This window comes from Aotus nancymaae, unplaced genomic scaffold (genome assembly GCF_030222135.1).
Source record: "Aotus nancymaae isolate 86718 unplaced genomic scaffold, 86718_ANA_hifiasm-v0.15.2.pri h1tg000002l, whole genome shotgun sequence".
NCBI classification, from domain to species: domain Eukaryota; kingdom Metazoa; phylum Chordata; class Mammalia; order Primates; family Aotidae; genus Aotus; species Aotus nancymaae.
In genome coordinates this window covers 60,986,511-61,563,226 of record NW_026988413.1, presented here as the reverse complement: position 1 = coordinate 61,563,226, position 576,716 = coordinate 60,986,511, and the positions used below count along the sequence as shown (strand labels likewise).

Here is a 576,716-nt window from a genome sequence, read left to right as displayed (position 1 = left end):
GTAGACACAGGTTTCATTTTTATTTTTATGTGTATGTTATTTTTCAGTTTTCCTTTTATTATTTCTAATAAAATAAGTCAAAGTCTTATGAAAAGTGATTCACTATGAAACATTTGAAGCTATAGAAAAATTTTAAAGGAAAAGCAATTATCTAAATTTCTACAACTGAAAGTCAGTCACTGCTACATGTTCGTATTTTCCTCTGCAGGTTTTTTTTTTTAATTTTTAATGTACAAGATTCTTACTGCTGTGCATAAATAGTTCTGTTTATGATGTATAAGTGCAATATTGCTTCTGAGTTTTTCTTTATTATAAAATAATTATTATAAATAAAGACTGAAAGAAAGATATACACATATACAAATAAACATTATTTATTTGAAATGAAGAATAATGGTAAAATATATACCCCCCAACCCAATTACTCAGTGTAAGAAATAGTACATACCATTACCACTGACACTCCCTTTGGGTCTCTTTGTTTTATCCATTTATTTTAGACTTTTTAAAAGATATTTTCTTAATCATACTACTGAAAATAGATGTCATGTTTCCCAGACAAAAATTTAAATGAGGAGAGGTAGGAGAACCACTGGTTTTGTTCTTAACTCACCATGGCTGTTAATATATCTTTTATTCTTCTTCTCAAGACTTTTTCAAAAAATCTTACTGAAACCACCAAAATTGTCTTCCTTTGAGAATCATATTATTTTAAGTAAAGGGCCAGTTAGTCTTAGACTATGGCAGACCTTTACAAACCAGTGGAATTAAAAATCTTACCTGTGAGTACTTTTTCGTAGTTTTTGTTTCTTGTGCAGTTAAAGAAGCTGATCAGTCCTTTTTCTACTTTATTATTCAAATGAATGCACTGTTCTTGAATTGTGAATATAAAATTGCTGGGCATAAATTAGTTTCATTCTCTGTGCTCCATTAGAAAGCTATTTTTGATCAAAATTATATACTGAAAGTATATGATGTTTACTTTGTTCTATGTACTGTGCTTTTGTTAAATATTGTGAGGTTTATATAGTTCAAACCATAATTATTCCAATTTTTTCAAGGAATATGTAATTTATATTCATACATATCTGTTTTTTCATTTTTTTATCATGCCAGACTATTCCTTACTCCCAGAAAAACTATTTTTGTTAACAACAAAAAAATAAAACTACAGGTTTGATGAACATAGATGCAAAAATTTTTTTTTTTTTTTTTTTATTGCATTTTAGGTTTTGGGGTACATGTGAAGAACATGCAAGGTTGTTGCACAGGTGCACACCTGGCAGTATGATTTGCTGCCTCCCTCCCCTTCACCTATATCTGGCATTTCTCCCCATGCTATCCCTCCCCAACTCCCCACCCCCCCACTATCCCCCCTCCCCCCAACAGACCCCAGTGTATAGTGCTCCCCTCCCTGTGTCCATGTGTTCTCCTTGTTCAACACCCGCCTATGAGTGAGAACATGTGGTGTTTGATTTTGTGTTCTTGTGTCAGTTTGCTGAGAATGATGTTTTCCAGGTTCATCCATGTCCCTACGAAGGATGTGAACTCCTCCTTTTTAATGGCTGCATAATATTCCATGGTGTATATGTGCCACATTTTTCCTGTCCAGTCTATCATCGATGGGCATTTGGGCTGGTTCCAGGTCTTTGCTATTGTAAACTGTGCTGCAATGAACATTCGTGTGCATGTGTCCTTATAGTAGAACGATTTATAATCCTTTGGATATATGCCCAGTAATGGGATTGCTGGGTCAAATGGAATTTCTATTTCTAGGTCCTTGAGGAATCGCCACACTGTTTTCCACAGTGGTTGAACTAATTTACACTCCCACCAACAGTGTAAAAGTGTTCCTATTTCTCCACATCCTCTCCAGCATCTGTTGTCTCCAGATTTTTTAATGATCGCCATTCTAACTGGCGTGAGATGGTATCTCAATGTAGTTTTGATTTGCATTTCTCTAATGACCAGTGATGATGAGCATTTTTTCATATGTTTGTTGGCCTCATGTATGTCTTCTTTTGTAAAGTATCTGTTCATATCCTTCGCCCATTTTTGAATGGGCTTGTTTGTTTTTTTCTTGTAAATCTTTTTTAGTTCATTGTAAATTCTGGATATCAGCCCTTTGTCAGACGGGTAGGCTGCAAAATTTTTTTCCCATTCTGTTGGTTGCCGATTCACTCTATTGACTGTTTCTTTTGCCGTGCAAAAGCTGTGGAGTTTGATTAGGTCCCATTTGTCTCTTTTGGCTTTTGTTGCCAATGCTTTTGGTGTTTTGGTCATAAAGTCCTTGCCTATGCCTATGTCCTGAATGGTTTTGCCTAGGTTTCCTTCTAGTGTTTTTATGGTGTTACGTCTTATGTTTAAGTCTTTAATCCATCTGGAGTCAATTTTAGTGTAAGGTGTCAGGAAGGGGTCCAGTTTCTGCTTTCTGCATATGGCTAGCCAGTTTTCCCAACACCACTTATTGCACATGGAATCCTTTCCCCATTGATTGTTTTTTTCAGGTTTGTCAAAGATCAGGTGGTTGTAGGTATGTTGTGTCGCCTCCGACGTCTCTGTTCTGTTCCATTGGTCTATATCTCTGTTTTGGTACCAGTACCATGCTGTTTTGATTACTGTAGCCTTGTAGTAGAGTTTGATGTCTGGTAGTGTGATGCCTCCTGCTTTGTTCTTTTTGCTTAGAATTGACTTGGCTATGCGGGCTCTCTTTTGGTTCCATATGAAGTTTAAGGTGATTTTTTCCAGTTCTGTGAGGAAGGTCATTGGTAGCTTGATGGGGATAGCGTTGAATCTGTAAATTACTTTGGGCAGTATGGCCATTTTCACGATATTAATTCTTCCTAACCATGAACATGGAATGTTTCTCCATCTGTTTGTGTCCTCTCTTATTTCGTTGAGCAGTGATTTGTAGTTCTCCTTGAAGAGGTCCTTTACGTTCCTTGTTAGTTGTATTCCTAGGTATTTTATTCTCTTTGTAGCAATTGTGAATGGCAGTTCGTTCTTGATTTGGCTCTCTTTAAGTCTGTTATTGGTGTATAGGAATGCTTGTGATTTTTGCACATTGATTTTGTATCCTGAGACTTTGCTGAAGTTGCTTATCAGTTTCAGGAGATTTTGGGCTGAGGTGATAGGGTCTTGTAGATATACAATCATGTCATCTGCAAATAGAGACAATTTGACTTCCTCCTTTCCTATTTGAATACCCTTTATTTCTTTTTCTTGCCTGATTGCTCTGGCTAGAACTTCCAGTACTATATTGAATAGGAGTGGTGAGAGCGGGCATCCTTGTCTAGTGCCGGATTTCAAAGGGAATGCTTCCAGTTTTTGCCCATTCAGTATGATATTGGCTGTCGGTTTTTCATAAATAGCTTTTATTATTTTGAGATACGTTCCATCGATACCTAGTTTATTGAGGGTTTTTAGCATAAAGGGCTGTTGAATTTTGTCAAAGGCCTTCTCTGCATCAATTGAGATAATCATGTGGTTTTTGTCTTTGGTTCTGTTTATGTGGTGAATTACATTTATAGACTTGCGTATATTGAACCAGCCTTGCATCCCCGGGATGAATCCTACTTGATCATGGTGGATAAGCTTTTTGATGTGCTGTTGTATCGGCTTGCCAGTATTTTATTGAAGATTTTTGCATCTATGTTCATCATGGATATTGGCCTGTAGTTTTCTTTCCTTGTTGAGTCTCTGCCGGGTTTTGGTATTAGGATGATGTTGGTCTCATAAAATGATTTGGGAAGGATTCCCTCTTTTTGGATTATTTGGAATAGTTTCAGTAGGAATGGTACCAGTTCCTCTTTGTATGTCTGGTAGAATTCGGCTGTGAGACCATCTGGGCCTGGGCTTTTTTTGGGTGGTAGGCTCTTAATTGCTGCCTCGACTTCAGACCTTGTTATTGGTCTATTCAGGGTTTCGACTTCTTCCTGGTTTAGGCATGGGAGGAGACTACTGTCCAGGAATTTATCCATTTCTTCCAGGTTTTCTAATTTATGTGCATAGAGTTGTTTGTAATAATCTCTGATGATGATTTGAATTTCTGTGGCATCTGTGGTGATATCCCCTTTATCATTTTTTATTGCATCTATTTGGTTATTCTCTCTTTTCTTTTTTATTAGTTTGGCTAGTGGTCTGTCTATTTTGTTGATCTTTTCAAAAAACCAGCTCCTGGATTTATTGATTTTTTGTAGGGTTTTTCGTGTCTCTATCTCCTTCATTTCTGCTTTGATCTTAGTTATTTCTTGTCTTCTGCTAGGTTTTGAGTTTTTTTGATCTTGCTCCTCTAGCTCTTTCAATTTTGATGATAGGGTGTCAATTTTAGTTCTCTCCTTTCTTCTCATGTGGGCACTTATTGCTATATATTTTCCTCTAGAGACTGCTTTAAATGTGTCCCAGAGATTCTGGTATGTGGTGTCTTCGTTCTCGTTGGTTTCAAAGAACATCTTTATTTCTGCCTTCATTTCAGTGTTTATCCAGTCAACATTCAGGAGAAAGTTGTTCAATTTCCATGAGGATGTGCGGTTCTGGGTGGACTTCTGAATTCTGAGTTCTAACTTGATTGCACTGTGGTCTGAGAGACTGTTTGTTATGGTTTCTGTTCTTTTGCATTTGCTGAGGAGTGATTTACTTCCAATTATGTGGTCAATTTTAGAGTAGGTGTGATGTGGTGCTGAGAAGAATGTATATTCTCTGGATTTGGGCTGGAGAGTTCTGTAAATATCTATTAGGTTTGCTTGTTCCAGGTCTGAGTTCAAGTCCTGGATATCCTTATTAATTTTCTGTCTCGTTGATCTGTCTAATATTGACAACGGTGTGTTGAAGTCTCCCGGTATTAATGTGTGGGAGTCTATGTCTCTTTGTAAGTCTTTAAGAACTTGCCTTATGTATCTGGGTGCTCCTGTATTAGGTGCATATATATTTAGGATCGTTATCTCTTCTTGTTGTATTGATCCTTTTACCATTATGTAATGTCCTTCTTTGTCTCTTTTGATCTTTGTTGCTTTAAAGTCTATTTTATCAGAGATGAGAATTGCAACTCCTGCTTTTTTTTGCTCTCCATTTGCTTGGTAAATCTTCCTCCATCCCTTTATTTTGAGCCTTTGTGTATCCTTGCATGTGAGGTGGGTTTCCTGGATACAGCACACTGATGGGTTTTGGCTTTTTATCCAATTTGCCAGTCTGTGTCTTTTGATTGGGGCATTTAGTCCATTTACATTTAGGGTTAATATTGTTATGTGTGAGTTTGGTCCTGTCATTTTGATGCTAGCTGGCTGTTTTGCCCATTGGTTGATGGAGATTCTTCATTGTGTTGCTGCTCTTTACCATTTCGTGCGTTTTTGGAGTGGCTGGTGCTGGTTGTTCTTTTCTATGTGTAGTGCCTCCTTCAGGAGCTCTTGTAAAGCTGGTCTGGTGGTGATGAAATCTGTGAGTACTTGCTTGTTCACAAAGGATTTTATTTTTCCTTCACTTATGAAGCTTAGTTTGGCTGGATATGAAATTCTGGGTTGAAAGTTCTTTTCTTTAAGGATGTTGAATATCAGCCCCCACTCTCTTCTGGCCTGTAGGGTTTCTGCTGAGAGATCTGCTGTGAGTCTGATGGGTTTCCCTTTGTGGGTAACCCGACCTTTCTCTCTGGCTGCCCTTAGTATTTTCTCCTTCATTTCAACCCTGGTGAATCTGATGATTATGTGCCTTGGGGTTGCTCTTCTAGAGGAATATCTTTGTGGTGTTCTCTGTATTTCTTGGACTTGAATCTTGGCCTGCCTTGCTAGGTTGGGGAAGTTTTCCTGGATAATATCCTGAAGAGTATTTTCCAGCTTGGATGCATTCTCTTCGTCACATTCAGGTACACCTATCAAACGTAGATTAGGTCTTTTCACGTAGTCCCATATTTCTTGTTGACTCTGTTCATTCCTTTTTACCTTGTTTTCTCTAATCTTCCCTTCTCGTTTTATTTCATTGAGTTGATCTTCAACTTCTGATATCCTTTCTTCTGCTTGGTCAATTCTGCTGTTGAAACTTGTACATGCTTCGCGAAGTTCTCGTGTTGTGTTTTTCAGCTCCATCAATTCATTCATATTCCTCTCTAAGTTGTCCATTCTCGTTAGCATTTCGTCAAGTCTTTTTTCAAGGTTCTTAGTTTCTTTGCATTGGGTTAGAACATGTTCTTTTAGCTCACAGAAGTTTCTTATTATCCATTTTCTGAAAGCTGATTCTGTCATTTCATCACACTCATTCTCCGTCCAGTCTTGTTCCCGTGCTGGTGAGGAGTTATGCTGCCTTGTAGGGGGAGAGGTGTTCTGGTTTTGGGTGTTTTCATCCTTTTTGCGCTGGTTTCTTCCCATCTTTGTGGATTTATCCGCCTATTGACTTTGTAGTTGCTGTCTTTCTGATTTTGGTAATTTTAAGTCTGCAGCAGCTGAACTCATAAACCCCCTTTTCTTCTCCCCAGGTGTTCTGGCCCAGGGGTTTAGCACTTTATGTTTTTCAGCTGTGTTGCTACCGTTTTCCCTGCCCACAAGGTGGCAGTCTAGTCACACTCAGCCTGCAGAGGCTTCGCTGAGCTGCTGTGGGCTCCGCCCAGCTTCCATGTGAGCTTCCCAGCAGTCCTGTGGGTGTAGTTAGAACTGCTTCCGCTATGCTGGCCCGCCCCTGTAGTGACGGAGTCTCTGTAGTGGCGGGTTGTCTTGGTTACGGAAAATTGCCCCGGGAACTGCAGGGTGTTTCCCGATGGAGGACGCCCCTCCCCCACAGAGCTGAACCGTCCCGGGTTCAGCCGTGTTTCTAGAGGGGCCCTCTTTGTCCTGTAATCTCTTGGCTTGCCTCCTTGCCACAGTTCCCCTTGCTGGCCCAGAGGGGACACAGTCTCGTTCACTTTGTTCAAGGAGCCGCTGCTCCCCGCCCCCCGTGCAGGCCGAGCGGCTGCTCCGGTCCAACCAGCGGCGCTGGGAATGCGGGGAGCTTCTCCGCGCAATTAAAATCCGCTGCCCTGTGTGCCGCTGCGTCAGCCGAAGCAGCGGCTCTGAGATTCGTGGCACTCCCTTGCCCGGGGGTCTCCTGGCTTGGCTCCCTGCTTCAGCTCCCCTTTCTGGCTCAGAGGGAACTCTGTCTCTCTCGCTCTGCGCAAGAAGCCACTGCCCCCCGCTCCAGGGCGTAGGCTGAGCGGCCGCTCCGCTCAAACCAGCGGCGCTGGAGACCCGTGGGGCTTTTCCTCCTGTGAATCTCCTGGTCTGTGGGCAGTAAAAGTCCGTCTGGAAATGCGGCATCCACTCACCCTCTGCACCTTCTCTCGGAGCTGCAATCCCGACTTCCTCTTAAGTGGCCATCTTGGATCGATCTCAAAAATTTTTAACAAAATACTAGCAAACCAATTCAACAACACATTATAAAAGATCTTTCACCATGATTAGGTGGTATTCATACCAAGAAGTAAGAATGGTTCAGTATATGCAAATCAAAACAGCATGATACATGAAATTAACAGAATGAAGGGCAGACATCGTATGATCCTTTGAATAGATGCAGAAAAAATTTCAACACATTCTATATTTTTTAAATGATGAAAATTCTCAACAAATGAGGTGTATAAAGATGTACCTCAACACAATAAAGGCTGTATGTGACAAACCTACAACTAACATTATACTGAATGGAGAAGAGTTGTAAGTATTTCCTCTAAGATCTCTAACAGGAAAAGGATGCCTAGTTGCATATTACTGGAAATCCTTGCCAGAGCAATCAAGAAAATGAAATAAAAGGCATCCAAATTGGAAAGGAGGAAATTAAATTATCTCTGTTTGCTGATGACATAATCTTATATCATATATATACACACACACAGTGGAATACTATTCAGTTATAAAAAAGATTGAAATCCTGTCGTTTGTAACAACATGGATGAACCTGGTTGACATTATGTTGAGTGAAATAAGCCAGGAACAGAAGAACAAATACTGCATTATCTCATTGATGTGAAATTTATAAATGTTAAACACATAGAAGTAGAGAGTGGAGTGGTGCTTATTGGAGGCTGGAGTGGTTAAGGGGTGGAGAGTTGGATATCTGTTGGTCAAAGGATAGATAATATCAGTTAGATAAAAGGAATAAATTTCAAGAGATCTATTGTACAGCAAGATGACTTTAGTTAATGATAATACATTGAATTCTTCAAAAATGTAAAGAGAGTAAATATTATGTGCTCTTATCACAAAAGCAATAACTGTGTGAGGTTACACATTTGTTAATCAGCTAGATTAACCATTTAACAATGTATATGTACTTCAAAATGTCATATTATTTATACATGAAAAACATACATTATTTGTTGATTTTTGAAAAGAAAGAAAAACATTCATTGTGATGCAATTTATTGAGAGCATATTAAAATGTAATAAAGGCAATTCACTATTGATGTAATTGGAAATATAAAATCAAATTTTGGAAGCTCTATATAGATTCTAATTATTTTCTATCTGTTATTATCTTCTGGATATTTGAAAAATTTAATGTGAGAAAATGCTTCTATAGAGATTTGTGTCAAACGTAGCAGAGAGGCAATGATCCTAACCAGTATACCCCAGATGTCATAGACTTTTCATTTTGAGACTATTAGATCATACTGTATATACATATAAATATATTCATATTTCATTTTCAATGAATAAATTATGGCAACTTTAATCCTTACTAGTTTGACTGTGGGAAATTAGTTTCACTCAAAGTGTCAGTCCATGTTTCCATGAGTTGCTTGCAGAGTTTCTCATGTATGTTTGGAACTAGTCTGTCAATTGCAATTACTCTGCAATATTCACCTCATTTTTTTCCTTGTCTATTCTGGCTCTTGCGTGTTTACTGCTTCAGGGTGCAGAGCCATTGGATATTTCCAGCTGTTCCCTACCCATGACTGATAACAGATTTTGTATTACAGACCTCAAGGTTTCAGAGTTTTTCTTCCCTAAATATAACTATGCTTTTGTCTCCAGGGCCTTAAAATACTTCTCACAAACTTTTTCTGCTAGCTTCTGACCATTCTTGCCTAGATATTTTCCAAGACTTAGAAACAGGAAGCAAACAAACACCAAACAAAACAAACAAAAAATGAACTCCAGTCCTGTTTATTTCTGGACTTCTGTACTTACAAAAGTTATATTGAGTTCACAGAACAACACTTGGAATAGAAACTATAGTTATATAAATTTCTCCATTTGATTGTAAGTTCATCTCCTTCACGTTGTCCAGGTATCATATGTATATGATGTATGTAAATTTATAAAAACAGTAAATATATATTTTTCTGAGTATAGAAAAAAACAAAGTTTCCCCCCAATATCCGTACACAGCACCTGGACCTAGACAAGCAATCTATTCATTTATCAAATATTTATTGGGAATGACTACTGTGTCCTAGGTACTGTGTAAGTAATGGAACTTACTCTCATAGAGTTTACATTGTAGAAGGGAATAAAAGGCGTCCAAATTGGAAAGGAGGAAATTAAATTGCCTTTATTTGCTGATGACATAGTCATATATATATATATACACATACACAATGGAATACTATTCAGTCATAAAAAAGATTGAAATCCTGTAATTTGTTAACAACATGGATTTTGGGGAAGGGAAGATATAAACAAGTAAGAAAACACATAAATTTGAGAGTTGGCAGTTGTCAGGGTAAGAATATACGTTAACAGGAAGTGGGTGATGCAAGTCATTTAAATAGGGTATTTAAGGAAGGATGATCTCTGAGGAAAGATCTTAAAGATGAGACTTTGTGAACAGCTGAAGAAACAATATTCTAGGGAGGGCAAGATTCTATGGGAGAGAAAGTGTGAACTTAACAACAGAAAGGAAACAGGTATGGTCTCCCGGGGAAAGAGTGAAAGTAGACGAGATCAGAAAAGGAAGCCAAGTACCAAGTTTTACTATAAAGTATGTAAGAAGAATTGGGAAATTGCAGGATTGAGGTATGTGGTCAATGTGGAGTCTATAGTATTTTGGTTGGGGTGTTTTGGGAGTGGTTTTTTGCACTCTTTTTTTTTTTTTCTTCCAGGTTTTCTAGTTTATGTGCATAGAGTTGTTTGTAATAATCTCTGATGATGGTTTGTTTTGCACTCTTTAAAAGATGAAAGTATGTTGATAGGCTAACTCAGTGGACAAGGAGAGTCTAATGCCACAAGATAGAGGCAATGACAGAGGAGCAGAGAGGTTTAATTGGAAGAGACCCAGAGGCATCTGGAGAGATTCACATTTTATAGAGTGAGAATAATTTTATGGTTGTAATAGAATACCCATATAGGATCAAGTAGGTGTGTAGACATAATGAAAGAAATAGGGGGATTACTGCTATGAAGCATCAAGCTCCCATTGTGAGCTAAGAGAAAGTAAACAGATACAAATATATGTGACAATGAGTTACAATGATATTTGAGTAGCAGCAAGATTTTTTTTTTCATAAAACAGTCTCATGTCTTTTTTAGGTTAGTACGTCTTGCCACAATGTAAAAATTCAACTGATTATTTTTTGGATAATTTACTGTGTATTAAAGACAAAGAAAAGAAACCTTAGGTTACTAGTCTGGTAGAAATCTTAAATTTGTTGTATGCTATCTAGGAATAGGTTGGGCCTGTTTCACTAGCACAAGATGGCTTCTCTTTTCAACCGTAAAATGGTTCAGGCCAATTGACATATTCTGAAATTATTAGCTTCGAGAGAAGACTGATCAACAGGAAGTGGAGACAAGATTTTTAACATAGAAATAAAATGTTATTCAGAATTTTACTTTTAAACTCACATAGGGAAAGAGTTTTCATAAGTTTGAGCACTTCTCTTAAAAATTGTCAACGAGTCAGAGTAAGTTAGGAGGAGTTGTTATTACCATATAAGTAATTTTAAAATATCAATGAAATTAATTTTATGGCATGATATTTCTCTATGCATTAGTTTTTATTTATAAATCTTATATACTGGCTCTGGAGTTAAATTGTGTTGGTTAAATTTGTCTAAACATTACTTAAAATTAGCTGAAGAAAGATTGGATTTCAGAATGATATAACATTCAGAACAGTATATATAATTTATTTGATAAAGGGGAAAATACATATGTATTTGTATTTAATTTATATATACATTTTCTAGAAAATTAAAACATATAAAAGTTTTTCTGGAAAGATTTAAAAACATGTTGTTTTCTTCAGGAAGAGGAACTGAATAATGAGAAATGAGATGAATATTTTCATTCTTCCATTTTCTACCTCCTGATTATTAATGATTCATTTAAGAGAATAAGCACACATAAAGATCCTTACTTGAATGTAAAATTTTGCAGAAACAGCACATATTAATAATATTAATACATAAGCACTTGCTGTTTATGTGGCTGTATTTAAAAATATGTTTTTTTTCTTCTGGTTGTAAAAAATCTCCTGAGATTAAATATAATGAGTAATATAACCTAGATAGTAATACCCATTATTTTTAATGGTCTGGTTAGCCCTTAATTAAAACTTTAATGTTTAAACAGAAATATATTATTAGGCTCTGTGAAATCAGGGATGTGTCAAAAGTGATCTCCTATCCAAAAAATCACATTTATTTAATATTCTTTTTAATAGATACACTTAAAATTGGTGGCAAATTTTAATGGAGTAGAAAGACTTTCCTATGTATTTTCTGCCTTTTATAGTTCCAAGAAAGATGTTCCAAGAATAATTTGCACTAAAGATAAACAACTAGGTAAACTGTAAGATTACTCAAATTGCTTAACCTGATGGGTAGAGTTTGTTGAGTTAAACTTATATATATGTTTGAGAGTAATTGGTTGTGATAGAAATTATCCAAAGTAGTGAGTCACGAGATATTTGCACCTCTAAAAAGATACCACACTCTAAAGACACCAATTTTAATCTATTGAAAATTGGTCAAATTTAAATACATGTTTTATATTATATGTTTCAGTCTATCTAGTTTATTTTTCGTAATGGCTTTTAAAAACTATCACGATAACAAGACAATTCTGGGGGAAAAACAGAGGGTCATATGTGGAGAACTATGGCCGTCAAGTGCCTGTAAACATATGACATCTCAAAGTCACCACTACTTGGTCGTGTATCTTTTCTTCATTGCCCTGTCTCCTTACCACATGCTCCAAACTTGGGAAAAAGAAACATTGTGATTATTTTCAAACCACTTCCCAGAAAATCTGGTTCTTTCTTACTTTAGCACTTCTCTAAGCTCCATGCAAACCCTCTCACCCCCACATACACACATTACAAATTGGTACATGCATTAAGCCACCTTAAGGAATTTTAAATTTCTTAATATAAAATGGCTCTTAAAAGACTTTAATAGGCATAAAGTCACATGCAGTGTTTGCTGTTTAAAGTATATTTTCTAGCCTCCTCTTAGAGCTTTTAATTTTACAGTTGTAGGTGAGAGATAAGCATTTAAACAATTATTTCAGTGATAAATAATTTGATAAATTCAGGTATAAAAGAATTTATACCTTTAATAAATTCTGGTTTAAAGGAATCTCAATTACAAATTATGTGCACACAGAAGAGGTAAGTAAAAGATCTACAGTTTCAAATATTTCAGTTAACTTGAAAAAACTTGATAACCACTCTCTAATGCCTTTCATCCTCAGTAGTTGCCTCCAAGACCCAGTAGGAAATCTCATACAGACTGCATGGCTTCAGGTGTTTTCCTCTAAGTTGCGAAAACCTCATCTCATTGGAATTCTGTGTATTAAATGCAGATATATACTCTTTATTAGCCTCCCCGCTCCTAACAATGCTATTGGAATCCTGGAATTTTCCAAATTTCTCTCTCATTTTGTGTCCCTGTGTAGATCAAAAGAGCCCGTCTTTCTTGATGTGACCCAGCTCTGATCCTGCTCATAACCAGATACCACAGAATTATGAACAGGAAGTTTGCAGCTATCCATCCTGTGTATCCACATGCACTGTGCACTCACAGCTGAGAAGAACTTGCCTGCACCCTAGCCTTAAGGCTATTCTCTTCTCAGACCACATTTTAGTAGCAAAGAACATTTTTCTATTATTAGCAGAACAACAAAAAATGATTTTTTGAAGCAAAATAGAACAAAATACAGTTCCTGATCAAAATTATCTGGATGTTTTTGATGCTAGAATATTACCCCTACACACCCACATACTCACACCTACATTAGCATTTTAAAATGCACATTCACAAATTTTTAGCTAAGAAGTCCTGCAGTTATTTTTTTAAGTGTTTAATTTTTACTTAACCAACACATACTTCACATATTTGATAATTTAACCTTATATTTCCCACTGGTAAACATTCTGTGAATGGCCTATGAAACACAATTTGAAAACTACTGACAGAGAATGACAGCATTCTCATAGCTGCATATTGCTTCAATTTCTTGGTCATCAGCCAAAGGGTAATACTAAACGTAATTATGAATATATAATTTAAGAAACTCCTATGCTGACAAATTCAAGACTCCTCAAAACTAGAAGCAGCTTACCTGAATTGGATGGTGTTCGGATTTATTACTGAGCTAATCTTAAGGAACTGGTTTCTAAACAGTAAATCAACTTGCCTAATTCGGCAACAAATAAAATAAATCAGACAAAATTGAACTTTTTTCCTTCTTAATAATGGATTATTTCTGTGAAGTAATTATCTATTTCTTTGTATGAGTCAGAATGGAAGTAAAACAGGTGAGTCAGTAATATTTGTAACATTATGTTCTATGCTATATCTGCATTGTGAAAAAATAGATGGAAGGAGATGACTAGCTGAGAAAATGACTTCAGGTGGCGGACAATGTGCTATGCATTGAGGTACAGAGGTGAATGATGCCAGTTGCTGCTTTCATTTTTATTAGTTCCAATCACAGGAGAGAGAAAACCACAAAGGATAATATAGTATTGTAAGTAATATGATGGCTATTAGCATAAGGCAGTGTGGCACCACAGATCACATAAAATATTATAGAACACAATGTATAGAATCCATAAAATATTACCCTTTGTGGGTTTAAAAAATTATATTGAATTTTCTTTCTGATCTTTCTTTTAAAAAGCGAGTGTGAGGCACGAAATTACTTACTTTTATTTACATTTACTGCCATTTGAATAATGGATGAATAGCATATGCAGCCTATGATCAGGATTTGGGGTAACAGACACAAAGGTAAAAACAGCTGACATTGAAATCAAAATAATGGAAATAGTGTTTATGGGCCATAATGGTAAGATCTGTGCCTCCAGAAATGGATTGGATTTATTTACAGCATCTCTGCCAAATCATGTGGTAAACCAGTGATATAATTTTATTTGGTTATTATAAGAAAATTGTGTTTCTTTAAAATTTCAAAAGTAATTGGCTTTGTTTCATGGATTCTGCTATTAAATAAAAAAGATTTGAGATACTTTACTTATCCTAAGTCAGGCAAAATAGGGGGAAAAAATTTTGGCATTTGAAACAAAGGCAGGAAACAATTTAGTAATAGGGTGAATTAACTCTCCTAAGGAAGAGAGTAATTTGATAAGCTGTCCTGTCACTGTGGCATGCCAAGCATATGACTTCCTGATGACTGGGGAGTTTTTAATTAATTAAAACTAGTGAGAGAGTGAGGCAGTGGACATTTTGTTTATAATGGGAGGGCATTAGATCAGAAGCATCCAGGGGCCTGTGGCCAATCTTCAGAGATTTTGCTGAGCAAGGATGGCTGAGTGTCCATGATGAGGCACATTAACTAATTATGGGCAAGGTCCAACAGCAAGGAAAAACCACTTCAGGGGCTATCTAACAAATGCAAGTGGGCTAGAATAAACTTGGTTTTTGGGATTTTCATCAGCTTAATAAATAGGTAAGGCTTCAAGAAAATTATATTAGGATCATTAATATTTAGGGTAGAATGTTTCTCAAAGTGTGAACCATCTGATTCTTGTCCTTAACTGAGGTTAAGGATATATACTAAGCTCCACCTACTATTTTTTAGGCTGGGTCAATTAACAAATGCCCATGTATATTTTGTTTGAGAAACAAAGTTTTTCAACATTGAGGTTTGAGAAACACTGGTGAATACAGGCAGAGAGGCTCATCACATTGCATGCTTCACTTGAGATTTTGCTTCTTTTATTTTTATATCTTGCAGAAAATTGTTTATTTATGCTGCTTGGCAACAAAAGATATGTATTGTAGACAAAAAACTATTGTCCTAGATTCCCCTAGTCACCTACTAAACACTATTTCCAACCATATCATTTCCTTGATGCTAGAAGGAAGTAATGAGGCTGAAAATGCAGAGATTCATTTTTCTCTACCTTCAAGCCCAATATGGAAAGGGAAATTCAAAATTTTTCTGGAATATCTCTTCTGTGATACAAAGACGTAAATAAGGAGAAAATCTCTTCCTTTCTTGCTTTGTATGTTTTTGTTGTTGTTGTTGCTGTTGTGTAGTAGGTTATAGTGCTTGGTGCTTTGATAAATATAGGCTTTGAGTATTAAGAGAAGTCAGGCCAATAAGACTGACATCACTGAATCATGACTACAACAACCTATTCTGGATTTATTGTTATGTCATATATTAGACTTTCATTGTTTAAGCCACTTTTAATCAGAAATGTATTATTTTCAAATGAAATCATCTTAGATGATCTGAATTTTGTTCCGTTTATTTACTTCAGCTTACCATAGAGAAATGTAAATTTCTTGGTCAGCATTCTGAATCAAATCTTTCTTTTCTTTAATGCAACTTCTTGAAACAACAAACAATAAAAACAAACAAAAATCTCTATAGACTTACCACGTGACTCCTGTTTTGCATTACTAATCTGTTACCATGACCACAAATGAGTAACACAATAGAAAATAAGAACTTTTTAAACCCTCATAGTAGCAGGAAATACATAAATTGAATTGTGTTGCTATAAAATCTGCAAGTATTCCAGAGGCTTTTCTGTCCAGGCAGTAATTCAAACTTAATCCTAACCACAAAACAATTAATGCTTCTTTCTCATTTTCTTATTCTCCTCTTTAATCTTAACATACATTGGCATATTAATAGATGTCTTCCTTTAAGAATAACTAACAAACAAAACATTAACACAGATAAATTATAGAATAGTTTGTTCCTTTTATTCATTCATTTATTATTAACATCACAGAAGAAGTAGACATATTAATAAAAGTTTCTTACAACTCATTTGTCTTATAGTTCACAGTCATACTGCACATTAAACCCCTTGAGGATCTTTGGAAAAAAATACAAATTAGAACCCACAGATATTATTATTTTAATTGATCTGGGGAAGGATCAGTGGATATTTTCTAAAAGTGCCTCCAGTTGGCTTTAATGAACTGCCAGCCCTGAGAATCATTGCATTGAACTTTGTTCAAAGAAGCCACTACTAGGCTGGATGAAATGAGTTGCTCATATTGCAGAAGAATCTCGGAATGTCCCACTCCTCAAGCTGAAGTCTGTAGTCTGCTCTTGAGCCAGGCCTGGGGATTTGGTTATTGACTTGGAAAGGACTTGAGAAAATTGGCTTAATTATAGATTAAAGCCGTGCGTTTGGAGAAGTCCCAAGTTGTCCTGGTTGCTTTTCTCAGAGAAATTTGGAGGAAAACGGATAGTATAAGATGCCATTCTGCTTAATAAAACTCACAGTCATGAAAATATCCATATTTAGTATATGTAAGTTAATACGGAAAAGATAGGTGAGTTATAATCATATCGGCATCAGTGAGAAATCTAAAATTGAGGTTATTAACACTATTGCATAGCTGGATACATACAGAAAATATTGAGTATTTTCTTAATTACTAATGTAATTCAAAGGCTTGTGGCACAACCCCAATGCAGCAATACCCATAATGATAATGAAGACACATTTACCCATGTGCAAATGAAAGAGATGCTGGGTAGATTCTCTCTGTCTTTTAAATTCATTTTGTTATAAAATAACACATATATAAAAACACAACCAATGAAATAAGTGAATACATAGTTGAATGCATTATTATAAAGCAAACATCCTTGTAATTAGCAAGCAGATCAAAACAAACTTTTGACAGCAAGCCTGTCCTTGTGGCCCAACACAATCACAACCACTTCCATTCCCGTAAAAGAAACCACTGACCTGTTTTTTAGAGTCGTCACTTATTTGCTGCCTTTTAGCCTTGACTGGACTAAAAATATATTTTACAAGACTGTAGATGCTATTATGTTCTTTTATCAAGAACATTATTTCTGGGTGTCTCTTTGTTCATGATATTAGTAGGTGTTGATGCTCAATGCATGGATCCATTAAGCAGCAGCAAAATGGTGATATTCTAATGCCATCATTTCTTACAATCTATTAGACTGAAAACCTCTATAAAGGGACATTTTTTTCCTCATCTACTCCTTATTTAGAGTTCAAATAGAGAGAAGAGACACATAATAGATTTTCCTCTTTTACTTACTACATTTGAAAATCAGTTTTCCTGTCTTCCTTCATATGTGAACAATTATTTAATATTATGATGACAACGATATGAGATTAAACATATTTTCTGGATTTATCTACTTCAAACATTTTTATTAAAGCTAGAGTGGTCCTGTCTTTGGCCAGGACAAATTGGCATTCAAATGGAATCTTGAGTCTTTTCAATATGACTCTAGTATTCTGATGACTTCCTTGCTATCTAGTATAACAAAAATATTTCAAGATTGTATTGGTTTTTGATCGTGACATAACAAATATCAGAAATGTCAGGACTTAGAATAACATGCACTAATTCTCTCACAGTTCTGTAGTGCAGACGTTCAGCATTGCATGACTGGGTTCTCTTAGGGCCTTATAAGACTGAAATTAAAGTATTAGATGAATTGCATTCTTATCTGGATGTTCTAGATAAGAATTTCCTTTCAAGATTATTCAGGTTGTTGACAGATTCAGTTCTTTGAGGCTATCAGACCGATGTCCTCATTTCCTTGCTGGCTTTTGACTGGTGGTCACTCTCGGATCCTGGAGAACTTGTTCTAGTTCTTTGTATATGCACCCTCTCCATCTTCAAGCAGCCACTGTATGCCAAATCTCCCTTGAACTTTGAATTCCAATCTCTTTTACAACCCACAGAGGAAAATTCTCTGCTCTTAAAGTGCCCCTGTGATTCATCCAGCTAACCAGGATACATTCCATATTTGGAGGATGTTAATTATATCTTCAAATCTATTCATAACAGTATTGAGATTAGTGTTTAATTAGTAAAGATGGGAATTTTGGGGTACATGCATGCACGTACATACATATGTAATACACAATATTATATATATAATATATGATATATGTAATATACAATTATATAATGTAATTATATATTATATGTAATATTAAGAATAACAAACCTCATGCATTTAAACTGATATTTCCAAATTAAATTCAGGACTATCACATCTTTCACTTAACTTTGAACATATGATGAAAGGAACTTGAATTTTCTATAACTAACGACTTGCTTTATAAAATATTTCACACAGAAGTATTTCAGAATGACAGTACTGATACTACAATCACTGATAAGCTTACTGAAAAAAATTACTTATAAAATTGAATAACATATCTTGTATATTCTCTAACCATTAAAATGGTTGAACTAAACCTATATTTTTGGATCATATAGCCATTATTACACTCCTTCCTTTTTAAAACTCATTTTGTCTTTGTTCTGTGAGTGACTGTATGTTTGTTTAACATGTACCACAAGTTCTTATATAGGTGACTGTACTTGTTTTGATTGTCTGAAGTTTCTTTCTTAGGAAATGCCTCAGTATTCTTGAGAAAAATAGTCCTTGAGTTCTTGCATGATGATAAAAGCTTATCTGTGTCCATTATAATTGAAAGTCAGTTTTGCTAGATATGAATTATTTATCCATCTTTGTTTGTCCATAATTCGTATCTTAAATATATTATTCTAATTTAGTCTGGCACAGAAAAATTGCTGTTGAAAAGTCTGATGACAAGCTAATTTTATTTCCCTTATGAGTCACTTGAGCTTTTTGCAAAAGCAAAGAGCTCCTTTGATACCTAAAAGAATTTTCTATTTATTTCTATTTTTATAAATTATCCAGTAATTTTATCAACTGCCTGTCTTGGTTTTATTCACTTTAAGTAATATTCTCAAGTTTGTAGTGTATTTTTTCATTAAGCAGTTACAGATCATTCTTTAAAATTCAGAATCGTTATCTTAAATTATAGCTTTCAAAATTAGTTTGGTTTATTTGCTTTTGTTTTTATCTTCAGGGATTTCTTTTATCCTAAGTGGGATATACCTTCCCCACTAATATATATTTGTATGTATATACACATATGTATGTATATAAACAGTCATGTGTCATTTAACAAAGAAGATACATTCTGAGAAATGTATCATTAGACAATTTTGTCATCGTGTGAACACTGTAGAGGGTACTTATACAAACCTAGATGGTACAGCCCATAATACACCTAGGCAAAATGGTATAATCTATTGTTCCTAGGCTAAAAAACTGTACAACATGTTACTATACTGAAAACCACAGGCAATTGGAACACAATAGTAGGTATTTGTGTATCTAAACATATCTAAACATGGATAAGGTGCTGTTAGGTTTTGAAGAAAGGCTAGGGTTAAAGAAAGACACACAGAGAGGAGATGGCTCAAACAGCATCATGGGTATATTGCAGACACCTGCGAAAGTGGGGGACCAGCTTAGTGCCAGAACCCACTGCTGCTTACAGGCTGGGGAAAGTTATAGACCTGGGCAGGAGGGGTTTGTGGGGTGAATGACCTGCTATCCTGGAAGGATATTGATAAGATGTTCCAAAAATGAGGCAGTTCTGGACCTTGTTCCAGCAGAATGTGGTGTTCCTTGCACTTTCTCCCAGCAGAATATGATGGGGATGTTTCTTTGCCTTGAATTGGGCCTTTGTCTGCCTCCTGGTCAGGGGTTAGGCAGGATGTTTCTCATGGCCCAAACCCCCATGAAATATTTCATTTTCACCAAGGTCTGCAAAATAGCAGGAAGCTTACAAAATGGTGCAGTTTGAACTAATAAGTACAGTAAAAATATAGCATAGAAATAAAAAAGTGATACATTCATATAAGGTACTTACCATGAATGCTGCTTGCAGGGCTAGAAGTTGCTCTGGGTGAGTGAGTGACTGGTGACTAAATGTAAAGGCCTAGTACATTACTGTATACTACTTTAGACTTTATAAACTTTGTACACTTGGGCTACAGTAAATTTATAAAAGTTTTCTTCAATAATAAATTAACCTGAGCTTGTGTAGCTTTTTTCTTTCATAAACTTCTAAATTTTTAAACTTTCTTACTCTTTTATAGCATTTAGATTAAAACAAAAATACTTTATAGCTCAACAAAAATATATTTTGTTTGTATCCTTATTCTATATCTTTTTCTATTTTTAGTACATTTACTTTACTTTTTAATTGCTTTTGTTAAAGAAGAATAAGACACAAACACACACATTATCGTATGCCCACAGAGGGTCAGAATCATCAATATCACTATCTTCCACTTCCACATCTTGTCCCACTGGAGGGTCTTCAGGGGCAGTAATAAGCACGGAGCTGTCATCTCCTGTGAAAACGATGCACTAGGTTTGTTTGCAAGACCATTACTATAAATGTGTGAGTATGACCACTATTATGTCACTAGGTGATAGGAATTTTTCAACTCTCTCTTTATATATACAGGCATATACACACATATGCAAAGACACACAATACACTACATACACACACATACGGACACACACGTAGACTATACCTTTTTAATTTTTTAATCTCTTTCATCTTCTTTAAAATATTTCAATCTTCATATTGTTCTGAAGGCATTATTTATTGTTTGTTCATTTTTATATTTTTCCAGTTTTAGTTTTAAGGATTTTTAAAAGTTTCTAAGTGTTTCCAAGTTTTAAAAGTTTCTGTGTTTCTAAGTCATTTCTATTTTTTAAAAAATAATTCTTATTTAAATTTTTTTCTCGTGTCTGGTATCATTTTCCCTATATATTTTAGCTTCTTTTGTTCTATTCATGGGCATGTCTTCCGGTGTGTTGTCATTATCTGTAGAAATGTTATGTTATTCTTATTAATAATTCTATTTTTCTTATTCTAACTACGTATAGGATTAGATCTGATATGTTATTGTTAGTTTTCCTAAACTTTTAGAAGCAGATGTGGCTCAAGATAGCTTTTCTAACCTCACAGTATTTCCCTTTTCTTTTTCACATAGTATTAAAAACATGCCAGTTTGCTTCCTGAAATTTCCTAGCTCTATCCCCTTTTTCACTTTTAACCCAATGTCAGGTTAAAAGCACATAAACACACACATACACACATACATATATGTGTGTGTGTGTGTGTGTATATATATATTCATAGTGTAATGGAAAACCTGTGATAGATATTTTTATGAAGTGAGTATATAATATATATATATACACACACATAGTAATACAGATATAAGTGTATATATACATTATGTATATATATACACACACATAGTAATACAGATATAAGTGTATATATACATTATGTATATATATACACACACACACACACGCACACATTTTCACTGGTGAGTTGCCCCACTGATACGTTGTGTAAATTCAGAATCATATTAAAATAAACCAAATTTGATAGGTCAGACATATCAAATCTACAAGGACATTATTCTTTCTTATTCCATCAGCAGTATGTATAGGCCTATTAAATTGAAAGATTAGCATGTTTGGTTATTCTACTTCTGGATAGCATCTATCTTTTTCAAGAGTCAAGCTCAGGTCAAGTGAATACACAATAACAAAATGGTCCATTCACTTTTTTCTTTTTTCTTTTTTTTTTTTATTATTGCATTTTAGGTTTTGGGGTACATGTGAAAATCATGCAAGGTTGTTGCATAGGTGCATACGTGGCAGTGTGATTTGCTGCCTTCCTCCCCTTCACCTATATCTGGCATTTCTCCCCATGCTATCCCTCCCCAACTCCCCACCCCCACCATCCCCCCCACTCCCCCCCAACAGACCCCAGTGTATAGTGCTCCCCTCCCTGTGTCCATGTGTTCTCATTGTTCAACACCCACCTATGAGTGAGAACATGTGGTGTTTGATTTTCTGTTCTTGTGTCAGTTTGCTGAGAATGATGGTTTCCAGGTTCATCCATGTCCCTACAAAGGACGCTAACTCATCGTTTTTGATGGCTGCATAATATTCCATGGTGTATATGTGCCACATTTTTCCTGTCCAGTCTATCATTGATGGGCATTTGGGTTGGTTCCAGGTCTTTGCTATTGTAAACTGTGCTGCAATGAACATTCGTGTGCATGTGTCCTTATAGTAGAACGATTTATAATCCTTTGGATATATACCCAGTAATGGGATTGCTGGGTCAAATGGAATTTCTATTTCTAGGTCCTTGAGGAATCACCACACTGTTTTCCACAATGGTTGAACTAATTTACACTCCCACCAACGGTGTAAAAATGTTCCTATTTCTCCACATCCTCTCCAGTATCTGTTGTCTCCAGATTTTTTAATGATCGCCATTCTAACTGGCGTGAGATGGTATCTCAACGTAGTTTTGATTTGCATTTCCCTAATGACGAGTGATGATGAGCATTTTTTCATATGCTTGTTGGCCTCATGTATGTCTTCTTTTGTAAAGTACCTGTTCATATCCTTTGCCCATTTTTGAATGGGCTTGTTTGTTTTTTTCTTGTAAATCTGTTTTAGCTTGTTGTAAATTCTGGATATCAGCCCTTTGTCAGACGGGTAGGCTGCAAAAATTTTTTCCCATTCTGTTGGTTGCCGATTCACTCTATTGACTGTTTCTTTCGCCGTGCAGAAGCTGTGGAGTTTGATTAGGTCCCATTTGTCTATTTTGACTTTTGTTGCCAATGCTTTTGGTGTTTTGATCATAAAGTCCTTGCCTACGCCTATGTCCTGAATGGTTTTGCCTAGGTTTTCTTCTAGGGTTTTTATGGTGTTAGGTCTTATGTTTAAGTCTTTAATCCATCTGGAGTCAATTTTAGTGTAAGGTGTCAGGAAGGGGTCGAGTTTCTGCTTTCTGTATATGGCTAGCCAGTTTTCCCAACACCACTTATTGAACAGGGATTCCTTTCCCCATTGCTTGTTTTTGTCAGGTTTGTCAAAGATCGGGTGGTTGTAGATATGTTGTGTCGCCTCCAATGCCTCTGTTCTGTTCCATTGGTCTATATCTCTGTTTTGGTACCAGTACCATGCTGTTTTGATTACTGTAGCCTTGTAGTAGAGTTTGATGTCCGGTAGTGTGATGCCTCCCGCTTTGTTCTTTTTGCTTAGAATTGACTTGGCTATGCGGGCTCTCTTTTGGTTCCATATGAAGTTTAAGGTGGTTTTTTCCAGTTCTGTGAAGGTCATTGGTAGCTTGATGGGGATAGCGTTGAATCTGTAAATTACGTTGGGCAGTATGGCCATTTTCATGATATTGGTTCTTCCTAACCAAGAACATGGAATGTTTCTCCATCTGTTTGTGTCCTCTCTTATTTCGTTGAGCAGTGGTTTGTAGTTCTCCTTGAAGAGGTCCTTTACATTCCTTGTTAGTTGTATTCCTAGGTATTTTATTCTCTTTGTAGCAATTGTGAATGGCAGTTCATTCTTGATTTGGCTCTCTTTAAGTCTGTTATTGGTATATAGGAATGCTTGTGATTTTTGCACATTGATTTTGTATCCTGAGACTTTGCTGAAGTTGCTTATTAGTTTCAGGAGATTTTGGGCTGAGACGACGGGGTCTTCTAGATATACAATCATGTCGTCTGCAAATAGAGACAATTTGACTTCCTCCTTTCCTAATTGAATACCCTTTATTGAATTTTGAATACCCTTTATTTCCTTTTCTTGCCTGATTGCTCTGGCTAGAACTTCCAGTACTATATTGAATAGGAGTGGTGAGAGAGGGCATCCTTGTCTAGTGCCAGATTTCAAAGGGAATGCTTCCAGTTTTTGCCCATTCAGTATGATATTGGCTGTTGGTTTGTCATAAATAGCTTTTATTATTTTGAGATACGTTCCATCGATACCTAGTTTATTGAGAGTTTTTAGCATAAAGGGCTGTTGAATTTTGTCGAAGGCCTTCTCTGCATCGATTGAGATAATCATGTGGTTTTTGTTTTTGGTTCTGTTTATGTGGTGAATTACATTTATAGACTTGCGTATATTGAATCATCCTTGCATCCCCGGGATGAATCCTACTTGATCATGGTGGATAAGCTTTTTGATGTGCTGTTGCAATCGGCTTGCCTGTATTTTATTGAAGATTTTTGCATCTATGTTCATCATGGATATTGGCCTGTAGTTTTCTTTTCTTGTTGAGTCTCTGCCGGGTTTTGGTATTAGGATGATGTTGGTCTCATAAAATGATTTGGGAAGGATTCCCTCTTTTTGGATTATTTGGAATAGTTTCAGTAGGAATGGTACCAGTTCCTCTTTGTATGTCTGGTAGAATTCGGCTGTGAACCCATCTGGACCTGGGCTTTTTTTGGGTGATAGGCTCTTAATTGCTGCCTCGACTTCAGCCCTTGTTATTGGTCTATTCAGGGTTTCGACTTCTTCCTGGTTTAGGCTTGGGAGGAGGCAACTGTCCAGGAATTTATCCATTTCTTCCCGGTTTTCTAGTTTATGTGCATGGAGTTGCTTGTAATAATCTCTGATGATGGTTTGAATTTCTGTGGCATCTGTGGTGATATCCCCTTTATCATTTTTTATTGCATCTATTTGGTTATTCTCTCTTTTCTTTTTTATTAGTCTGGCTAGTGGTCTGTCTATTTTGTTGATCTTTTCAAAAAACCAGCTCCTGGATTTATTGATTTTTTTGTAGGGTTTTTCGTGTCTCTATCTCCTTCAATTCTGCTTTGATCTTAGTTATTTCTTGTCTTCTGCTAGGTTTTGAGTTTTTTTGATCTTGCTCCTCTAGCTCTTTCAATTTTGATGTTAGGGTGTCAATTTTAGATCTCTCCTTTCTTCTCATGTGGGCACTTATTGCTATATATTTTCCTCTAGAGACTGCTTTAAATGTGTCCCAGAGATTCTGGCATGTGGTGTCTTCATTCTCGTTGGTTTCGAAGAACATCTTTATTTCTGCCTTCATTTCAGTGTTTATCCAGTCAACATTCAGGAGAAAGTTGTTCATTTTCCATGAAGCTGTGCGGTTCTGGGTTGGTTTCTGAATTCTGAGTTCTAACTTGATTGCACTGTGGTCTGAGAGACTGTTTGTTATGGTTTCCGTTGTTTTGCATTTGCTGAGGAGTGATTTACTTCCAATTATGTGGTCAATTTTAGAGTAGGTGTGATGTGGTGCTGAGAAGAATGTATATTCTGTGGATTTGGGGTGGAGAGTTCTGTAAATGTCTATTAGGTTTGCTTGTACCATGTCCGAGTTCAAGTCCTGGATATCCTTGTTAATTTTCTGTCTCGTTGATCTGTCTAATATTGACAATGGGGTGTTGAAGTCTCCCACTATTATTGTGTGGGAGACTAGGTCTCTTTGTAATTCTTTAAGAACTCTCCTTATGTATTTGAGTGCTCCTGTATTAGGTGCATATATATTTAGGATCGTTAGCTTTTCTTGTTGCATTGATCCCTTTACCATTATGTAATGTCCTTCTTTGTCTCTTTTGATCTTTGTTGCTTTAAAGTCTATTTTATCAGAGATGAGAATTGCAACTCCTGCCTTTTTTTGCTCTCCATTTGCTTGGTAAATCTTCCTCCATCCCTTTATTTTGAGTCTTTGTGTATCCTTGCATGTGAGGTGGGTTTCCTAGATACAGCACACTGATGGGTTTTGGCTTTTTATCCAATTTGCCAGTCTGTGTCTTTTGATTGGGGCATTTAATCCATTTACATTTAGGGTTAATATTGTTATGTGTGAATTTGCTCCTGTCATTTTGATGCTAGCTGGCTGTTTTGCCCATTGGTTGATGCAGATTCTTCATTGTGTTGATGCTCTTTACCATTTCGTGTGTTTTTGGAGTGGCTGGTTCTGGTTGTTCTTTTCTATGTGTAGTGCCTCCTTCAGGAGCTCTTGTAAAGCTGGTCTGGTGGTGATGAAATCTCTGAGTTCTTGCTTGTTCACAAAGGATTTTATTTTTCCTTCACTTATGAAGCTTAGTTTGGCTGGATATGAATAAAGTCTGGGTTGAAAGTTCGTTTCTTTAAGGATGTTGAATATCAGCCCCCACTCTCTTCTGGCCTGTAGGGTTTCTGCTGAGAGATCTGCAGTGAGTCTGATGGGCTTCCCTTTGTGGGTAACCCGACCTTTCTCTCTGGCTGCCCTTAGTATTTTCTCCTTCATTTCAACCCTGGTGAATCTGATGATTATGTGCCTCAGTGTTGCTCTTCTTGAGGAATATCTTTGTGGTATTCTCTGTATTTCCTGGACGTGAATATTGGCCTGCCTTGCTAGGTTGGGGAAGTTTTCCTCGATAATATCCTGGAGAGTATTTTCCAGCTTGGATGCATTCTCTTCGTCACATTCAGGTACCCCTATCAAACGTAGATTAGGTCTTTTCACATAGTCCCATATTTCTTGTTGGCTTTGTTCATTCCTTTTTACCCTGTTTTCTCTAATCTTGCCTTCTCGTTTTATTTCATTGAGTTGATCTTCTACCTCTGATATCCTTTCTTCTGCTTGGTCAATTCGGCTGTTGAAACTTGTGCATGCTTCGTGAAGTTCTCGTGTTGTGTTTTTCAGCTCCATCAATTCACTCATATTCCTCTCTAAGTTGTCCATTCTCGTTAGCATTTCGTCAAGTCTTTTTTCAAGGTTCTTAGTTTCTTTGCATTGGGTTAGAACATGTTCTTTTAGCTCACGAAATTTTCTTATTATCCACTTTCTGAAAGCTGATTCTGTCATTTCATCACACTCATTCTCCATCCAGTCTTGTTGCCTTGCTGGTGGGGAGTTGTGCTGCCTTGTAGGAGGAGATGTGTTCTGATTTTGGGTGTTTTCATCCTTTTTTGCACTGGTTTCTTCCCATCTTTGTGGATTTATCCACCTATCGACTTTGTAGTTACTGTCTTTCTGATTTTGGTAATTTTAAGTCTGCAGCAGCAGAACTCATAAACCCCCTTTTTCTTCCCTCCCGGTGTTCTGTCCCAGGGATTTAGGGTTTTATGATTTTCCGCTGTCTTGTTGTTGCTTTCCCTGCCCACTAGGTGGCAGCCTAGTCGCACTCAGCCTGCAGAGGCTTCGCTGAGCTGCTTTGGGCTCCACCCAGCTTCCTTGTGAACTTCCCTGCAGTCCTGTTTATATGGGTGTAGTTAGAACTGCTTCCGCTATGATGGCCCGCCCCTGTAGTGATGGAGTCTCTGTAGTGGCGGGTTACCTTGGTTATGGCAAATTGCCCTGGGAACTGCAGGGTGTGTCCTAATGGAGGACGCCCCTCCCCCACAGAACTGGACCGACCCGGGTTCAGTTGTGTTTCCTGTGGCACTTTCTTTGCCCAGGAGTCTCCTGGCTTGACTCCCTGTTTCAGCTCCCCTTGCTGGCTTACCAGGAACTCGATCTCACTCACTCTGCAGGAGGAGCCACTGCCCCTGCCTCAGGGCACAGGCCGAGTGGTTGCGCCAGTCAAACCAGCTGCGCTGGTGACCCGTGGGGCTCTTCCGCCTGTGTATCTCCTGGTCTGTGGGCAGTAAAAATCCACTGCCCAGTAAGCCCTTGTGTCAGCTGAAGCGGCGGCTCTGAGATTCGTGGCGCGTTTTTGCCTGGTGAATCTCCTGCCTCGACTCCCTGTTTCAGCTCCCCTTGCTGGCTTACAGGGGACTCAGTCGCACTCACTCTGCAGAAGGAGCCGCTGCTCCCCGCCTCAGGGTGCAGGCCTAGCGGCGACTGCGCCACTCAAGCCAGCAGCACTGGCGACCTGTGGTGCTCTTCCCCCTGTGAATCTCCTGGTCTGTGGGCAGTAAATATCCGTCTGGAAATGTGGCATCCACTCACCCTCTGGGCTTTCTCTCGGAGCTGCAATCACGAGTTCCTCCTAATCGGCCATCTTGGATCACCCCCCCCATTCACTTTTTTCAAGAACAAGGGACCATGCCTGTTTTTTTCTATATAATATGTCCAGCAGTTAATATAGTGCCTGGCACATGAGAACTCAGTAAATATTTGTGAAGAGAAGAATACCTTTATAAATGAAAGTACACTATTGTGCAAGTATTCCAATCATGTCAGTTTTGGAATAACAGCTGGCATAACAGCTCAATTCAGTTGATAGATAACTGAATCAATAATTTCATAGATAAACATTTAGTTTTTAGATGGGGCCCTAGATTATTAGGTAAGATTGACTGTTTTAGGATTTATTTATTCAGTATTGTCCTAGGAACTGCTACTGAAGCGTTAAAAAAGGTAGTCTTTGCCTTTCATAGTGTAATGGAAAACCTGTGATAGATATTTTTATGAAGTGAGTATATAATATTTAGGAGGTGTGTAAAATGGGTACCAAAGCTCTTTTCTCTTTGGGGGACGGCTTTGGAGGTGGGTTAAGGGAGTTACTTGGAGTATATATTGATGTGCAGTCTAAAACAGTGTTGACATTGACCAGCCAAAGGAGATGTGGGGCTTTGGAAAGTGTTGCAGAGGACAGATCTGGAGAAAGGCTCGTAGGTGAAAGGAAAGCATGACAACTTTAGAGAAAATGCTAAGTTTATCTTTGTGTTCAACTCCCACAATATCCTGAATTCATTCAGAATATTTATAACATTTGCTATAGTTAAAGATAAAATGTCAGAATGTTTTATTTTGTTTTCCTTTTGGTTTTTGTTCGTTCATTTGTTTGTATAAAACAGTTGGATTTCTTATGGAGGCTCTGCCTAGTCTATAATAGACTAAAGGATTCAAATTGAGGCTGTGGACTTCAGAGGTGCTGGTTAGAAACGTGGTCTAATTTCTGGTTTTGTCACCCTATCCCACATGCTTTCTGATTGCCCCAGTGCTCTTTATTGTTCCTCTCAAGCCCAGAGATGCTTGACCCTGCTTCATAACACCCCAGATAGGATGTTTCAAAGTGCTTCCTACAAGCAGACACTCTTATAACAGGAGAACACAACTTTACAGAAATTTATTGAGTGGTTGAATGATTCATTCAGTTCAATGTGCTAATTTTAATTACATCTGCTCTTTTTCAAGAGATTTTGTTTGCCTCAATTAATGAATCTTTAACAAAGTTTCTTTTTAGCAAAGATGTCTTGGATTCATCCTTTGTTGTTCTTTAAAAATTATGTAGAATCATTAGTACAGAAAGATCTTTCTGTCCCAAACCTCTATAAGCTTGATATTTCTAGTCTCACTTGAAGTAACTCTCAGCCAGAGCACTAAATTTTAGTAGCCTGGTTAAAATTATAGATGCCATCTTAATGTTTCTTCCCTCCCAGGAACTAGGATAATGCATACAGCAATCCAGGAAGTTAAGCTTAGGTCACATGCTTGCATGTCTAAATTGGCTGATTCATTAAAATATTAAATTTTTTAAGGATGAAACTGAATATGCATGCTTTACATTTTGAATTTTTATAGAAAATAAAATTTGAATGCAAATAGAGTTAAACTAAGTACAGATTAAACACAGCTGTCCAGATGTCTGAATTATCACAAGACTTCATAAGTAAGCAGTTCTTTAGGAAAATGAGCCCTTTTGTTCAATTCGTGCAGCAGAGTCCACATTTATTTGTATAGGAAAATTCCGTTTCACAAATAGAGTAAGAGTAGAAATTAAGGAACTTTTAAATACATGTATCACTTTTTTCTTCGGCGTCTACAAGAAATAACCAGTGTCCTAGGGAGTTGTGGAAATTATTGTAATAGGTTTACATTAATATACATATTTTTCTTAATGAGAATAAGCATACTCTTTGAATATGGAGACTGTGTTACATCATGTTCCATACGCAACTCCTAGAACAACGTATAGGACCAAGCAAGCCACCCATGAATATTTTCCAACTAAATGAATAAATTTCTAGCAGTGAATCACACCTGACATCTTCAGAAGCATGGCAGGAAAAAAAATTATATATCTTTCTTCATAATAACATCTAAATTCCATTTTAAAAGTCCATGGTATTCCTGAAGTTTTCTCTGCTGTCTCCTTCAGAGTTTTAAACTATTAACACACTCTTCAATAAAAGTATATCTTAAAATTGTAACATTTAAGTTTTATTTTTCTCCCAAGATGGTGGATTAGAGGCAGTATTTGCATGCTTCTCCCACTTGGAAAGACAAAGAATAGTGTAGAAAGTCACATGTAAACTTTTTTTCCAATAAGCAATGCAGGAACTTAGCAAAAAAAAAAAAAAACTGAAATCGACAGACCTTTTGAATGAAGCAGCATACAACAGTGAAAAATATAAGTTCCCAGAGTGTAAGAGGAAGAGAGACTGCCTCCAGGATGTACATACCCACTGGGAAACCTGGAAATCCAGGCCACGGTGGAAGACCTTAACCTTACACAGTCCTGGAACTGACTTGGGGATTGGTGAAGAATACAAAAGTGGGAGCAGAAGATGGAGCTGCACTTCCAGTCTCCAGTATGGACTGAGGGAAATCATTCTTTATTCTACCTTATGGGTGATCTCGCAGAAGTCAGCTACTTAATTCATGCAATGGTCACAGGTTGAAAGAAGATCCCAACTGAATTTCACAATATAAGCTCCAGTGGGGCTTGGCCAGAACCGGGGACTAGTAAGAAGTGTGCTGTAGCCACAAGCACGGGAGCTGGGTGCCCTGGCTTCGTAGGGTGGATGGGGGGCGGTGGCCTGAAACCATAGTTGCTGTCTCTGTGGGGAAGTCTTATAATGGCCTGGGACAGTTTTGAGTTCCGAGCACAGACAGCATGGAACTCAGCTTGCTGCTGTTAGTGAAACACTGCAGGTGTAAGATCTACCTTGCCAAGTGCATGGGAGCAAGGTGAGACTTACTGAGCTGGCTACTCCCCATTCCCTACACAAACTCTTCTGTGCAGCAGAGACAGCTACACTTCTTTCTGGAACATTACCCCTGACTCCCACAGGGGCCACTGCTTGCCCCCTACATGAAGAGGCAGAGTGATGAACTGCCTGACCCTGCCCCCATCTGGCTTTGCTCCTCCACCTGCCCTGGTGGCAAATCATAAAGGACAGAAACTTTCAGGAGCTTTGTGGTTCACCCAGAACCTGAGAAACTAGAGTATCTACCATGGGTAACTTAAGGCAAGCACAAATCCCATCGATACTACTGCAGCTGCTGCTGTTTTGCAAGCACCACTTCCTGACCAGAGGTCAACTGACATAGTCCGTTACAGAATCTCAAGGTAGAATAACACTGTGCCCAGAAAGGAGAAAGCTTGTGCATGACCCCAGCTATCTCCATGGTCTGCACCACTCTGGCTAACCAGGAGGTCTTGAGTCTATTCATGTGACCAGTTCATTACTACTACAACCAGTATTTGAGAAAGCCAACAAACTAAGCCTATCTATAACCAAGAAATCTCACACAGTCAACGTCACTCATCTACACCCCCATCAGAGCTGGTGCTGGTACCTGCTGCTGGGAGAGTTGAGGACAGGGCACATCACCGGATTCCTTGCATTCACTCCTCAGCACTACTCTGGAGTGTGTCAGCTCCACTGAGTGACTTGATTCAGAGGAGCAACAACATTCACAGTAGTCTGGCTCCCAGGGACTTCTACTCCTAGGAGGAGGAGGAGTGCACCACATCAAGGGAACACCCCATGGGACAAAAGAACATAGACAGCAGGCATTGAGTCCCAGATCTTTCCATTGCCAGAAGTTTCTTTCCACAGCGGCACAGTTGAAGTCCTGGACTCACCAGGAAAATTCTACAGGCAACAGTCAGACAGCCCTTGTGCTCATAAAGGATCTTGGAGTAGGGGACTTCTTTTCCTTCTCATCCGCCACTGAAGACACAGCTGGAGCTTTCCCCATGAGATTTTGGCATGAGTGCACCTATAGACAGCTTTTCTGGAACACTTCAGGGTGACTGCATCCCCACAGGAGGCGCACCTTCCAGGTTCAGGTTTTCATGAGAAGTAGAGTCACAGTTCCTTTTTACTTGGAACATCAACATTCCTGCAGATTGAAAAAGGTGCCCGTCTTATCTGAATAGCCAGAAAATTGGGTCAGAAGTGTATCTGGGAGGTAGATAGCTTTCCTGCTGGCCTGGCAGGGGAGGTGAGGTGATTCCAGTCTTTTCCTCTGATAAGACCTCAGTGTGTTTCACTGAGAGCTTCCCCAGCCACCTCTAACAAGGCTGGGGCCTCTACCCACCATTGGGCATTGCGTTTAACCACCTGCTTTAGCCAAGGCAGTTTTTACCCATGGACACCTCTCCTATTGGCCTGAAACCTGAACTATCCAATCCAGTAAATAAAATAATGGGGAAAAATAAATAAATACAAAAGTGCACACTATGGGAGCTTCAAAATATCTCTGCCATTCCAACCCTGTAAGAGACAGTGAAGGTGCTCGCACACAGAGTACATTGCTATTGCAACCAGCATCTGAGAAAGCCATCATAAAAAGACTATCTGTAACCAAGAACTCTGGTTTCTTCACCCCTATAGAACAAGTGTTGATTTAGGGTACAATAAACTATAGACACTAAAGTTACATACTTAAGGGGGGAAAACAAAATTAAGAAAAATCACACAGTCAAATACAAAATAAATTGAAGAATAATTAGAAGAAAGAGTCTACCCAAATGAGAAGGAACCAGTAAAATGATTCTAGTAATATGACAAAACAGGGTTCTGCAATAACCCCAAAAGATCACACTAGCCACCCAGCAGTGGATCCAAACCAAGATGAAATATTTGAAATACCAGATAAATAATTCAAAAGGTTGATTATTAAGCTACTCAAGGAGATAGCAGAGAAAAGTGAAAAACAATATAATAAAATTTAAAAAACAATTCAGGTTATGAATGAAAAATTTTTTAAATAGATATCTTAAAGAAAATCCATTCAGAGCTTCTGGAAATCAAAGGCACACTTAGAATTATAAAATGCAGTGGAAAGTTTCAACAATAGACTAAAACAAATAGAGGAAGGAATTTCAGAGCTTGGAAACAAGGCTTTTTAATTGACTGAATCAGGCAAAAATAAAAAAAATTAAAAATAAAACCCTGATTATGTAAAACAGCCAAACCTTACAATAATTGATATTTCTGAGGTAGAAGAGAAAGCAGGAAGTTTGAAAAACTTATTTGACATAATAATTGAGGAAAACTTCCCTGACCTTGCTAGAAATTTAGATACTCAAGTACAAGAAGTTCAAAGAACTCCTGCAAGAGTCATTGCAAAAAAAAAAAAAAAAAAACAAGAAAAAGCTCATTGACAAGGATTATAGTCCTCAGGCTATCTAAAGCCAACATGAATGAAAGAGTTCTAAGAACAGTGAGACAAAAGCATCAGGTAATCTATAAAGAAAAACCTATCAGAGTAACAGCAGACTACGCAACAAAAACCTTACAGGCCAGAAGGGATTAGAGTCCTATCTTTAACCCCCATAAACAGAATAAGTGTCAGCCAAGAGTTTTGTATCCAGCAAAACTAAGTTTCATAAATGAAGGAGAAATAAAGTCATTTTCAGATAAACAAATGCTGAGAGATCTGCTACTATCAGACCATCACTACAAGACATGCTAAATGGTGTTCTAAATCTTGAAACAGACACTCAGTATGTAGCAAAATAGAACCTCCTGAAAGTATAAAACTCACAAGGCCTATAAAACAATAACATAACAAAAAATCAAATTATCTAGGTAACAACTAACATTATGAATGGAATAATACCTCACATCTTAATATTAATGGTGAATGTAAATTTAGATAGATTGGAAGATACAGGTTGGCAGAATGGATTAAAAAAATCACAAACCAAATATTTGCTCTGTTCAAGGGATGCACCTAACACTGCAAGGATTTATGTAAATTCAAGGTAAACAGGTAGAAAAAGATATTCCACACAAATGGAAACCAAAAGTGAGTAGGAGTAGCTATTCTTATATCAGATAAGACAGACTGTAAAGTAACAACAGTTAAAAAAAAAAAGACAAATGAGATCATTATATAACGATAAAAGGATTAATCAAACAAGAAGATACTATAATCCTCTATTTATATGTGCCTAACACCAGAGCTCCCACTACACTAACAGCATTAGACAGATCATCAATATGTAAAGTCAACAAAGAAACAATGGACTTAAACTACACTCTAAAAAAATAGACCTATCGGATATTTATGGAACATTCTACTAAAGAACTGTAGAATATGCATTCTTCTCACTAGCACATGGAAAATTCTCTGAGATACACCATGTGATAGGCCACAAAACAAATTTCAATGAATTAAAAAAAAAAAATCAAACTCATATCAAGTATCTTCTCAGACCACAGTGGAATAAAACTATAAATCAGCCCTAAAAGGAACCCTCAAGCTATAGAAATACATCAAAATTGATCTGCTTCTGAATGATTTTTGGATTAACAATGGAATCAAGATAGAAATTAATTATTTGATATGAATAATAATAGTGACACAACTTATCAAAACTTCTGGGAGGGCAGACCTGGGCAAGATAGGAACAGCTCCAGTCTGCAGCTCCCAGCAAGATCAATGCAGAAGGTGTTGCATTTCCAACTGAGGTATCTGGCTTATCTCATTGAGACTAGTTAGAAAGTGGAGTGTAGTGCACAGAGGGCTAGCAGAGGCAGGATGGGGCATCACCTCACCCAGAAAGTGCAAGGGGTTGGGGAACTCTCTCCCCTAGGCAAGGGAAGCCACGAGGGACTGTGTCATAAGGAAGGGTGCATTCTAACCCAGATACTACACCTTTCACAGTCTTCACAATCCGCTGACCAGGAGATCCCCTCAAGTGCCTACACCACCAGGGCACTGGGTTGGAAGCACAAAGCTGGTCAGCTGTTAGGGCAGACACCAAGCTAGCTGTAGGAGTTTTGTTTGTTTGTTTGTGTGTTTTTTTCATACCCCAGAGGTACCTGGAACACCAGCAAAACAGATCCCCTAGAAAGGGGGCTGAAGCCAGGGAGCCAAATGGTCTAGCTCAAAGGATCCCACCCCTACAGAGCCCAGCAAGCTAAGATCCACTGGCTTGAAATTCTGGTTGCCAGCACAGCAGTCTGAAGTCAACCTGGGACTCTTGAGCTTGGTGGGGGGAGGGGGCGGTGGTGTCTGCCCTGAGGCTGGAGTAGGCGGTTTTCCCCTCACAATGTAAACAAAGCCACCTGGAAGTTCGAACTGGGCAGAGCCCACTGCCCCTCCGCAGAGCCGCTGTAGCCAGACTGCCTCTCTAGATTCCTCCTCTCTGGGCAGGGCATCTCTGAAAGGAAGGCAGCAGCCCCAGTTACAGGCTTATAGATAAAACTCCTATCTCCTTGGGACAGAGAACCGGAAGGAAGGAGCAGCTGTGGGCGCAGCTTCAGCAGACTTAAATGTTCCTGCCTATTGGCTCAGAAGAGAGCAGCAATGTCACAGCACAGTGAATGAGCTCTGCTAAGGGACAGACTAGAGTGCCTCCTCAAGTGGGTCTCTGACGACCACGCCTCCTCATTGGGAGACACCTCCAATCAAGGATTGACAGACATCTCATACAGGAGAGCTCCAGCTGGCATCTGGCAGGTGTCCCTCTGGGATGAACTTTTCAGAGAAAGGAACAGGCAGCAATCTTTACTATTCTTTAGCCTCCACTGGTGATACCCAGGCAAACAGGGTCTGAGTGGACCTCCCACAAACTCCAGCAGACCTGCAGTAGAAGAACCTGTTAGAAGGAAAACTAACAAACAGAAAAAAACCCATTCAAAGGTTACCAACTTGAAAGAGAAAAAGTAGATAAATCCACAAAGATGAGGAAAAATTAGCACAAAAAGCTGAAAATTCCAAAAGCCAGAAAGCCTATTCTCCTATAAAAGATTGCAACTCCTCACCAGCAAGAGTACAAAACTGGATGAAGAATGAGTTTCACAAATTGGGAAAGCCCATCAGAATAATAGTGGATCTCTCTGCAGGAACCCTACAAGCCAGAATAGAGTGGGGGAAAATATTAAATATCCTCAAAGAAAGTAATTTTCAACCCAGAATTTCATATCCAGCCAAACTAAGCTTCACAAGTGAAGGAGAAATAAAATCCTTTAGAGACAAGCAAATGCTGAGAGATGTTGTCACCCCTGAGCCTGTCTTATGAAAACTCCTGAGGGAAGCACTAAATATGGAAAGGAAAAAACAGTATCAGCCACTGCAAAACATACCAAATTATGAAGACCATTAACACTATGAGAAAACTGCATCAACTAATAGGCAAAATAACCAGCTAGCGTCGTAATGACAGAATCATCATAATTCACACATAACAATATTAGCTTTAAATATAATCAGGCTAAATGGCGCAATTAAAAGACACAGACTAGAAAATTGGATAGAGTCAAGACCTATCAGTGTGTTGTATTCAGGAAACGCATCTCATGTTCAAAGACACACATGGGCTCAAAATAATGGAATGGAGGAATATTTACCAACCAATTGGAAAGAAAAAAAAAACAAAAGCGGGGTTGCAATCCTAGTCTCTGATAAAACAGACTTTAAACAAACAAAGATCATAAAGACAAAGAAGGGTATTACATAATGGTAAAGGGATTAATGCAACAAGAAGAGCTAACTATCACAAATATATATGCACTCAATACAGGAGCACCAAGATTCATAAAGCAAATTTTTAGAGACCTACAAAAAGACTTAGACCCCCACACAATAATAGTGGCAGACTTTAACACCCACTTTCAATATTAGACAGATCAATGAGACCGAAAATTAACAGGAATATTCAGGAGTTGAACTCAGCTCTGAACCAAGCAGACCTAATAGATATCTACAGAACTCTCCACCCCAAATCAACAGAATATGCATTCTTCTCAGCACCACATTGCACTTATTCTAAAATTGACCACGTAATTGGAAGTAAAACACTCCTCAGTAAATGCAAAAGAATAGAAATCATAACAAACAGTCTCTCAGATCACAATACAATCAAATTAGAACTCAGGATTAAAAAACTCACTCCAAACCACTTATCTACATGCAAACTGAACAACCTGCTCCTGAATGACTTCTGGGTAAATAATGAAAATAAGGCAGAAATAAATAAGTTGTTTGAAACCAATGAAAACAAAGGCAAAATGGACCAGAATATCTGGGACCCAGATAAAGCGGTATTTAGAGGGAAATTTATAGCACTAAATGCCCACAGGAGAAAGTGGAAAAGATCTAACACTGACACCCTGACATCACAGTTAACAGAACTAGAGAAGCAAGGGGGAACAAATCAAAAGGTAGCAGAAAACAAGAATCACTAAGATCAGAGCAGAACTGAAGGAGATAGAGAAGTGAAAAACCCTTCCCCAAAAATCAATAAATCCAGGAGTTGGTTTGTTGAAAAAATTAACAAAATAGGTAGACCACTACAAGACTAATGAAGAAGAAAAGAGAGAAGAATCAAATAGACACAATAAAAAATATTAAAGGGGATATCACCTCTGATCCCACAGAAATACAAACTGCTATCAGAGAATACTATAAACACCTCTACACAAATAAATTAGAAAATCTAGAAGAAATGAATAAATTCCTAGACACCTACATCCTCCCAAGACTCAACCAGGAAGAAGTCAAATCCCTGAATAGAACAATAACTAGTTCTGAAATTGAAATAGGACCAGCCTAAGTGCCCATTAGCCAAAGAGTAGATAAAGAAAATGTGGTGTATATACATCATGAAATATCATTCAGCCATAAAAGGAATGAAATAATGTCTTTTGCAGCAACGTGGATGAAACTGAGGCTATTATTTTTGGTGAAGTAACTCAGGAATGGAAAACCAAATACTGTATGTTCTCACTTATAAGTGGGAGCTAAGCTATGAGTATGCAAATGCATACAGAGTGACATAATGGAATTTGGAGACACAGAAGGGACAGGGTGGGAAGGAGGTGTGGAACAAAAAAACTATGTATTGGGTAAAACATACACTACTTGGGTGACAGGTGCATTAAAATCTCAGAATTCATTGATGGAATTATTCATTCATGGAACCAAAAACCACTTGTACCCCAAAAACTATTAAAATTTTTAAAAATTGTAACATTTAAGTGTGTATGTCGGTAGTTGAATTTATTTAATCAGGGATTTATTCTACTTTGCTAGAAAAGGGATACAATGGAGAAATGCTGTGATTCTTCCTTGCTTCTATGGTCAACATTTTGCATAATCTGAAGTCTCTCTTCCTTCTTGAGCATACTCACTAATAAAAGACTTACTAAGGTGGGAGTGCTAACCTATTTTATTCAATTCTCTGTGTGAGGTCAAAACAAGTGGGATTCTTAAATCAGCATTTGAGAACTTTATGACTAAAAGAGCAACATCTACAAAAGAACACTATTTCACATAGTGCATATCATTCAATAACACTTAGCTGAAAATGTTTTTCCATTATTTTATAAAGAAAATATTTCCCTTCTATAGAATTGGAAAGTTTCTATCTTTTATGAATGTGTTTTCCAGACAGAGGAGAGTAAGAGCCATGGTAACAATTAAATCAGGACTTTGTTTTTTTTTTTTGTTTGTTTGTTTTTTTGTTTTTTTGTTTTTTTAAATCAGGACTTTGTGTTCACAAGCATGTACACAAAAAATTCCTTTATTCCGTAAAGCAATGTGTAATATTTAGTTGAAAATAACTGTGTGCTGAGTATAAATTGTATACTGAAAATAGAGTAACTTGGGGACAGGATCTTGCTCTGTCGCCAAGTGACACTATCACAGCTTATTGCAGCCTTGCCCTTCAGGGCTCAAACAATCTGCCAGTCTGTGCCTTGCCAATTTCTAGGACTACAGGTGTGAACCACCACATCTGGCCACCAGGGTAAGTACTTATCTTGCTTGTAGAGGATGGCTCCTGGGAAAGGGTCATCACCTTCGATGTCACCAGCATAAGGTAATTATGATTCCATATCTAGAAACTTTAGCCTAGGAGATGCTAAATATTTAAGTGCATCATTAACCTCTAGTTTACGTTTTCATTAATATAAAATATTTTTTAGTAAAAGCAGGATATAGCTTTCCAGAGAATATTTTTAACATTGAATAATTCAAAGGTTATTGTTTTCTACTTTTTACTTCAAATTCTGATGGAAAAATAACATGAAATGCCAAGATATCATATCTGTTCCTCACTGCTCACTGACTTTATAAAAACCTCTAAATTGGGGGTTGAATTATGCAGAACATCAGAGAGTAATGTGCAGATGCTCTTTACTAAAAGCAGTTACTTCATTTGTCACAAGATGGTGCTGCATACAGTTCTACATGGGCTACTCTTAGGAAAGAAACATCACAGCAGTCAAGAGAAAGGAGCACAGTCTTTGAACATTTCATATTTGGCTTCTAGGGGATGAGAAAGTATATTGAATAATAAGGAGAAAAAATAGCTTTCCAACCTCAAAGTTTGTGTTGTAAGGAATATATGAATTGAAATACATTATTTAGAATAATTTGAATGTAGAACAGTTAAGAGAGAGAAGAAATATACTCTAACAGATTCTGCCGAAATAAGTCTTCTATTCATTTCACTTTGGGGAAGAATAAAAATAGTATGACCAAAAATGAAAGAGAAGGATGAAAAATTAGAGTTTTAAAATGGTGATATTAAGCCCAGGATACTGATTTAAAATGTGTAGGGGACATTACACTGTGAAAAGGAGAATCTCACTCCCTTCTGCTTTCTCACTGGAAACAAATACAGTCAGATTCATCAACAGAATGGGTAACACTACATTGTATATATACAGACATAAGCAATGTGAGGGCAGACACATCCATCTCTTGTTTTTATCACCTTCACAGTGATTTTTTTTTTTTGCAGGATGAATATCTCTTTTCTACTTAAAGATACTCAGTGGCTTTAAATTGCCCTCAGAATTAAGTCTAGGTTCTGGGGTTTTGCTTAAAGTACCAGAATATGAACTGCTGTTAAAGATTTGCCATGACAGAATGTACTGATTACACATGGAAAAATCAATCATGTCAGTAAGCACACTGTTTAATTCAGCTGACCTTTTTCTTTCTTATCAAGACTTTCTCAATGAAGTCGTGCATTGATTAACTCTGAGCACTGCAGCACTGTCTCAGTGTGCTCCATGCTTACGTCTACCTCTGCCACATTGCTTTGTCTGACCCAGAGCTTCAGATGCTCAACCCGCTGTGGGTTTTCAGCACCTAAAATGAATGAACCAAGTTAATTTTTATAATCAGGGGATATGCACGTACTGCTTCCTATTTCTGAAATGCTTGCTCCTTCCTCTCTGTGATTTCTTTTCATCCTTCATCTAACACTTCAGGTCTCAGAGAGGTGTACTCAGGCCACCCAAACTAAAGTGGGTTATTCTCTTTTATAGCACTGTATTCTTTTCCTTGTATTTCTATTATTGTAAATTGTACCTATATACATAAATGATTCACAGGTTTCATATTTCAAAAATATTTGAAAGGTGTATGCTGGGTGCCTCAAGTGAGCCACATTGTTTATTAGCCTATGATAGATTTTGGGAAGTCCTATTCTAAAGAAACCTAATTAAATTTGTTGAATACAGAGCTTCCAACACTTTTTTTTTTTTTTGGTATGAACATTCTAGGAAGCCAAATGGAATACTCTTTAGAAAACACTGTTCATATCCTTCCAAACTCTGCATTTTATAGAAGAGTAAACAGGTTCAGGTTAGTGATTGCCCATGCTCTAAATTTAGTTAGCAATAATTAAGGGCTGTCTTTGATGGACACAATAATATTGACAGATATATTTCCACAGAGACTGATTCCATTCATCTTTACTTTTTGTTACATTTGCCTTACTATATTTGAGCTGTTTTTACCAATCTTTATTCTAGTAGATCTTTTTAAAATAATCATGGACTAGATTTTATGAGACTATAGAAAATATTCATTTGAATACCTGCTTCTTATTTTTCTCACCACTGCTATTCCCAAAAGCTGTTATTCACTATTCTGTTGCAGCTTGGCAGGTCTCTCATTGCATGGATCAAGCAGAGTAACAAAATTTATTTCAAAGCTGTTGCCCCTTTTTAATTTGAGCTCTAAAAGGGAAGGGAGTTTATGTTATTTATTTTTTATTCCTCACATTTATTCAGGGCCCCACAATAAATAAATGCTGGAGGATATAAATACAAAGAATGTTTCTTTAAAGGGACTCAAAGTCTAGAGGAGATTGCCATAAATATGAGCAATTATAATATGTCAGACTGTGATGCTATGACAGAGAGAGGTTAGCAGTGATGAAGGTTCTTGGATTGTTTTTCAAAGGTAGCAATATGAGAGTTTGATGAGACAAACAGGATTTCACCATGGGAAGAGGAGGGCTAAAGGCAGAGGTAGCACCATAAGACAGTCCTGCTGCGTTTCTCACCTAAAGGCTCCATCTTGGCTAAATGCTTTTAACCTTTAGGACTGTCACTCTCTAAGAGAAGACTTTCTGGCACCCTCAAAACAAACCAGTGCCCCAGCTGTAATTTCCAGTCGCAAATTTTACTTTTATGCCATAATTCTAATCTAATATCATGCATAATATTATGTAATTTTTATCAATATTTTCTACTATTTTCCATGAGTGGCAGACATGGTATTTTGTTCATTGGCCTATCCTTAGTATCCAGCAAAATATCTTGTATATAGTAGGTTCTTGATAATTCATTGAAGATATGAAAAAGCTGAAAAATACACGAGTTGCCTACTGTGGGTTATGGAGTGATAGAAGATGAAAAAATGAGAAGAAGGTAGATTGTGAAGGCCATGCTGAAAAGTCAAGATTTTATTTTATCACTGACAGGAAATCATTGAAGGTGTTTTGGCCAAAGAGTAAATCGACCAAGGTCATATAAAAAAGCATTCTGGGTAAGAACTTATATCTAAGTTTTTGATTCCGTAATGAGCTATTCCACAGTAAAATCACTGAATCTGTTACAATATACTATATAAATAAATAGACTTTATGTATGTATATGTATTGTCATAATGTGAGCCAAGTATAAAGAGTTGTTTTATTAACAATATAGTTATAAATATACTTACTGAAAATATAGTCATTAACAAATTACTTTCTAATCTAAGAGGTTTTTTGTTTTTTTTTATTTTGAGATGGAGTCTCGCACTGTCGTCCAGGCTGAAGTGCAGTGGCTCAATCTTGGCTCACTGCAACCTCAGTCTCCTAGGTTCAAGCGATTCTCCTGCCTCAGCTTCCCAAGCAGCTGGGTTTACTGGCACATGCCACCATCCCCAGCTAATTTGTAGAGACAGGGTTTCACCATGTTAGCCAGGATGGTCTTGATCTCCTGATCTCATGATCTGCTCACCTCGGCCTCCCAAAATGCTGAGATTACAGTTGTGAGCCACCATGCCTGGTCCTTAATCTGAGAGGTTTTTAAGATACGGTGTATGTGTGAGTATATACATGTATTTAAGATAGTCTACCCCAAAGAAGTCTAGAAATCTAAGTCTCATTAATTCTTAACTCTTCTACACTTAGCTGAATTATTGGTTAGTGGTTGATTATTTTCAAGTGTTTAAAAACAGTCTTAGTTTGTAATAACTAATAAAACAATTTAATGCCTTATAGCTGTGTTGTCTGATATGATAGCCTCTAGTTATATGTTTCCATTTAAATTTAAATTAGTTAAAATTAAATAAACTTAAATATGTAGTTCCTTAGTCACATCCACCACATTTAACATGCTCATAGCCACATTTTCAAGTATTTCTTTGATCGCTGCAGAAAATTCTGTTGAACAGTATCATAGCTTAGAGGGTTCACTGAAACAAAACAAAAAATAATCATGGTATCTTTCATTTTTGTAGCACTACATATTGTTCAAAATCCCTTTTCCTGTGATATTTTACTTGACTCTGAGAATGAGCTGTTGAGGTGGAGTATGCAGTAAATACCATCATCACCATTGCTAAGATTAGAGAATTGAGAGAGAGAGGGTAGCTCCACTGACCCATCAACTTCACATTGGGAGCAACACCAACACCTATATGTTTGTGTTGGAATAATTTTGAATCAACTAAAGACACCTTTCCTGGGTGAGAGATACAAAGAAATACTTCTTGGTTATGGAGACTGAAAAAAAAAATTCTAAGAAAAGGCTAAAAGAAATGAAGAAAATATGGGATGAATTTTCCTCCATCATAAAATCATCCTTTCTCTGATTCTATGTGATGATTTCTTAGCAACGCATGTTAAACTGCATGACAAGATAAGATGGCAAGAGAAATATATGCTTTTTAATCAAATCGAAGGAAATGTGACTAGGAAAGCGATCTTCAGCGAATAACGTAAAGAGCTGAAAACCCCTCAGCCATCCCACGCAAGGCTGTTTATCTGATTGGCTGTAATGAGTGGCTAATTAACAGTGAGAGAGCTGCGGCAGCTTCCTAGCAGCATCCTTAAGTCTAGTATTTCACAGTCACTCAGGCATCCAAGCAGCCCTGCCATTTCATAGTTCTCTATCTTCCTTTTTGTTTATATGTACAAGCAAATGAGGGGAAATAGAATGGGAAGAATATCATAGCAGCTCTATTTATGAGGATACACTCCATACGATAGATTAACAGAAAAATATGTTTAACAAATAAAACATTGTAAAACCTTCAGCTTAAGATCCAAAGCTATAAATCACATAAAATTCATGACCCATAGTACAATGTGTTACTCATAAAATTTCAGTTTGTGTAAGTGAATGTTGTTCCTGGTTACACATAAAGATACAAAGCTGTAATACGGTTTCCAGAGGAGAAAACACATCCCTCCTCACTTCACATGTGGCCTGCACAAATTCTGACCGAGGACTTCAGGATTACATTTGGGAATACCAACAACAGTATCTGAGTCATGAGTTTGGAAAGAATATTCCACATGCTGCATATTAGACTTAATAATGCAGGGAAAATTAAATAAAGCAAGGTAAAATTTCTAGCCTCTTTGCAAGTGAGTGTAAGTATTTGTTGAATGAATAAACATATCGAGGATATCTTCTAACTTTTAGGTTATCTCTTGACTGCTCATTATATTATTCATCATAATAGAAGAGTTGTTTAGTAAAATAAAATGTAGTGGATTTTATGCTGATGTTACTCAGCTTTTTTCTCTCTCTTCTTTCCTCCCTCCCTCCTCTTCTCCCTCCCCACTTCCTCCAAACCTGATTACAGGGATGGCTCTATTTGTACTATTGGCATGATTAAGAATTGGTTGTTTATTTTAAACCAGAAAATTTGTACTTTAACATGTATTAAGATAGAAAATAATAAGAATTAAGAAATAATTTTCTGGAAGGAACATTAAAGGGCTGAACACTTTCAATTGTCAATAAACTCAATTTCCTAATCTGTTTGCAGATGTTCTGATAACAAGGTGACAATTATTTCAGTGTATATATGTAATTAATAATGTATATAATTAATGTTTTCTTCTAACTAGCCTTTCTCATATATACATGGTTACTAGCCCCTCTAAACAAGGTGACCATATAAATTGTCCAACAAACCAGGAAATATTTAAAAGTAAAAGGGAAACTACTAATAATTAATTACACAGACACAGAAGTTTATCCAGGAACAGTACCAAATAAACTGTGACATATGTTTGTCCTACTCCTTATCTGAAAAGGTTACTATCACCAAAGCATAACACTTTCTATATGCCCTTGTTGACCAATGTAGAATGTAACCTCTTAGTAATAAATGTTGTAGAATATAGCTGACAAGACTCTTTCTGTTTATCTCTTGGTGAAGTGCACAGTGATAATATTTATTTATACATATCTGAGGGCTCAGTTAGTTATAAAGCAACTTTTCTGCCATAATGCTCAATAACTTATGTCAATGGTTTTCAGTTTCAAGTTCTGAGGCTCTTTTTCTCAATGGCCATGGTGGTTTGCTGCACCTAGTCACCTGTCCCCTAAGTTCCCTCGCCTCACCCACACCGCCCCCCACCAACAGGCCCTGGTGTGTGTTGTTTCACTCTCTGTGTCCATGCGTTCTCAGTGTTCAACTTCCACCTATGAGTGAAAACGTGGCATTTGACGTTCTGTTTCTGTGTTAGTTTGCTGAGAATGGTGGCTTCCAGCTTCACCCATGTCCCTGCAAAGGACATGATCTCATTCCTTTTTATGAGTAAGAACACTTGGTGTTTGGTTCTTTGTTTCCATGTTAAAAGAAACTGCATGCTTTCAAATAGTGCTTCGAAGCTGAAAATTTCCCATCAAACTTAATAGAAAAGTAACATAGTCTTGATAGGGAATAAATTAAAGAAAGCTTATAAAGGTATCTTCATTATTATACAGATATATTAGGAAAATAAGATAAAGAATTGAAGCCATAGGGACACCAGCATTGAAAGAAAACTAGGAAAGAAGATCAGCCATGTAACAATAGACATAGATATACAGATAAAGATATAGATACAAATAGTGATATAGATTCAGAAACGTGATATATAATAAGGCCAGGTGTGGTGGCTCACACCAGCACTTTGGGAGGACGAAGCAGCCAGATTACCTGAGGTGAGCCGTTCAAGACCAGCCTGGCCAACATGGTGAAACTTGGTCTTGACTGAAAATACATGAGGTAGGGTGTTTCTCCATTTTGTTCATTGCTGTATCCTAGCACACAAATTAGTGCTGATAACTAAGCCATAAGTATTTCTTACAAGAATAAGGATACTTTTGAATAAAATACTGATTCCACAAAGATAATAAGCCAATCATAACTTTAGGAAATTTGCTGTGTGATTTTTAAGGTTTTCTTATTAGTTACTTACATAATAAGTATTTTGCTTGACTCATTACGTTTATGAACAATTATTGTGGCTTATATTGAGGAAACGCCTACAATAGTGAATTAGGAAAGATAACATCTAAAAGTTGGGCAATCTTTATACATTTCCATAGGATAATTTTCTAAATAATTGACAGATTATCCTCCAAAAATAATTCCTTATGTTCGAGTAGTAACTGAACTGAAGTGATAGATTATGGAACATTGTATAAGATTGCGATACAGAGGGGACTATAAAAATATGTCTTTGAAACATCGGTGTTCCCGATATTCTGATCATTCCACATACTGAAAACATAGAATATAGGCTCTCACAATATGCTTTTGTTTCTTGAAAATGTATGACGCTATCTGATGAACTTAATGTTCTCATGTAAACAAAGAGCATCTTGTAATAGCAATCTTCTATTAGTGGTTGCCCATTTATCATTTCAGGATCCTAAAAGTGGTATTCCAAGTATTTTATAGGCTCCCTGAAAAGTCATAATAAGTCATGAATATCTCCATAATCACATTGATGAAGATAATCTTCTTGATTATTGGCTGGAAAACTTAGAAGCAATGCATGTCTGCAATTGGCAGTAACAGCATGTACTTAATCTCAAGCCACAAGGATTGGTGCTGACAACATAGATAGTTAAGATACCATGGTATATTAAATAGCAATGTTAACTTTATTTGTATAAAATATTCTTGACAATCCATTTCAAATATACCAACATTTTTTCCTCAGTATATCACAGAACTTCCCCTTATACATATAAATGATGCCAGAGAAAAGTCATTTGACCTTGCCTAAATTGTTATATTAATTTTAGTGATGACTTGCGGAAAAAATGTCTAAGCTACTGCTAACTGCTTTGAGCCTTTTCCTTGAGAGCCTGAGTATACTGCAAACTCCTCAGTCATCTTGCATGGTGCAGGCAGCCTCAATGTAGAAATATGTAGGCTTATTTAAATATTGGACCATGGATTTTTAAAAAGCCAACAATAAAATGGATAGAGGGTGTGGATACAGAGTTAATTTAAAAAGTTAATTTTAAACATATGAAGAACCATTCACTGTAATTCATAAAGCAAAGCAAATTAAATTGCCTATGAAATATTTTTGAGCAGTGAATTGCCAAAGATGAAATATTTAATGATACAAAATCACGTTAAGAATTTTGAGGAAAGTAGTATGTGTACATTATACATAAAGATTCTACAGGACAAAATAAATTTTTCAGCTTTGATTATAATCATGAATGATTGTTAACAATCAAAACGACCATCAATGTCACTAACTAAAATGAGTATAAAATATTCACCCATTGGAATACTTAGCAACTACCAAAATAATAAGGTAGATTTACATGTACTAATATGAAAATATCCCCAACATTCATTATGAAATAAAAAATTCCAAGTGAAAAATATTAAGTATAGTCTTCTTCCATTTTTGTATACATATATATTATCTACGTACGCATCTGCGTATATAGAGATAGTATTATCTTTATGTTATCTATTAATATTTATATATACACAGATGTATATGTAGATTTTATACACACACACACACACACACACACACTCTCTCTCTCTCTCTTAAATGGACATTGAATATTTTTGGAAGAATATTCAAGAATATTAACACAATAGCTTTTTCTAGGGAGATTCACTGAAGTACTGTGATAGCAAAGAGACTACCTTTTCATTATATATTTACTTTTCATGCAGTTAGAGGTTTTATGCTGGTTCACGTAATTTTATTTTCTCAATATTAAGTTTATGTCATTTAAAGATTTATATTCGATGTATAATGAAGTTTTCCATGTACTTCAGAGCTCACATAAACCTATTTTTATTGATTTCTCTTTGTCATGAAAAATGACACAATATTTAAAAATCAAAACATGTCAGATTTTTACAGTGATGTTCATGTTCTTTGAGCAATGGTGATGGTGGGATTAATGTTACAGTTGTAGAAGAATGTGAAGAATGATGCTAGGCCAGGGAATCAGAAACCAGGGTTGGGAGAACAGGCTCCAGTATCTCAAAAGTGTGTTCTGTGGTTATTAAGTTTTAGAAACAATTAATAGAATTTGAAAGCTATATATATGTATATATAAGAAATGGTGAGTTAAACAGGTTTCTTTACAAGAAGGGTACAAAGCACCCTTGAAGCTCTCTTGTGCACTCTGAAATATTGATAGGTTTCTCATTGTCTGAGGGCTCTTGGCATGTGAGAAGGGATAGAACTGTTGGCACATTTACTGCTAACAACCAAGTAAACTTTTATCTAATAAGTAAAACTTTAAAAAGCATTTAAAAATATTTAACAATGATTAAAACTTAAATTCCTTTAAACATTTAAACTCTGATAGCATTTAGTTTGGTTGGCTCTTGTAAATACTTCAAACATGTTAAACAGCAGATAAAATATTTATAAATATAACTATTAAAAATTTATTAATAGATTGATGTTCAAACCCTTTTAAAACATCAACTCAAACATTTTTATTTTTTCTTTATTGTTCTTACTTTTTGCTCATTTTTAGATTTAAAACTACACCTATGTGGTTACATTTTCAGGGTGGAAATGGTTTTACTCAAAGAAAAACAATACTTGGGATTCAGGATCTGGGTTATCTACTACTTGAAAGTGAATTGACTATAGAACTTGATTCTTTTATTCTGAGCCCTTATATTTAGGTTAAGTTTCTACTTTAAATTATGTTCAATGTTTAAAAACATTTTTGATTTTTTAAACATGTGTTTACTCTGAATTGTCATATAAATTTTGTTTTTTTATCACTTATGGTAATTAAACCATTGTTGAGTCATTATATTTTGGCTTGTTGTACAGTAATTATAACTGGAAGCATACACCTGTCTCTGTTATACAATATCTCAGTACAATAAGAATATCTAAAGCAGGGATTTTCAAACAGGGGCCATTTGACTTACAGGAGATATTTGACAATGTCTGAAGGCATTTTTGTTTTTACAGCTAGGAAAGAAAACTATTGGTTCTTGTACCTAGAGCCTGAGGATGCTGCCAAACACCATACAATGTACAGGAAAGTTCCCTCAAACAGGGAATTATAACCCTCAAAATAGCAATAGGGTCAGGCTTGATAAAGTCATATAGAAATTAGTAGAATATTCAACTTAAAGTGCTTCTCAAAATTTGATAAGTAGATGAGTCACCTGTGATCCTACTTAAAAACAGATTCTGATTCCGTTAGGCCTGTGGGGAAGAACAAATCATAGTGGCTTCAGCCTTTCTGAACCTCTCTGTGTATTATAGCCACTCAGAAGGCAGAATACGTTGTTGTAAACATACAAAGGCAGGCTTTAACCAGCTGGGTTAGGGAGCATTATCTAATTTAGATAGAGGATTGACTAACATGTTGAGCTTACACCAATGCCGCATTCTCAGATTGAATTCATTACTAAAAACAAAAATGATCATTTCTTTATGCTCCAGTAGATTGGCATTTCAGGTTGTGTGTGTGTGCGCACTATTTGTTGCCGCCACAAAAATTCAAATTTTTGCTCTTGTTTTTAAAAACATATGTACTTACAGTGTGGGTAATAGTCAATTTCAGTTAGCCCCTTTGTCCTCTTTCATTAGCCCAGATAATCTCAAAGACACTTTTGCCATCCTAGTCTCTGCTAAAACAGACTTCAAACCAACAAAGATCAAAAGAGACAAAGAAGGGCATTACATAATGGTAAAGGGATCAATGCAACAAGAAGACCTAATTATCCAAAATATATATGCACCCAATACAGGAGCACTCAGATACATAAAGCAAGTTCTCAATGACCTACAAAGAGACTCCCACACAATAATAGTGGAAGACTTTAATACTCTGCTGTCAATATTAGACAGATCAATGAGACAGAAAATTAACAAGGATATCCAGGACTTGAACTCAAATCTGGACAAAGCAGACCTAATAGACATCTACAGAACTCTCCATCCCAAATCCACAGAATATACATTCTTCTCAGCACCACATTGTACTTACTCTAAAACTGACCACATAATTGGAAGTAAATCACTCCTCAGCAAATGCAAAAGAATGGAAATCATAACAAACAGTCTCTCAGACCACAGTGCAATCAAATTAGAACTGAGAATTAAGAAACTCACTCAAAACCACACAACTACATGGAAACTGAACAACCTGCTTCTGAAAGTCTACTAGATAAATAATGAAATGAAGGCAGAAATAAAGTTGTTCTTCGAAACCAATGAGAACGAAGATGCATCTACCAGAATCTCTGGGACACATTTAAAGCAGCGTCTGGAGGGAAATTTATAGCACTAAATGACAGCATAAAGAGCGAGGAAAGATCTGAAATTGACACCCTAATGTCACAATTAAAAGAACTAGAGGAGCAAGAATAAAAAAACTCAAAAGCTAGCAGAAGACAAAAAAATAACTAAAATCAGAGCAGAACTGAAGGAGGTAGAGACACAAAAAATCCTTTAAAAAAACAACAAATCCAGGAGCTGGTTTTTGAAAAGATCACCAAAATAGACAGACCGCTAGCCAGACTAATAAGAAAAGAGAGAACAATTGAATAGATGCAATAAAAAATGATAAAGGGGATGTGACCACCGATTCCACAGAAATACAAACTATCATCAGAGTGAACAGACAGCCTACAAAATGGGAAAAATTTTTGCAATCTACCTATCTGACAAAGGGCTAAAATCCAGAATCTACGAAGAACTTACTCAAATTTACAAGAAAAAAACAACCCCATCAAAGAGTGGGTGAAGAATATGCACAGACACTTTTCAAAAGCAGACATTTATGTGGCCAGCAAGCATATGAAAAAATGCTCATCCTCACTGGTCATTAGAGAAAGGCAAATCAAAACCATATTAAGATACCATCTCATGCCAGTTAGAATGGCGATCACTAAAAATTCTGGAGACAACAGATGCTGGAGAGGATGTGGAGAAATAGGAATGCTTCTACACTGTTGGTGGGAGTGTAAATTAATTCAGTTATTGTCAAAAACAGTGTGGTGATTCCTCAAGGATCTAGAAATAGGAATACCATTTGACCCAGCAATCCCATTACTGGGTGTATGCCCAAAGGATTATAAATTGTTTTGTTATAAAGACACACGAACACATATGTTCATTGTGGCACTTGTAGCAAAGACTTGTAATCAATGCCCATCAATGCCCAAATGCCTATCAATGATAGATTTGATAAAGAAAATATGGTACAGATACACCATGGAATACTACGCAGACATAAAAAGGATGAGTTCATGTCCTTCGCAGGGACATGGATGAAGGTGGAAAACTTTATTGTCATTAAACTGACACAAGAACAGAAAACCAAACACCGCATGTTCTCACTCATAAGTGGGTGCTGAACAATGAGAACACATGGACACAGGGAGGGGAACATCACACACTGGGGCCTATTGGGGAATGGGAGAGCTAGGGGAGGGATAGCAGGGGGTGAGAGGATTGGGGAGGGATAACATTAGGAGAAATACCTAATGTAGATGATGGGGTATGGATGCAGCAAACCACCATGACATGTGTATACGTATGTAACAAACCTGCATGATTTGTACATGTACCCTAGAACATAAGGTATAATAATAAAAAAAAGAAAAAGCTATTCCAACCTAGGCTGATTTTTTTTTTTTAGTTTTGATAATCAACTATCCTTGAAAAGTCCTGATTTTTTTTATTGCTTTTCTGTTTGTTTGTTTGTGTGTGTGTGTGCGTGTGTGTTCTATTTGATATTATATTACATCATATATCATATATAGCTGTGTGTGCGTATGTATCTGTTTATGTTCGTATATATAGAGACTACATAAATAGATTTTACATTAATTATACTAATATTATAGATTCAGTATTATAGATTAAAATCTATGGGTTGGGAGTATAACTAAGGATCAGTCTTGAGAAAAGCATGACATTTTGTGATGCTCTTGGGCCACTATTAGTAGTGGCAAAGCTGCCAAAGTTTTAATCTCCATCTAATTTTCATTATTTCCTTCCTCTGCTTCCTTTAACTTTGATTTTCTATTTTTTTTTCTAGTTTTTTGAAGGCTGAAGTTTAGGTTATTGGTTTCAAACCTTTCTTCTTTTTATTGTAAGCCTTTACTGCTATAAATTTTCCTCTGACACTAATTTTGCTGCATCCAATATTTAGGTTTTACTGCATCATTTGTTTTAAAATTTATATTATTCCGTTTTTTTTTCAACTTTTACTTTCGATTCCAGGGACACGTGCAGGTTTGTCACAAAGGTGTGTTGTGTGATGCTGAGATTTGGAGTATGATTAAAGTGGGCATAGTACCCGATAGGTAGTCTTTCAACCCTTTCTCCCCTCTTCCTCTCCCTCTTCTTGTATTCCCCACTGTCTGTCATTCCCATCTTTATGTCCATGTGTACTCAATGTTTAGCTCCCATTTATATGTGAGAATATGTGATATTTGTTTTTCTGTTTCTATTGTAGTTTGTTCATGCTAATGGTTTCCAGCTACATCCATGTTGCTGCAAAGGACATGAATTCAGTAATTTTGTTTTTTGGAGGGGCTACATGGCATTCCACAGTGTATATGTACCACATTTTTTAATCCAATTCACATTGATTGGTACCTTGGTTGATTCCATGTCTTAGCTATTATAGATAGTGCTGCAGTGAATGTGTGGGTGGATGTATCTTTGTAATAGAATGATCTATTTTCCTTTGGGTATATTCTCAGTATTGGTATTGCTGGGCCAAATGGTAGCTCAACTCTTAGTTCTTTAAGAGATCCCCAAATTTCTCTCCATAGTGGCTGAACTAGTTTATATTCCTATATTCCAGTGTATAAACATTCCTATTTTTCTTCAGCCCTACCAACATCTTTAGTTTGTTTTACTCTTTTAACAAAAGCCATTCTGACTGGTATGAGATGGTATTTCATTGTGGTTTTGATTTACATTTCTCTAACGATTAGTGATGATGACATTTTTTAAATGTTAGTCACTTGAAGGTCTTCTTTTGAGAAATGTCTGTTTATATCCTTTGTCCACTTTTTAATGGAGTTATTTGGTTTTTGCTTCATCTGTTTAAGTTCCTTCTAGATTTGGATATTAGACCTTTGTCAAATGCATAGTCTGCAAATATTTTATCCCATTCTATTCTATAGGTTGTCGGTTTTCTATTGGTAGTTTACCTTACTGTGTAGAAGCTGAGAAATACCCTACTCAACATCAGGCTTGGTGAAGAATTTATGGCTAAATCTTCAAAAGCAATTATAACAAAACCAAAAATTGAGAAGTGGGATCCCAAAATTTTGTTATGCTATGTTTTTGTTTCTATTCATCTCAAAATATTTTCTAATTTTTTCATGATTTTTTAAATCTATTGAGTGAATGTATTACTGAATTTCCACATATTTGTAAATTTTCCAGATTTTCTTCTGTTACTGATTTCTAATTTCACTTCATTGTGGTCAGAGAAGATACTTTTTCTGATTTCAATGTTTTCAAAATTTATTGAGACATTTTGGATGGCTTAACATTTGTTCTATCCTAGAGAATGTTCCACATGTGCTTGAGAAGAATATGTATTCTACTCTTATTGGCGATAATCTGAATTTATCTTTATTTACTATTTAGCTTTATTTTATACGTTCTCAGTATATAGGGTTTTAGGCTAGCATTTTTCCCCACTACTTAAAATTGTGATTTCATTGTCTACTGAATTCCACTGTTTGTTGGGTAGTCAAGTGTCATTCTCATCATCGCTTCCATTCATGTTTTCTCTTAACTGCATTTAGATTTTATTTTTACCTTTGCCTTTTTCCAATTTGACTATGACTTTCCTATGTGTAGTTTTCTTTGTGTCTTTTGTAAATAAGGTATACTTATCTTCTTGACTATGTGAATTTGTTCCATCAATAGTGAGAAATTCTTGGCTATTAATTCTAGAATTCCTCCTGCCTCTTCCTGAAATTATAAGTATGTTAGAATTATTTAATATTATTTCACATATCTCTCATGTTTATTTCATTACGACTGCTCATCTGGCATCATCATTATTATTATCTCTTTATGCTTAAATTTTGGTAATTTCTTTACTTTTGTATTTCAGTAGTCGAATTTTTTTTCCTGTTATATTTTCTGTTATGTATATCCAATAAATTCTAATTTTTAAATGCTGCATATCCAGTTATTATTATTAAGAGATCATATTTCTCTTGAGTTTCTCTACGTTGTCCCCCATTTTGTCTAATTTTTGCTATAATTTCTTTAAAATATTTACAATAAAAAAACTTTGCCTGTTAATTCCAAATTCTGTACTCTTTTTGAAACTTGCCTACTGTTTTATTTTTTTCTCTTGATTATTGGTCACACTTTCTGCTTCTTATATCTCATAATATTTAATTTTTTCTGGCATTTGTATTTAAAAGAGTTATACACCCTGGAGTAATATTATTTCCACCCAGGATGCTTTTCCTTCTTCCAGTCAGATAGTATGAGTGGCTGACTCATTTGATCCAACCCAATCAATAGTTAAGCTGGATCAGATCTGGGTTACTGCTATAGTCAGTTTCACTTTACTTCCTCATTAGAAAGCCCATGAAGATGATTTGTTTGTCATTATTACAGGCCCCTATTTCCAACAAAACTAAAGAATTGGAGAAATCTGTTTCTGTTTCTTCTTGCTAGCCAAACCCTCAAACTCTGTTGCACTTACAATTCTCCAAATTCCGCAAAAATCCCAGACAGGAGCATTAGAAGGTGAATAAAGAGATCTGGCTCTTCAGCTAGGCCTCGTATTTATTTCAGTTACCAACACTGGCCACACAGACATTAAAAGCCCTTCTAGTTTCTCTTTAATCTGGGAGAATTCCTCTGCCTATGACAAGCCCAGTGCTCATTCACCTGGGTCTGGACCAGTCAAACAGTTGACAAAAGCTCTACTAACACAGAGACTACTTATCTGTTTTCCGGAATTTATTTCCTTTTTCTTGTGTTTTTCCTCTATGGTGCTTTTAGTAAACACATGAGTGTGTGTGTGTGTGTGTGCACAAATATATATACGTACATATACATACACTGTTGGCTGTTATGGCTGGAGTCATGTTCTATTCAGATTATGTCTATCTCACCTGCAAGAAGAACTCTCCAGGGATTGCCTTTAGAGTATGTATATATTACTGCATTAATTCCATTCTTGAAAATAAATTGAACAATAGTGAAAATCTTAGGATAGGTTCTTCATTTTATAAAATTCCATTTAACTTTAAAGAAGTATATACATATGTATATATATATCTTTGTGGAGAGATATATATATATCTTTGTGGAAATATATATATACATATCTTATGGCGATATATATATATCTTTATGAAGATATCTCTATATCTTTATGGAGATAGCTATATATATCTTTATAGGTATATATATTTTTATGGAGATATATATATATATCTCTCTTCACAGAACTATCTATCTATCTATGAGTTCATTAGCATTGCTATAGAGGAATACCTGATACCGGGTAATTTATAACGACAGTAAGTTTATTTGGGTCATAGTTCGGCAGGCTATAAAAGCATGGCACCAGCATGTGCTTGGCTTCTGTTGAGGCCTCAGGAAGTTTACAATCATAAGGGAAGTTGAAGGGGAGCCAGTGAGAGAGGGAGCAAGAGAGGGGAAAAGGTGCTGCACTCTTTTAAACAACTAGATCTCCTGTGAACTCAGAGTGATAACTCACTATTTTATTACTGTGAGGAGGGCAGCAAGCCACTCATGAGGGATCTACCCCCATGACCTAAACAACCACACCCACCACATAGACACACACCAGGGTTTACCTTTGGGGATTACCTTTTAACATTGGAAATTACCTTTCAAAGAATATTTGGAGGGGACATACATCCAAATCTTATCACATATTGTACCATTTCTTAGTGGTATATTTTGACTGTTTGTTTCTTCTTACTAAATAGAAAATTATTAAGGCAGTGCAAAGATAAAACATTAATGAACATAATATATGTTAGTCCTTAATTGACTATAGTTTATTTTTTATTATTTCATAAACATTTACCTTTTATGCTGATTTTATTTTAAGAAGCTACTAAATTTAAAATGTCTCTATCTCTAGTATTCACAAATCTGCACATTTTCCTCTATTTTAGGGACCATTATTTTTTCCTGCATTCACTTTCAAAATTGACTACTTTATTCAGTTCAGTAAAGATATTTCTTTTTTCTCCCTTTTGTTTTTTATTTTAAATTCCTTCTTTATGAGTCATTCAAATTCATCCCATACATAAAATGGCAGAAAATTGTTTTTAAAAAGAGTGTCTCAACCTTACCAAAGAGATGCTGATTTTTATTCCTTACAAAATTTCAAGAAAATTTTACCAGTTTCAATGCAAACTATTTCTTGCTCAATCATCTTTCTTATTGAATAATGATCTTAATTTTCATACGTATTTACTAAGATCTCTTTCAGATAATCTACAAAAATAGGAGCTAAAGAAATCTCATTTTAATTTAATAGCTTATGAAATTTTCTTTAACCAAATTAATGATTTCTCTATTCTGTGTCACCCGATAGACTCCCCTTTACTTTCTTTGAATTCACATTTAGAGATATGAGTCCCCTTTCTCTATCAGTCAACCTCCGTCAAGACCATCACACATAATTCAAAAGGCCCTAAAAATGGTTGAACTGCAAAGGGGATATTTAGAAATCTTGAATAGGCTCCTGCCAAGAGCTTTTTTAATTCCTAATAAATATAGTTAAAATGTATTTAGCTATGTATACTTTCTTTTAATCTTTGCAATAACCCTATAGTTCCTATTATATCACAAATACTATGTTATATTATAAATAGTTTTATATTACAGATAAAGAACCTGAGGGCTGATCAATTAAGAAAATTTTCCAAAGTAATAAATAAACAGTTTAGCCTCAAACAACATGGGTTTGAACTGTGCAGGTCTACATATATGCAGATTATTTTCAATAAAACTTAACACTAAGTGTGTCTCCTCTCCTTCCTCCCCTTCCACCACCTCCACCATTTTTGCCTCTCCTACCCATGAGCAAGACCAACCCCTTCTCTTCATCTTCCTCCTTAGCCTACTCAATGTGAAGACAATGAAGTTTAAGACCTTTATGATGACCCATTTCTACTTAGTAATATACTTCTCTTCCTTGTGATTTTCTTAGTAACATTTTCTTTTCTCAAGCTTATTTTATTGTAAGAATATAATATATAATAATTGTAATATGTGTTACAAAGTATGTGTTAATCAACTGTTTATGTTATGGGTAAGGCTTTCAGAAAACAGTAAGCTGTTAAGTTTTTGGACCGTGTAGGGAGTTCATAGCCTTAACCACTATGTTGTTCAAGGGTCAACTACATATGTGTGTGTGTTTGTGTGTGTGCATATGTGTATGTGTGTTAGCATCAAATCCATTAACAGTCTGACTCCAGAGCTTGAGCTCTCAATTACTACAATACTTTGCCACTTCACACTTGCCTATGTTCTATCTAAAATTCTACTCAGCATACAAAGGATATTGAAAAGGGATGCTTTATCAATAGATAAACAAAAAAAAAAGTTCCTCTGTAGGTATTTCATTTATATAATGAGGACAACCGAAGTCTTTTTTTTTTTTTTTTTTTTTTTTTTTTTGCAGAGTATGAAAGCTCTTCTTAGGTATACTTTGCTCTCTTCACTCAGAATTTAAAAAAAAAATCTGCCAAATTTTAAGTGACACCTTTTTTTGCATGTTAAAAATCCTACTTTTCAGGAATCCTGCTATATATCCCTAATTCTATATTCAATAATCTTAATTGAACTTCAGACAAGGGTTGCTAAATAAATGGAATTTAAGACAGAAACAATAATTATATAGGTGACTAATTATTGACAGTAAATATGAAATTATATAAAATTGGTGAATTTCTTTCTTTTTAATATGAATTGTACTATTTTCTACATTATTTAAAAAATCAAATTTAGTCTAGATTCCTGTTCTCATCTCGATGAGCATGAGAGATATACAATCTCAGTGGTTTCAGAGTTTGTGTTTGTTGACCTATTATAGTGGAGATGGTCTTTATCTCCTTAGGGATGTGTGTATGTGTGTGTGATGGGAAAGTTATGACTGACTTAAGCATAGGGGGATTTGGTGGAAGAATATTGGTTTGGCAAGGGTGGTGTTGAGGTAGCAGGCTATAGATGGACAGGAATTAAAGGAGTCCTGAAAGAAAAGAGGAAAGAAACAGCAGCCAGGACATCTGCTATCACTGCTACTGCCATCAGAATCACTATGATAAATATTCTCCAAACTTTCTTTCCATCCTGGTGTTACTGGCTCAAAATCTACTATCCCAGGAGAGAGCATCTGGTTGTTATATTCTAGTTTCATGCCAGCCTCCTGGTTATGCCAAGGTATGAAAAGGAAAGGTATCTTGCTTCTATAATGAGGACCAGGCACCTGGAATCTTCTTCATGCCAAGATTAGACAACTCAGAAGAAAGATTTCCCCAAAGGGAGATTTGACAAACAAATGATTACATAAGTTAACTGTAAAAGAGAGCATTCTATGCTTTAGTACATCATGAGTGCCACTGGTATACATAGCTGCATATCCTAATTGCTCTAGTCCACCTATTTCCATGAAGGCAGGCAATTCAGCTACGTCATTCCCATGTTGCAGTGCCTTACCAACTTGGAGTTACTAAGCAATCTAAGCAGAGCTAGAGTACTTAGGGCTTAGTGTTCAGCCTCCTTTGATCTTAGTACCTCCCAGAGGAAAAAGAATTGCCGGGAAATTGGGTGAAACTGATCTGTTACTTTCCAATGGTGGGAAATTTACTTCCTCTTTCTCAACATGACCCTGCTCAGCCTCACAGATGCACTCCAATTTCATCCCTCCCCTTCTAGATTACTTAAAGCTGCAGTTGTAAACCTTTTTTTTTTTTTTTTTTTTTTTTTTGAGACGGAATTTCGCTCTCGTTACCCAGGCTGGAGTGCAACGGCGCGATCTCGGCTCACCGCAACCTCCGCTTCCTGGGTTCAGGCAATTCTCCTGCCTCAGCCTCCTGAGTAGCTGGGATTACAGGCACGCGCCACCATGCCCAGCTAATTTTTGTATTTTCAGTAGAGACAGGGTTTCACCATGTTGACCAGGATGGTCTCGATCTCTTGACCTCGTGATCCACCCGCCTCGGTCTCCCAAAGTGCTGAGATTACAGGCTTGAGCCACCACGCCCGGCCTGTAAACCTTTTTTAAGAATTACTTTCCTAAATGTTATCGAAGAACTCTTGTTTATGCAAGAGTTATTTATCATATTAGAAATGAAAGAGAAACTTTTAGAGTGCAAAAGTATGCAAGCACACTTTCTGTTTATTGAACACGATGATAAAATTTGTAATTATTAAAAAGAAACCGTATGACCTTGTAGACCCCTGCAATGGTCTCGTGGTTCCCCAGGAGTCTCCAGATATGTTTTCAGCAAATCTAAACTTCTCAGTGAGTTTAAACTTTTATGAAAGATAGATTTTTATGAGAAAGTTGTCTTCAAAAGCTTCATTTTTCAACTCCACACACATACAAAATCTGGCTACTTCCTGGAACAGAGGAAAAAATAAAAACAGTAATAAGGAAAATGTCTTCAAAATATTTACAATAGTGAAAGAAAACAGGATAAAATATGACATTGCACATTTTATTTCATCTCCAGATACAACCACTGTTGGTGCAAGAAAAAAATGTAACTGCTTTCAATACATAGATAAGTAGTGTTTTGTCTCATGGGTAAATTTAGAAATTGCCTAAAACATACAGAGCCATAGCTTTTCCTGTGTCAATACATTCCTTTATTCCATTTAATTACTAATGATTTGTGAACTAAAATATAATAAAGAACACTTTTTAGATTTGATATTCCAGCAAAGCTTTACAGAAATAACAATGTTTCTTTAATTTTCATTTTAAGAATTGATGTGCATGAACAGGTCAGTTGCTCAGAGTAATACTGTTTTTTTACCTTGATATTTGACTTGGGAAATATATAGCCATATAGAATCTCATTATTATTATTACAGGCCAGCAGTAAACTTCATCAAAGGCTGCAAGATGGCTCACATATATCTGGAAGGGAATACTTAAATACATATAGGAATCACTTGGTTTTCTGATTAAACAGAATTTACCTAATAAATTGCCACAAAATTGAAGATTCAGAATAAGAGGAGGTAAACAATTGATAAATTTTTTTTGAAGACTTTTGTTTTTAAGGATCAATTTTATTCAGAAATGATGAAAAGTAGTTACTTCTTGGAGGATTTATTTTCGATCATATTATTTCTTTCATAAGAGAGCTTCCAATAAATTCTTTCCATGAAGTATATTTCACGCACACACCCAGAGGAGTATAATTTCTTGAGGCATTCGTAGTCTATTTTCCCTCAGGACTCTGTTTTTGAAAAGCTGCAAATAGTGTAGTTTCATGTCTACAATCTCATTATTTTGATGTATTAAAGGTTTTTTTTAATTTTTTTGAGAAACCATTTATAAACTTTTAAAAAAGGCAGTGGGGCTGTGCATTTATTTCTGAAATTTAACAACAGATGAGTCATTAACCATGAAGTAGAGGTCAAGTTGACTGCTAGATTCTCTGGGGGCAAAAAAAGACAAAAACCCAACAAAAGCAAAAGCAGTAACAAAAATCCCATAACGTATTAGCAAAACGGTATTAGACTTTTTGGCAGTATTCTTTAGCCTCTATTTTTCTTTTGTGACATTAATAGAAAGGTATTGTGATGAAAAAACTTAAATATGAAAAAATTTTAAATCTATTTATAAAAAATGGATTTGCAAATGTACATCTCACATTTATTTATTTATTTATTTAGAGATGGAGTCTTACTCTGTCACCCAAGCTGGAGTGCAATGATGCAATCTCTGCTCATTGCAACCTCCCTCTCCTAAGTTCAAGCAATTTTCCTGCCTCAGCGTCCTGAGTAGCTGGGATTAAAGATACGTGCCACCATGCCCAGCTATTTTTTTGTATTTTTAGTAAAGATGGGGTTTCACCATGTTGGCCAGGCTGGTCTCAACCTCCAGACCTCGTGATCCACCCTCCTCAGCCTTCCAAAACACTGGGATTACAGGTGTGAGCCACCATGCTCAGCCCACATTTCACTACTTTTTAAATTAAAAATACAATGCTGCATATAACCAGTGGTTACTTGGTGTTTTCTGTGTGTACATCCTAAATTGTGTGACAGTTTTAGTTGGTGAAAGAAGTGAGTTAACAACATTTTTATATCCCAATATCTAAGTATTTCAATTGTCAATTTACCTATTTCACATCTTTCTCATTTTCTATCTATATATATTACATGTCTTTCTCACTATCAAGATACATACATATACATATGTATGGATGGCTAGATATATGTGTTATGTATTCATCTATCCATCCATATATATGTGTATGTATGTATGTGTTTTGATAGAAAGATGTTTGCAATAGGTAATAGGCATATTATACATGTATACAAACATATATAAGTATATGTATCTTGATAGTGATAAAAACATGGGTATCTATATAAGCTTTTGAACTTAGTGCCCTTTCACCAGCCATCACATTTATACTGTCTAGATAGCTTCTGTAGGTACTTTCTTAGTTTGCTGTAGATTTTAATTAACAAATAATTATTAATTTTCTGTTTTACACCAACACTATTCTCATGGGACAAGACATGAGCAAAGGAGTGTACTTAAGTGAATAAAAAATCTGTATGCACAAAAAAACTTGCACATAGATATTTATAGCAACTTTATTTATAATTGCCAGAACTTGCAACCAAGATGTCCTTCTCTATGTGATTATATTAGTAAACTGTGGCACATCCAGACAATGGAATATTATCCAGCACTAAAATGAAATGAGCTGTTAAGCCATGAAAAAACACAGAGGCAACTTAAATGTATATTTCTAAGCAAGAGAAGCCAGTCTGAGAAGGCTACATACGGTACAATTTAATAATTAGAAAAAAAATGCAATAAATATCCTTTAAATCCATTAGCTATAGCTAAGATTTTTGCAAGAATAGACTTATAAATTATCATATGCATGTGTAATATATGTATCTTATATGTTTTTATGTACATATAGTTAAGTATATGTGTCCCTTAGAATCACACATAAACTTACATATTTGATTGTCTACATATGTTGACCATTTTAAGTGAATATTAACTTGAATAGTTTGAATTCTTAGATAAATAATGAATAGGTTTGCATTATATATGTATTGTTAATGTTGTAAAATATGTGTTCTCATTAAGAGACCAAAGGATTTGAAGAGACTGAAACCACAACCTCTCATGTTTCTTTAGCTTGATTTGGGAAATATTTAATAGGAAATGAAAAAAAAAAGATTGAATTAGTACTATTATGCTGATTGTAGTACAGATATACTTAAGTACCTATTTAATCTTCTCTAAAAGGCTACTAAAAGACTGTTATAGCCTGGTGAGGTGGGTCATGCCTGTAATCCCAGAACTTTGGGAGTCTGAAGCAGGCCGATCACGAGGTCAGGAGTTCAAGACTAGCCTGACCAACATTGTGAAATCTCATCTCTACTAAAAATACAAAAAAAAAAAATAGCCGGGCATGGTGGTGGGTGCTGGTAGCCCTAGCTACTTGGGAGGCTGAGGCAGGAGACTCCCTTGAACCCAGGAAACAGAGGTTGCAGTGAACCGAGATTGCACCACTGCATTCCAGCCTGGGTGACAGAGTAAGAATCTGTCTCAAAAAAACAAAACAAACAAACAAAAAAACTACAGACGATTATATTCAAACATCTTTTAGTCAAAACTGGCCAGAAACAGTTTGGGAATATTAATTTGGATGCAAGTCAGATAACATTCTTTGTGACTTCTGAAATCAGTATTGTGGATACAAATCAAATAGAAATATTAATGGAGCAGAGAATTCTGGGAAGGTAGCAGACTATAAAGTACCAAGAATCTGTCTCATCATCCAAATAGCAATTGCACTGTCAGAGTCTAGCGGATGTATCTTTTTTTTTTGTGAGTGTGTGTGTGTGTGTGTGAATTCTGGAGTCTATTAAAGACTTGCAACTTTCAAAGGGAAATCTGGACTTTATATATATTCTAATTGGATAAAAAGCCAAAACCCATCAGTGTGCTGCATCCAGACCCATCTCACATGCAATGATACACAAAGACTCAAAACAAAGAGAAGGAGGAAGATTTATCAACCAATCAGAGAGTAAAAATAAACAAATAAATAAAAAGCAAGAGATGCAATTCTCGCCTCTGATAAAGTAGATTTTAAAGCAACAAAGAGCAAAAGAGGCAAAGAAGGACATTACATAATGGCAAAAGGATCAATGTAACAAGAAGAGCTAACGATTTTATAGATCAATGAGACAGAAAATTAACAAGGACATCCAGGACTTGAACTCAGACCTGGAACAAGTAAACTTAATAAACATTTATAGAACTCTCCACTTCAAATACATAAAACATACATTACCACCTCACACCTATTCCATAAGTGACTACATAATTGGAAGTAAATCACTCCTCGGTAATCGCATAGCATTTCATAGGTTTAAATGAAATATTGGCTGGCTGCTCGTTTGTTATTTTCTTCCCTTATTCCTTCCTGTTTACATCAAGTATAATTATTGGTATAAAAGAGGTTTTCAATACCCATTACTAAACTGCATTCTAGCCTGGTCAAGAAAGCAATATTCCCATTCTCTCTCTCTCTTTCTCTTCCTTTTTCTTCCTCTTCTTTATTCTTTTTCTTTCTTTCTTTCTTCCTTTCTTTCAAAAAAAAAATTGTATACACAGAGAAATATAGAAAGTGATGTCTCATACCCAGGAAATGCACAGGTGCAGAAAAGAACTATGAAGACCTTAAGTTTGTACCTCTGGTTGATCTTTGCCACAAAGACAGCCAGAAACAAACAAAAATAACACAACTCAAGAAAACCAGGGGAAGAGGGAGAATCTGATTTTCAAATGTATCACATTACTAGATTCGAGCATTGTTTTCAACAACAACAAAACCCATAAAGCATACAAAAAAAAACAACATCAAAAACAGGGAAGTATGCTCCATTCAAAGGGGGAAAAGGAATCATTCAAAACTATTTTTGAAAAAAAAAAAAAGTTGGTAGATCAACTAGACAAAAACTTTAATACAACTATCTTAAAGATACTGAAAGAACTAAAATAAGTTGTAGAGAAAGTCAAGAAAATTATGTATGAACAAAATAAAATATTAATAAAGAGAAAACCTAAAAAAAATTCTGGAGCTTAAAAATACAATAACAGATGAAATGAAAAATGTACAAGAGGGCTTTAGGCCAGGCATGGTGGCCCATACCTGTAATCCAAGCACTATGGGAGGCTGAAGCAGTTGGATCCCCTGAGGTTGGGAGTTCAAGACCAGCCTGGCCAACATGGTGAAACCCTGTCTCTACTAAAAATACAAAAAATCAGCTGGGTGTGGTGGTGGGTGTCTGTAATCCCAGCTACTCGGGAGACTGAGGCATGAGAATCGCTTGAACCTGGGAGACAAAGGCTTCAGTGAGCTGAGATCACACCACTGCACTCCAGCCTGGGTGACAGAGTGAGACTCTATCTCTAAAAATATAAAAAAGTGGGCTTTAAAGGCAGATTTAAGAAAGCAGAAAAAAAAATTAATCAGACTTGAGGATAGAACAATGGAAATTATTAAGTCTGAGGAACAGAATGAAAAAAGAATAAAGAAATGTATATAGAACTTACAGGACCTTTGGGACACTATCGAGTGAATCAATAACAGAGTGAGAAGAAAGATCAAGAAGCAGAGAGAACATTTAAAGAAATGAGTGAAAATTTGCTGAATTTGACGACATTTATGAATATAAACCTTCCAGAAGCTTAAGGAACTCTAAATAGGATTAACTCAAAGAGACCCTCTCTGAGACTCATTATTGTAAATCTTTTGATAGTCAAAGACAAAATGTTGAAAGCAGCAAGTGATAAGTGCCTCATCACACACAAGAGACACTCCATAAGATTATTAGCAGATTTCTCATCAGAAACCTATAAGGGCAAATATATTCAAAGTGCTAAAAGAAAAAAAAAACTGTAAATTCATACTATATCCAGAAAGACTATCCTGCAGAAACAAGGAACAAATTAAGACTTTCTCAGATAAAGAAAAGCTGAGGGAGTTCATTATCATGGACCTACCTGTTCAGCAAGAAATAGTCAAGGGAGTCCTGCAGGGTGAAATCAACAACTTTAGATGGTAACTGAAAGCTGCATGAAGAAATAAAATATCAATAAAGATAAATATGTGGGCAACTACAATAGCCAGTGTGATTGCAACAATGGTTGGTAACTGCTCTTTTTGTTTTCTACATGATTTTGGAGATGTGCATTTAAAAAATAAAACAATTATTACTTATCTAAAAGCAAGTATTTCAGCTTGGCTCATAACTTCACATTTTGTTTTTTTATATGATTTAAGATTAATACGTTTAAATAATTATTGGTTTATGGTTTGGGTATACAATGTATAAAAATGTAATTTTGTGACATAAACAACCAAAGATCTAGACCTGATGGCTTCACTGGTGAATTCTACCAAACATTTATAGAAGAATTAATACCAATTCTTCTCAAACTTTTCCCAAAACCTTGGAGAAGAAAGAATTCATCCTAGTTCATTTTACGGGGCCAGCATTATCTTGATGCCATAGTAAAAGATGCAAAAAAGGAAAACTCCGGGCCAGTGTGTCTAATGAACTTTGATGCAGAAATCCTCAACAAAGTATTAATGAACTGGATTCGGTAGTATACTAAAAGGATTATATACCATGACCAAGTGGGATTAATTCATGGAATGCAAGGATGCTCTAACACATAAAAATCAGTTAATGTAATACACCACATTAAGAGAAAGAAGAGAAAAATCCCACATGGTCATGTCAGTTGACGCAGAAAAACATCTGTCAAAATTCAACACTTTTTCATAATAAACACACTAAGTAACCTAGAAATAAATGGAAATTACTTTAACATAATAAAAGCTATATATAAGCAACCCACAGCAAAAGTTAATAGTGAAAGACTGGAAGCTTTTCTACTGTATTAGGACCAAAGCAACGGTGCACGCTTTCATCTCTTACTTTCAATAGAGTACTCGAAGTTCCAGCCAGAGGAACTAGGCAAGAAAAAGAAATAAAAGACATATAGGAGAGAAAAAGGAAAAATTATCCCTATTCTTATATGTAGAATACTCTAAAGATTGTACAAAAAAATTATTGGAACTAATAAATGAAATCAGCAAATTGGTAGGATGCAGAATCAACACAGGAAAATCAGTTGTATTTCTACACATTAACAATGACCAATTTGAAAAAGAAATTATAAAAATAATTCTATTTATACTAGCATTAAAAAGAATAAAATACTTTGGATTTAACCAAAGGGGTGAAAGATTTATCAATTGAAAACTACAGAACATTGCTGAAAGATATTAAAGAAGATATAAATAAATAGAAGCACATCTCATGTTCATGGATTAAAAGACTTAATATTGTTACAATGAAATACTACTCAAAGAAATCTATACATTCAATGCATCCTTATTTAAAACATCAAATTCTAAATATGCTTGCAGTTATAAAAAAAATCTATCTTAAAATTTATGTGGAATCTCAAGCCCAAAGAGCTGAAATAATCTTGAAAAAGAACAGGCTGGAGAATGCACACGTCTTGATTTTTAGAACCTACTACAAAGTTACAGTAATCAAACAGTGTGATACGAGCATAAAGATAGACATATATACCACTGGAATACAATAGAGAGCCCAGAAAGAAACCCTCACATCTGTGGTCAAATGATTTTGACAAGGGTGTCAAGACCGTTCTGTGGGAAAGACGAGTCAGTCTTTTCAACAAATAGTACTGGTAAAATTGATTATGCACATGCAAAGACAAATGTTGAACCCTTACCTAACACCATATGCAAAAACTAACTCAAAATACATCAAAGATCTAAATGTAAGACTTAAAACCATAAAACTCTTAGAAAATAACATAAGGCCAAACCTTTATAACATTAGATTTGGCAGTCGTATACTGGATCATCTGACATCAAAGGCACAGACAACCAAAGAAAAATATGACAAACTGGATTTTATTAAAAAATTACAGTGTGCAAGACAAATCTGTACATCTTAAGGATATACAATAAGATTTACTTTCTTACAAAGACAATAGCAACAGAGTAAAAAGACAATCCACAGAACATGATATAACATTTATAAATCATATATCTGCTAAGAGATTGCTATCCTGAATATATAGACAGAAAACGTAAACTCAGCAACAACATCAAATCTGATTCAAAATGGACAAAAAAGTTGAATAGAAATTTCTCCTCCAAACAAGCCATACAAATGGAAAATAAGCACATGGAAATACCCTCAGCATCACTAATCATTAGGGAAGTTCAAACAAAAATGACAATAAAACAGCACCTCACACCCATTAGGATGATAACTAAAAAAAGACAATAACAAGTTTTCCAGAGGAAGTGGAGATTTTAGAATACTTCTGTAAAATGTAAAATAGTAGAGCCATTGTAAAAAGTAGTATGGAAGTTCGTCAAAACATTAAAAATAACATTACCATATAATCCAGTTATTCACTTCTGGATTTATACCCAAAGGAATTTGAAAATAGGGCCTTGAAGAGATATTTATACACCCTTGTTCATAGCAGCATCATTCACAATAGCTAAAATGTGGAACCAAAGTATCCTTTGGTGTAAATGGATAGACAAAATGTGTTATACACCTCCAATGGAATATTATTTGGCCTTAAAAGGGAAAAAATTCTGACATATTCTGCAACGTAGATGAATCTTAAGGACATTATGCTAGGTAAAATGAGCTAGTCACACACACCCCAAAAATGCCGCATGATTCCATCTATGAGATAGGTAGTACAGTCAAAATCACAGAGACAGAAAATTAATGCTGGTTGCCAGGGTCTAGAGGAAGAAGAGATGATGATTTATTGCTTAATGGGTAAGAGTTTCAGTTATACAAGATGAACAGATATAGAGATGGATGGTGATGATGACTGCAAAATATTATGAATGTATTTACTACTATCACTAATCCATAACCTTAAAAATCTTAAGATGGTAAATTTTATGTATGTATTTTTCCACAACTAAAAAAAATAAAAAACAAAAAAATTAGTAAAGCTCCTATAAAATATATACCTGTCTATATAAGCTTTCAGGAGATTGTAAATCTTGCTTTAAAACGTCTGCATTTTTTCTTGCTTCCTCTCTTTTTTGTAAGTCCTAATGGCTGTATTTAACTATTCACTTTCTTAAATAATGACATTTAATGTAGACTGTATTATAATGGGTTTATCGTGTTTAAATTCATGTTATATCCCTCAGTGAGTCATGAGAAAAGTTAGTGAAAGACAATGAACATGCATTTCAGATAATTAAATAAGATATTCTATTTTTCTCCTCTCACCACCCCCACACTCTCATTCCCAATTTGGAATCTTTTTCCATTAAGCTTCTGCTTTGTTTCCCTTATGTAGTAAGGAGTTAAAGATGGCTATGAAGGCAATCGTATCTATAATCCAAGGTATAACCTGTATCATTCTTTTAGTTTTTAAAACATGCTGAATTTTTATTTTAGATTTTTTTTATTTCTTGGGTAATAAGCTTAAAAGATATTATTCTTTTGGAATTGAATTCAGAAAAAGATTAAGTCAAACCTAGAAAATTACTGTTTCAGGCTAGTATTTAGGGGATTAAAAACAAACAAATAAATAAACAAAACCCCCAATACTCACTTATTTGAGCAGCTTCCTGCTGTGAACATGTCTAGCTTCCTGCTACTACATTTCTCTTTACTACAATCTTGCTACATGTAGGGAGTCATGGTATCTATGAGTTTTGCTCCCCAGCAGACTCTTCTTTTTACTTTTTATGGTAACAAAACGTACATTTGGAAATGGTGGACAACCATTTCCTGAAATTTGCATGTGATAGACATAGAGTAGTCACATAATGGAATTGCCTGGCCTTGGTTGCCACAGTTGCTGGTTCAGGGATTGGTACATAATGCAGATCATAACAAAGAAATTCACAAAAAGGGAAACTGAAATGGACTACTGAAATATTAAAGGTGAGACTGTGATGGGAACTGTTTAATTTGTTCAGTTTTCAAAATGTTCTAAACATTTTTAAAGTGTGCCTTTGTAACCTGAAGATAAACAGCAATGCTTAACAAGTGAAATGGTTGTCATGGGCTGAATATCGGTGGAAGACGAGAGATAAAAGGAAAGAAGTAACTATATTGCTTCTGAATAAAAGAAGGCATCAGAACAGGGGACATTCAAAGGAGTGAATATCTTCTTAGCAAATTACTGTTTTGTATGTGTATTAAAGTTGTTCAGAAAATCTTTCAGAGACACATGAAAGATGAGGATAGATAGCAAATGCCAAGTAGCCATGGATCCCAGAAAACAGAAAATAGACAGAAAGAGTTCCCAACAAGAAAGCATCCAACCAGTTTAAAGCAGGATGGGTTATGCTCTATTGATGATGAGGTGCTAATGGGAAGACTCCATATCTTAATTCATGATAAGTGAGATGATAAATACCCACACAATTTGAAATAAGCATCATATGGTGAAAAGAGCATTTAAAAATAATTATACATATATACATATATGTACATATATCAATACCTAAATTATTATTATTATTAAAAATAGATTTTTGTTAATTGAGCTCATCCCTATACTATGCCAAAAAAGTTTTCAGGGAAATACAATATATTAGAAGTATGATTATTAGATTAAGATATTGAAAGAAGATAATACGAGTTGGACTGTGAGGGTTGATTCTAGCAGGATTGCAATTAGCCTGATATGTTTTACTGAAATAAGAATATACCAAGCACTGAACTCTGATCATAAATCATACTGATCATGAGTGTTGCTTTGTAATCATGGGTCTGAGAAGTTTGGGGATAGTCTATATCAGCTTGTTAGGATTGTTTATTGATTAAAGACTTGCAACTTGTCTCAGTGAGACCTTTTAAGGGCTCTGTCATTGGGGCTGATCGCAAAGCAAGAATATGCCAGCCAGATTATCAGGGAACGTGTAACCCTGGTTGAAGCTCCATTTAGACTCCCTGATTCTGAGGTTTCTGTATATTTGCCAGTGGTTCCTGATTTAGGTGAGAAAGTTCATCTAGCATGACATTTACAAATGGAAGTCAGGTGGAGTTTGCAACTGTAGATTGGAACTTGGCCTTCCTAGATTAACTGCTGTGAGGCAGCCATTGGTTGTAATCCATGTCCTTGCTTTAATGATGCTGCTGAATTGTATGCTTTTCCAGTAGTAAATTATAATTTTGTAAGCATGCATTGTCATGTTAAGTATTGTGAGTCTTATTTAGTAATTGAATACTGTCTAGTTAGTAAAGTTGGTGTCAAAATGGGTTATATTAAAAGGTCATTTACTCACTCTTAACCAATAACATGACTAAACTATTATTCAGAAATAAAAAATGACGGTTCTTTAAAGGTGTTAAAATGAACCATTGATGTTGCATAGCTGCCTAATACAAGTTTGGAATCTGTACTGATAATGAAACTTTCCATGGAATGTAAAAATGGTAGAATCTGAACATCAGGAGCTATGGAAATGGATTAAGAGGAACCTCAAGCTGATAGCAAATTGGCTAAAATTTTAGTTCAGCTGGTACTGCTTTCAGCACTAGCCAAAGAAAAAAAAATCTTTCAGTTGACCTTTGCCCTCAGGCAAGAGGAGCTCCAACCATAGGAACTTGGGCAACTACAACTGATAAATTGGCTATACCTATGAGACCAGCTACAATTAAAATAGTCATTAAAACTGGGCAAATTGATGACAAAAGGGAAAAAAAATCATGAAAGTAAAAAGTAGTATGCTGAAGAAATCAAGTAACTACAGATCATTAGAAGAAATTCTCTGATGAGCCCTTATTGAAATGACTTTTGAAAACTTTAGACAAAGAGCTTTGTCTATGGCATTGAACAATTCTGATTAGAGGAGAATGTTTGGGCTCACATGGATACCCAAGTGGCTGCTCTCTTTGTGGTGATGGCTTGGATACAAACAATATTGGAGTGCCTGTATGACAACAAAAGCAAGCTCCCTAATGATATCCTCTCACCTAGGTAATAACTGCTGAACCCACCAGCATGGGTAGTCTATGTGACTTTGCTGTTGAAGCCTCCCGAGTATATAAAGAGATAGTTTCAGAACTTTTATCCCAGCTATCTCACATAAAACCTTGGTATGGTTTGGCTGTATCCCCACCCAAATCTCATCTTGAATTTCCACCTGTTGTGTGAGGGGCTCAGTGGGAAATAATTGAATCATGGGGCAGGTCTTTATGGCAGGACCATAAGTCTCATGAGATCTGATGGTTTTAAAAAGGGGAGTTTCCCTGCACAAGCTCTCTACTCTTGTCTGCTGTCATGTGAGACATGCCTTTCACCTCCTGCCATGATTGTGAGGCCTCCCAGCAATATGGAATTGTAAGTACAATAAACCTTTTTCTTTTATAAATTGTCCAGTCTCAAGTATGTCTTTATCAGCAGCATGAAAATAGATTAATACACCCCTGAATGTTAGGACATTATAAACAGAAAAAAATAAAAATAATAATGGGGACAGGAGGCCGAGGTGGGTGGATCATGAGGTTAAGAGATGGAGACAATCCTGGTCAACATGGTGAAACCCTGTCTCCACTAAAAATACAAAAATTAGTGGGGCATGATGGTACACACCTGTAATCCCAGCTACTCAGGAGGCTGAGGCAGGAGAATCACTTGAACCTGGGAGGTTGAGGTTGCAGTGAGCAGAGATCGTACCACTGTATTCCAGCCAGACGACAGAGCAAGACTCTGACTCAAAATAATAATAATAATAATAATAATAATAATAATAATAAAAGAATGGGGACAAGAATTCAGGCAAACAGTGTAGAAGTTTGGGAATGGCTCGTTCAAATGGCATTTAAAAGAGAGAAATTGATGGAGTACCCAGCAAAGTCTTGACAGAATTTTATAGAAGCTGAAGGGGCCTCCAACTGCCTCTCTATAAACTTTCCAGGATGTGAAGATTCCAGGGTACCTAGATGATTGATTTATCTGAGCTCAGAAGAAGTTCAAAGGAAAGGTTCAGGTGAACCTCAAGCATTAGATGTAAAAATACTATGTTTAAACATTAATATGGCGATATAGGAAGAAGATTGACATGAAAGGCAGTCTCTGGACTCAGTCCCTGTTGGGACACTTGAGGCCTTTTACAAAGCTTGGGTGAAATTTCTGTGGAGAGAGAAAAAATTCTTTTTGGTTTACTACTCTATAAAGAGCAAAAAAGTAAAATCTAAATAAAGGTTGAAATTATGATTTTAAAAAGTATACTGTGGTAGCATCTTTTTTATGTTAATAAATAATTGGATATAATAAGAAAAGGTGTAGATATAATGTGGGAATAAAAAAATAACTTGTAGATTTTCTCTCTATCCAGCATTAGTTGGACATGCATCATGAGTGCCTTTAGAGTTCCTACGCAATACGCGTTGTATATTTGAAGCAATTTTGAATACGTGGAAGGCAACAATAAATTGCCAGGCTAATTAAGGCAGTGTGGAATTCAAGTGTGTTAATGTCTACAAGCTTGCTATACAATAAACCAGCACAGACAGTGAAGCAGGTTGGTGTATGATAGAGAATGACACTACATTATGGAAGATTAAAAGAACAATGTACTCAGTAGCCTTAGTAGTCCTTGATATGGTGCTATTTCACTAACACAGGATAAAGGTAACTAGTATTCTGTGGTTGAATTTGACTGACGGGTTACTCTTAATGTGTCAGCAGAGAGAGCCAACAACATTTGCAATCATGTTAAACAGTTGTCAATATGCATTTATTTTACTCATTACCTCAAGGGCATTTGAACTTTCCTGTAAAGTATGACAATCTGGTGAGGCAGAGCTTAGATATAATACAAATTGACTGTGTTCTACTATAATAAGTTGATGATAATATAATTATTTCTGAAACTGAGAATCAAACTAACAGTTAGCGTACTAAAGTCATAAATCATGTGACTGACTAGGGATCATTCTTAATTCCTACTAAAACTCAAGACACTGCTCAGCGTATGGAGTTTTGGATGATTATACAGGCTAGAGCAATAGATGACATACCATATAACCATGGCATAAATTGTTATTGCTCCTCACCCCTCAGACTAAAAGGAAGGCTCAATGCTTAATCTATTTGCCTTTTTGTTGAAATCATACATCTTATTAAGCATTCTGCTAGCCCCCAACTACAAAGTTCGATTGGGCACCCAAAAGCCAGAGCTTTCTTAAACTGCAGGAAGCTGCAGCCCAAGCAATTCTATTAAGGCTCTATGATCATAATGCTAGAATTATGTTAAAAGTGTCTGCCACAGATTCATGCTATTTAGAATCTCTGGCAAAAAGCTCATAATCACTGCTCAGCAGCTTCTGGACTGGAAAATTATTGTATACAGCTATCAAGTACATCCTCTTTGAAAGAAGGAAAGAAAAAGAACAGGAGTTCAAATTGGGCATGTTGAAGCTGAAGAAACAGAACATCCTAGAAGTGATTATTGTGAACTAACTGAGACAGCCCCAATAACTGAAGTATGTGATATTACATTAAGACCTGAAACACTCACAATCATGAGTGATACCAGAAAAGCATTCTAATAAGGAAGGCAATCAAAGATGTTTCATCACAGTATGAAGATACACACAGGAGTAGGAAATGATGGGATGAATCATAGAAAGTTTCACTGGCTAGCTCAGGCTGCCATAGCAAAATACTATAGAGTTGTATTGAACAACTAAAATTTATTTTTGCACACTCAAGGAGTCTGAAAATCCAAAATCATGGTGTCGGAGTGGTCAAGTTCTGGTGAGAACCCTTTTCTTGTCTTGCAGACAATTGCCTTCTTACTGTGTCCTTACATAATGGAGAGAGAGAGAGAGAGCACATTCTCTATCTCTTCCTTTTCTTAGACAGCCACTAATCCCACCATGAAGGCCGTACTGTTATGACCTAATCTTATCCCAATTACCTCCCAAGTCCCCATCTTTAAATACCATGACATTGGGTGGTATGGTTTGAATGTATGTGTCCCTCCAAAATTCATATGTTGGAATTTAAACACCAAGCTGATGGCATTAAGAGATGGGGACTTTGGGAGGTGATTAGACAATCTGAACTCTGTCCTCATGGATGAAATTAATGCCCTTATAAAATTATAAATTATGGCTTCAGAAAGTGATCTATCTCTTCTGTCATATGAGAGCACAGTGTTCATCCCTTTTTGCTCCTTTCCACCAAGTGAGGAAGTATCAAGAAGGTACCATCTTGGAAGTAGACAGAAGCCTTCGGCCGACACTGAATCTGCCTGTGTTTTCATGTTGAACTTCTCAGCCTACAGAAATATGAGAAAATGAATTTATTTTCTTTATAAATCACTCAATCTCAGGTATTTTTAGAACAGCACAAACTAAGACATTGGGGATTAGGGATTAACATATATCTTTGGAAGAGACAAAACTGTTCAGTCCATAACAGATATCATTATATTCATGAACAAGTAACCAATTTACCTCTAATAACAATACCTAATTTAGATTTTTCCTAAGGAGTTACCTACTGCTGCTGGTAAATGGATCCTTCCTTTAGACCAATTGACCAAGGTTTCCAGGCAGTTGGCTTAATTCGGACAGAAGTTCCAGAATCAGGGGCCATGGCTCATCATGGAAAGCTACCACTGATCTCTGCTTAGCAAATAATAAACTCCTTATAGAGAAAGTTCATAATTGGTTAGCCTAGTGGCCTGAATTACAGGTTCTGTTTCCAGCAACGATAAAGAACTGCATACAGACACACATACGCACAGACACACACACACACACACACACACACACACACACACAAAATTTAGTTATGTATAGGATAACTTATGGCATGTTGTCAAAAGAATTGCAACTTAGTCTGGAAACTGGTCCACAGCTAACTGCATGATAAAAGACTCTCATGTAGGATATTGCTACATGTAAATCCTTATGGAAAATTTGAGGGCAAATTAAATAGAACATGCTGTTTACCAAAGAAATCTTATACAAAAAGCTGACGATGATTGAATCAAAATGATTCAATCTGTGTCTTAAAATGGCAACCTATTTCCATGAAATGAGTACACATGAGGGAAATCAGGTCATGAAGAGATGAAACAAACAATATATATCAGTTACCACTGAAAATGCCCAAACTGTTAATAAAAATTGCCCTGTATGCTAATCAGAAAGACAGAATTTGCAGTTCACCCTAGGAATTAATTCCAAGAAAAGTCTAGCAACAGGTGTCAAGTAGATTTCATTGGCTTTTTCTCCACTTCTTTGAGGGATATAAATGAATATTAGCAACACTTCTTAATACTATACTCTGAATTTGGTTTAACATAAGCAGTGACTGAGCTCAATTTGCTAATACTATCAAATAAGTGGAACAAAAATATTGTAAATAGTTTGGCCATTCTATTTAGACTTCATCAGATCAATATGTTAATTTAATTGCCCACATGAAGCACTTATGCATGAAGAAATATCACTTTCAATAAACTTTTATTTTTGATGCCACTCAAAGTAATGGGCTAATAGAAAATTGGAATGGGCAAATATAACCCCTTCTTAAAAATATAGGGGTTGCCAAAGGATTGAAGACCTAGTCTCCAAGCAGAGAATTCTGATTACCACCTATTATAAACTGATGAAACTAAACATGAGTCTCAAATGATAAATTATTATGCATTTGGAACTGAAATAGGAAAGAAGGGCAGGACAACGATACAGCAACTGACATAAAAATATTTTGTACTTCAGCATAGCTTTCTTTTTCAATGAAAAAGACTCAATAGTCCTTGCACTGACACTACTATTAGGATGGCTGGTAATAATGCAAAACAAATTTCAGTATCTATCAAGTTGAACACAACTGCAAGAATCCAAAAAGATTTATGATGTGTTTTATCTCTTACCTGCACGTCAAGTTGGAAGTGACTGTTATTTCTTTGTACTCATCCATTCTTACTTCCTACTATTGAGAATAAAGTGGAAGCCCTAGCATAGTACATCTTGATGTGAGTAATATGAAATACACCAGAGGATAAACCAGAAGGACCTACTTCAGGAGTAAAAGTTTGAATTACAATTAATGATCAATAGAAAGTTGTCACTGTTTCTGAAAGAAACTGAGCCAAAGGGATTCTAACATATAAGCCAGATAAAGGGGTAGAGCAAGAGAATAGGCTTTCTCACCTTTGGTTGAAAAGTGCCTCAGGGTAAAGTACTTTGTCAAAACCTCTTCTTTTAAAGAACCAGGAAATGAGCTAAGCAAAGGCCAACCTAATGAACATGTTTTTGGAAACAATCTGTAGTCTTACTCTGCATATGGCTATATGGAGCAATACAAACATGGCTATTTCTTTTATTTCTCATTTCCAAAGTACAACTATTATCAAGGACCTGTGTCTCGAAGCCAGTGTGGGAATGTGTGTACCCAGTTGATAATCTGGAGAACACTGTGTGTTAATTCACAATCTAAAAGAACATGATGTGGCCATTAATTGTGATTATGGTTTAATGACAGCAGCAAGTCTCATCTGTCATAACATTATGTGAGAAACTAGCAATTTGCCTTATTGTATGTGGAAACAGGTAGGTGGAGAAAAAAAATGAGTTGTGAAGCATTGACAAAGGAAAATAATCTGGCATACCTCAGTGAGCCTGCATTACTGAAAATGAGAAGGCAGAGATTTGATGTGGATAGTAACATAAAGTGTGGATAATGATGAGTACTATTAATGTGACCTTATTGTTGCAGATTCAACAATTTTGTTTCTATATATATTTCCTATGCATTCTAAAGTATTAATACCTAATGGCAACATCAGTTTTGATGGATCAAATGGCACTGGCCAGTTAAAAAGTAAAACGACCTTTAAATAATTAGAAATAAGAATAGGAATAATTGCCTGGTGAAGTTTGCTTTTAATTAGGGAAGATCTGTGAGGATCAAATACGGCATGATCTTCTTCCAAAAGGTGACAAACCAACTAGAAGGATATAACACTGACAATAATGGACCTTGCAATTAAAGCAAACATTAAGATGGCATGTCCCAAATCAGCAAGTGAAATGAGCTCACATGTTAGTTAGTATGGCTGCTTTCTTGCTGTGTCCTCTACACGGTCTTTCCCTGGTGCATAAGTACCCCTGGTATCTCTCTGTGTACCTACATTTCCTCTTCTTATAGGACAACAGTCAAATTGGATTAGTGCTCATCCCACAGCCTCATTTTAGCTTAATCGCCTCTTTAAAGGCCCTATCTCCAAATACAGTCACATTCTTGGTACTGGGGCTTCAACACATTAATTTGGTGGGGGGGAATTTAGCCCATAACGCATGGTCTTTAACCTACTATCAGAAATAATATATGCTGTATGGGAAGAGGTAAATTTTATTGGAAGAAACAAAATAATTACATTGCAATAATATTTTGTTTATGTCACAACTGTGTATTCAGAGTATGGCATGATGCTCTTATACAGAATAATAGAGATCACATGTTCATTTAGTACTGTGGAACCTGGTCAAACTTTTAACATTAATTTTGAAGACCAATTGTATTGAGAGAGTGAATTAAAACTCTTTCAGGGTGTCATCCCTTTGAAAGAGAAGTAGCCTGAAAAAAATTTAAGCCTTATCAATGATAAATGTATTACAATTCTTAGTCATTCATCAGATGTGAACCCTAAAATGCAGATATATATAGATCAAGGAGGAATCAAGAAACTAATGTTAATAGAAAACTATGAGAAAATTTGTGCTGGTATTATTGTATGGTTCTGATTCTATTTGCTGTTTATATCCATGTAACTCCTCAGTGGCTATTACAAATGTTTGGAATACGTATGTGATTTTGTTTATACTCTAGTTATACAATATGGCAAATAACTGCTGTCAAACTAGAGTTATTGTTTTGTCATATCAAGGCTTTGAGCACAGATAAGAGACGTGGATGGTGCTGCTGTGACGCTTAATTCCAGCAAGTCAGAAATGAGCCTGATCTGTTTAATTAAAATAAGAAATATGAAAACAAGATTAGTAGAGTTAATCGTACTCGTGATCCAAGGAGTTTCAGGGAAGTTTATACTGTTTCTTAGCACTATTTATTGATAACAGAGAGATTGGTGAATTATACCTAGCCTCAGTGAAGTGCTTTTGAGGTTGTGCTTTGGGAATGGTTATGTGGCGAGGTTGTGTTTTGGGGATTGGTTATGTAGCAAGATTGTGTTTTGGGGGTTGGTTATGTAGCAGGAACATTTTTATATAATCGGTAAAAATACTCCAGTTTTTCGGATACCCCAAGTGAGACTGCATTTGAAGTCCCTGTTTCTGAGATGCTCTGTACACACACCAGTGGTTTCTGATCCAAGAGTATATCCAGCACACCATTATAGAAGGAAAATAATTGAAGCTTGCACCTGTGCCCTTGTTGAGAGGCGTATCCTACTTCAACAATAATACAGCAAACTGTAGATTTGTAAGCATTTCATTTTGGGTGTGTCTCCTTTAATGGTCAAACACTGTTTACCACTCTTAGTGTAGGAATGTAAGCTATTACTGTCAGAGAATAATGGTAAAGTTTGTGTACAAGCCATTGCTGGTATCTTGTCACCTCTTAGTATTTACATAGGTCTCTAAGTTACTTGGCTGGCTGTTCTTTCACCACTCAAACAAACTCCACTGAGAATATTCATAGAGGTGATAGTAATTTACGCTAAAATCTTCAAAACCCTCAGTAATTTTTAGGACCTCTCACCATCACAGATAAAACCTTCTAACATCAAAACACATTGCATGGGATGAATGCTAGGATTCAGTAAGTAGAGACTGCCCTGTGGAATGGAAAACTCATTGAAAAAGGAGTCAGGAGAAATGGTTTTAGTTTTGTGTATTTCATTAAGTAGGAACCACTCAGCAGGTCATAACCTCTTGCTCTGTATCAGTTTAATTATGAAATAGATGTGCTGGACTACATGATTTCTGTCTCCTTGGGTCTAGAATCATTTTCTCCAATCATGGTAGGTAATAAGTTACCTAAAACATATCAAGCTTAAAACTGTAAATTAAGGAGAATTTTTAATAAAAATTAACTCCAGGGCAACTCCAAGGAATGCTAAGTTATAGCTGTTTTAAGTGTTCCATAGTGTCTACTATTTTTCTCCAAGTCAAGACCTGCTATTTAGAAGAATATACTATGTAATAAAATTTGATTTTACTAAGGAAATAATAATAGAGGTGTCTATTATTTTTACAGAGTATTTACAAAATAAATATTGGCTGTGGTATTTTTTTGCATACATTATTAATTCTTATTGGTAATAATTCTTATTAATCTCCTTAATAGTTCTCCAAGAAAGTTATTGTTTCTATTTTATAGGTGAGAAAAACAAAGTTCAAAGAGTTTAACTTCCCTCAGATCAGAAAAAAGTTACAGCTATTTGTAAATCATAGGCATGTATAGAAAATATATTTGAGCTGTCTGAAAAGGAAGTAACTGTTGAAAGGATAATTCAGGAAACCATAAAAAGGGAGGAAAATAAATAAAACTCCAGATTGCCTTTGTAGTTTAATATAAGAATATGTATTACAAATAATTAGCAGACAAATTGGCCACAATTTTCCCAGGTTCTTGGCTCCTTCTCTTTTTGATCTTTTTTTACTAACATTTCTAGTTATTTTGGGCACATGTTCTTATGAGAAATACTTGAACCTGACTCCAGCTCCTTCTAGACTTTCATACAGTATTTTGTTTTGTGTCATTTCTGTCTGCTAATTTACTTAGCTAAAGAATACTGAATTCCAGCTTCACTTATGTATTCCAATTCTCTCTCTTCTGAATATCCATTATTCAGTTAAAGTTCTGTATCTGCCTAAGGTTCTACCCACTTTCAAGAATCACCATTTTTAGGGAACATAAAGACTATTATAAAAATTTCTTCTCTGAAAATAGAACAAACTAGATGTTTGGAGATAAATTTCTGGTACAGAACATATGTAAATGCCAGGTAAAATATTAAAATAATCTTTTAAAAAAACATAACTGAGCAGGAAGAAAATAAAGAATATAATGGGAAGTAAGAGTGACAAGAACGTGCTAAACCAGAGAAGGAAGAAGGTAAAGAATAGCACGTGCATGCACTGTGGGAGACCGTGCTCATGCTTGAAGGAAGAAGGTAGAGAATAGCACGTGCATGCACTGTGGGAGACCGCGCTCATGTTTGAAGGAAGAAGGTAGAGAATAGCACGTGCATGCACTGTGGGAGACCGCGCTCATGCTTGAAGGAAGAAGGTAGAGAATAGCACGTGCATGCGCTGTGGGAGACCGCGCTCATGCTTGAAGGAAGAAGGTAGAGAATAGCACGTGCATGCGCTGTGGGAGACTGTGCTCATGCTTGGACACATTACATTTTAATGGATTTGTTTCTGAACCGTAAGCACCAAAGGCCTGTGCCTACTTTAGACACGCCAAAACAAAGTCTTTAAAAAGGCTTAATAAGATTAACAAGACAGACATAATTTGAAAGTTAAGTTCCACTAAGTTAGAGAGACTTGAGAAAGACCTTGACCTTTTCACAAATTCAGTTTCACAAATCATAAAACCAAGTCTTTGCAAGTACAAGGTGGTCCATTTTTAAGTAAAATATTGAATCAGAATATTTACAATGTGTAATCCAAATATCCAATGTTTTCAATAGAGAATCAATAAATATATAAAGGAACTGAAAAACAATACATTAAAACAAAATCCAAGATGGCACAGATGTTTAACTTAGCAGCCAAATATTTCAAGTGAATATTACAAATATATTGAAAGATTTAATGAAAAATGTACTCAAATTATTAAAGTATATTAATTATTAATTCCTTAATATTATAGGAAATTTCAACAGAGAAATGGAATCTATAAAATAAATAAAATTTTAGAAATAAGTAATAAAATGACTGAAATGGAATTTTCACTGAATGAGTTTAACAGATGATTGTAAATAAAAAATTAGAAAATGCAAACTCAAAGCACTAGAAACTATTCAATCTGAAAATATTAAAGAAAATATAAGCTTCAGGGATCTGTGAAATAATATCAGAAGTTTCTAACGTATAGGCAATTGAAGTCACTGACAGAGAAAACTATTGACTGGGGAAGAAAGAGAAAAAAAAAAGATTTAAAAAGTAAAAAGTGAAATCTTCCCAAATTTGACCTGAAAAAAAATCCTCACACTGTGGAAAGAACAAGCAAGGTCCTTGGTCCTCTTCTGTAAGGTCACTAATCTCATTCATGAGCTCTGTGTTCATGACCTAATTACCTCCTAAACACTCCACCTCTTAATACTGTTGCATTAGGGAGTACGTTTCAATATATGAATTTGAGGGAAGGGGTGGTACAAACAATCAGATGATGGCAGAAAATGTCTTCAGTTTTTTCCAGGGCAGTTCGTTATCTTACCTTCCAAGGCAGTTCAGTCATCCTTTACCCAGGTTGTCAGCACTCTGCTCAGAAAGCCCAGACTTGCAAAAATGTAAAAATATTAATAGAGAATTATTTTCTGAATAAAGACTGCTTGTAAGGAAGACTGACATTAGGAATCTAGCTACGAAGATGCTTACCATTTTAGGTTCTAGGAAATGATCCAGATTCAGGTCATCCCACTGAAACTATAAAGAGTAAAATGGATATAAACCATATTTTATATAAAACTTGATAGGACTTCGTGATTGAATAAATATTAGGGTAAATGGGAAAGATGAGTTAAAGTATCTACCTTAAAGATATGTGATGAAAGTGGTAAAAAAAATTAAAGGGAAGCTTTTTTAATACTAGGAAGTAGGATTGGATTTGAATGTCCAGTATTTGAAATATGAGGAAGAGAATTGGGGTGCCACATCAGAATTCACTTTATTAGACACTGTTAGAATTAAGGAACTTCTGAGACAGAATTGCATGATACATGTAGGTAGAAAAAGGATCTAAGAAGCAGCAAAGACTTTTTAATGAGATCATAATAATTAACAGAATAGCATTTGTTAAGGTAGTGGAAAGTTTTGCATTCCAAAGGAGACACATTCCAAAGAATTGGATTTCATATGGCACACAGAATGCTGAAAAACTTATAAACAGAATATATTTAATTTTGCAATAGGGAGGCCATCCCTCTGTAGCTGTGAGACAAAAATTTCATTACAGTAACTGAGGCAGAAACCAGCTTCATGGTTAGAAGAGGTGAGTGAGGAAAAAAAATGAAAACAAGTATATATCACTCCATTTATTTTCACAGGGGAAACTGTCTAATTAATATGAATAAAACAATTCCCCACTCTTCCTATATCTTTGATTTTGCTTCTCTAACCATGCCTACTGTCAATGACTTTACTCTTTCCCTCTGAGACTCCAAAATACAAATGAATTTAAAGAAACAAGTAACCAATAAACCAGCATTTTCTTTAAATATATTACTATGGCTTTAGATGTGTACTTCTGGGATTATATCTGGTCTTGATTTTTTTCAGTAATTGAATCCATTAAATCAGCAAAACACAATTGTAATGGGTTACACTCTTGGGCATTAAAAATGGCTCCAGCAAACAAAAATCTATATTTAAAATGTATTAATTGGAAACATGATACTACCTCTAAAAATAAATACATATTTAAATTTTTCTGTAATTATTGTATTATACTCTTAGAAATTCCTTGCATTGACAAAAGTAATTTCTAGAGGATCTTTAAGTAACCTTTAGACATAGAGTTGAAGATTATATATGAGTATAGATATAAAAGAGAATCCCTTATGTTGACACAAAGGATTAATATCCAGCTCAAAATTGAAAGCCTAAACAATTGATAAGTGGTAGTTGTGCCAGATTAAAGCATTACACAGCCATCTGGCTATCTCTAGGGAAGAGGTAAACATTACAAGGTATCTTTATCACATTTGGTTCTGCTCTTTCAATTAATACATACACTGCCATGATTCCCAACAAATCGTATAGTAAACATTTCCTGTCTAAAGCATTAATTTCCTTGTACAGTTTGAAATTTATTAGAGTACCTAGCAAACATTTGTAATTCACGTAAATGCAAGTACAACATGTGGCTTTTCTCTGCCAACTAATCCATTCTGTCCAGCCAAGCTTTCAGAAGAAATTTCAAAAGGTTCCAAGGTTTCTAGACAGAAGCATATGTCAATATGGTTATATAACATAGCTAAGTTATTCTCACAACATTTTGTTCAATTCTTTTGTCGCTATTAAAAAAAGAGCAGAAAAGGAACTTGCATCCATTGTCATTTTTTAAAACCTTTTAAAAAACACAAGTAATTTGTCTTTTAAATATAATTTGCATATTGAGTGTATGTGACACTCCAAGAAAAAAATGACTGAACAAATATTTTAGATGTCATGTCAGAAAAGACTTATGCTTAGCACATCATTATTTATATTATTTCCATGAAGAATTTTGAAAGTAAATCACAGATAATCTCATTTTTCAGTAAACAAATTTAGTAACTTAGTCATATCATCATTGAAGTAGAAATATCTTAGTTAGACATCTGAATTACCTGATGTCCATCAAATAACCTTGAAGCTTCTCACAGTACATTGTGAAGAGCCTAGACAGCAATTAAATGCACCATGACTAACTCTGGTTTCTACTTCCATACACTGAGCTTAGTCTATGAGTTTTAGATCTACAATTCATCTACTCTTAACTCCATGAGGTAGTTGCTATTATTATTTTCATTTTTACACAAGAGAAATTGAAGTGACTTGCCAACAAGAACAGAAGTAATAAATCAACAAGTTACTAGGAAAAGGCTAAATACAATATGACTGTTTACACAACAGCTTCTCACCTCCTCAAATTGTGTTCACAGGTCACATACATCAGAATTTTCTGAGTGCTTTTTAAAAATTAGATACTTAGCTCTGTTTCTTCAACCCAGGGAGTCCATCAGGCTCTACCTGGGTTCCTCCTTCCTTTGCCATCACCTGGAAATTCTCTCAAGGTGGTATACTGGGGCAACCCTCAGGATCAGTTTGTTGACATTTTCTCACGGTTCTGTCCTCTTCATTGACTAATATCCAATGTCTTAAAGCTCATGATTTATATATTTTTTCTGCTTTTTGGTTATTTAAGGCAATAGGGTAAATCTGGTCTCATTCTAGCAAATTGGTCAAAACTAGATATCCTCCTGAATTTCTAAAAAAGCATTGCATTGTAATTGATATCCATTAAAAACCTGCCCCTATCATAAGTAGGCAGTAGGATAAATTTTCTCAGTCTGTAATAAAAGGATAAGATCACTACTCAATACAGAGTTTTAAAAAGAGTGGAATATATTGCTTATTTTTATGAAGGAGAATTATACTAGTCACCCATAGTGTCTCTGAGCAGAGCAGACTGATGGTCCTAATATGAAGTTTTGGGGAAAGTGTGGAGTTCAAGTATTGACATCCTTGTAGAGGTTAAGTCATTTTGTAGAGGTTAACGTCATCTGTAGTAATCAGCTGAGTGTGATTTTTCAGTTGAGTAGCTGTCACTCAGAGATGTGCTTTATTGCAGACAATTTACTCCTGATGGACTAAATTTCAAAAGTAAAGGACTGTCACTGATTGTAAAAGCACATTCACTGATGTGAGTTTTTGATCAATGGAACAAGTCTAACAACTGGTTCTGATGACTTCTCAGTATCACAAATAAAAAAGAATCAGTCTTTGCCCACCAGCATGAGAACTGCTTTTTGTCACTGAATATATCTATGTAAAAAGTGCTGAAAAACAAACTCACAAAATCAGAGCATCATCAGCTCTTCAGAAGCCCCACTTTGTGCGGTCATCCAGTTCCTATCCCCTCTGCAATTAGCCAGTATTCTGATTTCTAACAACATAGATTAGTTTTGCCTGTTTTTCTACATTATCTAAGAATAATTATACAGTATATAATATTTCTTGTTCTACAGTCTTTTGCTAAACATGTTTGTAAGATTCTTTCATTATTTAATCTAAGATGAAATATATAGGAATATGCATACAATTACTGTTGGGTATATACTAAGTAGTGGGATTGCTGAATCACAAGGTATGGATATGTTTAGTTTTAGTAGATTTTGCAAAACCACTCTCTAATGTGGTTGTACCAATTTGTACTTCAGTCATCACTGTGTGGGAGTTTCAGTTGCTTCTCATCCTCACTAACATATGCTTTTTATTGTCTGATAAATATTATATCACATTGTACTTTTAATTTGCTTTTTCCTGGTGATTAATCTCCCAACTCTGTTCACCTCTTGGCTCCTAGAATCTTGGAAATTATGCTTACACCTCTCTAAGCAAGAAATGTGACAATTATTCTCCAGGAAATCTAAAAGAAAATATTTACAAATATTGATACTGATGGTATTCCAAAATACAGTCTAGTCATTTTGGTCTAAAACAAAGCCATATTTGACAAATCTGCCCATGCACACAAAACTTCCAATCAGCATTCTAAAGCCCAAGTCTCAATTATGAGGAAGCAGCCAAAGTTCACTAAACGTTTTAGAAAATTAAGTAACATAAAATGTAGACCCAACCATAAAAACAGAGATGGAAAATATTGGAAAAAAATTGACCATAATTTTGATGAGTACCTCAACAGAAAGAGAAAATAAATAAGTAGAGACAGTTGGTCATGTTTGATCAATAGTGTTCCTATAGCTGTTGTAAGTGCTCATCCCAGAAAAAGTGTCCAGATACATAGTACTAGGAGGCAACAGAGAGAAATTACACTATTTCAAAATAAAAAGCCAAACAAATACATAAATTCAGCATCATTTTACTGAAGACATGATATCTGCAATGAAGAATACACTGAATTTACAAAACTGTAATTATAATATTAACTTTTAATTTGATTATTCATTCTCAACAAATATTTATTGACTGATTATTTACTATGTGCTAGATGAATAAAAAGTATTTCTTTTTCTTAAATTTTTTTGATCTAATAGAGAAAATAGAAAAGCACATAATTACTGTACAGTGCCAGGAACACTATACATAAAAATAGCTCCAGAGCAAATGGGACTCATAAAGCATATGAACAAACTTCATGTAGGTGTGGAGCATCTCCCAAAAGATCAGACATTTATTCAAGCAAGTCCAGAAAATGGGGAAAAATAAAATTATGTAAAATAATATAATAACCTTCCCAAATAGAAGAACATAGCTATTCATTTATCATTTGTTTATTATTTATTTGAAACAGTTACTATCAGAATAAGAAAGACAAATGCATGAGGTTATGTTAGCTAGGTATAAACTCAGTAATAGAAGTGAGTCTCTGGATATACACCTGTATTTGTTCATTTTCATGCTGCTAATAAAGACATATCCAAGACTGGGAATAAAAAGAGGTTTAATTGGTCTTACAGTTCCACACAGCTGGGGAGGACTCAGAATCATGGTGGGAGGTGAAAGGTATTTCTTACATGGTGGCAGCAAGAGAAAATGGGGAAGAAGCAAAAGCAGAAGCCCCTGATAAACTCATCAGATCTTGTGAGACTTATTTGGTATCATGAGAATAGCATGGCAAAGACTGGCCCCCATGATTCAATTACCTCCCCTTGGGTCACTCCCATAACACATGGGAATTCTTGGCAATACAATGCAAGTTGAGATTTGGGTGGGGACACAGCCAAACCATATCATTCCACCCTTGGCCTTTCCAAATCTCATATCCTCACATTTCAAAACCAATCATGCCTTCCCAGCAGTCCCCCAAAGTCGTAACTCATTTCACCATTAACCCAAAAGTCCACAATCCAAAGTCTCATCTGAGACAAGGCAAGTCCCTTCCATCTATGAGCCTGTAAAATCAAAAGCAAGCTAGTTACTTCCTAGATACAATTGGGGTACAGGTATTAGGTAAATATAGTTGTTCCAAATGGGAGAAATTGGACACAACAAAGGGGTTATAGGCCCTATGCAAGTTCAAAATCCAGTGGGGCAGTCAAATTTTAAAGCTCCAAAATGATCTCCTTTAACTCCAGGTCTCATATCCAGGACATGCTGCTGCAAGAGGTGAGTTCCCATGGTCTTGGGCAGCTCCATCTCTGTGGCTTTGCAGGGTACATCCTCCCTCTCGTCTGCTTTCACAGGCTTGCACTGAGTGTCTGTGGCTTTTCCAGGTACATGGTGCAAGCTGTCAATGGATCTACCATTCTGGGGTCTGGAAGATGGTGGCCCTTTTCTAACAGCTGCACTAGGAAGTGCCCCTGTAGGGACTCTCTGTGGAGGCTCCAACCCCACATTTCTCTTCTGCACTGCCCTAGCAGAGGTTCTCCATGAGGACCCTGACGCTGCAGCAAACTTTTGCCTGGACATCCAGACATTTCTGTACATCTTCTGAAATCTAGGACAGGCTCAACATCACATGGAAGCTGCCAAGGCTTGGGGCTTCTACCTTCTAAAACTACAGCCCGAGCTCTACTCCATAGTTGAGCCGCTTTCACCCACAGCTAGAGAGACTAGAACACAGGGCACCAAGTCCCTAGGTTACACACAGCATGGGATCCCTGGACCAGGCCCATGAAACTACTTTTTCCTCCCGGGCCTCCGGGCCTGAGATGGGAGGAGCCTGTGAAGGTCTCTAACATGGCCTGGAGACAGTTTCCCCATGGTCTTGGGGATTAACATTAGGCGTCTTGCTACCTACACAAATTTCTGCAGCCAGCTTCAATTTCTCCTCAGAAAATGGGTTTGTCTTTTCTATTTTATCATCGGGCTATAAATTTTCTGCACTTTTTGCTCTGTTTCTGTTTTAAAATGGAATGCTTTTAAAGCACCTAAGTCACATTTTAAATGCTTTGCTGCTTAGAAATTTCTTCTGCCAGATGCTGTAAATCATCTCTTTCAAAGTTCCACAAATCTCTAGGGCGGGGGCAAAATGCCACCAGTCTCTTTGCTAAGACATAACAAGAGTCACCTTTGCTCCAGTTCCCAACAAGTTCCTCATCTCCATCTGAAACCACCTCAGCCTAGACCTTATTGTTCATATCACTACAGCATTTTCATCAAATCCTTTCAACAAGTCTCTAGGAGGTTCCAAACTTTCCCACATTTCTCCTACCTTCTTCTGAGCCCTCCAAACTGTTCCAACCTCTTCCTGTTACCCATTTCCAAAGTCGCTTCTACATTTTGAGTATCTTTCCAGCAACGTCCCACTCTCTTGGTACCAATTTCCTGTATTAGTCCTTTTTCATGCTGCTGATAAAGACATACTCAAGACTGGGAAGAAAAGTAGGTTTAATTGGACTTACAGTGCCACATGGCTGAGTAGGCCTCAGAATCATGGTGGGAGGTGAAAGGTGCTTCTTACATGGCAGTGGCAAGAGAAAATGAGGATGAAGCAAAAGCAGAAGCCCCCGATAAACCCATCAGATCTCATGAGACTTATTCACTATCAGGAGAATAGCAATGAAAAGACTGGCCCCCACGATTCAATTACCTCCTCCTGGGTCCCTCCCAGCTACATCTGATATATCTGTCCATACATCAGATCTAGTTGAGTGGGGACACAACTGTATCATGTCAATACCCAAAGGAATAGAAATCATTCTGCATAAAGACACAACGCATGTGTATGTTCATTGTAGCACTATTCACAACAACAAAGACATGGAATCAACCCAAATGCCCCTCAGTGATACAGAAAGAAAAATAAAATAAAGAAAAGGTGGTACATATACACCATGGAATACTATGCTGACATAAAAAAGAATGATATCATGTCCTTTGCAGGGACATGGTTGGAGCTGGAGGCCATTGTCCTTAGCAAACTAACACAGAAACAGAAAATCAAATAGTGCACTTTCTCGCTTACAAGAGGGAGCTGAATGATGAGAGTACATGGACACATAGAGGGGAACCACACACGCTAGAGCCTTTAAAAGGGTAGAGGGTGGGAGGAGGAAGAGGATCAAGAAAAATAACTAATTGGTACTAGGCTTCATATCTAGGTGGTGAAATAATCTGTACAACAAACCCCTATGATGCAGTTTACCCATATAACAAACCTGCATTTGTATCCCTGAACTTAAAAGTTTTTAAAAAAGAACTGAGCCAATTCTCAGGTCAGTCTCTTAAATCTGCCTGTACATTGCACAAATGTAGCGAGCTTTCAAAGATATTGATACCTGGGATCCACAACCATAGACTGATTAACTATTTAGGCATGTGTCTTGGGCACTGGGTGTTTTCAAAACTCCCAAGTCCAAACATGCGGTCGAGTTGAGAACCAAAGCTTTGTCAGCTATTTTCAAAGATTAATTCCAGAGTGGAGAACATCTCAAGAAATATGACTACCCAGTGAAATAAGCTGATAGCAGAATTCCAAGGCTGCCACATGTACATATAACACACATAATGTTTCTATATAATACAATGGGAATAGTGCCCCTTGCAGATATAATTGAGGAGTATTGAAATTAGGAGTTTAATTTTCTCTTAAAATGCCTTTGGTTTTTAAAAACTTCATAATAGTAAAATCTCAAAAATAACACTAGATTTTGGCTTTCTGTGAACATTTCCCAAATAGCTTCAAGAATATGACCATTTTCAACCATAACCACCCTGCTCGTATGAGGAATGTTGGTGTAGTTTCTTGAGGTTTGTCTTTTTGTGATAGCTCATTGTCTTACTCAGCACATACAGTTCACTTCCAGCTAGTGTTTTATTCTCAGTAGAACATTAGCTTCTTACAAAATCTATTTATCTCAGGTATTTACTGAGTGTGTGGCTCTTCACCGTAATTAACCATATTTTTCACCATTATTTACTTCAGCCAATATCTTATTTCACATAGTTGTCTAAAGGCAGATTGCTAATATTTCTGAAAAGATAGTTTCTTTTATGATTGTCTTCTGATTTCTTGGTTTTACATTTAAATATTATGAAAAATTTAAACACAGAGATGTGTACCTAAAACAATGTAACCTATGTATTGATGTGCTGATCTCTAAAATTAAGCTGATATTAACATTTTAAAAATGTTTTCTTTCAACTTTTCTTTCATTTTTTAAAGAATAATATAGATGCAGTCTAAGTCCCTATACCCGTCCAGTTTTTCCTCTCCATTCCCCGAACTTTTTTAAAATTTCAATATGAGTTTATGTATGTATGTATTCAATATGAATTGTATACTCTATTATATCCTATAACTATGAAATAGTAGATATATGATTTCAGATGGTATATATAATTTTGCAGTTGGTGATCATCCATCACCATTAAATATGATGCATAAATGTTGATACATCAGGTCTAGTTTGGTCACTTCAACTACCTTATAATAATCTATTGATGAACAAACTACAGTTTTCCAGTCTCCTCCTGAAGAAGAACTCATTTTTAAAAAATATTTTTTACAATAATAAAGAGTGCTTCTATACATTTGCATAAATTTCTACCTTATTTTTATTTCAGCCATTCTATTTGATAATTGGTGGTACAACATTGTGGCTTTAATTTACATTTTTGTAGTGAGAACTTGATGTGCCTTTTGGTCACTTCAATAGTATCTTTTCTGAAGTGACTGTCCACGTCTTTTGCCTGTTTTCATTTTTTATTAGGTTGTTATGTTTTCTTTTTCATTTGTATTTTTAAAAATATTCTGTATATAAGTCTTGTCAGGTATAAATATTTGGAATATTTTCACTCTCTCTCTCTCTCTTTTTATTGTACTTTAGTTTCTAGGGTACATGTGCAGATCATGCAGGATTGTTGCATAGGTACATATATAGGAAAGTGGTTTGCTGCCTTCATCCCCCCATCACCTATATCTGGTATTTCTTTCCTCATTATCCCTCCCCACACTCCCACCCCCCACTGTCTCTCCCCTAGCCTCCCCCTACTGACCACAGTGTATGATGCTCCCCTCCCTGTGTCCACATGTTCTAATTGTTCAACACCCACCTATGAATGATAATATGCAATGTTTGGTTTTCTGTTCTTGTGTCAGTTTGCTGAGAAAGATGGTTTCTGGATTCATCTATGTCCCTATGAAGGACATGAACTCATTGTTTTTTATGGCTGTGTAGTATTCCATGGTGTATATGTGCAACATTTTCTTTATCAAGTCTATCAATGATGGACATTTAGGTTGGTTTCAGGTCTTTGCTATTGTAAACAGTGCCACAATGAACATACATGTGCATGTGTCTTTATAACAGAACAATTTATAATTCTTTGGGTATATATTCAGTAATAGGATTGCTGGGTCAAATGGTATTTCTATTTCTAGGTCCTTGAGGAATCACCACACTGTCTTCCATAATGGTTGAACTAATTTACACTCTCACCAACAGTGTAAAAGTGTTCCTATTTCTCCACATCCTCTCTAGCATCTATTGTCTCCAGAATTTTTAATGATCGCCATTCTAACTGGTGTCAGATGTTATTTCAATGTGGTTTTAATTTGCTTTCTCTAATGACCAGTGATGATGAGCATTTTTTCATATGTTTGTTGGCTTCATTGATATCCTCTTTTGTAAAGTGTTTATTCATATCCTTCGCCCACTTTTGAATGAGTTTGTTTTTTGTTTTTTTTTTTCTTGTGAATCTGTTTTAGTTCTTTGTAGATTGTGGATATTAGCCCTTTGTCAGATGGGTAGATTGCAAAAATTTTTTCCCATTTTGTCGGTTGCCAGTTTGCTCTAATGATTGTTTCCTTTGCTGTACAGAAGCTCTGGAGTTTAATTAGATCCCATTTGTCTATTATGGCTTTTGTTGCCATTGCTTTTTGGTGTTTTAGCCACAAAGTCCTTGCCTATGCCTATGTCCTGAATAGTTTTGCCTAGGTTTTCTTTTAGGTTTTTTATGGTGTTGGGTCTTATGTTTAGATCTTTAATCCATCTGGAGTTAATTTTAGTGTAAGGTGTCAGGAAGGGGTCCAGTTTCTGCTTTCTGCACACTGCTAGCCAGTTTTCCCAACACCATTTATTAAACAGGGAATCCTTTCCCCATTGCTTGTTTTTGTCAGGTTTGTCAAAGATCAGATGGTTATAGATGTGTGGCTTTGCCTCCAGGGCCTCTGTTCTGTTCCATTGGTCTATATCTCTGTTTTGGTACCAGTACCACGTTGTTTTGATTACTGTGGCCTTGTAGTATAGTTTGAAGTCAGGCAGCATGATGCTTCCAGCTTTGTTCCTTTTGCTTAGGATTGTTTTGGATATGTAGGCTCTCTTTTGGGTCCATATGAAGTTTGAAGTGGTTTTTTCCAGTTCTGTGAAGAAGGTCATTGGCAGCTTGATAGGGATAGCATTGAATCTATAAGTTACTTTGGGCAGTATGGCCATTGTCACGAAAAACCAGCTCCTGGATTTGTTGATTTTTTGAAGGGTTTTTTATGTTTCTATCTCCTTCAATTCTGCTCTGATCTTAGTTATTTCTTGTCTTCTGCTAGGTTTTCAGTTTTTTTGATCTTGCTCCTCTAACTCTTTCAATTTTGATGATAGGGTATGTAAACTACTCTAAATCGACCACGTAATTGGAAGTAAATCACTCCTCAGCAAATGCAAAAGAATGGAAATCATAACAAACTGTCTCTTAGACCACAACGCAATCAAATTAGAACTCAGGATTAAGAAACTAACTCAAAACCACACAACTTCATGGAAAATGAACAACTTGCTCCTAAATGTAGACTGGATAAATAATAAAATGAAGTCAGTAATAAAGATGTTCTTCGAAACCAGTGAAAACATAGACACAACATACCAGAATCTCTGGGATACATTTAAAGCAGTGTCTAGTGGGAAATTCATAGCAATAAATGCCCACATGAGGAGCAAGGAAAGGTCTAAAATCGACACACTATTTTCACTCTCTTAATGTTTCTGGTTAAGAAAAGTTCTTAATGTTTATAAAATCCAGTGTTATTGTTTTTTTATTTTCTTTTTATGTTTTTATTTTTTTAGAAAGGGTGCCACTCTTTTACCCAAGTTGGAGTATAGTGGCACAATCATGGCTCACTGCAGCTTTGACCACTTGGGGTCAAGCAATTTTCTCTCCTCAGCCACTCAAGTAGCTGGGACTAAAATAGTGCACCACCATGACTGGCAATTTTTTTGTTTGTTTGTTTTTTTGTTTTGTTTTAGACACAGGGTCTCACTATGTTCCAAGGCTGGTCTTGAACTCCTAGGCTCAGATGATCTTCCCACCTGAGCAATCCAAATTGTTGGGATTATAGGCATGAACCACTGTGCCTGGTGATCTTCTCTTTTATGGTTAATACTTTCTGTGCCCTATTTAAGACATCTTTTTCAGGCAGATATTCTCAATTTTTTCTTTTTAAATGACAAATAGTTTTACCCTTCACTTTAAGTTATATGATTCTTTTTTTTCCCTTTTGTTATGCTGTTAAGGTAGGACTCTGTATTTTGTTTTTTATTCAGATGTCCAATTGTGCCAGTTTATTTTACTGAATATGTCCCATTTTCTCCAGTTATTTGCAATAGCAATGTTGTTGTAAATCAGGAGACAGCATACGTGTACATCTTCTTCTGAAGCCCCCATTCTGCTCTATTGATCTGTTTCTCCTCTGGCATACTGTTCTGTGTATAAGCCTTCATCGCAGGTACCATAATTTCTCTAACTTTGTTTTTCTTAACATTTATAAATAATATAAATATTATATTAAATAACATAATTATGTAATTATATAACTTAAATATAATATAAATGTTACATATTACATATATCTTATAATAACTTGATTTATTTATGTTTAGAGACAAGGTCTCGCTCTGTTGCTCAGGCTGTAGTATGATGGTATGATCATAGCTCACTATAGCCTTGAATTCCTGGCCTCCAGGGATTCTCCTGCCTTAGCCTCCAGAATAGCTGGGACTACAGGTACACACCACCATGTTTGGCTAATTTTTAAAATTTTTTTGTAGATATAGGGCCTTGCTATGTTGCCCAGGCTAGTCTTGTGCTCCTGTAGTCAAGCAATCCTCCCACCCCAGCCTCCTAAAGTGTTTATAGTAACTTTAAATGACATTAAAATTGCTGCTGTTTATTTTATTTTAATTGTGTTATATTTTTCTGGATCAGCAACATCTGGTGATCTTATCGGCAAGTGGTTGGGAGAAACTACACAACTCCTTTAGTTTTTCAGTCCATTTGCTTCTTTCTTCCATTGTTAAAGGGTGGTCTCCTTATATTAATAATAAATTGTACCTTTTGTTATGTCTGTCCTCTTCTGATTTTTTGAGAACTATTTTTTAACCTCATTTTTTTCCTTCACTAATAAAATTTTCAAAAAAGTCTGGTGCCTTCCAAGATGCCACTTTCTCTCTCAGCATTGGTGCCTTCCTGAAACTGCCACATTAGACCCCGCACATTTTCCAGGAGCCTTCCCTTCAGGTGCTCAGCATCCAGGGTTATCATCTACCTTGTCCTAGAAGTTATTTCAGTAGTTTCTACTAATAGTCCTTTGTTTTCTGGAATGAAAACCTAATGATGTTATCTGTGTTCTGCTGCTGCTAGAGCCTGTGACCTTTTCCTTTCCCACCTCACTTGTTCTGGACTCTGAAGCCATCTCTCCTGGTCTCTTGATAATCTTTTGTATTTTCTCAAAAACACATAGATTGGGGTGTGTAGACTCCTATTTGAGCTAGAGGTCTGAGCCATCAGGAATTTTATTTGCTATACTAATTTACAATGTTTACATAAGGCTTTTTGGACTGTCAGAAAGGGATGTAAGCAGCCAGTGTTATCTTTCAGGATTCTCAACACATCTTTCATTTTTTAAAAAGTAACTTCAAAATAAATGGACAAACAGTATATCTATATAGATTTCTTCCTCTACAATGACATATTTCATACTCCCCTCTACAGGGATATGCCTAATTATATCTATTAAAGACTAATATAAATTAGGTCACTATGTTATTCTTTGAATAGATGGAACTCATGCCTCAGAATACATAAGAATAAACCCAAGACCTTTAAAAAAAAAAGTATATATTTGCCCCTAGTATCTGGTCTGGGATGGAACCCAAGAGTCAAGTGTTTTCTGACTCTCCGCATACATTACATGATGAGATAATGAAAGCAAGTATCTTCTTGTTGACAATCAGGATACCTTATATACAATAATATATCCTTGGGCATATTAATCAAAACTCTGACTAAAGAGAGGCAAATACAAAAATAACTCTTTAGGCTCAAATTTATCTGTCAAAAATGTTCAGAATTTCTGCCAGGTAAGTGCTCTCTGATTGCATTCCCAGAAATGCTCCACACTGACAGGCTATTTTCTAAGAACTGGTTTAAAATAGATAACATATGATTCAGCAGTTTGTGCTGTGTATTTTGAATTCTCTGACTTTTTAAGATCAATAATAGTGGAGTCATATGATATCTCATTTAATAATTAACATTTAAGAAAATCCTTAAATTGCAAGCATCTTTTGTAGAAGTCCACCAAGATGTTATGACTTAAGAGAATCAACAAAGGACTGAGATCAAAAGATATGAATGTCTTAATTAAAGACATAAGTTCTATTATGATCACAAAATTTTACTTTTCTTCATCTATTTTTAAAATACTAGTTTTTAATTAAATCATTTGAAGTATATTTTATTATATAATTTAATTCTTGCACTGAAGAATGGAGTAATTTGCCTAAATTTTATAATCATTAAAAGGTAATTTACCAATTCTATGTAATTTTTTTTCACATAGAAATATGGCTATATTTTGCAGTGCTGTTTTACCCCTAGAAAAAATGTAGCTGAAATTTAGAATTAATAAGAATTTTTAAATGACTTGCTTCTCAATTATGTTAATTTAATTTTAAATAATATATATGTTCATTTATTAGGTGATGCCAAATTTAGGTTAATTCCACATCTTCCTAATTAGAATAACCCCCAAATGTTGTTATATGTATTCTTATGGATTTAGATAAAATTCTGTTCTTTTGTTTTTAAATTTAGTTCTGTAAATATACAAATATATCATATATAAAACATTTTTGAAAACATTATTTTTATTCCCACATTTTATGACACTATTTTATTCAAAGTCTTCACACATAACTTTGACATTGTACCTTTATTGATACTAGAGGCACTTTTGGACTCATATAACAAAGTTTCAGAATTTGTTGTCTTTATTTCTGACTGACTAAATTGTTCAGATACGGCACGTTTTGAATATCATTTGAAATTTTGTACAAGCCCAATTGCTCATTCACATAACTTTAGAATAGTTTGTTTTTTGGTTTTGTTTTTAACATTTTACTTGCAGGTATATGTGGAAACCTCCATAATGTATGAATGTGTATCATTAGAAAGGATTTTTAAAAGAATTTTTTTTATGATAAAATTGCTTGTAAGTGTGAGGTCATGCCTCCCTAAATTACTAGCTCTATGCTAAATTTTTTTTCTCTCTCTCTCTTTCTCCCTGTCTCTTCCACTTAACTCACCACATGAGCTCAATACACATTCAAAATAAAATCAATTAATGCCATTGCAGGCTAATCATTTCTAAACAATACAGAAATGGAAAGGATGCTTCTGTGATGAGATGCTAAGGACTTAAGCAGAGCAATTTCCTCTTTCTTGGAGATGGGATTTTGGAAACAAGAATTTCCCAGTCATGTACTCTTCACTTACTATTTACTTGTGTTACAATTTATTTCTTCTTCAAAAATATTTGTAATTCAGCATCAGCATCAACTATGGTTTAGTATATTAAGCATTATTTACCACTTTTCTGTCTTAATTTTAAAACTAAGAAACTTTTAGCTTCTTCCTTTTATTTAGAATTTATTTTTATATGCTTTGAAAAGAAGTGAAGCATCATTTTCTTTATCATTAATTTTTAGTTGTAATTTATGGGAGCTATTCATCAGTTTTCACTGCTGCCCGTCAAGATGTCAACATTTACTTCAGAAGAGGGCCACTCTCAACCTGTAAACACTCAAATGTTTATCTTTCTCAGTTCTTATCTGTAATTTTTAAATATTAATTATACAACTTTGACTTTCTTCTAATATTTCAATGATTGCTGTTTCCTAAAGCAGAATGACCATCTTACCTTTTGTTTGCAATTAAAATATAAAAATGAATTAATAAAGGTGTCATTAAAAACAAGAAAGCTTTTATAATGCTCTAGGTAATAAAACGTGATTTTGCTTTTCTAAATATGCAGAGCTATCTAAAATAATTCAGCAAGCAAAATATACAGATTAGTAGAGTCTTCTAAAAAATATTTTTAAAACTTAGTACATTATTTAAGACTTCATGTAGGAATAAGCGATACAGTAATAGTAGCAACCAAAAAGAAAAATAACTACTTCATAAAGAAATGCTCTTGGCTGTGCATATGGTGGCTCACACCTGTAATCTCAACCGTTTGGGAGGCCCAGGCAGAGATCGCTTGAGCCCAGGAGTTTAAGACTAGCCATGGCAATGTGGTGAAACCCTGTCTCTATTGAAAATAAAATTTAAAAATATGTATCTGGGTGTCGTGGCATGAGCCTATAGTCTCATCTACTCTGGAGGCTGGGCTGAGACGATTGAGTGAGCCCAGGAGGTGGAAGTGGCAGTGAGCCAAGATCACGCCACTGCACTTCAGCCTGGGTGACAAACTGAGACCCTGCCACACATTAAAAAAAAAAGCAAAGCTCTTCTTTCCATATATCAATTTTCTGTCACTAATTTTCTGTCATTGTCAATAAGTCATAAGCTAGCAAGGGTAGTCTATATAAAAGATACCACAAAAGTGAATATAATTTATTCTAATCTTATTTCTTGATCATAATTAACTGTGAGAAATCAGAATTATTATACTTTAAAAATGCAATTCCTGATACCATTTTATGACCACATTTATTAATACAGAAAAATATAGATACCTGTTTGAAGGCACAAGATTGAGCTTTTGAGTATGTAGGCTCAGTCATAGCTTCAGAATTTAAAGCAGACATACTTGCCTATTATACGAATTTTCATATTCTTCAGATTTCAATAGTAAAATGATTGTTTTCAGGGGCTTTGTTCATGTGTTTGTTTGTTAAAGATGAGTTCTTTTTATGTTGCCCTGGCTGGCTCTAAACTCCTGGGCTCAAGTGATCTTCCTGCCTCAGCCTTCTGAGTAGCTGAGGCTACACATATGTGCCACTATCCCCTTCCTCAGAGTGATTCTTAAATATGTGCACTTATGAAGATTTTAACTACTCAAATACATTAATATACCTTGTTAGTGTTTATATTCAGGGAGTGTGTGACATATTAAAATTCCTACTTCTCGGCTGGGTGTGGTGGATCATGCCTATAATCCGGCACTTTGGTATGGTGGAGTGGAGGTATTGTTTGAGTTCAGGACTTTGAAACCAGCCAGAGCAACATAGTGAGATCCCATCTCTACAAAAAATAAAAAATTGCCGGGCATAGTGGTGTACGCCTGTAGGCCCCAGCTACTTGGGAAGCTGAGGTTGGAGGATCACTTGAGCCCTGGAGTTTCAGGCTGTAGCACACTGAGCCATAATCACACTGCTGCACACCAGCCTGGGTGACAGAGTAACACATCGTCTATATATATATATATATATATATATATATATATATATATATACTTCTTTTGGTTACCAGCACAGTGACTTTGAATAATAAAATAAACTATCACAAGTTATAATCTTTTTTCTAAGTGTTGAAAAAGGAAAACTTTATCCATTTTTTATAGGGTGAATCAAATGAATCTTTATAGAATATTTGTGTTTCAAATATACATCTTTAAAATTTGGTGAATATTTTAATGTATTGAGAATTTTTGTAATGTAAAAAACTCTAGTGTATCTAATTTACATGTTTTAATGTATATATTTTTGTGAATAAAGTATATACTCTTTTAATTCAAGTATTTGCCTAGTGTTTATGAGAAAACTTCTATGAGAAAAGCACAAAACATATGAAATATAAGGTAAGTTTTGATAGCCATTTCATGCAGTCACATGACATCTGGAAGTCCATCTTTTCAGGTTCAGATTCACTTTTCTTAAGACAGTCTATCCCATAAAATGCTTATGACTCATTATTAAAGTCACCTTAATGGAGTGATTTATATGTGTTGTTCTCTTGTCACTTATAATTTTATACCTGGCCCAAATACCACAATTCATATTTCCATGGGGCATCTTGTTGTTGAATGTATTATTGATAAACAAATCAAAGTTAAAGTACTTGATAAAAGCAAACTTAAAGTGTTTTATGTACTATCATCAGGACAACATAGTCCAATGAATTGTTCTTCTCCATTCCCAGAATTTATCTGCTTAAAAACTGAGACTTTTTTTTGGAATATTACCACTCTGTCCCGATGTAGGCAGAAAAATATGACATATTTTTGTTCTTTAGGTCCGGTTTTCACTCTTCACTTAAAAAAAGTATCCATACATAACATCTATCCTACTTCATGATACTTTAACAACAGCATGAAAATAGTTTTTCACATTTGTGTTTTAAATAATAGCATAATGGAAGTATTTTTTTCACTCTTTATGTTTTAAATTATCAGCTCTGCAATGACCTGGAGGAAAACTCTTTAGAATGAGATATGGGTAAAGGAAAAAGCAGAGCTTAAAATCTGAAGAGTTGAACCTCAGAGCTAGCTATTAACACAATGACTACATAATCATAAATTTTAAAAATTACAAAGATTCTGAGACTGTTTTGAATGGCTTTCCTCACATATAAAATAATAAGGTAGATTAAATTGTCACTAAAATGTCACCACTTAACTACCCTGGAATAATAAAATTAATAGATGTCTGTATAGAACTTGGCAGTTAATAAAACTTTTTCACATATATTACTTTATTTAACAGTGTTTCTAGGTATAATTTATCTTCTAAATTGCAATAAATATGGTAATTCTAAAGAGGAATATTTTCCATAAATAAAAAGTTACTTGGGCAAGTAACCTAACCTCGGTTTCTTCATCTTTAGAATAGATGATGATAATAAATGTTTCACAGTGCCATATAAACAGAAGTTCTATCCACAGTTTCTTTAAAAGGATAAACCTCAACTCTAATTAGCTACTTAGCTCTTAGCCAAGTCATTGCTATTACATGTAATTGCATTTTTCCTCTAGAATTAAATATATATGTTTATCAAGTTTAAGGCTATGGATCTCTAACTTGAATAAAGTAGCAAGTATATAATAAAATACGTCAAGCACTAAGGATCAAGCTAATACAATTGTACCATTTTATTTGTGGTAAATAATTATCTTGTTAACTAGTGATGCACCATTTAGATTTTCCTTCGGTGAAACAATAAACATCTCGTTCTTACTGTTGTGTGTCTGCTGCCACCCTTTCACTGCCAGCCTCTCTGAAATTGTGTTAACCCAGCCTCCTGGTCCAAGGCTACATGGCTCACATTCAGTGATTGATGGACATGGGGCTACAAAGGACTAATTATTTCTTCTGAACTCAATACCACAGTGGAGGACCATTCTTCTTCCAAATCTTTCCTGTGGGTTCAACTTAGGCTGTAGCTACCCAACCCTTTCCTTCCCTTCTACTTTACAGATGTTGACGAAAAATTCTTTCTCAAAATCTGCTTCTTGGAGAATTCAAACTGCAAAAAATATTTATGAGACATCCCTATCTTCCATAAAATAATATAATGATACTTAAGTCTAGATTACCTAAATGGAAAGGATTTAACTCACTGATGATAATACACTATGTAAGTGAGTGAGCATATGTGTGCACATGTAATACAGTAGAAACAAGCATATAAGTCTGTGACTGACAAAATTAATTATAAGCTAAATCTTAAATTTCTCCCTTCTTTTTTTACTAACCAAAATATAATTTTGTTTAGAGCAACATTATTTCCTATTCGTTGAAAAATATTCATTTGCCTAGCCTCTCTAGTGCTAAATAATAGCATATAATATATTTCAGGTCTGTGAAATAGAAATAGTATCCTACTGGAAGTCCTGAGAGGGTTTCTCTTTGCAATTAGTGGAAAAATGAGATTGCCACTTCTCTTTCTTTCTTTCTGCTTTGAGGACAGATGTGCTGCCTGGAGGTGAAGTATCATTCAATAGACAATGAGGAGAAAGAAAGGAGGACAGGGCTAAAGATCAGAAACACTAGCCCTGACATCCTTGAGATACTGAACCAGCTTCAACAGTCATCAATTTCTAGACTTTCCGGTATACATGGAAAATAAATACCTTTGCTTAAAACAAAGGGACCTCATGTTAACTTTCAGTTTAGGACTAGCTTTCTTGATTCCTTTAAAGAAGACATGAAAATTGTATTTTGTCATGAAACTTTTTAAAATTCTAAATCCCTTTGGCTCTACTTCTAAGGTATTAAGAACATACTAGAACATCAACTTTTATATAAAGGATGAGGAGAAACAGAGAAAATCCAGTCATTCGTGTTCTGGTAGATTATCGAGAATTAAATGGGAGAGTAAGGAGGAGCAAGGATATCAGAGTCAGAGTTCCCATCTTCCCTCATTCTCCCACCTGGTCCACAGCTCAGGTTGGGTGCCATAGAGGCCTCCAAATTTATCCAGGGAGCACAGTCAGAAAGCTGCAGGTCCTTAGGAAATACTCCCACTTCAGTTCTGCCATATCAAAATGCCCTATTAGTATGTACATGAACATGGCAGAGAAAAATGGATAAACAGATGAGCCTAAGGCTGTTGTCTTGGTTCTTCAGAACTTGTTCCATTTTGGAAAGCATGGCATTAAACAACTGCCCTGTAATCCCTGTTAATCCTACAGAAAGGGAGGCCAGGATACTCCTGGGGAGGAAAAAGCAGGCAATCTGGTCTAATCTTCTGATAAAAATACTAATAACAAATCCTGGAAAATAAACCATAATTTACTAGGAAGAGAATTCTACCTACGGAATTCTGTTAACAGGATATTCCTGGTTTTGGGTTGCTTATGGTAAACAAGTATGGAATCTATGGATTCATGAAGCATAACTCCAAATGTGTCATGTGAGCTATGCAACTATGCAAGTAGAAATGAGAATATTAAATAACTGTGATCCCTGTTTGTGAGGCAGCCTTGTGCACTTTATTAAAGATCTCATGTATTTTTCTTGGTCATAGAGCATGACTGATGTGTGGAGGAAACACCTGGAACCTGGGACCTGGTGTGTCCAGACATTTCCCTTCTTCATCTGGCCCTGAGATTACTTGTATTTTTGACATTGTTTAGGAAAGTTAGACACTGGGTAATATATCTGACTTGTGTCAGTTGGATTTGACAATATGATCCTTTGTGTTAGCTCACATATAAAGGATTCTAAATTCCTCCTGTGCTCTACAAAGAAAATGCAAAGGTGCTAAAAGGGCCAGAGGACTACCAAAGACCTTACAATAGAAAAAAAAGTCACAGTGTTCAGAAATATATGTTTGGTCCAATCTAGGTGAACTTAGTGTGATCTAATCATTTCCGTAGAATAAAAGCTCCATAAGAATGGGGATTCATTATTCTGTTTTGTCACTCTATTTCTAATATATTTACTGAGTACATAGTAGGTTTTCAGTAAATAAAAATATATATAAAGAATATTTACCAATAATAAATATAGATAATTAAATGTATAAATAAATAATTGTATATATCGTAATTCAAATAGTCTTTTCAGGTTGTTCATCCTCTGCTTGAATGTCTCAGGGATGTGCTCATATGTATCCCAGGTATGGTGCTCTCATGCTCCTCCCTAGAGGGTATCAATGCATGTGGAGTAGGAGTTTATGTAACCATGTGATAAAAGAGAGATTGAGAAGGTCATTGAATTAACACTGAAATTATCTGAACCTCCTGAGATGTCTGTTCTGGTTAGAGTAAGAGAGATCTCAAATATCAATATGATAGCATCTAAAGTAATTTAAAACATAGTTCTTTATAAGTATTTCTAGCATGGATAATCATTGTCATGCTAAAGATGTGAAGAAATTGTGCCTCAGGACTCAGGAAGTCCTAACAAGTGGCTTCTTTTTTCTAGGATTTACCTTTCTATTTCTTCCTGCATAATACACTATGGAATTAGGACTTGAATTCAGAAGGCTGCAAAAGAACATGTTTTGAGGGCAAAACAGAATCAAAGATTTAATATTTGCAAAATATTGTCTCTCTCATCCAGAGTCACAAAGTCTCTCCTGCCTACCCTGACTTACTTTCTCCTCTCTTACATATTTCTGCTGCCTCCCTTTACACAGCAGCAGAAAAAGGCAGACGACTCCCATTTGGAGACCCAAAGATCTCAAAGAGAAACGGATGGTAATGGACGCAGCCTGGAAAAAGAGAAGTAGTTGTTGAAGACATGGAGAAAAGATTTGAGGCAGAGAAAAGCAATGAGAACACATTCTTCTCTAGTCAATGAAATAGCCCAGCAGGTACACTGCTCAGTGAGTCTCCCATTTCAGGTAAATGGGTTATCTAGACAAAGAACACCATTGAACTGTACCTCCCAGATCTCCTCCCAGATCTTTGACCACTGACAGATATTTGAGTCATCCACATGGTGAGCAGCAGAAAGACAAGAGAGCAAGTTACAAAGAATGTAGAGTGATCAGAATTGATTAGAAGTTCCAGATGAAATTTAATTATTCAAAAGGAGAAGAAAATGGGTTACTTCAGAGAAATGTAATGTAGAAAGGCAATGAATTCAATGAAATAAGTAAGGTCACCAAGGCCTTGGAAAGAAATAGAGAAAATTAGGAAGGGGAAAATTATTGTGTTTATATTCTTATGAGAACAAAAAGGAAAGAAAAAAACACAGTGGGAGTGTATTGAGTAGCTAAGAGTTTTTGCATAAGATTTTGAAAAGAGACAAAATACATGCACTTAGAGATGGGGTCATACAGGGACTAGTTAGACCCATCCTGGGAAGTGCCCAGGCAAAGTTTGACAGGATTTTTGACGCAGAAAGATGAAGCTCCGGAGATAAAAAATAATTCAGCTTTATCAGCCCTCCCACTAAGAAGGATGCTTTTGTGAGAGACAGATGACACAACTGCTGAGAAAATCTTTGCTGGCCACCTAAATGTATGTCTGGGAAATCAAAGATCAGCACAATTTAGGAAAATTAACAGCATGAAATAGAAGGCTTAATCAGAACAAATGACAAGGAAGAGAACAGATAATTTAGGGAACAAAAGAAAAAAAAATTCTGATGGATGTCCTCAGAAGGATTATAGAGGATGCTGCATCTGAAAACAACATCAAGCTTCTATAAAAAGGAGCAATCAGAAAACAACAAAAAGTTTGAGAACTATTCAAAATAGATCAAAAGGGATTTTTAATCAACAAAAGGGCTAGATATTAGATTTAAATAATGATAGGCCAAACGAATAACCCAAAGGTGAGTCAGGAAGATGCTCCAAAATTTTTAGGAAATGAAAGGACTTGCCATATCTTCCTACAAAGAGATATCGGTGGAAATCAATAAAAAAATAAGAGAGAGGAAAAATCAAATAAAGAAGAAGCTCTCCCTGACTTGAATAAAAGGATGCTTCTTCAGACTGAAAGGAACTCTTTGGATTGAGCGAAATAACTAAAAAAACACCAGCACTTATACAGACCCTGGAAAAGTACTGCAACCCTTAAAATCTTCTACAACTTATCTATAAAGATGTTAAAAACATGGGTGATCTTCAGACATCTTATCTTTAATAGTAGCTACAAGAAGAAAATGAAGTATGTTTTCAAAATCTCAAAAGAAAGGTAAAAGAAGACCTCAGAGTTCATTATTCCAGCAAATTTTCCTTTAAATATAGGGAAAAATAAATACATTTTTAGATGTTTAAGGATGCTGGTACTGTGCTATGTTCAGGCCTTCTGTGAAAGATTTGCTCAAGTCGGTACTACAAAATAGGAACAAAATAAGTTCAAGAACTGGAAAGACATGATAGATAAGAAGGAATCATTAAAAAAGAGATAGCGGTTATTAAAGGAAATTACAGTTACGTCCAAAGAGTTTTAAATTTAGGAGGACACACATTTCCTGAACAAAAGAGTTAATATTAGCTGTGAAGGGTGATATATTTTATCTGTGAGGATCCGAAGCATCTTGGGTAGCTCTGGACAGGAAAGGTAGCTGGGTGGATTTCAACAGGTGTCACAGGTCTCTCGATGGAAGATGAGCTGTAAACAAAGTATAGAGATAGGAAAGAAAAAGTGGTTTTAGGGAGTGGCAAATGGATCAGTCACACTTGAATCACTGTTGGAAAACAGTGAAAGATCAGAATGAAAATATTGATAGGAATACAGTGATCTCTATATTGCAATTAAAGTGAACAAAATAAGATGTTGGTTATTAACATTTAATACCTTTTTTACTATAGCAAAACAAGGTAAAATCAAAGTTAAAAGCAGTCTCAAAGTTTTACCAACTGTTCTTCTTTTATATTATTTCTGCATCTTAACTAATGCTTTTTTCTGTGAGAATACAACTACAATTACACTAATAAATATTTTGCTTCTGTATTCCATGGATTTGTTCTTACATGTAATTATTTTGTCTTTGTGGTGCTCTGGTTATAGTCCATAAACTAATCATAAGAGTGAGATAGTGAAGAATAAAACTTTCTTTACCTACGTGTCATAAGTCAAATATTGTTAAAGCTTATTGTGGGCATTCTAATAATGATTAGTGTATGTTGTCTCTAAACATTAATGAAAACATAAAGTAATATATGTGAATTTAAAAGAGAGAGTTTTAACAATGCACTTTAGCAGGCGTTTGCTACTCCAGATTTGATCTTATCTATATGAAGCATATGTGTATAGCGTATTCTTAACATATTAACATAATCATAACATACTAAATTGAGTAGATTTTTGTTTCCTTAAACTATTATCCCAAAAAAATCACCAGTGAAATCTTCCTAAAGATGTCTTTAGTAATGTATGCAAGCTAGTAATTATGCAATGAGTTTGCTTAAATTACATTGGTAATAGCAATCTTTCTTCTTATTTTTTTTCTATTTTTTAAAGAACAATCAGGAGAAAGCACGAAGGTAATCCCTCACTACCACAAATTATGCAATTGAGTTTCCCACATTTGGAGAAATCACAGAGGTCAGCACATCCAGAGTGCAATGGATAAACCTCGCTCTGGGAAAACCACCTTCATGATCATGGTATCTCCCCTGCCAGGTAAGTATGCAATCTTTCTTCTTAAATCTGTGTGTGTCCACAAAAAAACAAGAATAGCTATCAAAGACTACCACAATTACCACTATGAGCGGCACTACAAAGAACACTACAAAAAATTGTTTGCAAGTTTTTAGATCTACAATAGAAAGGATAAAATTTTTAAATAAAATGACTTGCCAAATTTCAGTTTTGATTTTAAAAAAAATAAAGAGAGGGAGGGAGGAAAAGAGAGAGGGGAGGAAAAGAGAGAGGGAAGGAGGAAGGAAAAGAAAGAGGGAGGAAGAGTGAAAGAAAGAGATATACAAAAACATTTTTTGTTCTTTAATCTATTTTTCCATTGATGTCAACATTTCTTCAAATTATAGATTTTTCTCACCTTTAATTGACAAAAAGCCAAAACAGGATGTAAAATTTATATTTCATAAAGGAAAATTTATTTCTTTTATTTCTTTGAGCTTAGTTTCAGGGTCAGCTTGGGACCTCTGAGAAGTTGATACCAAGTTTGGATTTGTCATGCAAATCCCATGTACGGAGGGAAATGCCTGTAAAGGATAAAGGAAGGCTTAGATAGCCTTCAGATAGATGTGTGCATAATGCCTAACACTAGGCACCAGGAGACAGAGAGAAAAAAAGGACAGTTGAATAGGAAGAACTTCATATTGCAATGCAGTTCTTAGAAAGTCTTGGTGAGGTTTTGAGCAAAGGTTGCCCTATAGAGGAGTCCTAGGTACAGACAGAAATGAGCCAGCTCTACTACTGCTGCTTTGCACAGCCAATGGCCAAGAGCTACCCGGTTGAAGTGTGGCCTCAGCACTGTGGTCTTGAGTACTCCGCAGAAGGTGAAGATGTAGCCAGTGGAGGCTGTTAGCCAGCCAAGCTCCTTACAGCAGGCTCTCTTGAAGGGAGTTCTGAGCAGTGCAACTTCAAAGCCCCACATCTTCTTTTAGCAATTCTTCCATTTTCTCTTATTTTTCTCTCTTTTATGTTGTGGCAGCACCAGTGAATAAGAAATATTGTTTTCCTGTTTCTATCTTTCTGAATATTTATAACATCCACCCTCTTTGGTCCAGTGTCGATTTCTTTTATAACATAATAGGCCCCCCAGCCAAAAAGTGGTGTATCATGGAAGTAATACTTCGGACTTCTTGCTCATTTAACTCTGTCAATTTGGTGGCTAGTTTAAGGCTATTAGAGGAATGTGACTGATTCACAGTTTTTAAACCTTTGCTTCTTAATGCCTCGGCAGAATCCTAATGTGTATATTTGTTACCACGCACCTGTGGGAAGCAAATAGAGACTAACTATAGTTGAAATGCCCTTAGTTTTATAATTACAGAGAATCTCATCCACAACGTTGAAATCATTTTACCTTCATTAAGTTAAAATTCTCTAACTTGGTGACCACATGATATAGTATGACCAAAGACTGTAGTGAGCTATATAGCTGACAAGGCCGACTTCATGAAGAACTGTAAAAGAATGTTGATTTGGTGAATAGCTGCAGGTTGTTGTGGAGACTTCAATTTCATGTAAAAGGAAAAATGCATTAAAAAAGAATTTATTACATCAGAGTTATTGACCAAGAACAATGAAAAATCTTGCTAGACCTTAATGGAGAAGTCTATGAAGGTTAAAATACCCATTTAAATAATTTGGGGTGATTTGATTTTCAACCGGAGAAAAAGAATAAAATACAATTTGTAGCTGTCAAAGAGGTTAGCACTGAGATTTGAGTAAAACTCCACAAAAATGTTGAAACAAAAACATAATGTGCATGTCTCTGGAGTTTTACAGTTGTTAGACATAGCAGATGAGAGTAGGAATATGATCATTGCTGGACGGATGATTCAGAGATATGTGCTATGCATATTCAAAAGGACAGAGTCACAGAGGAAATCACTAGCATCTAGTTGGCAAATGGTGTAAATATTTCAAGAAAAGCATGTTCATACATAAAATATGTATGTCTTCGTAAGTACAATATCCACAGAGGCATAGCCCATAATTCAGAGACCATGTTGGCACATTAACATGGCCTCTGCCATGAAATGGTGGTATGTTTTATACTACCACTAGAATCAGTAGTAGATACTTAAAAAATAAAGCACAAGAAAGTAATCAAATAAATGTTTGAATTGATTGTATTGTTGAAAGATATATGACATAAATGTGTGTAGTTTCGTAGATCTCTATGTAGATTTTCCTGTCATTTTTTATTTCTTTATCATTATAAGAGACTAAATATGTCATTTTGATCAGTGCAAGAGCACGTAAAGTATTTATTTGGTCTTTTTTTACTATAAGTAAAACGACTTAGGCAGAAAAGATAAATACACTTCAAGAATCCACAGGGGATTATATTCAAGTGAACCTGAGGGCAGGGATGCAGTCAGACTGCAGGAGTGAACTGGAACCAGGAATCTGAATGTCAGCATAACCCAGTCTTGCCTGTTCCCCTTTCTATGATGTGGCTTCTTTCTTCTCTTGGTACACGTGCAGCTTTTTTGATTATTTGCCAACATGGCAGAATGAAACTGTCCAGAGTTCTCAGGTTTTCATCTTCTCCATTCAGGAGACCAGCAACATTAAAAGTAAACATTAAAATTAGATTGTTTTGGTCTCAATTCCAAATTCTTGGTGGAGGAAGTATATCCAGGACTTAAGTCAGCTATGTGGCCCTAGACGATCAACTGTAGCCAGGAGGAGCAGAGTTTTGCTGCATTTTTACAGTTTTTCCCACTGTAAAAATGTGATAGAAGATGTTAAGGAAAAGCATAACTTCACAAAACTTAGGAGCTTGGATAGGTAAAACCATAAATGCCTACTGTGTTATACTAGAAAATACATTAACCTTTTATTAGGAGGTATCTGACTAGTTTTGTTTCTGACATTTACTAATTCAATGATCTTATCTGAACAACCTAGACCCTCTGAGACTCAGTTTTCTCATCAGAAAGAAAAAAAAAGCCTTCCTATATTTCCAAAGCCCATAAAAGCCTTAAATCTCATAAATTTACTTACCCTTTTTCTAGTCCAGTCAAAGGAAGTTATTGGAGTACTCACCAATGGAGATTCAACAAATGAATGTATTACAATAAAAATGTCAAGACTTGGAAAGATCTACTGTAAGTTCTATAACTACCCATAGGTGGTCATCAACCAGGAAGTGTTCTCTACCTCTCAGGAAAATCTTCAGAACTGAGATGATTCAAATCTCGCCCCTCCTTCTTCCACTGAAATCATAATAAAGTGTTCCATTAGCATCTTATCTGCACCTGTCAGTATTAATACACAAAGTCCACAACCATCCAAAATTTGGAAATAAGAAATTTGTACTCATTCTCACAAATGGAAACATTATGCTTTCAAGATTTCAATATTTTTTAATGGCCCTGATTGGCTTTATTTTTAGCTTCAAGGTTTACATTTTTTTAAGTTCTGGTACATGTGCAGGTTTATTATTTAGGTAAACTTGTGTCACAGGGGTTTGTTGTACATATTATTTAATTACCCATGTATTAAACCTAGTATCCATTAGTTATTTGTTTCTAATCCTCTCCTTCCTCCCAACATGCACCTTTTTGTAGGCCTCAGTATCTATTGTATCCCTTTTTGTGTCCATGTGTTCTCATCATTTAACTCCTACTTACAAGTGGGAACATGCAGAATTTGGTTTTCTGTTTCCATGTTAGTTTTCTAAGGATAATGGCCTCCAGTTCCATCCATGTTCCTGCAAAGAATATGATTTTATTCTTTTTTATGGCTGCATAGTATTCCATAGTGTGTATGTACTACATTTTCTTTATCCAGTCCCCCATTGATGGGCATTTGAGTTGATTCCATGTCTTTGCTATTGTGATATAGTGCTGTAATAAACATAGGCATGCATGTGTCTTTATGATAGAACATTTTATGTTCCTTTGAGTATATAGCCAGTAATGGAATTGCTGGGTTGAATTGTATTTCTGTTTTTTAGGTCTTTGAGGAATTGCCACACTGTTTGATACAAAGATTAAACTAATTTACACTTGCACTAACAGTGTATAAGCATTCCTTTTTCTCTGATACCTTTCCACCCCTGTTATTTTTTTACTTTTAATAGTAGACATTCTGACTGGTGTGAGATGGTGTCTCATTGTGTTCTTGACCACTTCCATTTCTCTAACAGTGATGTTAAGCTTTTTCTCACATGCTGTTGATCACACACGTCTTCTTTTGAAATGCATCTGTTCACGTCTGTTGCCCACTTTTTAACGGGGTTTTTTTTTCTTGTTAACTTATTTAAGTTCCTTATAAATGCTAGATATTAGACCTTTGTCAGATATATATTTTGCAAAATATTTCTCCCATTCTGCAAGTTGTCTGTTTACTCTGTTGATAGCTCCTTTTGCTGTGCAGAGCTGTTACATTTAATTAGATCCCATATGTCAATTTTTGCTTTTGTTGCACTTGCTTTTGGCCTGTCATGAAATCTTTGCCCATTCCTATGTCCCAAATTGTATGCCTAGGTTGTCTCCCAGGATTTTATGGTTTTGGATTTCACATTTACATCTTTAATCTGTCTTGTGTTAATTTTTGTATATTGTATAATGAAGGGGTTCATTTTTGATCTTCTGCATATACCAGAACCATTTATTTAATAGGGAGTCCTTTTCCCATTGCTTGTTTTTGTCTACTTTGTCAAAGATTAGATAGTTGTAGGTGTGCAGCCTTATTTCTGAGTTCTCTATTCTGTTTCATTGGTCTATGTGTCTGTTTTTATATCAGTATCATGCTGTTTTGGTTACTGTAGCCCTGTAGTATAGTTAACTAAAAATATATGTGTCTAACATTTGTAGTTTCCAAACCTATGACCCTCCAGGTCTTATATAGGCCAAAAGCCATTTGTGAAAATTGTAAGTCAACTACCATCATTCATGTGTACTAATCACTGTTTTCAAGATTGTATAATCTATTCCCTCATTTTGAAAGCTGGGAATTTCATTGCTTATCATTACATTGTCTCAATTTAAAGAATTAACTTTGAGATAAATGATGTTATTTTAATACAAAGGAAGGAAAACCTGAGCAATTTTTTCCATGTAGAAATAGAAAATGGAATAAAGTTAACATAACCTTGAGCCCCGTCTTGTTTCCCATATAAGATGCAGTCTAGATGCCATCATTGATCTTTGAAAGAAAGACTTTTTCCTGCTAAAGATTAACCCTGAATTCCAGTCTTTCTTTATTTCTCATGTGCCACTCCTGCACAATGTAGATGAACCCAACTAAATATTGATGTGTGATATAATCTCAGGACACAAGTTATATGCTCAGCTGTTAATTCTTCAATTCACACTGAGATTGTTCATTGAACTCAAAAGAATTTTAAGTAGTTCCTTCTGAGTGGCCTCTATCATTAGGTTTGTTTAAAGTCAAACATTTTCCCTTCAGTTCCAAACTATTTGATTTGTTTTCATTGACTTTCTTTATTCTTTTAATGAGTATCAATTCTGCTTCAGGAACTATGTCATATACTTCCCCATATGTTTTCATTTGTTTTTTACAATACCAATTATGAGGTGTATTATTTTACAGAATAGCTAACTGATCTATTATGATTATCCTCCATTTCAATTCTATAACAGCATCCATCAGCTCAAAGTTCGGGTCATTGCACATTTGTGCCCTTTTGGTTTCTGGTCAAAGTTCTGAATAGTTAATTCATCCACTAGTTTTCTAAAATGTCAACAAATATGTGTGTGTTAGATTTAATAGCCACTATATCCTGGATATTCGCCATCCTACTTATTTGATAACTTTAAAATGTTTAACGCTTCACATTTAGTTTTTAGTATTGAGAACTTGATAGCTGGCCTTCAAAATCTCTCTCTGAAGTAATCACTTGAATTAAATTATTTAGCTTGTCTTGAGAATCTACTTGTGCTTCTGAATGCAAATGATACGAAAATATAAGTTCAAAGCATTGTATTTTTCAATAGTCCATGTTAAGGCTTGTATTCATTTGCTAGGGCCACCATAAAAACATACCAGAGAATGAGTATTTTAAACAACAGAAATTTGCTTTGCTTTTCCACAATTCGGGAAGATTTCTCTAAGATCAAGGTGTTGGCAGGGTTGATTTCTTCTAAGGCCCTCTCTTCTTGGCATGTATATGGATGTCTTCTTCTATTGTCTTCCATTGGTCTTCCCTTTATGTATGTCTGTGTCCTTATCTTTTTCTATAAGGATACCAATCATATTGGAATAGAACTCACCCGTATGACCTCATTTTACCTTAAAATTATCTTTAAAAGCTCTATATACATTCTGAGATACTGTAACTTTAATATATGAATTTTGGGGGAAAAATTCATCAAAACAAGGCTTATCAAATTTGAAAATGTCTTTATATTTGGAAATAAGAATCCAGTTTAATTATAGAAATATTTTTACAATTACATAATTATATTTTTCTGTGATGTATAGTATGTGTGTGTATGTGTGTGTTTATGTAAATTCCTTATAGAATTACCAGTTTACTCAACTATATAAGGTTTGATATAAGAAGTAAAAACTGAGTTTTTGAAATTATTTTAATTTTACGTAATTGTTCAAATCTGAAAAACTTTGGCAGGGCTTAGTCTTTATTACTATTAGTCATAATAACTACATAATTTTCTTGTCATTTGATATTTCTTATGTTTTTGAACTTTAGTGTCATAATTTCAATGCCATTTTCCATGCAAACATTTAGACAAGGTTTGGGCAATGTTGACCTTATTAGCAAGAGTTTCTATTGATGATTCTCTGATTTCATGAAATTATCATAAAGGGCAGTCACTTAACAAAGGATATTATGGGGGACATCTGGTAAAATGATATGTTTTTGAAACAACCCAATATCAAATTATTTCTAAATATGTTTAACTGAAGCATCAATCAGAAGCATTTACTCTCCATTAACAACAACTCATATACTTGAGTTTGGAGAATATAGATAGTTAACTTTCAATTATAATATTGGATTTGGGAGAAGTATATTGCAAAGAGGGCCTGAAAACAATAAGAATACTCTAAAACATTTAACAGTTGCCTGTTTTATGGACAAACTGATCAAAATGTTAGCATCATTTCAAAAAGAGCATCCTGATATAGCCAGTTAAATTTACCACTAGCTGTGATTTTTAAGGTACATATAATTTATTGTACACTATAAGATTATCTAGTATGGCATTGTTCATTGATCTTCTTTGTTGGGTCATCATTATATTTGGACCACTTTGACATTAACAGATTAATTTCTCCAAATATATCCTAACAGAATTCTTTCTTTATCTTGCTTCTTAGTTAATCACTTTTATGAAACTCTGAAGAAATTTTCATTTATGGCCAGGAAGAGAACAAAACAGGGAGTTGGCTCTACCATTTAACGTATTATAATATTTCCCAATAGGCTGCTCATCTATTTTAAAATATAAATTTAAATATATGTTGTCCTTATCACTAGCTGTCTGGTTCACTTAACTGATTTTTTTGAGGATAAGGGCTGCATTTTTATATCTAATCATTCTATGAGATTCCTTAACTGATTTTTCTTGGCTACAAGCTATATTTAAAGCTTAAAGAGTCTGTGTATGCACAATGTCAAACATATGAATTCATTTTCATAAATTTGAAATAGTTGAGTAACTAACATGGACTGGGGGAAACATTTATATAGATGGTTGCAACAGTTCACTTTTTAACTTTACCAATTACAGTTTTAAACTCACAATAATTTAAAGTATTTATGGAATGAACAAATATTTTCGAAAATGTGAAAGAATATATTTAACAAAGGAAGTCATATTAGACATTTGTTTGTTAGAAATACCAATATTAAATTTCCTCTAGCTAAAAAGGAAACATTTTTTATAAAATTTTTTAAATAAAACAAAATTTTATATATTTGTTTGTACTGTAGAAATATAAATTATCTTATAACAACCCTTATATATAAAGCCAGGTATATATATGTATGTCATATATGTAAAACTTTACATATATCCCATATAAGATATATATCCCATATCCTACATTTAAAGCCACCTCCTCTAACCATCTTTGTTAAGTTTGAATAGGTATCTCTTCAAAATCTGTTTAATTTTGAATGTATTTCTAAAACAAAACAACATAAAGGACTGCCCTCTATATTGTCATGTGCCTTTTTCATACTTTGTGTTGTGTTCTGGACATATTTATACTTCCATCTCATTATTCTAAATATTGCATTACATTTAGTTGTGTTTCTATTATTTATTTTAATAAAATTCCTATTTATGATGTGCATATGTATAACTTAAATCATATTTGTTTCAATTCAACTGAAATCTGTACAGGCTTTGCTAAGCTAAAAAAGAATTGATTTAATGGTTCCTGGCATACCCAATGAAGAGCTAAAATGGTCAAATCTGGGAAAGGTGGTACTAATCAGCTTTGGTGAGAGTCTCAAAGCAGCAATGAAATTTTTAGAACCCAGTCTTCAGTGAGCAGTTGCCTCAGTGAAAGGGCTACCAATCTACCTAATAGATGGTTTATTTACATGTCTAAATTGATTACACTTCTTTTACTAATATAAGCAATATTGTAATCACAGATGTAGTGAGCATCTGAGAAGTACAATCTACGGTCCAGTACAAAATTAGAATGTGGGGCCCTTGTTAAAATATTAAGAATTCAATATGGTGACAATGGAGGATTAAACCGAGAGCAGGATCCTTCTAAGTCCAGAGCATTCTCTGACTGTGCATGCTACATGCTCATGAAATCAGCTTGCATCTGAGCTATTTGCCAAAATTGCATAAATTTTTATATGAATTTTACCAAAAATGGAAAGGTAAGAATAAGGCTGAAATTTATATAAGTAGGTATGTATTCTCATCTGTCCTTTTTCAACAAAATCATTTTCCAACAAATTTTGAAACAGTTATATGTGAAACATTTTTAGTAGCTAAATAAGAGTACACAGTAAAAATACATATGGCAAAACTGAAATATTTGTCATAGTATTTTAAATTCGAAGTTTTATTTTGCTTATCTAGGCCAAAATATACTGCTAAGAGTATTCACCTCCTCCAGTGAACTCATATGTCACTATAAATCAATGTTGTCACCTGATAGTAAGTAGAGGAACAATTTTATGGTTGGTTTAACAGATGAAAGATTTAATAGTAAATTATTCAAGGCATGTGAATGTTCTATTATTAGTAGACAAACACACCTGAGACACCCAGTTCAGTAACCTAGTTATGTTCAATAATATATCTTTAAAATTTAGCCTATTTGTTTTTGTTTGTTGACAACCAAAGCTGCTCATTTTACTTGAAAGTGATATTTCCACAAATTAAAAACAATGTTTATGTTTACCTAGGATATGCTTCTGTTTATTAAAGACTGTTATGGTGCCACAACCCAAGCAACAGCTGGATCCCCCTATTCGATGGAACAACATAAGTGTGGTGGTAGTACGGGGTCGGGGGAACTGTCAAATGATAGGGCAATAATCTGGAAACTGTCTAAAAGAAAATTATTTATAACAGACAATTTTCTTAATTACCCAAACTTGGAGGCAAATATGTATTTTTTAAACCATTGAAATCTTTCTTAAACACACAGTTTTTTTTTTTTTTTTCACTTGCAATATTATCCTATTTGGATTTTGCTTATAAGGTCTTTGCTTCTTTGCTTTCCTCCCTATGAATTACCTCCAAAGTTCTTGCTAAAAAGTAACAAAGAGTAGAAAGCACTGTATGAAATACCATTCCCTTAACTAGTAATAATTTTAATCAAGTTCAAGGAAATTATATGTAGCATATCTGAACGTTATAAGCGATTTACTTCATGACATTCTCATGTATTTTTTAAAGCAGCTCCTGAAAGGCAGACATTAATAAAACTTCTGAAAGCTATATTGCCTCTTTGGCTAATACAGTGTTTTGTTTTGTTTTAGAGTCAGTGTTAGATTTAGTTGCCCTCTATGGATATTATGCAAAGAAAGCTAAAAATTAATAACTGCAGTATTACACACAAAGAAAGACTTATGTATGAAAGTGTTGAGGAAACACAAGAGTTCTCTGAGCTGACAAAACTGAAACTGATGGAAATATTTTAATTTATGATCATTCAGTTCAGCTTCTAGCTGAGAAGATCATTCGGTACTAGCTTCTGAATCTTACATGACCAAACATCTTCTATAGACTTAAAAATAAAACATTGTGCATACAATCACTCTTTTTAGACATACAGCTAGTTCATTTGCATCTGATTTATTATTGCTCCTTCCTTCTTCTACCTCCAACCACAATGCATAGTCACCAAAATAGAGTCAGCTCTTCAATTCATTAAATTATAAATTTCTCTACACACATTCGGGACATGAATTAAGGCGATCTTGAATAGTTCCTGGCATATCAAAGTGTTCATGAATTTCTTTCTTTAAATAAAATACCTTATGCTCTTAATACAGAGGTTCAACAAAGATCAGTGATCTGCTTAGAGTTATGCAAACTGTGTCTACAGGATATGGCCTCCCAGGCCACCGCCCTCTTCAGTTCACCAAGCTGGCCCCTAGGATCAAATCCTATGGTGTCTGACATTTATACGACAACGAATATTGTATATGAGTGGAAATGCTATGGGTTTAACATTACTGGGACACTTCCAGGCCATCAGTCAAATAAATTGTGTGCTGGAATTTATTGTTCTATTATGTCACTGTCAATATAGATTCCTGAATTTGCCAATTTGGGAAACTATTTTTTAAATCCTTTGTTGCACATGAAATATTCCTTAAGTCTTTCTCAAAAGTCAACATTTTATGTAATACCAAATGAAGTTCATATTTCAAAATGTTTATTTGATAAGCATAGTCAGTGGTTTCGAGAAGTCCCATTACCTTTCAAGATTAGATTTGATTTATCTGATTTGGAAATCCAAATTTAATGGAACAAGATAATCTCTAAAACTCCAATTTATGATTCCAGGCATTGTATCTACTCTGCTTCTAGCTTTACAATTGTCTATACTCACCTAAAACTTATTAAATGAGAGGTTTTCAACACCAATTTAGCCATAACTAAATTAATTATGACAGTAAGCAGAGCATACAGTTATACTCATTCATGACCTCACTTTGTATGGTTGTAAACTCAAACTTAAAGGGGATGTAGATTTGTGGTTAAAGGTATTGGCACTGGAGATGATAACTTGAAATAAAATCTTCTAGGGTTTTTATGGTGTTAGGTTTTATGTTTAAATCTTTAATCCGTCTGGAGTTAATTTTTGTATAAGGTGTAAGGAAGGGGTCCAGTTTCAGCTTTCTGCATATGGCTAGCCAGTTTTCCCATCACAGTTTATTAAACAGGGAATCCTTTCCCCATTACTTGTTTTTGTCTGGTCTGTCAAAGATCAGATGGCTGTAGATAATGTGGCATTACTTTCGAGGCCTCTGTTCTGTTCAATTGGTCTATATCTCTGTTTTGGTACCAGTATCATGCTGTTTTGATTACTGTAGATTTGTAGTATAGTTTGAAGTCAGGTAGCATGATGCCTCCAACTTTTTTTTTTTCTTCCTTAGGATTGTCTTGGCTATGTGGGCTCTTTTTTGGTTTCATATGAAGTTTAAGGTGGTTTTTTTCAGTTCTGCGAAGAGGGTCAAAGGTAGCTTGATGAGGATAGCATTGAATCTATAAATTACTTTGGGCTGTATGGCCATTTTCACGATATTGATTCTTTCAAACCATAAGCATGGAATGTTTTTCCATCTGTTTGTGTCCTCTCTTATTTCCTCGAGCAGTGGTTTGTAGTTCTCCTTGAAGAGGTCCTTCACATCTCTTGTAAGTTGTATTTTTAGGTATTTTATTCTCTTTGTAGCAATTGTGAATGGGAGTTCACTCATCATTTAGCTCTCTGTTATTGGTGTTTAGGAATTCTTGTGATTTTTGCACATTGATTTTGTATCCTGAGACTTTGCTGAAGTTGCTTATCAGCTTAAGGAGATTTTGGGCAGAGATGATGGGGTTTTCTAAATATGCAATCATGTCATCTGCAAATAGAGACAATTTGATTTCCTCTCTTCCTTTATTTTTTATTATTTTTTATTTTTTCCCTCTCTTCCTATTTGAATATTCTTTACTTATTTTTCTTGCCTGATTGCCCTAGCCAAAACTTCCAATAAAATGTTGAATAGGAGTCGTAATAGGGGGCATCGTTGACTTGTGCCAGTTTTCAAAGGGAATGCTTCCAGTTTTTGCCCATTCAGTATGATATTGGCTGTGGGTTTGTGATAAATAGCTCTTATTATTTTGAGATACAGTCAATCGATACCTAATTTATTGATGGTTTTTAGTGTAAAGAGCTGTTGAATTTTGTCAAAGGCCTTCTCTGCATCTATTGAGATAATCATGTGGTTTTTGTCTTTGGTTCTGTTTATGTGATTAATTACGTTTATAGATTGCATATGTTGAACCAACCTTGCATCCCAGGGATGAAGCCTACTTATTCTTGATGCATAAGCTCCCAACACTTAACCAAGAAGAAGCTGAATCCCTGAATAGACCAATAACAAGGTCTGAAATTTAGGCAGCAATTAATAGCTTACCAATCAAAAAAAGTCCAGGACCAGATGGGTTCACAACCAAATTCTACCAGTGGTACAAAGAGGAGCTGGTACCATTCCTTCTCAAACTATTCCAAACAGTACAAAAAGAGTGAATCCTCCCTAACTCATTTTATAAGACCAACATCATCCTGATATCAAAACCAGAGACACAACCAAAAGAAAAAGTTGCAGGCCAATATCCACGATGAACATTGATGTGAAATCCTCAGTAAGACACTGGCAAACTGAGTCCAACAGCACATCAGAAAGATTTTCTGCCTTTTTTAAAATCTGGACTTCAGTTTAACTCTTTTAAGTGGGTTAATAAGTATGTATATTAGTAACTGCTACAGTGTGAATGTACTTCTCCATCTCAGTCAAGATGTAGCCAGTTTTAATTCAGTAGAAATTCACAACGAAAGACAGTATCATTAAAATGACACCAAAAAGGTGAATTGTGGAACACAAAGTTCAGCAGTAAGAAGACATGCTTTGGATAATGTCCTTGAAACTGTACCTGCATAAGCCACCCCCTTCTTTTCTGTTAACTTCTAGAACTACTTGTGAGTTTACATTAAAAATAAAATAAAACACCTTCCTATGATATATGAACAAAACACAACAGAACATAAAGGAGCAGGATTGGTTGTAACATTTTATTAGCTCTTCTTTAATGTTTAAATTCTAAAAGAATTCTCAGGTAAAGAAATCGAAATTCTAAATCTCTCAAAAGGTTGTTTTCGCTGGATAGCACAGCTTCCAGACTCACCTAGACAATTATTATTTGGTGTCTAGACTATAGTTTTGGAAAGAAAGTAACTCTAAATTCTCAGGGCAAAGTGTACTAATCTTCAAATCATTCGTTTAAAGCTATGCTTTATCAACTGAGTTGAAAATTAGGGAATTTTCCAAATAAATAACTTAGGGCAATAACTTTGTCACAAGTAAAGCTCAGTGAAGCAGAATATATTGATGCATTCACTCATACATAGTCTTAATAAATGGCAGCATACATTTTCCTGTTAAAATTAAAGTCACTGAATTATTGATTTATATTACATAATAAGATCACTCAGTGACTTCTTATATCCTTATTCCTCCTGCTTCATTCTCATGCAATGGATTGATTTTCTAATGTGTTCCAAAATCTGAGTCTTGTAGCTTCTTTAGAGAAGGCAGAAGGAAGGAAAGGTGAGGGCGATGCCATCCTATAATTTGTGCTTTAAACAGTCTTTAAACTGTTATTAGATACACACAAAACCCAGAAAACAATTCTTTATTTCTGATTCCAATTTCACAGCCCCAATTCTTGTTGCAGAATCTACTGGGATAGGTAAGAATTCTCAAGCAATGTCTCCAATCTACTGTACCATCTTTTCCTCAGAAACCTATTGCTTTGTGGTCTCAAAGTAATGAAAACCAGAGTCTAACGGTAGTGAGAAGTTTTCCTCTGCCACACCTTGCAGTCCTTTTATTCTCTTTTGCTCTCCACTGAAGAGCCCCACAATCTACATGGTTGGCCATCTTTCTGCTCAGTGAGCTCCTAGTTTGGAATCCCATGGTATTGGAGCAGGAAGGCTTCATATTTGCTCTCTTATCAGGTATTCTGGAAGATAATCTGGAATTTTCAATCTCTTTTTATATATAGCATTTCTCTGTCTTAATAATAGGAGACAGAAATGGAAGAGAGGATACAAATCCTAAGAAAATTGATTTTTTAATTGGTTAAATTTTAAAATAATAAAATTTTTCATTATTTGCTCCAGATATTGTATTAATTGCTTTACATACCTATCATGCTTAATTTTATAGTAATTAGATGGATCACTAAAATTTTGTCAAAGAGATAAGAAAACTGAATTGAAACAGAGGTGTTATATTGCTTAAGCCAAAGGAGAAGACTTGACAAATGATGATACAATTATGAAGTGGAAAGTAAAGAGCCAATCCAGGTATGTGACTCCAAAGTATACAGGCATAACCATTATGCTATTCTGCTTCTCATACTCAAGGATTCACCAGGGATTTACTGAGTGTTTACTATGTGCCAGGTACTGCTGTAGATGCTGGAGACACAGTGAACATGATCACATAAAAGTTTGCTGAGCCCAGAGCTGCTCCTGGTTCCTTATTGACTGAAGCTATAGATTATAGAGCAGATCTCCAAGATCAAGGTGATAGGTCAGCTACTCCAACCAAGTCCCTCAGCTGGTAACTTTAACTCCAGCCTTCCTCCCTGAAAAGCTAGCCTAATCTTACTGGAATCCTTTCAAGATAGGTTGTGTCTATCTGGCAAAACCCAGTCCACCTAGGTGATAGTACATCTTGCTAGTATAATTATTTTCTGAATCAACCTTTTGTCTTAGAATAGCTTTAGATTTACTAAAAATTTGCCAAGATAGTACAAAGAACTTGTATATACACATTCAATTTCCACTAATATTAATATCTTACATTAGCGCACATTTGTGACAAAGAATAGATAATGATATCTTATTATTAACTAAACTCCATACTTTATTTAGGTTTTTTTGTTGTTGTTGTTGTTTTTTGAGACGGAGTTTCGCTCTTTTTACCCAGACTGGAGTGCAATGGCGCGATCTTGGCTCACCGCAACCTCCGCCTCCTGGGTTCAGGCAATTCTCCTGCCTCAGCCTCCTGAGTAGCTGGGATTACAGGCACGCACTACCATGCCCAGCTAATTTTTTGTATTTTTAGTAGAGACGGGGTTTCACCATGTTGACCAGGATGGTCTCGATCTGTTGACCTTGTGATCCACCCGCCTCGGCCTCCCAAAGTGCTGGGATTACAGGCGTGAGCCACCGCGCCCGGCTGTTTTGTTTTTTTAATGCCCTTTTCCTATTTCAGGATTCCATGCAGGACACCAATTAACATTTATTCACTGCATCTTCTCAGATCTCTTGGCTGTGCTAGTTTCTCACATTTCCCCCACACACACTTTTTTCTTTTATGACCTTGGCAGCTTATAGGTCAGGTATTTTGTCAACAATGTCACTCAATTAGGATTTGTCTGATATTTTCCTTATGATTATACTAAGGTTATAGGTTTTTGGGAAAAAGACAACAGAAATAAAGTGTCTTTTTCATCACGTCATGTCAGGTCTACACACTATCAACATGACTTATTACTGTTAATGTTGACTATGAACACCTGACTGAGATACTGTTTGTTGGGTTTCTCCACTGATGAATTTTTCACCCAGTTTCCATACTGTACTCTTTGGAATAAAGTTACTTTTTGCAATCCATATTTAAGAAGTGAAGAGTTATATCCATCTCCTTGAGGTAGAATGACAATATAAATTGTTTGGAATTCTTCTGCATGATAGATTTGTCTCACTGCCCATCCCCCCAATGTATTTATTCATTCTTTCATTCAGTTACATTAGTATGAACTCATGGATAGTGACTTTATATTTTGAGTTATAATCAAATATTACCTTGCTCATTTTTGTTGTTCATATTGTTCCATCTGTGGCCATTGAGAGCTCTTTCAGTTGGCTCCTGTGATCTTTTAACATACTCTATCATTGTGGGTTTTCTTTTTTAGGACTTTCTTACTTTTAGACACTACAAGATGCCCAAGACGTTTCTTATATACTCCATGCCTCAGCCCTGAAATTAATCATTTTTCCAAGGAGTCCTGGTCCTTCTTCTTAAGGAATGATGTGAGAAACCAAAAACTGGGTACTAGGTGTTCTTGTTGTTACTGAAATATTGTTTTTGTTTTTTTTTTCTCTGAGCCTGAGTTTCACTCTTGTTGCTCAGGCTGGAGTACAATGGCATGGTCTTGACTCACTATAACCTCCACCTCCCAGGTTCAAGCAATTCTCCTGCCTCAGCCTACTGAGTAGCTGGGATTGCAGGCTCCTGCCACCAAGCCTGGATAATTTTTTTGTATTTTTAATACAGACAGGGTTTCACCATGTTGGGCAGGCTGGTTTCAAACTTCTGAGCTCAGGTGATCCACCCACTTCAGCCTCCCAAAGTGCTGGGAGTACAGGCATGGCCAGATATTTATTCTAAGTTCTCTCTTCAGACACAGCAAGAAAATATCTGTGTGTATGCTAACTCGTGTATATAAATATCTATAAATAATTCTGTATGTATATATTTGTGTCTATACCAAGTTAAACAAGGGTTTAAACTGATGCCTTCAATTCTAGTACATTATCACATGGATCATTATAGCCTTCTCCCCTTGCTTGCCTGTAAACTCACAAATGTAATAGCTCTTGCAACCTGAAGTCATTGGAACTCATTCTCTGGTCAATATACTATAAGAAACTGGCAATAAAAAGATAAATAAAACCCTTATATTACTGATACTTTAAAAATTGTCCTCCACAGAGTTTCAGAATAAATTGAACCTCTTTATATATATATATATATTTAAAATTACTCAGTCTCCAGTAGTACTTTATAGCAACATGAGAATGAACTAATACAGAAAACTAGTACCAGGAGTAGGGCATTGCTATAAAGATATCTGAAACTGTGGAAGGAGTTTTGGAACTGGATAACAGGCAGAGGTTGCAACCGTTTGGAGGGATCAGAAGAAGACAGGAAGATGTGGGAAGGTTTGGAACTTCCTAGAGATTTTTTAAATGGTTTTGAACAAAACGCTGATAGTGATATGAACAGAGATGACCAGAATGGTGAAGTCTCAGATGGAAATGAGGAACTTATTAAGAACTTTGAACTTCAGAGTGATGATTTAAGGTACCCAGAGGAAGATATTTCTAAGCAGCAAAGCATTCAAGACATGACTTGCTGCTTCTAACAGTGTATGCTCATGTGCATGAGCAAAGAAATGATGTGAAACTGAAACTTATGTTTAGAAGTGAAGCAGAGCATAAAAGTTTGGAAAATTTGCACACTGATCATGTGGTAGAAAAGAAAACCAATTTTCTGGGATGGAATTCAAGCCAGCAGTAGAAGTTTGCATAAGTAAAGGGGAACTGAATGTTGAAAGCTAAGATAATGAGGAAAATATTTCCAAAGCATTTCAAAGACCTTCATGGCAGCCCCTCCCATCACAGGCCTTGAGGCCCAGGAGGAAAGAATGATTTTGTGGCCCAGACCCAGCACCCCACTGTCCTGTGCAACCTTGGGATTCTGCTCCCTGTATCCCAGCTACTCCAGCTCCAACCACGGCTAAAAGAGTCCCAGATATATCTCAGGCCACTGCTCCAGAGGATGTAAGCTGTAGGTTTTGGCAGCTTCCATGTAGTGTTAACCTTGCAGGTACACAGAGAGCAAGAGTTAATGCTTGGCAGCCTCTGCCTAGATTTCAAAGCAGGTATGGAAATGCCTGACTGTCCAGGCTGACGTTAGCTGCAGGGCATAGCCCTCATGGAGAATCTCTACTAGGGCAATGCAGAAAGGAAATGTGGAGTTGGAGTCCTCATGCAGAGTCCCCATTGGGGCACTGCCTAGTAGAGCTGTGAGAAGAGGGCCACGGTCTTCCAGATGAATGCTAGATCCACTGACAGCTTGCACCACACACCTGGAAAAGCTGCACACACTCAACACCAGCCCACAAAAGCAGCTGAGGGGTGCTGTGCCCTTCAGAGCCACAGGGGTTGAGATACCCAAGGCCTTGGGACATACCCCTTGCATCATTGTAGCCTGGATGTGTGACATGGAATCAAAGGAGATTATTTTGGAGGTTTAAGCTTTAATGACTGCCCTGCTTCCTTTCCAGCTATAGAAACTTGTCTTTTTCCTCTTCCTTAAACTAACTAAGTGCTTTGCTATTTAATGATTTTTAGACTTGGATGTTTTTTGTCCATTGAATACTTTTTCCTGAAGTCTTCATATATTTATCTTTTGGGTCTCAGCTCAAATATCACCTCTTTGAAGACACCTTGCAATGCTGTTCCATCAGACATTGTTTCCTCTAGTCACTCCATCTCATTTTCCTCTTTGTTTACTTCCTGGCACTTGATGAGGTCTATAAGTTTCCTGTTAATTGTGTATTTACATGTGGTTAACAATTCTTGTTCTAAGAATATAAGCTCCACTAGAGAAAAGACTTTCTCCAAATACTTTACTGCTACTTTCACCCCTGAGATGCCCATTTCTATGAAAAACTTGGAAGAAACTGTTGAATATTCTTTTATAAATTCAGGCTTTGCACCCAAACCCCTTATACTCAATGGGACTGCATACTCCTATTTACACATCTGTAAAGAATCTGTGAATCCAAATGCCATTGTTTGTGAGACATGAGTTATCATGATAGGGCCACATCGAGCAATAATAAAAGTAGAACATTCTTATGGGTATAGGGAAGGGGAGTAGATAGAGGATTTTGTTGAAAAAGTTATTTCATACTAAAAAAATATGTTAAACCCTTCTCTTGTAGTTATCCTTTTATACTGTCCACAGCATAGCTACCACAATGGTAGACACACAAGCCCTATTGGAGTGTTGTAATTGCTGAACAGGATAACATAAGAGAAGATGTATCTTTGGAAAAACTTTCTGGAGATGAGAATACAGCTGTTTCGAAGATGGGGGAAGGCATGTTATCCTATGCAAAGCAGGGTTTGAATTCAGCCACTACCAGACTTGTCCATTACAGTATAATATTTCACCTAAGTTTGTGGAGTAGCTTCTAACTCATCTTCCTACTTCCATTTTTGCTCACTAGAATCTATGTACAGCAGCCAGAATGATCGTGTACAAATTTAAGTCAAACCATAACACTTCTTTGCTCAAACTCTCCAGTAGATTTCCATCTCACCCAGGGGAAAGTCTTTATAATTTGCATCTCCCATGAGTCTGTAGCTCCTTACTGTCCTCACGTCATCTCAAGTGGCTTCTACCACTTGCTTTGTCTGTCCTAGCCACGCTGGCTTCTGTGTTCCTCTGTATCAACAAGGCAGCCTACCAACTCAGGCCTTTTGAATTTGCTTTCTTTGGTCTGAATGATATGTCTCCAATTATAATGCATGGCTTGCCCACACACATCTTTCAAATCTTTGCCTAAACGCCTTCTTCTCAGTGCAGTCTTACCTTCGATTTAAAATTGGAATCCTTGCATATAGGAAGGAAAAGTATTCCAGACAGAGGGAATGGAATGTGCAAAGGCCCTGAGGCATAAGCATAGATGGTATGTTTGAAGAATATGCTGGCCAATGTGGCTGGAAGAATGTGAGCAAGGAAGAGAGCACTAGAAATAAAAGTGGGTGGGTTTAAGTTCACATGGAACTTTGTAGGATTTGCAAAATCTTTGGCTTTTCCTTTGATTGAGATGGGAAGCCACTGGATTAGTTTGAAGCAGAGGAACTGACATGATCTGATGGAATCACTCTGGTTACTTACTCTGTAGAGACTAGATACACTAAAGTTGAGCAAGAGTGGAAGCTGGCAGAACAGATGGAAGCTATTGAAATTATTCAAGTAGGATTAAATAGTCAAATAGCAGTGTCAGAGAGGAGACATATTTGGATTCCAGGTAAATTTTGAAGTTGGAGATAATAGGATTTGCCACTGAATTAGCTATTTTGTATAAAAGAAAGACATGTTAAAATGATCCCAATATATTTATATCTAGCTTTAACAATGAGAGGGATGGAATTACTATTAAATGATATGTGGAAATGAAATAGCAGGTTTGGGGGCAGGAGTGGAAATCAGTACTGAGTTTTGATATGTTAATGTTTCTATGAGTGTAAAATATATGGGCTGGACATTTAAATCTGAATAAGATCATCAATTCAGCTAAAAAGAACAGAGAAATGGGCTGTAGCTGGAGGGAGAAATAAGGTCAAGAGAAGTTTTTTAAAAAAACATACTGGGACTAGAAACATGCTTGTCTGTTGATGGGAAAGATACTCTAGACAGAGAAAATTTGATGATGTAGGATCTTTGATTTAAGCTATTAGATATCAGAACTAGGTTAGCCATTGATGAATATTTATGAGTTTTTATTATGAAAAGTAATTTATTGGATTCAAAAAACACATGGAATATGGGACATTTTTGTAAGCACATTGCTAAAGGTATTAAAACATAATTACCTGATAAGATAAATAATATTTCAATCTAGCACATGATATTTGCCAAATGACTGAATCAGAGAGGTAGAGTGAGCAGGAATTATTTTATGGAGGATGTGCATTTGAGGAGGTTCATGAAACTTGGGTAGGATTTGAATATACTGGAATGGGGTGAGAATACAAATGCTATGGAATGTCTGAACTCACAAAGAGGTAATAGAAGACATATCTTGGAAGGGAAAAGGAGGTTTATGTGAGGGGCAGGGGGAAAATAATTAGGAAGAGCGTATTTGTGCTAGAGATTGTAGGGTATGTAACTTAAAAACTGTTGGTAAAGGAAGGTATCTCAAGTGAATCACAAACTTCTGGTCTGGGCCAGAATTTTTTCTGAAACAAGTTAAAAATGTATTGTGGACCTGAAAGGTTAAATAGAATTTCATATTAGTATCAAACTTTTGGTCAGATATAAGGCATATTAATCTTTCAGATTATCCATAATGGATTTCAAAATACTGCTAACTTCTTCTGAAAGTTAGTAAAACCTGGAGAATTTATGAACTCCATTGACAAGGGCTTATAAAAGAAGAGAAACTAGTGTATTTTTTGACCTCAAACAGATTTCTAGAACTAGAAATAGTTACATGGAAAGTGAGCTGACATATGACATGTATTAGAAATTATTTTGAAAGCAATTATTCTTTGTAGGTAAAGGAAAATATTCACTACAGAAAACCTCCAGACATAAGTTAGGAGGAAGTTTTTTTTTTTTCCTTTATATTGTCATCACTATTATCCTACCTACATGATTGTTAATTGCAACGCTGACACATGCAGGAGCAGAGGAAGTTCAACCTGTCACTACTTATAATTCAGGCACACAAACCAATATGCTCAAAGGAAAATCAATAATAGGAATTAGTGGAGATGCAAAGAAGAAAATGTGGCTGAAGTCTATAATATATTGTGCATCTTGCCCTCTATCTTAAAAATGTAGTTCAGCAGACAGATCTAAAATCAATTATGAAATTCGTAAGCCCTAGCTAGATATTTCTAACTGGTAGAAAGACTGGATCCTCTCTTGGTGAGAAGTGGAGATTATAGAATGGTCAAATACATAATGATTACAGAAGACAGGCCACAGCACACACAAAATTACTGTGTGGGGAAGACAGAACACATCTGTGGATCACAGTAAGTCCCCTGGCAGTTGGCTTCTTAACTCTATTCACTTCTGAGGAGGAAATGGACATGTGATCACCATATTATCCTGACCTATACCTGAATAAGGATTTCTAAAACTTCCAAGCATGTTTGCTTGGGAAAGCCCAATTCTCAAGGTGAATTACTCTCCTTTTGTTTAACTCAAAGATTTGTTCCCTTCCTGTTTTTGTTTGTTTTACATTTGAATTTAATTTTGTTTTAATATTGGTTCTGCATGTGATAATGTTTTGGGAACAAATTACAGTACAGTATTGTCAGGGATATAATAGATGGTAAAAAGAAGTTGTGAAATATTTTAATAGCATATCTTCATGCTTAAAGTGACATTGACATTTATCAGAGTAGCATAAAAATTTCTAGTTTTTAAAACATTGTTAAATTCCTTTCTATATTTACCCTTGCTCATGACACCTCAAAAAGACTCTATCTTATAACATGCTCAGCAGAATAAGGATCAGTTCCAGACTCAAATACTGAATTCTAGTTACAACTCCACTATAACCAAAGGTATGCCCAGTCTAAATGCCCACATTCACTAAGCCATTAGCATCCAGGGGAAAAAGAGTTACATAACATTGTTTCTGTTCCCTAATCAGCTTTGTGTATGCCATGGGATTGAAAAAGCATGTTGAAGCACCACTTCCCAGGTACTTAAGTCAGAAATTGCAGTCTGTTTATCCAGTCCGAGGGTTCTAAAATCAGAATATACAATATCTATTCTTCCATCAATCCCTCTCCTTATCCATTCTCACTGATCTAGTTTAGGCTTCGTTCTTCTCATTCATGGTTTAAAACTGTAAGGTGAACATGAATCACCAGGGGGTATTGTTAAAATGCAGATCTGAGGCAGTAGTTCTGGGATCAGGTTTGAGAGTGTTTTCCTACAAACTCTTAGATGCTTATGTGGAAGGCCAAAAAACCCTATGATTCCCAGAAAGATGGAATATTTTTTAAAAACCCTGTCTCCCTCACTAGAACGTAAATTCTAAGCACAGCAACCAGGTCTCAATTTTATACCACTATGTCTCAGCATCAGCACATAGTAGGTGGTTAAAATAGTTCCTGAATGAAGGAACTCTACCCCGCTAAACAAAACTAGGAGATCATCACTAACTGACAAGGGAGATGGACAAGCAGCCAAGAGACAGAGTTCCAAGTCTTCCTACTTGGCCACCTAAACCCAACTGGCGAGCTTCAAGGTACAGCCATGTTTCTGGCAGTAGATGGCCCATCTTTCCTCAGGATGTCTTTGAGAATGGAGTGAAAATACAAATGCCTAAAAAGAAACTATATTCATCACTTCAGAAAGAGCCTTTCTTCTGTGGAAAAGCTCTAGAACAGCTTCTTTTTGAGACTTATACTATCAATGATTAAAAAGAGCCACCACTTGCTGCCAAGAATTGCAAGAAAATCAATAAGACCATGATGATCTATCTCGGAGTGTCATTTATTAGATTGATACAATTACTTTTTTTCTTTGAAGGGCCCACCTTTTGAATCTGTGATTGGTATGCCTTTGGCCTTATAAGATGAACGATGAGATAAAATGTGTGAAAAATTAACTTCTCTAGTGGCAGGTGTAAATGACTCAAAAGTCATGCTGGAGAATGGATCATTGCTTCACTTCTACAGCTTAAAAATTTGTAAAATCAACCATGGTTACTGCAATATTACATGGCTATCAGTTTTCAAAATTTGAGACCCCTGCAATGAAGGCCATTAGAAAACATGAAGTATTACTACAGACAGGTTATGGATCATCTTGCCAACGGCTGACACTGATCTTTCTATGTGAGCAGTAAGTTGAATGGGGAAAGACATGGGCAGCTTCAGGCAGAATTATGTAAAATATCTTCCATCCTTGGCTTACTCATCAAAATTAACCTGGCAAATCTAGAACTTGGTTGGAATAAAATTAAACATTCCCCAAACGGCTCCTCAATGGTGAATGATAAAATTATTGCCCATTATTTGAAGAAAAGATAGCTAATTCTAAGTGCAAATAAAACATAAATTGATAATAATACATTGTAGTAAATAATATGTAATTAGAATAGTGAGAAGTTTATTGCGTTTTTTTCAATATCTGTGTTAGCCCATTCTTATGCCACTGTATGGACATAACCAAGACTGGGTAATTTATAAAAGAAAGAGGTTTAATTTACTCACGGTTCTACAGGGGTGTGGAGGCTTCAAGAAAGTTACAGTCATGGTAGAAGGAAAAGCAAACATGTCCTTCTTTACAGGGTAGCAGCAAGAAGAAGAGAAGGGCAAAGAAGGGAAAAACCCCTTATAAAACCATCAGATCTTGTGAAAACTCACTTACTATAATGAGAACAGCATGGAGGTAATAGTCCCCAGGATTCAATTACCTCCTACCAGGTCCCTCTCCTGACATGTAAGGATTATGGGAACTACAGTTCAAGATGAGATTTGGGTAGAGACACAGCAAAACCATATTAATATCCTTATTTTTTATTCTTCTTCTTGGCTGTATGGAATATGGAATATTTCTTAAATAAAGAACTATTTGTTGTTTTCTAATTATTATTATACTTTTTAGTTAGCTTGTTAAAAATGTATACACATTTCCAATATACTTAACGCATTATTAAGCCCTAAAAGTGGCCACAAGAGGTACCATCCCATGGGTCTCCCCATTTTTTAGCAGGACTATCTTTTTCTACCAGAAATTAGAGGCATTTTTTCATTTTATTTATTTTTTATTATGCTTTAAGTTCTGGGATACATGTGCAGAATGTGCAGGTTTGTTACATACATAGGTATGTTTGTTACACATGTCATGGTGGTTTGCTGCACCAACAATCCGTCATCTACATTAAATATTTCTCCTAATGCTATCCCTCCCCAGCCCCCCACCTCCCAACAGGCCCCGGTCTGTGATGTTCCCCTCCCTGTGTCCATGTGTTCTAATTGTTCAGCTTCTACTTATGAGTGAGAATATGCAGTGTTTGGTTTTCTGTTCCTGTGTTAGTTTGCTGAGAATGATGCTTCCAAGTTTCATCCATGTCCTTGCACATGAATGCATCCTTTTTTAAGGCTGCATAGTATTCCAAGGTGTATATATGCCACATTTTCTTTAGCCAGTCTATCATTGATGCACATTTGGATTGGTTCCAAGTCTTTGCTATTGTTAATAGTGCTGCAAGAAACATATGTGTGTATGTGTCTTCATGGTAGGATGATTTATAATTCTTTGGATATATACCCAGTAATGGGATTGCTGGGTCAAATTGTATTTCTGGTTGTAGATCCCTGAGGAATCACCACACTGTCTTCCACAATGGTTAAGCTAATTTACACTCTCACCAACAGTAAAAGCATTCCTATTTCTCCACATCCTCTTTAGCATCTGTTGTTTTCTGACCTTTTTAGTGACTGAAATTCTAACTGGCATGAGATGGTATCTCATTGTGGTTTTGATTTGCATTTCTCTAATGACCAGGGATGGTGAGATTTTTTTCATATGTTTGTTGGCCACATAAATGTCTTCTTTTGAGAAATGTCTGTTCATATCCTTTGCCCACTTTTTGACGAAGGTTTGTTTTTTTCTTGTATATTTGTTTAAGTTCCTTGTAGATTCTGGATATTAGCCCTTTGTCAGATGGATAGATTGCAAAAATTTTCTCCCATTCTGTAGGTTGCCTGTTCACTCTGATGACAGTTTCTTTTTCTGTGCAGAAGCTTTTTAGTTTAATTAGATCTGATTTGCCAATTCTGGCTTTTGTTGCCATTTCTTTTGGTGTTTTAGTCATGAAGTCTTTGCCCATTCCTATGTCCTGAATGGTATTGCCTAGGTTTTCTTCTAGGGTTTTTATGGTTTCAGGTCTTACGTTTAAGTATTTAATCCATCTTGAGTTAATTTTTGTATTAGGCATAAGGAAGGGGTCCAGTTTCAGTTTTCTGCATATGGCTAGCCAGTTTTCCCAACACCATTTATTAAATAGGGAATCCTTTCCCTATTGCTTTTTTTTTTGTCAGGTTTGTCAAAGATCAGATGGTTGTAGAGGTGTGGCAAAATTTCTGAGGCCTCTGTTCTGTTCCATTGGTCTATATGTCTGTTTTGATACCAGTACCATGCGGTTTTTGTTACTGTAGCCTTGAAGAATAGTTTGACGTCAGGTAGCGTGATGCCTCCAGATTAGTTCTTTTTGTTTAGGATAGTCTTGGCTATATGGGCTCTTTTTTGGGAAATTCAAAACAGTTTTTCCTAATAGAAAGTCAATGGTAGCTTGATGGAGATAGCATTGAGTCTATAAATTACTTTGAGCAGTATGACCATTTTCACCATATTGATTCTTCCTATCCATGAATGGAATGTTTTTCCATTTGTTTGTGTCTGCTTTTATTCCCTTGAGCAGTGGTTTGTAGTTCTCCTTGAAGAGGGCCTTCACATCCCCTGTAAGTTGTATTCCTAGGTATTTTCTTCTCTTTGTAGCAATTGTGAATGAAAGTTCACTCATGATTTGGCTCTCTGTTTGTCTATTATTGGTGTATAGAAGGGACAAAGGAGTATGTTTTAGATTCTTGTTATGCTAAGTTTGAGTTCTTTCTTGTCGTTTACTTGTTAAATGAACTACAGAAATTTAAATAAATTTTCTGAATCTCAACTTTTGAATTTTTTAAATGGACAAAACAATAGTTACATGATAATCTTGTCAGAAGAATAGAGGTGAAATTGATAGAATACTTAACAGAGGGTCTTGTAATATATTAAATGTCATACAATATTTATAGGTTAAAATTGTTTCATTATAAAAGATGATTCCTTAATCACAAAAAATAATTTCCTTATTTTCTCTTTACAGATGTCCTCTACAAAATAACCTACACATTTTTTGCATTATTTACATTTTTAACCTGAAGACTTCTCACTAAGCAATGCATTTAATGTCTGTTGATTTGAGCATTCACTATGTGCACGGTACTGATGGCATTGCAAAAGAAATAACAATATTTTGCATCATTTTAAGAAATCAGTACTGAAAAGAATTAAGCAAATAAAGCAAGATGATATGTAAATAAATATCAAATAAATAATAATATTCTGAAAAAATAATTGAAAATAATAGTGGCTTCAGAATAGGAAAAGTCTAACTGTGGTGAGTGGGTCTTAAGCCTGGCCTTGAAAAATGCATGCATGGATAGAGGAAAGGGGACAATGCTGCCAGGTTGGTGAAGAGCAGAACTCAATTAGAGGGTAACATGGTATGTTTGGAGGTCAATGAGTGTATTAGTCCATTTTCATGCTGTTGATAAAAACATACCTGAGACTGGGTAATTTATTAAAAATATAACAAGAGTCTCAATGGACTCACAGTTCCATCTGACTGGGGAGACCTCACAACCACGGAGGAAGGTAAAAGGCATGTCTTACATGGTGGCAGACAAGAGAAAATGAGAGCCAAGCAAATGAGGAAACCCCTTATAAAATCATCAGATCTCGTGGGACTTATTCACTACCATGAGAACAGTATGGGGGAAAACCATCCTTGTGATTCAATTATCTTCCACTGGATCCCTCTCACAATATGTGAGAATTATGGGAGCTACAATTCAAGATGAGATTTGGGTGGGGACACAGTCTCATATCAATGAAGCACCTAGATTTATCGATATTTCTACAAAAGAAAAATGGAACTAGGATTACTAAAGTGGAATGGATAAGGAGATGATGTGTTCTATTAATGTTAGTTTCTCTATAAGGAAGTACTTTCTGCTGCCTTTTATTAGGTGAGATAATACTGATTACTTTAACAAAAAGGCCAAGAAGCCAAAAATATACTATGTCTCAAACATAATAGATATTTTCCTTCTCATTTATAAAACTGACCAAGGAAGGTGACCTTAGTGTAAGGCAAAATTCCACACACGATCATCCTCCTGATGCAACCATCCCAATAGTTCTGCCATCTTTAGCCCACGGAACCTCTAGAATGGACCAGTTATTTCCGTCTCTGTTAGCCTCAGGCATATGCGTGCCAGAGTGCCTCTGTGCCAGGTCTGGCAGCAGTGCATTTTCATTAGGTGGAGCTTGGTCACAAGGCCACACATAACTGAAAGAAAAGCTGGCAACTGTAGTCAAGTTACTTGCTTAAAAGGGAGAAAACATGTTGATGAAGAGTTAGCATCTTTCATCCCAATGTGGGACATAAACATATAAATGAATGCACTAGATCCTTTCTTTTGCTTTGTTTTTGTTTTTATTAACCATGACTTTTACATGTACCAGAAAAACTCCTTAGTTTTAGTTTGTCAGATTTGAGTGAACTTTCATATTCATATTCCTCAGTAAGAGGCACTAATCTTTCTAAATTCCCCTCTTCAATCTTCTAGAATGAATTGATACTCTCTCCTTTAATTTGCTGTGCCTCTCTAGATCTATTACAGATTTTGCAAAATGTAATCATCAGAATTGTATACCATATTCCAGATGCAGAAGCACTACTATTTTGAAAAAGGTAAATCCTTCTTCTTCAAAAATAATTTTTGATGATGGCAACTATGTTGCTGAGACCTGCAGCTTCAAAGAAAAGTCTACAGTAACTCTCAAGTGCCTTTTCCTTGTCTTTGATCTTGTAATTCTTACATTAAAACTCACTATTCTTTCAAAGCAGTGGTCTTCAACCCAAGATGTATATTATAATTACCTGGGGATCTTTAAAAATTACTAATGCTGCCCCATTTTCTCCAAATTATAATTCAATTTGTCTGAGGCAAAGCCTAGGTTTTGACATTTTTCAAAATATCTACTGATAAATATAATATCCTGTCAAAGTTTTAACCATCGCTGTAAGAGTAATTTGTCTTTTTACCAATTGCACTTTATACATCCTTATTGAAATTCATCCATTCTTTTGCTGCTTGCATACAGACCTATGAAAGAGCAAAACTGTGAAAGTTTTCTCCTATTATAAGGTTGAAATTAACACATGAGAAAATTGCGGGGCTTTCTGAAAACCATAGTAAACCTTCCATTTTAGTACAGATGATAATGATTAAAACATATTCATTGGATGTTTTCTCTCAGTTCCTGTGTCTGTACATGATATCTACATTGCAAATATTTCCAACATGTATTTACATGGATATAAAGCTCTTCACTCTTTTTGTGCCTTTAACATGCACCCCATCCTTTCTCAAGGAACCCATGTATGTATCATTAGTCAAAATTCTCCAGGGAAACAGAACCAATAGGATGGAAAGATATATACCTATATCTACCTATTATCTATCTATCTATCTATCTGTCTAGATATTTGGGTATGTATGTATGTAGATCTATCTCTTATCTCTGTTATATATACACACACATATATGTACACACGCATATGTTATAAAATAAGAAAATGGCTTACATAATTATGGATGGCTGAAGTCATGATCTGCCATCTGCAAGCTGGAGATCCAGGAAAGCTGGTTATATCATTCAATTGAGTATGAAGGCCTCAGAACCCGGGGTTGGGTGGTCAATGATGTAAATCCAAGTCTAAAGGCAGAAGACTGATGTTCAGCTCAAGCAGTCAGGCAGAAAGGAATAAATTCTCCCTCCCTCTGCTTTTTCTTCTATTCATACCCTCTGTAGGTTGGATGATGCTCACTCACACTGGGAAGGACAATCTGCTAAATCCACAGATTCAAATGCTAATTTCATTTGGAATGATTCTCACAGACACACCCAAAAACAATGTTCAGCCAAATATCTCGCATTCCATAACCCAGTTAAACTGACACATAAAATTAACCATCACAATGTACAAACAATTTAGCAATACAGACATACTTGTCTCTGCATGAGAGAGATGAGGCAGGGTTTTACTGCAAAGTCCACAGAAAACATCTTGCAGCCTCACTGACACATTGGTCCTGCAACGTCCTGTAGGCCATATTACCAATGGAGCTAGCAGTGGGAACATTTCTTTCCCCTTTCTAAAGTAAGTGGCATCGGCCGGGCGCGGTGGCTCAAGCCTGTAATCCCAGCACTTTGGGAGGCCGAGGCGGGTGGATCACGAGGTCAAGAGATGGAGACCATCCTGGTCAACATGGTGAAACCCCGTCTCTACTAATACAAAAAATTAGCTGGGCATGGTGGTGCGTGCCTGTAATCCCAGCTACTCAGGAGGCTGAGGCAGGAGAATTGCCTGAACCCAGGAGGCGGAGGTTGCGGTGAGCCGAGATCGCGCCATTGCACTCCAGCCTGGGTAACAAGAGCGAAACTCCGTCTCAAAAAAAAAAAAAAAAAAAAAAAAAATTAAAAAAAAAAAAAAGGTAAGTGGCATCAAGCCCCTCCTTCTCTTATAGATTTCTCTACTTTTGTCCTCCAATTCATTCCACTCTACCAATTCAAGTTGTTTTCTCTTTATTCTGCAGAACCTTAAATAAACCCAGGCTGTTATAAAAATGTCTGAACTCCGGGCCGGGTGTGGTGGCTCAAGCCTGTAATCCCAGCACTTTGGGAGGCCGAGGTGGGGGTATCACCTGAGGTTGGGAGTTTGAGACCAGCCTGACCAATATGGAGAAAGCCGTCTCTACTAAAAATACAAAATTAGCTGCTCCTGGCAGCACATGCCTGTAATCCCAGCTACTCTGGAGGCTTAGGCAGGAGAATCGCTTGAACCCAGGAGGCGGAGGTTGTGGTGAGCTGAGATTGCACCATTGCACTCCAGCCTGGGTAACAAGAATAAAATTCTGTATCAAAAAAAAAAAAAAAAATCTAAACTCCAATTCATCACCAGGCTCAGAAAAACCGAGTGTCTTCCAGTTGATTTGATCTCAGCTCCTTTAGAGGTTAATGTGACTATTAACAGGTTTTCCTGGATAGATATTAAAAGTAATATTATAAAATGTACAGTATATCATATTAACTTTGTAAAATTCCATAAATAATTTTGAACTTCTGACCCGAAGCATTTTACCCAGGGATGTAAACCTATATTCTAATCCTCTTGAGTAGACCTTGAGAGTGTCACCTGACTCCAAACAATTTCTCAAATATATACATTGGTGTTTCTCAGAAAATTCTTATGAATAAATCTTCCATTTCTTATATAACTTGACATCTGAGTAACGTTACATAATTTAAAGATCGTCTTGACATATATTTTCTTGTTTGAACATTTCATGAAACAGCATGTAAGTATTCAAGATAATTGTGTTCTTTTCCACTTTAGAGTTAGAAGGGTGGTATTTGGAAATTTTGAAGAAACAACTCAAGTGCAGCTGGACGGTAAATGAGAAAAGTCACTAAAAGAGTGAAAAGAAAACTTTGAAGGATTATGCATGATCATAATATGCAAAAACTGGAATATCCGTTGTATAGCTTAAGTAACCCCCTCAAAAAAACTTAATAACTTAAAATAGCAACTTATTATCATTAGTATTATTACTTACCTGATTCTTTTGGTTGATTGTGCAGTTCTTCTGCTGGTCTCTCTGAGTTCATTGATGTGGATTTTGGCCAGCAGGTAGCTCAGCTGGCACAGCTTGTGCTAAGGGGCCTCACTAAAGCCTCAGCTGAGATGGATGAAGCAGGGGTAGCTAGGCTTCTCTTTCTGACCTCCTTGGCTTCTTCAGAGAATGGAAGTGTTAGGATACAAAGAGGGCTAAACTGGAAGGCTAGCCTGGGAAATCACATGATATTCCCAACACATTCTTTTGGTAAAATTAAGGCAAGGGTTTAGTTCTAGTCAAGGGTGGAAAGTGTGGCAGTACCATTGTAAAAGGCAGTGGACATGGGAGGTGTGATTCATTGGGGACCAGTATTGTAACCATCTACCACATTCTGATGATATAGTTCTAGTTTACAAGTGCATTCACATCTTTTTCTAATTTAATTGTCACAACAAACCCGACAGGTAGTAATGTTAGTAGTAGTAGTCTCTCTGTTCTTGCAGTTGAGGAACCTCAACATCTGAAAAGTCAATGACTTACCAATCTAAATAGCTATAAGAATGCAGAGCTAGGATTTAAAACTAGGTATCAACAGAAAAATCCTGAAGAATAAGACATGCACACATGTGCCCATTCTCCAAGAGTAGGTTCTAAATTGTAAAGACCATTTATAAAATAGTTGAATAAATAATGCTGATCATCTAGGTTATAACTTCATGACATTAATATTTTTCAACTTACAAGTATTGTGAAGTGACAAAACTAATTTTAGTACTTAATATTTTACACATTTTATGTCTATAGGAACACATTCTAAATACAAGTGACTTTTATTTAAATGACAGATACACTTTAGGCTAAGTATAAAAGAAAAAAATTGCCTGATGTTTCAGATATTAAGAATTCAAAACTAAATTTATCAAACTCTTCACTAAAACATTTCTCATGATTTTTCTCTCAAAATTGAGAAGCCAGTTTATAATCAGTTGTAATCTTACTTGAATTTCCTCCACTCTAGCTGTAAATCCCACTTTAAAGTAGAGCTAACAAAAATGGCTGAGAGCAGCAATTCAGAAGCAATTCAGCCATAAAAATATGAAGTGTTGGACCTTAAACCACTGTAATTCTTGCTCTAGTCAATGAGCACAATCCTCTCTCACCTTCTGTAGAGAAGGAATATGAATAAAAGATCTTCATATGCACCCATATCAAAATTACAAGCCATATTGTCTATAGTTACACAAGCAGAAATATAGACATTTATACATACACTAAAATGCATGGACTTTTAAACATACAAAGAATGAGAAGAGCTTGAATAGTATCACTCAACACATACAAAATATGGTGTTAATATACACTACGTCATTTTTTTCTGCTTCTTAAATGTAAGGAGGCATTTGTTACAAACGATGTTGGTTGGCATTTGTTTCCCTACCATAAGAGACTGCATCATTTTTGTTATTTTTTAAAAATCAGTTATAATCATTGGTGCTTTTATACCATAAATCTACAAATTAACTTTGGAAGGTAAAAGATCTAACTATGTAATCATTATAGCAAAAACTTGGACTTTCTGAGCAACTTAATTCATTTGTTTGATTTATTCATTCTCGATTGTTAGCTAACCTCAACAGTTGAGACACTACGTCCACATTCTGAGGAAAGGTAGGTAACAACATTGAGGCTTCAGATTCAGTGCTGGACAGTCCCTTCTAAGAAATGTAATAGCAAGAAAAGTGTAGGAGAGATAGTGGGGAGTGGGTTTGAGTAAGTGGTTATTATGATAATGTGCTCCTAACCAATGATGTGACTGTAACTTAATAGCCACACATTAAATTAACTTTTAGGAATTCTTCTGTGCACGTTTGTTAAAAAGGGGATGGGGGAATAAAATCACGTTTTCGAAATGTCATATTAAAATATTTTAGTATTTTACAATCTGGATATTACGGCAGAACCCCAGGTCCACAACTTCTCATAATCCTTTATTATTGTGTAGTCCCTCCCTTTAGAGAACAGCACAGGTTATAAGCACTCAAAACCTTAGCTGCTTACTAATATTGTATCATTTTTCAAATAATCTAATTAACAAAATCTAATTGTTCTGTGAAAGTTCTAAATGAAAAGGGACATTCTTAACTCCCTTGGGAAATGTGCCTCAAAGGTATCAGGGTCTCTCCTGCTAATCTTCAGTTACTTGAATCCTTTCCTAGAATGTTGTAAAACCTTCCTTTAAAGAAAATAAATGAAACTACAAATCCCAAGAGCCAAAGCTGAAAACAGACATTTCCTCTCCTGCTCCTCCCGCCCCCGTTGAATCTAGGAGTCGAGTAAGCTAAAACTCAAGTTGAGGTATCCTGAAATATGCCTGAAAGAAACGTCGACCGTTTCTTCCCGGTTTTTAGCCGAGCGTTCACTGGGCTCCTTTAAATCTGTGCTGAGACCAAGGAAGAATCCCGAGCGACGCAGCACGGGGTGGGCGTGGACCACGGGCATCACCTGTTCCGAGAGGCGCCTGCGCACTGTGAGGGCGCCGGCGAGGAGGCGGTGCGCTGTGGGAGGGGCGGACGGCGCCCGGCTGGCACCGCTCAGATCTGCTTCTCCCCGGCTCGGGGCGCCAAGGCGGCGTCCGGGAGGCGTCTTCTGCAAAGGTTGCCTGGCGCTGTCAAACATGGAGGAGGCACCGGCAGCGGGCGTCACCTGCGAGCGGGACTAACCATCCGCTTGTCGTTCCGGGCGGCAGTGCCCGGTCCGGAGCCCAGGGACGCGGCCGCCCGCACGCCCTGAGGCGGACCCCGGCTCTGACTCCTCCGCTGGCCGCGGGCTTCCCGACTGGGACGCGGCGCGAGGAGGGAGCGCGGCGGCCCCTAGTCTCCCAGAGCCATGGGCAACGAGGCGAGCTTGGAAGGGGAAGGGCTCCCCGAAGGGCTGGCGGCGGCCGCAGCGGCCGGAGGAGGGGCTAGCGGGGCGGGGAGCCCCTCGCACACCGTGATCCCGGCCGGCATGGAGGCGGATTTGAGCCAGCTGAGCGAAGAGGAGAGGAGACAGATCGCCGCTGTCATGTCAAGGGCGCAGGGGCTGCCCAAGGGAAGCGTCCCCCCGGCCGCTGCGGAGTCGCCTTCCATGCACAGGCACGCACAGCATGTTGTATATGTCCAGGCATATATGTACAGCTTCTCGTGCACATATGTGCCAGCCCGTATGTGCCAGCACGGCGGTACATATATGTCGCCTCCGTTCGTTTTATTCTCCCCAATGGGGTGGTTAAAGAGATTCTAAGCCTTTTGATGGGCGGAATAAAAATAATGCATTGTAGAGTTTCTGGTGGGATAGTCAAGGGTTACATTCTAGGAACTGTGATTTTAGGTTGTGATTTTTTGGCCTTTTGGAGCCCTTTCCCTCTAGGATGGCGTGGAGAGACGCCCTCCAGTGTTTTACTAATCTGGAAGTCTTCCATTAATACAACACGGACGTGTTGGGAAATGGGTAGAGCTGGGTGTTTACCTGTCTCTGTTTAAACCTTCTTGGGCATTGCGGGGTCTTTTTCTCTGTGAATGATGTCTAAATATTTCTGTAACAATACTTTAATCCCCTTGTAGGTGATTTGTCCTCTCTTGCCACCCCACCCCCAGAGGAAAGCAGAAGCTGTTTAGGTAGAAGGAATAGAATTAATATACCTTTTGTATTCTGTGAGGAACCCTAAAATATGTGTGGCATTAAACAGATGGTTTGGTCACAGCAGAGCAGGTGTCGTTCATATATTTCTGAATTAGCATATGCTGTTTTTAAGCCACTGCTCTTTTTTTATGCAAAAGTAGCCTTCAGTTTAGGGAAGAACATGTGAATGCATTACCTGAAAAATAATTTTCAATACATACTTTTAAAAACAAATTAAATAAATGGCAACTTGCATAGGCAAGAGCTAACCAGTAATATGAACGTATTCATTTCTGTCTGTAACTCTCCATTTTCCTTCATCCGAATAGATTAGTTGTTTTCTAATTAGAGTACTAAGAGGGTATAATCATTGTGCCTGCCTTGCCTTTATTATTGTAAACAAACCCTTTAACTTTGCACTCTGTAGTAGAGAATAGTTCTCTGTCCGTGGTCCTGAAACCAGTCCTCTTTTATGACAACTGAAGGAAAAGCTACAATTTTCTTTTGATATATTGTAAGCACGAAAGATCTGGATATAGGTGTAGATTTTTGTCCTCTACTTTATAAAATGAAATAAAATTAACTTAATCACTATCACGTAATCATAATTATAGGAGAAATGTAAAATGTTTTATGGATAGTGACAATAATTTCACATAAAGTCTTAAATGCTTAAAATCTATCAGGGAAAAAAACCCTATTTATTTTGAAAGGAAACCACTAGTACTAGTGATGACTAGCTCCTTTATGTTAAATACGTTTCTCTGTGTTTTTAAACTAGTAATCTATTGGGCTATTCTTTTGGTAAAAAGTCTTTCTTGTTCTCTTATCCAGTTTATGATATGTACTGTTTTCCTCTACCTGATGAAAACTTGGCTAGGAAAAAAATTTAGTGCTCATTAGATTTTCATAGGATAACAAGGTACAATATTTTTATTAGCGTTTTAGAGCTGTATGCCAGACCTTTTATAATTTTTCCTGAGAGGCACAAGCAACAGGTCTATCATGCTTGTTACCAATACCAATTCCAGTGAGATCTTTGATTTCTAGATTTCTAACTTTTCTTCTGTTTAAAGGGTGGCTGAGAAACATTATTTCCACCTTTAAAACTGTTGCTTTATGCAATATTTATATAGGATAGTGTACTTTTAAGGCTCTCTATTGATAATTTTGTTTTGGTGGAAATCTTATCAATAGGCAGTATGTGGCCTAAACCGTTATTGGTGAAAACTTCATCAGAATACTAAAAAATAAGTAATAACTTTCTGACTTTTGCAACTTGCTTATATTTTACTGAAGATTTCTATAAAAGGTACATAACTTTTGTAAAGTTATTTTCCCTGTATATGATAACTAAAGAAATACTTGGTTTATCATTTAGACTTTAAAGTTATAGAGTTATGTAAATTCAATTAATATAGGAAGGCATATATAAATTATTTGAAGTTTTAAGCATTTACATGGTGTGAATTGAACATAGAATTTTTATAATAGAGGTAGAAAGCCTGGGTTTTTATCCTATTGATTTTAACCAACTCATAGCAAATTACAAATACTTCTCAATCAATGTGTCTCATGTTTCTTGCCTTTAAATAAGGCTAATAATATCTATCTTACCTCTCTTAAAGAGTCTGTTGAGGATCAATTCAAAATTGACATGGATGTTTTTGTTTGACTTTTAATTTACAGGAACCCTACAAGTATAAAGAGTGGTAACATTAATATCAGCAATGAATGACACTGTCACTGATGGCTACAAATTGTCTGTTGAATTGAACATTGTTTTGAGTTATTTTGATGTGTCAATGTTCTTTTACATGTGGAAAAATCAGTTCAGTGGAGTATAAATCACCTCTTCCTCCCACAAACCAGGAGTGAGGATACCAGATTTCTGTGACTAACTAGTTTTATGACCTTGAATTAGTCACTTAAATTCCCTTAGTCCCTATATCCTGGGACTTAGAGGGTAAATGCATAGATCTTTATATGTGTGTGTGTGTGTGTGTGTGTGTGTGTGTGTGTGTGTGTGTATATATATGTAATATATAAACATTAATAGTCCCAAGATTGCTTATATTTCTAATATTATAAAATTTTATGTGACTCAGCACTGTCAAGTGTCATTGCTCATTGTTTTCCATTTATAAAAGATTTTATTATCCCAGATGCTTTTACATTCCTACATTTGCATATGTTTTCCTCATCTTAGGGGAAACATTATTTTCCTGCTAATATTTCAAAGAAAAATTCCAGTCTAGGGATTATAATAGCAAAGTGAAAAGGGAGGTAGTGCTAAATATATGTAGTTACAAGCTAGAAGTACAAGATAGGTTACAAATGAAATGCTCATGGATTTTTTATTCGTTGTAGACCCAGAGAAGTGCAATTTCATTATTTTTTCTACTCATTCTATTTACAGTTACAGATATATGAGAAGGGCTTTATTGAAAAACTTCTCTGATTAGTACAATATTTAATACGAATTCTCACTGAACTGATTATTTTCTTTACTCCTTTCAGCCTCCCCTACTGGGCAGATACCTCTACAACTGTTTTTCTTCCTAAAGGTGCAGGCCAAATCCAGGTTCTAAAAAGAATATAGAATTTATCTATTTATATCTCAGAAGGCCTGTAGAAGAATTTAAGTGAAAGCAATTCAAGAAACATTAAAGTAAAATAATCAGCACTAAACATGTGCTCTTCAAGGGAATGCTACATTATATTAAGTAAATTTAAAAAATTTATAGGATAATGTCAAGTTAAATACATGATATATTTATTCCCGATTCACTCATTGTTAATCATCTACTTAATCATTAATTCATCAAATGTTAATGCTCTAGTTGCCAGGCTTGGTTCTAGTGATGCAAAGATAAGTGAAATACATCTTCTCTCTCTAGGAGTTTACAGTCTAGTATAAAAGGCAGAGATTGCATTTTAATCACTTTTATTTTTAGCAGTAAAACTGTTATGCCAAACAAAATTTCACCAAAAGACAACAGTACCTTTACATTTTTGTTTGGTATTGACAGTTTTTCTCTTGATTTTCTTTTCATTTCCCATTCAAAATCTCTGTGCTTTAGTTTTATTTACATAATTGTAGCAACTAAAACTAAGTTTAAATTATAGGACAGTCTTTAGGGTTGAATGCCTGTTTTCTGATGGGAATTCTATAGGAAAGTACAACTTATATTTGTAGGAAGTACATGCAATTATAATTCCTAGTGCAAGCAGGTTGCTTTCAATTCTGCTATTTTTGATTATGACAAATATTTGGCATTCATGAAGTTTATTTTTTGTTGTTTTGCAAATATGATGGATTAAGTGAAATACTAAAACTATGATTAAAATAAGTTTCGTAGTTTCAAGAGAAAAATTTAGTATAATTAAGGATAGATACTTTTTGTACTCTGCTTAAAATTAGATTTATAGGACTCTGTATAGGGAAGTTATTTCCAAAAAAATGCCTAATAATTGCTTATTGGATTGTCATACCTATAATCAACCCTAAGCATGTGCTCTTCAAGGGAATGCTACATTATATTAAGTATATTTAGAAAATTTATAGAATAATGTCAAGTTATTTTAAAAGTTCCTATATGTCAGGGTCTGGATAGGGTACCTGTAAAGAAATATTCAAAATGATTTTCTCTAAATGGAAATATGTAGCAGTGTATTTTAAGAGCTAGCTTGGAACTATTGGAATTAACTAGGGTAATACTTCAGAGACATGGTAGAATATATATTTTATATATATATATATATATATATATATAGTAAACTTTTCCTTAAATGAAATTGCAAAATTTCTGAATCTACTTATCCGTCTTTTACCAGAAAATCACTTGATACATTGCCGTTTATAGATTATTTTCTTTCCTTCTAAGTCTTTGCTACCTAGAAATAATGCTTCTCTGCTTCTTCCTGCTATCTGTTCCTCTTGACCTGTACTCAAATTTCTATGTAGGAAATTTGGAAAAAGTTAATTCATAAGAAGTATTGAATATGAAATAAAATATCTGTAGTCCATCTCATTAGCCAAATTATCAAGTAAATTTTGATAAACCAAATTAGAACCTATAAAACTTTATTTTTCTCATATTATATTTTAGGTGCTACTAAGTTACTTGTTTATTCTTGTTTTCTTTAATGAAAATACATTTTTCAAAATATTAAAAGCTACATATATCAAGCAAAATACTTATAATCTGATTTTCTCCATAATTCTAATTCAGAATATCCTTTTAGCTGTAACTTTATGAATAAAGTATAAATTATTTTAAAAGTTCCTATATTTAATATGACTTTTGGCTAAAACAGTAGATATATAAAAAATAGGAAACACCTATTTTAATTATTTAACCATAGTCATTTAGAATAGATCATGTTTCCAATGCTGTTTTAAAAAATACATCTTGTATATTTGTGAATTAAGATAAATCTTGAAAATTAGCCACTTGCTGCATTTAATCTCAATGTCAATGATAGATTACTAATAATCAGTCAATGGCATTAAGAGATGATGTAGCAAACATTGAGTAAAGAGATATTTAGATACCAAGATATATCTCAAGATGATTTAAGCATCTATTATTAATTACTTCCCATAAAAATTTCATGTTAAAAATTACCTACTTTTTAAAAAAGATAACAGTGATCTTCTATAATAAAGATGGGGTTGTTCCTCAGGAATGTCTAAATAATGAATGTAGAAATTCTTATTTTGTAAAGTTGCGTAAGAATAATATTTGATGAATAGTGCCTTTCTAGATGGAGGCATGGGGATGATCCCCAGTCACTCTCTAGGACTCTCAGGATTTTAGGTGCCTACATCTGTGTTCCAGTGTCTCCTGGCCAGTGAATTGGATCCCGAGAAGCCCAAGTAAAATCAAATAAATTATACACTTTTTAGCATTCCTGGGAAAGCATCATGTAAACTCCATTATCAGAAACTCCCCATATTTCACATTGTATTCCTTATTTAGTTCATGTAAATTCTCAAAATGAAGTTTTTAAAACGTCTCAGCAGACTCCTACACTTAAAAATGAATATTTTTATTTCTCAATGCTGCTAGTATTTGGAAGACTTTCTTTGACCATAACTTTTGATAAAAAGAAAAATAAATACACTTTGTGAACATGTATGTCTTATAATACGACATTGCATTGATTTATTGAGGTTTTAATTTAAACCTATATTTAGTTAGGTTTTAAGGCCAGATTATATTAAGTGCAAAGGTAAATTGCTTTTATTGTGTTTTCTAATAATATATTTTAATTTTTATCAGTCATAACAGCAATTATTTTTTTTTAATCTTCACCTCCTTGTTGAAAATCCCTACCCATTTAAAGAAAGAAACAAAAGCATTAAAAGTTTTATGATCACTTAAAAGATGCTGCAAAATGGGTTCTAGTTATATTTATACATTCATAATTTTGAGGATATAAGAAAGCAATGTTTTCATATTACTTTGATTTGAAACAATTACCATTATTTTCACTTCTTTATTTTTACTCTTCTAGGAAACAAGAGTTGGATAGTAGTCATCCTCCAAAGCAATCAGGAAGACCCCCAGACCCTGGACGTCCAGCTCAGCCTGGTCTCAGTAAAAGTAGAACTACAGATACTTTCAGGTCAGAGCAGAAATTGCCTGGGAGGAGTCCTTCCACCATTAGCTTGAAAGAATCAAAGTCCAGAACTGATTTTAAGGAAGAGCACAAGTCTAGTATGATGCCTGGCTTCCTCTCAGAGGTTAACCCTTTAAGTGCTGTCTCCTCTGTTGTAAATAAATTCAACCCTTTTGATTTGATATCAGACTCTGAGGCATCCCAAGAAGAAACCACCAAGAAACAAAAAGTAGTTCAGAAGGAGCAAGGAAAACCTGAGGGAATCACAAAACCTCCTTCACAACAACAGTCACCCAAGCCAGTTCCTAAGCAGCAAGGACCTGGTAAGGATCCACTTCAGCAGGATGGCCCTCCCGAATCAGTGTCTTCTCAGCAACCAGAAAAAATTAAATCACAACCTCAAGGTACAGGAAAGCCAATTCAGGGTCCTGTCCAGACTCCTCAGACAGACCAGGCAAAATTGTCACTTCAACGAGATGCATCCAGGCCTCAGACTAAAGAGGCAGACATAGTAAGGGGAGAATCAGTTAAACCCTCACTGCAAAGCCCATCCAAACCACCTATTCAGCAACCAAGTCCCAGAAAACCTCCAGCACAGCAGCCTGGACCTGAAAAATCACAGCCTGGGCCTGCAAAGCCTCCAGCTCAGCCTCCAGGGCTAACAAAGCTACTGGCTCAACAACCAGGGACAGTGAAACCCCCAGTCCAGACACCAGGAACAACAAAGCCTCCAGCTCAGCCTCTTGGTCCTGCTAAGCCTCCAGCTCAGCAGACTGGATCAGAGAAGCCTTCATTGGAGCAACCTGGGCCAAAGGCTCTAGCTCAGCCTCCTGGAGTTGGAAAGACTCCAGCTCAGCATCCAGGGACAGCAAAACCTCCAACCCAGCAGGTGGGGACACCAAAACCTGTTGCTCAACAACCTGGGCTACAGTCTCCAGCTAAGGCACCTGGGCCTACAAAGACTCCAGTTCAGCAGCCTGGGCCAGGAAAGACTCCAGCTCAACAGGCAGGACCAGCAAAGCCTTCTGCCCAGCAGACTGGCCCAACAAAGCCTCCTTCACAACTTCCTGGCCCAGCAAAGCCCCCACTTCAACAGCCTGGCTCAGCAAAGCCCCTGCCTCAACAGTCTGGCTCAGCAAAGCCCCCACCTCAACCACCTGGCTCAGCAAAACTCCCATCTCAACAGCCTGGCTCAGCAAAGCCCTCAGCTCAACAACCGAGCCCAGCAAAGCCCTCGGCTCAGCAATCTACAAAACCAGTAAGCCAAACAGGATCTGCAAAACCTCTGCAGCCACCAACAATGTCTCCATCTGCAAAACAGCCTCCATCACAAGGCCTCCCTAAAACCATCTGTCCTCTTTGCAATACCACTGAACTTCTGTTGCATGTTCCAGAAAAGGCCAATTTTAACAAATGCACTGAGTGTCAAACTACTGTCTGTAGCCTCTGTGGATTTAATCCCAATCCTCATTTAACGGAGGTAAGTGCATTTATTCACTGAGTCCATGCTCTTCAGCCATATCATCTTACACAAATGGTGCTTAACTAATCACTTGTATGACTTGATGATATTGTCTTTCTCTGGATTCTCCCCCCTTCCTTTTTTTTGTTCTCTGCCAGTTGTAATTTTTTTTTTTTTAACATTTCTCTGATTAGAAGCCTCAAATATTGCCCTGATTTCTGAAAATTTGGCATGTAAGACAAATATAAATTGATTGAAAGATGCTGAGCAACTACTCATTTCACTCTATGCGTAAGACCTACACATTATTTAGCGTACAATGATATTGCTTTAACTTTTACATTAGTGCTCTTACCTGTTAAAATTTTGGTACTCATAACTGGGATTTGTATTTGTTTCAGAAAAAAAGTAGACGATGTTTTCATATTCTGAATACAATTTTAACTTAAAATTGAATATAATTTTTTAATCTGCACATCCCCTTTTCCTGCCAGTAATTCTGATGTATCAAATGAGGGCACATTGAGAGTCCTTAATAATAGGATTAAGTCATTTCACAAAATGAAGAAGTTGTTAGAGCAGGTTCAGAATGTATGAGTGTCTTCTCAGATTACAATTTATATCTCCTAGGCTTGAATCTGGGCAGCCTTATGTTTCCAAGGTGTATAGCTGGGTAGTACTTTCTTACTCATCAAATTATAAAAGGGTTAATTGTGAAATAGTTGAATACAAGTTTGTTTACACAGATTGAGAATAGAAGAGTAGTTCTTAGCAAGTCAACTGACTTTCCTAATATTAGTTCAGCATGAGAAATCCTGGAATAACGTAGCATTTTAATAGGTAGAGATTCAGGGATTTTTTTTGGGGGGGAAGGGATAAGAAAGCACAAAACATTTTTAAAAACTCAGAAATTCTCTGGCATTAATAAATAAAACAGTGAAGATGGTATAAAGAAATGGGCAGTGAGCTTGGAGAGGTTAGAGTCAGACTTTGGCTTTCCACATTTAGTAGATAGTGATAAGCATATAAATAGAGAGGAGGTTTAGGCTCTAAGAGAATATGAGAGATTCATTTTTTTTAAGAGATTTAATATCGTCTGCTTAATGAGAAGCCAGAGAAATCATTTAGCCTGTCTGGAGGACAACTGTTAGTGGGCTGTTTTTGCATTATATCTGCAAACAGCCCAGGAAGTAACTGACAGCAGGCAATGAAGGGTTATGTGATTTAAATATCCCTGAGAGGTGAAGCCTGTGTAATTGATTATAAATGAAATCTATGTTATGATAATAACAGTAATGGTGATCATTGGTAATTTATGTTGATATGGATACATATGATGAAAAATGATGCAGATTTAAAATACATCAACTTTTGGTTGTTTTCTAAAGTAACTTTTTTAAAAAACAAAAGCAGTATTGAGTAATTTAACTTTTCAAATAAAAAATCATTTATAAAACTACACTTAATAAGAATATGCTGCACTTGACTTACGGAGGAATATAGATTATAAGTAGTTTGTTTATATATGTACCTTTTTATGTCTTGGTAAAAATATGTTTCTCCCCATATTATACTCTCTTGGTAGGAATGTGAAGTAATAATGACTTCAAGTGATAGATGGTCATTTTATAGTGTTTGGATTTGTCATGGTTTGGTGGCAATTTACAAGGCAGAAATATGCAGCTGGAAATTTGAGCTGTATGTGTTATTTCTATATCCAGTATAAGAAAGATGGATATTATGTGAATACCTACTTTGTGGTTGATATTCTGTTATATGTTTGGTGGGATATAAAGATAACTAAAACATGAATGTTGATCTTAACAGATTAAAAATTACTAGATAAGGTAATACATGCACAAGAAAACATAATATGTGGCCAGATGATAAAAGATGTGAGAGAGATTAATAAATAGTATGGACTTCAGAGTAGAAAGTGCTCATTTCCAGGGGATGAGATTAAGGGAAACTTCATGGGGAAAAGCCATTTGAGCTGGGCATATAAGGATGGACACTATTTCAATAGATATAGGACATGAAAGAGTGTAATGATTTGGGCCAAAACTTGGAGCTACAAAAATACAGAGTTTATTTTAGGGAGTAAAGAATAAATGTAGGTTAGCTAGGGTGATGGAAAAGAAATGGGCAGTGAGGTTGGAGACAGGTATTGAAGTTGGATTTTAGCCTTACTCATTTGGCAGGTAGTGATGAGCTTTCTACTTTTTGAATGGTACCTCAATTAATAATAGCATTAAGTTATTTCACAGAATGCAATATGGTATACATTTGATGGTTCATTGTACTTATTTGTATCAAATGCCTAGTTACAAAGCATTATTGAATGCTATGGCAGAATCAAATATTTGTTAAATGTGGAGTCTTCCCTCAACCATAAATAGGGGAAGTAAAAGTTGCACATAAAAAAGAAAATCTATATATTTATTTCTATAAAAAGTAACTTTGTATAGGGCTTTACAGTTCACAGACTTCTTTGTTATATTAAAATTAAACTTCCAATAATTTTATGGACATACATATATCTTCTCTATTATATCAATGAGGAAACTGGCATTCGAGTAGTTACTATAGTTAGTTTAGTTGTGAGGATCACCTAGATAGTATATTCACAAAGAGAAGCCAATCATTCTGATTCCAAATCAGTTTACTTATGGTAGGAAGAGAGATGAAGTATTATAGGTTAAAAAAAAAAAAAAAGGAGCCATCACCATCAGTGGGGGATATTGGAGCTATCTTCATGAAAGCTGAAGTATGTGAGCTAAGAATATGAAAGATAATAAGAATTTGGACACACATAAATAAGCATGGAAGGAGTTGGGAATATAAGGGCAGGTAGTGAGGCTCACTAGCTGTGTAAAGGAAGGCATTTCCTTATTGACTGAAGAAACTTAGACAAGCCATTTACACTTTCTGTTACAATGGCACCATTTGACATAATAATATGCTCTCTGCCAGACACACTGGAAGATTAACTGAAAATTTGTATGAGAAAGTATTTTTACATATGTGAATTACTTTTGAAGTTGTAATACATTGCAACACAGATAATATTTGAAACAAATTTGTCCTTTAAAATTTATTGTACATTCTTTTTTACATAGATGACAATATCATAAATACTTGGATTCTGAGTTAGCCACCTAAAGACATTGGATCAATAGTATTAGTAATATCATTTCATTTAATTTTCATTGATTTTTTCCTATAAGAAAAAATGCGATAAAAAGTTCTAATTCTGAACTCTAGAAAGCCATCTTTTCTAATACTACCTACCAAATGGCGAGTTCCTCAAACTCCTAAATTATATGGAGGTCAGAGTTGAGAAGTTAGAGCTCTGGAGAGAGGCTGTAAGCTTCTGTTGCAGGAGATAAAGTGGATGAAATTTTGGGGAAAACCACCACTTCTGTCACAGTTGTGGTGTAGCCACCATAACTCTCGTATGTATCCATGAAAAAGTATATCTGCATCTTTCAAAGAGGATGTAACATTCTGGGTCAAGTTGCCCTCAAATATTCAGATTGAGTAAACAGTTTTTCTATGTAAGATAGGGACAGAAGCCGGGCATCCTTTGGTACAATTACATGAAATTTATTATTTTCCAGCTTGATGTTTATATGCAAGTAACGCTTTACATGTGTATTGTATGGGTAAAATAGATACATTTACTATTCCTTGAAAAACTTAGGAAGAATTTCTCTAACATTTTTTGTTACCCATCTATTAGAATTATGACTGTATTTGTTTGTGACCATCATGGCTCTCTAACGACTACCAGGTCTGGGAAGGAAGGAAGGACTGGATAATTAGCTACACTTAGCCTCAAGCTTGAAGGAGGCAGACTTATTTACTTTCTTAGTTACAAATTCACCAATCATCACCTTCCGACCTGCCCCTGACACACATGAGCACTTCAGGCAACCCAAACATCTATGTGAGGAGGATCCCCTTTAAATTAGCAGTCCTCTCTGGAGGCTGTCAAGTTGTGTGCTGTTTTGAACAATCCTTAAGAATCCACTGGCTCCAAGCCTAGACCTTTGATGCTCAGACCTTGACCAGAGGAGTGTATTGCTGTATCTCTTCTTAGCAGCCCATTAATTGAATAAATCTCTCTAATATTCGTCCTGTCTTTGGGCTAGCATTTTGACACATAACCTGAACATTGCTTTCTAATTGGAGGCCGAAGTGTGTTCATCGTTGTTTTTGTTGATTTACTTTATATCTTTTGGTATGTAGCCTCACTCAAGATAGATTTAGGAACAGAGGTTTAAAGGCCTGTCCCTAAAGTTTGGTAATTTTCCCAACTCTTATTAAATTGTAATAAATGAAAATGACTTGTCACTTTTCAGAATGTTGAAAGTGAGCCAAATGTTAGGGATTAAAAAGGATTTAAGTGAAGTTTTCTTATCAATTTTTTAGTCATTATGACACATATATTAATCAGTCTTTTGGCAGAAGCCAGATATTTTGTCTAACAAAACCAGAGCCACTTTAATGAACTAAAACAAAGAAGTCCTTGACTTGCATAAATAGACTTGCATAAATAATCTTGCATATAAACCTTCTCCAGTTACTAAAAGTCAAAACAAAAAATGACTGAAATTCTTCAGTTGGGTAAAACGGCTTAACTGGCCATGACCTTTTTGTGGATAATCCTTCATCTTTTTCTTCTGGTGAGATAAATGGGGAGAAGTTGTTCAGAAGAGCTGGTAGAAAATAGTGGAGTTATGCCAAATGTCGGGAGGCTGGAATCTGTGGAGAGAGAAAGCCTGTAAGACATTCCTGATGGTGAAGTAACTGAAAGAACTTTTAGAAAAGAGGATGTTCTTTTTTTAGTTGCTTGCCGTTTTTAGCATACTTTTTTTTTTTTTTTTACCTTAAATTCTAAGCAAAAACTGCCACACAGTTTCTTTTAAAAAGAAGGACTGAGCACACAAATGCTCATCTCCTCTATCTTAAAGTCTCACTTTTTAAAAGATTTAAAGTATAGTCATTCCAGGAAATGTGAAAGAGCTCCAAAAACGTAAGTTGGTGTGTTGAAGAATTCCTTGAAGGTAGAAAGAAAATGGAAAGGACAAAGAGCTGAGAAAACCACTGTCCATGTGGCTACTCAGGAGATCTCACAGAAGCCCTAACTTGGAATCAATGAATATAAAAAGCAGTAGTGGGATGTGGGTAGTAATCAAAGAATAAATTACAGAACTACAGTAGGAACAAATGGACAATTGTCTTCTTTCTTAATCTTCACTTGGAAGACAAGTTATAGGAGAAACCCTTTCAGGCTAAAGCCAAAGATTAATCCACAAATAAAAAGGTGACCTGTCTGAGGAAGGGCCCCCATGAGAAAATGAGGACCTTCAAAAAGAAAAATAGAAGCAGAGGTGATGCTCCTCTCCTACAATGGGGCATTGCAAAAAAGAAAACAAATAGAACATTACTCATCTATGAGTCAAATGCACTAAACTATTACCATCAGAGTAAAACTGTCCTTACTTGGACACTGACCCCCTGCCATCCTGTTTTCTCTCATTCAAAGTAGAGAACAAATGGGGAAGCAGAGTTGTCTACAAATAGATGAAAACCTGTTGATTACTTATGAGTGGATTAAGGGCCTAAGTAGACATTTTAGCAATGATACTACATGAATGATATATGTTAACTGATAGAAACAACAACAACAAAAACAACCTCATAGGAAAAAGGTCATTCCTCAAAAAAATGTATGAAAATTCTTACTATTCCTGAGAGATATGTAAGAAGATATTTCCTCTGTAATTAACATTTCCTCTGTAATTAACATACACAAATTTCAATGGGCTGGTTGAGGGTAAAAACAGGAACTCAGGGCTGAGCGCGATGGCTCACATCTGTAATCCCAGCATTTTGGAAGGCCAAGGCAGGTGGATCACGAGGTCACGAGTTTGAGACCAGCCTGGCTAACATGGTAAAACCCCGTCTCTACCAAAGATATAAGAAATTAGCCGGGTGTGGTGGCATGCATCTGTAATCCCAGCTGCTCAGGAGGCTGAGGCAGGAGAATCACTTGAACCCGGGAGGCAAACGTTGCAGTGAGCCGAGATTGTGCCATTGCACCACAGCCTGGGGGTTAGGAGAGGGATAGCAGGTGGTGGGGCGATTGGGGAGGGATAACATTAGGAGAAATACCTAATGTAGATGACATTATACCTAGGCACGTGTATACCTATGTAACAAACCTACACATTCTGCACAGGTACCCCAGAACTTAAAGTATAATAATAATAAAAGGAGCTCAGTTAATGGTCTGAAAAATAAAGACCTAAAGTTTTCCCAGATTACATGGAGTTTAAAAACAAAAGAAAAAATTATTTAATTATTTAGTATCTACCATACTTCAGGTGTGTTCTAGTCTCTGGGAATTTAAGAGTGAACAAAGTTGACAAAATCCTTCCTTTATGGAACATGCGTTCTAGTAAGAGTTACAAATAAATGAAACATGATGAGACAGATGAAAATGTGTTATGAAGAAAGTTGAAGTAGGGGAGGGTTGTTGTATGTACCAAGAGAGGGATGGGGTTGGGTTGCAGGGTTCCCTCACTCACATTGGGAGATGGCAGTCTGAAATTGATGAGTTACTTGGCAATCAATAATTTTTAATGGTGCCTAAAATTCTAATCAGTGACTGTAGTCCTAACTGAGGCTGTGGATCAAGGGTGAGAGTGGTAAGGAAGGAAAGGGTGTGAATATACCTAGGAGTGTGTATAACTCTAAGATGTTTTCTTCACTCCTGCTTGTTGTAATGTGGATGAAGAGGAATGGGCATTTTATGAAGTCCACTGCATCAAGAGCTATTTCTATTCCTAAAAACAGCTAATAGTATAATGTTGTCTTAGGAAAAAATTCACCTTTGATAACGAGGTAAAAATACATTATATTTTTAATTTATACATAAAAAATAAAATCAACACCTACTATTTGATATTCTAATAGCAACCACACACACACACAAAAAAAACTAAAAGCAAAAGTTAATAACGATTGATTCCAGAAAGTAAGGCTTAGTGGTAGTGAGGGAGACTTTAACTTTTTATGTCATGCATTTATGCACGATTTTTTAAATCTTGTACATTCATGTTATAACTAAAATTAACACTGGAGTAATTTAAAAACTCTAAATCATCAAATGTTTAAACAAGTATATGATATAAAGGGTTAAAGGACTTGATTCTTCATTTTTACATCTTCAGCCTTGATATTCTTCTTGGTAAAATGTCAAGAATTTTTCATTGTAAATAACACTGAAGATTTGAAATGTTTTAAGCCTGTGATGCCAAGTTTGGTCAGTTTCTTTGTTCATTCTTTGCTTGTCACCGCCATGTGTGCTTTAACTGATCCTAATGTTTATATGAAACCAATAGAGAAAAATGAAGTACCTAGATTCTAAGGATAAGGATTTTGGAAAACAAAGGATATTGGTATTTTTGCAATTCTCTGATAATCCCTATGGTATCGTTCGTACTATTTAAAATGAGAATATCCTAATTATAACAAAATGAATTTATCTTTAAAATAGTTTTCTAATGAAATTAAAGGAATATAATTCAATCATTTAAAAATATATCTTATTTAATTGTATTTACAAACACTATATTTGTTTAGCTCTCATCTTTGATGTGATCCCATTTGCACTGTTTTCTTATGATTTGGATATTCCCTGGATTTATATGTTAATATATAGTCAGGCATATACATTATATGCAATATTAATATTATATACATACATAAGTTTAATCATTAGCACCAAAGTCTTTTTTTTTTTTTTTTTTTTTTTAATTTTAGCTTTTAAATCACTAGATGTTTCAGGTATCTTTCTGGAGAGCCAGCTTTAATAATATCTAGTAAGCCTGTTGTTATATATTATTACAACAGATAGAATGATCTATATAGCTTGGTAGGAACAGATGTTCTGCTGTGAAGGCAGATACCCACCATTAACATCATTTACTGGGGCTGGGTGCAGTGGCTTACGCCTGTAATCCCAGCACTTTGGGAGACTTAGGCGGGTGGATCAATTGAGGTCAGGAGTTTGAGACCAGCTTGGCCAATATGGTGAAACCCTGTTTCTACTAAATATATGAAAAAAATTAGCTGGGTATGGTGGCAGGTGCCTGTAATCCCAGCTACTCTCAAGGCTGAGGCAGGAGAATCACTTGAACCAGGGAGGTGGAGGTTGCAGTGAGCTGAGGACATGCCACTGCACTCCAGCCTGGGCCACAAGAGCAAAACTCAGCGTCCCCCCACCAAAAAAAGATTATTTATTGGATCAGCAAGCTAAACACAGTAATGGGTTCATTGTTTATATTGTTTATATTCCTTGAGAAAGCACACATATCTAACAGTTTCTAATAGTTCTCTTGGTATCTTAATCTTAGTTTAAATATGAGCTTTTATATAAATATTTCAAAGATATTACATTGAAGATAAAGATGTAAATAATCTATTAGAAGGTTATGCTAGTTGCCCTTAAAGTAATAATAGTATGAAGTGCATCAGTGAGGTGTCAAACAATATGGGTTCTGGTCCTAGCTCGGCCTCTCACATATGTCCATTCTTACTGACATGACTATGAATCCACTGATAAGTACTTCTTGTTACCTTTGATAAGAAGCAAAATTTTCATCACAATGTTTCTTGTCTTTATCTTACTTCAATAATAAAGGTCTCTCATCACAGGAAAGAGAGATCATAGTTTGAACATCATGCATTTCAAACTGTGCACCAGGCACATTTTATGCATTTTGACATTTGATGCTCTTTTAATGAGGTGGTATCCACATTTTAAAGAGTAAAGAGTTTAAGAAAATCAGAGTTCATGTTATAAAGTATTTTGAAATCTGCCATGCTTCTTGATAAATTAATTATGAGATAGCGCTCTGGAAAATATGAGATTTTAAACTTGGGCAACTTGGGTATGAATCCTACCTAGCTCAGCTACTTACTTGTTGTGTGATTTGGTCAGGTGTCTTTATTTTTTTTAAGTGTTTAGTTTTGTTATTTGTAATGTGAGACTATTTGTAAGTTAAAGATCACATTTGGCAATATAAGTAGAAAGGCACTGAAATTAAACTTATAGGTAAACATTCATTGTTATTACTATTATAACTACTACTAAGAATCTTTATAACATTCTAATGGGCTTATAGGGATAGCACCATCATTTTTGACTCCATAGGTAAATAAGAAAACTGGAGTTAAGAATTTAAATGACTTTTGCAAGGTCACAGAATTACTTGGCAATGGATCTCATACAAGAAGTGAGATTTGCTGACCCAAAATTTAGCATTTTTTTTATAGGAGATCACATTGTCCTTAATTGGATTACTTGATTCACCATACCATTTTCTGAATTTTTCTAGGTTATGGCAAGTGTATGTATTTGTGTACATTTTACATGTCCTTAAAGTTAAAAAGAAATTAATGTTCTTGGCAGGGATATTTCTGGAATATTTATTTTTTAAAAACCGAGGTTTAAGAGCACTTGTTTTGCCTTTCTATATACTGCTGTCCAAACCAGAGTCTTATATTAATTGATACTTCTTTGTTCTGTAAGAAAGCTGTGAACTCCACTCTGTTCAAAATTGAGACTGGAGATGATGAAGGTCATGCCTTTAACTGGCCACTGTCAGAAATAGAACTCAGAGTCTAAAAAGAGAGCCAAAAGCTTAGCAATTTAAGATGGAATCTTGTTTGTAAAAGAGAATATGATAAAGTACATATAGATTAGATCAGTTCTCACTTCAATATAAGGTAGTAAAGTACCTTTCCTATTTTTTTCTCTCTAATAAAAAATTATCACTTGCAAAAAATTTATAAAAACATGATACTTCTGTTTTTTCAGTAAAGTAAGCATTACCAGTTGAATACTTAAAACAACTCTTAGGAACAGATTTCTACTTATGTAACACTATTTAAAGAAATCAAGTAGCAGGCTTTACTATGTGAACATGTGATTGGGGTTCCGTAACTGTATTTTTGGGAAAAAAAATTAATATGTAAACCTTCTAAATTTATTTAAAGTTTTAAATGTATTGACAGGATAGTTAACATATCCTTTAAATGGGTTAAAGAAATAGAAGGAAATAAATTATAACAAAAAATGTTGTAAAACTTTTCTTAAAATAATGTAATGTAGCTTAATCATAATTTTAAAAAGAGATTTTTCCTAAATATACTATTAAATGGTCATAACATATGCTAGTTGTAAAATTTTAATAAGTGAAAGTTGTCTATTCACAGAGAGCTAAATTAGGCTAAAAGTTCCTTATGAACATTCTTTTTTTTATAGAAGCCTTAATATATTTAAAGAGTTTATATATTTTTATCTTTTTTTTTTTTTTTGAGACGGAATTTTGCTCTTGTTGTCCAGGCTCATGATCTCTGCTCACTGCAACCTCTACCTCCCAGATTTAAGCGATTCTCCTGCCTCAGCCTCCCAAGTAGCTGGGATTACAGGCATGTGCTACCACACCTGGCTAGTTTTGTATTTTTAGTAGATATAGGGTTTTACTATTTTGGTCAGGCTGATCTCGAACTCTTGACCCTTGGTGATCTGCCCACCTCAGCCTCCCAAAGTGTGGAGATTACAAGTGTGAGCCACTGCGCCTGGCCATTTCATATATTTTTAAAAATATATTTATTTTTTTCTCAAGTCAAAATGCAGATAATTGGCTTAATTCTAATGAGCCTCTGGTATAATTTAAAGATATGCTGCTTTCAGCATATAGAATGAGTTCATATTCAGACCTTTGATTTTTTTTCACAAATGTAATCTTTTGTTATTTCTAAATGAAATAATAAGAGGACAATGCAATAAACTATTCAAATAATTACACAAACACTATCTTTGGAACCATTGGATCACAGGCTGCAATATTGTATGGTAGACCTAGGTGTGTGTTAATCAACTGAGGTGTAAAAGTTTGAATTCACCATATGAGAGGCAGTTTAGAAGTGTTAATGCATAATGTATGTAAGTTCAATTTACTGATTTGAGAGCCTCCTCTCTTTGTGTAATTGTGATACAGTACGGATACACTTTCATGTTCATGTACTGTAATTATTTTATAAGTTATACTTTGGTGAAAGTATTAGGTTTTTGTTTTGTTTTGGGCAATCCTGAAAAACATATTGAAATATGCTTTTATCACTTGATCCTATTTGTAATGATTTAGAAATATTATTGGTAGCATTCAGTGAGCATTATTATGGTGAAAAGAGTGCATATTTAGTTTATGATTTACAAGGTATGTTTATGGCTAATGAATTACATAGGAGAAATTGTAATCCATGCAAATTTTAGAGAGGAGATATCCATTAAATTTCTTGATGTATTATTTTAAAGAAAGTTGTTTTATTAAGTTGCTGAGTATGTCATCACAGTCCTGAGGAATGCTAGTGTCTAGTTTTTAACCAAAATAAATTATGCATGAATATGAATAGCTAAAGATGTCAATTACAGTGAGTGAGTCATCTGAATCCAAGCTGCTGTTGGGGAGTAACTGAACTGATCTTTGGGGGAGCTCATGTTGTTTAAGCAGTCCAACATAATCTGTTATCAAACCTTAGTCTGGTTACATTATGTATTTTGTTGTTATTCAAAATAATAGAAGGTTTTCAATAAATATTTTTAAACAATGTGATGAGAAGTGGGAGAAAAACCTTTTGAATAGTTTACCATTAAATAATATCTAAAAATTACCTGATATTCAACACAGAGGTAAGAGTAAGCATAAGTGTTTGCTCTTTCTTACTCTTGCTTTCTTTCTCTCTCTCTCTTCCTTTCCTTTTTCCTTTTTCCTTTCCTTTTCTTCTTTGAGAGAGAGTCTTGCTCTCCCAAGCTGGATTGCAGTGATCTCAGCTCACTGCAACCTCTACCTCCCAAGTTCAAGCAATTCTGCAGCCTCAGCCTCCCTAGTAGCTGGGATTACAGGTGCATGCCAGCACACCAGGCTAATTTTTGTATTTTTAGTAGAGACAGGGTTTCACCACGTTGGCCAGGATGGTTTCGAACTCCTGACCTCAGGTCATCCACCTGCCTGGGCCTCCCAAAGTGCTGGGATTAGAGACTTGAGCCACTGCACCCTGCAGTGTTTGCTCCTTTTAAAAGTCTATATGAGAAGACAAGAGGAAACAATTGGAAAATACTGTAAGCCACTACATATTTGAATTTAAATGCTGTGGTTCAGGGTATAATGGTACTGTAATCATTGAGAAACAGCAGGCATTAATTGGTGATAGAATAATACATAAAGGAGGAAATTCAATGTGGTTTGTAAAAGATGGATAGCATTTAGGTAAACCTGAGAGGAGCCCAGAGTTGAATGGGAATCAGGACTCAGGTAAGAGAATGAGGATACTGCTTTGATGGAATAAATAGTTCATTTAGATGTTAGGGTTTGCAGAAAAGTTTAGTTGTCATGAGTTTAAAAGTAAAAGCCAAATAGGTTATATTCTACAAAGACAGGAAAAGAACACGATTGAAGAAAATTTATTAAACAGCTGATGTGAACAGTATGAAAAGGAGGAAATATAAATTCCTAACATTGTGTTTGTTCTTTTGATGTTTCACTATTCCAAGTCCTACTGCTATATAATTGAGCAGAGATCATATTATAAATATTATGTAGATGTGTTTAAATTTTCCAGTTAGAGTTACATAGAAGAGACGATGTTAGTCATTATGCTTTCTGGAATTTTGTGTGTGGGGGAGCGGCTTCCATTCTGTTTTGAATCTTAATAAATTAATAATCTGAGCAGGAATATGCTTTAATTCTGAAACCCCCGAATTTACCAATTCACTTCTTTGCTTAGATGTATCAAGTTGATTATTTTGAGTCATTATTGAAGATACATTCTTAAAAATCAGAATATAATTTTTTGGTAATCAATAGATTTGATACTTTTTTTAAAGTGGCGCCATTAATTGATACTCTTCATGTGAAGTTCACAATTAAACCTTCAAGTAGTACTTCTTGAAAATCTAAATAGGACTCTTATGATTATCTATGAAAGGCTTTAGCCAATGAAGTTGTATTACTATATTTGACACCTCTTATGCATAACAAAGGTTTAACAAAATAAAACTGCAGGGATTGAATTAAGCAGACAGGTGTGTTGGAATTATATGCAGACCCACATTAGAATACACAGTGGCCTCAGAATGAGCAGAAATCCTGTCTGATCATCTTCTTACCCCCATTTATATTGTACATTAAACAGAAAACTAAAGGAATAAATACTTTTATGCCTTTCTTTTGTTCCTTTCCATAGAGATAATTGAGTTTAAGTAGCTCATAAAACAGTTGTGTCTTCAGACCTTGAATTTCATTTATATATCTTCTGTATGTAAGGCTATAGGTAGGGAAACAAAATGGCTATTTTTCCTTATTTGTCATATAAAATCCAGAATTTAGGAAAAGTTCAGGCTTGACATATCTATCTAAGAAAGTTGGATTTTTCCCTTTAAATGTTTGCACATTAAAATAAGAGTCCTTTCAGGATACATTGTTATGGTTGTAGTCTCTCCTGGTATAGTTTATTTCATTTCTCCCACCATTTATCAAATGAATTTGGATTGTAGTATAGTGTTGCTGCTTTTGACAGGGCACTTGGGAAATTGTTTAGGAAATCTTTGTGAGAGTCATCTTCTATGAATCAGGCACAGCTGCAGATACTGTCTAACTTTTCTATCTTCTATGAATCAGGCAGGCATGGGGAGGCGATAAGGACTAAAATCTTCTAAGATTTTAGTTTATGGCTATAGTAGATGAAAACCCAATCATGTAGAATGAATGGACCAAGTACATTATAGGTACTATGTGTGACTGGCAGCAGGTATGCCTCTACTCAGTATTGGAGATAAAGGTTTAATTTTGGAAGTGAAACAAGACAATGATTATCTCCAGGCAGGAAAAATATTTATGGCTAGCAGATGTTGTAATTATGAGAGACTCTTCATTTTGCATCAAAATGAGAATAGATTTTCAGTGGCCTAAGGTACAAAGTAGGGTTCTGTGGAGAATGGCATGCATCTTGAGAATGCTGTACAGATTGGCTAAACAGTGGGAGATTCACAGTAAACACAGAGCACAGTTAAACATTTTAAATTTATTCAAACCAGTTCAAAAATATTTATGAACATAACTGATGCTTAAAGGGTCATTTATACACTGGAGATTAATAGACTACTATGAGTAAGTCTTGACAGTTTGTTGTTTTGAGTTTTTTGGGAGATGCAGGCTTGCAATTAGCAGAATGGCATTAAGTACTAGCATAAGAACATTGTACAAAATCTTAATTTCATAGATAAAGGCATTGAGACGTTGAGGTTTGAAGGGGAGTGGTTGTATTAAGCAGGTTACTTTTGGTGAAAATATGAAGTGTTTGAGAAATAATAATGTACAAATGAGAGACAGTGGCTTTGGAAATGTGAGAAAATGAATTGGGAATCAACTTTCATGAGCAGTCCACTTCAGAATAAATGAGAATGTGATAAAAATATTACAGGATTTTGAACTTGTGTAACTGAGACAGCAGTGGAGTATTACTATTTGTTGTTCACCCTGACTGCACTGTGAAAGACCTGACTGACAGCAAAGGTGGTTCACGATGTTAATGCTAGGGCTGGTTATGGCCTTTTTCATTTGCTCAATATATAGGAAATATTTTTTCTATCTGTTTTTTCTTTTTTGTCATTTGAATCAGGGACTTGCAAATGCTGCTGTTTTTCAGTACAAGACTGTTAAGTGCTGAAATACAAATCACTTCTACCTTCAACAGATTTAGCCAGTAGAATTAAATAAAAAGGAAGCACATTCTTAAAAATCCTAAGAGGATCAAAGTTTTTTATATTGTGCTAGCTATAGATAATGATTTCAACCTGTATTCTAGCACTGAGAGGGGACATTGATGAATCAAATATCTTTTCTGTGTTGTTTATCAAAGTTAAAATAAATGTGGTCATTAAAAGCACAAAAGATGAGGAGTGTTCAAACAAAGGGTATATTAGGAGAAAAGCAGAATTCTCTCCCTGTTGAAGGGAAAGTGACTCCTATTTTCTACCTCCCTTTTACTCACCAGCCTAACTCTCTGCTTAGGTATAGGTATATCCATATACATGTATAAACCACAGTGAATCATTTGATTTTGGAATAAAGATAGTATAAAATGTGTCCCAGTGTTGATATACATCATACATTAGATATGTCTGTAGTGTTCTAATTTTACAGTTGTCCAAAAATAATGTTAGAGCCTACTGGCTATGTATGAAGCTCCAATGTTCAGATTGCAAAGAAACTTAGAATTTTATTAATGAAACCAAATACATCCAAAGACATTTTTTCAGAGAACAAAAAGAGAAACTCGCAGGGGAGAACAGAATCGCCGCAGTATCATCTGACTTTTTCATATATGTAGAATGTTTACTCAGTTTTTTCAAGTACATCTTATCTTCATTTATTGTACTTTTTTTGTGACGTTTTAAATTTATTCTATATGGTTAGTGATATTTAAAATTTTTATTTAATCAAGTTTATCAGAAAATTCTATTAGAAAATATGATGAGTTATTACTTCTGCCATCTATATTGCCCGCTGTTATCTAAAGATAATTGCTTTCTCTTTTTAAAACAATTTGAATTGGGATTTTATGTCATAATTTTACTTAATCTCTTTTCTTGTATTATACTTTAAGTTCTGGGACACATGTGCAGAACCTGCAGGTTTGCTACATAGGTATACACGTGCCATGGTGGTTTGCTGTGCCCATCAACCCTTCATCTACATTAGGTATTTCTCCTAATGCTATCTGTCCTCTAGCCTCCTATCTCCCAACAGGCCCCAGTGTGCGATGTTCCCCTTCCCATGTCCATGTGTTCTCATTGTTCAACTCCCACTTATATCTACCATAACCTTGAAATTGTCTTATGCATTCACTTGTTTGAGTGTTATATGACTCTTCCACTTTAATATAGCCTCCATCAGGACAGAGATTTTTTGCTTCTTTTCTTTTCTTTTTCGAGACAGTCTCCCTCTGTTGCCCAAGCTAGAGTGCAGTGGTGCAATCTCGGCTCAGTGCAACCTCTGCCTCCCGGGTTTAAGCGATTCTCCTGCTTCAGCCTCCCAAATGGCTGGAATTACAGGCATGTGGCACCTTGCCTGGCTAATTTTTATACTTTTAGTAAAAACAGAGTTTCACCATGTTGGCCAGACTGGTCTTGAACTCCTGACCTTAGGATATCCGCCCACCTCGGCCTTCCAAAGTGCTGGGATTACAAGCATGAGCCACAGCACCCAGCCTGATTTTTGCTTCTTTTATTCAGTGGTATTTGCCTTGTAGAAGGAGCTCAATAAATATTTGAATAAAAGAATAAGTATTGTTTATTTTGAAACTCCTTTAGTTATGACACTTGTTAGAAAGAATAAAAGCAATTAATGGTAATGAAAATTACTAATACTAGAAATTTTTAGTTTAAACTAGTTGATATAGATCTTGCATGTAATAGGTATTTTATAGAAAAAAGTCAGTGACTATACATTTAAGAATTAAGCCCTTAATTATATTTTTCTTCTTTTATCTCATCTGTCTGCATGATTATGAGGTGATCCTGTGAGGCTAGGGAAGAAATTAATGAGAGAAAACAGATAGTAGAACAGCAGAGTTGACATTGATAATAGGGGATATGGGTGAGTGGGTAGATGCATATTTATAGGCATATTTCCTTCCATTAAGGAAAATTGAGTGAAGATTTTCTTACATTTTTGCCTGCCTTTTGTCATGGTACTTGGAGAAGTAGCAATTGTTTGATTGTTTTAGGACTTCAAATATTTATATGTATAAAGAGTTATTTATTTTATGAAATGCTTTAAACATATAGAAAGGTTAAGACAATGTAGTGAGTACACAGGTGTACAACACCCATATTGAAAACAAATATAATGAATATCCAAGTACCTACCACCCATATTAAGCCATCTGATAATTTTGCTTTTTGATTCAGTTTTTAAATCAGAAATATAACATTTCAGTTTAAATTGAAAATCTCTTAACCTTCTCCAAACATAAGTTTACTTTCCATGAGAGTGCAAAATAAGCCTTGTGATACTGGCACATGAGTTTAAATAATTTCAAAGAAGCTTTAAAATGTTTATGAGTGAATAGTTCAATTTTTTTTCAAAAAGAAATTGTTTGAGAATAGAAAATGTACTGTTTGCCAGCTGAACACTTTGCAGTTTTGTACTGTGGGAAATTTGTCTGGTGCCTATCCTCCATATATTTATATATTTTTTAAATTGTGCAGCATTCTGTACAAAGAATTTCAGTGCCAAATTGTTAACATTGGTTACATTGGGTGGAGAAGGTTGGATTATGGTAGAATTATACATTCTGAATTATTTTGGTTAATATTTAAAATTATTATAAGGAAACATTGTTTTGAAATAATAAAAAGGGTAAATGTTAAACATAAATATTTTTCACTTATCTTCTAAAGTATGGTATCAAACATGTCATTTCACAATTGATGCAATACAAAAAGCATTTGCAATTATGTGTGCATATATATATGTGTATCTCATATACACACCTCTCATTCACATGCATACACTTTACACATATATATCACCAATCAAATATGTACATTACTTACTCATATTGCCTTTTCAAGTATCTTCATAAAATTTCTAAGGAAACCATGTTTCCTCTGTTAAATCATGCTATTTGTGATCATTTGAAGAGTGCTATTATTTTTTATTTACTTTCCTGATAATGTCCTCTTTCTAACTCAGCATGGTTAACAATTTGTATTTTAAAAATTAGCAATGTATTCATAATTTAGCAATCCTACTCTGAGCTGTATATCATCTAAAAATTGATTATGAGCCATCAATAGAGAAAATAACTCTCATAACTGGTTTATGGTATCTAACATGTTTTATTCCCAGAGATAGAAAACCATGTATAATCTAAGAAAAAGCAAGTTTTATGAAAGCTTGTTAGAAAAAATATAAAACTTGCTTTTTCTTAAATTATACGTGGTTTTCTATTTCTTGGAATAATCAAAATTTAAATCAAAGGCAAAGAATACCAATTACCATTAGCAGAAACCAAAAGCTATATTTTGATTTGGAAAATATAGCTTTATATTTTATTTAAAACATAGGGTACTTTAGTCCCTGAAGTTCATTTATTATATTTTAATATCATTAAAATATATTTTAATATCAATTGATTAATTTTCTCTATATTTTCTGCTTTGAATGATGAGAGACAGTTTCAAATGGCAGCATACATGTTTTGAAAACATTTTTGTGCTTTTACAGTATTATTGTCTTGGTGACCATTGTTTTATATTATTTCTAGATAAAAGAGTGGCTCTGTTTGAACTGTCAGATGAAAAGAGCTCTAGGCGGGGATCTGGCTCCAGTTCCATCATCACCACATCCCAAACCGAAGACTGCACCTGTTACCCCGACATCAGCAGTGAGCAAATCATCCCCACAGTCACAGCAGACTTCCCCAAAGAAGGATGCTTCCCCAAAACAGGACGTCTCCAAGGCACCTGAGCCTAAAAAGCCACCACCACTAGTGAAACAACCAACCCTTCATGGCTCTCCTTCAGCCAAGGCCAAGCAGCCTCCTGAGGCAGATTCTTCATCTAAGCCAGCCCCTCCCAAAGAACCTTCTGTCCCATCTGAGCAGGACAAGGCCCCTGTTGCTGATGATAAACCAAAGCTGCCCAAGACAGTAAAGCCACCCACAGACCTTGTATCTTCATCATCAGCAACAACACAACCTGATATTCCAAGCTCCAAAGTACAGTCACAAGCTGAAGAGAAAACAACCCCTCCTCTAAAAACAGACGCTGCCAAACCCTCACAAAGTTTTCCACCAACAGGAGAAAAAGTCACCCCAGTTGACTCTAAAGCCATACCTCGACCTGCATCAGATTCAAAAATTATTTCACATCCTGCGCCTAGTTCAGAGAGCAAAGGTCAAAAACAAGTTGACCCAGTTCAAAAGAAGGAAGAACCCAAAAAAGCACAAACCAAAATAACTCCTAAACCAGATGCCAAGCCAATGCCAAAAGGGTCACCAACACCCCCTGGCCCACGACCTACCGCTGGCCAAACTGTCCCCACACCTCAACAGCCCCCAAAGCCTCAGGAGCAGTCAAGACGTTTCAGTCTGAATCTGGGAAGTATTACTGATGCCCCCAAATCACAGCCTACAACTCCTCAAGAGACCGTGACTGGGAAACTCTTTGGGTTTGGAGCATCAATCTTCAGCCAGGCATCAAATTTAATTTCCACTGCAGGCCAACCTGGACCTCATTCACAAAGTGGGCCGGGGGCCCCAATGAAACAAGGCCCTGTCCCTTCACAGCCAACTACTTCACAAGGGCCACCCAAATCCACAGGTCAAGCACCACCAGCGCCTGCAAAGAATATACCTGTGAAAAAGGAAACAAAAGCCCCAGCAGCTGAAAAATTAGACCCCAAAGCTGAACAAGCTGCATCAGTAAAACGAACAGAAACAGAAAAAAAGCCGTCACCTGTTAAGGATGGCAAATCTTTAACAGCAGAGTCTCAAAAGGCTGTCCTTCCCACAAAACTGGAGATATCTCCCAAACCAGAATCAACCTGTCCTCTCTGCAAAACTGAACTCAACATAGGTTCTACGGATCCTCCTAACTTCAGTACTTGCACTGAATGCAGGAATCAAGTGTGTAATCTGTGTGGATTTAACCCTACACCACATTTGACTGAGGTAAGCAATGCATGTATTACATATGGATGTGAGTCTATGTGTTTATTTTGAAATGTTTGGGTACCAAATATCTGAGCAAAAAGTACATTTCTAGTGAAGAAACTAAATTGATATCTTAGAAGTTTTAATTACCTAATACCAGCTTACCATCTTACTAAGAGTTCATGTTATGTGTACTTTCCTGGGTTAATGTGCCATAAGTAAGAAGATGAAGTAAGCTAAGTTAAATGAATATCTTAATTATTAAATTAATATAACAATGATTCAATCATTCATGAAATAAAGACCCATAGCTTTGAGTTGGTTTTCACATGTAAACTCCAAATAAGGTTTTAATGTATTATTACCATCTCTAATCCTTCCAGTCTCTGCAACACATTAATAAAAGAAGTTTATTTGGTTGAATATGCATAAACACCATAAAATCTATTATGTTAAGAACAGTTAAAAACTGTTAAGAACTTTGTGTAAGTTAATAATTTTGCCTAGTAGAAAATAGTGGTTCAAATATATTATATCTAGGCTTTTTCTAATTCTGTTTGGAATATTATCTGGCATCCATATGAGATGACACTGTACTAGGAACTGTGGAAAGAAAAAAGATACATGGATTTTTATAACTAATGTGAAGTATTTTTTATGGGATGATAAGAATACTTTCTCTGCAGTGTAAATGACTAAAAAGCAGATGGTGAATTTCTAATACAGTTATAAAAGAATGAATCTATTCACTTTAATAGCATGTTAGGGCTATTACAATATTTGCATCTTGAGAGATTAGGGGGTTAAATAATTACTGCTGTCTTAGATAAGTAACAACAATGTTTTAATAAACAGTCTGGATTTAATCTAAATAATTGTTCCAAGCTTTTATATAAATCAAAAATACTTAGGAATAATTTCACTCCACTGTCCTTGATTTTGTTATTCATTATGATGGAAAAATTGAACAGATTTTAGCATCTACATAAAATAAGCCTTAGAGTTTGTCTGTTTCTGGCGATGTTCTTGAGTTAAATATTTTTTTAAAAAAATATAGAAAAATTTGTTTTACTTTAAAAAGACATTTGTCCGCTTTGATCTAATTAACACTATGTGAAAATGTTGTTGCTACAAGTTTAAGTAGATTTTTTTTCTTTTTAGCTGTGATGAATAATTTTAACTAAGATTCATTTTAAAGGGACATAAATTTTAGTTTCTTTCAGCAATTCATGAGCGGCAACAACTACCATTATTACTTACAGTGTTTTGGATTCAATGTTAAAGCGAAACAAAACAAACCTTAAATTAAAAAAAAATACTTTTAGAAGAGCAGTTTTTGGTTGTGAATTTATGAGGGAAAAATTTTCCCCAATACAATTGTATTTATTTTATATACTAAAAAATTGTACTCTTTAATGAGGATTCTTATGGTATCAACACAATGCAGTTAAAAAAGGAAACTTCATTTCTTAAAACAAATCTATACTTTTTGCATTTAAAGTATATTTTTACATAGTGAAAAGTGCAGGTTGAGCACTGTAATTTAAATTTTACATATATGTATATGGATATGCATACATATATATACATTTAGATTATAGTAATTATTAGAATTTTGTCAATATTTGGAAGTCTGTAATGACAGTTTCTTGGGTAGAAAGACAATAAACCTTCCAGGGAAATCTTTGATTTTCTGTGTGCTGGCAAATTATATTTTGAAAGTGGTAATTTGGAAAGAAGATTTATTGAATGAAGCACAGAATTACCAAGGACATGTGTGAAATTTCAGTACTTTGAAAAGTTTGAAATCTAAATTGTCTCAAGTATTTTGATAGGTTAGATGAGGTCATACTTCAAATATGGTGAGTGAACATATTAGTCAGTCATTGTTCAAATTTTTTTGCTCTGTGGCAACTTCTTTGAATTTGGAAGATTATGTTTCAGAAGGGAAGAAAATCTAGCAAAAGCAACTAGTATTCCTGGCTCACCTTGACTATGCTAATGTACATGAAGTTTTCAGTTAGTATAAGGTCCTGGTGACCTCTGGTTTCTAGGTAAAGTTCACCGGGCATCAAGGGAATGAATGAAGCTTAGCTGAGTTATTACATGTTCAGGTAGTCTCTGTCATTACTACCTAGGACTTTGGAGGAATGGCAAAAGAAGTTGGTTGAAAAGAGTGGCACAATGTGTTTGCATATCTGTGTGTACATGCGTGTATATACATTTGTACACACACATATATATATAAACATATATACATATACCTTTATGTATAGATGTATATGTATCCAGCAAACTGAAAATACTATTAACAGGTGTAATTCATGGTGCAATTGCAGTGTTCCTGCTAAAAATCTTTCATTTCTCTCAGGAGTTAGGAAAGCATCTCCTCCTAGATTTTTGTTTTGTGTCTATGTTTTCTTTATTCTGCTTCTAATATGTTTCTTGTGATCTAATATTTTCTGCCTGGCTGGTTAGTACTATACTTCCATGCCAGTTCCAGAGAGAACATTCTGAAAATACCCAGACTTTATGTCTGAAGTGTAAATAAGTGGTATTCCCTCAAGAAAGAATTCAGTGATTTCATTTATTTTCTAATAAAGTATGTCCAACTCTCTAACACAAGCCTCTGCTTCTCCTATACTGGTCTCTGGGAGACACAACATTTTTCCTGTTGGTGCCACCCTGACCTCTTCTCCCTTTGGCTGTTCTGTTTCTCTGGTTGTAGGAAGAGCTCATCATATTTTGTCATTGGTTATGGAGCTGTAGATGGTTTCCCTCTTTCCCCCTCATTAATCAAACACACCTGTCGCTAAGGTTGTTTCCTGTTTCCTACACAACACCCACGACTGCACCCAAGGAGTGCCAACGGCTGCCTGCAGGCCCTGGGGTGCAGCCAGATCTCAGCCTAAGCTTTACTGTTTAACTGATTGATGCCCTGTTTGTATAAATGGTACTATATTTCCTTATCCTCTGACAGCAAGAGACCATTCTTTAGGCTTTAATCTCTGCCAAGTCAGGAAATACCTTGTCTTGGAAGGAGTTTTTAAAATGGCAGTAGAGCTTTCTTAAAAAGCGAGACTTATAGAATTTGAGAACATGTTGAGAAAAACAGCTTAGTTGGCAAACAATTTACCTAGTGAATTTTGTCAATCTGGTAATCAAATTCAAAATGAGTCAAAATTACTCATAATGGATATTTATTTTATTGTTGTTACCACCCTTTTCTAAGCCAACTTTTTACTGTGAAAATAAGATTTAAAAGTAAACATATTTCTTCATGTTTGAGGAAGTCCTGGAGTCATAATTTTGCTTCCTTAGCAAGATGATTACTCATGGCCTAAATAATGTAGGGATTGCTAGGAGATTTTTGTCACTATGCAACAAATGAGTCTTTTAAGCTAAGACCCAGTGATGTAACTTGAGATTTTTTTTGAGATCTTTACTCTACCTGGGTGGCTTCCACATTTTCCATTAAATACTCAAAAATGGCCTAGTGGGGATGTCCTGCATTTCTTAGTTTGCAAACACCTATCTTCCCTCTACTTTAATGGCCATTACTTAATACATTCAAAAGCATATATTCAGTACTCAAAAGCATTTATGTACACAAACACACACACACACACACACAAAATTAAAGGCTTATTATCAATAAGGAGAAATCAATAAGGAAAAAGGAATTCTACCAATAATTAGTTTCAAAAGAATTACATAATAGAGACTGATCAGCACGGTGGCTCATGACTGTAATGCCAGCACTTTGGAAGGCCGAAGGGGTGGATCACTTGAGGTCAGGAGTTTGAGACCAGCCTGGCCAACATGATGAAACCCTGTTTCTACTAGAAATATGAAAAAGCCAGCATGGTGGTTTGTGTCCAAAGTCCCAGCTACTCAGGAAGCTGAGGAAGGAGAATTGCTCAAATCTGGGAGACAGTGGTTGCGGTGAACTAAGATCACCCCACTGCACTCCAGCCTGGACAACAGAGAAAGACTTTGTCTCAAATAGTAATAATAGAAACAACAACATCAACATAATGCAGATCTACATTAATTAAAAATTTCTGGCATCCATGGCAAAGAAAGATACCTAATAGCACTTTAAAAATCAATACAAGAAAGTTTATAAGCTGGCCAGCAGAAAAATTTTTTTAGGAAATTAATTTAGGTCATTAATTTTTAAGACAAATTTGATGTTACTTTTTATTGAGCAATATTAGTTAAAATATTAAATGATAAATTCAAAATAAAGCTGTATTTTTGTTTAAATTAATTTAAACCAAAAGCAGTTTCTTTTGTAATTCCCATTTTTCTATGCATTTTTACATAGTTAATGTTCTACTCTGTATGGTCATTCTGTATCTCTGTAAACATATAACATTTCTCCATATAATTATATACCTTAAGTATCATTTTAAATAGTTATTACCTAATTTTATGGATGTGTGTTTTGTTATACACATTTTTCTCATGTTCAGGATTTAGGTTGTCATGTTTTTAATGAACTTTTTAGACAAAAATATTAGTATTTTTAACTATTTCCCAAGGAATTGTATTAGGGTTACTAAATCAATGAATAAGGGCCTTAGAATAACAAATTCTCTTTGGAGATGTGATAGCAGTCAACATTGTCACCACTAGTATATGTGATTTCTTTCTCACTATAGCCTCTCCAAACTTGAATATTATCTAAAATAATATTTAACTTGGAAGTTGACAGGTGCTGTAATATTGTTCCTTTGCCTTACATTTTTGATTACCAGACATTTTTATTTTAGATATTAGATGTAAATAGATGATTCTAATTATGATCCAGAAAAAAAAACTGTGCAATGCTTGAAAAGATAAATTGATATCAGCCATACTGCTTTAAAAAAATTCTAAGAAGGCAGCTATTTTGACTCAGCCTGTGCGAGGCCATTGTGCTAAGCACTGTTCTCACCACAACCCTGTGGGATAGGTTTTACGCATACTTTAGAGATTAGGAGAATGAGTATCTGAGAGGTGTAGCTATCAAGCCACAAAGGTGTAGTTCAGAGGCTAAACCAGTGGTCTCCTTACTATACTGTTTAGGAAACCTAAGGCACTAGGTAACAATGCCACTTGTTCAGTGCTCTCTTAAAGTTTCATTGGCTGGCAATTGCTAGGATTTTAATACCAACAAATTTGTAAACATGTGCATAAGATCCAGGTAACATTTGGGGACCTTGGAATAGTGATGTCCGTGTTACATGGTTGAATTTAGAAGAATGGTGCAGATTCAGAGGTTCAGAGAAGCATAGAGGCTGGCATCGCTATGCAAGTATTCTTTCCAGTGCATGCAAAGACTTTACTCCATGAAAATGATAAATGTCTCAGTGTTTCATTGGTGGTGTGGTCAAGTCTTTGCTTCTATCTTTTTTTGTATAGTCTTCTTTTGTTACACTCCCAGAAATGAAATTATTGGGCCAGAGATTATGCACCTTCTAACTTTGTTTTCCACAGTGGTTGTATCAATTAATATTCTAACGAAACTTGCATGTATGCTACTGTTTTTCTGGAAATGGTCTGAAATAATAGTCACTGGTCACATGTGCTGATGAATGTTGTGGCTAACTCAAATTACAACATGCTTGAAGTGTAAAATACAAATCGGATTTCAAAAATTTAGTATAAAAAAGTTAAATATCTCAAAAGTACTTTTGTGTTGATTATATATAGAAATGATATTTTAGAATATTGGGTTTATATTATTCTTATGTTATGACTTACTCATTTTTTCTGGTTACAGGCTCCCACCTTATCTTTTCCACAAGCCATTTCTTTTTACTTCCTCAGTCTTGGGCTTTATCCTTGTCTCAATGGTTTGATCATTGTCTTTTTGGATAGTAATTGATATTTCTAAAATGTATAAAAGATGTAAGGCTTCCTCTGGCTCCTTCTGAATTCATCAAGTCCAATTAATATTATGTAAGGCTTTTGTTCCTTAAATATTGTTGTTACTATTGCCATTTTATCTTTTAACTTTGACATTGCATATGCATGTGCTATAGTATATTTGTGTGGTTATTTTTGTATGGTCTACAGAGAAGATAAGACTCTCATTGTCAAGAGATACACTACTGATGCCTGGTATGGCCTGAGGATCAAAGTTCTTAGGTCCTGCTAATCATCAGTAAGCAATATCCACATTACCTACTAGTGTACTGTAGCTATACCAAACTTTAGGTCAGAACATCCTATATTTTCTATTGACTCCTCTGGTTCCAAATGATTCTTCTGTTCTTTTAAGAACTTCTGGATCTGTTATACTAACTTTGTGGCTTCCGGTGATATGTTCAGCTGTTGAATTAATTGCTACCAGAAGACTCAGTAATACAGAAGATTAGAAATTGAAAATATTACCATGTCTAGTATTTTCTTCCTTTTGTTTACGATGGTCATTCATTTTACTTTAAAAATTCTATTTCAATAATTTTAATTTACTCCAAAAGTAGTATTCTTCTATTTTGATAATTTTAATTTCCAAAGTAGTATTTTTCCTTATTACAATCCAGAGTGGTGAAATATCTGAAGGAAAATGAATGGTCTCCTCTTCCCTCTACACCCCCGAAAGTGACATCTATTTAAACATATATTGTAATCCTTTTTGCTTGTTTTTATAATGGTTATGTACACAGAGTAACATGTGGAAGGATTTGACATTGTTAAAAATGTTATGGGTTAGTTATGTTTTTGAAAATCATTTCTTTTGAAACAAATATGTGAACTCATACATATTTTCATTGATTTTTCTCACTAAGCATTATACATTAGTCATTCTCAAGTGAACACTCACCGACTTACCTCATATTTATAAGGTATCATCATATTTATAAGGTGAATAGATGTACAATATCTCACAGTACTGATAGACATTTTCCTCTTGAAAACCAAGAAATTGGGAGTGTTTCTAGCTCTTGTGACTTTATAAACAAAGCTGTAGTAAAATGTCTATACCTATGAAATGGATGTATAAGGTTAAGGCAAATGGGTTTTAAAATTTTATGGAAACTTCCATATTACTTTGTTAAATATTTATAGTAATTATAGTCCTGCCAACAATGTATACGTATCTCTTTTTTCCTACATTGACTAGTATATAATATTTATCAATTTCATGAGCCAAAAACTATATTGCATTGTTGCATAAATTTAACTTTCCCTGCCTATTTTGACAGTAAAAGTTTTTATCAACATCAAGACTTCATTAGCAAGTTATATTTCTCCTCTTAATGTGTATACCTTTGTAACAATCCTGCACAACCTGCACATGTACCCCAGAACTTAAAGTATAATTAAAAAAAAAAAAAAAAAAAAAAAAAAAAAGGAAAAAAATTTTCCCTTTATAGCTGTTGGTGATTTTCGGGGAGGGAGTGTCTGTATATTATGTTTTAGATAATTCAATTATTTATCTATCTGGAAACGATCTTCCCTTACCTATCACTTATTTTTAAATTTCTTTATGAAATTCATTCATATATGAGTTTTTATGCAAATATTTTAATTTTTCTTTATGATTACTTATTTTTAAATTTTTAATTTTATGGGTATATAGTATGTGTATGTATTTATGGGGTACATGTGATATTTTAATATAGGCATACAATGTATAATAATCACATTAGGATAGTTGGGTTATCTGTCAGCTCAAGCATTTCTCATTTATTTGTGTTAAGAATATTCCAGTGTCCCTCTTTTAGTTATTTTTAAATATACAATAAATTATTGTTGACTGTAGTCACCCTGTTGTGCTATCAAATACTAGGTCTTATCCATTTTATCTATATTTTTGTACTCATTAACTATCCCCACTCTCCCTCTGCACCCACTACCTTTCCCAGCCTGTAGCTACCATCATTCTAGTGTCTATCACCGTGAGTTTGATTGTTTTAATTTTTAGTTCCCACATATGAGTGAGAATATGTGAAATTTGCCTTTCTATGACTGGCTTATTTTGCTTAATGTCTTCCAGTTCTATCCATGTTTTTGCAAATGACAAGATTTCATTCTTTTTTATAGCTGGATAATATTCCATGGTATATATGCACCATATTTTCTTTATCCATTCATCTGTTGATCAACTTAGGTTGATTCCAAATCTTGGCTTTTGTGAATAATGCTGCTGTAAACATGGGAGTGCAGATATCTCTTTTATATGCTTATTCCCTTTCTTTTGGATATATACCTAGCAGTGGTATTGCTGGATTATATAGTAGTTCCATACTTAGCTTTTTAAGGAACTTCCATACTGTTCTCCATAGTGGCTGTACTAACTTAACATTCCAATCAACAATGTGTGAGGATCCTCCTTTCTCCAGATCCTCAACAACGTTTGTTATTGCCTTCTTTTAGATAAAAGCCATTCTAAGAGGAATGAGAGAATGTATTATAGTTTTGACTTGCGTTTTTCTGATGATTAATGATGTTGAGCAGTTTTTCATATGCCTATTGGACATCTGTATATTTTTTTTTTTTTGAGAAATGCCTATTCATATCTTTTGCCTGTTTCTTTTCTTTTCTTTTTTTTTTTTTTTGAGACGGAGTTTCGCTCTTCTATTTTTAGTAGAGACACCATGTTAGCCAAACTGATCTTGAACTGCTGACCTCAGGTGATTCACCCACCTCGGCCTCCCAAAGTGCTGGGAATACAGGGGTGAGCCGCTGCACCCAGCCCTTTTGCCTATTTCTTAAACAGATTTTTAGATGTTTTTCTATGGAGTTGTTTGAGTTCCTTGTATATTCTGAAAATTAATCCCTTGTCAGATGAATAGTTTGCAAACATTTTCTCCCATTATATGGATTGTCTCTTCACTTTGTTGTTTCCTTTGCTGTGAAGAAGGTTTTTAACTTTATGTGATCCCAATTTTCCATTTTTGCTTTTGTTGCCTGTGCTTTTGAGGTATTGCTCAAGAAATCTTTGCCCAGATCAATGTCCTGGAGAGTTTTCCTAATGTTTTCTTTTAGTAGATTTTTAGTTTCAGATCTTAGATAAAATTGATTAAAGAATTAATCAATTTTATCTCATTTTTGTATAAGGCGAGAAACAGGAGTCTAGTTTCATTCTTCTGCATTTGGATATGCAGTTTTCCCAGGACCATTTCTTGAAGAGACTACACTTTCTCCAATGTATATTTCTTGGCATCTTTGTTTAAAATGAGTTCACTCTAGATCTATGAACTGATTTCTGAGTTCTTTATTCTGTTCCATTGGTCCATGTGTCTGTTTTTGTGCCATTGCCATGCTGTTTTGGTTATTATAGCACTGTAGTATAATTTGAAGTCAGGTAATGTGATTCTTCCAGTTTTGTTCTTTTTGCTCAGGATGCTTTGTTTATTCTTGGTCTTTTGTGGTTCCATATAAATTTTAAGATTTTTTTTCTATTTATGTGAAAAATGTTATTAGTATTTTGACAGAGCTTGCATTGAATCTGTAGATTGCTTTGGGTAGTATGGGCATTTTAACAATAGTAATTCTTCTAATCCATAAACATGGATTATCTTTCCTTTTTTGTGTCCTTTCCAATTTCTTGCATCAATGTTTTACAGTTTTCATTTAGAGAACTTTCACTTCCTTGGTTCAGTTTATGTCTAAGTGTTTAATTTGTAGCAATTGTAAAAGGAGTTACTTTCTTATTTTGTGAGGTTGTTTGCTGTTGGCATATAGAAATGCTACTGATTTTTGTATTTTGACTTCGCGTCTTGCAAACTTACTCACATTGTTTGTCAATTCTAATCATTTTTCTGGTGGAATCTTTAAGTTTTTCAAAATATAAGATTACATTATTTAAAGGCATGGATAATTCGACTTCTTTTCTTCCAATGTGTATGCCGTTTCTTTCTTTCTCTTGTCTATTTGCTCTAGCAAGGACTTCCAGTACTATGTTGAATAACAGTGGTGAAAGTGGGCATCCTAGGCCGGGTACAGTGACTCATGCCTGTAATAACAGCACTTTGGGAGGCCCGGATGGGTGGATCACCTGAAGTCAAGAGTTCGAGACCAACCTAGCTAACATGGTGAAACACCATCTCTACTAAATATACACAAATTAGCTGGGCGTGGTAACAGGCACCTGTAATCCCAGCTACTTGGGAGGCTGAGGCAGGAGAATCACTTGAACCTGGGAGACGGAGGTTGCATTCTTGGAATAAATCTCACTTGGTCATGAAGGATGAATTTTTTAATGTGTTGTTGGAATTTGGTTTGCTAGTATTTTGTTGGGGATTTTTACATCAATGTTTAGCAGAGATACTAGACTGTAGTTTTTTGTTGTTGTATCTGACTGGTTTTGGTGTCAGGGTTATAGCCTCTTGCTTAATTGACTCCTTTATCATTATTACCTTCTTTGATTCTTTTCTTATTTTTCTTCTTGAAATCTATAACATTTGTCTAAGTATAGCAATTCATGCTTTTTTTGTTTTCATTTGCATGAAATATCTTTTTCCATCCCTTTATATTCAGTATATGTATGACTTTATAGGTGAATTGAGTTTCTTATAGGCAGAATTTTGTTGGATCTTGCTTTTTAGTTAACTCAGCCACTCTGTCTTTGATTGGACAGTTCAGTCCACTTACATTCAATGTTATTATTTATAAGTAGGATTTATTACTGTTATTTTAAAATTTGTTTTCTAATTGTTTTGTGGGTTTCTCTTTCTTCCTTTTCTGTCTTCTTAGGTATAAAAGTGATTTTTTCTGGTGGTATTTTTTAATTTCTTGCTTTTTATTTTTTGATTATCTGTTACTGATGTTTGATTTGAGGTTACCATGAGACTTACAAATAACCTTTTATGATCAAAATTATTTTATCAAAATTATTTTAAATTGTTGACAACTCTGATTGCAGTTGCAACAAAAAACAAGCAAAAAGAAAACTAATAAAAACTCAGTACCTCAACTTCTTCTACCCTCCGAGTTTTTAACTTATTGTTTCTATTTATATCTTTTCAAACTATGTATCTTTACAAAAGTTTTTATAGCTATTTTTGATAAGTTTAGTTTTCTACTCAGGGTATAAGTAGGTTACACACCACAATCACAGTGTTAGAATATTCTGTATATATTTTTCTTATTATTGTTACTAGCAAGTTTTGTATCTTCAGATGATTTCTTATTGCTTGTTAACAATCTTTTCTTTCAGATTCATGAACTCCCTTTAGGATTTCTTGTAAGGCAGCTCCGGTATGGATGAAATCCCTCAGCTTTTGCTTGTCTGGGAAAGTCTTCATTTCTCCTTCATTTTTGAAGGGTATTTTTGCTGGATATAATATTCCACAATAAAAGTTTTCTCAGTACTTTAAATATGTCATGCCACTCTCTCCTGCCCTTTAAGGTTTCCACTAAAAAGTCTGCTGCCAGATGTATTGGAGTTCTTGATTATGTTATTTGTTTCTTTTTTCTTTCCGTTTTTCGATCTTCTCTATATCTTTTAATTTTGAAAGTTTGAGTTTTAAATGTCTTGAGTTAGTCTTATTTGGGTTAAATCTGCTGATGCTCTGTGACCTTCTTGTACTTGAATATTGGTAACTTTCTCTAGATTTGAAATATTCTCTATCATTTCCTTGAATAAACTTTTTTTCTTTTTGAGGCAGAGTGTCACTCCATCACCCAAGCTGGAGTGCAGTGACAGTCTTGGCTCACTGCAATCTCTGTCTCCCAGGTTCAAGCAATTCTTGTGCCTCAGCCTCCCGAGTGGCAGGAATTGCAGTTGTGCACCGCCACACCCAGCTAATTTTTGTATTTTTAGTAGAGATGAGGTTTTGCCATGTTGGCCAGGCTGGTCTTGAACTTCTGACCTCAAGAAATTTGCCACCTTAGCCTCCCAAAGCACTGGGATTACAGGCATAAGCCACCATGCCTAGCCTCCTCGAATAAACTTTCACTCTGATATCTCCCTCTATCTCCTCTTTAAAGTCAATAACTCTTAGATTTGCCCTTTTGAGACTATTTTCTAGATCTTGTAGGCATGCTTTATTAGAATTTTTTTCTCCCGTGACTATTTTCATATAGCCTGTCCTCATGCTTACTAAATCTTTCTTCTGCTTGATCATTTCTGCTGTTGAGACTCTGTTGCATTTTTCAGTTTGTCAATTGAATTTTTCAATTACAGAATTTCTGTTTGATTTTAAAATTACTTCAATATTTGCATTTTTTTTTCTGATAGGATTCGGAATTTCTTCTCTATGTTATCTTGAAGTTTGTTAAGCTTCCTCAAAACAGCTATTTTGAATTCTCTATCTGAAAGGTTGCACATCTCTGTTGCTTCAGGATTAGTCACTGTTGCCATATTTAGTTCAGTTAGTGAGGTCATTTTTTCCTGGATGTTCTTTATGTTTGTGAATGTTCATTGATGTCTGGGCATTGAAGAGTTAAGAATTTATTCTAATCTTTGCTGTCTAGGCTTATTTGTACCTTTCCTTCTTAAGAACACTTTCCAGGTATTCAAAAAGGAAATGCATTTGGATTTGATTTAAGTCTTTGGTCACTGCATTTATTTCTGCACTAGAAACACCTCAAGTCCAGCAATACTGTGACTCTTGGAGCATGTAAGAGGTACTGCCTTGGTGGACTTCAGTAATATCCACGAGAATTCCCTAGAATACCAGGAAGAGTCTCTTGTTCTCTTCCCTCACTTTCACCCAAACAAAAGGATCCTCTCTCTGTGCTGGGCTTCCTGGAGTTGAGGGAGGAGTGACACAAGCTCTCCCCATGACCATCACAGCTAGGATTGCACTAGGTCACATCTGAAGCCAGCACGGAACTTGATTTCCCACCAGGAATATGGCTACTACCGCCTTGCTGCCACTAATGTTTATTCAAGGCTTAGGAGCTCTTTTTTCGGCAAGTGGTGAATCCTGCCAGTAGGGAGAAGATTCCCTTTTGACCCAGGATGGCACGAGAAATGTCATCCAGGAGTTAGGACCTGGAATTAGTGGAATCAGGGCTCTACTTAGTGCTTTATTTTACTGTGTCTGAGCTGGTACTCAAGTTGCAAGACAAAGTCCTTTTTATATCTCCCTCTCCTTTTTGCAAGGGGAAGGAGTTGCTCCCTGAACTATACTGCTTAGAGTTAGGGAAGAGGTGATATAAACATTCCCATAGTTGCCCCAGATGGTGTCTCTGGCTTGAATGCACCCCAGCTCCACTATTCTGAGCCTAGCACACCGCCTGTCCTTGTAGTACTGGAGCCCAGCTTCAATCCTTGTGCCTTAGACTGCCTTTCAAATTTATTCAAGTTCCTAGGCCACTTTAGTCCACTAGAAATGAGGTTAGTAAGAACTCAAGTTCATACTGCTGGAGTGGAGGATTCCCCTGTGGCTGGGTCTGCTCAAAATGCTTCCTCCTTGCATGCCAGCCAAATTCTGCCCTCTGTTGTGTTCTGATGTGACAGGGAAGCACTGAGTTCCAACGCAAAGTCCTGCAATCACTTTGCTCTCCCTCCTCTACGTGTACAAATTCTCTGTCTGTGCTCACTGCTGGGGAATGGGGGAGGGGTGTTGTCAGCAATTCAAGACTGTCCTTTCTAACCTCTTCTGTGCCTCTTGCCTTAATATGATATTAAAATCAGGTACTATTATTGCTCACTTGACTTTTGGCTCTTATGAAGGTGCTTTCTTGTATGGACCGTAGTTTTACCTGGTGTCCCTGCATAGAGATGAACACTGAAGGGTTCTTTTTGGCCATCTTGCTCTGCCTTCCTGTGATTACCTGTTTGATAAATAAGGCCTTTTTCACATTTATGGTATAAAAATAACCTTCCACATTTTCCCCTAAGCTTCTGTAGTTTTATTTTTTTCAAATTAAAACTTTCTAAATCTTCTGGTATAGTGCAAGCTGAAAGGTCTAATTTTATGTATTCAAAATGCATAGCTGCTTGCCCCAAATTATTTACCAAGTAATTTATCCTTTGTACTCTGATTTGTAGAGCCACCTTTATCATGTAATAAATTTCTACTAAAACACAGTTTACTTTCCTAGATTCTTTAGTTTGTACCTTTAGGTATCTGTTGTTCACAGTGTCAGAACCTTACTATTTTTATTAGACTAGTTCTAATATTAAATATTAAATATCCATGTAAACCTTGGCAATAAAAGCCTAGTAATAGGTTATTATCTGTCCTGGGATTTGACTTTACCCAACTTAACTAATAAGTTAACCTGTTACTATCTCATAGAATCTAACAGTAGACATGAGACTCCTGGGTCAAAGGAAAAGATGTTTATTACTCACAGCACATGAAGCAGCCTGAGAATCAACATATTTGCATCCACTTCCTTTTGTCCCTGACTCCCATGGGGATGATGCAACATGGGCTTAGATTTATGCTGTACACATAGTGAATCTGAGTCACAGGTGAGGAATACTGAGCTTGTAGGTCCACCTCTTTTATAGCAGCAGTAAGCAAACTCCGTTTTGCCCTAGAGGGAGATAATATGTCAGCCCTTGAGGCTGCCTGTTGCAAACACAAGCTTGAGAAATGGCCAGGATGAAGAGTGGCCAAGGCCTTGCATTGTTGACATAAGCAGCAAGATGTGTGGGAGAATATTATATTATGAACTGTTTCTTTAAATGATGCTAAATATATAGAGCTTGTGTAGAAAACAAGTAAAAATTGAAAGTGCACCCACCGAGGCAAATTTTAGCCAGTTGACCGAGAGCTGGAAGCTGCCCATTTGGCAACCTCTCTAACTCTTGGGCCTATCTCTAATCCAACCCCAAGAGACTCTTATGAAGAAGGACTACTTATCAGGCCTTCCACATTAAAGATGAAGAAAATTGGGTTCAGGAAAATGAATACTGTGCCTAAGGTTGAGGCCGGTAGTGATTGCTACAGTACTAAATAAAAATACCCTTTTCACCAAGTTTCTTTTCAGTAACTCCTTTTAAAAATTTCAACTTTAACACAATGTCCTCTTAATGTATCCATGTCATCACAAGTAACAGCATTTTAAAATCTTTTTTTTATAGCTGAAAAATAGTCCATGGTCTATACATACCACATTTTCTTTATCCATTCATCCATTGATGGATACAGGTTGATTCCATATATTGGATATTGTGGCTAATGCTACAATAAACATGGACATGTAAATACCACATTACGTCCCTTGTGTAATTTTAGAAAGTTGATATCACAGAAGTGGAGAGTAGGATGGTGGTTACCAGGACCTGACATGTTTGGCGTGGGAGTCGAGGAGATGTTAGTTAAGGATACAAAATTTCAGTTAGAAGGAATAAGCTCAAGTGTTTTATTCTGTAACATGGTGACTATAGTTAATAATATGTTATATTCTTGAAAAAATGCTAAAAGAGTAGATAAAGTGTTCTCACCACAAAAATGATTACTATGTAAGATAAAACATATGTTAATTATGTAGATGCAGTCTTCTCACAATGTACGCATACTTCAGAACATTATGTTGTGCATGGTAAATACATACAACTTGTTACTTCTTAAAAATTCAGTAGAAAAACTTTTTAAAAAAGTTTTTTACTTTCCTGAAGAAAGGAAACAATAGGAAAACGTGTGAAATAACTCAATCTTATATTCAAATAAGAACATCTCTAGTAGAAAACACATGTTCTATAATTTAATGTATACTAACATTTTAATATATACTAACGTTTTCTTGCTCCATTATATGTGACATAAGCCCACATGTTATTAAAATGTTAGCATGACTTTTAAAATAAATTCATTAGCATTTCTACTAGTCAGCCAGATTTTTGGACATGACTCTGAGATTATCTCTTGAATTTTAGAAATCTGCCTAATCAGATGGAAAAACAGTATTCCTGATCTAAATATGACAGTCTGTACTACTGATGATGAAATTTACATGGTGGTTTCATGTTACTTAATGTAGTTCTATCTTACTATTGGAGAAAAAAGGATAATACTAGATATTAAAAAAATGTATTATTTAATTGAAATAATACATTTTTCTTTAATGTTAATGTGGAGGAAAATGATATACATATATGTATATGTGTGCATATATATGTGTGTGTATGTGAGTATGTGTGTGTGTGCGTGTGTGTGTTAATTATATATAAGATGTTAAAACAAAATTTTCTCGGGAAGAGTTTAGGACTGAAAACACTACAAGGTTTAATTTGAGTGGATGATATGACAGTGTCATGTATTAATGTATAGGACTGAATTACATCTGCCTTGTCAACTTTGAAAAGTAAGGTGTAGTGGCAAGGGGAAATATAAGAAGCAGGAGTAGTATTTGAAAATGGCTCATACATGGAATTAACCTTGGGGATAAAAATAACTTCTGATCTGTATGTGTGGAATGCCTAAAGTTGGACTTAAATATATTTTGCTTCTCTGTTGTATTTTTTTAATTATAAAAAACATGTTTATAAACAGGTATGAAAAGACATCATCTTAAAATATCAATTTGGAAAGCCACAGAAAGAGATGTTCATTTAAAGCATTTTCATTTTTGCTTTTAAAAATGCTTTTATAAGGTTTTAGCAGCTTATAAAAGTCATAGATCATTCAATGAAGATTGTGGCATTTATCTTTTAAATCCTAAAATTAGATTTATATTATTTAGATTATCTTTTAACCATTTCAGCATAACAATTATACATTTTCACCCAGTTTTAGTTTACCTCACTATTTTAAAACTTTGTAAGTGGAATAATTTTTTTTTCAACATATTGCCACTACTCTCATTATCTCAAAGTACTTCACAAGCAGTCTTCTTTTGTACCTGGTAAAAATAGAAGTACTCTACCCAAACTATACTTCCAAAGGGAAGCCAATTAGAACACTCAGTAAACAATATACTTCTTCATTGAGTAAACTGTCTGCAAGGATGTCTGTTAATTTTTTTTTCTATTTACATAGCGTTCATGAAACTCTGTGGAGTTCTGATATCCATTACATATCCCAGATTTATTGTCTCATTCTTGTTTAATTCATCAACATATTGCAATAACATGAGTATCAATTAGAAGGATAACCATTCTCGACTTCAAAAAAAATCACATTTATGCAGAAGTAATTATGTAGGTATTATCTAAGTACTATACAAAACCCTTAATAATAGACTTGAAAGATTCAAATAAATAGAGGTGAGTAGTGTCAGCTGAGCCATATGAAACAAAAGATTGAATATGTTTCATGACTTTTATAAAACAAAACATCCTTATAACCTTGCTAACTTATCAGGATACTGAGCTACCTAGCAGTTTTCTCATGGCATTGTAATGCCATTTAAAGACACACAAACTAATGGTCCCAATGCAATCTGATAATACATCTGGATGAATAATAAAAAGTAATTTTACTTTTATAATCTAGGATAGTTTTTCCCCAACATTTTATTTTATTAAAATGTTGTCGCATAAGATGTTACACTAAAAACATATTTCTTGATCAAGAAACTTTGCAAAAGATTCTTTAAAATTTGTTGTCTGATAGATGTCTGATGATTTGTGCAGTCTCTCTATTTATCGTGTTCTATTGAATCTTTTAATCTTTCCTCATGTAGAACTATACACAGTTCCAGGAGCAAAGTATATACTTTTAATCCTCCATCCTCTGCACATTCACCAAATGCTCTTCACTACCTTACATCTTTATCTTTCATTATTTCTTTGAGATTTATTTTAAATGTCACTTCCCCTTGACCCCTACATTGTGTTCCCTAATACTCCAGTCAGTCCTCCTATATAACATGGCAATTATCTGTTTATTTGTAATCTCAGCAGAATACGAACCTCCAGGGCACAGGGAATTAATCTCCTCAGAACTATCAAAATGCCTGTGCATGGTAGGTAATCAATAGATGTTTATTCAGTGAAGGAAAAATAGCATTTAGGTAAATGGCATGTAGAGTGAAATGCAGGCTTTCTGTTAATAGAGTTATAATTGTAGTTAAAACTACAATTGGGATTTAGTTATTTGGTTCTATATTGGCTGCCAGGATTTTGTAAGCTCTCATAAAAAGTCTTAAGTACAAATATGTATTCTTTTGTATATTTCTTTTAAGGTATAGAGGATTAGAAAGAAAATGAATTTTTGTATATGAAAAATTAAGAAACTTTTTTTATTTGACTAAATATGATTTCAATGAGGTCTACTCTGACCACCTTATTTAATACTATAGCCTGTCTTCAGCTTTCCATAATGCAGCATTTTCTTACCTCCTTTTTTTCTTTTGTCTGTACACATAATATCCTTTAACATAATTATTCATTCAATCGTTTGTTGTGCTTTTACAAAATTATCTCTCTACCTCACTAGATTGCAAGTTCTATGAGTGCCAGGTATTATTTTGGGTGCTTAGCATACAATAGATGTTGTCAAAATCTTTGTAGCGTGAGTGAATTAATGCTATATGTCAATACAGATATGGTAGCTGAATAAAGTGAACTGGAATATTATTCAGCTTCATATCTGGTTAGCTGTAAATATTTTAACTACCTTCCTACCTCACTTTTTCTTACTATGCCCATTTCAAATGGTAAAGAGAAGCAGCACCATACCACATATATTGAAAAATTTTCTCCAAATAAATTCTCATTATAAAATCAGGTCTATAAGGTAGAATCTTCTACTAAGGCCGGGGGATAAATGGATGCAATTAACCTTCAAGGAAAAGAGAAAACAGGCATGGTGATCCCTGTAAAGGGAGCATAGCAAGAGTTGTCCAGATGGTAACTATGGTGCCTGATCATTAGGGCTTCAAAATCATTCACTAGCTTCCTAGCCATCTTGCTAGAACAAATTGTTTAACCTCTTATGGCTTTCTTCATCTGTAAGATGGCATGATGGTAAGAGGACCTTCTGCATGGGGCTGCTGTAAGGATTAGGAAATAAATACATGTAAAACTTTCAGAACAGTTCATGGCTCTTGATAAAGCTCAGTAAATGCTAGCTTTGATAGTTACTGCTGCTGTATCTAGGAGTGTGGTATGAAGATATACTTATTACTAAATAGAGAAGATAAAAATTATCCTTTTTGACTGAACTTGCCCTTCTAAAAGTTAAGCTGCTTAATGAAATGAGTTTTGATATTAGAGGGCAAATAGAGGTCTTTACTTCTGACTTGAAAGGTTATTTCAGATTATTTTCTATAGTGTGGTAAAAAGTAGTGGTCCTTGGCTAAAATGAAAACACATGCATTGCTGTGTTCTTTCATTTGTGATGTCAACACTGCTTCTAATTTTTACTTATTTAATGAGCTTTTCCTCTCATGGCATATTAATATGAATGGTTTCTTTATGTATGAAAGGAAGAAAAATATCTCTAAGATTTTGAAAAGAGCTTTATGGAGAGAAGTTTTTATCATAAATTGACTTAAAATGACTATACTTTGGAAAGCCTTCGAAAACTGCTGAGAAAGGGTTACCAATAAGAATATATTCTCTGAGAAATATTCTCTGAAATTTATGGCTAAATGCCTTCATTTGTCAACTGTGGTCTGAGATTTCTTTTCTTTCTTGACATTTACATAAGTTGCTTATACTTTTGTATGTCTAAAAAATGGATTAAGAAAAGGCTTTATTGTCATCATTACTATTGTCCTAAATGATATCCAATAGCCAAACTATTATAGTTTATTCCAGTTCTTAAAAAAACAAGCAACCTTTCCTAATTAAAGCACTCTGTCACTCTTAGTGAAATTGTAAATATACTTTTTGACAGATAAATGTCATTTAACTTACACAAAATAAGCTATCATATAATTTGTACTTTTTAAAATGATGTGATTTGCTCTGTCTTTAAAAAGTTAACGTTTAAACTTAATCTAAATAAGAATCCGTTTAAAAGCAGACATTAAATTACAAAGTAAAAACTATTTTTTCTGAAACAATGTTAATTTTATATTGCACTCAAGGTCTAGTTCCTATCTGGAATTACTTAGGTTGTTGGCAGAATTAGTTACTGTGGATGTAGGAATGAGGTCTAGTTTCTTTGTGGGCTGTCAGCTGGGAGCCGCTTAGTTCTTGGAGGCTGCTGACATTCCTTTTCTTGTGGTTCCCCATCTTCAAAGCCAGTCATGAGAATTTCTGTACCAGAAGATCTTTTTCCACACTAAATCTCTGACTGGAGAAAGGGCTCAGGTCCTTTGAGTCGCTCACCTGATTAGATTTAGCCTAATTGGGTAATATCTTTTTGTTTAACTCAAACTTCAACTGATGAGTAACCCAATTGTGGAGTAATATCTCATGATTTTTACAGTTTCCACCCGCACTCACCAGGAGGAAATTAAACAAGGTGTGTATTCCAGAAGGCAGAAATCTTGTGGGTCAAAAGATGTCTTAGAATTCTGCCTAGTACAGTAACTGAGTGATTGAATTTAATGAGAGAAAATTTTGTAAAGGAGGGAATGTCTATTTAATTGATTTTGTCACAGGGCATGCATACATAAGTATATAGTGATAATTCATTGACACATGGATTTAAATCAATAAATTAATCTCAAATTACATGGAAGGGAGGAGAGTGAATTAAAGCAGTATCAGAAGTTCTCTTTATGATATCATCTCTCCTTTAAGGTCTTCCACACTAAAATATTAATGCATCATTTTCTTTATTTGGGATAGTAATAAAAAGTCATATAAATTTACAGTTCGGTGCTTGATCTTATTTTTTAATTTTATCATTACTAAATGAACCAGACTATATTGGAAATTAGCTTATATAATATTCTCTAGTGGAGGAGATGGGTTTGACAGGTTTAGCAACTGACTGCATGTGTGGAAGTAGACAGATAAATATAACTCTATACTGTTTACCCTGAGATATTGAAGCAGCAATTCTAAAATCAAGTAAGAGTAATGTTCATGGAACGGGTGTGGTGGCTCATGCCTGTAATCCCAGCACTTTGGGAGGCCAAGGTGGGCGGATCATGAGGTGAGGAGGTAGAGACCATCCCGGTCAACATGGTGAAACCCCATCTCTACTAAAAATACAAAAATTAGCTGGGCGTGGTGGCACACACCTGTAGTACCAGCTACTCCGGAGGCTGAGGCAGGAGAATTGCTTGAACCTGGGAGGTGGAGGTTGTGGTGAGCCGAGATCGCACCATTGCACTCCAGCATGGGTAACAAGAGCGAAACTCCGTCTCAAAAAAAAAAAAGAGTAATGTTCATGTATAATGGAATTTTGGTGTTCACAGGGAAGTAAGATTGCTCAAATCTAATTCTCAGAAGATATTTCAGGGACAGCCTTTTGTTTTGGATGTTTTCAGAATAGAAATGATGTCAAAGTTATGAAATTGGATTGTGATAACATAGACAAGGGGATAGAAAAGAAACATAGGACCTGAGAGCTAGGAAAGGACAAATTTTGTCAGAAAAGAAGAACAAGGCAAAGCAGGGCATGCTGAGCAATTAGACAAAAAGGAAAACTAGGAGAGGGCATTTTGAAAGAGAAGAAAAGAGACAAATTTGAGGAAAATAAGTGATTAAGTGTCAACAATATGGTGATAAATTTGATATCTTAATAGCTGTATTATAAATTGTTACAAATCTTTTTATTTTTAAAAAGGCATATAAAGAGCATCTGTGTTCTTGGATCTTGTTAATATCATCCTTGAAAATTTAAATAGACAAATGATTTCTGAAGATGAAAGTTCCGTGCTTATTGCAGTATTTTCTTTAGTACCAAGAATTTGAAAGACTATCAAGACCTACATTGCCGGAAGCAGACATGATTATATAAAAAATCGTGGTACATTGTAATCTATATAATCTACTCTGTACTAAGCACCTGCTTGGGGTGCCAGGTTCCAAGCACAAAATATCCAAAACCCTGTATTTTTATTGTCCCCACCTTACAGATGAGGAAACTGAGTACAGAGATGTGGCCAAGCTCCCAATGTAATACACGTTTCAGAATAAAAATGCTGAAGCTGACAGTCTGGCTCCAAATTTTGAAATTTATCTACAAAACTGCCTTTCAAAAATTTGATGTAATGTTATAAAACCATTAAAATAATAACAGTATTATTTGGAGAAATTATATACTTATAATAAATAAAATGTGTTTTTGCTATTAGTGTACTAATTGATAAGGTCTAGAAAGACATTTCTTAGGTGAAAAACAAATTGATTAGAATGATGGATTTATATTCATTTTGTTCTTTGCTTTTTGTCTTTAGTCTTTAAAAATATATGAAAATGAGAGGCTGTCAATAGCATCATGCCAAGGAGTCATCAGCTAGAATGTGAACAGTATAATGTTAACATCAGAAGAGTAGCATATGGATAGGTAGCTAAAACATAATTCAAAAAACTGTCATTAGAGCTGATACATTTTATTTGTCATGAAGCCAGACAGCTGGAAAGATCAAGTACATTAATATCAAAGTCAGAGAAGATAAGATGGACAAGGGGCTGCAAGTTAAGATGAAAGCTATTCAGTGAGTGCATGTGCAAAAAGCAGAAACTGGACCCCTTCCTGACACCTTACACTAAAATTAACTCCAGATAGATTAAAGACTTAAACAGAAGACCTAACACCATAAAAACCCTACAATAAAACCTAGGCAAAACCATTCAGGACATAGGCGTAGGCAAGGACTTCATGACTAAAACACCAAAAGCATTGGCAACAAAAGCCAAAATAGACAAATGGGACCTAATCAAACTCCAGAACTTCTTCTGCACAGCAAAAGAAACAATCATTAGGGTGAACTAGCAACAGAATGAGAAAAAATTTTTGCAATCTACCCATCTGACAAAGGACTTATATCCAGAATCTACAAAGAACTAAAACAGATTTATAAGAAAAAAACCCATTCAAAAGTGGGCGAAGGATATGAACATACACTTTTCAAAAGAAGACATATATGAGGCCAACAAACATATGATAAAATGCTTATCATAACTGATCATTAGAGAAATGCAAATCAAAACTACATTGAGATACCGTCTCATGCCAGTTAGAATGGCAATCATTAAAAAATCTGGAGACAACAGATGCTGGAGAGGATATGGAGAAATAGGAACACTTTTACACTGTTGGTGGGAGTGTAAATTATTTCAACCATTGTAGAAGACAGTGTGTCGATTCCTCAAGGACCTAGAAATAGAAATTCCATTTGACTCAGCAATCCCATTACTGGGTATATATCCAAAGCATTATAAATTGTTCTATTATAAAGACATATGCACACGTATGTTCATTGCAGCACTGTTTACAATAGAAAAGACTTGGAACTAACCCAAATGCCCATCAATGATAGACTGGACAGGGAAAATGTGGCATATATACACCATGGAATACTATGCAGCCATAAAAAAAACGATGAGTTCGTGTCCTTTGTAGGGACCTGGATGAACCTGGTAACCATCAATCTCAGCAAACTGACACAAGAACAGAAAATCAAACACTGCATGTTCTTACTCATAGGCAGGTGTTGAACAATGAGAACACATGGACATATAGAGGGGAGCATCACACACTGAAGTCTCTGGAGGGGACTAGGGGAGGGACAGCAGCAGGTGGGGAATTGGGGAGGGATAACATGGGGAATAATGCCAGATATAGGTGATGGGGATGGAGGCAGCAAACCACATTGCCATGTGTGTACCTATGCAACAATCCTGCATGTTCTTCACATGTACCCCAGAATCTAAAGTGCAATTATATATATATATGTGATAAAAGCTATTTAAAAGATGCTAAAGTTCTATGGAAATGAGATTCATACAATGACAAGATAATAGTAGAGATTACAAAAGAGGAGAATAGTTTGTCAGGAATAAAGAGTGGTTGGAAAGTGGCAATGAGGAGTGGGGAACATACCACTTACCTAACTCCATCATGTACCCAGACAGATATTTTTTGGAAATCAGTCTAAGAAAAAAGTAAAATTAGAGAAAAACAGTCAATTAAGAACACGAGAGGGACAGGTTGTAGAATGAAAACAAGGTTTGCTTGGTACACGTGGAAAGTCAAATAAAATTGCCAGTGTTTTTTCTAGTCAATCTGGCAAGGTACAGGAGTAAGGTTTGGATATAGATATGGGTCTGTGAATTTGAGTGCTGGGACCAGTGCTTCCATCTGTGATTATTGCTTACAGGCACAACAAAGTGAGGAGGAGGCCAAAAGGGAAAAAGGGGATAGAAAGTGAACAGGTAACAGAGAGCATTAGGTAAGAAGAGTCCAAACTTTCCAAGTATTAGGTTGGTACAAAAGTAATTGCAGTTTTTGCCATTACTTTCAGTGTCAAAACCACAATTACTTTTGCACCAACCTATAGTTATTTTAGAGCCACTTTCGGCAGCCACAGACATTTCTAACTCTGGCTCATTTTGTATACATTACTGTGATTAAGTTGAAAATTAATCGAAGAGATTATATGACTATTACCATTAGAATGTTAATGTAATCTCTTTCATTAATTGCTAATATGTAATTACATTATATAATGGTGATGTATATTGATTAATCCTGATTCAGGTAAAAAAAAATGGGGAGGTGGAATGTATTTTACAAAGAAATACAATCAACATAACTCATGAAAAATACTGAACATTCATCTCTTTGTGACTTTAATGATTAAAAACTAAGGATGGAGTTCAGTCTGTTTCAGGATTGTGTCCTTGCATTGACTATTTAGACCGTCTCTACTAAAAATACAAGAAATTAGCTGGGCATGGTGGCGTGTGCCTGTGATCCCAGCTGCTCGGGAGGCTGAGGCAGGAGAATTGCCTGAACCCAGGAGGCGGAGGTTGCAGTGAGCCGAGATTGCGCCATTGCACTCCAGCCTGGGTAACAAGAGCGAAACTCCGTCTCAAAAAAAAAGAAAAAGAAAATATTTTATATCTCATTTGGACATTACATTTAAAAGATAAAATTTGTATATAAAATTTTATTTAAATTTTGACAGCCCATACAGTGGGAAATTGAACTTCTAAAATGGCAATTTCTAGTTAAGCTTGTCTTGTGAAAGTATTTCTATTTCTCTGTCTTATGTCTTAATTATTATAGATAGATAAATAAATAGGTAGATAGATAAGTAGATAGACAGATGTTATCTGCTGAGATAATAGTTATTGTAATGTGAAAAGTGACTGACTAAATAAATAAGGACTTAGAATCTCATACCGATAACAACAAAGGAAAGGAAAACACATTACTTGCCTCATTAATTATGATTTGTGCTTCTTCTCAAGTCACTATATTCTTAGAGTTTTTTTCTCTCACTTACATGCATGCACACACACACAGTTTCTTTGACTTTATATTAATTATAGTACTTTATCTGTGGTCACCTATCAATGGCCATAACTATTGACAAAGAATATTTTAAAACTATTATAATTTGAAACTTTAGAGTTCTTTCTTTTTATATTATTTTCTTATATTCTTTATATATGCACAAACTAATATATAATTATTAGTTATTACTATTATTATTAATAACTGGTTTTGTGAGTTAAATATTTTTCCAAAAAAAAGTTTTTTGAATAAATGCAACTGAGTATATCTATATCTAAATATATATAATTCAAAATATCAACTCAAAATTAATTAATTTTGCAGGTGATTAAGAATTGACTTTTAATAGATATTTTCATAATGGTTAATTTATAACTTAAGTCATATTTAAATCTCAGCTAAGGCCTAAAAAAGAAAATGTTATTGTAGTTTGTACATTTGACAAATGATGGAGGAATAGACTTAAATGAAGTAAATTCTTGTTAGTTTTGATTCTATATTAATTTTTATTCCTTACAACACTTAACTTCAGTGGGATGGATATTCTAATAGGAAAGGCAAATATATGTACATTTTGTTTTCTATAATTATTCAGTTTAATAGGATATAATAAATTTATTTTGGAGGATGAGGACTGAAAAACTACCTATTGGGTGCCATGGTTATCATCTTGATGATGAAATAATTTGTACACCAACCCCCTGTGACATGCAATTTACCTGTATAACAGACATGCACATGCACCTCTGAATCTAAAATAAAAGTTAAAAAAAGAATTTGAGAGAGACTGGTAAAAATCTATAGGCTAATAGATGGCTTTAAGTGTTCTATAAGACTGAGTAAAAGTAATAAATCACACTATTAATGAGTACATATATTTTATATATTAGATCACATTGATTAAACAAAATTAAATGTTTTTTCTTACTAGAGAGATGACTCAATTTTGAATATCACTAATGCATATATTGAGGAATCTTCAATAAAGGGTGTTTATACCTTATACTAATTCTTATTTTCATAAATATGCTCAAAGATTTGTGTTACTTGAGACATACTTCTGGGAATGTTGACTTAGTAAATTTATTATAGTCTATTAAACTGAAAAGTTACAGGAAATAAAACATACTTATATTTTCTTTTCTAAGTAGATATTTTATTGTTTCATATAAAATTTTGATTAAAATTTTAAATGCTGTGCAAGATCTTTTGTAAAAGACTGGCATGACATCTGCTCTCACAAAACTCAATCCAGCGAAATAGGAAAACACATAAAAATGGCTAATGAAAGTCAGAGAATAGTTATTGTTATAGTAATGATACTTCTTTTTGTGTGTGTGGTCCCTTTCTTCTTCTTTTTTTTTGTTATACTTTAAGTTCTAGGGTACATGTGCAGATCTTGCAGAATTGTTACATAGGTATACCATGCCATAGTGGTTTGCTGCCTCCATCCCCCACTGTTACCTACATTAGGTATTTCTCCTAATGTTATCCCTCCCCAATATCCCCACCCCCTGCTATCCCTGCCCTAGCTCCCCACCCTACAACAGACCCCAATGTGTGATATTCCCCTCCTGGTGTCCATGTATTCTCATTGTTCAACACCCACTTATGAGTGAGAACATGCGGTATTTGGTTTTGTTCTTGTGCCAGTTTGCTGAGAATGATGGTTTCCAGATTTATCCATGTCCCTACAGAGGACATTAACTCATTCCTTTTTATGGCTGCATAGTATTCCATGGTGTGTATGTGCCACATTTTCTTTATCTAGTCTATGCTTGATGGGCATTTGGGTTGGTTCCAAGTCTTTGCTATTGTAAACAGTGTCACAGTGAACATACATGTGCATGTGTCTTTATGATAGAATGATTTATAATCCTTTGGTTATATACCCAGTAATGGGATTGCTGGGTCAAATGGTATTTCTATTTCTAAATCCTTGAGGAATCACACACTGTCTTCCACAATGGTTGAACTAATTTACACTCCCGCCAAAAGTGTAGAAGCATTTCTATTTCTCCACAACCTCTCCAGCATCTGTTGTCTCCAGATTTTTTAATGATCACCATTCTAACTGGCATGAGATGGTATTTCAATGTGGTTTTGATTTGCATTTCTCTAATGACCAGTGATGATGAGCATTTTTTCATGTTTGTTGGCCTCATATATGTCTTCTTTTGGAAAGTGCCTGTTCATATCCTTCACCCACTTTTTGATGGGGTTGTTTTTTTCTTGTAAATTTGTATTAGTTCTTTGTAGATTCTGGATATTAGCCCTATGTCAGATGGGTAGATTGCAAAAAATTTTTCCCATTCTGTTGGCTGCTGGTTCACTCTAATGATTGTTCCTTTTGCTACACAGAAGCTCTGAAGTTTAATTTGATCCCATTTGTCTATTTTGGCTTTTGTTGCCCATGCTTTTGGTGTTTTGGTCGTGAAGTCCTTGCCTATGCCTATGTCCTGAATGGTATTGCCTAGGTTTCCTTCTAGGGTTTTTATGGTGTTAGGTCTTATGTTTAAATCTTTATTCCATCTCTAGTTAGTTTTTGTATAATGTGTCAGGAAGCGGTCCACTGTCAGCTTTCTGCACATGGCTAGCCAGTTTTCCCAACACCGTTTATTAAATAGGGAATCCTTTCCCCATTGCTTTTTTTTGTCAGGTTTGTCAAAGATCAGATAGTGGTGGATGTGTGGTGTTGTTTCCAAGGCCTCTGTTCTGTTCTATTGGTCTATATCTCTGTTTTCGTGCCACTACCATACTGTTTTGATTACTGTAGCCTTGTAGTATAGTTTGAAGTCATGTAACGTGATGCCTCTGGCTTTGTTGTTTTTGCTTAGGATTGTCTTGGCTATGCATGCTCTCTTTTGGTTCCATGTGAAGTTTAAGGAGGTTTTTTTCCAGTTCTGTGAAAAAGGTCAATGGTAGCTTGATGGGGATAGCATTGAATCTATAAATTACTTTGAGCAGTATGGCCATTTTCACAATATTGATTCTTCCTAATCATGAGCATGGAATGTTTTTCCATCTGTTTGTGTCCTCTCATTTTCTTGAGCAGCAGTTTGTAGTTCTCCTAAAGAGATCCTTCACAATCTTTGTTAGTTGTATTCCTAGGTATTTTATTCTCTTTGTAGCAATTGTGAATGGGAGTTCATTCATGATTTGGCTCTCTGTTTGTCTGTTATTGGTGCATAGGAATGCTTGTGATCTTTGCACATTGATTTTGTATCCCAAGACATTGCTGAAGTTGCTTATCAGTTTCAGGAGATTTTGGTCTGAGGTGATGGGGTCTTCAAAATATGCAATCATGTCGTCTGCAAATAGAGACAATTTGATTTCCTCCTTTCCTAATTGAATACCCTTTATTTTTCTTGCCTGTTTGCTCTGGATAGAACTTTCAATACTATGTTGAATAGGAATGGTGAAAGAGGGTACCCTTGCCTAGTGCCAGTTTTCAAAGGGAATGCTTCCAGTTTTTGCCCATTCAGTATTATGTTGGCTGCGGGTTTGTCATAAATAGCTTTTATTATTTTGAGACATGTTCCATCAATACCTAGTTTATTGAGAATTTTTAGCATAAAGGGCTCTTGAATGTTGTCTTAGGCCCTCTCTGAATCTATTGAGATAATCATGTGGTTTTTGTCTTTAGTTCAGTTTACGTGATGGATTACGTTTATAGATTTGTGTATGTTGAACCAGACTTGTATCCCCGGGTTGAAGCCTATTTGATCATGATGGATAAGCTTTTTAATGTGCTGTTGCATCAGTAAATGTGCCAGTATTTTATTGAAGATTTTTGTGTCAATGTTTATCATGGATATTGGTCTGAATTTTTTTTTAGTTGTGTCTGCCAGGTTTTGGTATCAGGATGATATTGGTCTTATAAAATGAATTAGGGAGGATTCTCTTTTTTATATTGTTTGGAATAGTTTCAGAAGGAATAGTACCAGCTCCTCTTTGTATGTTTGGTAGAATTTGGCTGTGACACCATCTGGACCTGGACTTCTTTTGGTTGGTAGGCTATTAATTGCTGCCTCAACTTCAGACCTGATTACTGGTCTGTTCATGGATCCAACTTCTTCCTAGTTTAGTCTTGGGAGTGTGAAAGTGTCCAGGAATTTATCCATTTCTTCTAGATTTACTGGTTTATGTGCATAGATGTATTTGTAGTAATCTCTGATGATAGTTTGTATTTCTATGGAATCACTGATGATTCACTTCTTATGCAGTCATTTAGTGCTATAAATTTCCCTCTAGACACTGCTTTAAATGTGTCCCAGAGATTCTGGTATGTTGTATCTTTGTTCTCATTGGTTTCAAAGAACATCTTTATTTCTGCCTTCATTTCATTATTTATCCAGTAGTCATTCAGGAGCAGGTTGTTCAGTTTCCATGTAGTTGTGTGGTTTTGAGTGAGTTTCTTAATCCTCTGTTCGAATTTGATTGCACTATGGTCTGAGAGACTGTTTGTTATGATTTCCATTCTTTTGCATTTGCTGAGGAGTGATTTACTTCCAATTATATGGTCAATTTTAGAGTAAGTACAGTGTGGTGCTGAGAAGAATGTATATTCTGTGGATTTGGGGTGGAGAGTTCTGTAGATGTCTATTAGGTCTGCTTTGTCCAGATCTGAGTTCAAGTCCTGGATATACTTGTTAATTTTCTGTCTCATTGATTTGTCTAATATTGACAGTAGAGTGTTAAAGTCTCCCACTATTATTGTGTGGGAGTCTAAGTCTCTTTGTAGGTCATTAAGAACTTGCTTTATGTATCTGAGTGTTCCTGTATTGGGTGCATATATATTTAGGATAGTTAGCTCTTCTTGTTGCATTGATCCTTTTACCATTATGTAATGCCCTTCTTTGTCTCTTTTGATCTTTGTTGGTTTAAAATCCGTTTTATCAGAGACTATGATTGCACCCCTGCTTTTTTTTCTCTCTCTCTCTCTATTTGCTTAGTAAATCTTCTTCCATACCTTTATTTTGAGTCTATGTGTGTTTTTGGATGTGAGATGGTTCTCTTGAATACAGCACATCGATGGGTCTTGACTTTTTATCCAATTTGCCAGTTGTGTCTTTTGATTGGGCATTTAGCCCGTTTCCATTTAAAGTTAATATTGTTATGTGTGAATTTGATCCTGCCATTTTGATACTAGCTGGTTTTTTTTTGTATAATAGAAATATTTCAAAAAGTCATCATACAAATATACAAAAGTAGGGGTTTGAGGAACAAATCAAAGTATTTGCTTTGCCAGAGTGGAATTTGAACTATCATTGAAGGTAGGCTAGGCTTTTGTGATGGACACGTGCTGCACTGTTTGGATTTTCCAGAATCTTGACATCTTTTCAGCTTCAGATAACGCTCCATAGGTAACTTTAGTGGGAGACACTGCTTTGCCTTGCACTACACATAAGAAGGGCAGCTGTTCCTTCTCCTCACCCCATTCGAGTGAGGCTTGTTTAGTGAGACTCTCCCATGAGGCTTAGCACCTCAAATGATGCTTAGATGTGACAATGTAGGATTCACACTTGCCCTTGGTAATGGAATTAAGCCACAGCAGTGAGGAGAGATGTAATGGCTATTGTCCCCAGCACCACATTCTTGCAGGGCTGCTTCTTCATCTTATCTCTTTACTGTGGGTCCTATGGCCGAGTCTACTTGTTTCCTCTCTGTGTTTCAACATATTTCTCTAACTTCCTTCTAATTTTGAGAACTATTCTGTATTCTTGAAAGAAAGAAAGAAAGAAATCTCTTTCTTACCTATTTGTCAGAATTAAGTTTTTGTTACTTAGAAGCAAGGACCCCTCTAGTTTAGCTTTAAAATAAATTGTCAAAAGACAAAGAAGAACTTACTTATATAGGGCATCTTTGTTGAAACAGAGAGAAAACCCCAGGGATTTATAATCTTTCTTGGTTCATGGCACCCTTAGTTCTCAGTAATTTTTTCATAGTGCTCCTAGACAAAATGGAATATGTAGCAGTTCATCTTATTTAGTGCTTCAATTCAAACAACAAAATAGCACTTTGCACAGTATCCAGTGGCTGTTGTGTGATTCTCTTGAAAATTTAAAATATATATAGTGCCCCCCCAAGTCACTATAACTCTCCAGGGTTCTTTGGCACTCTGTTTCGTAACCACAGCCCTGAAAGATACTTGATATTTTACTGGGTTTTTTTTGTTTGTTTCTTGTTGTTGTTCTTTTAACTCAGGTTTCTCAATACACACTTACAATATTCTGATGAGACACATGTAAGAGTTAACATTCACACGTAAGTAATTGAATTAAGGATGTATAAATAGCTAATATGCGAGGATATGATCCCAAATCTTTCTTTTCCTAAACTTCACCTACTGTAGCAATTAGACTTTGCCTCTGGGGTAAGTGTATTTATGTGGCTAATGCCATGAAAATGGAAGATATTCTGATTTAAGAATGTGCAGAGATATAACTGTCAGGATGAGGAGTTTGTACATTCCATGAGAATCAATAAAATTTTTGTAAGTGTTGTATTGCTTTCCTATAATTCTAGACCATGGATTATTTAAATGTAAGGATCATTTGTCATCTGTATCATAGCTAATACTATATAGTGTCCTATATTTTGTATTCAGTGTATGTTTGTTTAATTTAAACTTATATCCATGTTGAAAATTGATGTGTAAAAGTAATGTTTTCCACTGATAAGATTTGTGCTATAGTGGGAATATTTAGGATCTTGCTAATGAAAATTCTTATCTTCTTGAATTTTGCCTTTTGATGATTCATTTGCTCATTCTTTATTCACATATTCAACTGACAGGTATTTATTGAGTACCTCTCAAATATTTTCATGTTACTGAGAAGGTTGAGAGCAGTGCCCAAGGCTTAGAAGACTTTTTTCAGATACTTGTTTTGATCTGTGGCATAGTTGTTTCACTTCTTTCTTTGATCTCAAGTCAATAGAAAAAGTGAAATTTAATAAAACATTAAGGAAGTGCTGAATAATCAGAAGTCACAGAAGTTCCACAATTATACTGTAAACTTTAAAACCTTTAATTTTGAATTCAGAAAAAATACAGATATATTTTAAGATAATTAAAATTAGCCTATTTTGATTGCTTATGAAAATACTAATTTCAAGTGTTAGGTAGCTACTATAGCCAAGTGATACAATTTTTTTTTAGCCGTGGTATGATTTTGTTTGGGTGCCTCATTAATATTGTTATGAGTGCAAATAAAAGTTATGTTAAGTAAATCTCAGAAGGAGTTTGTGTATTACTGAAAACTAAAGAATCTGGTTCGTGGATTTATGTAAAAGAAAAGTAAAGGTGAACTATATGTGTATATTATTAAATGGCTAAAGAAAGATGTACTGAAAAATTTGCTTACTTTGCTTATTCCTTCTAAAGAAGATATTTTTCTTTAAAGCATAACCATGCATGATTTAAGACCAAATAAGACTTTTGAATTTACTTGTGTGGCCAAATGTAAACTCACATTTTTATGGTGCATATACAAATATAATCAAACAATTTTTATTTAATGTCTTTTATTTTTCTAAAACTAACACTTTCTTAAGCTATTTACAGATAAAATGAGAAAACGTTGTTCTCCTTTTTAGATTTCCTGCACTGTTACTATGCTTCTTTAGAATATATGTTTTAGAACACAAAAGGCTTTAATATCAAGAGGTTCTAAATGTATCACTTAATGAAGGCAACCATTTTCAACTTTAAAAAGTAATCCTTGGGTCACAATCCCTTAGATGAGTCTTGGCACTCAATCATTGATTAAATGCATTGATATTTCTGAAATTGTAATTTTATGTTTACTAAGTACAGGTAAATATCTTTATTTGGGGAAAATGACGTTTATTTTTGAGGAAACCCATGAGACAGCTTAGTACAATACATTGGTTTTAACTAGATAATAAATAATGATTGTGAGGAAGGTATTTTCTGCATTTGTTGTTGTTTAGTTTATTGTGATTTAGTCTTAATCTTTTTTCTTTTTTTTATTATACTTTAAGTTCTGGGGTACATGTACAGAATGTGCAGGTTTGTTACATAGGTGTACACGTGCCATGGTGGTTTGCTGCATCCATCACCCTGTCATCTACATTAGGTATTTCTCCTAATGCTCTCCCTCTCCTATCCCCCTGCCCACTGCTATCCGTCCCCTAGCTCCCCTACCCACCGACAGGCCCTACTGTGTGATGTTCCCTTCCCTGTTTTTGGCACATATACACTGGAATACTATGCAGCCATAAAAAAGAATGAGTTCATGTCCTTTTCAGGGACATGAATGAAGATGGAAACCATCATTCTCAGCAAACTGACACAAGAACAGAAAACCAAACACTGCATGTAGTCTTAATATTTATATTAAAGCATATGCAATTATTTTGAAACTTTAGTGATCATTATTTTCTTCTGTGACAATTTGGTAAGCAGAACAGAATACTGAAATGAATTATTTATTATGGTTTGGCAGTGTTAGAAATTGACTTTTGTTTAGTTGAGATTCTGATTTTAAGTATATATAGATTAAGACAATTGTCAGACTCATAATAGTGTATAACCTAAATAGTGGAATACATAGTAATTTTTGAATATAACTTTTCTTCCTGTAATAGAAGAGAATGAGGTTGGCTACTTGCTAGAGGAGATAACTAAGGAGATGTTTCCTGAAGGTCTTATTGATCAAAATTTTATATCATGCTTTCCATATTCTGAGCACTGTTCTAAGCACCTTACCCCGATTACTAGCTCTACGAAGCTCATGGAAAAATAAAGTAGTAACAACAGGAGCAAAATTACCAGTTTTTAAAAACAAGAGTTTCTACCAGTTCTGTAGTTGTTGTAAGCTAAGTTAAAAATAGATTGGAATAGATTACAGTTAGTGCATCTTCTCAAAAATAATAGTTGCTTTTTTAACAATGGCAAAAAAAAAGTGGTTATAGATCTGGCAAGATTTATAGTGTAAATACTTTCCCAAAATTATTACATTAAAGCTTCATCTATGATATTTACTTGTCAATATGTTCTTCTCAAATAGCCAATCAATATTCTAGTCATCAGCTTTGTAAAATATCACTATAATAAAGGTTCCAAATTCCTCAGGAAGAAAAATAAACAAACATTTTGAGATACAAATTAATAAATGTCCAAGATTTATGGAAAAAGTAGATAGCATGTTTTCTTGTGCAATAAATACCACTCATCACTTGGATGACTTATGAAAGCAGCTATACAATGTGCAATCAGAAGTAATTAATTATTTGTTTCTAATCTGAGTGATTAGAAAAATTGTGAACTATGTCAAAGTTGAATTTACAAGGTTGATCCTTTTTTATTTAAGAAAGCAAAAATAATATTTTAACTAGATACAAAAAATCAAGAATTTTATTTTTTCAATAAGAAATGTATCCAATAGGATTGTGTGATTACACTGTGAAAATTACTTTAGGAGATAATTTAAATTATTATTATAATATAAAGTGAATATTGCCATTTCAATTTTACAATTGAAATAGCTGAATGTCAGATTTTAAATAACTTGCCTGATATCACAAAATGGCAGAAGCTTAGAATTCAAACTCAGAACTTTCAAATTGCCAAGTCTGTATTTTTTTCCCCAACCTAGTATTCTCTATATTTATGTGTTGTGGCTGGGGTGGTGAGGGAAACTTATATAAAAGATATGAAAATATAATAACCATTCAAATAAGCAGCACTTAATTCTGAGTTAAATTGTTTATATAATCTGCATTGGGTTGGTAGGTGGATGGTTTGGAAAATTATCAAAATTTTTCAAAAATTATGATTTTTCAATCACATAGACAAATATTTTGACCTTTTTTGTTCAAGGTTTGAGGTCATGAGATACATAAATAATTCCAGGAGTTGATTATTCTGATCCTATTTTAGAATCTACAGGTATCATACTTACAGCTTGATTATTCACAGGCACATTAGTTTCATTTACTAAATGAATGTGTTTCTTTACTTTATTCCATTTACTTATTATCATCACATTTATTTTTGCCCATGCTGAAAATGGTTGAACCTTACAAGGCATATAACAACTTTTCAACTCTAATAAAAACATTTACCCCAGTTTGAAAATACAGTTATTTGAATTGTTTTAGATCTACTTTTTTCCTTGATTAAAATCATGTTGTTCTTTTGACTCTGAGTCACAAAATGAAGTAGTGACATTATCTCCTCAGAAAAAAAAATGTGGGTTTATTCAAGTTTAAGCTTTTAGCACTGCAGCATTTAGAAGTCTACTGAGAAATGTTAGACTTCAGAATATCTCTGGAGAGGATGATTCTGAAATAAACATATTTGGAATTTTTTGGAGTGCGTGATAGGATTGCCTCGTGATTGGCAAAGTTAATTTTGGAAGATTTATTCTTAGAAGCAACAGATTTCAGCCACTGCAGTGCTGAAATGTCACAGTTTCTTGTGCCAAAAGTAAAACACATACCATTCAAATTATTCTTCACTTCTGCATAAATTAGCTAACTAACACTCATCAACTGTCAGTGGGTGTAATTTACACTATACCATACCTATTCTTGTCAGTTTGGAGAGTAAAAATACTTAGTTTATTTCCTATGATCATATTTTTCTATTCATTTTTATTCTTTTTGTCACTTGAAATTCTTTTCCATTATTGGTGAATATCCAACTAATTAGAATTACTAGGTAAATCACTGACAATGCAGATTTATTTAGCTATGGTGGTATTTTCTTTGTAGATATATTTAAAATGGATTTATAGCCATTCCTAAGTAAAATATTTACTAGAACATTAACATGTTAGCTTTCCTGTTTTGTGTATATTTTTACTGTAAAATTATTTTTTGGTGTTTAATATGCTCTAACCTATCATGACTGTCTTTCATAGGATATATAAAAAGGAAAAGTGATTTGAAATTGATTATGTTCTTTTTTTGTGGTATAGAAATAATGCTTATATTTAACAATGGAATAAGAAGAGCTATTATGCTAATTAATTTTAATAACTGGAAAAATCGATTATTACTCAGTTTAGTAAAGGATCTTGAAAGGTAACTATAAATAAATGCAAAAATTCCATGTTCATGTTTCTAGCAATGGCAAAATATTTTATGTTCAAAATTATTCAAATATTAATGTTTTATACTTTTAGTAAAAGGGATTCAAAACTACTATAAAAATGAGTAAAATTTATGTGTTTGTATGTATATGTGCATATGATTTCTTGTTTTAGAATAATTCTAATATTCAGAATATATACATTTTTCATATATGACAGTTTTTTAATTTTTAAGTTTAGGAGTACAAGTGCAGGTTTGTTACATAGGTAAACTTGTGCTGTGGGGATTTATTATACAGATTATTTTATCGGCCAGATATTAAACCTAGCATCATTAGTTATTGTTTATGATCCTGTTGTTTCTCCCACCCTCTCCCCTTGAAAAAGGCCCACTGTGTGTTGTTTCTCTCTATGTGACCATGTGTTCTCATCATTTAGCTCCCACTTACAAATGAGAATATTTGGTTTTCTGTTTCTATGTTAGTTTGCTAAGGATAATGGCCTCTAGCTCCACCCATGTCCCTGCAAAGGACATGATCTCATTCTTTTTATGTTTGCATAGTATTCTGTGGTGTATATGTACCACATTTTCTTTATCTAGTCTATCATTGATGGACATTTAGGCTGGTTCCATGTCTTGCTGTTATGAATAGTGCTGCAATACACACAGGCATGTGTCTTTATAATAGAATGATTTATATTTTGGGGGGTATATATCCAGTAATGACGTTGCTAGATTGAATGGTATTTCTGTCCTTAGGTTTTTGAGGAATCACCACACTGTCTTCCACAATGGCTGAACTAATTTACACTCCCATCAACAGTGTATAAGTGTTCCTTTTTCTTCACAACCTGGCCAGCATCTGAAAATAACAATCTTTATGCCAATTATATTATTTTTTAATTGAGCAACATTGTTGACACAATTTTTAGTTAGAGAGATTTAGATAGATGGACATAAATGTATATGTGTGTGTGTATCTCCAGAATATCAGAGTTTCTTTTAGTAATTAAGCAAACAACATTATTTAATATAATAGGTATAGTAAATTATAGTGTAGTTTCTGTTATATGAGTAGCTTGAAAAAAATAGTATGCTTTCTTATAAACCTCCTCAAAATGGCTTCAGCATATTAACAATTCCAGGATTTTCTTTAAAATTTATGGATTTAATGACAATAGCAGCAGAAGGAAGTATGATTAGAGGCGTTTTATGGCGTATCATGTTCTAGATGTAGATATGTATTTTATCTAAAAATTTATGTAATATTAGAAGATTTCAAGTCTATCATACATTTAAAAAGATACTTTAAAAAATCCATATGCTAAAACATTATTTGTTTCTTTAAATCTTTTTTTCTCCATTTTTTTTCTTTCATAATCCTTCTTTGGATCCTGTCATCTCCAGCCTAGTGTCCTTGCCGTTAGTGTCTCATTGATCTGGATGCCTCCACTCTCCCTCCCACCTCCTTCATCAAGCTGCCACTAAACCAAAGCATTGCTAGTACGCATTCAATTACTTTCCTTTGTCTACAAAGAGATTTGAAATTCCTTTGCCTGATGCTTTTAGCCTATTAAACTTATATTTAATTTATATGCTTAGCATTTTTATAAGCTATTTGAGTTATCAAATTGGCCACCCTAACCCTACAAATGTACTTCATTGGTCTTAAGAAACTTTGTTCACACTCCTCTTGCTGTTGTAAATCCCTTCTTTCCTATCCAAATTCTATTTATTCTTCAGAACTGATTTGAATACCTCTTCTTGTGTGAAATAGTTGCCAACTGTCTAGCTCATTATAGCCTTTCTTCTACACTAACTCCGTCTCTGTGAGTCAAGAGACATAGTATAACACCAAGTCAGCAACAAAGGAAGATTATGTGTTTTCTTTAACATGAGAGGTTTCTCCTTGAGTATAAAAAAGTAGTTGGTCAGGGAAGGTAACTCTTCTCAGTAAGAGAGTGCTAAAGAATGATCATAGAGAGCAGAGAGTTAGATATGCAATTTTTAAATGAACATATGATAAGAAAGAACAGAGGTGAAATAGTTTGGGACTTAATATAACTGGTGTTATGTTGGGTCATGTATTCCCTTTATATATGCCATCCAAAATTCTACCATTCAGAAGTGTTCCACAGACATAGAAAGTTTAAGATTCACTATTAGGACCTACAGTTGTCATGGTAGCAAGACTGTAAGCTCCATCAAAGCAAGAATTTTGCTTTCCTTTGTGTCTATCACAAGTCTTTATGTGTAGCAGATGATTAATGCATTTCTATTTCAGTTACTTGGTCATTAACAATACACTAATAGGTATGATGGTATGTAGTGCATCTGAAAGACAAAGAGTACCTTCTATGCTTACTCTGCAATACTTACCATAAGTACAACATTTCTTCTATAATTATGTTAGTATTAGTGATCTTTGTTCTGATTATCTTAATTATAGTACTAGTAAACAGAAGAAGCTATGATCCTTTCAGCACTTCAAAGTCCTGACTCCCCTAAGATTACAGTGAGGATTTTGACATCCATGTGAGGTACATAGAGAAATATTTATCTTACGTTTCGTCAAGAATAAACTATCTAACTTATTCTCAATTTGTTTTCTTAATAACAGTGTAGAAATATGAGGCATTTCAATGTTTATTTTATATTTTTATATTATTTTATCAGCAAATAATATAATCCAAGTATCATTTATTATAATATAGATATTAATGGAAAATATAATCATAAAACACTTTTGAGATTAACTTTTTTTGTTAAAGAAAGAGGAATCTTTTCCATGTCTTAGAGTATAGTGTGTATAGTGAAGATGTTCACCTTTTCCTCTTCAGCTAACAAGTTTTTAAAAGGTGATCATGCTCATGGACTTTTGTGGTTTATTGAGGTCTAAGCATGTTTTGTGTTCCAGTACAATAACAAGAGCTCTATTTCACAATTTTCTAAAACAATTTAAGAGGGTTATAATATTAAAAAGTGTTGAAGATCAAAAATTTTTGTTTGCCAAACCAGTTTTTAATAGACTAAATTTAACAATGTGTATTCTGGGTCACAGTTTATAAAGCATGATAAGTAAAAAACCAGAGAAGTGAGCCGTTTAACCGAATACAAATAAATATTTGTATATAATAAAAAAGTTTGGACATTTCTATTTAGGTTTATTTACCTTGTTGGTTTACTTTATTATGTTTAAAAATATTGAGAAAATGAGACAAATTAGAGACTATAAGAAAAATTCGATGTGCTGAATTTTGATGACAGTCTTACCTAATTGCATCCTTGGTGATACGCAATCATAGCTGACATACATAGTGTGTGTCTGCTGTGCCAGTCACTGATCTCTCAGTTCTTCGCTTGGATTAAATATTTTAATTCTTACACAACCCTTCGAGGTGTTTAGTATCATAATTCCAGTTTCAAAGGTAAAGGTAGAAGACTGAGTTAGAAGACTGTTAAATAATTTGTACAAGTAATTAACTAGTAATTTTCAGAGCCTAGGCTTAAATCCAAATACTTTGCTATATTAATTCAGATAACTAAATTTCTGAAGTGCAGATGTGGAAAGAATGTAAACCTGGAGTTTAAATCATAGGTCAAGTCTCTTTTGCAAGGTCTTGTGGCTTCTCTCTCTCTGTACTAGTTTAATCATCAGCAGAAATAGAATGATAAGCAAATGTTTAGAAGCAGTAGTGTGAAGAACACGTTAATTGCTACATAGGAAATCACTCTAAAACTTATGAAGTGTGAGTCATAATCTTTCATATATAGTATTAATATTGTATAAAATCTCAGAGGATAGGGTTAGGAAGTTTATTTTGAGGTGTTAGATAACATTAAATTTATTTTCAAAAATAAATATATATGAAGAAAGTGATATAAAGTCCCTGATTTAATGAAAGAATGTGCTTTATGGAGAGAAAAAAAAATTTGTAAGTTTTATAACCAGGATCTAATGCACATTTGTAAAACACTCATTCAACAACACAAGAGTCTACGTATTTTTCAAACGGCAAGGGAATATATTTGAATACATATCACAAATCATAAAACAAACTTCAGCACATTTTAAAGAACTTAAATCATATAGAAGGAGTTCTTTAGCCACATGGAAACACATTAGAAATTAGTAACAGAAAGATAACAGGAAAACCTCCAAACACTTGGAAACTAAACTGCATACTTTAAAAGAATCCATGAGTTAAAGAAAAAGCCCTCAGGGAAACTTAAAAATACGAATTAAATAAAGATGAAAATAATATATATGAAAATTTGCAGAGCTCACCTAAAGCAAAGCTGGCAGGAAAATTTATAGCACTAAATACCTACATTATAAAAGAGAAAACGTCTTAGATTAACAATCTAAGCTCCTACCTCCAGAACCTTAAAAAGTAAGAGCAAAACAAAGGCAAGCAGAAGGGAAAAAATAATAATAAAGAGCAGGAATCAATGAAATTGAAAATAGAAAAAAGTAGAGAAAAGTCAATGAGACCAGGAACTTTCAACATTAGCAAATTTGTAGCAAGACAAGAATAGAAATGATCTAAATTACCAATATCAGTAATAAAACAAGGCACATCAGTACATACCCTGTTGAAATTTAAAAAAAAGAGAGAAGAAAATTCTACAAACAACTATACACACATATATTTGGCAAGGTAGAAAAGAACAATTCCTCAAAAAACACAAACTGTCATAATTTACATCACATGAAATAGTTTATTTGAATAGCTCTGCAATTATTACAGAAATATAATTTAAACTTTTAAAACGCCGACACACAAAAAAATTCCATATCTGTGTTATTTAATTGGAAATTACTAGTAAACATTTGAAGCATTAACACCAATCCTATACAGCCTCTTCCAGAAAACAAAAAACAAGGGTGTACTTCCCAATTTCATTTTGTGAAGTTACCATTATCTTGATACTAAAACAAAACAAAGACAGTACAAATAAAATTACAGACCAGTCTTCCTCATCCGTACAGATATAAAAATCTTTTTGAAGTATTATCAAATAGAATTCAGCAATGTAGAAAAAGGATTATACTCTCTAGAAAACAGTTTGATGGTTTCTTAAAAATCTAAACATGCAAGTACCATATAACCTGGCAGTTGCACTCTTGAGCACTTATCCCAGAAAAATGAAGACTTGTGTTCATATGAACACTTGTACACAAACATTTATAGCAGCTTTTTTCTCTCGTAATAGACCAAAAACTAGAAATGTCCTTCAGTGGATAAATCATTAAACTGTGGTACATCCATACCATGGAATACTCAAAACAAGAACTTGAACTATTGATACAACAATCTGAATAACTCTCCAGAGAACTATGCTGAGTGAAGAAAGTCAGTCCCAAAAGGTCACGTACTTTACAATTCTAATCTATATAACATTATTGAAATAACAAATTATAGAAATAGAAAACAAATTGGTGGTGCACAAAGGTTAAGGAAGGAGTGGGGGCAGAGGGAAGTGAGCATGGCTATAACACAGCACACAGATCCTTGTGGTGATGAAAATGTTCTGTATCTTAATTGAAACAATATAAAAAATCTGCTCGGCTGGGTGCAGTGGCTCACACCTGTAAGCCCAAAACTTTGGGAGTCTAAGACGGGTGGATCATGAGGTCAGGAGTTCAAGACCAGCTTGACCAATATGAGGGAAATACAAAAATTAGCTGGGCTGGTGGTGTACACCTGTAGTGCCAGCTACTCAGGAGGCTGAGGCAGAAGAATCACTTGAATCCAGGGCAAAGATTGTGCCACTGCACTCCAACCTGGGCAACAGAATGAGAATCTGTCTCAAAAAAAGAAAAAATCTGGTTGTACTGTGGTTTTGTAAGATATCATTGGGAAGAAATGGGTAAAAGATGCATGGGATCTTTTTGTTATGTTTCTTGCAATAACATTTTAATTTATAATTTTCTCAAAATAAAAAAAAATTCAGTAAATGACCTAAGAATTTGTTTAAAAAATTATTTGTGGTAGTTGATAAAATGGTACAATACCTTAGAATTAAGGTATACATGATAGATTCAAAATGTAGTATTTCATTAATTGATCTAAGCTTTGTCTATTTTTATAGAATACTTTTTGTAATTATTTTTACCTTGAAAAATTTGAAGTATATAATGATGACTGCTTTGTTAGATAAATGATATAATACATATTTAAAATGAGAAGATTTATATACATTAAGACAGTATTTACTATTGGTTTTGAATATGGAAACATTTTGTTCTCTTTCGTTTCATACTGATAATTTGAATTTTTGTTAAAATGTGAAATAATACTTTTCTGTATTTCAATTGCAATTGAAGATTTAAAGGAGACACAGAATTCTGGATTTATGGAATTTAGTGTTTTCTAGAGAGTGAATATTCTAATTTCTGAGCCTAGCAATAGTCATGAATACAGTGGACATGATCTTTATTTTCTTTTATTTCAATAATATCATTTGATATCCATTGAAATCTGTTTCATGTTTTATTTTTATTTCATTTGTTTTTTTGAGACTGAGTCTTGCTCTATTGCCCAGGCTGGAGTGCAGTGGCACAATCTTTGGCTCACTGCAACCTCCACTTCCCAGGTTCAAGCGATTCTCCTGCCTCAGCCTCCCGAGTATCTGGGACTACAGGCATGAACCTCCACACCAGGCCAATATTTGTATTTTTAGCAGAGGTGGGTTTCACCATGTTGGTGAGGCTGGTCTCAAACTCCTGATTTTGTGATCTGCCCCCTTCGACTTCCAAAGTGTTGGGATTACAGGCGTGAGCCATCCTGCCCAGCCTGCTTCGTGTTTTTATTATGTTTAGGATGTGTCCTAATTGTATCAAATGGTAGGTAGGGATCACTACACTTCCACATTTGACTGGGTTTGTAACAGAGCATCCAGAACATTAGAAAAAGATCTGAGAAGATGACCTAGGTTTAGTTGTGATTATGATAGCAAATTTGGGAGTATACTTCTTAGGCTGGCCCCCAGCTAGGTAGCAAAGAAAGTAAATTCTGTTTGATGCTTTTATCTAGGCTTCTGTTTGTCCTTATTCCCATTGTCTATTTGTGCCCAGCTCCATGGGTGGGTCTTCACTCGCAAGTACTTGCCAGATGTGGGCTATACATGTATAAGGGATAATGAATAAAGTTGTTTTATTTTCCAGGGGAATCAGGTTTCATAGAGAATCTTTCAGGACTGAAATGCTATCAGGTCTCTAATGGCAGTAGTTCAGATGAAGAGGATATTTTATTCAGGAGGGTTCTGCAGGGTGACTTACAAATCATACTATACGGGCAGCTGCCAACTTTAGGGCATCCTAAGTTATTCCTGACTTAGTGAGTTCCTTGTACTGCATTGGAGTTTCCTAAGTTGAATTTTAAAAATTAATTCTCTATCCTCTCTCCCTCTTTTAAAATGTAAAATTCAATAGTTATGTTAAATTCAGGTATGGAACAGGTACATTTTTAATGAACCAGTGAGAAAAAAAATGGAAGTGAAACTTCCCTACTACTTTATTTCAAGTGGTAAGTTCAGAGTGATTTTTGGTTGTAGCATGTAACAAGTCTTATAATAAGTAGATTTTTTTTGAGATTTATTCACTAAACTAAAGGTATTTGTTTCATACGGCACATAGTTAAAAGCTACATGGTAAAATGTTTTTAAATGGCTTGGTAATGAATAGATTAGTTTACTAGTATGGATAAGAGATTATTTCCTACATGATTTAAACACATTTTTCTTGCAAACTCTGGCCTTCTTTTTCAAAATGCAAAATCAATTTAACATTTATTACAAGCAAATGTACAAAATTGACATTAGTATGTGGGGAAAAAGATGAAGAGAAGAAATTATGAAGTAACTCCTTCCCAAAAGTGTTTAGCAAAACTCACACAGATAGGCAGTTGATTAGCGGTTTTAGTTCTCACAGTCATTTTGGTTCTTACTTGTGAGATTACACAATTTTTATTTTGAGTAATTCTCAAAATCAGGGCTTTATTTCTGCTAAGCCCTGATAGAAGTGGCAAAGTACTGGGGAAAAAAACTTTATTTATCCTAAGTCCTCACAGAAGTGGCAGAGTACTGACATTTTCTTCAATTGCCTGGAGAGAATATGATTCTATTTTCCATAGCTGTTTTTGTCTCATCAGTGATATACTTTGAGACAAATGAGTGTTGTTTGATATCCTTTGATATACTTCGAAATGAATGTGGTTTACCATTCTGTTATTCAGTTGGCAAGTTATTTTCTAGCTTTCAGACATAGATTAACATTAAAGAGATAAAGATTTTATTCTTTTTTTTAATCCCTTCTTTCTACAAATCCTCACTTAATGGTAAAGACTACATGTATGCACACACATACTTGAATTCTTTTTAGGTGAGTGGAGGTGAGACAAGGTTCTATATATATATATTTTTTTTCGAGACGGAGTTTCGCTCTTGTTACCCAGGCTGGAGTGCAATGGTACGATCTCGGCTCACTGCAACCTCCGCCTCCTGGGTTCAGGCAATTCTCCTGCCTCAGCCTCCTGAGTAGCTGGGATCACAGGCACGCGCCACCATGCCCAGCTAATTTTTTGTATTAGTAGAGACGGGGTTTCACCATGTTGACCAGGATGGTCTCGATCTCTTGACCTCGTGATCCACCCACCTCGGCCTCCCAAAGTGCTGGGATTACAGGCTTGAGCCACCGCACCCGGCCGGTTCTATATTTTTTAAAAAGCTGATTATTTTCTAGGAAACTAAAATAGGTTGTTTGGATCAGCATACTTCAGTGCTCATTAAAACGTCATTTGGGGCCAGGCACGGTGGCTCACACCTGTAATCCCAGCACTTTGGGAAGCTGAGGTGGGTGGATCATGAGGTCAGGAGTTCAAGATCAGCCTGGCCAAGATGGTGAAACCCAGTCTCTTCAAAAAATACAAAAATTAGCCAGGAGCGGTGGTGGATGCCTGTAATCCCAGCTACTTGGGAGGCTGAGGCAGAGAATTGCTTGAACCCGGGAGGCAAAGGTTGCAGTGAGTCAAGATCACAACACTGCACTCCAGCCTAGATGACAGAGCAAGGCTCTATCTCAAAAAAAAAAAAAAAAAAAAGAAGGAAGGGAGGCAATGATAGGAAGGTAAAATATTTTGCATTTAGTCATGATTAAGACAATTATATTTAATTGTAAAATGGAATTTTACTGAAAATATAGTGTTTCATTTCCAAGTATATCAGAAAAATATACTAACTTAAAAATAATGTTTAGAATATTTTAGTCTTAAAAAGGGGAATAATAGTTAATTTGTAGGTTCTCTTGGTTCCTTTGGAAACCTATTTTCCCTTTATAACTATCACAGATTTGTGTGTATTTGAATCATGAGATTTTAGATATGGACAAGGACCTAAATGAAAGGCAAATTAATTTAGTGGTGAGGAAGCTAAGACTCACAGAGTTTAAGTGTGATGTTTAAGGAGTCAGATTATTTGGGACTCCTGATTTGGAGTATATTATGCTTTATGCAGATGAAGAGTGTTTATTGTTGGTTGAAGACTTTTTGGAATGCAGCATTCTATTAACTTTCTAATCGATGAATTATTTGAGAGGACTTAAATTTTTAGAGAAACAAATGTCACCTTTTGTTTACTTTCTTTTCTTGGATTTCAGGCTATATATACTGTATTTTGAAATCTATGTCTTCAGTACATGTCAGCCAATAAATCACATTAGTTTACATAGGTAGTAAATGCCTATGGCTTTATTAGTAAGAGGTGAAATTGCTGACTTCTGCTGACATCCTATGTTAATTTAGGAAAATTTGTTGCAAATTTTATATTGACAGAAACTACTGGATATTCATGAACTGAAAGTGCTTAATTTAGAGTGAAATCTCCTTATTCTGTAATCTTGACAGACGTAAGGGAGGTGATTCAGAAGGCGAGGGGGACTTGGGGACAGACCAGGGCAGATGACAGACATGCTGTGGTACCCTGGCACCCCATGTTTTGCCTCAGTGATCTCAGGGCACTAGTGCAGAAGCTGCCTGCCTTGCCTCTTTCCCCCTGCTCTGGCCAGTGGTTACTGCACTAGGTTTTGCAGTGAGCCATATCAAATCTTCTTTCAAGTAAGTGGAAGCACATATATGTCAAGTGGGAAGTTTGATGAGCACTGGGTTATTGTGGTCAGCAGAGATTGTGTGGCAGGAAATAAGTAGGGAACATTACCTACAGTAGTGTGTGGTTGTCTGCCTGAGCCAAGGGAGCCATTCTGGAGAGGTGTAGCTCAACCTACTGTATTGAATTCATGGGTATTTCTTCAGAAGAAGGCAGAAATGAGCATTTTATTCAAGGGGGAAAAAGGACAGAGTTATATAGGCATGACGGAGCACTGTATGTTCTAGAATAAGAAAAACTGGAGAAGAATTGCCAGGGTGTTAAAACGGAGAGAGATAAATCTGGTGAAATAGAACAAGTTGCCTCAGGAAGAGCACAGCGGAATTCATTCCATTCAGAAGGCTTAAGCAATTCTATTTTTTTTTTTTTACCCTGAATATGTAATACAAAATCAAAAATAATACTAACCTTTAATTAAAACATATATGTGTACGTGTATGTGTGTGTATATATATGTATACACACATACACACTAAATGAGAATACCTTCTTTCCAAATTTTGGTTGTAGAATTTTAGAGAAGTTACTTAAAGTTGACTCATTTTCTTTCATATACTGTGTCTCCCATTGTGTAATGTAATTCTGTTTAAGGGATTTATAAATCATAATATGGATTTGAGGGTTTATACAGAAGGAATTGGAGTGATATTGAAGGATTTTTTACTAGGGATTTTAATGATCACTTTAAATTTTTCAAAAGATTATCTCATCAGCATTGTGGAGAATAGCCCAGAAAAGACCGAGATGAGGTAAGGAGAGGCCTCAGGAAGGAGGCAACACTGTACTTTCTCTGTGGTAGGGACATCGCAACTCAGACAGTGTCAGTGAAGATGAAAATGAGAAAAAGGACCTGAGAGGTATTCATGAGGCAGGGGCTGCAGAACGTACTGGCCAATGAAAGACTGCTGGTAAGAGAGAGGGGGGAACATCAGGGAGGTCTGAATTCAGTGTGGAAGAAAGATGATGAATCAGTGAGGGGCTTGCAGAGTGATGTTGCTTGTGCAGTATGCTAGTGGAGTTAACCCACCAGCCCTTGTATGTACCAGTCCGCTACCTGGTCTGATACGTTCCTTGATCTGGCAACGTCGATTGAAGCAATGAAGTGGATGAGATATAGGGTTAAAAGTGAAGAGGATCATTTCTCCCTGTTCCTTACTGGGATTTCAGGGACATTAAGAAGAATTTGAGCAGTGATTTGTTTTCTTTCTTTGCAGACCCAGTCCTTGGGTTCCAGGTGCACACAGTGCTGCCCCTGTGTTCCCCAGGGATGCAGAGCCTTCTTATCTCTTGTCTAGTGTAGGCTCTTTCTTCATCCTTCATCTTTTTCCTCAGCTTTTCATCTCCCTAAACCCTGCTTTTGTTGAGATGGACTTGGTAAGTGCCATAGCTGTGACTAATGAAAAAACATAAGTTGACATTTCACTAAAGATAAATTTTCAAAACTGGCAATTTGAGAATGAAGTGACTCCTGAGATAGTTCATGATAGGAAAATTGCAAGATTGCTCCTTGTCTACATTTAAAAGGAGCTATTTGTAAAATCATATTTTGTTTAAATAAAATAATCCCATTACATTTTATCAATTATATTTTAGCATAATATTTACAGTAGGCCTTCAGAATGAAATGCTAAATCAGTTCAGCAATTTATAATACAATTAAACACAAAATATCCTAGTGTCTATGAAAATTTTTTGTGAAGTTATGGTGACATTACATGATTTTTAAAAACTACAATAGCCATGAATTACATCAAAACTGTATTAAGCAAATATATTTTTTGAGCATAATACATAATTTAATAGAATCAGTCTTTGCCTGATATAACTCATTTTGATTTCTCACATGTTTATTAGATCTTAGGTTTAATAACATTTACTCTTTTTATTGAAAAGGAATTTTATATTTAAAACAGAATATTTTAAAAATATACAAAAGATATAAAGAAAAATGATAAAATTCACCCACTATGAAAACGTATACAAAAGTAGATTTTGCTTTTCATATATAAATTCCATATATCTAATTTCCCAAGTCTACTAAGTATTCTTTAGGGACATAAATTTAAATAGTTGAAGAATTCATTTTATAGATGCACAGAGTTTTATTTAACCTTGCCTGAGTATCTGGCAATAGTAATAATAGTAGTAATAGTAATAAATATCTGGCAATATTGGGCATTTTTATCTTTCACAAATTATTACTATTATAAACAAGATATTGATGAGTAATCTAGAACATGTAGCTACTAAGTATCTCTATTGATTTCCTATATGCAGAATTATTCAATCAAAGAATTTGAAAATATGTGTTGATGCATGTTGTCAAACTGTCAAGGTTGTGCCAGGATCCAAAATACTCTGGAATATTTTCTCTAGGCCAGATTAATTCTGTACTTATGATAATTGTTCTCCTAAATCATAAGAAAAGTGAGTTGTTTGCCATTTAAATAAAAAATAATCAGGTATTAATGTAGACCTCTATCTTAGAAAATGTCTTGTTTTTTTCCAACTTGGCATGGTCGTACCTGTCATTATCAGTAAGGAATTTTTTCACTCCCTTTTTTAGTATTTAAATAAATTATAGTCTGGGCGTAATGGCTCATGCCTGGAATCCCAGCACTTTGGGAGGCTGAGGCAGGTGAATCACCTCAGGAGTTCAAGACCAGCCTGGGCAACATGGTGAACCCTGTCTCTACTAGAAATACAAAACTTAGCTGGGTATGGTGGCACGTGCCCATAATCCCAGCTACTTGGGAGGCTGAGGTAGGAGAACCATTTGAGCTCGGGAGGCACAGGTTGTGGTGAGCCGAGATTGCGCCATTGCACTCCAGCCTTGGCAGCAGAGTGAGACTCCATCTCAAAAAAAAGCATTTTTTTTTTTTTTTTTTTGCTCAGATAGCAATTGTCAGATTTAGTGTGTCTTGACACCAATTATCCCATTATTACTTGAAATTATATTGTTTTACCTTCTAAATCATTTGCCCATCACGTCACATTTGGCAAATGTATTTATGTCAAAATTCATTATAGTATTAATACAATTCATTGTAGCATTAATACCACTAATACCGATAGTGGTATTAATACTAAAATATTGCTAATGGTATATTAATACTATAATAGTACAAATGGAAATTTTGACTGGGCCACAGTCCTGCAAAAAAAAAATATAAAATTAAGTATATATTTATTATTTACATTAGCATATAATATAAAAGAAACTTGGATTAAAGTGTTTTTTAAAAAAGTATTCTCAGTTTAATGAGAAGATTGGCTCTCTTTGATTCATTTTTTTTTAAAGGAAACTGAATTTTTCAAACAGTAGACCCAACGGCATGATAACACTCATGTTAGTGGAAATTCATCCAACAAGTATTTCATCCGCAAGTGCCTCTTTTTGGCACTTCAAAATATGAACACAAAATCATGGAAATGAGGGAGACTGAGCTCACTCTGAGGCATGTGGTAAGCGTGTGGGCTCTGGTGGCAGACTGTCTGGTTGTGAAACCTGACAGGTTTTTACCAGTTGTGTGCCATTGGGCCACATACTTAACCTCCTCCAATGTGCCTCAATTTTCTCAACAGTAAAATTAACTTCACAGTAGGTTTGTAAATCATGAGATAACAGCAGTTAATGGTTTTAGCACAACAGTTGGTGCATACTAAATACTAGATAAATGTTATCTACTACTTAGATCAGAAATAGACTAAAATTACACAACTTGTTTCTTTCCACAAGTTGCTTTTCTCCTGAAATGGCACATATTTCTGGACCTGTTGCAGGACTATAAAGAGACTAATGTATAACTTGGCTCATGTAAAGTTGAGCTGGGTGATACATGAATTGTGCATCATTAGTAGTGTATGTTTTTGTGATCTTTGAGCCAACCATGATAAGCACACAGGGAAGAGAAGTTGATTTTCTTTTCTCTTCTCAGACCAATTTATTCTAGATTGATTTTGTTTCACATGTATCTTACAAAGAAATTATAATGAGTCATATTCAAAGAGAGATTTCTACTTTGGTCTCTCAAATCCCATTTTAGTATGCTTTGCAACTCTAAGTGTGAATTTGATAGATAAAGAGGTAAATCTCTGTGTTGTCAATCCAAGTAGAATTACAGTTGGAGGCTTGAAAGCAGTCAGGACTTTGTTCCCGGTGCTAATTGAAAGTGTTTGAATATGTGCAAAATGGATCAAGAAGATATGTACCAATCTCTTAAAATCTCGTTGTTTTTTAAAGTGTGTGTTTGAGAGACAGGCAGGAAAAATATATTCTGTAAAGTAAGAACGAAGGCAAATGTAACTACAACTTATGAGGTACATTGAACTTACCATACTTACAGAAGTATTTTTCCCACAGTTAACAATATAATAGCATTTATAGTTAATGAAAAAATACAGTTTAATTCTGGCTACCTATAGAATCTAGTGTTTAATTATTATTTAATATTGAATATCAGCATGCCTTAACTATTATATAGACAGAATGAGACATGGTGCTTTTAAGATGACATTTCAATTAATATTAAATGTAAAGACAACTGTGAATTTTAATGAATCCAAATATTTGTATTTGGATAAATTCTCCCAATCTCCTGCTCCAGGGCTTCAAAGAATTTTTTTTTTTACCCTTGAGCCTTAAAATGGTCATTTCAAAATATTATATTCTGTTTTTTTTTAATAGGGTGTTTTTATACTACCTCCAAGTTCATTCCAAAATTCATAAGTATGTATGTAGCAGAGTTTATATAAGTTACTATAGTATCAACTCACAAAACTAAGAACATCTTCATGTATGAATTTCTTTCATTGATAGATGGTCCAGAATTGTGTGTTGTCAGGATCTGTAGTTGACCAAGTTGGACATTTGAAAGAGTTCCTCTTCATTATTCCCACTTCTTCATCTAGGCTTCATCTTCATCTTTCCTCTAAACAGGGCTGCTCTGATGAGTTTCCCACATAGAGGATGCTCTCTTGTTAACCTAGTCCTACTCTTCACAATTTGTTCTCAGGAAAAGTTTTAAAAATTATATTCACTCTATTCTTATTTTTACAAATGCCAAATGAAACTTAAATTTATTAGCTCCTTTAAAAGATATATCAGGAAAATATATCACCACTGGAGGAATTTCAAGAATCTGTTCCAGTAGTTGTGAATTTGTTTGAGTGGGCATCACTGGTAATGTCTGATATCATGACAGCGACCTGAATTTCTGCTTTTTCTACATGTAGACTTAAGCATATACTTTTACCATTTTTAAAACTTATTCACTGATAGAAAACCAATAGACTCATTTACCATCTGCTTAAAATGTGGGATCCAGCTGTTACAAAGGTGACTATAATTTATCCATGAAAATATGGAGTGTTTCCTTATCAACTTGGGAGTAATCAGGGAGGACCCAGAAGTAAAAGTTAACAAAGAGAGAGGGAAAACAGATTGTCTAGGTTAATTTTGTACATACTCTGCAGTATGAAAGACCTCAACTTACTGTATTTAATTTTTTGCTCAATGTAAAAGGAAACCTGCAAAAATAAAAAAGCTAAAATTTCACATCCACAGATAATTAATAATTTTGTTGTATTGCTCACTTTTTCCATATATTGTTTAATAAAGTTGAGATCATATTTGATTTTGTAAATTGCTTTTCAAACATGCAATTATCCATAATAAAACATTTAAGAATTATAGTGATTATATAATACTTTAACATTTAGCTGTAATTCCAAAGTAATTTTAAAAAAAGTCGAATATATCAGTGTTCATTATTAAATAAGTTTTTGTCCCCACCGATTTATGAGACTCCTTTATCACACATAAAATCTTTTTGACATTATTTCTAGATAATTTGTTCTTTTAGTGAGTTCGACTATTTTACATAACAGTTTTTAAAATTGTAGTTTTATATACTTTATAGCTCAAAGAACCAGCCTCACCACATAATTCTTTATAAATTTTTCATATCTAGTTTTCCTGCTTACTTTTTCAGATACTGTTTTTCTTAATTATGGATGCATAATAGTTATACATATTTATGGGGTACATGCTATATTTTGATACAAGCATATAATGTGTAATTATCAAATCAGAGTAATTAAGCTATCTATTACTTCAAGTCTTAATCATTTTTTTGTGTGAGGAACTTTCCAATTTTACTCTTTTAGCTATTTTGAAATACATACTAAGTTAATGTTAACCATAGTCACCCTATTTTGCTACCACCAACATCAGATATTATTTCTAACTGTATTTTCTACCCATTAATAATCCCTTCTTCATACCCACCTCTGCACTTTGCTTCCTAGCCTCATGTAACCATAATTCTACTCTCTATCTCAGATATTTTTCTTTTCCAAGTTCCAATCATGTAATATTGTTATTATAGTTGACTTAAATCTATAAATTAATTTCAAAACATGAAAATTTTTATATTACTGTGGCTTCTCATCTAGGGCTATCCATTTAGCTTTTCCTTTAATATAAAGCAAAAATTTTTATGCATGTTCTATATATAAAACATCTATAAAATATATATGTCAAAAATAAATCATTTATTGTTATTGAGAGTAGTGTTGTTTTCTATTGCTATTTTAACTAATCATTGCCCTTATATCAACATTTTTATTGTTGAAGATTTTATATATGCGTGTGTGTGTGTGTGCGCGCGTGCGCATGTGTGTAGGTACAGTGTAGGAAACGTATAAGATAAATGGGGTTGAATTTCTTAATAAATTACTACCTTAAAACAATCAGTATCATTTCATCTAATGTCTTTGGTCTTTTTCATATATAGATATAAACTGCAATTTCTTGTTCCGGTTAATGGTAAAATATATACATTAATAATTTTGACAGTCATTTTGTTAAAATATTTATTTTTTACTCATTTACAATCAGCAAATATTTAATAGGAATATTATTCTAGGTATTATATGGTATCAAAAATAACATCTTTTTCACAAGCTTCGAATCTAGTTGATAGAAGCAATTATGCAATGTAAAGAATAGATTAGTGATAATTAGCATAGGTGTTAGGAAGCAGTAAATGAAACAAAAAATTAATATTTTAACCAAACTGTGGGCTCAAATATCTATACACAGTCTATTGTAGCTCTAAATTCCTATGATTACATGACAGATACAATATCATAGGAAAAATAATAATCTAAGTTAACCTCAATATTTTAAAAAATATAGTTTAATGTATACAGTTGGATCTATTTAACAAGAATTTTGAATAATTCCTGAGCTTTAAGATACCACTGGGGCATGGGGGATGGGGGCTAGGGGTGGAATAGCAGGGAGTAGGGGGATTGGGGAGGGATAGCATTAGGAGAAATACCTAATGTAGATGTCGGGGCGATGGATGCAGCAAACCCCTTCCATGGCACGTGTATCCCTGTGTAACAAACCTACATGATCTGCCCATGTACCCCAGAATTTAAAGTATAATAAATTTTTTAAAAAGTTAAAAAAAAGATATCAGGTTTAAATTTTTCAGCTATTTTTTTCCTCATTTTCAAATATTTAAATGTAGTCTGGGTATTTTCCGTTTTCATTCAGATTATCTGGCACCATGGTGATATGATGCTGAGGCTATTTGGAGTCTAACCATGGGTAGACTGTCTGAAATGATTCATTCATTAAGTTCAGTTTTATGTTTTCAAATACATTGTTAAATTTCTGTATGGAATACATGTACATTGATATTCTTCACACTATTTATAAAATCTGTATTTGTCCATTAGAGTAACTTGAAAACAGTGATATGTTGTGAGGTTCTGGGCATATAGTACCAAGCTTATTTGTATGTTTGTGCGTATGTATGTTGTTTTAGTTCAAACAAAAGAACACAAAATTGCAAAATGTTGGAAATATATCAGTTATTTTTCTACTTTGTCAAATTATCACTTTAAAACCTGAAAGCAGAAATCAATATAGTGAAATACAGTAGTCCACCCCTTATCTAGGGTTTTACTTTCTACATTTCAGTTGCTTGCAGTCAACTGCAGTTTGAAAATAGGTGAGTACAGTACAATACGATTTTTTGAGAGACAGACCATATTTATATAACTTTTATTACAGTATATTATTACGATTATTTTTATTTTATTATTGTTGCTAATCTCTTACTGTGCATAATTGATAAATTAAACTTTATCATAGGTATGTATTATGGGAAAAAAGATAGTACATATAGGATTTAGCACTATCCAAGGTTTCAGGCATCTATTGGGAGTCTTGAAACAGGTAAGGGGGACTACTGTAATTTGGCATTTTAAATTAGGATATATTTCTAAGGATATCCAGGAAAACATTCAAAATATGTTGACTAATATTTGATAATATTTATCTTTATTAAAGATAAAACTGGCATAAAAGTAAGAATTATGAATTGAGGAAGAAGCTAGAGGTCACAACATTAGGGAGATAATTCAAATGACAGGAAAATGGACTTTAAAATAAGCCTTTATGATAGGCAGATTTGAGTTCATCTGTATATCAACATATTTTGAGGGAAAATAAGCATTGCTTTGCTTATCAAGTATTTAAAAAATCCTCTCAAATGCAAATTGAAACCACAGTGAGATACCATCGCATGACAGTCAGAATGGCAATTATTAAAGATTCAAGACACAACAGATGCTGGTGAGGTTGTGGAGAAAGAGGAATGCTTTTACACTGTTAGTGGGAGTATAAATTAGCTCAACTATTATGGAAGACATTATGGTGATTCCTCAGAGATCTAGAGCCAAAAATACCATTTGACCCAGCAATCCCATTACTGGATATATACCTAAAGAAATATAAATCATTCTATTACAAGGATACATGCATGTGTATGTTCATTGCAGCACTATTCATAATTTCAAAGACAAGGAATCACCCTAAATGCCCATCAATGATAGAATGAATAAAGAAAATGTGGTACATATACATCATGGAATACTATGCAGCCATGAAAAGGACCAAGATCATGTCCTTTGCAGGGACATAGATGGAGCTGAAAACCATTATCCTCAGCAAACTAACTCAGGAACTGAAAACCAAACACCACATGTTCTCACTTATAAGTGGGAGCCGAACCATAGGAACACAGGGACACAGGGAGGGGAACAACAGCATTGGGTCCTATGAGTGGGGGCGGGGTGGGTTGGAAATAGGAAAAATAGCTAATGCATGCTAGGTTTAATACCTAGGTAATAGGTTGATAGATGTAACATACCACAGTGGCACATGTTTACCTGTGTAACAAACCTGCACATCCTGTACATGTACCCCAGAACTTAAAATAAAAATTAATTTAAAAATCTTCTCTTTATTACGTAATCTTATTTAGCCTGGGTATACACTGAACAAGATGTTATATTCCTGCTGAGAAACAGTCACAGCCACCAACAAAAAATGTGTATGAACATGGACTTTAGAATTAATTTCTCAGGGTGAGGCCTCCAGAGACCAGTTAACTATTTGATATTCAAACAAAACCATATTTGTAAAAAGTCAAAAACTGGAAATTGGAAGGAAGTGCTGAAAGAAGAGTGTTTCTCTTCTTCTTCTTGTTTCTTATTTCTTCTTTCTTCTTTCTTCTTGTTCTTCTTCTTCCTTCTCCTCCTCCTCCTCAAAAGCAGAGTTATTTCTGCCCCTTGAATAACAGGAAGGCAAAATGAAAGCTGATTATTCATCACCACTTCTGTTTTTATTTCAGTTGACCCGGTTTAGAAATAAGAATAAAAATAATTTCTGGCTTACTTTTATAGGCCATACTGTAGTTTTTATGTTGTTTTAAGTGAGCACTGGCTTAGTGGTTAGCAACTGTGTTGAATATATTGCTGTAGCATGCACTGGTATTCTTGTGATGCTACTACATTGAAATACAGAAATTAATTTTTTAATGTATTCCAAATTTTAATGCCATCCCTCAATATGTATGACTCTGATAGCAAAATTACGTCAAATGGTAGTGCAAAATAATGATGCTTGGAATGTTATTTACTTTAAATTTGTATATTAACCTGATCTCTGCTATCTTGCTTGGATTTAAAGAATCCTGATGAGACTGTTTCAGTAACTTCCTTTCTCTAAGCATTGCCTCAGTATAGTTTTAACAATATTTAAGTTAATTGTATTCATTCAACTTCATATTTTTAATTTGCTGGTACTATTTTATAACTGCCAAATTCTGCAAAAATCGATTTGTATTAATAGTTAATGCTAGCAACATACTGAGTATAGTTTGAACCATAATTATTTGGTCAGATAGGGTCATTCTACACAAACTGCATGGAAAAGTATACTTCCATGTGTCATAAAATAGAGTTCTGTTTTGGATGCACCTTCACAATTTCTTTTCAAAATACAGGGCAGTTAAGGTTGACTTAGGCTATTTTGGGACTATAAAAAAAAGCTAGTGCAGAGCTACCAGACCAAAATTCTATTTGAAAATAACTCCTTGAAAGTGAGGCTTGAGTGCTTTTGGTATCTAGCAAATCTCTTTGCTAAATGCCTTCATTTTGATGTTTTAATAATGTATGTTTGTTGAGTATAGGATGACAGGGATAGGTACAGTTTCCATTTATCTATATTTGAGAAATTAATGATTAATTTCTCTTTATAGCCATTATTAGGAGCTATCTGAGGGACTCAAGAGCTCAGAAGGGAGGGCAGAGCTGTTCCTGTACTTTCCGTGCTGGAAATGGTTCTGCATGGACTGCTTTACAATGCAATCACCGACCTTGAATTGCCCTCTATCTGCCTTTTTCTGTCTTACTCTTGTCCACCATTTGCCGAGAGGATTTGGATCTTTCCCATTAAGCTCTTGCATTTGTAGACTTACCTGTTCTAACTTGAACATTTGTTTCTGATGTATCTCATGACTTTCTACTCATTACCTCCTTGAAATAAATCTTCTTTTTATATATTGACTTTGCTCACTTTTATAGAAAACAATAATCCATTTGTGGAAATGATTAATTCAGGTGTGATTATATTCCATGAAAGTTGGAACCTACTCAAATCAGAATACAAGAGGGAGAACTTCTCTTGGCATTAACAAATACCTTTACTTCTCATTAGACTGAACCTCATCTAGACCTGATTACCTTTTAACTAAAATAATGCATCTATTTCTTAAGCATTTTTATTTGTAGTTATTCATTGTTTTCTTTCTTTTTTTCTTTTTTTTTTTTTTTTTTGAGATGCAGTCTTACTCTTTGGCCCAGACTGGAGTGTGATGGCGTTATCTGGGCTCACTGCAACCTCCCCGTCCTGGGTTCAAGCAATTCTCCTGCCTCAGCCTCCTGAGTAGCTGGGATTATCTGCACACATCACCACACCCGGCTAATTTTTGTATTTTTAGTAGAGATGGAGTTTCACCATGTTGGTCAGGCTGGTCTCAAACTCCTGACCTCATGATCTGCCCACCTCAGCCTCCCTGTTTTCATTTTTTAAACTTGGCATGAAGTCTGCCAGAACTGGTTCTAGCTTCCACACTTACTTTTTTGATGGTGAAACCACTCAAAAAGCCTAACAGTAACAAAAACAACAACAGAAAGCAAGTCAGGATGAGACCAGGGAAGGTGATAGATGAGAAAAGTTATGAGCATTCATGAGTTTATGATGACCACTTTGCAATTGAAACCTGTTATTAATGACTAAGGATGAGCCCCTTTGCCTTCTCTTGACCTATTTGTCACACAAGCTAGAAAAGAGAAGAGGTAACAATAGAGCGGTACAAACCAAAGAAGTGGAGACAATTATTAAAAGGTAGCAGGACTCTTTAATAAGGTAGCAAATACCACCTCTTTGCTATACTCTATATGCTAGCTTCTATGAAAAGGGCTTCCTATATATAGAATATAGTCATATTTAGTCAAAAAGAAAGAATATTAGGAATATCTGAAACTCAGCAGTTTTGTGTACAAATGCTATCTGTACAATATGTATATATATCAATTCATTTTAAAATGTAAAATTATTATACTTTTAATTTTTTAAAGCAGGATGCTATGCTCTAAATATAGGAGCAGTGCTCCAAAAATATTGAGAGTAACCATGTTAGGTTTATACTGTTTACTATTCCACATGTATACCTTATTATATCTAGAATAGACACAGAATTGTGAGCTGATTATTGAATAGCTCCTTAAAAGTAAGAAGGTCACATGTTCCCCAGAAAATTATCATTCATAGCTGAATATAGGATTAGAAAGATTAGAGAAATTTGTTTATTTGCTTTTTTGTTTGGATTTGACTAAAGGAAAGTAACATTAAACAGAAAACAAATGTTTTGCATGCGGATTTCAGAAGTGAATTACTCTGCTGGGCACGGTGGCTCACCCTGCAATCCCAACATTCTGGGATGCTGAGGTGGGCAGACCACCTGAGGTCAGGAATTCAACATCAGCTTGCCCAACATGGTGAAACCCTGTCTCTACTAAAAATACAAAAATTATTTGGATGTGGTGGCAGGTGCCCATAATCCCAGCTACTCGGGAGGCTGAGGCAGGAGAGTCACTTGAACCCAGGAGGCAGAGGTTGCATTGAGCCAAGATCGCGCCATTGCACTCCAGCCTGGGCAACAGAGCGAAAGCCTATCTGAAAGGAAAAAAAAAAAGAAATGAATTTCTCGACTATTCTCAAGCATTTACCCTTTGAATTTTTTTTTGTTGTTGTTGAGTAATTGCATAGGAAGAATAAATTTCGAGAATATAATGATTTATAGATGTTTCAGTATCAACTGGTATAGGAGACTTGTGAAAGGTATGAGTTGTTTAAAAAAATCCAAGAAACTCGTATATAGGAATGGTTTGCAGAGGCATACTGATAATACAGTGTTAGTCATTAAATGCAAAGCATTACTAGCCATCAATTTTTAATTAATTCTCAATATTTATAGTAAAATTATGGTTTTAGGGCATTTCAAATGATCTGCTAGTGTAAAACAGTTTTCCTATGTAAAATTCTTTAACACTCTTTTCTTACACACATTATTGTCTTTCCCTTCTACCTCCTATTTCCTGGCAAACTATAAAAGATATATCAAAAAAAAAAATCACTTGGACATACTGCATGTGTTCACTTAGAAGACTTATATTAATGAGGCTTTATTGTGCTAATATTTATAATAATTTTAAATGTCCTAATCCTATTAAATCAAGGTGTATATATATATATATTTTTTTATATATACATATTTATGCATATTTATATATATATTTATATATAAATATATAATTATATGTTTATTAATGTCCTAATCCTATTAAATCAAGGTGTATATACATATATATAAAAGGTATATATATGTGTATATATATATAAAAGGTATATATATGTGTATATATATATAAAAGGTGTATATATATATAAGGTATATATATATAAGGTGTATATACATATATATATACCATATATAGATATACCTTTTATATATATATGTATATACACACCTTGATTTAATAGGATTAGGACATTTAAAATTATATATGTGTGTGTGTGTGTATATACACATGAATAATTTCTCAAAATTTTATCTTGTAACACAGAGAACATCACCGTGACTTACTATTTTGATGCACAGGGTTTAAAAATGCATTAAAAGTCTAGGGACTATTTCAAAATAATATTCTACTTTGATCTATCAGTCCTTAGTGTCATTTAATTTATTTTGGACTGAAACAACACTTGTCATGCTTTAGAACTCATGGATATTTGCTGTTCACTATCTTTACTGCAGTCATTTTATTATATATTTAAAATATTTAGAATTCAGTTTAGAATTCAGGCTTCTTTGGAGTGAAAGTGCAAAACAAAAGACCAGCTCATCTAAATGGGACCTGTTATAATTGAGCAAAGTCTAATCTCACTGAGGTTCTCAGAAATGGATCAACTACACTATAGCCTGATTGACTCCTCATCCAAATTTATCAAGTTAAAAGTTATCATAGATAAAAAAATTTAGCCCTTAAAAACTCTGGCTTCTATTCCATAAAGTGACTTGATACTACTTAGCATTTATACTTTGTGATATCTCTCAATTTTTATGTGTCTTTTTTAGGTTCTATAGTAACAAATGAACCTCTTTTCCAAGCAAGCACATTTTGTTAAATACAATAGGATTTCATCAAGGGTCTCTAATGGACTCAAAATACTAACTTGGTGACACAATCAATGAGTAGTTTCAGACATATATTATTCAACTGTTTGTTGGATTGATTTTATTCTTCAGCTAGAGAGCACTTAGATTTGTGTTTTTCCTTACATTTCTTTAGGTCATATTTTATGGTTACCACCTTATTAAAGTAACTCATAGATATTTCGTTATTGTTTAATAAACCTAAAGAAATTATTCTTTCATTAATGGTGCATTTCCCCTTTTTTTCCCCGTGAATACACAAATGGCAAAGGCCAGAGTGTGACGTATGTGCTTCATGCAGCATTTGAATCTAGAATATTCTCTTTTCCCAACCAGATGGATTTTGCTGTTTGTTTTTGAAGTATCACATTTTGTTACTTATTTTATGATTTTCAAATATCTAGTGACAATTCATCTAATTTTCCCACATTGGCCTATACCACTGAAAATGTAAAATAAAAACAAATTGATAAATCATTGCTCCATTAAGTTTCTCCATGAGAAAAGTTCCTTTAAAAGATTTTAATGGCCGGTGTGGATCAGATCAGTAGACACTCTGTTCTTTGACACTCATTCTGTGTCTCAGAGGTGTCCATCCAGCCTATCTGGGCATTTTTTATGGGTATACTTTTATGTAATTGGGCCTTACTAGATTTTTATCAAAGGTAATTTATGTCATATTGTTCCTCCGACAGGTTAAGAATCACTTCTTTTTTTTTTTTTTTTTTTTTTTTTTTTTGAGACGGAGTTTCGCTCGTTACCCAGGCTGGAGTGCAATGGCGCGATCTCGGCTCACCGCAACCTCCGCCTCCTGGGTTCAGGCAATTCTCCTGCCTCAGCCTCCTGAGTAGCTGGGATTACAGGCACGCGCCACCATGCCCAGCTAATTTTTTTTTTTTTTTGTATTAGTAGAGACGGGGTTTCACCATGTTGACCAGGATGGTCTCGATCTCTTGACCTTGTGATCCACCCGCCTCGGCCTCCCAAGGTGCTGGGATTACAGGCTTGAGCCACCGCGCCCGGCCAAGAATCACTTCTTAGTTAACAAAATTCCTTTGTATAAATGGTTCTAGGATGTACTAACTTTTGTATATCCAGAGGATCAGTTTTTACCTACAACAGAAATCTGGTTATCCAGATATCTATTAGGGGTCTCTGTCTCTCTCAGCTTCTGTCTCTCCCTCTCTCCCACTCTTTCCTGGACTGAATGAACCTTATAATAAAAAATAGTAAATGTATTGCACACATTAGATACTAGAAATTTTACGTGAATATCATAAGAAAATTATTTTATTCATGAGTTGTCTTGAAATTCCTTATGGTTTCCTTGCAATTATAAAGTGCTAGCCTAGACATATACTAGAAAGTTAAGATTCTTATCCAGAATTGTGATATGTTCAATTTGTATTTAATAATATGCTGAGTTAATTTTCCATATGTAATACCCCCTGAATAGTATTGAGATTTAATTGCAGAAGGTTTAGAAACAAGTATCTAAATGGGACTTGTTTTAATTATTCCGAAGTTCTTTTTATCTGTAATCTCCACATGTAGTTTGATTTCATGATCATGATTTCAGTGTCATTTTTATTAAACTTAAATATTTTAATATTAAATTTTTAAAAAAATGTTTAAAATTATTTTAATAGCTTCAGTTTTATTAAAAATTAAAAATAATACTCAATTTCAGCCTCAAAGTTATAATCACAGCATCTGTAGTTGCATTCCAATAATACTAGGTACTTCCTAAGCAATTTAGAATTAATATGTTTCACTAAATTCTTACAACAAAGTAACAGGATAAATAGAGGGTAGCAGCTTTGTTTGCATTAAAATGTTCTTCCTTGGTAATTAAATGTGGGAAAAGCTAAATATAGGCATAATGTATGTTTCTCCTCCAATGCAGGATTTTGTTCTGTTTGTATTGTCATTTGTCTTTGTTTACATTTCTATATTCTCTACAAGGCAGCATACTCTTAAGGGCAGAAAATATTACCTGTCTTTTCTTAACGTCTAGCACAGTATTCGGTACATTGAATATACTCAGTGAAGTTTTCTTAGAATAATTCATCATCTAGGAAAATATTTGCTCCACATTGTGTTATGATGGCTTAGTTTAACCATAATTTTATTTTTTTTGAGATGGAGTTTCGCTCTTGTTACCCAGGCTGGAGTGCAATGGCGCGATCTCGGCTCACCGCAACCTCTGCCTCCTGGTTTCAGGCAATTCTCCTGCCTCAGCCTCCTGAGTAGCTGGTATTACAGGCATGTGCCACCATACCCAGCTAATTTTTTGTATTTTTAGTAGAGATGGGGTTTCACCATATTGACCAGGATGGTCTCGATCTCTTGACCTTGTGATCCACCCGCCTCGGCCTCCCAAAGTGCTGGGATTACAGGCGTGAGCCACCACACCCGGCAGTTTAACCATAATTTTAATGGGCCGTAATTTTAACTACTTTATGAGATATTCAAAAGTTTGGGCAAATTGACATCTCTAATTTTTGAATATTGTGTATTGTCTTATATACTACAAGTGAGAACGGCATTATCCCTGCATTCTGGTGATATTTCCAGGCTATCACTAGATGGCAGGGAGGCTGTTGGCAGGGACCTAAGATTGGAAACTTAGCAATTGTCCAAGTGAGTAACAATAAAGATAAGAAATAGCATGATGGAAATGAAATTTTAAAGGTAATAGACTAATAAAACAGAGGGAAGGGAGAGAGAGAAAGAGAGACAGACAAAGGGAAACAAACCATTTTATAAGTGATTTGATATTGAAGATAAAAGGAAGGAATGAATCAAGAAATTATGGATTCCCCAGTCTGGATAACGGAGAATTATAATGTCTTGATCAGGGAAAGCAGAGAATGGTTACATAGATAAGAGCTAATTCATTAGTTTGAATAAATTTGACTTCGAGGCATCAGCAAGTGGAAACCTATAGATACAGAGGAATACTGGAAGCTTTGCATCCAGGAGATATAAGATCTGGATATCATATCTGAGACTTATAAATACTGTAGCTGAACAAAACTGGTCCAAAGCTTAATTTGATGTCTAAATAAAGTGACTCCCAGAAAAAAATGAGATAATATGGCCAAGGTCTCAGAGATAATGGCAAAGTCAAGATTGGAATCATTATCTCTTTTCTCAATTTTTTTTTCTCCCAATTTCTTACATATAATTGAAGGCATAGGAATGTAAATACAATACTTTTGGTGAAGAGTGCAGTAAAAGAAGGGGCCAGAGGACTAATTCATCCTATTTTAGATGCAAAAGGAAGAAAAATAACATGAGAAATGTTGAATAATAATATTTTTAAAATAAAAAATGTAAGGACTCTTTTCCAATTTTTTTGGGTTTTGGCAGTTGTAAAAAGTGTTATCTTTAGTAGTCAAGCTTTTATTCTAAAATATGTGTTCTTTATACAATATTTAAGTGGTTCTCGTGTTGAAATTCACATACATCTGATACATTTTTCTCATACATATTTCTGATGAAGCATTGTTGCTAGAAATCATAACAACAAAATCACAACAAAATCTTTATCATGTAGTTATTATAAGAATCTAGGGAGCCATGATAAGTAATTGTTTTTTAGAACATTTGTCTTCACCTTGCCTTAAGCTATTATTTTGTTATAATAAAAAAAAACTAAATTAAAAGACATTTGAAGAACATAATCTATTTGAATGACAGATTCAGCAGAGAATAAGTGAATTATCCTCCATGTAGAAACTATTCAAAGTTTAATAGCTCTCCTCTTACATTTCAGATAGATCTTAAGCAGAATTGTACTCTGAAGTCAGATATATGTAATTATTATAGAGGTTCTTTGTAGAGTGTTTGTAGATTTATCTTCCAACAACATGACCAAAAAGAGATCAGTATATCCTTTATGTATTTATTTGAAATTTCATTCAAAAGGAGAAAAAAAATCCAACTTTTGTACTTCCCCACTCTCACCCACGGAAAGCTGCTTTTCGTTAGTAGAAAAGTGGTAAGATTCATGAGGTACTATTAGTGACAGCATTTGATTATTGTCTAATTAAAAAGCCTTGTGCTCCCATCTGTCTGAAGATGGAATAACAAAGAAAGAGAGGGAGAAGGAGAAGAACAGAGATATTGAGATTAAGAAATGAATAGGTGTTGAGAAACATGGCATCGTTTTATTACTTAAAGAATGAGCCACTTAGAGCCAGTTACCAAATCTCATTCCAAACTGATAGATGATTTCAAGTGCAATGAGTACATTTATTTTAATGTTCAAAAAGTCTCTCAGTCTAACAACCATTGCATGGAAAGAAAATAGTACTGCCCATAAGAAGATATAACTATTGTCACATTTAAGAAATACTTTAAAACAGTTAAATAGCTTCATTGAAAGTTAAATCAAAACATAAATTTCAGCATTAGTGATACTTACATTTGTCCACTCAAGTCATTTAAGAGATGAGTAGAATGGTGATAAATAATATTAGACTTTATTAGAGAAGCTGAGTTTGACAGTTTATAAGGAAGGAGACAGAAAGCTGGTGCACCATGTTGAAAAGGCTGAGTCTGCAGCAACTCCAGAATCCTGTTTTCTGGCCTGGTTCTGTCACCATTTATTTGGATCGGTTTCTTTTGTCACTGTTTAGAGTGTGTCTTAGTTGTCCATTTCTGTGTAACAAACTGCTGTGTAACGATTACTGTGTAAAAAATACCACAAAACATAGAAGAGCAAGCATTTATTACTTTCTGAAGCTATTGAGGATCAAGTATGTAAGAACAAGGTTGTTCTTGTTCTAGGTCTCTCATGAGGTTGCAGTCAAGCTGCTGGTCTTCGCTGTGGTCTCCAAAAGTTAATTGAGGCTAGAGGTTCCACTTCCAGGCTCATTGACATTACTGTTGGCACAAGGCTTCATTCCTCACCACGTGACATTCTCCATAGAGTTTTTCCTAATATGGCTTTCCCCAGAGAGAGTGACTGAAGTGAGAGAGTGCCTGCACGAGAGAGTGTGAACCCAAGATGGAAGCCACAGCCTTTTTATAAGCTAATCTCAAAAGCGATATCCCATTTTATCTGTTGTAACCAGTTCTTAGAAGTGAGTCATAAAGTTCAGCCCACACTCAAGAAGGCATAAAACCATTACAGGGCTTGAAAGTGTACTTTTCCCTCCTCCCTCATGGGTCCTTTCTATTTCCATTATTGTTTTATATCATCAGTCTTTTTTTTTTTTTTTGCGGGGTGTGGGCGAGAATCTTCAGAGTATGTGGTGAAGAGCCAAGAACATAAAGAGTGACATTGATGATAATGTGTATTTATAAATTGAGATGTTTATTTAAAGCATACTGTATCCCAGGCACTGAACTAGGTACTTCATTCATTATCTTACTCTGCACAACAATCATTGTAAAGTAAAATAAATGTTAATATTCCTGTTTTAGAATATATGTGTGTATGGAAAGGTGCATGCATAACTTGACCTTAAAAGTTAAAATTTATATGAAATTTCAAACTTGTAATTCTTTTTAAAAATTTATAAGTTTTAAAGCACTTGTCAATTCAGATTGAATATATTCAAGGTATACAATGTGATGATTTATTTGATATATGTATACATTGTGTAATTATTACCACAATCAAATTACAGTTGACTCTAGAACAACACAGGTTTGAACCCATAGGTTCACTTATGAATGGATTTTTTTCAACCAAAGGAATCAATGATACAGTATTCACAGGATGCAAAACCTGCATATAATACACCAGTTCTTCAGGTCCAATTGTGGACTTGAGTAGGAGTGGACTTTTTTTGTATGAGAGTGAAGGATGTGGGAACTCATCTCCTTTGTATGTTCAGGGACAACTGTAATTAACACATGTATTACCACCCATGATATACATTAGTTCTCCAGAACTTGTTTCTCTTACAATTGAAAGTTCGCACCACTTGATCAAAATCTCTCCATTTCCCACAGCTCCTAACCCCTGGTAACCACCATTCTATTCTCTGTTTCTGTGAGTTTAACTTTTAAATTCCACATGTAAGTGAGATCATACAGTACGTGTCTTTCTTTGCACTGAATCATATTTCACTGTGTGTATGTGTATTATATATATAGTCACAATTTCTTTATCCATTGATTCATCAGTAACCACTTTGGTTGTTTTCATGTCTTGGCTATTGTAAATAATGCTGCAATGAACATGGGAGTATAGAAATCTCTTCAAAATACAGATTTTATTTCCTTTGGATGTATACCCAGAAGTGGGATTGCTGTATTATGTAGTAGTTCTATTTTTAATATTTTGAGGAAGCTCTATACTGTTCTCCACAATAGCTGTGCTAATTTACATTCCTACAAACAGTGTACAAGGGTTCTCTTTTCTTCATGCCCTCACCAAAACATATTTCTTGTCTTGTTATAATAGTATTCTAACAAGTATGAAGTGATATCTTATTTGTAATTTTGATTTGCATTTTCCCAATGACTGGTGATGTTAAGAATCTTTTCACATACCTGTTGGTCATTTGTATGTCTTCTGTGGAAGAATATCTACTCAGGTCCTTTGCTGAGTAGATTTTTTAAATTGGATTATCTGGGTTTTTTTGTTTGTTTGTTTTTGTTATTTTGCTTTGTGAGTTCCTTATATATTTTGGATATTAATCACTTATCAAATATATGGTTTACAAGTAAGCTTGTAATTGTTAAAGAATACACATTTTATTAAGAATTAGTGCTTTTCTCCACTTACCTTTTACTATGATCTAACTATGATACTTTCAATATATTGCAGACTCTCATTAATATCTTCCTTTTCTTATTACCTTGTAATCTTAGAACTCTTTATGTTTCAGGCTAATTTATTAACCTACAAAGACCTAATAGGAAGAAATTTTTACTTTGGCTTAGTGTATATCATACCTAGAAATGACTAAATTTCAGTTTTGATATAAAATTTTGACTTTATGTATTACCCAACATTGTTAAAAGGAAAATTCTTATGTATACCTATCTCTTAAAAATACTCCTTCTTCTTATATTAGCTGCTTAAAACAACAACAGCAACAACAAAAACTTAGCAAAAGGTAAACAGAAAGTAATCTCATTAAAACATAGAAGGGAAGCACACTTTGTTTGAAGATATGCACAGAAAGTTTGTAAGCTGTACCCCATAAGCATTTTTATAAATTTTACATGTTGATTTCTCTAACCTTTCTTTACACAGGAGGGATTTGTTGTATCAATCTTTAATATAAGTGTGATACACCAACTTCCTATTAAATTGCCTTAGAGCAGAAAGAAAGGTACAAAGATGATGCATCTTTCTTAGAAATGAAAATTAACAGGAGGCTGGAGATCCAAGATGGCCAAATAGGAGGAACTCGTGATTGCAGCTCCGAGAGAAAGCACAGAGGGTGAGTGGATGCCGCATTTCCAGACGGATTTTTACTGCCCACAGACCAGGAGATTCACAGGGGGAAGAGCACCACAGGTCGCCAGCGCTGCTGGTTTGAGCGGCGTGGCCGCTAGGCCTGCACCCTGAGGCAGGGAGCAGCAGCTCCTTCTGCAGAGTGAGTGCGACTGAGTCCCCTGTAAGCCGGCAAGGGGAGCTGAAACAGGGAGTAAAGCCAGGAGATTCTCCGGGCAAAAACGCGCCACGAATCTCAGAGCCGCCGCTTCAGCTGACGCAACGGCTCACAGGGCAGCGGAGTTTTACTGCCCACAGACCAGGAGATTCACAGGTGGAAGAGCCCCACGGGTCGCCAGCGCAGCTGGTTTGAATGGCGCAGCCGCTCGGCCTGCGCCCTGAGTCAGGGGCAGTGGCTCCTCCTGCAGAGTGAGTGAGACCAAGTCCCTGGTAAGCCAGCAAGGGGAGTTGAAACAGGGAGTCAAGCCAGGAGATTCCAGGGCAAAGAAAGCGCCACAGGAAACACAACTGAACCCGGGTCGGTCCAGCTCTGTGGGGGAGGGGCGTCCTCCATTAGGACACACCCTGCAGTTCCCAGGGCAATTTGCCGTAACCAAGGAAACCCACCACTACAGAGACTCCGTCATTACAGGGGCGGGCCAACATAGCAGAAGCAGTTCTAACTACACCCATATAAACAGGACTGCAGGGAAGTTCACAAGGAAGCTGGGTGGAGCCCACAGCGGCTCAGCGAAGCCTCTGCAGGCTGAGTGTGACTAGGCTGCCACCTTGTGGGCAGGGAAAGCAACAACAAGACAGCGGAAAATCATAAAGCCCTAACTCTCTGGGACAGAACACCGGGAGGGAAGAAAAAGGGGGTTTATGAGTTCTGCTGCTGCAGACTTAAAATTACCAAAATCAGAAAGACAGCAACTACAAAGTCGATAGGCGGATAAATCCACAAAGATGGGAAGAAACCAGTGCAAAAAGGATGAAAACACCCAAAATCAGAACACTTCTCCTCCTACAAGGGAGCACAACTCCCCACCATCAAGGGAACAAGACTGGATGGAGAATGAGTGTGATGAAATGACAGAATCAGCTTTCAGAAAGTGGATAATAAGAAACTTTCGTGAGCTAAAAGAACATGTTCTAACTCAATGCAAAGAAACTAAGAACCTTGAAAAAAGACTTGATGAAATGCTAACAAGAATGGACAACTTAGAGAGGAATATGAGTGAATTGATGGAGCTGAAAAACACAACACGAGAACTTCGCGAAGCATGCACTAGTTTCAATAGCCGAATTGACCAAGCAGAAGAAAGGATATCAGAGGTAGAAGATCAACTCAATGAAATAAAACGAGAAGGCAGGATTAGAGAAAACAGGGTAAAAAGGAATGAACAAAGCCAACAAGAAATATGGGACTATGTGAAAAGACCTAATCTACGTTTGATAGGGGTACCTGAATGTGATGAAGAGAATGCATCCAAGCTGGAAAATACTCTCCAGGATATTATCCAGGAAAACTTCCCCAACCTAGCAAGGCAGGCCAATATTCAAGTCCAGGAAATACAGAGAACACCACAAAGATATTCCTCTAGAAGAGCAACACCGAGGCACATAATCATCAGATTCACCAGGGTTGAAATGAAGGAGAAAATACTAAGGGCAGCCAGAGAGAAAGGTCGGGTTACCCACAAAGGGAAGCCCATCAGACTCACAGCAGATCTCTCAGCAGAAACCCTACAGGCCAGAAGAGAGTGGAGGCCGATATTCAACATCCTTAAAGAAAAGAACTTTCAACCCAGAATTTCATATCCAGCCAAACTAAGCTTCATAAGTGAAGGAAAAATAAAATCCTTTGTGAACAAGCAAGAACTCAGAGATTTCATCACCACCAGACCAGCTTTACAAGAGCTCCTGAAGGAGGCACTACACATAGAAAAAAACAACCAGAACCAGCCACTCCAAAAACACACGAAATGGTAAAGAGCATCAACACAATGAAGAATCTGCATCAACCAATGGGCAAAACAGCCAGCTAGCATCAAAATGACAGGATCAAATTCACACATAACAATATTAACCCTAAATGTAAATGGACTAAATGCCCCAATCAAAAGACACAGACTGGCAAATTGGATAAAAAGCCAAAACCCATCAGTGTGCTGTATCCAGGAAACCCACCTCACATGCAAGGATACACAAAGGCTCAAAATAAAGGGATGGAGGAAGATTTACCAAGCAAATGGAGAGCAAAAAAAAAAGCAGGAGTTGCAATTCTCATCTCTGATAAAATAGACTTTAAAGCAACAAAGATCAAAAGAGACAAAGAAGGACATTACATAATGGTAAAGGGATCAATGCAACAAGAAAAGCTAACGATCGTAAATATATATGCACCTAATACAGGAGCACCCAAATACATAAGGAAAGTTCTTAAAGAATTACAAAGAGACCTAGACTCCCACACAATAATAGTGGGAGACTTCAATACCCCATTGTCAATATTAGACAGATCAACGAGACAGAAAATTAACAAGGATATCCAGGACTTGAATTCGGACCTGGAACAAGCAAACCTAATAGACATTTACAGAACGCTCCACCCCAAATCCACAGAATATACATTCTTCTCAGCAACACATCACACCTACTCTAAAATTGACCACATAATTGGAAGTAAATCACTCCTCTGCAAATGCAAAAGAACGGAAACCATAACAAACAGTCTCTCAGACCACAGTGCAATCAAGTTAGAACTCAGAATTCAGAAACCAACCCAGAATCGCACAGCTTCATGGAAAATGAACAACTTTCTCCTGAATGTAGACTGGATAAACACTGAAATGAAGGCAGAAATAAAGATGTTCTTCGAAACCAACGAGAACGAAGACACCACATACCAGAATCTCTGGGACACATTTAAAGCAGTCTCTAGAGGAAAATATATAGCAATAAGTGCCCACATGAGAAGAAAGGAGATATCTAAAATTGACACCCTATTGTCAAAATTGAAAGAGCTAGAGGAGCAAGATCAAAAAAACTCAAAACCTAGCAGAAGACAAGAAATAACTAAGATCAAAGCAGAATTGAAGGAGATAGAGACACGAAAAACCCTACAAAAAATCAATAAATCCAGGAGCTGTTTTTTTGAAAAGATCAACAAAATAGACAGACCACTAGCCAGACTAATAAAAAAGAAAAGAGAGAATAACCAAATAGATGCAATAAAAAATGATAAAGGGGATATCACCACAGATGCCACAGAAATTCAAACCATCATCAGAGATTATTACAAACAACTCTATGCACATAAACTAGAAAACCGGGAAGAAATGGATAAATTCCTGGACAGTTGCCTCCTCCCAAGCCTAAACCAGGAAGAAGTCGAAACCCTGAATAGACCAATAACAAGGTCTGAAGTCAAGGCAGCAATTAAGAGCCTACCACCCAAAAAAAGCCCAGGTCCAGATGGGTTCACAGCCGAATTCTACCAGACATACAAAGAGGAACTGGTACCATTCCTACTGAAACTATTCCAAATAATCCAAAAAGAGGGAATCCTTCCCAAATCATTTTATGAGACCAACATCATCCTAATACCAAAACCTGGCAGAGACTCAACAAGAAAAGAAAACTACAGGCCAATATCCATGATGAACATAGATGCAAAAATCTTCAATAAAATACTGGCAAGCCGATTGCAACAGCACATCAAAAAGCTTATCCACCATGATCAAGTAGGATTCATCCCGGGGATGCAAGGCTGGTTCAATATACGCAAGTCTATAAATGTAATTCACCACATAAACAGAACCAAAGACAAAAACCACATGATTATCTCAATCGATGCAGAGAAGGCCTTCGACAAAATTCAACAGCCCTTTATGCTAAAAACTCTTGATAAACTAGGTATCGACGGAACGTATCTCAAAATAATAAAAGCTATTTACGACAAACCGACAGCCAATATCATACTGAATGGGCAAAAACTGGAAGCATTCCCTTTGAAATCTGGCACTAGACAAGGATGCCCTCTCTCACCACTCCTATTCAATATAGTACTGGAAGTTCTAGCCAGAGCAATCAGGCAAGAAAAAGAAATAAAGGGTATTCAATTAGAAAAGGAGGAAGTCAAATTGTCTCTATTTGCAGATGACATGATTGTATATCTAGAAGACCCTATCACCTCAGCCCAAAATCTCCTGAAACTGATAAGCAACTTCAGCAAAGTCTCAGGATACAAAATCAATGTGCAAAAATCACAAGCATTTCTATACACCAATAACAGACTTAAAGAGAGCCAAATCAAGAACGAACTGCCATTCACAATTGCTACAAAGAGAATAAAATACCTAGGAATACAACTAACAAGGAATGTAAAGGACCTGTTCAAGGAGAACTACAAACCACTGCTCAACGAAATAAGAGAGGACACAAACAGATGGAGAAACATTCCATCTTCTTGGTTAGGAAGAACCAATATCATGAAAATGGCCATACTGCCCAAAGTAATTTACAGATTCAACGCTATCCCCATCAAGCTACCAGTGACCTTCTTCACAGAACTGGAAAAAACCACCTTAAACTTCATATGGAACCAAAAGAGAGCCCGCATAGCCAAGTCAATCCTAAGCAAAACGAACAAAGCAGGAGGCATCACACTACCGGACATCAAACTCTACTACAAGGCTACAGTAATCAAAACAGCATGGTACTGGTACCAAAACAGAGATATAGACCAATGGAACAGAACAGAGGCGTTGGAGGCGACACAACGTATCTACAACCACCCGATCTTTGACAAACCCGACAAAAACAAGCAATGGGGAAAGGAATCCCTGTTCAATAAGTGGTGTTGGGAAAACTGGCTAGCCATATGCAGAAAGCAGAAACTGGACCCCTTCCTGACACCTTACACTAAAATTGACTCCAGATGGATTAAAGACTTAAACATAAGACCTAACACCATAAAAACACTAGAAGGAAACCTAGGGAAAACCATTCAGGACATAGGCGTAGGCAAGGACTTTATGACCAAAACACCAAAAGCATTGGCAACAAAAGCCAAAATAGACAAATGGGACCTCATCAAACTCCACAGCTTCTGCATGGCGAAAGAAACAGTCAATAGAGTGAATTGGCAACCAACAGAATGGGAAAAAATTTTTGCAGCCTACCCGTCTGACAAAGGGCTGATATCCAGAATTTACAACGAGCTAAAACAGATTTACAAGAAAAAAACAAACAAGCCCATTCAAAAATGGGCGAAGGATATGAACAGGTACTTTACAAAAGAAGACATACATGAGGCCAACAAACATATGAAAAAATGCTCATCATCACTGGTCATTAGGGAAATGCAAATCAAAACTACATTGAGATACCATCTCACGCCAGTTAGAATGGCGATCATTAAAAAATCTGGAGACAACAGATGCTGGAGAGGATGTGGAGAAATAGGAACACTTTTACACTGTTGGTGGGAGTGTAAACTAGTTCAACCATTGTGGAAAACAGTGTGGCAATTCCTCAAGGACCTAGAAATAGAAATTCCATTTGACCCAGCAATCCCATTACTGGGTATATAGCCAAAGGATTATAAATCGTTCTACTATAAGGACACATGCACACGAATGTTCATTGCAGCACAGTTTACAATAGCAAAGACTTGGAACCAACCCAAATGCCCATCAATGATAGACTGGACAGGAAAAATGTGGCACATATACACCATGGTATATTATGCAGCCATCAAAAACGATGAATTCGCGTCCTTTGTAGGGACATGGATGAACCTGGAAACCATCATTCTCAGCAAACTGACACAAGAACACAAAATCAAACACCACATGTTCTCACTCATAGGTGTGTGTTGAACAATGAGAACACATGGACACAGGGAGGGGAGCACTATACACTGGGGTCTGTTGGGGGGGAGTGGGCGGGATGGGGGGGGTGGGGAGTTGGGGAGGGATAGCATGGGGAGAAATGCCAGATATAGGTGAAGGGGAGGAAGGCAGCAAATCACACTGCCATATATGCACCTATGCAACAACCTTGCATGATTTTCACATGTACCCCAAAACCTAAAATGCTATAAAAAAATAAAAATAAAAATAAAAAAGAAATGAAAATTAACAAAACAAGTCATGTTAAACAAGGAAAGATATGGATCTTTAATAACTGACCCAAACTATGTTGGTGGCTGAACAGAGAAGAACTGTGGGAGCCAGGCCAGTTGGCATGACCAAATGTATTCAGCTACGGTGGAGTGAGCCCCTGTACTGATGGTATTCAGTGTGGCTTTGGCCAGAGGATTCAGTGATGAAGAACCCTCTTGCTACTCTGCTCTTTGTCTTTATTACAATACTCCTTCAAAAGGTATACCTATAGACACAACAAGAAAAAAATTCTTGGTAAAAAGAAAAAATAAAACTCCCTGCTTTGAAATTTATTTTGAGTAGTCTCTCAAGCAACCAACTGAATTAATATCGATGAATATAGATTATCAACTTAACATTTGTTCACCATGGTTGAAGTCTCATGACCAGATTTCATCATAACTACTAACCTGTTTTTGACACAATTCAATTATAACTACAGCTGTTCTGATTTTCGTGTATTTGTTCATTTAGCTGGGGCACAGGAAAGACAAATGAAAGCTTTCCTGTTTTTACTGTTTTTTTTTCTTTTGTATAATAGAAATAATTGGAATTGTTTTTTACTTCTGGCTAAATTTATCTCTGTTTCTTCACTGTATCTGCATGTTTATCTAAAATAATGTATTATGCCTTAAAGCAATGTTTATTAGGAAAAGAATTTATATGATACAGGAGAGAAGTTTAGTTTTCTTTTTGAAATTGTCAACAGATAGTTTTAGATAGTTAAAAGCCTGGGGAGTGGTTGCCATATATATATATATATTTTGAGCTGAACTTATTGTCTGTGGCTACAAGAAGCCTACTCCACATGGAAGGAGAGAGCCATTGACAAGTTTTTAAACACTTGATGAAGTATATGCCCCTGGAAATTGAAAGACTGAAGGCTAAAAATTGTTCCTTTCCACTTAGTCTCTTTCTTGGAACCCAAGCTTTGCAAAGATGGTTAGCCTGAGGTAATGTACACAAAATGATTCCAGTGAAGGGAATTTTGAGCTGTATTTTAGGAAAGTGTTCTCTTGAGAATGTTCAAACCAAATGGAAATGAACTTCTTCAACAGCCAGAGTTTTACAGATTAAAAGCTTTAGTTATTTGTTATCTTTTGAGGAAAATAAAGTTTAAAACTCCTCCACAAGATTGTGTGCTTAGTTTTCTTAGAATATTGGGAATTTCAAGAGTTTTTATTCAAGTGACTATTTAAATATTTAAAACAATTACTTAAGAAAAAAATCATTTAGGAAAAAAGCCATTAAAATAAAGTGGAAGAATAACTATAGCAAGGAAATTAGGTAGAAAACAGCTTTTAGAAATTATGCGGAAGATTTTTAAATGAGCAAATACGGAAGAACATACTGAGCTGACTGTAGCTACAGGAAGCCTACTCCCCATGGAAGGAGAGAGCCATCAACACGTTTTTAAACACTTGATGAAGTATATGCCTCTGGAAATCGAAAACTGAAAGGCTAGAAATTGTTCCTTTCCAGTTAGTCTCTTTCTTGGAACCCAAGCTTTGCAAAGATGGTTAGCCTGAGGTAACGTACACAAAATGATTCCAGTGAAGGGAATGAAATGTCTGAGATGTTGGAAAGGGTAAGGCAATATTATTCTGTTTACAACAGAATCCATCTCCCACCGTCAGAAGTTATTGTTCACTTTGGAGAAAAATGCGATTATTAAAGGGAGTATTATTTAGAAATTATCGTTCTTACTCTTTTCCACTTATTTTCACATCTCTCTGAGAAAGCATGAATGTCCATGATTTTCTGAGAAAGACCGATGAACTCATGATTTTCTTATTGCACCCACTGGTATTTATTGAGTTTGAGTGCCCTGAGAATCTCTCTGTCCTTTTAGAGGCACATTAACTGGTGTTCTGCCTTTATTTCTTCCTCTATTCCCATCCTGTGGAATCTTGGCAGTTTTATGTTTATAAAGCAAAACTATGATGGATGAGTAATAACAAGATACTCTTTGATGAACATCTGTTATTTTACAGGCCCCATGCTAGTGTTTTATGGACACTGTTTTCTTTAATCCTAACAGCAACTATATGTGGTGAGATGCTGTGTTCATTATGAGCTAATACACCATGCTGCATCCTCAAAGAGGAACCAAAATCCATAGCCTACCCTTTGAAGTGTTCCCTACTTTGTTCTATCTGTTGTTTTATTAATTTCTACCCTTTTGTTTCCTGTGTTATATTTTTGTCAGACTAGTCTATTCATTCTTTCTACACTATATGACCTGTTTCCATACTCATATTTCTTTTTGTTCCCATGATATTGTACATCATCCCCCCAAAATAATTACTTTACTAAACTTTTTATGAGTCTCTCTTATGGTATATGTAAGTATTTATTTTCCTGTGGTTATTGTACCTTTGTCTCATAATTTGTGTCTTTATATCATAACCCCTTAATTGTTTCACAGAAAAGAAACTCAGAGAGCACACATTCACTTTTATATAAAGGTGAATTCACCTTACCATTCTCATTGTAGGAGCTTGCCCATGGAAGAGCCTTAATAGGTTTGCGTTGAATTAGAGCCTACTGCCTTTAAAACACTGTACTAATGGAAAGCATTATCCTGTATTTTGTGAAGAACACGAAACTATAATGCAAAGTTCATGTCTTCAAATACTTTATATTTTCTCTATAAGCAAATGTTACACAGTATAATAAAAACCAAATATCCACAGTTTAAGAGGATATTTATTAGTGCCAAATTGAGGTAGATGTTGAAGAACTTTAAATGAGGGGGCCATCACAATCTGGGGCCTGAGACAGCCTCAAGGTAGGGATATAACTTGAGGTTAGCCTAAAAGATAAATCAAATTAGAATACATATAGAATGGTGGCATTCCAAATATCAGGAAAAATGGGGTTACATCCTGATAAGTCCATCATAAATTGAAAGTATCCTAAGTCAAAAATGTCTTTAACTCACCTAAACTGCTAAACATCATCGCTTAGCCTAGCCTTCCTTGCCTAAACACTCAGAGACACTTACACAAGCCTAGAATTAGGCAAAATCGTCTAACACAAAACTAATTTTATTAAAAAGTGTTGAATATCACGTATAATTTATTTAATACTCTACTGAAAGTAAAAAGCTGAAGGGTTGTATGAGTATTTGAAATACGGCTTCTAATGAATGCCTATGGCACCATTGTAAAGTCAAAAATTACAAGTTAGACATCATAAATCAGGGACCATCTATATTTTCAGGGATTAACAAAAGAGCAGATTTGAGCTCCAATGTGAAGAACTTGGATTTAGCTTCATAGGTAGTGGACACTATTCCAGGTTCTTAATTTATATGGGGAGATAGTACAGTAATGATTATAAGAAGAAGCTTTGGCATCAGATACCTGGATCTAACTTAGTATTTATTTTATCCAATTTCTTCCAAGGAATTTATACCAAAGATGCGTCCTTGGTAATTATTTTATTTAGTTTCTTCCTCTCAAAAATGGAAATAATAAAAGTTTACCTAGATTGTTGCAAGGCTTAGATGACAAAATCCATATAAAGTAGTTAGAGCAGAATCTGGCAAATTATTCTGAAATATAATATAAAGAAAATATTAGCATTTATTAGGAATTTAGATATATTAATATAACAGTTATATATGTGAAAATTTGGAAATAGTAGTAATTTTAGGCCCAAAATCTAGTTGAGTATTAGAAAGTCATTGCAATCATATAGAATTATGGTACATAGTTCTTAACAAGAGTGCTGGCAAAATAAAAATAAAAGGAATTGTGTGATGGCTATCACAATAAAACTACCAACTGGATTAGTTATGGTGAATGGAGGAGATAGGAAGTGCCAAAGAAATAACAAAGTTTTGAATTTGAACAACAGAAAACATGATAATACCACAGGTTTAAACAGAGAAGTTGAATTTAAGACAGTTGATGCTGAATAGGGTGGCATTGAATCTAGTTTATGTCTCACCCATAGGAGTCACTCAATGAATGTCTGCTATTGATGACCAGAACAAGTGGGGTCTTACGCTAGGTATTGGCAGAGTAGCAGAGCTATTTTTACTTTTATTTAAGTACTTATTCTACTTAGATACTATTTTTACCTAATTTAGTAATATCACTATGAAAGAAAATGACGAAAATGCATATAAACACAGACTTTTATCATCTTCAATGCAGAATTCTTGTTCAGATTCAAATGATTAGTTCCTTCCCTTTTATTATGGGCTTAGATATGATTTGTCTTTTGTCTAGAGAAATGTTGACTGTTACCGTTCAGGATATTTTAATTTTACCTATGATTTAGCATATTGGTGAAAGCAAATGTTACTTCTTAGCAGGAGCATTGAGTCTTCATAATCCTATAAGGACCCCAGTTAGCGGAGAACTTTGAGTTCAGATCCAATTGTAGATAACAATTATTTGTATTTTATAAGGTTTTCATTAAGACAGCATTCCAGGAGGACCTGTGATGAACTGCATGAAACAAAATCCATATTTGACATATCCAAACATACTTCTTAAAGCCTAGTGCACATTTTTCTTTGCTAACTATTAACCTTATGCCAATTGGTTCTTAGTCACCAATGTCATATACATTCTGATAACCTCAGTAAGGCAATGGAAAGTCTTCTTCCTTTTCTTTGCTGTCAAATTAAAAATCTGAAAATGTTTGAAATACATGACCTTGATGCCAGAATAGCCTCAGGTTCTCAGGAATAGGATTGAGCTAAGTCATTTCTTATGTATTCAAAGTCCCCTGAAAGCCAGGGTCAACCCAAATGGTTAGAGAGTGGATCCTGAGTTGATTCAGAGCTATACTTAGCTTTAAAGCTAATGGCTTATGACTGTGTCTAGTTGAGGAGTCATATAGGGTAATACAATTCACTGCTTAACTGTAAAGGCAGAAAGGATCCTATTTTCAGCAAAGAAATAAACCTACCTATACTAGAAAGAAAGTTGAAAATTACATGTATGGTTAGCAAAAGTAGTTAAATAATTCACTATGGTAGAAAGAATTTTTAAGATGGTCCCTAAGATTCTCTCCCCCATGCACATGCCTTTTATAATCCTTTCCCTTTGAAGGCAAGCTGGACTTGCGAATAAGATGTGTTATCGCTCTTTTGATGTTGTGTTATATGGCAAAAGAAGTTTGGCAGATGTAATAAATCCCCTAGTTAGTGGACTTTAAAGATTATCCAGACCTAATCAGGTAGACCTTTAAAAAAGACAAAGAACAGGAGCAGTGAGCAAGAAACTATTCATAAGCTGGCCTTTAAAAAGCAAATCCCTGGCCAAGGTGGGCAGACCATGAAGTCAGGTATTCAAGACCAGCCTGGCCAACATGGTGAAACCCTGCCTCTACTAAAATCCAAAAATTAGTTGGGTGTGGTGGTGCATGCCTGTTGTAATCCTAGCAACTCAGGAGGCTGAAGCAGGAGAATCGCTTGAACCCGGGAGGTGGAGGTTGCAGTGAGCCAATATCACACTGATGCAGAGAGACCCACATGGCAGGGAATAGCATGAGGCCTTTAATAAAAAACTGAATTCTGCCAACAAGCTGAATGAGCTTGGAAGAGGACCCCAAGCTGTAAATGAGAACAGAGCTCAGCCAACACCTCGAGTTCAACCTGTGAGACCTAGAGCAGAGAACTCAGTTATGTCATTCCTAAACTTTTGACCACCAGAAACAGGATGAAAAATATTTGTTGTTTCAAGCCACTAAATGTTTGATAATTTTTTACACAGCAGTAGAAACTAATACACAACCCATATATCTGTTGTGCCCAATAATTTATATGGAGGCAGAAAAGACTTCTGGGAAATTAATTAAAACCTTCCAATGTTGATGTTTAGGCATATTCTGGGATATCCACCAAACTTTATGCATGAGTAGTTTGTGACTGATAACAGTGATGGAAAGCAAATTATCAGGATGTATTACATCACCCTTAAGGAAATAAAATGATATCAACGTTGTGGAGCTGGATTCCGCAACTGTAGCTAACAGGGAAATGAGAGCAGTGCCTCAGTGTGCTATTTCTTGAAACTGTACCCACCCCACTCTATGGACCACCAACACCAGTGACTTTTATACACCTAAGAGAAGTGAGTTCTTGAGTAAAACGGAAAGAATTGACCCTTAGTGCACCTTATGTTCCAAAAGTGCTAAGAAAGTTAAACGTAGAGGATTTAGTAAGTTCCCTACTGACATCAGAGAAGAGAGAATGTAATGGTCAAAGGTAGAGTGGTGAAGTCATCAAACTGAAGGAAGTGCTGAGCAGCAGCTGGAAGCAGAGGGACAGCTGTATGAGCAGCAGTCTGGGGCAGGTCTCTAGCCCTTGTCTGGTGACAGCTGCAGCAGACAGTAATCAATAATGAGCAGCAAGGTCAGGTGGCATTTTTGGCAGAGCAACTGGCAATTACTTGGAGCTACACGGCAGTCAAAAAACAGCAGCCTCAGCACCACGGCAGAGCCAAGCAGGAGTAACATTCCTGATTTGATTCCAGGAAGCATATAGGATACCTAATAGAGAGCGTATTGGGAGTGTTATTTAAAAAGAAGCTGAGGTCTGATCATTTCACCAATGGGGGCTCACAGACTATCCAATCTGAATTTATATTTCTTTTTTTTTGAGATGGAGTCTTGCTCTGTCACCAGGCTGGAGTGCAGTGGTGTGATCTCTGCTAACTGCAACCTCTGCCTTCTGGGTTCAAGTGATTCCCCTGCCTCAGCCTCCCCAGCAGCTGGAACTACAGGTGTGTGCCACCACACCCAGCCTTTTTTTTTTTTTTTTTTTTTTTTGTATTTTTAGTAGAGACGGGGTTTTACCATATTGGCCAGGATGGTCTCGATCTCCTGACCCTGTGATCCACCCACCTTGGCCTCCCAAAGTGCTGGGATTACAGGTGTGAGCCACTGCACCTGGCCTTGGGTTTGGATTTTTAAGGTGACGTTTGGTACCTGCTGTCTCTGCAGTCTGGAATTACTGGGTTTTGCTAGTTCAAAAATAACTTTGCCAGAGAAGTTTATCTGTGCAGCTCTTTTCTTGCCATGGGAAACATAATTTAAGTTGCAGAAAATGAATGTTGCAACTCTCTAGAAACCACGGAAATCATTAGACTGTTTTTGTTTCTCCTCAGTTTATTCCACTCAAAAAATGCTACCATCATCTTAACCTTGCATCACAAACTACTTCAGACTCAGCACACTTCTAAAGGACTTAAAAGTTTGTTAATTCCTTTCATGTTGTTACATAGTTTTCGGTATGTCTTTCCATTCTGCTGTCTTTTCTACTTTCCATCTAATTGGGGAAGCTTGATTGCTCTCTTCTTCACTGACTTCTGCCTGACCTCTCTGCGAGGTTTCTATTTTGATACTTCTTTCAGATAGCATAGCTCTTCACCTCTTCACCACCAAGCTGAATGGATCCTATGATTTGCCATTTAGATTTGTGGCTTCTTTCAAGTTCTTTGTCAATAATGCCTAGAGATTGGTTAAATAAATTTCTGTCATGGCTGTATTTTAGGCTTTCTCTTATTTTTTAATTAAAAATAATTTGCAGTCACTCTTGTCTGTATTAGGATGAAAGTTTCCATGATTTTTATTTTTATGATCTACATATTTTTATCTTTTAAAGCCAGGAATTCTATAGTGATAAATGTGTGTTAGCCAAACCTTTCCTTTTTTGGTTGATCCTGTCTTATTTTTATTTATCATATACATATATGTATTAGGAAATATATATGTAAATGATTTTTATGTACCTATGGGAAGTGACTGCTTGAGTAAAATTGAAAGAATTATTTTCTCAATTTTAAAGATGCTGTAGCTTATAAAACTATTGGTAATTGTACGTCAAACAAGAATAAATCTAAGAAGGAATTTTAGTTCCTTCTAATCTGAGATCATTTATAGTTTGCATTCCTTTTAAGGATTGGGGAGAGGGCTGCCATTTATTAAGGAAGGAATGGTAATTTTGCTCAGATGAGTATTGTCATTGCTAATGTTGAATACTGCTTTTGTACATGCTCACTTGTCATTATTCTTGTTGTGTAATATCCGGGTAAGTCCCTGGCTGCCTGCTTGGAGGTAACATTGCATAATTGTTAACAGAGTGAGCTGTGGAGTCGATTGCCCAGGTTCAAATCTTGGTTCCATTACATGCTGACATTATGAACTTGGGCATGTAATATAAATCCTCTTCCCCCATCTTTCAGATTCTTTACCTATAAAATGAGAAATAATAGAGTAGCTGTGAGAAAGATTAAATGAGTTATTTTAGGCAATATTCTTAGAACAGTACCTGAAAGATTAAGTGTTTGATAAATATTAGCAACTATTATTGGGGCATATATATATATTCAATTGCTCTATATTGATATATGGTAGTTATACTGCCTAACAGTTTATAGAGTTTTACTGTTGTCGATAGTTTAATGTTATATTGATGTCAGACTGTGTGTTAGAGAAGTGCCTCAGATTCTTTTATGGTTTTTGTCTTCTAAAAGGATGTAATACTTTTTGAGAAATTGTCAGCCCTCTGTACCTTTAAAGTGGTTCAAAATATACTGCACTTTGACTTTTAACAGGAGAAAAATTGCAGAGGATGCTGTTTCCTTTGAGGTTAGTTACAGCAAATGATTCTCAACTCCCTATTAAATGCCTAAGTAAGTCCTCAATAGAGCATCTGTGGCAAACTGTCCTGATTTCAAACTACTCTGTGAGAATATTATTCCAAATAATGAACTGAAATATGTATTTTTACAGCTTCCACCTATAGTTATAAATTCTGCAACCACATAAAATAGGCCTGAGCCTTAAATATAAGTGAAAGCTTTTTAAAGACCCCACCCAGCTTCTCTTCTTCAAAGCAAACTTCTCTAGTTAAGCTTCAGAAGCTCCAAACTGCCCATATTCTATTCCGTGAAGACAATCATACATATTGTCTGTCCTATTTGGCTATTGCAGTAAATTAAGGATCAAGTTTTCTGATATCTCTTGTTAGGAACCAAATTAGCTGATTGCATTTTATCCAAATGATTTAGAGTAATACTATCTGTATTCTTTTCAGCATAATAATCATTTTTAAAAGCGACTACAAAACACTCTAAGTCTTAACTGCTTTAGAGATCTGTGTGTCATACTTTGAGTTTAATTATAAGAAAGCACCAAATACATAAAATGTAAGATTTCTGTTTTCTTTCCATTAAAATTTTTAATAAGTTCTATGTCTAATTTTATGTTTCAAGTAAAGTATATAGATTGATTGTGATGTAGGTATAAGATCCTGAGAAAAAGATTTTTAAAAAATTATAATGATTATTTTCCTTCAGATGGATCATTTGAGGTCAGGAGTTCAAGACCAGCTTGGCCAACATGGTGAGACCCAGTTTCAACTAAAAATACAAAAATTAGCCAGGTGTGGTGGTACATGTCTATAGTCTCAGCTACGCAGGAGGCTGAGGCACAGGAATCTTTTGAATTCAGGAGGCAGGGGTTGCAGTGAGCTGAGATGGCGCCACTGCGCTCCAGCCTGGGTAACGGAGTGAGACTCCATCTCAAAATAAATAAATAAATATGATTAAAGAATAAGCATTTTTAAAGTAGTTGTATGTCTTAATAACAAATATTAGTAGATATTGCTGCATGTAATATCTCTGTACTATATTTAATTGATGGAATATACAATTTAGAGCATATATTAGATAAATATAAAATATTAGCCATACTGTTTGCTGTAGCCCAAATAAACAATTAAAAGCTGTCAAAAGAGAATTTTTATTACTTAAGAAATGTTTAAGACAGCAATAGAAGAAAGTCCTGTAGTCTAGACAGTGATAAAGAGTAATGGATTAAACATCAAAGAGTTCTGGCTTTCGCTCACCTTAACATCTATGATTTCAGCTTTGTAAAACGAAGTTGCTGGACTAAATGACCCCTCAGTTCCTTTTCAGTCTTAATCTCTGTGGTTCTAAAGTCTTCATCTTCATTAGTTTGGATTTATGTAATTTGGAGATTAAAATAATCTTTTAAGGCTATTTGAAATAACCTCAGAATATACATATAAATGAGAGTAAGAGCTGAATATTTTCTCTGGTTAAATTACAAGTGACAGTTCCAACCAATCAGGACTGAATAACTATGTAAAGACGTGAGCATTTATTATCCTCATTCAATTGACTAATTTGTATTATTTCTGTTAACATTTAATCGAGGGCAATTATATATATAAACACATTTTTCTAAACCGTTTGAATACAACTTAGTTTAAACTCTAAGATTTTAGAAGTCTGATTTTATTGTCTGTCATTCAATCCAGAAGTATCTCGCAGTGAAATATAGAGTAAACCTAAGAACATGCAAATATATATTTGTTTTAATGCAGTGGATCTCCAGTTTTATAGTGCATAAGGATCTCAAAATAGAGCTATAGAAATCTAAGCTTAACATACTTATTAATATCAAATATTTACTCCAAAGTGCTTCTGAGATTCAGTCTGAGGTATGAGGCCCAGAAACCTACATTTTAAATAAACACTCCAAGTGATTCTGATTTAGAAGCTCGTATACTTTTTTGAACGATGCAGCTAAATTGCTGAGATGATGTACCACATAAAAATGTACACTTAATATGTATCAATAATACATAGAAAAAAATTAGGTTGTGCCCTGATTCCGTATTCACTGCCTATAAGCTATGTACTAAAACGTCAGTACCTGTGCAAATTGCAGCAGCACCCACCCAAGAGAGAAGCTGGATGCCTTGAAGCATTATTGTTACTAGATTTCTAAAGAATAGTAGCATTTTTATATTTGACCTGAATTTACATTTGAAATAAATATTTAATTACTTGGATTATCTTTCTTTTGTTTACCTAATACCTTTTCCTTACTGTACAGAATCAAAAGTAGGAAAAAATACAATATTCTTGAGTTCTTAACTCCCACATGTTTTTTTTTAAATATATTCAGCAATACATTTCTTGTTTTTTAGGAAATTCATAAATTTACAAAATCACTTACACCTAATGACCACCTCTTTTACACTTCATCTCTGCAAATAATTGACTTTGACAGCTTTGCAATTGCCTGCCTTTCAAAAATAGATTCAAACAGTGTCTAACTGATAGAGACATTCAGGAAAAGTCCACATGCACACTGGAAATGCAATGTTGGGGTTATACATCAACTAAATAATTTTATGCTGACTTAAAGGTTAAAATAGAGTCTTCATAAGGCTTCCTTAGTTCCCAAATAAGAAAAGGTCATCACTTTTTATTTTGCTTTTCCTAAAGCCTGTGGTGAGTCTCTTCAAATAAAATCAATAAGTAATTGTGACGGAATGTCACAGACCATTAGGAATCTCATTCTAAAATTCTTCTCTAGGCACTTTCCTCTCCACCCTCTCTTACTGCCCAATGGGTGAGAAGGTGTCTCATTTATTCCACAGTTTATGTGGCCCTTTAGGGTTTGAATTTATTTTGGGATTATTTGCAATATTGTGGGAAATAGTGTTGAAAAAAGTCAAAGTTTTTGTTAGCAGAAACATGCTGTTTCCTATAGCGATGAAGTTCTGATAGCAGTGCAGTAATATACAAACCCTTCAGGAGATTTTCAGGTGTGAGGAGATTGAGTTAGGATGGCTCTAATTTAGTCGTTTCAGCAAATAAAAATATATAGGATACCTGATGTTTAAAATTAATTGTGGAATGGAGAAAAAGTTAATAATTTTTTGGATTTGCAAAATTATAGTTACTTCATTGTGCTGTGGTTGGAATATTTAAATTCCATTTGAACTAATATATCTACCTGTGAAGTTGCTCAACTAATTCAACAAAATTAAATTCCCAAGGAGGAAATTCCTCCTCATTGGCAATGCTTCTGCCTTAACGAACACTTGCCTTGCCAACTATTTGTATTAAAATTGTACTCATTTTTAAGCCAATTGACCTTTGATTTTGTGCTGACGATCTTTTATGTAAATTTCGACCTTGATGATGCATCCTGCCCAGAAGGGAGAATTTTTGTTCAGCCACTTAATGCTTGTGTGTCTGGCTTAATGCCTGAATTGATTTTTTTTATTCCTACCGTAAAATTAATATCTTTATAATTTTTGTTTCTTTTTAAAATAATACTTCTCCCTCTTGTGGCTAAAAAAAATGACTTCACCCTCTAATTTTTTTTTGAGACGGAGTTTCGCTCTTGTTACCCAGGCTGGAGTGCAATGGCGCGATCTCGGCTCACCGCAACCTCCGTCTCCTGGGTTCAGGCAATTCTCCTGCCTCAGCCTCCTGAATAGCTGGGATTACAGGCATGCACCACCATGCCCAGCTAATTTTTTGTATTAGTAGAGACGGGGTTTCACCATGTTGACCAGGATGGTCTCGATCTCTTGACCTCGTGATCCACCCGCCTCGGCCTCCCAAAGTGCTGGGATTACAGGCTTGAGCCACCGCGTCCGGCCCACCCTCTAATTTATTAATTAAGCAAATATTCAAACAGTGCTATAATATTGGGGAAAAAAAGACTGTGAAAAATTAAATATAGTAGGCATTTATTTTGCCAGTTCTTGAAAAGGGAAACATAAGGGAAAATTTAAAGAACTATTATCTTTCAGGGCTGGTTGGATTTGCAATATTAAGGAATATTGCATTAGGATCATTTTGTATCCATGTATTGCATAAAAGCACATCTAAGTGTTGGTTTTGGAACATTTCCTTTTGCATAAGAGAGCTCCTAAAAATTGATAGAAAAGGTGGAACTTTGTTCTTTCATCTTTTGTTTCTAGAATAACTGGTTTTAACTGAACTTGTAAACACTATAGACTTTCTGAATCATGTAAACTATCATGTTTCTTTCTTGGCAGTGACTATTGAAAATTTCTGAACCAAAGTTCAGATCATTGTGGTTTTTCTGGCTATTTGGTGCTTTTCTTGTGTACAAGCAATGGCTACAAGTTTCTCTATTCTTTTGTGGTACGTAATTAATGGTCTACAAGAATTTGTGTCACTTTATATATGCCTATATTTCATAGATTCTACAATGTATTTTTTCCACATTTTGACATCTCTGAAGTGAAGATATGTCTGATAGTTCTGTTAGAGTTTGACTTTCTTTTTCCTCTGGGGTATATAAAATGTTATCATCTTAAAATGGACACTATTTATTCTCAAATAAAATATTACAATATTACTTCAGCTTAGGAAGTACTTATCTAGATTGAAAACAAGAGAGTTATTGAAAACTCAGAATGTCTAGATGGATTTAGAATTAATTTTCAGACCAGTATGGATATTTAGATAGCTCTAAAACATGGCTCAATTCCCTGGTCCCTGTGAAACTCACTAAATGTTTTATTTTTTCTTTGTTTAAATGAGCTCACTGAAGTAGTCTTTGTCTTAATTTTTCTTCCATTCTTTTCTTCTTCCGTCACACTTTACTACCATCTTTTTCTCCATACTTCCCTCCATCATTCCTCCCCTAATTCATTTCTTTCAAGATTCACAGATATTTAATGGGCACATTTTATGTTCTAATGACTTGGCTAATTGTTGGGATATAGGTTTGAATTCGGTGTAATTGTTGATGCCAGGTTGCTTACATTTAGTTTGCAAGGATAGGAAAGCAAACCTTTTCAGTGTGTAATGGTTAGCTGGAGTGGTACAGAAGGAAAGACATATTATTTGTAAGAGCAGGGTAGAAAGGGAAGTGATTTAGTGATGCCTACTCTGGGTATCAAAAGATAAGTAAGAATTGTGTAGAAGAAAAAATGAGATGGCATGTGCCTCAGGAAAAGGGAATACATGAGGGCATAGAGAATGTATAGTAAATTTCAAGTGGGCTAAGAGGACTCAATACTGTACATAACTTTGTAATGTCAAAGAGGTAAGAAAGACAGATTGTGCATCCTACCAGGAAAGAACTTTGCCAAGAGGGAAATGTGAACTCATTTTGAGAATTATAAGTATGATATTATTTGCCTTTTATAAAGTTATTCAGACAACAGTGTAGAGGATGAGTTAGAAGTACAAAGGTTACAATGAAGTCTGAGACTTAAATTTGGAGGATTATATAGTAGATTAAGTTAAGATGATTAATACAGAAATATGAAGGGAGAGGAGGTTGGATTATAAAACTAATTACATGATAGTATTAAAAAGATTTTTTGACCATTTACATATGTGAAGTAGAGGGAAAGTCATCAAGATTATCTTTGTTTCTAGATTATGTTTGTCTCTAGATACTACAACAACCAGTGAGGTAGAGGCACAGGAGACAGAGCAGGTGTGAAAGCAGAGGAGTAGAGATAATTTACTTTGGGGGCTTGCTGATTTTTGCTTCCTGTAGAACATCCAGTAAGTAGTTTACAAGTATGTTTGGAATAAAATCATTTGAGACACTATGCTCAACACACGGTAAGCATTATCTCATTTAAATGTCAGTATCATTTGAGTATAGGACTATCAGTGTTTCCTTTTACTAGTGTAACTGTAGACTTATGGAAGCTAAGTAACACCTGAGCTCAAATAGCTAGAAAGTAGAAATAGTATTGGGTTCCAAATAATTCTAGCTCTAGAGCCTGTGGTTTTTGTTTTGTTTTTTAATTAATAAATTTTATTTTAAAGCAGTTTTATATTTACAAAAATATTGATCAGAAAGTACAAAGATTATTTTGTACTTATCTCTCTATCTCCCTCTCCCCCTGCCCTTATTTCCTCTATTAATACATTAGTGTGGTACATTTGTTACATATAATTGATGGGCCAATATTGATGAACTTTTTTCTTTCATGAATCTTACTTTGGGTGTTACATTTAAAATGTCATCTCCAAACCAAGTATCTAGATTTTCTCCTATGTAATCTCCTAGGAGTTTTATCATTTCACATTTTACTTTTAGGTCTTTGATCTATTTTTGAGTTTTTTTTGTGAAAGGTGTAAGATCTAAGTCTAGATTCATTTTTTTTGCATGTGGATATATCTCTGTTCTAGCATCCTTTGTTAAAAAACTACCCTTTCTCCATGGAATTGCCATTGCTCCTTTGACTATGTGTGAGTCTATTTCTGGGCTATTTTGTTCCACTGATCTATCAGTCTGTCTTTCTGCCAATACCATGCTATCTTTTTTCTTGTAACTTTGTAGTAAGTATTGAAAGTGTGTCGCGACAGCCCTTCAACTTTCTTCTTCTTCTTCAGCATTCTGATGGGTATTCTGGGTCATTTGCTTTTCCACACAAACTTTAGAATTAGTTTGGTGATATCTACAAAATAACTTGCTGAGATTTTGACTGGGATTGCATTGAATCTATAAATCAGATTAGAAAGGTTGACATCTTAACAATAATGTCTTCCTTTCCATGAATTTGAAATATTTCTTTATTCAGATCTTTCAAAAAATTTCTTAATCAAAGCTGTATAGTTTTCCTCTAATAGATTGCTTACATATTTGTTGGATTTATACCTAAGTATTTTACTTTTTCTGCTACTAATATAAATGATATTAAGTTCTTTATTTCAAACTTGAAATGTTCATGCTGGTATATAGAAAGACATTGACTTTTATATATTAACCTTGTATTCTGCAACCTTGCTATAATCACTTATTAGGTCCAGGAGGTTTCTTTCATTGACTCTGGGATTTTATACATAGAACATCATGTCATCTGTGAACAATCAGTTTTATTTCTTTCTTCTGAAGCTATATATCTTTTTCTTTTTTCTTATTGCATTAGTTATGAATTTTAGTACACTGTTGAACAGGTGTGATGAGAGGTAGCATTCTTGCCTTATTCCCAATCCTATGAAAATAGTGTCTTAGTTTCTCACCATTAGGTGTGGTGTTAGCTGCTGATGTTTTGTAGAAGTTTTTTATCAAGTTGAGAAAATTCCTAACTTCCTGAGAGTTTTTACCATGGATTGGTGTTGTCAAATGATTTTTCTGCATCTATTCACATAATCCTATAATTTTTCTAGTTTAGCCTGTTGATATGATGGATTACATTAATTTTTTTGAGAGAGAGAGAGAGTTTAGCTCTTGTTTCCCAGACTGGAGTGCAGTGGTGTAATCTTGGCTCACTGTAACCTCTGCCTCCCAGGTTCAAACAATTCTCCTGCTTCAACCTCTCAGGTAGCTGGGATTACAGGCGTGCACCACCACACCTGGATTTTTTTTTGTTGTTGTATTTTTAGTAGAGACAGATTTTTTAACATGTTGTCCAGGCTGGTCTCGAACTGACCTCAGGTGATCTACCCTCCTCAGCCTCCCAAAGAGGAATTACATTAATTTTTAAATGTTAACCCAGCTTTGCATACCTAGAATAAATCCAACAATGGGTTATTGTATATAATTTGTATACTTTTTTAGATTTGATTGCTAATATTTTGTTGAGAGCCCGTATTTTAAAATCATTTTCTTATAGATGCCTAGGAAAGAAATTTCAATTTAGAAGTATAGTTAGAAGTATATAGTATATAAATGATAGTTAATGTCAAGGAATAAAAAGTAAAATGTGGTGTTGGAAGCCAAGAAATAATAGTATACAGATTAATAGTATTACTCATACCACTAATAGCTTACATTATTGAGTGTTTTATGCCAGACAGTATTCTAATTGGTTTAGAAAGTATTTACTCTTTTTAAAAGAAAGCACTTCTCATTTTTCATTGTTTTTTGCAGTTTTACAGATGAGGAAAAGTTCAAGTATAAATAAGCTAAAGAATGTACCCTAGAACTGACTCTCAGACCCAGATTGCCACACTTAAGGACTCAAGCCTTCAACCACCACACAATATTAATGCTTGGAATCCCCTTTGGTACACTGAGAACAGAGGACTGGAACTAGTACTTAGGAAAAGAATAGTACATATGGGTCAGGAAGCAGAAGATTATATGAAGAAATAAGAAATTTGGAGGAAAGGTAGGAGAGAGAATGGGGACTAGAATTTTTGTACCGTTTATTCACAATAAGCTGAGGAAATCTCAAATTATCTTATTTTGTTAAATTGTAGCAGTGAAAAGGAGGCCTAGCATGACTAACTCCATTTTGCTCCCAACCACTCACTCCCCACCACGGTGATATCTTTTAGTTTTTTTTTTTTTTTTTTTTTTATTTATTGCATTTTAGGTTTTGGGGTACATGTGAAAAACATGCAAAGTTGTTGCATAGGTGCATTCATGGCAGTGTGATTTGCTGCCTCCCTCCCCCTCACCCATATCTGGCATTTCTCCCCATGCTATCCCTCCCCAACTCCCCCCCCCCCGCTGTCCCCCCCACTCCCCCGCAACAGACCCCCGTGTACAGTGCTCCCCTCCCTGTGTCCATGTGTTCTCCTTGTTCAACACCCTCCTATGAGTGAGAACATGTGGTGTTTGGTTTTGTGTTCTTGTGTCAGTTTGCTGAGAATGATGGTTTCCAGGTTCATCCATGTCCCTACAAAGGACGTGAACTCCTCATTTTTAATGGCTGCATAATATTCCATGGTGTATATGTGCCACATTTTTCCTGTCCAGCCTATCATCGATGGGCATTTGGGTTGGTTCCAGGTCTTTGCTATTGTAAACTGTGCTGCAATGAACATTCGTGTGCATGTGTCCTTATAGTAGAACGATTTATAATCCTTTGGATATATGCCCAGTAATGGTATCTTTTAGTTTAACTGCTTTTGCTTATCTTTGCAGTAGGCCCAGCTAACCATGGGAGGAATTTAGTTCACAGTTTAAGGCAAGGAGACAATAGTCCCTTCCCAAAATTAACCACCATGGAGATAAGGAGGGTATACATACAAGTAACAATTTGTGTTATAGATTTATAGAAGCATTGTGACCTGACCAACGCAAAGAAGCTTCACAAAGGCCCTAGACCCTAGACCCTTTCTGTCACACAGATGTCTGTGATCGTCATTAACCTCTTGACCTCAGCTTCTTAACACTCTTCCATCTTCCGCTAAAATAAAAGGAGCCTGGAATTCATGTTAACTTAAGATGGTTCTTTAGGATGTTAGTCTGCAGTCCTCTCAGTCTGCTGCCTCTTGGAAATAATGTCACCTCCCTTTCCCCAGTGTCTTGTTTCTCGTTATCAGCTGTTGTGCACTGAACTGCAGAAACTTGGACTTGACTGCAGTTTTAATAGGATACAACACATTTTGCATCATGTTATCAGACCACAAAATGCTTTTGTATCATGCTTTGTTGGTCAGTGGATTTATTTTTCATATATTGCCACTCGTATCTTTCAGGTAATCACTGCCATATTTCATCAAAATATTATGTCAGAGACTGACAGAGCAGGCTAGAAGTTTCTTATTTTTCTTTCTGTTCCTTAAGAGATGAACTTGGTGACTATAGGAGAAATTAGCATAGTGAAAAATCAGCAGCAGGTGGCTAAGTCAGCTTGAACAAAATACAAAAGGGTACATTATTGTTGTTTGAGAGCATATTCAACCATGACTAAGCAATCTGTTCCAATAACTTCTATGTGTAGGTTACTTAACTTTCGCAATTGTGTGAAAGTATACAATAAGAAATGCATTATCATAAAAATATAGGTCAAGTACATGTTAAATAAGTAAGTGTATTATAGTGGGCTCAGAATAGTTTTTTAAGCTTCAATTTGAAAGAGCATAAAGGAATATGTGAGCTTTGTAATAGGGTGCTCTTTAAACCATCGGTAGCTGAGAATGGAGAGTCTAGAGCATGTTAAAGCTGCCATAAATAAAGGAAAGGATTGAGTCACACATGTTTCACAAGCTTATAATCATACCTTTACAGACATTCTGCCAATCAGCTACTTTAGCTATTTTCTTCAGGGAATACTGCTTTTTTTTTTTTTTTTTTTTTCAAGAATGTCAAGTTAATTTGCAGTTACCTGCAGTGTTAGTGTGGAATGGGGGGAAAAGAATAAAACATTATAATTGCCTGATCTCTCCAAGGATGTTTTGATTTCTGGGTGAACCGGGGTATGGATGAAACCACAGCTAACCAAGAGCTCAGTTGGCTTTACGTCACTGAAAAAGATCCTGAAATATGATCTGATTCAATTGTGATTTCATCTTCTAGGTGGCAAGATGATTTAGTCTAGGGCATCTGAATTGATCTAGCCTTTAAAGTACTGTCTTTACTATGGATCAACAGCTATGCAAGTTAGCAACATGTTTATTAAAGAACAGGTATGGTACTCTTGTATAAAAACTGTGTACACATAACATAAAGATATAACAATACTAGATATAGCAATTCCATAATCCTATAACAACCTGAAATTTAAATTCTAAATAAATGTGGGAACACAAGACAGAGGAATATAAAGCAGCAAAATAATCACAAGGCAATATGCAGCCTAGCACTAAAACATGTTGTTTAGATTATAAATCTCAGCAAAGTTCATTGAAGGAAGATAGTAAGTGTATTATTATCTTCTCGGTTTATATCATGGATCTCTCAGTTCTTCATATGTGATTTTGAGAATAATTAAATTCTTCAACTCCCATTATTTTCATATCTATAAGGAGTGAAATATTTCTTCAAAGGACTTTTGTGGATTGATGTGATCATGTTTATGCACTTAATAAAGTACCTGGAAAATTGTAAACCCTCAATAAGTGAGAGTTGTTACTGCTTGTGCTAAAAAGGTCAAGATATAAAGATTTATATATACATATTGTGAGTTCTTTATAACAGTCTTCTTTCCATTATTGATAATATGACAAGCAAAAGAAGTGGATTTTGAACTCAATATGCAAATCACATTGACTATGATAATGTAAAAATATATGCAGTATCTTCAAAATCAATTACTATTTACAGGACAATGTAAGAGATGAAGGAGTCCTTTTTTAATATTTTGTAATAATGTATTATATTTGGTTTAAGGTGTAAACTATAAATGATACTCCCTAAAAATTAATCAAACATCTTTTTTGATGTTAACAAATGTCATGCCTATACATATAAAGTTATCTTTATTTGTAGTTAGATGATAAGCAATTCTTTCACAAGCACTTTGATGTTAAAAATAAGATCAATCAAGGCAAATTACTCAGTGTCACTCTTCCTAAAGGAGTGACAGTGTTATCTGGCAAAAAGTGTAAACAAATTTGATTTATGTAATAAGAAACATTCTTTGCCTTGCTTATCTGTATTTAGTACTTGACCTGTTTCCTTTTTTGGCTTTTGCTTTATATTCCTAGTAGAGGGTAAGTAGCTCTCAAGATAAGAAAGAACAGATTAAGATACTATACCTAGCTGGTGCATTTAAAAATAACTAGCCATTTTTGTTTTTTAGTGCTACTTGAATAAGTTTGTTGTCTCATATTGATTTTTCTTCTTATTTTTAAAATTCTTGCTCCTGGGCAAAACCCAAGTATGCTTTTAATGCTCCATATTTTTGAACAAGTTAAAGCAGAGTGTGAGAAATGCCAAAAGTACCCCAAGCCCTTTTTTAAAAAAATTGATTCTTCAGCCATGGAATCAAATCCCTAAATTATATGCATCCGGTTATGTTTGGGGCCTTGGATATAAACAAAGTCTTATTCCTTTAGAAAAGGAATATTTTGGGGTCAGAACAAACAGGTACTAAATAAGAATTTACAAGATATGTATGTATTCACATTCTGTGATTTATAATACAAATTTGAAAAAAAAAATAGTACTAAGATCCAAAAGCACAGGAAAACCTCATTCTGGTATTTTAGGCAGTCTCTTAGGTAAACAGTGTTTATGAAATACTTTCAGATTCTTTCTGAAAAAGTTTTGGGGAACTAGAATTCTTACCATTCCCTGAGAGATGTTATTTCTTATTTAAAAATTAGCATTTCTTTAACATAGGTATATAATCTGAAGCAACATGATAAATATATACAAGAGAGAACAAACAGAAGATGTATATCTGTATTCATTTTAGGACTTTCCATGGTGAAATATTAGGAAGAAAAATGGTCTAATTGGGCATTTAGAAATTCAAATAGGCAATGTGAAAGGCTGAATTGTGTTTCCCAAAATTCTTATATGTTACCTCTGACCCTCAGTACCTTAGAATGTGACTGTATCTGGAGCTAGGGTCTTCAAAGAGGTTATTACGTTGAAATGGGGTCATTAGGTTGGTCCCTAATCCAATATGACTAGTGTTCTTACAACAAGAGGAGACTAGGGCACAAGCAACACAGATTGATAAGTGACTACGTGAAGCCACAGTAAGAAGGCAGACTGTCTACAAGCCAAGAAGAGAGGCCTCAGAAGAAACCAAACCTGCCAATATCTTGGTCTTGGACTTCTAACCTCCGTAACTATGAGAAAATAAATTTCAGTTGTTAAAGCCACACAGTCTGTGGCATTTTGTTATAGCACCCTAGAAAACTTATACTGGCAAGAATCTAAGTATTATAAGATTATTATCTTGGCCCTTAGAATCCCCATTGGTGATATTCCTACTGAGGGAGGTCTACCTCTCCTGCAATATTAAACAACCATCATTTTGGTGAATGAGTCAAAGAATATATCTTCTAGATCATCCTCATTTTTCTATACTTCTAGGAAATTCATTTGCCTATGGGCTAAGGAGGAGGAAAAATTATTAAATAAACAATAATGGAATATTTCTATATTAGACAATCTGAAGATTGAGAGATATGGTCATTGACATAACTAAAGAACTTACAAACTAATAGGGAAGATAAGCTCTAAATGCAAATAGTGTCATGATTCAGAACATGCCTATTGCCATAAGGAAGGTTCATGCATATATGCAAATATCTCAGGAGAAAATAAAAAGTAATATCTGTTCCAGGAGGTAGATTAAGGAAGAAGTCTTGGAGCAGAAGGCATTTTAGCTGGGTCACAAAGAATGAGTAGAACTTTTGATGGAGGATTTTTAAGAGTAAAGGACATTTCAAGCAATAGCATTGCATAAGGAAAGTGCATTCATGGAAAAACTAATCTCTCTTTTCTCTCCACCCACAATATAATTATATAATCCCTTTTCTCTTTTCCTTTTCTGGAGTACTGCTCTTTTCTCTACAAAAGGACATGGGTTGGACTTAAAAAGAAAGTAGAGGGCCGGGCGCGGTGGCTCACGCCTGTAATCCCAGCACTTTGGGAGGCCGAGGCGGGTGGATCACGAGGTCAAGAGATCGAAACCATACTGGTCAACATGGTGAAACCCTGTCTCTACTAAAAATACAAAAAATTAGCCAGTCATGGTGGCGCGTGCCTGTAATCCCAGCTACTCGGGAGGCTGAGGCAGGAGAATTGCCTGAACCCAGGAGGCGGAGGTTGTGGTGAGCCGAGATCGTGCCACTGCACTCCAGCCTGGGTAACAAGAGCGAAACTCCGTCTCAAAAAAAAAAAAAAGAAAGAAAGAAAGTAGACACTAACAATTTACCACCTAAGACTTAGATTGTCATATTAGCAGTAGCTAAATGATGTCATTAAAATTGAATTGCATCAGATATACCAGTGCTTGAGAAAAATCAGGCCCTACTCAGATGACAGGTCTGCTCTTCAGTTAGATTTTAAAGCCACCATTAGTTTGTAAGGAACACTGAATGTTCGAAGCATATATGGTGGTTTTACAAATATTTTTGCCATACTCTGTGGTTAGGAAGATTGACTTTATTCTATCGTTATTGCTTTCATATACAGCCATGTTAAATGGCAAAAGAAATATTTCCTCTGAAACTTTGACTTTCAATAAGTCAAATAACATTCTCTCAACCCACTATACCCCCATGTAGGTAAGAAATTATAGTTCACATAATATTGAGGAGATTATTTTAGATATCAAATCAATATATATTTGATCACTTATTTTTGTACGTTATGCATGCAATTTAGTGTTCCAAATTTTGCAAATTAGTGTTCCAAATTACCAATCAATATAGTATTTACTTTCTTCTCTATTTTAGAGAATGATTTTTGTTTGCTTCATTATGTAACCCTCAACAAATTTTGTTAGGTATAGCAGGTTCATGTAGTACTTTGTACAAAAACAAACAAACAAGCAAAAAAATTACTTAGGATGTTATAATCTTGATGGTAAAAGACACATGTATAATTTAATTTTACTTAATTCTTGTTACCTTTTAACCATTCAAACAATCAGTTAATATTTTATGAGAGTATCTGCTATGTGGAAAGTGCTAGCTATTTAACTACTCAGATTTCTGTTCAATAGTTACCAAATTGAAACAATTGTGTTATTTTCCTGACAAATTATTACACTTGCACACTTTACGGATGATATGGTTTGGCTCTGTGTCTTGACCCAAATCTCATCTCCAATTGTAATTCCCACCTATGGAGGGAGGGACCTGGAAGGAGGTGATTATATCATGGGGGCGGTTTCCCCCATGTTGTTCTTGTGATAGTGAGGGAATTCTCACAAGATATAATGGTTTTAAAAGTGGCAGTTTCCCTACTCTGTCTCTCCTGCCACCATGTAAGGTGTGCGCTGCTTCCTCTTCACTTTCTGCCATGATTGTAAGTTTCCTGAGGCTTCTGTGGTCCATAAGGAACTGTGAGTCAATTAAACCTCTCTTTTTAAAATAAATTACCCAGTTTCATGTAGTGTTTTATAGCAGTGTGAGAATGAACTAATACAATGGGACTACAGGGATGTGCCACCAGGTCTGGCTAATTTTTTTTTTTTTTTGTATTTTTAGTAGAGACCGGGTTTCACCATGCTGGCCAGGCTGGTCTCTAACTCCTAACCTCAAGTGATCTGCCCGCCTCAGCCTCCTAAAGTGCTAAGGTTACAGATGTGAGCCACCACACCAAGCCTCTTTTTAGCTTCTTGTGAAGAAAGCAAGGTTATGATTTCTCTTCTATAATTGGAAAGTAAACTATTAATTAAAAATGGCTTGGTATGCAGTGAGCATACCAAGCCATTTTTGCTTATGGCAGACTCATGTCCACCCCAACCACAGCCTTAATCTTTTAAGTTGCTGTCAGATGCTTTGAGAGCTGCATAAATGCAGGAAGTCTGGTGTGTGGGATGCAAATGAAAATTGAGGGCAATTCAAATGGTGCATGAAAGAGAAAACTAACGCCACTTCAGTTCTCTGTTAATTTGCCACTTCCACACTTACATAAGAAGTTGCCATATGAGTTTCAAATGTAATCTTTTGGCAATTTTCATGCCTTGTTGGAATGTAAGAGGATATACATAATCAAATATCCAATACATTTTCCTCTCTGAAAATGATGTTGTTTTGAAATAATGTCATTTGAAACCAGCTTATTTACTGTGTGTATTTCTTCAATATGTTAGGGCTATGAAGAAATGCAAATCAACTAGTCATAACCCTCTCTGTATTCAGGGAGTTTATATATATTGAAAGGTCAAAGGAAACAGATGGCAGGCAATCAAATTCACTTTTTTTTTCTTGACCTCTATTACTATCTTAAGCCTTTCTCCACAATTTCAGCTTCATTAATGCTAAAGCAGTGGTTATCAACTGGGGGAGATTTTACCTTCTAGAGGATATTTGACAATGTCAGGAAGCATTTTTCATTGCCACAACCAGAGAAGGGAAGGGGTGCTTCTAGGGACACCGCTAAACATCTGACAATGCACAGGACAGTCCCTCTGCAACAAATTATTCAACCCAAAATGTCAATAGTGCTGAGTTCGAGAAACCCAAAGAAATAACTTAGTGGACAGAATACAAAATTGAGAGGCAGTTGTTCCTGGTTGTGTCATCTATTCTGCTTTGACTGCCATGTCATCATCTTTGTTTTTTGTTTTTGTTTTGTTTTTTTTTTTTTGAGACAGAGTCTGACTCTCGCCCAGGTCTCGGTTCACTGCAACCTCTGCCTCCCAGTTTCAAGCAATTCTCCTGCCTCAGCCTCCCGAATAATTAGGATTATAGGTGCCCACCACCACGCCCAGCTAATTTTTTCTATTTTTAGTAGAGATGGGGTTTCATCATGTTGACCAGGCTGGTGTTGAACTCGACCTCAGGTGATCCACCCTCCTCAGGTTCCCAAATTCCTGAGACTATGGGCATGAGCCAACTGTGCCCAGTCCCCCGTCATCATCTTAAACAAGTTATTTCCCTACCTTTATCTAATTTTCTTGTTTATGAAGTTAAGAGTCTGACTAGATCATCTGTCAAGAGCCCAAAGTCTATAAATCTTGCCAAATTTATAGTTTTCTCATTTTTTTGAGGAGAAAAGATATGCAGGATTATTTCAAGAGATTGTTTCATTAAGTTATCCATTTTATTGTCATTTTAAGGTTATAGCTTTCAAGAAACAAACAATATATATTTAATAATGCAGAGATACCAATGAGATCCATGTTTTGTTTTTCATTACTATGCAAGAATTGAAAGATACTTGAAAATATAGAATTTAGTATTCCTTCTTTATATGTAAAATAACTAGAGTAGTATGATACATTAATTTTAAAAATAGTATTGTCAACCTTGTCTAATACTCCTCAATCAGAAGAAAGTGGTGCATTTTCAAAACAAATGTTTTTAATCAACTCCCATGTAAATTCAAGTTCAGCTATAGCACCACAGAATATATCAATGTTCATGCTTCAAAATGAATTTGGATTTAATAATTAAAAGTCTGGACTGGGCACGGTGGCTCATGCCTGTAATCCCAGCACTTTGGGAGGCCAAGGTGGATGGATCACCTGAGGTTGGGAGCTCGAGACTAGCCTGAACAACATGGAGAAACCCTGTCTCTACTAAAAATACAAAAAAATTAGCCAGGCATGGTGGCACATGCCTGTAATCCCAGCTACTCAGGAGGCTGAGATAGAAGAATTGCTTGAATCTGGGAGGTGGAGGTTGCAGTGAGCCAAGATCCTGCCATTGCACTCCTGCCTGGGCAACAAGAGCAAAACTCCATCTCAGTTAAAAAATAAATAAATAATAATTAAAAGTCTGAGTTCCACCAGAAATTTGTATTACCTCCTTTAGTCTTTTCTGTTCCTGTTGAACAAACATATGTCTTTGAAAGCCCTAGGTGATGCTCATATATTAATATTATTCAAAAATACATTCTGATTAAATTTAGTCATATGTAATGAGAAAATGTAGGCCAAGTTCTATACTATTTTTGTTTTTTTTAGGAAATGTAATTATGTGAATTAAACCATTATCAAAAAGAATTTGATATTGTCGTAACATTCTTGCATATTAGAATGGACAGTTGATTAAATGCTATGTTGGAACATCATGCTCTTGGCTTCCCCGTTTTTATGCTCTGAACTTCTAGACAGACTTTATATTATAGGTTAAAAATTGCTTGAAAATACTAAAAATCAAAATGATGCTATTGCTAGATTTCCTTAAATGTTTGAAATGTAAAAATTCATCACTAATGGCTATGAAATATAATTTGGTTATAAATTTTGGATTTCATTAACCCTATTAGAGCAAATAATTGGAAGTTAAACTGTTGCATTAACATGGGACAGTTGTGACAGAACTAAGAAATAGGCTATACTGTTATGAAAATGTAAGTCTGTTTTAAAATATAGACTTTAACAGCCTCTGGGATATTGACAGGAGGTGAAACAGCAGGTTTTACTGTTGCATTAACATGGGACAGTTTTGACAGAACTAAGAAATAGGCTATACTGTTATGAAAATGTAAGTCTGTTTTAAAATATAGACTTTAACAGCCTCTGGGATATTGACAGGAGGTGAAACAGCAGGTTTTACTGTTGCATTAACATGGGACAGTTTTGACAGAACTAAGAAATAGGCTATACTGTTATGAAAATGTAAGCTGTTTTAAAATATAGAATTTAACAGCCTCTGGGATATTGACAGGAGGTGAAACAGCAGGTTTTAACTGTTTCTTTGAAGCCAGAAACTGCAGGCTTATTTTCTGTACAATATACACTTCTTGTTTCATATGTCTGAATCTTTATTTCTTTTTAAATATAATTCATATTGCCTCATAGCCACCTAGGTCATTTCATGTGTTTAAAGGATACACTTTATTTTTTACTTTTATGTTTAATGTATATTGAAAATCATCAGCATGATGCTTGTGGTTTCAATATAGTTCTAAAAGAAACAGTGATAAAGTCCACAATTATAATTCTTAAAAGAGAAAATAATTATTGTTTTGTCATAAAAGCTATGATGTTTCACATAAGTTAAATTTCCTAATCAAATAGTATTCTCAGTCTAAAAATCACTTACAATTATCCTTTTAAATATTTTATTTATTTTAATTGACAAAAAATAATTACATATATTTATGGAGTACAATATGATGTTTTGATATATGTTTATGATGTGGAATTATTAAATCAGGTAACCGTTGTTCTTAGGCCCAGAACTGGTCCCTAGCTCAGAGATTTTGCCTGTGGGGGAGAAACAGATCTTAGAAAGGAGAGCTCTAAATTCCTCTCCAAAGAAACTGACATCATTTGTTATAGAGTGTGGAGAAGTTCTAGCCTAAGGACACTCTCAAAAACGAGGAAGTTGTAGTGAAAGACAACTGGGAGATGATTGCTAGATTTATTAGAGATATAGGCTGAGCTGTATGTAGGTCAGCTAGTCTTCTGGAAAAAAATTAACTGGGGAAGAGACAGCTGGAAGGACCCCTTAAGAGGTCAGAACAAAATGTAAACATTGACCTTGGGAACCATCCCTGCAAAGAAGCCCAAATTGAATAGATTAGCCTGCAAAGCAATTTATGCCACAGGACATTGTTGAAAACAATAGAAAAATCAGCAGCAGTTAGTAGAGTTTAACAACTAGAGTAATCCGTTGAAAGAGAAAATCAAAGAGAGCCTGCCCAAACCCCTTAATCCCATGGTGATTGTCAGCCTACCAAGTCTGTGCCCTGTGATGGGCAACATCTGAGGCTTCACATTGTGGACAGGGTGGGAGAATAGACTTCACTAAAGTAATGTAACCAGCCCCTTAACAAGTAGCCAAGTAAATAAGTAGCTAAAGAATGATCATTACTCAGATTTACTAAAATCTTCAATTTGTAACAAAAAACTATGACATGCAAAAAAAAAAATGAAAACTTGACCTATATTCTCAGACAACATGATCTTACATGTAGAAAAATCCTAAGAAATCCCCTAATAATGATTAGAATTAATAAGCATGTTCAGCAATGTTGCAGGATAACAATATTTTAAAAATCAACTTAATTTCTCTATATTTGTAATGAACAATACAAAAGAAATTAAAACAATTCTACTTATAATTGCATCACAAAGTACAAAATACTTACAAATAAATTTAACAGAAGAAATGACAAACTTATACTCTGAAAACCTCAAAACATTGTCAAAAGACATTAAAGAAGATGAATGGAACAACATCCCATGTTAATAGATGGAAGATTTCTAATGTTAAGATGACAATACTCTCCAAATTCATCTACAGATTTTGTGTAATCTATCTCAAAATTTAAGCTGGTTATTTTGTAGAAGTGCACAAGGTAATTTTAAAATTTATATGGAATTGCAAGGGACTGAGAATATCCAAAATGATCTTGACAAAGAACAAAATTGGAAGGCTCACATTTCCATTTCAAAACCTACTACAAAGCAGCAGTAAAGAAGATATTGTGGTACTACATAGGATAGACATAGATCTTAATTTTAAAGTCCAAAAATAAACCCATGTACCTAAAAGGGATATTTGACAAGAGTGCCAAGAATATTCAATAGGGAAACAGTAGTCTTTTCAACAAATTGTACTGGGACAATTTGATATTCATATGCAAAATAATGAAATTGGAGCTTTATACTATACACAAAAATTAACTCAAAATGGATCTAAAACTTAAATATAAGAGCTAAAACTATAAAAATTATATGAGGAAACATAGGTGTAAGTCTGTGTAAAGTAAGATTTCACAGTGGATTCATAGATCTGGCACCAAAAATGTGAGCAACACAAGAAAAAATGAATTAGACTTCATCGACATTAAAAACTTAAATGATTCACATCATAAAACCAAGAAAGTAAAAAAGACAACCCACAAAATGGGGGGACATGTTTACAAATCATAGACCTGATAAGGGATTTGTATATTAACTAGAAAACTCTTTAAAGTAATAATAAGACAAATAACCCACTCAGAAATGAACAAAGGATCTAAATAGACATTTCTCCAGAGAAAATAAACAAATGGCCAATAAATGCATGCTTGACATCTTTAGTCAGCAGGGAAATACGAATCAAAACCACAGTAAGATACTACTTCAGAACCACTAGAATTGCTAGAATAAAAAACTTAGAACGAGTATTAGTGAGGATCTAGGGAAATCAAACCAATCCCTAATATACTGCTGGTGTGAATATAAATTGATGCAGCCACTTTGAAAAACCATCTAGCAGTTCTTCAAGTGACTAAACATAGAGTTACCATATGACCTAGGAATTTTACTCCTACACAGATACCCAAGAGAAATAAAATCACATGTTCACACAAATCTTGCAAATAAATGTTTTTAGTAGCATAATTCATGATACTCGAAAGGTGGAAACAACCCAAATATTCATCAATGGATAAATGGATGAACAAAATGTGATCTGTTCATATAATGAAATATTAGTCAGCCTTAAAAATCAATGAAATCCTTACACATGCAAAAGCATGGGTGAACCTTAAAAACACTACGCTGCACAAATGAAGTGACTAACAAAAAGACTGCATGTTATCGATTCAATTCATATAAAATGTCCAGCATTATCAAATTCATAGAGATGGAAAGCAGATTAGTGGTTGATTAGGGATGGAAGAGGATGGGGAATATGTAAAATGGGTGAGGGTGATAACTAAAGGTTATGGAGCTTATTTTTGAAGTTATAAAAGTATTCTAAAGTTGACAGTGGTGACGGTTGCATGTATCTGTGAATATACTAAAAACCATTAGATTGTACATTTTAAATGTGTGAATTTATGGTATGTGAATTATATATTAATAACACTGTTATATATATGTGTGCATGCACATGTGTGTGTATGTATGTATATTCAAGCTCCTCCTTACTCCTACACACAACTAGCATAGGAAACTTACTCAAAATTTAATTCACAAGTTAACAAATTGTAGAGAGAACCAACATTATTTGGCAGCAATTAATATACACTTTATCCCTCAATGGTCCCAGTGAAAACGTCATTAGATGTAGATATTAAAAGATTTATAACTTGTGAATTATAAGTTGGAGAATTTAAAAATGGAACTAAACAGTGTGACATCATTTTCATAATTGTCACTCAATTTTGAGTTTTTCTGGAAGATTTTTTTAGGGTAATATGAGAGAAGCCAGAGGAAACGAGCCCCAGGATATGCCTTTTCTTCTTTCTTTACTATAAAAAAGTCAGAATTGGCATTCTATTTATGAAAGGTCTGAGTAAGAGGTATTATTTGAAAAATAACTCCTTCCTTCCTTTTAGTCTATTCCTGACCAAAGCTCAGTGTTAATTTCTTCTAGCTAGCCATCCAAAACAAATAGAGTACACTTTCTGATGTTCTTGAAACAGATTCTAACAGCCTGCTAACTCGCAAGCTCTGGTACAAATCTAACAAACCTTTAAAACCAACTGCTATTCTAAATATATTAACACTTAGAGCATCCTATACTTTGGTTTTATGATGTGGTAATAGGCTGGGTAGCTATTGGACAATCTCCTAATAAGAAAATGATATGGCAGAAAGCTGTTTTATTATTATTTATTTTATTTTTCTTTAGCTCTGCTGATTCTCCTATAGAAAGCTGTTATAAAGCATTTTTGCAAACCATACCTCTGTCAATATTGGTGCATTAGGTATAAAGTAGCCTAGGAACCTGCTGTAGTATGATCACAAACTGGTTTAACTGCTAAAACAGGTTTGTTTTGTAAGAAATAATAAGCAGTACTTCTTCATCTTTTATGTTTCTACTCTTTTTTTCCCCAAAAGGAATAGCTGTTTTTCTGGTACCTTTGTTCAACACTAGTGAATTAGCATTAGAGAGCTGAATGTCAAATCAGTTAATTTCTTTATTTCTTATCACCGTTTAACCATTATTACATTGACCCCATAAATCATTAATAATAGACCAGGAAATAACTTTGAAAAAAGGACACAATGTCCGTAAAGCTATTTGGCCATGAAGAAGCAAGCAGCCTTGGAGCTAGGAATCAGTAGGGGATCATATGGAAGCAATTACAGTAATAGTGGCCGTAGGAGCAATGTAATTAGTAAGGTAGTCAAGGGTAATAATTTGCAGATATTGTAACAATAAAAACTTGATATTCCAAAGAACTTCTCACCCTATACCCCAAAATGTTTACTGTCCTATTTTCAGACTATAGCAGATGTGAGAAATAGGGTTGTGTACTAGAGCCTTTAGCAGGATCAGTTACTATATTGAGGCCACCCACTAATACATTTAGGGATATTTGCATCTGTAGTTATATTAGTAACAATGTATATGAGGAAAACTGCTTCTACAATAACAAAAGGAGGCAGAAGAAAGGTTAGACTCATCCAGGGAAATCAGGTGGGCAATACAAGTATTATGATCAAGAAATAGATAATAGCCTAATCTAGATTAATTAGCGAACAACCTGCAGGAAATTTAGCAATATGTACTAAGACAGTGGTTTTCAAAGTGCGATCTACAGAGTAGAGGTATCAGTGTCACTTGGGAACTTCTTAGAATTCCAAATTCTGTTTCCTACTGACTGAATCAGAAACTCTGGGGAATAGAACTCAACAATCTGTATTTTATCAAGCCTTCTAGGTGATTCTGATGCACAGTAAAGTTTGAGAACCACTGTGCTTAGAAGGTGTTTTGTAAGATTTGAGGGTAATCTCACAGATTGGACATTAGGCATTGCTTAGGAAGCAGCAAGATTTAACAGTTAATGAGTCTTAGAAGGAAAGGGATCAGGACAGAACCTCAATCCCAAAGATACTAACATATTTTATAGGAAGGCTTCGGCTTGGAAACATAAAGATATACAGTATTTATGAAAGGTATTGTATAAACTCAAATAAAAATATTTTGGGTTCAAATAGAGCCTTATAACCTTCAGCAAGCTAGACTGCCTGTGCCTCAAATTTTCACTCTCCAAATTACTGTAATAAAAATGGAGCTAACCTTGTAGAGTTACTGCAAAAAGCAAATGAATTAGAGAGAATACTCAGAATAAGACTATCACAGAGTAAGGACAGAATAGATGTTAACTCACATGATATTTTTTAAGGATTGGTATTTCCAAATTATAATTTTCAGAAGATTAAAAATATGACTCATACAATATAAAATAAATGTCTCGATGTTTTTAATTTATTGATTAATAAAGTAACTAGTAAGATTAAGACTGGGTTCAAAAAAAGATATGGGAGGACAGAGATTAATATAATCTGTCCAGAATGCGAAAATGAGTTTCTAATGGACATAAAACCAGTTAATATCCTACACAGCAATACACTGTAATGTTAGGATTTACCTTTTTTTATCAGGTTAAAACCAATTGCATTTCTTGTGGACATTTATTTACATTAGTAGAGATAGGGATTATTTTCATTACTATCAGTTATAAAATTTGAATTTATAACAGGTTTCTACAAGATAACCTCTAGTCCTACAAAATTGTAAAATAGCCTAGTCAATAGAAAGTTAATCAAAGATACATATTTGAACTACTCTGAAAGAACACGCAGCAATTGATTTTGCCTGTCTCCAGTTTTGGGATAATTTTTCTTGATGGATGTTTCATAAACAACAGTGCAAAAGCCAAGTTATTGGAACCAATTTATAGGAATGAAGCAGTACCAGAAGCAAAGGTGACATGGCTAGTGCTTGTGAATGCTGGAGGATTAGGGACTTGCAGGAAGCACTAATGGGACTCTAAGAATTAAAAAGACTTGCTGCCAGAGCATTCAAAGGGATATTATATCAGCTAAAGAGTTATATATTATGAAGAAACAGAAATACACACATAAACTTGAAAAACATTTTGTATTATAATTGACTGACAGAGACTAGTTGGTGCATTACGCTCAGCAGTAAGAAACACTTATTTATTCGAGGTAAAACTATCACCAAGAGTACAAGATAGTCAAGGTCTTATTTAGGAGTCACTCATGATAGAACATCCAGTGCATTTTTCTCTATTGCAAATGGAATCAGTTAACAAGTTTGCCTCAGCTTTAAATTCTTGTCGCATATTAACTAGAAAATTTTTTTTAGCTACTGCCTGAGTAAGCACAATAGAAAATTTATATCGTTAAATCACAGATATGGTCAATGTTGAACAATTATTTCAATACAGCATGTGCACAAGATTAGATTGATACATCTAATATGTGAGAGACTAGAAGACGCAGTCCTTGATTAAGGAGATGAATGGTAATTTGCTTTTCTAAAAAATTCTGCCTCATTGGAAAGTTACATTTGACTCTTTTTTTCCTCAAATTTATTTTATAGAAAACAGCATGGGACCGGGCATGATGGCTCTCGCCTATAATCCCGGCACTTTGGGAGGCTGAGGCAGGCAGATCACTTGAGGCCAGGAGTTCAACACCAGCTTGGTCAATATGGCAAAACCCCATCTTTACTAAAAATACAAAAATTAGCCAGTTGTGATTGTGCACACCCGTATTCTCAGCTACTTAGAGGCTGAGGCACAAGTATTGCTTGAACCTGGGAGCAGAGGTTACAGTAAGCTGAGATCATGCCACTGCAATCCAGCCTGTCTCAAAAAAATTAAAAAAAAAAGAAAGAAAACGAAAGAGAAAGGAAGGAAGGAAGGAAGAAAAAGAGAAAAGGAAACAGCATGGGTCTCGGGGGGAAAAAAAGTTAAATTGAGTTATTATATTCTATGTGTTTTCTGATTTTCTGCCATGGAATGGAATAAGCAATTATAGTAAGAGATGCTTTTGATTTTTTTAACAATATTAGACTCATTATCAATTTATAATTCTTCAAATTAAACTTATTTAACAAAGATATATTGAGCATTTACTTGAATAAGGCTTAAGTATTATGCAGTGAAGACAAGAAAAGGATAAATGTGATACTGTTTTCCAAGGAAGTTACCATTTTATCTGGGAATGAATTAAATGACTTCAAATAAAGGGAGAAAGAATATGGTAAAATTAACAGTAGTCTGGGTGAGCAATCTCATTGTAGCAGTCAAGTCCTGGGAAATATGGTGGTGAGAGACATGTATACCAAATTTAAAAATATTTAAAAATATAGGCGATAAAGTGGCTAAAGAGAAGTACAAAGTAATATATGTCTAAGAAAGTAATATTGTGATGAAAGGAAGAAAGATTGCAGTGTATGTGATGAAAGGAAGAAGGAGAAGTATAAAGTAATATATGCGATGAAAGGACGAAAGATTGCAGTAATATAGAAAGGTAGTTTATCAACAAAGGCTTCATGGAGGAGGAAATATTTAAGATGGATATTGAATGATGGGTAGGATCTAAATGGTGTGGGATGGAATGATATTCTAGGCTAAAGAAAAAGCAGCTATATATGTAAATTGACAAGACCATTTAGGTGGTCCTACTTGTAGGTTACATATAGAGAAATGCCATACTAATAACAGATACCATGTGTTCAGCTTTCTAAATATTATCTTATTGTGTTTAATGTAATTATTATTAGATAGTATCATAACTATCATTTTTAGATAAGAAAGTAAATTGCTAATTTCAAAGAGAAGTTAGATTGATATTCTTAATCAAATCAGCCTGATCGGCTTTAACCCTTATATTAGTCCATTTTTACACTGCTATGAAGATACAGCCTGAGAATGGGTAATTTATAAACAAAAGAGATTTAATTGACTCACAGTTCCTCATGTCTGGGGAGACCTCAGGAAACTTATGATCATGGCAGAAGGTGAAGGGGAGGCATGAACCTTCTTACATGGTGGTAGGAGAGAGAGCGAGTGAATAGGGGAAAATGCCAGACACTTATCAAACAACCAGATCTCAACAGAACTCCCTCACTATAACAAGAACAGCATGGGGGAAATCACCCCCATGATCCAGTCACCTCTTACTAGGTCCCTTCCCTCCACATGTGGGGATTACAGTTCCAGATCTTAAAACTTCACGACTCTAGATTTTTGGATATGGGGTATAAAGAAAGAAGAGTAGTCAAAAATGATGCCAGTATTTTATGGCTGTGTGATTTTGAAAGTGCTGATATCATAAATGAAAAAGTTTCATTGTGGGCATAGTAATCAAAAATTACTAGTAGATCTTCAGGAAATTATATCAAATAAAAACATTCTAGCTGGAATTCAGGAGATATCTGAGCTTAGTGCAGAGAGGAAAAGGCTAACAAGAGAATACAATCATAGAGAATACCAGTGTTAGAATAGAATAGGAAAGGAGGGGAGAGGAAAGGAGAGGAGAGGAGAAAGGAGAGGAAAGGAAGAGGGAGGGAATGGAGAATGAAAACGTATCCAGGATGAAGAGGGAGCCTTGTGCTTTTGCATTAGATGATGAAGCAGGATAAAGTTTTAAGAAAGAGTACTAGTAAAGTGTACAGTACTCAAAGGGTAATGAATTTGTCAGTTGAGATACTTAAGGTGACTTCAAAGTCTAATAAGACTTGTACAGTGAAAATAGAAGCCAGATGAAAAGATGAATAGGATTGAGTGTTCTCAATGATGATAGGTGCACTTAGAATCTGATTCTGAAGACTGTTCAGAATGTCTTTGCATTTGTTTGGAGACTCAATCTTAATTTTACCATTTCCCTTTTTTGTGTAATATGGTATTTTATCAATGAGGAGCTGAAATTGTACCCATATTACATCAAGGACATAGAAACTAACAAGGGGGCATACCTGGAGTAAAATGTTAAATGATAGCTTTTGCTCTGAATATAAAACATTTCAAGATATTTGATCTAATTTTTAGGGACACCAGATCATTTCAGTCTTGTAGTAAAACATACATTTCCATGCTCAGAACCCCAGGCTACTGGAGGAAAAATACCGTTTCCTATTTCTGATAGTGTGGTATTTGGAAGAAGCTGTTTAGAACATGCATATAATGTCTCTGAGTTTGAACTGATCAGGAATTGTTAAATTGATATAGTATGAGCTGTAAGTTAAATTTATAAAGCTCTTTCAGAATACTTTGCTCCCAATAACTCTGCTGTTAGAGTAGTTGCTGTTATCCCTAATTTACTAATAAGTATGAACAGTGCTGCTCAGGGGAGCTAAGTGACTCCTCCCCGATCCTAGAGTAAGTTGGAAACAGAGGTAGACAAGGAATCTTGCAGTGCAGTGCCTGCCTTCTGACACTGTATCATAGCCTGAGGAAAAAGAAATCATTTGTCCAGTATAGATACTTATCAAAATGTCCTCCTGTTTTTTGTGAACCATGTAAAAAAAATTAATAAAAGTTTTACAATAAAAAGTGATTGTTTGCATAAAGGCCTTTCCTCTCAATTTGTATGCCATTGTCAGTTTCTAAAAACCCAGCCATTGTAAGGACTGAAGGGTACCTGAAGAGGCTGTGCAGGCTAGAAACCTTTGGGCTAATTGAAAGGACTCTTCCAATTCTGCAACACTGCCAGTTTAATATGTATGTCTTTATTCACTATTTTTATATTTTATTCATCATAGATTTTTTGCATTAATTTTGATTTAAAAAAATATTACATGGCTTCTCAGCTTTTCCTTGCCACCTTAAAATTTCCTTCTGTGATGTGTTCTTCTTTTTCATCACTGTAATTCCAGCCCTGCTGCATGGTCCTTTCTCAGGCTACACTGCAGTGTAAATTGAACAGACATAAAAGGGCTACAGAGATACAAGTTGAAAAGATTAAGGGTAGAGGCATTTACTATTGTTTTTAAAAGCCAACATTTCACAGACCATTCAAGATGTTCTAACTTGACCACGCCGTTCCTCATGCTGTTATATATGCCTAATATATCTACTTTCCTCTCATTTTGGTGAAATCCTAGCATTTATTCAAGTTCCAGGTCGAAGGGATGTCCCCTTTTATAGTATTTTTTTTTTATATTGAGATACAATTAATTATTTGTAGCTCTCTGCTCTATACACAGCATGCTGTGCAAGTCCCAACTGTTGGGCTTATCAAATTTACTGGAGTTTTAAATGTCTCTCTGTCGCCATCCATTGTGAGGCTCTTAAAGCTTAGCTGAGCCTTTTCTATCTGAGTATGTATCATTAGCACCTAACATGGCAACTGGCCCAAAGCCAGTAAGCAATAAATGATCACTGAGTGAAAGAATGGTTAAGATGAGTCAGTTCTTGGGAGTTACTCAACAGGCAGCATTTCTATCTAATTTTTTTTTTGGTATGCATTACAGAAAAATAAAGTTTCTAGGAATGGCTATTGGAATTTCAAGACTTACTGAGAAACAGTAAGATTTGCCAAACATCACTGTCTCTACTATCAATGACATTAATAAGTTAGAGAGTTACTAGTTTAGCTCCTCATCTGTACTCTGCTTGGCACAAGACGTGCTTACTTAATTTTTTAAACAAAACTATTAAATTTTCTCTGAAAGCATCTTAAGCTTTCCATAATCATGGCACCCATACAAGACATGTTCAATTTGCGGGGGGAAGTGAAAATACTATTGCTGAAAAGGTAATCATTTGCTTTGATACTGAGTGGCACAGTCTTTTATACTAAAGCATTTAGGGACATATACTTACAGCTGTTTTGAATTTTTTATATAAATACCAGTGTTCAAATTCAGATATGTCCTATCTGATGGTTCTCTAATTCTCAACCAAAACGTCATACTCTTGGCAATGTATATCAGCTTTCAGATGGGAGAGTATGTGGATAAACTGGGCAAGCTGTTACAATACATTATTGAATTCTAAATGAGTCTTAACCAGCTCTACTGAGTATTCATTTCAAATTGTTTCTGGGTTGTCATATTATCAAAGTCATAATATTGTCTGTAGTTCTGTAATATTTGACTTTTAAGAGTAGTCATTTTTTGTATGTTTACATGTAGCTACAACTTTTACATTATGATCTGCAAAACCAATCAATGAGTCGATTTGGAAGTCATAAACTTATTTTTCTATATACTCTCAACTTTTTAAATGCTGTCAATACCTTATATTTTACAATTGACATGTTTTTTGACAAATTTTGCAGGCCGTAATAGATAGTGGTGACACTTTTTGAAGAAAAACGGTTCTTAGATAAGATTATACATGTACAGATTTGATTTATGCATTTACAGATAACATTTATCTCACACCAAACAATTAAAAACAGGATAATTTGCAAGATCTCAAATTAACTTTTTATGTTTCACCTTTTTTCCATAAAGTTCTTGGGGAAGAAGTAAGTTAAAACTTTATCCTGGGAGGCTGAGGTGGGAGGATCACAAGGTCAACAGATCCAGACCATCCTGGCCAGCATGGTGAAACCCCGTCTCTACTAAAAATACAAAAGTTAGCTGGGTGTGGTGGCGTGTGCCTGTAGTCCCAGCTACTCAGGAGGCTGAGGCAAGAGAATTGCTTGAACCCAGGAGGCGGATGTTGCAGTGAGCTGAGATTGTGCCATTGTACTCCAGCCTGGCACCTGGCAACAGAACAAGACCCTGTCTCAAAAAAAAGAAGAAACTTTATCCTATATATTCAGGCTTTCAGATAGTTTTTTTTTATGCCAGAGGCACTTAGGAGCTATTGTATGTTTATTACACAAGGCAAAGAAACGTGCTATAACCTTTTCCAATGTAAAGAATTCATTCATTGCAGGCTTAAAAAAAGACCTACAGCTAAAATAGTTTCTACTTTATAAATCTACAAGATGGGCATGTCTATTTTGAAAGAAAATATGAAATCTTGTAAATTATTTGTTTCATCCAATCCATGTTTAGTATTTACCTCCTATATGTTGTTTTCATATTTATCTAAGCTAGGATTTGCCAACAATATTAAGTGGTGATTCTTAAAACGATCCTATGGTCTTCAAGTGAAGACTTCTAGCTGGTCCTGAAGAATAGGATCCTAGTATTTTTTGATCCTTTAAAATATCACCATCATTTTTCAGCTGCATTTTGTTAAGTCACTATGCTTTTGAAATAAATACTTTCAAATACAATTTACAAATAATTATTTTATATACTGTTTTAGTTCGTTCAGGCTGCTCTAATAAAATACCTTGGACTGGGTAATTTATAAACAACAGAAATTTATTGCTTTCAGTTTGAAGGTTGGGAAGTCTAAGATTGAGATACCAGCAGATTTGGTGTCAGGTGTGTCTATTCGTTCCTCATAGATGGCACCTTCTATGTGTCCTTCCATAGGGGAGGAGACTAACAAGCTCCTTCAGGTCTCTTGCATATGGGCACTAATCCAGTTCATGGGGGCTCCTCCCATCACTTCATTACTTCAAAAAAGGCCTCAGCTCTTAACACCAACACATTGTGGGTTAGATTCTGGCATATAATTTTTGTAGGGACACATACATTCAGACCATAACATATACCAAAAAGAATATTTTTCAATGTTTTCAATTTGTTTATATAATTTTATCTTGCTAGAATGCCTGCTTTCAGGCCAATATAAACAACTCCGTACTATACACACAACAATTCTTTAGCAGTCTTTAAGAAATGCTTATAAAATATTCTATTTTCTTGCCTCTTTCTTATCTTGTAATAGAGATTGTAATCTTAGCTTTCGTATATGAACTCCTTATGGGAAGATTAAATAAAATATAAAACACAAGGAACCATCCCCAGAATTAGACACTTTATTCTTATTCTTAATGACAATATTATTTTACCTTGTTTTAATAAATATTGGCCTTTCTCCAAATTTACTAAAATGTATTTTTATTTCTGTAATCTGGTAATTACATCAGGAAATGCAAATGAGAGAAGAAGGGAAGAAAGGAAGAAGAAAGGAGAGAGACAATGTCTATTGATTTATATTACAACAGTGTACTTGGTTTTTCATTATGTTTGCTCATTTCATTCTAAACATAGATTTAAAAAATAGTTTTATCTCCATTATATAGATAAGAAACTGAGGACCATAAACTTTACATAATGTGTCCAAGATCACATTGCTAATAAATGGGAAAATCAGAATTTATATCCAGAACTCTCTGGCCAGTGGTTTCACACTCTGATATTGTAGGACCACTAGGTTCATATGCCTGCTGCATAATAACAGACCAATACGCCAAGACAAGAGGGTTTACAGCAGAGAAAGTGTTTAATGATTACAAGGCAGCCAAATAATAAACTGGGAGATACCCTCAAATCTGTCTTCCTCAGGAAGAGGAAGTTTTTTTGAGACGGAGTTTCGCTCTTGTTACCCAGGCTGGAGTGCAATGGCGCTATCTCGGCTCACCGCAACCTCCGCCTCCTGGGTTCAGGTAATTCTCCTGCCTCAGCCTCCTGAATAGCTGGGGTTACAGGCACGCGCCACCATGCCCAGCTAATTTTTTGTATTTTTAGTAGAGACGGGGTTTCACCATGTTGACTAGGATGGTCTCAATCTCTTGACCTCGTGATCCACCTGCCTCAGCCTCCCAAAGTGCTGGGATTACAGGCGTGAGCCACCGCTCCCGGCCGAGCTGAGGTTTTTAAGAAGATTATAGAGTGTGAGGGGCTGTAAAGTTGAGATCATTGTTTGGTCACAGTAAGGATGATAAAATCATTTGATTTTATCAAATGATTTTGGTGATTCATCCTCTCTTGGGGTTCTTCAAAAGAGCTGAAATCGGTAGTTTCACTGCTGTGTAGGCCCTGAAAGAATATCTCAAAAGGAAAATTTAACATTTCACAGTGCTCAAGTTGTTATCTATAGAGCAGTTAAGGTAAACCATCATGTAGGAGCTGCATGATTCTGAGGCAGTAGGTGACAAACAGCTATGAGAAAGCAGGCCAGAGAGTAAGCTGAACTAATTAATGTAAAATGTACCAAAGGCTTGGTTTATTCTCATTTCTACCCCTCCCTTCTTCCCTGATTAATTTTACAAAATATATAGGGACCACTTCACTGATAGCTCTTTTCAATGTCATGGTTATCGTCTTAATTTATTAATGCTGCTATAACAAAATACCATAGACTGAGTAATTTGTAAACAACAGAAGTTTATTCTTACAGGTCAGGAGTATTGAAAGTCCAAGATCAAGGCACTAGCATTATTTGTCTGGTAAAACCTTCTTGCTGTGTTCTCATGTGGCAGAGCAGGAGGCCAAAAGAGACAAAACGCTATGCCCTCACACGGCAGAAAGTGGGAGAGTACAAGTGGTGTTAGCTAGTTCCTTCCAGCTCTATTATAAGGCACTAATCCGTTCATAAGGATAGATCCTGCACGGTTTAATAACTTCCTCAAAGGCCCCACCTCTTACTACTACCACAATAGGGATTAAGTTTTCACACTTAAATTTGGGAGGGGTCACATTCAAAGCATAGCGGTCACCATAACATTAGTTCAGCTTCATCAAGTGTCAGCAAATTCTGCACCTTCATGAAAGATGGAATGTAACAGCATGCATCAACACACAAAACTTGTTTTTGTTTCCTACGCTTCTCTCAGGGCAATTCATAATATAAACACTTAGGGCTCAATCTAGATCCAAGTAATGAAAGGTCTACTTTAGATGTGTGCCATTTATTTATTAACTTTTGTGTGAAGGGCCGTGCTAATGCTTTCCATTTAAATTAAGTTCAGTGGTCTAATAAAAAGTTTGAATTCACGTAACCACAAAGAAGACTTGAAATCAAGACTATTATATTCTTCTTCCTCGTTTAGACTCTTACTTCGGAGAGCTACATATCTCCTAAGCGTATTTAACTAAGAGAGTGACTTTGAAATGTTTGAAAAGTCATTCTCAGGTGCTTCCTTCCTCCACCTCTTTTGAAATAAGACATTGAACCTTTCTGGTTTTTAAATTTCCTTTGCTGCTGCTGCAGTCTTTGCCCCCGAGTCTGACTGATTCTCTAGTCATAATTTATTCTATAGAAATAGTGATTTGGGATGTAGGAAAACAACACAGTGCTTCCTAGAGATAAAGAGTAATAAAGCCCACTTGATGTGTCATGCATAAAAATGATGTTTACATAATAAAAATCAGACATCGGTTCTCCTAAATAGTAGCTTTGTGTCTTCATATAATTCATCAAGATTTTATATGGCTGATGTTAGCTGAGAGTACCTCTGTTGACCTCCAAGCCTGACCTGGAACTCTTGCCCATCATATGAACATTTCTGGGGATAATAAATCTGACTTTTGAAAGTATGACCACTAGGATACTTTTTGTATAAATTTACATTACTTATATTATTTCCTTACAAATACATTTTGTTAAACACTTATGATTGGGAGACCACAGGTTATAATAAAATAAATGCAATATACTAGATTATAAAATATAAGCTTTACGTAGTTTTTGCCTAGATAGGTTTAAAATTAAAACAAAAGAAGTTCTTATTTCTGTTCTTCTTCCTGCCTTACTCTACCCCGCAAAAGATTTAAAATACATTTGGTCCACTTAAGCTAAAATAGCTACACTATTTACAAGCAAAGCAAAACACACATATTGAGGGAACTAAAAATTCTTTAGCATTTTTAGCAATTCACAAAATTTACATTGACATTTTCATTCACTTATTCATTCACTCATTCATTCATTCATGTACAAATGCCTTGATTTCAGGAATATTTATGGAAACTATAATAAATTATAGTTTCTTTGTAGGATGTAAGTAAACAGAAAGTTCTTATATACCTTTCTGTATGCCAGCATATATCTTTCATTATAGCCTCCTTTATTTTATCTTCCAAAGAGGTATTTTCTTCATAACTCAGTGTTTTAAAAAAGCAGGTTTCCTCTAATATGTAGTCTAACAAAATCCTAAAGAAGGTAATATTTAAAACATAGAATACTTTAAACTTCCTTTTAATTCTTTGGTGCTGTGGAATCCTTTACTAAGTGCATGCCCATTATCTCCTTGTTTATAAGCTTCCAATTGGAGTTTCAAAAGTGTTTGTATAAAATCAAAGCAAGCAATCAACCACCAACTCAGACTACAGTATAACTCCTTCTGGCCATTAAAGGGAAGTTAGCATTATGCCTAAAACATTAATGATATTTAATATGTACGTATTTGAGGGATTTGTGTATCTTTAATTGAAATGGGGTTTGTAATTATTTTAATATAACCATTAGGAGCATTATAAAACTATATAATTTAGTCAGATGTATTCTAGCCTAAATATAAAAATACACAATTCTTTCAACAGAATACCAAAATTTGATATTATGTTAGCTCTTTATATTTTTGGTTATAATAGTGCTCATTATAGAAAATATAGAAAGTGTAGAAAGTTATTTAACAAAACAAAACAAAAGCAGGAACTGTATCATAATTGATTCCCTGAAGATAAAACTACTCTTAGTAGAACTTATTTTATTCCTCATATTTATTCTGACATTCTGTATGTATTTAACATTCTTTATACATGTGTATATTTTCTCTTTTTCACTTAACAGGATTGTGTGATAAATGCTTTTTGTGGCATTAAAATAACTTTGTAAACATTTTAGTACCTAAATTTTATGTCAATGTCTGACAGTTTATTGTGGAACACGTAGTTTCGTTCCAATTTAGGTTTTTTAAATAATACTTGATAAGGAATTGTTTGTATTTTGGGAAAACATTCTTTCAAATGGAGAATAGATGTAATTGATTTATTAGTACAACTTCCCATTCTTTCTTTCTTTCTTTGTTTCACACCTACAGCACCCAGCAGTCCCAGGTAGTCCCTCATCCTAGTACTAACCAGGCCCAGCCCTGCTTAGGTTCCAAGATCAGATCAGGTGAATTCATGATGGTATGGCCATAATCACAGAGTATTTTATTTTAACTTCTTTCTTAGCCATTTAAAGTGTGTTAAATAATTTTTCCCATCAAAATTTTATAGTTAATGTTCCATCATAAGTCTTTTTATGTTGTATATTTCACTGTCATTACAAAGGAACTTCAACTGAGTGGTTTATAGTTTTTTTAAATGTCTCTTTTCTCTGAAAATGGGTAAACAAATTTTTTATTATTCAGGATACAAAAGAGTAATCTGATTTTTTAGGTTTATATGTAAGATACATTTTAATATATCTTAGGAAAAGGATTCTAAAATAATAACTTTAAAATAATAAGTCTAGGTTTGTCTCTTTGCATTGATTTCTTTTGGAGTTCAGTGAACCTATGTGATCTGCATGATCTGGTTCTTTTTCCAGTTAGGAAAGATATTGGCACATGTGTCCCTTATTATCACTACTGTTCTAATTACTCTGGCTTTGTTCTCAAGAATAAATTACAGTTCTTTCATCATATGTGCTTTAGTTGTCCATCTTCATTTTTCTTTCTTTGTCCCATTCAATTAAACCCTGGTAAAGTTTTCAAAAAAATTTCTTTAATATTTAGCTGTTCTTTTCTAATATCAATATAAAGTTTAATTCTATGAATGTATTATGAATTTGTCTTCCATTTTATTCTTTTCTCATCCATCTCCATTACCTCCTAGAAAATATATTTTCATTTCCAGGTCATCCTACTGCTAATTCATCCAAAGCATTTTTTCAACATTGTTAAAAATGCTGAATCTTCTTCAAATTCTTTCTTCCGATTCTTTAGTAAATCATTTTTTGAGGTCTATTTTTCTTCCAAGTCTTCGGAAAGATTTTTAGCTTTCTTCTTTCAGTCTGAATAGAACCATAATTTATTCACAAAGAGAATAGAGTGCATTTCCCCTCTTTAAGCCATTCTTAAATGAAGGCTAATCATTCCTGACATGGTTTAAGCCACTACCTAAGGCATTTGAATTGCCATTGGCTCTGCTCTCTGTCCTAGGGGGTGCTAGTTTTTTGCACAGCCTAAAGGGACAGTTGATATGTAAAGTTTTTGTCAACCTCCCAATATCTAGCATACTTTTCAGCAAAACCCAGTACCCAGCATCCATTCTTCCTCTTTTAATCTATCTCATATAACTCAGAATAATTTTCCTAATATTTACTCCTCCCATGTTACACATGGTACTTTTATACTCAGAATACTCCAGTGACTTCTCTCTTGCTTAAGAGTGACTTTTATACTCATGAGCCTAGCATACAAGGCCCTCCATAGTAGACCTATTTCTCAAATGTCATCTCTAATCTCTAGAGTAGATCTCTCTTTGAACCCCACAAATTGTCTAAACAATAACCTTCCTTTGAAGTCAAGGTCAAAGAACACATTGTTTAATGACTGAGACTTCTGTTTGTTTCTTAGCATTGATACCTAAATCAACATGAGGAAACTATGACGATCATTTAGCACTCTCAAAATATAAGCAACCCTTTTTATTCTTTGTCATAATCCTAACAGTTGAACTGAGTTCTTCTTATAGTAATTGAAAGCACATTTTACATCTTGCTTCCTTCAGCATTGATTCTGATTTCATGTTACTATTTTCACACATTTTTTCCCCATTCTATTCTACCTATGTGTATTATTCAATTTTATTTTGACATTTCCTGATTTTGGCATCACTGCTAATTCTTAGTCAGTCCATCTGTTGTTGAGCCTCTGATAGTGGGTGTCCAACCCTTGCCATGTACTTTTTTACATGAGAAACTCAGTGAGCTAGTGGGAAGAGTATCACTTGCTTTCTGATGTTTGCTTTTCTATCCAGGTTGTGTACTTTCATGAAAACAAATCAGGATCTGGTGCTTGAGTGCTGCCAATTTTTGCATTTTTTTTTTCAGGAAATAGACATAAGAATCTGTGATATTTCAAAATTAAAAAAATTCTTTGAAGAATTGTGTCGAGGACAAGATTTTAATTCTTGGCTTTTGACAATGCAAAAACATATGTTCTTTAGGATAGAATTAAACTATAACATTCTAGGACCTTTTCTAAGAATGTGTAATGTTGTAGGAAGAAAACAAACTTTAAAAAAGAAATAAATTTATATTGTAGTAAAATATTAGTCTATTACACAGCTAAGGAAACTGAAAGATAATGGCTATGTATCATTTAGCTACTTCAAAATAGTTTATTTAAGGGTAACACATTTATTTGGCCTTGTTTTCACAATAAAATATTTTAATGATAATTTGTTATAGATTATTGCTTATACCATCCATTTATATCAGGAAGCAGTATCTTTTTTATACAACTCATTGATAATTTTTTATTACCAAAATATGTGTTAATTTGAAACAAATGCTATCTTATTTCAGAGATACAAAGTATTATATTTTATCTATATCATACAGAAATAGATGATAATATAGGGAACTTGGGAAAGCATATGAGCACAGTAAAGAGTAGAAACCTCATGTATCAGATTCCCTCCCACTATAGGAGGCTAACTGGCCACTACAAAATGTGATTTGAAAAAACCAAAAAACAAACAAACAAAAAACCTAGTCCTAACGTTAAAAGCCCAGAAATTTGATTTTCAAAGGGTCCAGAACTGTTGGAACAATTAAAGGTATTGATTTATGTCCATCAGGCTTGCATAATTATTTTGTATAAATTATAAATGTCAAGTAATATGTTACTGTGTGAAGCAGTGTAGTGTCATATTTTTAAATGATCAAGGACTTTGGAGTCAGGCTACCTAGGTCCAAATCTTATTGCAGTGTCTACTGACTGTGTAATCTTGAATAATCTTGTTACCTCTCTGTGCCTCAGTTTCCTCATTTGAAAAATGGGGACAGTAACTGTGCATAGCTGATAGGATTATTGTGTTAGTTTAAGGGGTTATTTCAGGTAAAGCACTTAGCACCTGGCACATAGTAATTGCTTAAAAAGTGTTCCCTACTATAATTACTTGTATTGTGAGAAATGCAACTAAAAAGAGGCAGTACATATTCCCATCCTTTTTCTAGTATTTTCCTTCTTCTTGGGAAGCTCTGTGCCAATCCAAAATTTTGTCTTTTTAGCAGGAAATTAGGACAAAGGTGTTAGTTACATAATTTAACTGTCTGATGCCTTTAGGAAGAGGTAGCTTGATATAGCCACCTTCCCAAATGGTGCAGCCTTGCTTCAGGGGACTGAATAGTCAATGTCTGGGAACGAAGACTCTCCCTGCTTGGTGCTTAGATGAGCCCTACTGATTTTGTGACTTTGTGATTCTTTTTTTCTTTCTATTTTGCAATGTTGAACAACCATCCCTCTCCACTCCCTTGTGACTTGCACATTCTTTTTTTAGGTGTATTACTTTCAGGAAATTTTGCTGTGGACTAGGAGTTTCAGAGAAGTATATTCTTTGATCCATTATGTATTGATTTTATAGTTAAACCTCTTCAGGCAGACTTACTTATCTCAGCATTCGTGAGGGGAATTTATTTTTATCCTCTCACGTGCTTTATTCATTACATATATACATGCATAATTAATAATTCTTGTAAATTCCTGGCAACTGACAAATATTTCTGCTGTTTGACAGTAGAACAGGATAGATATTTATTTGAAGACCTTTTGTGGCATGGCTTTACCTCTTATTTATATCACTGATTTTGGCATTTGTTTATTTACTGACTTGTTTAGTGATCTATCTAAAGTGTATCTCTTGCCTTCCTAGGAAGATGTACATTTCTTAAGGGAAGGGGCTTTTTAATATGAATGCCTTTCCTCATAGTGACAAGTATAAGGCTAGACCCAGAATGGATGTTCAATAAATACTTGGTTGCTCTCCATATGAAACCATCAGTTCCTTGTTTCCTCTTGTTTTGCAGGTGCTAGTCGTATAAAATGGCACACCAAGATTTTTTAAAGAATTGCTATACAATGGATATAGGAACAACAATAATGACAGAACCCAAAAGCTATATTTTGTTTAATAACAAAGAATATTTCACATAATATGAATATCTGATGTTATTTTTATAATTTTTCTGTAATGATTATTGTGCTATTTCCAAAAAACACTAAGTGACTTGCAATTTTTGTTTATTTATGCAAACATTACATTTTAAATCCATTATAAGACTCTAATAGAGCAATCTCAGAAGTTGCATTTCTATCTATTGTCTCCTTCAGAAGAAAGTTTGGAAAGCTTTTTTTCTGGATTGGTTAGGACCCAACTAAAATATCAGGGCTCCCCTACTGTGAAATCTTCCTGGTCAGGGATGTGCCTTATTTAGATTGGCATCTCTGGCATCAAGCATTCAGCTCCAGCTCTGGGAAGTATCCAGTAAGTTCATTTACCCAAAAGTAGATAGGTGCACCTTCTTGTAGACCCTGTGCAAGGCATTTCTATACATGCTTTCAATTTTGTCCTAACAGCAACCCTGAAAAAAATGGTATGATCACTACTTTGAATCAAGAAACTCAGGCATATAGAGGTTAAAAGACTGACATGCCCATGAACATAGAGAGAGTATATGCCAAAGCAAACATTCTAACCCAAGTGTTTTTGTCATTTATGCTTTAACCTCAAATAGATGAAGTTTATCTTTGACAGTTTTATTGTCTACTATTATCATATTTTCAGATATCTGATTTATTCACTTCTAACTACATCTATTTGAAAGCATTAAATATCCATATTAATTAGAGAAGGTTAAACAGTGATGATTGATTCTGTTTCTTCTGATTAGAAATTTCTTTTAAATTGTAAGATCTTGAACTTTCACTGAATTAAATCAAGAATTTAATGTAATAAAGCTATTATTTCTAGAGCTAGTCTCTAGTGATATAAGACTATATTTAAGGTAATATTAGGGATTGAAAGTTTGGGGTTAATTTTTGGCCTAATTCTGAAATAAGCAAATATTCTTAATTATCACAAGGAAAAATCATGAAAAACTGGAATTTAGTAGATATCTGGGCTAGTTCATTCCTCTGAGCTATCTCTCTCTTTGCTTTCCTTTAACTAGGCTATTTTGCAACTTTATAGAGATAGAAATTAAGTGGTAGAAAATTGGTAGTAATTGTTTCCTGTGGACTGTAGTTGATTATCAAACTGTAGATAATGATTACCAGCTTTGTGTCAATTCGTAAATTCATTCAGTATTTTTATATGTAAATAAATATATGGTTAGTTGCATTCTCTTTCAAACCAGTTGTAACATCTATTAATTCCTTTATTAATTAACATTTCTGACATGTTTATTTAATATCTGTATAAGAATTATATTTGTGCCTTTTACTTAGAAATGTATCTCTTAAGACTATCTTTTTCTGCTGCATTTTTTTTTTTTAGCCTTCATTCACTTTTAGGTGTCCAACGATATAGTAATCTCTTAATCTTAGAATCTAACATTAGACATATATATCAAGTCAATAATCTTACCCAACAATATATTGAACTTTACATCTTTTGGTGATTTACAACTAATTAGTCTGTTAAGTTATGAGTCTATGAATAATGCAGTGAAGCCTTAAATGGTACCAAAGTTCTTTCACTCCATTGTATGTGTATTTTCATGTAAATTTTATATATATGACAATATTGTAGATGATACGAGAGATATTTATTTCCACATTGATTCATTATAAAGAGAGAAGGCAGCTAAGTAAACATTGTCAAAGAGGATAAAGAAACAGTTTCTAAAATTTGCTTCAAAATTAGAATATATCAGAAGGCATATTGAATTCATAAGGCATCATGTGATAATGCCGTGCAGTATACCAAGGAGAATTTCCTGTTAAATTCTGAAATACTTTACATACATTTTGCCAAACTAAAAGGTAAAACTTATGTTATTAATGCTGTATTAAGTTCTTAGTTTATATCAGACTCTTTCAGAAATATACTTTTTTATCATTACAGAATATCTCACGTTACCAACTTTTTTTACTATGTCATATTCATTTTTATTCATATCCCTAGCTGAAAAATATACGTATATATGTATATGATCTTAGGAATTAGAAAGCGGACCAGCAAGGCATGTACTGAGAGCAAGGAGGTATGCAATGTAGGATGAGTACTGAACTCATATAGCAAACTTGAAACTCATCACCTTCTTTCCAATGTGGCAGCGTAGGGAAGATGTGACTTTCCTTCTTTGCGTTGGTTGAACTCCATTAGTATCTCATAAGTTATGTAACTCATTTTCATTGAGCTTTTAAAACAAATCTATAACTAAAACACCTGGCCTGTTTTATTATCTAACACTAGAGTTTAATCTAGAGGTTTTGATCTGGTAGCCTACAGGCCAGAATCAGTAAACAGGAGTGTTTTCTTGAGCTGTGCTGTACTGGTCACTAAGCTGTTCTATCCACATTTGTGGATACCAGTTCTCACTGTTGAACAAGTTACCTGGCCTCTTGGTGCCTCAACAAACTGCATGTTACACTGTGGATGATATCTGTACCTATCACATAGAATTGTCATGAGGATTAAAGGGGTAACTGTCACACAATGTCTATTTCTTATAAGCGTTATTTCTCCATGGTGTTAAATATCAGTGTTTGCTAGTACTCCATTCTGGAACTACTTTAAGCAGCACATCCTTCTCCATTGTCAACAAATAGCTTTGGCTCCATATTCATATATACAACTTCTTATGACGTCCCCAGCTGAATATTTTTTAGGTATCTCAACTTGTCATGCCCCAAACTAAATTCATTATTAATCTACTCTTCATTCTCAACAAAACCCTTCCAATCTACTCCTGTGTATCTCCAAAACCAAATGTATTGAATAGCACCGATATTCAATATCCACAAATGTGGATACTACTTCTCACTGTGATATCCACAGAAAAATAGAGAGTGATACTCACCACTTGTCATATTACAAATTAATATAATTTCAAAAATAATATCTTAACTATTTTGAGAATCTTTAGTAAATGATTATTAAATTAGATTCTAACCTTAAGACTTTGTGATTCTAACATTTAGAGAATACTTTTAAACATCATGCATAGGTAATATGTAGATAATGAGTATGGAACCCAATATTTGTCTTTTTCTGGAATAAAGAAACTCTTACATAAATTTTTCGACTCTAATTTAAAACTTTACCTAAGAAGTATTTATTTTATTTTATTTTTCATTTTTTTTTTAATTTTCCTTTTTTTTCTTTTATTAATTCTGGGCTACATGTGCAGGTCATGCAGGATTATTACATAGGTGCATATATAACCAGATGGTTTACTGCCTCTATTCCTCCTTCATCTATATCTGGAATTTCTCCCCATGTTATCCCTCCCCACCCCCCGCTGTCCTTCCCCTAGCCCCCCCACCCCACTGCATCCAGTGCGTGATGCTCCTCTCCCTGAGTCCACGTGTTCTCATTGTTCAACACCCACCTATGAGTGAGAACATGTGGTGTTTGGTTTTCTCTTCTTGTGTCAGTTTGCTGAGAATGATGGTTTCCAGATTCATCCAAGTCCCTATAAAGGACACAAACTCATCCTTTTTTATGGCTGTGTAGTATTCCATGGTGTATATATGCCATATTTTCTTTGTCCAGTCTATCATTGATGGGTATTTAGGTTGGTTCCAGGTCTTTGCTATTGTACATACGGCTGCAATGATCATACGTGTGCATGTGTCTTTATAATAGAATGATTTATAGTCCTTTGGGCATATACCCAGTAATGAGATTTCTGAGTCAAATGGAATTTCTATTTCTAGTTCCTTGAGAAATCACCACACTGTCTTCCACAATGGATGAACTAATTTACACTCCCACCAACAGTGTAAGAATGTTCCTATTACTCCACATCCTCTCCAGCATCTGTTTTCTCCAGATTTTTAATGATTGCCATTCTAACTGGCGTGAGATGATATCTCAATATGGTTTTGATTTGCATTTCTCTAATGACCAGTGATGATGAACGTTTTTTCATGTTTCTTGGCCTCATATGTGTCTTCTTTGGAAAGGTGTCTGTTCATATCCTTTGCCCACTTTTGAATGGTTTGTTTTTTTCTTGTATACCTGTTTTAGTTCTTTGTAGATTCTGAATATTAGCCCTTTGTCAGATGGGTAGATGGCAAAATTTTTTTCCCATTTTGTTGGTTTTCAGTTCACTCTAATGATGGTTTCTTTTGCTGTACAGGAGTTCTGAAGTTTAATTAGATCCCCTTTGTCTATCTTGGCTTTTGTTATCATTGCTTTTGGTGTTTTGGTCACGAAGTCCTTGCCTATGCCTACGTCCTGCATGGTTTTGCCTACATTTTCTTCTAGAGTTTTTATGGTGTTAGGTTTTATGTTTAAATCTTTAATCCATCTGAGTGTAAGGTGGCAGAAAGGGGTCCAGTTTCTGCTTTCTGAACATTGCTACCCCGTTTTCCCAACACCATTTATTAAACATGAAGTCCTTTCCCCATTGCTTGTTTTTGTCAGGTTTGTCCAAGATCAGATGGTTGTAGATGTGTGGTGTTGCTTCCGAGGCCTCTGTTCTGTTCCATTGGTCTATGTCTCTGTTTTGGTACCAGTACCATGCTGTTTTCATTACTGTTGCCTTGTAGTATAGTTCGAAATCTGGCAATGTGATGCCTCCAGCTTTGTTTTTTTTTTTTTTGCTTAGAATTGTCTTGGCTGTGCAGGCTCTCTTGTGGTTCCATATGAAGCTTAAAGTGGTTTTTTCAAGTTCTGTGAAGAAGGTCATTGGTAGCTTGATGGGGATAGCATTGAATCTATAAATTACTTTGGGTAGTATGGCTGTTTTCACGACATTGATTCTTCCTAACCATGAGGATGGAATGTTTTTCCATCTGTTTGTGTCCTCTCTTATTTCCTTGAGCAGTGGTTTGTAGTTCTCTTTGAAGAGGTCCTTTACGTTCCTTGTTAGTTGTATTCCTAGGTATTTTATTCCCTTTGTAGCAATTGAGAATGGCAGTTCGTTCTTGATTTGGCTCTCTTTAAGTCTATTATTGGTGTAAAGGAATGCTTGAGATTTTTGCACATTGATTTGTATCCTGATACTTTGCTGAAGTTGCTTATCAGTTTCAGGAGATTTTGGGCTGAGACAGTGGGGTCTTCTAAATATACAATCATGTCGTCTGCAAATAGAGACAATTGGACTTCCTTCTTTCCTAATTGAATACCCTTTATTTCTTTTTCTTGCCTGATTGCTCTGGCTAGAACTTCCAATACTGTATTGAATAGGAGTGGAGAGAGAGGGCATCCTTGTCTAGTGCCAGATTTCAAAGGGAATGCTTCCAGTTTTTGCCCATTCAGTATGATATTGGCTGTAGGTTTGTTATAAATAACTTTTATTATTTTATAATACTTTCTGTTGATAACTAGTTTATTGAGAGTTTTTAGCATGAAGTCTGTTGAATTTTGTTGAAGGCCTTCTCTGCATCTATTGAGATAATCATGTGATTTTTGTCTTTGGTTCTGTTTATGTGATGGATTACGTTTATGGACTTGGGTATGTTGAACCAACCTTGCATCCCTGGAATGAAGACTACTTGATTGTGATGAATAAACTTTTCAATGTGCTGTTGCATTCAGTTTGCCAGTATTTTATTGAAGATTTTTGCATCTTTGTTCATCATGGATATTGGCCTGAAGTTTTCTTTTTTAGTTGAGTCTCTGCTTGGTTTTGGTATCAGGATGATGTTGGTCTCATAAAATGATTTGTGAAGGATTATCTCCTTTTTGTATTGTTTGGTATAGTTTCAGAAGGAATGGAACCAGCTCCTCTTTGTACATCTGGTAGAATTCAGCTGTGAACCCGTCTGGACCTGGACTTCTTTTGGTTGGTAGGCTATTGATTGCTGCCTCCACTTCAGCCCTTGTTATTGGTCTTTTTAGGGTTTCAACTTCTTCCTAGTTTAGTCTTGGTAGAGTGCAAGTGTCCAGGAATTTATCCATTTCTTCCAGGTTTACTGGTTTATATGCATAGAGCTGTTTGTAGTAATCTCTGTGTATTTCTGATGGTAGTGTGTATTTCTGTGGAATCAGTGGTGATATCCCCTTTATCATATTTTATTGCATCTATTTGATTCTTCTCTCTTTTCGTTTTTATTAGTCTGGCTAGCAGTCTGTCTATTTTGTTGATCTTTTCAAAAAACTAGCTCCTGGATTTATTGATTTTTTGAAGGGATTTTTGTGTCCCTATCTCTTTCAGTTCTGCTCTGATCTTAGTTATTTCTCGTCTTCTGCTAATTTTTGAGTTTTTTTTTTTTTCTTGCTTGTCTAGCTCTTTGAATTTTGATGATAGGTTGTCAATTTTAGATCTTTCCTTGTTTCTCATGTGGGCATTTATTGCTGTAAATTTCCCTGTGGACACTGCTTTAAAGGTGTCCCAGAGATTCTGGTAAGTTTTGTCTTTATTCTGATTGGTTTTGAAGAACATCTTTATATCTTCCTTCATTTCATTGTTTATTCCGTTGACACTCAGAAGCAGGTTGTTCAGTTTCCAAGTAGTTTTTTGGATTTGAATGAGTTTCCTAATCCTGAGTTCTAATCTGATTGTGCTGTGGTCTGATAGACTGTTGATTTCCATTCTTTTGCATTTGCTGAGGAGTGATTTGCTTCCAATGATGTGGTCAATTTTAGGATAAGTTTGATGTGGTGCTGAGAAGAATGTGTATTCTATGGATTTGGGGTGGAGCTTTCTGTATATGTCTATTAGGTCTGCTTGGTTCACCTCTGCATTCAAGTCCTGGACGTCCTTGTTAATTTTCTGTCTCATTGATCTGTCTAATGTTGACAGTGGAGTGTTGAAGTCTCCCACTATTATTGTGTGGGAGTCTAAATCTCCTTTTAGGTTAAGAACTTGCTTTATGTATCTGGGTGCTCCTGTGTTGGGTGCATACGTATTTAGGATAGTTAGTTCTTCTTTTTGGATTGATCCTTTTACCATTATGTAATGCCCTTCTTTGTTTCTTTTGATCTTTGTTGGTTTGAAGTCCGTTTTATCAGAGACTAGGATTGCAACCCCTGCTTTTTTTTGTTCTCTATTTGCTTTGTAAGTCTTCTTCCATCCCTTTATTTTGAGTCTATGTATGTCTTTGTATGTGAGATGGGTTTCCTGAATACAGCACAAAGATGGGTCTTGACTTTTTATCCAGTTTGCCAGTCTGTGTCTTTTGATTGGGGGTTAATTATTAACATTACATTCAATGTTAATAATTGTTATGTGCGAATTTGATCCTGCCATTTTGTTACTGGCTGGTTTTCTTGCCCTTTAGTTGACTCAGTTTCTTCATTGCATTTTTGGTTTTTGCCATTTGGTGTGCTTTTGCAGTGGCTGGTACTTGTTCCTTCCCGTGTTTAGTGTTTTTTTCAGGAGCTCTTGTATGGCAGGTCTGGTTGGTAACTGCTTGTCCGTAAAGGATTTTATTTCTCCTTCACTTATGAAGCTTAGTTTGGCTGGATATGAGATCCTGGGTTGAAAGCTCTTTTCTTTATGGATGTTGAATATCGGCCTCCACTCTCTTCTGGCTTGTAGGGTTTCTGCGGAGAGATCCGCTGTGATTCTGATTGGCTTCCCTCTGTGGGTGACCTGTCCTTTCTCTCTGGTTTCTCTTAGCATTTTTTCCATCATTTCAACCCTGGTGAATCTGACGATTATGTGCCTTGGGGTTGCTCTTCTTTAGGAATATTTTTGTGGAGTTCTCTGTATATCTTGGATTTGAATGTTGGACTGCCTTGCTAGGCTGGGGAAGTTCTCCTGAATAATATGCTGGAGCGTGTTTTCCAACTTGGATTCATTCTCCCCATCATATTCAGGTACACCAATCAAGCGTAGATTAGGTCTTTTCACATAATCCCATATTTCTTGGAGGCTTTGTTCATTTCTTTTCACTCGTTTTTCCTCTTGTCTTGCCTTATTTTTTTATTTCATTGGGTTGATCTTCAGTCTCTGGTATCCTTTCTTCTGCTTGATCGATTCAGCTGTCAAAACTTGTGTTTGCTTCACTTAGTTCTTGTACTGTGTTTTTCAACTCTATCAAGTCATTTATGTTCTTCTCTAAGCTGGTTATTCTAGTTAGCATTTTGTCTAACCTTTTTCCTAGGTTTTTAGTTTCTTTGCATTGGGTTAGAACGTGTTCCTTTAGCTCAGAAAAGTTTCTTATTACCCACCTTCTGAAGCCTGTTTCTGTCAATTCGTCACACTCTTTCTTGGTCATGTTGTGTGCCTGTCTTGATGAGGAGTTGTGATCCCTTGAAGGAGAAGAGGAGTTCTGGTCTTTGATAGTTTCATCTTTTTTGCACTGGTTTTTTCTCATCTTTGTGGATTTACCTGGCTCTGATCTCAGGGAACTGCTTGATGAGGTTGCTCGTCTGCCTGTCGAGGCACTACTGGGTTTACAGGGACTCCTTCAGGTTACTAGGTAGGCTTCCTGTGTCTTTTTTGTTTACACTGGGAGGTTAGGCCTGCCTCTTCCACTGACCTGGAGGCGCTGCTGGGTGGTCAAGAACACCGTCCTGTTGCTACATAGGCTTCCTGTGTTTTTTGTTAAAACATTAAGCCTAGTCCAGCCTCTTTAATGGTGTGTTGCACCTTTCCTCCAAGGAGCTGGATCAGTCAGGGTTCAGCTCAGACTGAGGCACTGGCTGCATAACCTGCTAGAGTTAGTGCTTTAGCCCTCTAGGGCTTGTGGGGGAGGTTAGGGAGAAATAAGTATTTATTTAAAATTTATATTATTTATATTCCAGGCAATAGCTTATACCAAGAAGTCATTCAATTTAATATAAGTTTGTGTTCTCTATTACCAAATGTATTTTAACTAATCTCTTAATACAGAAATTGGAAAAGGATTTCATTATGTACTTTCAGGCCACAGAATGAAAAATGCTCTTTAAAGCAAACTATTATCTCTTTCTCATTATATTTCAACCATTTATTTAAAGTTGGTAGAATTAATAATTAAATAGAAATTGGAAATCTTTGGCACAGATAGGCTAAATAACTTGCTCACAAATCACAAAGAAAACACACTGACTTCAGGCTGTCGTCCTTCTCTAGTGTTAATTTCGCAGTACCAATATGACTTGTTCAAATAATTATTTTCTATATTTATATTAAACATTATGCCAGTGAGTTCATTTGGTACTAGTGGAATTATTTATCTCTAAAATTGTTCAAATATTACATAATATTCTAAGTCCATGGTTGACCCATTGCTTGCTGGTCAGGGAGCTAAGCATGAAGACAAGAAGGAACCAGTAGACATATTATATTTAGACATTTTAAAATATCTTTCCTAGTACCCACTAAAAAGGCTATTTTTAAATAAGTTAAAATGAATTATGATATAGGTAATTTTTCAGTATGTGATATTTATGGGTATAGAGTTGCTGGAGAGATTAACTTTTTTTCTTAGCTTTTATGTAAAGTCTCAGGAAACTGATTTTTTTATATTTGCTTAATATATCTTTTTTCCATCGCTTTAACTTTAGATTTCTATGCCATTTTGAGTGTGTATGTTATCTAAACATATATGTTTATAAGTATGCATTGTACATACATAATGGATATCATATATTCATTTTAATTAGTCATTTTGTCTATGTATACCAATATGGTAATTGATATATTTAGATACATTTGTTGAAATATTCCTGACCTTGTTAATACTAGCTGTATTATCTGAGTCAACCTGTTATACGTTTTTATTCTTTCCTACCTAACCCTGCAAACCATTCTTTTTTCTTCTCGTGGCTACACATTCTTAGCCTTTTTAAGAATCCATGAAAACAAACACTAGATATTGGCACTGAATGGCAGAAAGACTATGAATTTTGCAGTCCAGTCAACCTGAATTGGCTCTAGTTTCTCATTTTACTAACAGCAACCTTAGGACTTGATGAATTTACTTGTAAAATTGGGATAATATCCACCTCATAGGATTAGGTTTATATTAAATTACAAAATACATAAATGTCTCATGTACAGGAAGCATTAAAAAAAGATTAAATTCCTACTGCCACAACTTATAGCCTATTAAAACTTTCAGACCAGACTTTCTTGTTGGTTTTATATTAACTAGTTTTTAACAAATAGCATCATTCTATATTTTAATGACTGTTTTGACCTTAAAAGAAGATAATTAGACTCTTAAATTTAAAACATGAAAAATGGTTAATTCCTTTGAGGACAAATTGCTAATATATAGTCTTTATTTTTCACAGCAAGGAAGAGAGTAGAATCCTATAATAAACATAGTTTAGTCATGTGTTTTACATATTTCTTATGCCTCTTGTGTGTATGTGTGTGTATTTATTATGCAAATAACAAGTATTACTTGGAATATAGGGTAGGTTTTGCAAAGAAATAAAATGACATATTAACCAATATTTAAATAATAATTACAGTTTTTATTATATATCATACTGTAGTTTTCTTCACACATAAGACATCCGAATAAAGCATGTAACAATAGCAGCAGGTAATATTTACTAAGCATGTCCATGTCCCAGACACTGTTAAGTGCACTACATAGATTTTATCACATAATCCTAATAGCAATTCTCTGAAGCAGATAACATTTTGCCCTCATCCTATAGATATGTAGACTAAGGTTTAGAGAGGTTCTACTAGGTGAACTACCTTGCCATTGTTTCATAACTGTAGGTGATGGAAAAAAACCAAACTCAGGCTGTCTGACTCTACAAACCCACACTCTTACATTCTACCCTAAATGCCCTCCCCTAATGAATATTTGATGATACATATATTTTCTTACCTATTTTTCCCACTGGTTATTAAGAAATGGATATCTGGTTATTATAATTTTTTAAAATTGCTACATAATATTCCTTATACAGAAATAAGTTGCCAGAGTAATCCCCTATTGTTGGAAATTTAAGTTGATATCATTTTTCCATAGCTATTTTATATATATGTGTGTGTGTGTGTGTGTGTGTGTATATATATATATATATATATATATATGTAAATAGCTTATTAAAGCTTTCAGACCAGACTTTCTTGTCGGTTTTATATTAACTGGTTTTTAACAAATAGGGTCATTCTATATTTTAATTTCTGTTTTGACCTTAAAAAAGATATTTAGATTCTTAAATTGAAAACATTAAAAATAGTTAATTCCATTGAGGACAAATTGCTAATATATAAAGATTTAAAGATAAAATAGCTGAAAACTAGGAGGAGAAGTGGAGTCACAGAACCTTATATATATATATTTGTGTATATATATATATGTCTGTGTGTGTGTATATATATATATATAAAATGGAGGTACTTATTTATATATATATATAAATATATAAGTACCTTCCATTTTTCCATTATTTTTCTAAGTATGACTTTAATATGCCCTCTATATTAACCAAACAGCCAATAAATATTATACCACTTTACACAACAGTGTATTCACCTGGTTCCCTAACTCATTGCCTACCATGTTTTACCTTATTTTATAATTTTTCAAGTGCTCTCTCAACACTTTATTTTACATTATTTTTTTGGACTTTAGGTTCTGGGATACCTGTGCAGATCATGCAGGATTGTTACATAGGTATTTACATGGCAAGGTGGTTTGCTGCCTCCATCCCCCCATCACCTATATCTGGCATTTCTCCCTTATGTTATCTCTTCCAAGCTCCCCACCCCCACTGTTCCTCCCCTCCCTGTGTCCATGTGTTCTCATTTTTCTACAGCCACGTATGAGTGAGAACATGCGGTGTTTGATTTTCTGCTCTTGTGTCACTTTGCTGAGAATGATGGTTTTCAGATTGACCTATGTCCCTACAAAAGACACGAACTCATTGTTTTTCATGGCTGCATGGTATTCTATAGTTAATATGTGCCACATTTCTTAGATTACTTGTGAAGTTGTGTTTCTGTACTTTTCTTCCTTAAGAATTTTGTGTTCATATGCCTTGACTGTTTTTCTGTTGGAGAATTTTTAAGTTTCTAAGGAGAAGAAAAATTACTAATTTGTGTCCATATAAATATTCCAATAACTATTTATTGAGGCCCTACTAATTTACAGGCAATGGTCAAGGACCTTGGGATACACCTATAAACAAAGCAAGCAAAAATTCCCTGTCCTTGTGATGTTTATATTCTAGTGGCAGTAGGTAGACAATAAGTAAATTAATATAATAAATACCTAAAGTATAACATGTTGTAATGTGGCAAATGATGAGGAAAAAGTCAAATGCATACTAGCGTAAGGGAGATTGTGTAGGCTAAGGAACCAGGGAGAATTTCCATTTCAAATATGTGGTCATCATTGAGGAGTAAATATTTGAGCAAAGACTTAAGGTGATTTTGTGTAATAAAAACAAGGAGATGGGGAACAAGTTTTAGGGTTTAATAAATATTATAAAGACTTTTCCTAACTCTTAGATATTTCCATCTATAAAGTATGATCCATGCAATTTCCAAGTTATGAAATTACAGTATATAACATTATTCTTAGGAGCACTTAATTGAAATGAAAAGGAGAAGTATACTCAGCATGTCGAATAAAAATAATACTGTCATTGTTTAAATTCTTTTTTTTTAAGAATTTAGATCTAGCATTTGTCCAATTAGAGATCTGGAAAGGAGTAATAGAAAGAAAGGAGAAAGGCAGTATTTAAAGATAAAATAGCTGAAAACTAGGAGGAGAAGTGGAGTCACAGAACCTGGAGGAATTAAGTATCCCAGGAAAGAGAATTAAAAAGACATCTACAGCTACACTCATCATAATGATACCAAAGAAGCGTGATAGAACCTGGGCACAGAGTCCCTGTGGTAGATATTATAGTAACATGCTCCTATGAGTCACACCTCTCAGAATCCCAAGCTTTTGTGTAGTCAGTTAGTCCTGTGACAAACTTTTATGAATTGAACATCAGCAAACATGATGCAGGCAGAGGCTGAGTAAGTATGTGCATCGGAGCCTGTCCCTTTGGAATGATTCCCTGAAACTACCATGACATGCAGAATGAAAATGTGGTGAAAAGATGGGCCCAGCTATAAATCAACACTATGAGGCAGACATGCACATGAGGCCATTTTGTTCTGCCCAGCCTAGTCCACTCACCAGCTGAGTATAGCTTCATGAGAAACCCCGGCTAATATACAGGATCATGGGAAATACAAATGGTTTTGTTCGCAGCCACTAAGTTTGAAGGTCAGGAATACATATCTGATTAAGTCACCAACTTTTTCTTTTTCTTTTTCAGTTACAGAGTGAGCAAAGCTCTTCAGCACAGGCTTGATTTTTTTTTAATTAGACATACCTGCTAATATATTCAGTTATGTAATATGGAATGTGAATTAATCATGAAGATTTTTCTATTTATGGAAGAAATTTTTTTTTCACTCTAACATACATTAAATATTCCCTCAGATAATTGGCATTACTTCTTATCCATCGCAGGAATATTTGGGTTTTAGCTAATTTCTCTTTCTACATCTATACATCTTAGATTTTTTTTTACCTACTATTCCACAGACATACCATAGGACCATGGTTTCTAGACTTTTAAAAGTCACAAAACATTAAAATTAGAGGGAAAATAATGTGTCTGAATTAAGTCTGTCAAATTTTTATTTTAAGTCATAGAAAGAAATGAAACAAAACTCTACTACATTATTTTGAAAAGATACAGATATTTTTAACAGTAAAAATGTTGGAAGGACAAAATCTCAAAAGAAAGTATCCTTTAATTTAAAAATGTCTGGCTTCATGAAAAACTAATTTCTTTCTCATTATGCTAGAGACTGGTTAAAAAAAAACGAATTGACAGTAACCCATATATTGAATATACATTGTTACTGTTATTGTTTTGAACAAACTTATCAGTTAAATTAATTAAGAACAAAAACAGTTTTTATTTGACTTCACTTACTCGTTTTTGATACTCTTACTTACATTATGTAGATCCAAGTTTATACCTATGAGTTTCCTTTTGTCTAAAGCAGGGGTCCCCCACCACCAGGCAACAGACTGGCCTGTTAGGAACCTGGCCACACAGCAGGATGTGAGCAGCGGGCCAGCGAACAAGTGGCATTAGACTCTCATAGGAGCGTGAACGCTATTGTGAACTGTGCATGCCAGGGATCCAGATTGCACACTCCTTATGAGACTCTAATACCTGATGATCTGAGGTGGAACAGTTGCATCCTGAAACCATCACCCACATTCCCCACATCCATGGAAAAATTGTCTTGCATGAAACTGGTCCCTGGTGCCAAAAAGGTTGAGGCCATCTGGTTTAAAGGACTTCTTTTAACATTTCTTGCAAGGCAGGTCTACTGGCAACAAATTTTCTCAATTTTTGTCTGGGAAGGTCTTTATTTCTCCTTCACTTGGTAGGAATAATTTCAGATAGAATTCTAGGTTTGTATTTTTTGGTTTCTTTTTTCTCTCTCTCAACACTTTCAATATTTTACTCTACTTTTTTCTTGCTTACATGGTTTCTGAGGAAAAGTGAGATGTAATTACTATCTTTGCTCCTCTGTAAAATAAGGTGTTTCGCACCCCCCCGACCACATTGGCTTTTCTCAGGATATTTTTCTTTATCTTTGATCCTCTGTAGTTTGAATATGATATGCTTAGTTAGTGGTTTTGTTGGTGTGGTTTTGGGTCTTTTGTTTGTTTGTTCGTTTAGCATTTACTCTGATTGGTGTTCTCTGAGCTTCCTGGATCTGTGGTTTGGTGTCTGACATTAATTTTGGAGGAATTCTCAGTCACTATTGTTTCAAATATTTCTTCTGTTTCTTTCTCTATTCTTTTTCTTGTATTTCCGTTATATATGTGTATATATATATGTATATACACACATATATGTATACACACATATGTGTATATGTATATGCACATACACATATATACGTGAAATACACATGATTTTGTTCTCAGCCACTAAGTTTGAAAGTCAGGAACACATATCTGATTAAGCCACCAACTTTTTCTTTTGTTTTTTTCAGTTATAGAGTAAACAAAGCTCTTCCATATAATGGTAATACATGGAAGATATTCATGTTGCATCTTTAATAGATGTTGTGGAAGATATATATGTTACATCTTTAATATGTATCCCAGAATTCTAGGATATTCGATTCTGTTTTGTTTTTAGTCTTTGTTCTCTGCTTTTTGGTATTGGAGTTTCTATTGATACATTCTTAAGCTCAGAGATTCTTTAATTTGCCACATTTCATATACTACTAATAAGCCTATCAAAGACATCCTTAATTTCTGTTACAGTGTTTGTATCTCTAACATTTTTTATTCTTTCTTAAGATTTTCATTTCTCTGCTCACACTGTCCATCTTTTCTTACATGTTATATACTTCATCTATTGGAACAATTATCATATTAATTATAGTTGTTTTAAATCCCCAGTCTGATCATTGCAACATGCCTGCCATGCCTGACTCTTGTGCTTGCTCTATCTTTTCAAACTGTTTTTGTTGTTGTTTTTGCCTTAAAGTGTGCCTTGTAATTTTTTTCTTGGTAGCTGGACATGATGTGTTGGGTAAAAGAAAGTGCTGTAAATAGCCCTTCAGTAATGTGGTGGTAAGGTGTGGAGCAGAGAAACCATTCTCCAGTCCTCTGATTAGGTCTCAGTCTTTAGTGAACATGTGCCTCTGGACTGTAAATTTCACAAGTGTTTGTCAGTCCCATTCTCTCCTTTATATGGGACAGGATATCTAGAGTGGCATGGAGTTAGGCATTTTTCTTTTCCCATGTAAAAGGCTAGAGATGGCTGGAGTTGGCTATTTCCTTCCCCACTCACGCTCAACCCCCAACCCCAGTCAATTAGACTCTAGTGTAAAACCCAGGAGGTTAGGCACTAGATTAATAGTTTTTTTCTTATTCCTTTTTTTTTTCCTTTTTTTGGACAGACCTTGTTAAGAAAAGCAGAGTACAGTATGGCTTCTTTTTCTCTCCCACTGCCTGAAGCATGAGAGGATTTTTTCCCCCAGTATTTACTGTGAAAACCTAGTAGGTCTCTTGTTGATAAAACAAATAGAAGCATGACTCCCGATAGTGACTTGGTCTTCCTGGAATTTTAAACTCTCAGGATTGTCCACACCAAGACTCCAGCAATTTGTCAATTAAAGTTCAGGTTTTCCTGCCCCAGTACTGGTTTTCATAGAAGTTTTTACTCCTGAGTTTCTGCTCTGGTAAGTTGTGCTTCTCTCTATCTACCTGTCTGTCTCTCCAATTCTGAGGGCATTTGTGTATCCTGTGACTTCACTTCTCTCACAGACCTAAGAAGAGTTGTTGGTTTTTCAGTTTGTTCTGCTTTTTGGTTGTTGTTAGGATGAAGTAGTGACTTTCGATCTCCTTACAGGGAGATGAACCAAAAGTCATAAGTCATTTGTTTTAAATCACATTGTGCTTTAACTGTTTGGTATAAGAAGTCTCTTTTGGATATAACAGAAATAGAAAAATATACATAAATCCAACACTCTATATGTATTTGCTATTTAAATAACAGAATAGAATAAATTTAAATTGATTCTTCATTCAGTAATGGCAGTATCCTGCCAGGTCTCTTAACTCATTCTGCCAGAATTGAGGAGAAATCTCATGTATGTGACTGATATGAGAGTGAGGCATCTGGTTTACTTATAAGTGATCTTTGTAAACTTGTCTTTGGGACATGTGTTTATACCATGAACATTTTTGTTTACACAACTCTACTTAGTTATAAGTAATTTATAAATTGTAGAGAGATTGCTTTTCAGATTTGTAGTTGTCACTGATCAATTAGTATAACCTGTTGAAAGAATTATTTAAGATTTGACAAATGGCAACTATTAAAAGAAAGACAAAGAGAATTTTTTTTCCCATTCTTTCCCTAAACATAGCAGAAAGAGTGTAATGGTAATAGCTAACTCTGTTTTAGTAAGAAAACGATCTCATATAAGCAGGCAAACTAGTAGCTAATGGCTTTAGGCTTAGTCTGGAATGGATTCAACAGTATCTGACCTTGTGCTTTTCTGAGATAGCCTGTAAGCACTTTTCCTCTTTAAGAAACTGTTGATATCCTATTTAACGGTACCATTACAGGGTTCAGCTGGTGCACTCTGATTCCCTGATCTAGTCTTCAGGGATAAGACTCTGTTCATTGAAGTCCTAGGTGTTATTATCCACTGAAGTGTATTGATGACCCAAACGTGTTGGATCTATGACTCTAACTTATATTCTCAAGTCTAGTGTTTCTTGCTTAAATCCTTTGATTTAAAATTAATTCTAGGTTCTGCCTTCGACATAAATGACAGAAGTGGAGTACTGTTCTTTTTAAACAGTATCATTGAAAGTTTAAAACTTGTTAAAAATTTTTCACAGGGGCTTTAGAATTTTTAGGTCCACTAAACACCAGATAAAACACAACTTATTTAGCAAAATGTTTTCAGCTAGATGCTTAGACATAGGAATCGTGTGTACATGGGCACACACACGTCCTTCCTTGAAAGTGGCTAAGAGTCTAAGGGAGACTTACACAAAGAGAAAGTCACTGGAGTATCTTTCGGAAGAATTAAGAAACCTGTTATTTGAAGGATGCATCGAATTTTGATGTAAGAAAGGAAAAGAAGGGATTCTGGGCAAAGAAACCATGTGAAAATCAAACCAACAAGAGAGAGTATGTATTGAATGTATGTGGCAGGGCTTACAAATGGGCCATGTTTTTTTCCTAAGGAAGGAAGGTCCGTATGGGAGTTTGCCATACAGAAGTTTACATTTTATCAAGAATGTTTGGATAGCAATGTGGAGCTAACAAGATTGTTGCCAAGCATCAAGGATTTAGATAGAAAGCCTGGTGCTGACACAGTGAACTAAGACTGATGGGTTCAGTACTTCTATATTAATTACTTTTGGACTTCAATTGAGTCCTAATATTTGGACTTTCAAGCTCCCAATAAAATATCTTTGATTTTTAAAATAAATGTTTTCCTCTTATAAAAAGTGATTAATGCCAATTATAGAAAATTTAAAAAATATCCAAGAGTACTGAAAATAAAATTGAAACAATAACCTTACCATTTATAATTAGCTACTATTAATATTTTGATAAATCTTATTTTAGTATTTTTCATAATTTTTAGCAAAATCAGATTATATTTATATTTGTTCTATCTTTGACATTTGTTTCTCCAAATATTTTACACAATTTTAATGAAATGCATATTTTTCTAAAATAATATTTAGTATTTTTTATTATAAAAGTTATAAAATGTTATTTATAAAAAATAGAACCTATTCTTAAGCAAAAAGGATAATAATTATCCAGTGCCCCTCTTCTTAAATATAAAGATAAATATATATTTAACTTTCATTCTCCTCTATTGGATTTTTCCAATGAACATTTATACATAGTAAACATATTTACATGTTTAACAAAACATTAAGAAACACTCATGTAGTGTTTACCATATACCATGCATGAATCTAAGTACTTTATATATGTCAATAACATTTTTTTCACAAAACCAAATGAGATTAGTACCATTATTATTACCAGTTTTAGTATGAAGGAAATGAGGCACAGAAAAAAATAGGTTACTTAGTGAAGACCACACAATTCGGAAGTAGCAGACTTTGGATCCAATCAAAGACCATCTGCTTTCAGATTTTGTGGCCTTGAAAAGTGTCACAAACATACTGCTTTTCCCTTGATGTCATGTTCACATCAAGTAGTTGCTATTATTTCCACCCACCCCTTCATGCCAGATTTCTCAGAAGAGTTACTTATGTTTTATGATTGCATTTTCTATTATCCCAGCCACTTCATGAGACACCACAATCCAGCACTTTCTTACACCAGTTTACCAGAACCATTGGTTCTTGTTACAGTGTAATGAATTTCAATCCAGCAGATACCTTGGGTCCCAATTTATTTGTGCTTTTAACCAACCCTGGCAAAAGTCTGTGTCTCCTTTACTCTCTTCTCTTGGTTTCCATGGTGCAGCTTTCTTCCTGTGTTCCACCTCTGGCTTTGCCTACCCCTCAGCATCCAATACTGGACCATTATCTTCAACCTAGATTCTAAAGGTTACACAGCTTCAGTCATAGATCTTCATTTCTTCTCACTATACATCTTTCCCCAAGGAGTTCATCAATTTCCATGGCTTAAAGCGTCATACAGGCTGGGTGCAGTGTCTCACGCCCGTAATCCCAGCAATTTGGGAGTCTGAGGTGGGCGGATCACAAGGTCAAGAGATTAAGACCAGCCTGGCCAACATGGTGAAACCCCATTTCTACTAAAATACAAAAATTAGCTTGGTGTGGCAGCACACACCTGTAGTCCCAGCTACTTGGAGGCTGAGGCAGGAGAATCGACTGAACCTGGGAGGCAGAGGTTGCAGTGAGTCAAGATCATGCCACTGCACTCCAGCCTGGTAACAGAGTGAGACTGTCTCAAAAAAAATAAGTCATATATTCACTGTAACTCCTAAATATGCATATTTGTATCATATCTCTTTTCTTAGCTTCAGACCCATATATTCAATTACCTCAGCATCATCACTTGATATCTTAACCATTGCCTTTGAAATGCTGGAGGTTCAAATTTTTTTTTCTCCATATGTTTGCTATCTTATTAAATAACTCAGTAATCTACCCAGATCCAAGCCAGTGATTGCAGAGTAATCTTTACATTTCCCTTTTTCTCACTGCCCACATTCAGCCAAACATTAAATTCTATTGGTTGTACTTCCTTTCTCAAATAACTTTTTTATTCTCATTGTTTTTTTTTCCCACTATCTTCAGTTTCTTACCTGCTCTATTGAACTTTGGTTTCTCACTTTAATCCATTTTTCACCTAAAGTGATATTTTGAAAATGGTTATCTGTGAGGGGTTGGATATTCCATTTTCCATGATGTGGTTATTATGTATCGCATGCCTGTATCAACACATCTCATATACCCCATAGATATATATACTTACTATGAAACCCCTAAAATAAAAAAATATGTAAAAAATAAAATAATTGTCTGATCAAGTCATTTTCTGGCCAGAAACTGATAGTCTCTTAACTGCTTTAGTATTATGCTTAAAATCATGTAGCTTATAAGGCCCTTTGCCCAAGAGCCTCAGCCTCACAGTTTAGCCACCTGACACTTTTCTTTATTTAGTTCTCAGCTGTTATGTCACTTCCTTGAGAAGACTTTCCTTTCCTGAATAAGTAAGTTGCACCTCCCTTTCCAGAACACAGAGAACTCTTTCCTAATATTATTTAAAACTTTAATGAATTACTAGTGTTGTTATTGTCTACTTACCATTATCTTACTTAAACTGTGTCTGTTTGTTCACTATTGTATTGCCTAGCACATTAGGTAACCAATGTATTTATTGAATGATTAATATTTTCAAATATATTGCTGTATTTTGATACTTTTTATATTTGTGTTATATCCTATATTGAGTCTAAAATTATTGTTTAACTTCATGTAGTAAGACAAACTTTCATTCAAAAATTTTAACATTTAATTTATATCAATATTTTAAATGCCCTAACTTCAAGCTCTGTCTCCCAAGTTAGTGATACGTTATTGTATCACCCACCTTTCCTAATTATTTATCTACTTTATTTCTCCCTGATAGTTTTCTCTTATCATGACAAGACCTAGTCTATTATCATTCTGAAATAGTGTTTAAAGTCTCATTTTAGTTTTCTGAGAATGATGGCTTCCAGCTTCATCCATGTCCTTAAATACTGAAAAGATGAGTGAATGAATGGATACATGAGATACATGAATATGTATCATTCATTTATTGAAAAATACTTTTGAATACAGGCATATCTTACAGATATTGTGGGTTTAGTTCCTCAACACCATAATAAAGTGAATATTCCAAAACAGTGAGTCACATCAATTTTTGGTTTCCTAGTGCATATAAAAGTAATTTTTAAACTACGCTATAGTCTATTAAGTTTGCAGTAACATTATGATGACTAAAAAAATACAATATCCATGCCTTATTTTAAAAAGACTTTATTACTTAAAAATGGTCTCATTTTACTGCTTGTTAATTATTTCCACCATTTTTCCTACAGTGAAAGTTAGGCTAATTAAATAATACATACAGATAAAACTACTAATAAGTGGCAGAACCAGAATTCATATTCAGTGCTTTGTTGAAAAAAAAAAAAAAAGAAAAAAGGCCAAAGCCCTACTGTATTCCACATCTACTACTGATTATGAAACAAAACATGTCAGCCTAGTTCTTTGTGTTGTAGACTCATAGCAATGAAAATCCTGTAATTAAAAACGTCCTTGTAGACAAGGGCAGATCTTTCACATTTTTACATTCTATAGAAATATATTGCATTTATTATATCTCTATGTAATTTTTGTTTTTGAGTAAGACTATGAATGAATTTAGCCAATATAGGAAATTCTATATTGAGATATTAAATGGCTTGTAATATTTAGAATTATAAAGGTACAATCTAGTGTTAAGAGGAGAAGCTACATACTTTCAATAATATGTGATTAGAGTTGCATCTTGGGTGAGAAGATCAAATACCACGTTCAGTGACTCTAAATGTGGCTCTGACTGTGCCACACATGTATAGAGACAATACTGAGCCCATATTGATTACCAAATGTGTTGTTAAGTTTAGATATCTTTAGTCATTTAAGTGGCCCTCAAACATATATAAGATAGATGGATTGATTACCAGATGATTCTTATCCTATTTCAGGAAACATTTGAAAGTACTTTAAAACAATTCCTTGGTGAATGTACTTTTAAAAAGTAGCAAATACAAATGTCAGTAATCTGTAGGAATTCACAAAACATAAAGTATCAATTTTCTTTTCTTTTACTTTAAGTTCTGGGATACATGTGCAGAACATGCAGGTTTGTTATATAGGTATACATGTGCCGTAGTGGTTTGCTGTAACTATCAACCCATCAGCTAGGTTTTAAGCCCCGCATGCATTAGGTATTTGTCCTAATGTTATCCCTCACCTTGCCCCACACCCCGCAACAGGCCCCGGGGTGTGATGTTCTCCGCATGTTCTCACTCATAAGTGGGAGTTGAACTATGAGGCATCAATTTTTAATGAAGTCTTATAATGTATCCAGGCTTATCTATCTAGTCTGATGACCATAAAATCCAGGATAGATAGATGTTCCATTATTACAACACACTATAATAAATCCTTTGAACAACTTTTGGTCATCAGCTCATCTTAAATAATGACTGTTTTATTTGACACTAATTGTGGAGAGCAGCAGGCACACAGAGAGTAGTCATTTGTCTTCCTCCCTCTCCTTAGATGAGTCTTGCTGATCTTTGAGGTAGACAAGGAGGATGAGACTACATCTTTCTTTGTAGTAGTATGTAGAACAAAGGCCACAGATACTAGGACACACGGTTCTGATGGTGTGGGACCAAGGTAATTAGTCAATCAGTTTACCATTGTTAGTAACTCAGGAAAATGGAAACAAGACATTTTTTTAAGTAATAATTATCATTCTGTTTATGAAAAGGCATTCATGCAATGATCGTATGTAGAACAAAGGCCACAGATACTAGGACACACGGTTCTGATGGTGTGGGACCAAGGTAATTAGTCAATCAGTTTACCATTGTTAGTAACTCAGGAAAATGGAAACAAGACATTTTTTTAAGTAATAATTATCATTCTGTTTATGAAAAGGCATTCATGCAATGATCGTATTGAGATGAAGATGCAAAATCTTTCTTAAAATATGTTTTTCTGACATAGGCAAAAGAAGATATCTGAGTTCCTAAAACTTACAGTGCTATGTCTCTTGAGCCTCTAATAGATTGTCATGTAATATGCAGTTTTCAAAAGTTTACAGGATAATGTCATAAAATAGTTTAAAGTACCTATAGGACTATATAAGAAGCCTGACATAATTGCTCTGTGAAAGTAATTTAAGCAGATATTGGTCCTGAGAATATTTTATATTTTCATTATGAAGTACTGCCCCTGGGAAAGGAGGCTAGAAGTTATTCCATGGCAACATGATTATGAAGCCATGCAGTTTATTGATCATTTGTTTTCATAATGAGCAGTATATCCTTTGAATATGGCCAAATTATACTATAAAAGTTTAATTAAAATCACTTTATGATCCCACAGTGTTTAGAATTTACATATACCTCATATTCTAGTGAATACCTTTGAAAGCTCTTCAAAAAGTTCCAATACAAATTTTATTTAAATATATTGTTATCTCAGCAATAAGGTAATGATGAACAAAGACTTTCATTTATAGGGTTCATGACAGTAAAAAGGAATAGTGGCCCCAAGATGTGAATAAATTGCCAGTCAGTAAGTATTCATGGTATTAAATTTCAAATGACCACTTATAAATGTTTCACGACATTTTTTTTTAGTTAATTAGTTTATTTTTGAGATGGAGTTTCCCTCTGTTGCCTAGACTGGAGTGCAGTAGTGTAACAAGATATTAACTTCATATGATAAACATATATAAAATCAATATAAAAGGCATATCAATTCAATGATGTGGTAACAATACACATAGATAGACAGATAGATACTGTAAATAGATAGACACATAAAGATACAGAGATATATAGTTAGCTGGGGAAAAAAAGGCCATGGCTAATTCACATTTTATCCCCATTAGAAATAATTTTTAGAACATTATTGTTTGTAATTATTTTTATGAATAACATTCTTGTTCATCAACATTTATTGAGTAATTAAATAGAACAAAAAGTGACTACTTTTTACCGACCTTAGGGAAATATTACTTCTGGTCTATTAGCTCATTCTAAAATTAGTAAGCAATAAATAAATGAATATCAATTTTGAGAAACTTAGAAACAACTCATGCTTTGATAATTTTCTTTATTGTTATGGATATGTATGACATTGGAGTTGATTTTATTTGCCTATCTTGCCATGATGATTTTCTAATAATGTTTTCCCAGTTTATATGCTATGATTAATTATATCAATGCTTCATGATTTTTCTCAGAGAACATAGTCACATGTAAATATCTCTGAGGAGATAGCATATCTAATCAATAACAACACCAACTGTGCAAACAGATCATACATTATTATACAAAATAAAGTCTTTGTTAAAGACATGGTAGAGGACAAATTTTTTTCTATTTGTAGTTGCTATGGATTTTTGTCAACGATCTTAGATGTGCAAATGACAAGTTCTATTTAATTATTTATTTGTCTATAACCAAACTCAAGTTCTGTGTTGAGTCCCATTCATTAACTTAGCAAAAAACTTGATCTGAATCAATTTAGAATCCTTCTAAGATAGGTCCCACTATGTACAAGATCCAGCGGGTATATAAAAGGTGAGTACAGGGTGCTAATTAATTACCTGTCTAGTAATTAAATTATGTCTGTAAGATAAATATTGAAAAATCCATCTTATCCTTGGTCTTAGTCCACACATTATAGTAAGCCATCCCTTTTCCTGCTTCTATGCTTTAGTTAGTTTCGAAGGCCATAAAGGGGGCACAGAAATGTTTCTGTTGCTTTGGTGTCATTCTTGGGTATGTAAAACTGCACTAGATCCTCAATGGCCCTGTATACCTACACTGTGAAGTCTTTGACTCTCTGGGTCTTGCCCTCAACTCCTACAACCTCTCTGGGGAGGGTTTCTTCATGCCTACCTATTGAGGCATTTTCCTAGAAAGTCTAACTTAGGATCCCTTTCCCCCTTAATTTCACTGTTCTCCCATAAACTTCTTTCAGTCTCTCTCATCATTCAATCCTAGGAAATCTTTTTCTAGTAAAGAGGAAATTATTACTCTTAGGTTTTAATGTTTTCCCATCTGAGGTACTCCCTATGTGATGCTGCAGAAAATCAAAACATAATCTCCTTAACAGTTTGAGGTTTGGGGAAAGAAGAATTTGAGAGACTACTACAAAGATTACTACATAGCATAACTCTTCCTCATGACATTCAACACAAAATAAGCTGTCTGACAGAAATAAAAAGAAAGGAGAAGGGAAATTTCACAAGAGAAATATGTCAATTGATATTTCAAAAATAGCATCTCACTGTCTACAGAGATTATATATCTTATAACTTTATAAATGTTTTACCTAAAATAACTTGTGGTATTAGTAGATGTAAGAACATATTATGAGACTAAATACATTTAATTTTTACTTATTTAAAATTACATATGAAAAATAAATATCTCAATGTAAAATTGTTTTTCTTTTGAGAATGCCTTATTTGTATTTGAATAAATTATATTCAAATGAACATGTTCAAATATATTCATTTGAATTAATCATATACTTTTAAGGAATTAGAAGGATTCATATGATTATTATAATTTTCAAGTTCTCTAAAGTATTTTGAAATTGATTTGGTTATAGCATTTTTTTCCTGCCTCCGAAGAGTTAACAAAGTGGTAGAACCTTTCTTAACTGGAAGTAATTCATCAATAAATTCAAGTGTTTTCTTTTTTAGTTCTAGTACGTCATTGGATTGCTTTCGCCCTAAAAGGTTTTGCCTTTTCTGTAAAGAAGAATAAATGATTACTGCCTTTCACCAGATAGCAGTTAACAATAATCTCAATTTTTATATATTTTTTCCTTTAGAGAGATCTACATGTGGTTTAGAAATCTGCTCCTTGAGAAGTAAATGTTCTGAAAAGAAACCCCTGACTCAATCAAATAAGTGTTAGAAGTAGATTTGTGATGGCTCTAGAAATGTAATTTAAGAGCTGTGGTAGTGAAAACAGGAAATACCTTATGTATGTAATAATTGAAGAATGGTTAAATTTTTTTATGTTGTAATATGATACTACTATATTCAATGATAAAAGTAAAGGTATTTTTAAAAATAATATTGATTGTGAATATGTTATAAGGTTAAATGAAAATAGCAGAAAAAATTATATCAGTTCTAAGTGAACATATAATTCCCCATGCATAGATGATTGATAGAATGAATGAGTATTATACGATCTCAACTCTATTAAAATATTTATAGAAAAAAGATTAGAATAATATGTAAAAAATGATGTTTATATCTGATTACTTTTTCTTCTTTCTTGTATTACCTAAGTTTTCAATAATTATTTTCTACCTTTAAAACATCAGCTGGGGCCAGGCATGGGGTCTCATGCCTGTAATCCCAGCACTTTGGAGGCCAAGGTGAAAGAATGGCTTGAGTCAGGAGTTTAAGACCAGTCTGGAAAATACAGTGAGACCTCATATCTACTAAAATTTTAACAAATAAAATAAAGAAAAATTAGCTGGGCATGGTGGCACATGCCTGTAGTCCTGTCTACTCTGGAAGCTGAGATGGGAAGATCACTGGAATAAGAGACCAGAATAACCTAAATGTTATATAAACCACTTGATAATATAGAAAGAAGTATATAAATGATGTATTCATGCCTATTCATTTTGTTTAGTTATAATAATCTAATCGGTTTAACTTAGGGTTTAAACACTGTTCACAGTGTTAGCTGCCATTAACAAATAAGATGTTACTGATTTTGCCTTTATTTTCTTTATTTTTCCCCTTTTAACTCTTATTCTGTGCTAACTAAGAACGACAATGTTTGTGAATGGGGAAGAACTAAGAACATGGGGAAAAATAAGATAGTTCATATTTTCTACATTTAATTTCATATCTAAGCATAAATCAATACTGATGGTTGGTTGGAACTGATTTATATTGACTAAAAGCAAAACATATTTACGCAAAGTTCTTTGAATTAGGATTTTTTTTCTGTGAAGTTCTAGTACATTATTAAGCCTTTAGATCAAGTTTTATCTGTATGTTTGGCTGCACAACTTAGTACTATTTAAAATTGCGCTTTAGGAGTCTGCTGCCTGATGGCAAACTATTACCAGATTAACCAGAATTCTGTTCAATAAATGCAGTTGTATCTTCACATACTTATTCTTGGCATACAGTAGACTTTATAATATAAATCAAATAGATCAACCCTAAATTATTCATTATTTTTTTCTCCATGCACACAGTATTACCCATTTGTATCTGGCATATTATTGACAATTGTTTTGGTAAACATTATGTTTATATTACTTCATTTAAGCCCCCCAAACTCATGCTTTAAGTCTGTCATCTCCATTTTAGAAACTGAGAAGACTGATTTTCTAAAAATCAAATAACTAGAATCAAGAAATATGAAGATTTTATTTTATGTCTTATCTATGCCACAGTATTAACTACTTTGTCATAATGCTATTTGTAAAATCCAGCTAAAATGTTGGTATCCTCGGATTTCCATCTGTTAAAATTGATTGGTAGTTTAAACGGGTCCACAAATTATATCCATTATATGTTTCTACCATCTACCGTGATATTTAGGTGTAAAATATATTTAATCTGAAGAAATGGGGTATGCTTTCCTTTATAAATATGTTTACCTGTTTTGGTATGAAAAATACATGTTTAATAAAGATTGTAAGAATGATTATTTTACTATCAAAGTCTTGCTCTGTCCTTGCAAATTTTCATTTGCCTCTATGAAATATCACAGGCTCATTTAATGGAATGAGACTCATTTCTAGATCTAATAAAATCCCTGGGTCATCAATAATTTTATTGCAGTAATTTGATATAATATCCCATATCATTTCCTAAATTGTTTGTAAAGAATTATTCATTTTGAATTTGAAAATTATGAATATTCCTTCATCAACCTGTTTCCATTTTAGATATAAAGACACTCAACTTTTAATTAAATGTACTTTAAATTTTATTTGTAAAACGTTTATATTTAAATCATTTGAATGAATTTCTTCAGCATCTTGTGCATTTGTATAAATGAACAATGCCAGAATTAGATCTGCTCTTAATACTAATAATACAAAGTGAAAAACAGGTACATTTAAAAATGCAGTTATCTTAAATGAGTGATTGAAATATAAGAGAGTTAAGAGAATCCCTCTTCTGTGTATCAGTGAAGCCCTTCATACTCAAATATAGTTCAGTCTTTAAGAAGTATAAATTGGTTTTCTATTTTAGAGCAAGCATATTTGGACTTATAAAAAATTGTATTTTGTTAATTAAAAGAGAGCATGGGGAGAAATGCCACATATAGGTGAAGGGGAGGAAGGCAGCAAATCACACTGCCACGTATGAACCTATGCAACAATCTTGCATGTTCTTCACATGTACCCCAAAACCTAAAATGCAATAAAAAATAAAGAGAGCATATTTATAATTTGTTTTGGTGCATATTTAAAAAATCTATTTGGGAAGAAAGCTGTTACAAATCATGTATGAATGAGGACACCTGCAAAAAGATGCATTTAATGGTCATAACTTACTAAAACAGGTTTAAAAGCAAAAGCAACCTATAACCTATTTTCTGATTCCAATGATCCTTTCACAATTATTGGATAATTCTTATATTTTTTTCTCTTTCATCCTTCCTGAATGTAATCATAACCTCATTCATGACTTTTCTAAGTAACTATAAGAAAAATCTCTTATTTTTCTGTTTCCAATGATCCTTTCACAATTATTGGATAATTCTTATATTTTTTTCTCTTTCATCCTTCCTGAATGTAATCATAACCTCATTCATGACTTTTCTAAGTAACTATAAGAAAAATCTCATCAAATGCCTTACCCTAAATTATAAGGTATTAGTAATCATGATATAAAAAGGCATGTGAGAAATAAGAAAACATTTGATTCAACATTTATATATTTTATCTTTTAAAGTTAACACTAAAATGAATATTTGTTTCTAAAATTAATAGATTTATTTAGATATACAAAAATTTAAAAAGTATGCATGAGAATAGACAATATTATTATCTCTAGTTTTTAATTACCTGATTGAAATGTAGAATGATTTCTAATTACATGTTGTGGACATACTGTGAGATATTTTTAATAAATAAAAAGTCTCAACTTTCTATCTTTACACATTCTTAAAAGATTTTTTTTTTAATTTTTCCTATTTGACCTATAATAGTTTTACTCCTTAGGAATATGTGCAGCTTCAGATTCATGCCAATTTAATGCTACATGCATTGACAATTTTGATTCTTTATGTACTTCAAATGCTTTATGAATCTATGGTAGACATCACAGAAAGCAAGTAGAAAAAGACACGGCCTTTTCTGTTCAGCATATACTCTTGTTCAGCTAATCACCATTCACTAGATAATATCAAAAATATCAGTCCTAACCCCAGTTGGGCTAAATATTAAAACATATGGCTCCCCAGTTAATTGGCTGCATGGAATAACTGCACTCCAGGTGCCTGTCACAGAACTATCCTGAATCAGCCTCAGGTCAAATTTTTCTAAAGCTTGGCCAAAATAAATACCATGGCAGTTTGCTTGAAGGATGTTGAGTTCATTCATTCTTTTGATCCTCTTAAATGTACTCTGGGACTAAAACAGAACATCAGAGAGCCTGTATACTATTATCTTGTCTGCCCTACCTCTGTGCCATTGTAATTGCTTTTCATGGATTGAGCTTTGGCACTATACCATTATCCTTTATTGAGGACATTTTCGGAAACGTGGCCATATATCAGGTCAGTAGGTGCTCTTTCTGAGGATCTATTTCTAGTTTCATACCAACATTAGTTTGACTAAATAGTTTCAGTCAGTTATTAGAAGAAAAAAATCCAGTTTAGGAATGATTAGGGGATAAAATGGAAATAGTAATTGTAATATTTTTTCAACTTCATCAGTAAAAACGATTTTAAGTTTCATTCTTGATTTTATGTAGCATTCTAAAAATACTTCTAATTTGACATACATTGCCTACTCAAGGAGAGTTTTCAGATCAAAATCATGTAAAATAATACTCCTGTAAATAACTAGGTTCCTAGCTCAACTGCAGAAGTAGAAAGAAGTAGGCACAGGCCTTAATTAAAGATAAGTTTTCCCACGGAGAGAGGAACCACTGTTACGCCCAAATTAAGAGAAAAACTGGCCTAAATGTTAGCTAAGTGAGCAAAGGATGTGGCAGAAAGCTGTGAAAAACAAATGAACAAAATAACAAAACAGGCAATTTTAAGGTCATAGTACTGGACCTTGTCATGTGGTGAATGATGCACTTTTGTTCCTCAAGTTTGGAACAATAATGACAGTATCTCTGGTGTTTTACTAATTATAAATATATGTACATTTGTAAGTAGAATATATATAAAATATATACACATAAATATATAGATACCTCTCTGTATATAGACATCTATGTATTTATGTGTATATATTTTATATATATGCATATATTTATATATATGCTAATTATAAATGTACATATATTTATAATTAGTAAATATATATATATAGACATGTCTATATATATAGACATCTATATATTTATATGTGTATAATAAATATATAAAATTCTTTAAGTTCTGGGATACATGTGCAGAATGGTTAGACAGTGAGTGCAACCCACGGAGGGCGAACAGAAGCAGGGTGGGGCGTTGCCTCACCCAAGAAGCACAAGGGGTCGGGGAACTCCCTTCTTTAGCCAAGCAAAGGAGAAAGCATTTTTCCTCCTTTTTAAATGAATTTTCTGCCTTCTATAACACATATATACACACACACACACACACACAACACGCCACATTTGAAATAAGCTTAGGTGAATAGACAGTTTTTTGACAATACCACAAGAGAATTAAAGTCTGTTTTGTAATAATTCAAGATAATTGTCAATGAAGGTAATGATTGAATAATTTAAACAAATATGTTCCTTGGAATCTTACTATTTGAGAAGGGTACCATAAAAGTAAGTAACTCTTGGAAAGAGAAAGAAACTTTTTCACATTAAATGTCAACCTTTGAAATGACTTGATTAGTGTAAGCATTGAGATTAATTTCTTCACATAACTAAATTGTATATATTTGTTATAACCATAGTTAGATACTGTGATTGTAGATGGAAAATTATTCTAAAAAGCAACGTTTCTTTTTCTGTTTTTCTCCTAGCTAGGATTTGAATCTAGCAACATTTTAAAAATATAGTTAAATCCCAACAGAATGCCAAATGAAGCTGAATCCAGCTCTTTCTCAAGGTGTCAGTTTTTCTAATTTATTTTTCTACTAGCTGCCAGAATACATTCATGTTTTAAGGTAGCACTATTCAGTCTAGGATGATAACATCTTCACTTGTTCTTAGAATTGCTGACTTGTTCTTAAAATTGCTGAGATTATCCTGACTTTCACACAGAATATAAAAGAACATACAACTCAAATATATTTGGAAAAAATGATTCTTTTGAAATAAGCATTGATTATGTCCTTAGAAATGCTGTTTTCTTCTTTCATTTTTCTGTCTTATCCAAGACTTCATTCCCACCTGCTAACGTGATGAGACATTTTATAAACTTTAGTGTTTTTTAAATAATTATATAATATATACATATGTAAATATAAATCAGTGTAGAAACTTACAATTTTGGCTAATCATAAAATGTAATTTTAGCTAGATCTGTAATATTTATGCTAAGGCCATTTGTATATTATAATAAAATGTTAACATACATAACATTCCTTTTCCCAAATTTCTAATTCTTAAATCAAATTGAATGTACAATAAATAGTATAATAAACTAAATACTAGCTATAATATTGCTTATATGAAGTATATTTTATTCAATAAAGCCAGAGGAAACATATAGAGATATTTTTTAAACTCTACACATTTATTAATTGTCATAGAAAGATAATTTTTCTAAACCGGATAGAGTGCTAATTGTAAGTATAGAATAAACTGAAAAAAATAAAAGGAATTTAGAATTGATTGCCTTAAAACGTAATACAAAATGAATATAAAATGATATTATGATTAACAAATTACAAATTTATAAAAGGTAATTCTTTGTACTTAATGTGAATAAAGAGTAATTGTAGCTCCATTTAAGATTATGTTTTAAAAATATCATTGAAAACAATTTTAAAATACTTTAAATTTATAGACTGCTTTACAGTTTACTAAGTAACTTTTACCTCATTATTTTTAATAATAAATTAGTGAATTACAGTAGATATTAATTTAATTTTCCCAGTTTCACAGATGAGAAAATTAAAATATAGATAAACACTTCATATATAATAGAATTACATTTAAAATTGTATTATTTCCTTAACATTTTATATCCGAGCACCTCACTATGGGATCATAAAGATTAATTGTAGATTCTAACCCCATAACAATGCAGACAACAAATACTCTGAATTTCATAAATTGTACCAGAATATCGGTAATTTAAAATATGACCAAAATGTTGCATGTCCTAATTCATATATTGGAATTACTTTTACTATAAAAGTAGTGTACATCTCAGTGGTAAATAGCCAGTTTACCTTAATACTTACTCAATATACATTTATATTTGACGTTTAAATCTAAATGTAAAATTTGTGATTGCTTTTTTAAAAAAAATCAGTAAAGTTTTAATATCTAAAGGTCTGTTTTTGATCTTGACTCACAAAATAAAGGGAGTATTCTAGGAGATGAGGGAAAGCAAAGGCTTACTTATTGAGCATCCTCTAATGTTTCAGTCACAACTCCCCTTCTGTGCACATTTTCCTGTGGTTATAATAAATGCCCTGTCAGACTTCCGTTTAGCATGCTCTGCTTTGACTGGTTAACACTAATTCTTCGCGGATCAGCTCAGTTGTCACTTCCTTCTGAAAAGCCTTCCCTGAGTCGCCTCCCCCGCTCTACGAGTTGCATCTTCCTTGAGTTTCCAGAGCATTTGCTGCTAACTTTTATTATAAATATAGTGAGACAATTTATGTTTTCTTTTTCTCTGCTAGGCCTTGGGGTTGCTGTGATAAGCAACCATGCTTTTACTCTCTTTATTAACATAACCTGATACAGTGTCTGGTGAAAATATGTGGAATAATAAATTAATTGAATGAATTATACAGTGTGATATTTCAGTAGCTTCTTCAGGAATAAAGATCCCTACAGTAGTTTCTAAATATGCATTAATATACAGAGCATACAGAACATTCTCATTGCTTGCTTACTTTTAACCAATGTTTCCCTTTGAAAAACTGGGGAAGAAAGATAGGAATAAGTATTAAGCCTCGTTCTACAATAACTACTCTGTATAGTGTGATTATTTAATATTCTATAAGAAAAAAATAGCACCTACAAATAAATTTCTACTTCAAAATCCAATGATGTTCAAGGCAATATTCTAATATGAAGCTTGAGTTTAAATCTAGGACTTCTTTTCATTTACATGTTTAGATGCTTATCCTTATTACATAAAGATGAAGCAATGTAATATCCATCATAACTGACTTTTTTAGATACAGGCACATACCTAAATTACGAGTAAAACAATTGTTTATAGTCAATTATGCAGGCTACCTGAGAAAAAACAATTATTTCAAAGATGACAGAAATAAAATGAAGAGTTAAGACGGACATATTAATATGCAGAGTACTCAGTTCCATTATAGAAAGACATCTGCCAACCTTTTTGATGTATATGTCACTTAGTCTCATTACTATATTTGGTGATATTGCCTATCACTCTCTTGAAATTCTCATCTTTCTTCACTCAGGTTTACTAAAAACTGCTGGTTTTCCTTACACTTTTTGAATGATCCTGTTTAATATGCTTTGCTAATTTCTTGTTGAATGAAGCTATTCTTCAAGATCTGCCTGCTTGTTCTCTTCTTTTGCATATCATCTCTGGGAAATTCTACCTCTAACTCTGGTCTAAGTACCTTCTGTGTTCTTTAAGATCTGAATCTATAGGTAGAGACTCATCTCTGAGATCTGCTTACTAACTTTGGCTATTAAGCAGGATATTACTTTTTAGTTTCTATGTTTGAGTTTCTTCATCTGTGTAATGAACGTAATTATAGAAACTCCTAAGATTGGTATGAGGATTCAATACGATAAGCATATTTACAGGGTCCTGAAGCTCAACATATTCTAGCCTTCCCGCAGAACCTATTCCTCCTCTATTTTTAAATCATCATGTTCTCTATAAATTAGGACGCTTTTTTTCTTGGCAATGTCAGTTTCCTCATTCAGTTCTGCTGCTGCTGCCATAGTCATCTATACAAGCTTGTAACCTCTGCAGTGCATCTGTCATTCCTTCAGGGTAAACTTGTCCTCTTCAAATGCTAGTAGCCTAGGGAGGAAGTTCCATGCTAAATGGAAACCAGCTATGTGTTAAAAATGGGAATTCTACTTTATAGTTCTATTTTTCAGCTAAGCCCACTGAGCATAATCAAAGGCTTGGAAAGCACTGTCAATTTTTTTTAGGATACATTTCTTTATCATATTCTTTTCAAGGTGACAGGTTCAATCATGCCACTTTTGAACTCAAAAATCTTTATTTGACTCAGCTGAACATTTCAGGCAGTGAGATTCCAGCTGACTTCCCCCATGGAGCAATTTTATCTCATGTGTTCCAGGAGCTTCAGAGCACTATTTATTCCCGGTGACACCATTCCTGCAGTGGTGCTGACAGCAATATGGGCAGGTGTGAAAATAAAGCATTCCACATGTTTCTGGCAAGACTTTCCTCTTTCTCTCTCTTGGCTCCTCCTCTTCTCCCTTGACTCATTCCAGGCCTCACATCCTTACTTTTCAGGAAACACTGAGCAGGTGTGAGGACATGGCGGGAGTGAGAGTCTAGGTAACAAGAGTCGATTGGGATTTCTCCGGTATCTTGAGGTGACTGAGGCAAACAAAATGAACTGTGTTCTAGGGTTAGTCCCAGTGGTCTTTCTAGTGAATGATAGCTGTAAGGATGTGAGGCCTGGGACTTTGTTGTTCCATCAGTAAATATCTCTTGTTCTTTAGCATTTAAAGAAATTAGGACAGTTTTTAATCGAACTTAGGCCCTTTATTCAAATTTGGGTTTTAATGAACTAGTATTCACTTTCAGTTATGTATCCATTAAACTATACTGTTGTTCTAGAATTACTAATGGTAATATGTTTGTTGCCTAAGACACAGTATCTTTGCCAACATGACTTTCCAGATGATCCAGTCTCCCTTTCTCAGTTCCAAATCACTGCTTCCCATCCTTACTGGCTAAGACCAGAGACAAAAAACACACCTGAAAGTTAAATCTATTTAAAATATCTATACATTTGACCCAGAAATCCCATTACTGGGTATATATCCAAAGGATTATAACTCATTCTACTATAAGGACACATGCGCACAAATGTTCACTGCAGCACAGTTTACAATAGCAAAGACCTGGAACCAACCCAAATGCCCATCGATGATAGACTGGACAGGGAAAATGTGGCACATATACACCATGGAATACTATGCAGCCATAAAAAACGATGAGTTCGTGTCCTTTGTAGGGACATGGATGAACCTGGAAACCATCATTCTCAGCAAACTGACACAAGAACAGAAAATCAAACACCACATGTTCTCACTCATAGGCAGGTGTTGAACAGTGAGAACACATGGACACAGGGAGGGGAGCATCACACACTGGGGTCTGTAGGGGGAAAACAGGGGAGGGACAGCAGGGGGTGGGGAGTTGGGGAGGGATAGCATGGGGAGAAATGCCAGATATAGGTGATGGGGAGGGAGGAAGGCAGCACATCACACTGCCATGTGTGTACCTATGCAACAATCTTGCATGGTCTTCACATGTACCCCAGAACCCAAAATGCAATAAAAGAAATTTGAAAAAAAAAATCATAATTAAAAAAAAAAGAAATATCTATACTTTCTCAGATTCCTTCAGTGGCTAATGAGTCCTCAGCTTTACATGACTGCATCTACCTATTTGCTGAGAGAAACATAATGCCTGCAAATATGCTGAGCAAAAGATTGGATTCTGAATGTTCAGAATATATAGTAGACATTATTGGCACACTGTTAGGTACCAGATAGCAAAGCAAATAAATAATAAGTATTTTATCTATGTAATTAAACAAACTACTTTAAACCTCTTGCTGCTTCTCTGAATTTACATTTTGATGTATGTTTGTACAGCTGTATTTACAATATTCTTCTAATTGAAGAATCTTTAAAGCATCCATATGATTGGTTATTGTATCATCAATAGAAATCATGTTCTCAAAAATATTTAATGGCATCAGAAAATTGAATATAATTTTCAATGATAGTTTCAAATTTTTCAGATTTTACCATGAATGGGCGGTACTTCTAAGTTATTTATTTATTTATTTATATGTTTTTGAAGAAATGCAAATCAATTTCAGGTTCAATATGTGAGACTTGCAATTCTAAAGTCTATAAACAGTTACAGGAAAAGGAATAACTTCAATAAATGACTAGCTTTAAAGCATATGCTAACAATCATGCCTTAACTGAGGAGCTAAGTCCTTCTTAAATATTGCTTTAAAATTGGACTTTTTTCTATCCCTGCCAATTTCAGAATTTCAGCCTAAATTCTATAACTGATCTTTATCTTCTGTATATGAATTATACATTGTTTTCATTCTCCACCTAGCTTTTTACTTGTTTCTATTATCTTAGACCAAGAAAGATACTCATTTGTGTGTGTGTGTGTGTGTGTGTGTGTGTGTGTGTGTGTGTCTTATTCCTGGATCTTTGGTTTATTTTTCTTTGCTTTCCAAATCCAGCTGTTCTGCCATGGCTCATAACAAATTTCACTCCATTAAGCTTTCCCTGGTGACTTTGGCCGATTAGTTGCCTATTCCTGATTCTGATTTGATCATTCTTACCTTAATTGCATTGTTTGACTAAATGAGAATGTATACATGAATATATATGTTTATGTTATATATTCATGCATATAATATAAATGAATATATATTCATTGTATTTTTGCTGATTCCTATATAATTACTTTGATTCTTCTAAGAGCGACGATTATATATATAGCACTTAGAACAATAGTAGTATCATAGAAATTATGTAATAATTATCTTATGAATGGATTTAAACAACTTGAAAGTCTCATAAAGATTTCTTAATACTTACTAGGCATTGGATGTCAAACAAAAGAGGAGGCTTTTTAAAAATGAACTATCCAAATTTTTAAAAATTCTTCCTGTTTGAATATTTAACAATCATATTCTCTTTTTAATGATCAGCCTCATATTAAGTGAGCGATCTGTAATTGCCCAGATTGTAGGATCTTTAGTATATATTTTTTTAATTTAAAACTTACCTGGTGAAGAGAGTATACATTGGTGGCTCATAACCTGAGTTTCACACAGAGTTTTTTTTTTTGGGAGGGGTCTCTCTAATATTAAAAAAATGACTTAGATGAGTCATGAACTCTCATTTCTCATCGCACATAACTTAATATCCAAAATAGTTTGTTAGAATTACTTTGCACACACACCAACAATCGTGGACAAAAGGGTAAAAAATTTTCCCTTGAATAACAATTTGACTCAGCCTGACTGTATCACTTAGATATTAATCAGAAAAGCCGAAACACTAGGAAGTTTAAAATATATGTAATAAGAGATTTGCTCTAGGAATTTCTTCATACATAGTTGTGAAAACTGGTTAAGTGATTGCTGAAAGACTGCTGGAGGTTAAGTCTGAAGGCCAGGCAGAGGAAAGAAAGAAGAATTAAAGTGGGGGAGAGGAAAGACAAGCTGGAAATCATGAGGACAGGTCAGAATGCCTATCCCTTCTCACTGCCTCCAAGCATTCATACCTATGGACAAACTGAAGGAGGATCTAGAGGAAAATAGATCAGCTGCATTCCTGTTTCCTATCCCAAGCCAAACAGTAAGTGACAACATGGGCAACTTATAACAGCACCTAGTGACCCTGCTCAAATATTTTGTGTATACAAAACCAAATATGGCTACTGCTTTGCTTTTACTACCTGCCAAATCTTATACAAAATATTTCCTGTGATACGCTGTATTAGACAGTTTCACACTGCTGTAAAGAACTGTCTGAGGCTTTGTAATTTATAAAGAAAAGAAGTTTAATTGATTCACAGTTCTGCCTGGCTGGGAAGGCCTCAGGAAACTTAAAATCATGGCAAAAGGCAAAGGAGAATTAAGCACCTTCTTCACAAGGTGGCAGGAGAGAGAAAGTGTAGGGGAAACTGCCACCTTTAAACCATCAGATCTCATGAGAACTTCCTCACTAGCACAAGAACAGCATGGGGGAAACTGCCCCCTTGATCCAATCACTTCCCACCAAGTCCCTCCCTCCACACTTGGGAATTACATTTTGAAATGAGATTTGGGTGGGGACACAGAGCCAAACAATATTATACACTGTAATGGGAAGCATAGTTCAACCTAGACAAGTTTACACCTTGCAAAGTCAACATACTGATTCTTCCCTGCAAGAAGAACTTCAGTATTGCATGTGTTCTACCACATCACAGGAGGGCTTAACACCTCACCAATCTCTCCTGCACCTAGATCCATTCTGCACTATCCAGCCAGTCTGGTGCAACCCACCCTCCTATGCATTTCAGACTCCCTATTCTGTGAAATTATTCTGTCTTTAAATATTATATCCACAGTGATGCTTAAATTTATAAGTGAGGGAATTGATTTTTATCTTGTAATATGTTTTACAAATTTCATTTCGTTGCAGTATGTTCTAACTGATCTGTCTTCCAAATGCATATTGATTTGTAATCTTAACAAATATGACATTTCCCTATGATGAAGTGTATTAGATCTTTTAAATAAATTTTATTTTTAAATTCAATTATTTATTGCTTGTAGTGCTGACTAGTGACTTAGAATTGCTTTTTGCTTTGATGTAATTATTTACACATGCAAAATCAATATAAAGATCTTATAATAAAGATATACCAAAATACGCCTCTATAAAAGCAGAGGAATGAGAAATGATTACATTTTAAAAATTAACTTGACACACATACAACATAAATAATTATTTTTAAAACTGTTCATTATTTTTATACCACACTTATCATACATAAATAGCTATCAACCTAAAACTTAGGTTGATGCATTAGAAAAATTAATTGCAAAAAAATGCCATGAATCCAGAGATAAGCCTTTCTTCTAAGTCTTATATTTTTGCTTTAGTACAGTTAGCTAAAATCAATGCAGTAAGTTGTATGATTTCCCTTAAATTTAGTGTATCATTGGTTACCAGTGAGAAATCAGCTGTGCCCTTGGAATTGTCCTTTATATGCACTGGTAGGTGATTAATCTAATGAATCTGATTAAACTCAAACCAGATAGACTACTGGGTTGAAGAATTTTAATGAGCTTACCCTTTCTCTTCCTACTGGCCTCTATCTAGATAGAAAGACAGATTGACAGAAAGGAAAACATTACAGGGGAAATGAATACTATTTAATTATCTATAGAAATAAAGATGTATAAACATGTGTTTGCATATTCAGAAAATTCAGATACATTCAGAACATTATATATAACTAGATATAGATAGATAGATCCATAAATATACATAATGGTTTGAATGTCTGTGTCCCCCAAAATCATATAATGAAATCCTAATCCCCATGGTGAAGTATTAGGGGGTGGAACCTTTTGGGAGGTGATTAGGTCATGAGGGTAGAGTCCTCATGAATATGATTAATGCCTTTATACAAGAGGCCTGAGGAAGTTCACTCAACTTTACCACTATTTGAAGACACAGCTAGAACATAACATCTATGAACCAGAAGTAGGCCTTCAGCAGATACCAAGTCAACACCTTGATCTTGGACTTCCTAACCTCTGAAACTATGAGAAATAAATTTCTGTTGTTTATAAGCTACCCAGTTAATGATTTTGTCATAGCAGCCTGAGAGGACTAGGACTATATATATACTTGATACATATATATATTTATAAGACATATATATCTTTATGTATATGTGTAACATGTGTATTTATAAGATATGAATTTCTTTTTTTTTTTTTTTTTGAGATAGTGTCTCGCTCTGTCACCCAGGCTGAAGTGTAGTGGCATGATCTCATTGGGATCTTCACCTTCTGGGTTCAAGTGATTCTCCTACCTCGACCTCCCAAGTAGCTGAAATTACAGGTGCCCATCACCACACCCGAATAATTTTGTACCTTTAGTAGAAATAGGTTTTCACCATGTTGGCCAGGCTTGTCTTGAACTTCTGACCTCAAGTGATCTACCCACTTCTGTCTCCCAAAGTACTGGGATTACAGATGTGAGCCACTGCACCCAGCCATATATATCTTTTTAAAAGAAAACTAAGCATATGAGAAAACTAAGCATATGATTTTCTTCAGATAGTTCTGTCAAAATTGTATTAATGTAATAATTCACAGGTATTTAAATTAATACATTTTCATTTATATGTTATTGATGTAATAGTATTTAAAACATCAAAAATTCAGAAATTGTTAGTTTCAGAAAAATATATATATATAAATTATGATGAGAAAGCAACCAGAAACATGATTCTAGTTTAGTCAAAGCTGACACAAAAAAGTATCAATCAAGAGGATGAAATCATATTCTAAACATAGTTTTAATGTCTGGTTGTAATATACATGATTTTAGTTGGCATGTTGCTATTTATGAAAATATCTGTTAATGTATTTTACATTACATAGAAACCTATATTGCAAGTTTTTTTTTTAATCTGCCTTCTGCTGAATGCAAATTTCTAATGAGGAAAACAAAGAGACTTCATTTGGTCTATGGGAACGTGAGGTCCTGCAGAAATAAACATGTAGATATGGGATGGGAAGGAACATGACCACTAATCAACTTAGACCGAGGAATGATAACTCCGCTACAAGTTTCTAACAGTATCCTGTATCCTATTAGATTGTATTATTAATTTATATTCTTCACATTGAGTAATTCTCCTGGAAATTAATATTTATGTTGGCTATTTTTATTTTTCAAAACTGTATTCATATACATATTTATGTTCTAAATACAGTTTGATATAATCTTATGTCTATATATGAGGAAGAACCTTAATCATTCAATTATGTATTTTGAACATGAATTATTCTGGTATCAGTGGTTGTAAAAGAAACAAAATATGACTGAAGCTACACATTCTAGGTAAAAGAAGGTAATGATAAAAGGACTTGAAACATATTTATTTTTACAAGCATAGAATGATCACAAATACATCACTATGTACACTTACAAATGCAGTCTCGGGAATGATCATAGATTTCTAATGTCCTGATCTTGTAATCTGAACAATTGATTGTGTAGTCTGGAAAAAGAATGTGTCAATTGTGAATTCAATCCTTCTCCCTTTTATAGATGACATAAAGGGAATGAATTTATGACTAAAAAACTCAATTATCAGAACGTCACATTGAATTATAAGAATCATGGATCTGAGTTGAATAGAACACCATATTGCAGAGATTATAAATAACATTGATAAAAATGACAAGTTACAGGTAACATTGCTCCCCAATTGGTATATTTGTCCATGAGTATAAGGGTGAATTCTAAGCAGTTTATTAGTGTAATTATTTCTCTGCTTAAGTGATATTCTGAATGATAAGAAAATAAATAGATAAAAACGTGTAAAATTTTTGTTGAGTCAAAAGCTTCATAGTGGGCAGGGAACTTGATGTTATATAGTACCAGTCTCCTTGATTGCTTGGATTCCTTTACAAATTTTTGAAAAGTGACCGACCTAGTCTTTGACTAAATATTTCCATGGATAGAAACAATATAAGCTTCCGAATTAGCTCACCCGATCTTTAATGAAGTTTAATTTTAAGGTAGTGTTTACAAGATTTCTCCAGTACAAATATGAATGCTCATGTAGGTTTTGTGACCATCATTTCCTTGCCATTTTAAGTCTACAAGCAAACTTTCAGTCTGCTGCAGGTCTTATTACTATGCTTCAGAAAAGATCCTTAGAAAAATAAATAGGCAGCCCTGAAGTTCTGAGATTTTCCTTAATGGTATTGTTGTTATAGTTACAGCTGAAATGTTATATAAAACAAATCGCTTTATGATGGAAAAATGCTGAGTAGCACGGTAGCATCCCTTCTCTGGGTTTTTATTGCCTTCATTTCCTACTTTCCTTCTTAAGATTAATGGATTTTTTGAGCATTGTTTTGTTTTGAACAAACTCTGTTGAATCGATGTTAAAATAAATGTATTTTATTAATATGTACTAGCTGACAATTGAATAAATTTGAGTATTTTCTGATCAGTGTGGTGTTATTTACATATGCTACTTGTCAGAACTTTCCCTACTTGAAGGTGAATTTTGATATCCTGATTATTAATGGTAAAGTACTGAATAAATAGTGATTGTTTCAGAGTTTGGAGGCCTCTGAGTTTGTTTATATTTAATAATAACATAGATGAACTATAAACTTTTATTGTTTTATACCATTAGAGCATATTCATAATAGCATATTCAAAATACATTTAAAAATCACAGGAAAACAAATGGTAACAGTCTTAGATCATCCATAAGGATGATTAGTATGTTGTCTAAAGATCATCCATAAGGATGATTAGTATGTTGTCTAAAAAGCATCCTTAAGCATCTATATTTTTTATTTTGCTATGTAGTAAACTCAGTAATATAATAGAGATGTTCTCAGTGTGCGCGCGCACACACACACACACACACATATATGGTTGGGGCAAAAGTAATTGTGTGGTTTTTAGTAAGGAAGAAAATTGTACTGGAGAAATCTTGCAAGCAATACCTTAAAGTGAAATTTTATATATATCTATTTGTGTATAAATATATCTATACACATATAAATATATAAAATTTTATTTTATACATATGTCTATTTGACATAATAGACAACCAGCAGTTTTATGTGTATATATATATACACACATATATATGTATATACATATATTTTATGTGTGTATATATATATGTGTATATATAGACGTACACATAAAATTGCTGGTTGTCTTACTATATTTATAAGAAGACATTTCAAAGCTAAAACTATAACTCATTTGATACTTAAACTTAAGGCAAAATATGAATAATCATGTGTATCACAATTCTAACTGTTATGGGAAGAGTTAATGCTATGTCTGGCTGAATCTTTTCAGCTAGCAAAAGTCATATATGGCATTGATATATTATTCATTGAGTTGTTACATAAGTGAAATAATTTTGTTTAATTGATTTCCAGGTTGCTACTGGACTAGAAACAGTATGAAAATGTAACGGTGTGGCTATTTAGGAGCTCAAAATATAGATAACATATTTGGACCTATAAATACAATATTTCTTAATCAAATTCCTGAATACAGTGATACAAACATCTTTGGATTATTTTTGTTAAAGATTAAAAAAAATTGTGACCTATAGATGTTTATATCTTATGTAGTTATAGAGTATTTCCAAAATTTTGGTAGAAGTAAATTTTTCTGGTCAGTTTATAATTAATGATGATATGATAATGATGATGACTCATATTGTCCAAAATAAACTTTCTTGGAAATTTACTGCTATTCTTTTTTACTTACTATGAAAATCCTGATCAATCTTTCCTGTCTCATTTCCACTTTGTATTTTACCTAGCCTCTGCCTTTTCCTCCAATGATACTCCTATGCTCCCCCTTAGTAAACAAAATTTGAATTCATATATTTAAAGAAATATAAAATATTTGGTGTTACTTTAGAAATTTGTTCCCTTTCAACTCTTTATTGACATTATAACTTCCTCTGCTTGCTGAATTTGTTAACATTTTATTTTTGGTTCTAGGGTTACAGAAAAGAGAAGAGACTCACATGAGAACTAGTTCATCATTTCTAATTGTTGAAAAATGTATTCTTTTGTGGCTTATAATTTATCAAATTCTTAGGTTTCAAACTAAATTCATCAGAAAATCCTGTTATATTCATTCCATCCTTTCCATTTTCTCTAATAGTTTCTTTCTGCCTCTAGATTTAGTGTTTACCAACATAGGCAGGTAACCAAATTTTACCAGACTGATCATAACAAAGCAGATTTTACTCCTTTCAGAAACCTTCACCGGATTCCAATTTCTTCCACAAAATGTCTACTTGTGGCAGTAAGTGCCACCTAAGAGAGAATCTCAACCTGCCTCTTCAACCTTATCTTCCATTACCTTCTTACAGCTAAACAATAAGTTTATTGTTTAATTTGCTCTAGATTTGGTCACATCTAGTGTTTTTAATCATTGGCTTTTTGCAGGCATGTGTTATATGATTTTTGCTGTGCCTCATCTCTTAATGATTGAATTTCAATGTGAATAAAATAATAAGGTCTTAGCCTGATGTTGTATTTACATTTTGACTGATTGCTATCAAATATGAATAGATTTTTGCATTTCATATTTCAATTATGTCAAATAGTGACAAGACATATTTTTGGGAAAATTGATTTATTTCACATTCACAATTTATTAACCTATCTATTTTAAAGCCAAATCTTCTTGGAAAATATCTAACTAGAAGTGGTATCTCCCTCTTCTGCATTGCAACACAATGTTTTCATCTCCTTAATTGTTTTTACTGCATATTTTACTTATTTTCACCCATGCTTCGTTTCTTCTACTTGAATGTAAGTTCCTTGATGAAATAACCTTTGCATATACACTTCTTAACCAATAGATATAAACAGAATAGATATATATGGAATAGATAGATATATGAATGAATTGTCTTGGCATTATTTGATGTAATAGAAATATTAGTTTCCAATTTAATTTTAGGGACAATTAGTCAAAGTGTAAGGTCCAAAGAATTAGGCTGGCTGCCTTCTTTTATTCACAATGAATATTAGCCATGCATCCAAGAGACTTAGTATAGCAACATCATGTTAAAAATAATTGCAAAATAGCAATTATTTAAAATGCTAGGTTTAACTGAACGTGGATGGCAATTTAAGCAAAACATGAATTTGAAATAGCCAATGAGGCTCTCAGAATAAGATCTTTAATCTCTCAGGTTTACACTATTGCCTTCTGTTTCCAATACAAACCTTAGTAGTTTAGTAGTTATTACCACTTTACAGGTTTACCAAACATTACTTTAAATTGGGACAATGAAATATTTTATGTGACAAAGTAAATTTCATAGATGGTACCTTTTATCCTCACACCTAAATTTAGAATGGTAGGAAAATAGTGAGTATACTACCTTGAAATTATCACTATGTTTTATTTTCTCAACACATTTTTTCTTGTGCCAAAAGCCATGTACTATTGTGGCATCATATGCTGTAAAGTAGCAAGAGATGGCAGTTTTGTAAGAATAATTTGTCTTTGTCCCAAAAACTCAGATAAAATAGTCACACTTTTTTAAATGACAAAAATTTCCAATGGAATGAAACCTGTATTTCTGGTATATTAAAATTTCCTAATTTATTTACAGTAGAACATGGCTTATGAGGATGCTTAATATACACCTGTATTTGGTTTTTAGAATTCATGTGGCAAAACAGCACAGTAATGCAGCTATTCGTATCTGTTTTTGTTTTTTAAAAAGTCAGGCTCTGAGAGAAAATATCTGAAGATGTGGCTAACCAAGTAATTGTTTTTAAAACCACGTTTTAGATTAAGATTGATTTTTTGGTAGGTATTATGGAAGTTCTTCCTTCAGGGACGGTTCAACATAACAGCTAGAACTTTTAGTACTTGACATAATGAATCAGATCTTTCCTTCCTATGACTTTTATAAAAAGACATTAATTAAAAAAGGCATACAATTCACTTCAGAGCTCCTTAGACATGAAATTAACAAGAGAATTGATATTGAGTGATTATATACACAAAAAGCAAGTGAGTCCATATGTATCCTAATATTTTATTGGCAGCATTTTACCACAGTTACAGAATTGACTTTTGTCTTTACTCTTTTAGATCAGCAAACAAGAATTATAATGGCTTACAGATTGCAAAATAATCATAGTTATTAGGCAATATTGTTAATGTTGCTAAAGTATTGGAATCTGAAGTAAGAAATGAAACTTAGATCTCTGATAGTATTCTAGAGCAATAAGTGAGTTTTGTCTCTAAACAATTTAAGATAAGTAACTGGGAAGAGTGAGCCAGCATGAAAAGTGATTTGAAATTGAACTTCTCAGAGTACAATGCAATACATGAAAGCAATATTATTTTTATGACACTCTAACCCTATGCCTTACAGAATGGGTACACATTAAATCATAACAATTAGAATGACACACAGTGTTTACTTTTTAAATATTAGAATAGATACAATGTAAGAAAAAAACACAACACACATCATTCAGAAGGGAATCTTTAATAGTATTATTCTAACATAATCTGTCTCCTGTGTGATTATTTATCATGTATTCTTGTCAGAGAGTAATTTTTAGTCTTTAGTTTGTAAAAATTCTCAACCAGTTTATCAAAAAGGCAGGTCCTCCTTTTTCTTCTCTCAGGATTCTGCTAAAATCGTTTTGGTGTAGTTCCTAGGTATTTGTATGTCAAAGGACCCTATCAGTTGATTTAGGGCAGGTGACCACAGTTTAGACACTGAAGAGCAGAGATATCAGAAAATGCTTTAGTCAGCAAATCAGAATACTCAGGGAAAAAGATAACGAACAATTGAGCCTTGGAGTGCTTCTTGTTCAACTGCATGAGGAAATGTGATTAGTATTAAGAATGAAATTATGTTCATAATCTGGTAGCAGATAGAGAAATATGCACAAGTGGTTCTTGAGAACTATCTGTACCTGTAAAGCTCTACTCTGAAAGGTAGAACTATATTTGGCCCAAGCCAAGAGATAGGAGATAATAGGCTAGATCCTAAAAGAACTTTTGATTAATTGGTTATTACAAAGATAATCATTATGAAATGCAATAGTCTTTGAATAAATTTTGGATGCAAATACTAACTTTGAAGGAATCAGGCTTTAAAATAATTTTATTTGGAACAAATGCAGATTTTTTGTCTTCTTGAAAATGAATATTTCTCTGGGTTCATGTTTAATGCAATATTTTTCTTTTTTGTTTTTCTCATTTAATGAAGATAGTAAATTGCTAGTCTCTAGAAATTCTATACAATTTTAGATTTCAAATAGCTTTTTTGTAATTTTAAAAAAATTACTATGTCATTGATTTGGAAAACAGTGACCCACCTTCTCCATATACAAAAACAGCAGCTGGGATTTACCAAATTTTTACTTTGGTAAAATCACAGGAAAAGATACATCGAAATACATTTAATCTGTTTATTGTTTTTATTTTATTATTATTTATTTATTTATTTATTTATTTTTGCAGATTCAAGAATGGCTTTGTTTAAATTGCCAAACCCAGAGAGCAGTATCAGGACAGCTTGGAGACATGGGCAAAATGCCACCTGCACCGTCAGGACCGAAAGCATCTCCCATGCCTATTTCTACAGAACTACCACCTCAGAAAACAGCAGTGCCTCCCCAAGTAAAATTGGCGGAAAAGGAGGAACAAGAAGTAAAAACAGAAGTTGAAAAAGTCATTCTAGAAAAAGTAAAGGAAACAATATCAATGGAAAACATTCCCCCTATGGTAACCACAGATGAAAAACAAGAAGACAGTAAGCTAGAGAAAGACAGAGCTTCAGCTCTTCAAGAAAAAAAGCCCCTCCCTGAAGAAAAAAAACTAATCCTGAAAGAAGAAAAGATATGTCCTGGAGAAAAAAAGCCACTCTTAGAAGAAAAAAAACCAACCCCTGAAGACAAAAAGCTACCCCCAGAGACAAAAACATCAGCTCCAGAAGAACAAAAACATGACTTACTTAAATCCCAAGTACAAATTGCTGAAGAAAAGCTGGAAGGCGGAGTGGCTCCAAAGACAGTGCAAGAAGAGAAACAACCACAGACCAAGATGGAAGATTTACCCTCTGGCACACCTCAGAGTTTACCTAAAGAAGATGATAAGACAATCAAAACAATAAAAGAACAGCCACAGCCACCATGCTCAGCAAAGCCTGATCAGATGGAACCGGGGAAAGAAAAAACAGTAAGTTGTATTTTACTAACTTCTCACAGTCTCATTGGGAAATTACTAATTTTTAACCTAGAGTATACAAGTTGCTCAATGGTAATTATATAAGTGAAATTCTTCAAACAATAAATGACATTCTTAAGGAAGTATGACAATTGTTTACAATATTGAAAAGCTTTTGTTTTTTTACAACTTTATGAAGTTTACATAAAGCATAAATGCAACATTTATTTCACTGTTTCTTATGCCTGTCAAATAATCTATCAAAATCATATAAAGTGATAAAGAGATTATCTAGTGTTAAGTTGTTTTTTCCTTTACCATAGACATAAAAATTAGTATCCTCCTTTAACATAAAATAATGTGTTTTTATGTATGTTTCTCTTTACTTAACCATGTGTTTACATAAGCGTCAATAAGCTTTTTCCCAGTTGAAATCATTTTAAGGTGTGGTCAGTCATAAGTGATTGCAAAAAAAGAAAAAAAAAAACTAAAATCCAAAGCAAAAGTCATTGTAAAATTTCACGAAGCAGTTTAATATTTACAGGATTTTTAATATAAAATCAGTTTTATTCAATGTATTTAATATTGAAAGGTTATTCATAATCAGCATAATTTGGAAAAATATTTAATAAAATTTTCATTTAACCCATTTTAGCCAATATTTTCACAAGCAATTATATCATTTTCAGAGGAACTCTGTTATTTTTTGGTGCTGTAAGAGATCTTACATAATACCTAATTGAATAAATTTAATTCGCAGAGGACAGCAATGATTTACCAGGAAATTAAATAATTTAATAGTATTAAAATTCCAACTAGAAACTATAGTTTGTTTGACTATGATTCAGTTGTGTTTTGTTTATAGCTTTAACCCATGCTTACTAACCCATCTCTGCTGTCTGATGCATCACATGTTATCAAAGTAAATCCTGGTCTCTTCCTTAAATGAGTTTTAGCAGTCAAAGAGATGCCTATATGTATTCTCCATTCTAATGACTGAATCTAGCCACCACTGCCACAAATTGCTTCTCCTAGCTAACCTTTGCCGAGCTTGATGCTTGGTACTGTTTGTCCCTTTGTGAAACTATCTATGGCTTTCATGACCCTCTACTTTCCTTCTTGTTTTGTTTTTCGGATCTTACTTTATGAAATCTACTTTGACTATCTCTATGATTTCTCTTCGCCAATTCCAAATGATGATTTTCCTTGTTTTTCTTTGAGTTCTGGCCTCATTCCTCCTGTGGGAGCTACGTGAACAACTTTGGAAGCTACTTATGTACCTCTTGTCCCTCTTTTGAGTGTCAGACCTGCATTTTCAAGTACCTAGTAGATAGTTCCACTTCAAAACCACTCTGTAAAGGCAAACTCAATGTGTCTGACTCTTATTTACTTCTCTATGGAAACAGTTTCTGCTTGTAATTTTCTATTTCACCATCATGCGCCTGTCTCCTGTCTCCCAGTTACTAATCTTCTGGGTGTTTTAAGGTGTCTTCTTATCTGCTCTTTGTTCTCCACGTTCGAGTTATCACATTTCTGTCTGTTAACTCTTGTTCCTCAGGGCACCACCTTACTTACTGCTTTCATGACCTTTTGCCAATTATTTGAGCAATCTAAGTACTGGTTAGGGTGCCTTCCTTTTCTCCCTTCTCCAGTCTGTAGCCGTCAAGTAAGTGTTTTCTAGGGTTCAGATAATTTAATTTCACTACTCAGATACTCCTAACGATTCCCTCTTGTGTTTTAAATATGTTCCAAACAAGAAGTCTTCAAATATTTTATGAATCCACTCCTTTTTATTTATTTTATACCTATATCACTTTATTTTTATTACTTTTTCTTTTATTATATAACCTCAATATGTGTATATGTATTTATACATTTTATGTATGTACTTTTTTACTAATATATTATTTACCTATAAAAATAATAAAATAAAAAAATTCACAAAGAATAGAGAATAATTCAGTGAAATAAACTGAAATTACCATTTTTATTATATTCATTTAAATGCAGGTTTTAAATACAGATACATTGGATCACCTTAAAAAGTGATTAATAATGTTATTTTAGAGAGAGCACTGATTATGCTTTAATATTTTTTAGTATTTTGGTGTAAAATTTTATAACATAGTTATTTGAAATTCAGCTTCAAAGTTAAGCTTATTTTGATCCTTTGATGCTCAGTTTTAATGGCTATCCAGAACAGAAAAAAAGATAATTAAAAAGGATATGCTAGAAATGGAAGAAATAGATCACAGATTGTTCTCACTAAATATTGCTACCTTTTTTTAAAGTATGGATTTGGAAACCAATTATGAAAAAAAATAATTGGCAATTACACAAATAAATGTTAATCTTCCTTAATACCAATCATTTGTGTTTGTTAACTATCAGAAAATGTAGGGCTTTTAAAATACTTCTTCAACAAATGGTTTTAAAACCCATTGGATTTCTTTGGAAGATTTTTAAACAGGTTAAAATATTCTGTTTTAAAGTTTGTTAAATGAGCAGATATGATAACTTTTAAAAGTGACATATGTTATTTTATATAGCATAATCATATGATGATTTCCAAATATTTACTTTCAAAGAGCTGTTTCCACATTATAATTTTCTCAAAGAAATAGATACTGTTTATTTTTCTCTAAATATCTAATACCCAGCATACTGCTGACAACTGGTGTTTACTTTCTTAATATCTAATAAGTATTGTATTACATAAAAGCACTTATTAGCCTCTGTTTTCATTAAAAAGGAGCAAATCTTCACATTCTGCAGTTTTTTAATGAATTTTCCACTAAATAATCAGTAAATATCTGCATCATAGTCAAAAATAATGTCATAGTTATTCTCTGTCTCAGGACGAAATAAATGTTCTTCAAAATATAAAAGCCTCATTAGCATACAGTTTACTACATCAGTAATATCTGGAGGTACTCTGTCCAATTCTGGCTTACTCGTAGTGAATAAATGTTTTTCATATATACTGCCATCTCCCTAACTTTATTCTTTAAAAATATAATTCCAATCAGAAAAAAAATCACTTCTCAATTTTTAATATTTTTTATTAAAATATATACATTTTGAATTAAATCACTCCACTCCAAATGTCCCTCCACTATAACCGTATGTCTTCAATGGTACATTTTTCCTCGAGAGTTCACAATGGTAATTCTCTAAGTATTTTATTATTACTTACAGAGAAACGGGGAATATTGTAAACTGAGTATGTAAAGAAATCTCCATAATTGGATTCTATTAGTATTAGATCTTTTGCTACTTAATTTGTTCTAGTAATTTTCCCCCAAAACCTTCCACAATTATTTCTTTGTTTTTTGCAACAATATTTTCTGACAAACGAATGTGGTTTGTCACTATATTGATTCCACATATTACTTTAGTCATTTTTTTCATAGCAAAAAAAAAAACAACATTTTCCCATATGTTATGTGATTTTTCTTGCTAAGCAAGAAAATTCAAAAGAAGATTCCAGATGATTATTATTCAAGGTAGTGAAAACGTGTGAAGTGCTGGAAAATGTATTTGCTGAAAATTGCAGCGGTTTGTGATGGTGTCATAATACCACTGGCTTGACTCCAAGGCATGTTCTGTGTTTAGGGTAAGGTTTGTTATTAGCAATAATATATGCAGAAACAGATTTCAAACAGCTTTCTTGATAATGGCAAGCATTTTTTACAAACTTCAAGTCAGATCTGATTTAATTTGATGATCATTGTTCTTACCTTGTTATGAAAACTGATAAAAAGCTTGCAACAATATGAAAAGTGTCAGCTTTCTTATGAGTGCATGTGTGTATTTCTTACATTACTAGTTTCATCTTATACACGTTATTTTTTGCAGCAATTTTTTCTACCACTTAGCTATTATAGGAAAGTTGATTTAGTTAAAACTAGCCAATTTATTGTAAGTATAAACCATAGATCTGCATAACTGAACAATAAGCTTCAATATAAAGGTGAGCAATTGAAGTGGTTGCCTCACTGAACCTTCTCTTTATAGTTAGTTGCCTCTTTATAACTTCCTGCTTTCTCCTAGGATTCCTCATAGATGGTGTGACCAACTGGCATGACAAATGAGATAATAGTGTTGTCAATCTATTGGTTAAATATTAGTGCAATGTAATTTATCCTCTATTTTGGATGTTAAAATACAACTACAATCCTAGTGTCTTCTCAGTGTATTCCGTTGAAGCACCTTGCGTAGCTACCAGGGTACCTGCACCCCACAGCGGAGATTCCTGTCTAAATGGTTTAGTTGGCTTTCTCAGCCTTCTGGAATCTGGCTCCAACACAACTTTCAAGCAACCTCTAACATTCCCCGTGGGGAGAAATTAAAGAAAAACAGAGAAATACGCTTTTGTGTGATTCCTGAACATGGCTTATGCTTTCTCCTTTCTGAACCTGTTCTCAGTTTTTCTATGTGCATTGATGCTGCACCTTCATATCAACTCTGTCAGAAAAATCCCACCTGAACCTCTGGACCACTTTGCTAGCACATCTTCGTAAGTCTGCCCTGCTGTTCCCTAGCAGTAGTCAGTTTTCCTGATGCAGAATTCACTGCAATGATTAGTTTCTTAATTAGCTTTTTAATATACAACCAAAATAATAGTCTTAATTTACCTCTTACTATATTCTGGCTGCTGTGTTAAGAACTTTCTTATTTATACAACTATTAATAAGGCTAATATTATGATAGCTTTAGTAAAGATGGGGAAACTGAATTTCCATGCCCAAGGTCACATAGCTGGAAGGCAGAAGAACTAGAATTATAGTCCAGCTCTGATTATAAAGACTGCTGTCACCCACTGCAGAAGATATTTTTTCCTATGACACTTTTAGCATACTGGCTTTTCATTATTGTAATTATCCATCTCTCTTAGCAACTCTTACTGCTATATCAAACACTTGGTATAATATTTTACTCTATATATGTGTATTATTTATTCATTAATTTAGTTGTCATTTGTGTCATTCATTTCTTTGTTGCCGCATCATTTTGTCACTTCATTCATTCCTATCTTTCTTTTTGTTTCTTTGAGACAAAGTCTCACTCTGTCGCCAGGCTGGAGTGCAGTGGCGCAATCTCGGCTCACTACAACCTCCACCTCCTGGGTTCAAGTGATTCTCCTGCCTCAGCCTCCCGAGTAGTTGGGACTACAGGCATGTGCCACCACACCCTGCTAATTTTTGTATTTTTAGTAGAGACAGGGTTTTACTACTGTGGCCAGAATGGTCTCGATCTCTTGACCTCGTGATCCACCAGCCTTGGCCTCCCAAAGTGCTGGGATTACAGGTGTGAGCCATCATGCCCAGCCTCAGTCCTGTCTTTCAAAATGTGCTTGTTGAATAGCATTAAAATTAATCCTGAAATATAACAATTTGAAATTTACATAAACATTTTTAAATTTGTAGTTTAATATTTTAAAAGTCATATTGCTATAGAATTTTATTTTTACTTATATACATAAACAGAATACTGTTTAAATCTTTATTTGATATAATATACTAAAATACACTCCCTATAGAAACCAAACTTGGGACATTCTTTAGCAGGTACTTTTATTTCTGGTTAAAATGATCTGAGGGTTAGTATTCAAGTTACATATGGCCAATATATTGCTGCATAATCAGAAAGGATAAAAAATAATCAGGTTTCTGTAGTGAGAAGGATTCCCATATTATAGTGCTTAGGTGACAGCACCCGATCTTTCACTCCAGGTCCACTTAATTTTATTGGCTTAATTTTGTTTGGAGTGTTTCAAACACTCAGATCAGTAATCTGCATTAATGTAAACTTTATATAAATTACTGAAGATTTACATTCATTGTTTAATTTTAGCCCATCAAAATAAATGGCTTTGGGAAAATTAAACAAAAAATTAACACTGCATCTTTTCTTTCCACAGTATTTTTTTTCCTGAAAAGTATTTTTTATTTTTATTATACTTTAAGTTCTGGGGTACATGTGCGGGTTGTGCAGGACTGTTACATAGGTATACATGTGCCATGGTGGTTTGCTGCATCCATCCCCCCTTCCCTATATTAGGTATTTATCCTAATGTTATCCTTCCCCAATCCCTCCACTCTCTGCTATCCCTTCCTTAGGCCCCCTGCCCCCCAGCAGGCCCCAGTGTGTGATGTTTCCCTCCCTGTGTCCATGTTTTCTCATTATTCAACACCTACTTACGAGTGAGAACATGCAGTGTTTGGTTTTCTGTTCTTAGGTCAGTTTGCTGAGAATGATGGTTTCCAGCTTCATTTATGTCCCTGCAAAGGACATGAACTCATCCTTTTTAACAGCTGCATGGTATTCCATGGTGTATATGTGCCGCATTTTCTTTATCCAGTCTATCCTTGAGGGCATTTGGGTTGGTTCCAAGTCTTCCCTATTGTAAATGCAAATACAGTGCTACAGTGAACATATGTGTGCATGTGTCTTTATAATAGAATGATTTATAATCCTTTGGGTATATACCCAGTAATGGAATTGCTGGGTCAAATGGATCTAGTTCTAGATCCTTGAGGAATCACCACTCTGTCTTCCACAATGGTTGCAATAATTTACACTCCCACCAACAGTGTAAAAGTGTTCCTATTTCTCCACATCCTCTCCAGCATCTGTTGTCACAAGATTTTTTAATGATCGTCATTCTAACTGGCATAAGATATTATCTCAATGTGATTTTGATTTGCATTTCTCTAATGACCAGTGATGATGAGCATTTTTTCATATGTTTGTTGGCTGGATGAATGTCTTCTTTTGAAAAGTGTCTGTTCATATCCTTCACCCACTCCTTGATGGGGTTGTTTTTTTCTTGTAAATTTGTTTCAGTTCTTTGTAAATTCTGGATATTAGCCCTTTGTCAGATAGGTAGCTTGCAAAAATTTTTTCCCATTCTGTTGGTTGCCAGTTCACATTAATGATTGTTTCTTTTGCTGTGCAGAAGTGCTTAAGTTTAATTAGATCCCATTTGTCTATTTTGGCTTTTGTTGCCATTGCTTTTGGTGTTTTAGTCATGAAGTCCTTGCCTATGCCTATGTCCTGAATGATATTGCCTAGGTTTTCTTCTGGGGTTTTTATGGTTTTAGGTCTTATGTTTAAGTCTTTAATCCATCTGGAGTTAATTTTTATATAAGGTGTAAAGAAGGAGTCCAGTTTCAGCTTTCTGCACATGACTAGCCAGTTTTCTCAATGCCATTTCTTAAACAGGGAATCCTTTCCCCATTGCTTTTGTCAGTTTTGTCAAAGATCAGAAGGTTGTAGATGTGTGGCATTGCCTCCTAGGCCTCTGTTCTATTCCATTGAACTTTATCTCTGTTTTGGTACCAGTACCATGCTATTTTGATTACTATAGCCTTGTAGTATAGTTTGAAGTCGGGTAGCTTGATGCCTCCAGCTTTGTTTTTTTTTTGTTGTTGTTGTTGTTGTTTTGCTTAGGATTGTCTTGGCTATGCAGGCTCTTTTTTGGTTCCATATGAAGTTTAAGGTGATTTTTTTCCAGTTCTGTGAATAAGATCAATGGTAGCTTGATGGGGATAGCATTGAATCTATAAATTACTTTGGGCAGTATGACCATTTTCACGATACTGATTCTTTCTAACCACGAGCATGGAATGTTTTTCCATCTCTTTTGTGTCCTCTCTTATTTTGTTGAGCAGTGGTTTGTAGTTCTCCTTGAAGAGGTCCTTCACATTCCTTCTTAGTTGTATTCCTAGATATTTTATTCTCTTGGTAGCAACTGTGAATGGGAGTTTGCCTTTGCACAGTTTTATATGTCATCTAGAATTCAGTTCTTACCTTCAATAGTATTCAAAAAATTTTGTTTGCCTTCAGTACAGAAGGCATTTTTGAAAAGAGCAAAACCAAATTTGCCAGTGTAGATATGTCTTGGCACATTCTCCACTACTAGTGAAGGCCTCAGTATATACCACTATGAGAAGAGATCCAAATGGGGCTCCGTTCCGCACTGCCTCTCACTGACTGGTCTGCAGCTCAATAAATGGCAGGGGGTTATTGGAAGGAAAAGGGAAAAAAAAGACTGGAGAGTAAACACTTTGCAGATTTGCCACTTCAAAATATGCAAGAATCATTCGGGGAAGAAAAATCATTGCAGCATTACCACCACTGGTAAATAATGATGGAATCCTGTGAGGAGTGTGGAGGGAGGAGACCAGGCAGTGAGTGGGAGGAGGAATGAGTGGGTAGGACATAGTACTTAGTGAAGAAGAAAAGCATGAACACAAGGAGAAGGCACATAAGGGAGATTGCAGGGCTGGTATTTTGATATTTATGTGTATTAATTTTCTGTCTAATATCATTTAATTTCCTTTGTTACATTTTATATGTCTGGTCCCAATCTTTTCTGGAAAATATTAGTAGAACCTTCAGAATCCATTATATAAAACTATAATTTTTTGGCAGCTGTTTTCCTAACCCCTCCTTTCTGTAGGCTGTGAGACTATTGTGACACTCTCCTTCAAACAGGGCAACTAACTAAATCAGTTTCATTCTGTTCATATATATTTTTAATGAACAAAAAAGTCTTTATGCAACAAGTCTCTATGTTTAGTTTTTATTTAAGGCATCTCTGATTTTTGAACTTAAATTGTAGTCATGGCATCATCATAGCCCAAGAAAGGTGACAAGTTCAAGGCTGTGGCAAGTCTCTAAGGGTCCTAGATCTCTGGAAAGCCCATGCTCCCATTCACAAAAGCTATGTATTGTTTAAGGAAGCTGCTTTTGAAGATAAAACAAGATTTCAAAGTCAGAAGATATTTGTAAGTGATATTAGTGAAACACTTTTGAGTTGGGACGCTGAAGATAAATGTGATGAACAACTCTACAAAAATAATAGCTGGATAGTTCTCTTTAATTGAACTGATGAGTCAGACCAATTATTGCATAACGTTTTCAAAGTACATAATTTCTAAACATTCATTCCAAATGATATAGAGTAATAATATTAACAACAATAGCAAGTGTATCTAGTGGTTCATAACTTTCAAAATGTCTTTTAAAAGCTGTGCCTTGTTTGAATCATTTGACAAGAATGATAAAATTATTTATGGTACATAGCACATATGTTATTATGGCATGTTACTTGCTTTTTTTTGTTCAGTAAATTCTCCAACATCCCATACAACTTTTAGCCAAGCACAAAGCTCATTGTCTGATACTTTCTTGAACTTTCCCAGACCCATAATCCAAAAGTATAAATTACATTAATATAAAATTTAGCATTAACCATCTTCATCACAATTTATAAACTTTATCCTAAAGCATATTTACTGAGAAAAATAATCATATTTTTGAGGGAAAATGACATTGAAATGTGAAAGGGTAGAGTATTTATGTAAGAAGATCAAATGTCATTCAGAATTGGCATTTAATGAAATTTAGTTCAAATGGAAACTAACCTTAATCAACACATATCAATAATTTTTTTCTCATGCAAATTTTTTAAAAATACTGACATATGGTTGAAAAAAAAACCCAAAATTATGTTTTAGTTCCTGATAGTTATTTGGGAGTAATGGAGAGGCCATGTTTTTAGTTTAACCATGTTAAGTTTTCCTGTGTCTTTATCTCCCTGCTTAGGAAAAGGAAGATGACAAATCAGACACCTCGAGTTCTCAGCAGCCTAAAAGCCCCCAAGGTCTGAGTGACACAGGATATTCTTCTGATGGAATATCAAGCTCACTTGGTGAAATTCCAAGTCTTATTCCAACTGATGAAAAGGATATTCTCAAGGGACTCAAAAAGGACTCTTTTTCACAAGAAAGCAGCCCTTCCAGCCCCTCAGATTTGGCTAAGTTAGAAAGTACAGTCCTATCCATTTTGGAAGCTCAAGCAAGTACACTTGTTGATGAAAAGTCAGAAAAGAAAACACAACCCCATGAGGTTTCTTCAGAACAGCCTAAAGACCATCAGAAAACACAGATTTTATCTGAAACCTTGGAAATTACTATTACAGAAGAGGGGATCAAAGAGAGTCAAGAAGAAAGGAAAGACACATTTAAGAAAGATAGCCAACAAGGTATTCCTTCCAGCAAGGACCGTAAAGAAAAGTCTGAGTTTGTTGATGATGTAACTACTAGAAGAGAGCCATATGATTCTGTTGAAGACAGTAGTGAAAGTGAAAACTCACCTGTTCCACAAAGAAAACGAAGAACTAGTGTTGGCTCATCAAGCAGTGATGAGTATAAACAGGAAGACAGCCAAGGATCAGGGGAAGAGGAGGATTTCATTCGAAAACAAATCATAGAAATGAGTGCTGATGAAGATGCTTCAGGTTCTGAAGATGATGAGTTCATCAGGAACCAGCTCAAAGAGATTAGTAGTAGTACTGAGAGCCAGAAGAAGGAAGAAACAAAGGGAAAAGGCAAAATAGCAGCAGGGAAACACAGACGACTGACTCGAAAAAGTAGCACAAGCATTGATGATGATGCAGGAAGACGTCACTCGTGGCATGATGAAGATGATGAAGCATATGATGAAAGTCCTGAACTTAAATACAGAGAAACTAAAAGTCAGGAAAGTGAAGAACTTGTAGTTGCTGGAGGAGGAGGGCTACGCCGATTTAAAACAATTGAGCTTAATAGTACAATAGCAGATAAATATTCTACAGAGTCATCACAGAAAAAAACAGCTTTGTTTTTTGATGAAGAGCCAGAATTAGAAATGGAAAGCCTGACAGACTCACCTGAAGATAGGTCAAGGGGAGAGGGATCTTCTAGTCTTCATGCATCCAGCTTTACTCCTGGTACATCCCCTACATCAGTATCATCACTTGATGAGGACAGTGACAGTAGCCCGAGTCACAAAAAGGGAGAGAGCAAACAGCAACGCAAAGCTCGGCACAGATCACACGGCCCTCTTTTGCCTACTATTGAAGATTCTTCAGAGGAAGAAGAATTGAGAGAGGAAGAAGAATTATTAAAGGAGCAAGAAAAGCAGAGGGAAATAGAGCAGCAACAAAGAAAGAGTTCCAGTAAAAAATCAAAGAAAGACAAAGATGAACTTCGAGCTCAGAGAAGAAGGGAAAGACCAAAGACACCACCTAGTAATCTCTCTCCTATTGAAGATGCATCTCCAACAGAAGAGTTACGTCAGGCCGCAGAAATGGAGGAGCTCCATAGATCTTCTTGTTCTGAATATTCACCTAGCATAGAATCAGACCCAGAAGGTTTTGAAATAAGCCCAGAAAAAATAATAGAAGTACAAAAAGTTTATAAATTGCCCACAGCTGTGTCATTATACTCACCAACAGATGAGCAATCTATTATGCAGAAAGAAGGTAGCCAAAAGGCGTTAAAAAGTGCTGAGGAGATATATGAAGAAATGATGCATAAAACACACAAATATAAAGCTTTTCCAGCTGCGAATGAACGAGATGAAGTGTTTGAAAAAGAGCCTTTGTACGGCGGGATGCTAATAGAGGATTATATTTATGAATCTTTAGTAGAAGACACGTACAATGGATCAGTAGATGGCAGTCTGCTAACAAGGCAAGAAGAAGAAAATGGATTTATGCAGCAGAGAGGAAGAGAGCAAAAGATGAGACTTTCAGAACAGCTTTATGAAGATCCGATGCAGAAAATTACAGACCTCCAAAAAGAGTTTTATGAGTTAGAAAGCTTACATTCCGTTGTGCCTCAAGAAGATATTGTTTCCAGCTCTTTTATCATCCCAGAAAGCCATGAGATAGTGGATCTGGGTACTATGGTAACTTCTACAGGAGAAGAAAAAAAACTACTAGATGCTGATGCTGCCTATGAAGAACTTATGAAGAGGCAACAGATGCAGTTAACACCTGGATCCAGCCCAACCCAACCCCTCATCGGTGAGGATATGACAGAGTCCGCCTTGGACTTTGATAGAATGCCCGACGCGTCTTTGACATCAAGTGTTCTCTCAGGAGCGTCTCTTACAGATTCAACCAGCAGTGCAACACTCTCTATCCCAGATGTAAAAATAACCCAACATTTTTCAACAGAAGAAATTGAGGATGAATATGTAACCAATTATACAAGGGAAATTCAAGAGATAATTGCCCATGAATCACTGATTTTGACCTATTCAGAGCCTTCAGAAAGTGCTACATCTGTCCCACCCTCTGACACACCTTCTCTCACATCATCTGTTTCTTCCGTCTGTACCACTGATAGCTCCTCACCTATTACTACCCTGGAGAGCATAACCACAGTTTATACAGAACCAGTGGACATAATAACTAAATTTGAAGATTCTGAGGAAATTTCTTCATCAACTTATTTTCCAGGCAGCATTATAGACTATCCAGAAGAAATAAGTGTGTCTTTAGATCGGACTACCACACCAGAAGGTAGAGCTGGTGCTGATCATGTTGTTATTTCTTTATCTGATATGGTACCTTCTATCATAGAATCTGTAGGACCTAAACCTGAGGGGCCAGTTGCTGACACTATTTCTACTGACTTACCTATATCTGAAAAGGACCCAATGAAGAAAGCCAAGAAGGAAACTGATAATGGAATCATTCTGGAAGTTTTGGAAGCTTACAGAGATAAAAAGGAGTTGGAGGCTGAACTAACAAAAACTAGCTTATCCAAAACTGTATTTGATCAACCACCTTCCTCTGTAATAGCCCTTCCAATGAAAGAGCAGCTTTCAACTACATACTTTACATCTGGAGAAGCCTTTGGTCAGGAAAAACCTGCATCTCAGTTACCATCTGGAAGTCCTTCTGTTCCCTCTCTTCCAACTAAACCTCGCCCATTCCTGAGAAGTTCTTCTTTGGACGTATCAGCTCAACCTCCTCCACCTCCTCCCCCTCCACCTCCTCCTCCTCCTCCACCACCACCCCCTCCTCCCCCACCACTTCCTCCACCAACTTCACCTAAACCAACTATTCATCCTAAAAAAAAGTTAACAGTTACAGCTCCAGTGACTACAGCTACACCTCTGTTTGATGCTGTTACTACTATAGAGACCACAGCTATTCTGAGAAGTGATGGATTACCTGTAACAAGAATAGGTACCACTGCACCTCCTCCTGTTCCTCCTAAGCCATCTTCAATTCCATCTGGACTTGTATTTACCCATAGGCCTGAGCCAAGCAAACCTCCAATCGCCCCCAAGCCAGTGATTCCTCAGCTTCCAACAACTACACAAAAACCGACAGATACACATCCCAAACCAACAGGTCTATCCTTAACTTCAAGTATGACCTTAAATTTAGTGACTTCAGCGGATTATAAATTGCCTTCCCCTACCTCCCCACTTTCCCCACACTCCAACAAGTCCTCACCAAGATTTTCCAAATCCCTCACGGAAACGTATGTGGTTATTACATTGCCATCCGAACCTGGGACTCCAACAGATTCTTCAGCTAGTCAAGTAATTACCAGTTGGCCCTTGGGATCACCCTCCAAAGATCTGGTTTCTGTTGAACCGGTGTTTTCTGTAGTTCCTCCTATGACAGCTGTAGAAATTCCAAGTTCTTCAGAACAGACCTTGTACATCTCTGGAGCTTTGCAGACATTTTCTGCTACCCCTGTCACGGCACCTTCTTCATTTCAAGTAGCCCCCATGTCAGTTGCACAGTTTCTCACAACTGAAGTTTCCAAGACTGAGGTTTCAGCAACCAGAAGTACAGCTCCTAGTGTTGATCTCAGCAGCATTTCCATAACAATTCCTCCAGAGCCTCTTGCTCTAGATAACCTACATTTAGAGAAGCCTCAGTATAAAGAAGATGGAAAACTGCAACTTGTTGGTGATGTAATTGATTTGCGTACAGTACCAAAAGTAGAAGTTAAAACAACTGAAAAATGTATAGACCTTTCTGCTTCTGCAATGGATGTGAAAAGACAGATTACAACAAATGAAGTTTATGGGAAACAAATTAGTGCTGTCCAACCCTCTATTATAAATCTTAGTGCAACATCATCAATAGTGACTCCTATATCTCTGGCCACTGAGACAGTGACCTTTGTCACATGCACAACTAGTGCAAGTTACGCTCCAGGCACAGAAAGCCTAGTGGGTGTAGAACATGTAATGGCAACACCACTCCAACTTACAACATCAAAGCATGCTGAGCCCCCATATAGGATACCAAGTGACCAGGTCTTTCCTACAGCCAGGGAAGAAGCGCCAATAAACTTATCTCTAGGTACTCCAGCACATGCAATGACATCGGCTATTACAAAACCTGTCACTGTGCCTCCTGTTGGTGTCACAAATGGATGGACTGATAGCACCATATCCCAGGGGATCACTGATGGGGAAGTAGTGGATCTCAGCACAACCAAGTCTCATAGAACAGTTGTAACAGTGGATGAATCTACTTCAAGTGTGCTGACCAAAATAATCGAAGATGACGAAAAACCTGTTGATTTGACTGCAGGAAGAAGAGCTGTGTGCTGTGATGTGGTTTATAAATTACCATTTGGAAGGAGCTGCACAGCACAGCAGCCTGCAACTACTCTTCCTGAGGATCGTTTTGGTTACAGGGATGACCACTATCAGTATGATCGATCAGGGCCATATGGTTATAGAGGGATTGGGGGAATGAAGCCTTCCATGTCTGACACAAATTTAGCAGAAGCTGGACATTTTTTCTATAAAAGTAAGAATGCTTTTGATTATACTGAAGGAACTGATACAGCAGTAGATCTGACTTCAGGGAGAATTACTACAGGTCAGTATGATGCGGCAGCAGACCTTTCCTTGAAATATCATTATGGTGTTCCTCATCTCATTTCAGGATAAAAATGTGGCTCCTTTTCCAGTTTTGTTACTTTTTCTCTTTCTTTGGATGTTTTAGCAGCATATTTTGGAGTACATGTGCGCTTTTGTTCCTTCATTTTTTAAAAATTTGTTCTGCTCAAAATCACCTGCATGTGCCTGCATGTCCAACATTGCTTTTATTCTGCGTTTAATTAGGTTAACCTGTGGATTTGCATGCAGTCTCATTCATTATGTTCATCAAGATGAGAGGGCTTTCAGACTCAAAAAGCATCATTCATTCTGGGAACTGGACTATAACTCTGCCCTGTATTTCAGGTGAGGTAATGGATTATTCAAGCAAGACTACAGGTCCATATCCAGAAACACGACAAGTCATTTCAGGAGTTGGGATTAGTACCCCACAGTATTCCACAGCAAGGATGACACCACCGCCAGGACCCCAGTATTGTGTGGGGAGTGTTTTGAGGTCATCTAATGGTGTTGTCTATTCTTCAGTAGCAACTCCGACACCTTCTACATTTGCTATAACCACACAACCTGGCTCCATTTTCAGCACCACAGTGAGGGATTTGTCTGGTATTCATACAACTGATGCCGTGACTTCATTATCTGCCCTTCACCATAGCCAGCCAATGCCTAGATCGTATTTTATAACAACAGGTGCATCAGAAACGGACATTGCAGTAACTAGTATTGATATCAGTGCCAGTTTGCAAACTATTACTATGGAATCTCTTACTGCTGAGACAATCGACTCTGTTCCCACTTTAACCACAGCATCCGAAGTGTTTCCTGAAGTGGTGGGAGATGAAAGCGCTCTTTTAATTGTCCCTGAAGAAGATAAACAACAGCAGCAGCTAGACTTGGAGCGTGAGCTCCTGGAACTGGAGAAAATTAAGCAACAGCGCTTTGCTGAGGAATTGGAGTGGGAACGTCAGGAAATTCAAAGATTCCGAGAACAAGAGAAGATCATGGTTCAGAAAAAGCTGGAGGAGCTGCAGTCCATGAAGCAACACCTTCTCTATCAGCAAGAAGAAGAGCGGCAAGCCCAGTTCATGATGAGGCAGGAGACGTTAGCTCAGCAACAGTTACAGCTTGAGCAGATCCAACAGCTGCAACAACAGCTTCACCAGCAGCTGGAGGAGCAAAAGATTCGCCAAATCTACCAGTATAACTATGACCCTGCTGGAACTGCTTCTCCACAAACCACTACAGAGCAGGCAATTTTGGAAGGTCAGTATGCTGCCCCAGAAGGCAGTCAATTTTGGGCAACTGAAGATGCAACCACCACAGCCTCAGCTGTTGTGGCAATTGAAATACCACAGAGCCAAGGATGGTACACCGTTCAGTCTGATGGTGTCACCCAGTACATTGCTCCACCTGGTATCCTGAGCACTGTTTCAGAAATACCTCTAACAGATGTTGTTGTGAAAGAGGAAAAACAACCCAAAAAGAGAAGTTCTGGAGCGAAACTCCGAGGACCATATGATGAGATGGGAGAAAATATGGCAGATGATCCCCGAAGTTTCAAAAAGATAGTGGACAGTGGTGTACAAACGGACGACGAAGATGCCACAGATCGGAGCTATGTGAGTAGGAGAAGGAGAACTAAAAAGAGTGTGGATACAAGCGTCCAAACTGATGATGAAGATCAGGATGAGTGGGATATGCCTACTAGATCAAGGAGGAAAGCTCGTGTAGGGAAATATGGTGACAGCATGGCAGAGGCTGACAAGACCAAACCCCTTTCCAAAGTCTCCAGCATAGCAGTTCAAACGGTAGCAGAGATATCTGTGCAAACTGAACCAGTTGGAACCATAAGAACACCCTCCATACGGGCACGAGTGGATGCCAAGGTAGAAATAATTAAACACATTTCAGCACCTGAAAAGACTTACAAAGGGGGCAGTTTAGGATGTCAAACAGAAGCAGATTCAGACACACAAAGTCCTCAATATCTGAGTGCCACATCTCCACCCAAAGACAAGAAACGCCCAACACCTTTAGAGATTGGTTATTCATCTCACCTCCGAGCAGATTCCACAGTACAGCTGGCTCCTTCCCCACCCAAATCCCCCAAAGTCCTTTATTCACCCATCTCACCACTTTCACCAGGCAAAGCCTTAGAATCAGCCTTTGTACCTTATGAAAAACCCCTCCCTGATGATATAAGTCCACAGAAAGTACTGCATCCAGATATGGCTAAAGTTCCCCCAGCAAGTCCTAAGGCAGCCAAGATGATGCAGCGTTCTATGTCTGACCCCAAGCCTCTGAGTCCAACAGCAGACGAAAGTTCCAGGGCTCCTTTTCAGTATACCGAGGGCTATACGGTAAGAGTGATTCTTTTCAGTTGGAAGGCAATGGATGAGTTGTGACTCATGTGTTTTCAGACATTTAGGAGGCAATCAAGCTCCTGGTACCTTAGAAACCTAATGCTAAATTAGAGTGAAGGTTATTGCCTTAGAAATTTGCACTGTGTGTGTGTGTGTGTGTGTGTGTGTATGTATGTGTGTAGAAAACTATACATTCACTTAAAAATACCAAAGAAAGAAAGAAAACATATTATGTGAAAAAAATGAGTTTATTATATTAAGACAATGAAATTGAAAGTCTTATTCTTATGTCAAAATCTCCCAAATATCAATTGTAGCTGTGATTTAAGTAAACATAATTAATATTCATTTTCAATCATGATAGGAAATCTTAAACAGATAATGCAAAAGGTGACTATAAATTTAGACCATGGGTATTTAGTGGGAAGGTTCTTAGAGATCATCTGGTCAGTCTCCTCTTCCTTAAGCAGAATGTTTTCATTAAAATGCTTGGAATATTTACTGGTCAAAAGAGAACATTTCTGAGGCAAGCAGATAAAACGTAATATAATCATCATAGTTCATGCATGCTTATTTTGTTTCTGGCAACTTTATTAATCTAAACTCAGGTAACCCTTAATCCTAGTGCTTACAGAAGCAAAAGTAATTTTTCATGTTTGTATGAATAATATAAATTATTTTCAAATATGTTTGTATGCGTCAAAGGGAAAGGAACGTATACAGATGTATCTGTGAGGATCTGTATAACTGAGAATAAGAAATGTTGATAATTAGCTATAAAAGCAGATATAGCCTATTTAAGAAAAATCTAATATACATAACAGTTCAGAAAGTGATTGATAGATACAACAGCTCAATTTAGAACAAGACTTCTGTTCAAATTAGAAGTTCCCCTAATGCATGATTACCTGAGCTCTAGGTTTTGAACCCTGAAGCTTCTAAGTAGGTTTTTTTTAAGATAGTGTTACATTTCCACTGACTCGTAAGTGTTAAACACTGGCTGTGGGCTGAAAAATATGTCATAACATATGACTGTAAGTCTACTTGTAGGTATATAGACATCAATAGTCATATTAATAAATTATAAATGTATTTATATTTTCTAGTAGAATTGCATTATTATGTTTTTTTCTCAAGTAGTATAACCTAAAAATAAAACTTCATGTCAAGGAGAGAGATAATTACTATAGAATCAGGAAACCTCTGGTGCATTGAGATTTCATCCAGTTTACAGAGAATTATTTTAAGCATAGTGTTCCTAGAATTTAATCTATTTATATTGTTGAAAAGTGATTTTTAAGTTAGTTATAATATATAGATATTTATTTTTATAGTTTTTGCCTAGAAATTCACTTAAAGAGTTATGTGAACAACTTTGAAATACGATTTTTGGAAGTATTTTCAAAGTAATAGGGAAGGCTTCTGTCATTAGAAAGAATATGCTTTCTAGGTGGAATATTGACTATTTACATAATATATATCCCTGTACCCTTAATTCAAATGAACTCAGTTAACAGAGAGTCTCAAGTTATCAATATTTTTTCTTCATAAAGTATTCACTTTGGATTTGGAAATGTATCCATTCGGAATTTGATACAATGGGTTGTATAGGTTGTATTACTGATGACATCAACAATATTGATAAGCTAATCATAAAGGAAGTTGAGTAGAATTAACAGACAATACCCAGAATCTGAAAAATCCTAGGTGTTTTGAGCCTCAAAACACAATTCAGTGGTTCCTTTTTCCATTTGGTCAAGTTAAATGAACACTTTAATATAGAATCGTATACAAACTCAAAAGTATTGTCTTATTACATGCACAGGGAGACCATTTTATACACGGGCAATGTTTTTAACACTCTAGAGACTATGAGACTAAGATGTAAATTTTATAATTTCTAGGCAAATATCTAAACATACTTTGAATCTATTTTAAACTAAATAAATTAATTTCTTAATTATAAGTGTGAGTTACTAAGTATTAACTATATTGAAAAAAATAATTTTCTTAGGGATATTCATAGCGATGTGGATTTAAGAAGGCTAGCTCAGTAATTTAGAGGTTATTAATTTTCACACACCAGTAAGACTGAAAAAACTTACACCACTCGGTAGTCACTGAAACAACACAGTGACACATATAATATAGTGTAAAAGATGAGTTTTATACTCTATCAGATTCTGAATCAATCTTTGTCCTGAAAGTGTCAGGAGAGGTTGCAAAGAAGAGGTCTGAGTCATGAAGATTGAGACCTCTGCTGGACCATGAAGAGAAAAATGGAGGTCATTCTAACTAGAGGGAATAAATGGGCAAAGTTTCAGATTTATAAACAGACATAAAGCAAAGAGGAGGAGAAAGGGGTTTACTGTAAATACAACCAGACAGGTGAGTGAGGGCCAGGTCACTAGGGATCTAATCTGCTGCATCACAAATTGTGGACTTACTTCCTGTGGCTATGAGGATCACAGACCAGAGCCACCATCATCTTTTATTTACAATGTTTGTAGCCCTTGGGCTCCTTCTACACTTGCCTTTACTACCATCAGTTCTCTAAACAGCAACTAGAGTGATTTTCTAATGTACATCAGATTATGTTACTTGAAACACAGTTTAAACGCTATTAGGAGCTCATCCAATTCAAAGTATATTAGAAATTTCTTAACAAAGCTGCATATGGTGTGATCTCTGATTGTTTCATGACCTCATTGGTCACTTTCCAAACTTTCTCCCCTCCTCACTCTGCTCCGACCACAGGCCAAGCTGTTCTTTGGATGTGCCAAACGCGTGCCTCCCCACCACCACCACCCAGGGCACACGTCTGGAGCTCTTTCTCCCCAGATATGTGTATGCTCACTCCTATGTACAGATTTCTGCTAAAATTTTACCTCCACAGAGAGACTCTTCTTATTTTGTTCTCTAAAGAAGTCTACTTCTTACTACAAATCTCTATTTCTGCTTCTAAATTTGCATATATTATTTAATATATTACATTATGTATTTAATTAAATATTATCTCTTTTTTTTTTTTTTTTTTTTGAGATGCAGTCTTGCCCTGTTGCCCAGGCTGGAGTGCAGTGCCATGATCTCGGCTCACTGCAACCTCCGCCTCCTGGATTCAAGCAATTCTCCTGTCTCAGCCTCCCGAGTAGCTGGGATTATAGGCACGCGCCACCAAGCGCAGCTAATCTTTTGTATTTTTAGTAGAGACAGGGTTTCACCATGTTGGCCAGGCTGGCCTCAAACTCCTGACCTCGTGATCCACCTGCCTCAGCCTCCCAAAGTGCTGGGATTACAGACGTGAGCCACTGTGCCCTGCCAAATATTATCTGTCTTCTCCAGTAGAATGTAAGCTCTACAAGAGCTGGAATTTTGTTTTTCTTGCTGCTATAGTCCTAAATGCCTGAATAGTGCCTGGCATGAAGTAGTTGCTCAACATTTATTGAATAAATTTATGAAAGGGAAGATTATAATCATGGAAGCTATGGGATAAGATTTATATTGAAAATACTCTGGCTGCTTATCTTTTCATTGCCATACTTGGACAATGAAATCCTAGCAAGTCTTGTGGATAATCTAAGTTAATATGTCCTTTGTTTAAAGTATCACTTTCATTTTCTTTATTTTTATATAGGCATCTGAAACACTAAATACAAGTTGAATGGTGTTTAGCTATTAGCGAGTCCAGCCACCTTACGGATACGAGAACAAGTCCCAGAGTAGTCTAGTGATTTTATGATGGCTCCTTATTGTACCAGGGCCCTGACTCCACACTTTGTAGTTCTTATCCTTTTATTAGTTTCTTCTGAGACTTATTAAATGTTTCCTAATTATTTCTTCCTAATTCAGTGCCATGGCTTGATTTTTTTTTTAATCTTGGCCTGTCCTCTGCTATTTTTAAAATTCCAGTTTAAATATCCATCAATTAGGTTTATTCATTTTTTTAAAATTCAATTCTTGCTTGTTTTCACTCATTACCTTATTCATTGCTCTTTTCCAGACATGGTGATAAACTGTAAAGATATAGATGAGTAAGAGAGGCAGGGTTCATGCTTGACTTCCTACCACTAGGATCATTTTGTTCTTCTTGCCCATGTATTATATCAGTTTGCTAGCCCTCTCATAACACAGTACCACAAACTGGGTGCTTAAAGAACAGAAATTTATTCCTTCTATATATGTCTATCTCTGTTCCCAAATTTCCCTTTTGTAAGGATACCACCATATTGATTAAGGCCTACACTAATGACCTCATTTTGACTTGATTACCTCTGTAACAACCCTATGTTCAAATAGGTTCAGATTGTGAGTTATCAAGGGTTAAGACTCCAATGTATCAATGTTTTTGAGGAGATAAAATTCGATCCATAAAATATATCAAAGCCCTATTTTGTACTTTTTGTTTGCTCAAAGGCAAATATAGACGATATTTTGTTTGTTTGGGATATTTTTCAAGACCCTAACAGTCTGGTATAAAACTTTATTTGTTGACATTTATGTAACTAGACAGTTTTATCTTGTAACCTACTTCCTCTTACAGATTTAATTGTTTAACTCTGAGTAAAGATGGAAAAAAATTACCACCTATTTCCTTAAGTCTTTAACTTTACTCCACAGGAAAAAAAAAAAAAAATCCCAAGAGATACAAACACAGTCAGAATTCATTTCTTCTGGGTTTAAGCTTGGTACCTAGGTATGACTTAGTGATACTGTATTTTCATCATGTTAGCAAAATCACAGGAAGGAATGTAAATTTTAATGAAAGGTAGCATATGGACAGGGATTTTATTAATTTACCAGTAGAACTCTTCTTCAATTAGAATATTTTATGTAAGGCGGAGAGTTAAAAATGGGTAGAATCAGAATGATCAAAGGTTTATTTGTAATGATTAAATGAAGTAACATTTATAACCTTCTCATCAGCAAGTCTGGCAATTGTAGATATCCAGTAATGCAGATTCTCTAAGACTGACATTTGGCAAATATCTGTATTTCCTCAGTAAAATGTCACCAGCTATCATTAAAGAGCTTTACTTTATGGGTAGGTAGAAATAATTCTCAAATGTTTTGGTAACTGTACCTTTCATTTTGGAGTATGTAATGTTGCATCACTGAAAATGTCCAGTTCCTAGTCTTGGTAGCCATTTTTGAATTTATTTTTCTGAGTCATGAGGCCTTCCTTGACTGACCAGTTTTAAATTAGTACTCTATCTCTATGGCCTTCTTTATTATTCTTCATATTACATATCATCATGTAAGATACTATATCTGTTTTTTTTTTGGGGGGGGTGGGGAGACGGAGTTTCGCTCTTGTTACCCAGGCTGGAGTGCAATGGCGCAATCTCGGCTCACCGCAACCTCCGCCTCCTGGGTTCAGGCAATTCTCCTGCCTCAGCCTCCTGAGTAGCTGGGATTACAGGCATGCGCCACCATGCCCAGCTAATTTTTTGTATTTTTAGTAGAGACGGGGTTTCACCATATTGACCAGGATGGTCTCGATCTCTTGACCTCGTGATCCACCCACCTCGGCCTCCCAAAGTGCTGGGATTATAGGCGTGAGCCACCGCGCCCGGCCTACTATATCTGTTTTTTGTTGTTGTTATTTTATTTATTTTCCTTCCTCTCTCACCAAAATTTATGGGTAAGGATTTTTGTTTAATATCCTTACTGCTATATACCCAGTGTGCAGAAAGATACTTGATTCATAATAGATTCTCTGTAATAATAATTTAACTTGATTAATTAATGAGTGAATGGACCTCTTTTTCCATCAAATTGTTTTCAATTTTGCGTTATTCATAAATCCCTCATTCCCACATGAAACAAAAAATAAAAACAAAGCAAAAGCGAACAAAAGCTTATTCATCTTCCCACTATTCTTTTACAGTTTTTACTTCTGTTATCTCCTCTGTGTTCTTCTTCCATTTCCTACATAAACCACACTATACTCTCTCAATTTATTTCCATATAGTATTTTTGTGTGTGTCTATGGATTATCCCTGGCACCATGTCTATGAGGATTACATAAACCAGAGCTCCAAAATGCCTTCCTCATGCCCTTTCTCTTTCTTCTGCACAATGAGACTGATTTACATCCTCCCCCAGATGATCAATAACTTCAATCAGGAAGGTTATGTAGCATGCTTTCTACAAAGTCAAAGAGAAAAGTGACACTATTTATTGCAAAGCAATGAAAATTCTAAGAATTTGTTTAGAGCTCGAAGGTACCTAATTCATTTCAAGATTTACCTCTCTTAAAGTATAAAATTTTTCTTAGTGATTTTTTTAAAATCAAAAAATAGTTTGTATATTTCAGAAATATCACATTTTGGCAATAATAGTACTACATTTTATGCTAAAAAAATAGCTGCAAGTAAAATGTTATCACCTCTATATGGTTTTAAAATTACATAGGCTATTAATTGTTGCTGTTTCATCTCCTTAGACTTGTTTAACAATTTTAGAAAGTTTTTAGTAATAGGCAAACTCCTTATTAAAATCTTTTTGTTCTAGTATTTAAGCCAGCATCCTATTGCAAAGCAGATGGCATTCATGAGCTGATTTTTACAAGAATATGCTTTGCTTCACTGATTGCTGTTTTGATAGCTATTTTTAAAATTTTTGGAACCCTTTAATGTCTATTTCTGAAAGTAATTTCCATAACCTAAATTGAGAAATTGTATTTCTGTCAATTCTTCCAGAGTATAATGATTTATGAAATAATGGCTCTGGTGGCCAAATGTGATTTGAATAATAATATTTATTAGCGGTTATTTTTCATTATTCTCTTTGAAAAGCAATTTAAGAAAGCATTCTGTTAAAACTAACTTTAAAACTTTTATAATGGTGGCATTTATGTATGTCAGAAAAAAATAGTCACATATTAAGTTTGGCTTTGTAAATAATAGAAGCCACCTTCTTCATTACTAATATGTTTTTCTCATATTTCTTCTTGATTAAAATATTGCATTTTAAAATCCAACTGTTTTAAAATTAAAATACAAAGTGTTATTTTGAAATATTTTTCAAAATAAATGGCAGTAAAATAATTTATAGTCATTAGTAATTGGGAAGATATGATTTTAAAAATCAATTAAAACAAATGTACACAGGTATACAAATGTCAGTAAGTAAAAACCAGAAAGTTTTTAAGTTAAACTCAGCAATTTAGTATTCAGTAGTTAACATTGCCATTCACTATAATAAATATCTAAGGATTAATTTCAGAACAAAACTTTTTATGCAGAAGTAAAAGATTTTCAGAAAAAACTCAAATCATTTGTGTTATCCTTCCGGAATCTACATTTTAAAATATGCAAATTAATATGATTATAAGAAATTATATTCTTACTGTTCATTGAAAGACCTCTGCCAAAAACGTAACACTAAATATTCCTATATGCCAGTTTAACATGGGAAAGTTCTGACTTAATAGAGCATTATTACTGAAACAGTTTAAAACCAGATCACTATTTAACAGTAATTAGTTTCCTATATTTCCTCATATTAATTTCTTAACAATTCACTGCCCTTTCTATTTTGAACAGTTGTGTACTTTATAATTGACATGGTGTAATTTCAGCTGACTGCAACCTCTGCCTCCTAGGTTTAAGTAATTCTCCTACCTCAGTCTCCCGGATAGCTGGGATTACAGGCGCCTGCTGCCATGCCCAGTTGATTTTTGTGTTTTTAGCCGAAATGGGGTTTCACCATGTTGGCAAGGCTAATCTTGAACTCCTGACCTCAAGAGGTCCTCCAACCTTGGCCTCCCAAAGTGTTGGGATTACAGGTGTGAGCCACTGTACCCAGCCACAATTTTGTATATCTGTTTACATTTCTACACATTACTAATTATTTCGGATTCTATATTATGCTAAATTAGCTCTTACCAGGAAAAATGAATAAGCAACTAAAGTGATTATAATATAAACATTTGGAAAATTTGAGCTATATTTTGACATAGAAGATATGTGACATCACAATTTATTCTAACACTTGTTTGACACCTTTTTAACATAGTTAATATTAGAATATACATTATTGGCAGGCATATATGTATATACATAATATACATTTAAGCAATACTTTTATAGTCTCATATAACTAATAAAATATTTTCACATGCAGTTGCTTGGTTGTCATCCAAACCACTCATTTTTCTTTAGGCATTCTGTTTCTTTTATTTCTTATTTTAAAGATGAGGAATTTGAAGCCAAGGTCAATGTCCTTCACACACCTGTACCTACCCAACATCAATTTTATTTGCACTAAATAAGGCCCCAATATTGCCTTTTATTCTCCCGGTACTGTTATGCATTGTGAATTATGTGTAGAGTTTTAATTAAGAGAGAACTTGAACAAGTGTGGTGTGGTAAGATGAGTCTTTTTCTAAATTTTTTAAGTTATTTAAAAAAAGTTTTGTGGGTACATAGTAGTTGACTATAGACAATAATAATCATTAACGTGGATTGTAGAACTGTTTTTTCAGTATATTTTTGGCTAAAAAAATAAGGAGTACTTCTAATTTTATAAAATGGCAAATAAAAGCTTAGCCTATGAATAATGATAAATAACTCTTGAGAGAATAAAAGTTCAGTAAAAATAGATTTGAAGCTAAAAATAATTATCCTTGCCATTCCCTCTTCCTTTCTTTCCAATCAAATGATTTAATATAAATGTATACAAAAATACAAATATTGTTTTAGCTCTCTAATAAATCATTTTAACTGCATGAATAACTCAGTAGTTTGGATCAAATTTAAATTTCTGATCCATTAGGTAGTATTTTTTATATTTTTTATATTTTTGTGCGTACATGATGTATATATTTATGGGATATATAGGATATTTTGATACAAGCATACAATATGTAATAATCACATCAAGAGAAATGGGAGATCCATTCCATCAAGCATTTATCTTTTGTGTTACAAACCATCCAGTTATAATCTTTTATTTATAATATTTAAAAAATGTACAATTAAGTTATTATTTTTTAACATGACAGGAGCAAGGCAAATCTCCATTGTTTTTTCTGGCAAAATTCAGTCCTAATCAAAGAGCTATCTCCAGGTATAGGGGCTACTTGTATGGTTTACTCATTGGCTTCCTTAAACTGTAAGCTGAAACCATTGCTTAAAGTACTAATTAATGCTCATTGTAAAGAGTTTTGAAATTCTATATCAAGGAGTTGACATAAAAACATTAATTTTTCCTTTCGACATGAATAAATGTCCATAAATTTATTCATTGTGACACATATTAAAATGATAGAAATCATCTAATGAAAACAACAATGGTATTGTATTCAGAAAATCCTCTACTGGTCATTTCAGTCAGCTCACTTATGTCAGGAGTCGAACATATAAATGCTCATTCAACTGCATACCAACAACAAGCTCAGATTGCATTGATTATCCATTTGGAAAATCATCTAATCAGCCATTTATTAATATATCCATTCTCACAGCACTGGATATATAGAATTGAGAACTGAAAGAATAAACCTCTTAAAATAACATTTATTAAAAATGTTTTTATTTTAGTATAAGTCCATAGGCTTTAACTTCCAGAGGACTGGATAAAATATTTCTTTTCACAGATTTAACTTAATTTTCCATCTTTTAATCAATAGTGCATAGTATTGTCATCTAAAGAACTAAATGTTTCTGCAGTTTATATGAAATAAGGGCCATGTTCAGGTACTTTCCAAAAAATCTTTGTTTTTTATTTTAATTTTAAGGGAGCTATTTCATGTGGTTTAGGTTTATGAAGAAGAAATATTTCATTCACTGGAAATATTTTCTAGTGGAAAAAATATATATATATATTTCCAGTGGAAAAATATATATATAACATATATACATATATAATATATATATAATACATATTTCCCATAGAATATATATATTTCTAGTAGAAAGCATATATATATATTTCCAGTAGAATATATATGTATACATCTAAACACACACACACACATCCCTCAACTATTTAAATGTCATATTCCAAGGTTGTGTTCTAAGCTAAGGGATAATCAATCAATGAACAAGAAACAAAAAACAATAGCGATTACTGTAATTTTGAGCTTAGGGATTTCAAGACTGTAAACATAAAATATATTTATCTCAACATAATTTGGTGAAGGCTTTGTGTCAGTATTAAACTTGTCATATTTACCATGGCTTGTGATAGGTAATTATTTAATCATTCTTCAAATTGCTAATTATCTGCTGCTTTAGAAAATACATCGTATACTAATGACAGGTCACAAGATTATGGGAGGAGGAAGGATGCACGTGAATGCAAGTTCCCGGTATCTTTTGAAATTGTGTCATTAGAATAGAGGAAAAATTTACAGGACTCTCACAGAGAGATGAGGCATCCATAAAGATTACTGTCCCAATATCTAGTAGAACAGGAATTAATTGCATGATCTGTACTAATAGAAGACAGAAATAATCTTTTTGTAACTTTTTTCTTAAAATGTTGCTGGTTCTTGGCTCACATCAGTAATCTTAGCACTTTGAGAGGGCAAGACCTGATGTCAGGAGTTTGAGACCAGTCTGGCCAACGTGACGAAACCCCCTCTCTACTAAAAATACAAAAAATTAGCTGGACTTGGTGACATGCGCCTATAGTTCCAGCTACTTGGGAGTCTGAGGCATGAGAATTGTTTGAACCCGGGAGGCAGAGGTTGTCGTGAGCCAGCTGAGATCGTGCCACTGCACTCCAGCCTGGGTGATAGAATGAGACCCTGTCTTAAAAACAGGGTTTTTTTGTTTGTTTTGTTTGTTTGTTTGTTTGTTTGTTTTTCAGAGTCAAGAAAGCTTTTTTTGAGTAACTTACAGTTTTTTACAATTGAGTAAATACTCCTGTGATCAAAATTTGAAGCATATTTTTTTTGTCTCTAGCTGATTTTGAGGCAGGATAGGCAGTCAAGGAAGTAACCTTGTCCTCAGGACACAGCAACCATGTTGACCATACAGTCAATACAATAAGCCTCATCATTCACATTGTAATTGAGCTCATTCAAGCAAAGCTATCTTCAGAAGAGACTTTCCCTTCTAGAGAGCATGAGCATTTTGATCACACCTTGGGTGGGGATTTAAGATTCTAATGACACATGCGACATATGAAAAAATATGTACAGCTACTGTGCACCACCCAGAACATGCTTACTAGTTACACCTGTTTCCATCTCCTTGTGAATAATCATGTAAGACTCCCATAAAGGGAGTATCCCTAGAGCTGGTCTTTGTTGGCTCATCCTTACAAGCAGCCCACCCTGAATTCTTTCTCTCAGAGTGTACTATCTATTCTGCACCTAACTTTCAGAATATTCCTTTTCTTTTGCAATAAATTACTCTATGCTGCCAAAAAAAAAGAAAGAAAGAATATACATCATATAGCAATCATAATTCTAATACCCCATGTCCAGAAATGCAAAATAATTAGAGATTTACATTGTTGCAGCATGTAAAATAAAGTTAATTTTGTTCTGATGAGAGTGCCAATAAGTAAATATTTTATAGAAGCATAAAAATCACTACAGTCTCTCTTTATGGACCAATGATTTGCTGTAAGAATGGAATGTTTCACTGGCAGACAGTGTTGCAACATTTAGCATCTAGAGTACAAAGGAATGACTGCTGAAGAGAAAAAGGGGAATATGCATTTTACTGTTTTTAATTTACATTTATGTTTTAAGACAAGTTTTCATGTTAATTCTTGGAAATTATTATTAACCTATTATTCTACTTCAGACTGCCCACCTCAGCTATTTGACACATTTTCTGATAAAGAAGTATAGTCATTATCTCATTATAGCACATTAGAACTATAAATGATTTTGCCCTTTGAAAAAGGAAACATTAGGTAGTCATACATAACATTTAATATCTTGGTCCAACAGCACCATATAAAAGTTAAATGGTATAAAATGAGAAAATAAGAGCTATGTATATTTATTTTCCAGTGATCTGATCTGTTATTTACATCCTTATGTTAACATGTTTTAGTAATAGTCTTTAAGTAAATGTTTTTAAATTTCTTCATTGTTTCTTCTTATGCTCACTGGTTATCAGGCCTGCCTTCAATTTAGCTAGGAGCATATAGGCAAAAGCTGCTCCAATAAGTTTTTGAAGTAGGAAATACAATAGAATGGTTTTAAATTTTAGTAATAGCTTGACATTAGGAGATTAAAAGGAAGAGAAAAAGGAGGGCACCTGTACCTTTAAGCATTTTCTTTTCTACTAGAAAAATAACCAAGAAAATATAATGCTGAATGAAGCAACAAACCAGTTAAAAAATACATGTATAGCAGTTTGTCTTTCTAACAAATATGTAAAAGTTTAGAAATACAGTATCTTGCTTCTAAGACATTAACGTTAACTGTGCTTTAAATATTATACCCTTGTAATTTATAAATATTGCACTTTACAACACTAAAATGTCAAAATGTAATATAACCTTTAAAAAAATGAATCATTTCTGTATTTCCTACTGATGTTGTTTTATTCCAAGTCTTCCTAGTTCTTTGAAAAGAATGGCTCTTGCATTTCAATGTCTAGCATGGCCTGTGATGCTTCATGTTTTTTTCAAAGTCAGGACTCTTAAATGTCCTGTCATTGACTTTGTCATCCAAATAGACCTTAGGTATGTGTCTACAAGAAGTAGAACATTACTTTTTTGGGTGCGCTCTGTAACTCAAAATACCCATTATCAAGTTCTCAGATTTTTTGGAATCTAATGTGGAGATACCTTCATGTGATTAAAAAGGGAGAACACTTCTCGTTATCTTAATCTCTTATAGCAAGAAGAAAAAAACACAACTGATTTTTGTGGTAAATTATTTAATCACACTTGCAAAATATGTAATTCTGTATTAATGAAACATGAAAGTAAAATTTGGGTGGTATTGGTTAATTGCTTGCAATTGAGTCTTTTCTCCCCTTTAATAACACAATGACTAAAATAGAACCTGCTGGTGGCTAACTTTGTAAATATTATACAAAGGGAAAAGTTATTGATTTCTTTTTCATATTTACCTAGCATTGAGCATTTAAAATAAGCAATGGGTTATTATTGCTAAAATTAGATAAAGTTTCCAAAAACACATCAGATCATAGTTACTCAGATGAGAAGTACAGTTTATAATATTTTAGTTAGCCCTATAACAAAGATTTTGAATGGTTCAAGGAAATTATACAGTTTAGAAATTTGAGGATTTTTATTTTCTACCACTAAAATAATTCATCAAATTTTAAATAATACTTCTGGTAGAGTTTATTATTTTACACAAAGTGAGGCACAACATTGTTTGCCAAATGCAGAAAACTGTAGTATAGATGGTAATAGGCATTGCTATGAAATGTGACATTAAAACACAATTTTCACAGAAACAAAGCTTTCACAAGTAAAATCATTTTAAAATGTGAATAGATTTTGTTTATATCTCCGAATTTAAACAGTAATGATACCTTTTAAAGGACTGTTATTTTTAATTGAGACAAAATTCAACGTAACATAAAATTAACCATTTAAAAATGAACTATTCAGTGACAAATTCAGTACATTTTAATGTTGTGCAATCACCACTACCTCTGTCTAGTTCCAAAACATTTTATCATGCCAGAATAAAACCCTATAGCCATTCAGCCGTTCCTTTTCATCCTCTTACCAGCTTAGCCTCTGACAACTACCAATGTGTTTTTTTCTGTGTGGATTTACCTATTCTAGATAAATACAAATGGATTTATACAGTATGTGGCCTTTTGTCATCTGGCTTCTCTCACTTCAAATAATGCTTTCTAGATTCGTCTACTTTGTTGCGTGTTCTGTACTTTATTCCTTTGAATAGTTGAATTCCATTTTATTCTATATGCCAGTTTCTTTACTCATTCATCTAATGATGAATATATTGGCTTTTGAGAATAATGGTTCTATAAATGTTAATATGCAAGTATTCTTTTGTATATCTGTTTAAAATTTTGGGGTTATATGCCTAGGAATAGCTAACTGGTGAGTACTATAGTAATTCCATATTTAACTTTTTGAAGAACTGTCAAACTCTGCCACAGCAGTTGACCCATTTTACATTCCCACGGCAATATACAAGGGTTGTAATTTCTCTGCATCCTTTCCAATACTTACTTTCCTTTTAAAACAAATATTATTATAACCATCCTAGTGGGTATTAATTAGTATCTCATTGTGATTGTGGTTTTCATTCTTCTAATGACAGATGATGTTGAGCATCTTTTTTTTTTAATTTTACTTTAGGTTCTGGGGTACATGTGCAGATCATACAGGATTATTGCATAGGTACATACATGGCAAGGTGGTTTGCTGCCTCCATCCCCCGTCACCTATATCTGTCATTTTTCCCCATTATCCCTCCCCACCCCCTGTTGTTCCTCCTCTGCCCCCCCAACAGACCCCAGTGTGTGATACTCCCCTCCCTGTATTCATGTGTTCTCATTGTTCAACAACCGCCTATGAGTGAGAACATGCAGTGTTTGATCTTCTGTTCTTGTGTCAGTTTGCTGAGAATAATGGTTTCCATATTCATCCATGTCCCTACAAAGGACACAAACTCATTGTTTTTTTATGGCTGCATAGCATTCCATGGTGTACATGTGCCACATTTTCCTTGACCAGTCTATCATTGATGGGAATTTGAGTTGGTTCCAGGTCTTTCTATTGTAAACAGTGCCGCAATGAACATACATTTACATGTGTCTTTATAATGGAATGATTTATAATCCTTTGGTTATATACCCAGTAATGGGATTGCTGGGTCAAATGGAATTTATTTTTCTAGATCCTTGAGGAATCGTCACACTGTCTTCCACAATGGTTGAACTAATTTACATTCCCACCAACAGTGTAGAACTGGTCCTATTTCTCCACATCCTCTCCAGAATCTGTTGTCTCCAGATTTTTTAATGATTGTCATACTAACTGGCATGAGGTGGTATCTCAATGTGGTTTTGATTTGCATTTCTCTAATGACCAGTGATAATGAGCATTTTTTCATATGTTTTTTGGCTGCATTTATATCTTCTTTTGAAAAGTGTCTGTCATATCCTTCACCCACTTTTGAATGGGTTTGTTTGTTTCTTGTAAATCTGTTTTAGTTTTTGCAGATTCTGGATATTAGCCCTTTGTCAAATGGGTAGGTTGCAAACAATTTTTCCCATTCTGTTGGTTGCCAGTTTGCTCTAATCATTTTTTTTTTTTTTTTTTTTTTTTACTGTACAGAAGCTCTGAAGTTTAATTAGATCCCATTTGTCTATTTTGGCTTTTGTTGCCAGTGCTTTTGGTGTTTTAGTCATGAAGTCCTTGCCTATGCCTATGTCCTGAATTGTTCTGCCTAGGTTTTCTTCTAGGGTTTTTATGGTTTTAGGTCTTATGTTTATGCCTTTAATCCATATGGAGTTAATTTTAGTCTAAGATATCAGGAAGGGGTCTAGTTTCAGCTTTTTGCACGTGGCTAGCCAGTTTTCCCAATACCATTTATTAAACAGGGAATCCTTTCCCCCATTGCTTGTTTTTGTCAGGTTTGTCCAAGATCAGTTGTTTGTAGATGTGGTGGTGTTGCTTCTGAGGCCTCTGTTCTGTTCCAGTGATCTAGATCTCTTGTTTTCGTACCAGTACCATGCTGTTTTGATTACTGTAGCCTTGTAGTATAGTTTGAAGTCAGGTAGCATGATGCCTCCAGCTTTCTTCTTTTTGCTTAGGATTGTCTTGGCTATGCGGGCTTTCTTTTGATTCCATATGAAGTTTAAGGTGTTTTTTTTTTTTCCTGTTCTGTGAAGAAGGTCATTGGTAGATTGATGGGGATAGCATTGAATCTATAAATTACTTTGGGCAGTATGGCCATTTTCACGGTATTGATTCTTCCTAATCATGAGCTTGGAATGTTTAGCCATCTGTTTGTGTCCTCTCTTATTTCCTTGAGCAGTGGTTTGTAGTTCTCATTGAAGAGGTCCTTTACATCCTTTATTAGTTGTACTCCTAGGTATTTTATTCTCTTTGTGGCAATTGTGAACAGCAGTTTGTTCTTGATTTGGCTCTCTGTTTGTCTGTTATTGGTGTATAGGAATAGTTGTGATTTCTGCACATTGATTTTGTATCCCGTGACTTTGCTGAAGTTGCTTATCAGTTTCAGGAGATTTTGGGCTGAGACCATAGGGTCTTCTACAATCATGACTTCTGCAAATAGAGACAATTTGACTGCCTCCTTTCCTAATTGAATACCCTTTATTTCTTTTTCTTGACTGATTGCTCTGGTGGGATCTTCCAATACTATATTTAATAGGAGTGGTGAGAGAGGGCATCCTTGTCTAGTGCCAGATTTCAAAGGGAATGTTTCCAGTTTTTGCCCATTCAGTATGATATTGGCTGTGGGTTTGTCATAAATAGCTTTTATTATTTTGAGATACGTTCCATTGATACCTAGTTTATTGAGAGTTTTTAGCATAAAGGGCTGTTGAATTTTATCAAAGGCCTTCTCTATATCTATTGGGATAATCCTGTAGTTTTTATCTTTGCTTCTGTTTATGTGGTGGATTACGTTTATAGACTTGCGTATGTTGAACTAGCCTTGCATCCCCGGAGTGAAGCCTACTTGATCATTATGGATAAGTTTTTTGATGTGCTGTTGCAATTGGTTTGCCAGATTTTATTGAAGATTTTTGCATCTATATTCATCATGATTATCGGCCTGATGTTTTCTTTGTTTGTTGAGTCTCTGCCGGGTTTTGGTATCAGGATGTCTTTGGTCTCATAAAATGATTTGGGAAGGATTCCCTCCTTTTGTATTGTTTGGAATAGCTTCAGAGGGAATGGTACCAGCTCCTCTTTGTACATCTGGTAGAATTCAGCTGTGAACGTGTCTTGACCTGGACTTTTTTTGGTTGGTAGGCTAATAATTGCTGCCTCAACTTCAGCCCTTGTTTTTGGTCTATTCAGGGTTTCAACTTCTTCCTGGTTTAGGGTTGGGAGGGTACAAGTGTCCAGGAATTTATCCATTTCTTCCAGATTTATTGGTTTATGTGCATAGAGTTGTTTGTAGTAATCCCTGATGGTAGTTTGTATTTCTGTGGAATCAGTGGTGATATCACCTTTATCATTTTTTATTGCACCTGTTTGATTCTTCTTTTCTTTTTTATTGATCTGCCTAGTGGTCTATTTTGTTGATCTTTTCAAGAAACCAGCTCCTGGATTTATTTATTTTTGGAGGGTTTTTTTGTGTGTGTCTCTATCTCCTTCAGTTCTGCTCTGATCTTAGTTATTTCTTGCCTTCTGCTAGCTTTTGAGTTTTTTTGATTTTGCTCCTCTAGCTCTTTCAATTTTGAGGATAGGGTGTTGATTTTAGATCTTTCCTCACTTCTCATGTGGGCATTTATTACTATAAGTTTCCCTCTAGACACTGCTTTATATGTGTCCCAGAGATTCTGGTACATTGTGTCTTCCTTCTCATTGGTTTCAGAAAACATCTTTATTTCTGCCTTCATTTCGTCATTTATCCAGTCGACATTCAGGAATCAGTTGTGCTTCTTACCATTCATATTTCTTATGTGAAGTGACTATTTAAGTCTTTGGCTCACTTTTTAATTGTATTGTTTTTCGTTTTGTTGTATAATTTTCACATATTTGAGTATTGTCTAGTTTTCCTTAATTTATTTATTTCTAGCTTCATTCCTTAATTTATTAATTTCTAGCTTCATTCTATTGTGGTCAAAGAAGGCACTTCATGTGATTTCAGCCTTTTAAAATATATAGAGACTTGTTTTGTGGCCTAACATATGGTCTACCTACAGACTCTTCAGAGTGCATCTGAGAGGAATGTGTACTCTGCTGTTTGGTGGAGAGTTCTATATGTGTCTATGAAGTCTGCTGTTTACAGTATTTTTCAGGTTCTGTATTTCCTAGTGGATCTTCATTTAGGTGTTGTATCCAGGCTAGAGAATGGGGGATTATAGGAGAATGAACAAAACATCACAGTGCTTTCTTACTGAACATTAGAACCTTCTTTCTTCATTAAGCACTCTTCTGTTTTCATTTTTTTATTGGATTCCAGAGTTCCAGAAAAGTTGATTCTGTCAGTTTTTGCTAGCTTAATTTTTGCTTTAATGGAGGGATCAATTCTTGAAGTTTCCAACTCTGCCATTTCTATGATCTTATTCCAATCGTGGCATAGGATCTTAATTTATAATTTGCTCTGTCTTCATTGAAATGAAGTTTTTCTTTTGGCCTAAATGTAATAATTGATAGCTTACCCATTTCACTTTTAGCTTCATGAGAAAATATAGTTAAGTTTATTAAACTTATCTTTGTGTAGACATAAATTTTTCTTTAATATTAAACAAAAGTGTGAACTGTATGTTGTAGAGGTTTTTTGTTGATTTTGCTGTGTGAAAAGCAACATATATAACATAATTTGATTCTTAATAGGAATTACAATAACAGGTTTTTTATGTGTGTTTCCTATATCCAAGCAAACTACTAGATACTTGAAAGAGCTCAACTCATTTTATCTTTGCAGCAAATCAATGAAGTATAGGTATTTGGTCTTTAATTTACAAAGTCGCCGGGCGTGGTGGCTCACGCCTGTAATCCCAGCACTTTGGGAGGCGGAGGTGGGCGGATCACAAGGTCAAGAGATCGAGACCATCGTGGCCAACATGGTGAAACCCTGTCTCTACTAAAAAATACAAAAATTAGCTGGGCGTGGTGGCGCACATCTGTAGTCCCAGCTACTCGGGAGGCTGAGGCAGTAGAACTGCTTGAACCCAGGAGGTGGAGACTGCAGTGAGCTCAGATTGCGCCACTGCACTCCAGCCTGGCGCCTGGCCACAGAGCAAGACTCTGTCTCAAAAAAAAAAAAAATTACAAAGTCAAGAACTGAGAATAAAGAATATTAGGTTGTTGAAGGCTATCGTGAACAAGTAAATTGCAAAGACATAATTAAATTTATCTGTGTGAGTGCAAATTCTAAATTTTTTTAGTATACCAAGTTGCTTGTTTCCTGTTCATTTTATGTATGATCTTATCTACATTTTTAATAAAAAGTTATTATTAGATGGTGGAGTCCAAGGATTGTTATTTTATGAAAGGCATTTAGCTTATGAATTTCTGAACCCTTACATGAAAAAATTATAATTTCCATTGACTTCTCATAAGCATATTTGGTAACATAATATGCATGTTAAAATGTTACAGACTTTCTAATCAAAAGGAATTTTGAGTGATACTATTAGAGAATTATCACTTTTGTTATTAAGAAATGTGGATTATAATAGCAATTAGCTATTTATCATAATATCTACCATTTATTGTGTGCTTACTACAAACTAGTAGTGTTTTTATGTTAAGTGCTATTATATAAACATATATTTTACCAATTGAAAATAATTGTTTATGTTTAGAAATATATCTATATCTTCTATTTCTCTTAGAGCAACTATTGGTGGACGTAGATAAATATAAATCTAGAGATCTTGACTTTGTTGGTAACATACTATATACTTTTTTTTCCTAGATATACTCTGAAATTTTCTGAAGTTTTTACACCACCATACTGTAGAATTATAAAGCTAGGTGAAATCTCAACACTGCAGTTTCATATTAGAACACATACCTGTTAAGTAGTTATAAATTTAAGAAAGAAATTATTATATGTTTTCATCTTAAGATAAGTGAAAATAAACATTGTTAGACTAAAGTTATATATTACCCCTTAACAAAATTTATGTTACAATTGTCACCATGACATTTTGACTGCTGATCTACACAAATAAATATTTAGATTATTGGAGTTATAAAATGAAACTTAGGTATAAAATAAAAATTAGTTTCATTTAGAATACTACCATGCTGAATGTGAATCATTTGCCTTGATCCTTTTCCCAGGATTTCAAGAAACACAGCCACAACTAAAGAAATGGTAATCATTAGCTACCTATGAGAGTCACAGGGAATGGCTTGATGGCTTTACATCTCTATCATAAGCTGGTCACCTCTGTATAAGAATATTCTGAATAATTTTGTCCATAAAAATCTTTAATAGTGGTAGTTTATAAAAGTTATATTTTAATATTATATCATATGCAAAGACAACTCAAAGTAATAGCTAACTTCTAAAAATTAAATGTCATGCCATTAATTGGCAAGTGAGGTGAACATATGTAATGATTTCAGAGGGGTACTAGACCAAGCCCATCAAATATTCATCCCATCATATGACATTCTGTATTAGAGATTGATTTCTTTGAGTAATCTTAAGGCACTCTATTAAAATTTACATATTCTTGAGAGGGATCTGATTTTCAGCCTTTATGAGGGAAAATTCACTTGTACAGAGAGAAAAATCACAGAAAGATCAAGGGAGACCATTTGGCATTGGTCTTATTTTGACACAAGGCCTCAAAATTTATTCTTCTTATGTTATCTCCAAGTGTAGGTCATAATGTATTTGTATTTGTATTTGTGTGTGTTTAAAAGCATAAATTTTAAATGTCAGCATTGAAAATATATCACAGTTTTGTAGCCTTATCTGGAGCATTTCTTCATTTCTTATATATCAGAATATCCCAAAAAATGAATCTGGATTGGACCACTTAATGCCAGTGAGCCCTGCATTTGTTGATTTAGCCATGTATTTAAGGGTGAAGCTGTGAGGGCTGAAGACTATTCAGGAAATAGGAAGACCTAAAAATTACATTTTTTCCACAGCGAGCTGTTTTCTCCAATTCCTCTTCTCTCTGAAAGTAGCCAGTATAAAGAACACTTAAAATAATTTTCACTTAAAAAAACCTGAACTTCCAGAAAATGGAAAACCTCAGGGTATACTTCAAAAGGCAAAAGTGCTAAGGTTTCAACTAAAATCCTGTAGTACTATTGCAAAAAGGAAGTGTTTCTTTGCTGTTTAATTAACAACCTAATAAACTATTCTCATTTCTTGGAAACAGCTCAAGAACTAGTCCAATCTAACGTGTTAGGAACTGTCAGCCAGGAAAGAAGACTGAGGCAGTAATTCAGAGAGGGTCCTGCTGACTCTAAAGTGAGTCATTTCTGGGTCTTGAATCAGGACTTTGCAACAGAAAATAACCTAGAAAAGTAAGATGAGACAAAATAGTGGAGAATGGACGAATTAACTGTCTCTTCAGGGATAACTAGTCAGAATAAATGGACTGTCTGTCAAAAAAATACAAGATCAAATGATATTCAAGACAAACAGAGATATATATAGAAGTTCAATAAGATAGAAAAGGCCAATGAGCATTTTAGCTTTCTATTACTGTGTAACAAGTTACCCCAGAAACTTGTTTTTAAAAAATGAAATATAAAAGAAAGCATAAAGAACCCAAGATGTTTGTTTTTTCTCTCCAAGAATATATTTGCATTAACAGTGCAAGCTAGCGTGTTTCATCTACAGGCATACTTGTCATATTACACCTTTGTGTAATAGAAGTCATCAGAAGTCTTGCCAGATCTGTGACTTCAGCATCTGTGAGGATGATGATCTCACACCCAGTTTTTCTGTTTCTTCGCCTTAAAGTTTATCTACCATAATCATTATTTCTCCTTCATGTTGTTCATCCATTCTCATAATTGCCCTCTGAAATTACCTGAAAATTATTTAACTTATAAATCATAGATGGCACTAACATGTAAACCTTCTATTTCAGACCTTGCTTACTAAAGTAACTCCCTTATATTTGATTTTCAAGTTCATTCTTATTCTATTCCATTGAAAGCTCTGCTTTGTCTGTGTTTGTCAACCATCCTATATCTGCCACTTTGATGACCCAAGGTTCAGATTTACCACAACAAACCTTTTGCTATTACTCTAATGTATCTCACAACCCTGGCAAAAATTTCACCCTGAATGAATCCAAATAGCTACTTATTTCTTATCTACATCTCTCCTGGATTTAAATAAGAAGACTCGCAAGTGGAAATATTAACTGAAAGTTCAGAGAGCCGTGTACTCAGTCAGACCATCCACCTGTTAAACCCTCCTCCTACAAGGTTTAACTACGCGGTTTCTTTTCTCATTGTCTGCTCTGCTCAAATCCCTGATAATTGCTGCCTTGATCACAGTGGATAAATATACTTCTTACATCACAGTGAAGACATAAACTTTATCGAATTTTAGCCACTGAATATGTCATCATTGTACATCATTTTAAGAAGTCCTCTTTGATTCTGCCCTCTACCACAGACTTCACATGTAATCAATCATAAAATCGATTCATTTTACATTGTAGACAGCTTCTATATGGTTCTTAATCAACCTTATACCCTGTTATTTATGCCCTCATGGAGTCCCCTTTCTTTGAGGCAGGGCTGGACTTAATGACTTGGTTCTAATGAGTAGAATATGAAAGAAATGATGGGATGTCAATTCCAAATTAGGTTATGAAAGACTATTGCTCCCATGTTGCTTGCACTGTCTTTCTGGCCATGTTACTTGCATGCTTTAATAAGCAAGCCCCCATGTTCTGCGTTGCACTGCAGAGGCCCACATAGGAAGTAAGGGAGGCTAATAAGGAACTGAAGGCTCCAGTCCAACAGCCCTCCAGCATTCAAATCCTGCCAACAACCAAGTGAGTAAGCTTAGAAGTAGAGTCTTCCCCAGTGAAGACTTTAGATGACACCTTCAATGGCAACTTGCTTGCAAGCTTGTGAGAAACCATGAGCAAGAGGACACAGCTAAGCCATTGCTGGATTACTGACCCACAGAAAATGCAAATATTGTTGTTTAAAGCCACTAAATTTTGAGGTGATTTGTTGCAACGTAGCATGTATTTGATAATTACACAATCTATCACCTAAAATGCTCTACTGAAGAGCATGGTTACAGAAATGCTTCTCTTCAAATCTCTTTATTTCCTCCATTCAAATCTTATATGCCATGCAGTGCAAACTTGAAGTTACTTAATTTTGCTCTTCCTAAATTTCCTCATTTACAAATTGGGGGTAACAATAGTACTGGCTTTTTATGGTTACTGTATTTTAAAATGAGTTAATGTGAGTAAAATGATGAGAACAAATCCTGCACTTTTTAGTCTTTTGTATGTCTTAGCTGTAATTCCCCTGATCCTACTCTGTTTTCAAAAGTGCATCAGCCTTTTTCTCCTGGACCATTAAAAGACTCTTAATTTGATTTCTTTTATTTCTGTACCCATCCTGTGCATTTTGTAGTTCAGCCAGATATAACTTTTCATATGTAAATTTATTGGCCCATTCATTCTTGTTCAATGGCTTCCCATAGAAATTATGTTGAATCTCTAAGTTAACAATATGGCTTGCAGGGACCTTCCTACCTTTCTAGACCCATCACATACCATTAGTGGTATCCCAGAGGAGTGAAAAGATTAATGAAACATTCTTTGACTTTTAAGTATCATGAGATAAAGAGCACATAACCTAGTAACTATAGTTTCAAAAAGGTATTATCTGGGTGTATTTGAAAAACAAATTACATAGGGAGTCAGAGACCAGGGTTCTAATTTTTCAGGTAAGAAATTGTCTACCAAAGAAATCAGAGTTTATGTATTCATTATAAACTCTTTGAACATTAGTTTCTACTTTTGTAGAAATGAATTGAGTGCTTTTGTGTTATGCTAACATTTACCTCCTGGGTAATTTGGCATTATTCAAAATTTTTAGTAAATTTTGTACCATTAGTAATAGTAAAATTCTGCCAAATATGTCTTCTAATAAACACATATTATATTATCATTTCTAAACTTCAAATCTGCAGTAACCTCTTGCTTATTTGATAAAGTCTAAAATTTGCATGACATTCAAGGCCCTACAAGGTCTGATAAGTCACTCTCTATTTTCACCTCCTGCTGCTGTTTCTCCCTCCATACATGCTTCTACACTGTGCAGTAGACATGGTAGGTCCTGAGACATATGTGTATTTGTGTTTCCATTGCTTTGCCCATGTGTCCTGCCACCAGGAAATCCCTTCCCTATAGCCGTGTGGTTTCCCTTTTAGTCTTTAGAGCTACCATGCAAGTTGTCTCTTGGATGCCTTATATGCTTCAGCTCAACCTGAGATTCACAGTCCTTCTGCATTCTCTAAGATCCAGATAGAAGCTTTTATTATAACATTTACTATGTTAAATTAAAGTTCCTAGCAAAACATCTCTATTATTTTTTCTAAGCTCTGAAATCTACATGAAGTTAGAAGCAATACCAAGGTCATTCATCTTTATGTCACAATGGTCTAGCCCAGAACATGGTACCAAATAGAGAATTAGTAAATATTTGTTAGATGGATGGACAGAAAGACAGTTAGAATTCACTAATCCTAAACAGTTGAAGTAGTGAATTAGAATTTGCTAATCCTAAATTTTTTAATATTAGGCTACACAATAATTCCAGCTCATTTTATAAAGTAATAGTAGTTTTTGAACATATTTTTTAGAAATTTAGGAAATATATATTTAGAAAACAAGGATTGATGGCTTGAAAAATATCATAGGAGTGTATCGAGGAAGTTAAAAATAAGTTTTATATTGATAAGTTTGTTTACTTTTTTCTCATAATTATGGCTACTTCCTCCAAGCCTTTAAATGTAGCATTGACTTTATGTATCAGGTAAGAATGCATTTTCTCAACACATGTTCATTATCATGTATGCTAATGTAGATATTTGCACTGTAGATTTTTTTTTAATTTGAGCTTTAAATAAATCACATTGTACTTAAATTTGAGCAATAGCATTAGGCAAACATGGATTAAGTCCCAGCTCTGCCACTTGAGAGTGATGCAAGCTTAGCTAAGTTATATACCGTCACTAAGGTTATCAGTATCTGAAACGTGGAATTAATAATAGTTCCTCTCTAATAACATTGCATTGGAGATTGATAAGATATTATTTATGAAGCTCTTATGATCACTGCATGGTAAGCTTTGATATATTTTAAATCTTAATCTTTTAGTTATTACTGTTGAAATAATGTATTATCCCTGGTTAAATAATATCATTATATAAAGGCCTTATCACCTTTCTCTTCTCTCTTTCATGTCCTCAGTTACTTCTCTTTCTTGCTCTTGACCCTGAGACTGTATCTTATTATGCCCCTTTTCCCTAAAAACTACTCTTTTTCAGAAGTCTCACCTTCAGGCAACTACCTTGTATCTCAGTTAGGAAGCTGTAAAGAATTCATCCTCTCTGGTTTTACTTTCTCTCTTATCATTTATTCTTTACCCTAGTATAATTTTTCTGCAGGAACCACTTTACTCAGGATTACCCGTGGCTTTCTAAATGATAAGCCAAAGGCTGTGTCTAAATCTGCCTCTTTTATGACACCTGTATAGTATGTGGCATGGATGAGCAATTACATCTTTATTCTACTGCCTATGCTTCCCAGAGCTTCTCGATTGCTCCATTTCAGAATTATCTTACTTTGTTTCTATACCCATGTTTAAAATGTTTCTCTTTCAGGCCAGACACGATGGCTCATACCTGTAATCCCAGCACTTTGCGAGGCTGAGGTGGGTGGATTACCTAAGGTCAGGAGTTTGAGACCAGCCTGGTCAAAATGGTGAAACCACATTTCTACTAAACACACAAAAAAATTAACCAAGTGTGGTGGCAAGCACTTGTAATCCCAGCTACTCGGGAAGCTGAGGCAGGAGAATTGCTTGAACCTGGGAAGTGGAGGTTGCGCCACTGCACTCCAGTCTGGGTGACAGAGCAAGACTCTGATTCAAAAAAAAAAATCTCTTTTATGTGTCAGTTATTTTTATTGCATCATTTTAACTATTTTCATTTATTTTTATTGGTTTTTTCTTTCTCTATGCAGTTTCTTAGCAGACCTGTATAGTGTTGCTAGTACTTCATAAACCTGAAGTGAATGGACACTGTTATATAAATAAATAAAAGATTATCTATAAATTGACCTAAATTACTGACAAAAATATAATTCATTTCATTTGTTACATTAACCCTTTAGAAATGTGTTTCCATTTGTTAGTGACTTTAGATGCGAGGATATTATTCTTTTGTATAAACATTTACTTTAAGTACATATAGCAAGCCCTTGAATGCCTAGTCTATGCTAATCACAATACTGTGGGACATCAATTAAAAGAAAAATTGGAAACCTATATATATATGATTCAATAATGCTATTCTAAATTATCAATTATATACATTCTTAAATTAGTTAGCATGGCTTTCCTCTACTCACCCACAAAGAAATGGTGTTACGCTAACTGAAATAACTAGCCCATGCATATGAGGACTGTTTTCACTCACATAGATAAATGAATAAATAAATTTTAGTTAAATTAGACTCAAGTTTCATTAATGATTTTTAGGATTGAAAAGTAAATTCAGATCACCCCTCCCATTTTTTTAAAGCTAAAAGCAAATGAACTATGGCGTTGCTTTGAACGTTAGTCTATATATCCTAGCTAAAATTATAGTAGCACTTGAAAGCAAGTGTAAACTACTTACAACTGAATATATTGAAAAATATATATTTATATAGGGAATGCAGTATAAGTACCTAGTAAAAAAATATTAATTGGTGTGTATAGTTACAGTGCAAGAATGAATAAGCAGTGAGATTACAAACAATTTTACTGAAGTGAGATTTAAAAGACCATCATGAGAAGAAAGAATAAACAAGATGAGTTGGTGAGGTTTTACTAGATTCTTGAAATTCTGGCAAAACCATTTGGATGCCATATCATCATCAGTAGAAAAACTTGGAGAAAAAGTAAAAGGATTGATATGCTGATTGTGGTCTCTCAGAGATGGCCAAGAGTAAGGGCACTCTCTAGAAAGCTATTTTCATTTTCAGTTATGAAATTACAAAGCTCCAGACTGAAAATTCAAAAGCATGAATGCATAAATGGATTGTTCCAGGAAAGAGCAAGAACCTCTGATTCATACATAAAACAATAATTAACAGATGAATTTTAAAAATAGTAGTTATATCATGAAAGCGAAAGAATTAACCAAGGATCATATATGTGATAACTACTTTAAGCCTATGCTAATTCTATAAATATTAAAAGTTATAGATAAAAACCCAAAAGGCAGTGTACAATTGGTCCTAATTTTCTTATGATACTGGATCTGCCATTTGACAAAATTGAGTATCTGAAAGAATTCATCTTTTACTAAAGCACTCTATTGTTACTGAGTGTGAATGCTCCTCTTGAACTCTGTGTGTGTGTGATAGCTGAATAAGGAAGTTTCCAGTCAGGAGAAAAGAAAGGAAAAAAAGAAACCTAAATATTTTGTCTGTTAAGCAGAACTACATTCAGGAACCATATGAACAGAATATTTTTTGTTCCCTTTGTTGTAGTATAGCTGTCCAATTTAATAGGAAGGAAGGAAGCAAAAGGAAGGGAAGGAGAAAACCGTACACATACATGGATATATCAAAAAACGCTCACCTTAAAAAACTTTTGAAAGGGTCTTCCAAAATATTTTGCACAGATTTTAGGAAAGAAAAGAAATTAATCTCTTTGTGATGTTCCAGGAAATACAATGCAATAAATGTCACACAGACTGGCATCTCTAATGCTTCTGTCCACTGAGGTAGAAACTTGTTTTCTGCTTGACTGCTCAGCCCAAGAGCAATGACTTTAAGCAAGAAAACAAAACAAACTGGGATGAGAGGTGCATTAAGGAAAAACTTACAGGTGTCTGATGAAACACTGAGTGTTGTTTTCACAAGATTAATTTAAAAATATTTTGTCTATTTTACTAGATTTTGATAAATTATATATATGTACAACTTTTAAATATGTTCTATTACTTTTGCTTTTATTTTATTATTAATAGGGTCCTGTAAGTTAGTCTCTCACATTTTTTGCCACTACAGTTCTACAATTAAGAGAAAAACTACTTTTTTAAAGAAAATTTCAATTGTATTCACAAATAGTAAATTCTGTTTCATGGCAGTAAAGATTCAAGACTGTTTATGAGTAAAGGTGTCTACAATTTTTTAGTAACTCAAACATAGTCCCATGGTGATGATACTACTACTTATCTATTGCTTCAATTCATAGAAACAATTATGAAATTATTTCACAATACTCTAGTTGAAGAAATTTGATGGCTTTGTTTTCTATATACAAGACACTGTGCCCTACTGCAATGCTAATGGATTTTAAACATTTTATTCATGTTGAAAGTACTTCTTCATGAATGGTATCATTTAGAATTTCCTTATTCACAGGTCACTCCTCTGTTATCTTTCCTATTTTTCTATGTCTTGAAGCAATACGCCAGGCGTAGTGGCTCACACCTGTAATCCCAGCAATTTGGAAGGCCAAGGTGGGAAGATCTCTTGATCCTAGGAGTTTAAGACCAGCCAGGGCAACATAGTGAGACCCTGTCTCTACAAAAATAAAAATAAAAATTAGCTAGGCATGGTGGTCCACACCTCGAGTCCCAGCTACCTTAGAGGCTGAGGTTGGAGGATCGCTTGAGTTTGGGTCAAGGCTGTGGTGAGCCATGATCACACCACTGCACTTCAGCCTGGGCAACAGAGCAAGACCTTGCAAACCACCACCATGGCATGTGTATACCTTTGTAACAAAGCTGCATGATCTGCACATGTACCCGAGAACTTAAAAGTATAATAAAATAAATACATAAATAAATAATTTTTTAAAGCCACAAAATTCTTGAGCTTTTGCACTACATATGTATGTTTTATCTCCAAAGAGGGTAGAAGCAGAGAATAGAGAGATGGTGATTAATAATGGGTCTATTTTCTTAACACATTACTAATGGTATTGTGCATAAGATAGACTGCTGAATATTTCTATATTTAACTGTTATTTTATCTAAAAACAGGAAGCTTCTGCTGTTGGGGTGCAGATGGAGACCCCCCAGAAGGTGTATTTCTGTTTTCATTGACATTTCACAGAGTGAAACTCTGCCTCCAGTCTATTTAAAAGGAAGGATGTGTAAAGGGATATTTCTTAATTTGTGGCCATATACCTGCCTTACAGCTTCATCATCCTCTCCCAGCCTAAATTCCTAAAGTCAAAGGAATATGTTTTCTCCTTTATTCTCTCTCTATATAGAGAGAGAGTTAAGTAAAGGAATAAACATATTTTATTAATATTTAATAAACTTTAAAATATATATAATAAACTTTAAATATTTAATAAACTTTAAAATGTATATATATATTTTAAAGACCTCTCTTGTTTGGAGAGGAAAAAAAAATACCCTGTATATTGCAATTCCCTTCCTATGCTTAAAAGGCATAGATAGCTCTTTTTAGATGATTTTTACACTCTAAAAAGAATGAATGGCCAGGAGAAGAGCAGAAGAAAATAAAGTCAGAGAAGATTATAGTATGTATAAGTAGTATTCTTCTTATCAAGGTAAAGAAAAGGCTTATTCTTGTATTCAAAGTTAATGCCGTTCCTGGATGAGGAGAGTTCAAATAAAATGGGACAAATGACACTGAGAGCAATTTCTGTTTTCAGGTTCTTTATAATTTATGGTACAATTAGAGGGAGGAGTCTGTATCTTATTCATGATTTTAATCTCCGTATTTAGTACAGTGAACGGTATGTAAATGTCACTTGTTCATTAAAAATGTTTCCATCTATTTTTTCACTTTTTCTGAGGTATCAGATTTTTTTTTTTTGCTCTAATTCCTTTTTCTCTTAAGTTATTTTTAAGAGAGCAGGAGTTTCTTCAGTTTTAAAATTAAGCTTAGCTATCCACCTAATCCCCTTTACGGATTCTGGTATTTAATTTCTCAAACTAAATAATTACTTTTTTGTAACATTTTAATCTCTTTTTAATTACATAATTGATCCCTCTTATAAACTTAGAATAACAGACAATTTTAAACAGCCTACTAGGACTTACATAATTTTTCAGTCAGACTGGCAATTCCTTACACTCAAACGTTTCCACAGTTACTGCAGTTGTGGACAATTTTTCAAGATTTTTATGGAGTTAGGTTAGACGGGTTCATCTTCTTCACTGATTATGCTCATTGTTGTAATTGTAGGCACCTGTTTTTTTCTTCCTGTGTTCTAATAAAACTATATTATTAAAATAGCTAGTTGAAATTTATTGAATATTAGTTCATGTTAATTTAATAGTTAAGAATTTTTCTATACAATAAAGGGATTAATTTTAGTTTCCTAAAAATTTATAACAAGGCAAAATGATCAGGTACATTCATATCCTTATTAATTTTCTCCAGTCATTACCATAACCTAGAATTTATCTTTTTTGTTTACCCATTATTCCATCCAGTTCTCTTTTCAAGGCACTAATTTCTAGTTAGGCTAGGAAATCTGCCTTTTCCCATTCAGAGTAAGGCGCTATGATAAACAAATAGTAGGATTCTCACCATCAATAAATATATTAATTAACAATCAGGATTATCTGCCTGAGGACATTATCTAGTATATCCCATGCATTAGTGTCTTTCAACAAGGGACTATTTTTCCTTCCAGGAGACATTTGCCAATGCACAGTGACGTTTTTGATTGACATGGTATACCGATGATATCTAGTGGGTAGAGGCCAGAGATGCAACTAAACATCTAACAATATAGAATTGTCTGGTCCAAAATGTCATTACTGTCAAGGGCGAAAAAGGTTTATTACCTATATTGATGCTGGACCACAAACATCTATGATTGATATGTGAGTCCCTGACAAATTATATTACTACTTCCCATCCTTATGGCCAAAACTATGTTGATGGCTGTCATGGGAAAATATTAAATGTTCTGCTCAAGATTATATCTATTGGTTAGAAGCAATGGAGTTCCATATTATAATTAAAGAAAATTAAATTGAGCTGTCATAATTTTCTCTTTGACACAGCCACATTGATTGCTACCTAGCACACTGCATTAGAAATCATTATCAATGAATGCATATTTACAGTTTGATGGTTTGCCCTGCTATTTCACATGGTACTGGACTTAATTTGACTGGTATGTAATAACTAGTACTTCTTGTTTCATCAGTAAAAGAAGAAAATGAATAAAGATTTTAATGTAGAGTTAGCTTTCGACCCTTTGTTTTGTTTTGTTTTGTTTCTGTATATTTTATTTGCTTTTCTATTTTTCCTCTCTCTGTTGGCATACAGCATTCTGTGGATGTGTTTCAATGTCACAGAAATTAAGGCATCACTAGCCCTAAATGAAACCAGATTATCCTTTATATTTTTCAAACGTTTATGTTTCTTATTTTCCCTCCACTTAGAATACATTCTCCTGTTTAAATATCATTGTTCTTTAAGAACCAGGCTTCCTGTTATGTTTCAATCCATCATTCCCTCTTATCCAGGTCCCATCACATATACATAATTATGTACTCTTCTAACTCACCTTATGCCGTTTTATATGGAAAACTTGTTAGGGAGTTATGTTTCAAAATATCTTGTTTATTGAAAACTTTGTGTGAAATTATGCTGTTTGAAAAAGTATCCACATCTCTGCCTGCATACAAATATCTTCTGCTTAGTTGAGAGAACAAATCTAAAAATCTAAGATATTATCATGATGAGCATTTATTTCTGACAGCAGATATGGCTTCCTAGCCTTATGAAATGAAACGTATATTGCTCTAGCAGTACAATGGTTTTAGAATGGTTTAGAAGTATATCTTTGATGTTGACACTGAGAACTATTTAGCAAAAGACTGAAGTAGTTCCTTTTTTCTTTCCAACTTTTATTTTTGGTTCGGAGGGTACATGTGCAGGTTTATTACATAGGTAAATTGCATGTCACAGGGGTGTGGAGTACAGATTATTTCATCACCCAAGTAACAAGCATAGTACCTGATAGCTAGTTTTTCAATCATTACTCTTCTCCCACTCTCCACCCTCAAGTAGACCCCAGTGTCTATTGTTCCCTTTTTTGTATCTGTAATGTTTAGATCTCACATATAGGTGACAACACATAGTGTTTGATTTTCTGTTCCTGCATTAATTCACTTAGAATAATGGGCTTCAGCTCCATTCATGTTGCTACAAAGGATGTAATGTTATTCATTTTTATAGCTGAATAGTATTTCATGGTGTGTGTGTATATATATATATATTTCTCGTCCACCGTTGACAAACATCTAGCTTGATTCTATATCTTTGCTGTCATGAATAGTGCTGTGATGAATATACACATGGGTGTGTCTTTATTGTAAAATGATGTATACTCTTTTGAGTATATACCCAGCAATGTGATTGATGGGTCAAATGGTAGCTTTAAGTTCTTCGAGAAATCTCTAAACTAGTTTCCATAGTGGCTGAACTAATGTACACTTCCACCAGGATTGTTTACTTTTTAATAGTAGCTATTCTGACTGGTATAAGATGGTATCTCATTATGGTTTTGATCTGTATTCCCCTAATGATTGGTGATATTAAGCATTTTTTCATATGCTTGTTAGCCATATTTATGTCTTCTTTTGAGAAATGTTTAGTCATGACCTTTGCCCATTTTTTAATAAGATTGTTTGGTTTTTTGTTAAGTACCTTATAGGTTCTGGATAATAGACGTTTGTCAGATGTATAGCATGCAGATATTTTCTCCAGTTTTATAGGTTTGCTATCACTCTGTTGGTAGTTTCTTTTGCTGTGCAGAAAGCTTTAATTGGGTCCCACTTGTCTACTTTTGTTCTTTCTGCAGTTGCTTTCATTCTTCATCATGAAATCTTTGCCAAGTCCTATGTTCAGAATGGTATTTTCTAAATTTTCTTCCAGGGTTTTTATAGTTTTAGGTTTTACATTTAAGTTTTCAATCCATCTTGAGTTGATTTCTGTATATGGTGTAAGTAAAGGGTCTAGTTTCGGTCTTCTACATATGGCTATCCAATTATCCTATCACCATTTATTAAGTGGGGAATCATTTATCCTTTGCTAGTTGTTGTCAGCTTTGTTGAAGATCAGATGGTTGTAGGTGTGCAACTTTATTTCTGGGTTCTATATTCTGTTCCATTGGGATATGTGTCTGTTTTTGTACCAGTTCCATGCTGTTTGGTTTACTATAGCCTTGTATGTTATAGCCTTGTAGTATAGTTTGAAGTTGTTTAGTATGATGCCTCTAACTTTTTTTTTTCTTTTTCCTTAGGATTTCTTTAGCTATTTTGGGCTATATTTTGGTTCCATATGAATTTTAGAATAGTTTTTTCTAATTCTGTGGAAAATGTTGTTGGTAGTTTAATAGAAATAGCATTGAATCTATACATTGCTTTGGGAAGTATGGTGAGGTAGTTTCTTCAATTGGAAACAAAAATTTCCCAAAAAATATTCATAATAATTTCCCAAAAATATTCATAAATATTTGTGGGCAAAGTGTAGATTTCTTCCATCTAGTGTCTCTTGTATCTATGCCTTTAGCATCTACAGCAATGCATTTCAGAATTATACTTAACCATTTGAATACATTAATAAATTGGATGTTTCTGTATTGATGATATGTAATAATGCATGAATAATTTTGGTCTAGCATCTAGGACTTTAAACAATAGCCCACATATATTTTTAGCTTTTTCAATATTTAAAAAAAATGGATCCTTCTTTTCTCATCCTCATGTTAAGCTCGGAGAATTCTGACAATGAGATAAAGGCACATACATATATTTAAATCACTTAGAATAATGTGTCTATGTACTTTACTTATTGTTTTCATTAATATTCCTGACACTTCAAAACAAGCAAAAGTTCCTTTCCTTTGCCAAATATAAATGGCATAAGTTGTATTATGCAAATTAAGTTTCCTAAGGAAAATGTTCTTTAAAATTACTTTGGACAGCAAACCTTATCCTGAAGGTTATTTGCTTGTTATCCTGATTACCTCCTTGGTGTTGCAATCTATATTTAGTGATTTTTTCCAGTCATTCTTAAACCTCATTCTATTTTAGTACTTTTTTTCCCTTCTCTTTGTCTATTTTCACAGCTATTTTAAATATGTCAAATTTATATATCCAGTATATTTAGTACAATTTTTTTTCCAGATTAAAGGCACAGGTCTACCTGAAAACAACTTTTAAGAGCTGGTCAACAGAGAAACTATAGTAAAAAACAATATTTTTTTCTAGACTGTCTTGTCATCTTTAATCATGGCTTCCAGCTACATCATCTTTAATTATAATAAGCTTTATGCAATTTTTAATATTTTAAAATAAATTATATTGAATTGCTTTTATCTCTATTTGGAGTTCTGAACTCTTTTGTTATGTTGATTTAATTAGAATTAAATGCCTAGTTGAGAAGTTTTTAAATTAGAATTAAATACTTAGTTGAGAAGTTTTTATTGTCATTGTCAAAGTCAGTTCTTTTTGAATTCTAAGTTGGTAAGACATTACTTCAAATTCTCTATTATATTTCTATCTACCCTCTTATGTGATACTAATCAGTCCTAAAACATAGTACATGCCCTCCACATACACATGCTTAAATTTAAATCTGTGGGGATTTAATGGTTCTATAGTTTGGATCCTCTTTGTCTAAGTGTGCCTAGCAAAGTGCTTTGAAGAGAGGAGACACTTAATAAATATCTAAGTGAATTGGATATTTATGTATTTTAGGGACAATATAAAAGAATATTTATGCTGTGGAGGAAAATTCATGAATGATCGTATTTAAGATTTTTTTTTTTTTTTTTTTTTTTTTTTTTGAGACGGAGTTTCGGTCTTGTTACCCAGGCTGGAGTGCAATGGCGCGATCTCGGCTCACCGCAACCTCCGCCTCCTGGGTTCAGGCAATTCTCCTGCCTCAACCTCCTGAGTAGCTGGGATTACAGGCACACGCCACCATGCCCAGCTAATTTTTTTTTTGTATTTTTAGTAGAGACGGGGTTTCACCATGTTGACCAGGATGGTCTCGATCTCTTGACCTCGTGATCCTCCCGCCTCGGCCTCCCAAAGTGCTGGGATTACAGGCGTGAGCCACCGCGCCCGGCGTATTTAAGATTTAACCAAATGACAGAAAACTCTAATAAAGGACTGAAGTTTTTCTTTAGGGCTCTCGTATTCTTCCCACATCCTCCTTCATTGTTTAAAACCTATGGCTTTCTCTCAACTAGCCATTAATGCTGTTTGACTCTCTAATGGTTTCTCAGTGGGCATCCAGTCTTCTTTAGAAGAGAGATTTATTTCAAACTGTCAATGCAACTAAAAGCCTTGGTTTCTTTGGGCTGAACAATGTTTTAAAGCCATTTAAAATAGACACCAAAATTTTAACATATGGACTTTCTACTTCTGTTGAGTGAAAGAGATTACACCACACTGGGTCTCTATTTCTTCATGGCAGCAATATTCTGGAGCCAGTCTTGACAGATGGAACTTAAATTCTCAAGTCAGCACATCCACTCCATTACCTTCTGACCCCTGCAGGCTTTTGGGTTATGGCCTCTGTAATAGTCAAGTAATCCTCCATTTTCATTCCCATTAGAACTTCCCTGAGATGACCTATTTTTTTTCTCTCTTTTTAAAAATTATACTTTAAGTTCTGGTTTGAACATGCAGATTTGTTACTTAGGTATACATGTTTCATGGTGGTGGTCTGTAGCCATCAACACATAAGGGCATATGACAAGTATAGTGATTGGTCGGTATTTGTTCACTTTTTTCTCACATAAACCCAAGAAGTATGAGCCTACTTTACATATATGTACAATATATAACTATTTGTAATGTGCATTTTGAAAAGAAGTGACTTCCAAGTTCAAATATAGCCTCTAAACTGGGCTTCTTTGGGACTTGAATTTTTCACCATTATTAAATTCTTTGGACTATGAAAATGTTATCAGTGGTTATATTTAAAATTTCTGGTAGCGATCAAACATTAAAATAAAATATAGAATATGACCTATATAGAATATGCCCTATATTTTATTATAATTTATAGAATATGATCTATATAGCATATGACCTATATTTTATTCTAATGTTTAGAAAACATTAATATATAATATATATAGAATAAATATAATATTAATATAGAATAAATTACAGGTCATATTCTATATAGATCATATCCTATAAATTAGAATGAAATATAGGTCATATTCTATATAGGTCATATCCTATATTTTATTCTATTCTAGACTTGGTATTTCTCTATGAGTTAAAACAAACTACAGCACCAAAATCACTATACCTTATTTCAAAGATTCATAACATTTATTCATTTCCATCCAAATATTTTAAATTTTAGAAACAAATAAACTTTAATAAACCTTTAGGATTTTGTTTCATATTATGATGTCTATTAAGGAAACAACTAGTGGAGTTACATGAAGGGAACAGAAATATGATAACGGAAAACAGACGAAAACTATCAGGGAAATGAATTTGAAAATAATAAAAAGGCAATGAAAGTATAGAATCTTGGAAAAATGTTATCTAATTAGTAAGGCACAATTTTCAGGCCCAACATTTGTAGACTCTTATTTTTTCTATTACTTTTCTGTCCTCAATATTTGGTGACTGGGGGAAAGTTGGAGAATTACTGTATTTGTATTACAATAAAAAGAAAGTATCTCATAAAGAATATGCAACTAGAAAGCAGAAGACCTGAGATCTAGTTGTAAATGTGCCACTGAATACTTAGGTAACTTTGAGTACATCAGTTTATTTTGACTATAAGTTCTCAAAATAGTCTGTCTTTTGATATTCTAAAATTGTATGATTCTCAAAACCTGTAATTCTTAGAAAGCAAGTTTATGACAAATTAACCAAATGAAATGGAAAATATCTGAAAACTCACCAACTTTATACTTTTATTTGAGTTTTAAAAAGGTTCCAATGGATTTTTATTGGTCAGTTCTTTTTGCTTAACATGGAAGTAGCTATAGGATTAAAAAGAAACTAAATATACTGAAAGATAATAAAGTCAAAGAAACATTAGATCCAAATAGTCATGAAAATCTTGAAATATTAAATAGAAAATTAGTCAAGATTATCCCTTTTTTAGGAAAAAAAAAAGACATTAGATAATTGAGGATGTAATTTTAAAAATAGGAATGACAGCTGCCGGGGGTAAAAGTAGGAATGAGAAGATAGGTGCAATATAAGATTTAACATGGTAAGTGAACATCTTCAGCAAGAGTAATTTAAATTTTTGATGGTTAACAGAAACACTCTGGGAATAGATTCAGTAAATAATCTTATGTATATTAATTTAGATGAAAAAATGGGTTTTTATAGCTGCTAATGTTATAGGAGTTATAATCAATTTATTAAAAATTTATTTCTCAGTTAATTATATTTGTAACCAATACTTGAAATTTTATGTATATATTTTATCATGCTGTGATAGCAAAATCATACATGAAAACATTTTTATTAAATGTAAATCATGGAGGTTGATTTGGTTTTTTTTTCCTTTATAATAAAGTACTATATTTTGTTTACTTGATTATAGACTAAAGGTTCTCAAACCATGACACCCTCTGGATCCCAGAAAAAAGTTAAAAGAACTCTGCCAAATCCGCCTCCCGAGGAGATTTCCACAGGAACTCAATCCACATTCAGCACAATGGGCACGGTTTCCAGGAGACGGATCTGCAGAACTAACACAATGGCAAGAGCCAAGATTCTCCAGGACATAGACCGAGAGCTTGATCTTGTAGAAAGGGAATCTGCAAAGCTCAGAAAGAAACAAGCAGAGCTTGATGAAGAAGAAAAGGAGATTGATGCCAAGCTACGATACCTGGAAATGGGAATTAACAGGAGGAAAGAGGCATTATTAAAGGAGAGAGAAAAGAGAGAACGAGCCTACCTCCAGGGGGTAGCTGAGGATCGTGATTACATGTCTGACAGTGAAGTGAGCAGCACAAGACCAACCCGAATAGAAAGTCAGCATGGCATTGAGCGACCAAGAACTGCTCCTCAAACTGAATTCAGCCAGTTTATACCACCACAAACCCAAACAGAATCTCAACTAGTTCCTCCAACAAGTCCTTACACACAATACCAATACTCTTCCCCTGCTCTTCCTACCCAAGCACCCACCTCATACACCCAGCAGTCTCATTTCCAGCAACAAACTTTGTACCATCAGCAAGTTTCACCTTATCAGACTCAGCCAACATTCCAAGCTGTGGCAACAATGTCCTTCACACCTCAAGCTCAACCTACACCAACCCCACAGCCTTCTTATCAGTTACCTTCACAGATGATGGTGATACAACAGAAGCCACGGCAAACTACATTATATTTGGAGCCCAAGATAACCTCGAACTATGAAGTAATTCGCAACCAACCCCTTATGATAGCACCTGTTTCTACTGATAATACATATGCTGTTTCTCATCTTGGTAGTAAGTACAATAGTTTAGACTTGAGAATAGGTTTGGAGGAAAGAAGTAGCATGGCAAGCAGTCCAATATCAAGCATATCTGCAGATTCTTTCTATGCAGATATTGATCACCATACTCCACGAAATTATGTCCTAATTGATGACATTGGAGAGATCACCAAAGGAACAGCAGCATTAAGCACCGCATTTAGCCTTCATGAGAAGGATCTGTCAAAAACAGACCGTCTCCTTCGAACTACTGAAACACGCCGGTCTCAAGAAGTGACAGATTTCCTAGCACCTTTACAGACTTCCTCTAGATTGCATAGTTATGTGAAGGCAGAAGAAGACCCAATGGAGGATCCTTATGAGTTAAAGCTTCTGAAACATCAGATTAAACAGGAATTTCGTAGAGGGACAGAGAGCTTAGATCACCTTGCTGGTCTTTCTCATTATTACCATGCTGATACTGGCTATCGACATTTTCCGAAATCCGAGAAGTATAGCATCAGTAGACTCACGCTTGAAAAACAAGCAGCAAAACAACTGCCAGCAGCCATACTTTATCAAAAGCAGTCAAAACATAAGAAATCACTAATTGACCCTAAAATGTCAAAATTTTCACCTATTCAAGAAAGTAGAGACCTCGAACCTGATTATTCAAGCTATATGACTTCTAGCACTTCATCTATTGGTGGCATTTCCTCCAGGGCACGGCTTCTTCAAGATGACATCACTTTTGGCCTCAGAAAAAATATTACAGACCAACAAAAATTTATGGGATCCTCTCTTGGCTCAGGACTGGGGACATTAGGAAATACCATACGGTCAGCTCTGCAGGATGAAGCAGATAAGCCATACGGTAGTGGCAGCAGGTCCAGACCTTCCTCCAGACCCTCTTCTGTCTATGGGCTTGATTTATCAATTAAAAGAGATTCTTCTAGCTCTTCCCTAAGACTGAAAGCTCAAGAGGCTGAAGCTCTAGATGTTTCCTTTAGTCATGCATCATCCTCTGCCAGAACTAAGCCGACCAGTTTGCCAATCAGTCAAAGTAGAGGAAGAATACCAATTGTGGCCCAGAATTCTGAAGAAGAAAGCCCACTCAGTCCTGTTGGCCAGCCAATGGGAATGGCCAGGGCTGCAGCTGGACCCCTGCCACCAATATCTGCAGACACTAGGGATCAGTTTGGATCGAGCCACTCATTGCCTGAAGTTCAGCAACACATGAGGGAAGAATCACGGACTCGAGGCTATGACCGTGACATAGCCTTCATCATGGATGACTTCCAACATGCCATGTCAGACAGCGAAGGTAAATTGGGCCTCAAACTACCCCGTTGCTCTCAAAACTCAAACTCTTATTTTTCTGCATGTTTAATTTCCCTTCTCCAGAGATGTATCTTACTTTTCTTGGTGTGTCTTTTGCATGTTTACTTCTATTTTATTTCTTGTAAATGGAAATTTTATCTTGTGTATAGATTTTGTAGCATGCTTTTCTTTATTTAGCTTTAATTTATTCCTTTATGGTTCTGTTTCTTGATTGTTTGCTTGATTTGTTTGGCGTCTGCTTTTCTAAAACCATTATCAAGTAATTCTGTCAATAAAATATGGTCATCCTGTAAATCCATAGTTGAAAAGTTTTTTGTTGTATGTTTCTTTCATTTTTTAAAAAAATATATTTTAAAAGCTATTGGTCAGTTTCTTTCTCTTTCTGAAATTATTAAAGTTTAGAGCCATGAAATACTATTCTGATAGAATTTGTAATAGAGAATCATTTATGGCATCTTTATGGGATCAGTGTTCATTAGTTCAGAAAATGTTCTATTTTTGAGAACTTTTGGATAAGTTCTTGATGTTAGTATAATGTAGAATTTTGTTATTTTCCTTAGATAAAAGATTTCTGTTTTATCTTTCTCATTATGAATACTATTATTTACAAATTCATAATTTTGCATTACTGGCTCGAAAGTTTAGTACTAAATAAGACATGGAAATAAATAATTGTATTAGTATGTATGACGTATTCTTTAAAATTGAAACTTTGTAAACTTCTCTTGTGATTTTAGTTATTTGGAGTTCAAGCCTTCCTGGTTTGCCCATTTAGCCTTTCCCTTTGGTTTCTTGGGTTCGTTTTTTGTATCGTCCCATGTTTTTGCCCTAAATTGACTTGCTAGTTTTCCATGTTGAACAAATGCTTAAATACAAGTAAATACTTAACTAAAACTGATTTAAAGTAGTTTTGTGTTTAATCATTTAAAACCATAAACATTTTTGAAAAGTATCTAGTCCAAGTCTAATGTTGAATGTGAGGGAGAAACGATACAGAGGTGTGGAGCCTTGCCCATACCAAGAGGATTCACAGCTCTTGACTCTTGGTTCTTTTTTTGTTGTTTTTCACCTCCTTGGTTTACATTTGAATGTAGATGTGATTGGAGTTCTGGAAATAAAATATTTCTGATCAAATTAAAACATTATTTCCTGCCTTTAGAGACTCCAAAGAATTAAGCTAGCATGAACATCTCCCCTTTCAAACCTAAAATCTTTCTTGAGGACTCACAGGAAAATATATATTTTTGTGAAAAGGTGTTTTTTCTTACATCTTTATCTGGATGAATATGATTTTAGAAATTCAGATCTAGATTTTAATAGATTGCTTATAGAACTAAAATAATCACTATATCTTAAGAAGGACAAACTGCTTTTGTTCGTGACTTTTTTTTTTTTTTGTCTCTACAGGCTTTTGGATTGACCATTTTTATTGACAATTAGTTAATAGAATAAAATACTTAATTTGTGTGTTTTTTACTTAGATGATTATTTGAACAAATGAACATAGTTAGAAAGAATTATGATATGTGGAAACAGTCTTTAATATTTTTCTTACTTTTTACAACCCACATTTTATAAACATTTTATCCATAGAAAATGACAATTGCAGAAGAGTAAAGAGGTTCTTCAATAGTCCTGTCTATAACATAACAAGATAAAGCAAAAATTCTCGAGCGTCTATGGCATAACTGAATGCCTAAAGACTGTGTGTAAATGATGAGCATGTCTCTAAAGAGAGTTTGACAAATTGATTTATCATCATAGATATTTTGTCAACATACTGCCAGATATTTAGATGTTTCTATATATTCCAATATGTGGCATTTACTTATGTGTACAGCCATGTAAAAATAACAATATATTCTATTTCTCATTTATATGTTTGAATGATATGTAAGTCATAATAATCAAAGACTGTATAAAAATTGTTTTGATAACATAGAGGATGAAACATCATGCGGCATACAAAATTATGAAGTGTGTAAAGATGATACTAAAGTAAAACAATTAAAATTTAAATGAAATTAAACTAAAATATATTTTAAAATTAAGCAGACAAGTTAATTATTCATAAAGATTATGCTGATATAAATTTGGACAGGACAACTATAACAATTATATATGAATTATATATGTAATGGTGTGTGTGAGTTGTAGTGATTACTTCTAAAAGATGTATATAGTAAAATGTTATATATTTTCTTTGTTTATGTATCACATAAACACACTATTTTTCTTCTAATGAGTAATGGTCTGCTTTTCTTTTGAAATCTTGAAAATTAAAAAAAATAGTAGAAACTATTTTTAATCAATAATTCCTGACATGTATTAACTTATGAAATATTAGGAATTTTTAAATGATGTTTAGCAAATATATGTTATCTCTATATTTGAGTGTACTAAGATAATTTTAAACAGTGTAACATTCTGCAGGTTATTTAGTATCATGTGAACAATGCAAATTTAATTGCTTTTTATGCTTTTTCAAATTCAATTAAACTCTCCATGATATGGAATATAAGAGAGTCTTTAGATAATCTACAAGATTCACTGATTTTGAAATATCTTACTTGAGGAAAAATCTATACATAGTTTATGTTGCTTAATATTTATTAATATTTCTAGCTTGAAGCAAGCTGGAAACAGTCAAGTTATAGTTATATTTGCTACCACTTTTTGTTGAAAACATGCTTTCAAAATGTACTTAATCTGATCTATAAAACAGTATCTATATATACAGTCTTTTTAAAAACATGTATTTGACCAATATTTGATACTAAGAAGAATTAATATTCATATAACTAAAGTATGTGGACAAAACTAGATTCAGAAGTAACTTATTTGTATTTTACATTTAGGAATTCAAGAAAATATTGTTTTAAGAAAGATATTGTTTAAAAAAAAGATACTGTTAATATCCTTCAAATGATTTGAAGTAATTCAGAAATTTTTTTGTTATAAAATTTACTTTTTCACTGAGATTTTACCATGAAACATAAGGCAGTTATAAACAATTAATATTTATGTACACCTGGTTCTAAATAATGAAAACAAAATTCAGTACAAAAGCAGATTCATTTAATCTGCTTGCTCTTGGTTGATTATAAATTCCCGTGCAAAGGATGATAGCCATCCTTATTCAGTTACACATAAGGTTATAAAAAATAACAGAAAATCAAAATACATAATCAATTATTGGTGATAAATTGACAGAATTTAGATGAGGTTGAACCTCTTTATTTCTATAGATACAGCTAAACAAAGCACACATTTTAAAGAATTGTATTTCAAATGCAATTAAGAAAGCTTTACATTCAAATGAAATAATGTACTATATTATAAAGGTTATTAATTTATTAAACTCAGTATAGATTATTATTCTATTTTCATGAGAAATATAAATCCTATAAGAAATAAGACAAAAGTAGTATCAGTGTCATTGGGAATAATAAATTTTAAGAGACTAATGATTAAATAATGAATTCGTTTTGTATTTACTTGTCAAATGTCTATTACACTAAATTTCTTGGTAAGTTCAGTAACTTGGTTTCATATAAGACTATGGAAACCCACAATTATTGAGTAGATTGTGAAAAAAAAATCTGCATTAATGAAGTTCAAGGGACAAATTAATCTTTATTTTTAAATGTGTTTATTTGCTGACTTTGAATGTAAAACTCAAAAAGAAAAAAATGTGTTTATCATAATTAGGATATTTAACTACTTTTTATAGTTGATGACTAATTGTTCTATGCTTCATTCATTCCACAAATATTTATTAGATGTTATACCCTGTATAGGGCATTGATTTTAGTATTGAGGGAGGGGGAAAATAAAACAAAGATGATATGAGCCTTGACTTTAAGCAGCTTAGAATAGGTGAGATCAGTCAAGTACATATGCAGTCACAAAACAGATATGTATTAATGTATTTTCTCAAATCTAAGACTGATTAACCCATAACACATCATCACTCATTTTGTGTTCTTGGAGGAAAATGCTGTGATTAAGTATCAGTGTTGACCAAGATCACAGGAGGTATAGAGGTGAGTAGTGGTACATATGCTGTGGGTTTGCCATCCCCACCAGCAACCATATGATGGAAATGACCTAGGGGAAAAGGTTGGGAGGAGGTTTTGGAAGAGAAAATAGGAGTGTAGATAGAAAAAGAAAACTATATTTTATGGCGTTCTAGAAGCTGGAGTTTCAAGAAAACGGAGGTTGACAGCATGATCAGCAAATCTTAAAGAGCACTTGAGAAGGGTTGTTTCTTCTACTGTAGAGGAAGCAACAAAGTATTTCCAGAGACTGTTAATTACAGATCCTTTTACAAAGAATAAAACAATGTATAAAAGGCAAATTCTCTATATTAGGGAAAATAAGATGTTCAATCATTATAGAATATCTTTAAAAGACCTGAGAAATACTAATTAATGAAATTTAATTTAAAATAATTGTGTACCTTAAATATAGTTACATTTTCAAAAAAGTAAGCTGTCAAGTTTTGTCACAGTGTAAGTACAAAAAGCAGGCAATCAACTCTTCAATCTATTTTCTAAATCAGTGCCTCTCTTCAAAAACATGATTTTATTTTTATTTAAAAATTAGAATAGAGATATTTTTAATATTAGGCTACTAAGTAATCATGGTACATATGTTCCTAGCAATAACACCAGAATTCTCTTAGAAATAAATGTTTCTGTTCCTTGTGAATGTCATAGAAATGTCATATTTTCAAAAACTAATGTGAAAGCCAGCAGCAACCTATTATCGCTGGGTTTATGTAATGGTGGGAAAGTGACAGAAACTTCCGTATACAAGGAATATTTAAAAAAAAAAAAATTGGTAGTGGTCTGTGGGAGGAGGATGGTAATGTGTGGTTGTAGAAACCGATGCGGTGAAGTTAAATAGAATGACACTTCTGAGGACTTGTTCCCTTATTTTATCACTACCTAAATATCCTTTTCCTCCTTATTGAAAATTTGATTTTGTTTGATTTTGTTTGTTTTGTTTTGCTCTGAGATTGTGAACATCTGTGTGCATCATTTTTTTTCTAGATTATTCTATGGTTTAAAATTTTTGACATAATTTTTAACATAGTAACAAAAATAATTTTTCTAGTCCCAATGAGAGATGTGTTTGAAATGCATGTATGGTTAACAAGCCTAGTGCATGCTAGTACTACAGAACATCTGCTTCCCTCAGTCATCTATATTACTTGCCATTGCAATGTATGATGTTTCCTTGGTGTCCAAAGCCTATCATCTGCGTCGTGAGGAAACAGATTGGTTTGATAAACCCAGGGAGTCTCGTTTGGAAAATGGACATGGTCTGGACCGAAAACTGCCAGAAAGATTGGTCCACTCTAGACCACTCAGTCAACATCAAGAGCAAGTAAGTGCTATATTTAGCAATTTTGTTTAGATTTATGAAAATAAAAGGATTCAATTCTACCCTAAAATGATCTTAATTGTCCTAAAAGGAATGAGATATTTGTCTATTAATTTCACAGATGTTTTTTGCCAGTAACTTAAAGGAGTAACACAGCTCACTTCATAGGCTATGACTGATTGAAATTGGAGAATAGCTGTGATGCTTCTACCAATTTAAGCGATTCATTCTTCCAACAGATCATTACTAAGTTTCTGTAACATATCCAGCACAGCTATACAACAAAAAGAATACATGGAGCTCTGAGAGCTTACAGGATATTGGGTGAAATAGATTCGGGTAATTTTCAGTGCTTTCCAATAACATGTTCAGATGCTAAGAGCAAGTGAGAGGATGGCCAAACCAAGTGAGCTGGATAGAAAGAAGGCTTAATTTGGGGGAGAAAGGTCGCTGATATTTTAATGGATCTATTATATGGAAATATTGTTGTTTTGTTATGTATTTTTGAATTTTATATATAGAACAACTCACAAAAAGTGGATATTACTAATCAATGTATTCTTATGAATGAAGAAATTGAAACTTAGAGGTAAATTTCACAGTTAAATAAGTATGATACCAAAATTCGTGATCTTACTTATTTTTGAGCAAATGAGGTGATGTTTGAATTGAATTTTGAAATACACCTAGGAGATTAAGAGTCTAGTGAATTGAAGGACAGTTTTCAGATAAGTCAAGTGGCCTTAAATCAATTGTCTTAGCAGATCATATATTTGCAGACTGTGTACTCATTATGATTATTAAAATAGCCAAAAGACATAGTTGACTTCATTTACATTAGCTCCTAAGTCATCCTGTCTGTTTCATGATTTATTGATATAGAAAACAACCATATTTTGAACAACTGAGAAGATCCATATAAACTCACTATTAATTTTTTTATTAAAATTATGATGATTTATTATTTTAAATTATACAGAAAAGCGACTAATGTCTAGATGAATATAAAATTCCTCTAAATCAATGAGAAAACCATATCTCTCCATTGAAAATAGTTGCAGAAGAATTGCACATACACTTCACAAATGAGGAAATATAAATGGCCAAAAAACAGGAATATATGGTCAACTTCATTAATTATCAGAAAACTCCAAATTGAAATCACACTGACTTACTGTTTCAAAACTACCATACCAAGAAAAGTAAAGTTCTCACGATATTAAGTGGTGAGAAGTGTAGAGCAAGAGAATTCTCATGTATTGCTGGTTGGGAGTGTGGATTAGTATACACATTTTGGAAAAAAGTTTGGTTATATAAAGTTTAAGACATGAGTAGACTGCAGCCAGCAATTCTACTCCTAGGTACTTATTCTGGAGCAAATCTTGCACATTTGCACCAAAATACACATATAAAATTGTTCATAATAGTACTTGTTCATGGAAGTGCCAAATAAGTAGTCTGTAGCAAAGGAAAGGAACTTATTACAGCTAAATGCAATGCATGGGTGAATCTTAACCACATAATGGTGAGCAAAGGAAACATGACACAAAATAATGCATATAGTACGGTACAATATTTTGGGTAAACATGGACAAAATTAAATAGCTTACAGTTGAATATTTAAGTCCTAAGTAGTGAAATCATTTTTTTTTTTTTAGGCAAGAAAATGATTTTTCACCAGTCAGGATTGTTTATGAGAACCTCCAGGAGGGGAAAGAAAGATTGTGATCAGACAGCCACATGCAAAAATCTTCTAGAATGCTGGAAATGTTACATTTATTGAATTAGTTGGTGGTTACAGAGGTGTTTACCTTATAATTATTAAATTGTGCCACGGCCTCTGTTCTGTTCCATTGGTCTATATCTCTGTTTTGGTACCAGTACCATGCTGTTTTGATTACTGTGGCCTTGTAGTATAGTTTAATATCCGGTAGTGTGATGCCTCCCACTTTGTTCTTTTTGCTTAGAATTGACTTGGCTATGCAGGCTCTCTTTTGGTTCCATATGAAGTTTAAGGTGGTTTTTTCCAGTTCTGTGAAGAAGGTCATTGGTAGCTTGATGGGGATAGCGTTGAATCTGTAAATTACTTTGGGCAGTATGGCCATTTTCACAATATTAATTCTTCCTAACCATGAACATGGAATGTTTCTCCATCTGTTTGTGTCCTCTCTTATTTCGCTGAGCAGTGGTTTGTAGTTCTCCTTGAAGAGGTCCTTTACATTCCTTGTTAGTTGTATTCCTAGGTATTTTATTCTCTTTGTAACAATTGTGAATGGCAGTTCATTCTTGATTTGGCTCTCTTTAAGTCTGTTATTGGTGTATAGGAATGCTTGTGATTTTTGCACATTGATTTTGTATCCTGAGACTTTGCTGAAGTTGCTTATCAGTTTCAGGAGATTTTGGGCTGAGATGATGGGGTCTCCTAGATATACAATCATGTTGTCTGCAAATAGAGACAGTTTGACTTCCTCCTTTCCTAATTGAATACCCTTTATTTCTTTTTCTTGCCTGATTGCTCTGGCTAGAACTTCCAGTACTATATTGAATAGGAGTAGTGAGAGAGGGCATCCTTGTCTAGTGCCCGATTTCAAAGGGAATGCTTCCAGTTTTTGCCCGTTCAGTATGATATTGGCTGTCCGTTTGTCGTAAATAGCTTTTATTATTTTGAGATACGTTCCGTCAATACCTAGTTTATTGAGGGTTTTTAGCATAAAGGGCTGTTGAATTTTGTGGAAGGCCTTCTCTGCATCGATTGAGATAATCATGTGGTTTTTGTCTTTGGTTCTGTTTATGTGGTGAATTACATTTATAGACTTATGTATGTTGAACCAGCCTTGCATCCCCGGGATGAATCCTACTCGATATACAAAGAGGAACTGGTACCATTCCTTCTGAAACTATTCCAAATAATCCAAAGAGAGGAAATCCTTCCCAAATCATTTTATGAGACCAACATCATCCTGATACCAAAACCCGGCAGAGACTCAAAAAGAAAAGAAAACTATAGGCCAATATCCATGATGAACATAGATACAAAAATCTTCAATAAAATACTGGCAAGCCAATTGCAACAGCACATCAAAAAGCTTATCCACCACGATCAAGTAGAACTCACTATTAATTTAACTCAGTGTTTGTCATATTGAGATATAAAAGAAAACAACTCTTTGACATTTATAAGTACTGTCTAAAATACATTGTCTATACTCTTAATTTTGATTTCTTTCTAAGAAATTTAAATTTTCATAGACAAATTTCTACCTATTAAACAGATTTCTTCTTATAATTTTGTTCTTTTTCCATATGCTATCATATTTTCTAGAATTCTTAAAATTCCTCTCTACTATAAATTTCCATCTTTAGTTTTGATATCTTTAATTCACTTTTGGTTTAGGTTTATATTTACCTCCATAAAAATGTCAACATAATTCCATTTTTTTACTTCATATAAATACATCAGTCTGTATTGAATTATACTTTCATTAGCTTGTCTTGTTACTGTATTTGTAGTTGTGTTTAAACTGTCATCAAATAGATATGGCTAGAAAGTAAGAAAATTAATAAAATTATTCTGCACATTTAAAATAAATTTATCTCCTTTTATCTACAATTGCTAAAGTAATAAATTTTTCAGTTAAAAATAACCTTCTTACATGTGTTTATTATATGAATCTCTCTACAATGGCATATTTGTTATATCTTACCCATCTCATTTGTTTCTCTGGAGTTTAGTGTTTCCCATAAACCTAGATCAAGTTAAAGAAAACACAGATACTTTAACAAAATCACAGTAAGATGAACTATATAAACAGGACAGCTTGTTTAGTTATTAACAAACAGGAATATTTATTATTCAGCACTACTATTTTCGTGGGTACTCAGAATAGTCTTTTCCATCTAATTTATCAAACTAATATTCTTTGAGGATACGTTTGAAGTAATGTGTCCAGCCCAAAAATATGTAAATGAAATATTCATATCTCAAAGGACATTCTTGTTTCTAATTTTACATTACTAAGATATACAGATTTGTGGTTTTGGTCTACTGAGTACATAGTAATAATGGTTTAAATAGTATATAATTATAGACCAATGTAATATCAAAATTAAGCAGAGAAAAGTATATTTGAGAATCATTTAATAAAATTTTTGCTATGTCTCTTAAGTAGAAACATAAGAATTCATGTTAGGTGAATATAATAATGTATATATACTTGCTAAAAGTAATTTTTTACATTTGTTTTTTTTTTATGTTTTTACTTCTAACATACCAACAAAAAACTGTATCTATACTATTGAACCTGCAGCTATGCAAAATAAGCTAGTTAAAAGTGAACAACCATAAAACTGCCATACAGGCCAAGAAAAGGAATATTGCCTGCCCCCGAAACCCCTGTATGTCCCTTCCAGATCATAACCACTCCCTTGCCCAGGTAAATAACAAATGTGCTGGCTTTTGTGACAATGATTTGTTTCTCTTTGTCGTTTTTTTCTAAATAGACTCAAAGATAAAACACATTTTAATTACATGAAGTTCAAAAGTTAAATTATATAAAGTTCAAAATTTGTGCTTTTTGCATTAATATTTATCTTCAAATACTGTCTTCCTCTTTAACTCATCATATCTATATTTTGGCATGGAGAATGACAAAATGGCATTCTCGTATTAACTTCTTTGCATCTCTAATCATAAAAGCTAATATTGAGCTCTTGGTATCAATAAATTCAGATGCTTTTATTTGAAAATGTATGCATAACAAGAACTCATATTCATAAAAGGCTTTGGAGGCAAAAGTAATAAAACCAATATGACTAATGCAAACACTAATTTATCTGCTTTTAAAAATAATTTACATAAACATACATTAGAGGGATAGAAGAATATTTCTAAAAGGTTTTTATTAGACACATAATCATAGTAATTATAAAAATAAACCAAATCTGAAAATTCTTGTTTCATTTCAAATATATATGTATACTTATATATGTATATAAGAGGTTAAGCATATATATACATTCTTCAATAGAAATTTGGCTCTGCTTTGTGAATTGAACAAATAACCTAATCTCTTGTTTTTAAAAATTTTTTAGTCACTTAATCTATAAATAAGATTTATTTACAACCACCTTTCACAGGGTGGTTGTAAAGGTCAACACTTCTTGACTATTATAAAATCCCTTCACTTTCTGCACTTATGTTCACATCATCTGCAATTTCTACATAACTGCCGCATTGAGGTGCATTAAGCTCCCATAAAAGAGCCACTCTTTCTCTTGATTCTGGGAATTTGTATGTTTTGTTTCCTCTCCTTGGACACTTTTCCTCCACTCATCCCTTGGCAAACCATAATTGTCACCCAGGTTTCCACATACATGCCCCATCATGCAAGAAGACTCTCCTGACACTACCAGCCCCACCGCCCCAGAAATCTGGGGTAAGTGTTCTTCCTTTGTGCTCCAGTAGTACCCATGTATTCTGTCTTGTGTGGTGAGCTTATTGAGAACAGAAGCTCTCTAGTCCATCCACCATGTTATATATGTATACAGTGCTAGGATTCCAGCAGGGCACTCTGTATCCTGTATCTAGAATGTGGAAATGAATAACATTGTGTATTCATACATAAATATGGATGAATGTCTGTATGAATACACAATATGTTAACAAAAAGGGCATGAAAGTATCTGTCTTCTGTGAATGAAATACAGGGCTCAATTCATTCCTTTTTGTTTAATATAATGTTTTTATATGCAGGCTTAATTTGTGAAAATAACTCCTTTTGAAATATTTGAGGTTAGGGAAGAACAATCCTCTTTCTGGGAAGCCTGTAGGCAATAATTCTATCATTCAGGAATCACCAAAAGACAAGGACAACAGAGACCAGCCCCCTTGGGAGAGGAATGGAGCACCACTCGACATCAGTTCTGCCCCTTGGCTTTGTGCCTACTCTAATTTGGAAGTAGCAACACCTACCCATATCTCCATCTGCTACAGGACTCTCTCGACATTCACTCTCTATAGTTATTAAAAAGCTGAGATTAATCTAGGTCATACATCTAATTCCTGCATAGAAGACAGATTTTTGCTCATATTGATCATAATTATGACAGTTTCGTGTTCCTGGTTTATTAAATGGATTTATGATCCTGCTTGCAGACAGTGTAGACAGTCTCTGAAACTATAGGAGATTGTATGAGATGCTCTGAAAGCAATATTCAAGAAAATTAAGATGTTTGACATTCCTTCTACTATAAATTTAAAGGTAATAGTGGCTATCTGATAAAACTAATGAAAAAATTAGGAAGCCTGATGATGACTCTTCTAAACTGTGTGATACATGCACTATGAGATTACATCAACGTCTCTCCAGTCTGGAAACTGGAAAGAATACTAAGGCAAAATTGTGTTTTCTTAGTTTATTTTTGACGAGTGGTATAAATAACTTTTTGGAATTACTATTAATGCCTGAGATTAGGAAAGAGTGAAATAAAATGAAGTAACATCCACCAATTTTACTGAATTATCTGTAGTACCAAAACAAAGTTCAGTTACACCTAATAGTTGCAAAATTTTCAATGCACACAATTTTATTTTTAGTAAAAAATAAAGATTTTTAAATGCAGACTGGGAAAAGGAAAGAGGAAAATAAGGAAAGTAGGAGAAAAAGTTGAGGGGAGGGCAAAGTAACAAATGAAAGAGTGAGAGGCAGACTGAGAGAGACAGGAGGGAGAAGAGTGAACAGCAGGCAAGAGAGGGAAAAAGAAGAAAAATAAGCACTTATTTACAAATATGAATAAGGTTTTCAGTGGTTTACAAAGTTAGCAGTAGTATGAATTATCTGAATTGACTTATAATTACTAATATTTTTACGATTTAGTACACAGTATTTTTGATTTTCTCTGCAGGAGTCACATGATATTCCTGGACTTGACAGGATTCCACTGTTGTTTAGGGAGTATTTTATGTTCATCTAAGGCCTGCTTACGCTTATTCTTTCCTAAAGAGAACAAAAGCTAAAAGCTAAAATTTTAGCTTTAGTTTTTTTAATACCTATTTTATTTTTAGTATCCAGAATTCTAACAATTTTACAGCTGGAAGTACTAGGACACATTAAGGTCACAAGAGTTTTCTAAGGAATCTTTCTTCACAAAATATACGCCTCTTCACTTCTAAATTCTGTTTCATCTTTTGGGGATGCACTTCTTAAACATATTCTAAAATAGGTAATATGAAATCTTTACCTATATTAAACTTTATTATGGTTGTAATTTAAGCCAAAAATTTTCCTATTATACTACATACAAAATTCCATACAAATAAAATTCTGTTAATGTAGATAAGACTAAATGTTTTACTATGTCTGTCTTTCATTATTTTATAAATCTCTTTTGAAAGCAAAGTTTCATAAAACATAAAGCACAAGTTTGCATTTGCTAATTTACTTTTGTTTCAGAAACTTCATTTCACCAGGTGGAAACACAGATAATGTAGTTTATAATATTCTCATATTCAAGTCTCAATAATGAGAACTGAAATCACAGATTTGCAACAGTAGCTTTGCGTGTTACTTCTTCTACCCTAAGGGATGTCTATATGACATAACACCATCAATAATGCAAGCTTTGAAAGTTAAAAAGTATTAAAATGAACAAAGGCTTTATTTGTTTTTATAGAATTAGTTTCTGCATCTAGTATACAGTGAAACTTCTACTACATGTGCTTAGCAGAAGTACAGTGCCACAATAATCAAGCAACATAAACATAAAGCAGTCCCGATTATGGTGGCAGAGATGTCAAAGTAGGGTGATCTTCTCTGTTTTTTCTCCCTTGGCACCACTTAATTGCTGAAAATTAAAAATGTTTTTCCATTTCTAGGCTGTCTAAAGCAAAATCAGCAGCTGGCAATTTTCCATGTACATTCTCTATCCAAGGACATCAATATTGACTGCATACTACTGTAGTAACAAACGTTCTTCAGAACCTATTGCATGCACTTATTAATTTTCCAATACAACAAATCAGTTTGCAAGAGCAATTGGTTATAATTGCAACAACCATAAGAACTCAGAACCAATAATACCATTATGTAGTGTTAGCGTAAGATGCTTAAATTGCCATCATGTGAGAATCTCCTACTGTTTCCATTGATTTAATCAATGTGCTTTGAATTGAATGATTCTAATTATATATATTGCACTTTAAATGTCTTTAATTTTGGTTTTTTACCTTATCATATGTATGTCTTAGATTATACAGATGAACGGGAAAACTATGCACTACATCTTTCCTCATGCAAGGATAAAAATAACAAGAGACTCAAAGGATCACACAGTTTCAGGTAAAGCAAATCACAAATCTTTTTTATTCTGTCACATTGACATATGTACTGACATTTGGATTTCAGTTTTTATGACTCATAAAATTTTGGAAAATACCACTTTTTATGTCAAAAATTGTGTGTTGAGAAATGTAAAAAATAAGCAGGATATATATTTGAACATAAAAGACATTGATGACATGATCATTAATATGAGGAAGTACTAAATGGTACATATTTGCATCATTCTTTTTATTTACTGTATGTTTTAATGCACATGGTATTACAGTGCTACACGGTTATTGCTATATGAAGAAATATGGTCACTGGTTGTAGGAATATAAGACATTCCTACACAGGAAATTAAAAATCTGTCTTGAATTCTTCCAAGGAATAAATTCCCCTATTCCTCCTCAGCTTGAACACTGTCAATTTATGCTGGTGTTTCGTTTGTTTGTGTTCCTTTATAAGCCAAAGGTAATGGTGGACTTTTTAATTTGAAATAATTAAATTATTTTCTGGATTTTCAGAAAATAATAGACATTTCTTTTGCCCATTCTTTGCCCACCATTATTAATGTTAACTTCTAATCCCAATAAAGTGATCAAACCCAGAAAACTAACATTGATATGATACTATTAAAACATATTATAAGCCTTACACAAATTTTGAGTTTCTTCACTAATCCACCTTTTTTTTTTTCTGGTTCAGGATCCCACATTAATTGTTTGACTCCTGCATCTCTTCCAATCTGATAGGTGTTCAGTCTTCCTTTGCCTTTCGTAACCTGGAAGCTCTTTGAAAGATAAATGTAATTTTTATATTACAGTTAAATAGTCCATATTTAAATCAGTGAGATGAAATATAAATTTTTCCAAGTTAATGAAATTTCAAAAAATGAATATTACCTATATTTTTGCTCAAGTATGTTCTTTGAATTTCATGGACAATGTACATCAGGAGAAAATATTCAGATAAATATATATATACAAATTTATGTATTATATGTGTATAGGCAGTACATCTAACATGGTATATTTACTGTTTTTGTTTTTAAAGCACTGATTCACAAACAGGGTATTTCTTTAGTGTAATTGCTATTGATCCTTGCTGATTTTAGACAATGGATCATGTGGACATGGAACAGGTTTTGTTTTGAGCAATTTTCTTGTTTATTTTCATAGAAAATGAATTTATTGGGAGTCTAATGTTGTTTTCCTTTTAAGAGTAGGTCATTTTTCTTCTGCCAGAGACAGATAATTCAACCTTTCATAGTTCTATTGCTGTTCAAACTGTATTTTAAGTACTGAAGAAAATTCCAGGGTGAATCTTAAAATCCAAGGGCTCTTTTGTAGAAGTAATTACTTGCTAAAAACGATTTCAATTTCCTCTAGCTCATAAAGCAAAACACCACCATATTCTCTAACAATGCCAACATTATTTTTTCATGACGTACAATGGAAATCTTCAAATCATTTTTTTCTAAATTATCAGAACCTATGCCAATGTGCCTATTTTCTAGCTATATTATTTTATGCTGTATTAAGAATTATCCCTTCAACCTTATTATTTATCTTTCTAACTCTTTATTCTTTAACTAGAAACAAGTTTTAAAACATAAGAATTACAATAATAAATGTTATCTCTTTAGTAAATATTCTAGTCTCCAAAGTAAATTTAATTTCTTTTGTATGTAGATTTCACAAAAAGAAGGCTGTTGTTTTGGACAATAAATTTTCTAGCAATGTACTACGTCTTTTCTCTGAATGCCCCTTTTTCTTTTGATATCTACCTAAAATAATACTAAAAATGGTTTTCTTGTTATTGTTACCCTGTATTGATCACTACTGAATATATTTTCCATGTGTCCTTAGGAAAAATAATCCCATACTAAATTAAGTGTTTTAAAACAATCTGCCTTGTATATTCTACTTCTACTTTAAATTGTTGTAAATACATCTACATATGAGCTAAGACCAGAACTTACAATCTTTGATAGTGTCTAAAAATTTTAAGCCAGTGCCAGGGAAACAATGACAGAGAACATTTGCACCCCTGGCTAGTTCCTATCTCATTTTCTACTCAATCAAAAGCCAGTTTGATTGACTCAATATTTGGTAATATTAAGGATTTATTGATAGCTATACTTTTATCTATATGTTAATGATTTAATTGAGTATTTTTTAAATTGACAGATAAAATGGTATATATTTATCATAGACATCATGATGTTTTGAAATATATATACAAGTATATATGTTTCATGAAACAGTGATAACTACATGAGATAATGCTTATGTTAATTAATGAGTGTTATTACAACAGCTTTCTTAGCATTTCATTTTTAGTGATAGTGATAACTACATAAAGTAATGCTTATGTTAATTAGCTAGAGTTATTACAACAACTTTCTTAGCATTCTTCTAAAATACAATATATTATTAACTATAGTCACCATTGAGTGTATCTTTTGGAAATACACACTAAAATATTTACAGATTGAGTGATATCATGTCTGAAATTTGCTTCAAAATTAGCTAAGTGTAGAGAATGGTGAAGATGTAGATGAAATAAAATCGAACATAATTTGTCAATTGTTAGAGCTCAGAGATTAACTGTATTGGATTTTATTATAGTATTGTATTACATTTTCATATATATAAATTTTCCATAATAAAACTATATAATTACTCTTTGTTTTTCATGTTCACAGTAAAACAGCAGTATCCAAAATCTTCATCAATAGTGAAAAATCTAGCAAAACTAATAATTTAGCTGTCTGTGTGAGATAAGACAAAGATTTAAGCAAGGGAGTAGTGAAGAATAAAATGTAGTGTACCTGTTCTTTGGAATATACTAATGGAAAATGGCCATTAGTGAATTTTAATTTTGGTTACATAAACCATTGATAGTAAAACTACTACGAACCTTTTGTAATATTTTAATGGACAGTTCTAGCTTTATAAATAGTCTATAAAAGTTATATAAAACAAGCCTGGGGCCGGGCGCAGTGGCTCACGCCTGTAATCCCAGCACTTTGGGAGGCCAAGGTGGGCAGATCACGAGGTCAGGAAATTGAGACCATCCTGACCAACATGGTGAAACCCTGTCTCTACTAAAAATACAAAAATTAGCCGGGCGTGGTGGCACACGCCTGTGGTCCCAGCTACTCGGGAGGCTGAGGCAGAAGAATCGCTGGAACCCAGGAGGTGGAGGTTGCAGTGAGCCGAGACTGCGCCACTGCACTCCAGCCTGGCAACAGAGCAAGACTCCGTCTCAAAAAAAAAAAAAATTTGCTGGGTGTAGTGATGCATGCCTATAATCCCAGATACTTGGAAGGCTGAGGCACAAGAATCACTTGAACCCAGGAAGCGGAGGTTCCAGTGAGCCGAGATGGCGCCACTGCACTCCAGGCTGGTGACAGAGCGAGACTTAGTCTCAAAATAATAAAGATACCTGCAGTGAATTTTTTTTATTCTAAAGTAAATATACTGTTTTTCTCCTTATTAAAAAAATGTATACAGCATTTTTTAATAAGGAGAAAAACAGTATAGTTATAGATTTTTAAATGTTTACTCATTGATGCTCATTCATTTATCATCCATGGTATGACTTACATTTTGTTAGGTGCTAGATTAATAGAGTGAACACAACAAAGACCCAGATTTTTAATGTACTCATAATTTAGTAGGAGGACCTGAAATGTAAGTAATTATTACTGAGACAACAGTTAAGGAATTTATTGTTCATACCCATACCTATGTACGTATGTGTATACACACACAGCTAGCTCTAACAGGTACACCATGATTTATAATTTTGTAATGTATACAGAGAGAAAGACAGGCATATAGTCTTCTATTAAATGGTTCATAATTTTAGAAAATATATCCTTTAACTTTTAACCTGTAAACTTCAAAGATACAGGCGTTTATCAGCAACTGTACAATGGTTTTGAAAGTACTCAAGCCGGATTCCTTAGTAGACCAAATCTTGTTATTGAAGTGTTCCCAAGCTATATCTTGATGTTTAGAAGAAAAGTATTTGTTATATCTTGTAGGATCTACTTTCTGAACTTTTCATCCCCTCTAGTTGCCAATTCTGCATGTACTAGTCCTCTAGAAATAGGTTAAACTGAAGCCGCTTGATGGAACTCTCCACAGGGCTCGTTTTCCAAAGAAAAGTCTTGTTTGGAGGAGCAGTTATCAGCCTACCTAAGCATATCATAAGCTGTTGAGAAATAACTCGGAGCCAGTCTTGTGGATAGAAATGTAGTGCTCGAGTCACATTCTGCTTAAAGTTGTAACAAATACAGATGAGTTAAAAGAAAAAAAAAAAAAAAAAAAAGAAAGTACTCAGCAAACACAAGGCAACAGAGTGGAGAGAAGAGGGAATAAGTTTTGAAATTATAAATACCTGTGTTGAAATTCAGCTCTAACATATGTAAATTTTGAGAATAAGTTTGTTCATCTGTAAATAAAATGAACTCCATATGTCTCATAATTGTTAGTGAACCTATCATAAAGTCTTGTACTTACTGTATGCTCACCAAATGTTATTTCCTCTTCTCTTAAAGAGAAATGAACAGAGAAAAAAAGAACAATGTGATTCTCAAAAAATTAGTCTCCTTTTTTTCTTATTTAAAACTCCATCTTGTGGCTCTAGAAACACAGCTGTTTGAAACAAGCCAAAGAAATCTTTTTATTTAAAAAAAAAAAGGCATTTGCTATGTACAGTTCCATAATGGACTGACTACATCTGCAAGGCTAGAAAGACTAATTAGCAATTATGATAGTGAAGAACACTAAAAATGTTCTTAAGTTTGAAAAGATAGCATTGTCTTCTTAGGAAATAGTGACTCATTTTCTGTTCTGCATTAGTAGTCACCATCTTTATGAGTTTTTAGAAACAGACAAATTATAACAGATCTTATTGGATCCTAGTTGGCAACAGTACCACACGTGGATAGCTCTTTATTATTATTATTATTATTTTCACAGTTTTCTTGGATATAACTTACATACCATAAATACCTATTGTTAGTGTACAAATAAATGATTGTAATGCATTTATGGAGTTGTGCAACCATCACCACAATCTTGTTTTAGAAATTTCCATCTTTACAAAAAAATTCCTTTGAGGATGCTAGGAATCTCTGCTTATAACATCCCTCATCCAACAAATAACTACTGATTTACTTTTTGTCACTGTAAGTTTGCCTTTTCTAAGCATTTCATATAAATTGAATCATTCAATATTCAGTTTCGGTGTCTGGTTTCTTTCATTTACTAGTTTTTTAGGTTAGTCTATGTTGTAGCATGTGCCAGTGGTTTTCTCCTTTTTATTGCTAAATATGTTCCATTGTTTAAAAAAAAAGTCAGTATTTTGTTTTTCTGTGAGATTTTCTCCATATTTAAAAAAAATTTGCATACCATTTTAGTATAGATGTACAATATGTAATTTTTGTTGGGTAGTTTACTAGAAATAAAATTTCTGGATTGTATGGTAAGTAAGTTTCTGTCTAACTATTTAAGAAACTGCCAAATAGTCAAGGTGAATGTGTCATTTTGCTTTCTTGCCAGCAATGTTTCCTGATTTAGTTTGCTTTATTAAGTAATTGTTTGTTGATATTCATGAGGGATATCATTCTGTAAATTTTTTTTCTTGTAATATCTGAGTAACCTCATAATACTGACCACATAGAATGTGTCGGGAAGTGTTCCTGGCTCTATTTTTCTATAAGAGTTTGTGAAGAATTAGTACTAGTATTATTTATTTTTTGAATATTTGCTAGAATCCACCAATGAAGTCATCTCACCTGAGCTTTCTTTTGTAGTAAGACATCAAGTTACTAATTCAATGCCTTTATTTGTTATAAGACTATTTAAATGTATTATTCTTGAATCAATTTTGGTAATTTGGATCTTTCTAAAACAGATTTATTTCACCTATGTTTTATAATTATTGTCAGGAACGTATTCATAATACTTTATCCTTTTCATGTAGGTCACAATGAAGCCCTTTTTTATTCCTAATATTTATTATTGTGTCTTCAATTTTTTCTTAGTAAAGCTAGTTGAAGATTTGTCAATTTTGCCATTCTTTCCAACGACCCAACTTTTGCTGTTATTAATTTTTCTCTATTATTTTTCTGTGTTCTATTTTATTGATTTCTGATCTAAATATTGTCTATTTATTTTCCTTCATCTATTTCATAGTTAGTTCTCTTTTTTCTCCTAGATTCTTAAGGTGAAAATTTAGGCTATTAGTTAGAGAGCTTTCTTGTTTTCTGACATAGACATTTAAAACTATGTATTTTCCTTTAAGGACTGCATTATTGCAGTTCATGCATTTTTTTTTTTTCATTTTTATTCGGTTCAAAAGATTTCTTAATTCCCTTGTAATTTCTTTTTGTTTATTTAGAAATATGTTTTTTATGTTCCCTAATGTTTGGGGATTTCTCCGATCTCTTTCTGTTCTTATTCTTTAGTTTCATTGTAGTTGGAAAACCTATTTGGTATGATTCAATTATTTCGACTTCATTAAGATTTGCAAAGCTTTGTTGATAGATTTGTATATAAAATGGAGAGAGATTCAAAGCACAAGCAATTTTTGAGTCTGCTAGTTTCCAAGTATGACTGTGATTTTACTTTCCACTGAAACTTCTCTCATCTGTGCTGCACATCTGTGTAACCTTCTTTTGGCTAGATTTGTGTGACTACTTTGGGCTCTCCCTGGTTTCTGCCAAACATGCACTCAGCCTCCAACCCAGGGATATATTAAGAGCTTATTAAATCTATTTATGGATGTCCCAGTTCCCAGTCTCCCAGTTTAATCCCCAAATAATTTGTAAGTCTGCCACTTGTTTCATCCCCTCCAGCAGTAAAGCGTCTGGTTTTCATACCCTGCCCTGTCCAATAGAACTATCATGACAACTGAACTGGAAAGTCCCAGCCAAGCACAACCAAGATTCCCACTTGATAAGATTGGGCTGTGTCCCCACCCAAATCCCATCTTGAATTCCCATGTGTTATAGGAGGCACCTGGTGGGAGGTAATTGAGTCATGGGCACGAGTTTTTCTCATACTGTTCTCATGGTGAATAAGTCTCATGAGATCAGATGATTTTATAAGGAGGAATTTCCCTGCACAAGCTCTCTCTTTGCCTTCCGCCATCCATATAAGATGTGACTTGCTCCTCTTTGCCATCCACCATGATTGTGAGACTTCCCCAGCCACATAAAACTATAAGTCCATTATAAACCTTGTTCTTTTGTAAATTGCCCAGTCGTGGGTATATCTTTATCAGCAGTGTGAAAACAAACTAATACACCAGTGTTCTTGCTTAAAGATCAGTAGCTTCTCATGAACAAATACTGCTCAGTTTGTTGTAAACTTTTGTTTAATTTCCAGAATACTGAAATCGTTGGTTGTTTTTCAAAGTTTTATCCAGCTATACAATTCATTTGTTAGAAGATTTTCTTTTTATTTTGTAATCTTTCTATTTCATTATAATTTTGGCAGCCTTTTTAAATTGTACTTTAGATTCTGAGGTACATGTGCAGATCCTGCAGGATTGTTGCATAGGTACATACATGGCAAGGTGGTTTGCTTTGGCAGCTTTTTATAATGTATTTCTTGAGATAGTAATAAAAGTACCATATTTCTATGAAATGATTTAGTCATTCTCAAAATTGTTTTGATTGTACAATCTTTTTATACTTAAATATTTAAAGTGTTACATATAAAACACAAGTAATGAATGAAATTTGTTTTGGCATAAGATTCCTATAAATGATGGCTTCTAAATAATCCATTGTAGTATTGATTTTATGTACATGAAAAAGAAAGCTGCAGGCCTATTATACCTCTTTCTAATATGCCAGCCAGAATTACTCATCTGACAACATAATAACAAGTGTAGGTAATTGAATCAGACTGAAAGAAACAACATATTCTGAGAGATCTCAGAAATCTGAGGAAAATAGCTCAGATATTTTATCAATATTTCATAAATGAGTAACATTTTATCAATATTTGTCAATTTTATCAACATTTTGTCAACATTTTATCAGTATTTCATAAATGAGATATTTTGTCAATATTTCATAAATAAGAAACATTACATTTCTGAGGAAGATTGTGACATTCTTAGAATCCTAAAGAAAGTTGATGATTAGCCATGACTAAACTCACAGACTGTGTCCTAATCCTGTTATAGAATTCTTACCTCTCCTTGCCTTCACTGTTACTCAGTGGTAAAGTTTTTCTACCTTAAATTTTAAAAATCTGAGCAGAAGTGAGTAAGAACAGCTTTAAAAAAATAGCTAGTCAGACATTCTATTTTCTTTTCTTCATCAATGGAATTTCCAACACTGAAAATATGTGAAAACATTGAGTTGATTATATATTCATTTTGCAGGGGAGGTACATACATGCATACATGAATATAAACACAGCAATAAGTCCTCTGTCGTATATAGGAGAATATTTTTTGAATTGAATTTATTGCATTTATAATAATGGTGTTATTTGCATAAATTTATTAGTTCCACTATGCAACCAAATAAATTCTATATGCAAAAAATCCAAATAAAATAGTGATAATCATAAATATTTAGGGGACATAAAATATAAAAATAAATATATTGTTTTCTTTGTACTTACAGATTTTCTATTTTCTTCTGAAATAACTTGAAAGTATAACTCTAAATACAAGTATTCTCTTTTTCCTTATTTATAAGTGTTTATAATGAAAATCCACAAACCTAAAATAGACATTATTCAGAGATTTATATCCAGACTCTAGATGGAATGTGGTAAGAATAGTTCTATATATCCTGTGATAGCTATCAAAGATATAATATTGTGATCAGCAGATTAGTTTTTAAAAAAAGCAACTACAACAAAATTCTCATTTTTCTACCTTAATAAAAATTAAAAATACTAAAAACACAATTTTCCACCTTCTGTAACTGTTAAGTCTATTTTAAATAATGTGAACTCACAGAAAGAAGAGTCACAATAAAGGACTATCTCCCACTATAAACAAGTAGATATTAATATTGAATATGGACTCAGCCTTGTGCTAGATATGAGGTAGGTATAGAAAAAATCTGGTAAACTTACAAAATACTTGAAGTGGAACTAACGTACATTAAACAACTATAAATTGAAAGTTAAAATGTGTCACAAACTATGTGTACACATATTTACATGTGCAATTTTTTGCACTGCTTCTCTTTGTTCAAATAATTTTACCAATGGAGTATAGAGAACACATCTTTCCCCATTTTCTCATGAATGTTTTTGTTATTATGCTTTCCTTTAGCTAGAGATCTCAAAGGCAAATGCCCATCTAGCTTTCAGCTTATGATAGCCAGAGGGATAAATGCATGTATTATTCTCAACCTTCTTCTTGTATGTTTACATATAAATGTATGTGTTTCCATGCGTGTATATATAATAAGATATTATAATCTGTAAAGTATTTCCTGTAAAATATGGTAGTGGTAAAAATCATAAAGCTAAAAATAGAAGCCATAATATTACAATTTATATTGTTTACTTCTTGTCTTTTTTATACATATGTGCACACACACTAAAAGTTGAAAGTACAATGTAGCATAGTTCACATGCATATCTTTAATATGGTATAAATTACCCAGTAAAGACATTTTCTTGTTACATCAAAAGCTCTTCACAAATTTAAATATAATGACTGTTTTTTTATTACATTGTATAGATGTTTAATTATTTGCTTCAACCATTTTCTAATTGATTGGCATTTATGTCATCTCCCCCTTTTCATTATTATAAACAATGCTGCAATGAAAAAATGCTGCCTTAATGTTTATTATTCCCTTGGAATGTATTTACAGAAGTAAAATTAGTGAGTAAAAGGAAAAGAATATTTTGAATGTTCCTTAAAAGTCTTCTCAAATTTCTTATCAGTAAAGTTCCGCTACTTTGCATTCCCAAACTAAGAAACTGTTTTTCATTCATTTTTTTATTGTGGAAATTTTAAGTGATATAATTTTCAGGAAATGATATTGTAACTTAGTTCAGAAGACAAATTTTATATCATGTTGCTCTAAGTATTATTTCTTTGATTAATTATAATTTAATTGCCTCCTAGTCATCCTGGTGGTGAGGGAGAGATTCCTGCATGTCCTGAAGTAGTGGTGAGGGCTGAGCACAGGGCACCTGACACTGGACAGATGACATCAACTGTGGCTTATTGGTCACATATGCTCAAAGTTTGGGGGAACAGGACCCCACACATGACACAGGACACAGGAGGTTGTACTGGGGAACCAGGAACAACCAGAGGCTGTGCAAGGCTGTGTTTTTAGTATCAAAAGGTTGGAGTGCCCCTGGGTCCTACAGGAAGACATGGTTTGCTCCACTGAATAGTTCCTCAGGCTGGCAGGAAATAGGAACCCCTGACCCCCTTGATATAGAGGATTGTTTGGTGAGGGGACCTGATCCATCAGAGCAGAGTGAGGAGGGAAACTTGTGATTTGGCCTTTCTGATTTTACCAGAAAATTAGGCATCATGTAATATTGAGTCTTAATTCTAAGCTTTAGATCACAGTTAGTGCTGTTTCTTTCCTTTCAGTGACTTACCTACTTAATATTGGAGTACAATAGATTATTGTTACTATTTTTATTCATTCATTTATCTATTTTGCTGCAACACCAAGTATATAAAAAGGGACCAGGGTATATAAAAAGCTAGGGCCATAATATGTTGGGCCCAGTAGACAATTAAAGAGCCTAAGTTTAAGTTGATAGAGAAGGTTGGCCTCTTGAAATCACTAAAAACATAGCTTCTTTTATGAGGTCTTTTTAAAAAAAAAATTGTTTGCTTCAAAGTTTAATTCTGAAGGAAGCTTAATCATAATGAATGAATGAAATACACAAAAGTTTGAATAAATAGGTTGGATCACCTTTGCTTGAGAGTATACTGCTGTTCTCAAATGTGGTATGTTAAATAAAGAGATATTGAGACAAAATACGGTGAGCTACTCCATGTGATTTAGATAAGTTATGGCTAATAGTCACTTAATATTTCTCCAATGTCAATTATATGAACATTTTATGAGAAAATTAATTTTTTTAGACCAGCCAATTCTTAGAAAGAGTTAAAACAATTACGCTATCTCTTCTGCTTCTTGTTGAATACCAAAAGAAAGTAAAACTGTCACCTTCAGGACAAGTGTGTTCCATCCTAACTGCTGGAACATCCGTGGACTTAAACAGATCCTACAAAATGTGCCTTAACTCTGAAGTTTCTCCTTTCTCATATAAGATGACTGTTTCTATTTTATTATTTTAACAGTGCAGTTACACAGTATTCACTTTTTTTTTTTTTTTTTTTTGAGACAGAGTCTTACTCTGTCACCCAGGCTGGAGTGCAGTGGCATGATCTCAGCTCACTGCAACCTCTGCCACCCAGGTTCAAGCAATTCTCCTGCCTCAGCCTCCCAAGTAGCTGGGACTACAGGTGCCTGCCACTATACCCAGCTAATTTTTGTAGTTTTTAGTAGAGAGGAGGTTTTATCATCTTGGCCAGGCTGGTCTTGAACTGATCTTGTGATTAACCTGCTTCGGCCTCCTGAAGTGTTCACTTTTTCATTGTAAGGCTTATTTGGGAATATATTGAGCATCAGATTATGGAAATAAAGTTCAGATTTAATCTCTTCTGAAATTACAGTTTCTTCCTGGTAAGTTCTGGTGAAAATGTGGATTTATTTACTCAGTAACAAAGGAAGATTTTATTTTCAGGGTGAGTTCCACAGAAACATTATTAGCTTGTATCTTGTGTTCCTGCTAAGGAAGTGACATTATAGGCTTGCTTCCAGCTGGAAGTAGCTTAGCATATTTTCTTATGTCCTCAATAAAATAAAATTAAAAGAATGAATAATTGATTCCATGAGAGTGAAGATATTCACAGTATTCAAGAATAGGAGGGTTGATGGTAATATTAATGTGAAACATAGCCATATAAATGTAAAATGCATGTGAACTGGCAGTAGAAAAATAAGCAAGGAGAAATGGGATTCAATAAAGGAGTAAGGATTTATATTGATTTTCTAGAATATTTTCATGACAATTAGAGTGATGAGCAAAGGTAGAAAGAACAAGGATATGAACGTCAAGAGAAAAACCGTGAGTTCTCATCTGAGCTTTTTTGTATGCTGGAAAACCTATGGCAAGTTTCTAACCTTCCTTGAAAAGCAGCAGTCTCAGCTGCTTTATCCTAAAAATGGTATGAATAGTACCTAACTCAAAATGTTGTGGAGGTGGTTAAAAAAAGGCAATGCAAAAAGCAACAGGATACTGTCAGACACATAGGAGAAACTTTGCAAGTGTTACTTTATCTTTCCTTCCATCCCTGGAGATGACACTGAAGAGACTGAGAAAATCAAATATATTAAACATAAAATAATATTGGCACAAACAACAAAAATCAAATAAAATCCATCTGTGCAAAGTCGTGTGTTTGGAGATGTTTTGACAAAAGATCAATAAATCCTACATAATAGAAAATTAAAGGAAAATAAAAGCAGCTCACTTTTTGCGTAAAGCGTAATTTCAGTGGGTTGTTTGAATATTCTTAGCCCAGTATTAACACCATGAAATATATTTTTGTCCATTCCAGATAGTAATAATTATTTTTAATAGAGTATTGAAAATAACCAAAAATAACTGTGCTAAATAACTCTTTAATGAAAAAATAGCTCCTGATATATATAGGAAAGTAGAGGCTGTTAAATTGTATGGAAATTATATGGAATACCTCCTTCACCAAAAGCAAATTGATTTTGATGAAAATAGGTTCCGCCTATAGTGTAAAAATAATCTGGACATCTGGATTTTATTTGTATACCTAAAATGACTCAGCAAATTTAGAACTTTTCTCTCTAAATCAGTTTTCAACTCCCTCCAAACTAGCGGTTAGTATAATAATTATTACATAATCAGGCATATATGGTACTTTGTTCTATATAGATATGCATACCAATATTTATAAATATTAATCCAATTACTTATTAATTTAACAGGTATATATGCAATTCATATTTAGATTATAATGCTAAAGCTGTAATATTAAAAGATGGAATAATCTCATCCTTATAATGTGTGAAAAAGATAGATTTAAACTTACATTAAAGTGTATGCAGTAATAGAAAAATGGAAATTACACTGACAAAACAAATATGGTGTTTTCTAACTAAACCATGCAGTGTAACTTGTGAGCTACCTAAGCCAAAAGCATCTCCTCTCCTTCATCTTGACTGATAAATGCTGGCTTCCAACACCTTTTTTCATACCTTAGTAGTTTCTCTTTTATTATTTGCTTGCAACTTCTCCCATCACTCTTCTTTAAAACTGAATGGGGAAAGGAGGGACTGGAGTGTGCTGCTCTCAAACCTATACCTTCTGATTCCAAACCAGGTGAGCTTTCATGAAGTAGACAGGACACTCACTGCCAAGTCACTTGTTTGGAGAAAGACTGTGGGTTTCACCCTAGCTTTCCCTTATACTGTGTTGCCTGTAGTGCTTAACCTCTAAGCTTCATTTTCCTCATGCAAAATACAGGGCTTTCAGGGTTCCCTGCCCCCCGCCAGTTTGCTCCTTTATTTTAAAATCCAATGACATAATGTAATTTTCAAGGCATTTTCTAAGTATAGAACACAATATGCGTATATTATTTTACACAGCCTATTTTCCCTTCATTCCTGCCCTCTATCACTTCTCAATCATTGTTATAACTACTATAAACACAAATGTCTTGCATGTTTTGCTACCAAAATAATGTTGTGTGCACGACATATTTCTGAATATGATTTTCATCCTTGTATTTTCTATCACTGCATAACAAATTTAGTGAGTTAAAACAACTCATATTCACTGTCTTATCATTTTGATGGGTCAGTAATCTAGGTGTGACTTACCTGGGTTCCCTGGTCATGAACTTAAAAGCTATAATCTATGTTAGTTGTGCTGTATTCCTTTCTGGAGCTTGGGAGACCTCTTCCAAACTCATGTGGTTGTTGGTAGAATCCAGTTTCTTGTAAGATATGGGACTGAATTCCCCATACTTGTGCTGTCAGCCAGGGCCCAGTGAGCCTCAAATGGTCTCTCTCAATTTGTTGCCATGAGGTCCTCTAACACGTGACAGCTTGCTTCTTGAAGGCCAGGAGGAAATTTCTCACTCTAGCCTGTTAAGATTGAATCTAATATAAAATAATTATGGTAGTGGCTATCTGTCACCTTTGCCAGATCTTACTGATTAGAAGCAAGTCACAAGTTCTGCCTTCATTCAAAGGGAAGGGATTATACCAGGAAGTGGCTCATTGGAAATCATGATAGAGTATTTCTGCCACAATCCCATATTAAGTCAAGAAATCCAAAAAAGACACTATATTTAATTTTGAATTAGAATAGTATTTTTCTTCCTACTTACATTTTATATAAGGAAAAATGACATTTATTTTGTCAAATGCATCATAGCTTTACACTTATATATGTTTACACCATTTTATTTCCAGCATCATTGTAGAGTTTCATAAGTGTCTCAAAAAAGAAAAAAATTCATTAGCACACATAGTGAATGACCTCACCCCACGTCCTGGCCTACCATCAATTTAGTATCAAGTCCAAACCTATAAAGTAACCCTATTTTCCAATTTTGTGACATCCAGTTTCATATCAAACAATCATTTTGTTTTGGACCCTAAGTACTGCTAAGTGAAATAAATTTCCTTTTCATTGCCTTTTATAGGAGTATCCAGCAAACCCTTCAGATTTAGTCTTTAAGCTTCCAATTTTGTAGTTGTCTTATATAAGCTAAAATGAAGAAAAAAAGAGTCATTACATGAATGAAGAATGCATTTGTGAATGTGGCAGTCCTGACAAATTTTCTTGGTAGGAATTATTCCAAGTATATAAGGAGGAGAAAATCCTTTGTGCTTTGAATAAAATAACTTTAATAGCACATGCATCATCTGTCATTTGAAAAGAGTGTTCCACAAAGCCAGAATACCAGTGTCGTTTGTTGTGTGTTTTTCACTTGTCTTCCTTATTTCCCATGCCAAGGGGCATTTCAGTCATATAGCAGGCCATCTTGGACTCATCTCATGTAGTATAGTGTGAATATGGACAGGCTTTTGTACATTCTTTGAACTGTACATAACATTTTAATATTAATATTATTTACATTATGTTGGAAAAGAGTTGTGAATGGAAATGTGAGATAAATTGTTTTCTTCAAATTGTTCATGTACATAAAGGATATACATTTAAAACTAGAAATAGGCCAGGCATGGTGACTAATGCCTGTAATCTCAGCACTTTCAGAGGCCAAGGTGGACAGATCACTTAAGGTCAGGAGTTTGAGATCAGCCTGGCCAATATGGCAAAACCCCCTCTCTACCAAAAATACAAAAAATTAGATGAGCGTGGTGGCAGCAGCTTATAATCCCAGCTACTAGGGAGGCTGAGGCGGAGAATTACTTGAACCTGTAGGTAGAGGTTGCAGCGGGCCAAGAAAACACCACTGTACTCTAGCCTGGGGGACAGATCAAGATTCCATCTCAAAATAAAATTTAAAAATAAAAATAAAACTGGAAACAAAAGTGGACTGAACAGCAGTTTTCATACCTGGGCAATTGGCTGGATAAGAAAAAGCTAATAGGAGTAAGTGAATTTATAATTTGAATACTCAGGATTAAAGTTGGATTAAACTTGGCATGAGTGTGTTGTTTTCATCTTGATGTTGCTGAAAACCATGAGATATGGATTGTTATTAAGGTGATTGATGTACATTGTTGTGTTGTGTTTATAGGAATGTTTTAAAAATAATGTCCAATAATAAGATAAATAGTGAAAATTCTTTAGGTCTTCATGTTTGAGAATTAATGAACAAACTGTTACATTTGATAAGACAAAAAGGGAAATCACTATAAGTTTTTAATATAATTTTAATATAAATCACTATGAGTGATTTTTATATTTAAATTATAATATAATTTTAATATAAATCACTATGAGTTTTTAATATAATTCTGTTTACTTTTTAAACTCTTTTATGTATAATTTATAACAGAGCAAAGTACTCACGCCTGTAATCCCAGCACTTTGGGAGGCCAAGGCGGGTGGATCACAAGGTCAAAAGATCGAGACTATCCTGGACAACATGGTGAAACCCCCGTCTCTACTAAAAATACAAAAAATTAGCTGGGCATGGTGGCGCATGCCTGTAGTCCCAGTTACTCAGGAGGCTGAGGCAGGAGAATTGCTTGAACCCAGGAGGCAGAGGTTGCTGTGAGCCGAGATCGCGCCATTGCACTCCAGCCTGGGTAACAAGAGCGAAACTCCGTCTCAGGAAAAAAAAAAAAAAAAAAAAAAACAGCAAAGTAAGTGAAAAAATATGAAATTAAATTCTCACAGCCTTACAAGTGTAAGTTATGTGTAAACTACATAAAATAAATTTAATTGAACTATCCCTTTGGGGACTTTTCTATTATTCTTGGTACTTTATAGGCATTATTTGTATAGATAATCTGTCTTCTTCTTTAGCTCAACTAATGACATGACTGAGCTACGCAATATATTTTTTATTCTGGGATAACTTTATTATAAAAAATCAACACAAATGATTTAAACTATTCATAAGATACAGTATGTTCACTAATACTAATTTTGCTTTCCCTCGATGCTTAGATATAGCACATGAAGTATTGAAATAAAACAAGTATTTTAATTTTGTTCAAATACAATGTTCTAATTACAACCTTATAATATTAAAATGTTATTTTAATATTGAAAATAAAAACATTTTTGTGATACTTTAAAATACCAGAGCTTTTAATATAACAGATTAATAAACACATTAAATTAGATTTAAACTGTAAATTTAAATGCAAATATAAAGATTTTTCCTTAGTATGCTCATGTTTGTTTTGCGTGTAGCTTATTTTTTTTATTTTTTTTAATTTAATTTTTTTTTTTTATTGCATTTTAGGTTTTGGGGTACATGTGAAAAACATGCAAGGTTGTTGCATAGGTGCATACGTGGCAGTATGATTTGCTGCCTCCCTCCCCTTCACCTATATCTGGCATTTCTTTTTTTTTTTTTCTTTTTTTTTCTTTTTTTTTTTTTTTTTGAGAGAGAATAGGAAGGAGGAAAAAGGAAGAGAAAGAGAGAGAGAGAATGGGGAGGAGGGAGAAGGAAAAGAAAGAGGGAGAGAGAATGGGAGTATTACTTTCTTGCCCAGGCTGGAATGCAATTTAGTAATGGGTATTGAAAAGCTCTTTTATACTGATAATTATACTTAATGATGTAGTCAGGAAGGAATAAGGGAAGAAGATAACAAACAAACAGCCAACCAATATTTCATTTAAACCTATGAAATGCTATGCGATTACTGAGGAGTGATTTACTTCCAATTATATAGTCACCTTTGGAATAGGTATGAGGTGGTAATGTATGTTTTGTGTATTTGAAGTGGAGAGTTCTATAAATGTTTATTAAGTTTACTTGTTCCGGGTCTGAGTTCAAGTTCTGAATATCCTTGTTAATTTTCTATCTCGTTGATCTATAGAATCGTTAGCTCTTCTTGTTACATTGATCCTTTTGCCATTATGTAATGTCATTCCTCGCCTCTTTTGATCTTTGTTGCTTTAAAGTCTACTTTATCAGAGGCGAGAATTGCATCTCCTGTTTTTTGTTTATTAGTTTATTTTTACTCTCTGTTTGATTGGTAAATCTTCCTCCTTCTCTCTGAGTCTTTGTGTATTGTTGCATGTAAGATGGGCCCGGATGCAGCATACCGATGGGTTTTGGCTTTTTATCCAATTAAAATATATATAGGTTTAATACCGGCGTTTGATTCTAGCTGGCTGTTTTGCCCATTAGTTGATGTAAATTTTTTATTGTGTTAAAGTTCTTTGCTTTTTGATATATTTTTGGAAAGGCTGATATTGGTTGTTCCTTTATATGTATAGTGCTTCTTTCAGAAGCTCTTGTAAAGCAGGCCTGGTGGTGGTGAACTCTCTAAGTACTTGTTTGTTCGCAAAAGATTTAATTTTTCCTTCGCTCATAAAGTTTAGTTTGGCTGGATAGGAAATTCTGGGTTGAAAGTTCTTTTCTTTAAGGATGTTAAATATTGGTCCCCACTCTTTTCTGGCTTGTAGGGTTTCTGCTGAGAGATCTGCTGTAAGTCTGATAGGTTTCCCTTTATGGGTAACCTGACCTTTCTCTCTGGCTGCCCTTAGTATTTTCTCCTTCATTTCAACCCTAATAAATCTGGCGATTATGTGCCTTGGGGTTGGTCTTCTTGAAGAATATCTTTGTGGTGTTCTCTGTATTACCTGGAGTTGAATATTACCCTGCCTTGCCAGGTTGGGAAAATTTTCCTGAATGATATCCTGAAGAGTATTTTCCAACTTGGATTCATTCTCTTCATCACATTCAGGTACACCTATCAAACGTAAATTAGGTCTTTTCACATAGTCCCATATTTCCTGGAGACTTTGCTCATTCCTTTTCATCCTTTTTTCTGCATTCTTGTCTTCTCGTTTCATTTCACTGAGCTGGTCCTTGACTTCTGATATCCTTCCTTCTGCTTGATCAATTCGACTGTTTAAACTTGTGCATGCTTCGCGAAGTTCTCGTGTTGTGTTTTTCAGCTCCATCAATTCACTTATATTCTTCTCTAAATTGTCCATTCTCGTTAACAGTTCGTCAAACCTTTTTTCAAGGTTCTTAGTTTCTTTGCATTGGGTTAGAACAAGTTCTTTTAATTCACAGAAGTTTCTTATCACCCACGTTTTGAAACCTGCTTCTGTTATTGGAGCACACGTGTAATCTATTAAGCCTTGTTCCGTTACTGATGAGGAATTGCAATCCCCTGTAGAGGGAGAGGCATTCTGATTTTGAGTATTCTCTGCCTTTTTACGCTGGTTTCTTCCCTTCATTATATATTTGTCCGTCTGTCGTCTTTATAATTACCGGCTTTCTAACTGGGTCTCTGACGTCCAACTTGTTGATTCCCTGCGCCGAGATCTGAGCAATCCACTGAGCCGGCCAAAACAGCGGTGTTAAGACTGATGGTGCTTTTCTGTCCGGGAATCTCCGGACTCTGCACCAAGAACTGGCGTGCTAAGGCACCAGCAAAACCACCACGCCGGCCACAAGAGTCGCCCTGGCGACCCGTGGGGCTCCTCCACTGGGAATCTCCTGGTCCGTGAGCAACAAATATTCGTCTGAAAGTGTGGCGTCCTCTCGTTCTTTGCGCTTTCACTGGGAGGTACGTGCCCGAGCTGCTAATCATCAGCCATCTTGGATCTCTCTCCTATATCTGGCATTTCTCCCCATGCTATCCCTCCCCAACTCCCCACCCCCCCGCTATCCCCCCTCCCCCACAACAGACCCCCGTGTATAGTGCTCCCCTCCCTGTGTCCATGTGTTCTCCTTGTTCAACGCGTGTAGCTTATTTTTAAAGTGACTCCAAAGTAGCATATTTTTCAAACACTTATAATGTAGATAGAGACTTAAAACCAAAGCATTTAAATTGTAATTCTAAGGTTAGCAGAGGTAATGCATTTTCTTAATGGTTTTGCTACTATTATCATTGAATTTCTCTTTTCTATAAATATCCCAACATACTTTGAAGGTTTTCTAAATTTTAAACTTCTCTATAAGATTTTCTTAACCACAGATACGCTTATATATTGTGAAATTACCATAATTTAGGACTTTATTTTTTAGTAAAACACTTATGTTACCTGGAGTAACTACTGTTTTATACGTCTCTCTATACCGTCAGACTGTGAACACAAGAACAAGACCATTTTCATGGCATCTGAGGAAGCACTTCATCAGTGTTTTGAGATGAAACAAAAGCAGAGAGATGAGATTATGTTGATAAAAATTTATCAAAAGTTGAAAAACAATAGTACTATACACATCACTTATCAAGGGTCATTTACTTCTAAGCATTTCAGTTCAAAATTAATGTTGCTTCTTAAGTTTACAAAAATTTCTATTGGTATTCGGCTTACTAGATTTGAGGAGGGGTGTTAGATTTTTATATAAATATTTTTGTTCATTTTATCTGTATTTGAAATATAAAATGTTACAGTACAACTATGGAAATGTGAAATAAATATATCCAGATTTAACTATTTAAAATTATATAAATTCGATTTCTTTTTATGACATTCAAATTAGGGCAGAAGCAGCTACTATAAAATATACAAAAAAATGTTATTCTTCCTGGGTCTGTTTATTTTCTAACATGCTATTCTTCAAATATTTTTTAATCTTCCTATGCAACTTAATTGTCTACACGAAAAACAATAACAGCAGCTGGGTACAGTGGCTCATATCTGTAATCCCAGAACTTTTGGGAGGCTGAGGCAAAAGGGCCACTTGACCCAGGAGGTTGAGACCATCCTAGGCAGTGTAGCCAGACTTGGTGTCTACTAAAAATAAGAACTTAACTGGGCATGGTGGCACGTATAGTCCCAGCTACTCAGGAGGCTGAGGTGGGAGGATCCCTGCATCTATGAGTTTGAGGCTGCAATGAGCTATGAGCACACCATTGTACTCCAGCATGGGCAAGAGAGTGAGACTGTCTCAAAATTAAAAAAAAAAAAAAAAAAAAAAAAAAAACAATAGCAGCAACATCAAGAAGAGGAGCAGTAATTGTTGAAAATTAACTATATGCCTGAAATTGTTTCTATGTATGTAGTCTCACAGGATCATCATGACTGTGTATTACTCTATTTACCAAAGACACTGAGGCTTATCGAGTATACTTCAAAAGCATTTTGAGTATTTGAATTCACTAGTGTGAGACTATACATTACAAAATTAATTATTGTGTCTGTGCTACTTTATTGAGATTATTGTAATTATAGTTTATCACCACTAATCCTTTACCATAGGGTTTTAATGCTCATCATCACTGGCCATTAGAGAAATGCAAATCAAAACCACATTCAGATACCGTCTCGTGCCAGTTAGAATGGCAATCATTAAAAAATCTGGAGACAACAGATGCTGGAGAGGATGCAGAGAAATAGGAATGCTTTTACACTGTTGGTGGGAGTGTAAATTAGTTCAACCACTGTGGAACACAGTGTGGCAATTCCTTAAGGATCTAGAAATAGAAATATCATTTGACCCAGCAATCCCATTACTGGGTGTATACCCAAAGGATTATATATTGATCTATTATAAAGATACATGCACACGTATGTTCATTGTGACTATTTACAAGAACAAAAACTTGGAACCAACTAAAATGCCCAACAAAGTTAGACTGGATAAAGAAAATGTGGCACATATACACCATAGAGTACTATGCAGCCATAAAAAAGGATGAGTTCATGTCCTTTACAGGGACATGGATGAATCTGGAAACCATCATTCTCAGCAAACTGATACAAGAACAGAAAACCAAACACCACATGTTGTCATTCATAAGTGGGTGTTGAACAATGAGAACACATGGACACAGGGAGGGGAATGTCACACACTGGGGTCTGTTAGGGAGTGGGGAACTAGGGGATGGATAGCCAGGGGAAAGGGATTGGGGAGGGATAACATTAGGAGAAATACCTAAAGTAGGTGACGGGGGGATGAAGGGAGCAAACCACCATGGTATGTGTATACCTATGTAACAATCCTGCAAGATCTGCACATGTACCCCAGAACTTAATAATAACAATACTTTTTAAAATAAGTAAATAATGAAACCCCTAAAAAAATTACTCTAAGGACCCAACTACTTCACCTTCAGGACATTGTCATTTGCAGAATGAAACTATAACCAAATTTTTTAAGTCCTTGATGCTAATGAATAGATTTTGAAGTTCTGCAACTATACTTTTTGTTTTTTGATTTTTTTTTGTTATCTCCTATATTGGCAAGGCTGGTCTTGAACTCCTGGCCTCAAGTGATCCTCCTGCCTCAGCCTCCCAAAGTGCTGGAATTACAGGTGTAAGCCACCACATCCAGGCTGCAACTACACTTTTAGGTTGAGGTAGGAGAATTACTTGAACCTGGGAGGCCGAGGTTGCAGTGAGTCGAGATCATGCCACTGCATTCCAGCCTGGGCAATAGAGCCAGACTCTGTCTCAAAAAATGAAATAAAATAACATGCACTGCTCTCATTAAAATGGGTTTTCAGCCTTGGCACTGTGCATTGTGCAATGTTTAGCAGCATCCCTGGCCTCTACCTACTCAATGCTAGTAGCGTCATTCCATGGTGACAACCAAAATGTTTTTAGACATGGACCAATATGCCCTAGGATGAAAATTCCACACCCAGTTGAGAGCCACTGCTTTAAAACAAGAGTTCATGCCTATAATTCTAGCACTGTTGGAGGCTGAGGCAGGAGGATTGCTTCAGGCCGGGAGTGTGAGACCAGCTTGGACAACATAGTGAGACCCTGTCTCTACAAAAAATGAAAACAATAAAGCTATTCAAATATTCCATTATTTGTTATAATTAATATGTGTTTGTTTCTTGCCTTTCAAAATAATCGAAGCCAAGGTGTTAAAACTGCTATGCATTAAAGTATCCTCATGTGCCACATAATGTTTGGGTCAGTGTTGAAACATATATGCAACAGTGTCCCATAAGATCACAGTATAGTACTTTCACTGTATTCTTTCTATGTTTAGTTATGTTTGGTGCTCTATATACTCGCTAATTTTTAGCTATTTTTTTTAAAACACACAAACTAAAAATATCAACACTTTATATCTATCTCAATTAGGTTTCTCATAATAATTATTCGCCCTGGTCTTTTCATGTCACTAATTCCAAAAGAACTTGCACTGCAACGTAAGAAACAGTTTACTAAGTTGTTCATCAGTCAAGAATAATTTTATCATGTCTTGTAGTAAGTGTCAGGTTAATACACAAACAATATTAGCTGATTAAGGCTGAAAATGAATAATGTATTAAGTTATGATCATGTTTTCACTTTATCATTTATAATCATTTGTATGATTAGATTGTATATTCTCAATTTTGAATAGTCATTACTGCATTTCTATAAGTAAAATGTTTCTTAATTTTATAAGTGAATTATATGCTCTGGGAACATCCTCTCATAAACTTTTTACAAAATACCTGGTCAAAAATTGGCAAGGCCTGAGTATATGACTGACTATGGCTAATTCAAAAAATTACTTGTTAATATCAGGTCAATAATTGCAGAGTCTACCAAGATCTCCGAAAATCCTATTTTATATTATTGAAATCAGAATGACATACTTTGTCTTTGGTGTCCGTTTCCAATAGTTACGTTATATTTAGTTTCCGTGTACCAGAACTACTTTTTGTGCACTCTGTAACTTGTGATAACTATAGTTCCTTCTTAAATTAGTACTAATAATTTGCTAATTGTTTAATACAGGTAATGGATTAGGAATTAGAATTGTGGGTGGTAAAGAAATCCCTGGACATAGTGGAGAAATTGGAGCCTATATTGCCAAGATTCTTCCTGGGGGAAGTGCGGAACAGACAGGGAAACTTGTGGAAGGTAAGAATAAGGAATTTTAAAGTAAAATAAAGTGAATGCACTCATATTAAATACATTTTAATTTAATATGCAAATGTTCCCATCCTTCTCTATGTAGGTAAACCTCTCTCCTTACGGTTAGTTGTGAAATTTTGGTATAGTAATGTAAAAGAATATATGTCCACAAATATATTCATTTTATTTTCAATTGCATTGTCCTTTTGGCAGTTAGCTACAGAAGTATCTTGTTTAAGAAACACTAGTCAAAACTTTTTTTACTGGGGCAATTTTGTTAAAATAACTTTAGTTATCTATGAAAATGTTTCACAAACACCAAGAAAAATTATACTGAAATTAGAGCTACAAAATAATTCCGATTGATTCAGTACATACTAAGTTTGGGTTAACAAACTGTGGATGGCCACAGGCTTTATCCATCTGCTGCCTGCTTATGTAAATGCTGTTTTATTGGAACACAGTCATGATCATTTATTTACATATTGAGCCTGGTGCTTTCCCAAAACAATAGCAGAACTGCATTCATAACAGAGAGTGTATTGTCGGCAGCATCTAAAATATTTACTCTCGGCCCTTTACAGAAAACATTTGCCAATCCCTGTACTAGGTGTGGTCTATTTTTAGATACTAAACACCTCATTACATCAAAAGTATTTTAAAGTAATGATCATTAGAGTTGGAGCTAATGGGCCGTAAAATATGTACTTAATCATTTTCATTCACCTAAAATATTGCACCTAGATTCTCAAAATACATAATGATAATTTTAAATTGTCAGTCAGATAGTATGGTCATTTGCATTCTCCAGATTCTCTACATAAATATAGTTTGCAAACTTTTGGTGATTTTTTAATAATGAACATTGTGATAAAGTAAATGCAATCTTTTTATTTTCACTTTTGGAAACAGTATTTATTCATGACAACGTTATGCTGGAGCCAGGTTGCTCCACATCAATAAGATATTCTGTACAAATCTCTTCCCAACTTCAAATTCAGTAACATCATGATGATAGCTTGAATTGGCCATAGTGACAGAATTATTTAATTAATTATCTCATTCTCTGTAAGTTTTGCCAAGGTGTTAAGACAGGCCTTTCTATCAGTATAGATCCTCTGACTGAAGTCCAGTTCGTATATAATCCAAACCCATAATTTGTTATTTATGATTTCCAGCTTTGTTTTATTCACTCTTACAACATAGCTCTTTAATGAACTACTTGTTAATATTTCTATTAGATTCATGATGCTGTCTTGATTGTCAATATTTAAATACTGTTTTTGAACATTAAATATTTTGGAGAATAATGTTAACATATGGGACATCATATCTTTTCTCCCCTTCATGAAGGTTATACCTGTATTCTGTGTTCTATGCTCCCGGGTGACAATGATAAAGGTTTATTCCTTTTATGTCTAAAGATTAACTAGCTAGAAGTTCACCAGTCCAAATGGGTAACCACAAGCATTCACCTTGTTTAGAGCAGTACATTTACTGGTACGTGTGTGTGTGTGTGTGTGTGTGTGTGCGCGCGCGCACACTTGTTTTTGCCTATAGTTTTGTGTTTAATTTTTACATTATATCCTTCAGTCTCAACCCCTTATAGATTATCCTGAATTTCTAAAGCAGTAGATTGGTTGAGATACAGCCCTGATTTTTATGGCTGATGTGAGGTATTATAGTAATGCCAATTGTGTATCACTGGAGGTTGGGTGTGTTTTTTTCCCAATTAAAAAATATTCAACATTATTGATTTCTAGAAATTTATTTATTGAAGGCAATAAAGGTGATCACATTTCATAGTTTAAAGTTAATTCTTTCCTAAGGAAAAATTATACATATGTAAATAAATAGATAGATGGTATGTTTATATAACTGGATTTTTCTACTGGTTTAATGACTTCCAGGCAGACACAGAGATTGATCATCTCTTTCACATATATCTTTGTTTTGTGCATTTCTGAATACAGAATTATATAGATTGCACCCTTACAGATTCAATATCATCTTCCAGTTCATTTAAAACACAAAACACCTTGGTTGGCAGTAGGATTCTTAGAGTTTACTCTTTTCTATCTCAGTTTGTAAAGCTGTTGTTCGGAAAAGTTTGACTAGGTCTCCCGCTTTTCCTCAGTTTGTTCATTTCTCTTATCACAGATTCTAAAAATATTTTGGTATAGCTTTTATTTTTAGAGTTTCATTTTTATTTTTAATTGACAATAATACCTGTATATATTTATGAATTACAATATGATGCTTCAATACATATGTACATTGCGGAATGATCAAATCAGGCTAACTAGCATATAACAGGTTTTTAAGACATCAGATTCTAACATTTTAACACTTTTGCAGGACTCAGTGACACAGACACTGACTATGTTGACTTTGGGAAAACAAGAGTATTTTCATATTTCCTCTAGCTTTTGTTCTTTCAATGTATTCATTTAAAATATATTGACCAATCATATAGGTTTTCTGGTGCTCATAAACCAAGTGCTATTCTGAAAGTACTGAATGACTGCTCTGGTTATTTCATTGAAAAAAAAAGATTTTATTCAATCTTTTTTTGAAAAATCTTTGTAAACAAGGTAGTCTATCTTATTATGTAATATAGGAGAATGTTACGTTTTAGAGAATTAGCAATAATTATCATTGCAAAATCATTAGATTATACTCAAGAAACTGGTTTTAAAACACTCCTAATAATAGTATGTGTGCCATCTCCTAAAATAATAAATGCAGTTCAAAAACTTTATTATTAAAAATTTCCTGAACCAATTTTTTAGTTTTCAACCAATCTATAATGATTTTCTGAAAGAACTCAGAGAATCAAGTACTTGAAGGATTATAATATCCCAAAATCTTAAAATTTATTTCCCAGTAACACTTAGTAGACATTCCTACACAAATGCTGGACAGAGAATAATTTTTTGCAGCCTATTATTCTTTGTTTTAGTTGCATAAATTAGTCTTTGTTCTATAAAAAAGATGAAGGCAAACATCTGGGGAATTTATAAATCTAATTAAGTTTCTGATGTGCTATTTATTGCTATTAGATTTAGGGTTAAAATTTGAGCAATTTTTTGACTAACAGTATTGGGGCTGTGAAATGTCCAGCCATGTTGGGGTGTTAAATGGTACATAATGTTGTCTCTCATTTTGGTCTTTGTCATCAGTGTTTCTTGTTGAACTAATTTGACCATCTAAAAGTGTACTAGAATATATGGACTTTGAATATATATTTACAACTTTCATTTTAAATCTTTTTTCCTAGATTAATGATTATGAATCATTTTTATATTTAAGTTCAATATAATCAGCATCTCAACTAATAGGCTTAAAAAATTAGATGTCTTCTCTGTAAATAACTGTATATTCTCTTGACTGTTTTACTAGGTGAAACCTACTCAATACAATTGTAGGAAGTTTTGAATTTATTACATGCTTATTCTTTAAAAATAACTATTTTCATATATTCATCTAAGATCAGTGTTCTAGTCCTCTCCAAATTTGGGAAATTCATAATACAATTGTCAATACCTTATGATAAATAGAAACTTCTTTTTTACTCCGATAAATATCAGTTTCAGGCCAGTCCTGGTGGCTCACTCCTGTAATCTCAGCGTGTTGGGAGTCAAGGTGAGCAGATCACTTGAGCCCAGGAGGCGGAGCTTGCAGTGAACCGAGACTGCACCCCTGCACTGTGTTCCTTACCACTCTGTGCAGACAGATGTCTATTGGGTACCCAATAGACAGACTATTGGGTACTTTAACCTTGTCAGGTTTTTTTTTTTTTTTTTCCTGCATACTCAGTGTCCAGCATAATGACAGTAGCAAAGATCCAAGCAATATATAAAGAAATAAGTGATCTTTTTTTAAGAAAAAAACCTTTTGTTTTCAAAAGTAGGATACTTATTAAGATGCCACTCCTCACAGGGTTGTGTGAAGCAAATAAAATGATACGTGTGGTTTATACACTACTGTTTGTAATTAATCATGTATGTTTAAGCATTTAAGACAGCACCAATATTTCAAAACCTTTTGATTATCTTTTTAAAATAATATGCAAAATGGCAAGTTTCCTCAGGGCACATGTTCTCACAACCTTGAACTTAACTGCTCATATATTTACATAAATTTATGCTAGGTTTATTTTTTTCCTCAGTGTTACTTTGCTTTGAATTTAAATTCAGATCTCTGGGATGGGAGGACAGGGTGGTTACTGACCGAAGAACCCCTCCAATCTGGAACTGCAGAACCGTCTTCCTGTGCAATGACTTGAGTATGAGAAGGAGATTTTTCTTTGCCAGTTCTTCTTTAGTCCAGAAGATCCAAAATACTGTCTTTACTCTGTGGTTGAGCAAGGGTGGGGACACAAAAGAGAGGAGTTTTAGATTAGAAGTTAAAATCTGAACTCAAAATAGCAAGTATTATGTGGAAGTGTTTTCTGCCTGACACATCTGTTTGTGATTCATTTGCACTTAATAGTGAATGTGTTTTGCTCTCAATCTTGTAAATTTTTATTGAAACAACTCAATAGTTGAATTTCTCCATTACAGAGTAGGCACGAGTTTTGATGTTTAAACTGCATAAAACTGGACGTGATGTTCCTTCCTTTTAGTCTGAGCCTCTTCCCCAGTCAGCAAAATTTTCGTATAACACTCACGTAGCTTACTCCTAAGTTTTTCTCATTTCATTTATTAAGATGCCCAGCACAACACCTTACATCTGTGATTTCTTTGATTCCAATGAGAGTGGGAGAGGATGGCAGGAGTGTGTATGGGGGATGGAGAGTCTCAGCATTCTCATTGTCTGATGTATGCAATTTAACACTTCATCAGGCTATGACCTGCAATTTTCATTGAAAAGATTCCAATGTGAAAAAAAAAAAACTTTACAGGATAATATAGCAAACAGCCAGGTACCTATCATACTGGTTTATTTTAAAATTTTACCATGTTTCTTTCATGTTTTTAAAAGATATAGGCCCTATAAATCAGTTAAAGCTTCCTATAGTCACCCCTCAACTCACAAACCTCTGTTACTATACCAAGATAAAATATCAGACTTAATTCGGGTTATACTTTTGCTTACGTTTCTTTACAGTGTTATGTATGTATCCACAACTATATAAGATTCATTTAGCTTATTTGAAAATTTTTATTTAAAATAATATCTTACCATACATGTCTTTATGCCACTTTTAAGTCACATGATGTTTTGGAGATTAATCAAAAGATCTATGTAACTCTAGCTCATTTATTTTTACTACTGGATAGAATTCTGTTATAGATGTCTCTACTACAGTTTAATTTAAACATTTTCTGGTTATTTAGGACATTGTAATTTTTCTTTGCTTTATTTGTGCTGTTTTAAACAATACTATGATTAGTTTTTTGTGTAGTCTCCTTGTGCCTATGTATAGGAGTTTATTCTACAATACAACTTAAATTTCTGGGTTATAATGACTATCAATCTTGTCAAATAATGTAGGAGAATGTGTGTGGCTTCTTCAACTAGTTGATTTTTTTCCACATTTCTCTCCCAACTGTTTCATATTCTTTTTACATTTGTCAGTATCAAATTAGTGTTCTCATTTCTATGCATACTTGTTCCTCTTTACCTTTCCTTTTATCAAATCTGCTGTGCAGTGGTTTTCCATTGTTGCTTTTGTTTCAGTAGTACTGAGTATGATCATATTTTGTTAATCTTGTTAGCTCGTGGATATTTCTCGTCTGTGATTTGACTCATCTTTTTACCTCTTCTTTAATTGGATCGTTTGTGTATTTTTAATCATTTTTACGGCATCTTTATATATTCTGGATATAATCCTTTGTCAAATATGTTGGATATAAGTACTTTCCCACAGTATATGGCTTATATTTTTAGTTTCTGTGTTTTTATTTTTTGTAAAACAAAATTTGAAGTTTTAATATAGTCAAATTTGTCATTTTGTTTCAATTAAGTTTTGTAAATGTGTTGTATTGTTTAGGAAATTCTCCATGCCCTGAAGTCTTAAATATATTATTCTTTATTTTCTTCTAAAAACTGTAAAATCTTACATTCCAGAAATGTTCTTATGCTCACAGAATTAAGTTGTTTTTAATCTATCTGTGGCTCGAAGTAGAAAGTTCATATTTTAGTTTTGTTTTCCTACTCAATATGTGTAATCAGTTTCCTATGTACCATTTTTTAAAGCTTTATATTTCAGTAACTTTAACAGTGCTTTTGTCTTGTTTTTTCAACAAGGATCCCCAAGCCATCTCTAGAGTGGCTCAGCTCCTGAAGGGCTATATGCTTCTGGGTCATTTTTTTTTATTGGTACATAATAGTTGTATGTATTTGTAGAGTACATGTGATATTTTCATACATGCATACAATGTGTAATGATGAAATCTGGATAATTGGGATATCCATCACCTCAAACATTTATCATTTATTTGTGTTGGAAACATTCAAATCTTTCCTTCTTGCTACTCGGAAATATACAATAAATTATTACTAGCTATAGTCACCCTTTGTGCTAGCAAAGTCTAGAAGTTATTCTTATCTAACTGTATGTTAGTACTCATTGAACAGTCCCTCTCCTTTCTCCCCTTTGCACCACTTGCTGGTAGCAGCTATTTTATGTACTACATTCATGAGCTCAATTTATTCAGTTCCCACATATGAATGAGAATGTGCAATATTTGTCTTTCTGTGCCAGGCTTATTAATTTAATATGATGTCCTCCAGTTTCATCTATGTTGCTGCAAATAATATGATTACATTCTTTTATGAATAAATAATATTCTATGTATTTATACCACAGTTTTTACTCATTCATCTCTTAATGAACACAGTTTGATTTCATCTCTCTGCTATTTTGAATAGTGCTGTAATGACATGAGAGTGCAGATATCTCTTCTATATACTTACTTCCTTGCTTTTGGATATATACCTAGAAGTGGGATTGATGAGTTTACAGTAGTTCTATTTTTGTTTTTTTGAGGAATCTCCATACTGTTTTTTATAGTGGCTGGACTAATTTACATTGCCGCAAACAGCGTACAAGCATTTTTCTTCAAATCTTCACCACCATCTGCTCTTCTCATTTCCTTGCCAGCATCTCTGTTTTGATAATAGGCATTTTTAATGGGATGAGGTGAAATCTCATTGTGGTTTTAATTTTAATTTCCCTAATGATTAATGATATTGAGCATTTTAATGTATCTGTTTGGCCATTTGTATATCTTCTGTTGAGAATGTCTATTCAGATCTTTTGCTCATTTTTTAAATCAAATTATTTGAGGGTTTTTTTTTTTTTTTGCTATTAAGTTGTTTGAGTTCTTATACAGTCTAGCTATTCATCTCTTGTCAGATGAATTGTTGCAAATATTTTCTCCCATTCTGTCTGTTGTCTCTTCATTTTGTTGAATGTTTCCTTTGCTATGCAGAAGTTTTTAGGTTGATGTAATCCCATTTGTCAAATTTTGCTTTTGTTTCTTGTGCTTTTGAGGTCTTATTCGAAACATTTTTGCCCATACCAATGTCCTGGAGTATTCTCTTAATGTTTTCTTCTAGTAGTTTCATAAGTTCAGGTCTTAAATTTAAGTCTTTATTTCTCTTAGAGTTGATAAGTGATAGTGGTATAATTTTAATCTTCTGCATGTGAATATCCAGTTTTCTCAGCATCATTTCTTGAAAAGACTATCCTTTTCTCCATGTATATTCTTGATGCCTTTGTTGAAACTGTGTTGCCTGTAAATGCACATACTTACTTCTGGGTTCTGTATTCTGTTTCATGCCATGCCATCCCCTTTTGGTTACTTTACTTTTGTAGTATATTTTGAAGCCAGGTAGTGTGAAGACTCCAGCTTTGTTCTTTTTACTTAAGATTGCTTTGTCTATTCAAGGCCTTTTGTGGTTCCACACAACTTTTAGAAATTTTTTTCCTATTTCTATGAAGAATGACTTTGGTATTTTGATAAAGATTGTATTGAATCTGTAGATCATTTTGCATAGTATGGACATTTTAACAATATTAATTTTTTCAATCCATGAACATGAAATATCTTTCCATTTTTTATGTGCTCTTTCAATTTTTTTATCCATTGAAAAAATTAAAGAGGACACATAAAAAATGAAAAGATATCTCATGTTTTATAGTTTCCATTGTAAGGATTGATATTTCATTGATTTAATTAAATTTATTCTTAGGTATTTTATTATACTGCAGCTGTTTTAAATAGGACTGTTTTCTTGATTGATTTTTCTTTGTACTACTGTGCACCATTTTTAAATAGTGTATTATTACTCGCAGTGATCTACCAGTCCCTCTGTCATATATTAATTTTTTTAAATGCATGCATAGGTCTTTTCTGAGCTCTCTGTTCTGATCTGTTTTTCTGTCCTACTGGCCTATTTGTCTATCTCTACACAAGTATCACACTGTTTTAATTGTAACATCTTTATGTTAAATCCTCATGTTTGGTACGTGGATCCATCCTAGAGCTGTTCATCAAAATGCTCTTGAAACAATTCTTGACCCTTTGGTTTTGCACATAAATTCTAGAATCTGTTTTTTAATTTTAATGACAATCTCTATTGAGATTTGATAGTGATTTCATTGAAGAGACTGATTGATTTGGAAAAAAATTTAGACATATAGTCATGTCCAGTTGAGTCTTCAATAAGTTCACAAGGCAGGTTTTTGCTCTACTTAGAAACTTAGTCCTTGTGTTCTGAATTAATACAATAAAGTGAGTTAGGACATTAAAACAGTTATCCATAGCAATTGTTAAACTTATTAATATTATATGATTTTATCAATTTATACCAATATTATATCTACAGAAAAGCTAGAGTAGACGATATAGATAAATTCAATTTTACTTGGGCAATATCATGGGCTAAATCTAAACCTTTATATACATATCATTGGTTCTAAGCTTTATTTAATCACTGAATTTTTTGAACGAGTTCTCCAAATTAATTTTGGTCCTAGTTGTCTGTGTTATAGCATAATTGTAAAATAGGTTACCATCGTGATACTTTTAAAACTTCAGCAATTTTTGTAAGAGAACAATGAATCCATAAGAACTAAATATCACATATCCAATGAACCTAAAACAATTGTTTATATTGATAAGTTCAACTTTAAGTTAATAAAATCTTTTGAAGATAACTTCAAATATAGATTTGTATCTATATTATTATAATTGATAAATTTAGAAAATTTTGGAAAGCTCTTTGGAGCTAAGATAGTAACATAACATTAAAACCTGAATGTATCTTCAAGCATTCTTAATGAATCAGTGGTAACACAGCATGGAAGAACACAAAGCTAAAACCAATGATGTCCAATGTTTGCTTATAGATTTAGCCAGAGCTACATGGCAAGTAAGCACATCCCAGGCCATAAGACTTGTAATGAAATCAAAGAAACTTCATTGTTTGTCCATAGGTATTCTGTGAGGAAATGCATCTGTGATAAGAATTGTAATTTGTGGATATTTTTTAATTCTTAGTTTTTAGTTGTTTCAGAGTAGGTAATTGAAATTGGTCCAGTTAGCTTGCTCTTTTTCTTAAAGATGAACTGACAGGGTTTCTGGCAAGAAAATGCTGTTGGATTTATTGTTGAGAATCAGGGATTGAAGTAAGGGTGAAATTAGCTGTTTTCAGAGTCGTGGTTTTGATTTTAGGAGTTGACCTCTGGAATTCCTTGTCATGAAGGATTCTTTGGTAGAAGAGCTAATTCCAGTAGCATTATTAGAGGACAGAGGACACACTCCAGCATAACATAAGGAAGAATGTTCCTAGGCAAGAAAGTCTCTATTTCTGCTTATGCTTTTTTGGCATATGTTACAGATGGCATGGCAGTGATCAAGGTTGGAGATCAAGAAACACAGCACACAGATGAGTGAGCTTCCTTGTTCTTGTTCCAGGGGGATTACCAGGTACGGATTGGTCATTAGCATGAGATTTCTCAAAATTCCCTAAAGCTGGTGTGTTAGGTACACATGACACAGACCACATTTCATGTTGATACAAACATTTTCTAATAAATAATAGGAAACTATCTTCTGTGAAGAATAATAAAAATCGTTGGTCCCTGGGCTGATAGGTTGTAATATATTATTTTTAAGATGTAGTAATATCACACCACATCAGATACTAGTGATTAAATACATTACCAGTACAAAAATTGTATTCCTATTCTTTATTCATTTATTTTGAAATTTTTCAGAGGAGAATTATGCTTACATTATAATTTTTGTGATAGGGACATGAAATAAACTAAATAATGTCCTGTTTAACACAGTACAATGCCCCAAATCCTAACCTGATTGCCTTCATCAAGGGTGACATACCTTAAAATATTTGTGTGTTCAGTGATATTGCTTCATGATGAACAATTGTTCCTGTAGTTAAATTTCTGGATTTGTCTAACCAATATTTCATGGAATAGGCTGGACTTTTTTGTAAGCTTGGAGTGGTTACCTTGGAAGCAAGGATGATAACCTCTCTTTTTAATATCCATACCAGATCTTCAACCAGCCAATGCTTTAGCACCTCCAGTGATTTATAGAGAGCCATGGTTTTAGAGTTAGATCAGGATTTAAATTCAGATCTGGTACTTATTGCCTGGAGTTTTTTTAACTTTTAGACACAGGTGTTCTTAGTTGGAAAACTGGGATAATCATTGGCAAAATTTTTATTAAATATAGGAAACATAATGTCATGCTTGGAGCATTGTAAGTAGTAAGAAAAAAACTGTTTACTTTCAACTTTGAAGGTCTTTGATGGTATGAAGAATATTTGCTGGATTAAGTTTGAATTCTGTCTTCCATATTTGTGCATGCTTAAATCATTGACCATGATCAGGTCTGAACTCTGAATTACAGTAGATTCACTTCTGATGAATACAGCATCAGACTTGGAGTCAGAAGACTCTCAATTAATGCTGTCTTCATGACTTCAGGCAACTTACTTGTGTTTTCTATATTTCCACATATCTCATCTGTACAATTAGATTTCAAGATCTAACTCACAGTATTACAATGAGGTTGAAAGGATCCAATATCTTTTATAACTGTAAAGCAATAGACTAGCTATAGAAGCTATTTTGTTAAGGATAGGTAAAATTATTTTCATGACTAATATTAATCTTACAAAGCTTAGACTTCATGTAAGGGAACATTTAACTGCTAGACATATCTGATACAATGATAGATATCATTTTAAATACTAAGCCTACATAAATAAAAGAAATTATAATGCCTAAAGTGATTAAGCCATTTCTCATATAAATAGAGCATCTCTTAATTGGAAAACCCTAATTTTAGCTAACCTTTTAAAAGGCTATCTATCTAAATTTTTCTTCTTATCAACAATAGGTTAATCAGTAAACCTTGTGTTCTGATTAAAATCTATGGCCATATGTACAATGGATGTTTGTGTATATAACTTTTTTGGTATGTTGGTCAGTGAAAACACATCTTGTTACCAACCGCTCGTGTGACCTTTGTCAAATCACAGAAACTCACTGGGTCTTTAGCATTAAACATAAGAGACTTAGAGATATTTTACCTTTTGAAGAGATGTGAGGGAGAGATTGAACATTAAGAAACTCATAGTTTCTTAAGGCTTGGAAATGGGAGATGAGGCAGCATTATATAAGCAGTGATAAGCTGGGTATGTTATATGAGATGGAAATCCAAGAATTAGAATCAAGGATGTGACACTAATCACAGTAAATGAAAAAAGAAGTGAGACCAAAAGTGGATAAATCATAGCAGAAAAGAATTAGGTCTTAGGGCACCTCCCTTGCCTATAAGCCAATTACAAGGCTTTAAGAAGGGTTTAGAAATACATGGTGTTCGTGACATTTGTCAGCTTTTTAACAGTTTTTTTTTGTTATTTCTTCTCTCCTTTTTACAAATATTCACTTGTATCTAATTTTGTACTTATACTCTTACACTTCTTCTTAAAATTGTGTAAGTTTTAGGCCTTAAAAAACCTGGATTCATCCCTGCATGAGATGTTGTCTTATTGGTGGAGGACTGATGTGAAGTAGTAATATACTGAAAAGGTGGATGGAGGTGACAAACACCAAGTTCAGAGAGATGGTTGTTGCAAAGGAGTAGAAGTGAAAATTTTAGAAATACTGGAAATAATGCAGAATGCAAATAGAACAAAACATTTATTTAGTAACCACCCTGTACAAGTATATCCTAAAATGATGTAGAATGATATGGTTTTTCCTTGCTTTCAAGATACCTACAGCCCAGAAATGCAGTAATGCAAGATAGCCATTGTAAGGGGAGAGTTGGATCAGAGTCTTAAATATTTTATAAAAATATAAAATAAATATGAAGAACTAGGACAAAGATAGTTTTAATGGAAGTAAATTCTTTTTTTTTGAGACAGGGTCTCACTCTGTCACTCAGGTTGGAGTGCAGTGGCACAATCACTACTCACTGTAGCCTCAATCTCCTGGTCTCAAGTGATCCTTCTACCTCAGCTTCCCAAGTAGCTGGGATCACAGGCATGCACTACCACATGTGCTATTCTTTTTTTAATTTTTTTGTAGAGACAGGGGTGTTGCCCAGCTAGCCCTGACCTCCTGGGCCAAACGATCCTCCTGTGTCAGCCTCCCAAACTTCTGGGATTACAGGCTTGAGCCACCACACATGGCCCAAAACTCTTTTTTTAAATTAATGATGTTTGTCTTCCTTTTAAGTTTGATATATGTATCCTTTTAGTTTCACTGAAAGAAAATACAGAAATAAAGAAATGCAGAATACGTTGGTTGACTCTGTATGCATTGGAACAAATACCATGACTAAATGGAGCTTACAGATTTTTCCCCCACCCTAAAGAATTCCAGGTAACTTTCAGGTAGTTTCTAAGAGCAGAGTATAAGCTCCTGAGGGCAAGACACTACACAGAACTATACATATCTTTTAAGGTTTTCATTTACATGAATTAAATTTTAATAGTTCAGCATAGTTATGGAGTACTATTCTAGTTACAATTATAAGTGCTGAAGTCGAAACAACAGCCTGCAAGAATGCAAGTTTTTACTTCAGCACTCAAGAAATTCATATTAAAGGGGGGTGTGTGTGTGTGTGTGTGTGTGTGTGTGTGTGTGTGTATGTAAAATTTCACTGAGAGTAGTGAAAGAAAATAAGATTTCTTTGTTTTCTCTTAAGCTACTTTTGTTTCCTTTTACATTCTACTCATTCCCCAAATCCTAGTCACTGTCAGCCACAGCACTTGAGTTTGCTGAATGCTATCATTGAGTCATTCATTTCTTCAATAGATTTTTTTTTAGTACATATTATATAAAGCAATTTCTCTTCTTGGACATGTGAGGGTTTCAGTGAAGAAAGCATGGGTCTTACATTCCAATAGCTAAGACAAATAATAACAAATATTAAAATCATATATAAATGTTAAATATATTTCATATATAAAATATTAAATATATATTAGGTGCTAATAAATGCTAAGGAAAAAAATATAGCAAGGAGGGTGGGTATAACATGTAGGAAGATGTGGTTGCAATTTGAGATGAGGTGGTAAGAGGAAGCTTTGGCAAGAAGGCAAAAATTCAGCCAAGACACCAAGGAGGGGAAGGAATGATCCAGGAGTTATCTTGCATTATAGGCAATGAAGTGAAAAAGACACAAATGTCCAAAGCAAGAGCATGCCTGGTGTGTGAACAATATGTATATTTAATTTAGTTAATGAAAATGATCTCAACATGTTCATTCATTTGTTAGGTATTCACATTTATAAAACAAAATTCCTTCACCATTTTTTAAAAACTTAAATCCCTACATAATACAGCAAGCCAATGGAGTATTTTGCGTCTAAGTCTTACATCTTATTTTAAATTAACACAATAAATACATACATTTTGGTAGAAATTATACCATTTAAATGTACATTTGTGTGGTTCCTTTTTTTGTTTTGAGACAGAGTCTCACTCTGTCGCCCAGGCTGGAGTGCAATGGCGTGATCTTGGCTCACTGCAACCTCCGCCTTCCAGGCTCAAGCAATTCTCCTGCCTCAGCCTCCCGAGTAGCTGGGATTACAGGTGCCCACCACCATGCCTGGCTAATTTTTGTATTTTTAGTAGAGGTGGGTTTCACCATGCTGGCCAGGCTGGTCTTCAACTCCTGACCTCAGGTGATCCGCCCGCCTTGGCCTGCCAAAGTGCTGGGATTACAGGTGGCTGGGATTACAAGTGCTGGGATTACACTGTGCCAGCATTTGTGTGTTTCTACGGGTGGCAGTTCAATATTTTTTATTTCTATCATTTGTAATTTGCATCTCAGTAGGATAAAGGACAGCTAAAAGCCACAATTTTAGTGTTTATGATGGAAAATCATTCTGTAATACTTCTGTATTTATGAAAATTATGTCTGTGTCAATATTACTTTAAGTATTTATGAGAACAAAAGTGAATAAAATCTCTCAGTATTTTAGAGTGATTAAACAGTTTGCATTAATAAACTGTGGAAAAAATGAATTTAAATACTATATTGATTCCAAGAACTGATTCGCAGCAGTCCTATTTTTTTCATTGTGACAGTATTTTCTGAAAATTTAATTTAATGTGAGAATTCATAATCAATTGCTATTTTGAATTTTTATCTTCTTTTTTTAAAAAATCTTAACCATCCTCTGGGCTTCCAGTCTGTCTTTGATTTCATCCATTCTTTCATTCAGCAAATTGTCATTCATTAATGTCTCCACTGTCACAATAGAGACAATTACATAAATGAATAAATTTAAATATAATATCTTGAGGGTAACAATAGAAGCATGTACAAGAAACATAGAAACAGAAAAGAAACTGACACTAATCTGCTGAAGTTGGAGGAGAAATGCATACATTCTCTCCAAATGGCAAAATGTTATTAAAATAATGATCTAATTATTATAAACCTTTCCTTCTATGTCTTAATATTATCAAATGAATTAAGTCAAAATACAATGGTAGCTATAAGCCTTCCACAACATATGCCTGCTATACAAACTCATCTCTATCCATTCCCACTTCCCATCTCCACACCCACCAGCCCCACTCTGATCCCAGAGCCATGATTTTATTTGCCTTCTGTAAGCGTTTGTTCATGATCTTCCTACTTTATAGTAGGAGTAATCATTTCAGAAATTATAACCAATTGATACAAGTGACCCAGAATTTAGTACCCTCTTTGGTGCATACTGAATAAATATTTGTAGACTTGATGTGATTTTTTTTATTACTCAATATATTTATTTATACTGATTATGCACTTACACCTAAGATATTAGCTATAAAATAGCCAGAAGTTTATAATTAGATATTCTGTATAACTTAAACATTAAAAAAACCTTTATGATACCAGAATTACTTAACTTAGATGATGGCTTTTTAAACTGCCACCAAATGTGGTTTCTAAAACTGTGGAGGGTTTATATTGTAAAAATGGGGATTTACTTACCCTATTTTACTTAATTGCTGTGAAGATAAAATGAGAAAAAAAATGGGCAAAATAACTTGTGTGTGTGTGAGTCCTGTACTGGTGCTCTTTATTAATACCAGATGTATTAACACAAGTAAAATGGGTTAAATTTTACTCCTTTTAACTGAAATGACCACCAATCGGATGGTATGCATATGAAAACCCTCTATAATTTATTTAAAACTATATTGCCATTACGTTTACAGTTATAATCCTATTTGCAATTATAGAAATAATTTCTCTACATGAATATTAGAAAACTGGAGGAAAGTAGCTAAGTTTTATTCTATCCAGCTGGCAGATATTGCTGTTATACTGTTTTCTTCTTAGCCAATTCTTATTTTTCAATGGAAAATCAATTATTGCAGGATGTTGTATACACTCTAATGTTGATTGATAGCATTTGAAATTGAACTCTATTTATTAAAGAAATTGATAACTTTATAAATGGAATTCAGCAATCAAATGACATTTGTTATTTATTAAACATCTACCAAGTCAAAGTGAATTATTTGCCAATTCTTTGTTGTGATATAAAGAACGGAATATTGGCACTTTTTATGAAACTTGACACATAATTTTACTTTTTTGAAGATTCTCTCAGGATGATAAAACAGTTACTAATTTTTTTATTGTTTGAACTGGCTTCTCTTGACACTTCTAATTATGAAAGAAATTATGCATCAACTTTATCCTTTTAATTTTGATTATATCATTCATAATAATCATATAGCATAATTGGCTCCAAAATAAGCAAAGTACAACTTTTCAAATTTTTTATTTTTGTGAATAAATAGTAGGTATATATATTTATGAGGTAAATGACATGTTTTGCTACAGGCATGCAAAGAGCAACAAGCACATCATGGAGAATAAGGTATCCATGGCCTCAAGCACTTATCCTTTGAGTTACAAACAATACAGTTATACTCATTAGGTTATTTTGAAATATACAATTAAATTATTATCGACTATAGTCACACTATTGTGCCATTGAATAGTAGGTCTTATTTATTTTATTTTTTGTACCCTTTACCATCCCCACCTCCCTTCTAACCCCCTACTACCATTTCCAACCTCTAGTAACCATCCTTCTACTCTCTGCATCCATGAGTTCAATAGTTTTGATTTTAGATCCCACAAATAAGTGAGAACGTGTGATGTTTATCTTTTGTGCCTGGCTTATTTCACGTAACATGATGATCTCCAATTCCATCCATGTCGTTGCAAATGACTGGCTCTCTTTTCTTTTTTATGGCTGAATAGTACTTCATTGTGTATATGTACCATATTTCCTTTATTCATTCATCTGTTGTTGGAAAGTTAAGTTGCTTACAGTTCTTAGCTGTTGTAAACAATGTAGCAACAAACATAGGAATACAGATATCTCCTCAATAAACTGATTTCCTTTCTTTCGAATATATGCCCAGCAGCAGGATTGCTGGCTCATGTGGTAAATAAGTTTTTTATTTTTTGAGGAACCTCCAAACTGTTCTCCATATTGATTGTACCACTTTATATTCCCACCGACAGTGGACAAGTGTTCTCTTTTCTCCACATCCTCATCAGCATATGTTATTGCCTGTCTTTTGGGCATAAGCCATTTTAACTGGGGTAAAATTATATCTCATTGTAGTTTTGATTTTCATTTATTTTATGATCAGTGATCTTAAGCACGTTTTCATATATCTGTTTCAAAACACCAATTTTTTGTTTTGCTGATCTTTTGTATTTTTATCGTTTTGATTCCATTTATTTCTGCTCTGACCTTTATTATTTGTTTTCTTCTAATTTGAGGTTTGGGTTGCTCTTGCTTTTCTAGTTCTTTAAGATGCATCATTAGATTTTTCATTTCAAGAGTTTTCTCTTTTTGATGTAGGCACTTATAGCTATAAAATTCCCTGTTAGTGCTGCTTTTGCATGGATTTTAGTATGTTTTTCTACTATCATTTGTTTCAAGAAATTTTACAATTTCCTTCTAAATTTCTTCATTGATCCACTGGTCATTCAGGAGCATATTGTTTAACTTCCATGTATTTGAATAAATTCCAACATTCTTCTTATTAACTTCTAGATTTATTCCATTGTGGTAGGAGAAAATACTTGATGATTTTTCATTATTTTAATGTTTTAAAACTTGTTTTGTGACCTAACATATGGTCTATCCTTGAGAATGATTTATGTGCTGAGGAAAAGAATGCTTATTCTGCAGCTCTTGGATGAAATGTTTTGTAAATATCTATTACATCCATTTGGTCTAAAGTGTAGATTAAGTCTGATGTTGCTTTGTCTGATTTTCTGCTGAAAATGGTATTTTGAAGTCTCAGCTATTATTGTAATGGATCCTATCTCTCTTTTTAGCTCTAACAATATTTCCTTTACATATCTGGGTGATCCAATGTTGGGTGCATATATATTTACAATTGTTATATTATCTTGCTGAATTGACCTCTTTATCATTATACAGTGACCTTCTTTGTCTCTTCTTATAACTTTTGTCTTAAAATCTACTTTGTCTAAGTATAGTGACACCATGTATTTGAATAGTTTCCAAAATTTTTCTTGTTATTACTTTCTAGGTTTTTATTTTTGGTTTCCACTGGCATGAAATATCTTTCTCCATCCCTTTATTTTCAATCTATATATGTCTTTACAGGTTAAGTGTGTTTCTTGTAGGCAATAGAACAATGGGTCTTGTTTATTCATCGGTTTCTATATCTTTTGATTAAAGTGTTTAGTCCATTTACATTCAATGTTATTACTGATAAGTAAAAACTTACTCCTGCCATTTTGTTGTTTGTTTTCTGGTTGTTTTATGGGCTTCTCTTCTTTCTTTCCTTCCTGTTTTCCTCTAGTGAAGGTGATTTTCTCTGGTGATATGATTTAGTTTCTTGCTTTTTATCTTTTTTGTATATATGTTATGTTTTTTGGTTTGAGGTTACTATGAGACTTGCAAATACTATCTCATAACCAATTATTTTAACCTGATAATTACACTATTTGTATAAACAAACAAGCAAAATGAAAACTAATAAAAACTCTATGCCTTAATTTCATCCCCCCACTTTTTAACTTTTGTTTGTTTCTATTTATATCTTATACTATGTCTTGAAAAGTTGTTGTAGTTACTATTTTTGATTGGTTCATCATTTAATCTTCTATCTAGGATAAGAGTAGTTTACACACTACAGTTACAGTGTTATATTAAAGTGTGTTTTTCTGCGTACATGCTATTACCAATGAATTTTATACCATCAGGTGATTATTTATTACTCATTAATGTCCTTTTTTTTTCTGATTGAAGTGTACCCCGTTAGCATTTCTTGTAGGAAAGGTCTGGTATTCAAATCCGGCAGCTTTTGTTTGTCTGTATAAGTATTTATTTCTCCTTTGTGTTTGAAGGATATTTTAACGAGATATGCTATTCTAGGGTAAAAGTTTTTATCCTTCAGCACTTTAAATATGTCATATCACTCTCTCCTGAACTGTAAGATTTCCACTGAAAAATCTGTTACCAGATGTATTGGAGCTCTATTGTATGTTATTTGCTTCTTTTCTCTTGCTGCTTTATCCTTGACCTTCGGGAGTTTGATTATTAAATGCCTTTAGGTAGTCTTCTTTGAGTTAAATCTGCTTGGTGTTCTATAACCTTCTTGTTCTGGGATATTGATATCTTTCTCTAGGTTTGGGATGTTCTCTGTCATTATCACTTTGAATAAACTTTTTGCCCCAATCTCTTCCTCTGCTTCCACTTTAAGGTCAATAACTCTTAGATTTGCCCTTTGGAGGCATTTTCTAGATCCTGTAGATATGCTTTATTTTTTAAATTCTCCCTTTTTTTTTTTTTTTTGGTCTTCTGTGTGTATGTTAAAATAGCTTGCCTTGAAGCTCACTAACCCTTTCTTTTGCTTAAGTCTGCTTTTAAAGACCTCTGATGCCTTATTCACTTATATCTATTGCATTTTTCAGCTCCAGAATTTCTGCTTGATTCCTTTGGTTATTTCATACTCTATTAAATTTATCTAAGAGAATTCTGAATTTCTTCTCTGTGTTCTTGAGTTACTTTGCATTTCCTCAACACAGACATTTTTAATTCTTTGTCTAAAAGGTCATACATCTCTGTTTCTCCAGGATTGGTTCCTGGTGCCTTATTTAGTTCATTAGGTGAGGTCATGTTTTCCTGTCTGGGCATTGAAGAGTTAGATATTTAATGTAGTCTTTACTCTCTGGGCTCTTTCATAGCTGTCCTTTTGGGAAGTCTTTCCAGATATTTCAAATGACTTGGTGTTATGGTATAAGCTGTATCTGCTTTAGGGGGCACCCGAAGCCCAGTAATGCTGTGGTTCTTGCAGACTTGTGGAAGTACCACCTTGATGGTCTAGCACAAGATCTGGGAGAATTCTCTGGATTACCAGGCAGAGACTCTTGTTCTCTTCCCTTACTTTCTCCCAAACAAAAAGTCTCTCTCTCTGTTCTGAGCCACTTAAATTTGGGGATCGAGTGACACAACTACCCCTATGGGAAACATCACTATGACTACACTGGGTCAGACCCGAAGACAGTACAGCACTGGATCTTTCCTAAGGCCTGCTGTAACCACTTCCTGGCTACTACTGCCTGTTCACTCACGGCCCTGGAACTCTACAGTTAGCAGGTGGCAAAGCCAGCCAGGCCTGCGTCTTTCCCTTCAGCATTGTGAGGTCCACCAGACCCCAGGTGAGTCCAGCAGTGCCATCCAGGAGTCAGGAGTCAAAAATCATAGAAGTCTACCTGGTGTTCTATTGTACTGCAGCTAAGCTGGCATTCAAACAACAAGATGCAATCCTTCCCACTCTTCCTTGCCTTTTCCAAAGGCAGGGGAGTAAAGCTTCACCCCATAGACATAACATCATATCTCTGTGGTTCCACATGAATTTCAAGATTATTTTCTATTTCTGTGAAAAATGACATTGGAATTTTGGTAAGGGTTGCATTTAATCTACAGATGACTTTGGTTAGCATGGACATTTTAATGATATCAATTCTTCTGATCCATAGGCACAGAATATTTTTTTATTGGTGTATTTTTTTAGTTTCTTTCATCAGTATTATCATATTCAGTGCATAGATCTTTTACCTTCTTGGTTAAATGTATTCCCAAATAGCTTCTTTTTGTAGCTATCATATATAAGATTTTAAAATTTATTTTTCAGATCGTTTGTCAGTATATAGAAGTGTGTAGTATAGGCTGTGTATAGTATAAGCTGATTTTTGTATGTTGATTTTATATCCTGTAACTTTACTGAATTTGTTTATTAATTATTTTGCTGGCATCTTCACTGTTTTCCATATATAAGATCATATCATCTGTAAATAGACAATTTTACTTTTTCCTCTCCAATATGGATGTATTTTATTTCTTTTTCTTTCCTAATACTCTGGGTAGGACTTCCAGTACTATATAGATGCAATTAGTGAGAATGAATACCCATGTCTTAGAGGAAAACTTTCAACTTTTCATCATTGAGTATGATATAAGTTGCAGATTTGTCAGACATGGCCTTTAATATTTTGAGGTGTATTCCTTTTATACACAATTTGTTGAGAGTGTTTTTAACATGAGAAAATGTTGAATTTTGTCACATGTTTTTCTACGTTTATTGAAATGATCACCATTTTTTGTTCTTCATTTTATGTGTAGCACATGTATTGATTTATGTATGTTGAAACTTTGTTGCATCCAGTGATAAATCCCACTTGATCATTTTAATGTGCTGTTGAATTCAGTATGCTAGTATTTTATTAAGGAGTTTTGTATCTATGTTCATCAGGGATATTGGCCTGTAATTTTCCTTTGAAGCATCCTTGTCTGGCCTTGGTATCAGGTAATAATGTTGTCTTATACAATGAGTTTGGAAGTGTTCCTTCCCCTTCAATTAAAATATTAATCTTTAGTTAACATTTTTCTACACAGCAACCGACCATGTTGTATTATTTCTTGTGAAGCATACTTTTAATATTTGGGTTATGATAAAAACTCTCTGCTTCTTTGTCAAAAGAAACATTTTATTTTCTTAGACTATAGGATGAATATATTTGACTTTTCCTTTTACTCTTAAATTTTGATTGAGAGATTTTTTTTCTTGTAACTTTCTTTTGAAGAAATATAATTTCCTTTTTGTCTTATTTTACACATGATTTAAAGTTATACCTCAGTAACCTGAGCAAACTTCTGGGAATTTTATCTGTCAAATGATGTTATGAAATGGAATTTATTGTCCTTGTATCTATGCTCAGTGGAGATGATGGTGGCAATGATTATGATTTTGCCACTAGGTCAGATGGCATTTATATTTGTCAGGAAATACTTTCTTAGTATAAAGTGATGATATTTTATGTTGAAATATATTGCCTGAGTAGTAAGATACATTTAAGTAACAATTTAAAAGGAACAGTACAGAATATGTGAATATCATAAAGATTATAAACAGAACTGAAGTTAATTATTAATAATTCTGTAAGGATACTTAAAGCAGAGGAGGAAATAGTTAAGGCAAGCATTTCTCATTCCTAAGTGCATCAACTACCCTAGATTCCTAAGTTCATTGAATTAATTATGCATTTCTATGCAATCCACATAGTATTGGTTTAGTTAGTGTTAACTGGTTATGGTATTTATAAGATTTGATAGTATTTTAGTCTGTTTTCTGCTGCTATGACAGAATACCAGAGACTGAATAATTTATAAAGAAAAGTCATTTATTTCCCAAAGTTCTTCAGGCTGGTAAGTCTAAGATCACAGTGCCGGCATCTTGGAAGGACCTTCTTGCTGTGTCATAAAATAATAAAAAGGCATGCTCTTTCAAGTAAGCATATAGGACAGACAGAGTAAGGTATCAGGTTTAACTCATCCTTTGTATCTGGAACCCACTTTTGGGATATGTAAGCATTGATTCAACTTACTCCTGAAATAATGGCATTAATCCATCCATTAGGGCTCCACCTCATCATCTCTTAAAGGCCCTAACCATAAAAATGGCAATTAAATTTCAACATGAGTTTTTGAGGAGGCATTCAAACCATAGAATAGTATTAATATGTTAATATCATTTTATTAGAAAGTTAGTAAAAAGCATCCATTCTGGGCATTCTAACAAATAAATTGTGATATTAAACTAAGAAGAATCAGATGATGACATGTACCATTATTTTCTAGGGGTCAATCGAATTATACTAATATACTCATGTCCCTTATTCTGCCTCATTCAGCCACTTTCTGATTCCATCTGTTTCAAATAACACATAGAAAGCAAAACGCAATGAACTGTAGCTATTAAGTGACTTCTAGCATCTTTGCCAGTCTTTCAAGGAAATACTGGACTGGATTGTTGTAGTGGTCATAGTGAATAGAAACTGAATCCTATCATGATAATCCTCTTACAGGTTGGTCCACAAATCATGGTTAATTATATTCCCTTATTCACATTAAGTATGTTTAAAAAGCATTTACTTGCAGCAGTCATATTTGAGTGCAAGAAGTATTACTTTTTATGTAAATCAAATATAATCAATTCTAATCTTTCTTTCATCTGTTGGTGGGAAATTGAATTACATTCATCATTTGGTGTTTCCTGCCTGCATGCTTTGAGCAACTTCCCTGTGAGGGTATTACATATTCTAGAACACTGGAGTTTTGGTCTCTGTACATCAATCCATGTCACTAAGAGTGTCATATCAAAGCCAGTACACTTCCCTGATAATGAGTGGCTCCCTTAATTGTGCCCAGATTTTCACAAGAATAGTTTTGCCTATATTGAGAGTCACAGAATCTAGTGTACGACTTTCTAAAGTCACCTCTTGTTAATTTTTATTTGAAAAAATATGCTAGACATCTTCTGTAGACAATATAAGCAAGCAGGATGCTGGTCCCTACTTTCTTTAGAACCTCCAGCTACCATCTCCTCCCTAGCACTGACTTTACACCTCCTATTCTTTTCATCCTTCTTACATTATTTTCCTTCCCACTAAGGTTCAGCATAATTTTCCATCAATGTGCTTGGAGAAATATGGTACTGGCTTCTCTTCTGGGAGTGAGATGGGGAAAAGTGATAAGACACCCAGTCAAATTTCATTTATTTCTGTCACTGTTTACTCATCATAAGCAACTTTCTCTTCCTTCAATAATGTCTTCAGTTTTTGCATGTACAAGTCTCCAAATAATATCAGCATATAGATAATTAATACAATTTCTAAATTATGTTTTGTTGTAATTTAAATGACATTACAAATAATATTTGTTATTTGTGTGAGGTTTCACATGTTTGAACATAGTTTGCCTTCAGGTGGGCTAGCATGTAGGTTTAGTTGGCATAAGTTGAATGAGTTTTCCTGTTCACTCATATATGCATTGGGCTGGGAGATGGTTGGGGTTCATATTTCTGACTATGCTTAACTGTGGGATATTAGAAAAGTTATGTCATCTCTTAGATGTCACTTTTTTAATGTATAGTACAACAGATTAAAACTAGAGCACTTATAAGGATCTTGCTTGCTATATGACATTAGTCTATAAAATGATTGTGATTTATGCTTTTACAACACATTTGATTCATGAAATCCTTTTGAACAATATTTTTATTGTTAACCATTAATACTGTAATATATATATATAAGAATCTGTTTATTTTACAATTACACTTTTTTGCAATTGGAGCTAAATCTATTTTAGATACGTGAGTAAAGAAGTCATTGATTCTAAATACTTTCAATGTGCTCAGACTTAGAAAAGAAATACCAGTCAGCTCAGACCATTCAACTGTAGTCTTTGGTATTTCTTAAATTTCTTTTATTCAAAATGTGATGAAAATTTTTTTTTAAATATGTAAATTTATTTCATTTTGGAGTTTATATATGCAAGCCATACTTTGCTAATTTTAATTGCTTGTTCTTCACAAAATTTGAGATTGAAAGGAGGTTCGTGGAAAGTAAATTGTCCAAGATCACATCCCAAATCAATGACAGTTTCAAATATAGAATTTACCTTCTCTAATTCTAACCTATTTAAAAAGATATCCATGCTGTATAACATTTCTCTAAAGAATTCTTGTCAACAGTCCTGCCCAAAGATGGAAACAGAGTATATTATCATAGCATATAAGTTTGCATAACAATCTGTTACATTCATTTTATATTCAATATAAAAATACAGTGACTTAAGGCAAAAGAGTAGAATGTTCCTGCAAATCTCCCATATATGTATTTTAATGCTACTGAAATTTGGAAGAATATTCATTTATAAAATTTGCATTAAAATTTTTAATCAGTTTAAAATCCTATTATCTTCATATTGAGAGATAAGATTATGATGTATTACGTTTTTTAAGTGTATACTTTAATGGGGTAAAATTTTGGTATTTTGTTTTTCAATCAACTTTGGGTTTAATGGCATTAGTGATAAATATTTTATTTGCTTGGCATGTAGATTTAAACCAAATTTAGATTCAGACTGCAGACTGGATGTCCCAAGCTGAGTTAACCAACCCAAATGTAGTCAATGTAACAAATGTAACAATGCTGAGAGAAAATAAACTAGGTAATGGGGACACCATTGGAGCCCTGGGGAGCCAAGACCAATCCAGAGAACCTGGACAACTTCCACAGAGAGGGCCATGAGAGGAGATGTAGGAAGTGCAAAAATGAAAACTTAGATGACATGATTTCTACGCTTGGGAAAGTTTTACTGTATATGTAAAGTACAGCTATAGATAAGGAAAATAATTAAGAATAAAATGGAAATTTTAGGATCCTAAAGTTTTTTTTAAATTTCTTATATAAAACTTCAGCTAAAAAATGCATATTTACAAGTTGTAAACAAGCAGTTGTTTCGTGTTTCCCATTCTATCATAGTCATAGTATTCGCCGTCATAGGATGGAAATAAAACTAGAGCAGTCATCCAACAAGTACAATCTCCTTGAAGGAGTCAAGGATGGAGGATTAACCAACTTGCTCAAGGGCAAAACAACTAGTAAATAACCAAACTGCATGTGAACACAATTTGATAAGGGTGAAAAGAAAATATCAACAGTCAGCTACCAATGGCAAGATGGCTCATAAAACACATTTCTGATACAGAAAATATTTGTCTATATAAAAATGGTGTATATTCTGTTTATTGAGAGAGAGGCAAATGTTAATTTTTTAATTTTAAATATTACACAGAGCTCTATTTGAAAGCATTATTCCTATAGTTGGTGGGTAAAAAATATATTTTTTAAACCAATTAAGATTTCATTTTCAATAAAATGAAATTCAGAGTACCTTCATTCCAGTACATCTCAAGAAGCAATGTCCTAGTTAACAGCAATTGTTCTTATGCCTTTATTCAGGTTGTGATATAATTTTAAACTCACAACTCATGTAAATCAAGGAGACAGGGTGTGTCTAAGGTTACCTATTGAATAGGACCTGGAGAATGGTGAGGGGGCTAGAAGGCAGATTGAGCCTGCTTTGATAAAAAGAAGGTTCATTTTTATACATTTTGGATATTGAGGCTCTATCTTAAGTGCATTCTCATTAAAATAATTACATGTTTATAAATTGTAAATAAGAGGTTGTTTTATATATTTATAGTTGTGATAGTCTCACATTATAGAGAAAATAAACCAGAACAACCATCAAGCAAGAATATCTCCTTGATGAAATCAAGGTCACCAATCCTACAGCCCAATCAACACATGGCATTTTATTGTTTTCAAACTTGTCCCAATATGATGACAGTTAGGTAATATATTCTGGCTTCAATTTGCACTTTCTAATCACTAATGAATCTGGGCTTTCTTCATATACTTGCAAAGTTTTGGAACTTCCTCCTTTGTGAATCATCTTTATTTTACTAATTGCTTAGATGTTTCCAATTGTTTTCTAGTAGACTATCTTTTTTATTAATTTTTATAACGTCATAAAGTGTTAGACATAAACAAAGGTGATGAATTATGTAGTGCCTACTACATATGAAGCGGTAGAAAAATACATACAGAGTGAGTAAAATGGATAAATGTCATGAGCTTTTGTGTGGCATATGTTTGGAGATAGAGTAATCTGTAAGATTTTTAACGAACTGAATAATTTTAGTCATTAAGATGTTTTCAATGTGATGGTAAATAATAAATATAGATCAAGAAAGAACATAACATGAAATTTTGTATTAAGGAGAGAGGAGTAGCCTTTGCCCATTTAAGGAACATGCAAAATTAAGTAATCCTAGAAGTTACAAAAGCAGTTTGAGAATGCTTTATGTTAATATTTTTAAAGTTCTAGAATTATCTTATTACTGTCTTTTCTGTGTTTAGTAGCCTATTAAGCAAGAGACTTTGCAACAAATCCTTTCATCACTGCTACATATTCAGCAAAAATCCAGACTGTCTTAATTTCCTATTAAAAGCTATTAAAGGCCAGGTGTGGTGGCTCACACCTATAATCCCAGCACTTTGGGAGGCCAGGGGCAGTGGATCACTTGAGGTCAGGGGTTCAAGACCAGGCTGGCCAACAGGGTGAAATCCTGTCTCTACTGAAAATATAAAAAGTAGTCAGGTGTGGTGGCAGGTGCCTGTAATCCCAGCTACTCAGGAGGCTGAGGAAGGAGAATCACTTGAACCTGGTAGATTGAGGTTGCAGTGAGCTGAGATCATGCCACTGCACTCTACCTTGGGTGAAAGAGTGAGACCCTGTGTCAAAAATAATAATAATAAATAAAAAGCTATTAAAATAGCTACTTTAAAGGAACATAATTGAAGTCTCATCTGTGCACTTTCATACCTGAAATTTGTAATAATTTAAATGTAAAGAAAATATAAATGTTTACTCATAGTACTGTATAATAAATATCATAAATTCATATGTGTACTATTTTCCAGGAAAATCTTTCTAAAACACAGTGTAAAAAGCTGTCTTGAGATTAAAAATTCTAACATTCAAACCTATTAAATGATAAAATACATTATTGGACTTCCACAGAGCATAATTTTCAACAAATTTTTGCATGGATTTTTAAATAGTTTATAGAATTTTACGATTAACAAATAATTTTCATATATATTTGAAATGCCATATTTAATTTTCACAACTACTAGAACCTCTTTTGAGATAAATAAGGAGTGATTTGTTATATCTATATATCATTCATTATTTTAATATGACTCATAGAATTTGTAGGACATTAGACAATAGAAAGGGGAATGACTATTAAATGACTATGTTCAGTGGACATCTTCCCTATGCCGTCTCACTGCAGGCACCGAGCCAGGATAAAAGAATTGACCCAATCTTTTGAACTGCAGCACTGAAACAACTAGGGTAGGAAACTGAGGTGGGGGAAAGAATTTCCATTAATGTATTGTGGCATGGAGCAGATCATGTAGGTTATGGTGTCAGGTGTATATCCAGGCAAAACCCTAATTATTGGTTTATTTTTTTCAGAAATTTTATTAACCATACTAGTTTTTTAGAAGCATTTTTATTTTATGGGATAATTATGTTCTGTAAATTTGCCCTGTTATTTTGGGATGTAAAGAATGAACAGGTAAATTCAATAGAAAAAGCATGAAAATATGTGACTATTCCTTTTTATAATATTCGCTCCTGCAGAAAGGTGACAATGCAATTTCTGAATTATAACAACTTTAATTTTATTGAATTCAAAATCATCTGTTTATTAATGTGCTCTTCCTCCTTATTAAAACAAAGTGCTTTATTTTCCTCTTTCAGCATGCTATATTTTTCTTTCATGGTGTTATCACTGTCTTTTACATAATTTTCTCATTTTGTGTGTACAACAGCCTGGGATTGTTGAAATAAACCTAAGGCCCATCTGAAGATAAAGTTTCCTTGGAGTAAGTTATAGAAAAGTCATTCTTGTTTGTGTTATGTGAGCCTTTTTATGGACTTCTTTTACCATTTGACTATAGTGTAAAAGCTTTTCCCTTACTTATTGCAACTGGTAATATGCTTTCTAACATATGTCATAGTCATTAAAACTTTTAAAGACACAATCATGCCATGTTTAGAATTTCCCATGAAGCCAATGATGATCAATAGGTAATTTCACATAGGCATCTGTGAAGCTCATTAAAAACCTAATGGTTCAGGCTGGGCACGGTGGCTCACGCCTGTAATCCCAGCACTTTGGGAGGCTAAGGCAGACAGATCACCTGAGGTCAGGAGTTCAAGACCAGCCTGGCCAACATGGTGAAAACCTATCTCTAGTAAAAATACAAAAATTAGCTGAACGTGGTGGCGTGCACCTGTAATCCCAGCAACTTGAGAAGCAGAGGCAGGAGAACCTTGAGCCTGGGAGGCAGAGGTTGCGAAGAGCCGAGATCGAGCCACTGCGCTCCAATCGGGGTGACAGAGTGAGATTCTGTCTCAATAATAATAATAATAATAATGGTTCAACAGCATAATTTTGGTATACAGACATTTTTTCTCAAATAAAGCTGATAGTGCTCACACTTATTTGAGCACTACCTTGGATGGTTTAATCTACTATATACCCAATTCACATAGCCATGCATCAGGACAGTGTGAATCATGCCATACACACACCCTTCAATGATTTCAACAGCTCATATCAAATGGACCAAAGAAGCCACATGTAAAGTGTTGTAATATTAATTATGTTACACTTTTCTTTTCTTCTATGAAATTATCTTTCTAGATAGAAAAAAAGAAATGACCTGACCAGGCCAAACCAGGCCAGCTACATAATTTGCAAAACCCATTGCAAAATTTAAACGTGCGTTCTTTGTTCAAACGTTATTAAGAATTTCAAGATGACAACAGCAGAGCATTAAACCAAGCACAGGCCTTTCTGAGCTCAGGGTCTTGTGCTAGTGCACAGGTCACAGACCCAAGCAGCTGCCCTTCCTGTAACATTCCTGCTATTCCTTGATTCAGGAATGTCTGGAATGCAGTGAAGAAAAAGACAGGAAGTGGCATTCTGTTTCATCTGGACAATATAGAAGCTACAACGTTTCTGAAATGGAGCTTCACAAGGAAATCCAAAAGACTTTTTTCTACTACTCCGATTTCATGATAAAATACCAAATACATTATTCCAGTAGCTTGCTCCCCACAGGAAAACTATATTGGTGGTTGTAATTGTTTGGTTTTTTTCCTATACAAAATTGGTTTAAGCAATATACATTCAATAATTTATTTTATGGCAGTGTGAACAGAATGCATGCGTTTGATAATATTAAATAGATTTTCAAAAGCAAAATTTTGCATGTTGTATTAAATATATTTTATGCATTCAGGTAAGTTAATGAGATCAAACTGCATAATGGTTTTGGTATTAATGTTGCAGAGAACTCTGAACTGATGCTTTCTGAAATGGTGTGCTGAGTTGACTTCTAAATGCAAATAAATGTCTTTGATGCCCTATGCACCCAGACTAGAAATAGCACACATATGATTTTATATTCAAATTTGTCTTTTTAGGGATGCAAGTATTGGAATGGAATGGAATTCCCTTAACTTCTAAAACATATGAAGAAGTTCAGAGTATCATTAATCAGCAAAGTGGGGAAGCAGAAATATGTGTAAGACTGTGAGTTTTTCCCCATCTTTTTGTTTCCATTTTTTGGCTATCCATGACTCTTTTAATTTAAAATTGTTAAGGTGGAACCTTTGCCAGTTAGCAAGATTTTCTGTAATTATAAAATAAAGTGAATATACGTTTTATAGATTTCTCGTGTTTGAGATCAAAGCCTAAAGCATAGAAAGAATTCAGCTAACTTAGTTTCTGATTGTGTCAACAGCCTCTTCCCTTTCATGCTTTTATTGAAACATACTTCATTTAAATGAAAGCCTGAACCCATTTAGATTTCAAGGGTGTGTATTTAAAAATGAACTTACATGTAATTCATAAAGATTTCACCTTAAATAATCATTTTTATCAGCTCTGACTTTTAACAGCATTGCAAATATATATTGGGTTAGGAGGGTAAGCATGCTTTGGAGTTGCTTTATATCATTAACCACTTCTCATTTACCTACTGAAAACAATTAACGGTAGTTGGAAAAAAAGGGCTCTTTGTCTCAGATTTCCTCAATATCTTTCTTAATGTTTTGTTCTAACTTTTAGGGACCTCAATATGCTATCAGATTCTGAAAATCCCCAGCATCTGGAACTTCATGAGCCACCAAAAGCTGGTAGGTAAACGAAATCTAGTTTCAATTGTGAATAAAGACATAGACATAGAAGTTGTTGCAGAGGCAGATGCGGTTGTAGATGAAGATATAGAAATAAACATAGATATAGACAAAGTTATAGTTTTTTTACATATTTATATAATTATAGACAAAATCTAGGGCATTGTAGCTACAGTTTTAACATTCTGGGAAAATACGTATTTGGGTGTTAGACCCCTTAAACAAGTTCACATAAAATCCTTGCTGCATGAGTTCACTGTTTTAATTCTTTAAATATGAATTCATCCTGTGAAAGTAATGCCTGGAGCCATTTCTTTTCAGTTTTACATAATTTTTAGAGCATACTTGATTCTTTTTAGAATAACTGGGTTTAAAAAAAAACTTATCCTGAACCTTCTCATTGCCTTTTTATAAAATACAAAAATCGGCCGGGTGCGGTGGCTCAAGCCTGTAATCCCAGCACTTTGGGAGGCCGAGGCGGGTGGATCACGAGGTCAAGAGATCGAGACCATCCTGGTCAACATGGTGAAACCCCGTCTCTACTAATACAAAAAAATTAGCTGGGCATGGTGGCACGTGCCTGTAATCCCAGCTACTCAGGAGGCTGAGGCAGGAGAATTGCCTGAACCCAGGAGGCGGAGGTTGCAGTGAGCCAAGATCGCGCCATTGCACTCCAGCCTGGGTAACAAGAGCGAAACTCCGTCTCAAAAAAAAAACACAAAAATCAACATGTAATTTCATAAGTACATGATGAGAGAGATTTAACATCTTTCTTGAATGACAAATATAATCTACAAATTTGTTAGATTCATTGTAAGATTTAAAACATCACTTTTGACCAGGCATGGTGGCTCACGCCTGTAATCCCAGCACTTTGGGAGGCTGAGGCAGGCAGATCACGAGATCAAGAGATCAAGACCATCCTGGCCAACATGGTGAAAGCCCCGTCTCTACTAAAAATACAAAAATTAGCTGGGTGTGGTGGTGGATGCCTGTAATCCCAGCTACTTGGCAGGATGAGGCAGGAGAATCACCTGAACCTGGGAGGCAGAGGTTACAGTGACGTGAGATTGTACCACTGCACTCCAGCCTGGAGACAGAGTGAGACTCCATCTCAAAAAAAAAAAAAAAACTTTTTCCTATGTTTAATAAATTTTTGTTGAACACTTCCTACTCTGGCAGCCCCAATTCTAGTAATCTGGGTTGCTGCACTAAACAGAATAAACCAAGTGCTAGAGGAATTTTAATACATTTGTAAATGTAAATATACCCATTGAAATTTTCCCCTTAGAAAATTTTCCACTTAGAAAAAGAGCTGTGTAAAATTTAGGGAAGGAAAAACAGCTAATCAAACAACTTAAGTTCCAATGGATAAAATAGGATATTGCATCATTCACACAGTTCTCTATGTAAAATATTAAAAACATTTTTCTGAAAATGCAACAGAAACTTCACTCTTCCTCTGTAATTCAGTATTATGTCACTCTTCCCAGAGCCTTGTAGACTTCCTTAGCAATTGATACATAAAAGTGCAATTAAGTTAATTTCATTTTTAAAGTTTTATTTTATAGGTAATGTTTCACCTTTGTCACCTGGAGCGCACAGAGTTCCATGGTATTAAGTACCTATGAAATGGAGAAGCACATAAATCTATTTCATTTTCTTGTAGTGGATAAGGCGAAATCCCCAGGGGTTGATCCTAAGCAGCTGGCAGCGGAACTCCAGAAGGTTTCACTACAGCAGTCACCACTGGTCCTGTCATCGGTTGTTGAAAAAGGATCTCATGTTCATTCAGGTCCTACATCAGCAGGATCCAGTTCTGTTCCCAGCCCTGGGCAACCAGGGTCCCCCTCAGTGAGCAAAAAGAAGCACAGCAGCAGCAAGGTGAGGAGTGTTGTATGTGACCTCTGACACACTTTCTAGTTCTTTCTTCAGACCATAGATAGAAAGTAAAATACCATTTTCCAAAGTATTTTTCCTATGATTTCTCATTTCCAGATGATCTATCAAATTAAGAAACTTTTTTTCTCTTCTGAGTACAAAACTGATCCAGATGTATCAAGATGATGTATTTCTGGGCCGGGCGCGGTGGCTCACGCCTGTAATCCCAGCACTTTGGGAGGCAGAGGCGGGTGGATCATGAGGTCAAGAGATCGAGACCATCCTGGTCAACATGGTGAAACCCCGTCTCTACTCAAAATACAAAAAATTAGCTGGGCATGGTGGCGCGTGCCTGTAATCCCAGCTACTCAGGAGACTGAGGCAGGAGAATTGCCTGAACCCAGGAGGCGGAGGTTGCGGTGAGCCGAGATCGGGCCATTGCACTCCAGCCTGGGTAACAAGAGCGAAACTCTGTCTCAAAAAAAAAAAAAAAAAAAAGATGATGTATTTCTACATCTCTTAAAATATTTCAGTAGTTACGAGGAACTTGAAAAATGTGTCTGATACTTCATATTTTCTGATTCTCTTTGTTGTTGCATGAATCTGAGCTTTGTATATAGAATATTAGCTTTGCATCTTTTTGGAAACAGAAGATATATATTACATTAGATTTTATAATTTAAGCAAAAAGTAAAAAGGGCACAACAATAAAGAAAACTTAAGACAATAACAAACAAGGAAAACCAGTAACATGTTATCACCACTTTGAACTTTATCCTCAATTCCATATTAAGAATTTTTTTATTGACACAAGTCTTGATTCAAAACAAATTCTTCCAATACTGTTGTTTCAAAGTGCTGGGGAATTTTAAAAGAACATAAAATTATTTTTTAACCTTGTAAAAGGCAGAAGAAATGTAGACAATTTATAATTTTCCTCATAGACTTGATTCTTAATTAACAACTATCCCTGTGGTTGATACTTCCATGGGGAAAAAAAGTGTCCTTTTTTAAAACATGAATAAAGATTTATCTTTATGTGGGGAGATATATGGGAAGAACAGGCTATATATGCTTAGGTCAAATGACCAGACATCAAAAAATAAAGTTTGTTTTTTAGCTATAAAAATACAGCAGATGTAACAAAAAAAAAGAGAAAGAAAGAAAGAATCCTTTTATTCAGAAGCAAACAACAAAGTAGGTTGACCTAATCATTGCATCATAAAATGATTTGTTTGCACCTAAATATAGAAAAGCTTCATAAACAAAGTAATTTCAAGGGCTGTTAGACTAAATTTTAAAGTAAGTTTTAACACAACTACATTTTACCATAAGCAATTATGTGCTAATTTTGTATAATTACCATAGAGAGCCTCTATTTTGATAATCATTTAAAAATAATTCATAAACTAGCCAACTAAAATACTAACATAATTAATACTAAATTCTGTTACATAGATGTTTCTATGTTATAAAAACGTAATTTGAACATATTTGAAGACAACTTCTTTTTATATTAAGCAATTAACCTTCTCATGCAATATTGCTTATATTTTTAAATTTTAAATTATTTTTAATTAGCAAATAAAACATATATGTTTATACTGTACAGCATGATTTTTTTATTAGTTTTTTTTTATTATTATACTTTAAGTTCTGGGGTACCTGTGCAGATCGTGCAGGATTGTTACATAGGTATACACATGCCACGGTGGTTTGCTGCATCTATCCCTCCGTCATCTACATTAGGTATTTCTCTTAATGTTATCCCTCCCCATTCCCCCCACTATCCCTCCCCTAGCTCCCCCACCCCCCAACAGACCCCAGTGTGTGATGTTCCCCTCCCTATATCCATGTGTTCTCATTGTTCGACACCGACTTATGAGTGAGAACGTGTGGTGTTTGGTTTTCTGTTCTTGTGTCAGTTTGCTGAGAATAATGGTTTCCAGATTCATCCATGTCCCTGTGGCTGGAGGTGATGGCTTATGCCTGTAATCCAAGCATTCTGGGATTACAAAGCAGGCAGAGCACTTGAAGCCAGGAGTTTGAGACCACCCTAACCAACACAGTGAAACCCCATCTCTACCAAAAAATACAAAAATTAGCCAGGCATGGTAGCATGCGCCTGTAGTCCCAGCTACTCAGGAGGCTGAGGTGGGAGCATCACTTGAACATGGGAGGCAGAGGTTACAGTGAGCAGAGATCACACCACTGTACTCACTCTAGTCTAGGTGACAGAATGAAACTCTATCTCCAAAAAAAAAAAAAAAAAGCAAACTAACACACACAAATATTCTAAGAATTATTAATTTAAAAAAAAATGAATACATTGTGGAATGGCTAAATTGAGCTAATTAACATGGATTACCTCACTTGTTTTTTGTGGTGAAAACATTTGAAATCTACTCTTCATTCCTCAGAAGTATTTGGCTTAAAAATTTTTTTTAAATCTACTCATTTCACAATTTTCAAGAATATAATACATTTACTAGTAGCTGTAGTCACCATGTTGCACAACAGATCTTTTGAACTTCCTCCTAAGAGAAGTTTTGTACCCTTTGACCATTATTCCATCCTTCCTTTTCTCTTAGCCCCTGGTAACTACCATTCTTCTCTATGCTTCTGTAAGTTCAACTTTGTTAGATTCTACATAGGAGTGAGATAATGTGGCGTTTATCTCTCTGTGCATGAATTATTCCACTTAACATAATGTCCTTCATATTTATCCATGTTATTACAAATGACAGGACGTCCTTGTCTTTTAAGACTAAATAGTATTCTGTTGTGTATATGTAACACATTTTCTTTTTTTTTTTTTTTTTTTTATTGCATTTTAGGTTTTGGGGTACATGTGAAAAACATGCAAGGTTGTTGCATAGGTGCATACGTGGCAGTGTGATTTGCTGCCTTCCTCCCCTTCACCCATATCTGGCATTTCTCCCCATGCTATCTCTCCCCAACTCCCCACCCCCCCGCTGTCCTCCCCACTCCCCCACAACAGACCCCCGTGTATAGTGCTCCCCTCCCTGTGTCCATGTGTTCTCCTTGTTCAACACCCACCTATGAGTGAGAACATGTGGTGTTTGATTTTGTGTTCTTGTGTCAGTTTGCTGAGAATGACGGTTTCCAGGTTCATCCATGTCCCTACAAAGGACGCGAACTCCTCGTTTTTAATGGCTGCATAATATTCCATGGTGTATATGTGCCACATTTTTCCTGTCCAGTCTATCATCGATGGGCATTTGGGTTGGTTCCAGGTCTTTGCTATTGTAAACTGTGCTGCTATGAACATTCGTGTGCATGTGTCCTTATAGTAGAACGATTTATAATCCTTTGGATATATGCCCAGTAATGGGATTGCTGGGTCAAATGGAATTTCTATTTCTAGGTCCTTGAGGAATCGCCACACTGTTTTCCACAATGGTTGAACTAATTTACACTCCCACCAACAGTGTAAAAGTGTTCCTATTTCTCCACATCCTCTCCAGCATCTGTTGTCTCCAGATTTTTTAATGATCGCCATTCTAACTGGCGTGAGATGGTATCTCAATGTAGTTTTGATTTGCATTTCTCTAATGGCCAGTGATGATGAGCATTTTTTCATATGCTTGTTGGCCTCATGTATGTCTTCTTTTGTAAAGTATCTGTTCATATCCTTCGCCCACTTTTGAATGGGCTTGTTTGTTTTTTTCTTGTAAATCTTTTTTAGCTCGTTGTAAATTCTGGATATCAGCCCTTTGTCAGATGGGTAGGCTGCAAAAATTTTTTCCCATTGTGTTGGTTGCCGATTCACTCTATTGACTGTTTCTTTTGCTGTGCAGAAGCTGTGGAGTTTGATTAGGTCCCATTTGTCTATTTTGGCTTTTGTTGCCAATGCTTTTGGTGTTTTGGTCATGAAGTCCTTGCCTACGCCTGTGTCCTGAATGGTTTTGCCTAGGTTTCCACACATTTTCTTTACCTAATCATCTACTGTTAGACACTAGGTTGATACTCTCTCTTGGCTATTGCGAATAATACTGCAATGAACCTCAGAGTGTTGGTATCTCTGACATACTGATCTCATTTCCTTTGGATATGTGCTCAGCAGTAAGATCACTGGATTATATGGTAGCTCTATTTTTAATTTTTTTTGAGGAACTTCCATACTGTTTTCCATAATGGATATATCAATTTACATTCCCACCAACAGTGTGCAAGTGTTCCCTTTCTCCACATTCTCATCAGCACGCACTATCTTTTTTCTTTAGGATAACAGCCATTTTGGCTGAAATGAGTTGATATCTCATTGTGGTTTTAATTTGTATTTTTCTGATGATTTTTTTTTTTTTTTTTTTGAGATGGAGTTTTGCTCTTGTTACCCAGGCTGGAGTGCAACAGCGCGATCTCGGCTCATCACAACCTCCGCCTCCTGGGTTCAGGCAATTCTCCTGCCTCAGCCTCCTGAGTAGCTGGGATTACAGGCACGTGCCACCATGCCCAGCTAATTTTTTGTATTTTGAGTAGAGACGGGGTTTCACCATGTTGACCAGGATGGTCTCGAGCTCTTGACCTCGTGATCCACCCACCTCAGCCTCCCAAAGTGCTGGGATTACAGGCGTGAGCCACCGCACCCGGCCCATTTTTCTGATGATTAATGATATTGATGTTTTATTTACCTCTTGGTCATTTGTGACTTCTTTTGAGAAACGTCTATTACAATTCTCAGCCCATTTTTAATTCATGTTATTTTTCTGCTATTGAATTGTTTGACTTTCTTATATATTTTGGATATTAACACCCTGTCAGATGTATGGTTTGCAAATATTTTCTCACATTCTATACATTGTCTCGTCACTCTGTTGATTGAAACAATCAGCAGAAGCTGATTGGGTATGCAGCTTTTTAGTTTCTTGTACTTCTGTTTTTTTTTAATTTTGCTTTTGTTGCCTGTGCTTTTGGTGTCATCTTCAAATAATCTTTGCTCAAACCAATGTCATAAAGCTTTTCCCTCGTTTCTCTCTAATAATTTAATCTTTAATCTATTTTGAGATGATTCTTGTATATGATGTGAAATAAAGGTCTAATTTTATTCCTTTGCATGTGGATGTCCAGTTCTCCCAGTACCACGTATTGAGGAAACTATCCTTTGACCATTATGTGTTCTTAACATCTTTGTTGAAAATCAATCAACTGCAAATGAATGTATTTATTTGGGGTTTATCTATTGTGTTCCATTCTATATGTCTGTCTGTTTTTAGACCATACCATGCTGCTTTGATTACTGTAGCTTTGTAGTAGATTTTGAAATCAAATAGCATAATTCCTCTGGCTTTGTTTTTTTAGCTCAAGATTGCTTTGGCTATTAGGATCTTTTGTGGTTCTAAATGAATTTTAGGATTGATTTATTAGTTCAAAGATTCCAAAGAAATTTTTATAGAGAGTGCATTGAATCTGCATATCACATGGGGTAGTATCGACGTTTTAAGAACATTATTATTTCCATCCATAAACATGGAATAGCTTTACATTTATTTGTCTTCTTCAATTTATTTTATCAGTGTTTGAGAGTTTTTAGTGCAAAGATATTTGCCTTCTTGTTTAAATTTATTAAGTATTTTACTTTCTATAGCTACTTTAAATGATATCTTCTTCATTTCATTTTCAGATCATTTGCTGTTAGTCTATAAAAATACTACAGATTTTTTATATTTATTTTGTATCTTGAAACTTTACTGAATTTGTTTATTAGCTTTACAGTATTTTGATGAGTCTTCAGGGTTTTTTGTATATAAGATCATTTCATCTGCAAACAAGCATAATTTTACCTATTTTTCTTTCCAATTTGGATGCTTTTTATTTCTTTCTCTTGCCTAATTGCTCTGGCTAGGATTCATAGTACTATGTTGAGTAGATGCATACATTTTTCATGTTCTCAGATGTTTCATGCATTTAGTAGTTGTTTAAGCACTACTTGCTAGGTACTGTGGTAAGGGGTGGGACACAAGATAAACCCAAGAGTCTTAACCTCAAATATAAAACTAAAAGATTTTGGACTTCAGAGATTTTTATCATATTAGCTATAAGACATAGATCTTGTGTTTTATTTTACTCTTAAACCCTCTTTTTGGTCAATCTTCGTCATTGGGTGCCTTACAACATAATTTATATGCTTTTTATTTCCAATTTTATTTTTAACTCCTGAGTTATAGACTAATATTTCCAATTGTTTTCTTAATAGCTTCACCTGGAAGTTCTTAAGATGTGACAAATAACTGCTATACAGTTATTTAACTCTATTGGTACTAACACTAATCAAATATGATTTTTTAGATTATGTATAGATAACATATCTACACTTTTAATTGAAAAATTATAGTCAGTTGATGGTAACACTCCTGAGGACAGGGTATTACCTATTCAACTTTGTATATATACACACACACACACACGCACACACACATACACATATATATACACACACACACATATATAAATATACATATACACACACACGTTTGTGTGTGTATATGTACATGTATATTTGGTTTATCTTCAACATTTAGCAAGTGCAGTTACTTCTTGAAACATTTTTGCTGAATAAATGAATGAATTTAATGATATTTCTTGACTCATCAACTTTTAGTATGCATAAAAGTCAAAACTTTTTAAAATTTTTCTCCAAATCCTACAATGTTAAAAAATTTTTATTGAGAGATTATTAAAAACATTTAGTGATCATCTGAAGCTTACATATCCAAGAATCAGGTAACATATGTCCAAATATATCATACATTCTTCAGATAATTTAAAGAATTATAGTTTTAACTTTGTGTTTCATTAGATATGAGATTAACAATATTTAATTATAACATTTATTAATGTAAATGATATACGAAATCTAAAATATTTAAATTAAAATTAACATAATTATACATTTAGATGTTTAGAACACAACTGTTAAACATTTTACATATTATTCATTAGTAATTAATTCATTGATAATATTCTAATTTAAATGATTACTTCTGAGTAAATGTAGATAAAATATGAGTATACATTAAATAAATTATATTTTTTGCTGAATATGTGTAAGATATTGAATTAACAGAATGTTTAATTACCTTGACTTCATGATAAAATACATATATAAAAATATAACTATTTCAAATAATGAATTTGTTTAAACTAATTAATTTATTAATTTAGTTTTTACTTATTTACCATATTAATTGTTTTAAACTAATTAATAAATTTTTGTCTTCAAAATTATTAGTTTTCTGCCTGAAGAAGTTTTCTATCTAATATTTTGATCAATTTTTCTTCATTCTATCTTTAAAGTCTTAATAATTTCTTCCAAGTTATGGGATAAATAATTTACTTAAAATACTTATTAGTTTTGCTAGTTCTGATGAAATAGATCGTTAGTTTCCCAAAGGTTGGTGACCATAACACCCTTATTGTCCAGTAATTTTTTCATGGTACCCTTAGGAACAAAAAAACACCTAAGACAATTCTGTTAAGTAATTATGTTCAAACAACTGAATAAGTATTTATATCCTAACATCAAAACTTACTAATATTATTTGAAAAATAATACACATAAAATTAAATAAAATACATTCTTTCATTTCATTGTTAACAACTACAATAGCATATCATATCAATACGATATGCATGCATTGTCAGTGCTGCCCAACTTCTCAAACCATGAATCAAATTAGATACTAACATTCACATTACCTGTTCCTCATCACTAATCTCACTAGTTTTCTTGCAGCACATTTTTTTGAATCACAGTAATCAACCAAAAGCAGCCTCACAAAGATAAAACATAATTCAGAAGAAAGTAGTTGGCTCTAATCTTGAAATGTAACTAAATTGAACTGGTAGTTAGCACAGTGTTCAACAGACATGCTCTTTTACCCTCATAATTTAAAACATCTCACTGTATTCAGCACCCCAGGACAACTAAAATTGGATTCATAAGTCATGCCTTAAGATGCAAAAATATCTGATTTGAGGAAGCTCCTAATCTTGAATTAAGATAGAAATAAGAAGCATTCCATAATGTGTATATACTTCAAAACATGTACACAATAAATACATACAATTTTATCTTTCAATTAAAAAAGGGAAAAAGCAAAGAGACGTAAGGGAACTGTGGGAGGTGATATATTTATTACCTTAATTGTATTGATGGTAACATGAATGTATTCATAAGTCAAAGCTCTTCAAATTTTATATATTAATTATATTAAGTTTCCTGTATATATCCATTATACCTCAATAAAGCTGGAAAAGAAAATTATATATATAAATAGTTCCAGTAACTTGTATGCTACTTACTACTCTAGATTTAGTTTGGTTTTCTTGAAGTATAAATAGTAAGATTATTATTAAATAACTGTAATTGTTCAATAACTAGCAAACAGTTTATCCTTTGAAGCCAGAACACAGTTTTAATAATAAAGGACTCTTTTTAAATAAATGAGCTGAACTAATTAAGGATATGTAGCCTAGAAAATTTAATACTTTCTCCATAATTCCACCAATGATTATGTTAATTTTATTCCATAGTTGTTTTACAGAACAAGACTTGGCATAAAGCTGTCTTCTTTTGACTGCTCTCATTTCTAGAATAAAAATATAAGGGAAAAGATACATATATCAAAATAAATATGAATCTTGAATCTTTCTTTTTTCTATTTAATTAGTATTACATATGTGTAGGGAGACAAGGCTTTATTTGTAGGATGGCAAGGTGGCTGCCATTTTAGTAAATCTTCTCTCCACACTGATGCCACATTGCCTAAAATTCTTTTATGGATTTGAGGCCATGGACGTTATCTCTCTTTTTGTACAAATATTTCATGGAAATTTAACAAGTCAGCAATCACTCATTTATTCAACAATATATGAATTACTTTACCAGATCACTTACTTAACTGTCTTTTAAGGCTTCACTGGCATAAAGAACTCGTTAAGGAAATGAGAACTTCCTAGGGGAAGGGACAGAACTACACTAAACGAGTGTGCACTAATAGAAAGTGATTGTGTGGGTGCTTCACTTTGGAAGTGGGCAGGGAGGTGCTGAGCATTCAGCAAAGAAGTTAAAAAAGGACTTTTATACCTTCTGTCCTCCTCGGCAGTTCTTGTATAAAACAGTATCTTTTACTTGTTGAATGTATTTTAAACATTACTGTATAGATCTTTAAAACCCGTAAATACTTTAAGTGCTTTAAACCTAAAGTGTTCATTTTCTTAAGTCATTGAAAACACTGCTGGTATAAAATTACAGCTTCAAAGCAGGCTTACCAAAATGAAAAATAGATGTATGCATCTATAAAATTAAACATGTATTGAGAACTATAAGTAGACACCATTATTCTGAAGCAGCCAAATGGATAAAACACATTTTCCAAGCAGTTGCTCTGTCCAAATGGAAATTAATTTCAGAAGGAAGCCAAAATGATACGTTCTGTGAAAAGTTTATGAATGTAATACATGTTCTTTAATATTACAGCCTACTGATGCAACAAAGGTGGTCTCTCATCCAATTACAGGAGAAATTCAGGTATGAAAGTTTTTAAAACATCACCATTATATAATCTTTTTTGGTTGTTTTACCAAACAAAGTTTATTGAAATTGTAAACACACTGTTAGGATATTTCTTATTCTATAATACAGACAGAACTGTAAAGGAAAATGCAATTTTATATAATACAAATATATGTCTTATGAAGTTGAATCAGAGCTATGGATTTTTATGCTTTGAAATCTGCCTGATACCTTAGCAATGTCAGCATGTTTTTTGCCTCAGTTGCTTTACATTTGTTGAATATATTTTAAACATGACAGATTCTCCTGGAAATTTGAAGTTTCCAAATGGGTCCACTGGGTTTTTCCTTCTTTTAATCAAAAATTGCTTTAGAAATTGCTGAATAGTTCTTGTAGAGAAGTATTTTTCATACCATGGGTCATAACTGCTTTGTAATTTATAAAATTAATTTAATAATTTTCATCAGGAAAATAGAATAAACATGGTATAGATCATCATCTTTTTTAATTCTCTCTGTGTGTTTTGAGATTCATATATTTCTAAGTATGGATTATAGGGAAAAAAACTTTAAAAACCTGCACCTTACATGATACTGAAAAGTAATTTAGAGTAGATAAAAAACAGCATATAGAAAGAATTAACACTATAAAATAGAGACTAATTGAAAATAGTTATGTTTCAGATGAAAGAGAGTCTTAGCTACATCTCTCTCCAAGATATTCTAGAGGAGATTTTCACAAAAGACTTCACAAAGGACAACAGAAACTTGAATTAATTTGAAGATAAGCGTAAAAAAAGGGAGATTATGTTCCTAGGAGTAGAAATAGTACAGTGAAGGGTATTGTCAGAGAGCAATGGTTGAAGAATCAGCTTTGAGAAATAGGTTCAGACAAAATTTAAAATAACATTGAACACAATCCTGGGGATGTTAGCCACTACATAATATAGCATGGTCTCTATTTTTGAAGTGTGAGAGAGGCTATTTGAAAAGAACGTGTAATAAAAATTAATATGGCAGTGACCTACAAGAAATATTATAAAGGGGAGGACATCAAGGCATAGAAATCAATTAAGTGATTATCCAGGAACCCACTACAAAGCAAAAGTGGAGTGTGAGTGTGGAAATGGAGAAAAAGTGCATAATGTTGGCATATTACTAAAAACAAACTGATAGTACTACCCTGATCACCTCCATACTCCTGATCTGGCTGTTTCTCTGCTATTTCCAACTTCCAAAAAGCCAGTTTTTCACCAGACCTGATCTTTCTTCATTTCACAAGCAGCAAAGAAAATGCTAGAATTTCTGATTCTTAATAGCCTTCTTTCTCTTTCTAACTTCTTTTAAACTTCTGTCCTTGACTAGTATTTCTTTTGGACCGTGTTTTTTTGATTGTTGTTGTTTTTTCTAATTTTATTTTGCTTTCATTTAAGGAGTACAATGTAATTCTATAGTTGAAATTTACCCTACTATTATTCCTTCGTAATTTGGGGAATATTTTCTTAAGGCAGTGATTTCAATTATTATTATTATTATTTTCTTTTAGCAAAGGCCTATTTCAAATGAAACCTTATGTAGAAACCCAAACCATGAATCTGTCAGCACTGGAGTCCCTGTGGTTGCAGATTGCTGGGGCATCCCATTCTCTCTCAGAGCTGACCCGGAGCAACTGTAGATGTTCCCTAAGGTCATACACAGCAAATTTTGAAAAGCACTCTTTTCGGGTAGCCTGCAAGTTTTCATTTCAATAAAAAATGATTTGGGTCCTTCATCAGTTAAAAGTAGACTCTAAGGCTGGCAGAGAAAGGAGAGAATGGAGAAGTTATTTCTCCTTAACTAAAGATCTGGAAGCTGTTTGAAATTTCAGTGTTATTAATTATAGGTTATTTTATATTCTGTATTTCAGTACCAGATTATAGCATACAGTTACTGCATGATGGCATACAACTCTCAACTTCCCCTTTCTCCTCCTCTTTAATGGTACTTTGCTTTCTTTTCCACTGTGCTTTTATTATGGTCAGGAACTCTAGGCTTTTCTGGATTGAGATAAGCAATTGAAGATGTATTTTCTGCCAGGAAACATAATAAGATCAAAATTATGCTAAAATGAGGATTTATTTTCATTATGAAGTTTTACATGAAAGTATGATTCATCTGAGTTATTCTGTTTTACATATAAATGCAGCATATCTGTTTTGTATGGATTATTTTAAAAGTTAGTCTTTTTCTATATGGATTTACCCTTTGAAATGTGGATCCCTTCCTCTCTATTATTTAATAAACAAAAATAACATCAAACAGAATTAAGGTTTATTCTAAATGATGCCAAAAGTTTTTCAATTGTAAAAGAAAAAAATTACTTAATTATTTTAAATTATGCAGTTTTCTCAAATATTTGTTTGAATTATATATCTTTTGTATTCAGCCACAATTGTGCAACAGCCAGTAAGCATCTATAAAGCAATGTCTCTTCTTTTTTCAGCTTCTAAAATTTAAAAAAATTATTATTCTAATATCTCACTCTATTAGGAAAGCAAGTGCCAAAAGGAATGTACAGGTTTAATATCAGATAATGTAACGTAAAATGAGGTAATAATCTGTGTATTCTTAAATATTCTTACATTTCAGTACCAACAGCTTTATCTTTAAATAACAGTTCTACCTGCTGCTAATTACGTGGCAAAATGCAAATGACATTTCATAATAATTTACCAATTAGTTAATTTCTTTTCAAAATTCTGGGAATTGTTGTTAATAAACATTAACAACACTTACTATTTTCCTAAGAGTAGCAATTTAATTTAAAAATATAACCAGCATTCTACCATATGATCTTCCTTCTAAAGAAACTTTAAACAGGCCAGGTCTTTTCACTGTGGAGAGAATGAGCAGCATGTTTGCTAGGAATTAAAATATGCCTAGGAGCTCTCAATTAAATTAGACATTAACTGGTCTGTTTTGTTTCAAATAAAATGAAAATGAAAGTTGATGCTGCTTATGAGAATTTTTTTAAACCACTGGTAATTATTGAATGATAATGTATAGCATGCTTTTAAATACTTATGGAATATTTTTCTGTCTCCTAAAGCTTCAAATTAACTATGATCTTGGAAATCTCATAATACATATTCTCCAAGCAAGAAATCTCGTTCCTCGAGACAACAATGGTTATTCTGACCCTTTTGTGAAAGTATACCTTCTTCCAGGGAGAGGGTAAGTAAAGTGAAGACGTATTTCATCACATGTTTTTAAAAAATAGTATAGTGTTTTCTAATCTGTAATTTCAGTGCCTCATTTTAATTGAGTTTATTATCTTTTCCTTGGTTTTCTCCACATGTCATATTTATTGATTTCCAATTAGTGGATAAGGTAGAATTTAAAACTTGTAATTAAGCCTTAAGGGGTTCTAGAAAAACAGTGAGTGATCATAATAAAATAGCTTCCAAGAGAGCAAATCAGCCTTTCATTTCAGGAAGCCACTCCTATGATGACCTATCGGATTGACTATAAAATAATTTAAGGAATTATTTGTGTCAAAGTTAAAGAATTGGCTTACCTTTCAAAATTTATCTGAGAAATTGATATTCAAGGACTCACAAGTTACTGTTTATTTTTATAGGACATGTATTTTCCAATATATTGGTTGTTTATTTAATGGCTTCCTGATGTATCCTTATTTATATGCATATTTCCAAATCACTGATTTAAAAATTATAAACTAACACAAAGTAGTATTTGAAGTATTGACTTTGGTAAATAAATTTAAAAAAATCTCTTTGACTCTCTTCTGTGATGTATAAATTATTGATATAAGCAAGTATTCATTGGAGATATTTAACTTTCACATAATGAATGCAAATTGCTGTGTTCTGGTATATAAGTCAGTACACAAGGACGGTTTCAAAACCCTGATTTGAACCCTACGAATTATTATCCTTCATTTGAACAATTCATATCAGCCACATTAGCAAGATGGAAACAAGATCAACAAATGGAGGTGAAATAAAAAGAACTTTGATTTGGTAATTTAAAGAAACTGGTTTTATTTTTTATTCATTTTCCTTTTAATTTAGGGATTGACATTTAAATTTTTCTTTTAACTTGGAAATTTTCCATCGTTGCACACAAGTAGAAGGAATAATTTGACCCACCATGTACCCATCACTCAGCCTCAGGAGTTATCACTTAGTGACCAATTATGTTTCATTTTTCCTCTTATACTCCCTTCATTCATATTATTTTGAAGTAAATCCCAGCTATTATAATTATTTCTGCAAATATTTTAGTATGTATTTCTGAAAAATAAAACTTATTTTAAAATAACCTTGATACCTTGTATAACCACAATTTCAAATTTTTCAAATAATTCTTCAGTTGCTTCATCATATTTTCCTAGTTGATTTGATTATCTAATTGATATTTATAGAATATGCTACCCTCAATAGCAAATTATATATTCCTTTCAAGTACACATGGAGCATTCAACAAAATAGACTATTTTCTAAGTCATAAAATAATCTGTGGCAAATTTAAAAGCATTTTAATTATATGAAGTGTATTAATTGACTGTAGCTGGTTTGTTTAAATGGGATCCCAATTAGAGCTATACGCTACACTTGAATCTGCTGCCTAGTATTTATATCACCAAAGGCAGGTCGCCAATTTCTTTGAGATTCAGTTTTCTTGTCAACACTGAGAGCCAAGGTAGACAGAATCATCATTTTTAGCTTGTCAGGGGAACCAAATTAGATAATCCTCATAAAATAACTTTTAAATTGCCAGGTACTATATCAAATGTAGTTCACAGCTTTTAATTTCATCCTTCTTAATAATTTTATCTTAAAACCTTGGAATTGTTGGTATGGTTGCTCTAATTTTAATTTATTGAACATTTTGAAAACCTAATACTTTGACGTAGAGTTTACCAATAGTCACATAGTATAGGAAACGGTAGTTTTGGTTTTATGTTAATTCATTTATATCTATATATAGTAGTTGTAACTATAATTTGGCAACATCTTTTAGAGTCTACCAACAACAAACTGATAACTTCATTTTGCCTTTGATTTGGGTCATTAGACATTCAGTGTTATTTAATGACAATATTATGATACAAGGGGAAATCACTGCCAAGGATTTGTCTGTAACTAGCATTTGCAAATGAAAGAATGAAAATAAAGCACTGTTGTTGATATTCTGTATTCTCTAATGATATCCTGGAATATCATCTTTTACACAATATGGGAGCACCTATATTTTATTTATTACAGGATATGTGTCAATTAGAATATACAGACTTAAAGAACCAGAAAGGACAGGCAGGTAACAAGAATCTGTCAGTCCATTCTGGGATGAGTAACAAGGAACGGTTCTGGTGAAATGGAGAGCAAATACCCCACCTAAAGCTATCCTCATGCCAATTGTCAAACAAAACATCCCTACTTGGTGAGATTTGGCTCAAAGGCAGCTAATAAGCTGCTCTTATTCAATTCCTAGGTCTTTCTTTCAATTACTTCTAATTATTAGACAAGCAAAGGCCTTCAAATGTATTACACTTGCAAGATATTTTCACTGTAGTTCTAGCGTTATTTTCTGCCTCATGTTATTTATATGTTATGGGATAGCTCCTCTAGTTATTATTTTCATATTTTCTTTCTTATTTCTGTTCCTAACAATTTTCTTCCTATCTTTTCTACTTTTCTGTTTTATCCTTCACTTTCGCTCTTGGAATCAATGCAGTCAAGTCATGGTTGTCCAGAATGCAAGGTAGAGTTGTTTCTCTTTCAGTGTCAAGCTGTGCTATTATGTCTTGAGTTATACTTTTTGCATTTTTATGTACATTCACTTGCACTTTGACATGGGCTGTAACCTATATTTTTCTACGTGTTTGTATCTATTGAATCAGGTCTATAACAAATTGTTCTGAGCATATTTCTAAATAGCTTTAGCAGATGTGTGCAATAGAACACAGAAAAGTAGAAAATATTAAAAACATAGAAAATATGAATAAAGAAATATTATTACTATGGAATTAGATATAACTAAAGTCTCATTTATAATCTGTCCACTAGAACTCATTTAGCTTCTCACATGATAATCATGAATTAAATTCTCTTGAGTCTTCTATTACAAATAAGAATATCTATAGTCACTTTTCAAAAGTAAAGGGTGTTCTGGATGTCCAGTGCCTGGTGTGTCTCTCATCTTAAAGATAATAGGGGTTTGAACTTGGTCCCTCACTTGAACCTAATGTTGAAACATTTTCATGCCTTTATAGCTTCGGCCCCACAATTTCTGCTATGCAATGTAGGATGCCATAATTGGCTTGTTATAGTGTATTGGCAACAAGAGAAAATTCCTTTGTTCCCTATAGTGTTCTCTAATATAGCTCACAACAAGTTGCATCATTACACTGTCAACTAAGGCAATTTTTTAGTATATAGCCAAAAGCATTATTTTGCACATCTCTCATTGCATTATAAATTAAATGTGTCATTTAGTTGGAAAGGCAAATCATGTGCAATCCATAGCAATAGGGTGATGAGGATTTTAATCCCACCCAGATTATTAATGGTACAACATTCGTTTTTGCCTGTGAGATTAAAATTTGACATCTTTACTACTAATGAGCTGTTGCCCAAAAGAGGCTGTTTCTGATTTTTAAAACCATAAATAACGTAAATATTGCAAACAATAGTATTAGTTACCACTGCCTTGCTATTGCCCAGAAACTTTTTGTTTCCTTACAGCCACATAATTATGGCCAACAATGTAATCGACACGGTGATGGATTCCTTATTATGGCTGGTTCTCGCATCACAGAACACAATCCAGGTCTCTCAGGCTGATATGCAAAATTAGATTTGTTTCGAAGACACAGATCTTTGAAAATATTATAAAATATTTTATAACAGATATTATTAACTACATTATTCAGAATCTCCCTTTACGTATAGAAAGTGGAGGTAAATTTTCAGAAAGAGAGATTGTATTTAATTTAGAAAAGAGAATATTTTATCAATGTCAATAATGGCATGTCTTAGATAACTATTTAAAAGATCTAGAAGCTACTTTCTTATATTTTCATCTAGAAATCACTTTCACCATATCTTTGAGGATTGTCAACATAAGAGGGAATTACATTGACTAGGTACTGACATTGTAAGTTAGACTATGGAAGCCAGTGAGTGAGGTCCTTAAGAACTTGGGTTTGAATTTTAGCCCTGTCACTTAGAAGCTGTAAGATTTCTCCAAAACTCTTTCCCCTGCTGCAAAATAGGAATAATAACAGCTCCCTTCCCAGGCTTATTTCTGTGAAATACATGAAATAAATACATCAGAAATGATACGCATAACGTCTGGCACATAATATGCTTTTATAATGGTAATTGTTATTGCTAGCAATGTGTATCATACATTTTATGTAACCAATGGTTAGTTATCTCTCCAACAAATAATTCAGAATGCTTGAGCTACTGAATTATACTAAATTAGTTAACAACACTATATAGAAAATTATACAACTTTTCTTTAATAATGTAATACATCTTTTATTGTTAAATTTTTTAAAAGTCCTGTTAACTAAAAATTACACTGATCTGGTTTTCTTGTCTCCTTTAATTTCTTCTTCTCACCCTCAATCAATATATTCAAGCTCTGAAGGGCCAAATGTCAGGCAAGATAAGGTGAGAGGATGACAAGGAAGAGGTCTGAGTAGTGCACGAACCCTATACTTGCCCTTTGACGATTAAGAAATGGGAATGAGCGTATATGAAGGGCCTTGCTCTGGTTTTCTCTCATCACACTGTTCAGCAAAGTGAAAATATGTTCTCATTAATGAGATTTTGTTGTGAACGTAATTATTTTTAGCTGTCATTATACCTGGAAGCCCAATTCCTGGCTGGACCTTTTTCTAAACAGCATTGGTAGTCTATCAAACTATTTCCTCTGGGACCTATGGAAGGCAGGTACAGGTGTGTGTATTTACAGTGTGATTTCCAGAATTTATTTCACTTCAATAGACTTTAAAGGAAAACAAAATACAAGTATGTTTTTAGGACCACTGAACAAACATTTACTTAGCACAGTCTATGTACCAGACACCATGCTGGGTTCAGGGGTTACAATTGACAATGTAGCCATAGTCTCTGCCATCAGAGAGCAAAGAGGAAAATAAAATGATAGACAATAAGCACACCATTACACCATTAAACAGAGCTTACGAAATGGGATACGGGTTGTGCGTCTTTCTAAATTAATAGAAACGACCTCAGAAGAGTAATTTTGAAAAACGTGTGTGTATGTGTGTGTGTGTGTGTGTGTGGTCAGTTTAGTAAAGGAAAACCAGATAAAACACTGCAAATGAATATCTTCAATGTTTTAGATAATTTTATAAAAGTAGATAACACCAAAGAAGTCTTCAAATTTCATTATCTTTTCTCAGTTTTTCTTTTGAAATTAAAAAAATATATATGGAAAACTGTTTTCCTGCTGGTTTTGAGTAGAATAATTGAATTTCAAATATTTTTCAGACAGCCTTAAAAGTATATATACCTATGCATGACAAAATGGCCAATAAAAACAAATTAATAAAAATGAACCAGTCAAAACTTCAAAGGGGTGAAGTTTTAGATATTTTCTGATAAGCACCATGTTCCATCTTTATGTATTGACCTTTTCATTTTCCCTTATGAAGAAACTTCTTTAATTATTAGATATAGCCTAATTGTCTTAATGTTAAATCATTAATCTAATTGTCCCACAAGGGAATATAGTGTGCTCACCAGACAAGAAAGGAAAAGGAGAATGAACTCCACTTATTTCTCAGCCTGAATTTATGCTCACATTCAAGAATCCCCCTTTACCTGCCTACCTTCAACTTATAAATCCACAGATTTTGATATGACTGTTTTGTATAGAGTTTTAAATTGTGTTAAGTGGCAACGCAGCTCACTGAAATCATGTATGAGATGATCAGAACATGGTAGTTATAAAACGTGTTATTGAAGAATGGCTTTGTGTAACTAGCTCTGCTTATCAGGAAATGGAAGGGCAAAAAATACTGCAAAGGCTTTTATTGGTGTTTAGGAGCAAGCTGTTTTTAGTTTCATTAATTCTAAAGGCATTGGATGTTTTAGGTCTGGAGAGAATTAGAGAATTAAACTCATTAATATGATTAAGATACTCTATCAAAATGAATATTTCAACTTTTGTCCAATCAGTTTAGTTTATTTCTAAATGTATCTGGTCAAAAATCAGTATTTATAATGAGTAGGCCTAATTGTTCCACAATATTCACTAAGGATGTACCATTCAGAATTTCCCTAGGCAACTCTAAAGATGGCCTAACTTGCTTGTGATGTACACACATTATACATAATTTATATTATAGGTATACAATATATATATATATTTAAATTGAAGTGGAGAATTTTAGCTTATAAAGAAGACAGACTAGATACTTCAGGTAGTGAAGCCTGCAATTAAGAAAATAGATGCATGTCACATTTTATGATGGGCCTGATCAATTGAGTTCAAATAACATTTAAGAGCAAGAAATCAAATTCCCTGTGTTTGAATTCTAGTCCTACCAGTTAATAACTATGCAACTTTGACAACATGCCTTAATTCTTCTGAGCTTCAAGTTTTCTCACCTATAAAATGGAATAATAAGTAATAACTGTATAATGGGGTTAATATGAGGATTACATGAGTTAACACATGAAAAGCACTTGGAACTCTACCAGAGAAAAAATTAGGCATTTAATAAACATTAGTTATGCTTTTAATGCACTTACTTTTAACAATGCTTTTCATGTATGAATCAAATATATAATCATATATCAATACAATTAGGGATTTTTAGTTGATAGAGATGTACAATTCCTGATGCAGAGTTGGCACTGAATAATTTTTGCTACGTATATAAGTGGAAAAAAAAGACTAGATGTGAATATGAGAAATTTGAATATCAGTTATTCATATGTATGAAGAAAAGATAGTAACTGTTAAATCCCTTTGAAGATATTTCAATACTACTGCACACTATTATATATTTGCAGACCCAGAATTTAAGTGAAAGTACATGGGTTTGCTTTTGGTATTAATTCCCATCTTGTTAAACAAATTATATATTTTTTAGAACTTAAAAAACATAATTTTACTACTGTTAAATATATTATAAATCTTAATATAGTTCCCATAACCTCACTACCTTCATAAATAAGTTCAAAACAAACAGAGATTAAAACTCATATTACCACGTGTTTGTTTCCTGCGTATATTCAGCTATTAGAATAGCCATGATGCTAAAGAAGCAATCCAAGTTTATTATTAATTTAAAAGTAGTCACTAATTCTTTCTATGTCACTATCAAGTTAAAGTTATTAACTCTTTCTATGTATTAATTCTGTGTAGATACTTTTTTGTAGACACATTCTTTATGTCACCATCAAATTAAGTCCATTCCATGTCAATATCAAAAAAAAAGAATCCAAAACTAAATTTAAAGCAACATCTTACTAAAAAATTTTTAATTTTTTATTATAAAATATTGCTTACTAAAAATTATAGAAAATACCCTGTATAGCAAGCACACTTGCTATGTGGTTTTATCAAATGTTAACATTTTGCTATATTTGTTTTAGATGTTTTAAAATAAAAGATCATATTCTGAAGCCCTCTGAAATAGCTTCCCTGTCCATCAAAAAAAACTCACTAAATTGAATTTAGTGTTCATAATTAACAAGTTTTATTTTATATTAATATATATGTATGTCATATATACATGTATACATAATATATAATATTTCACATGATTTTATCTTGATACCATCATTCCTTACTATATTAAGTTTTTAATCAAAACTTTTTTCAAGATATAGCTGTCTTGATATATGGAGGTTTTAAAAATTCATTTACTTCATTTTCAGTGTCACTATTTTATTGAAATGAATATATCACAATGTATTTATTCATCTTCTATTGGCTTACTATTGAAATAATGTTGCAATTAATGTTCTTGAACAAATTTCTTGTGCACAAGTAGGAGAATTTCTCTATGGTAGAAGTGGAATTAGTAAAAATGGCATATGTGGATGTTTGGAGATATAAACATAAATTTCAATAGTTATTGACAAATTTATCTAAAAAGTGTATGTAGAAACTTATATAAACTTGCTATCCACAGTCTATAAGAGTTCCTCTCTCTTTAAATCATTGTACATTTCCCTAAAAATGTTTCTAATTTATCTTGAGTGACAGCTGTCAAATTCTGCTCTTAATTGTGTACATTCAAATAGGTTGAAGTGGGAGGAATGCTGCTGTATTTCTTCAATTGGATTCAGTTCACAATGGCTGACTTGTGAAGTGTTGTGAAACACCAACTCAGTGCTTCTTAATCTTGGCTACACATTAGATTTACCTGGGAGCTTTCAAAAATCCTGATATTCAAGCCTCATCTCAGACTAATTAAATCATACTTTTATTTGGGGTGTAAGCAGGGGTAAGAAGGATGTGGGTGGAGGGTTGACTGACCCACCTCCCACCACCAGAACTCAGGTGATCCCATTATGCAATGTTGAGAATTACTTCCTTTGTATCTGACTGGTAAGAAAATACAATCAGTGAGACAAGGAAAGTACTTTCCTATAGGCCCATCTTTAAAAGTGAGCTCGGTGAGCTGGAGTTTAATTCTCAACAGCTTCCTCTAGAATGTATAGGTAAATTAGTGGCAGGGGAAAAATTCTAGGCATCCAGGGTATGGCAATACTTCAGAGCAGGACTGTAGCAAGAGTTAGTCTGGCTATAGTTTGGAATAGAACTACAGATTACAAGGGTCAGGATCCAGCCCTTTTTAAGGAAAGGCAACTTGTGAAGTCCAGACACATGTCAAGACCCCCAGACACGTGTCAAGACCCCCAGACAAAGAAGTTGGTTTGCAGGACTCTAGTGCCCACTAGAGATGAAGTATTATTTAAAACATGAGACATAAGCTTAGGCAGAAAATTCAGAAAAAAGCAATGAGAGTTAGAGAAAGGCCTTGTCTGTGTGGGCACCATTTGGTAATAGCAGATAACAGTCATCTAATTTCAACCCCATCAGCTGGTTTGGTGCCAGCTATAGATGTTCTGCCAGACTTAATTAGGATAGGCTTTGAAAATAAGTTGTTTTTAAATGTGTAGCATATAAGCTTCTAACTGGTGCTCAGAGGAAATGGAAAGTCAAGGATTAATGCAAATGTCCCAAGTTATAATAAATGAGGAAAGATTTTTATTTGGTTCATCAATTGTAAAATAACATATGGACATAAACCAAGAATTTATATGTAATTAAAATTGCTTTATAGCTACATTAAATATACTGTACCAAGAGTGTTGGAATAGAATTTAAATATTAGATCACAAGTGTTTATGGAATGTCAGCCACAGCAACAGCCACTCCTCATCCTTTTCTCAGTCAGTACAATCATTACAATGTTTTCCTTTTGCTTTTCTGTAGGTACAAAACTGTAGGAAAGTTAAACACCAAATTATTGTTTATGGCCAATAACATTGATGTTACCATTTAGTTCATATAATTATCTCCTACATTCAGGAAAGAGTACGATTTCTGAAATTATAGTATAATTAGAACACCTACAAACATTTCTTTAAAAAAGTAAGCATTAGGGCAAAGGAAACTACAAGCATCCAGTATATTTTTAAATTATCACTGTGCATTCGATTTAAACTAAGGTTTAAGACATGAGGATGATGAGATAATTATATAGTGATTCAAAATAAAATATGTTGAATAGTCTGCATGTCCTTTAGTTTAACCGTGAAGTCATCAATTAAGGTGAATAATCAAGATAACTCTCTCTTTTCTCCAAATTCAGTGCTGAGTACAAGAGAAGGACTAAATATGTTCAGAAAAGTCTTAATCCTGAGTGGAATCAAACAGTAATTTATAAAAGTATTTCCATGGAACAGGTATGTAAAGATTATTTCTAGGTGACAAAATTAGGCTAATATAAGTACAGTGACAACACAATTATTCAAAGATTGGGATCTATATACATTTTGCCAATCAAACAAAGAGTTAAATAAAATACACGTAAGAAATGTAGCCAATGGAAAAAAAATGAGTGACATTTGCACATAAAGTGAAAGTAAATGTGCAGCACATTTTGACAAAACAACCAAAACATAAACAAATAAAATAAGAAAACTAGTGGAATAGTTTCCATTAATTATTTCGGAATTTAAAATTTTTAATATTCTAAGCCACATTTATCAAATTTAAGAGGGAAATATATTTTCCAACTGGCTATATTTTGACTTTCAAAAACAATACACAGAAAAAATAAGTTTCAATGCATAGAACTGTGTTACTCAACCAGAAAATATTTCAGGAACCCATCTGTTTGCTAAATTGAGGCCTCCTGAGAATCTGGCATTGTGGTACTAACCTCTACAGAAGTAGGCAAAATGATGACTAGCATAAAGGATTTTCACCACAGATAAGTGACTATGGGCAAAATTACATTAATGTGCTTCTGCAAATCTACATTTTTATAACTTTGCTTAACAGACAATAACTGAAATTTATAAGGTTGAATTCAGAGAGAATACTACAAAGGCAGTTCCATATAAACCAATTTACAAGTGAACTGTCTTTTAAAATGAGGTTCTTTATTTGTCTTCTAGTAGATTAATTTGATTACAAAGTTGAAGCTGGATATAAATTATAATCTGGGCTCATGAATTTAAAATAAACTCACCTGCAGAAATAAGACAGTGCTACTGTGTTTTTTAGAAATTGCTGAAACAACATCTAATCCAAATACTTCATCTAAATAATCTTAGACATTTTTATAATCTATGAATTTCTTATATTTAGAGTATTTAAAAATTCTGCTTTTTTAAAATGAGGTGGGGATAGAATAAAAAAGTTAGAATTAACATTTTGTTCACAAATAATAATGTTCCATGTGATCAAACACTAGTTTAGACTGCAAAATCATTCAAATTTTACATAATATTTAATATATTTAAACTACATAGTTTTTGGTAAAATTTTAAGTATTTTCACATAAATAGAAGGAGTTTAAGGAAGTAAAAATAAATATGTTTACTGTATGTGTGTAATGAAAATGTATGATGGAAAGATGGGGTTAATTAGATTTTTATTTGAACTATATAGCTCAAGAAGAAAACACTGGAGGTGACAGTTTGGGATTATGATAGATTTTCATCCAACGACTTTCTTGGGGAGGTAAGCCTCTGACTTCCTTTCCCTTATTTGCTTCTATGGTAAACCACCAATAAAGCATGATGCAAAGCATGTTTCTGAAGTTTATAGACAGCCATTTTGAATAAAATCTTTGGGCAGATCGAATTTATTTCCTGATTTATTTTTTGAGTAGATTAATAGCAACTCAAAAATGATTTTCACTCTATCACTTGAAGTACTTTATAATTAATTTCTAAGATGAAATATTTTTTCAATAGGAAAATATGTAATCATACTGTGAGTCCAAATGAGATTTGAAGTAACAAATTTATTGTATTATAAAATGACCTGGACTTTTAAAAATGTGTTTTCAGGTGCCTTAATTGATTTGATGTGACATATCACATTGTTAGTTATAATTAAGTATCCTGAGGAAAACCACTGAAAACATTTTAAGAAGCAAAACTACAAGTAGGAGAAAACAATAAAAATAACTTTTACATTAACATCAAGAAATCAAAATAACCTAGTTGTACGCCTGTATCAAAATATCTCATATGCCCCATAAATATATGTTTACTATGTACCTGTAAAAATTTAAAAATAAATAACCTAATGAAATTGTTAGAGTGAACGGATCTTGTGAATTTTTAATCTATTTTATATATATACATTCTTTATAGATACATATATACACACACATTGTTTATACATAGGAACATAATAGAGATATATATATACACATATGTTTATATACAGGAACATATATAATACATATGTACACATCGTGTATATATACATTATATATTATGCATTGTATATACACACATGTTGTTTATACATAGGAACATAATAGAGATATATATACACATATTGTTTATATATAGGAACATTATATATAATACATATGTACACACTGTATATATACATCATATATTATGCATTGTATATATACATATATATTACACATTGCGTATATACAATGTATATGGGTATATATGCAATGCATAATGTATACTATATATAATGTACATATACATGTTATGTATTCTATACAATTGTATGTATACAGTACATATACAATGTATATATATATTGTATATAAGATGTATATGTATACTATATATAGTGTAAATAGTATATATAATATATATACACATACACATTGTTTAGTGCTCTGCTTAGGGCAGAAGTTAGGAATGAATGTTAAAAATAATCTCTAAAAAATCCAAAACCTACAAAATATGATATCCTTTTGATAGAGACGATATAAAACAGTCATGTAATCAAGGTGGTAATGAGGCCTTGTTTGGTTCTTAATACTTTGCACCTCTCTTTTTCACCAAAACCAGAGCACTTGCTCCTTGCCTTCCAGCTCCATCCAGGATTAGCCATTTGGACTAATTCTGATCTTAGGCAGGAGTACTCTAGATTAGTATCTGACTTTATGTCTCACTTCAAAAAAGTGATTTATTTAAGTCCTTCTAATTTATGATCTTATGTTTACATGAGCCTAAAAATATATATCCATTGGTCTGGTTTTCATTTCTTTTTAGCTCATCAAATCTAAGATGTCAGCAACTGTAAAATGCTCCAATGTACTAAGAAAAAAAATGTTGCCAATTAAACCATGACAAAAATGTGTTAGTCATATCCCTATTTCAAATGCGAACTAAAGTGTGTTTTAAAATAGAAGAAATACATTCCTAATTGCAACTTATTCTTTTTCATTTTGTTTTGACTAAAATCAAACATTTTTCAAGGTTGCTGATCCAGTTTAAGATTAGAATGAATTCTTACAACAAAAAGAAGTTTTGTGTTATGAACAGATTGACTTGTGACCCTACCTTTTCACATCATATCCAAATAATTTAATAGTCAAAAATGTTATACACTTCTGTTCAGGCAAACATTTATTAAACATCTTGTATGCACAAGACATTGTTTCCAGTTTCATTGGTGAGGAAAAATGAGGAAAGCAGAATCATCATCCTCAAAAGTTATACTGTATTTTTTGGTTTATAATCTTGAATAAATCTTAGAACATATAAAAAGTAATGAATCAATTATACTTTAGTCCCTAAATTTCATTTATTTATTATACTTTTTTCAGGTATTGATTGATTTATCTAGCACATCTCACCTCGATAACACTCCAAGGTGGTATCCTCTCAAAGAACAGACTGAAAGTATTGATCATGGCAAGTCTCATTCCAGTCAGAGCAGCCAGCAGTCTCCAAAGCCATCTGTTATAAAAAGCAGAAGCCATGGTATCTTCCCTGACCCATCAAAGGGTAGGAAATATTTTTTAAGTAGAAAAAGTTTTGTGTCTATATCTTCTTAGTGTGAATGTTTGTATATTTAACATATATTAACAAATTAGTACTGGAAAGTAATATAACTATAATGTCATGCAAAGAGTGATGGATATGGAATCAGGAGAAGTGGGCTTTAGTCTCAGATCATCATGCATGCTTAGGTGTATGATTTTATAATCGTCACTTCTCTAACTGTTCATTTTTCAACATATAAAATGAAAGAGGTTGGACTATATGAGCTATTTGGTTTATTCCACCTCAAAATCTATAATAACATGATTTCAGAAAATGCATTTGGGTATTTCATAAAGATAATATAAAAATTCCTACCAGTTCATTAACTAGCCATAATTATTATTGTCATTAAGGTATAATCCTAATAGTTTGAATCTCTGGTTGTCCATAAATATTGTTTTACCCCATAAATATAATTTTGTATGCTACTTATTATTCATCCTACAAAAAATATTTTCCCCTGTCATCAAAACAATTGGCGTGCTGAAATTTACTTAAGTCTTTCCTAAATGTTGGACTCTAGCTAATTTTTTAACAATTGTTATTATTTTCTAACAGCGCCATACATTGGGTATGGCAATTATACAAGTATGTACAGCACTCTCATTCAAATGAGCTTCTCCTCTGAGAGGCTCATTACCAACTGTCCTACAACACAACATTAATCCTCATCATAAACTGAGTTACTGCCTCTGTGGGATAAACATGTGGTACCTTACCTAGATATACTTAACTATTTATAAGTATTAAATATAAGTTTTATATTGGACTTGAGTATTACTTCCTTGTCACCTTTTCTAGGAAAGTACATCAAATTGAAAAGTGGTTCTTTGTACATGAGATTCTCCGAATCATAAATGCAAGTGTTCTAGATGAGAAAGTGAGTCCATGTCCAGTAGGCCACTGAGTTGATATCATAAACCGCTGCCTTGAGTGCTGTAGGTTATTTATGAATGAGTTTTATAGATCATTTATGGATTCCACTTAGCCATCTCAACTCTGTGTTGCTTAACATTCTGCAAGATCATTAATATAAAGATCTGTCTCTATGACTGCCTTAGGAAATATGTGATCTCTACAATGGTTTGAGGCATTATTCTATAATCTCCACATTTAATATGTCCTAGTGACTCACATCCTTCACTCCGATTTTGCTTAAAACTCCTCCTGTGGCAGTATAAGCCTACTGTCTCCTACCTGACCTCCACTGGAATTAGCAGAGGTCCTTGGTGTAACTAGAAGTTAATATATATTACTAGAAGCTAGTTAGAACGTATTTCTCTTTTCAAAGTTACCTCTTCTCATTACTATCAGGCTTTTGCCTTTCCTCCCCAAATTGTTTCCCAGATGTTTAATCATAGTTCTGTATGGTGACCACTTGCATAAATGAGCCATATAAGACACAAAATTAACATAAATTTTAGACAGTTTCAGATTATGTGTAGACCAAGCTTGACAGGAGGAATGCTGGAACAACTTTAACTCATGTTTTACCCTTTTGTGACCAGACATGCAGGTTCCCACCATTGAGAAATCCCATAGTAGTCCTGGTAGCTCAAAATCATCATCAGAAGGCCATCTCCGTTCTCACGGACCCTCTCGCAGTCAAAGCAAAACCAGCGTCACTCAGACCCACCTGGAAGATGCAGGGGCTGCCATAGCTGCTGCGGAAGCCGCCGTGCAACAACTCCGCATTCAACCAAGTAAAAGACGCAAATAAATTCCTCAGCATGGCAGCTTAATGTTCATCTGTTGCCTTTCTTTCCTGCTGTCCTTTCCTGTTTGCTTTCAGTTTACGACATCCTCTGCTCACTCTGTTCTCTGTCCCTTTGTCTGTGTAAGAACAATATCAATACATAAATATGCTCTTTCTTATTTAGATTTTTTTTGTTTACATAGACTGAAATAAAACTGGCTGTTTCTCCTTTGTTTCCACCATCCATCCAACCTGGCTCATAGTATTTGGTACAGTGTCTGTGATGTTTGGAGGCAAGGCAATGTTGTGTCCTTTTCATTTGGCTTAAATATCCTTTAGAATACAGAAATTATAAGCACAAGTGGCTGCCAATTTTCCAGGCCTTATACCAAAAAAAAAAAAAAAAAAAGTGCGCACACACAAGTATTTAGAACAGATTCGCAATTAGATTCTTGTATCTGAAAACACTCAAAAAGTCTAGCAGAAGGTAATGCAGTCAACAGTCAGCTTCTAGAACCTTGGGGGAAAAGCCATTTCAAGACAGTGCTTTAAAACCCTAATAAATTATACTTGTGAAATGTGGGCATTTTCCATGTGCAGAAATTTGTAGTCTTCTGAAAAATCTGTAAAGAAAATCATATTTCTTGTATTCTCAAAAAACTACAGTCTAAATATATATATATAAGCATATGTGATGAGGCAATGCAGCCTCACTGAGGAGCACAATTGGGTCCATTCTGTTGGAGCACACTTTGTATGTGATGACAGATTTTACAGATTTTTTTTTCTAACCATTGGAAATCAAGATATTCTATGTCTGGTAGCTATAAGTCAATCAAAGTGTAACAATTCACCTATCTTAACTGCTGTATTTTTATTTCATTTGTGAAAATTTAGTCAATTGATATAGCTATATAAAAGCTTAATAAGTGCAAATATTTCACAAATGTAGGTGCCCTGTTACTTCTAAAAGGCATTAGCCAGGCAATGGAGACAGATCGCTGTTCTCTCCATTTCCCTAGCCATCATTTCCAAAGAAACAGCCAGTTTTAACCCCCTTAGTGCTGTGCATGTGGTGTCATTTTGGCATTTGAAAACACAACTTACTTAAATAGAGCAAAAGCGCACTTCTGTTTGCATGAATAACATTTAAGCTGGTTCCATCTGAGGATACATACTCTGGGTTTCCATTTCACCCACACTGCCACAGCAGCACATAAAAGCGGTCAGTCTAATCATGCCAGGAAGCAGCACAGACACAGCATAGCAGGAGTCCTCCCCATTCAAAGAACTCAGTCTGATAATCTGCCTCCACCAGCCAATGGCAACCAAGACCAAAGCCAGCTAGCCCTCAGGAAGGTGATGTCTGATGGACCAGTCAAGCCAGAAGGAGGTGAGCAGAAAGGCCCTGTTCAAAGCACACAGCAAGAACATTCCCCAAATTTAAAGCTCTCATCTTTAATTTTTAGAAGTTGTCTGATAAAATATGTTTATCTACTTTTTAATGTGCTTTTGTGGGCATGGCATTTCAGGACTTCATCATCACCATGTAAGTCCCAAGATCAGTCCCGTAATATATTGACTACAGTGATATTTGTATTTTTCTATGCACTGGGCATCTTTTGACTTTTGTTGGGAAATAGATTAACAATATTCATATTGCAGAATGGAATGCATGCTACTAACCTAATCTGTTCAAGCATGAGTATAAATATGTTTCATTGTGATAGAAGTTTAAATTGCTCACAGTTCAAGTTAGCCTACCAGTTGGAATGTGGATCAGTTTTTGTTGCATATTATTTCAAGTGTAACTTTTAAAAATTTAGTGGATTTTGAAATTCTTAGAGGAAAGTAAAGGAAAAATTGTTAATGCACTCATTTACCTTTACATGGTGAAAGTTCTCTCTTGATCCTACAAACAGACATTTTCCACTCGTGTTTCCATAGTTGTTAAGTGTATCAGATGTGTTGGGCATGTGAATCTCCAAGTGCCTGTGTAATAAATAAAGTATCTTTATTTCATTCATAAACTACTGGGTTCTGAGCCATTGTTATATGATGCAGCTTAAAATGAATGTGTCAGTTTTGTTTTCTCATTTGATTTCCTTACAGTAGATTCTAGTTACTGTTCCATTGCTAGTGACAGATGTAATGGTTGGACATTTGAGAGCAAGACAAAGTTCCATCTTGGAAACACTATAAGATAGATGGAAAATTATTACAAAATAAAATCATCAGAGATTACATTAAAATGTAAATAAATAATGGGATTGGACTACCATAGGCAACACTTCTATTTCTCCCACGTCTGATCTACTTTGTAATCTCCTCAGGTTCCTGGTTAGAGGGAGGTAAATTCCATGAGCTCTTGCTTTGGAAAAGTAGATAACCTTGATCTCATAGCTGTGTTCAGAAAGGAAAGCAAATTTACATCCATCTGTAACCTGACCCTAACATTGGTAGAATTTTCCCCCAAGAAAGAGTGCCACTGCCAGTGACAAGAAATGAAACTAGAAGTGATTATAAAATTATCTTCAAATGTAATGCAAAAACACTTACAAAAATAATGTTTTTTAAAAAACGGGATAGTAGTATTTGCCTCCTTAAGTACCTCTCAGCCCTAAAATATTTGATTTTATGATTCTATATTTGCCACAAAATTAAAATCAAGCCTTATACTTTCCTATTGCATTCTTTTTATTCTCATAAAATTAATATTTCATATGTCCTTCTCCCAATTAATTATATATGTGGTGGCAATGTAAGACATGTGGCAATACAGAGATAAACCACTGAAGTGTTTGTTAAATTAGGTAATTAAGAAAACAATCAGCTTAAATATTAGGATAATTTTGAATATGTGTTTACACAGCCCAGTTTATAGATTATCACCAAAGCACGATTTCTTATTTCTTGTTAGCCTAACAACTTTTATTTTTAAAATTCCACTTCTCACCTTTTCTTTCATCAAATAAGTTCAGTTGATTTCTTCATGTTATTCAGGTTCTTACTTGAAATACTCTCTTATAAATGTCACAGTAATTAAACACTTACCTTATTTTATACCTTTATAAAATTATTGTGACTTAACTGTTTCTATGTAACATTTTATATGATTTTCTTCCTACATGTAGTCCTTAAAAATTATATTAAATTATTTTTAATCCCTTTTTTAAAGTAGCGTTCTAATAGATATTCTCAAACATTTAGTCTTGTGATTGAATTAGAAGTCACTCTTCATTAAAATCATAATTGAAAGGAAAACTAGATAACATAGCATGCTTTCATGTTTAATTTTGTTCTAATAGGTGACAAATAAAAAGCCTTGTTTTCTATAATTTTTCTGCTACTATAAGTGTACCAAGATAATTGATCCATGTATATTTCCAGACATTTCATAGGAAACATAATATAGTGTTAAATTTATATAAAATGCAATGTAATTGGTTTAAAGTGTGGTAAGAAAAACTAGGTGGAGATACAAACATATAAAAAGAAGCTGCATGTTCCTGTTCACTAACTGCAGAAGTATTAGTAATAATTGTAAGTTGGATAAAAGTGTCCCATTTCAAACCTCACAATGGAGTTCCTATAATCCCATCTGCATTCTTAAAATAATACTCCGCATTTGAATAGTTCTTCATGTTGTACAACGTGTTCTGTCATTTGTTTCTCATTTTATCACATTAAGTGGGTAAGGTAGTCATTTCAATATTCTTATCCCTGTTTTTTTATGGGTGAGCAATCAGAGAGTCAGAGGGGTAGGCCAGCTGATCTAAGAACACACAGCTAGAAATGTTCAGAACTGACAAATGTAACATTGTCTTGTGACTTTGAGAGTTATAATTTTTGAATTTGCATTGTCTCCTTTAAAATCTAACTCTCATAATTTTAAAAAGCACAGTCATTTACTTATTTATGACTTCTCTCTCAAGTTCTTACAAATGAGTAGAGGTAGCTAGAAATGATGGCAGAATACAATTTATACTCTCTACCTTCACGGTCCTCCTTTCTAAAGGTTGTTGATTTAACCCAACAAAGGAAAATCTTCCCACTGTGCAAGCCCAGTGAGGCATTAGGCAGTGTTTGTGGCTCCCTTAGAAAAGGCTGTGCCTCCATCTGTAGGCATTTCTATCAAGAGGGACAAAGTTGTCCCTAAAGAGCTTTTCAAAGATTTTTTTTGTAAGCTTCTCAGCAGATTTCTGCTTGAACTAGCATAAAATATGGGTCAAACAAGAATTATGGAGTTAGCCAAAAGGAATTTTTTTCTTTCCCTCTGGGGTTTAGTTGCATGCTAAGAAACCTGATGGGAAAGATTAGACAGATTGTGCCAAACCATCCTGATGCCTAAACAGCTCCCCGTAGTTAAAAGCCTCTGGAGATGTCTTGGTTGTCGTCGTCATTGTTTTTCCCATGCCGGTTAGTTTAGTTGAATGCAAATCTTGCCATTTCAGAATGTTTTTTATTTGTTTGTTTGGTTGTTTGAAAATTGTATCAAAACAAAAACAAATTGAAGCATTCCTAAAACCTTGAAGATTTATTTAGTTGAAATCCAATATATTAAATTTAAGTACAGTTTGAAAATCCTGAGCTATTTTTGTTCGATACTAAGTGTTTGAGTATGAGTTTAGAAATTGGTAAGACAGGATGAATAGAAACATCCCTCTACCCTGGTGAATAAAACAAGAGCTATTGGGACAGGTTGGAGAGATTAGGTGAGAAGATAAGTCATTAGATAAGTCATGCAAGGAAATATGATTCCGAGTTCCTTGATGTGACCGAATTGTAGGAGAAAAGCCTGAAGCTACTTCCACAGACCACTGCTGGAAACTCCACATTCAATAAAGCTCATTTGCGGCACCTGTCAAAGAAGAGCTTCATATCCATGTGTTACCTTGGCGAACTCTTACTAAGCCATCACTCTGTGGGAGCTGCTGCCCTGGGCAAGTGGTAGTGGGTGGATGGGTTTGGAAGCGGGTGGGCACTGGGAGTGGAGGGAATTGTTGGTTACAAATAATAGTAGATAATCAGCATCCCATTTTCTTTTGACCAGAAGCCGATGATCACTTCCGGTCAGAAGGACTTTAGCCTTCCCTGTTTCTGTAAAGGACAGGCCCATAAGAAAAATAAAGGGAAAAAGTGTAAGAGAAACCATAATTTCATTTGGAGGTAACGTCTTCTTTAACAATGTATGTACAACATTAATAAAAACAAATTTTACCTTCCTCATTTCCATGTGTTTGTGCAAAAAATTTTTTAAAAACATTGAGCAGTTTAAAAAGAAAATTCAAACTAAACATCCAACAAAATCTAAGATAATCAATTTGGACAATTTCAGCTTTCAGAATTCGATACCTATTTCCCTGGTGATGAGGATTTCATTTTGTTGCCTGTGAAAATCAAAATGCTTTTCCAAAGTTTTGGTTTTGAGAGATTCCACATTTTCTTGGGATGATTGACTATGTATTTTCAGATATTTCTATAGTCATTTAAATTTATTGCTAGAAATACCTCTGCTATACGTACAGAATCAGACAGTAAATGTGGAACTCTGACCATATCACACTATCTCTTGTTTATGGACCTTCATTCCTGAAGATGAATTTATGACCTACCATCAATGGGTACTTCTGTTCTTTTCCAGTAGTAGCCATGGATCTGCACCGAGCCATCCACATACTTTGGTCTGGTCCACAAGGGGAATTTATATGTTCATTTCATTTGACATGACTAGTAAGACCAACTGGCAACTTGGCTTCAACATTGTTGTGCCTTAGTCATACGATCTAGCTATGGGCCTAAATAATGAGGATGGGACTATTAATACATGATCTAAGAGAAAGGCCTAAATTTTAACATACCAAGGTTTGTTAAATATTCTTTATTACGTGTTTTTAACAATCATATCCATGAAGCCTAGTTTTTATAATGCAAATTATTTTCAAAAAGTTAGTTTATCAAATTACCACCAGGGAGCAGGACCTGTGGAAATAAGACAGGCAAGTAAATGCTGATGGGGGAGGGAAATGAGAATGCTGATGGAAACACAGTGGGGGGCAGTCAGGGTGCAGTAAGAGCATGGGGCAGGCAAGCTTCTCACTTGGAGAGGATCATGGAACCAGGGAACTATTGCCCAAGGAGAGGTGGAGGGATGCCAAAGACACTATTTGACTGCTTAATAATAATCCCCAAATCCTGATATCTATCCATGAAATGCTTGATTATTTTTCCACTTTTCATCCACATGTATTACATACATTATGTAAGCCATAATATTTCACTCATTCTCCATTGTGTAAGATGATCTGGGGGAAATGTGGGTATGGGGTAAGATTAAGGAATCTCCATGTATACTGAAGGAGACTATGAAAATATTCTTTTTTATTTTTATTACTGTGCTGTACATGTTAATGTGTAATGAATCACTAAAAAGACAATGCGTGAATTCTCAATGAAACCAAATTATATTAGAAATATAAAATTTTGATTGGGGTGTTGAGTTTGGTAGATGTGTGAATAGGAATGATATAGCCATCATTTAATATTTTAATGTGTTTTAGATACTGAAAAATACAATTAATTTATAATTTGAACAGATTAATCAAAATAATATTAAGTTGGTGCAAAAAGTAATTGTGGTTTATATCATTGAAAGTAATAGCAAAACCCCCAATCACTTTTGCATCAACCCCATATCACAAATCAAGGCAGATAAATTTTTCAGAAGAAATGTTTGGTAAAAGTTAGGATCTTAGGTTTCTATTTTTAAATGTATAAGATAGTGAAATACAATTTCTACCATATTGTTCTTAAAAAGAACATAGCAAAATTCACTTCTCTTTACTAAAATATTTCAAATTCAAAACCGTGTATTTCAAGTTCTATAGATCACACTGTATTTTTATCTGATTCTTTTTATAAAAAGAACTTGGAATATAGAGAAATATAGAAAACATATTTTGGGCCGGGTGCGGTGGCTCAAGCCTGTAATCCCAGCACTTTGGGAGGCCGAGGCAGGTGGATTACGAGGTCAAGAGTTCAAGACCATCCTGGTCAACACGGTGAAACCCCGTCTCTACTAATACAAAAAAAAAAAATTAGCTGGGCATGGTGGCGCGTGCCTGTAATCCCAGCTACTCAGGAGGCTGAGGCAGGAGAATTGCCTGAACCCAGGAGGCGGAGGTTGCAGTGAGCTGAGATCGTGCCATTGCACTCCAGCCTGGTAACAAGAGTGAAACTCCATCTCAAAAAAAAAAAAGAAAAGAAAAGAAAACATATTTTTACAACTACCCAATTCAAATGTCTTTCTATATAGATCTATCATCTAGTTTTTGTTTTAAAGCACTTATTGCCAATGACATTTAATAAAGTCAATAATTATTGAATCACCATTTTGCTTCCTTCCAACTACTAATGTACAAAAATATTGAAGAGACTTTGTGTACAGAAAACCTCTTTAGGGAAGAATTTGCGTTATTTTATGCCTGCCAATTATCATTATTTACTCTAAGTTTCTGTGCACCATAAAATAGTATTTTCTTCTTTTGTTTTAACAAAGATAGAAAAGACAAGCAAGTTTTTATGGTAACAATATATTTTTAATTCATGCCATATATTTCTAGAGTTGTGAAGTTCTGAATGAAACAAGTTTTTAAGAAGTTTAGAGACCAGTAATATGAATACCAATATCAATAACAAATCTGTTCAAAAAAGCTGGCAACTTGATATTTTTCAGTACAGACAGAACACAAAATTTAAATAGCATAATAAAATGGTATTGACATATGTAATTGTTTAAAATGACTGTCAAAGAAACTGATGCTGATCAGTTTCTTCTCATTTTTCACAGTACTTCATTTCCGTTACTGTGGGTCTTGACCAGTAATTCTCAGAGTGTGTCCACTGATTGCTGATGGGGGACGGGGTGTGTCCCAGAAACCCTTTTAGGGTTCTGCAAGGTCAAAATATTCTTACGATTAACATGTTATTTGCCTTTTCACTCTCATTTTTTTTCTCAAGTGTGAAGTGGAGTTTCCCAGCAGCTACATAAGGTGTCATGATATCATTGCTTTGATGACTAATGGAATATGTGCTTGTTGATTTTTTGTTTTAATGTTTTATTTATTTTGAATATGATAAATACCAGTAGATACAACCTTCATAAAACAAAGTTCTTTGGATTATTAAATAAGTTCTAAAATAAGACCAAAATATTTAAGCTGGTTGTCCAGCTTAAATATTTAAGTATATTAGATTATAATTTATAACTTTTAAATTAAATTATTTAAATATATTTAAGCTTAAAAATATTTAAGAGCCACTGACTTAGACTTATACACAATCATAATTTTTCCAATACTCAAAGACTGAATAACTAAGGGCTTCTTCCAAAACATGTTTATCATATTTGTCTCTAAATTTTCTATATCTTTTATGTCCTCCTATTTCAGAACCCCTTCTTTCTTTTCTCATTTGATTTTAATTTATAATTATTAAGATTGACAAATGACATTTTAAATTTATATAGCCATTTTTTTGTTTTATTGGGAATGATATAGATTAAATTACATTTATAAGTCCGTAATTATTACTTTTTCCTTTTGAAATTTGTCTGGTAAGTTGCCTGTCAGCTTTAATCAAGCTGTTTCCAAGCTAAACTAGAGTGACAGGAGTGTTATAAAGGTAGAATAAAACTTTCTGTCCTTATCGGGAAGGTAACATTTATAGAAAAACATTTGTTTATAAATTATCAATTGATTTTTCTTCCATTATCTACATTACTGATCCTATATAGCGGAAATTAATTGTATTTACATAGCAATAGAAAAACTGAAGATTCAAATTTGAGGAAAAATGGAAAGTTTCTTACTGAATACTTGATCCTTAATTTCAAATACATAATTTGGTGAGTTTCAAAATATTTAATGCTAGAAGGATATTTGCAAATATGTGTTTATCATTTATGAAAAGTATCTGAATCACTTTTATTAGGTCATCATTTTTATATACATTTGCTGATATTTAGTGCAAATTGTATCACAGAACTTCTTCAAGGTGTTGGTGATGCTACAGCAAACAGACAAAAATTACTGTCCTCATGAATCTCTCATGCTAGTAATATTTATTGAATTTATATGGAAAAAATTATAAAGAGTAAGAAAAGTGTGAGTTATGTCTATCTTCAACTGAGATGGAAATAGAAAAATGCAATCGGCCGGGCGCGGTGGCTCACGCCTGTGATCCCAGCACTTTGGGAGGCCGAGGCGGGTGGATCACGAGGTCAAGAGATTGAGATCATCCTGTCCAACATGGTGAAACCCCGTCTCTACTAAAAATACAAAAATTAGCTGGGCGTGTTGGTGCGTGCCTGTAATCCCAGCCACTCAGGAGGCTGAGGCAGGAGAATCACTTGAACCCGAGAGGCAGAGATTACAGTGAACCGAGATCCGCCACTTCACGCCAGCCTGGCAACAGAGCAAGACTCTGTCTAGAAAAAAAAATGCAATCAGTCATCGATTTACATTTATGTGCAACCAAACATCATCATGTTTAAAAATATCTGGAAAATAGAATTAATTATAATTTATTTGTTCTGCCTCTGGTTCTCTCATAATCTGTACAATCCACTGCAATGTAACCATCTATAGGTAAACCGAAAGTATTTTTTAAGGATCTATTTGGAGAAAGATTAATGAAATGATTGTTATAGATTAATAGATAATTAATGTGATCTATTTGGAGAAAGATTAATGACATTAACTAGAGAGGTTGGGTCTCGTGGGACCAGACATGCATTTATCAAATAATTGTCCAAATTCCTCTTTACTTCATGGCCATTGACCAAATTGGAATAATATGAAAACAAACTGACATGTGCTCAACCTTTTGCATTTGGGCAGAATTTAATGAATTTTCAAAATGTTCGGATTCCATTTAAGGACAGCATTCCTGTTATCTAAGCAGTCGTGATGTAAGTTCTCACAGTTTCAGGATTATGTAAGAACGTTTTTCAAAATGACTATTTTTAGAATGACTTTTTACTCAAACAAACCTGCATGTTTTACAGTAGTCTTTATCCCTGCTTGGCTTTTTAATTCTCCATTTGTCAGCTGGAAATACCTGTCTGACAGCCTAATGCAAGTGTAGTGCAAGCAAACAGCAAGAGAGAAAATGCTTCTGTTTCAATTGAATGTTTTTTCTTTCACATATGATCTCCCATGCTATTAATCGTTGAAAGATAAAGATCATTATTGTATTTGCATTTTTTAGCATCAAACCAGAATTTGGCACTGGATACATTCTTTGTTCATTCTATCTATTTGAACATAGTTGGAATTACAGCCTAAACTTATCTAAGACAAAATGAATTTACTTTCTTAATTTTCATAAATGATAATGTCTTAGTCAAACTTTCATTATTTAGTACAAAATTTTGATTCTCACTTAAACTGTATTTTAAGTGGCTTTTTCCAAAATCACTTGTGAACTAAAAACATCTCAAAAAAAAAAAGGAAGACCTACTTAAAAGGCAACATTATCATTGCCTTTTAAATGCAAGGGTTATAGTATACTGAACCAATATGTATTTTTTTGTAAGAAAAAAATTCCTCTATACCATGTTATTAGTTAAGCTAACTTCACTTTCATTTGTTACATTGCTTTGTACTATTACTTCTGTTTCCTGAAATGATCAATGATCTTATTATCTGATCTTATTATCTATAAAGTCAGATAATGAATCATTACAAACAAATTAAATTGTTAATTAAAATGTCTTTAAGAATTCAGTCACAAGGCCAGTGTGTATGGAGAGAGAAAACTGTGAACATAAAAGCTTTACCATCTTTCTTGAACACAACAAATGGAGGCGACATGTCTCCATCTTCTCTAAAAGAAGCTACTTACGAATATGAAACATCTTAAGGGAAGTATTTTTATTTTTATAAGGAAAAATACTGCAACATTCCATTGCTCATGATTTGTGATACCTTTAAGTAGGTATATTATTTACCTATAAATATAAAATATACCTGTAATGACTATATAGTCATTTAATAATTTGTCGTTTGAAAATGAAATTTTCAATGACATCCTTCCTTCAACTTCCATACTTAACAACTTACAAATGACTGATACAGATATCAGTTTCAATACCTGTATTTCCTAAAGCTTGTAATTTGGTGGTGTGTGAAAACTCCTACCAATAGCTATATTGTGACTACCTAGGCCATTTTTCTAGTGTCCAGCTTGCTTTAGATTTTCTCAAATAGATAATAATTATACTGAAGGAGATTTAGAAAAAAAAATAAACTTCTAAATTACTTTTAATATGCAATATCTCTTCTTAAATTAGAATCCCTGAACTGTAATAAAAACATACAGAAAGTGTGATTGTATATAGTTCAAGGGAAAACATACCAAATAATAGCTGGTCACGATGGCACTTAAAACCTGAAATTTTAAGACCCACATTCAAAAAAAAATTTTTTTTATTCAGATAAAACTGCAGCCGGGCGCGGTGGCTCACGCCTGTAATCCCAGCACTTTGGGAGGCTGAGGCGGGTGGATCACGAGATCAAGAGATGGAGACCATCTGGTCAACATGGTGAAACCCCGTCTCTACTAAAAATACAAAAAAAATTAGCTGGGCATGGTGGTGCGTGCCTGTAATCCCAGCTACTCAGGAGGCTGAGGCAGGAGAATTGCCTGAACCCAGGAGGCAGAGGTTGCGGTGAGCCGAGATCGCGCCATTGCACTCCAGCCTGGGTAACAAGAGTGAAACTCCGTCTCAAAAAAAAAAAAAAAAAAAAAAAAAAGCAAAATCCCTTTAGTAAAACTAAACAAAAACAATAACAGCAATAACAACAGGTAGATAACAGAGAGAGGAGGTGAGAAGGAAGGAAAGGAAAGAGGGATGGACAGAGAAAAAAGAAAGAGAGAGAGGAGAAAGGTCCCTGAGGTAAATACTAGCTAAATTAAAACTAGCTAAAGGGAGTAAAAATTCCCTAAATACATGATTTCCAAAACAGGTAATTATTTCTGTTCCATGATTAAACAATTGGAATAAACAAAATTATTGATTGATTCAGTTAATCTTAAAATTTTAAAGACTGTATCTTTGAAGTTACTTACTACTGTATTAACCAAGTAATTTGGGAAAGTACAAGCTACCTATATAATACATAAGAATGTTTGGAGATAGTTCTGTGCTGGACCAAAAATATAAAACCAATAATAGAACATCATAGACAGCAACCTATATACATTCCAAGCATTTTTGGAGTAATTTTTGGAATTTAGTGAGAGAGGCAAAGACCTTGACTTTTAAATTTCAGACAACTGGATGTGATATAAAAGCAATTAAAGTCGAGTCTATAATTTGATCCGTGCTCTCAGAGCAAAGTGCTGCCACCATGTGGTAGGTACAGTGATAACTTTGCATATTTAAATACTGTATAGTAGAGGAAGGAAAAGTCGACAGAGCAAACTAATTGAAGACAGATGTGCAGCCAAAGAGACAATACCGATTTAATTAAGGTTAGCCACAGTGGAGTAATAAAACACGATGATGTCTAACCATTAACTGCCAAAGAAAGTGAAGAGGTCAAAGAATAATTTAAAACAGTTTGATTTGTGTCACAGAAGGTAGCATTTGTTTTCCTGAAATGCCCCCTCAATAATTGAGTTACGAAAATGATTCAACATTCTAAGATTTATTCTTTTAGGGCACAGGACCCTTTCTATGAATGAGCTGATTCTACCATATATTTATAGCATCCCCCTCTTTCTGTAGTTGGTACTTGATAATACACTTAGGATTTCAAAAAGAAACTAGACACAAAAACATAATTCATAAAAAAAGACTCCAAAGATGTATCTTTTTATTAAGAAAAGCCTCTCAATGTTTATATAAACTTTTTCATGTGTAATACACAGGTGCATAATACATTCATACATAGTAGGTCCATGATTTCTGAAACCCTAATTAAAAGAGTTGCAAGAATTAAGCAGAAGTAGAATATTTCTAAATTGTTGATTTTGAAATTATAAAATTATGGAAGATTATACTTTGTTTCAGTGTTTTAAAATATTATTTCCTTCAACAACATAGACAAACAGAGAGATATTATACTTAAATATAACCCAGAGCTCTCTGACTGTCTACATACCAACATGTGTGATCAGGACAAGTTCTGGAGTCTGTAATAGTGCTGGCTCCCATGGAACGTCACTATACCTATTATTTTCTCTTGTTGTTTTCATTTTAAATATATATGTAATATTTGTGATCTATTATGAACTTTTTGAAATTCACAAGTCTATAATCTCCGTTTAGTGTATTGTCATTAAATATTTTCTTCAATTAAACCAGTGTTTTGGGAGATTGGGGTTTAAAAAAATCACCTTTTTCTCTACAGTATGAATGATTGCCATTTTTCATTACAGATTAATGTTATCTCTGGTTTTAAAAGTCTATATATATATTTATGATATATATATTTATAATATATATATATATATATATACATATTACTCCCTAAAGTTTCTTTGACAAAGAAAATGGGGGAAAAAAAAAAGCCTTCCACATCAAGTGGCCTTCTGGGTGAGAAATTTATTATTTGTATAAAACACAAAACTTGATTTTAAAAAGTGAAATTATCTATTAAATCATTCAGATGTTTTGATTGTTTGGTTAAAGGAAAGAATTATTAATTTACTATTATTATTTATTCATTAAATATTATTCAAACAAGTTCCAGGACAAGTTTTTAAGGAGGTTACCAAGGTGAAAACATAGGCTCTGTTTCCAATAATGACAGATTATGTGCTACAAGAGTCCAGATTTAGGAGAGGTCACTTCTGAATGGGAGAATGGGGAAAATGCATGAAGCAGGTGATTTCTGAGCTAGGCCTTTACAGATAACTTTAATTTAGATACATGAAAGTGATGGGTTAAAGGAGGCCTTAATAAAGTTGGAAAGAAAAAGCCAAACCAAAGGGAGCCAGAGTGAATGGTCTGAGAGGGCCTGCATGTGAAGTGTTTGAAGGAGAATCATGCAAGATATATTTGGAAAGGAGCAGACCAATAAAAAACTCTTTTAAGAGGCAAACTAAAGAATTTGGTTGAAATTATTAGATATCTCAAGATTACCTAAGCTCCAGCCTCAGATAATAAAGTCCTAAAAACACTTCATTTGTTAAAAAGTTTGCTTTTATGCAGATTTAGCTCAATTTAAAAGAATTGATGCTTTCTTTTTTGAAGTCTGTTTCAAGAGCAAGAAATGAGTAAAATACATGTTTCAAATATCTGGAAAAGATCTATTAAAATATGGATTCTTAGAACCAGCTTATCAAAACTTCTGTCTATTTTATTTTATCACATTTTATGATATGTAGATATAGCCCAGTAAGAAGAAAAGATCTGTTGTGTGTTTTAATTTAATTCATTTTTCATAAACTAATCAAATGTCAGGCTATATATCTCTGGACTACACTTAGATACCAGATTAAGAATACAGAATTTAACCCAGCACCAGATGTTTTGTTTTGATAACTCCAACAATCTAGATCCATTTGAATTATTCGCCTAACTTCTAAATGCCTAAAATTGTCATAGACAGAACCTTAGATGTAATCTTGTTTTGCACAGGTATTAGACTGGTTCTATTATAGGTATATGTTCCCTGGATTTGTTTTTCTTTTATAGTATTTCTTATAAAATGTTATTTGTTTGCATTTAAAATAATGACGACACTTACACGGGCTTTCCAAATAAGATTTCTATTCAAAGAGACAGTCAAGATGGAAAAAAAACTGTCCTTTCTTAAATTTACTTCTAGTTTTGTTTCTTTCTTCTTATTACGCTATTTTATATTCTGTGCACATTTCACAACTTTTCCAGAAGAGGAATAGAACTAAAAATTGCATCAGGTAAAACGAAAGTTGACAAAAGAAAGGATGGACCATTTTCAAATGTAAATAATAAGACTTTTTATAGTATAGCTATTTTTGTTCATTGTGAGGTTGCTCTTAAATGAAAATTAATTTACTAAATATTAATTGATTAAATATTAGTGTTTATTAATTAAGGTTTATTTTTGAAAATAGTAGATTGTGATTTTCCAATTGATGGAATTAATATCATCCATTCAATGTCATACTAACAACTATGAATTCGATTATATAATGCCAGTCAAAAAGTATGACATCTTTCTTTTGTTTATAATTAATTGACTGATCTGACTCATTATGTAGATTATGCATTTTAATCTACTTTATAAATGTCCATAATTTTATATCCTACTAATATTACCTTTACATTTTTTAAATTATTCTTTTAAGAAGTCTTCTTTAACACTAAATACATCATCTGGGTTTCTTCTACATAAGTTAAAGAAAATATTCAAGAAACATAACTATTCTGTTTCCACAAATGTAGTCCTATGAGCGACTAGCAATTCATTGGTGACTGGCTGTTTGAGAGCGTTCAATTCAGTTAGTCAATTGTATATCAGATGTCTATCAGTTAGGAACACCTTTTTCTAAATAGCCATTTCTAACTAAAACACATCTGATACACAATTGACTTATTATTAAAATGTTATTTCTTATTTTCCTATTCTGGGGAAGGGATCATACTGCCACTGGAATAGATATAAAACTTCCTTATGGCTTTAGAGGATCTGCTATTGCTGAAATGGAAAGTGAAGAAATGGGGGAAAAAGTTAAATCCTTTGCAAGACTTGATCCTAGCTACCCTGATGGTGAATTTCCTGTCCTCAAATGGTTTCCCACACAACGTTTATGTGTTTCACTTCATTTGGTTATTATATTGTTAAAATTCAACCAGATTAAGAATTGTTGTGTGTTTATACATATCCTTAAGAAATATGTAGATATCTTAGGATCATAAAATGATTATCAACTATTCACCCAGTAGTACAAATTTATCCAAATGGCTAATAACTCCTGATGGAATAGGGATGCATTTATGAAGAAAAAAGACTCTAAGTAGATTTGTAGGTTAGAACACATCTAGATTTACAAGAGAGTAGAGGTAAATTCATTGTCAAAGACTATTTAAGTTCAAAGACAATAAGAAACAGCCATTGACAGCAAAGCCCTTGAGAAGAGTGGGGATGTGGCAGATAATATTACAGGAGGAAGAAAAGTAAGTTACTGACTCCTGTGTATCCCACTCCTCATAATCACAATTTTACAAGGTAGGCATTACTGACTCCATTGTTTTCAAATGAGAAAAGCAACTTAGAGTTGCCGAAGAGTAGATTGTAATTCAAAACCAGATCAGTGTGGCCAAAAAGTTCACTCTCTCTGGCAGAAGACAAATATCAACAATTTCAAAAACTTAATAGAGAAAATTCTCCCCAGCAAAATAAGGGAAACACTTGCCTTATCTTCCTTTTGTTTGCATCAAAATTTCTTCTCAAATCTGCCAACAATATTAGTACTATTCCCCTACTGCATAATTTATTGTATAAATTTGTAACATCTCTATGGTAATATGGTTTTTTATATTCAAATATCAAACTTAGGAAATTTTTGAAACAAGTCTCAATGATAAACTAGGAAATGCCTGAAGGGAAACTGATATCTTTAAATTTTTAAAACTTTCTGGAGATAGTAGACAGAGGCACATTCAAACACAGAATTTTCAATAACTTCTTAAAATTCTATTTTGCATCTTTGTTTCTAAGGAGAAAAACAGATTATTACCTAGTAATATGAAAAATATTAAGCAATTTTCTTTATCCTGCCATTTGTAGTCTTTCTAAACTCTTTTCTCCATGAAATGGCCAAAATTTTATTTATTTACTTTATCACTATTGCAGTACTGTACAAAGAAACCACAAAAATAATAATAGTAAAATAGTTACATACTATTTAACTCCGTCTAAAAATTAGATATTCTTTTCCTAAGGTGATTGTTTTTCCTTGACGTCCAGTAAAAACAGTAAAATGATTTATTGTTACCACTGTGCATTATCAGTAAAGGAAACGAAAAGGCAGGTTGAAAATGTAGAGTTCTTCAGTAGCTGTTTCTTTCTACATGTAAATTAAGAAGATGTATAAGTATGCATTTGGAGATCAATGTCAGCTTCATTTATTGACTGTGGTGTTGAATCTTCCCACACCATGCAGCAAAGCCTCCCAATCACCGGCCTGCAGAAAGCTCTGTGTCCACCGGCTCCTCAGGCAGCAGCTTTGGCAGTGGGTATAGCGTGGACAGTGAAGGAAGCAGCAGCACTGCAGGGGAGACTAATCTATTTCCTATTCCGAGGATGTAAGTGGGTCTCTTTTTGTTACTACAAAGCTTACTCAGCACCATGAGTAAGGCATTCTCAACAGTTAACAGGAAATAACTAGATGATTATCCAATTCTGAGTCATTGTCCCTGAGACACTTGAACTGTTAATACCTACATAGAGATAGATTGTTCAAGAAAGATTGGATTAATCCAGTTAATTCTAAGGATAAATGTTAGTCACTACCAGAACTACTTAATCAATATAATCTGTATTTAATGTAAAAACTGCTAAAACAATAACTTAGCCATGCCAGGATAAAGTTCTGCAGGAGTACAGTAATGTTTTAATACATAATGACCAAATACAAACATTACTGGTATTTGAGACAAACATGTATACATTGAATCAGGAGAGATTTAAACATAGTCAAAGAATCCATATCTCATATTTGAGATAGATGACATAGTGAATAATCATATAGACTTTTCAACTAAAAATCCCTCTAAAATTAACATTGAAGGTTTTGAAGTGTTTCCATACTTTCTAGAACAAATACCAAGTATGGATAGGTCCTTGAGTAGGTACTCTTGGAATAAGACTCATTCATAATGTTAAACCTCAAAAAAAGTCATTTTGCAAATCAAACGCGATACTTAAGCAGACTAAATGTGTTAGAATCACTTTGGTCATATTGGTGGCATTCAAGATAAATATGTAGGTTATGTCTGTTCCAATATCAAAATCAAAACTTCCTGACCTTTCCTTCTCCTCCCCGTTAACTATTCTGGATTTTGAAAATACCACAGGACCACCCGGGTCCCAGTATTTAGGCCAGGGCAAATCCAGCATACCATCTGGTTTTCTAAGGCCTGTGAGCTAAAAATGGTTTTTCCATTTTTTAATGTGTATGAAAAAAACAAAACAAGTGTCATACTTTGTGACACATGAAAATTATAGGAAATTTCAGTGACCGTAAACTAAGTTGTATTGAAACACAACTGTACCTGTTACCTCTGCGTTGCCTGATGCAGCTTTTGTGCTACAGAGCAGAATTAAGTCCTTAGAACAGAGCCCATCTAAAATATTTACTAAGTGGCACTTTGCAGAGCTTGCCAACCCTGATCTGGGTTGCGAAAGGGTCTTTTTCGTTTTTCTCCAATGCTAAGTGAAGACTTCAGGGGGTGGATTTTCCATTTCTTTTTGTTTTACAATAAAGGTTTTTATAAATCTTTTTTATGTCCACAATAGTTGTAATATTTTGATAATGTTTCAGTTTATAAAAGCAAAGCAATAGGGAAAATGGATTTTTACAGTGAAAAAATGTGTGCATTTTGTTGTTTCAAACTCCATTTTTTAATTTAAATTAAGCAAATTATTATTGTAGCACCTGTCCAACTTAGCTTTCTTTTCTTTCATGAGACTTAGTCTATGGATTCAATAGAGTTATTTGTAATTAATCAGTTCTATTTTATTGGAAATTCTTTCTAAAAGGAATCTAATCCCATTGGTCTTTGACTTCTGATAATTTAATTTGACAGAAAAGAATTTCTACAAATTTATTACATTTCTCACTAAGCTGTGAATGTCATGTGAATTTATAAAGGTTTTGAACCGCACATAATTTGTTACCCTTCCAATTTTTCTGCACCTTTTAAAATATGTAATTTAACACTGATGATAAAGTTATAACTTCCAAAGAGTAAACTATGTTAATTTGTCAATGTCTGAAGGATAAGTAGGTTGTGTATTTTCTATATATATACCACATTCTAATTTTGTTTTTTCCCATTTTCCTTTTTCTCTTGTAAATCAAAGCTTCTCACAACTGTCTAGGAGATTCTTGCTTTGCCATATGAGCACAACCAACATTTACTTTGGAAACCTTTATAGAATATGTGTGAGAAGTAGTATTTGGTAGTTCTTTTATATGCCACATTATATTTAATATAATTATTGCTCGAGCTAGGAAAAGTGTTTAATAAATATTTAGTGGTTGTTTAAAAATATAAATTATAAAATGTATAGCCAAAATCTTCTGAGCTGAAGAGTAGTCATTGAGAATTCAGAGAAACCACATTCTTCACATGACCCACCGTTACATTTCCTTCGCACTTAATTTAACTTCCCAATACTGCAAAAGCTTTTTGTATAATCTTCAAAATGTACTTGCTACACATATTGGCTAAGTATCTATGTTAAAAACAGTTTTGATTGAAAGCGAAGACTAGCTGGACATCACCATTAACATATGAAGCCTGAGAGTCCAGAACGAAGCCAAAAATTATCAAAATGTAGTTTTACTACAATTACTAAGACTTACAGTAACTACTTTTAAAAAGCCTGGGATAGCGTTAAGAGTATTAATTTTTTAGTATTCTAATCTACTAGATCAGAAATACTAAAAAGACCTTCACTTTCAATTGAGTATGGCTCAGTAACAAGCTATGTTTTGGCTCTCTCTACCAGCGTGGCAGCATACTGATAAAAGTAAGATTGTTGCTATTAAACTTTTTTCCTCTCTAATGCTAACAGATGGAGCAGAGTTCTTTTTTATTTTTATTTTTTACTTAATTACTTGTCTTGAATCTTGATGAAGCAATTACATAAGCTAAAGTTTTGTGCGTTGTTTAAACATGCAGATCATGCTTTAACATACATACGGTAAAACAGAAATGTTGGAAATTCCTTAATTTGCATGAACTTGGTCCCTCACATAAATACTTAATAAAAATTTGTGCTTAAACCTTTCACCTAGAATTATCATAATGGAACAATGTAATGGCCTTTGAGATAAAATAATTTCTGAATTTACATGTTCCTCTTATGTGCAGAAACATTTCAGCACCTTCTCTGAAGTAGAATAAGAGGACCTTTAGAGCAGTTTTCAACTAAGATGTAATTGGATTTTTAAGAAATAAATACAGTTATCTTTTCAGCAGATCCAGCATACCAAATACTTCCTATGAATGATAGAATTAATTGTTCGTAAATCCGGTTATGCTAGAAGTGTTGTCTACAAAGTACAGCATCAAGATGCTCTTCTGTTCAAGCATCCTTCTGTAACACTTAAGTTTTTATTCCATCTTTTTAAAACACCTTATCTAAGTATATATAAAGACAAATTCCAAACTTTTTCACGTGCCTTGTAGCTTTTTCTCTAGCTGAAGAAATAAAAAATGTCCTATAGTTCTTTAGCTGTTAAATTATTAACATTCTTAACTTACAATGCTCAAAGTATCATGAATTCTTCATCTAGTTGACTACAAAAAATTTGAAGCTGAAAACTAAAAGTGATTAGCAGATTTTGGCTGAATTCTAAGGCTACTATAAGCGTACTACCTACTAATATGCTATATTTATTGAAGGCTTATTATTTCTCAGACACTCTGTTAAACCTTTTTAATGCATTTTTAATGAAATTTTTTTCATAAACAAAATGTAGCTAATATTATCTTTATATCACAAAAGGAGAAACAGTCTTGACCAGATACTTTGCCTTAGATTACACACAGCAAGAAATAGCAAGGCCAGGAGTGGAGACCAAGCAATCTGGCTGACTACAAAAGCCAGTTTGTGCAACACAGCAGAAAACACAGGAAAGAACTGAAATAAAATAAAATAAAATAAAATACATGAAATAAGAAATCTTCTATTAGAGTATCAATTTTATATATTATTTAATTCAATATTGCTCTTCTCACCGAAAAAACCTAGAATAACTCATCAATACAACGTATAAAAATATAAAGCCCTTTATCATTTTTGAGTTAGAAATCAATAAAAAATTCTAAAACAAAATTTGGAAATGTCATGATGGTCTTATTTTTTGATAAATGAGCCTACAAATAAAAATTACTGAATTTTGAGGAATATTGTTTGGCCCGAATAGGAATAATAAACAAGTTCACATTTTAAAATGGTGATATGGAGCAATTAACTATGTGTATATGCGCCATTCAAATAATTATTGCAAGTCCGAAAATACTAGCTTGGTACAAAACAATTGCGGTTTTTGCCATTACTTTCAATGTAATATTATTTATGCAAACTTATCCTCCTTTGAATTCATGAGATCATAACTGAATATGTCATTTTGTTTTATTTTTAAACAGAGGGAAGATGGGACAGAACGGACAAGAGCCTGTAAAACAGCCAGGGGTAGGAGTAGGACTAGCAGACACAGAAGGTAAGTACAAATTTGCAATATTGGATTTTAGCTGAATGTACATTCTACAGTGTAAGTGTTGAGTAGCTGTTTTTCTTTTAACATGAATCTAAATGTTACAAACTAATGGTAAAAGCAATAGGCAGTAAGACGTCATCATCTATTAAATGAGAATGACTTTGTATTCATTTAACAATTTTCCAATTTTCTCATTTGTGTTTAATTTTGAAGTACCTTGGGGTACTGAAAAATTAAAAGAGAAAGAATGAGAAGATGACACAAAAAGAGTCAGAAGACTTTCCCCAGGTGGGAGGGAAATCTTCTTGAAATTAAAAATACGTATTTTATTTAAAATATCATGCAAATAGAAAATCAATCATGGAACCTCATTTAAGTCCATGGAAATTCTTAAATACATGAAGCTGAGAAGAAACTAATGGTGCAAAAATCCTTCTACAGAAAAAATAATTACTAAGCTAACTTCTCAAAATACTAATTTCAAATTTGGTTTTATTAAACAAATAGTAAATTACTACCAAATGCAAAAAATCCTTACCTTCAACAAACATATAAAAAGAATATCTATAAGCTGTACAATGACTAGCTTACTTTTCATAATACTATGATAAAATCTAGTAGCCCTGGCCGGGCATGGTGGCCCACACCTGAAATCCCAACACTTTGGGAGGCCAAGGTGGGCAGGTTATGAGGTCAGGAGTTTGAGATCAGCCTGCCCATATGGTAAAACCCCGTCTTTACTAAAAATACGAAAATTAGCTGGATGTGTGGCACATGCCTGTAATCCTAGCTACTCAGGAGGCTGAGGCAGGAGAATCGCTTCAACCCTGGAGGCGGAGGTTGCAGTGAGCCAAGATCGTGCCACTGCACTCCAGCCTGGGCAACAGAGCAAGACTCCATCTCAAAAAAATAAAAAATCTAGTAGCTCTATTGCCCTTCATGCATTGTTCCAACCTCTCTCAATACATTTAACTATTCTAAGTAGTTTATTCTAATTACCTATGAGGTAAATAATAACATATATTAGCTTTATATAAAAGGAAACTGAAGTGCACACATAGAACAAGGTCAGAACAGGTGAAAATGACATGAAATGTCACACTATTAGGGTGATTATGGGTGTGTTATCACAAGAACACTGCACAGGGAAACAGGTTTAGGTTTCAGTTCTGGTCTTTATTAGATATGTGACCTCATTTCTCTGTCTTCAGAAACCTCGTCTGAGAAATGCTGGGTCTAAGTGATACCTAGGTTTTCTCAGGGGCTTAAGTGAATGCCACATTTTTCTTGTTCTACTCAAAATTGTAAATTAATCTTTGAACTCCTTCAAAGCCTATGCTTCTTTATCTGTTGCTGTGTACCTCAGAGTTCCACCCTCAGCCTACCAATCCTTTTACCTGCCCTATCTCTGTATATGCTCATGAACTCTGTCTTATATATTGATTAGTCCCAAACTCCTGGAATTTAGACTCAGTCTGTCAGGCATTTGTGTCCAGGAAAATAGAAACTGTTCCGGATATATAAAATAGAGGAAACAAATGACTAGCAATTGATTATATACTCATAAAAGAAGCAGAGAAACTAAATAGGGGATAGTGAAGCAGCAGAAAAAGCTACTGTCACCATAGGCTAGAGGACAGTGAGAGCCAAAATCAGGACAAGCCTGCTTGCTGGGAGCAAGAAACTTGAAAGAGATCGAGTCAATGCCAGAAATATATCCTGAGACAGACAAGGATGGGGAGAAATATCCTGGTTCTCTCTTCCTCCCATTCTCCAATCTCTGCCAGTGCCTGATCAAATCCAGCTGGAAGCCAGTTGACAGAGAAGTCTGGGAACAGTGTACAGGGCAGCTACTCTGAGAAGTAAGCAAGGAAAACACTGAAGAATGCACCTGAGAGCACATAAATATAAGGCCAGCACAGTATTTTACATGGATACGTCAAACTATGTATGCCCTGCACTTAATTCACCCTCTTCCCCGTTTTGCCTCCTTTTCCTGCTATATTCTTAACACACGCAGTTCACAAAATTTGCGTATTTTATCATTGTTCCTTGATTTAAATTACCTATTTCTATTTTTGTCTTCCCCATAAGACTGAACAATTCTCAGATCAGAGATAGGGCTTACTCATCTTGGTATCCCAGCACTTAGCAGACAGTCTTGCCCAAAGAGTTACTTAGAGAATGTTTGTTGAGTAAATGAATAACAAATATGATTACCTATACAATTGGCAGCTGTGGATTTTCATATTACTCTAGAATTTAAATATAGAGAAAAGCAATTCATGCATAGTTTTAGCTACTTAATTTTACCTTTCTTTAATCCTGAAGTTTATAAATAAAATTGTTTTGATATAAATGTTAACAGCTGTCAATGAACAGAAATTGTTCATCCTAATACTGCTTTCTTCTTTCATGTCAGTCCCACACAAAACATGCTTGTTTTCCAAGAAAGAGCCAATCAGAGGCTACTTTAGTTTTATTTAAACTTGTGAGTCAATATGTTTCCCCTTTAATGAACTGACCCTGATCAACAGTTGATCTCAGATTAGTTATTGAGCAGAGGGCCGGGGGTTGAGGATGGGAACAAGATGGAATATGTACTATAATGTGAGTCATTTATAGTCAAGTGCCCTTTTGGTAGCAATGTTTTCGATAAGTTGTTTTTGACTGAGTTACCATTAATATTTGACAATAAATTTATAATCTACATATCTATATGAATTGGGCAAAAATCACTCTATAAGATAAATATAAAAGATAGTTAATATGGAGAAGGAAACTGCAATAATATTAAACTTTCAGAAACAATTTTAAATGAGAATATAAAAACAGAGTGGGGAGAAAATGATGAAGAATTTATTTGCTCTCTGCAGATAGGAGAACACATCAATTTTTTTATTTTAGCATCTTTTATTTTTATATTTATTACACTTTAAGTTCTGGGGTTCGTGTGCAGATCGTGCAGGTTCGTTACATAGGTATACACGTGCCATGGTGGTTTGCTGCACCCATCAGCCCGTCATCTACATTAGGTATTTCTTCTAATGCTCTCCCTCTCCTATTCCACCACCCCTCCACAGGCCCTGGTGTGTGATAGTTCCTTCCCTGTATCCACGTGTGTAGAAGACATCTATTTAAAGTGCAAGATTTTGTTGTGTCCACATAGAAATATAGCATTAACTTTGTGTTGTACTTGAGATATATGTAAAATCTGTATTTCGTTTGTTTTGAGTGATCCAAAGAATTACCTTTACTTCCTTTTATTGCCAGTGAACATAAACAGCCAATTTAATGGGGAAAAAAACAAACAAGAGTCAATTCAGTTTGTTTTTAGACAAAATATATAGTTTCCTGATTGTGTTATTCCTCCATTCAATCCTTCACCAGGACATCAGAAAAACTGTGACTCTGTAGATAAGCACAGTTTTCTTGAAATTACAGGTCCTTGAAATGTTCCACTTCATCTTAAGTACTTATTTTATTCATTTCAGCACTTCGTTTTATGAACATCTTAGTCCACTCTAAGAAATACTCATCTACAAAGATTTGCTTTAGGATAGCATATTTTAATCTAGAGTATATAATAGATTTTAAGTACTCACTTTTAGATAGCTTGTTCACATAAAATTTTTATTTGTTTTTGCTTTATAGGGCTCAGAATGTAAAAAAGTAATGTTTTATGGGGTTGCAATTTTCTGTTGAGAATGTTATTGAGTATTTTTACTGTTAAATAACCATGTCCTTCTTCTTATTATTAAGCAAGTCTATTTATTCTGCTTCTGATTTAAAAAAAAAAATTTCCACTTAGACATTTTCTCTAACACTGTTTTACCTTATTTATAGAAGTTGCTCATACATTTTCATCCCAGCTTGAGATTAGTTCAATGGGTCAGAATGTCAGATCTATGAAAGGTTCTGGGGATCCCACCTAAGTTGTAGTGAAAAACAGTAATACTTTTTTGGGTTATCTCCACTAATCAATCGTTGAATTTCCACAATTTAATTAAGTGCATAATGTAAAGTGCAAATAAGTGTTGTGTTTGGCATACAGTTAACATCCTTTAAGTTGTAGCTATTATTAAATTGAAAGTATATATGAGACAGAGTCATTTGGATCCCATCCAAAGAAGTGATTATTATTCAGGATTGATAAAATACTGTGCATTTGTTGACAATGAGAGCTATACAAGACCACTTTTCTTTAAGATTAAATCAAACCAATTAGACTTTCAAATTGTACAGATGAGTGTTTTCCCAATTTACACTAAAAACATCTAATTACATCTTTCAAGATAAGCTACCTGGCCCTTCCATTAGTTCGGATGGATGTATTTAATACTGTTATTTTTGCCAGTGAGCATCCATGTAGTAGCTGGCTTGCTCCATTAAGTCCCCTAAACCAGGTGTTCATCATCTTTAACAAGTATTACAATCACAACTTCCCATGAAGTTTAATTTTCTTTGCTGTATGCATTTAAAGAACAAATAACCCTAATAAATTATTTATTTTCTTAAGTATCTTTGTAAAATTCAATCTAGTTTCAGTAAGAATGGAAATTCAGTTTCCAGAACAAATAAACCTCAAACATTCTAGAAATTTGCTAGGCTCTACTCTCAACGAAAAGCTATGAAACCATTATGGAAGATCCTCAATTAATTAGAGTATAATAACAGCTATTATCATGGCATCCAATAATTCACTCCACAAATAAGTGACCTTGCTGCCTTATTTTTCCCATCACATATGCTACCTTTCTTATGTTTCCAAAGTTTATTAGTGCCATATATGAGTGTGTCTATTATATGCAAGACACCATATTAAAACTTTGGATTTTACAGAGATCAGTTCAATACATATGCTGATCAGCAGCCAGTAGGCATGCTTGCCGAACCAGGTGTGTATAGCTAGTGTCCGTTCAGATTGGTTGGTGACTGTACCATGCCTATTGCATATGTTAACAGTCATCCTGAGAAGGGCCTTTAATAACCATGATGCAAAGAATAATTATGATAAAAATGTATAAGCCAGAGGGAAAATCACATGCTTTGGAATTTCAGCATTAAACAGCATGGCTGCATCAGTAGCAGTGATGGTGCGGAGCATGGTTTTGTGAAAGAGGTTACAAGCAGTGACTGCTTTGAAAGTTGAACAAGGTCTAGACATGTGGTAATGAATGAGGCCAAGTTCAGACTGAAGAACAACATGAGGAATAACACAGATGAAAGAAAAGATTGGGGGTATATAGGAAGAAAGTTATTCAGTGAAACTAGAGCGAAGGGTGCAAGGGGAAAGCCTCCCCCTATTTGGAGGTGGTTTCTCTGGACCTTATCACCTTATCACATTTTCCTAAATTACCTGAATCTAAAATTTAGTGTCACTTATTTCTAGTCCTGGATTACTCACTGGGAATTTAAAATTAATGGCATCTACTGCAAAATACCCTGTTATTGAAATATTTTTTAAAATCTGTCTTAAATCTAAGCCAGATTCATCTCTGGAGGGTATTGATTGACCATTAAAAAGATAAATGAATTAAATTTCTAGAAGTGATCTTGGGTATTTCTTAGTCTGAGCACACATCAAAGAATTGTCAATCGCTTGATGTAAAGCCCAGAATATTTTAGACTTCCAGAGATTAACATCTGAAATAGCAGTTTTCAACATTTTTCTAAATGTCTTCTTTACCTAGAAGTCCCTGAAATGGTTGCACTGGGAGTTGTTGCTCTGATTTACTTATGAGAGAGAGGCTTTTGAATCAAGATAAGAATACTAAAACTTAGCAAATAACACTGAACGAATAAAGGCCAAGAATATTTTCTTAGTATAGATGTAAAAAATTAACAAAAGATGTGTAAATATCACAAATACATAATGTTTATTTTGTTCTAAATGCCTTCACATTATCTGGTTCATTTGTCACAAGACAGTAGGAGATATAGATATGGAATAATTGAAATAATAATTTCCACTTTATATAGTCAAGGAAACAAAGACCTAGAACCATAAAACCATTCAAGTAGAGTTTTATAGTCAATTTATTAAATAGAATCTACAGATAGCTAATCTAACATCACCTGACTCCTGCCATTGTACTTATCAACACTTTTACTTTGATATTGATAGTTATAGAGCTATTTCATGAAAAAAATCATTTTAAATTTATAAGACTATCTTAAATGGTTTGGGAAGGAAAACATTCAACACTTAATGATTATAGCCAATCAACTAATAGCACCATTTACATTACAGGTGCTATGCAGCTTGCCAAAAAATATTTGATATCTTGTTTTATCAGATATTAAAAATTTCTGTAAAATTTCTGTATTCAAGATAACATTAAATTAACACAAAATAGACAAATAGATAAATGGACAAATGGATAACTTAACCAGTCCAAATATAGTTTTAATGTAAATGGTTATTATAAATTCCAATGGAACAGAGATTTCATTCCATAGAAAAAGTTGGTTGTTTATCAAATAGTTCTCCCATGATTTTCTCAGTAAGAAAAGAAAATTATATTTCTAGTCATTAACATATGCCAAATAATTTTAAGTTCTATTAAGAAGGTGAAGTTTAAAAAGGAAATAATAAAAATGTTTGAAGGAAATCCAAACAAGATTTGTACAAGCTTGGTGGAGTATTGGGGGCAATGTCCTAAGCAAGATAAGAAGCCATAAACCATCAAAGAAATAATAGACATTTTTGTCTACAAATAATAATAACATTTATATAGTAAAATAAACCAAAAACAAAGGCAATGAGCAAACTATAAATAAGATTAAAATATTGTAACTTATATGATTACTAAATGATCACTATCTTAAATAAAGATCTCCCACATTTTGCTCAAAAAAAGGACAAACGAACAAGAGCAAACATGGTCAAAAATTGTGAACTGAAGAGCCAGGCGCAGTGGCTCATGTCTCTTGTCCCAGCACTTTGGAATACCAAGGAGGACAGATCACTTCAGCTCAGGAGTTTAAGACCAACCTGGGCAACATGGCGTAAACCCCATCTCTACAAAAAATACAAAAATTAGCTGGATGTGGGAGTGCATGTCTGCGGTCCCAGCTACTCAGGAGGCTAAGAGAGGGGAATTGCTTGAGGCCTGGAGGCAGAGGTTACAGGGAGCTGAGGTCCTGCCACTGCACTCTAGCCTGGGTGACAAAGTGAGACTCCGTCTCAAAAAAAAAAAACACACACACACAAACAAAAACAGAAATGAACTAGCATGCCAGTGAAAATGACTTTTCACTGAAGGGAAATTAGCAAACAAACAAACTTATAATTGTTAAAAAGCAATTAAGTGATTAACCTATCAGGTTCAAATTCTATCTAGTAGTAATTCCACAGCAAAGAGAGAGAGAGATAAAAAGAAATGTTATTCAAAATATAACACATTTCTTTAAACTGAAGAAAACAAATCTCCACATTAGAAAGACAAGAAATGAAAAGAGATTTGCACCATGAGACAACATCATAGGAATTCAGAAAACAAGAGACGCAGGGAGGTTGCTAAATGTTTCTCAAGATAATTAATTAATATACATTAACTATAAAGAAGAAAAGATAAGAATTCAAACAATATCTCAGCAGCAATAATAGAGGCTTAAAAGGAAAGGGGATAATAATTAATGCCTTTGAAATTTTAACTGGAAAGGATTGTAAACTAAAAATCTATACATAAACTATCCCTCAAGTATAAAAGTAAAATGAAATGATTTTTTAGAAGGCTAAGTACAAAAATTTGACTTTCCATGCTACCTATCTCAGGAAGCTTCTTGAACATATGCTCCACCAGAATAAAGAATTAATTACATATAAGCACACCCTGACCCCCACACTCAATACTTTGTGAATCAAGAGACACAAAGAAGAGAGGACTTCCATGATGAGATAAGGAGAATCTAAAGATAATAGCCTTGCAGCAGGCATAAAGAACACCTGAGAAAATATAATCAAATATCGAGATAGGGCGATCAAATATCAAATGTGGAGATCAAATATCAAATATGAAGAGTTCATTAGCAGTTATTAAAGATCTGTATTTGATTCCAATGTATTTTGGGGGTTCAGACATTTCTAGTAGCCCAATTTTAAAAAAACTCAGCCCTCCAGAGAAACTAGAGAAGCTTAGAAATTCATTCATACATCCAGGTCCCTGAAGACCCAATTTAGAATGGTCCAGAGAGGTGAACAGGTACACACTGTGACCAAGCACTAGCAGAAGAGACAGCCTGTGGTTTTGTGTTCTCAACACATGGGGCAGCTGCTGCAGAGTGCCCATCTACTTGGCTGGAACTCAAAACCAGAGCTAATCCTACTTTGCATCTTTACCTGAGCATCGACCATACACCTAGGTGCTCCCTTTACAAACCTAGGTGGAAAGGTCAAAGCCAGGGATCATTACAGATAGCGCTGGCAAAGAATGTGAATCTTCCCTCTCTTTGACATCTCCACCACAACACAAATTTCAAAAACAAAAATATATGGAGAGTTCTAGGCTGCACGTGGGCAGTGGGTGGGGTGCTCTTGCAGGAGAGAAGAGAATTGACAAAAGTCATGATGTGTCTGGCCAAGTGAGAAATAGTATTGAAAGGGGATTTACTGCTCTTTTGTTGAGAACAATTAGAGATAGGTATGTAGAAAGCTAAGCAAATTGTGAAACAAAGCAATTAATAACTTAAGGAAAAAATAAAAATTAAGTAAAGCTTGCCATGTAATAACCAAACTTTCTCAGAACTGAATAATATTAAATAGTCAAGTTAATATAAATTTGAAATGTTAGTTTAATCAAGATTGTAATATATGACAAGGATGAGAAAGGCTAAATCTTCATCTATCAAAATTTTAAAAGCCAATATATTATAAAAGCAATACAAAATTATTTTAAGAAATATGAATGTTAAAAAAACTCAAGAAACAGATTTTTAAGAAATAGTTGACAGGGGGTTTCTCTTAGCAATTTGACTATGGGTTAGGTAAAATAAAGGGTTGAGATAAGTGATATGTGAGATTTTATTAAAAAAAATAAATAAATCATAAAACATATAAAATGGTGATGGGATAGGGTGGCTCATGCCTGTAATCCCAGCACCTTGGGAGGCTGAAGCAGGCAGATTGCTTGAGTTCAGGAGTTCAAGACCAGCCTGGGAAACATGGCAGAACCCCATCTTTCCCCCAAAAAATACAAAAATTAGCTGGGTGTGGTGGCACACACCTGTGGTCCCAGCTACTTCAGATGCTGAGGTGGGAGGATTGCTTGAGTTCAGGAAGGAGAGGTTACAGTGAGCCAAGGCCATACCACTGCACTCCAGCCTGGACGACAGAGTGAGACCTTGTCAAAAAAAAAAAAAAAAGCCATAAAATTATTTAACCTTTTGATATATGAAGAAATGAAAAACTCGTGATAGGAATCAAACTGCATAGTAATAAGAAATATTAGCTGGTGCAGTGGCTCACGCCTGTAATCCTAGCGCTTTGGGAGGCTGAGGCCGGTGGATCATGAGGTCAGGAGATCAAGACCATCCTGGCCAACATGGTGAAACCCCATCTCTACTAAAAATACAAAAATTACCTGGGCATGGTGGTGTGTGCCTATAATCCCAGCTACTCGGGAGGCTGAGGCAGGAGACTCACTTGAACTGGGAGGTGGAGGCTGGAGTGAGCTGAAATTGTGCCACTACACTCCAGCCTGGGCGACAAAGGGAGATTCTGTTTCAAAAAAAAAGCAAAAGAAAAAATTAGTATTATTTGAAGTAGGTAAATAATTTTCTGCTACTCCCCTAAATTATTATAAATATCCATTATCTTAAAACTCTTCAGTGGTCGGTATTACAATTAGGTACTCTTTTTATCTGACATACTCATTAAAGACTTTTGATAGCACCATTGTTGTATAGAGAAAGTTTTTTCCCTTTTAAAAAAAAAACCCTAACTTTGATGATGTAAAGTACATAATCTCTAGGGAAAAAGAAGTCTATGAAATTCAAACTTTTTAACTTTTAACTTCTTTTCCTGATTCACTGAGATTTTTAAAATATATTTATAAATGTTCAGGAAGAAAAAAATCAGAATTTTTAAAAATGACAAAATTTATTGAAGATAATTCACTTTCCCACCTTTTAGTTTATTTCTTCCTCTAATGGTAATTTTTAAATTTATTATATCTAGAAAATGCTGGAAATTTACATAATTTTCTGTATAAGAAAATATTTTATAGGTGAGTAAAAAAGTAAAACTGGAAAAAGAAAAGATCAGCACATTTCACAAAAGAAGCATCTGCTCACCCGCGTATTACTTTCCCTTAAGGAAGCAGTTTTAGAGATAAGAAAGTAGTATGGACATGAGATAACAGACTGAGGAAAGTACACCACTGCTTGTTTATTAGATGTGGGCTGCTAGTCTCTAAAATAATCAATGTATTCTATTATTTGCTTTGCACCACTAAAAACTGTGGGGGTGGATTATTCTGTTTAAATCTTTTACTTTGGAAAAAGAATTGCTATCTACTCAAGTCATCTTTTGTCCTGCACTAAGCAGATGCAATTTTAGGCTATTATCATCCAAAGCAGATGTTTACTTATCCATGAAATAGCACACTATTGTGATATCTCTAATTTATATTGCACTTTGAAGCCCAGACAAGTATTGTTGATGTTATGGAATGCTAAGTAGCAGTAGCAGGGCTTTACCTTACACATTTTATTATGATATCGTCATATTGAATGATTATATATGTGTGCATATATATATATATATTCTAATTGATGATTCATCTTTTTTAAAAAACTAAACTCAGAGAGATTATTACTTCAATTAAAAACTAGGGCTGGGCATGATGGCTCATGCCTGTCACTCCAGCACTTTGGGAGGCCAAGGTGGGGGATCACCTGAGGTCGGGAGTTCAAGACCAGCCTGACCAACATGGAGAAACCCCGTCTCTACTAAAAATACAAAATTAGCTGGGCATGGTGGTGCATGCCTGTAATCCCAGCCTCCCTCTGGAGGCTGAGGCAAGAGAATCACTTGAACCTGGGAGGTGGAGGTTGCGGTGAGCTGAGATCGTGCCATTGTACTCCAGCCTGGGCAACAAGAGTGAAAGTCTATTTCAAAAAACAAAAAGACAAAAAAGAAACTACATAATTTACTTAAAAGTATAGTAACTCTGAATTTATATTGACTGTGCTTCTTTTTTCGCAAGTACAACTGGATCTACAGACGATTATTAATGCAGTATCTCTGCCAGAAAGAACCCATTTAGTAGGACAGACAAGAACAATTGGCATAAGAGTTCTGACAGTTGTGAATGTATGTTGAATATTAAGATACTCTGCTTTAGGATGGATAAGGAAAACCTTCCTGGCAGGAATATTTTTTAAAAATATTTCTTAAAATAAAAGTAATATGTATTCGTAGTTGGAGGAAGACTGGCAAGAGTTCCAATATGAGGAAACATTGTCAAAGCCTTTGCAACATGAGAAATATGTGATATTGGTGAACCTGTGGATACTTCTGCCTGGTTATAGCATAGTTCTGCACTGGAGGGAGCAGTGGAAGATAGGATTGGAAAGTAGTCATGGTTCAGATAAATTATGAAATATCTGAAGCTGTGAGGAGGAACTTAAACTCCACACTGTAATAGGTAATTGGAAGATACAGACTGATTTTAGGAAGGAAAATTACACAAATTTGGGCCTGTGAAGGATTGTAGAGGATCATATCTGAAGTTGGGGGACTCATTTGGAAGCAATTCAATAGATAAGGACTGGAATGCAGGCAGAGGCAGAGGTAGGAGATGCAGGACACAGAGCTCTGAGAGTCATCTAGGAAGACAAATGAGGTTCTTTGATTCTGAAAAATGATTCCGAATCAAAATGCAAATAAAACAGCTTCAGGCACCAGCATCATAAAGACGAAAAGATGTGATAATGGTCATCATGTAAATGATCACTAGTTAAACACAAGTTTGATTTAGAAAGATTAAACAGAAAAAATGTTAACAGCAGAGAGCAATGTAAAAGTGATTTTTAAAACTCAGGGAAACTGTTGGAACATGATGAAAAAGAAACCTTCACAGGATTTTGAAGAAGGAAATTGACTATGCTTTATAAGACAATATAGTCTTAAAGATGAGTTAAAAGAGTAATTTGGAGTTTGAATTAAGTAGAATATTTTCATTTTGCTCTTTGTTTACTCTTTTTTTTTTTTTTTTTTTTTCCCCCTGAGACAGAAACTCTCTCTGTTGCCCAGGCTGGAATGCAGTGGTGCGGTCTTGGCTCACTGCAACCTCCGCCTTCCAGTTTCAAGTGATTCTCCTGCCTCAGTCTCCTCAGTATCTGAGATTACAGGCGCCTGTCACCACGCCTAGCTAAGTTTTGTATTTTGGGGTATTTTTAGCAGAGATGGGGTTTCACCATGTTGGCCAGGCTGGTCTCGAACTCCTGACCTCAGGTGATCCACTCACCTCTGTCTCAAAGTGCTGGAATTAGCGTGAGCCACTGTACCTGGCCACATTTTGCTCTCTTAACTTTATAAATATGATGGCATTGACCTATTGTTTCAAATATGGAAGAATCTAATTCAATTAGCTTCTTCTAATTGATCCTTCTTCAATTTAAGAATCTAATTCTAGCCGGGCGCGGTGACTCACGCCTATAATCCCAGCACTTTGGGAGGCCGAGGCGGGTGGATCACGAGGTCAAGAGATCGAGACCATCCTGGTCAACATGGTGAAACCCCGTCTCTACTAAAAATACAAAAAAAATTAGCTGGGCATGGTGGCACGTGCCTGTAATCCCAGCTATTCAGGAGGCTGAGACAGGAGAATTGCCTGAACCCAGGAGGCGGAGGTTGTGGTGAGCCGAGATCGCGCCATTGCACTCCAGCCTGGGTAACAAGAGCGAAACTCCGTCTCAAAAAAAAAAAAAAAAAAAAAAAAAAAAAAGAATCAAAGAATCTAAATCTATCAATCTAATGGATTCAACTATTTTTTATAACTAGCCAGGAGTTTATCTGAGTAAAATTAATATGAGCTGTTGCTCATTGATTCATAGGTGTTTTAGAACTCTGAATATGATGTATTTTCGGAATGTGGTTTTCTTGTGATTTTAGGATTTTGACTTTAGAAACACAGATCAACAGTCTCAGATTGAGATTTGTCTAGCATTTCAAGAGCTATTTTAAACTTTTATACAACTAATCATTTTTTATTCATAGTTTTCTTAATAAAGTATCTAGATACATTTTAAATAAAATATTCTACTAAAATGCTCCTGAAAATAATTGTGATACAGATTAAAAGAATAGAATGAGATAGAATGATTGAGTTATTTTAAAACCTGCTTTTAAAAATTGTCTTTATTTTTATTTATTTATTTATTTATTTATTTATTTATTTATTTATTTATTTTGAGACGGAGTTTCGCTCCTTACCCAGGCTGGAGTGCAATGGCGCGATCGGCTCACCACAACCTCCGCCTCCTGGGTTCAGGCAATTCTCCTGCCTCAGCCTCCTGAGTAGCTGGGATTACAGGCACGCGCCACCATGCCCAGCTAATTTTTTGTATCTTTAGTAGAGACGGGGTTTCACCATGTTGACCAGGATGGTCTCGATCTCTTGACCTCGTGATCCACCCGCCTCGGCCTCCCAAAGTGCTGGGATTACAGGCTTGAGCCACCGCGCCTGGCCCAAAAGTTGTCTTTATTAATTAACAAGTCACTATTTATTTTGCAAGAATATTATCTAGAATGAATCTAGATTGAATTGTTATAGTGGCAAACATGATAACATGGAGACATGTTATGAAAATACACAGTTTTATGTTACTTAAAGAATTGATTCAATTAGATTCTCTCATATTCTGATTAGTATATGAGTGTGTGTACAGAGCACTCTCAGTAAAGGCAGAAAATCACTGGCAAACAAGTCTAGAAGAAGGATTTGATGTTTTTAATTGAAACGTTTAGGGTATATCCTGGAAACTGGAAGAATTAGTTTAATACTTTTTATTTTGTGATATACAAACAGATCAAAAATTCAGAATGCTACCATAAGGTATGAAAAGCAGGCTTAATCAAAAGAAATTACAATTCTATATTTGGGAAGACTTAAATGTTGCTATATGCATTTCACAAAGTTCACCGAGAACATTAAGGAATTTCTTGAACAAGAAGAAATGTAATTTATCAAAATACTTCATCTTCTAGAGTGAAGAAGTTAACTGAGTGATTATTTTGCTTTTTAAAAAATATTTCTTTCATTCATTAATGCTACATTATATCAGAGAAATGGGCTTATTGGTTGAAGCCACCTTTTGGTGCTGAAGTGCCTGAGTGCATTTCACATTCTACGGTTCTGTGTTTAGTGAACTAGAGGCATGTTCTATTTCACTTCTATTTTAATTGGTGGAAAAGGTAGTTTATAATGATTTCAGTTACTGCAAGAGTCCAAATGAACAGGAACTATTTCTCAACAGTTTATTTTCAAGACAGCTTTTTCTTCAAGTGTTTATTACTTTTGATAGTCTGATAGTTTTGAGTTCATTTCCTTTTAATTAATGATGACTTGGCTGGGTCAAAATTTAGGTCAATTGTGCAATTTAGTTTGATGTTGAGACTGCTATGATATTTCTCAGCCAATTTACAGTATTTTTTATAGTCAGCCATGAGTTTATGTGAGTAAAGTTAATATAAGCTGTTGCTCATTGGTTTATGAGTATTTCAGAGCTCTGAATATGATCTATTTTCAGAATGTCATTTTTTTGTAACTTCAAGAACATGGATTAGCAGTCTCAGATTGAGATTCGTCTTGCATATCATGTGATATTTTAAACTTTTGTAGAACCAAAATTAATCATTTTCTTGTTCATAGTTTTCTTAATAAAGTATTTAAATATATTTTAAATAAAATATTCTACTAAAACTTTCCTGGAAATAATTGTGGCATGGATTAAAACAATAGAACAAAGTGAAATTATTGAGTTATTTAAAAACTTGCTTTTAAATGTTGTGTCTTTTTTAATTAATGAGTCACTAATTATTCATTTTGCAAAAATATGATCTAGAATCAATCTAGGTTGAATTGTTGTAATGGCAAACATGATAACATGGAGACATGTTATAAAAATATACAGTTTTATGTTAAACACAGTTGTTTAAGAATAGTTTGTTAATGATTTAAATATAAACTTTTAAGAACATTTAAAACTCTAAATATACAAATTTATTGGTAAAGAAAAATATATCAAATTTTAATTTTGTTTATTTGTTTTGCTAGGGAATAGAAGAAAATACTATGACTGGTTTTTTTTCTTTTTTTTGGCAGGGGTGGGGGATGGAGTCTCGCTCTATCACCAGGCTGTAGTGCACTGGCAGGATCTCAGCTCACTGCAACCTCCACCTCCCAGGTTCAAGTGATTCTCCTGCCCCAGCCTCCCAAGTAGCTAGGATTATAGATGCCTGCCACCGCGATCAGCTAGTTTTTTTTTCTTTTTTTTTTTTTTTTTTTATATTTTTAGTAGAGACGGGATTTCACCATCTTGGCCATTCTGGTCTCAAACTCCTGACCTTGTGATCCACCCACCTCGGTCTCCCAAAGTGTTGGGATTACAGGTGTGACCCACCACACCCAGCAGAAAATACTATGGCTCTTAACTTGTAAATTTTTTCTCCTCCCGTATTTTATATCTCAGGTTAGGTTTCGTTTACATTATTCTTCTAATCACTGTCTCATTTCCACAGTTAGACAATTGCCAAATCCTTGCAGATTTAACCTCTTCAGTATTTCTTAAATCTCTTCCCTTTTTTTCATCCTAACTGCTGCCTAAGTTTAGGCTTTCATCACATCTCACCGACAGAAATGCCTAGTGTCCACACTGATCTCCTAATATACCTTTGAAAGTTTTTGAAGATGAATTATCGTCATCTTCAAATCTCTTTTACAGCCCCTGTCTAATCTGACTTTGTCATTGTTTAGCATAAAATATTTCTATGGACCCCATCAACCACATTAATCTAGCTAGGTTTAACACAATCAGCCCCTTTTCTACTTCTCCAGTTTGTCTTCTGACACGTCCTTGCTCCCACTTTACATCTGGCTATATCAAAATTGTGTGGAGTCTTCCACACAGGCTCTGCAGTTTCTCTTGTTACATTTGCTCCTGCTGTTTTCCTTGCTTAATGTGATCACCCCTTCCCAAAATGCTTGATCCTGGAAAACACCTGTTCATCCTTTGAAACCCACCCCTCAGCTTACCTTTTCAAGAACCTAGCTGTGGGCCCTCTCCAGCTGGCTCTGTTAAGGAAGTTGGCTCTTGTTCCTCTCAGGGCCTCTGTCACTGCGCCCATCATGCTGTAATTGTAATGATCTTTTTAAGTTCTATCTCTTTTGTCAAACTATGAGCTGAAATGATTCAGAGATGGGAAGATAGTGAGGTATAGAGAGATATGAAATAATTTCTTAGTTTATAACTTTGAAAGCTTTATTTCTTATAGGACAGGGGTCCCCAACCCTGGGGCCACAGACCTATATTGGTCCATGGCCTATTAGGTACCAGGCCACACAGCAGGAGGTGAGTGGCAGGCAAGCGAGCATCGCCTCCTGAGCTCTGCCTCCTGTCAGATCAGCAGTGGCATTAGGTTCTCTTAGGGATGCAAACCCTATGGTGAACTCCACATGTGAGGGATCTAGGCTGCATCCTCCTTATGAGAATCTAATGCCTAATTATCTGAGATGGAACAGTTTCATCCTGAAACCTTCCCCCCGACCCGCCCTCAATCCGTGGAAAAATTGTCTTCCACAAAACCAGTCTCTAGTACCAAAAAGGTTGGGGACCACTGTTCTAGGACAATAAAGAATAATTGTTTTGTGATGTTAAAGGCAAAAATGAAATATAAAATAATACTGAAGAAACTTAAATTATTTGGTAAGTAAACATTTACAAAGGAATTTGGAAAAAAATACTTTCCAGTTTTTTGTGGTCATAAAAAGCTAGAGGCAATATGTTTATTTCTCCATAACTAGAAGAACAGATACATAAAATATATTATATGCAGATAATGGAATACTATGCAACTGTCAGAAAAAAAATCTAGATCTACATATAATGAAATTAATATGTTTCAAAAACATAGATTTGAGTGGGAAATAAATTAGTAAAAATAGTGAGATTCATAGCATATTATTTTAGTTAAGAATAAAACATAGAAAGCCAAACTAGATATTCTCACAAATATTCCTTTTTGTAAACATTCATATAAATAAATATATAGAAGTTGGATTGAAAGGAAATACATGAAATATCCAATAGTGGCTGCCTTTGGTTGGGAGGGTAATGAAGATGATGAAGTTAGTAAGATGAAAGGGAAAAACTAAGCATAAACTAAATATAAACTAAACAAAGTACCAAACAAGTACAGGTTCATGCAGAGACAGAGTTAATTGGGTGGCTGTGTGCTGTGAATTGATTAATATGAGTAATTCAATTCTGAGCATCTGCAGTTTAAAAAAATGTTGGAAATAATGTTATCTGGAAAGGCCTCACAAGAAGATAACATTTGGTAAACACTGAAAACAATGAGGAATAGAGCTGTGTGAATCCTACAAACAACATTCCCTGCCTGCCCAGCACCTTCAGCAAGAGTATGACCCCAGTGAAGTGAGCAATAGAGAGAGACAATAGAAGGCTTGTTGAACACTGCAAGAGCTCTCACTCATAACGTGGTTTGGGACAGTGTTGGAGGGTTTTGAGCTGAGGAATGAAACAATCTGGCTCAAGTTTTAAAAGGATGATCCCAATTACTCTTTTGAGAATATTCTGAAGGGAAACAAGGGTCAAATAAGAAAGACCTCGAAATACTTGTTGCAATATTCAGGCAAGAAATGATGACATCTTGTATCAGGTTTATAATTTAATATAGTGAGAAGAGCTAAGACTTTGCCTGCTGCTTCAGGATTCATGTATGTATGCATACATACATATATATATAGATATATATATGTGTGTGTATATATATGCATATAATACATATAATTATACTTATATAATTATATATAATTAAAATACAAGGTAATTACAATAATCAAATTAATAATGATTACTTCAGGGGTGAGAGAGAGGGAAGCAATTGGGGAAGGATTACCTTATTGGCTTCATCTGAATTTGTTTTATTTCTTAAGCTGACCAGTCATTACATGAGTTATTGTGATTTAGTCTTTATGTTCCCTTATGCCTAAATTATTTTTAATTAATTTAAAAACAATATTAAATAATTTTAACATTCATTTTTCATTACATCTAGGGTGCAATTATTTAAGGTGATATTTCTTTAACTCTGTCTAAAATAAGGCAGTATTTTTCACTGGTAAGAGATGGAAAACTATACAAACAAACTCAAAACCAAACAGTGTTTACTGATTGCTATACTGAGAAATTCAAATGGAGATATTGCCTGAGGAAATGCCAGCCTCTGTCCTGTTTAGTTCTCACGTCTTTTCTCAGCTTTTCTCTGAAAGTTGACCTTTCCTCATGCCATTCTATGATGCAAAGGATGAAATTGCTGGCTGCTTTGAGGCTCAGTTTTACACTCTCGACCTAAAGGAGAAAATATGTTTAACATCTTCAGTGAAGCATTCTGATTTTTCCCATGTGGGTCAGATTCCCATATCTGGAACAATCATCATGACAAAGAAAATTGAGTATGGTGGTTTCCAGCTTAAGAGAACCATATGCATTTGGGAGCAGATGTTCTCGAGATAGTGGTGAGAGAGGAAAAAAGGTACTAGACAGATAAAATAAGACATTGTGTTAGGGCATCTTTGTATGTACTTACATATAAGACACTTTGAAATACATTTAATTATGGAAACTTTAGAAGAGTTTTACTTGAAATGAAAAACATAACAGCGAACTGTGGTAAATTTCTGAAATGGATTTTGATATTCTATACTATTTGATACTAATGTAAAAAAGTCTCAGAGCTCATTTAGAATTTATACATAATTCATTTAGTCATTTAGTATATCATTTTTATATGGCACGTGAGAACTCTTTCCAGAAATTCAGCATTCTTCTCTCTTTTCTTTTGACTTCTTCTGGCTAATCATATATTGCCACAGTGGATTTACAATATTGGAGGCAGTGTACAATCAGTCCTCTAAAACAGACATAGCCAGTCCCTGTGATTTAAGCAAAATAAATGAAAATAATGAAACAGATTATTAGTAGTTTGCATGCTGTAACTGAGCATTTACGTATAGAAGATTTTTTCTGGAAAAACGGGGAAATGTTATTTAATTAAAAACTCTCATTAAATCATGTTTTTCCACAATTCTCACACCACAACAAGCAACAGAGAAGATATCTGTGACTAAATGTCAGGGGTTAGCTTTGTGTTTTCCCCAAACACCAAATGACAGACACCAACAGGGTGTCCTCCAGTTCAATTCCAACACTGTCTACCTGGAGCTAGTGTCAGATCCCACACGTTGAGGGCTCAGTCCCCAAGACTGCCTCCCGACACACACACCAGTCACAAGTCTGGGCCTTAAAAACTTCTGACCGACTGGCTTTGAATTGGATTTCCTGTGATCCCCTCTTTGGGTGTGAATAATTTGCTGAAACAGTTCACAGAACTCAGGGAAACCTTATGATTACAGGTTTACTATAAAGGACACAGATGAAGAGACGTGCAGGGCAAAGTATGGGGGAAGGAGCGAGAAGCTTCCATGCCCACCCTGGGCACACCACCCTCCAGGAACCTCCATGTGTTCAGCTATCCAGAAGCTCCTCAAACCCAGTCCTCTTGGGTTTTTATGGAAGCTTCACAATGTCAGCATTTCCTCCCACAGAGTATTGGGCGGGACCTTCTCTGGGCAGGGTCTGAAGACCCACATCAGAAAGGTGGGAGAAGATTCGAGTTCTGCCTTGGAGCAGCTGAAAGGAGGGCACGAGAGAGATTCTGTATCCTGAAGCCTGCCCCTGAGGCCTCACACACCCAACATTAGAACAAAAGACTGTCATAAGGGCTGTGGGAGTTGTAAACCAGGAACCCTGGATGAAAACCAATATATAACAACCCAAATGTAATTACATGCATTAGTAGAAATGTCAGTTACTTATTGAGAACACATGGACACAGAGGGGTACAACACACATCGGGGCCTGTTGGGGGGTGGGGGGTGAAGGAAGGAAACTTAGAGGACGGGCAAACAGGTGCAGCAAACCACCATGGCACAGGTATACCTATGTAACAAATCTGCACGTTCTGTACATGTATCCTGTTTTGGGTTTTTTGTGGGGTTTTACTGGGGTTTTTATTTTTAGAAGAAATAAGGAAACAAAACAAAATGGCAGTTTATTTGCATTAAAACAAGACTATAAATCATAATATAATAAAGATATTCAATTAAATTTATGTTAAACATTGTCAGGAGCATGATCTTTACCTTACCTGAAATGAAGAATTTTTATAAATTAATGTGGGTAAATGATTTTTTTTTTTTTTTTTTGAGATGGAGTCTTGTTCTGTTGCCAGGCTAGAGTGCAGTGATGCGATCTCGACTCACTGCAACCTCCACCTCCCTGGTTCAAGCATTTCCCCTACCTCAGCCTCCTGAGTGGCTGGGATTACAGACACACGCTACCACACCCAGCTAATTTTTGTATTTTTGGTAGAGATGGGGTTTCACCATGTTGGCCAGGATGGTCTTGATCTCCTGACTTAATGATCCGCCCCCTCAACCTCCCAAAGTCCTGGGCTTATAGGCGTGAGCCACTGAGCCTGGCTAAAAATTTTTAAAAATCTATTATTGATTGCCTTTATTTCTTTTCAAAATTAATGCTTATTTATTTCTTTATTTATTGAATATTTATTAGTGTTTCGATTATTTAAAAATAGTTTACTCTTCTTTCTTCTTTCTCAGAAAACTCATACAAATCCACTATGAGGAAGGACTTTTATTTGAGTCTGTTCACAAGGATTAAATTATATGAGCTAAAGTTATAGCCCGATCCTTGCAATACCAACATACATCAGCCAATCTGAAGATTATGATTCACCCAGTTTTTACAATTTCAAGCTTATTTTATTTATTTATTTATTTATTCATATTTTGAGACTGTCTCAAAAAATAAATTTTTCTATCAGATACTATCATTACCATTTGAGGAAAATGTCAGATATATAAAATAGGCCTAAAAGAATTCTAATATTATTAGTAACCACTTATTTGTAGTATTACTATATAAACCGAGTATAAGTACATAAAAGAGGCTTATTTTGCTGTTCAAGCACTTGGGAAGACGATAGGTATTTTCGATTAAGAAGGCATCTTGGGAGAGAGTGGTGGTTAACTTCAGTCAGTACAGAAGACTGGAAATTGGTAATAGGTTTTCAAAGGAGCTGGGGAACTAAAGCAATCAGTTCCCAAAACAAATGTTCTATTTGTTCCTTAAGACAGATTACTAAATTCTCTACTTAATAGTTTTAACTTTAATGGAAATTGTATTTTGAATTTATCAAGAACAGTAGTAATCTTGAACATCTCATTTAATAAGAAGCCTGAGGCTGGTACTGCCCATATATGGACAAGTAGGATGTAAACGGCCAGTTTCAGGAGGCACTATTCATGCAAACCCGTTCGTGAACAGTGCCCTCTGGAGTTATCAGTGTGGTGCTCCCGCCAACCAAATGTTGTACAGTTTATTAGCTGAACTTTGAGTCAGAAACAGGTTTACGATAACTGGATGGAAAGGAATCATTCCTATTACAGAAGGACTGTTCACAACTAACACCTATTGAGAGCTTAAAATATGCTGAGCACTCTGTTAGTTCATTTCATCTTTGCAAGAACCCTGTGACATAAGCCCTTATGTCCTTTACAGATGCTATTGTCTGGAAGGCAAAGTGATCCCTGGATATGTAGCATGCATCTTGCTACCATGAGACAAAAATGATGAAAGCAATAAAAATTATAGCCATTGCACTCCAGCATGGGCAACAGAGCAAGACTCCATCTAAAAATAAAAGAAATTACAGAACAAAAATAAAGAACAAACCCGGTTCCGAAAACCATTATTGTGGTGGCAAACCTATGCCTACCTCTAGATTTCTTGTTACATTAGAAAAATAATTTCCTGTTTCTTCATTCTAAGTAAGATTTTCTGTTACTGCTAGCTAAACGCATTCATTAAGGATGGAGAAGGAAACAGTAGAAAAAGTACAACGAAAAAGAAATTAAAAAAAAACATAGGATTAATTCCAAATCACCACTAACTCATGTTGATTTGCTTAAATCATCAAATAAAAGACAAAGTTAATCAAAGTAGAATAAATATATCTAACATGTTGTCTACAGAAAATGCAACTAAAGTAGCATCCCACAGAAAGGTTGAAAAAGGGGATGAAGAGATGCATATTATTCAGTTATTATTCAAAATAAAGCTGGTAAAAAATAATATGAAAGCCAGACAAAATAAAGAGAAAAAATCAAGGCAAGAAGCAATATATTTCCTATGTCACCTGCAATGACCACTTCAAAACACTGTTTAAAAAAGAACTTTTTAACAATAGCAGCAGAAAGTCTAAGATTCCAGGAAATATGTCTAACAAAATACTCACAATATCTGTATGAGAAGGAAAAAATATCGTTGATGTTCACAAAAGAAGACATGAACAGTGTATGTCATAAAGATGAACATCATCAAGATTGCTGTTGTTCCCAAGTTAATATATAAATGTCATGAAAGTTCAATTAAATAACACAAATAAAGTTTGTTGTTGAATTTTGAGAGCTGATCCTAAAATTTACATAAAAGACCAAAGGACCTAAATATTTTTGAAGAAAAATGATAAAATGGGGCTGTTTCCAGTTATCAAGTATAATGTTATGTAAAATATTTTAGTACAGCACAGGTGTAATCTAGTAGACCAATGAAACTGAACAGATGGCCAGGAAAAAATCCTCAAAGTTCAGGAAACTTTATGTATAACAATAATTGAAAGGCATGGCAGATAAATAAATGACTCAGGGAAAATCGGTTGCCTACATGGAAAAAAATTACTACTACTTCACATTGTAAATAGCAACAAAAAATCATTGTGAATAGTTTAAGTATCCAAAATAAAAAGTAATACTTTAAAATTTTCAGAAGAAAATAAATATCTATCTGATGGCAGAATAATAATTTTTAAAACACAAAACCATAATGTAAAAGACTAACAATTAAAAGTTTTGTTCAGCAAATAAAGCCATAAACAAAATAAAACAATATGCAATGAACATATGCATGCATGTGTCTTTATAATAGAATGATTTATATACGTTTGAGTATATATCAATAATAGGACTGCTGGGTCGAATGATAGTTCTGTTTTAAGGTCTTTGAGAAATCAACCCACTGCTTTCCACAATGGTTGAACTAATTTACACTCCCACTAACAGCATATAAGTGTTCTCTTTTCTCCACAACCTTGCCAGCATCTGTTATTTTTTGACTTTTTAATAAGAGCCATTATGAGTGGTACGACATGGTATCTCATTGTGGTTTTGATTTGCATTTCTCTATGATCAGTGATATTGAACTTTTTTCATATGCTTGTTGGCTCCATGAATGTCTTTTTTTGAAATGTGTCTGTTCATGTCCTTTTCCCACTTTTTAATGGAGTTGTTTGCTTTTGCTTGTAAATTTGTTTAAATTCCTTATAGATGCTTGAAATTAGACCTTTGTCAGATGCGTAGTTTGCCAAAATTTTCTCCCATTCTGTGGTTTGTCTGTTTCCTCTGTTGATAGCTTCTTTTTCTGTGCAGTAGCTCTTTAGTTTTCTTAGATCCCATTTGTCAATTTTGCTTTGATTGCAATTGCTTTTGGCATTTTCATCATAAACTCTTTGCCCATTCCTATGTCCAGAGGGACCTATGTATTACCTACCTAGGTAAATCTTCCAGGGTTTTTATACTTTTTGGTTTTACATTTAAGTCTTTAATCCATCTTGAGTTTATTTTTGCATATAGTGTAAGGAAAAGGTCCAATTTCTTTCTTTCTTTCTTTCTTCTTTCTTTCTTTCTTTGTGAAATCTTTCTTTTTTTTTTTGCCAATTAACTATCCCAGGAGGAAAGGGTCCTCTTTCAATCTTCTGCATATGGCTAGCCAACTGGCATAGCCAACCTCAGCAAGATCTTTTGTCAGGATTGTCAAAGATCAGATGGTTGCAGTTGTAGCACCTTATTTATGGGCTCTCTATTCAGTTCCATTGCTCTATGTGTTTGTTTTTGTACCACTGCCATGCTGTTTTGGTTACTATAGCCCTGTAGTATAGTTTGAAGTAGAGGAACATAATGCCTCCTGCTTTGTTCTTTTTGCTTAGGATTGCCTTGGCTATTCAGGCTCTTTTTTGGTTCCATATAAACTTTAAAATAGTTTTTTCTAGTTCTCTGAAGAATGTCGTTGGTATTTTGATAGGAATGGCATTGAATCTGTAAATTACTTTGGCCAATATGGTCATTTTAATGATATTGATTCTTCCTATCCATGAACATGAGATGTTTTTCCCTATGTTTATGTCATCTCTGATTTCTTTGAGCAGTGTTTAGTATTTCTCATTGCAGATATTTTACCTCCTTGGTTAGCTGTATTCCTAGGTATTTTATTTATTTATTTATTTTGTGGCAATTGTGAATGAAATTAAGGAAGAAATCAAGAAGTTCTTTGAAACTAATGAGAACAAAGTTACAACATACCAGAATCTCTGGGACACATCTAAGGTGGTGTTAAGGGGAAATTTATAGCACTAAACATCAACATGAAAAAGTTAGGAAGATCTCAGATTAACAACCTAATGTCACAACTAAAAGAACTGGAGAAGTAAGGTTATATGTGTGTGTGAGTGTGAGTGTGTGTGTGTGTATTTATTTTTTTGAGATGGAGTCTTGCTCTGTTTCCCAGGCTGGAGGGCAGTGGCATGATCTTGGCTCATTGCGACCTCTACCTCCTGGGTTCAAGTGATTCTCCTGCCTCAGCCTCCCAAGTTGCAGAGATTACAGGCACACACCACCACACCCAGCTAATTTTTGTATTTTTAGTAGAGACAGGGTTTCACCATGTTGGCCAGCCTGGTCTAGAACTCCTGACCTCAAATGATCCGCTGGCCTTGGCCTCCCAAAGTGGGATTACAGGCATGAGCCACCATGCCCAGCCTAGATTTTACATTTGATTAAAACTTTTTTTAGGTATTGGATAGATTTTGGCTCATGCCGTTGGCTCAACAATGTCCACTACTTCTACTAATATTTAATGTAGTATTTTTTTTTTTTTGGTTAATGTACCTGAAAAGAAAATGAAATTAGATGCAAAGATGCATAAAGATTGAAAGGGAAAAAATAAAACCAATTATTTGTTAACAATATGAACACCTATATAGAAAAACTGACTAAATCAAGAGATAAGTGTTAAACTAATAAGAATTCATTCATATCACCAGTAAGTAACCATAAATACATAATAACAGTAGCAACAACAATAATATTCTTCATAATATCAAAACTAAAAAGTATTTTATTCATAAATGGTGCTGGAACAACGGACATCCACATGCAAAAAGTTAACCTAGACACAGACCTTACACTTTACAAAATTAACATAAAATGAATTAGAGACTTTAATGCAAAAGGCAAATCTATAAAACTCATAGAAGATAATGTAGGAGAAAATCTAGACAATTTGGGGGATTACACCAAAGGCACAGTCTATGAAAGAAAAAAAAATTTTTTGAGATGGAGTCTTGCTGTGTTGCCCAGGCTGGAGTGCAGTGGTATGATCTCGGCTCACTGCAACCTTCGCCTCTCGGGTTCAAGTGATTCTCCTGCCTCAGCCTCCTGAGTAACTGGGACTACAGGCGTGTGCCACGGTGCCCAGATAACTTTTTGTACTTTTAGTAGAGATGGGGTTTCACCATGTTGGCCAGGATGATCTCAATCGCTTGACTTCAAGATCCACTCGCCATGGCCTCCCAAAGTGCTGGAATTACAGGCTTGAGCCACCATGCCCAGCCTGAAAGAAAAATTTAATAAATTGGACTTTATTAAAATTATAATATTTCTGCTCTGAGAAAGATATTGTCAAAAGAATAAAACTATAAGCCCCACAATCTGGGGGAAAAATTTGCAAAGACTTATAAAGGTCTGTTATCCAAACTGTAAAAAGAACTCTTAAGGAATACAAACAACAAATTAAAAAATGAGCCAAAGACCTTAACAGACACCTTACCAAAGATGTATAAATGGCAAATAAGCATATGAAAAGATTTCCACATCATATGCCATCAAGGAAATGCAAATTATATAATGGTGATATGCCCCTTCACACCTATTAGAATAACCAAAATCCAGAACACTGACACCAGCAAATGCTGGAGAGGATGTGGAGCAGCAGGAATGCTCATTCATTGCTGGGGGGAATGCAACATGGTACAGCCACTTTGGAAAACAGTTTGGCGATTTTGTACAAAATTAAATATGTTCTTACCACATGATTCTGCAATCATGTTATTTAATATTTGCCCAAAGGAATTAAAAACTCATGACCACGCAAAAATCTGCACATGGATGTTTATAGCAGCTTAAATCATAATTGCCAAATCTTGGAAGCAACCAAGAAGTCCTTCAGTAGATGAATGGATAAATCCACTGTGGTTTATTGTTCAGACAATGGACTATTGTTCAGTACTGAAAAGAATGAACTATAAGACTATGAAAGAATGGAAGAAACTTAAATGCATACCAAATGAAAGAAAAAATCTAAAAAGTCTATATCTACTCCATTTCAACTATATGACATTATGAAAAAGTAAAACTATGGAAACAGTAAAAAATCAGTGGCTGCCAGGGGTTTGGGGGGACGAGGAATGAATATGCAGAGCACAGAGGACTTGGAGGGTAGTGAAATACTCTATGATACTATAATGGTGGACACATGTCATATATTTTTCCAAGCCTATGGAATGTACAACAAGAATGAGCCTTAATTTATATATTGGACTTTGGGTGAGAATGAGGTATCATGATGTGTCATTGTAGGTGTATCAGCTGTAACAAATGTACTACCCTGGTGGAAAGTGTTTCTTATGGGAGAGGCTATGTATGTGTGAAAGCAGGGTGTATACAGAAGGTCTCTAGTACCTTCCTCTCAATTTTGCTGCTCTAAAACCCATCTTTTAAAAAATTATTCAAGTATTTTGGAATAAACGTATAAAATAACTAAGATACCTACAGGAAAACAAAAGCAACTTTTTTGCTGCAGTGGAATCTAGTCCATCCTGACTTATACAAGGATAAAGTTATCCTGTAAGCTATCAAGATATAATGATGAAAAAGGGTCTGTTACTTGCGCAAAATGAAAGGAGCAATGGCATACTGTACAAAGCACAGAGATAGATCCAGGAATACGTGAGAACCAAAAGTGGCATCACAAATCAAATGGAACTGTCTAATAGATGGAATTGGGAGAATACCTCCCTATAAAGAGAAAAACTTCTGGATTCTTACCTAACTTCACATGCAATAGTGGCTCTTACGTAAGGTCCTAGCAAGAATCAGTTGACATGTTCAAGAGGGGTTAAAAAGAATTAAATGAGCACTTACAAAGTGAGGAAGGTGAAAGGAACCAACTAGGGAAAAATGAAGCACACAGGAACTAACCCCAACAAAAGTCATTACTACGCTTTGGTCTAATGAATCATGAGGAGGGAGGCTGTTGCCAGAATCGCTATCGTCATGTAGGAGGGGATCCCGGATAAGAGCTGTAGCCTTTACAGGAAGTCATAGCCACTGCAAAACAATGCCCCAACAGACAGGATTGGGTGAGAGAAGGACATAGCTACCTTCGGCTGTCTCCTCTTATCCTCAGATTTCTTGCTGGTAATCATTACTAAAATCCCACTGAAGTCAGAAGGTAAGGAACAGGTGATGAAGTTCATAGTGTTCTTCCTCCTGGGGCAAAAGAAGGCAAGATGCTAATGAAGACAGGAACTGAAGAGGAAAAAAAAAAAAAAAAAAAAGCACAAGTGGATTAAGAACAAACAATTGGGGTGGAATTAGTGTTTGCTCTTTTATCTAGCATGACAGATAAGGAACGGAGATAAAGTGTTAGCTGGAAAAATAGGGTTGAGAAAGGGTTTTATAGAATGGAAGAGTCAAATATCCCTGTATGTTGCATCTAGTAGAAAGCATAAAACCAGTCAGTTAAAACTGCAAGGAGGATTAAATTTATTGCATTTTAAGAGTGATAAGATTAATAATAAATAAAATGAATTTATTGCATTTTAAGAGTGATAAGATTAATAATAAATAAAATAAATTTATTGCATTTTAAGAGTGATAAGATTAATCTAGGGACAAAGAGGGAGAAATGATGTAAGTAACCTATTGGACCAATGGAAACATTTGACTGCCACACTAGTTACGTTCATTCAGAAGGTCTTCACAGGCTCACTCAGAGGTTATCTGACTGCAGGGTCGCCATCCACTCCTGGAAGAAGCTGGAGGTTGTTCTATAGCTGTTGGTAGCTTCTCTCTTACAGATACAGATTATTTTTCCTCACAGGAGCTTCCAGTTTTTCTAACATGACACTTTCTCCTGGTTTTATTTTCTAAATGTCTTATATGACGATGCCAATGTTATTCTGAGTTTAAAGAATATATATAGACCCACTACTTCTCCTGGGTGGGTACTCTGCTTTTACATCAAAAGTCAATACAAATGCATAGGAGTTCTAGCCAAGGCCTTCTCAGGAAGCTACCTTGTTTTGTTAAGCTTGACTGCTTTCTGGAAGGAGACTTTACTGGCATGTTGGTTTATCACACCAGCTCTCCTGCCTCATTCCAGGGCTTTGTTGTCTTGAGGTTTTAGAAATATTTCAAAACTCTTAAGTGTTTCAAATGTAATGTCCATTTAAAATTTCAGTTTTTCTTCTGTAATAGTGAACCATTTCTGTTGTTGTTGTCTCATATGAAATAATAGGAGACTTTCTTTAAAAAACATTTTAAAGAGGTCTGGTTATTTTCAGACACAGTAAAATAAATGCTAAGAAGCACATACCAAAAAGACAAAAATGTCAAAAAACACTGAAGGAGATCAATCAGAAAAAGCTTTTTTTTCTGCTTAAAATTATGTTCTTTCTGGCTTTATCTCAGAAAGAAAGGATTTGTTTATGTAACAGAATACAGAGAGCATGTACAGGCTTGTCCTACTTTTACAGAACTTTTAAATCTTATTAGGCCAGGATGCCTGCCTTATTGTATAAAATATCTCCTTGAATCTGGGTTATTTTAAATAAAGGTCTTAATGAAACTTACAGAATTATTCTCCCCTAGGGAAAAAAATAGTTAATGAAACATTTAAAAATGCCTCTTGCCTCAGCCCCCACATAGCCCTAAAACATGAGAATGTGCTAGGATGCCACCCCATAGATTTGAGTAATAGCGGCTCTGATATGCATATTAGTAAAAATGAAATTAATAGATTGACAAACAATCATTTATTTTGGGTGAAACCATAGATTTGGAAAGAAAATCCAAAATATCTCTCATCAATGGCATCAGCTTAGTGGAGTGGGGCAAGCATGGGTTTTTGAGTTAGAGCTGATAAATTACTTTCTTCCAAAAGAGGTGGAGATGATATCTATTTTGTAGGTTTTCTGGGAAGATTAGAGAAATAATACAAATTTGTTCATTAAAAATCTAATATAGACGAGTTGATTTTTCTATTGGCTAAACAGACAAAGATAAATAAGGGACAGTCTTTTAAAGGCTGTACATGATACCAAAAATGTCTGAAGAACAAGCATTGTTCAATAAATGGAAGACATTGTTGTTACCATTTGAGTCAGTTGTAATCCCTACATAAAACCAAAAAAAAAAGAAGTATGCTTTCATAAACTGTTTTGGAAAGCAAATGGTAAGAAGTTATTCCCTGTCTTAATTGTACCTGATCTTTCCAGAATATACTCCCACAAATCCTGAGTCGCCAACTCCCCACTTCATACATACGCTAATGCTGATCTCCCCATAAATTACCAGTCCTGTCTCCCCAACACATACATGCCTATGCCTAGGAGTACACACATGAATTTGGCCCAAAATTATTATCACATAATAAATAGATTACCACAACTTTGCCAATAATCCTGGGCTCTCTTGATGGAAACATTTAATCCAGTTGCGTGACCTTTGCCAATTAGTCAGTCTCCTTCTTTTAAAGTTAGGGTAGTAATATATACTGTATTTCAAATGGTTGATGAAAAATAAGATAGTATGACATAAGTTTACATGTTAGTTTTCAAGTGATTCAATTGGTGTTTATCATTGACAATAGTATGATATTATCTACTTGATTACAGATGAGTTTATACAATGATAAAGTGGAAAATTATATTTCTTGAAAAATTTGGGGGGTGAAGATTCTTTTTTCTTGAAAACCAAATCCAGTGAATTGCACTCTAAATGGATAATTTATATTTGAACCTAAAGCACTTACAAACTCTGTCTTAGGAATTCTCTTTATAACTCTTTAATCATAGCAGGTGTTAGTAAAAACTGGACTCAAATATTTAAAATCATCTGTTAGATACATAGGAAAAAAGGGAGCTGAATAAGGGAGCTAGCTAGTGGCTCCATTTTCACACTATTTTCATTGCATAAGCAGGCGAATTTAACCAGGCTGAAGTTACGAGATCTTATGATCAAGGTATTTTTATTCTATAATAAAATCTAACACACTGCAGAATGAAATAAATTAGTTACATTCTGCTTCCCTCTTTCAAACACATGGTAACTAGGATAAACCTTTTAAAAATATAGTTCTTCATTCCTTCTATGTTGTCCTACACATAATCTGTTCTGTGGAGGTAAGAAACTTTGTTCAGAAAACACATTTCTTGGAAGTAAGTTTAAAACATATCATTGGCTTTAAGATAGCTTTTGTAAAACAACAATATACCAGAAAATAAAATTCAAAGCAAATAAGATTATCAGAATTGGCTTTTTTTTTTTTTTTTTTTTGATCGGGTGGCTTGCTTTGCTACTCAAGGATATAGTATTGAGAAAAGAAAATCACTAATTGTAGATAATTGTTGAGTACCAGAGTCAGAAGGCCTTTGAACTTTAGAGGAGAGATACAACTTCAGTGTGTTAAGTAAAATTATTATAGACTTCAGGGTAATGTTAATATACCTGGTTGGAAATTATAGCAAATGATTGGTGAAAATTATAGAGAGCTGACTTTCTCTAACAGGTTCAGCAAAGTGAAAAATGTCCTTTTTTTTTTAGAAATTTTTATTAAAATCTACCAAATATTTGAATACAAGATCTTGTTTGTTTTTTGTTTACTCTGAATGAACTGAGCAATTAACCTAATATTTTCTAGGCATAAATTTTCAAGTACTTCTAGAACTGATCTTCCATTGCATCAAAAATTTTGGAAGAAAAAAGATAATTGTGTGAGATGATGGGTTTGTTTCTTAGCCTAATCAAACATTCCACATTGTAAACACATGTCAAACATCACATTGTACTTCATAAAGATCTAGAATTATTTGTCAATTAAAAATAAAATTTAAAAAAAAGAACAAAGGAATATGGAGAAATAAAAAGAATTTATTGAGTGTCATTTCAGGGATAGTACTAACAGTTTATCTTTGTAATTTGAGCATTTGAAAAAGATCATCACTTTTATCACCTAGGCTTGAAACTGGTAGAATAGAAACAATAAAAGGAAGGAAAATAAAATTACACATGAGGGAATATACATCACTACTTTGGCTATTGACAGGTATTAGGGCATTAATAAAACTTTCCATAATGACTATGTTTGAAAACTCTAACTAAACCAACACAATTGTTTAGCGCCAAAGACTTAATAACTTGCTTGCCATCTCACAGGGATAGAAGCCAGAATTCCTGGTTTTTAAAATTGATCTTAATCCTTCATTAGACTTTTTTTAGATTTGAAATAAGTGATGAGAGCTAGGTAACAAATTATGAGGTGATAGACTGTCATGGCTAAATATGCATCTTATCTAACACCAGTTCAGACTTCATTAGCTAGCACCAGTCACCTACCTCATTGCTATGTGGTATTTGTTAGTGAAAGTTTGCAAATGCAGCGTAATGGGGATGAGAATTGTATTCGCTCTTTGCTTTTTTCCTTACACAGACTTGCCTTTTACGAGGTACCATTCTTTCCTTCTTTTCTGTTCCACAACTGATTCATTTCCAGTTACTAAAAACTTGCCTCTAGAGAAACTTTTGCCTAAAATGGTCTTACATTGGCAAAAAAAGGCTGAGGTTGCAACTCAATGCTTAGAATTCTGAGAGATAGTAAACCCACTTTCTATTATGTGCAGTTAAGTGTTACAGATACCAATAATGTACCCAAAAAGAAATATCTTCTCAGTTAATAGTCACTTTTCATGTTTTAGCAATTTCACATAGGATCTCACATGATGATGATTATTTTTTAAAAATTATTGCTGTTTTTATTGTTCGATCTAAACAATTTTCATAATTGACCTAATGTGCATAAGTAGACAGTAACTTCTGGAAGACATCTCACGTTGTTTAAACTTAAAGAGTTGCTTTACTATGCCTTCTCCTCTTTCTAAAGTATGTGGCTAAAATAAAAAAGCTAAGTAGCCTCTGTAAACTCTTTTATCCTGATATTGTGTTACAAAAATGTTTTAAAGCAAATATGCGCATGAAGTCAGTAACACAATCTTATTCATAGAAAATATAAGGTGTCCATGAGATAATGGAGCCTGAGAGCCTCAGAAAATCTATATTAAATTTCAGCCTGAGCCATTTAATGACTTGGCAAGTTACTTGAAATAGCCAAACCACTTTTTTCTTATCTGTAAAATGGAAATTATACCAACCTTATTTCTTCCTATGAAATGATAGTTGTATTCTGTTAATCATAATGTTGTCCTAAAATATATTTCTCTATAAATGCAAATTAGATAGCTAGAGATAGAGGTATGTGTACAAATGTGTGCTTATAGATATCACATACACATATTTTTCAAAGATATAATATATATAAATTTTTATCTGAGAAAATTAAAAAGTGAGAAGGCCATTGTATATATTAATTGAGAATAAGGCACCAGAAAGTGTTTTAAGAAATTCTGTGGAAGATAAAATAAGCCAATTTGACAATTGCATTAGTAGAAGCACTTTAGCTGAAGAGAAAGCAGGAATCAATTTTGTTTAAATGTAATTAAATTATTCATGTTCATCATCAGAAAAAGATTATATTTTTAATTTAATGACAAATATATTAAGGAAAGAACAAATGCATTAATTTCAATAAATATTTTAGCCATTTTAGTTTATTTAAAATTTTCACTAAGTTTAAGAGACAAAATTTAATATTGAGGTTGAATATATATGTTAATACTTTGTATTTTTTGAAACAGAATCTCACTCTGTCACCCAGGCTGGAGTGCAGTGGCACAATCCCAGCTCACTACAACCTCTGCCTCCCAGGTTCAAGTGATTCTCGTACCTTAGCCTCCCAAGGAGCTGAGATTACAGGCACGTATCACCATGCCTGGCTAATTTTTGTATTTTTAGTAGAGACAGGTTTTTGCCATGTTGGCCAGGCTGGTCTCGAACTCTTGGCCTCAAGTGATCCATTCACCTGTGCCTCCCAAAGTGCTGGGATTATAGGCATGAGCCACGTGCCCAGCCTAATGCTATATTTTAATTTAAAATTTTATCAATTTGAGTTTCTATTTAAAAATATAAGTAAATCAGTTATCTTTACCATTATTTTATTAGTTGCCTAGATTTCATCTTCACATCCTTCTTCCCTCCCTCTCTCTTCCTCCATTCCCTCCCTCCCTCCTTTTTTCCTTTCTTTCCTTCTTTCTTCTTTCTTTCACTCAATCATTGCCATATCCTCTGCTATAGTCTTGTATATTTCAGAATGACTTTATTTTTTACATCAATATATCTTTCAGAGAGCTTATTTCTTTTTCTCCTGAATCCTTTTAAGAATGATTTCTATATTCTTGAAGTATAATATTAAATGGAATATATCAATGTATCAACTCATCAATATTTCCAGGAATATAGGATGTTCTTTTGGTCCACAGATTTAGTCTTCTGTTATTTTGGAGAAATATTTTGATATTTTTAAATAGATGTTATTTTCTATTCTGATGAATTTACTTTTTCTAAGAAACCATTATACTGTATCATAGTTTTCTGCTCTATACCTCAATCCTTCTTCTCTACCTTTATTCTCTATATTCTTCGCTACATTGCTTCTTTCTTTCCTCTATGTCAATAATCTTAATTTCTATCTCATCTTACTTTGTTCCATGCTGCTTCTACTTCATTAATACTTTTCAAATGAGATTATTAGTGTCTTTAGATCCAGCATCTCCATTTTATATTATTTTGTCATCTCACTTTTAACCATAACTTTTTAACCATGTCTTCTACATCCTCCATCCATCCTTTCCTCTTCTCCTTCTCTTTGTTCTTAAGTTGTAGATTTGTGCCATATTACAAGATATCTTCGCTAGAGTTGGATTAATTTTTATTCTTTTAATACAACCAAAGACACATAAGTTTCAGGACACCAGAAGACCTGAAGGCTGATCAAAGCATTTTCTACTGACATTTCACTCTATAATCGAAACCAAATTACAAAACATCACATGTCCTCTGTGTGTGATGGATTTTTGTTTTTTGCTTTTAGGTTTTTTTGTTTGTTTGTTTGTTTGTTTTGGTTCAAAGGTTCAAGCAAATCTGGAGCTGCTGCCCATGCTGCAAACACGGAGCTTTTTGTCTCCATCCATGCATCTGCTTCAGAAGACAAAAGCATTCTGAACCTATAAAAGGTCAGATACAAGAGACAGTAATGACACACAATTAATGCAACCACCCCCTTTGAGACAACCTCAGTAAGCACATCCTTTTTTCTTTTAGTAGCAAAGAGCAAGCTGGTTCAATCTTTGAACAGAGGGAAACTTATTTAAAAAAAAAAATTCACAAGTATCACACTGTGAAGCCTGTGAAGTTAAACTTCCAAGAAAAAAGCAAGCAATGTGATGACCTGAGAACTTTAATTAGCAAGTTTTTAATTCCACCTTTCTCCCCAGGTGAGAAAGTGAAAAACAACAACAAATTTCACATATGTGGTGTGTTGAGGTTTTAGACCTATAACAGAAGACTAGGACCTATGAAAGTGATTTTCTCCCAGATAGAATTTGTCCTGCTATTCTATTTCATCATGATCATTAGTGTGATCAGTTCTATTCACAACTACTATTGACTGCAAATATCAGGAGAGAATTTTCCTTGGCTCCCTCCCTTTCATGTTAGAATCTTGCTTTTCCTTCCCTCTTAGGTATGGTTTGAGAGATTGAGGGCTAGCTATCTACTTTTCTATGGCTTTAGAGGAAAGAGTGAGAAGTGCCTTATAGATAGGTTTGCCACCCTAACTAGGTTTTTTGCTCCCTCTTTTGATATTTGATTAAATGTTTTCTATCAGCATTCACTCCACCAAGCTGAGGTGTGTGCTACTCCTCTGAAAAGATATACTAAGCTTTACATATTTCTCCTGCTTTTACTTGGAGCTCCAGTAATGGGGAGGCATGGCTGTTTTTCCTGATTCTTCTGAGACTCTTAAATCTTCATTGTAATAAGCCAAGACTGCCACTCTCAAAGGTTTATTTTGATTTTTTCCCAGGACTGGCTACTCTCATTGTTCATCTAATTCCCTATGATGGGAGATTTAGTAATAATTCTGAGAGTTTTATCAATTCATTTCTCTTTTCCTGGCAAGATTTTGTGATACCTGTTGTACTCAAGAATGCTGCTAACTTCTACCTTACCAGAAACTGCCTCTTCATTCCTAGACATCAATTCTTTGTGTTTTCTGGCCAGAGACTGAGCCTATTTCTTGCTTTGTTGGTATTGATTAACACTTTCCTATATTTTACATTCCTCCCCGCCCCCACCGAACTTCTAGATATTGAAGAAGGCAGATCCTAAGATCTGTCTCATTTTCTCATTTTTATTTTAGAGATCTTTATTTTCCTGTAAAGGTCCTTTTAAAAGAGAGAGATTTTGATTGGCTTAATGATTATTTAAAATAGTTAAGTAACCAGAACTGAATTCACCCTTGCAAATTCAAAGTAACATATAAGGTGAGATTTATAGTTTCCCATCTGTCAAGAATGTATAAACAAAATGAGAACCAATTAGTATTAGGGTATATTCATGGCACCAGACGTTTCATACCAAATCACTGAGAGGAGAGTAGTGTTGCAGTTAAGAGATCACATGTCATTTCTAAATTGTAGTGTTAAGAGGTCACATGACATTCACTAAATTCAGTATTAGATTTTTATTTTGTTGATGGGTTTTTTTCAAAGTACCAGAATTTTGATTTGATTTATTAGTTTAATCTACTTTTTTTCTGTTCTCTATTAATTTTAGTGGGTGTCTTTATTATTTCCTTCCTTGTACTTTTGTTTTACTTTGTTGTTCCTTTCTAGACTTTGGGTTGGAATTTAAACCAATTGTATTTTTTAATGATAGCAGATAGAAGAATATGTGTATTTTCTAATCATTACTTGAAATGATATAGGAGTTTAAAGCTATTGATTTTCATCTGATCATTGCTTTAACTCTTATACATTCTGATATATAGTGTTTTATTGTCATTATTTTTCAGAACTTCTTTATTTTTTCATAGTATTTTTCCATTCAGCCAAAAGTTGGTTAGTTGAAAGCCACTATGATCGCTTCATTTTATAGAACTCACTAATGTCTTCTTTGTAACTCAATATATGATCAATTTTTGAATATGTTTCATAGATGATTGAGAAAAAGGTATATTCGTTATTATCAGAGTATAGTGTTTGACGTATATATCTGTGAGATATACTTTATCAATTATAGTGTCTCAACATTTTGTCTAGTTTTTAGTTCACTTGCCTTGTCTTATATTATTATCATCTTTACTCCTCCTTAAATCCTCTACATCCTTACATCTTACTTTGTAGTTTCAACTTTACATCAGTGGTACATGGATATTGATAATTGCTGTGTCTTCATTATGATTTATGGATTTCTAGTGTCATACAGTGTCTTTCTTCGTCTTGTTTGCTACATTTTGGCCTGAATTCTATTTTATCTGATAATGAGATCTCAACCTCTGCACTCTTATGGATTCTGTATGCCTGACATACTTGCCAATCTCTGTATTTTTCACAATTTGGAACAAAACTAGATTTTAGTTGTGTTTCTTGTACATAGTATAGAACTAGGCTTTGCTTTATGAGCCAATCTGAAAAAAAATTAAAATGTGCTAGCTAAAATCTACTCATGTTTATTGATATAATAGATATGCTTGATCTCAACTCTGCATTTTATAATTATTATGTATATTATGTCATATTATGATATTTCTCCACTTGGTCTCTGAGTTTTTAAATTTTCTTTTGGAATTAAGAAAGCTTTGTATAATTGTTCTAAAGATTTTATTCTTATTTATAGTTTTTATAATGCCCTAGTTCCTGTTCCTTTTACATGACCATTTACTACCTGGTTTGTTAGTTTTAAGTGGTATCATTTGTTATCTATTACCTATATAAAAATCAATAATCTCATTCTGCTTTCTCTTTCTCTCTTTCTTCTTCATTCATTAATTTTTAGTTTCATACTTTATACTTTTTCAGAAATGTAACATTTCCATGCTATTCTTCCACCAATGTACTGCTCAACCTTAGTTCTACAATTAGTTATATTGAATAATGAGCATCAATCCTTTTGCTGAAGTTTCTCTAGCTGTCTCTTTGATTTGATGAAATGTATCTTATATATTTCTCAGCAAGTCAATTTTTGTAAAGTATTCTCTAGTTCTTTCATGCATCAAATTATAGACTTGATACTTGAAAGACAGTTTAGCTGGATATAAAATCTTTGACTTAGAGTTTCTTGAAAGTTAACATCTCTCTACTATGGACTAACTACCTCTAATCATTGGCTCACAAATTATAATTTAACTTTATCTAAAAGATTTGTGTTTTAATTTATAAAACATATAGAAGATAATTTTGCCAATTTTTGGACCACAGTAATAGTTTTTTGACAAAGGAAGAGAGCAAGGAGAGAGATATTAATAGATAATTTTCCATGTCAGGATATATCTGGACTAACAAAATTTAAGTTAATTTAATCAAACAGTTGCTTGATCCAGAAAAGAATACATCTATCAATTATATCCCAAAAATGTGACAAAATTAAATCAAAATGATCAAATAACTGTGGCCTAATATTTTGACAACTTTACTCATAGTGTTTTGTTATTTCATTTTCTTTCAAAAATTCCTCAACTATATAACAGTGGTTCTCAAAATGTGGTTCACAGACCTCCATGGTTCCCCAAGACTGTTCCTGAAAACTATATAACAGTGGTTCTCAAAATGTGGTTCACAGACCTCCATGGTTCCCCAAGACTGTTCCTAAAAACTATATAACAGTGGTTCTCAAAATGTGGTTCACAGACCTCCATGGTTCCCCAAGACTGTTCCTAAAAACTATATAACAGTGGTTCTCAAAATGTGGTTCACAGACCTCCATGGTTCCCCAAGACTGTTCCTAAAAACTATATAACAGTGGTTCTCAAAATATGGTTCACAGACCTCCATGGTTCCCCAAGACTGTTCCTAAGTCCATAAAGTTAAATTTATTTTCAAAATACACTGAAATTATTTACCTTTTTCACTGGGTTGGCATTTATATTGGCAGTGCGAAGTAACAGTAGATAAAAGTGCTAGGAACTTATTTTCAATCAAGGCAGAGGCAAGAAACTATGCTAGTAGACACTTTTCTTATTTACCAACATGTGCTTACTAAGAAAAAAAAATGCCAGTTTCACTTAAGGGTATCCTCGATGAATCAGTTCAGTGCATGCCTTTGTAATATTTGTGTGATTAAACAGGAAATATTCTTAAAGCACTTCTGCCACATACCAAAATATAATGGTTGACTTAAGGAGTCTGAGGCTGCAGTGAGCCATGATTGGGCTACTATACTTCATCCTGAGTGACGGAGTGAGACCTTTTCTCTAAAAGGAAAGAGAGAGGTGAGGTGTAGTGTGGCTCATGCCTGTAATCTCAGCACTTTGAAAGGACAAGGCAGGAGGATTGCTTAAGGCCAGAAGATTGAGAACAGCCTAGGCAACACAGTAAGACTCCATCTCTACAGAAGGAAGGAAGGAGAAAGAAGAGAAAGAAAGAAAGGAGAGAGAGAAAGAAAGAGAGTGCAGCTGTCCTCTATTAAGCCATGCACTAATGAAATTTAAAAATATATAAAACAGTACATCTATTTTTTTTGTTTTGGAAAGCACAGTTATGTTCATTAAAACATTTTCATTAAAGCAGTTACTGTCATTGAATTTAATTAACAAATACTTTTAAATATCTACTTTTGAGTTTTAATTTAAAATCTGAAATTTTGTATTTCTAATACTGGTAGTTATCCACATAAACAAAGATTCTTTGAAGACCCTCAATTTTATTGAGGGTAAAGAATCCTGAGATCAAATTATTTGAGAATAAATTATCTATGCCATGTTTAAAGGCCTTCAATGGATTCCTATAATTTTAAAGGGAAAAACCAAATTGTTAACATGGCTTCAATTTACAATATGTTACAACCACAAGGGCATTTATTTTTCATGTCATGTTTGCTTTTGAGAACTCACTGTTCCTTCTCTCTGGAATGTCCTTCCTCATCTGTCTCACCTAATTAACTCTCATCCTTCTGTTTTCAGCTTAAGTAACACCTCCCTAGGCAGGCATCTGCCTATCTGTTTTAGCCTCCATTGAAACCATGCTTCTGTATTTCAAATCTTTTTCTCTTTTTATAATTATATATTTATTGATGAATACATGTGATCAATGTTTTTCTTCCCAATAGATGAAAAAACATGAAACCAATAAGCATGCATGTTTTGGCTTATCATTATATTCACTCTTCCTAGCAGAGGGCTTAGCACAGAGTAGAGTGGGAAATAAAATATTTGTTAGAGAATGAGTAAGTGGATTAGTACATGAATTGATATAGAGTCATATCTATTGATAGAGACATATCTATATTAATTGATACATTCATATCTATTACTGCTTTTGCCCTAAAAATCTATAGTTGAATAACATTTAGCTACATGCATTTCTCCATACCTCCCTTGTTACTAAGCTATCATTACATTTAACATGCTTTGGTGTAAGCATCTCTGTATTTATTAGTCTACCCATAAGATTGTTCACTCTTTATGGGCATTAACAGCTTGGACTATATTTTATTCATCTGTGAGTAAATGAATCTGTGATAAATTTTGTGTATTTTATTCATTTGTGAATGAATACAACAGATGAATAAAATATGGTCATAAGATATTTAGCACTTAGGATATCATAAGATATTTAGCACTTGATAAACAGTAAATGAATGAATTATTGAACTAAACATTTCATATATGGCATTACATGCTTCTTTATATTTTTATTAAATTCTCTCAGCTAAAACTCAGGTAATGGGAGAAATCAAGATTGCATTGAAGAAGGAAATGAAGACAGATGGTGAACAACTAATAGTTGAAATTCTCCAATGCAGAAATATTACATACAAATTTAAGTCTCCTGATCATCTACCAGGTATCTAATCTTATTATACTCATCAATATAAATATAACTAGAATTTATTAGGGATGTGTTTTAAATGTTCCAGGAAATGTTAACTAAAATTTGAACTGTACACCAAACATGTCAGAAAAAAAGAACTGATTAACATATGCAACAAGTTGTTTTCTTTCAGCTTTTAGCTAGATATTTTAACACACAAATTACAGTGTTATATTTATTAGACAACAGGAAAACAAATTTAAATTGTTAACAAAATAGATAGATCAACTAGTGTGGTAGCTCCTGCCTACAGTCCCCACTGTGTAGAAGTCTGAAGCAGAAAGATCACCTGAGCCCAGGAGTTTGAGGTTGAGTTATCTGGCTACTGCATCCCAGTCTGGTGACAGAGTAAGACCCTGTCTCAAAAAAAAAAAAAAAGAAAGAAAGAAAAAGAAAATAGACATATCTTGTAATCATTTTATGTTGTCTGAAACAAATTGTATACAAATCTGTTGGCTTTGTGTAAAATGTAGAAAGAACTTTGAGTATACAGTTAAAATTCCTTCAATAGAAATTTATATGATTGATGGAATTTAATGGGCTGAATTTTTATTTTCAGATTTATACGTGAAAATATATGTGATGAATATTTCTACCCAAAAAAAGGTGATCAAGAAAAAAACAAGAGTATGCAGACATGATCGAGAGCCTTCATTCAATGAAACTTTTCGATTCAGTCTAAGTCCTGCAGGACATTCTCTTCAGGTAACTCTGTATTATGTAGTTAATATTTAACTACATAATAAAAAACCTCATTCATATTGTATTTATTTTTATTCAATTATTCAATATTTACATACTGATCATACGCTATATGAAATTTGATAAGTTAATTAATTTTTAGCAGTATTTCCCCAAAGTCTTTTAGAATTCCATATCCCACTCACCCCATCCCATCAGCTGCTATGGCTTCTCTACTCTGTCTGCAGAGTTTATTTTACATAGATTTCTCTTACGCCCATGTTCACTGCCACTAAACCTCTTTGGGCCCGCCTCTTTGTTATTCAAACCATTTCATCTGTTTACCTGGCTAACTTGTTATTTATGTCTTATCCCTTTAGTTCATGTCATCACAGTACTTGCCAGAGTTATCTTTTAAAACCCTAGTTAGTTTACATTAAAGCTCTTCAATTACTCACCATTATCTTGAATCATTCAGATTCCTCCAAAGTGAGTTTTAATTGTATTGACTTAGTCTCAGCTCCTCTGATACTTTTCCACTCAATAATCCAGTCACAATAGACTCTTTTCAAGTCATGTAAAGCCTCCAATCCTTTGTTCCTATTTTTCTTCCCCTTCAAAGCTCCCTTTTCCAACCCTCTTCATCTATCACAGTACTCCACATCTTTCATCCCCTGACTGATGACCCTGGGTATAATTCATCACACCTTATTCACAAAACATTTTGCTTCTATTATTAGGCTATCACCTCCCAGTTTGTCTTGTGACAACAATTTCTGTACTTACCTGTCACTGCTTCTATGCTATCAGTTTCTCTAGGGCAAGGCCTAATATTCATTGCCTACAGCCTGGCACAATGCTTTGCACATAGTATGTCTTCAGTAGATCGAGAGACAAGGAATGAAAGTAGAAATGGGGGAAAGAGAAAAGAGAAAAAAATATAGGAAGAGACCATGGTACAGGAAATTCAAGGTTTGAATTAGAAACAAAGACAAAAGATATTCCAAAGCAAAAATGTATTGAGAAGATTAACTGATATTAGACTGGAAAGGAATAAAAAAATAAAATGACACTCTGAAGTCTGTGTCAACAAACGTATTATTTCACAGAGATTATGTAGTCAGGGCATTTGGAGTAGAGAAAGATCAAGAGTTTGTCTGAAATGAATTTCATAAGAAGGCAGAGATTCAAGTAAAAATATACAATGTCATTTGAAATCCCCAAACCAGACACTAGAAGAGATATTCATATCTGGAAGTACAAATTTTGAAGTCAGAAACAAAAAAGTTAAGTTGTAGCCAGGAATAAGGGTGAATTGTATAACCGAAGGAGATTCTGAAGAGAAAAAGATAATAAAATTATCAAGGATTAATGCTTAGCTCCACTGAATGCTCTCTACCTTTCCTTCAACTCATTTCTAAAAGGAAAAACAAAATTATCTAGTTTGAGATCCTGTGTGATAAGTTTTGCATATGACTTCAGAAAACAGTTTGGAAGTACATAGTATAGTAAAATCACCAGAAAATTTAACACTAAATAAAAATAATGCTCTGTGAACTTCTATTTATTTATTCAGAATTCAGTTAATCTTGTATTTGATTTAGCTTTTTGTAAACCAGTAAAAAATTATTTGGCAAAGTTATTTTGTGAAACTCTCCATCAGTTTTAAGCATAAACTTAGTTAGACTTAGCAGGTTACACATTTTACCTAATATTCTCACATTCTTCAGAATGTGTCTTTTCCTTTGCAGAATAATACAAATGTTCATGTGAATTAATTTATATTACATGCAAATCTTTTGAGAATATCTTGACTATTAGTTTTCCTACAAGTATTCCTGTTACTTCTACTCACCATCACCCTCTTTTGTGCTATTTCTTTGATGATTATATGTCCTTTAAAAAGGTTGAAAACTATACACACATATGTGTATAAATTAAATATATTTAATTTTGACTATTTTTTCTAGATTTTACTTTTCTCCAATGGAGGAAAGTTTATGAAAAAGACCTTGATTGGTGAAGCCTGTATCTGGCTTGACAAAGTGGATCTCAGAAAAAGAATAGTCAACTGGCACAAACTTTTGGTCAGTCCTACTCAAACACATTGAAGAAACATGTCTTCTCAGGGTATAGAAACTGCTCTAAATAGCCTCACATCAAGACTATAGTTGGATACAATTGTACTAAGCCAAGTTTTGAGAGGCAACATAAGAGTGGGACCAACTGGCAAAGTCATGATTAAAACCTTGTACATTTATTGTTGTGGACCATACAAAGACATTCAGTTGAAAAAGTTCACATATTGGAAACAAAAAGGAATGGAGTTCTGAGACCTTGGATTTCCCATAGCTGTGAAAAGAAACTGTGAAAGAAATTTTGATTACTTAAGGCAGAAATCTTTGAGCAGAGTTGAGCTATAGCTTAAGACAGAGGCTCAAAGATTAATGTGGTTTCCAGTACAGCACAAAGGTAATTCTTTATGCAAAGAAGTCTTGGTTGAAAGGAAAGAACTGATATAACAAATCTGTTTTCAAAACTTCAAAAATCTTCCTTCATCATCTTCTATTGAGACAACTGGCTGCTTTCAGATTCTGACATAAGATACACCTACAAAATGTGTTCAGGACCGGAAGTGAGGTGGCTGTGTTCTTAGGGAAAATGGAATAGGAGATGTAGAAATTGTGGCTTTTAGGCCACATTTTTCCGGTTTTCTCTGTATAAATGTTACAAGGGTATACAACACTGACTTTGAATCCATGTGGTAAAAACACATTTGTTTCAGTATAATTTGAAATAATGTAGAGTGAAGATAATACTAGGTAGAAATAAAATTGAATTTATTTGGAAATAAAACTATGACTGGCTAATGAAGAAGAATGTTGCCCCATACAATATTGGAATTTGATTGAAACCATCAAAATCTTCATAATTTGCCATTAACCCAAGACATCTTCAATCTATGTACCAAAGGACCTGAAGTAAACTGATATGTTCTAGGAAGCATGATAATGTATTCTTTGTGAAACTGCAAATAAATGTATTATCCTGCACATTTCTTTTCTCTTGAGATACATTGACAGAGAAAGAAAATTCTTTCTCTGGCAAACCAACCATATTAATCTTGTGACATTGATTAATTAAATGGGTATCATTTCCTCATTTCCTAATATTTTATCCTTTTTTTCTTAATGAGTTAATTCATTTACTGACTGTATCATGAAAACCTGACACCAAACTCCAGTTCTCTCTAGTGCTCTATTTTCCTACTTTATTGACAATATCACAGTGATCGAGTTCATCAATGTTGAGAAAATATGTGATAAGTCAACATTTACCTGAGGTTAAAATATACTTTGAACTATTTTAATAATAATGAATAAAACAACTAATGTCCAAGTCTTAAAATGAAGCACCCTCTTCTCTATCAGCACTATTCATCAAGAAAGTAATGTGAAGTTGTGGAAAACACACTCAGCAGGGAGTAAAAGCCTGGCTTCTGGTCTTAGTTCTGCCACTGACTGTGTCACCTTGCACATGTCACTTAAACTCGCTTTACCCCAGTTTTCTCATCTGTAGGATAAAAATAATTATATATTCTTAACCTTCCAAATGAGATGTTGGGATGATAAATCAATGATCTATGAAAGATGAAAGCACATTTCCAAATATAGTTTTATACACAGAAGTAAGGAATAATTATTACATAGCTTTTTAATTCTCAAATTTTATATGTGAAAAATATCATCTAAACCAATGACAAGGATTGACATGGACAAAAACAGTAAATTAGCAACAAAGCTTATTTTTTATTTAAAATACAAACTTTAACCTGAAAAAAGGTGAAGAATTACGTGAAAATGATTTGCAAATTTTGTTATCCTAAATTAAATGAATAATATCGGTCTCACCCTATTCTTATATTCTACCCGAAATAAATCAAATTGCTTCTCAGAGCATTCTGAGCTTAAAACCTGTTGCTTTATTCAAGGGCGAAGTGTTAACGGGATTAGAGAAAACCATCTCTAGATATTGGTTGGATATTGAATTTTCTCATTTTAAAGAAAAATGCTTTAAATTTGAGAGGAATGTAAAGCAATAAAAATAAGAGAATTTCTAATATATCCCAGGCCACATATATATGTCACATATAGATATGTAACTTCATATATATATATGACTTCAGAATACAAATTCACTCTTCCCCAAACTGAGAAAGATAACCATAACTTTTCTTTCCTCTGTTTTTTAATCCCCCTCCACTGAAAATGCAATGTCATTTACCATTGACATTGCTCTAAAATGAGCATGGGAGAGAGGAATCATGAAAGATATTATATTGCTAAGATTTTATTTTTAGAGATTACTAGATCTGCCGATGGTTGCCATGGATATTTCCAGCAGAAGCTAGCACTTGAAGAAGCCTATAATCATCACTCATAATTGGGGAAGAAAAGGTCCAAGAAGATCTCCTTCTGACATAACAAGGTTCTGATATTTGCCCTTAAAAGAAAACCCTGACTCATCTCTGATCCTCTTTTGTAGCCACTCATATCCAGAGGTGTGCATGAGAGTTTGTATGACCAGTTAGCTTTCTTCATTCCAGTTGCAATTGTTTTTAGAATAATATAAATGGAGGGATCACCAAAACAAAGATTATCTCTTTGGTAGCTATTTAACCTGAAAGAGTAGGAGTCTCTCCATTATAGAAGCCCCTCCGTTCCAAGGAACTAGTGATGGGGCTAGGTCAATCAGCAGAGTTGACAACAGGGCTTCTTTTTGTGCACCAGCATTCCCCTTCAGAGAGCATAAGATCCTGCCAGTGTGCCAAGTTTGCAGCTGACCAAACTTCTAGATTGTACTGGAATTATTCTATGCAACACTGATTCTTATATGAATGCATTTCTTGTGAATGATGTTGACTTCCCTTCTTAAAACAAAACAGTTTCTTTTTTATTGCAAATAGGGCTCTTGGTGTTTTTTACTTTTTTGTACATATCACAGTACATGGTTTTCCATTCTTTCATTTATTTCATTTTATTGGAATTGACTTTTTTTTATTCTAATACTGACAGAGTTTGTAATCTCTATAGAATACGCGATTAGTCCGATTATAACATTTTTACCTTGAAGAGCATCTCAGTTTTTTCCACAGTTTCATTGAGTCATCAGAGACTAATGTTGCTTTTTAATTTAAAATTTGGTCCTAAAGAAACTTTCAGCTGTGGAAACAAAAGCACAGAGTGAATTTTTACAAAAGACGGGGAATATAGAATAGTCATCACAGACACAAATAACCCTAGTAGCAAGAAGTTGGTGTTTTCCCTGTTTTTACTTAAGATTAAGGAGATTTTTGGTGACTATGAACTTTTTATTTATATTTCAGTTTAAAAGAACAATACCAAGACTAAGGGGCATCAATTGTCTTTACTCCTTAATATTGCCCATATTTTAATAAATTACACTAATTAAATGCATATTTTCATCATACCAGTGGAATTAATTTTGTGGATCACACACATTTAAATAGTCATATCGTGGGAATATTATAGCTGGTAACCAGCTGATATTGATTCTTATTATAGGAACGACTGTAATGATAGTGGTGGTAGCAGTAGTGATATTAGTGGTGGTGGTGATGTGAAGTAAAATAAAATTATATTATATTGTGCCCAATTTATTAGAAATTATTTGATCAATGCTTCATTTCCTTAAAATATCATAAAGATGTTTATAGTATTTTTTTACTTTATTATTTAAATCATAACTAACAATATTTTTAAAAACTTATTTTCATTGCTACAATGTCAAATATTCCAAAATCAGCCAACTACAGCTATATATGTGTTTATAACTATATGTGTGACAGAAGTGATCTTCCTTCCCTCTTTTTGAGCTTGAAATGAAAGTGAAAGAAAACTCAATGAATAATTATGAGCTATTTATTGAATAATCACTTGCCTTGGGTGTAATACAATAATGAATGAGTGAAACAAATATTCTCATTAAATATGACACAATGATGTTTTCTGTGTGTTTCATGTTCTATTATTAAAGGTATCCATAAAACCAAAATCATTTAATCGAATTCTTTATCTGATAGGTAGATTGAGATCATTTTCTTAATTCATCACCTTGTACATAAGTATACATTTGGTAAAGTAGACAAAGTTGAATTATTAATTTCATTTGGCATTCAGCATGTGAATATGATTATTGTTTGATCGTGTCTGTATATTTGTTCAGTGATGTGCTCAGGTGCTCCCACTACTGATTAATGTGTGTGCTAATAACCTAACAACACATATGAGGTTTAAGAAAAAATTTTCTTGTCTGAAAAACTAAAAACCTTAATAAAACTGATTTTGAAATAAAAACTAAAGTACTTGAAGATATGTCTTGTTTCTGACTATATGTTGCATGCCATGTTGGTGATTTGCTAATGTGTTCTTTTTTGTTTTACCCAAATCCCTTTGGAAAATCTAATGAACAAGTGCAAATTCTTGGACTAAGGATTGTAGAAATTGACCTGAAAATACATGAGAATTGTATTTAAAAAATGCTTGTAAATCTGTCTTGAGTTTTACTCTATGTAAAAATACGTCTTGGTTTTGTGATTGTATACAAGATGTATCTTGATAACTTATGTAAATTGTGCCGTATAAAGGCTGTTGCCTCAGCCTTACTAATAAATATTGAAAATATCAATTTTGATTTCTTCTATTTATCAACTTGATAAATTAATACTTAATATAAAATAAAACTTTTCAGAACATCTTCTCTGAAAATTGTATCATAAATATATTCACTCATCCAGGTTTAAAATTGTATTTTAAATGTAGCAGAGATACAAAAAACAGAATTAAACAAATGAATAGCTTCATAAAGGACTGTATGTCAGACATTCTTATAACCACCAACCAGGTCAAAAAATTGAACTTTGCCAGCTATCTCATAAGTCTTCCATATAACTCATCTCTATCACAATGCTCCCACTCTTAATGTAAACTATCCTGATTTAATGATAATCATTTATTGATTTATTACTCACACTGCCCACAAAACATTAGTGTAGATGTCCTGTTCTATTTTTCATATTTTTCCAAGCTTCTTTTAATGTGCATGTCCTCCTCCCCCTCACTTCTTTTTCAGTGAATCTCCTTTAAAAACAAACAAACAAAAAAACAAACAAAAAAAAAAACCTTGGTCTTTGTACTTGTAGGATTCCTCAAAAACTGGGTTTTGCTCACTGCCTGCTATAGTGTAGTTAACACGTTTCTCTGCCTTTGTGTTACTTGTACATTGGTATTTTTCTCTATATGCTTGATCCAATTCATGTTCAATCTCTTTGTCACAAGTTGATCTTGTATTCTTGGACTGGGAGGCACATAATGTCTGGTGGTCTCTTACTTTGTCCTGTTTGTGGTCACTGATGCTCAATCCCTAGAATAGATTTATTAATTAATTAAATGCTTCAAAATGATACTACGTTACAATCATTATTTCTCCTTGAAATAGTTAGAAAAAGATAAACTTCTTTTTAATCAATATTTGGCAACCCCGTGGTATAGTCTGTACAAGAAAGCTAGGATAAAGGCAGAGAAAACTGAACGATTTCCCTTTATCTGTTTACCATATTTCAAAATAATGGATGGTTCCCTACCATCCTCCAAAAATAACCAATTCCTTTTTGTTTTTATTTTTAGTGTCATTATAAAACCAAAGATTGAAACATATTTAATATGTTTTAATTCTTTGAAGCTATTATTTATATTAATGCTCGGATTTATCTTTTTTGGCCAGTTGGAGCATGTCTGAGTGAGCTTCCATGTTTACTATATTCTTTGATACTCTCTTGCTGTATCAAGTAAGTTATCTATCATTCTTTAACCTTAAAACAGTGTAAAAAACTAGTTGATTTAAATTTTTATTTTTTGATCTATTCATCTCTCTACAATAATTAATTTAGGAATGTATTGACACTGATCAAATTTTATCTAATATACTTCTGATAAACTTTTAAGGGCATTGTTAAGTGAAGTATATCTTGGAGTGTTTTTTTTAAGATGATGCCAGATCTCAAGAGTTACAAATAGATGAATGATTAATGAGTTTGACTTTTTGACTATTTATTTTCTAGGTATTAAAAGCTGAAAATGCCTCAAGCCTACAGTCTAAAGAGCTTGAAGATTGAGACAAAATAGTTATCTATTAAAGATAGTGATAAAATTATAATTGCAAAAATGTTGAAATCTTTCCTTCCTGTATACCTAACAATTCCAAACAAACTTCAGTTTTTAATTTTGATATTTTTACTTTTCATATTATTTTTTATTTTATTTATGAAATGAGAAATGAGTTTCATGGATTTTTTTATGAGAAAATAACCTTCCAAAATTTAATTGTAAGATTAATACAATGAACAAATCCATGCCAATTAAAAGAGAAAACCAAGTTACCCTAATTAGATATGAGAAATTTTCACAAATGTCAAGATATCTACAAAAAAATGAACAAAATCAGTCCAGCAATGAATAAAAATAACAATCTGTAATCCCAGCACTTTGGGAGGCCGAGGCGGGTGGATCACGAGGTCAAGAGATCGAGACCATCCTGGTCAACATTGTGAAACCTCGTCTCTACTAATACAAAAAAATTAGCTGGGCATGGTGGCGCGTGCCTGTAATCCCAGCTACTCAGGAGGCTGAGGCAGGAGAATTGCCTGAACCCAGGAGGCGGAGGTTGCGGTGAGCCGAGATCGCGCCATTGCACTCCAGCCTGGGTAACAAGAGCAAGACTCCGTCTCAAAAAAAAAAAAAAAAAAAAAAAAAAAAAAAAAATCATGATCAAGTTAAATTATACTATTTAAATAAGAATATTTTAATATTGGGAAATGAATTAATGAAGTCTACCACATTAATATACTAAAGTATAAGAATCATAAGATACTGAGATATATTTGATGAAATTCAAAATTTATTCATAATAAAAACTTTATAGCACACTTGGAATGGAATAGTATTCTTTAAATCTAATTAATTTTATCTATGTAAAACACTTGTTGTTAATGGCTTTTATTTTGAGACCAGAAATAAAACAAGTATGCCATCATTTCTATTTAATATTGTATCATTTCTATTTAATATTGTATTAAAGATCTCTGTCATGTGTCAAGGCAAGAAAAAAACACAAATAAATGAGCAAGAAGTAGAAAGAAAAGAAAGTTATAATTATTGTAGATTATATGTATTTATGCATAGAAAATCCAAACACTCAACAATTTTCTTTAGAATATACAAGAGGATTTGTCAATTCTACGAGATATAAATGAAATTTTTAGAACATCATTTTTATAAGCATCAAATGTATCAGATGCTTAGGAATAAGTTAACAAAGAAGTTCAAGACCTCTACAAAGAATATTGTTAAGATAATACATAAATAAGACCTAAATACCATGTTCATTGCTTGAAAAAACTGAATACTATAGTGATACTCAACTCTTCCCAAATCACAAATGCAGATTGTCAATGCAACCACATTTTAAAATATATGTGGAATTTCACAAGAAGATTACAAATTTACGTAGATGCCCAAAATGCCAAGAAAGTCAAAGCATACTTGAAGAGAAAGAACAAGATTGAAAACTATTTTCTAGTAATTATCAAGACTCATAAAAGGACACAAGTTACACTCTAGACAGTCCTAAAAAAATTTTTTTTAAGTACCGAAGTTAAAAGAGCATACTACCGACACAGGATAGGTAAACTGAACAACAGAACACAATAGTGAGACCAGCAAACTAACATACAGAGAAAGTAAAATAGATTTGCAAAAAATCATGAACTTTTAATAAATGATGTGGGTCAATTAACTACTTGAAAAAAATAAAACTGGATCTTATCTCACACAATTAGCAAAAATAAATGCATTTAATTATAAAACTTCATTGTGAAAGTCAAATTTACAAAACATTTAGAGGATAATATAGAAAAAGCTTTATAAACTTGGTTTATAAAAATTCTTAAGACAAAAAATACTAATCAAAAAGCAAATCTGATAAATGCAACTACATAAAAATAAAGACTTCTGTTTCTCATATATTATAAAAAGATTGATAAGAGAAGACACAAAATTCAGAAAGATTTTTGATATCTAAAACAATTTTAAAAGGACTACTATCAAGAATACATAAATAAATCAGAGGACAAAGAAATTTAAATGGTTAATAAACATGCGTGGATGCCCAACCTCATTAGTTTCAGGTTAATTCTAGTTTAAACTACAATGAGACATCATATGCACATTACATAGGTAAAAAATATATTCCAGGAAGTCAAATGTTGGCAATATATTAATAATTCTCATGTAAATATAAACTGATATAAGCATAAATTGGTACAACCAGCAAAAGACTAGGAGATGGGGCACTATTTTCCTTGATGACTGCATTTTAAAGGGACAGCTCCATCGTCCTTGAGAAAGATCATCTTGGTCTGTAAAACTGACTTGAGGCAGCGTTTGCGTCTGCAAGCCTGTCTATTCTTTCTCCAAAAGCATTCCTGAGATGAGCTGTTGCTGAACTTAGGGATGCTGCTGCCGTCACCAATTGATTCCTGTTGGCTGAAGGACTCCCTGTGACCTTCCATTAAGCATATCATGTAATGGGGCTTCTAGCCCTACATGTGAAACATTCCAGCAGGCCCACATTCCTGAGCCTGTTGCTTCTGCCAGGCAACCCAGGCATATCCACTTTGCTCAGCCAGGGCTATCACTTATTCCTAGTTTCTAAGATCCACTCCTAGCAGAAAGTTTGTTCTGTATTCTGGGGTCCTTACCGGGGTGTAAAATCAAATGTCTCAAAAAAGTGCTGCCAAGTCCACTGTTCTTATTCAGTCTTTCACTCTGGCCTCCTTGATCAAGCACCCTCAAACCTAACCCCAGGGGTAATCCCGTGGCTACTGTTTGTCCATTGTAGCATATTCTTGAAGCTCCTTCAGTTTATAAACTCATTTCTCCCTTATCAGCCCAGCATGTCTCCAGTTAGATTGTGCTAGGATTCAGTCATAGTTTCAGCTGTATAATCAGGATAGGCAGGAGGGGCAACTCTTGTGAAGGGCACCTGTGATCTTGCAAAGGTGAGGCTGCCCTGCAGCTATTTCCTTCTGGGTAGCAGTGCTAGCTCTTAATGGGGAGAGACGGCCTTTTGCAAATTCTGAGGGTCAGAGAGGTCTGAAAAGCCACAATTCTCAGGGATATTTCAAAGTAAAAATTGCACTGGAAGGCAAAGAAGACTATTCAAAGCTGCTAAAACAGGAGAGAGGTCGTCTGAGCTCAACTCCATTGAAACAAAGGGAAGGAGGAATTTTCAGAGCTGGGGTAAGCTACTGGAAAAATGCTGGGGACATGGGGTGGGGGTTGAGCAGTTGATGAGTGAACTGTGCTAATCCTGAGTTTGCAAATGTTTTTTCTCAATTATTAGGCCATCCTTGCTTGCTAATTGGTGCCTATAAAAGTTAGACTCCCATTCTCACACAGAAACTGAAATTTAGGTGCACTATCTTTCCTTAAAATTACATGTCAAAAGAATGGCTTCTAAGCACTTGAGAAAGACTTTCCTAGATTATAAAATTAGCAAGAGGCTTTTAAAAGGATTTACATCTCAAAGGTGCAGAGAAAAAATTTACAATTACAGGTTTTCTAAAGTAAATGCTCTATTGAGAGGAGCTCAGGGGTTTAAGGCCATCTCGGTCAGCGTTTACTCAGGTGTTCCAATTTTACCTGGTAGGGTTCCAGGGATCCTAACCACAGCCCTAACCTTACCAGAAACCTGTACTGTCTTTGCTGAACATTCAAATGTCTCTGGAAGTCTGCAATTCTCACTATGAAATCCTGGGTCTGTTTCTCTACAACTATCAGCTCTTCCATTGCAGGAAGAGTAAGGGCTTCTTCTTAAACTACCGTAAAGGGCCTCTGGCTATCACACCTAACTTTACGGATTTGTCAGCTGGCCTCAATTTATCATTATACCTCTCTGAAGCATCAATTCAACTTAGGAGTTCTGCTGTCCTTCAGGCATTGTTCAATCTGTTTTTTTTGTTTTGTTTTGTTTTATTTTGTTTTGTTTTTTGACCATCAGGGTTTATTGTTTCAGTAACAGCGGCCACGCCCTGGAGCGGTGGCCTGTGCAGCCGGAGACCTCGCAGCCCCTTGGGTTGGGGGCGGGGCTCGGCGGGACTTGGGATGGGGGCGGCTCCTGTGTCCAAATAGGGTGGACCCTGGGGCCCGCAGGCGGGAGATGAGTCCTGCGGCCACAGTGGCCCCAGCAGCAGCAGCAGCAGCGGGAGGCTCAGCGGGCGCGCTCGCCGCTCCAGGTGGAAGGTGAGCCAGTACAGGAGCAGAGGCTGTGCCGCCGCCACCGCCATGGTCAGGTACATGCGCCGCTGGTTCCGGGCCTCATGCACCGGGACCCCCTCAGCCGCTGCCTTTGCCAGGATCTTCAGCCGCAGGGTCCGGATCTGTGTCTTTCAAACGCCTTAATCCTCACACCAAGGACATCCCTTTCCCTGGGGACTCTTCCTAAGTAATAAGGGCTGCCACCTTATTCAGAAACTATGTATGCTTCGCACTTCAGATGATGTCTTTCTTTTTTAAGTGTTAAATATTCTTTATTTGATATTACACATACACCACACTAAAATGCCTTTCAATAAATACAAGGAAAGTTTTTTTTTTTTTTTTTTTTCAGACAGAGTCTCGCTCTGTTGCCCAGGCTGGAATGCAATGGCACACGATCTTGGTTCACCGAAACCTCCACCTGCTGGGTTCAAGCGATTCTCCTGCCTCAGCCTGCTGAGTTGCTGGGATTACAGGCGCCTGACAACATGCCAGGCTAATTTTTATATTTTTAGTAGAAATGGGGTTTTACCACATTGGCCAGGCTGGTCTCGAACGCCTGACATCAAGTGATCTACCCACCTCGGCCTCCCAAAGTGCTAGGATTACAGGCATGAGCCACCACGCCTGGCTAAGGAACCATTTTAGATACAGGAAATTCTAATTATGTTGGCATAGTTAAGACCAAAAATATAAAGTAGATTTTGCTACCTTATCTCCAGTATTTGCCTTTAAGAAGCAAATAACACAAAACACAGATGAGTCTTGCTTGGTTCTGAAACAGAGCGGGTATTTCCCCAGTATTTAAATTTAGTCACATAGCCAGTTATATTCATCTAAATATATAACAAATCTTTAATAGGCTTTAAGATGGCATGCACCATCTTTGTGGAAAGTTGAACATCACTAATAAAATCCATTCATGCCTTTAGAAGACGAAAACAGTGATAGCATTTACTGAACATTCAGAAAAACAAACATTTATTTAACCACAAGCCAGTCTTAGTTAAGTCAGGACTGCCCAAGAAAAATATTCTGTCAGTCATTCCTGATCAGAATTCTGATGTATGAGATCTATTACATCGTGGTACACATAAAAAAAGTCTCTAGACATTTTTGCTTTGTAATAAAAAGGCAGTGGCCAATCATTACTCATTAGTAGCTTTTCTGAGATAAGCTATCAAATCTGTCTTTCCTTCTTTATTAATGCCGATGAAGATAATTTTTGATCCAGGGATGTACTTCTTGGGATTCTTCAGTGTATCCTCTCCCCAGGTGATGCCTTTGTTCTTATTGACATCTGTCTAAGAAAATCCAGTGGGCTAACCTGTTGTCCACCCCAAAAGACTATGGATATTTGGCCCAGTCTTGTGTTTGCCTCCCTTTCCATGGTGTGGCACTGAGGACACTTCTTTTTTTTCAATTGCACAAAAATATTGTAATCAGAAAAAACCTGGAAATATGACGAAAATTTCAAATTCAGGAGAAATTGTCAATTAATTTAGAGATTGAGTCAGCATAATAGGGACTCGACTTTGGGGAAAAGAGGAGATAAGAATTAGAGGGGAAAGGACCAGAAGATTAGCTATGGGTTACTATCAGGAAATCTTTTGTTTGGGGAAGAAGTTTAGAGCATGCTTATTATATTGCTGAAAATATACACAGGTAGATATGCAATATATCTGCCAGGCAGAGACCAATGATGCAGTACTAAGAGATACAACCTATCCAATTCCAAGCCATGGAGAGTCTGCATACATGCACACATACGCACATGCAAATACACACAAGTTATGTAGCATTTGAAGATAAAAAAATGACTTTAAAGTCCTTTAAAATAGCATCCAAAACGTGAAATACTTAGGGGTAAATGTAACAAAAGGTGTGAAAGAATTCTATAATGACCACTAAAAGGTTACTGAGAGAAACAAAGCTTAAATAAATGGAAATACATAGAATGCCTGTGGATTGAAAGACAATCTATTATAACGTTGTCAGTTCTCGCCAAATTTAGCTGTAAATGCAATGCAATTTCATTCCAAATCACAGCAGGTTATTAAAAGTAAAAATTGACTACTTGGTTCTCAAATGTATATGGAAATTCAGGGAACATACAATAGTCAAAAAGATGGTGAAAATGGAAAAAAAAAAAGTTGTGCTGCTGAGCAAGCAATGGGCTCGCTGTTTGATGCACGTGGAGGCCAATACAATGGTCCCAGCTTTTGAGAAAAGAAAAGCTTTCTTTCAAGTCAAGTGACAAGGAGAAAGGAAGAAATGCTCAAATCTGTCTCCCTGAGCTGGGGTGGGGGTCGGGTTTTATATGCACAGAGTAACGAGGCTGTGATCTGATTGGACCCTGCAATGAGGGGATACCAGAGGCGTGATCTCACTGGATCCTGCTATGGGGTGATACCAGGACTCAATCTGATTGGATCCTGGATCCTGCCATGAACCATCTGCTTCTTAATTCAGTGCCATTTTTTGGTCTGAGCATTTAGGTTCCACCTGTGGTTGCATGCTTGTTTCATCTGTGCATTCTCTGGTTATGTGACCTTCAACCTCGGGGCCATGGTAACTGAAGAACGACTCACAACTTTGTTACATAAAAGCTGAACCACATTGGTCGGTTGCAGTTGCACTTGTAGAACTTATATTACATAATTTCAAGATTGAATATAAACCTGCAGTAATCAAGACAGTACTGTACTGGGGAAGAATTAAAGCAGATCAAAGTGGAACAAAAGAGGATCCAGAAATATTCGCACACATATATGGCCAAATGATTTTTTTCAATGAATACCTCAAGGCAATTCAACACAAAATTTTCTCTTTCTTTGAGACGGAGTTTCGCTCTTGTTAACCAGGCTGGAGTGCAATGGCGCGATCTCGGCTCACCGCAACCTCCGCCTCCTGGGTTCAAGCAATTCTCCTGCCTCAGCCTCCTGAGTAGCTGGGATTACAGGCACGCGCCACCATGCCCAGCTAATTTTTGTATTTTTAGTAGAGACAAGGTTTCACCATCTTGACCAGGATGGTCTCCATCTCTTGACCTCGTGATCCACCCACCTCAGCCTCCCAAAGTGCTGGGATTACAGGCTTGAGCCACGGCGCCCGGCCTCAACACAAAATTTTCTTTAAAAACATAATGGGGAAATAACTAAACATCTGTATTGGGAGAACAAACCTCCATTCCCATCTCATGTCATACACAAAAATTATTCCAACATGAATTACAGGTCTCATCATAGAAAATCAAACTATAAAGTGTCTACAAGAAAACCTAAGTAAATGTCTTTATGACTTTGGAGGTGAACATAAATTTGTTAGGAAAGCACCAGAAATCACTAGCCATAAAATTATTTGAAAAAATGGTATCTAAAAAGTTATAAACTAGATACCAGGTCAGGCTAGGTAGCTCACACCTGTAATCCCAGCACTTTGGGAGGCTGAAGTGGGTAGATCACTTGAGGTCAGGAATTTGAGACCAGCCTGGCCAACATGGTGAAACCCCGTTTCTACAAAAAATGCAAAAATTAGGCAGGCATGGTGGCACACAACTGTAATCCCAGCTACTCTGGAGGCTGAGGCAGGAAAATTACTTGAACCTGGGAAGTGGAGGCTGCAGTGAGCTGAGATCGTGCCGTTGCACTCTAGACTGGGCAACAGAGTGAGAATCTGTCTCAAAAAAAAAAAAAAAAAAAAAATAGTTTAAAACTTCTGCTTCTCAAAAGACATTAAGACATTATTAAGAAACTTAGTATTTAACCCACAGACTGGGAGCAAATATTCATATTTATCTGACAAAGAAATTGTGTGAAGAAAATCTATTTTCAAAAATTCCTAACAATTCAATAATAAAATAGACAACCTTACTTTAAAATATCTTTTTGTTGATGATGATGGCTATTGATCATGGTTGCTGGAGGTTGGAGTAGCTGTGGCAGTTTCAGAAAATAGGTCAACAGCCAAGTGTGTCACATAGATTGACTCTTCATTTCATGAAAGATTTCTCTATAACCTGCAATGTTATTTAATAGCCGTTTACTCACAATAGAACTTCTTCTCAAAATTTGAGTTAATCTCCTTAAACCCTCCCACTGCTTTATCAACTAAGTTTATGTAATATTCTAAATCCTTTGCTATTATTTTGACTTTTTTTTTTTTTTTTTTTTTTTTTGAGACAGAGTCTCACTCTGACACAGGAGAGCAGTGGCTAGATCTTAGCTCACTGCAATCTCCGCCTCCTGTCTTCAAGCAATTCTTGTGCCTCTGCCTCCTGAGTAACTGGGATTACAGATGCGCCCCACCACACCCAGCTAATTTTTGTATTTTTAGTAGAGACAGGGTTTTACCAGGTTGGCCAGGTGGGTCTTAAAATCCTGGCCTCATGTGATCTGCCTGCCTCAGCCTCCCAAAGTGCTAGAAGTACAAGGCATGAGCCACCATGCCCGGCCTATTTTGACATCTTTGACAGCATCTTTACCAGGAGTAGATTCCATCTCAAAAAGTCACTTCTTTGCTTATCCATAAGAAGCAGTTCCTAATCCATTGAAGATTTATCATGAGATTGCAGCAATTCGGTCACATCTTCAGGCTCCATTTCTTTTCTTTTTTTTTTTTATTGCATTTTAGGTTTTGGGGTACATGTGAAAAACATGCAAGGTTGTTGCATAGGTGCATATGTGGCAGTATGATTTGCTGCCTCCCTCCCCTTCACCTATATCTGGCATTTCTCCCCATGCTATCCCTCCCCAACTCCCCAACCCCCGCTGTCCCCCCTCCCCCCCAACAGACCCCCGTGTATAGTGCTCCCCTCCCTGTGTCCATGTGTCCTCCTTGTTCAACACCCACCTATGAGTGAGAACATGCGGTGTTTGATTTTGTGTTCTTGTGTCAGTTTGCTCAGAATGATGTTTTCCAGGTTCATCCATGTCCCTACAAAGGACGTGAACTCCTCATTTTTAATGGCTGCATAATATTCCATGGTGTATATGTGCCACATTTTTCCTGTCCAGTCTATCATCGATGGGCATTTGGGCTGGTTCCAGGTCTTTGCTATTGTAAACTGTGCTGCAATGAACATTCGTGTGCATGTGTCCTTATAGTAGAACGATTTATAATCCTTTGGATATATGCCCAGTAATGGGATTGCTGGGTCAAATGGAATTTCTATTTCTAGGTCCTTAAGGAATCACCACACTGTCTTCCACAATGGTTGAACTAATTTACACTCCCACCAACAGTGTAAAAGTGTTCCTATTTCTCCACATCCTCTCCAGCATCTGTTTTCTCCAGATTTTTTAATGATCACCATTCTAACTGGCGTGAGATGGTATCTCAATGTAGTTTTGATTTGCATTTCTCTAATGACCAGTGATGATGAGCATTTTTTCATATGTTTGTTGGCCTCATGTATGTCTTCTTTTGTAAAGTATCTGTTCATATCCTTCGCCCATTTTTGAACGGGCTTGTTTGTTTTTTTCTTGTAAATCTTTTTTAGCTCGTTGTAAATTCTGGATATCAGCCCTTTGTCAGACAGGTAGGCTGCAAAAATTTTTTCCCATTCTGTTGGTTGCCGATTCACTCTATTGACTGTTTCTTTTGCCGTGCAGAAGCTGTGGAGTTTGATCAGGTCCCATTTGTCTATTTTGGCTTTTGTTGCCAATGCTTTTGGTGTTTTGGTCATAAAGTCCTTGCCTACGCCTATGTCCTGAATGGTTTTGCCTAGGTTTCCTTCTAGCGTTTTTATGGTGTTATGTCTTATGTTTAAGTCTTTAATCCATCTGGAGTCTATTTTAGTGTAAGGTGTCAGGAAGGGGTCAAGTTTCTGCTTTCTGCATATGGCTAGCCAGTTTTCCCAACACCACTTATTGAACAGGGAATCCTTTCCCCATTGCTTGTTTTTTTCAGGTTTGTCAAAGATCGGGTGGTTGTAGATATGTTGTGTCGCCTCCGACACCTCTGTTCTGTTCCATTGGTCTATATCTCTGTTTTGGTACCAGTACCATGCTGTTTTGATTACTGTAGACTTCTAATTCACATTTTCTTGCTATTTCCACGATATCTGCAGTGACTTCCTCCACTGAAGTCTTGAATCCCTCAAAGTCATTCATGAGGGTTGGAATCAACTTCTTCCAAACTCCTGTTAAGATGGATATTTTAATCTCCTCCCATGAATTATGAATGGTCTTCATGGCATCTAGAGTAGTGAATTCTTTCCAGAAGGTTTTCAACGCACTTAGACTGGGCACACTTCTGAACAAAAATCTTCTTGCCTTTCTCAGCATCACCTGTATTCTTAATTCTCTCTCGTCATTGGTGCTATGAAGATTTCTGTTCAAAAGCAGATATCTAGCTAAGTCCAGTATGATACCTTATTTGCCAACTAGAGAGTGAATGATCCAGTCCCCACAACTCCCTTCTTGTCACCTGTTTTCCCAGACCACCCTCTGTATCATTTTGGGTCCTCTGAGTAGACACCAGAACAGGATCGGATGTGCCAGGGATTTGCTGGTGTATTGCCTTTGAAGGAAGAACCTTCAGACTGAGATGCAAACATGATGGCTGTGAAGGATGAAAAGAAAAGAAAAGACTGGGAAGGAGGGACTCCTTCAGACTGTGAACAGTTCTGAAAAAATATTGGGCACACTAAGAGGGGGCTTCAAGGAAAATTTCTTTATTAGAGGAAGCATCACTTTAGGCAGGCATGGACCTGGCTCTGTGCTGCTGTGCTTGGCCATTGTGTGAGAGCAGCTTATGGGATGTGTGGCCTCAGTGCTCAGGAGAGAAGCAGCTAGAAATTGTTGGTCAACTACTCTCCCACAGAAGGTTTTCATGAAGATCTGAGCAGGGCATTTCCACAGCCACCACAGTACGTCATTTGCAATAATTCATTATAAAATAAGAAAAAGTAGGATAGAGAAATCTAATGGCAATTAAGGCCATAGGGAAAAAATGGAATTAAGTTTGGAATTAGAAATCAGTGCACCTCATATTCTGTTCCATCTTGAAGAGTAAAACCACTATTTTCTTCCTAGTACGTTTTTGTTTTTGCTTTTGCTTTTTTGAAACAAAGTCTTGCTCCATCACCCAGGCTGGAGGGCAGTGGCATGATCTCAGCTCACTGCAACCTCCACCTCCCGGCTTCAAGCAATTCTTCTTCCTCAGCCTCCTGAGTAGCTGGGATTACAGGCGTGCACCACCATACCCAGCTAATTTTTTGTATTTCTAGTAGAGACGAGGGTTCACCATGTTGGCCAGGCTGGTCTCGAACTCCTGACTTTGTGATCCGCCTGCCTCAGCCTCCCAAAGTGCTAGGATTACAGACGTGAGCCACCGCATCTGGCCCTTAGTATGTTTTAAATATAATTTTGGTTTCCTCAAATATTCTATTTCTTATACTGAATATGATATTGTATATGGGAAGTTTGCCCTTTTACAAAATTTATGCAAAGAGAATGCTAAAAATGCCGAGATAATTAGAATAACATTGGCCCAGTGCCTTCATAGTTGGTGAGTAAACAAGAAAAATAGACCTTTTTCACTAAATCATTTTGGATAGCTTGATGTTCTTTTAGAGTGTAAGAAAAAAATGGTTTAGCCTGGTATAAACATGCTTTTGATTTCTGAATTTTAATGTTGGCTTTTAATGATGGTATAGCATGCTCTTAGCAGTGTTTGAAATGCCTCTTTAGAACATACTTCAAAGGAATGCTCAGAGCTGCTGCCTCTACAATTGTTTAGTACTCTCATAAAGTAGAATTTGAAAGTGTGTCTGCTCACAGGGAAGAAAAAAATTCCCAGGACCTAGATACATTGATAGATGTAATTGAGGTTGAAACTATTCTGTTTTCACTGAGGTCTAGGGTCTCAGTTGAAACATGTCTAGCCTATTGAGCATTCTATCGGATATTTTTATGCTCTCCTCTTTTTTTTTCTTTTTTTTTTCTATTTGTTAGTGTTGTCCTTCATCATCATTACTACCATCAATAATAATATCGAAAATCACCATTAAAAGTATCACTTTGCCTTTAATATGTTAAGCATTATCGCTCAATATGAGCTGAATGTTTTTCATTTCCTTCCTATGCGGAGAGTCAGGGCTGAAGGCCAAATATATGTTGGGGTCTTGAGACAGGAGATGGGAGAGAGGAAGAGCTTATGGGAAGTATTTTATTCCAGTCATCATGAAGTTCAGCCTATCTTGGACATGAAGACCCCTGACACCCATGCACAGTAGAATATTTATATGGAAGCTGTTCTGAGATCAGAAGGGGCCAAGCAGTCTTGATGATGGGGGTTGATTCCTAAACGTCTCAATCAGTTTCCCCATAGTCCCTGAATATTTTTGACATCTGGATTTTTTAAGTTCTATCTATCTATCTGTATATATATAATAAGACACTTGCCTAAGGAGCAAAATTCATTATCATTCATTGGTGTTTTATTTACTGACGTTTAGAATTTATTATTAAAAACTCTTATCAAGCCGTAAGTACTTCCTCACTACAATCACTTTTCTTCCCTAAGATAATGCTGTTAACTTGACATTTAAAAAAAAAATGATTTATTTTTTCTTCCCTCAGCTTCTTGACTCAATATCAATAAGGCAACTAATGTTGATAAAAGAAGACATATTCCATGCATTTTACAGAAAAATGCAATTTATTTTTAAAACCCCTTTCCAGTAAATATTTTAAAATATTTTATTCAATAATTAATATCTCTCCAAAAATTCAGCTTACTGCTTCTCATTGTCCTTTCATATCAGCTTGAATTACCGATTACCTGAATATAGCACGCCGCAAAAGGAAAAGGTTGAAATTGGCTGGAAATTCCAGATCCATCTTTGCTTTTTGAGACTATACTGCTAAAGCATTCCCGGCTCCAGTATTTGTGAATCGCGCCCTCTGCTGGAGCCCCATGAATTCCGTCGAATCGAGTTCA

General features: G+C 34.5%; 1 protein-coding gene and 1 non-coding gene across 8 annotated transcripts; one reads left to right on the top strand and one right to left on the bottom strand.

Moving 5' to 3' along the window:
• Positions 1–106,370: 106,370 nt before the first annotated feature.
• On the bottom strand, positions 106,371–106,534 carry LOC135274561 (U1 spliceosomal RNA). Its single transcript, XR_010342359.1, has one exon. It is a non-coding gene; the product is annotated as a U1 spliceosomal RNA (small nuclear RNA).
• Positions 106,535–140,693: 34,159 nt separating this feature from the next.
• Positions 140,694–562,083, top strand: PCLO (piccolo presynaptic cytomatrix protein). Of its 7 annotated transcripts, none has more exons than XM_064375087.1 (26): positions 140,694–140,941; positions 146,991–148,575; positions 166,969–168,375; positions 337,447–338,163; positions 347,767–352,849; positions 353,215–354,488; positions 392,642–394,829; positions 400,104–400,240; positions 408,483–408,573; positions 432,000–432,125; positions 462,105–462,213; positions 462,751–462,818; positions 464,488–464,702; positions 474,202–474,252; positions 477,325–477,449; positions 479,976–480,002; positions 487,114–487,207; positions 488,421–488,492; positions 490,564–490,744; positions 492,292–492,486; positions 493,690–493,872; positions 509,640–509,781; positions 513,859–513,932; positions 554,533–554,667; positions 555,254–555,399; positions 557,346–562,083. In XM_064375087.1, the coding sequence occupies exons 1-26, from the start codon at positions 140,694–140,696 to the stop codon at positions 557,484–557,486; spliced, it is 14,814 nt and encodes a 4,937-aa protein (XP_064231157.1). In that variant the 3' UTR covers positions 557,487–562,083. The 7 variants fall into 7 exon arrangements, with proteins under 7 accessions (XP_064231157.1, XP_064231147.1, XP_064231139.1 ...); XM_064375077.1 differs by having other exon boundaries at positions 353,215–354,755; XM_064375069.1 differs by having other exon boundaries at positions 353,215–355,229; positions 493,798–493,872.
• Positions 562,084–576,716: the final 14,633 nt, after the last annotated feature.

Bases quoted from the DNA above. Each gene is read 5' to 3' on its own strand.
- PCLO (XM_064375060.1), top strand. From the start codon at position 140,694: ATGGGCAACGAGGCGAGCTTGGAAGGGGAAGGGCTCCCCGAAGGGCTG. The intron at 400,241-408,482 runs GTAAGTGCTATA...TGTATGTCTTAG, and splicing joins TCAGTCAACATCAAGAGCAA to ATTATACAGATGAACGGGAA. The intron at 487,208-488,420 runs GTATGTAAAGAT...TGAACTATATAG, and splicing joins AAAGTATTTCCATGGAACAG to CTCAAGAAGAAAACACTGGA.